The sequence below is a fragment of the Chelmon rostratus genome, chromosome 2, assembly GCF_017976325.1.
Source record: "Chelmon rostratus isolate fCheRos1 chromosome 2, fCheRos1.pri, whole genome shotgun sequence".
Classification (NCBI taxonomy): Eukaryota; Metazoa; Chordata; class Actinopteri; order Chaetodontiformes; family Chaetodontidae; genus Chelmon; species Chelmon rostratus.
This window is the reverse complement of record NC_055659.1, coordinates 9,562,399-10,139,114: the sequence shown is the minus strand read 5'-3', so window position 1 is coordinate 10,139,114 and position 576,716 is coordinate 9,562,399. Positions and strand designations below refer to the sequence as shown.

At 41.4% G+C, this 576,716-nt stretch overlaps 23 protein-coding genes across 33 annotated transcripts; 12 read left to right on the top strand and 11 right to left on the bottom strand.

Moving 5' to 3' along the window:
- Window positions 1-110,472: 110,472 nt before the first annotated feature.
- Window positions 110,473-122,025, bottom strand: tfap2c (transcription factor AP-2 gamma (activating enhancer binding protein 2 gamma)). 4 transcript variants are annotated; one of them, XM_041959253.1, is made up of 8 exons: window positions 121,885-122,025; window positions 117,715-118,176; window positions 117,266-117,317; window positions 115,924-115,995; window positions 115,158-115,380; window positions 113,755-113,873; window positions 112,292-112,433; window positions 110,473-112,072 (listed from the first exon to the last, which is right to left on the bottom strand). In XM_041959253.1, the coding sequence occupies exons 1-8, from the start codon at window positions 121,912-121,914 to the stop codon at window positions 111,778-111,780; spliced, it is 1,395 nt and encodes a 464-aa protein (XP_041815187.1). In that variant the 5' UTR covers window positions 121,915-122,025; the 3' UTR covers window positions 110,473-111,777. The 4 variants fall into 4 exon arrangements, with proteins under 4 accessions (XP_041815187.1, XP_041815179.1, XP_041815206.1 ...); XM_041959245.1 differs by lacking the exon at window positions 121,885-122,025 and adding an exon at window positions 118,854-119,281; XM_041959272.1 differs by lacking the exon at window positions 115,924-115,995 and having other exon boundaries at window positions 121,885-122,024.
- A 2,604-nt stretch (window positions 122,026-124,629) lies between these two features.
- rtf2 (replication termination factor 2) lies at window positions 124,630-142,016 on the bottom strand. The gene is made up of 9 exons (XM_041948274.1): window positions 141,874-142,016; window positions 141,373-141,467; window positions 141,048-141,141; window positions 140,817-140,956; window positions 140,401-140,479; window positions 129,422-129,532; window positions 127,990-128,044; window positions 126,402-126,476; window positions 124,630-125,836 (listed from the first exon to the last, which is right to left on the bottom strand). The coding sequence occupies exons 1-9, from the start codon at window positions 141,940-141,942 to the stop codon at window positions 125,640-125,642; spliced, it is 915 nt and encodes a 304-aa protein (XP_041804208.1). The 5' UTR covers window positions 141,943-142,016; the 3' UTR covers window positions 124,630-125,639.
- Window positions 131,971-137,886, top strand: gcnt7 (glucosaminyl (N-acetyl) transferase family member 7). The gene is made up of 5 exons (XM_041948288.1): window positions 131,971-132,178; window positions 133,519-133,774; window positions 134,513-135,254; window positions 136,393-136,488; window positions 137,174-137,886. Exons 2-5 carry the CDS (start codon window positions 133,568-133,570, stop codon window positions 137,413-137,415), a joined length of 1,287 nt encoding a protein of 428 aa, XP_041804222.1. The 5' UTR covers window positions 131,971-132,178; window positions 133,519-133,567; the 3' UTR covers window positions 137,416-137,886.
- A 33,650-nt stretch (window positions 142,017-175,666) lies between the features above and the next one.
- eya2 (EYA transcriptional coactivator and phosphatase 2) lies at window positions 175,667-202,223 on the top strand. 3 transcript variants are annotated; one of them, XM_041947078.1, is made up of 16 exons: window positions 175,667-175,923; window positions 186,053-186,132; window positions 186,692-186,733; window positions 187,059-187,179; window positions 187,499-187,615; window positions 191,626-191,702; window positions 191,940-192,123; window positions 192,447-192,583; window positions 192,710-192,793; window positions 195,908-195,997; window positions 197,954-198,012; window positions 198,750-198,910; window positions 199,990-200,104; window positions 200,227-200,348; window positions 200,491-200,591; window positions 200,974-202,223. In XM_041947078.1, the coding sequence occupies exons 4-16, from the start codon at window positions 187,077-187,079 to the stop codon at window positions 201,052-201,054; spliced, it is 1,431 nt and encodes a 476-aa protein (XP_041803012.1). In that variant the 5' UTR covers window positions 175,667-175,923; window positions 186,053-186,132; window positions 186,692-186,733; window positions 187,059-187,076; the 3' UTR covers window positions 201,055-202,223. The 3 variants fall into 3 exon arrangements, with proteins under 3 accessions (XP_041803012.1, XP_041803003.1, XP_041803020.1); XM_041947069.1 differs by having other exon boundaries at window positions 187,054-187,179; XM_041947086.1 differs by having other exon boundaries at window positions 186,996-187,179.
- Window positions 202,224-202,448: 225 nt separating this feature from the next.
- Window positions 202,449-207,737, bottom strand: tgm5l (transglutaminase 5, like). 2 transcript variants are annotated; one of them, XM_041947047.1, is made up of 14 exons: window positions 207,666-207,737; window positions 207,361-207,543; window positions 207,024-207,257; window positions 206,543-206,661; window positions 205,948-206,076; window positions 205,524-205,701; window positions 205,262-205,397; window positions 205,066-205,169; window positions 204,700-204,939; window positions 204,541-204,603; window positions 204,220-204,432; window positions 203,971-204,128; window positions 203,496-203,632; window positions 202,449-203,003 (listed from the first exon to the last, which is right to left on the bottom strand). In XM_041947047.1, exons 1-14 carry the CDS (start codon window positions 207,670-207,672, stop codon window positions 202,850-202,852), a joined length of 2,055 nt encoding a protein of 684 aa, XP_041802981.1. In that variant the 5' UTR covers window positions 207,673-207,737; the 3' UTR covers window positions 202,449-202,849. The 2 variants fall into 2 exon arrangements, with proteins under 2 accessions (XP_041802981.1, XP_041802989.1); XM_041947055.1 differs by having other exon boundaries at window positions 204,220-204,429.
- A 2,904-nt stretch (window positions 207,738-210,641) lies between these two features.
- Window positions 210,642-212,260, bottom strand: pxmp4 (peroxisomal membrane protein 4). The gene is made up of 4 exons (XM_041960842.1): window positions 212,125-212,260; window positions 211,794-211,856; window positions 211,499-211,697; window positions 210,642-211,372 (listed from the first exon to the last, which is right to left on the bottom strand). The coding sequence occupies exons 1-4, from the start codon at window positions 212,235-212,237 to the stop codon at window positions 211,103-211,105; spliced, it is 645 nt and encodes a 214-aa protein (XP_041816776.1). The 5' UTR covers window positions 212,238-212,260; the 3' UTR covers window positions 210,642-211,102.
- Window positions 212,261-215,013: 2,753 nt separating this feature from the next.
- On the bottom strand, window positions 215,014-231,464 carry itcha (itchy E3 ubiquitin protein ligase a). The gene is made up of 24 exons (XM_041951932.1): window positions 231,352-231,464; window positions 230,305-230,385; window positions 229,844-229,985; window positions 229,130-229,254; window positions 228,159-228,290; window positions 227,121-227,169; window positions 226,765-226,943; window positions 226,285-226,519; window positions 225,943-226,038; window positions 225,186-225,360; window positions 224,203-224,272; window positions 223,977-224,061; window positions 222,977-223,105; window positions 222,792-222,864; window positions 222,531-222,602; window positions 222,333-222,421; window positions 221,992-222,151; window positions 221,653-221,786; window positions 220,410-220,550; window positions 219,966-220,086; window positions 219,751-219,855; window positions 219,301-219,397; window positions 219,134-219,206; window positions 215,014-218,604 (listed from the first exon to the last, which is right to left on the bottom strand). The coding sequence occupies exons 2-24, from the start codon at window positions 230,327-230,329 to the stop codon at window positions 218,505-218,507; spliced, it is 2,607 nt and encodes an 868-aa protein (XP_041807866.1). The 5' UTR covers window positions 230,330-230,385; window positions 231,352-231,464; the 3' UTR covers window positions 215,014-218,504.
- Window positions 231,465-232,227: 763 nt separating this feature from the next.
- bloc1s1 (biogenesis of lysosomal organelles complex-1, subunit 1) lies at window positions 232,228-235,548 on the top strand. The gene is made up of 4 exons (XM_041957464.1): window positions 232,228-232,407; window positions 232,542-232,614; window positions 234,086-234,218; window positions 234,780-235,548. Exons 1-4 carry the CDS (start codon window positions 232,347-232,349, stop codon window positions 234,888-234,890), a joined length of 378 nt encoding a protein of 125 aa, XP_041813398.1. The 5' UTR covers window positions 232,228-232,346; the 3' UTR covers window positions 234,891-235,548.
- A 2,300-nt stretch (window positions 235,549-237,848) lies between these two features.
- On the top strand, window positions 237,849-240,458 carry rdh5 (retinol dehydrogenase 5 (11-cis/9-cis)). The gene is made up of 5 exons (XM_041956904.1): window positions 237,849-237,935; window positions 238,056-238,378; window positions 238,494-238,752; window positions 239,313-239,476; window positions 239,936-240,458. The coding sequence occupies exons 1-5, from the start codon at window positions 237,904-237,906 to the stop codon at window positions 240,154-240,156; spliced, it is 999 nt and encodes a 332-aa protein (XP_041812838.1). The 5' UTR covers window positions 237,849-237,903; the 3' UTR covers window positions 240,157-240,458.
- Window positions 240,459-241,634: 1,176 nt separating this feature from the next.
- On the top strand, window positions 241,635-255,807 carry gls2b (glutaminase 2b (liver, mitochondrial)). Its single transcript, XM_041947291.1, has 18 exons — window positions 241,635-241,890; window positions 242,873-242,972; window positions 243,055-243,176; window positions 245,289-245,418; window positions 245,774-245,853; window positions 246,412-246,575; window positions 247,666-247,724; window positions 248,521-248,553; window positions 248,678-248,736; window positions 248,893-248,959; window positions 249,827-249,877; window positions 250,018-250,194; window positions 250,294-250,425; window positions 250,773-250,865; window positions 250,951-251,012; window positions 251,685-251,761; window positions 253,544-253,607; window positions 254,884-255,807. The coding sequence occupies exons 1-18, from the start codon at window positions 241,709-241,711 to the stop codon at window positions 255,038-255,040; spliced, it is 1,809 nt and encodes a 602-aa protein (XP_041803225.1). The 5' UTR covers window positions 241,635-241,708; the 3' UTR covers window positions 255,041-255,807.
- A 5,191-nt stretch (window positions 255,808-260,998) lies between these two features.
- On the bottom strand, window positions 260,999-265,410 carry LOC121614394 (elastase-1-like). Its single transcript, XM_041948247.1, has 7 exons — window positions 265,332-265,410; window positions 265,130-265,233; window positions 264,106-264,206; window positions 263,738-263,863; window positions 262,955-263,091; window positions 262,690-262,832; window positions 260,999-261,166 (listed from the first exon to the last, which is right to left on the bottom strand). Exons 1-7 carry the CDS (start codon window positions 265,369-265,371, stop codon window positions 260,999-261,001), a joined length of 819 nt encoding a protein of 272 aa, XP_041804181.1. The 5' UTR covers window positions 265,372-265,410.
- Window positions 265,411-273,681: 8,271 nt separating this feature from the next.
- LOC121612412 (elastase-1-like) lies at window positions 273,682-275,806 on the bottom strand. The gene is made up of 7 exons (XM_041945293.1): window positions 275,767-275,806; window positions 275,403-275,500; window positions 275,185-275,285; window positions 274,658-274,783; window positions 274,343-274,479; window positions 274,098-274,240; window positions 273,682-273,882 (listed from the first exon to the last, which is right to left on the bottom strand). The coding sequence occupies exons 1-7, from the start codon at window positions 275,804-275,806 to the stop codon at window positions 273,682-273,684; spliced, it is 846 nt and encodes a 281-aa protein (XP_041801227.1).
- Window positions 275,807-284,796: 8,990 nt separating this feature from the next.
- Window positions 284,797-286,900, bottom strand: LOC121612367 (elastase-1-like). Its single transcript, XM_041945205.1, has 7 exons — window positions 286,861-286,900; window positions 286,498-286,595; window positions 286,300-286,400; window positions 285,773-285,898; window positions 285,458-285,594; window positions 285,213-285,355; window positions 284,797-284,997 (listed from the first exon to the last, which is right to left on the bottom strand). Exons 1-7 carry the CDS (start codon window positions 286,898-286,900, stop codon window positions 284,797-284,799), a joined length of 846 nt encoding a protein of 281 aa, XP_041801139.1.
- An 11,791-nt stretch (window positions 286,901-298,691) lies between these two features.
- On the top strand, window positions 298,692-443,695 carry asic1b (acid-sensing (proton-gated) ion channel 1b). 3 transcript variants are annotated; one of them, XM_041949140.1, is made up of 11 exons: window positions 298,692-299,053; window positions 307,816-308,011; window positions 425,695-425,845; window positions 429,558-429,685; window positions 436,037-436,187; window positions 437,133-437,189; window positions 437,745-437,898; window positions 440,907-440,998; window positions 441,343-441,422; window positions 442,351-442,452; window positions 443,199-443,695. In XM_041949140.1, the coding sequence occupies exons 1-11, from the start codon at window positions 298,692-298,694 to the stop codon at window positions 443,292-443,294; spliced, it is 1,569 nt and encodes a 522-aa protein (XP_041805074.1). In that variant the 3' UTR covers window positions 443,295-443,695. The 3 variants fall into 3 exon arrangements, with proteins under 3 accessions (XP_041805074.1, XP_041805057.1, XP_041805066.1); XM_041949123.1 differs by lacking the exons at window positions 298,692-299,053; window positions 307,816-308,011 and adding an exon at window positions 398,136-398,807; XM_041949132.1 differs by lacking the exons at window positions 298,692-299,053; window positions 307,816-308,011 and adding an exon at window positions 416,872-417,519.
- Window positions 443,696-449,191: 5,496 nt separating this feature from the next.
- smarcd1 (SWI/SNF related, matrix associated, actin dependent regulator of chromatin, subfamily d, member 1) lies at window positions 449,192-466,649 on the top strand. The gene is made up of 13 exons (XM_041951156.1): window positions 449,192-449,395; window positions 453,390-453,565; window positions 454,572-454,614; window positions 455,692-455,814; window positions 456,400-456,522; window positions 456,707-456,823; window positions 457,979-458,080; window positions 458,211-458,372; window positions 459,035-459,132; window positions 459,292-459,427; window positions 462,613-462,735; window positions 464,119-464,220; window positions 465,014-466,649. Exons 1-13 carry the CDS (start codon window positions 449,210-449,212, stop codon window positions 465,065-465,067), a joined length of 1,545 nt encoding a protein of 514 aa, XP_041807090.1. The 5' UTR covers window positions 449,192-449,209; the 3' UTR covers window positions 465,068-466,649.
- A 1,003-nt stretch (window positions 466,650-467,652) lies between these two features.
- On the top strand, window positions 467,653-472,892 carry LOC121618280 (glycerol-3-phosphate dehydrogenase [NAD(+)], cytoplasmic-like). The gene is made up of 8 exons (XM_041953685.1): window positions 467,653-467,774; window positions 469,070-469,247; window positions 469,359-469,499; window positions 470,463-470,601; window positions 470,847-470,959; window positions 471,160-471,396; window positions 471,500-471,606; window positions 472,297-472,892. Exons 1-8 carry the CDS (start codon window positions 467,728-467,730, stop codon window positions 472,391-472,393), a joined length of 1,059 nt encoding a protein of 352 aa, XP_041809619.1. The 5' UTR covers window positions 467,653-467,727; the 3' UTR covers window positions 472,394-472,892.
- Window positions 472,893-474,592: 1,700 nt separating this feature from the next.
- Window positions 474,593-498,447, top strand: cers5 (ceramide synthase 5). Its single transcript, XM_041952293.1, has 10 exons — window positions 474,593-474,896; window positions 486,074-486,179; window positions 487,182-487,312; window positions 487,634-487,691; window positions 487,814-487,864; window positions 490,040-490,132; window positions 492,572-492,700; window positions 493,365-493,471; window positions 495,214-495,370; window positions 497,530-498,447. Exons 1-10 carry the CDS (start codon window positions 474,724-474,726, stop codon window positions 497,689-497,691), a joined length of 1,167 nt encoding a protein of 388 aa, XP_041808227.1. The 5' UTR covers window positions 474,593-474,723; the 3' UTR covers window positions 497,692-498,447.
- On the bottom strand, window positions 497,986-500,350 carry LOC121617209 (cytochrome c oxidase assembly protein COX14 homolog). Its single transcript, XM_041952304.1, has 2 exons — window positions 500,225-500,350; window positions 497,986-499,154 (listed from the first exon to the last, which is right to left on the bottom strand). Exon 2 carries the CDS (start codon window positions 499,142-499,144, stop codon window positions 498,968-498,970), a length of 177 nt encoding a protein of 58 aa, XP_041808238.1. The 5' UTR covers window positions 499,145-499,154; window positions 500,225-500,350; the 3' UTR covers window positions 497,986-498,967.
- Window positions 500,351-500,765: 415 nt separating this feature from the next.
- Window positions 500,766-502,351, top strand: LOC121623618 (pre-miRNA 5'-monophosphate methyltransferase). Its single transcript, XM_041960966.1, has 2 exons — window positions 500,766-500,993; window positions 501,223-502,351. The coding sequence occupies exons 1-2, from the start codon at window positions 500,790-500,792 to the stop codon at window positions 501,772-501,774; spliced, it is 756 nt and encodes a 251-aa protein (XP_041816900.1). The 5' UTR covers window positions 500,766-500,789; the 3' UTR covers window positions 501,775-502,351.
- Window positions 502,352-502,635: 284 nt separating this feature from the next.
- On the bottom strand, window positions 502,636-519,663 carry ppp4r1l (protein phosphatase 4, regulatory subunit 1-like). Of its 2 annotated transcripts, XM_041950010.1 has the most exons (20): window positions 519,444-519,663; window positions 517,898-517,942; window positions 517,224-517,353; window positions 515,041-515,147; window positions 514,672-514,814; window positions 514,293-514,439; window positions 513,677-513,784; window positions 512,798-512,863; window positions 512,349-512,507; window positions 511,393-511,517; window positions 510,303-510,817; window positions 509,892-510,205; window positions 509,262-509,348; window positions 508,922-509,107; window positions 507,121-507,282; window positions 506,800-506,900; window positions 506,378-506,498; window positions 505,832-505,966; window positions 505,367-505,508; window positions 502,636-504,726 (listed from the first exon to the last, which is right to left on the bottom strand). In XM_041950010.1, exons 1-20 carry the CDS (start codon window positions 519,448-519,450, stop codon window positions 504,581-504,583), a joined length of 2,946 nt encoding a protein of 981 aa, XP_041805944.1. In that variant the 5' UTR covers window positions 519,451-519,663; the 3' UTR covers window positions 502,636-504,580. The 2 variants fall into 2 exon arrangements, with proteins under 2 accessions (XP_041805944.1, XP_041805935.1); XM_041950001.1 differs by lacking the exon at window positions 519,444-519,663 and having other exon boundaries at window positions 517,898-517,988.
- On the top strand, window positions 519,545-531,983 carry rab22a (RAB22A, member RAS oncogene family). Of its 2 annotated transcripts, none has more exons than XM_041950028.1 (7): window positions 519,545-520,030; window positions 521,349-521,428; window positions 522,152-522,233; window positions 525,630-525,701; window positions 526,442-526,548; window positions 527,162-527,271; window positions 528,277-531,983. In XM_041950028.1, the coding sequence occupies exons 1-7, from the start codon at window positions 520,010-520,012 to the stop codon at window positions 528,372-528,374; spliced, it is 570 nt and encodes a 189-aa protein (XP_041805962.1). In that variant the 5' UTR covers window positions 519,545-520,009; the 3' UTR covers window positions 528,375-531,983. The 2 variants fall into 2 exon arrangements, with proteins under 2 accessions (XP_041805962.1, XP_041805955.1); XM_041950021.1 differs by having other exon boundaries at window positions 519,550-520,045.
- A 1,147-nt stretch (window positions 531,984-533,130) lies between these two features.
- On the top strand, window positions 533,131-553,677 carry LOC121615981 (vesicle-associated membrane protein-associated protein B/C-like). Its single transcript, XM_041950555.1, has 6 exons — window positions 533,131-533,365; window positions 539,606-539,758; window positions 546,334-546,437; window positions 547,749-547,829; window positions 548,958-549,137; window positions 551,002-553,677. The coding sequence occupies exons 1-6, from the start codon at window positions 533,308-533,310 to the stop codon at window positions 551,155-551,157; spliced, it is 732 nt and encodes a 243-aa protein (XP_041806489.1). The 5' UTR covers window positions 533,131-533,307; the 3' UTR covers window positions 551,158-553,677.
- An 8,359-nt stretch (window positions 553,678-562,036) lies between these two features.
- apcdd1l (adenomatosis polyposis coli down-regulated 1-like) lies at window positions 562,037-575,084 on the bottom strand. Its single transcript, XM_041954854.1, has 4 exons — window positions 574,540-575,084; window positions 565,567-565,750; window positions 564,183-564,702; window positions 562,037-563,644 (listed from the first exon to the last, which is right to left on the bottom strand). The coding sequence occupies exons 1-4, from the start codon at window positions 574,622-574,624 to the stop codon at window positions 562,871-562,873; spliced, it is 1,563 nt and encodes a 520-aa protein (XP_041810788.1). The 5' UTR covers window positions 574,625-575,084; the 3' UTR covers window positions 562,037-562,870.
- Between the last annotated feature and the right edge of the window lie 1,632 nt (window positions 575,085-576,716).

Sequence of the window (576,716 nt, the reverse complement as noted above, 5' to 3'; positions counted from 1 at the left end):
CAGATATAAGTTACCAAATTTATTTAGCACAATGACAACCAAGGAAAACCAGAAGTCAGGGAACTAAGATTTAAGACACACTAGGGTAACGGGGTTCACACACAAAAAACATAGACTAACACCAACATGCAACAAATGGAGCTAGGGACAAGACTAAGACAACGCAAGAAACTCACTAACACAAAACATGGTAGGACCATTGACAAAGACAAGAACAAACTATCAATGTATAAAATAAAGAACAGAAAACGCTCCCGAAGGAGGAAGAACAAACGGCTATGAAAGACCTTAAGAACCAAACTAACAGAACAACAGAAACAAAAATCACTCCTGAAAACACGGAGGAAAATAACGCTATATGACATAAAAACAAAACAAAACAAAACAAAAGAACAATCTAACAAAGAACTGAAAATGGGCTATATCTAGCGATACAAAACAAAAAAACAAGACCACAGAAATAACAACTAAACAATCACTCACCGGGAACAATGCACAGACAATCTAAGGGAAAAAACACAGATATAAAAGAGGCACAGACATGGACAAAGAGGACGCAACGAAACACTCACTATGGAACTATGGCTTTGGCTATGGGAAGGGAAACGCAGACAGCTAGGTGCCACAGACAACGACCTGACAAAGACTGGGGGGAAGACACGGACTTATATACACAGGGCAGGAACACTAATGACACACAGGTGAAACACATCAGACAATCACAAGGGCGGGAAAACACAGGAAGTAAAGTAAACAAAGAAAGAAACATAACATAAACCTTCAAAATAAAACAGGATATGACAAAAACAAGACAAAGACAACACATAAGGGGAAACTAAACAAAAAGCCGGCATGCACAGCACGGGTCATGACAGATTGGCATGAAAATCACTGTGCATTCACTTCCTCAGTGATTATTTTAAATTATGATGACAGTTCAGGTTTTGTCAATATGTATGAAGCTTTCATTCATCTAATTTTTTTAATCATTGGAAAACACACACATTTACAATGATATGGAGGTACAGATAAGAGCAGCCAGAAGTAAAACCACCAAAGAAAGCTACGAGGTAGCAACAAAGGAAGAATACATGTCTAAAGCAAGGTAAAATGAACAAAGTTAAAAGGTCAAGGTGTCAGAATTGAGAATGAAATGGATAAATAAAACAATAAGAAAAAAAAACAGTGTGAATTACAATCAATAAAATTAGCAATTAAACCTTGGAATTGTCTCAGCGGTATTAAGGAGGTCATCTTAAAGTTTTTTGAAGGAAATTCCAAGTATGTGGAAGCAGATCTTTTTAGCTCTGTATGAGTTTTTTGTGCCCGCAGGGTGAGCCATGTCTGTGAGCGGGCGCCATGGCTGCCAACGTTCCAAGAAAGCAATGCCTTTACAAATAAATAACAACAAGTGATCTCTCCACGCTGACGGATCAGGCGAGGAAGGGTTTCGGTAAAGTAGACAAGGGTGTGTTCCATAACTATCTCCAGTAATGAATGTTAATGTGGTGATAGTGATATACTGTGTGGAGTGCAGCTGGCTGCCCGCCCATAAATTACACGTGCGGTGGACAATGTCATCTGTGTAAAGATTGAAAGCGCAATTGTACAATGTAGACATAACACTATTTACATAAATGGTGAATAAGAAGGTTGAAAACCTCAACTCTACAGTTTAATTCAGCATGGTGTTTTTATAGTAACCTCTTATATTGAGTGCTTAAGCCTTTTATCATAGATGCCCTAGGAAACAAGTGTCCCCTGGAAACCTAACCATATTATTGAACAGATCCACAAGTATTGACAAGATGGAGCAGTGCAGGGTTCCTCAACTACATTTGTCCAAAGGCTAAAGTTTTTCCAAGCAGACGCTGTGTGTGGCCAGACTTTGCACAATATATATATATATATTTGGGCCAAATTAGTCTATTATTGTTTAAAATTTTCACTTTTTTACTAACTTTGTCATTTTTATTAGCCCATTTCAGTGTGGGCGGACTCCTCAAAACAGAAAATGTAAATACTGATACAGATGATGTTCAAGGAGTCAGTGTTCAATACCTCTTGATCTCTTGACCGTTCCTGAGGCCAGAACTAAAAGGCACAGAGAGGCAGCCTTTGCTAATTATTCCACAGAACTCTTCAACAGCCTCCCTGAAGGTGTTAGTGGTTCTAAATCTATTGACACCTTTAAACAAAATCTTAAGACACATGCTTTTAACATCACTTTCTCCTAAGTGTCTTTTTTTTTTTTTTTTTTTTTTTTTTTTTTTTTTACCTGACGGCTGGTTTATTTTGTCTCATCTGGTTGTTTTGATTCCACTTTGTTGTTTTATTTTATTTCTTAATTTTTCTTGTTTTTATCACTCGTGTTATTATTACTTGCTTTCATGTTAAGCACTCTGTGTTGCATTTTATGCATGAATTGTGCTATATAAATAAAGTTTATTAAGATTATTAATACCAGTGAATGATTCCTCATCTCAACAAAAATCTCCTCTACAGGATCCCAGGAATAAAACAAAAATACTCTGTTTGAGACTCAATTAAACAATTGGCCAATGAAAATAAACCCAAGAGAAGAGCTTAGACAAGATTAGTGATTCTCCAACAACAAGTGGCTGCTGTCTGCTCCGGGAACGGCCAGGCTGGGGGCCGGATAGTTCGATGGTGGGTCCACAGAGTAGAGAATGAAGGTGGTGTGAGCTACAAAGTTGTCTCCTAGCTAGACAAGTGTACAGGTATTCAGTATTTGATACAAAAAAGCTCTCTTTTTTGTAGGGGACCAAAACCAACACACATTCAATGAAGGGGAGCAGAACTGGTGTGTGTGTGTCTGATTCTTTCTTAATAAAGAAAAAAAGGGGTTTTATACTTTTATAGTCATCGTTTCAATAGCATTATGCACACTGTGCGTTAATACTTTAGGCCCAATAGATGCCCTTGGGTAATATATTGTAATGAATATACGTACTATATAGTCTGCTCAAATGTTATGATTATGAATGTCATAGTAAGGCAACTGTTCTTTATACATTAAATTAATAGGGTTTAATGATTTTTCTAAGCTTTAAAGGAGCACAGAATCACATTTTAGATTCTCTCAGATGTGCCTCCAAACTGTGAGTAGCTCTCCTAATTAGATAGGTGTTTGTGTGCTGGAGGTATCGCCAATTACCACAGTGACAAAGCACAAACATTAATGGGAGATCGACTGCGACCAGACAGCGGTGTCTGGAGCTGCAAGCCCAAATAAAAACTCTTGTAGACAGGTCATAAAGCCAAAGGTGAAATCCAATTAATTACTCTATATCTGTGCAGATAACGACACTGAACAAGAATTATGCTACATTTGTGCATCTTAATGAATGCGACTGTAATTAACCTATAACGTCTCTCCCCAAATCTGCCCCTAATTAAAGCAAGAGATAAACTGTCTATCAAATCAGCTCTCCTCAATCACCTCATGCTGTGTGTACCTGATAGTGGCACAGAGACTGTGGTTTAACTCTAGTAATTAAGATATCATCTTGAAAGCATAGCCCTGGGCTACACTGTTAGATTAGCATATATAAATATCACATATACTCACATAAATATAGTAAAATATCATATGTAAGCATGGGTGCATTGATGGCCTAAAGGTTAGAGAAGCAAGGTTATGACCTGAAAGTCAAAATTCAGTCACCTGGATCAGAAGAATAAATCTGGGTAGAGAAAGTGAAAATATCAGCTCATGGTAATAAAGTTAAGTTCTTTCTTCATCTACCGCTTACTTCACTGCTTGTGTGACATTTGTGGGGGGGATGAACATGGTGCTGGATTTGTGTGAGTGCGACACACAACCGATGAAGGAAATCTCAGCCTGGAACACACTCTGGACATAATATGGGACAGATGTAACCCTCTCATGTGCTGGCCAGTTTTTGCTGCATTTTCAGCAACGCGTTGGCAGGCTTTCTCGTCTCACAGTAAACAAAATGCATCCTGAATGTACAAATGTTCTGTTAATGTATCGCTCACATTGCCTAGAGGAGTCCAGTTAACATCTATGAACATCTAAGGCCTGAATTCGGTTATAAGATGAAAGAGTGGCACGTGAGCTGTAATATAAAAATACTGCAGCAATACTGCAGTTTTTCTTTTTAGAATAAGCTATTTGTTACACAGCTACTTTGAGTGAATTTCTTTCAGTCCGTTGTTCCCTCTGTTATTGGATTTTGACCAGAGGCAAAATCGTGACTCACACTTTGGGCATCACATGACATGAAGAGTGGAGGAAGCTGTCTCACAGAAGACATGTGGCCATGCAAACATGACTTGGACATCATGATAATTCTGAGCCATTCTCGTACATAATTCGGCAGAATGGTGAGCCAGTGTGACAGAGTGAGTCGTTTCCACCGTTATGTCCACTTCCGAATGCGCAGAAATCTAAATTGCTGTGCAAAACATAAAGCTCAGTCTACTTCTAACCCCACATGAACCTTGATGAAGTTACTTCAGCAAAAGAGGCCTTTTACACATACCTAATTAAAATCCTACTGCAAATGCAGAGCTTTGCAGTTGATGTGCTCACACGTTTAAGATGGCAAAGTCACGCAGGAAGTATCAGACGAGCAGTATTTCTCATGTTTTTATTATTATTCCACTTAGACTAGCCTTTCTGATAATTTTGTAGGTGACCCATTCACCTGTCTGCCTCGGGCAATGCACAGAGCTGGAATAAGAGCAGTGTGATTATTTTTAATTAAAAACTAAAATTGTAAAACAAAGTGCTTTTTGCTGATTAGCATAAAGGAAATAAAACTATTTTCCAGTTAAATCTAGGCAGGTTAAAACCAGAAGAAGTGCTATCAAAACCAAACACAAATAAAAAAGGTTGCAAACAACTTCTCACTTCCCATTTGTTGCTTTGCTTATTAGGTTTAATTTCCATAAACTATTAGTGCCCAATAGTTTAGAACTACATTTAAAGTGCTTATTGCTTTCTGGCAGCAGCGTGCAAGAGGAGAGGCAGCACTTCTGACATTATTTGGCAAATCTTGAATGTTTATCATTTTACAGGAAGTACTTGCCTTAATGGCCTACTTGACCTAAAATTTTAAAAATGCCCTTTACTTTAACATTAATTTCCCACAAATTCAGCTACAGTTTAATTTGAACTTAAATGAGTCTCTAGAACAAGAACAAATTGCAAAGATTGAAAAAATAAAAAAAAGATGAAACAAGTAATGATGGAGTGTTTTTTGATTTACATAAGTTAAGTTGAAAATAAAACACTTAGAAGCAGTGTAGAAAGTAGTCAGCAAACTGACTGATGGTACACATATGGCACTACAGTAAAGCAGAGATTTATAGTAAGCTCATTTGATAACACATGAGAAAATAATAAATAAAATAACATGAAATCAAACAAATTACAAAATCAGTAAAAAATGAAATTTTGTATGACACTGTCCAGGAAAAGGCAATAAGCATATTTCATCAACTCAAGCTAATTACCAATAATAGGACTGAAGGGACAGTGAATTCCCAAACATACCATGATGCTAAAACAACAAAACAAGAAACTGTAAGGGAATCTAAATTAGTGAAGAAGACTGTGTGACAAAGAGAGAAAGAGACTTATAGTGTCTCATTTTCTCCAGTCTTTGCATGTGAATGGATCCATGCGGGTCATTGGTCTTGTTTCCTCCTGGCTCGCCTGTCGAGTTGGATATATGTAAACTGGCCTTGCCTGCGGCAGCCTTTAAAGGATATCAGTTTGTTGGAGGGTGAGGGGAGGCGGGGGTGCAGGCCCAGCTGAGCGAGCAGTTGCATGGGGGGGTGAGGGGCAGGGTGGGAGTGTGGCAGGGTATTACATCCCCCAGATTGAGCACAGTCCCTCAGGTTCAAATTCCAGCATTATGCGTGCCTGTTGATTCATGTGGACCTCTTCCAGTTGCTATTCCCCTGTAGATGGGGGCATGTGATGTCTATCTGTGTATGTGCAAGTGCAGCACTGCAACTTCTGTGTGTGTGCACTGCGATTAGAGGGAACCCAATGCATCCCTCAGCCACAGCAGCAGCTTCAGCTTTAGTAAATCAGCATAAAGGAAAGTGTATAAGTAAATTCTCACAGGTGTTAGACTGGATGTATATGGTCACATTACTTTAAAATGCAAATTAACATTTAATTATGGTTCGATCACAAAGGGAAAACCACTGGATTAAGATCAATACTGTGGAAATTTGCTTTGAACAAAAGGTTGGATGTTGTTTGGTATTTAATTTGGTATTCCTAACCTGCACTGTTTCAACAATTCTTCATTCTAGCATTGTGCTAATATTTTTAAATTCAGTAATACTTTATATTAAAGTACAGATATTCACCAATAACTAAGGGTTATTAAGGATTAGTGTTAAATTATTGAGATCTTAATTCATGCACAACAGCTTCCTTACTTCCTATCAATAAGCAGTAAATGTGGAGTAGGCATGCAGAGTAAAAAAAAGAACTAATATGCTACCAATAAGTATGTTAATAAGCAACTGGTTAATGGTGAATATGTATATTTTACTATAAAGTGCTACTCTTAATTCATATGTAAAGTATTTTACTGAAAACTAGGTAGGAAATGCCAGAGTAATCCTATTAAACATCAGGAACTATTTCTATCCTCATTCACAGGAGCTGGACCAGATCTGCAAATGGTAAGTCCCATGGAGGTCATATACAGTTCGTGAACCTTGCACTCCCTGTAATAGCCTAATGTAGAGTTATGTAGCGTGTGTGTGTGTGTGTGTGTGTGTGTGTGTGTGAGTGTAATATGTGCTGGATAAGGGAAAGTACAGTATGGTACTGTATATTGGCGAAGGTGTCATTGAACCATTGACCCTTCCAGCTTAAGTGTTGCTCTCTCTCAGCTGGCCTGCTCCACTCCTCTAATTAGAGTTGCTAGCCCTGAAAAAAATCCTGTCACAATCCGCCTGCTCACAAATGGCACTCGCCTGTTTGCCACCCCTATTTGAGAAAAGTGTGAAAAACTGGAGAGGTGACACATTCTCACCATCTCAGTTCATCTCATCCCCTTCCTCTCCTGGGGTAGCTGTGAAGAAGAGGAGATATTAACGTGCGCTTGATTGCTTTTACAGTAGACGTGGTGGTGAAATGAAACAAAACCTTTGCCCTGAGACGAACGAGGCATGCATTAATTACCCAGTTTGCAAAAGCACAATATTTTGCAAACTTGACTTTGCTCTTATAGCGATGTGATTTGGACAGTCACTTGTCTTTGTACTTTCCGCTGAGCTGACAGACTGTGAGAACTTTGCAAGTTGCTAATAAAAACAATGGTGTCTTTCAACTTTCATGCAGTTATAAAGAAAACAGCTATTTATCTATTCTTTTATCTTTTATGATATGAGGAGGTTGCCAGAGGAAACAAGTGGTTCTGAAGAAAGAACTAAGACCATGCTGAGACTGCGAACAGACAGAATGATTTTTCGGCTTTTCAAATGCGGTGTGATTGTGGATACCAACAGCAATGCTCAGAACTATGTTCTCTGCAGGATAATGGCAACTGCACAAACTGCACAAGACATGATCAAAACCACCAGTAATCAATAAGATTACGCATCCCAATAGACCACATTGGGGTTGTCTATTCTTCAACGAAGACCTTGCAGGTGCTCAAAAAAGCTACACAAAAAACAAAACACACACAGTCATTTACACAATAAAATATATGTAAATACATGTATGTACAACTGTACTTTTTACTGAATGGAGGCGCCAGGTTTGGATGAGATTTGTCTGAAGATGCTGAAGGCTCTGGACATTGATGGGCTGGCTTGGCTGACACTCTTCAGTGTTGCTTGGAGGTCGGGAATAGTGCCTGAGGAGTAGCTTATCGTGGGTGCTGGTTTTGATGCTCATTAAAAGGGGTTCCAGAGGGTGTGCTTCAATTATCAAAAGTTTTTTTTTTTTTTTTTCATGGTGCTAGGAAGGAGGCTCTGACCGACCATTACCCTTGTAGAGTTGGGGTCATGGGAGTTGCTGAATGTGTTTTGTGGACTTGTAGAAAGTCCTTTGAGGGGTACTGTAAGAGTATGGGGTACCAGGGAAATTGTCCGTATTCTTGAGACAAAGTCAAACATGTTTCCAATGTGTGTTTGCCACCACCAGGGTTACCTCTTGTCATCTATTCTGTTTGTGATTTTCACGGACAGGATCTCAAGACACAGCCAGAGGGAGGAGGGAGTCTGGTTTGGGGATTTTAGAACTGCGTCCCCATTTGTTGCAGATGATGTGCTTTTGCTGGCTTCATCAGACCGCCACCTTCAGCACTCACTGGTTCGGGAGGCACCCAAGTGTGAAGTGGTTGGGGTGAGATACATAGCCTCCAAATCTGAGGCAATGGTTCTCTGCCAGAAATGGTGGCTTGCCCCATCTGGGTTGGGAGTAAGTTGATGCCCCAAGTGAAGGAGTTCAAGTGTCTTGTCTTGTTCACAAGTGAGGCTAGAATGGAGTGTGAGGCAGACAGGCAGATTGCTGTGGCGTCAGCAGTAATGCCGGAGACAGCTGTGTTAAAGACATAGTGGCAAGGCTCACCCTTGTACGTAGTGTGAGGAGCTCAGATGGAGGAAGCTTGGAGGGAGTCACTGTTCCTTCACTTCGAAAGGAGCCAGCGGTGGTTCAGGTATCTGATCGGCAACCCGCTCTCACTCCCAACTTAAGGCATTGGGTACCCCTTCAGTGTAATTTTTAACATGCAGGGTAGTCCAACTTTCAAATATAGCCCTTTCTCAGTTACGATGCATTAAACTATGTATTTATAAAGAGCAACAAAGGTCAATGTATGAGGGAGGTTTGGGTGGTTCTTTGGGTCAAGCACAGGGCCTTCACTAAGGAGAGAAGAGTCCCGTGTGAAACAAAAAGAAAAGGTTGACTTCTATTATAAGTGAATTAACTTGCATGTAAGTATTGTACGTAACTAATGCACTTATTTTAAGCCAAACCATTCGCTTTTTAAAAGTGACAATCTATTTAGAACCACAAAAACAAGCAGGCTAAGAAACTGAACTAAGCGACGTGTTCTGTCTCTGATAGCGCTGCACCTACACATGCACACCCTAATTTAGGATAATCATTCCACCATTTAACAGCACAAATGCCCACTTGCTTAGATGTGAGGCTTATCTGGGAGGTCCTGCATCCTGTTCTGGCAGCATCCGGCACAAACAAAGCCCTGTGTGTAGGTAGTGCTACTAAGACTCCTTACACACAAGCAGAACTTCAAACCTCCTGAAACACCTCCTACGACAGCACAACGTGAAGCTGGTGGAAATACGCCCCACCAAAGATGAGCATCCTGTGGCTGCTGAGGATGGCTGTAGCCCTACAATGGCTAAACAACCAAAATTGAATTTTAATCATTGACAGCAGGCGACAAGCAACAAGACCTAATGAAGTGTGTGGCTGAAGATGAAACCTTGACCATCTCCACGATTGCCTTGTTGTAATACATTTTGAACATTTTTTGAGTAACAAGCCAGATGCCGCTGTCTAGAGGGATGTCTGCTTCCCTAGCTTATCCCTAGCTTAGACTGCAGCAACCACGACATGGACAATATTAAGGACCCGTAGTGATGATACTAGTTACACTGGGCTGCCTACACTCATAACCCCAAAATGACCTCAGAAATTTCTCATGGCAAGCAAGCTGGCAATTAGGTCTACAAGAAATGACATCAGGGTCTCCATAAAACACAGTGTGCTGAAGAGCTTCTATAAAAAGGGATAAAATATGCCTGCATAAACTTGATGATGGAATGTGAGGAGTGAAGATTCTAGAGTTCGGTTTAAGTTTTAATGTACAACTAGCCAACAATCTACATTATACAGAACCTCCATCTTGCGCTCTCTCTGATTTTTTCTGCATCTCTTTACCATGGAGCCTTTCTGTGAGAGACATGGATGAGGTGACCTTTACCCACTTCCCTCCAGAACACTACTCGGAAACAGCCTTGCAGATGTGAAAGAGAGGCTTTCAGTATTCGCTAAGGAATGGTCAGCCTCTTGTGGAAAGATAGGCTTCTGCCAAGGGAGAACAATATCCTGCAGTTATCAAAGTGCTCAGACAACTCGCTTTTCTATACACAACACAGCTTAAAAGGCTTTTTTTCATGCGGGAAAACTGCCAAGGCTTCTGGCTCCGCCGTTAATGCCCCTGGTTCACATTCCAGTGTAGCATTATAGCGGGTACGTGGCCGTCCATTCACATAGGTCATATTTTTTACTATGTTACAGTTTAGCAATTTTGGTCGAATTGCTCATGGCTCTGTTACGAACTCTATTTATTCGAAATCTCTCCGTTACCATGAACAAGGATAGACATCATTCAAACAAGACTGCAGGTTGATTTAATAATGTTTTGTAATGTTGGTGCATTTTGAATCATATGTACAGTATTTTTATGCTTTATGATTTTTTGCTGTCATTTCTTTCTTTAATTGTCATTTGCAAAAGTCAACAAATAAGGCTCCTCTCCCATTTTCAGGTAGAGATACGTCAAATGAGGTAATGTGGATTATTTTTTCTAGGCCATTCTGAAATAAAGCTGTCAAACAATAAGTCTCATTAAAACAGAGTGTGTCATGGCCATCACATAACATAAAGAGCAATTAGAACCAGATTGGCGACATACATATTACATATGCATTTTATTCAATATACTGTATCGCCTAAACTGTATATATACTATAAATACAGACAATGTAAGGTATGAAGTGTGATACTTGAGTGATTCTTCAAGGCAATAAAAAGATTGTGAGAATAAATAATTGTCAGTGCATCAATATTCATCTTCTACAAACATAAGCATATTTAGTTTATCTTAAATTTGTGATCAATCATGTCATCATGGAAAACACAGCAAGACAATACTGCAACACTGGGAAACATGAAGCAATCACAGATACTGGAAGTAGGTCATCAGCACCACAGAGTAAATAATGATTAACAATAATTTACAGCATTAACTGCCTAAGAGCCTCTTATGTAGCAGTGAAGTGATTAACAATTATGTTGTGATGATGCTCACATGAGAATATTGTTCAAGTTAGGAGACACGTTGGCAAACACATGTTGAATGGTTTGGTGAGCTGTATGTCTGGTAATAAGCATTTAAGCCTGTTTATAAGAGGTAGCTGTGTACAGAGAACTGAGCATGTGATTTAGAGGTGTGTTTTCCACATTGTATGAGGAGAGGATTTCGTGTTTAAGGCTGGAATTTAGTGAGGCGGTTAGACGTTTTGCATTAAAGAGACTTGCCCATTAAAACTATCATGAAACATGAATCAAAGCAATCCTAAAATACTATAAATATGAGCGCCAATAAAAGCTCTTTCTCTGCGGCTCAATGAATGGAGCTAATGATTACAGCCTGCTGGGATCACAATTATAAAACAAGCCAGGTGGATGCTGGGTGGGCATTTGGGTGTGATTGCATGGAGAGTTACAGCAACAGGTTGAGCAGCAGCTTGAATAGACCACCCAGATGGTGATGGCTACTCACAAAGTCAGCTGATGAATTAGCAGCTGCAGAGCTCAGCACAGCGCCACAGCCAGTTATCTGGCTAAGGTTGGTCCTCAAACTTTATCATATTTCTTAGGTTTTATTAGCCAAGTTCTTTATTTGTCGGAACAAAAATTCTTCTTCTTCTTCTTCTTCTTTATTATAACAGTTAAGCAGGATAATTATTTTGCATTAATAATAAAACAGATGGTAATAATTATTATATAAGAAGAAGAATCTATTATTTAATCTAGATTATTATATAAATAGAGAAATGTGTCAGTTTTGTCAAGGCAAAAATGACAAACTGAAAACAAGAATATTTTCTTATCAATCAAAAAGAAAAGGATGGGACATTAATAAAATGTGTATCATGTTTTTCACAGCAGCTAAGAAATTATTCAACTAAGGAAAAAAATGCACTTTGCCTCACAACGAGTGGTATGCAGTACATTTGCTTTGTGCTCACATTCCTTCTAACTATGAAGAGCAAAGCGTAACCCTCTATTGCCTATGTTTATCATCTTTGTATCAGACATTCATACACACCACCCACACATACAACATGCACACCTACTATATGTGGGGAGGTGGTCATCTGTTTTGGGCATCTGGTGAGTTTGCATTTGGACGTCTCAATGTTGTTGTATGAAGGTAAGAGCTGGAGATTTGTACATAAATGTCAATGTGATGAGCGTATTGTGCGTGTGCTTACATTTCTGTGCATGAATCTTATATGCAACGGGTGCACAAGTCCAGAGAGCGACTCCATCATGAGATTTGTGTTGACATTTGTACCAGCCGTCTTTGCCAACTCACCTCGGGGAGGAATTTGGCTGGCAAAGCAAAAGGGCCACTATGAATTAACACATGCCAGCGTCTGGAACTGAGGTGCTCTTTGAGGACTGAACATGATGCCAATGTTGGGGCCCCTAGGAGGGTTGGCATCAGAGCATGATACAAGCAGATTGAGTGGGCAAAAGATACTGCAGTATATTGTGGGCTTAATAGCTGTCACGGTGACACCTAAACTGTCTCCTTGTCGCTTCTCCATACTCTCAGCCACAGTGAGCTGTATATTGTGTGGAATCCAGTCATTCTTCACTGGTACACCAACCTGCACACCGTTTCCCAGTTAGCCTTCTTCATGGTGAGCTGCTCACCCTCAGGCTGTGTTCCACTTCCATACTATATACTAGTAGCTCACAGTGTGTACACAGCTGCACAGCACTATTTTTGCACTGACATTTCTTCTTCCAAGCTGGCTGCACAAAGGTGTTGCACCTATTGACATCTAGACGTCTTTTATTGAGCACGTCAGAAGTTACTACAAAAGATCTGCATACTTTACCATTGTAACTGACAATAAATAACACAAGATGTTCATGGTTTAAAAGTGCAACTTTTGATAAGGTTCTGCAAATACAAAAGGCAGCAAAGATTTCTAAAGATTTACCAAGGCTGTTCTTGTTGTTTGTTTGATTTGTGGGACCTTCTTGTTTCACCACCATCCCCTATTCGCTTTTATGTTTTTTCAGCTGTGAGCTGTGATTTCCTCCATGTCCATTGTGCATTGCATTGTGGGATCATAGTGTCCTTTGACTATACAACTGTGTTGAACTTTCTGACAGTCTTATTGGAGATAAGATAGGAACTATTTTGCCTCATTTGTCCAACATGATACTTGGAATTATGCAAAACAATAAAATCATTTAGCAATATTACCATGTTCTATCAGCAAGTACTTAGAGACCCACACATTCTCTTTGCAAGTGCATCAAACAAGCAAACCAGTTTTTTCTCACACCAAGTTTGAAATGACCAATTTGCCATTCTCGTCTATGTTGTTGCACTCTCCCGCTGTTGGTCTGGGATTTTGCAGTCAGTCACGTGTCTCCTATTAAACACATGGCATCACCAGCTGCTTCCATCCACCTGCCAGCAGGAGCATGCAGAGGTTCATATGATGTTCCCCAGATCCCACCAACCAACACGGAAAACTAAACCTTATGAATCATTAGTGTCATTCCAAGGATCACTTTAATAAGACAAAATGTTGGAAAGTCCACTGATGAATGCCTTCCATTAAGTGTAATACAAACAGCATAGCCCAGCTCTCTGAGTATGTGAGATTTAACGGAAAACTAGTTATGTTTGACTGATGTGTACAAAGTTTCAATTGATTGGTTTTGTGGATGTGTGGGTCAATGGGAAAGTTCATGTCAAAGAGTTTGATTTCAGAGACAATGTCAATAATACTGCATTTTATGAGCACTTTGAACATTGAGAAAACTGGACATGGAGCCACAATTAACAATATTTTCATTACTGACTAATCGACTGAATATGTTCTCAATCAACAGATAAATCATTCTGTACATTAAATGTCAGAAAATACAGCAGTCCAAACAATACAGTCCAAAGCTCAGATATTCTGTTTGTAATTGTAGAGAAAACCCGCGTTGAAGAAGTCAGAACCTGAGAGTTTTCACATTGTTTTGAAAAAATAATCAAAGTGAATAATCAATCCAGTAATGCAACAAAATAATTCAGACCAATATACAACACATTTTAAATAATTGACATTTTGAATGCAATTTAGCTAATACACGCATTGCTTTAATTTCTCTATCCTCACACTTAATCTTTGCATCAGCTCCTCACATCACACCTAGGAGGAGCTTAATAGAAGAAATAGATAGAGATGGAGAAAAGAGGAAACAAACACCTTAGCTTAGTCCCTTTGTGAATAGTGTTTGTTTCCTCTCTGGCAAGTCAAGAGGATGCTACATTTTAAGGTTATCAATGAATGCAAATTTGACTGTGTCTGAGTCAGCTTCGAATATCCAGTGTGTGCAGGAATAGACTGCCAACCACCAAATCCTGAGAGGGATTTAGCAGGAAGGAAAATGACAGACTGCTCTCGTTCCTAGGTCACTTTGTCACACCCCTCTGAGTCTCATACAAAATACCCTTCAGTGTCTGAACTGACTCCAATGCAGACCCATCTGTGCCAGCGTTAGACTGTCAGAGCACAGTGACGTAGTATAAAGAGCGAAAAGGTTTGCAAAGAGGGCCTAGCTTATTCTCATAAGTTTACTTACTTATTGTATTTAAGTTAACCTTGAAAATTTACTTTTTTTAACCGATTGATCTTTTCCTAAGATAACCAAGTAGGCGTATGAGTCGCCAAGGGCGTGACAGAACATCTGTATTTGATGACTTGGTTTGAAAATGAACAAACCATTTTTTCCTCCATTAGTCGCAAATGAAATCGATGTGGTTGCACATAAGGCTCACACACAATATAACTGGAATGGCTAGCTAGCTTCATCCCGAATTCATGAAAATGATCAATAGTAATGATTTAGCTATAAACATTTCAGTGACAGGGTTTTGCTTTCAGCATCTCCTACAAATGCTGATAATGCTTGTCTGTATTCAAACTTTTTAATTGTGTGCAGTTTGGCTTTGTATTCAATCTTGTGTGCTTTGTTATATTACTGGGTTGTTAATAAATTTTAAAAAAAGGGGGAAAAGCAGCAACACCGGAGATGCGGCCATCGGCCCGTTCTGAACAAGCATGTTTCGAACAGCAGCAGCATTCTGTTGCTTCACATCTATTCAGCTGGACCAGAGCTCTTCTAAAAACTGTACCATTTCAGAATTTAACTTCAGGTCTCAAATTTATAATCACGTCTATGCAAAACAAGTGGTCCTACCACAAAAACTGTGTTGTTTGCAAGTTTGGAGCTTGCTATCTGCTGATGATTTATTGGCAGGTATTTCACAGTAAGAAAAATAAAGAAAACAACAAAACCTACGTCTATAGTTTGAAAATCTGTTTGAAAATCAGATGTGTGAACTTGCCAGACTCATTTGGGATGCGAGGAATTCTGTGTGTGTGTGTGTGTGTGTGTGTGTGTGTGTGTGTGTGTGTGTGTGTGTGTGTGTGTGTGTGTGTGAGTGTGTGTGAGTGAGTGAGAAGCTTCAGAAAAAGCACTGACACTGTCCTGGCTTGATATAGAATTCCTTCTGAGGTTTTTCCATGTGCCACTGCTTCAGGGGATAGAGAGAAAAGTGTTGCGGTGGCATTTGCAATTGTCCTATACCCCTGCCATGTTTGACACCTTCTGTCTCCTCCTCTGTAGAATAGATTATTTGCACTTCCTCTTCTTTTTCGCCCTTTTCTTTTTTGTGTAACAATTTGGTTTTTGTTCAATTTGGGCAGTATATTTAAGAAAGAGAATCAACCTATCAAGCTGAATCTCTCCCACTGTATATTTGACACCCTGTAGGGGCTGGAAACCTATACTAATTAGAGGCCTCCAAAAAGTTCCTCCACTGCAGCGTCTTCTGTCAAGTACCCACAGTTCACATACTGTTTAGCTTCCCTTAAGGCCTTTCAAGACATGTCAAACTTTTCTTACAGACCTGGATGACAAAAGCAGTTTTGAATCCGTGGCCTCTAAAAAAAAAAATCTCAGTTTTCTATTCTGTTGGTCAGCACAATGTCATCATACAGTTTTCTCGCACTCACACGTATCAACGTGCCATGAGCATGGATGGGACAAATCATTTAATTTTATAAGGGAGGAACAGCCGATATTGGAGTGGTAGGAAATTAGAACCTGCTTCTCGGACTGAGTGTATAATCATACACTTTCTAATCTGACAGATAACAAAATATAAGAAAATGAAAATGAAAATGATACCCAGATTGACAATGTGTGCACACACACACACACACGTACACACACACACACACACACATAAACACACACAATGCCAGAGAATGACACGTTCACAGTGCTGCTGTAATTAGATGTACAGACAGGGTCATGCGAATTACAATGACTTTACATGCATACAGCGGAGATAAAGACAAGACATGATAAAGAGAAACAGCAATCTGCTATCATCTCTAAAGAAATGACAAACCCATTTCAAGCATCTGAACAGTGTGAATAAAGGCTCAACAAACTGCAAATAAAACTGTTGGAGAATTTTTCTGCAAAGGGCACTTCATTATTTTTTTCTTGCTTGACAACTGTTTATTGTTGCTCCCAGCCTGGTGAAGGTTACCTGCGATATCGCCTCGAATACTTGTACTGCTGTGACGACACAAATTTAGTGGTAATCAATCAACCTTTGTCTTACTACACAAAGCCTGTCTTGAGGGTTATGGAAATCTAACAATGATGCTGTCCTTGCAGAGAGTGCTTTCTATTTTCCTCAGTAGATGCGTAAATAAAGAATTGTTTTTCTTCTCAAAACAAAACAAAACATAAAAAAACTGCTGCCGTCTCCTACGAATTACATTCACACCAATCAATTTTATGTTTGCAGTTCAAAGGTGACATTCACTGTCAATTGTTTCCAAATTAAAATGAATTTAGTGGCAAATTGGCACTAGGTCTACTATTTTGTCTAAATCAGAGGCATGAAAGTCAAGACGGTAATCAGAGACAGTAAAATTGTGGCCACATTTTCACTTGACCTTATAGAGTACACATTTATAAATAACGACTGTCTTTGCAATTTACAAGTATCATTTAATTTCCTATTTTTCACCCTTTGAAGGATTGTTCTTGCACTTGGGTACATTTTTTGTAGTGGACCTACTAAAAATGTCTAATTGAAGTCAAGTTAGGTTTGTATAAACAGCCCAAGATCACAGGTTTTCTACAGGGAGTTTTGTCATCTTTACAACAGATAACTCACTCTCACTCACTATCCTTAGACCCTGACAAACTCCACACATAAAAAGCCTTTAAAAACAACAGAGCAACAGAGGAAGGATCACTCATGACCAAAATGCATGGAAGGAATAAATACAGTAGCAGTTGTAGAATTACAATACAGATAAAGAGAATTATACTATTACTGTTAGTGCAAAAGAGTAAATTGTCATATTATGTATATTAACACAGCATTTATTCATTTTTTTGGCCATTTGAGGGTGGAAATTTTTATTACTCTATTTGTTATGGCCAATGTGCTTGCAAAAAATGCCTATTTACACATCAATCATTCATTTGGAGTCATGTTTGTACAACTGTAAGTCCGATGTTAGGTCTTCTTTTAACTCTGGCTGTTCTGCTGCTAGATGAGCTGCTGTGGTCACTAGCTAATCACTAGCTTTGCCTGTCAGCAATTTAGTGTGGAGAAGGTGGGGTGCGGTGAGTTTATCAGAATTTTGTTGCTCAAAACAAGTGTTGATGGAAGCAGACTCTGCATGCCAGAAGACCACAACACGGTAAAAAAAAAAAAAAAAAGAACTGAACAGCTCAGTAGAACTGGGAGTTGAGTGATGCGCCTCTGTGTGTTTGTCACTATGGGCAACACATTTCACATTGTCATTTGCTCTACTGTAAATATAAAAATACTCAGTAGTACAGCTTTAATATAACATGCAATTATGTCATTTCAAGCAACAAAAATGATCTTTTGCATAATTGTAAATTATCTTAGGCCTGAAAACAGTTCAGACAGTTCAGAACTGTCTACACTACAGATGATGAGGAAAATGATGTTAGCAAATAACCACAGTCATAAATTCTAAAAGAAAAGGTGAAAATAAACTGCCTGGGCTTTCTTGAAAGACCAGAGAGAAAGCTGAGTATCTACTTGTGTGTAGGTTACTGATCATGCACACAATGGATGCATTTCTTTTATTTCTGTTGTTCTCAGTGGTACTTATACACAGTATGAGGTACGTATACAGAATTGGACACATAACAAGCAACAATGCCAAGTGCTATCTTCATATAGAGATCAATGAGTCTTAATCCAAACATGATTAATGCACCCATACATCCATCTGGAACAACATGCTGTATTTGGCTGGAACACATGAAATTTTCATTGTTGAGAAACCAAAGTAATTTGCACGCCTGTCCATAAACACAGTGGTATTTTCTCATTTGTCATTTGGCTAACCTATCAAGCCACAGCGGTAGTGCCATGGCATGACGGCAACTTGGCACGATCAGCAGCCTGGCATGTGAACACAGGGTGCGAGTGCGTTTGTGTTTGTGTGTGTGTGTGTGTGTGTAATGACTGTTACAAAAACCTAGTGAGTAGTAATTCATGTGCGCTGGCTCAGAATTGCCAAATCTCTACCTGCACTGTGGAAACTCCAAAAGAAACTCCTCCGGGACATTGTTTTTTATTACTGTCGCCCAAGACAAATCTATTGAATCAAGCAGCTATTAGAAAAGGATTTCACTATGAGGAGCTCAATTGCAGGATGAGTGTCATTTTTTTTCCTTCTTTTTTTTTGTATTTGAATCAAAATGGAAATGAGGAGTGATGACCTTCAATAGCCTGCCTGAATCAACTGGAACGAGCTCAATTTGTGGTATTGTAGCCGCGGAAGAAATCTCATCTCAACAGCGGTTTCTGTGTGGTCCAGCACATAATTCAAACTGAGATGAAAGTGAGCTGTTTACATTTTTCACTTGTAAATGATGCACCCTTGCCTTTGTGTCTCGGTAAAGCCATTTCTCACCGGGAACCAGGAAGTCTATGGAATACATTCAGAAGTTCATTCCAATTAATATTGTTGGATATGTTAGACGCTAGAACGCAGGTGAAAGAGAATATCATTTCACTGCTTATTCGTTCTCGTTGCCCTTTGCATCACAAGACACACGATAGGTTGGTCAAACTCATTTTAAGTTTACTTGATTGAATTTTCCGAGTCACTAAGGCAAACTGTCTAGTTGAAGATATTGTTGAATTAACAGACATGGAAATGAGAAAACGAACTTCAACCTTCTTCTTCAATAGTTTTAAATGTTGGTGCAACATAATAGTTCATTTCCAAAGAATTCATACTGTAGTGCAGATAAAAGAGTAAAGTTTTGACAAAGGTTCTCTGCAGTAATGCAGCTTCAGTGGAAACTGAAATCCCACTGGACTCCAGACTGGAGAAAAAAATGTTCACAAAATGTGTTTCTAAAGAACACTTAAAATATGCTTACAATAACGAGCCTCTGCAGTGTGCTCCATGTCATTACGGTAAAAGGTTAGTAGTTGTGAATTGAAGGCATTTAATGAGCTTGTGTTTTCATTGATTGACTGATTAGTTATACAGAAACCAGCATTAATTAGTGGCCTTCCACTGCAGCATCTCCTGACAAATACCCACAGTTCACCCACTGTTTAGCTTCCCAAAGGGCCTTTCAATGCATGTCGAAGCATTTTTTGTTTTGTTTTTTTGAAAGAAGTAGATAACAAGAGTAGTTTTCAATCGGTAGTTCAAATATTGACAGTAGTGTGCTTCTATCCCGTTCCTCAACACTGCGTGTCATCACATGGTTTTGTAGCACACACAAGTGCCATGAGCATGCGTGACATGTGATTCAATTTTATATAGCGAAGGGAGAAACAGCAGACAGGTTCACATTTAGACTGGGAGAGCTGAGAACTGAAACCCTGCGTCTAATACTGAGCGGAGAAAACTAAAAGATGACACCTTTACAAAAACTTATAGAAAGGTTTAATAGTAAAATCGGCCACTTTCTAAGCTAATATCAGATAAAGAACAAAATATGAAAAATGTAGACTGTTGCTCCAGATTGAGAATGTACACACATATAAATGAATGAATTGCAATGACTTTACATGCGTGGAGCAGAGAGAAGACATGCCTTGTTGAGGAGAAACAACAATCTGTGATCATCTCTGAGGTCATGACCCATCTTAAGCGTCTGAACAGTGTGAATAAAGGCTCAGCAAAGTGCAAGTAAGATTGTTGGAGAATCCTTGCGCAAAGGGCACTTCATCATCTTTTCTTACTTGCCGACTGTTTATTGTTGACACTTAGCATCACAAGACACAAGATAGGTTGGTCAAACTTATTATACGTTTACTTGATTGAGCTTTCTGACTCGCAAATGCAAAATGCCTTGTTGAAGAATTTACTGAATGCACACGAAAATAAGAACATGAACTTCAACCTTCTTTTTCCATGCTTTTAAATGTTGGTACAACAGGACTGAAAACTTCCAATGGTCAGAGAATTCATAATGCAGAGCAGATAAAAGAGTAAAGTTTTGACAAAGGTTCTCTACAAAATTACAGTTTCACTGAAATCCCCCTGGACTCGAGACTCAGAAGAAACACTTCAGAAAATGTACTTCTGAAGAAAACTTAAATATGCTTGCATAAAGGAGTCTTTGCAGTGTGCCACATCTCATTATGGTTACAAGGTTACTAGTGAATGTGAGACATTTAATGAGCTTCTGTTTTCATTGATTGATTGAGTGATTGATTGCAATCATGACCCTCTAAATATGCCTACAACAGTGGAACCGTTTTATAATTGGCTTATTATTATCATCATGTTATTATCTGCTATTATTAAGGGCAGAAGCAACAGGTCAGTTGAATACACATTTTAATTTAGCTCACAAGGGGGAAAGTCTTAGCTGTGTATTCAGCTGTGAGGAAGACCTAACTTGAGAATGGCAAGGACACGTCCACTAAATGGTTTCATGTCACAGTCAAAGGAGTGGCTTTTGGCTTTCACCATTTCTTTTAACCATTTCTATCAGGAAATTAGTAGTAACTTAGTTATAATACATTACAATATAATACATTTATCTTGTATCTTTCAATAGCTACATCTGTCTCCATCATGTCACCAACCAACTTCTCAAGTTGGTTAAGGTCATAAAATCTTAGAATAAGAAGAATATATTATGATGATATCCTTATGCATGCAGGAAAAGGTGAAGACTCTGTTCTCGTCTGACTAGATGTGACTGCTGCCTCGATGCCATCGATCATGCCATTTTGCTTGATAGGTTGTGTAACTGTTTTGGCATTTCTGGTACAGCTTAAAAATGGTTTTATTCCTTTTTGACAACAAGATATTTTAATGTTCATGTCAACAATCATGTGTCCTCCTCAGCTCCCCTGCTGCGTGGTGTCCCTCAGGGGTCAGCCCTTGGACCAATCCTTTTTTCATTGTACATGCCTCCACGGGGTCATTTCTTGAGCCACTTGCAAGACATGCAATATCACTGTTCATGCCTATGATACACAGATCTATTTCTCTGCTACAGCCAATAACCTGAATCAACTGTCCTCCCACCATGATTGCTTAGCTGCGACTAAAGAATGGATATTTCTTAATATCATCCGCCTACACTCTAACAAAACAGAAATTCTTGTAATTGATCCAGATACCTTTTCTCTGCAATTTATTGGTCTGTTTAACACTAATATTAAATCTACCACTAAGAATCTCGGTATCATCTTTGATCAGTTTATGACTTTTGACCAACATGCTACTAAGCTTGTTCACTTTGAATTCGCACTTTGATTTTCTCGCACCATAATTGTTGTAATTCCCTCTAAATGTCTCAGTCAAGCTGCATTAAACTGTTCACAGTTAGTTCAGAATGCAGTTGCCAGACTATTGACTTGAACTAGCTGATGGTCCCACACTGACCCTGTTCTTGCTTCCCTTCACTGGCTTCCTGTAAAAAGTAAGAATAAACTACAAGATCATGATGACTACTTATAAGGCTATGTATGAATTTGCCCCCAGCTACATTTCTGATCTCCTCGTCCTGTATTTCATTTCTCGACCACTCCGATCCTCTAATCTCAACGTTTTATCCATCCCCTGCTGCAACTGCAAAACAAAAGGTGATCGTGCCTTTGCTGCTTTGCTGTGCCCAACCCTCTGGAATCATCTTCACTATCAATCAGATCAATCTTTGGACTGTTTCAAACATCTTCTAAAAACACATTTTTATAGGCAAGCCTTTTTTATAGATGTCCATTCTGGGCTTTGTTTTTGTTGTTTTTGTTGTCTGGTCTGTCTTTCATTGTGCTTTGTTTTATGTTGAATTATATTTTTACCTCATTTGTTTATTCATTTTTATCTTTTTGTGTTTGTGAATTGTAACTGTGAGTTTCACTTACTTGCATCTTTACCAGTCAAAATCCAGTTTTTACTAAACCACCAACACCAACATCCTGTTGCCTATCTCCTTCCACCATTGCACAATGAATGCTCAATGTGCTCATCATGAAAATAGATTAAAAAAAAAAACTACATAAAAAGGCAAAGTATATTCTAAGGTCAAGAAAATAAGAACCAAATGGCAGAACCATTAAAAAATACAGCCCTGTTGTATGAGTTTGTGCACCAGATATGCGTTCGTGGGTTGGCAAAATGACAGAACCAGTATTTAGGAAAAAGCGAAGGCCAACATGCATTTGTGTTTCTTAATCCATATTTGGCAACCAAAAGCAATTTATAAAGTGATACTGTGAGTCTGGAAATGCTGTGACAGGAACGGTGGAGTGATGATTTTCACTTTTACCTCACAGTACAAAAATAACATTGGAAAAGAGGCAGAGAGGAGGAGGAAAAAGACAGGGCAAAAGTTTTGTTGTATTGTTAACGTGGAGGCAAAAGGTGAACAACGATTCATCTGAAGGATTTCTATGTATTTATTGTCTGATCTCTGATTTGTTGTGCATGAACGTGCTGAATGTTCTTACCCTGATATTCTCACCCTCACCCTAACCAATCTCACTCCTCATGCTACTAGCCAATCAGAGGCAGAGTAGCACGGGTCATGACTTAACCATCTTTGGAGTGACTAGATGCAAGTGCTGTCAGTTTATTTTCAATGGCCAACTGTTGTATTGAGTGTCAAACTGAGTGTTTTGTTGAGACAAGGACTCATTCATTGGCAGTTGAATTGTGGGTTTGATATTGACCTCTTTGGTGGAGGTCAGAGAACATTCTCTAGTTATCATCATGGGTTTTCCATGATGTTAGGAGTATTTTTTAGTCTGACTGTCCTCTAACTTGATGTTTAACTAAATTTTATGCGTTGCATTTAGTAATACAATGCAATATTAAATATATGGCAAAACATTATACCCTCTGGGTACATACACTGAGGAATGGTTTTATTGCATAGTGAATTAATTACTCTTGTCAGTTAAGAATCCCACAGTATGACATTTAATCGTGTAAAATCATAGTCTTTGCAACACTCTCCCTAAATATGGTTGTATAAATGAGACCAGCCCATTCTCAGGCAGTTTGACTCCCTGCCAGTGCTGCATGCCCTTTACACTGCATCAATTAGTGAGTACATTTTATGGGCCATTTAAACTTGGCTCAAGCCGTTAAGATTATCAATGGTGGAGCTAACAGTATTTGCCCTAAAGAGAAGTTATTTCCCTCAGGATAAGCCTGCCTGCCCTTCCCCACAGAAGCGGATTGAGATTCAATTGTGGAGTGACATTCGCTTTATGACAGAGTGATCTTGGTATTCACAACTAGGCTGAGATGCCCTCCTGTTTAAATAAGGGCATTTTGTTAATTGTGAAGCAGAAAAAAGCAGATTGGCATTTGTCTGGTGAGAAGGGGGGCATAATCAGGCGGATCGGAGGCTGAGGAGTGGAGACAAGGGCCATTATGTTCTTCCAGTGCAGACACTTCAGAGGAAATGATAACCGGAGCTTAGAGTGACAGAGTAATATCACACACACCCCTGCACGAGGACACACATTCCTTCGCTGACGAGGACATGAAGTGAAAAAAAGCTTTGAATTTAAAACTTCCATTTGAAGGCAAATTGATGGCTGCTCTGAGAGCTGCCGACTACTCCACTTCACCCCCTCCAACGATATTAACAGACTGTAATTAATCAAAGTTTTACTTTTTCTAATTGAACCCAACTTTCGATTTGCCGGAAATGAGAACCCCTGACATTGGGTTGTGATGATTTCACATTATGCCAAAGACAATTATGTGCATGTCAAGAATGTTGTATTACCACTCCTAATAACACCGTGTCCTCTTTCAGAGCCAATGCGGTCATCTTCCATTGCGAAAATACTCTCCAGACAGAAGAAGTGTGGGCGGCGGAGATAGCAGGGAGGTCACTGCCTTGGAACCCTTCGTCAGTCCCACAGCGTTCAAAAAGGAGCTTGAGGATCTGGTCAAAATAAGTCTGGAGGATGATATATTGGTTCTGTTTGCAAAGTCATTAGCAATAAAAGTGGGACTTCAGTACAGTGTGAATCATTAAAAATTTGTCTTTGAGACAAACAATTCCACATTTTTCTTTTGATTAAATATTCTAAATAAGCACACCATACAACACGCTGCAGCTCACTTCTCCGTTTGGGAGGACAAGATACAATTAGATCAATACCAATTGATAAGCCAGTTGTGTCAAGCATTATGCAAATACGACAAGCAGGAAGAAGAATAGTGGAAAGAAACTCATAAAGTTTCACAATATTAAAAAAGGAATTAAAAGCAACATAAGCTTCTATCTAAGAAGAAGCAGAATGATAGCAATCACAATGCCTTCAGGACCATTTTTTCTAACTTGCACAAAATTGCATCTACCTTTAAAATAAATCAAAGGATTATGTATAATCTGATTAGGGTGCTGTTTGCCTTCTCCATAGCTCCAGGTGTTGTGGACACCGGCAGGGCTGCACATGTCATTAAATCTGGCCATCTTTTCCGGCACACTGTTGACACAGTTAAAAAGGTGTTTCTGCGCCCATCTGTAAAGCCCATGAGCTGTGGATGCCTGACAAAACAGTCCAGTCATCAAGCCAATCAAGCAACTAAGGTGTAGACTGCTCAACAAAACTTATGTTGAAGCTTAGCTGAAAAGAAAACCCACGTTGAATAAAAGAAGAAAAAACTTAATCAAAGCTGTTCAGATATTTACAATTTATGGACTATTATGAGAGAATAGGGTCTACTTGACTTCTAGATAGATCTAGATCTAGTAAAACCCTCACTGAGAGATGAAAAGACTTTGAAATGCCAGACACCACCTGTTGGAGCTGTTTTTTTTTTTTTTTCAATTTTTCTTTTTTGTTTGAAATGTTTCTCTTTAACCAAGTGGCATTTTTTAAGCATTTGATAAGTATGTGAGATAGAGACGAAGCTTTCAGAGTCACACGAATCAGCCTGTTCAACCAATCTGTTGAACACGGCTCTACTGGCATCAAATATTGGCAATGTTAACTCATGCAAAATGCAATTACTGTATAATTTATTACTGTCTATCAGTCAGTACCTTCAGCATGAAAATAAAAATATTACAATGTGGGTTTCAGAGAATTGCGAAGAATATAAATGCAGACAAATTGTGGAAATTTCCTATTTCCAGAGGTATCCTCTCTCACCATGTCACATTGCAAAATAGCTCAAAACTGGCTCTTTGTGAGAGCTGAGGTCAACTCTCTATGTAGCAGGTGGACTATGTAGTCAGCAGCCCAGCCACAGACAGCTGTGGCACCTGTGCACAACATCTGCTACAAACCCAATCAAGGACCCCCTAAAATATGGCTCCAGGAAGGAGTGAGAGAACACTTCTTTTATCTATCATTATTCACCTTGCCATCAGATGATTGTTGGGATTGTTAATAGAAGGACAGTAGTTTATGTTATGCACCTGTGCCCCTTGTGTTTTTTTTTTGTTTCAACCTGCTGTTTAAATAAAATTGTAATCAGCTTTTCTGCCAGAAAGTGTTGCTCCTTCTACGATCGCAGCCAAAGCGGCCTCCCAATGTGCTGAAGTCTAAATGTAGTGGCTGGGAGATGTGCAACATACTGAAACTGATAATCTCTCTCAATCCCTGATACACTTTACCACCTTCCATGTTTTTCTGTGTAGATGCACAGCCATGCAGCTATCTAAACACACATCCAATAAGCAGTACAAACAGGAGCTGGCCTTTAAAATGTATACGGGAATCAATAGTGAAAGTCTGAAAACAGCATTGGATAAAACAGGGCAGGTTCAATAACACTGGTTACCAATCAGACAAAGATGTGTCACAAGAAACAAGATCAAGACTGTGGATTTACAAAAGCACAGGCTAATTGTCTCCCAATCACAGAACATTCCAGTAAGAAACAAAGTATCTGTAGTAAAAGAACAAAATTATGTACTCTGCATATAATATAACCATTCTGTGGTACGCAGTATCAGAAACACACCAGCCTCTGATAGCTATGGCTAGCTTGGTTAGCACTACACTGATCACAAACACACATGAAAAAAGATGAATCAATATTTGAAACTTCAAACAACAGTTGCCAAAATAACAAAGGAATAACCCACAAAGGCATCTGCAGAGTAGATAAAATACATCAATCAATATCTGACAAAAGATCTGACAAAATGTCTCATTCACATCCACAGTTGCATTATGACAGCTGTAATAAACTACAGATACTGCAGCACACACGCTAAAGTTAGTTAACAAAGTGCAACCAATCACACTGAGAATTAAAATCCCACTCTGGTTCTGGCAGGCACGTTAGCCCTAACACCTTGAGAAGTATATCAACAATTCTTGCTACGGGTTTGTTTTTTGAAATTCTGTCACCAAGCGGTAAAAAATAATTTAATGCAGCTTAAAGGTTATATGCATTTTGGAACAGATCAAATGAGACTTAACAGGTTTTTCACACTCAGGGTGAGTGCTGAGTGCTGTTTCCTCAACTAATGGTGGATCCCACCAAGACCACCACATGCTTAAATTTGGATATTCTCGCTTCAGTAATTGAAAACGATGGCCGCAAGTTAAAAAAAGCTTCAAAAAGCTCTATGACCAAAAATAGGGGTGACATCACATACGCTTCATGCGTGTGTTTCTACAGTCTAAGGCCAAAAAAAGAAAAAAACAGCAGGGGTTAATTATATATTCAGTTCTGCTAAATGTGGTGTATTCTCCTGTGCAAATGAAACAGGGTTTTGTACCATATGGCAGCTATAGTGTGTCATGTCCTGTCTCGGTCCCTTCTGTCCACGACCGTCAGCAGAGCTTGCTCTTTGTGCGAGCAAATGAGCTCCACTCTTTTGGTTCCTCAGAGTGAATACACTGTTTCTCCATGTTAGCAAATGCCAACCCCAACTTCGTGTGTGTAGTGTAATGTACTGTATAGTGTATGTGTCTTTAAATTATTACACATTTTATGTTGTATCTAAGAAGATTCCTCAAATAGTGCAAGTACATGCACGGTGAGCTTGCCTGGATTAATAAAAAGTCCAGATAGAGGTTCAGGACTTCTTCTCTTATTTGTTGCTGTGTCCATGGACCCAGAAGAAATGTTTGTCAGTTTCTTGAGGCCGCTGTAAACTAGACATATTATTGATCTGGTGCTATTGATCCAAGGTCTGAGGCAGAGCCATTGTATTCAATGTTGTCATGTCTGCCAGGTACAGAAACTTAAACATTCAGTGTGTGTGTATGTGTTGGATAAAGCTGTATCTCTTGAAGTATTGTGTTTGTATAAATAAAGACGTTGAAGCTTGACATCACCGGCTCATTATTCATTTGAAAACAAATGAATGAATAATAATAGTGTACATGTTTTGTTTTGTTTTTCTGTTTTTTTATCACTATTGTATTTTGTTCTGTAATAATGAGGTTTTCATGAGTTCATGGTTTCTTAGTAAAGGCAATGACTGGAATGTATGGAATAAACACATACTGCAGTTGATGGATGGCTCAACAATAACTGCAGGAAAAACAATAACAAAACACTTTTAAATAAGCTGCTGCCTTGCTGCATCGTCGCAGGTGGTGAACACAACGACCACGACATGCCGCGACTACAAATACTCATATTCAGCTCGTAAGACGTCTTATTACAGTGAGCGTAGAGCATTTAGCAAAGCTAGGATTCACAGACAATAACAATTGTGTTCTGCAGCAACACTGCAAGCATAGGGAAGTGGGTGTTCAATATGAGCCTGTGTTAGATACGCTTCACCCAAACACAATATGGTATTGGAAACTTATGAGAACAACAGCACAAGGAAGGCTTCTAACACAAGAAATTGGACTGTTATTGCTATGTGACCTATGCCGCTCAGTCAAGATGCACTCATCCACTACACATTGGATGTTTTCGGCTCAGTAGTCCCCTAGCATAGACAGGAATGATCAATAAGGCCCTCTTTTACTGCTTCACTTCACAGCTGTCTAGTTCTGCAGCTCTGGAAGAGTTTGACATGCACAGACACTGAGGTAAACAAACTTAGAATGGCAAAGGTGAGTTTAAAGGGCCCAACAGGAGGCTTCTTTTTAATTTTTTTTTTTTTTTTTTACTTTGAGTCGTCCTACTCCTCCTCCTCCTCCTTTTTAAAACTTCTTTTTTTCATTTTTCACTGTCTCTTGGGGCGCGCACATTTTTCAGCATGCTTTTTTAAGCTTTACCACCAGACCTCTCCTCTTTCCATGTCAACACTTACATCTCCTCTTCATAAAAACTACTGCAGGGAGGATAATTCCTCTGCACCCTGCTTCGCTGTATTCCTTTGGACAATTCCTCTGTGAGAAGATGTCATCTGTGATTTGTACCGCCGTGTTCGAGGTTTTGCAAAGGGAACCATTTCAGTTTAGTGGCACAGACTTGCTGGGTTCACAACCTGAGGCTTTGATTGTTTTTGACAGACAAATATGTTTACAGGTTAGCAGCAGAGACAGGGGGAAAAAATCAATTCACATAAGAACTGTGATTCTTACCCTCTACAATTCTAAATCAGAGCAAAAGTCGGATGAATGATGTACAGCACGCGCACGCCAGTTTTATCTTGTGGTCCATCTCCAAATAGGCAAGCGTTTGGACCTATTTGGGGTTTAGCTTTGGATATACTTGACAAATACCTTGTGAAGGTATTTTACCCATACTTTGTAGCTAATCATGCAGAAACTAGCACCAAAGTCCAGCACTAACAAACAGGAGCAGTTGACCAGCAAACACTGCAGCACGTCAGCCAACTCTGATCAGGGGGAAAAAATAACTCGATCCACAGCCTCAGTTTCATTTCAAAGGACCTGCGCCTGTACAGCATTTTGGATAACAATGGCTTTTCTTCTTCTACTCTTTTTTCAACTTGCGTTGCAGCAGAGAGGCTGTTCTCCATTAGTGGAGATATAACGTTGATAACAACACAGCGGAGTACTCCACGACAAGCTGCTCTGAATCATGACACCAAGACCCTAAGGTCCATCCAGAAATACTGTGACATTTGCTCCCTGGAGCCAAGGAAGGCCAAGACTTAAGCGTTACTCATCATACCATAGTTATTCTAAGACGCAGAATGAAAATCTTTTTCTTTGTTGCTGTGTTGTTGAGTCTGATTTCAAAAATATTGAGGCCAACTAGATTCAATAAAAAGGATTCAAACATCATCACAATGCATCTTATACCCATTAAGTAAAATGTCTTAAACACAGGGTGTCCGTGAAAAGCTGTCAACCCTTTGGGAAGCCTCCTTTTCTTTCCTCTCTGACCCTCAGGTCTACTTTCTCTACACTGCTAAAAGAAATCCTGCCATGAAGTTAGAATCATCCATTTAAAACCACATCGAAAGTGCAAGCAGGCCTACAAATTTGAAAACGGTGTCTCAGTGTCTGCTCTTTCACTGAACATGCTGCTCTTGCCAAACCAAGATCCTTCTGCTTAGGGCTTGGGGAGAGTGAAGTCATTAGGCTCAAGTCCAAATGAAGTCACAGTGAGTCATTAGCATTAAAGTCAAAGTTGCTCAAATCTGAGCACAAGCCCGACTTGACCTGAGTCCACAACTCTAGAGTAAATACCACAAAATGGATGCAGACGAAGAAGAATGACTTTCACTCTGCAATGGCATGAGATATTCAGTTTGAACAACAAAATCCACAACACATAGCTTAGGGTTCGTGTTTTGCACTTACACAATCTCAATGAACTGTATTGCCCAAAGCCATAATTTCCAGTCTTTGTAATTGACATAATTATCAGTTATTAAGTCATGCTTGGGTGCGTAAATTGATTCTTCATCCTATTAAAACTACTAGTGGCCTAAAAAAAGTGCTCAAATATCATTAAAATATTCTAGGAAACACATAATTAGACATTATTATCTTATATTATCTTTCTTTTTCTTAAGAATCTACTCAACTGATCCTTTAGCCATCCGTTCTCATATTTTCTAATGCTTCTCTTTCTTTTTTTTGTCTTTTCAACCATAACCTGAAATGCATGATCAGATATGTGATTATTATTTACATTCATTCAAGGGCAAATAGATGAATCACATATGACCTGACCGCTTGTGATGCACATTTGGACTGTTGTCATCCATGATTAGCATAATTTACCTTGTACACCATAGCATAATCATGTAATGCGTCCATACATAAACATACATTGTGTCAGTGTCTTTATTTTGGCGGTGTCACATTACCATCCAACGTGCTTTTCTGGGCTTGCCACTAATTTTGTTGTAATACAGTCCAGCTGTCTAGAGTGAAAGAGTGGTAGGCCCAAAAACGGGTTAACAGCAGTAGCTATTTTGTTGCTCCAGCTGTAGGCATTCTGTACAAATGAGAAAAGCTGATTATGTGTATGTATGCAAAGAATAAAGATGGACACTTCTTAAAAGAGCCAAATGTGCCATTTGTTTCAGTGAATTTATCTATTCAATTATTGTTTTTATTCATTAATCTTTTATTTCCAGCTCACGTTGTCCTTTTGTAGATGGCTGTATACTTATTGTATATTCTGCTCACTGTCAGAATAATTAGTTTTGGTGATCAATAACATACAGAAGGTCATTTATCCTAAAATGCTCAACGATCAGATGTGTTATAAAATATTACTGTATATGTGGCATTTTCTAATTGCATAGCTCCTGCTGTCAGACACTGCACCGCTGCACAATCTTTCATCCATGGATTCACACGGAACAAATTTAACATGATTTCCATATTGTCTGATTTCTATCTCAGAATTTGAAGAGTGGAACGAAGGCACATTCACACAAGCCAGTTCATCTGTTTGAACAATCTACAGAGCCCCTCTTGAATATATCCCTCAATGCATGCTAAACCAGGCTTCTAGATTATCACTATAATCCAATATTGTGCATGTTCCCCATGTTAAGTTGAGGGATACATAGAATAACAATTTTGGATACTGAATCGGCACCATATAATAGGAGTGTACTCTGCAGGGAAACAGAGCCATTTGTTTAGGAACAGTGCAGACAGCCCGAGGGTATGGAACAAATATGTGTTTGAAGCTTTTGTTTTTCTATGCACGGGATTGAACTGTGGTGGTGAGGGTTATAAGAACGCACTAAAACTGAAAGCTTGAAGGTTAGAGCAATAGGATTTCTCTAAAATGCAACTGCACAAGTGTTTTCATGTTCAAACCTTGCAAAAAGGGAGGATACAGATGCTGTTTTCTGCTGTGTCCTTGTGGCAAAAACATCAAGAAACTAACAACTACTCCTGAGCTTTTTTTTTTTTTTTGCAGACTGTAGGTTAGGTAAGATCATGCTTATAATTGCCACATAAACAAACATTGCACTGGGTTTTATTACATTTCCTATCCAGTTTGGTGCTTCCTGATGGAAGGCCACCAAAAAACCTGGTTTGCCACTGACAGATGTTGCTGGTGTAATTCAGAAAGCAGAGAGGAGAGAGTTATTTCCATCTGTAGAGAGGGGGAGGCTTTCTGGAAGGCTGAGTGTGCATATTTGTCAGTGTGGAAATTAAGGGCTGGATGGTTGGGAAGTTAGGGTTGCTGTCCCTTCTGCGCATTTGTGTGTGTATGTGTTGTGTACTTCCATGCAATAGAGTGCTATACACCATATTTGATCATGCATTTCATAATCATTAGGTGAGGCCCCGGCTGTGGCATCGGCCTCTCACAGGAGAGCTGCAGTTGTTTATCTGCTAGTGCTGCTGCAGACAGCTGTAAATAAATGAAGAAGGAGTAACTCCTGAGGGAGCATGAGGACACTCACACTGGGATTTGCTGACTAGTTTTGTCATGGTAGACTTAGTTTTGCATTTTTTTCCCCCCTCACACAACTTTTGGCCTTTTTTTTGTCCATGTTTCATTTATCCATTCATCATGCCACAACTTCCTCTTACATTAATTCCTGTCGTGGTAATAGAGTTTTCCCTGATTAATCTTTCACCCATTTTACTCTACAGCCAGTATTGCAGCAGCACTCTACTTATTTAATTTGAGAAATGATCTGAAAGAAAAACTCTGGATAATAAATGTTTTCTCCTTTGGGACACTGTTTGGTACAGGCGACATCCATCTTTGTGGAACTGCAACCCCCTCTACCTAACTGATCCGGTTACACGAGTGTGTGCATACATGTTGCCAAATTATGTCACCGTACTGTTGGTCTCGCAAGCACGGAAGGGAGCCGGAGCTCATGCTACACATTTGCAATAACAACTAACAATATGCTGTGTTTGTGCATCTCCACGCTACATTTATGTGGCGCATACACATTATATAATGGTTGAGAACTAAAAAAGGTGAACAAAAGAGGTCACACAATCAAACTAAAATTAAGATTATGCACTGTATAAAAGGCTGCACTGATCATTTTCTGCTTTATGGATAGAGAAATCTGAGCTACATGCATCTGCATCTGCACGCAGACATTTTTCTTCACAATTAACCACAAGGAGGTGGAGCTGATGAGGATGTCTCTGGTACGGCAAGAAAGGCCTATTCAGTTATAGCTCCCACATTACAGTTAAGCTTTGCATACTCCTAATCCTTATTGTCTACAATTAATGAGTTTCTCTCATATTGAGAAACATGCAAATGGAGATTTCTGGTTTAGAGACTGCAATTATGGAAGAAGCTAAGGGATATGAGACCCTAATTATGTGCTATCATTATTGCCATTGCTATTGCTACAGTTGACTTGGTATGCAGGGGTGGAATAAGGAGTATAAAACGTTATGCAATCCAGTGGCTGTGTGTGATACAATAACGTGAATATTAAAAAGGGAAAAAGCAGCAGCACAAAGTATCAAAAGAACAAGTAGTTTGGTTCCATTCACATGATGACGTACAGTTCATCATAGCATACCACTGCAGTTACATGCTATGCAATTTAATTTACAACAACATAATACATTAAACAGGAAAATGTCCTTTGCTTCTAGTATTTTGATTTTTTAGCAAGTTGTCCTGAGAGAAGAGGAAAGGGCATTAGCCCAAGGTGGAAGTCAGAAAAACGGTTGAATCAAGCAAAACAAGTGCGATGACAAAACTGATGTGGTGTCATACCGCCTAGCACATTGCAACTCTGCACAAAACACAATGTTCCATTGTCATGGAAATTTGGCCCAACTGCATTCACCTCTCAGAACACAAACAAAACCCACGTGCACAAGCCTACCATTGTCGACACCGCCATACATACGTACTCACATGGGTTCGTTCCACATTAACAAACACACTTTTGTCGGCTTGAGCATTGAATTTAATCTGCTTTGATTCTGCAGCAGACAGAACATGCAAGCCCTATTGTGAGTGTCATCATCTCAAAAGAGCTTAGTGGGCAGAACTGCTGTTTAATAAAACACAGCGGTACAGACAGAATTGATGCGCTACTTCTAAACTGGCATGGACTGTGTTTGCCATCCCCATATATCTGTCTCTCTCGCTGCACTCAAATGAAAAGATGATGTCTATCACAGAGTAGCAGCCCCACAACAGCATGTTCTGCTGTACCAGCTTTGTGTATGGGCACTTATTTCCAGTCAAACCCTGTAGAAGACTGTTCAGATGTATGATTTTCAGAGCAATGTTGCCAAGTCGCTGTGCACTTCTAACTTCAATGTCATCCACCGGTAGATTTCCCTCAGGGCTTAACTGATTTGTAAATGCTGCAGTTCGCCCCCTTTGTGCTGCTTACAATGTGCCTTTGAAAAATAGAGAAAAAATAATAAGTTCTATTCCCTTTTATCCCGCATTGTGCCACTCAGTGCACCTGGGGAAGTGTAGCACTTGCATGATAAGAGGAATATTGAAAGAGAAGCTGACTGAATTCAATATTTCAATATTTTCCTCTGGCTGCTATTCAGTGTTGGAGACTTGGAACACACTCAAAAGTGTTTTGCCTGACAATGTTGGTCACACATACTTTGACATGTGCTAAAGATATTATTTAACACTACAGCTGACCGTTAGCAGTAAAGCTCATTAGATTATTGAATATATATAGCCATTAATTATTCATCCAATTTTATATTGATCTCATGAACTGATTAATCTGACTGAGGCCCATGCCCGATCTTAAGAATACCATAATATATTAATGACAGGTATTGCACTGAGTGGCAGGGGTGTAGTGGTACAGGACCTTGTAATACCAGTGAATAAGTCTTAGACTCTTTGCTTGTATATTACAAAAGGGTCATAATGTTCACATCAAACAGGAAGACTTGACCTACGACACATCTTTGAACATCACATCTTTTAAAATGTGCCATTGCTCCAAAAGATTCCCTGCCTACTATCTAGCTCACACACCCTGTCGCTGGTGCCAGGCAAAGTGCACGATTGCAGGGGCAGCTCTTTCCCCTAAGAGGCCTGTGGTGAGCTAAGCCGAGTCGCACAGCCAGAGCCAAAGGATTCTGGGTAGTTGAAAGCAGCTTTTCCGTCACAGCTACCTTCAAAGACCAGGAAGCCATCCAGAACACAGGGACACAGGATCAAAGGCTCAAAGAGCTCTTGCTAATTAGTAGGTGGGGATCCTGTAAATGCACCACAAACTATTGTCTGCCACTGTCACATTAGCGATAGCAAAGGTTGAGCAAAAGAGGAAATACGAGGATGTGGCAGGCTGAGGGAAGAAAAAAGAGGGAGGGGGGGAGAGAGAGAGCGAGAGAGAGGGAGGGACAAGATGAGAGAAGGGACATGCGGTCCCATTGTGTAAAAGTAAATGTTATGTGTGTGCGTCGCTCCTTGCCGATGTGAATGGCATGCGTAGGTGTAAGCTAATGTAAGCCGAGAATGCAAAGTCACAGCACCTCTTTCTCCTCAGTAACAATCTCCCACAAGGCAGCGGTGACCTCCCTCTCAATGTCTCCTCTCAGGCACCACATCTGCTTCGATCACACAGTCGTGATAGAACACCATCATCACACCTTCAGGAAAACTCATTTCTTCACACCCTGGGGTTTATTTTGGGGTTTTTTGTTGTATTCCCATCGGTTTTAATATGAGCATTTTTGCTAACAGACCTTGTTGTAAAGGCTGTTGACAGGCAGTTCCACTGACAGCAATTATATTTCAAGTTGTATTTCCCGTTCTATAAATCGCTAGACCATTCATTCATCATTCCTAGACTATCAAATATCGATGTTTTCTCATGCACCTCGTCGTCTCATACTGACGCACAACATACCCTTTAGTGTGAGATGAACTCCAATGAAAAACCATCTGCTGCGATTTCAGACGTTCAGAGCAAGCTGACGTAAAGCGCGAAACAGTCTGCATATGTAAGAGGACGGGGTGGATGGATGGGTCCAACACAGGACTTATTTTAACTTACGACAAGCACTTAAGTCACATCCCGTACATGAAAATACTTCTTTTGACCTTTCCTAAACCAAACCAAATGGTTTGGCTGTCTAAATTTGAACTTCAACCGTTTTACAGCCTCAACCACAAAGCTTTCTGGCAGTATTTAACAAGCTGGGAATAAGAACAAATTGCAACTTCTACGATTGCCCACATCCTCATTAAGTCGCTGCAACTGCTAACTGTTCATTGGACGGTTATAATGATATTTCACTTAGGTAGAGCTGAACCACTGCTGAACTCCCAGCCCACGTACCTATAATAGGGACGGTATTCATGCATGTTGAACCAAGACGTTCTGAGGATAAGTGTTGTGTAGTGTAACATTGAACACTGATTAAATGATTTTCACTTCTAAAAAAGATCCATTCTGGTTAACAGACGCTACCTGAATGTATAGGGTCTGACGAGCATGCGTGTACACGTTAACAGATTTCACTTTTAGTTTACCTTGAGGAGGCGCTTCCTTAGCACCTGAAGCTAAGATCAATCCACTCACGGCCCAATCAGGGAGTAGCATGCCCCATAAATGAGCGCAAAGCCCACCTTTCACTCGCCTGCCTTTGAAATCACTGAACCGAGGACAAAGGGATGAGCCAATCACGCAGCTGGAGGCTCTACGCACACGCTCACATAGAACTGGAGTTTTATCCAGGTAACTTCTACTCCTGTTTTGTATGTGCTGCACCCACTAACTGGCTTTAGGGATGAGCTGTTCTCCTTGCTGGGCCTATATATGCGATGACATGTTCAAACCCAGCCCCTAATTGGGTGGAAATGATGATCCCACAGCAGACCCACCAGCGGCCTGCTGTACACACCCCTGTGCCAAAGAGCGCAAAGGCAGCACTGAGCCAGATGGTCGTCTCACTAAAGCAGCACTACACCGAATGAGCCACAGCTAAAGTAAAGGAAGAAGGACCTTGGACAGATGTTTCTACCGTGACACTCTTGTACAAAGCTGATGAGGTAGGACCCCTTGTGGCGTGTGCTCTAAAGGACTGAATCCACAGTCTCACACACCCTTCGAAAGGCATCATGCAGCCAAAAAGCAAGCCTGTGGGTCAAGAGACCCCTGGTCTGCAACCCATGGCAGACAAAAAAAAAATTGCCTACACTGCACATGCACGGGGTCACCTTCTCATACTTCCACTCAGACTCAGTTTCAGAGTAAGACTGACAGTTTGATCTAAGTTCCCTCTGCAGACTAGTAGTCCCCCCCCTCCTCTGATGCCTGGGGTACGACCAGACTGGCAGTGCAGTGGTGAGCATTTGTCAGCATAGATTGACTTTTTTGCCCCGTGAGGTGTCGATATGCCGCACCTGACAGGCCGCTGGCTCTGCGCAGTTTGCCCGCCTTGTTAAGTCTGACACTGACAAGAAGCGACTGGGTGAGAACTGACACACAGAGGAAAATCCACGGCTACAGCAAATATTTGATGATGTGATTTTTGCTAGATTGGAGATGGAAGCCGATGTTGACATTTGTGTAACATCTGCACAGCCTGGTCGTCGGAGTCTCTCCCTCTCTCTCGCTCTGTCTTTCTGTGTGTTTCTAGTAGTGATGCTACGAGGCAAAATCTAAAAAATGTTTGTACTCTGATGCAGCTAGGACGCTCATATTCTCAAAAGGAATTTCACTCCAACTTGAGGATTAAATGCAACAATGTGTGAAAGAAAGAATAAAGAGACTGGTTTCAAATCTAATTAGCTGACAGCAGGTGACTGAGTGTCAGGTAAATACCAGGTGTATGTCACTCGGTATCTTAGGCTTGACATGGCTGGTTGTCAATACAGGCTTTTACATGCCACCCCATGCTATGCCTAAAGCATACATAATGTATGACCGAGCCAGAATATTGTCACATGTCTCTTTATGTTGACATAACATACACAAAGAAAGTCCGCTTCCCATGGAGCATTGCTGATGCAGAAAGCGTAAACATTTAAATGCCACCTGGGCACATATGACCGAATGTTTCATTCATCCTATCACTTGGAAAACTTCTAAAACCCGGAGCAGACTTTGAACCGGAGGTGATTGCAGCTATCTCTGTGCAGCAAGAGAGGACGCGGCAAAGCAGGAAAAACATCCAGATGTTTGAAAGAGGAACTGAATAGTAAACAGAGATTAGATTGAATGCTCAATCAATCCCTGTAGTAAGTTGCACAAACACACTACAATGCACCTTCGACGGAAGAGAGGGAGGGCAGAAAGGAAAGAAAGCGGTGGAGGCTTTTCCTCGCAGAGACTGGGGTGGTTCCAGCGAGGCCACGAGAACTCAGTAATGACTTTAATGAAGAGGACTTGTTCTTAATTGAGATTAGATTTCTGTTTTATCTAGCTGCCACATCAAGGATCCTTTAGTTCCAGTCTGAATGGCGTCTCATTGTGGTCCATTACTTGGTTGATCGACCATGTTAATTTAAACTGCGTGCCATCAGTTAGCTGGTATAATTCTCCCAGACTACAGTGCGGAGCCCCTTTGGTATTAACAAGTGTCAACCGATGGATATTTTTTTCCCCCTTTTAGATTTAGAGCCAGATTGATTGTGTGTGTGTGTCTGTGTGTGTGTGTGTTTGCAAGACATTCATACAAGTTTACACTGATGTCTTTCAAGTCTTCTCCTGTTCTGTTGTGTGCTACATTGTGATAGCACTGTAAACACTGCTGCCCCTTTGAGGCAGGCTCATGTCTCGCATGGCCAGGCAGGTCACATGTTTGACCATGTGACCGTGTTGGATAGACTGCATGGCGGACAGCTTGAGCGTACTCCGCCCCCTTCCTGCATGGCAGGCTAACAGAAAGTGCCTTTTAGTGCAATTACATGGGTTTCTACACATCAATTAGCAATCCAATTAAGTCTTGATGTGATGAATAGCGGTGAATACGAGTGGAGGAGCTAGTGATCTCGCTAATAATGATCTCGCCGATTACGCTGATCAGTCAGTGGCTAAGACGACAGACACGCCAAGGTCATCAATTAACAGAGAGAGGGAGCGTTGGGAAAATAGACAGAAAGACTGGTACACAATGTTATCATATTCAAAATAATAAAAATAACAGTTTAAAAATTATAAATGGTTTGCATTTCCTGCACAATACTGATTCTAATACATAGCAGCGATGTTTTAACTGAATAATCTCGATAAAGGAATGTCAGAAAAATGATTAATACGTTTTTAAACAATTTTTCAATTGATTAAATTAAAATTAATGTACTTTTAAGCTTCTTAGTCCAAATACTTTCTTCAGTTCATTAGTCATTTAGAGCTGTTCAGAGCTGGCACTCTTGTGAGTTTTGCACATCATTTAACTTGCGTTGTTGCACATTTACACAAAAGTATATTTTTATAGCCTCATGGCCAATTAGCTCTACTCATTGTTCAATATGAGCCAATCACCACACCCTGCTATAGATCACATCTGATCAAGAATGTATTGTTTGTGCGTTACTCTTCAACCTGTTACTGCTTTCAGCGTTCTGCAAGTTGCAAAGTCACGTTAAACAGAAAAAAAAAGCATTGTTATTCTGATTGATGAGCTGGAATGCTGTTGAGCTGTTTCAACCTTTTCCCCTTATGCCACCTTTAGAGGACTGAGCACCTTGCTAATATTTGAAGGTTCACGCATACGTGGTTACTCTGGGCCACTGGTTAATTCTATTTGGGTCAGTGACTTTAATGAATTAGATTTCATTCCTTTTTTGCTCTCTCCCTCTCTCTCCCCCCTCCCACTTTGTCAAGCTCTGATTAGATAGTTTAAGACTTGAGCAATGCACTCCCTACAAAGTGAGGTTGTGGCAATTTAATTATGCTAACGGAGGGGCAACAGAGATACAGTGTGCAGTGTAGTCAGTTTGGAAACAAATCAGTCATCAGCATCTAAACCATGTCAGAAGAAATGTCGATGAAGATTCGGAGGAGTTGTTAAGGATGTCAGACTTAAAATGCAGAAGAAAACACCTGATAGATGTGACGTTTGAAGTAAACTGTGCACTTTAAAAGCTCTTGTGTAACACTTCACATTTCTGTTCATCTGCAGGTGGAAAACACTGCTGCAGAGCAATATGTGATGCTGTTGCAAACTGTAATGTTAAATATGTTTAAACTTGTAGAATAAATTTGACATGGTCTAATTTAAAAAAAAATAATGAAATTAGATATGAAAAATTATGAACTGTTCATCTCTATAAATGAATCCATTCACCTACGGTCACTAAGCCTGTACAGGGTCAGGAGGGCTGGAGCCTATAGGCCTACCAACAAAGCACTTGCTAGTGTATCAAAAGCTTTAGCTGTGCAACTTCATAAAGAAAAAAGCTTAAATACTGGAAATGTCTCCACATGTCTCTACATTCATGCTTTTCCTTAGGTGTCGCTTATATTATCAACTCATGAGTAATTGTACATCACATCAGATTCATAGGAGCTCAGGAATTAAACAACCATAAACACAATATGGAAAACTACCTAATAAGCTGTATAAAAACGTAATTCCTCGTACACAGGGCTTGTCCACAAGGTAGATTGTCAGCCTGATTGTGTTCTGGTCCTGAACTAAAGCCCAGCTCACCATTAGCTGGAATCACTGAATCTGCCAAAGTGAATCTAATTGGCTTACAAGACCTGACCTGCATCTTATACAACATTACACAAAAGCAGATCAGCATTATACAACCTAATCCGTTGTTGTAATAAAATATATTACACATAAAACTATACCTGCCTCCACAACCATAAATAAAACCATAAATACCTTAGATTTAGTGCTGAAATAAATGCCTGTTCCAGCCAACCAGTTAACAGGTTTAAATCCTCATCTAATAAATGATTCAGTAAAATAAAAAATGGCGTTTCACCTTTTTTTCAGTCAGCATATGGTGAAAGAGTTCGCCATGGCCACCTCTAGTAAACTTCAAATATGACAAAAAGTTGCTGTAACTCATTAGGCAGCTCATTTTTTTTTTCTTCCAACATGAAACTTTGTTCCTCAGACAGCATCTGTCAGCTGTGAAGAGCTCTACTTCAAATCTGAAGAAGCACCTGCAAGCTAGGCACAGCTGTACAACACTCAGGTACCCTTGGTTTCTTTTTAACTTCATGGACTTCAAATAATTCAATTTTTTTCATTGCAGTTGAATTGCAAAAAAGGAATAGAAAAATACATATTGTAAGAACAAAGGGTTTTTCATTTCTGAAAGTTCTCTAATGAGTTACCTTTCACTATGATAAGTTAAAGGATATCTAACTGAAGTAAGTGTTAAAATAATTATCAATGGCATTATAAGGTGGCCCTGAGAGCTCAAGCACTGCAACTTAAGACATGCAAATAGACAAAACGCAAGCGCACTAAGAAAGCATTTTCACCAATTTAACAACATGTGCACCACATTTAGAAAAATGCTGCAAAGTGAGAAAACCAAGTACAGAACATGCTGCAAATACAGAAAACACAGCTAAAAACAGACACACTGCAAGTATACAGACAACAACAGAAACTGTTTCCAGGGGACGCAAACGATTGGTGAACACTGGGAGATGCTTGCTGTTGTCATGGTTTGTGACTTACAAAGTTACTGAAGTCAGCTATTCATAAGCGGTGTTTGAAAATGAGCTAAATTGTAAGTTTTTTTTCAACACACATTTTTTTCATCACATACAGATGCTTGGTCAGGACCTCGTGGCATCACTTTTAAGGCACTGAATATTTTTTTAGTGTCAATCCAATTACCCCCTTTCTCCAAATGTGGACTTTTCTCGCTCTTTGCACTATGCCATTGGACACATTGGGAATGAGAACAGGCTATCTATAGAAGTCGATCAGACTACCCTGCACATTGGTTGTTGGTTAAAGTGTACTAATTTTAACTACTTTATAGAGTCTTGGGTAGTTTAACTACAACATTGCATTGCATTGGCATACTTTTTACTGACTTCTGAGCATGAAAATAGAACCTTTTTTACAATGTTGATAAATTTGGGCTCTGTCACACAGTTAGAAAGTCTTACATTAAGGCAAAATTAAGTGCACAGCAGCCCAGGAATGATATAGCACCAGGGCTCATTGGAGTAACTGATGTTAGTTGGTAGATGACTAGCCCAAATTATACATCCTTTTTCAGATGCTGATAGGACAGTAAGTAATGCTCGGATTGCGAGTATTGTAGCTTCATCATGGCAGAACTTGTATAATAAACACTGATCTTTGTCTCCTTGAAAGTCAAGTGATGCACAAAATCAAAAACCGTAAAAGTTATTAAAATAGCATTCCAATCCATAAAATGGGAATGAGAGGGGTTGAAAGACTGAGAGCTTTATTCATCAATTTAATAAACACTCCCAAGTGGAGACTAGATTAGCATAATGCTGTGGAAAGCGGTATGCCTCTACCACTGCTGCTGCCCTTCACCACAGACAGCTCACTGCTATGAATGGACCGCCATGCCTATTCAAATATGTCAACAACAGAGCAGGAGTAGCATCACACAACACCTTAATGAAACCTAATAGCAGAACAACAGCACTGTGTCTTTGAATTTAGCATCAAACGGGTCAGCAGTCTTTTAGAGGTAAGAGCATTCAGCATATTTATTTTCTACGACATTTAAAACTTAAGTACATCTAAGATACAATTTAATGGTTGTTGAATGATTTAAATTGTAAGCAGTCAATATAGTACATTCACCACCAGTAACCTTTAGCCTATAGATCATCAGCCATTCTACTTGGACATGCTTCTCCACACTGACTGCGTTAAGTTGACTCCATCCTTGCTTACTGACTCAGAATACAACATCATGGATGTATTTGTCAGCACTACAAGAGATCAGTTCTTTTATTTTTTTAGAATAATTTGCTGATGAAAAAAATCTTATGTCTAAAGTCACTGCTGAAATGTTTGTATCAAAATAGACCATAATACTTCCCTTACCTTAGCCAATGCTGTCAATGCGTAAACATAACTCTATAAAAGTTAAAGAACAATGCAGCCACTATGAGTTACTACTGAAGCACTTGTCAGCAATTATCAACACTAATATTCTGCTAAATCTGTAAAGTAACACATAATTGCCATGAAAAAAGTGCAAGAGCATTTGTTTTTACTGTCCTGTAGTCAATCCAAAGACCATACCAAACTTCCTATGCAGTGGGCTGGTGTTTATCCTGTTAAGTCCCCAATAAGCACATTACTGTAGCTCATAAATGATTGACAAGTCCCTAATGATGACAAGATTTAAGCTTCCTACCCCATAGCTACATTCCTGTACCACCGTATTGGTGGTCATTTTGGGAACCTCATCCATATATCCAACATATACCTCTGGAGAGGTTTTCCCACAGCCCCTTCCACTACTTTTCTCTACGCCTGCAGTTTGGTAGCATACCATAACTGTGAAATACGTTATATCATAACAACTTTATAAGTTCTGCTGAATATCAGCACTCACACCATTTTTCTCAAACTTCAGTTTTGTTTGCCAGTGCTGAGGGTGTAATTTATCTCTCCTCTGCTCTAAAACGCCCAGTTATTACTCCCTTGTTCCTCACGGTCTTGTTGTTGTTGTCTTGCACTGTACCTACATTTAAGTACCAGTAGGAACCAGTCAGTACTTTTTTTTATAACGTATTATTGTATTACAGTGTTACCATTATTTATTTTGAAATTTTATGTCTTTAGTTGGCAGCACAAAAACAAGAGAGACAAGAAACTAGGGAGCACGATGAGGAGTGACATGCAGCAAAGGGCCCCAACAGCATCGTTCAAGCACTGGTCAATTTAGTTATGTGTGTGTGTGTGTGTGTGTGTGTGTGTGTGTGTGTGTGTGTGTGTGTGTGTGTGTGTCCAAACCTGAAACATCTGACACCAGCTGAACAGCATCTGCATTGTGGTCACAAGCTGTGTTCCAAAAATCAGACCTGCAAAATGAACAATAAGCAATAAAAAAAAAAAAACAATAAAGACATAGAAACTAAAAAAATAAGCAGTAGAGTACAAAGGCCAAACTTCAAGAGAGGTTCAGTGTCAATTTAGGGAGCCAGCATATGATTGAGGGCCCCACAGGAAAACCCAATGAACTACAAATGAGGGAAAGGACTTTGTGTGTGTTTAAAAAGCTTGATCATCCAACTAGCACTAGTTATCAGAGGATAACAGGTGCCAGGAGATGCAGTGCGTGCAAACACGCAGTGATTGGTGCTGTGTAGACTTTTGTGAGCATATCTCTAAACATTTCAGTCTCATGAAATCTCAGGAAAAACTAATATAGTAGGTGTATCAGGAAGACACGGCAGGTTTCATGGAGTAATCAGTAGAAGTGCAGTTTGTTGACTATTTGCCTTTTAGTATTTTTTTAAAAAATGTGAAATCGGGTAATTAAAGGCTCGATGCTACAGCGGAAGGATGTGGAAAAAGTTAGGAGATGAATTCAAAGATGCTAATGACTTCTGTGATTAACAGGTCTCCCAGTTGCAGCAGACTAATTACTCTCAGACCTCTGAACGGTCTGTGTGCCTCATCACTTCCATGCAGTCACTGACGATCACAATGAAGTTTCTCCACAGTTTCACAACACCCGTGTTTCTACAGTATTAGCGCGATGAAAGCTTCTACGCTAGTTTTAGGCGGAAGTTCTGACGTAGCAAACATTTCACTCACCCGACTGCACCTGTTTCCGCTCCAGAGAAGAAGAGGAAGATGTTCCTGTGTCTACGGAGACCTCCATTCATTCGTCGAATGCGTTTGTTTGCTCTTCTTCTTCTTCTTCTTCTTCTTCTACTACTACTACTACTACTACTACTACTACTACTACTACTTTTACTTCTTCTTCATTGGCGGTGGGAAAACAATGGTTTTGTTTCCGATTTGCGCCCTCTACCGTTTCTGCTCGGTTTATTACAGCCATGCGCACCGCACCGTAGCCTATACCGCCACCTTCTGACAAAACTATGCATTGCATGACCGAGTTCCTTCACGGGTATTACAGGCAGCAGGTAATAGCAGTTAGAGGAAAAACCTAGCAACAGGAATAGAAATACAAAATACAAAACAAAAGCTGACTATATATGTTTATAGATTTTTTATACAAACCACTATATAAGAGAAAAAATATGTGAATTTTAGACATGCACCAACAATGTACTGTGGGTCTACTAGTTGACAGTGCAGTCCAACATAATCACCATGCAGCAAATACTGCCTTTGTGAAGTGCATTATGTTTAAGTGGAGTGTTGTAATGTGTTTCTCTAACTTTGCCCACCCTGTATGGTTTCAGAGTATCTCTTGCACAGGCAAGTAAAAGAAAACCTCAAACACAAATATCATATAGGCTTATTTTCTTTTTGTTTTGCAAAACATATGAAGACAAAGTGCTGCTGTTGTCAACAAGCATGAATTCTACCTTCCTTTCTCCAGACAGGAAAAGCATCATACTGCGTAGGCTTTCTAACATCGGATTTTCCTCCCCATGGTCTCTCTCATCTACTGAGGTCAGAAGTCTATGGTTTCTTTAGAGGTAAAAAAAAAAAAAAAGTGCATTTCAGCAGGAATCTCATATCTTCTTGTGCTTTTGCAAAAGGAAGGATCATATCTATATCCAGACTCAAATGCGGTATCGTTTCAGGTCTAGAGCTGAGAGTGTGCACTGTGCCAAAGAAGCCCAGTGGAACATGCGTGAGAAGCAGCTGGGTTGGTGGTATTACATGGGGGTACACGTTGTATGGGTGGGTAGGCCATCCATCAGAGAGACTGCAGCTCCCAAAGGCGGTCTCTTTGAGTGCACCGCCTGGCCCCACTGCTGCACACCCTTAGCTTGCTCTAGTTATAAACAGACAAACATGCACGTTCACATAGACCAATGCAAATACATACAAACATAGAAAATGACTTCAAAGCTACAGTAACTAAACCTGAGTGAGATGGCATGCCTGTAGCTGACATTTTATTGTGATTCATGCCAGTTTTTTGGTGGGAAAAGGCACCTCTATCAGTTTTCAGAACAACTTGAGTGAAGTTACTGCGGACTGATTCGCCTGCCGTGTAAGTACTGCCCGGCATGTTTTGATGACGAGATCAAAGGGAGACAGCGTGCCATAACCCACAGAACTACAAGCACGTAAAATGAACACACAACAGGGAAAAAAAGCGCTGATTCTTTGACAGTGAAAAAATGAAACTGTTGAGTCTTACAAAAGTTGTCTTCGTGACAGAACTGCCATTTGGACGCTTCAAGGCCAAGGCCAGTGGCCGATGAGAAAAGACTTGTTAAAAAGAGCTAAAAAATACAGAAAATAAGTAAAATATGGCTGTCATGAATTAGTTTTCCTAGATCTGAACAGGCTTTGAAAAAGCCAGCAGATACCTTCAACCCACAACATACGCTGGCAGCTGTTCAACACCAGTGTTGCCTCTGTCTCATTATCTTCTCATGTTCCAAGGCGAACCACCCCCATTCACATGTGTTGTCAGAAAAACCAACATTACTTCAACCTTGTACGGCCTCCAAAATCACCAGTGTGCCGTAGCTTTCCACCTCCTCCATCACTTTTAACCTGGAGCGCTTCCAATTTGACAAATAGTCCAACATCTCTCTACATATAGTTCAAGATTTGTATGTCAGGTTTTCACACTCTGAACTGAAGCTGCCATCAGTGTCGCTGAAGGCAAATGGCATCGTATTGCTTATATTGGGAGGTGTTCGAGTTATTTTGTCCACCTCCTGCAGAGGCACATATACGCACATGCGTGTGCTTATAAAGACATACGCACCACCCATCTCCGCAGGTCCCTCTGGGGCCACTTACACCATGCAGAGCTGGGATGTAAGCATGTGTGCATCCTCGTTGGTTTGTGAATAAAGCTGCTTTCATGTACAGTCCGGGTAGCATTTTTGATTTATGGTTTGATTGCATCTTTACTTCCTTCTGTTCCTTCTGATTTTTAGAAAGAAACATCACAAGTAACTCTTAATAATGTCTTTGGATCATGTAGCAGCGTTGTCAACCATTCGCAGATTAAATATCTTGGGTTGTCTTCATAATGAAACAAATTATTGACCTGGACCTTTTACTTTGAAGACTAATTTACAGACAGCAGAGAGACGCATTTTGCATTACTGCAGCTGAATTTATTTTGCTTTCTTCATATCAGTTATTGTCTCAGAAAAATGGCCATCATCATTCTGCCTCATGTTCCCTTGAAACCACATTTAAATGTGGCTGATTTTCTGCTGCTTGCTTGTGCAGTGAACCGAACCAGCCGGCCAGGAAATATTTCAATAATCTCGCAAAGTGAATCCTCCTACATGTAGCACATTTGCATATCATGGGAGACGGTCTATATTGTCAAACCAGATTTAAGAAATGGAGAGAGGCTTACAGTGGGCGCACTGCTTCTGTGTTTGTGCATTAGCTCAGACACGAGAAAGAGGAAAAGCAGGTATTATTCAGTCGTCAAGCACTCACTAGGAGCTTCATTTCTATGATCCATCTTTGATATCTGTACACGGCGCGGTGATATAAGAAAACACATCTCACTGTCATGTGGCATGCAGAAAAGACAGAGGCAAAAGATCTCATGAATATCTTCTTTATTAAGCGATTATGCATATTCCATTATTCATCAGATGAATTATTAAAAAGAGGTGATCTATGTTCTTCACCGTATAGCTCCAACGCCTTCATAAAGGTGTGCTCTCCATGTCAGCTTTAATTGCTGCAGGACATAGATGGTAGAAAGGCCGAGTATTTACGCTGACCACATCTGGAATTATGTGCAACATAATTTAACACGTAGGGACTGATGTGACAGCTGCCATGAGGAATCGTCTTTAATAATGTGTGTGAGAAATTGCACATTTGCATTTGGTGTTACGGCAGTTGGAAGAGTCATTTCGATGGTATGAGGTGACATCAATGGCTTTTTTTTTCGTTTAAAAGCTACGGGGAACTTAGAAATGACCATATTCAATTATTTACATATTAAAAGAATATTAACATTTTCATCATGTTTTTGCCTGGTGCACTTCTTGGAGCTCACTCTTACTTTCAGGCGCTGCATGTTCTCTGTGGCTCATTATTACTTTATCCGCATATTGTAGCCAATTCTTTAGCTATTTTGTATGATTTTTAGCAAGGTGTGAGTTTAGGCGCCATGTTTCTTTGGCTCAAACACGGAGCGTAGTTCTGTTTCCTGCACAGCTGAATGCCATTGCTTATCAGGTGTGAGTTCCTCAAACACTGTATACAGCTTAATTAACAGAGTACAGATCATTAGATTGCCTACCAACACAGTCACAACTGTCCAGCTTTGCTCACTGTTCTCATTGCTGTTGCTACACCTGCCGAGCTTCTCTCCAGCACACAAGCTTGTGCAGGTTACCATGATAACAGTGGCCGATTGTCCACTCAGATTGTGCGTTTTTCAAACCATGCATCTACAGATGTGATTTTAGACAGAGGAAGAGAATTTCTAACTGTTAACCACTGATTTTGTCAGCCAAAACGACTCTGCTCGAAATTGCTCTGTCCAGCTTCAATGGCACTTATTAGCCTGTGTATGTAGGCATGTGGAGAAACCTAAAGCTTGACAGGCCTGACATACTTACCTTTGCTAAAATATGGATGACAATTGCTGTTTGAAGCCATCATTTACAGCATTAGGCTATATTCTGAAAAAAGTTGTCGACGCAAATGCACTATCGAGAGTTTGCATGTAACTTTTCTTCTTCGCCTAGTTCTTCTAAGTTGTAAACTTACAAATAAGACAATTATGAAGTTTGAACTCAATAAGCAAAGGTTTAGTGTTTTCACTGGCAAGAGAATGAACAGTAAATGGTCTGTGCACAACTGATAAGCAATTATTGTTGCAGCGTTTTCCCATCAGACAATTTATTGTGTGGCACACAAAGCAGGTGAAGAAACAGTGATGCTATAGGCTACTGATGATATTTACTGCAGCAGAGAGGTGAACTTCACGATGTCTGAGGCTATTACAGCTTCTCAGAGAAAAAAAAAAAAGAGGAGGATGTTGATGATAACGACGCTGGTATCAACATCATTAATGTCCACCCCCATCCACACAGGTGGCGACCTGCAGGCACAGCAGTGCAATACCATCAGCGTCTTATTTCTTTTGTCATGTTCAGCCCGCACTGTGTGCTGCCTGTATTGTTTGTTAAGCGTATAACCTTTGCTCTACCTTTCTGAACATATGCAGTTGCTTATCCAGTTGGTCATTGCTTGGTCATTAAAACTATGTAACGACATATTAGGTACTGATTTGGGAACTGCTGTACATCCAAAGTCACTGTCATCTAGCTGTGTGTTAATCTCAGTTAAATCATTTAGAGCTCTGCAGACTTTACAAAAGCCATACTACTATTTGTATATTTTTCAGTAAATGTAATATTTTCCTTCAACTTTAAAGATAACTTGATGTTTGATATAGATTTGATGTTCCTAAAGGAAATTTTAATGAAGGAATTCAGATTCTGGTAAGCCTGAACAACATCCAGCCCTTTTTTTTTCCTGACTCAAACGTTCCTAACACAGTAATTAGGCCTACAGTATATTCTAACATCCAACAGTAATTATATTCTATTCACTCAGTTGTGGCAAGCACAGCAACCTGTCCGTCATTGCTCTTATGGTAGCGCACGTGAATCAGGCTAATTAGTTTAATGTGTGGTAACTTTAGGTTAAAGTGTGGCAGTTAGGATTTAATTAACTGGCCGCTGGTTAGCGTAGCCATCGTTAACCAAAGCATGCCAAGTAATGCCATCATGGCTGTTTGTCCCTCTGGCATCTATGTTTTTACGTATTATTTGGCACAAAAAATGCTGAAATGCTTTATTGCTGTTTCATATCTGTTAGCTGTTAGATAGCGAACATCAGTACTGATCTAATTGGTAACTTGACGATGGAAACTCTGCGACTGGATTTCTTGTGTCATTTCAAGCATGAGGCGCAGCCATCACCGGCGCCGCATATATGAGTTTGATCCACTCAGTCGGTCCATTACGTCTTTTTAAAATAGCTAGAATGAAGTATAAACTTTCACCACCTACTGGCAGGCACAGGAAATGCATTTATTTATCCTGACCAGAAGCAGCGATAACACGTATCTCCACTGGTGTTTAAAAGATGAATGACTGGGGAGCCTACAGGGCGAATTCCCCCCATTACCTCCAGCAATTCAGATCCAGCTGATGTGGTCTCCACCATCTGTTACTGTGACGAACGACACACAGGGAAATATTTACTGACAGTATTCCACATGGACATCATGTATGGCAGCGTGCCTGATATCTGTTAAGTTCAGTGACATAAACATAAATTGCCCTCGGGTTTGATGTTTCTTCATAATTATGTTTCAGAGGAGCTCACTTTGTCCAGCCTTTATCTGTCTTTACTCTCTAATGTCTGTCGTTTCCTGTTCGTCTCCCATACCTTCACTTCTTCTGCTTCTCACCACCTTACGCCACAGATGTCAAACCGATTCCTCTCTTCTCTCTTGGTCAAAACTTGAGAACTGACATTGTCCATTAAAATGACAATAATAAACACAGTTTAACACCCAGTGACTCCCTTCTGCCACACATGAGCCCGATCATTAATATATTGTCTGACTGAGGTTTATTTAACAGCATCTTTCCACGGGTTTGTTACAGGACAGACATTAATGATCCTTATTAGCTGCATGCTGACTCTACGTGTTTATAAGTGTCAATTAATTCAATTCACCACTATCAATTACGCTCCAAGTAGAAATATAATGGCGCCCTGAAGTGCCTGTGTTGACTCCAGGGAAATAATCACACGGCTCTTTCAGTTCGCGTCTTACTGCATTTATGCGGATGACCTACCTTTCTCTTTCCCTCTACTCCTCACTCCCGCAATCTTCTGAATATTTCAAAGTGCCACTGGTTGTATCACATTATCACTTTCATTTTTCAGCCATTTGTTCTAAGATGAAGACTCCTCTTTCTTCAGCTTTTCAGTTCAACAAAACGTGCTTTTGCTTTGCTGTGCGCGTTTCAAGCGTGAGACGTGGCTTTAATGTGATCACAAAGACGTTTCTCCCTGCCAGATCTCTCCTTCCTCACAAGAGAGCATGAAGGTGGATTTACCACAGGATTCCCGATAAGTGTCGTTGGACAGGTGTCAAAGGACAGCTGGAGCTTAAACAGGCCATTAAATGAAAAAATGCTCAATATTGTCATGTTTACAGAAGCGCATCACAACTTCTCTGCGTGTGCTGTGGCGTGTGCTGTTGCTTTACTGCCAAATAAACGGGATACTGAGAGTGCTTTCCTTGTTATACACTATATGTGCTGACATGATGTATTATCAGGCTGCTATTGACTGTCCACGCTCATTCTCAGCAATGTCTTCGTATTGAATTCCGGATGATCTTCCTCTCTGTCTCCCTTCTTTTCTGCTACTATCTCGCTTCAGATTCTTTCACAGCCTCCTTAATGTTTTACCAAACGGCCTGAAGGGGCTTCTTTTCACTTCCCAGACTTATTATGTGTCTTTTTATTCTCTTAGTCGTTTGTCCAACGCTGAGATGGAGCCTCGTCTTTCAGATAGCTCTTTCAGCCTTTAATTCCTTGTGTAAAAAAAAAAAGTGAAATAAATGCAAGAAGTAAGTGCTGGCGAAGAATTCCACCATGATTGAGTGTTACGGAATATTTTGCTTTCAAGGTAAAGCCACTAGAATTCTATAAAATAGTTCTATAGCATAAGTTCTTGGAAATGAGGCACTGGTACAGCCTGTGTGTTGCTTCCAGCCCACTCATGGTGCAGCACTGTTATCAACCATACATAGTTTTAATATCTTGGCTTTTCTTTATAATATAAATCACCAACCTGGACCTCAGTGCTTTGAAGGCTAAGACTCACACACTCCAACGCTCCTTCACCTGGAGCAGGTGACAGCAGGTCGGCCCTGCAGCAAGGCAAGAACATTGCCTTTCAGCCATTTCACAAAACCTCAGATTATGTTTATTGATGGCGATTTTTAAGGATAGCGCCAACCTTTATACAATATTTGTGCATTGCAAGTACTGCATTATTGCAGAAAGATTGTGGTTATGGGAAATAAAGCATGGTTTGGTTACTAAACTCCTTCGATATGGTTAGAGAAAGAATGTGAATGCAGTAAATGAAGAAGAAAATGTTGTGTATATTGTTGATTCTTCGTTTTAGATGTTTTGCACTAGTTAACTTATTGTTCAGTCTTTTGTTTCCTGTTGTTTTCCTATGCAAGTACATTGATTGAGGGCAATGTTTAAACCGAGGTCAAACTCCTTGCATGTGCACACATACTTGACCAATAAAGCTGATTCTGATTCTGAAAATGTTAATGTACAATATTATCCAACACATATTGTGAGGGATTCTGGGCAATTGCAGCCATGCCACGGTTGGATTTGAATTCTATGCTAAAGTGTTTATTTAAAATAATATGCCTTAGCCTGATTCCAGTTTTCTCTTCTGTACACGTCGTGCATTAATAATTCCGACTGCGTACAGTTTACCAGCGTGCTGAAGCACCTTCACTCCAGGGCTTTAGTTCTCCTTCACTTCAATATCACTTGTTTTCAGACTTACGATCCTGTTCAAATTTTACAACTTAGCGAGGATTCTCAGTAGTCCCCCGTCTAAGTGGCAACATCAGCCGGCGTCTCTGGTGAGAACTGAGCAACTGTGTAACACACCATGAAAGACGCTGCGGACTCTGTTACTCAGGAAACTGTCACAATGGGCTGCTGCAGAGGACTCCCTCTCTCTTTACCGTGAATTTCCCCTGTCAAATTACTCTTGTAAGGAGGCTCAAAGATGGAGCTCATCACATCACAAAGGGGGAGAAACCAGATAGCAGAATTCCCAATCCTCAGTTTAGCAGAGATTTGAAATAACAATCCCCATCAGGGCCAGGCGATGTCGGTTAACTTCCCCATTCACTGAACAATGGCACGGAGCCAACCCTCCCAAAGTATTGAACAGCGTCGAGGGACACGGCGCAATGGAATCAGCCGGGGGGATCTCTCACTTCTTAAGCTTTTCAGAAATATGATCCCCCGCTATCTACATTACCATACGGGATCTGGCAGCCAGGTAGGGGCCGAGGCATTGGGGTTTCAGAAAGATAATTGATTTCCGTTTTTTTAGCACGAGGATTGGGCATGTTGGAGAGCAGCGAAAGGGCCCTTTTCAAAGCTGTAGCTTTTAGGCTGTAAGGCTACATTATACCTGACTCAAGGAGAATCTGATCTGTTATTCTTGTACAGCTCTCTTAGGTGTTAGAGTGCATGAATAAGCTATGGGTTACAAGAGTTCTCTGGTTGCCATCAGACAGCTAGACAGACGTTCAGCGGGAGGAGAGGGGCAGAAAATGGATGTGTGCAATTTTATCTTTTTCACTTCGAGGATTTATTTCCAGTGCCCGGACTATCTCTCTCTCTCTCAGGACATATCAATTAGAAGGGTGCGGTGTTGTCTGTTAAAAATGGGAAGGAAAATAAGAAGCCATTTTGGAACATCGTATCAGACATAAATGTCAAAAACAAAAAAGAGTAGTCACAAACAAACAAAAAATGGCTTTGTGCCTTATCACAGACACAAAATATATTCTCCAGGAGCCGGGCTTTCGGCCTGAGAGCTATCAGGAGACTGGGTCTTCAGCCAAATTGAGTTCATTCCCCCCTGAGTGAAAGAAAGAGAAATGCCACCCTGATAGATGAATGACAGATGAGTGATTTCCATTTATGAGGTTGAGAATGCTCACACTGATCTGCTGTCATGTCTCGCCGTGATTGAAATGTGTTTGTGTGTACGAGCTCGCATGAGAGCGACGAAAGAGTGAAAAAGAAAGAAAAGAGAGGGCGAGTGTGTGATGATGAGATTTCAGCCGCGTTATTCTTCTGGCCATCACATTTTCCATTCAAGGGTCCCCATGCCGTCCCCATTTATCCGGCCGGCGTCACCGTCCTTTCACCTGGTCTTACAACTCGACAGGTGTGTCTCCAGAAAACAGCGCGGCGGTACGGGAGAGGAAGTGTGTAGAACGAAGCTGGATTAAAACCAATCCATCTGAGATGTACAACATTTCCAGGCACATTCAGTTACAGGGGCTCCTGCATAACTTAACATTTACATCTCTGCCCACACAGATAATATATCCACTGTGTATGCTCACTGAATATTCACATGGCGTAGCCAAACAGACAGGAGAAAGTCTTATTCCTTCAAGGATGTAAACTTCATGCAGTTACACAATGTGCCATTCAAACATCAGGAGTTCACACTGAATGTCACAATATCAGATGCAGGAATGCAGGTTTGATGCTTAATTATAGGTCACCATGTATGATCTGAACCAGCAAAAAGCTGATCTGCCACCATTCATACATTTATTCGCTGTATGCATGCAGTTCTGGCCATGGTGCTACTGTCCCTACACAGTATCCCTAACCAGCAGCTCACCCTACTGCAGGCTTCAGATTTGTACCGTAGTCAGACACCCTGAGGAGTTTTTGAACAGTAGCGGTGCTGTGGATGAACGTTCTGGTGAGAGGGTCCTCGTTTTGTGGTTGCGAGGACACACATGTGCATGTGCATGTGCATGTAATCCTTATCCACCACGTCTGCATTTTATCTATTTGCTGTGCAGTTTTATTTTTGCATTTTTCCTCTCTTTTGTGTATTTATCTGCGTATTGTTTCTTCTTCAGTATGTGTGTGGCTCAGGTGGTCACTTCTTTCACATCTTTTATGATTTCTTTCTGAACGTCCTTGTAAAGCACTTTGGGACTTAGGTGTGTGAAAAGCGCTACACACATAAAATTTTCACTTTACTTACTTACTTGATGCCACTAAATCCTACACACTGGTCCTTTAAGACTTGGCTTGGAGTTGCCCCAGCAGACTTAAAAGCTACTCTGGCAACTCCTCGTTAAATGTTGTCAGAGCAAAACCCAATGAGCCAGTTAAACTAGGTAGTAGCCTTTTCTTTCCTCCCAATCCTCAGGAAATGTTGCCACAGCACTGATGGCGCAGCCAGCCAATTAATTATCCCTTTCTTTTCACTTTGTGCGGGTAAAGTCAATGCTCCCACTCTGGTGAGCTACCTGTTTAAGTGCCGAGCAGACTCTTCTCTCTCCTCACTTATGTTTTTGCAGTACTCACAGTACACTGCAGTACTTACAGCAGGTTAATTACACACTAGCCTCACAGTCTCTCAAAGCTGCAAATGATGTTGGTTACATGAGGTGCCATTGTTGAACTCCCCCATTATGCATTCTGTATCTATAATGCACTCCTGAGGGAATCTACACACTTAATTGGCAGACTGTTGCACAGAACCAGTTGCATGCCTCTCAGTCACCTGTTATCGCAATGCCGTCCTCTGCAGAGATAGCGGCGTTTGAAATTTTTCAAAGCGGGATCACAGCGAAAGCTCCAGAACATTTTGCAAGCGCTTCAGTTTCTCCATCAGCCAGCGCAGTCGCTGGTAGCCTGCCATCACTCTTCCAGCTCTACCTGCTAAATGCGTTTCAATCTGCCATTTCTCAGCAGATCTAGAGAGACATCTAACAAGTCATGTGTCTCTCCCAAATGGAGCGAGCGGCAACCGTGGGGAGAGGGAGAGAGGATTGCTGTGAGGGAAAAATGTCTGAGCTGTTTGCTAATTGGAGAGAACATTTAGCAGGCTCCTTCACAAACATATGACAACCCCACCTGTTCGTTTGCCAGTCTCCCTGGCTTGTGGTACAATATGGAGCTGACAGTACTCGCTGAGAGTTTGGCTGCTGTCTTGACAAGAGAGAAAAACTTGAAATACTTGCCTTGTCAAAGCCTACATTATAATCCTCAAAATGTAAAACCAACAAATCAAGGCTGTGTGTTTTTTTTGTTTTTTTTCTTTCATTCTTTCTTTTCTCAGTTTGTTGCTGTGATACAAAAGCCAGCCTGCAAAGTCAAGATGAGCAATTGATTTCACTTGTCCAAGACAAATGCTAAAAATGGTCCTTGAGAACAGGAGCGATATAGTTCTATAGAAGCATAATGTGTGATTTTTCTCCACTATGTGTGATATGGATTTGCTTTCGCGACTTTTTGTTATTTCAGATGTGCTTTCCAAACAGGTGAACAACACTCAAGAGACACACACAGGTACATGCAGCATCCAGGACAAAACACTGATGAGAGGCTATAGTGCGCACACAAAGCTCCACAGATTTAAATAGTGCCACATCATTGCTCTTGGTGCAGTTTACCTGCTGCAGCTCGTGACTACTACCACAAACTTGTCAAGAGCAAAGCGCTTAAGACTTGATGACATACACTTAACAACCATGCATTCCACCACATAAACCCCCCTCCAAATAATTATAAGCAAGTTCACAGTCGACGCAATAGTGCTTGTGTGAGTCACAGCCAGCATCACACTATCCCACAACAAGCAGTCTCAGCTGTGTCGTACAAATTGTGACATATGGTGCGCACCATCTGAAAACCATGTACTCTAAACTGCTCTGCAGACACTGCCAAATATAGGATGTGGTATATAGGCTAGTAATATGTATTCTCAACCCCCACGAGGCTCTTGAATTCCCACAACCTCTTCTTCCTTTCACACAAGTGCACCGAAAGTGAAGCGTTATAAACTTGCCTTGGCTTACATGTGATTTTTTTTCTCCCCTGTTAACATTTGGAGCTGAAAGGATTGGACTCCAGACAACAGTCTTCAGAGAACTTAACGATCGTGCCATCTGGAGGCAGGGAAGTGCTGTAGCCACTGATATCGATCATCTTTTTACACTTTACTCTCGCAGATGGTAAAAAAAACACCATCTGGGCACAGGTGTTGCTGCTTTGAAAATGAAAAGCACCCACAACAAAATAGCCATAAAAATATTTGTCCTGACACTTCTAAAAGTTTGCCTTAATTAGGAGCTTTTAATGTGTGAGTCTTTTAAGACTTAAAGTAGCTGTGCTGCTGTGTGTGAGAGAGAGAGTGCGGCCATTTATGCACACACATGCATGTAACCCTTAGGGCTTAAAAGTTTGGGAGAAAAATTCAGAGCTTAAATTTCAGTTGCTGAACTTAATTTTGCCTTCAGATACAAACTACCTTCTGCAGAGTACACATAAAAGATACTCACACGAGTCTTGTTTGTACATTTCATTTCACGGTTGTCATGTCACAGTGTTGAAATATAGGCTCTTCCTCTGCAGAGAAGCACAAAGTCATGGACATACACCTCCTGAAATCAGACACTATAACAATGCTACCATCAAGTGGTCAACCACTACTATTACATCAATCTCATCTTCTCTTGGTCTCTTGGCTATCATCAGCATCATCATCATTAAAGTAATACCACCATTATGCCACATCCTCTCATTTTGTCACTCCCAGAACCAGCTGTCCAATTTGATATAATGTGCCATAATGTACTTGTGCAAAATGGGTATGTGGGTTTCATGTACACCCAGTTTATTTGCATTGCAGTTGCAGGTCCCATGCATTTTCCTTCCAGTGGAGCAGGAAGTAAGTAAATAATCATAGCATTTGATATCAATGGATTTTTACTATTATGGCTTCAACAATAGCTCTGCCTGGCCACTAGATGTCGCTGCTTACCACTAACTCAACCCACGCCAGCAGTGGAAGGTACACCTGCATCTTCAGGAACACTCCGGTGCAGTTAACAGACAAAACAGACACAGTGAATGGAGACAGACTAAAAATCACAAACAGAAGATCAGCCTTGTTGTTGTTTGTGCGCTCCATGCAGATTCAATCATCAGATCAACCCCAGCTGCAGAGACAAAGTGTGTGCGAGAACACACAGGTGTTCAATGTACAACTAACTGCATTTAGACTTATAAGATGACTGAAGCCCACACAGTTTGAGGTGGCTATTATTTCATTATGTAATCCCGAGAATGCTTGTCTGCTACTTTTGACCAAAGATTTGATTATTTATTAAAGAGGGAGGGTTTTGTATCTGTAGGCTGTGGTTAACGTGAGTCTCACAGCTTTATTTATTAATTATGCGTGTGTTTGTGAAGGTGCACATTACTGTACAGTATTCATTCTTCCTTGACAAAGATGCATGAGAGAAGTGTAGTTTTTACATTCATTTTAATCTAATTAATCCTCTTATGGTTTCTGATTAGTGATCACTTTCATTATCTATTTATATCCATAGTAATCAGCATTTTTTTTTTCAGAAGATCCACTTGTAGGCTTATATTCTGTAGTTTTTAGCAGCATGCTCGTGTTTTGAAAGTATTCCTACTTGATTCATCCACATGACATTTGGAAACGTATGTGTTTGTTTACGATGGGAAGCACATTGACCTTAATTTGCAGGATGCTTGGAGGTGCTGCTGATTGGTGCGTCCTTGATTCCTTCTCGGTCAAGAGTTTTTCATCATATGCATCTGTCGGTAAGATGTTGCACAAGAGCTTTGTTGATGCTGATCATCAAAAGAAAATTGAGTAAATTCAGTTGAATTGGTTATATGATAAAAAAAAAAAATTATTGAATAATGGTGCGACTATTCTCCACATGCTGACCCTTAAGCAAACTGAAAATGTTAAGATGTTTGCAGTTTATGACAACGTATGCCACATCTTAAGGTCGCACATGTGTGTGTTGAGGCTGAGTTGTTGTTGGAACACACACACATATACACACACGCACTCTCATGGAAAAAAAAAAGCACAGTAAATTGTATTACATTGTTCCATCCCCAACCCACAGCACTTCCACTTGCTTTGTTTTGTCTCCACCAGGCCAATATGTGGTGACTGTAATCGAGCCTGGAGCCAGAGAGAGAGACAGAGAGCGCTGCTTAGGTCCATCTGGCCCTCACCTGGAGACTGTAACGTGCCCAGAGGCTGCAGCCTATCACAGTAAACAGGGTAAGGGGAGTGCTAGAGGCCTCCAGCCAAACCAAGACACATTTACACTCAGACGGATCACACACCGGCAAAAATGATGCCTCACTCAAGCAGTCATTTTTGATCGCTCTCTCCTGTGATTTTCATTGAAGTACATCAGCAGGCTCTGTTTCTGTTTCTGTGTGAGTGTGTGTACAACACACTGCATTCGCACTCAGATATCTGTCTCTGTGTGTGGGTTCATTTTCTTCCATTCAAGGTTTTTTGTTCATCCATGGATGCCCCTTCACCTGCCTGTGGTGTATATTATTTCCAGGTTCCAGTCTTACCACATTTTCTGAACTCCACATGAAAGTGTAGACCTGATAACACACCCAGGGCCTTGTAAACTCTTGGCAGCGTGTTGTGTTTTTCCTCAACGCTGAAGTTTAGAAGCCAAAGTATGCACTTTGTTTGAAGCTCTTAATAGTTCTCTTGGGTTCTATTGTTCTTGTACTTTACTCGCAGTCTGTTAACACTGTGTAATGATGTAATACCATGACAACACTCTGAGCTCTTTTAATGTTCAGGATGTAACAACACAGTGAGTGCAATGTGTGCGTAAACATATTTGAAAAGCCTACTCTGGTCTGAAGACATTCATGCACACTGTACCACAATACAATGTATCGTGGTACATTGTAAAATACCACAGTGTAAAAATACTCTGTTACAAGAAAAAGTCCTGCATTCAAATTTACTTAAGTAAAAAAATATTAGCGTGAAAATATACGTAGCCTGAATATATAAGTAAAAGTATTCATTATGCAGAATTGCTCATTTCAGAGTAATGTATATCATATTATTGGATTGTATTTATTGATGTATTGCAGCTGGTGAAGGTCAAGCTAATTTTAATGACATTTCTCTGGGTAGTTTGAATTTAAATTGAATGTATTTCTACCTGGGGATAAACAAAGTTGTATCTTAATATACAGTATAATAGCACATCATAAATAATATGTTGATGACATATTTACATACATTATTAATATGACTCTACAAAATAATTATTGGCTAAGGTTATAAATGTAGTAGAGTAAAAAACTGTTAACTGTAGCGGAGTGAAGTATAAAGTACTTGAGTGCATGTACTCAGCCACTAAAATAAATACAACTGAAGCAAAAGCAACAATTTTCACATTGTGCAGAAGTGAAGAAAGAACAAGCAAATCACAATAACACACATTCAAATGAGAGCCAGTGTTCCTGTACTGCAGCTGCAACTGAGGCAGAGGGCTTAGTGTTAACTTTATCATTTTTTTAACTTGCTTTACTTTATAAAAGTTCACTTTTATAATGAAATATTGATTAGTACGCTTCAAATCTTTGATAAGCTTCTTAAGGTTCACAAGTTTGATTAGCAAAGTCACAGTCTGTGTATTGATAAATGACTTTTTGCCCTATGAAGCGATGCACTGACTCTTCTGCTGTTTGGAGACAAATGCTTCACTCAAATATATCAATTCACTAGTCAAAATTATCTGTGTTTTTTGATTTTCATTAAGAAATGAGAGAGCAGAAACAATTAAATGTATTGATTCAAAATTAAAGAAAAATATCTTCACCAGTAAATCTGTAGTGGTTTAATCATGCAGTTATGTCATTTGCTTTAGCTGAACTATAAATGAGTGTTGTGCAGGCACATCTGCTTTGCTGTTTTGAATACTAGAGTCTTTGAAGTCATGCGAGGAATATAAAGTATGACACAGAATGGATATACATAAATAAATGAATAAATAAAAGTGACTCAGTTTAATCAATGTGGTTCTAATATGTTGGTACCCTCTTGAGAAACGGCCTAATCAGCAGTCAGAGGATCAGCTCTGACATTACTGGCAACATGTGGGCTCTGCTTTAACACACTATGGAAAATATTCCAGTGTGGCCTACACAATAAGAGCAAAATAGCATAGTCACAGCCCTAGTCTCATTGCTTAGACCATGGCGGAACCACAAGGGTGCGTGATGTTGGATCCTTTGATGCCAGGCCTGTTTACATGACATAATGATGCCCATGCTGTCAGTTTAAAGCATTTCAGTACTCTCCATTGCCTCACAGAAGACACTCATCAGAGATTCACAAATGGTCTGTTTGGTGGTGGAAATGTGGCTCATTATCATGGGTAAAATGATATGAATTGAAAATTTAGCCTTTATGTCAGTGTTTATTGTGATGTGTATAGGGGGGGAAGAAAAACCATAAATTGAGACCATGCAAGAGAGAGAGAGAGAGACGATAGAAAGAGACATTTTTAAAAAAGGGATGGAAGATCCTGTATGGTGTGTGAAGGCCTTATTTGGAGGCTAACTGCTGAGAGCTGTGTTTACTATAGGTGGAACAATTTGTCAAACAATGACACAACAAGTGGAACGCCGGGGAGATGAGCCAGTGTGCGGCTTCGCTCTCGTTCTCCCAGCCTCCCTTGTTCTTTTAATGCATTCACCATTTCAGCGTCTATGTATACGTCTGCAGATCTGTGTTTGTACGTGCATGCATGCGTGCCTGCAAACATGCATATTACCCGTACACATGTTCCTCCTGTGGTCACAAAGAAGCATTTTCAGTGGTTTGTTTTTAACTGGAATGTTTTATGTGTGTGAGGGTGTGCATTTGTGCTTTGTATATTCGGTGAGATGACAGTCCGTCAACTCCGGTACTCTACATGTACATGGACAGGAAAACTTGAATGAAAGCTGGAAGTGAAAAGCACACTAATGAGCTGTAGCGTTAAGATTTTAATCTATTTTGCCTGTGACGTATTTAAGCATTTAGTTTGTATTTAAATATGCTGACAAACAATATTTGCAGTTTCCCATGAGGCAGTTGTACAATAGGAACGTTATTTCAGAAGACAGAAGTTATAATATTGCATACTGTGTGCCAAGTAATGGACTCTGAGTACCATAATTTGCAGCATGGGAGGGACTCAAACCTCTGTCTCTGGGACAGCTGTACCCACTGAGCTACATGTTAATTCCAGACTGGTACACCATATGCATTATGTTCTTTAGTGCACCATGCTACCAGCACATGGTTAAGTATATTGCACAGACTCCTTTGTGTGTGCCATGGGTCATATTTGCAAAATGGCCCGTGGTACAGCTGAGGCCAGCGCTGAGGAGATTTCAGTGTTTATGGTGGCCAGGCAGGTGATATCTAATTAGCTAAAACAACAATGAGTTCAGTCCAGAAGAAGAGCTCTGGTGTCACAGGTCATGTTTTTGGCCCAAGGCAAGGGAGGGGCTGAATCTGACCCCAGAGTCCAGTTCCAAGATGGACTTTCCCTCCAGACCCTGAGGGAAGAAAATAGATGTAGAAAAGCAGGGAGAATAAATTACAAATCTCATAATCAATGCTGTTTTTTCAAATATATTAAACTTATTTTGAAAGCCACAGAGATAATTATTCCCCCTGCCTATACTAATACAGAGCTGTATTAGCACCTCTTGTCTGGAGGCTGTAACGGCTAATCTTCCATTTTTGGTGCTGATGTACATAGGTGTGCAATAACTAATGCAGAGGAAAATATGCAAAGCGGTTAAAGAAAAGGAGGAAAGGGAGGATGAGGTTTTGTAGAAGGAAAAAGATGAGAAGATTAAATCCTCAAACCATCACCATCAAATATAGTATGTTTGAGCTAGATTCCTTAAAACACACATCTGTATTATTGGCTGTGGGCCATTATCACAGTAGACCATCTCATACATTTTGGAAAAAAATAAGTAGATATTCTAATAATTCAAATTAGGGAATGGCATTAAAAAAAACAATATCAGGTCACCCTTTTTCAGCAGAACTGACCAAACAACCCAAGGTGTCGTATTCTGGGATTGGAGGATTCGATAAGAGCCTTGACTTCCACATGGGAAATATGTTACTTGTTAGTTACGTTCTTGCCTATCTGACACTCTTAGTTCTGGTGAGTCTCAATCTCCCTGCACACTGCCAGACTTTTTTCCCAAATGGACAAACAAATAACAAAATGCAGCAGAAAAGGCCTTGTTCTCCTCTAACGTGCAACATGTCTGCTTACCTCCTGGGAGGCAGAAACAAAGAACTATGACTCACAATTCATCACCCCAGCTTCCTTTCAACTGTCACCCCATTCAGTCTCCAAGCTGAGCTCTGATGGTTAAATGTTGGACATGAGTCCCAGCTTTCTGACAGCTCTGCGGTGCTTGAGGTTTCTCTCTTTCTCCTCTCGTTCTCTGACCCGAGCTGTCTCTCGCTGTGGCCCCGCTGCATCTAATGTTCCTGCAGATTAAAGGATCGGAAGGAGAGGAACACACACTGCGCTGAGTGTGTATGCATTTTTGGCGGTTTCCTCTTTAATCTGGTGCTATTTTTATATGTTTGATTATGCCATCATGCAGTCAGAATCAATGACAGAATACGAGGCATGGATGCAGATGACTGAGAATGTTGGCAGCAGTTGAATGTCATCCAGATTGACTGTCCATGCGAGACAGATGCTGGTTTATAGAGGGCGAATAAGTCAGTTTCATTGACTATAAAAATGCTTAATAAAGTTCTGAGAGTGTACGAGTGTTTGCTCGAGATTTATTGGCAGAGTGAAATATGTAAAGAATCAGAAGTCAGCAGACTGAGTCATTTTTATCGTCCCTCATTCGTAGCCACACAAGATTAAATTTTCACTTTATCATCATTACAAAGCGAAGGAAGTTATTGATTCACGCATTAAAAGATAAAACACATTAACACTCTTGCTCCACTCTTGCTATGGTTAGAAAGCAGCCCTCAGAGAAACACTCGCAACTGTGTGATCAGCTTTAGCAAAACCATGCACTCCCATGCCATTTATGTTTGCCATGATATGACTTCAGACAGCTTCCTTGCCAGCCGTACAAAAATCTGTGCATCTTGTGGGCGGCAGCAGTCATGGTGGCATGACATCTAAAAGCCACACTGCTGTACCACTGTGGTGGTGCTGCAGATCTCCATAATTTTCTCTCTTCCTTGATCTGTGTCCATCTGTGTATCTGATGGCTCGCCTGCAGAGTCTGTCATTTGTTCCAGCATGTCCCCGTTGAGTCTCTGTTACTCTCTGGGAACATGGACCACAAGAACCCCCGGGGGGATCTAAGTCCTTACGCTGTTAGAGTACATTTTATGTAGTTGGGGGTCAAAGAGAGCAAGAGAGACGGGAAGACTGGCACAGACAGAAACAGACACAGAACCGTGGAGAAAACTGAATGGCAGAGAAAGGGGGGGGGGTAGAAGGAGCATTTTAGTGGAAACATGTTTTACGTATGAGCCTGAAATCCTCCCGAACAAACAGTAATTGGAAAAATATGAAGGGGAAATGGTGAATTTAACAATAAAAGCCTTTTTGTTCCTCTGTCACAAATGCAAGTTCGGCTTCTTTTAGGAAGTCAATGCATTAACTGGGACATCTTCCCATTTTCACGCTAAGGTATGTAGTGATTTATATGTAGTTCAGCTCAGTTGTTTTATTACAACCACTAAGCTTTGGTGATGTTTAGCTAAATAAGTAAAAAGAATTTTTAAGAAGTTATTGATACAATATTTGTGGATGACACTCGGGACATTAAAAACCACTAATGTAATCTCTAAATCTCTAAACACAACATATCATGAACTCTCTTTTTCACTGCACACACAGGATTATTTTTTGCAAAAATAAATAAAAGCTGCAGAAGCAGCTTTACTGCAGCCTGGGCGTCTTTTTTCCAGCAAAAGTCACTAAGACTCCTGCTAGACTTCTGACACAGCCCCTGCCACTTATCCCACAGAAGCTTTCCTCTTAACAGCCGTAAGACTGATTTACACAGCAGGGGTCATTACATGTGTAACCAAAGAGTACACTTATGAGGTTGTAAAGCTACCTCATTGTAAGTGTTTGCCCTAATGGCTTCCAAATGGCCAGGGCTCATCTGACTATGATTTTCACATCAACTTATGACATGTAAACAAAGGCTCAGGCCAGCAGGGTGTGAAACCCCATGACTTTGTGCCGTGCTGCTTCATCAGTCCGCGATGAAAAAGGAGCCACAGAAAAAGCAGAGGGCAGGTGTGAGAGAGTGAACATGTGGTCGGGATAAGTGACCTTGACGCAAGAGTGAAATCAAGAAGATGTTTATTTAAAAGCTTGTGAGGAGGGTTGCACATTGTATAAGAGTGTGTGTGGGGAGGTCAGCACATTTTTCAGTGTGTTTGTGTGTCGCTGTGATTGCTTAGAAATGGGATTTAGACGTGTTAGAAATTTAAAAAAAGGGAGTGAAATTCCTCGTGTGCATACACATACTTGGCCAATAAAGTTGATTCTGATTGTAATTAAATGAACCCTGTGGAGTGCCTGACCACTACTTTTCAGCTCGTGCTCTATTAGCGTGTATGTGGCACATTCCTGTCCACCATAGACTGTAAATAAAGAAGGACTCGGCTTCCTCCCACTATACAAATATCAGGCCAAAATATCCAGGATACGGGTGTTGCCATCATTCAGAGGCGAAGTCTGTGCAGTCCTGTGCACTATTGAGGTCCCGCCCACTGAAGCGCTAGCAGGGCTCAGCTGTCAATTATGACATCACATCCCCTTTTATTGCAACAAATAACTCATTAAAACAAAACTTATCAGAAATGAATGCCTGAACGTGCATGGTGATGGAGATGTTTTCGCTTCTTGTTTGGGGAGCTGCCAGGTCGTCCATATTTACAGACTTCCAAGAACCATCGCAACGCATCAGCAAAAGGTAGGAAATGAGACGGCTGCTAGCTAACAAACACTGATGTAAACAATGCAAGTTGCAAAATATTTAATAAAAATCTTTCACGAGGACAGAAATGCATTCATCATATTTGTTAGCACTCAAAAGTAAACACAACGTGTTTTAGATAGAGACACACTGAATGCAAATTTAATTGATGTTATGATCATGTAACTCAAGCGACTAAAATAACAGACTCTTGGTGTGCACTGATGCTGATTTATCACATTGCACTCTCTTCCCTCTTCACACTGCTCGCACACGTGATCTCACACACGCACGCACATGTGATTTGCCTGTGTCTCAAGTTGCAGTGCAGCAGGTCAGATATCAGACTGCAGGTGACAGGGTTAAACCTGCAGCTCCTGCCCTGGCTCCTCCTTTCTCCTCTCCAACCCCGCATGCCTGGAGGCAGAGACGGCGGCTCAGGGTCGACTCATGCCATGCCAGAGATTCACACCGGCAATTTGAACTGTCAGTGAGCTCATGAATCACCTGGCTAAGGCATCATTACTCGAGAAGATTTATTGGAAACACACAGGCCAAATTTTCATACTAAAGCAGCAAGTGAAGAGCAAGAGCCCCTGAGGCATTGAGGTGGGAGGTGGAGAATATGTGGGAAAAAGAAGGGATTTAGAAAATGGGGTGTTGACGAGTACGGAGCTATAGAGCTGGTTGGAGGGCATGATAGTGTTGTCGCGGCACGGCTGTCAAGATCATTACGATCCTGGCAAAGTTGCAGCCTCTAAACACAAGAATCGTATTTTTACGAATGAAGGTGACGCTGAAATCTTCTTGAGAACTGATCTCACCCTGACTCATGCACAGGATGAGTGCCCAGTGACCGATTAGTGTTGCAATCAGTTGCAATCATGATTACGATCCCCAGCAGTATCTCTGACACATGACGTTCTGGCTCAGAAAAAAAATAAAATGAGCTAAATGCATGATAGCGTCTGGTTTTTGTCCCCCCAAAAAGCGCTTTCCCAGGTGAAAAAATATTAGTATCAAGATTTTTTTTTGCCTTCAAGTATACTTTAGTCTACTCAAGTAGTTCAAGTAGGTAATAAATTTGCACAACTTTTTACGTAGGTTAAATGAAGCAGACATCACATGACATCAGGATTCATGAGCACTCAAAACACACTTGCAGTACAATTGTATTACATCATTAATGTGTTGGAAATATTAAAATAAAGTGAAATTAAAGTACACTTTAATTAAGCTTGCTAATAGTGTATTACAGAGGACTTAAAAATAAGCATAGTTTTTATAAGTACATTTTATTACAATAAAAAGTAAATTGTAAATTGTACAATTTCTAAAAGTACACTAAAGTACAATTTATAATACAATTACAATAAAGGGCACTATTTAGAAGTACTTTAAAAATACCACTTTAAGTATTGCACTATTAGCGTATTCATTTTTAATACATTTAAGTAGAACTAAATAACATTTTAGAAGTATACTGTTTGAAAGTATATGTCAAATCAAGTACAAAAAGTAAAAGTGTACTTGTAATGACTTTTCTATACTTCTAATACACTAAAGTATACAACTTTTTGACCTGAGCTGAGTCTAAAGATTAAGTTGAAATATGAGTGAAGACATTAACAGAGCTGGTCTTTCTTTTGGTCTGCTGTGTCACATGTTAGCCGTGGCTCTTATGTATACATGTGTGGAAAATGGCTTCTATTGTTTTCTGTGACCAGCTCTCACTGCAGCGAAAAGTGGTGCTAAGTGGCTGTAAATTATCTGTCCATCACAGATGATGTGAGCATGTGACTGAGCATGTGTATGTGCTTTTTTAAAATTAAAACTTAGTGCGTGGCGCTGTCTATTTTTAAACAATAAGAGCGCTGCATTATTTACTCCAACACACTGTGGGAATGGATGATGAAGACAAAAACATATTTTGGTCTTCAAAAACATAATTTTGTCTTCGGCACCGAGGGGTCAAGAGCTTTGCTCAAAAACTCTAGTGAAGGTTTTTCATTACTCCTAACCTCACTTTCTCTCCATATTTTCCCAACCAGTCTCGGGACTGAAGCCAGCAATTTTGGTTCCAATTGTACTTGTCTAACCTTCAGGCTACATTCACTGTGGCTCTAGATTGTTTCTTTGTTTTTGCCAGCTGGCTGCAGAATAAATTCTGAACAAATCCAACGCACATCATAGTCTAATCTGCTTTTCACGACCAAACAAACAGTAGGATTATTCACACGATCTCTTTAAATGCAAAAATAAAATAAAACTAAAAACAGCGTTTGTGCTTCAGAACAAATAGAAGACGTAGCAAGAGAGAAAGTGATAAAACAGAGCACAACCTCTAATACCACATGCAGGAGTGCAGCACTTCAATGAACGCCTCCTCCACAGAAATAGGAGAGACAGCCTCCCAACCTCAAAACTAGTCTGAGCAGCTCCTGATGGCTCCCATAAGAATCCTTATTAAGGTGGCGTGTTAATGAGTTGCAGCCTATTCAGCTTCTCAAGTGTCCAAGTGCCTGAAAAATCGTGTTGCAATTACCTGTCAGCCATCTCTCGGCGTCCTGTCTCCGTCTCGCACCTTTAATTAACTCCGCTCATACTTTCAAAATGTAACACGCCACTCTCTTATTGATTACCACCAACAATCACTCTCAGTCAAATAAACCTCAGATTTATTCATTTCCCTGACACAGTCTTGGATCTGCTCCAGTTTGCAGACTATTCTTTGCATCTGCCGACATGTTCTCACTCCAGACTTGTCAAATATGGCAGCTTGGTCAGTGGTGCTTCAAACTGCGATGCTCCAGCGCCAGTTTAGCATGTGCAGTGAGCGATCCGCGGTCAGGTTATCAATAATAAATATGCAACATCCCGTTAGCAACAGCTGGTTACACTTGAAACTGAGAGGAATAATAAATATGTGGTCAACATGAAACTGTCACAGTTTGGTTACTGTTACTGCACTGTTACTGCTGGGTTTAGGAAAGCATCACATTATGGGTTTAAGTAAGTAATTACTTACATACGTTACATACATTAAGCTATGTGCCTTCAGTTATATAACTTGCGTAATTTAACTTACATACATAAGTTAAAAAGTGTTTACCCCATCCAACCACCCCAACCTCCTCCATGTGCAGACTTCTCTCCATTTTTACACTATTCTGTATTGTAGAGGACACATCAAAACATTCCCAGAGGGTCACCTCCAGAAATGGCACTGGAGGGGTACCTGCAGCATCACAGTGTTAAGCTTAGGCCCAGTGACCCTGCTGCCGTGTTTGATGCGTTGGCCGTGAGTGCAGGCTGTAGCCACATGTGGATACGATGCTCAGAGATACCTTGACAATGATGCACACTTTGGCTGTTGCCAACTTTGTAATGTTATGGTCTGATTATCAGGATTCAAAAGACATGTGACCTATTTTGGAGGTGCATGTAATAGTTGTTAAATACCAATAACGTTTTGTCACGCCCCTCTGCACCTCTAAAGTTACCCTTTAGCTTCTGTATGCGATGCCTGCCAGAGCCTTCCTACCAGAAAGCCTTACTAACATGTGGTAAGTGCTAAAAAAGTGCTTAATCAGGTTTAGGAAATTATTGTTTTTTGGGTAAGTCAGTTTCCGTACATGTCTTAAGTATTAAGTATGTGGTGTTATGTATGTAATGACATAACTACAAATGTTGTGAGTTACAATGATTTTGACCCTGAGTTTCTTCCCTTTACAGACGTTTTCACTCTTTATGCTGCGCTGTTTTGCTCTGAGTGTCTAATTTTGCCACAGATGTGTTTACAGTGCGTCTCATACTGACGCTATAGGGCATCCGTATCCCCAAGGTATGTGACAAAACATTGGTGTTGACAACCTGGGAAGGAAAAAGGTCTGATTTACAGGGCAAAATAATATTGGATCCTTGTATTTGTCTTTTATTAAAGTTATTAATCAGCCCAGCATTGTAGAAAAAAAACAAACATTTGCATTAACACACATATCCCCATAACCCAAACAGATGAGTTGCAAATATAAATGTTTCATAACTGTCATGAAGAAATTCATACAAGAGTGTGTGCACAGACTGCATGCTGAGAAAATAGTTGGCACATTGAGTGCTATTTTAATTGATATTTAAAATAATAACACCAATAGAAAAACCCTGAGAAGAAAGCAAGTTATGAACCAGCCAGTGACACCAGTAAAACACACACACACGTACACACAGTATATCCAATAGCCTTTGGTGGATGTACTTAGCAGTATGACATTTAATAGAAATAGAGAGAGACAGGGCTGTCTGTTCTCTCTGTCTGGCAACACTGCCCTCTCATTATTCAGCAGGAGGCTGTGGGGTCTGACCCCTGTGGCTTTTTAAAAATTGAATTAGACACATGTTGGGCCCTAAAGACCAGAGACCCCCTAGATGCATATATTCACACAGGCTTCATGACCCCGGTAAACCTGAGGCCTTACACAAAGAAGTGTTATGTTGTGTAAAGCATAGAGGGATAGACAGACAGTACAAGAAAAAATAAACTCATTAAGGGGAAACGCTGAGGATAAATAAAAGAAGTGTGATAGAAATAGAAAGAAAGGTGGAGGGCACAGGGATATAATAAGTGAAAATATGTAAAATAAGACATAAACCGATAGCGCTGCACCCTGAGGGGTTTGTGTACTGAAGCACCAGTGAGGGTGTGGTGGCAGACCCTGGCTTCCTAACCTCAGGCCTTTACTGTGTCAGTCCGTCTGTGGCTCGCTGACCTGACAGAGGCAGCAAATCCTCCATTGCACTGGTATACACACCCCATCTGCCAGGAGCTTCACGTTCTCTGTGGGCAACGAGGACAGCTCTGTGACACGATGATTTTACAAGCCCCTAGTACCCTAACTCTGGATATGGTGCGTATCGCAGGAATAAAAGCTATATCAGCATTAGGCATTGAGGGGGCCACTGCAGTGTGGAGGCAGTATTGGTGTTGACGGCTTAGGTTGGTGTTTGATGGGTCTAACTATCCTTCACTGTTTATCCTCTTCATCTCAGTCCCTGTGGTGTCCCCCAAGTGTCAATACTCGGTCCCTATCTTTTCTTGCCTTGCTGGATTTACGAATCACATGAGATCACAAAACGTAAGTTACGCAACGGTCGTTGGGCCAATTAGTGTCCTATGAGGAACTAGTGGAAGCGACTGGCGTGGATTAGGTGAGATGACCGTCGCTAATTTGAAATCAACAATGGCGGCTCATAAAGAGGTTAGCATAGACGTTGCTATAGCATCAGTTATATCAAAACTGCCGAGTATTTATTACTTAGAGGAAGAGCAAAGAAAGGCTCTGAAGGCTTTTTTTTGATGGGAAAGAAGTTTTCTGACTCTCTCACTATATCATACGGTTCATTGGTGTGATTGATTATATGTGATAGATGCTGGCGGACAGATGTTTCATCCAATCACCTGCCACGTAGTTTTTTAAAAAGTGCCAACAGTGTCCACGGACGACTTCCCAGACAATTCTGTGTAACCAGCTGTTGGCACGTCAGGTTATATATTTTCTTCATTTAAGATGATTTTATGTTCTTTCCTGTTAGGATTTGATAGGATTTGAACCACTTTAGGATTGTGTCAGAAAGTCCAACCCTTTTACTAGTCTGGCTAGCAGTATGGCTCGTATGTGCCACATGCAGGCAGCACTGAAAGGGAAAATCTGGTATTTTCTAGCCTGGATTATACTTTGGTAATTATGACCATTCTGACCATGGGTGACACAAACTCTGCATCATTGCAGGGCTTCTAAAAATGCCACAAATTGGCTAAGTTAGCGGGAAAGTTGCCCCGGTTGCGTCAGGATAGTAGCAATTAAATTTTCCGTTTCTCTAGCTGTCTTTATGAGAAGCTTGTGAGGAATCACTGTATCAACACTCACACTTTTTCAGTCTAGATGGTCATATTTTGTAATATTTCCCAGCCAGGCAGTTCTCCGTGAGTCACCACAAACTTAGCACTCACTCAGTGGGTCCTTGCTCATTCACATTTTCCTTAATTTTTCACCCACTCAAAGCATGTCAGTGTTCACATTTTTTTTAAGACTAATGACTAAACTCAGGCGTGAAAATCTTAAAATGGCATGACTGTGTCATAGTGAGCTCCCGTCCTTTCTGACATTTCCACATACTCCCTGTCAGACATCAGAGAGAGAGAGACGAGGCATACCAGAGACTCAAGTCAGAGTGACATTTCAAAGCGGCCTGCAGTGATCTGCCAACAGATTCATTAGTGTCAACACCACGAAGCTCTCATCAAAGTATCTGAAAAAACAGACGCTTACTAATCATGTCAACACGCTGATATGTCATCATCCATTTAAAAATGCATTTTTTTTTTCAGCTTGAAACATCACCCTTGTAATTATTATCCCTCTGGGTGACCTTATGTTTTGTGTCTTAAATCTTTAATCATAATGTTTAATTTTTTATCTTAACATCACCATTAAGTCTAAAAATGTGATTTGTTATGATAATATTAAGCTTTCTTTATAGTTTCCAAGCTGTAATTTACTGCAGAATTAATTCATCTCATTTCCCAACTTCACGGCTTTTAGGTGTCGAAACCCTCAAGCAGCATTATTTAAAATATAAACAGACAACACATCAAATCATGCCAATAAACAATTTGCTCATGATTGATTTAGACTAATTGTCCTGTCCTGCACATGTGTCAAACAGCCTGCATGGTCCATCTGTTCTCGGCAGATGTGGTATCTCTATCAGCAGCCTGGGCATTGATGACACGGATTCACAGTTAAATGGCGATAATAAAATTAAATAACGACATTCTCGTTTGCGCTGTTGGTCCTCGCTGACAGCGGTGCAGCGATAGAACTGCTCGTGTGCCTGCTGGGCTGAATGTTGACCTTGTCAAAAGAAAAGACTGGAAGGTGTGAGACAGATGATCGGCGGTGAGCGCAGTTCTTTCAGAAGTGTGAGGAGGATTTTATTGTTTCAGGACTCACTGTGTTATCTCTTAACTACATCTGCCAATTTGTCTGTTGCAGCGCAAAGCAGCAGAGGGTTCAGGTGTTTGTTGAAGTATTGCTTGATTTGGCTGTGTTTGATCTGTAACGCAGGCTGAGCAAAGCACCTGAGATAACACACATCAGGAATTTATGTTTCTTTGTTGTTTGTGTGACTCGCCGATGTAGATCAGTTCATCTTAATATATCATCAACTTCAGTGACATCCATTGAAATCCTACTTATCTCCAGGTTTACATTAAAAAAACAGCAGAGGGGGAGGCCAGAACCAGTTGTACCCCACCAAAACATTCACACACGGCAAACACAACAACGCGAAGGGAGGTGAATGTGCAATTACCACCACCATGCAGGAAGAGGGCACACTCATTCAGTGGATGACTTGCAGGTGTTTTAGTCCATTTTTGCCATGGATAGTATTCAGGCTGAGCTAACTCATGGCAGATCCAGCATTCTCAATCTAAGCAGAAGCACTGAGATTATTTTAAGACTATAACAAGCAGTTGCAATTACAGACTTTAAGCAACACTTTTCATCAGCCATGTGATATATCTGTGGCTTATCACCTGGAGCAGAAAATGAACATATAAATACATGAAAACAAAGCTTAAAATCAATCCAAAACTAAAAACAACTCTAAACATACCTCTCAGCTGCTTGCCTTTCTACCACAGTTTAACCTGACAAACTGAACATGTGGCTCCACTGCAGTTTGCCTGACTGGTTTCCAAGTGAGGAGAAACAAGGACAGAGAGAGAGAGGGGGCAGGGCTGAGTATTAGGAAGCTGCGTTCAAGTGCTTTTGATCTATCACAAGCTTACTTTTACTCATCGCGAACAGCCCCTTCACACAAAACCACCGCCTTGTAGGAGTGGACATGAATCACTATTTCGAGTCATTTCGATCAGTCCAGTTTGATCTTTCCCTTCAGTATGTACAACAGTAAGTAAACGCTTCACCGTTTGTGTTTGCAACACTGATTCTCACTTCATTAGCAGGTCTAGTACTGTTGCTGGTCCAAATTAGTGGTGCCTCCAGAAAGTTTTCCTGCAGGTGGCAAGATGAGGCCACTAAAAGTCTTTACACAGCCTCTGCAGTATGCTCATCAACAAAATGTATCTCTTGACTGCACACTAAAAACCAGTTTATTTATCATGCAGAGAGACATGAAATGCCAAGGTAATCAAAGAATTTTTTTCTCAAAAAATATTTTACAAACAAAAAACAAAAAAACTTCTGCCTCTTTAAAACATTTCCTCTGCCAATTGCATGCAATTTGAAAAAAAATGTACAAACGCACAACGACTTGTAGACATTGTTGACTACAGGTGGGACAAAAAGCAAAATGCGTCAACAACAAAATGAAGAAAAACAGTAAGAGTGAAATGATAAATTAAGGTTTTCAAAGCAGTGGATCAAACGACTCTATGTGGACTAAAACTTGTTGGCTGAACCTCTCAGTTCAAATTTCACAAACATCATCAGGTCACCAGAGGAATAAAGGAGCTGACTACTTAGAGTTTAATAAAATAGTCCTTCTGGTAAAAAACGACGCAAATGCAATAATATCTTTTTCTTTTCTTTTCTTTTTCTTTTTTTTTGTTTGGAAAAAGGATGCTTAAAAATGCCAAATGCAAATATCACCTTTCGGCTCACGTGGATGATGAGGATGAAGATGAAGATGATGATGATGATGGATTGAAACAACAGCAGTTCAAATGTTTTTATGATTTGTGCATGGTGCATGGTGCTGTAACAGTATTTATGCTTGAGTAAAGAGTTATCTTCGCCCTGACAGTTGGCAGATAAAAGAGAAGCCATGCATACAGATTACTGACTGTCCCTTTAAACTGCTCTCCTTCAGTCTGCAGCAGGTCTAGTTTTGACATGTCGCAGTGTTTTGTGCTCTCTCTCTTTCTCTCTCTCTCTTTCTCTGTACTAAAGAATGTGACTCCCGCTGCTGAATCCGGGCCTGGTTAATTGCTGTGAGTGAATAAGTCATAGATGGCAGCAGCAGGCCCTTGGGGCGTAGATCGTTTTCATCCTTCCTCAGCCTCACCGCCCTACTCAGGTTTTGGCTTCTCACCAGCCCAGCTCATTTTCAGTGGGAAACGTCTGGCTTAGCTTACCACTGTACTCTGTCAACAGCTGCTACGCTAACCTGCCGTCTTTGTAATTAAAACACGTAAAGTCAAATCATAAAGGAGCTAACACGGCACGCATGAACAGATTCAGTCATGAGCGGACATACTCTGCGTGTGATTAAAAGCTTGCGCAAACGCTCCCTCAGTTTGATCTCAAGAGAGCAATAAATAGTGGAAATAGCATTTATTATCTTGAATTTCTCGTATTTCTCAATCTTGAGTTCGGCAACTTCAGAGAGGTTTTTGGCTTTTACCCATCAGCCCAAACACATGAAAGCAAAAACAGACAACAAGTCTAATCCGGTAATGTAATAACTTACATTATGCATGCATGTTAAATTTCCTTTAGTCAAAGACTTTTTGATTTTGAGCTAACCATAACATCAGAATAGTTGTCAGGACACCACAGGTGGCACTTTTGTTTTCTTTCACATTCTTGGCCTCTGGAAAGACAATGGATTCATTACTTACTGTAACAACATTTCAAATCAAGGACATATGGAAGAATTTCCTCTGGTCCTGCTTATTTACTGTGCCCCAAGTATACACACACAAGTTGCTCTTTGTTAGGTACGTCCTCGTGTAAAAAGGTTGAGACAAACAGTCCTTGATGTAAAATGAACTTATACTGTCTTATGTAAAAGTATTTGAGAAAAGCTCAACTCAAAGAGAGATTTATTTACCCTCATCTCGTGAGGCTTTTTAGATTAACCTCACAATGACCAGTAAACTTCTTCTGTGTTTCCCTACGATATATACGTATCTTCAACATCTTCGCAAATTTGAATGGTCACCGCTAACCCACCCGTCAATAAATCAGCGCTGTCTGTTCGGTGAGTCACGCAGACCTGCAGTGCTCTTCCTGGTTCGCCTCAAGGCCGCGCTGCCAATCACTCTGAGAGATAAGGAGGCTCAGGCTGATGGGATTCTCACAGAGATCCAACTTATGGTGAATATCTCCTGACTATGCCGAGCATCCACACGGTCGACCTGTCAGTCAGCGCCTCTGTAGCACCCCAGCCAGTCACGCGATGGCCCCCCCGGCTTGTGGCAGGCGCCTAATTTATTTCCCTTTGCATTAATTTACTGTGTTTTTGACTTTTTAACAAGGGTGCAGTTCAGTTTGTGGCATTTTCGTAGATTGACGAAACAAAATCAACTAAAAGATTATTAGATTATAATCAGAGCATTTCTCATAATGTGTAATGTCAGATCTGTCTGCAACCCCCGAGAATGAGCCCAACATGCACACTCTGGATGTTAGTCATACAGGTATTCAACAGGTCATTTAGGCGTAATTTAAGCAATGTTTGGAGTGGTTTGGTCTTTGTTAACCCTACACTCTCGGCCTCGGGGCTTTTTCCTCTGTGATGCCTATCATGTTGTTTATGGTAAACAAAAGCTGAAAGGGATTGTATCTAGCCGTGGTGCATTCGTTTGACAATGCTGATTAGATGTGACATAAAAAAAGAACACAAAAGAGCACGAGAGGAGAAGAAATGTGTCAGTTTCTCTCTTTAGTCTTTATTCGTATTCTGTTGTCCTTCTCCTCCCTGATTAAAACAAAATGGGCGAACCCTCTTCGTCCCTACCCCCACTTCACTACCAGTTTTGGACAGATACGACTGCCGCAACAGCAAACTTAAAACAGCGACAATCCGAACTCCGTATAGGAGCCTATTGTTTTCTTGCACAGTGCAGTCTTTCTTGTGCTTTGCTTTTTTAAATTTTCAAATTATGTATTTAAATTTCAAAGCAATCCTTCCCAGATGAGTATTCGCTCATGAGAGGCCATGCATGAAGACAAAGAAAGTGGCTGATTTCAATTGTGTTCTGTCATTTCTTGTTTAGTTTGGTTTGCTCGCGGATGGAGGTGGGGGGGGGGGCATATTGCACGAAGTTAGCGCGACATAAAAGGCACATCATTTTTTCCCCCCCTTCGCATCACGCATGTCATGCCATAAGTCCAAAGTGTTGCAGACACTCTGCACAAAATTAATCTCATATCCACTCACGGCATCACAGCTGCTGACCATGCAGATGATGGGAGTGGCTTCAAGGGTGTAGTTTTTATTATGTTTCTGCTGTGCATAAATCCCCCTTCCTATGGTCTAATGACAGAGCAGGTTCTGCAGGTGAAGCCCTCGGGCAGGAGGGGAGGAGAGGGAGAGCGAGAGCGAGCTAAACGGAGCAATACAGTGCCATAAAACAAACCTCAGTCACAGATGCATGCGTGGTGCACCTGCATTATGTTGTCTCCTACATTTCAAAACTAAGAAAAGTATCAAAATTGACATTTTCTCATTTTTTTTGGAAATGAAATATAAAGTTCTAAAAAAGTAAGCATTCAGATTATAGCATCAAAATATGTGTAACAGTGCTGTTAACATTTTCATTGCATCACAATCGTAATCAAATCATTGCGTCGCTTTTTCTGAAATCCACCTGAAGCGCTAAAGACATGCTAATTAACACGGAGCTTTAGGGCAACGCTGTCACGTTCCAGAGGCCCGTGTTTTTGCCTCTGAGCACTAAAGAGAAAGTATTAGGTAAGAAGAGCCATTAAGTTACCACTCGTGGTATAAGAGCTGGTGAAAGCAGGTCCTTTAGGCGGGGGGTCCCCACACAGTTTGACTTCCCCTCTTTGGCCTGACTGATTCCTTCAGAGATGGAGGACAATTCTGCATGTTTATGAGAAGAAGTTTACCTGTGGCAGGTTTTTATTGGAATGCGGGAATGAATGTGATCTCTACGCTGTCTATTGTATTAAAGACCTCTGTCCCAACCCCCATATCACACACACACACACACACACACACACACACACACACACAGGTAAGTCAAAATATCAGTGGATGGCCAGGTCCTGGGTAATTAAAGGAGGTGGTGATCTCTGTGACCTCACCACACCCGACACTTAGCCTGGCATGTTGTCTGCATATAGCAGCCCTTCCCAACAATGTATACATGACAATAGAGGAGGGTCACAAAGCCAGCAGACTCGGCCCGTGTGTGGGTGTGTGTGTGTGTGTGAAAGAGAAAGAGAAGAAAGGAAAATTATGCAGGTACTTTCCAAACCTTTTGACCTCACCCTCTGACCTTGTTTTAATCCGCTACAAAGCTGGAATTTGGCTGCTTTTAATGCTTTTAATCGTCATCATTCCTGTTAGACGCCTCACACCTGTCAAATGGGAACTGTTCATGTTTGTTTGTAGCATTTTCACTCGTGCTGCTACTCGTGAAACCCTCTAAATTTAATCGCATTACACCAGAACCCACTTCGCCTCATTTATTCTCCCTGTCAAGTTCTCCTGTTTTAATCAGCTTGTAAAGTCGATGCCAAATTTCACAACAATTATGATGGATGTTTGTTGACAGACGCCTTCTGGTTTGCGGGTAAGAGATTTACAAAGGAAATGCTTTGTTTTGGTGTTGCAGTGGTCAGGAGTCTGAGAGCTTTGTGGCATTTACTGACACCAGATGGCTCTCTTTCTCTCCTCTTTATTACCTGATGGACACCAGAGCAGAAATTAGGATCTGGGGGCAAATGTGTGACGATTACGGTATATCTGATTACTTAGAGACCCAAATATAAGTTCAAATACAAATTATGCAGTAATTTACACTGAACTGGTCTGATAAGGGATAAAGGTAAACTCAAAGTGATAACAGAGGAAGAAAATATAACTATTTAATAGTGATAATCAAAAGTAATTCTATTTTATGCGTGTGTAATTACCTTTTGTTTCTATGTTTTTCCTAAGTTTTATTTAGCTCCACCACCCTCAGTGTATCAGTATGTGAGTGTGCTTGTTTGAATGTGTAGTGTAAAGTTTTTCTTTGCCAAAACCTTCCTTGCGGTCAATATTTTAGGCGACAGAGAGTGTTGGTCTTTGTTAACTTTGTCTTTGTGTTTTGTTGTATGTATTAAGACATCCAAGCAGCGTATCATATGTGATGCTGACAGAAACTGGAGCAGGGACCTAATCAGCAGAGAGAGAGGACACTGACTGTAGCCTCCAAACAGCCCTGTGGGTGTTGTTAATTGATGAAACTTTCTAATGAATGGGGCAGATCTTCGCTCTGGGCTCTGTTTTAATAACAATTACCGCAGTCACAAACCGAAGCCGGGCGCTGGATATCAAAAGCAGGCCGTTTGAAGCCAGTGACATACAAGCCAAGTCATCTTTGATAAATGCCATCAGCCTCTTAACGGTCACGTGACGTATGCTGCTGGGCTCAATGTGCACTTCAAAGTTTCTTCTCTTTACCTTTGATTTGTTGTCACTGTAATAAACTGTGTGCTGACTGCAAAAACATTCTTCCTTTTTAAAAGGGAGGGGGATTTTTTTTTCTTTTTCTGCCGAACACATTATTCGATACTGTCATTTGTGAGTTTCCTCAAGATGACAGACTGACTTAATCACTGAGATAACTGTCAACAGCCAGTTTTCACAAAGGGCTGCAAAGGTGTAGCTTTTCATGAAGCCTTAATACAGGCAAGAGTATAGGCTATAATTATTTTCATCTGAGTGGCAACTGGAGGTATGAGGTTGGACAGAGCTCTCATGCAAATTTTGTTAAAGAGGATCTGCTACACAAATGTGCTGCTGACATCTCCAACGCACTTTGCAGGTTTAAGCTGCAAATGACTATAATGACAGATGACAGATAATAACCAAAGCTGTGACTGTGTTTTGCTTTGTTCAAGGCTTCACTTGATGCCACTTTACAACTTCTTGGAATGAATCTTCTTTGCAGGAATGTGGCATCTATTCCGCTTCGTTCCACATCATGCAATAATTACGAATTTACTTCTTAACTCACCAACAACAGCTAGAGATCCATGCAACAGAGAAAAAGTCAGCTAATCGGCGCACCGACCACCACAGTGTATGAAAGGTAGCGTGGGCACTCCTGCATGCAGCCAGCCAGCCAGCATGAGCTCTGTGCACCCTCGGGCTCTCTGCCACAGCGTCCGGGCAGGTTACACACTCTGCCTGCGCGTAATTCCCAGTGACAGCGCTGGCGCTCGGGGCCAGACCTGTAGCCCTGAATGCAGCCTTCACAAACAGGCCCCGAGAACACAGAAAACCCACAGGCTCAGGTTCTGTCTCTCGCTTTCGTCTCTTTCCTTCCCTTTGCCTGCCTGCCTGCCTCTCTCTCTCTCTCTCCCTCTCTCTCTCTCTCCCGCTCTGTCTCTCTCTCTCTCTTCATTATATCACTGTGCTCTGCTGCTGTAAAATGACCCACAGTTCAACCTTTTTTCTGTCCACCGGCCACTTTTCACATCACTTCCCGCTGCTTTTGTTTATCAACAACACAATGTCACCTACTTTGTTCTGATGTGCCTATTTGGTGTTGCTAATAGCTAAATTTAGAACACCTGGGAATTACATTTGTGCGAAATCTGTTTATTGTTGAATTGAACCATTTCTTGAAAATGTCAAACCCAACGTCATTCAAGCCCAAATCCTCTGGAGCTTTTTTTTCAGGTGTTTTAGAAATCAGCCTTAACACCTGAATATCGTTTTACATCACAGTGGTATTATGTTATGTCTCTGATATAATTAATGCCTTTTGTGATGGAAAGTGTGGAATGTATGTCCTCTAGGCAGTCTAGTTGTCAAGGGACATGAATTTCTTTCTTTCTCTCTCTTTCTCTTTCTCTCTCTCTCTCTCTCTCTCACTCTCTCTCTCTCCCTCTCACTCTCTCTCTCTCTCTCTCTCTCTCTCTCCCCATGCACCGTGGTTGACCCTCTGCAGACCTTAGGGCGAGTATTTGACTCTGCATCGCATGAGAACACCGCGGCTTTTCCACCCTGATTAAAGCCACTGCCAGAGTGAGTCAGAGCCAGACTTGCTCTGTGCGTCTACACCCTGCCTCTCTGCCCTGAAAGCTCCTCGTCTTTCTTTCAAGAAACATCTAAAATGGGTTAAGATATACTATCAGCTAGGCCGCCCAGTCAGGTTCACTTAGCAGGAACATGAGGAACTGTATTCGCAGCGTTCCACGAGGAACTCGGGAACACCTGAGGCGGCAGAGAGGAATTCTTAATGTCACAAATGAATATGCAAATACCACCGAATGTCATAACACATGCCTTAGTCATGCTGTGATCCAAGAGCAGCTGGGATGCCAGGCAGCTATCGTTGCACCAGTGATGCCTGCAAGAACACAAGCTTTACTATGAACAAGCGAGGGATGAGAGCTTTCAGCCAGAAATGTGCACGTGTGGGATTTGTAATATCATTTCAGGCATCAATTGAACATTTTTTAACATTCAGGAAGTAAGAAAGAAACTGAAAAAAAGTTCAGAAGTGTAAGAGACAAAGCAAAAAAGACAAGAGAGAAAAAGACAGAGAACTGGTCCAGCATTTTCTCCCCCTCTAGTTAAAAAGGACCAAGACTCTCACCCATGTCACAAGCCTCTGGCAAAACAGATTCATCACCATCACCATCAGTGTATCCCCTCCGGACCTCTCCGGCCCATTTCCCATCACCCTGAAAACAGGCCTTCCTGTTCCAGTTGCTCCGTGGCAGCAACTTTCAACCTGAAACGTGAAAAAGCATCATGAATCGAGTGGAGAACCGCAGCGCAGCGGATTGTGTAACACTGACAGGTCTGAGCACCGCGATCTGGGGACACACCTGCAGTAACTGTCTGGTTGAGGTTCCTGACAGTAATGAAGAGCGGAGTGACTAACGCATCTAACCATTAATATCTTTGACTGCTTAATTGCTGGATTTAATATTGAACATTAAAACACATTGTGTGGAAAACCAGTCAGCTGGGACGCTGCCATTTTCATTAAACTGCCAAGGAGCAAAAGATCAGAACGATGGTGGTTAGGGTTAATAATGAAAGTCATTTGCAGGGCTGTGACAGGACACAGACTGCAGTCTGCTGCATGAAAGTCAGATGCACTACACACCCATCCACACCCTTAACTGTCCACATCACTACATAAAGGTCACACTACTTCCTGTATTGTCAAAGAACGACTGCATTAGAGGTGAATCCTGAGGTGCAGAATCATCTGCTACGGGTGGAATTCCCTGGTTCTTGGGCTGAGCATCCACAAGTTTCTGTCTGATTTCTGGAAATCTTCCGATGCCCTCAGCTGGCAGCTCGCAAGAGCATCGTGTGCGAACGTTCAAGGGTTAACGCAAAAAGAAAGAGAGTTAAGTGGGCATGTTTTCGTTCTGTCTGTGTTGCAATATGCACAGTTTCAGTGACAAGGGCATGGATCCACACACACACACACACACCATGGCTTGCACACACATTCACAAACATGTACACACACACTCTCACATGTGGATGGAAGTAATTAGAGTAGAACAAAGCTGAAAAATTAAAGTGGGGAGGAAATGTTGAAAACACGAGTTTGGTAAATGACCTCATAAACACCCAGTCTCTCTCTCTCTCTCTCTCTCTCTCTCTCCCTCTGTCGCTATTTTACAACAACTTCAGTTTGTTTTTCCTCCGTTTTGTTGTGAGATGTAAATGAAGGACATCAAAAGACTCTCCCTCCATCCCTCCTTGTATCCCCCCACCTCTCTCTCTCTCTCTCTCTCCCACTGTCAGTCCTGCTTGGCTGCTTACTCTCTTCATCTGGTCCTCATATGGGCTTCATTCCCCCCTACTGCAATCCAGCCCAAAACTATTTCCTCTTTCAATTTCCAGGGGAAGTTGTTAAATGGTTTCTGAACCAAACAAGCCTTTTTTTTCTCCCTCTCTCTCTCTCTCTCTCTCCTTCTTTTCTTTCTCGGCTACTTTTTGTACAGCAACTCATGCGGGGCCCACAATCAGCCCTGTGTTGTTTAGTATGCAATAATGAACTACCAAGCAATAAAGCTGGAGGAGAAGAAATAAACATCTCCACGCTGAAATAATAACAAATATGCTGAAACTTCCCATTAAGAATTCTCTTCGTCCACATAAATACATTTAGCAGGGAGGCTGACATGGAAATAGACTCACTGCCAGAGTGAAAACTGAACTGTTAAGTAGTTGGAGCATCCTATGTTCCACTCAAGCTCCCACACACACACACACGTGCACACAGCCTCTTTGTCCCGAGCATGCAGTCAGGCGGGAAGGCGAGCTATAGCCACGGGGCCAGAGAAGCATGCTCATCTGAAGGACAAACGCTAACCAGGCAGACTTCCCTCATTGCCCTCCATCCCTCTCCCTCTTTTCCACCCTGCTGTCCGCCTGCTCTGTGCCCTCTAACCTCGCTACCAGTACGGAGAACAGAGCAAGAGGGGATCTATAAATCCACCCCCTCCGCCACACTCCTCTCCATCCCCCCGTTTGTCGGTGGCAGAGGCGAGGCGAGGCGAGGCTGGAGGTGGTGTGTAGCAGGTCTTCAGAGTAAGCTGTGATGACAGGTGTCACTGAGTCTCATGGGCGGACCTGTGACGAGTGTCCTGCTCACTTACAATCCTCACTTTGGCGCTTTTCACAAGTCACGAACTGATGAGTGCCAAAAGAGGTGGTACGAGGATTCATTCGCCCGACTTGTGCTCCCTTAACGCTGGTGTGTGTGTGTGTGTGTGTGTGTTCGACACATGCATGAGCACGCGCAGACGGAAGCGCACGCATGCCCGTGATGCAAAGCGTCCGAGGCCCTCCATCCCCGCACAGGCGCGCTCAGATGCGGGTGTGCGCCGTATGCGCACGAATCCACACACATATGCACACACGCAAACACACTCCCTCAAGCCTGGCACTGCACACACGCCGGCTGCCAAGCCAGTTTAGTGTAGTCCGCTAGAGCTGCTCTGTCTCAGGGCAGGGACACTGCAAACAAAGCCTGTAGCTCCTCCATGCAGTGCGTAAATTAGATGTGCCGCAGGAACGGGGAGAAGAAACTCACAGGCACGTCTATCTTGTTTAACATGATGCACAAAACGGCTTTGCCGGGTGCAGGGAGGTTGTTCACACTCCTTAAAGTCTCAGTCCGATGATAAACGACGACCAAGCAACTTCAATTAGGGTAGTTTGTGTTTCTAAACGCACTGTACGCGGCCTGGTGTTGGCTTTCCAGAAAGGAGTACAATCGGCTCCGTGAACCAAATTAATTGCAAAAAAAAAAAAAATGCAGCAGTGTCTCGTTGTTGCCACTCCTCGAAGAGGCAGACATCGCCTGTTCTGTCAGGTTGTATTGTTGTCATGTGAGATCTCAGGGCTTTCATGCTTCTTTCACACTTAGCATGTGACGCAGGAGGGAAGGATACAGGGACCAAATTCAGGAACAACAATCAACTCCAAATTAACCGAAAAGATTATGTTTTCACTAAAGAGAGGTGTTTATGAACTATGAAACAGCCCAATGGCCTGTAAGCATGAGCAAGGTATGCCCTGTCTCAGCTATTAATAGGTAAATCCGATACAGGATCAGCTGTTGAAGGCCTACCTCTGCATTTTTTCCTCTCCTGAGGGCCCCCGTGCCCCAAGTGATGTGATCACAGCAGGAAAAGGGGACAAATACAGCCTGGGAGGAGCTGACCATTCATCAGATCATGGCAATTACTGCATTTCCATTTCACTGGGACCCCAGCAGGGATACACATACTCATGAAGACCCTCTTTTGTACCTGGAGCAGGGGCTGCCCCGCCTTCTTTTATCCCCCAGCCTCGGTTCCAGGAGGCTAATGAGCACAGCCCCGGTACCTCTGTTCTCCAGGAGGGCAGCTCCCATTCATCCAGCGGCCCTTCTGTGAAATCCCATGTATTTACCAAAGGCCAAGCCTACAGTCAGTCAGTATACACACCACTCCTCTGTGCTGGCTCTCCCCGCTGCGGCACACAAACCGTCAAAGCCCAGCTCCACCTTTTCACACCGCGCTGGGCTCAAAGGGAGGCTGGCGGGGGATGTGGAAAAGAGCTGTGTTTGCTTAAACATGTCTTTAAAAAGCGAGGGGGGGACTTGTTAAACGCAGGCCAGTGTGGCTCGGCTGCACACACCAAACACATGAAGGAGTGAAGCTGCACTGCTGCTACTGCTGCTGCTGAAGGCCTTTTAGGTATCACTGCCACTCAGGCGCTTCATAAAGCCACTTTAAATGTCACCAGAGCTCTTTAACACAGATCTCTCTCTCTCTGTGTGTGTGTGTTTGTGTTTGTGTGTGTGTGTGTGTGTGTGTGTGTCTAAATGATGAGTTGCATGTGCAGTCAGTGAAATGAATGTGATCTTCTCCATTATTATCATCATTATTATTATTTTATTATTATTGTTATTATTATGAACATGAAATTATGTCAATAAAGTTGACTTTTGTGTTGTCTGATTAATGTTTTTGTGGGTGTTTATGAGCGTTGTGTCTGTTTTTTTCTTCTCTTTTCTTTGTTTTTCTGCTTTTATTTATTTATTTTTATTGAGACTTGATATAAAATATGTTTCCCCACAGCTTTTTCCTGTGGTTGTCTCACAGCTTATTATTGTTAACTATTAAAAGGGACATATTTATGTATTTATTTCGTTATTTGATAATCAAATGCACGTTTTTGTCACTGCCACTGATGGCTTATGAAGTGAAGTGAACCCAGTATTTTATGGCCTTTTACATCTCAATCTGTGGAACATTTCCTCGCAATTTCCAAGAATAACTGACTTTGATTTAATACAGCCAGTGACATTTTCACCATTCACTGAATGCAATTAATTTATGCCTCTTCAAAATGCCGAGCGACTATGTGCTAACTGTGTTTTGCATAATATCCATGCAATAAATTCTAATCTAGCCTATTTTTGTTCCAGAATTTCAACAGTAGCACAGACTTTTCCCCATTTTTTTCTCCAACATATCTACTTTTTTTTTCTTTTTTTTTTTGGCTTCAAGTGTTTTTCTACCCAAATAAAAACATCAGCAGCGTATAACTGTTTGACAGCTTCACTGAAGATATTCATTTAGATTACATCTTCTTTCACTTAAAAGCCCTCCTCTTTGTGTCGATGCAGCCTATGAGAGTAAACATGTGTTTAGTTATTTTGCATGTGTGACAGCGGACCCGGCCCGTTTGTCACGCCTGGACTCTGTCACAGACAGATCTGCGGCTGCTGAAGTGCCTTGTAGGAACCTCCCGAATTAGGTTAATTTGCACTAATAACGAGGGTATTTTTAATGTCCTAATGAGGCCTGTTGACGTAAACCTCCAGTGTTCATTGTCTCAAAATAATTAATGACGGGCCTGTCTGATATGCGTCATGTATGACTGTCAAGCATCTCCTAGAATATAATAATCTGTGCGTTAGGAGGGTCTGATGTGCTTATACGTCTTATTGGTGACTTTTTGATCTTATTAATGATTGTCGTCGAACTAATTGCCCCAAATAGTTCGTATTAGATATATTAATGAAATAATTAAATATATTTTTTGTGAGATTTTTTTTTTTTTTTTTTTTTTTTTTTTTGCAACAAGAGTAAATCAATGCAATTTGTGCAGATATGCAGATTTTCCACGGTGAATCTATAGCGTGTCTGCAAATCATTTTGCCCGTGCGCCGTCGCTCACCATCTCCACGCACGCTCAGGACGCTCAAGAGGACATTTGCATTTATGCAGATTAAATTAATCTGTTGATCTCCGTGTCTGTCTAATGAAGAAGGCGCCGTGGTGTGTGGATATGGATGTCTGCATGCATGAGGAGGACGAGTTAATTAGGGAAACTGCGCTCCCCTAAAAGGTCACACTTTGCCAAAGGCTTGAATACATTCTCTGCTCTTGACATGCCACAAAGTGACAAGTGCAATGACAGATTTTTTTTTCTTTTAGTCAAGCAAAAATAAAAAAAATACAGAGAGAGAGGGCTTCAGTGGGTTAATTTTATATACTACAACTATATGTGTCCCAGTCTCATTAATACATAGCCCATGGAGAGTTCAACTTACTTCATTACTTTCATGCACTCAGGCCTATAATGTGTATTATTGAAGTAGTCCACTCATTTGGACATACAGCCATAATCTCCCTCAGATTTCACACTCTTTGTCTCGTCTGAGACAATTACCGCACATGTTGTGAATACTGTCATCCAGACAAGTGCTGAAAACAAAACATCCCTTTTTTTTCAGACAGCACTGAACTCATCACAAGACTCCAACATGGGTGTGAAACATTTCCCCTGCCTCATATTTTCTTTGGCTGTCACTTCCCACTCCAGCCACGTTGTCTGATGGTTATTGCTTCCTTGTCTCATCAAATTATCCAAATACAACCTACCTAACAGCCACGGCCACCGGCTGACACACACAATCCACATATGAATGCGTGGTTTACTGCAGAGAGGAGGACGGCGCAAAGGATTGCAGGCTCACACGGACTTAGCAAAATGAGATAATGAATATAATATGGCACCACTTATAGGAGCCTTCTGAAATATGTGTAAGGTCTGGGCTGGACGTGTTTCCTTTCATTGTCCTCCAGCAAACCCCTTATCATTTCAGCATTAGAGCCATCAGCCCGCAGTGGTGGTAATGATCCTTCTCTTTCTATCAGTCTGTCAGACCACAAAGTTGCTTTTTGATCCCTTCTAACCATACTGTCGTCACAAACTGTCCCAGAAAAATGTTGAACATCTTTCATGGTTTAACGCTCACAGCCGCCTGATTGTCTCTGAAGACCTTTGACAGAGACAGAGACTTCTAAAAGTGTCAGTTCTGGTCTCCTGCTGGAGGAACCATTCTGGTTTGACTTCTTGGCCCAGGTCATTTTGGGGTCTGTTACTGATCTTATTTAAAGATTTATCAATTTATCAATAATTATTTCTACCTTTTACATTTGATCATGTTCTGTCAAGCCTAATCAGAGTGTCATGTATCTTGTACCATACTAACAGATGGTACAAACGGCACACCTACATGTTAGTACAGGACTTTATATAACACCAGTTTTAATAAACGAGCTCATTGATTTGATCATCAGGTGAGATGAGGTGAACTGATTGCTATTGAATATAATAAATCCCATTTATTAGAGTTTTGTCAGCTGAAGACTTTACGATTTATCATCTAAATAAAACGAATAAAACTTTGTTTACTGACAACGGTGTTACGATGTGTTCCTGAGCCCATGCAGTAACATCCTTTATCCAATCATGTGTTCACAAAGTGGTGAACCTCGCTCCATCCTCGCTTGTGAACGACTGAGCCTTTCCAGGATGCTCCTTTCACACCCAATCATGATACTATCACCTGTTACCAATCAACCTGTTTACCTGTGGAATGATCCAAACAGGTGTTTTTGGAGCGTTCCACAACTTTCCCAGTCTTTTGTTGGTCCTGTCCCAACTTGTTTGAAATGTGTTGCTGCATCAAATTCAGAATAATCAGATAAAATCAATGACGCTGATGAGGTCAAACATTAAATAGTTTTCAATTGAGTTTATGTCGAAAAGGAAAATTATCAAAATAGCAGTCTGTTTTTCTATGTTTTACACAGCATCCAAACTTTTCTGGAATCAAAGTACAAATCATAACTTGTTGGAAACTTTATTTATTTCTTTCAATCTCACATAAAGTCGTTCTGCGGGAGTGATGACGCTCCATTCATCATCCCACTCTGCTGTCACTCAGCCAGGAAACAGAAACACCTCTACTCAACTTCAATGATGTGTGGAGAGCAGAGCCTCTGTTTCTCACAGCTGTAGCAGCTCTGTGTGTGTGTGTGTGTGTGTGTGTGTGTGTGTGTGTGTGTGTGTGTGTGTGTGTGCACCAGCAAATGGACACACTGAGATTTTCACACAGATTATCTGTTGTTTGAGTGAGCAGTAAGTAGCTAGTTTGGCCGCGCAGAAAGTCACAACACAGAAACTGCATGAGACGTTCGCTTAACGAGGTCATGAGGAAACTTGAGCGACACATTTTGGTTTGGTTTTGTCGATAATTAAGAACATGTCCTGCAAGAAAGTGCTTCAGTGCTTTGGTGAAAGACACAAGTGAATAATTCTATAATAATATAAAAGCTTGCCATTGCTGCAAAGCTACACTCCTATTGTGAAGCTAATATAAGTTGGTAAATAGCATGTGGTGAAAATTAGAGGCACCATACAGAACCAGTGCCGGCAAAACCACACGTGTCTCACTCTTTCCTCTGCCGTCCCTCTCTCCGTCTCCGTCTGTCCCTCATTTCCCAGCAACCCAGATTTGCACACTTTAAAGCTCGCCTATTCTAAATACCCTCTAGTACAACTCTTTGTCGTAGTGAACGTCAAACAAATAGATTTCAATCAGCCATTCACTGTGTGTCCCCGGATGAAAACAAACATGGCAGAGACAGAGGAGTCAGAGGAGTTGCGACCGTTCTGCTGGGACGAACAGTTTGGCTGTCAAAAGTTTGGAGTAAGAGCGCAGCAGCTCAGCGGCCAAACAGGACAAGTGTAATTTAAATATGCAGAAACATACGTAAATGTATGTATATATGTATATAGATACAGATAAAGCACCACTTTACTGGTTTTGCCAGTCAGTTGATATTGTTGATACAGTCATGCTCTTCAGATCTGAGATGGCTTCAGCAGTGCATCGTGATTGACCTCAGTGTTGATTTGGGGATGCATTTCCATCAATCAGCCCCTGTAACTAAGTCAGGCCTTCCAAACAAACTTATGATCATCCTTTGAGAACTGCTTTTGCGTATCATCTGCTCCCACCGAGCCTCGTATCTAAAAGCTCCCGAGGGCTCAGATAATAGCAAGTGGGCCGGTATTAACAGATTTCATACCAGCTATTGTGGTGCGCCGTGGCTCGAGATGAGCCAAATCCCTCTCCGGTCGAACCTAACCAAACCACAGTGTCACACTTTGTTTGAATAATATAAAAAGAGAAGTTTGTGCTGACACTGAAAATGACACAAAGCAAACACGCACAGTGTAAGTGACACAAAGGATCCGAAAGATAAACACGTATGACTGAATAAATGGATTACATGTTCCCCATGAAAAAAACGAAGCTTTCTGCACCTCTGGGATTTTGGAGTTTGCCAAGTGTTGACTGCCACACCCGGTCAGGTGAATGGATTTGGAGGAGAACAGTGGGGTGTGCTGACTGATCCTTGCAGCTTCAGACTCACTGTTTCCAGCTTTACAGTGGTCATCAGACTGATTTTTATTATGCATAACAGAAAATATGACTCTACCGCCAGCTTGAATGCTTGGAACAACCTCTTCGGCATGCTAGTTTTTGGAGATTCCCCCTGCATGGGAGAATATAAGGTTAGGCCTTTCATAGTAACCTTTTTACTGGTTGGCCCAGTGGCTGGATTAGAGAAAAAGGCAAATTAAAGCTGCAAGTGATGATTACAACCTGCACAAGCCGCTGAATTTGTTAAAAGTAGCCGAATCTGCAGAATGTGCAATGCGCATTGGCCCTGCTGTGGTGGTAAAGTGGAGATATTAGTTATATGGGAGTCTGTCAACGCCAGCAGCTCCACTGTGATGAGAGCAGGGCGCGCTGCAGCATGCCTCTGTTACACATATATTATTTAAAGAACTGTGGGAATTCGACACAGGATCCAGCCGACTACAGTGCACGCTCTTTGTAGCTGGGTTGAGAAAACTTCAACTTCCAACTTCAAGTTTTTAGAAAAGTGAATCGGCAGCTGAAAATTGTTGCATTTGCGAAGGTTTGATGTGCTTCTCTGTGACAACCGTGAAACGTGTTCTGCAAAATGTGAGCTGAGAATCAAATGTTGCCAAAAACCAACTCATCAAACTGAGCCAACACACACCTCTGATTGCACACATACACCTATACACACACGCTCAGTCTGCTAGAAGATGCCCCCCTCCCCACTGTCCCTTTGAAGTGTGGACCTGGCAGTAAATTCTTGGGCTCTTTTATGCTCATTCCCATTTCGATTAGTGGGGTTAACAAGCCGCTGCAGCTCGGGCTAATGAGACTGTACCACGGAGAGGGGTCATCAGAGGTGGGGTGGGGGAGTTGAAGATGGATGACTCAGTCTCCTTCCTACTGAGGAGTTAAATGAGACGGAGGGGAATCCTAAACATGTGTTGTTGTAACTGAGCGGCCTCTCTCAGGAGCTAAATCAACAGAAACTGGCTAAATCAAAGACAAAGAAAGGTTAAATCCGCATCGAAGGACATTACCTGCTCTCTGCAATGTCAATCACATTACCATTTCCTTTTAGAGGGGGGGCAGTTGCTCCTACCTTGACTGAATCCATTACTCCCAAGCACATCTCCCCTGCACACACATACACAAATGCACACACACACACGCACACACACACAAACATACCTCCTTGCTAACGTGGGGGCCCTGAGCGGCCAATCCCGCTGGGGACAGATGGGCAGACAGAGAGGGGGGCCTCATTAAGGCAGGATGTACCAGGATGCAGTAAAACCTCTACTTTCCTTTCCTCTCCTTCCCCTTTTTTTCTCCCCATCGCTCCCTCACAGCGCGCACTGCTCGTGGAGATCACTAACAGATGGAAAGGAGATAGAGTTAGCGACAACGAAGAGGCTTTCTAGCTGTCGTGGTGACTGCATTTCAGCCATCTGATCTTGTTTGTGAGTCGAGCAAATATGTGAGACAAACAGTGTGTCAACATGTGAGAAATACAGTATTGCGTCGTCCTGGAAATTAATGCACGGTTCCTCTGATTGCTTTCTTTCTGTGTGTGCATGCAGAGCCAATTATGATCAAACGGCCGGCATAAAAGGGCAATAACATAATACAGAATTTGCTAACATAAACAGCATGTATGGCACAAGTCTGAGGCAACTTGGCCGGCCCACGCAGCAGCAGATGGTAACTATCTGGAAAATATAAACATTAACACTCAGAAATGTAGCGATATGACATCAGTTGACTGTGCATACGTCTTGTGTTTGCGAACAATGACAGTCTGTAATGTTTCAAACAAAGAAGAGCCACAGGAGCGTGTGTGAAGTCGTCTGTACGACAAGTGATCCATGGTCGCTGTGTTAATGAGTCCACATTAATCTGGACTGAGAGGAGGTTTGCTCACTGCTGTAAGAGGGGACTGTTATAAAATTTCATTATCATCATGTTGCAGTATGAAAGACAGAAGTATTAAATTTGGCTAGAAGGAAGCAACAATGTAACAAAATCTCTTCCAGGATCTCTTCTTAACTGCAGCCACTCTTTAAAACTCAAGAAGTAAAAACAGGCGTAATTCTTCAATAAGTTTTTCGTCGCACAGCATCTGTGTGTCCTCTCCATCACAGGTTGCTGTTTGTGCGCAGGCCTGCACATTTTATATGAAAACATTAGCCAGTGTAATGGAGCCTCGTGGACCAGCCCCGGGGCTCCTGCTTTTGCACGTAAACGCTTTGTGGGGGTCAACACAGACCGATCGGAGACTCTTCCACAGCTCTCCCGCAGAGGTTAAGTGTCTCGACCAAAAGGTCAGGCCATCATTTAACGAACATATCTGCATCCCATCCTATCCAGGTCACATGCTGCCGTGGAGATGGGCTGTGATGGCTGGCCAAGTGAGCAGACAAATGAGGAAATGATGAGAAGCGGGGGGCCTGTCTTGTCTTGTCTCCGGCAGCATCGGCCCTCCCCTCCCCTGCTGTGTCTGTGGCTGTCTGTGGTGTTGTCCTAATCAGGCCAGTCAGCGCTGACACACAGCATACTGCAGTGAAGCCCTGCACGGCCCACGGTCCACTAGCATCCAAGCGCCTGTCAGTCTGTGCACGAGGGCAGGAAAGAGCCAAGATCTTCAAAACCTGACACTTTTTAGGACAGATGTTACGATACAGCTGTGTCTTTCACTCCTCTGCTTTACATTTGAAGCCCTCAGCTCCTCTCCTGCGTTCCTGTCATCCGTCCATCACTCTATCAAACGGCCGGAAGAACACGCAGATTGAGAGCGAGACAGACGTTCCCTTCAGGTAAATTTGCAGACACAAAGCTTTCGAGCCTGTTGCTCGAAGCGATGGAATGAACATTGATCTCTGCAGAGAGAAAGAGGGAGAGATGAGTGGAGGAGAGAGGAGGGTGAACCTCCATATCTTTCCTGCTGGGGTTCCTCCTTAATTTCATCAAGCAGGACCTCGGGGGGGAAAATCGCGAGGGCGAGAGGAGGGGTTAGCGGGGGCAGAAGCAGCGGACATCAGGATAACAATCATAATTCAATTAAAAGGTTACTCACCTACTCGGTCACTCAAGGGGGGGATGAGCAGTTCCAGGCCTATCACAGCACAGCCTAATTGAGGCCTGTGTGTTTGTGTGTAATGACTACAAGGGGACCCTCGAACGCCTCCCAGGGGCTCCTCTCCTAATTGTTTAATTAATCCTTACAGAGCCTGTCTGCAGGGCCAGGGGCTCTCAGCGCAGGGGAGGGAGAGAGGTAGGGACAGAAGGCTGGAGGGGTGAGGGGGGGGGGGGGTGGGGGGTGTGCCGGGAAGGGGAGCAAGTTTGACAATGACATCAGCAGCAACAGAGCGGATATTATCCCTTAAAGCGCCACATGTTTCTCGCTATATCTGATTCCACATGCTGACAGAATAGGCTGTTTTTTGGGGGGGTTTGATCACATCAGTGTGAAGTTTTTTTTCTCTCTTTAACTTCTCTCGCTTCTTTATCTCTCTCTTTCCACCCCGCTCTGTCTCGCTCTTTCTCCTGCTCTCCTTTGTTTTGCAGAGGAGGGTTACACTGGGCTGGAGGGAAGGGCAGCCATGTATAGTGCAGGATGATACTCACTGAAAGAGACAAGTATGTAATTTGCCCTTAGATGCAACACAACACATAATCCACTCTTGCATAATATGCTGGTTACATGGGGTAAAATGAGAGTTGTCAAGTATATGTGTTAGAGCTCCACTCAAGTAGGAGTGATACAAACTGGCCAAAGTGCGTTGTTAAAAAGCAACAAGGACAAGGACGAGGACTTCTGTATTAACTTATTTATCTTATTTAGTTTATTATTTTCGGTTGAGATCTTTTTGCACAGAATAGTGTGTTTGGGCTTATTTCATTAAGTTTTGGCCTGCAGTTGTCGAGATTGCAGAGCTTTTTTCATTAGACAGAGGTCAGAGTGTTGTTCTGCAGCCACGCATCTTTCACAGGATTATAACTTTTTTTTTTTGCATGTGATCAATCATGTTTCGTGAGTTGTTGTCATGTGCCACCTAGTGCTAATTCCTCTAAAACAACACAAAGTTGATGTTTGTATTTGCTGCTCAAACCGTAGAAATTTCCCTCACATTCACAGAGAGGGAACGGCGTCAACAAACGCACACCTGTGCACACACGCTCGCACACATGCTCAGGCACACACACACACACACACACTAAGAGAAACCAGTGCACTGCAGGTTCAGATGCAGACCGGAAAATGCAACCCACACACAGTTTTTCTTTGAGACATACACACTGTTGTAAGTAATCTGTGCGCAACCTGGTGTGTGTGAGCAGGTTCAATGAGAAAAGTTAAAAGGGTTTGATGACTGAGGGAGCCTGTACACACACTCTCTAATCCCATTCACACTGCCAGTAAAACAAACACATAATGAGCACACACAACATGATGGATATACTGCACATCACTGGGGACAGTATGTCATCAACAAGAACCACAATGTCCTGCTCAAGGAGAGGTCAAATTGCTGCGATGCATTTTGTGTGCAAAAGTGGAAGGAAGTTAAAAACAAATAGATGTATTTTTTTTACAGTGGGAAAAAGTCAAACAAAGTGAAATAAGATACTGAACAGTTTTTCCACTAAAAGAAATGACCTGTTTTCAGGAAGATGACATATACAACATACAACATATACAAGCTCTCTGTTTAAAATTGAATTCAAGTTACATTTTATGCAGTGTAATCACCAGGCAGTTGCATCATCTAAAACTCAACTATTTTTAACTTTACAGTTAGCAACTCTTGTGCGTGTGTGTTTGTGCAGGAAGAGAGCGAGTGACTCGGGGTGGGGCTCGGCAGAAAAACCACTAAACTGCCCTTAAAAATGGTAGCGTTCATATATTTTAAGTCATCGCCCGGATCTTCTTCTCCCCTCCAGGTCGGGAAAGCAGTGTGACACAACATGCAGCCTGCAGGTCTTGGCACACGCATCGCTGCTGTGGAACCATAAATTAACCATCGCTTAACTGCTTCGTATGATGCTGTTTTTAATTTTACGCTCAGATATGAAGTCTTTGTATGAGGTATCAGTTACAGGGAAAATCTGACTTTGGCTTTACACTTTGTTTGTTAGTCAGCTCAAAGTCAGGATGATGGTTTATATGCAAGGTGTCAGGTTATATTTCCGCATTTATTTTTTCAAAACAACTGCTATAACCTGCTTTTCGAAGATTAGCCATTATTAATACATGTTTACCTCTCTAGGTATTATTAGGTATTTCATCAATTCGGTATTAACTGCAATTATTTGGTCTCATTTAGGTTAAAAGCTTGTAATCCTACCTTTTGTTTGTACTGTTTTTGCACCACAATACCTTTTCCTGCAGTGTTGCTAACACTGTTTGTTTATCATGGTATCAGAAATGGTGGTACAACATTTGTAATACTTTCTTCTCTGTGAGTATTACAAACCACGTGTTGCATCCTATTAAAGGTCACTTTACCTTGTTTCTATTCAACATTTTATTTTACCTCACAGCTGCATTGTGCTGTGAATACTTCACCTCATTCGCCCTTTTCAGGTCTTACTTGAGTGCATTTTTTGTATTTCTTATTTTGAGTTATGATTACTGTGATCTGTCTTTCTTGCTTTGGCTCACTATATCTTTGCTATTACAGTTAGCATGAACTACTTATGCATCTTTTGTTATATGCTGCATAACTGTATATTGTGATACCTCATGCTTTAAGTGTCTTTTCTAAACTGCACTTCAACAAACCCAGTCTTTGTAATGTTCTTGTATTGTTCTTCTACAACCCTTATTCCATAAAAGTTGGGATGCTGTGTAAAACGTAACTATAAACAGATGCAATTATTTGCAAATGAACAGTTTAAGGAGTGTTCCTGAGCCCATGCAGTAATCTCCTTTATACAATCATGTGTTCACAAAGTGGTGAACCTCGCTCCATCCTCGCTTGTGAACCACTGAGCCTTTCTAGGATGCTCCTTTCATACCCATTCATGATACTATCAGCTGTTACCAATCAACCTGTTTACCTGTGGAATGATCCAAACAGGTGTTTTTGGAGTGTTCCACAACTTTCCCAGTCTTTAGTTGCTCCTGTCCCAACTTGTTTGAAATGTGTTGCTGCATCAAATTCAGAATAAGCAGATCTTTACAAAAATCAATGAAGTTGATGAGGTCAGACATTAAATATATTGTCTTTATACTGCTTTCAGTTGAATACATGTCAAAAAGGATTAGCAAATTATCACATTCTGTTTTACACAGCATCCCAACTTGTTTGTACGAGGAAAGTATCCTCGCCTGTCATAGCTGAGATCCAGAGAGGTTCAGTAAGGATGAGCCGTGGTGGTGCACCAGAAAACATGGTCCAAGTCAAATCAAGCGCTTGTCTTGGACGAGTCCACCCTGAGGCAAGGACGAGCGCAGCACCGAGCAGACTGTATGTGACATGACAGAGGGTTTAAACGAACCCAAATGGACACACACTGACTGCCCGGACAAATAGTGTGTTTGTGTGCATCTGTGGTCAGGGTGGCACTCCTCAAACAGTAAATGATAGACACATGCACATGCATGCACATATGTTGGATTGTATGTTGGCATGTAGAATATAAACACAGAAGGATGGAGCAGTGAAGCAGACTTGTTCCTTCTGTGTGCACTCTGTCCCCTGACAGTCCCTCTCCCTCAGGCCCTTTCTAGTTCAGGTCAGGGATGTTAAAGTAAAACACATGTAGAGTAAATAGATACAAGTAAATGAAAGCAAACAGAACAACCAACTGTCATGTTCCTACTTTGGGAAACGCAGGATCGTCAAACTTTCCATTGAATTTTCCATCAGAAGACGCTGGAGACAAAATGTGAAACATCTTGTCAAATGTTCCGCTTCTCTGTGTGCACACATGTGTGTTTGTAAGTACAAATCTTTGTGTGTGTGTATGTGTGTGTGTGTGTGTGTGTGTTGTCTTGTCTCCTCAGACGTCAGGCAACAAGGCGAGGAGTGTCAGAAGTCATTTGGCCACGATGGAGCCGCACGGCACGCTGCCATTCACTTCGAATCAGCCGCACACTGAGAGATCCAGCTCGGCCTTGGGGGCATGGCCACTGCTACACACACGCACCCACCCACCCACACATACACACACACACCTCCATCACCCCACCTCATTCTGCCTCACAGACACACCAAACACAAGATCCCAGCCACGCCTCATCACCCAGCCCCTGGCCACCCCTCTTGACCAGCCCAGACACACACATGCACAAAAGAAATGCACATAGACACAGACACCTGCAGTCTCTATACACACACACACACCGACACACAGGGATGTCAAGAAACACACACATTTAATACACATGCACATGCACCAGACAAGCCCTGTCTCTCTCGTTTATTCTCTCTCCATCCTCCACCTTCTCACAGATTTCTTTCCTTCCCCGCTGACTTCGCCGTCTCCCTCCTTCCTTCCTCTTTCTCCTCGCCCCCCACCCCCCTTCCCTTTCGGAGATTTCAGAGAAAATAGCTGAGGGCCAGATTAGAGGTTGGCTGCCTCTTTGCGTTACCAGCAAAGATAAATATTCCCAGGATGACTCCCATTGCCTAGAGGATGTTTATGTGTGTACATGCTGCTCCAACCACCCCCCCCCCAACACACACTGACACACGTATGTGAGCACATGTGCAAGTTTTAAGACACACTCTGCTGCTTTCCCCCTATGCTCAGTGTGACACAGCAGATTGAGCGGAGGGAGATGACCAACATTTGTCCGCCCGTTACCGTACTGTTAACTCACCATCACCTGTTGCCTCACTGATCCAGGTGATGCACGCCGACAGCAGCTCTGTGATGTCACTGTCGCAGGCTGTGGGAAGAAAATGAAGATGAGTCTGTGTTTGCAGGAACATTCAGATTAATATTTTGTCGATATTAAGAGATTATAAATAATTCAAGAGATTACATCATGTATTCTGATTGCCGGATTAGTTGCTGCTGATTACTTATGTGCAATAATAAAGTTCATGTAAGAAAAAAGTTTAAAGTAGGAAAATTGTATTGTTCTGGTCCTCATGTTATTCAAATGTGCAGCTCCTGACAATATCTTGTTGAACCCAATGTCCTGTTTTGACTCGTGGTTTTCTACTTTTAAAGGATGACTACTTGCTTAACAGCGGCCTCTGTGGCTAAAGATTGTAACGACAGGAAGGCGGCACATTGAATTGTCCTTCTTTTCCCAAGATTCCTTTGAGTCATTTCAACATGCCAGCACCATGACATTCAAATATGATGCTTCAGTGAAAGAACAACAGTTTGCAGACATCTCCAGGTCTATGGGAGGAATTGTAATGCCCTGAGTGGTGGTGACATGTCCATCTCTCGTAAAGCACGCAAAGTAGAGCTGGGCCAGCTGATGTACAGTTTGTGCACTTCTCATCATACATGACCCGATTCCAGAAAATAATAAATAAATAAAACACAGTGTAATAATTTACTAATCCTTTTTGTCAATTGAAAACAGTACAAAGACAATATGTTTAATGATGCAGCAACACGTTCCAAAGAAGTTGGGACAGGAGCAACAAAAGACTGGGAAAGTTGGGGAACGCTCCAAAAACACCTGTTTGGATCATTCCACAGGTAAACAGGTTGATTGGTAACAGGTGATAGTATCATGACTGGGCATGAAAGGAGCATCCTGGAAAGGCTCAGTCGTTCACAAGCGAAGATGGAGCGAGGTTCACCACCGTGTGAACACATGACTGTATAAAGGATGTTACTACATGGGTGTCAGCAAACACAGTTCATTCACAAATCATTGCGTTCCTGTTTTATTTACATTTTGGGGTTGGGGTTGTTCTGCTGAAACTATTTCAACTGAGGCACCCTGGTGGCGTTAGAGTTCAAGGTGCTGTCTATTACCTGCAATGTCCCTTGTTGAAATCCAACTTTGTTTGTCTTTGTTGAATGTCATTCCACATCTCTCTCCTCCCTCACTTCCTGTTGTCAGTCTGCTGCTGGCTCTCTACGACCCCAATACTAAAAATGTGACAAAAAACAGAATGCAGTCGCACAAGTACAGAAGAGTCATGCAGGCGAAAAATACCTGTTACACAGCAGTATGTATCTAAAGGTTGTTAAACATCAGCCACCGTATACTACTGGTTATACCAGACCATGTAAGGCTGTAGCAGCAAAACACCATCAGTGTATTCATCATGCTTTCTCTTTCAAATGTTACCACAGTCTCGCAGATTTATAATCTGATATCATAAATAATTTCTTTGTAATTAATGTTATAGAGCATACCTTGTTCCTGTTTAGACTACACCATAAATCTGTGAAAACAAGCAGTAATTACCCAACCCTGCATATCTGCATGCGTGCGTTGTGCACGTTGGCATTTATGTCATGACATTATTACCATGTTTTGGATGCCAGCATTTATGTAGTTGTGTTATGTGCATGTGTATGCATGCATAACAGCAGTGGCAATACAGTATGCCTTGTAGCCTCTTCCTTCTCCACTGTGGTATGTTCACCAATAAAAGAGCTTGCTTTCTTTATATTCCTACAGGTTGAGAACACTGTAAGAGGTGTGGATCTCCATTATCCATGTACACTTCAGTAAATAACAAGGTCAGCAAGGAGACATTGAATTTTAACACATCTAGCAAGGCTAAAGGAAAGTGTTTTGATCATAGCAGCATCCACAGATACTATTTAACTTCACATTAAGAGTGGTTCAGCCAGTTTGCGACATGACCTTTACTAGGGAGCCAAAACATGTTTTCCAGTTGCCTCCTCTGGTTGGAAGAAAGCAGGAAATGTGTCGACTAATTTTTGATAAAATGGATCACCAGGTTTTTCTGCAACGTAGTGGGAAATGTGCATATGTGTAACACTGTTACATGTCATTTTAACAGGATGACATTTTCACAGATGCATGACTGTGAAGAAAGAAGAAAAGAAACATACACAACAAACCAAATCACAAAACAGAATCACATTTTTACCGAAACATGATAATATACAGGCAAAAACAATACACAAAATGACTTTGTTTTTGTACTTTGTATCCTAACCGCCATTGTTGATGTGCATATTCTCAAAAATGTACAATATGTTGGGGCTACGCGACAATAGCAGACCACAAGAACTCTGATTGGTCTCTTTGGGCTGCTTTGTGTTTTCTGCAGCACATGACATTGAATAGAAGTTGTAGAAAGCCTCATTTTCTCCTTTTCAGTGACGCTGGACAAATTTGAATTTTGTGAAAGCCAGTTCCAGTGAAGTTTTCTTCTCACCACAAATGACTTCTCTCTATGATAAACTGCAGCAGAGACTGTAAACACTTTGGATGTACAATGAGTGCACAGCAGAGCCTGATAACACATCTCACAGCAGTGCACAGTTGCAGCTGTGCTACAAAAAGTAGCTGGATTAAGTTCTATGCTTGACTGTAACTTAGTTCCTGCACGCCTCTATGTGTCACCGCCAAAACAGCATCATGCAGAATCATAATTCATTCTTTGGTATCTTTTTTTTATATATCTGTAGGGGATCCCCTCGATGGGAATCCAACCTCACAAACCAGGCTGTCCTGAGCCTCGCCCAGGGTGAACCAACGTCTTTATCATGGCATCTTCCTAGAACGATAATTACACAGAAGAGAAAGAGCTGGCAGGACTCAGTTCTGAGCCACTGGGAGACGCCAGGAAGTTGTTAACCATATTTGACGTTTGAAAGCACTGGTGGGATCTGATCACAGGTCAGCAGGCGGCAGACTTAACTGCTCCATTGTTTTTAAGCAAGAGAGGGATGCCAGAACGTAAGGGGAAGTTCGACCTCCTTTAAGCTTGCGGATGCAGCTCTACGGGCTCAAATGTCTGCAGAGTTCCCCACCTTGCGAGAGTTGCTGAAGCAAGATCATGAATTCTAAGCGGCTGCAGTGGTGCTACCCTGTAGCTCACCCTGACCTCTGCCCACAATATTGTCCTCATTGCTATAACACCATAATATCGCCTCATATCTTAAACGAAGCATCAGAATAAGCAGGTAAAGAGCAAAGGAAAATTAGTTAGGAAGATGTTCCCCTTAGAGCTAAAGTAAGGAGAAAATTGTATAGCTCACTGCACCATTGATTTGTGAACAGAGGAAATAGACTTATATTTAGCTTTTCTTTGTGAGCTAATTTACTTAGTTCCCTTTGGCCATTTACCTTCATCTACAATGATAATACTGACTTTTTTTTTCCTATTTTTTCCTTATTTGTCGAAGGTTTGTCTCCAAAGGGCCCTTCCAAACAATAAAACAAGAGCAAGGTCATGTGACTTTTTTTTTTTAACCAAACTTTTAGATCTTTCGAGTTGCCTTTCTCGATCAGCTGCCGGCTTTGCTGCTACTGTCAGGCCGTTCGGTCGACAGCTGCGCTTGAAGCGAGGCGGTTGGTGCAGGGCAGAAAATGATGAGACGTGTCAGAACAAGACTGATATTTTCAAGCTGCACATTTTTCTCCCTGCTTGAGACTTCTGTCTGTCTGTTTGTACAAAGCGCTAAACACACACACACACACACACACATACACACACACACACACACACACAGACACACTCAAGTGTATTCACACACATGCATACGTTCAGGCTTATACACTAACACACGCTTGTGTAACACAAGAGCTCTTATTCAAAGTCACTAATGCGTGCACAGATGAAGACAAACACACACCACACACACAAGGCCACTAAGATCTAGTTTCATTATAAGAGTGTCCACCTTTGTGTGTCTGTATCACATTACATTTTTGCAGATTATTGTCCCAAGCTGCTGAGGAGATAAATATATCCGAATTTTGCTCTCATAACTCTACAGCAAAAATATAAAACTTACACATCGTAGCCCAGAAAACCGAAAAAATGCCGTAATCCGAGATGTGAGGCAGTTGTCAGATAGTTATGCTGCATGAAAGGCCTGTTACTAGATATCTAGTGTCTCACACCACACATGCACAAACACACACACACACACACACACACACACCCAAAACAGGTGCTCTCACACACAGATGTGTAGATGGCAGTTTTATGAACTCCTAGTGTCTGGTTTCCCAACACAGTGATTGGTCCTTGGTTAAATATGACTGACGAAATGTGCCACTAACATCCTATTTTTCTTTCCCTGCACTGGCAGAGCTGCATCCTGTGGATTCAAAGAGTTTCACGTGGACAAACTTGGCTGAGGGTTCCTCGTCCTCCCAGGTTTGACACACGGTGAGAGAAACTGCGGTGTCATGTCTGTATGAACGCTACCAATTTTACCAGTGTTCTGAAAGAATTAGAGAGGACACTGCTGGTTTGAAGGGTGTTTAAAGAACGTCTCGATAAGTGTGACAGCTATGTTTCTCTCCAAACAATCAGATAGTATACAGCAGCAGTTCTCTGAGTGTAAACATGCTGAGATATGAGCTTTATCACCCTCATATCACTGACATCTGGGATCTCTCTCTCTCCTCCTCCTCCTCCTCCCTTGTGCTCTTCATGTTCATTTTTTCGTACCTCTGACGCGCCAGTGTATCCAGCAGTGGTTGCATCAGCAGAAACGTTCATCGTGACCGTCACACGCACACACAAACTACCGTACACAAACACAGAAACACAGCACACATCCCTAAGCAGATCAGACGTGTATGATTTTTGTGCTTGATGAATAATTGCGTTTGGTGTGAACGGATTTAGCAATTTTGCACCGCTGTTCAAACACCTAAAACAAGCACATCTCAGCTAGTTCAAACATTTGAGATTTTTATTCAAATGTGTGTTTGCCTCAATACAGCCTGGAGACATTGGTTTCATTCATCCACATCCAGACATCAGCATATCCTTCTTTTCCTCCATCCAGCGTGCACGAGTCGTAGCAGTTTTCACTACAGGTTGGTGCGTCTGTTTAATGCCTCCTCTCTACACATCAAATGGAAAAAAGAATCTTTCTTGTTACTGGTGCACTGATTTGAGATGTCTAATATCAGAAGGTTGAATTCCTTCTGCATCCTTCATACCATCTGTCTGTTAACTAAAGCCACAGTGGAAAATAGCTAAACTGCTTCACTTTCTTCCTCCCTCTCTCTCTTTCGCTCTCTCTCTCTCTCTCTGTTGTTTAAAGAGGAGGGAGGCCAAGCCGACAGTGGACACTGACACCTCTCATCACCACCTTCCCTCTTTATGCAAAAGCAGCGTCGTGGCTGGGTGCCACGGGCACGTACTGTAAACATCGCTCCCTTTCTCTCCCTCCCACCAACACAATAGCGTCCAACATAATTGAGGCATGCAAGTCTGTGGCTGCCATATGCCAAACATGGGCTGGAGAAGTTGCGGGGAGGGAAGGAACAAGCAGGGGGAGGAAAGAAGAAAAACGGCTCTGTGTCTTTGATTAAATCATTCATTTAAACTTAGATTAAGTTCCCGACAATCCTTAATGTTGCTTGTAAATTAAACAGCTAATTCTTAAAGATGAAGCCCGGCTTGAAAGCTCCTTGTTGCCTTCCATTCATTTCTTATCCAGTAGCCACAAAGCTGTCAAACTACTATTCCTATAACTGTTACTACAAGTTGCTTAAGTATGGCCTTTCCCGGTCGGAGATGAGCGCATCTACCTCTCTGCGCACAACTCTGCACACTGCAAACAAGTCTGGACAGCTTTGTATCTCATCCCTCTTTGGATAAACACAGGCAGGAAATGAATGTGGTTTTACAATGATTCACTCCATACTGGAAGCATTTGCTTTCAAAGAAATCCATTCAGAGCAGCTTTGGCTTCACATGTTTACTATTTTCTCTTGCTTTGGCAGATATGTATCTTTTCATTTGGTTATTTCCTACCTCTAGAACGCACCTTGCCATGTTTGATTTTTGCCCTCTAACTTGGACAGTTGTGTCTGAGTTTTAAAGAATTTGCGGTGTTTTCAGTAGTTTCTACTGAAAACAGGAAACGGTACAAAACTCAAGCATCTCCTCCTCTCCATTTATCTGCATTTCATTTTGTCTATTTCTTGTTTTTAACTCCTGTTTTTTCCTTTCCATCCTTTCCCCATTTTTCTCCGGAATCCCACATTTCTCCCTGTTTCTCCTCTGCTCTGCTTTCATTATTAGCGGAAAGTCAAAGTGCCGGAGGCCACAGCTTAAACCATGCAGTACAGCTGGTTAGGGACTGTCGGCCGGAGTAATGAGTTTTACCTTTAGCTGAACCATAAAGGCTGGTGCCTGCCTATGGGCATTCCTGCTCTGAAGTGAGGACAACACACAAACACATGCACGTGCGCGCTCGACGCCACATCTCTCCCTGCCATTCACCAATTTTAAATGTTTCCCATTCAGGGAAACGAGGCCCAAGTTGTTTGCTGGGGGGTTTTGATGGTTGAGGAATCATCGGTCGTTGAGTCCAGACAGAGGTCAGCGTGTGCGATTTCAGATGTTATGCCAGTAAAGCCACGTATAGACCGTGCAGCCTGATGTCGAACAGGGGGAGACGAAGCACCACGAGCCGTGTGATGGAGTGTCAACAGGGAGAGACTTATTGTGGCTTCACCAAGCGGAGCATGACTGAAGTGGTGCAGCGTGCATGCTGATTTTGACATCTTTACAGTCAAGTCTTGTGATTGTTATTGTGTTTTCCAAGCAATTCCGTGTAATTTGCACACAGTATGCCTGACACTCACATTTTTAAAGAATGAGACAACAGACAGATGTACATCCATTGCTATTTATTCCAGTAACAATTGCAAAAAAAAAAAAAAAAAAAAAAACGATACACTTTAATGAATAGCCAAATAAGCTTCAGGAAATGAAGAGCAGAGGTACTATTTCACACAGCAAATGCCGGATATTTAATGAGTCTGCCTGTTGTTGAAGCTGTCATCAACTAAATTAAGTGATCAGGAGACAAGATGTGCTAGAGTCCACGTGGCTTTAAATGCGTCTGCTGAACTATTTCCTGAAGGAAACCAGGACTGTAGCGTGTCCTCCACAGCACAGCGATCGTCAAGCAAGAAATGCTGTTAAAACTGATATGCAGGCAGTTCTTTTAAAGATCCCTGTCATGACTTCACATCTGATCGTCACGTGTTGTGAGAACAGCACTATAATGGCAGCAGGTGGTTTCTGAGAAACTCTCTGTAATGCCTCGCCAACGCGACGTGGCCGATGCTGTGGCGTTAACCCCTTCTTTGCCCATGCATTCACCGGGCTTGGGAATCAAGCATGTGTGGGCCAGCGATGAGACAAAGAGCTGGTGAACAGTGAGACACGGACAGATCAATAATCCCTGCTAATCCATAATCCCAATGATAGTGGCAACAATAGACAACAAATGTTACTTTTCGAGACTTATCGATCCTTGTCATTTGTACTAAACCTTTTGAGAAACAAACACCTGAGTGACCGGTGACACTGTGTATGCAGTCTTTTGTTGTTGCACTTCTATCCTCATGCTTCCTGACTCTGGTAAACCAGTGAAAAAAACTGTGTGTAAAGCACAATACATTTTGTGTTTATAGGCCTGTTTGTTGACCAAACAGCTTGTTCCCATTACCGTGCTCAGGCCTAGGTGAACAAGACTTTCTTGTACGTTGGTTAGACGCCAGATGCTTTTCATTAGACAGATCATCTTGTGTAATTTATCTGTTTTTGTGTCAGGGTAAATAAGAGAGAAGAAGGGGCTCTTCCTGGTGCTGGACTGTGTGCGAATGAGCTCGTCTCTGAGTGTCTTGGCCCTCCTCGGCAGCTAATCTCTTTCCAGTTAGCTAAGAGTTCTGGGATGCAGCAGGTTTGGAGGGACGGGAGAGGATTTTTAGAGGCTGCAAGAGGCCAGCAGAGAAGACGCATGTTCCCTGAGAAACCTCGACATCTGTTGTCTGTGAGAAGAGAGCACAGGGAGGAGAGCAGGGATTGAGTGGTCCCTGCAGTCCCGTCCACGCCGGCAACGGCTATGCTGCTGACTAATTGGTAAGAGGCCTGTGCGTGAGCGAGTGAAGGAGGGGTGTCTGGGTGGCAAGCCAGAGAGGAAGGAGGACAGGCCACCTCATTCCCACAGGATGGGGAGAACAGAGAAGAAAAAAAAAGAAAAAACAGCAACCAAAATACAGAAAAGGACAGGAGTAATGGCTGTTTCCCCTCCTTCCCTTCCCTCTGTAGCCCTTCCAGACCCAGACTCCAGACTAGCCTCATCCTTGTAATTTAGATTAATTTCTTCCACATTTTCCTCAAGGATTAGGCTGCAACCCTCCCAGCCCCCCCATGCCCCCACCCACTCAGCTCACCCCCTACCATAGTTGCTTAATGCTCTCATTATTGAACTACGTTCCCCTCACAGCTACCCCACCCCACCCCCAACCTCCACACACACACACACACACACAAACACACTCAGAAATCCAAGCCTCTCAGGTCTGGCGAGTGTTGATCTTTTAATGTCATTAAATGATACTGATGTGTTATTTAACTTCATTAGTGCAACAAAGTCCTCGTGGGAGTTGACTCTGAGTTTTTCTGCTTTCAAATAGTGTCACCAGATGTATTTTTAAGAACTGTGCAAAGCTACTTTCAGAATGGCAGCAATTATTGGCCAAAGTGGTCTGTTATGAAGCAATTAGGAGGATTTTTTTTATTTATTTCATTTTGTTAGAACCTTTTTCCCTCATCTCCAAAAGGTTTTTCTCATGAAAACTTTTGAGGAGCATCACCGAACTGTCAGGATGCCTCAACAATCACTTCACAGCGATCACAGTATGGAAGGCTGGCAGCATCCTCCAGACTAAATCTAATTCATCATGTTCTCTGACCGCTGGAAAATACAGCGCAGGGTGCGAATACCAGCGCAGGTCACCGGCTGTAACTCCAGGTGTGTTAGTTTAATGGTGAACAGGAGCGTGCTGAAGGCTGCGAGTAAATGTTCCTCAAAGCAACAAAATAAATCCAGGACTAAACAGCTAAGGTTTATTTCTTTACTTACCTATTTTCTTACCTGCTTTTTTTCTGTAAAATTTAGATGGCCAATTTACCAGCACTGTAGACTCATTGTGTACTTAACAGTAATTGTTGTGCAGCCAAATTTGTGCACAAAAGCCTCTTAAAATTTTGTTTTCTTTGGCGTTGTCTTTGCATAGTTTTACTCTTCCTGAAAAGTAACTTCTGCTTTTAAAAGTGCCATACAGTGAGTAAGTTACTGTATGTTATTTATTGTGCCATAACTGTCCAGCCCACGTGGCTTTATTAAGACACCAAGTGCTGTTTAAGAAGTGAAACAAGAGCGTAACGTCTAGAAAGAACTGTGTGTTCTGTCCTAAACTTATATATATAACTTAATAAAATCTGCCGCAGAACATTTTCCCCTCCTAAAACACAACTCGTGTCTGTTCACTATCATCCACAGAGGAACTCTTCAGCAATGAAAGTGAAATAGAGCAGTTTTAATTAGCTGGTTAATTTTGTTCTTTTGTGTCAGACAAATACAAAAAAAAAAGGCATTGCAGTTACAGACAGACAGTCCTTAATTTATCAAACAATGAGCAATAAAGCAAAAAATGGACTTCATTTTCTTCCCCTAGAGACCATTAGCATTTTTCTATACATCGCTTTAGATGATTAAAGATATTGTTTTTTTGGGATAAATTATAACCAGTATTTAAATAGAGTTTGCTTGCTTGCTACATAGAAAGCCAAATGTCTCCTCCAGAACACGTGGAGTCACAATGGCTTTTTTTTACCTCTCAGAGAGGAGCAATGAGAGGTGGTGAATTAGCAAATTTTAATGAGTTTGTCTGTGTGGCCTGCACGAACGGCCACAATTACACCAAATACGGCCATATTCTATTATCTTCCCTCTACTGATGAAGAAAAAACATTTACCCTCTGCTCATTTCATTCTTTCTTCACCCATCTCTTCCTCACTTGATCTAATCACCAGAGGCGCTAATTTCATTGGCCGGAGATCAGCTCGCTCCTCTTTTAATGAGGGACGCAGATTCGGAATCGAAGCGTTCTCATCTGCTTCCTGTGTTTACCGAGCTGGGAATAACTTGACCTCAACTCTTGATTTACACATAAGAATCCACTGTCGTCGGTATGACTTGTCGCTTGTGACATGGGATGTTAAGACTATGGTTTAACTCATAAAGTGGTTTCGGTGGTTGGGAACTGCAACCAAGCGATTAGTCTGACTGCAAATGAGCCTTAATGTACAACAGATTTCAAATGCAGTTGTTGAAGGGAAGTGGTTGGGCTAAATGGAAAGGGTGAAAGTAAAGAGCTACATAAGTATCTGGGAACATGTTGGGCAAAGTGCTGTGAAATATGTAACCGTGCTGGGGCGTATTAACGTCAGTATAGCTTCAGATTGTAATGAGAGATTGATGCATGTATTTTTCTGTCTTGACGTCGCTCCCTCTTGATTTTTCACCTTTGATTAGCCGGTAGACTAACATCATTGACCTGCTGTCTGAAAGTAATTAAAAAATAAAATACAGCCCGGTCAGATTGGAGTGACAGTTATTTTTCGCCATATTTTTCCTCTCTCCTGACAGCTTTGTCACGTGACTCGCCGTGACCTACATAGAAAGGTCATTCAGTCAGAGCCGGCATGAAATACGACTACAGCTCAGTGAATCTGGGGTTGACGAGCAGCCCTGGGCATCCTAATGAGATCAAAAGATTATATTAGCACGTCAGATACGATCTCTGAAAATAAGACAAGTGTATGAGTTTCTTCTTCTTCTTCTTTTTTTTTCATTAAAGAAGGAGAAGGTAACAGGTAAGCTGAACAAGTCCACGCTCGCCTCTTTTTCCCAGCTTTATTAGGTGTGTCAGAGGTGAATTACTCACGCTGTCTCACAGTTGAGAGGAAAATGTTTGACCAGTTACTATGTTGCTTGTGTTTTGAGAAACACAGCAAAGGGAATGACACATATTAAACGTGTGCGCTGTGGGCTGATTAAAAACATTTTCTGGTAGGATGTAGCTGTTTATATATCACAGGTACAGGTGTTCATGTTTTTCCACCTCACTTTTTAATCATATTTCTATACTTTGACTGATACCTAATTTGGAAATGCTTATAAACTTGAGATTGGACACCTAGATACTCACATGGCCAGTTCTAAGCTCTAAGACCTCCTCTGCTGACAGTGAAGGTGAGGAAAGTGAACGGGACATGTGCGTGTTTAGCAGCTCATGGCTGCCAAAACAAAAGCCCTGCGATGTGACACTCTGACAGCGCGACGACATGAAAGAGAGAGAGAGAGAGAGAGAGAGAGAAGGGACGGGGTGAATAACCTCTAATCAAAACCTCACGCTCAGGGAGGTGCTGTCTCAAATCCTGCTCCTCTTCCTGCCTCCGAAAGCCGCCACCAATACCTCCCTCTCCTTTTCTACCACCTCCTCCTCCCATTATCTGCTCTCTCGGGGCCGAGCGTACAAGCTAACACGAGTAACCGAAGGCAGTTAAAGTCAACCGCTGCACTGGGCCACCAGATTGACAGGTCTGGTTAAACAGGTTCTGAGGGGAGAGGCTGATACTTGTTTAACTGCTAGGTACGGCAGGCTGCTGCTGCTGCTGCTGCTGCCGCCTCTCATAACATGTAGCCGGGCCTTTGGGAAACACTGCTTTCACCTACTGACCTCCAAAGCAGGATATGTGGCTAATGCAGCACATATGAGGAGGAATGTCGGTCAATATGCTGTTGTGGATTGCAAATAAACTCAGAAATCCAGCTATGCGTCCGATGTAAATGCTCTGGCTTGGTGCTACTATGGCTCACTGTAAGCTCCTGAAACACATAAACAGACAGACCACATGAATCAGCAAGGACTGGCTGGGCAAGTGATGATTAAGCAACCTTGCGCCACATGTAAATCCCATCATGCATTTTTTTTTTCACCACTGATTGTTCTCACAGACATCAAAGGAATCGTCATCCACTGTGCGAAACTCCCAGCACCACGTTTCCACAGACAGACGACGCGTTGGAACTATCGACGCTTCTCGTGGAAGCCCACCTGCTCCGAGCGCAGGAGATAGAGAAGAGAGAGGAAAAATCAGCAGATCCGCTTCAGCTCAGGAGGAGAGGATGTTCAGGGGTGGGCTCGCAGAACAAGCTGCTCACTATGTGTCAACAGTTTAAACATAAACAAGCCATTTGTCTGCTCTCAGCTGTGCATCTTTGTTCATCACATGATGTACTTTTGAGGTCTCTGCCCCCACTGAGCCACACAGCCTATTTGTGAAGCTAAGTGAGAGCAGATAATGATGGCTACTGTTCCCATTAGTTTGGGGACTTTTCTTTGCTGTTTATTAATAGAAAAATCTTCCAACACATGACTTAACCATCGACTGTGAAATACTGCCGAAAAGGGGGCCGCAGAACAATAGTGCACAAAAGCAAATGTGTGTGTGTGTGTGTGTGTGTGTGTGCGCGTTGGTGTGGCCTAGGCAACATCACTGACTCACTGAATCCGGCTCCAGTCTTTCACTTTATTTTTTTTATTTTTCCTGAAACTTTAAAACAGTTTTTTTTAAAACATATTTTCAAAAAAGTATATCATGCCCACTTCCTAACCTCTACTTGATAAAAAACTAACCCATTTATAAAAGTTTAACACATCGTCATAAAAAGTGAAACCATACACCAGAGTGATACCATTATTTACACTAGCCCATTAAATTACAACATAAATTAGAAAATATTTACATCCAGGACAAGACACTGGATAAAATTCTATGTTGGGATGGAATTTAATGTCTAATTAAAAACATTTGTAAAGAAAGAAATATATACATTTACACACATTCTCACAACATACATACACTCTGGCAGGATGAAACTGGTTGGTAGGTTGATGGTAACTCAGGGTTTTTAAATACTAAGAATGATGAATACCTAACATGGTCACAAGAGTAACGTGTTCTCGCCGCCAGGTTGAAAAGATAGAGCAACAATGGAAGCATTGCTACGCCTGTAATCCACATGAACACTGTAGAGGCTTTAAAGTCTCTGGTTTCTGACCGAACACAGACTGACAAACCAAAAATCGTCTTTTCTCATTCAGGCCTACATAAGATTCAAATCATCTCTCATGAACAAAGCACAATAACACTGGAGCCATTTTGAAGTGGTTGTACAAATCAAGCACAAAAAAAATGAAGTGGATTTTCTTCTCTCTCTTTCTCATATAAAAAAAAAAATGTCCTTTGCAAGTCCATTGAGACACAGGAAATCAGTGGATTTGCCTCCAGACAGAGCGGGGTGGGGGTGGAAGGGGCGGGGGCTGAGAGGAATTCACAGCCACAGCAACTCATCTTGAAATGATGTCCACTAGGGAGAAGAAGAAAAAAACACTCTGCACTTTGTTCTGTTCCTCCTCTCGTCAACAGAGTGCAGGTCTCGTGGTTGTAGCATCAGCACATTGGCAACTGTATGGAACTGCATAGTGGTTCGTGTGATTTGGTGTGTGTCACGCCCTCACACGGCGGGCTCCCACCGGGACCGGTACACGCGCTGTCACCATAGGTGCCAACACAGACTGATCTGCAGCCAGCTGTGACAAGTTCTTAGAAATCATCAACTTCTCATAAAATATGCTATAAATTCAACAGTGCGGGTACACACACACATACACACACTCACGCACAAATTCTGCTCTCAAAATGACAATACTTATCAATCAATATTGATTTTTTTTTAAAAGTCCAAAAAGGGCAGACAGGGCAGCAAGAATAAGGGACTCAGGGGTTCTCAGGTTCATAAGGATCCTCCTTCAAGCTCTCATTTCCTGTGCTTGTCCATTTTGTCGGTAGATTTGCTTCCACTGTCTGAGGATCCCTGGGTGTCGCTACCAGAGCTCAGGTACATCTTGTCCACTTGTTTGAGCGCCTCGTTCAGGTAGTTCTGAAGCGAGGTCATGGCGGCGCAGATGGCCGGAGAGCCGAAGCCGTGGGTGATGAGGCTGAAGTGGGTCAGGCAGCCTTGGATTCCGGGCTCTATGATGGGGGCCGGCCGAGAGTTTCCCAGAGGTGAGCGGTCCTGAGTGAGCAGGTCGGTGAACTCCTTGCAGATTTGCCTGAAGGTGGAAAACGAAGAAGATTTAGGAGGAGAGAGAACACTTTGACTACATTTACCAATTCTTTTTGATCTGAGAACAAAGTCTGTAGGAAATTCAATCCTCCAGTAATCAATGAAAACTATAAAAAGCTCTAGATATGTCAGCTTGCAACATCCTTCTTTGCTAAAGGGGTATTTCTATGCAAATCAAAGGCAACCATCCAGACAAGACACTTACTTGGCAGCAAGGAGCATGTTCTTGCGAGAGTTAACCTCGTTGCGTTCCACGTGCGCCCTGCCCAGGTATTCAGCAATTGCCTTCGCAGGGAACTCTGTCTCACACACGTAACCAAAGTCTCTCGCTAAATGCACAGCTTCACCTAAAGGAAGAAGAAGAAAACAGAGCTTGTGAGAGAAAAGTCACCTCTAAACCCAAGTCAGACGCTTGGCTCTTGGTCTCAAAGCAAAACTTCATATTTCTGAATATATATATATTATTTCCACAAACATTATCACTGCACGTCCACTGACACACTGGGCAAAGATCAAATGGTAAGCTGGCCGGCCTCAGAAAAATATCAATTTGGAGCATAATATTCGCCTGATACACACAAGCATCAAGGCGAATGAAGTGAAGCAGCTGAACTACAGAATAATCAGTTGAGCTCAGTCCTCTAGCTTGAGGGAATAAGAGCTAGTGAGATGAATATATTTCCGTCTTGAGGGTGGTTTGACTTGCATGGTCATAATGGGCTTATGTGGATAAATGCTAGCAGAGGGTGCCCACGGCAGCGGCAGCACCGCTTATTGATAGATACACACATGACTTGAGGATACGGACAGCTATTCAGAGGCACAAGCTTTAAGGTCAGCAGGCCCTCCTGGCGAGCCGAACACAAGATAACAAGGCTTAATTCAGCTTTGAAGGTCTCTAAATAACACAAGCCTCCAGTCATTCTCCTGCACAGAATCATCAGCCCATTTCTAAAAATTAGGCATGTAAGGGAGCAAGAGAGGAAAAAATATTCTACCTTAGCCCGCAGGCGGGTAGATGCGATTAAAGTGATAGCATGCTCACGGTGAAGCGTCACTGTCTGGCTAAGGTATGACTGATGTTGTTTTAATATCGGAGGCACTGACATGGGAAGGTGAAGGTGTCGTCATCATAGCTACGTAACTCCCCCGATATGAAATAAGTGAAGATTTGTGGCCGTGTTTATACTATGTCTGCATGGAAGAAAATGTCAGACAATGCGCAGCTTTCGGTGCAGCGTGCAGTGTAATGCAATATAATGCAGTCGCAACAGCGATAGCATTAGCTGGAGGATTATATCAGGTCAGGTCTGCAGCAGGTTGCATTCAAACATCAGCTCAGTCACTCGTATTTGGACTAAATGGACAGACTCACTGGGGAACAGAAGGACAACTAATGTGCAACTGAAAGCCGGGCGAACGAAACAGTTCCTCACAAAAGAAAGCTCTGCAGCATTCATATAATGATTCATATAATGATTCATATAATGGAGCGTTTCAACAGTGAACTATGTTTGGAGAATGGCTTAAGATTCTGAGCGGCACTTGAAACGCGCACACTATGTGAACGAGTCTGACGTTCTCACACTATTGGAGCGACATTCCAGCCTTCGCAAACAGCAATTACACACGAGAGGCTACTGTGCACCACTGAGTGACATGTCATACCTTCTACGAGTGAGGTAAGTAGAGTGACATTGGCTGCCTTCCTTCTTCCTGCGGGCAGGTTGAGCCCGATCTTATCCAGCTTTTCTCTCAGAGAGCGACCTCCATTTTTTGACTTGGCCCTGCAGAAGAAGTGCAAAAAAAAAAAAAACACACACATCAAGCTTACAGTTGTAAAGTATTTTAGACAGGTAACACAAGATTATAATCATTTTCACACAATGTGTTAAAGTCTGAAGAAAATCATAACCTCTTCACACATGATTATGATCATTTTGATTTATTTAGTATCTGCTTGAGGCCATTTCATCCATACAGAGGAGAAGCGGAACAAACAGATGTATGATCATAGAGATTGCCACAGTTATAACCTGTCAGAGGACAGCTGGCACTCACTCCTTCAGAGGGTCTCATTGTGATCACTCTAACAAATAAATCACACAAACTGACCTAAAAAGTCCTGACGCGATTGATGCTTCCACTCAAAAAGCGTAGCACAGAAATCACTCAAAAACACATTTGCAGAAACGCTTAAACTCCCCACTTTCCATGGCCGATTCGTGTTTCCACATGACTGGCGGGGCAACCTCTCCCTCTGCATGGCGGTTGCATCTTTGGGGAGGCATGTGTGTATGAGTGCCCCCACCCCATCATCCCCGTCTCCCCTCTGTCCCTCTGCTAACGATCCCCCTCCTATTGCTATATGACCTACATAAAAATGTGATTGTGCGTATGTGTGTGTGTGCATGTCAGCATTAACACAGGCACATGGGAAGTGGCAAACGTGCGCGCCAAGCACAAAACGCTCCAGTCAGGGTAGCTGGGCACATACCGTAACCTCACGGTCCCTCAACGGACTGCCACACTAACATACGTGCCATAAGGTCAACTGCTCTGCCACAGATAAAGCTACCCATGCTGCAAACCACTGACAAACACAAAAACACACCCACGGAGTCTTTAGATTGGTACTAACTGTGTTGATGTAACCTATCCCCAGAGGAAGCACAGAACCAAAATTGCAGACCACACAAAGAATGTCACGAACCTTACGCAAAAAAACTGATGAGCCAGACCAACTGAGCCAAGCTGTGCTTTCAGAAAAGCCTTTCCCATGGGCTGCTGAGCTTTAGCCTACAGATCACTAGAGCTGGAGCTCCTCAGTGTGATGATTATTCATATCTGAGACGATCGGACAACCTCAACAGCAACAGCTTGCAGATGACAAAGATCTTAATAAAAACGGAAATCAAGGTAAAAAAAAAAAGGATGTTTGGTTTAGCTATCTTAATTTTTTGTGAGCTGTGCTACTCCTGTGTTATATTTTGGATTTTGGACTTTTACAAACAACAGGGGGGCAGCATTAAATCCGGCCTGCTGTCACGTTGAATGAGATGAGCTCTGACCTGCGTAAAACCCCTCCAAGGAGCGAGGCATTGAGGCACTCAGGGGGCGACAGACGTCTCTGGACCTCGGCCACGGTAACCTTGTACTTGGATGTGGAGCTCAGCAAGGAAAGACGGCCCGGCACGGAGCAGAACACCTCTGTTGGGTTTGATACCATGCCCAGCAGGGACTCTTTCTGGAAGGGAAGACCCAGCGCGTTGCCTTTAGGTAGAGTGACAGGCCCTGGAGGGTGAGGAGAAAAAAATGTGGGTAAGCTGAAGAGTGAAGAGGTACAAAAGGAAAGAAAAAAAACTTTCTGGTTTTGCAATAGATTTTGTTTATATATACACTTTTCCTGTGTATGTACATAAGCTCTAATCATGATAATCCCTTCTGTGCAACAGGGAATCTGTGTTTTCTTGTATGTAATCACAAGGAAGAGTGTGTATGCAGCTCTGCACGACTGAGAAAACCAATGTTTGCTGTTGGAAAGACTTTCGAAATATTGTGTGGTTTTCCAAACACTGAATGCCTAAAATGCCCTCATGCCAAACACCATCCACAAACAGGTACACACATACAGACTGCCCCTCAGCTAAGCCACAGATACACCTCAGTACTGTTTATGATTTGGCCTCACAGGCTTTGGGTTTTCTGGACATTGTGTATGTTTTATGCTGGTTCTGCAGTTAAACGAAATTTTGAACCCCCCACAACAGCACTGACAGGCATCGGACAAACAAAACAGTACAGCACACTATAAAACATAGCTATCTTCATCCTCACCCGCAAGAACGCCCCCCTGATAATAAGTCCTCTGTAAGCGATCAAGGTTCCTGCCACCTCGTAGTCCTAATACTGAGACAAAAATCACAGAGTCACATGAGTACTTTAAGGCTCCTCTGGGGCACATGGCTGGGAATGACATGCCATTGTTTACAAGTGGAAAACCTAGATTGCCCATAGTGTGCCCTTAAGCATGGGAACAATATAATGAGCCATCACTCACTTCCGTAGCAAATGCAGACCGGTTGGTTCATTGAGCTGTGCAAACGGCTTTCTGTTTGCAACCATGCATCGTGATATCGTAACACCTTTTTTGCTATTAAGCTTTTGGAGAAAAAAAAAGCTGCATGTGCCGTAAAATATAACACAAATGTCTTTGAATACACCAAACTGCTGTGATGTTGCTCAGGCATGATAGTGAGAAACTAAAGCACGACAGGGAAAAACTCTGTACACGATTCAATATTACATCATAGTTTTATAGATGTTTGCTGAATCTATCTATCTGTCTATCTGCCTGTGTATGTTTGAATAAATGCAGGAAGCTAAGTCATAGAATAATGTTGCCCAAGCTGATCTTCCTCTGACTCAAAGTCGGTTTAATGGAGCCCTGATGACAAAACAGCAAGAATAAGTTCCCCTTCAAAACAGTTCATGTCCCAACAAATTACTAAACTGTCCTTCACATGCAAGCCTAATGCCACACCCCGCCAAAAGCTGGTTCTGCCGAGCCAAACACTGCTTCAAGATCAACGCATAATTTCCTGTTGAAGTGAACAGAAGAGAGCTGCAATTGCGAGCTTAACCAGCCTAAAGGTGATCCAAAGCTTTCCTCTCCTCTCACAGTCAACGCCGAGGTTGTGAGATTGCTCAATTTTCTCGTCTTGTCAATAGCCTGTCGTTTTTTTTTTTTTTGTTGTTGTTGAAAGGGATCAGTTCTTTCCCACTGGGCATCCATTCAAACACCTTCGCCAGCAGAAAGGGCTATGGATCATATCAAGCTTAGATAAGTGCATCTCATGGCCACGAGGATTATCAGTGTATGCAGTGCAAGTGCAAATACAAGACTCCTCCTTTGCTGTGCTCTCGCGCTGAGTGCCCTGACATGCCACTATAGAAGTAATTGTTATGACAATTCCAAGTATGGGTGAGAGAGCGAAAAAAAATACAGCCCTTACGGTAAATTTCCAGCCCTCGACAGTAATTACTGCATCTTTATTTGGTCGTACAAAGGCACATGTACCCCAGGCAGCACTTTCCTAAACCTTTTTTCCCCTTGTCAAATTGGCAGAGCTGTGCTCCTTTGCCACTGAAGATCAGATTAGTAATGCAGCAAACTCACCTTTTTTGATGACTGTCTGATCTGCCATAATAATACTGTGGTCATCTACATGCTGATAAAAAGAAAGAAAGAACAGAAGCAGCAATAAGCCATCATATGCGTTGTTAAAAAACAATGTTAAAGCAGCAATGTCTGAATGACTCTTTCTCTCTTTTGCTTCCTTCATGCAAAACAAAGAAAAATAATAAAGGCTCTACCAAGATGGAAATGAGGTGTTTAATGAGCTGATAGTGGAGACCTTTAGTTGTTTTAAACCTCTGTGACGGCAACAGAATGCCTCTATTTGATATATAATAAAGAATTAACAATAATTATTATTATTTTCTGCTTTAGTGGCATCCAGAAATGTGTTATGGACTTATGTGACTGTCTGTGGCAGTGAGTGAACACATGCACACCTCCGCACTACAGTGTAATCTCAAGCATTCACGTCTGTCAGATCCACTCACTTGAACATCCTCCAGTCCGTGGCCCATGTCGTGCATCCCCATGTTATCGCCAATGACCGACGCCTCTATGCCGTGCGCGTGTGGGGGCAGCAGCTCCGGCCGGCGGAACCCTTCCCTCCTCACCCCGGACGAGCCTCCCTCCAGGCCGAGGATCTGACTCGCCAGGCCGCTCCTCCCGTGCGCGCCGAGCCCATCCTGGCCCTGACGGCCGGGCCACGGCTGCTGCTGGTTCGACGACGGCGACTGGTGTATGGAGTTGAGGTTGAAAGGGTCGCCGAGGTGGGAGTAGGGGTCGGTGGACTGCGGGTAGGAGATGGGCTGGTAGGGAGGTGGGAAGTACGGGGGCTGGAAGTCCGAACTGGCCGAGTGTGACAGAGAGGGAGACGGGCTGTAGAGGTGCTGGCTGACCGCCGGCAGATGAGGCAGCCGGGGGTTCCCATTGCTGTTGCCGTCGTGCCTTTCCTGAGGGACGGAAGAGACAGGGGGGCTGTGAGAGAGGACAACAGGATGGCAGGTAGAGGTGACATGTGTCCCCCGAGGAAATCAAGTGTCTGTCACCCGCTGACATGACGTCCACTGCAGGTAGCGGCTTAGAGGAGGGCGCTTAGACTACAACTTTAATATGAATATAGATTTTATTATTCTTCTCTAACGTGGGAAAGAAAGCTAACTTACAGTTTAAATTAAATTGGTGATTGAAAATAAAAATTAAAATATTCTCACGTGTTTTAAGACCCAAATTAATGATTAAGGCCTATCCTCTTATAGAAAAGATTTCTTTTTTTAATAATAATAATAATAATAAAAGGCTGATTATTATGACTATTCTTGTGAGTGTTAATGCTGCCGATGTTGTAGAAATTATTATTGTGTTTTTATTGTGTGAAAACGGTGTCTTTCTTTCACAGCTGTAGGGCGTCTCTCAACTTTTCCAAACTTTTGGGGGGGTTATTTTGTCCTGTTGTCGCCTGTCGCTGTTTTCCATTTTATCTTCATCTGTTTCGTTAGGACATGATAAAAATCAACCCATTGTCAGTCTGAGTGTCAAACTTTTGTTAGATGTTAATCAAAAGTTGTGTTTGTTTGTTTGTTTGTTTTTTAGGTTTTTTTAGTGTGTGTGTGTCTCTTTCGAAACTCACCTCACAGTCATCCTCATATTTCACGTTGTCGGCTAATTTCCACAACATTCTGACAGAGAAAAAAACTCTCCGTTACCCCGAAAATAATAAAAAAAGAAAAGAAGAAGAGTGGAAGAAAAAAGGAGGAATATTGTCGTCTGCGAGTTAATCCAGGTAAGAAAAAACGAAGAGCTTCCTGGTGGTGATCATGAACCCGCTTGTTTTCCAGCTGTGGCGAAAAAGGGCGAAGTTGCGGGCTGACGGCTGAAGGGGCGAACTGACCGACCGACGGACTATCCAACCGCAGATACGAGCTTCCACAGCCGCTGTGAGACGAAACGACCGTCGCCAGGCGATATGTCCCCCCTCTCCGGTCACGGCGCTCCGTCGCTGTGTTGTGGAAGTGGGCGAAAACGGCGCATATAAGAAACTTGACTCCCTCTTATGGACAAGACAGCGATGTTCAGTCTCCCCAGCGCGCGCACGAGCGGTGTACTATATCTGCACGGGCGCTCCGAGGGGGCGGCGCCCGGCCCGTTGATGTCAGTGAGAAGGGGAAAATGAAAATATTGCTGATTGGCGGCGCAGCGGTCCAATCAGGCTCCCGTCTTCACGGGCAGTGTCAGACATTTAAACCCAGTGACTTCGCTGGAGTCCTCTTCTCGCGGCCTGCAGTGAGTGAAGTCTCCTTGTTTGTGTTTGTTTATGTCTCCTCAAACCCCATAAACAGACCCCAATCTGAAGACATGGCTGTTAAAAGTTTTAAGAACATCTATGCTGTGTTTTAGTACTAGGCCTTTATTCCTTACAGACACACAGAGGGGATAGTTATCAAAGAAAATCAAAGGTTTCGTTCTGAAAAGATTCCTCCAGTCATTAAAGGTATAATTTATTTTCACTTCCTGCTTCGTAAAAATGTTTTTCATTCTTTTATACATATTTTTCGAAAGAGTTTGGAACAATTTGTGCCAGAACTCGGATTCAGTAATGACGGGTTGCTAGGCTACTGAGTACCACGTGGTGACGTATTGACGCTCAGTGGAATGCCCCTCGGCCAATCACGTTGTCCGGTTCGAGATGTGCTACAATTTTGATGATGCTCTTAAAAACTAATTAGAGGAGAGGTAACATGTTCTGTTTATTCTGAGAGAAAAACACATTTGTTTTCACCAAGCGGTGCTTTTTTTCCCCCCTAAATAGGTTAAATAGGTTAAAATCTATTAATATTATTAGTGATGTTAAGGTCAGGATATACCAATAGAAATAATTATTTACATTTTGCAATTATTTTCAAGTGTTTATACTCACATTACACCTAATAACGCCAAGTAGCCTGCTATTTAGATGATAATAGTTGTTTTTGAATAATGACAATAATAATCATAAATTATCAGTATTGTTGCTGTTTTCAGTGGTGGCTTCACATTTACTGTTATCACAAATATAGCAGAATAACTGTACATTCTTGAAGCATGCCACTTAACTTGACTCAATTCTCGCCCTCAAAGTGACTGCGGTTCATTTTTTGATCCCAAAATCAGCGAGATGCTGCAGCTCTGCGATGTGAATGCCTGAGCGGAATAACAGGCATTCAAATGAACCCATGACATTTTGATGTCGGTGCTTCACAGTGGTGGCTCAGCGCTTGTTTCAAACCGCAATAAGCCTGAGGGTTTAGCAGTCATCATTCTCTCAGAAACCTCTAAGCTCGAAGGATCTCAACAAACAACTCTTTCTTAACTTCATTTACATTTTTGGTGGAGCTTTGCGATGTCCAAACAAGGCTGCTTTGAAGCTTTGATATGCATCAAAGTGAGGACAAAACATGACTCTTTTTTAATTAAAACGACCTAACTATCCATTATGCTTCAGTTTATCTGTTAAATCTGTTTCATTTTTGCCGTTAAACCTTTTAAATCATTCTTTCCTCAGCAGAAAATAGTGTATGTCCATCACTTGGAGACATTTCATTAATTGGTTTTGTATCACTTGACGAGTACAAAGTGTCGGATTATAATTTGAGAGATTACTGGACAGACCTTTGTCTTTTAGGGTAACAGCCTGTGGCGTCCGTCCACCCACGCTGCAGTGATCGGCTGTCCATGGGAACAACAGGACGTGGGCGACTGAGGATTATCTGTGTGGGTCCCTGGCTTGTTGTGATGCGACGCAGAAGTGAAATGCGCGCTGATTAAATGTTATTTTACGTCGGAGGAGACACAGAGCAGACCTAAAGGACGTTAGTCACGCTTGGCCTGGCGGTGCTGGTTTGGACAATCCTGATGCTCAGTCCGCTGCAGCGACAACCGGCTCAACTCATGTCAGGTGTAACGATTTAAGAGGAGCCGTGGCCAACAAACAAAAAGTCACACAGATCAGTGAGGGAGGTCATTTTAGTATTTTTTTTTTTTAACTGGTTAGTATAAATATAGTGTCCATATATACGTTGCTCCTGTGTGTAAAATATCATATATTAAGACTAACGCACAGTGTGATGTGACTTTCTTCAGTAAATCTCATTGAAATCCAAAATTCGCATAAGAACGGTCACTAAAATATTCATATAATATTCACACATTGCAAATATATGTATAAATTGTAAATTATTATGTTATATGCATATATATTAGAGTATGTTTGCACTAGTCTGTGATGAGGTTGGTACCTGTAACAGCATTCCCCTCTGATATCGCTCAGTTCCTGCTCTTTTCTCTTATATATTTTAAAGATGAATAAAAAGAAAAATGCTGTGGTTATTATACAGAAAGTTATGTTATTATAAGCATATTTGGGTGTCGATCATAAACAGCATCACTGTTTTGTAATCCAGTGGCCTCAGTCCAAGTGACTTGAAGTTTGTGAGTGGGTAAACCCTTAGGCTTATTGACATTAATCACAGGTTATTTTAAAGCGGCGCTGCGCGCTTCCAAACAGGTGATTATGGTGGAAAGCAATAAAATAAATATAGGCTCAGCAGCAAAAAGCGATAAACACGATGCAGGTTGGTTTAAACCAAGTCAGCTGTAAGAGATAAATACACGAGCGGACTCACCCTCCAGTCTATCCTCTCCAGTACAGACATCTGCAAAGCTCCAGTCACAGCAGTCCTACTGAGACGCAGCGAATGAGTGAAACCATCAGAGGTTCACGTTGCCGACTTCACCTGACTGTGGCGTGGTGTCGTGCGCATGCGCCGTGCAGTGTAATACACCTGAGCGGGGTAAATCAAAACAATCCGTCAGCAGTCGCTCGATGAAATTTATTTTGGTTTCCATGAAGCAGCGTGCATACTAACACGGATTAAGGTGCGAAAAGGAGCGCTCAAATGCATTAAAAACCATTCTATATTTATTTTAATAACGTGAGATTAATATAGGACTCACAGGATTAGACCCATAACCGAGATCGAATTATCGTTAATCTCATAATTATCTGCTATTGTTGAGTAAAAACAACAACAACAAAAAAAAGAAACAATGTCACTCAGGCTAAGGTTTAAGAAAAGGTGAAAAAAAAAGACGTGAGGAAATTTCAAGATGAGGTAATTCCACCCCCAAAGCCGCATCGCCCCAGGCCGACCGAAAGAATCTGCTTTCAAAAGCCACTGAAGCTTTTTGAGGCCTAAAATGCCTCCTGTTATCTGATCTCCCAAATACTTTAGCTTAAACTAATGAACAGATCAAAGTGTCCTCGCTGTGTGCCTGAGAATGTAGTCTACATCTTATTCATAGAAAAAGAAAAAAGAAAAAAAAAACACCTTTCTGATCTGCAGCCATGACACCTGCCCGAAAGTAAAGCCTGATCAAACAATTATCTGGAATAATTAAGAGAAAAAAAGGAAACAACGGCGCGCGCCTTACGATGAAATTTATATATTACTAAAAAGATTAATTTAATTCCAATGTCTATTAATCCATCGTGCATTGATCGCAACAGACCAGCTGTATGAGCCACTTTGTTTCTTGAAACATAAGCGAACAGTTGGTCTACTTGTATAAACCTATGATTTCCAACTTTATTTGAATTTAAAATACTTATCCCACATTACCTCAATGATTTTAAGCGTTATAAACATCTTATTACAATTCATTACAATATTATAGTGAGTGCAAACGCTCAGACAAATCTATTTAAAGATGCATTCAACGACTGACAGTCCTGTAGCTCGCTCCTGCAGGGTGTGGTTAATCGATCTTTACAAACAGCCACTCAGATCAGAAAATGTGTCTTGGGGCTCCCAGAATTATGAATCCACTACAATGCAGTGACAAAATGCTCCTGAAAAAAAGTAGGCCTCAAACAAACGAAAGGGCTGTTCGCAAATGCATCTGTCTTTTCTCCTAGTTTCTATGGTTGCTAAAAGAAGGTCAATAATAATAATATACAAAAAACAAACAAACAAAAAACTTACACGAGCTTCTGTGGTTCTTATTATTGACGCATTATTTCTTCACAAACCACCGATCCATTGATCTAACGTGCGCAGAGACAAATAAATGGACAACACAAAAACGTCATAGACTGCAGCTGGATGGAGACAAGAGGACGAGGTGTTTATTTTAAATTTTAGCCACAATGATTGGATTATTTATGGTGCAACGTACAGTTAATGAGAAGCAGGCAGACGCTTCGTCAGTTCTTTTTCATTCTATTCTGCGACCACAGTTCGAGTCCGTAAAACCAGATAAGGATGCCTCTGCCGCCACCTGGTGGCTGCATCCTCACATTACCGCAGGTTTAGCAAAGGATCAGTGCTGCTTTGGATCGACTTTATCCGACTTCATGTAGACAATAAAATAGTCCTATGGGCGCATATATTGGTTGAGTTAAACTAAATCACTGAACATAATAACATCGTTAAACTTAGTCACTTTACTCAAGCACTGCACTTGTTTATATACATATAAATACTTTTTTTCACTACATTTACTGGACAGTAAATTAAAGTTAGAATAAGAAATGTATATCGTGTTTTTCCAAATTTTTTTTAAAGTCGTAAAAACACTTCACATCTACTCCTTCTCCATCACTGAAAAACCAGATCCTATGAATAAGCTATGCAAAAATGACATTGTTTGGTTTCAAGTTTCCACATCACACTTGTTTAAGTTGACTATTGGACCAGGATCAGCTTCTAGACTAGCTGTGATGTCACAGAGTCCTGCTCATACGTACACGTGTCAAACTGAGATTTAAGGTGAGCACAGAGAAACTTTCCTTCAGCAGGCAAATGTGAAAACAGCCTGTGTCAGACTGCAGATACACCATTCTGCACATGAGAAAAATGTATTTTTGACTAAAGGGGGGCTTTAGGTGACATTTTTAATGTATTGCCACTTTGCACCACTGGTCTATCTGTATGGAATCTGCCATTTTGATCTCCTGTATGATAAGAGAACATCTGAGCAGCCATATGTGTGGAATCAACCGAGCAACAGGATGATGTCTGTTTTAATAACACTCATAGTGTTAGATGCTGCCTGCCCGATCAACACCCTGAACACTAAACCTCATAGCAGATGTAATTTCACACCTTTCGTGTAAACACATGCAAGCTGCTTTATGGAATAAGAGCTTTTAATAGTTTGTTTTTGTTGTGAGTTTTCCCTTAAAGGGCACAACAGGGAGTTGTTGCTGCTGTCATCACCAGTAATTATTGCCTGTCCTTGCACATAAAGCGTAGTGTAACCAAGCTTTATATTGCAGGAGAAAAAGACACAAAAAGTGTGCGTTTTACTTGTAATAGGGGCTGCACATTACACAAATAAGGAGGATGATTTTTAAAAAAAAATCTTAATAGGACTGAATAAAAATTTATTTTGAAATTTGCTTTTCACATGCAAAAAATGATATAAAGAAAAAGGAATGACTGTCCCATTGCAAACAGAGAGAACACTTTAATCCCTTTTGAAAGGACTGTTTGAAGAACAGTGTGCAGTAAATGTGATCATTGTATTTCACTACATTTTGCTGTCAAACTGAAAGGAAACCAAAGGTCAAAAAGCAGAGGCACCTTGTTTGGAAAGAAATGAAAATATTGAAGCTAATGATGCTCAAGAATTGAGCTAAAAATATGCTTCCTACCTTCCTGTCACATTAAATCTTATGTCAATCTTTCGTTCTGTGTGCACTTTTCTTGATTTATGAGCATCAGAAGCTTCAATAAATAAGATGCTTAAAACTGTTATCTTGTTAACCTATTTTTTTACCCCACTTTTCAAGAAAAAAACAACAATAGACACAAATTACTTGAAAGCCGTCTGCTCAGCATGTTAAATATATATTCTATAAAAAAAAAAATGTGAGCCGAACCCACACTGATAGAGCTTACAATGATCTACACGTGGTCATCTGAGGACAGGAATCTGACAGATAAAGCTTCCGCACATTTGAAACCAAGCCACCACCAGTTTCGACCACGTGGAGATAACTTTTCAAAAGCTTCACTCCGTCCACTAGGAGACAGCAGAGTGACAGAGACAAAACAGTCACCCTAGCATCAATTCTCAAAGCACCTGTGATTGAGAACACAGAGCTGCTGGGGAATACATGAGGGAGGAATTAGGCTACAAAACAAAGAGTCTGAACAGCCTGGGGAGCTATTAGCCAAATGTTGACAACATGTAAACACTGATCTACTGGGGACTGACGCTGGGTATCCACACGTTGGTGGCGTTATTAGCAGTCATGGTGGTGATGTGTGTGGGTCTTTATGTGTGTGTTGGAGCTGGGCATGTAGAGCTAGGTTTATCAGTCTTTAATGGGTCACAATTTCTGGAGCAATCTAAATGTGGTGAGTGACAGCTACTAGAAGTGATACGGGGTGTGGGTGACCCAGTTGGAAGTCTGATCTTTGGTGCGCTTGGCAGAGCTGTGGGTGGTGAACAGGGATTTGAAGGCCTCCGACTTCTCCTCCATGCTCTGGATGGACCTCTTGGTGGCGGAGGTGGTCGAAGACTTGGCGCCTTTAGAGGAGCTGGAGGATCCCGAGGGTCCGGCCACAGCTAGGCGGTAAAAAGGCAAATGACAGGGAAAACAAAACAGCAGGGTGATGAAAACAAAGCAGAAACAAGACAAAGAGTGAGGAAAAGTTTGATAAGCTTTTGTTCTTTAATAAACAAGTGATCTCACTGGAGTGGTTCATATTCACTGAACATGTGACTGGAAAATTGATGTGCTGAGAACAAGAGGCCAACTGGGTATTGAGCCCTTCTGTATTCAAAGTCAGGCGAGACAAATCATGGAGAAGAGAAAGCGAAATAATGTAGTTTGCCTAGATTTGATTTTGGCTTTCCCAGACAGCCAAAGCTTTTTCTAAATGCTGTTCAGTGGTTAACGTCCTCACTGAAGACATAATTTGATGCCCAGTTGATTATACAAACTACTAGATTGTCCTAACATTTCAGGTGAAACCTGTGCATTTTAAACTGTTTCTCTTTCAGCCATGCTGTTTAAAAGTGAGAGCTGCCTGCAGTGATACTGCGCTCAGCACTAATGCCATTTGAGAGACTAAGCCTAAAATGAAGCTTTGTTCGTCTGTTTTTACCAGAGAAAACTGTGATTAGCTACCTGACTGGCTGTTGTCACCACCGTTTTGCAGTGGGCTCCTCCCGTCTTCATCCACTTGCGGAGATTTTGTGTCATCTGCGGGACGAAACAGGAGTGTGATTCAGACAGAGGACTTGATCCAAATGAACAAGAAAGACTACCATATAAATTAACGACAACCTGGCTTGATAAGGAATTACAAAAGGTTTCTCATTCAAGTTGAATTTAATATGAACCTTGAATCTATGTAACTACATGGAGATTCCAGCGATAGCCAGACGAAAGCTAACAATAGCTATTACTTTTACAACCTAGAAGAAGCTTCACGCAAGCAGGAAAAAGCTGCACTTGGCTTTTTATTGTTTCACTGAAATGTAAGTTTTGATTTGAGTAACACAAACCAAGGGTTTCTCTGCCTGTTCGCTTGTGAGGTGAGCACATCCTGGTGCTGTCCTGGGGACTAAACAGGAAACCATGCCAATCCTCTATGACTGCACACAACACTAAAGGTCTCTGATCTACCATTCGTAAACACAGGGCCACACTGTATGATCACTATACCTGCTCCTGTGGCAGCATTATAGGATTTGCATCTCTTTGCATACTTGTGTACAGAGTCCAGGTGACGTGGAGGGAAAAAAAGAACAAATTCATGCTCTATCCATCATTCACTGACCATCCAAACACAACCACAAAGCCACCCCACCAATCTGAGTGGTTTATTTCACAGAGGTGCACTCACACACTCCTCCTAAATCAAGAAATTCCCCTCATGTATGTTGAGTTCAGCCTCTTTCTGAATTATTACTTATAAAACCCTGCATATCACACACTGCCAACAAGCTTTGAAAGCTGTTGTCTCACACCAAGTATCGAGAGCATACATCAAGACATCTGTACGCACAAATAAGCAAAGCGATAAGCACAAATTGATCATCTGAGAACATCCATTATTAAATAGAGCACACTATTATTTTATTTTTTTTTACCAACAATGACACCACCAGGGCTCTGTATTCACTCAGACTCAGGAAAGAAGATTGGGATAGGAGTAAAACATCCTAATATTTACGGGAAACGTATAAAATAGATCAAATTTGATGACTAATCCAAAACAATTCCCCTAAATCTTCGCGCACTGCGTGACACAGTAATTATATTTTTTAAAATGCTTCCAGAAAATGTCAGCTTACCACAAGCCTGATGCCTGACGCATCTCTCACAAGAAGATGAAGAAATGATGTAATGGGATCATGTAATGATCATGAGATGAGATGAGTCAGGATCCAGGTGGCTTACCACAAGTTAATTAGTTCATCAACTTGGCAAGGCCGAGTTTAAATATAGTTGCAGTAGCTTTAGATTCAAGTCATTGTTTGTCGTAGCAGCGGATGGAGTCACACTCTGCAGGATTCCTTACTTAGTGAGATTTCCTGCAGGGAAAGTTTTTGAATAACCCGGCTTACTCCACTACAACACATTCAAAATATTATCCAAATGAAGAAGTAAAGGTTCTGGTGCTTTTTTGCTGCTTGGCTTTGTTTATGTAAATCCTGGACAGGTTTGCCTTAACAAGGTGCACGATGCCTCGACCAGCCTGTACACAAACCTTTTGATTCTGATGGCGTGGACACAGTTCCTGCTGCTTTGCTCTTCTTTGATTTCTAAAACAGGAGGGGAAATGTATTGATTACAAAACTTAAAAAAAAGGATTACATTAAAATTAAAATGATTCAGAGAAACATTTTTAATTGGATGCATTTTTTTTTTTTTTAAATACAGATTCCGTTGTATTCGAAGGCAAGCAAATAACAAATCCCTCTCTAGAACCCAAGGAAATATTTCAGCTGTAATTGTGGCACTGAGTGTTTTAGAGACAGCAGAAGTGTTTTCAGAGCCATATTAGAAAGACTTGATTGAAATATCTTGCCCCCCCCATTTAAAATCTGGATTCATAAAAGCAGCTAAGGATTTAAAACATGTTAAAATTACCGTATTCTTTATGTGCTTTCATTTATTTTCTAGCAGATCTGGTTACATTTTACAGTTGCAGTACCTGGTCAGTAGGTGGAGCTGTGTGCATTCGGTGGCAATAGCGGACGTCTATCACTAATAGAGTGAGACGTAAGACAGAACTAGTACAGCAGAGCCACACAGACGTTTAGACTCAATTATTTGTCAGTAATTTTGCTGATAAGATGCTCAGAAATCATAACCAGGAGGAAATATTAAAAAAGACTATAACGTGTATAAGCCGTAGACTGTAACTGTGACATAGTGGGTTGAAAACGTAACTTTGAATGGAGACTAATGTGCCCGTCGTAACGAGCGGTAACTCGGTACGACGGCGCTGCGCTAAAAAGGTTTAAACGAGCAATAAAACTGCCTTCTAAGGTGGGCAAACAAGTAGCCGTAACGGTTCTGGCTAACGAATTTGTTGAAATGAGTCAAATCTTTCTTTGTGTGTGTGAATGAGCGAAGGCGAACAGCATAGATGCTAACAGTAACAAAACCCGCGCATATTGCAGTTTGACCGACGTCAGTATTCAGTTTCCAGTTGGGTTTTCAGAATAAGAGCGGAACTTGGATGTGGTTACATTTCAAAATAAGAATTTCAGTGGAAGACACAATTTCAGTATTAGATTTCATCGTTATTTTTGAGCAATAGAGAGAGAGAGACATTAATAAATATCGGTAAGTTAAAAACAGTTTTAGGTTAAGTTAAAAAGGTGGAAAAGTTCATGAGAGAATAAAAAGAGACTAAAAAGAAGTTAATTGAAGATACATACTGTTGGTGGAAAAACATGGTTTACAGGATGATTTATTGCATGACTACATGGTTGTGATTTGAATGTTCATGTATTGATTAATTTGCAATGTGTGTTCTGAGATGTGTCTATCACTAACAGAGTGAGACGTAAGACAGTACCAGTACCGCAGAGCCACACAGATGTTTGGAATGAATTATTTGTCACTACTTTTGCAGGAATAAAAAAACGTTCTTAAAAGTGTAACGTAATTCAGTTTAAATTAAAACCCACCTTAGTTTTGGCTTTGGTCCGCCTCTCTTCCATCTTCTCCCTCAGCTTCTCCACCTCGTCTTTAGTGCCATTGAGCACAACAACATCGTCAACTTTGAACGGGTCGCCACACTAAAGTGCAAACAAGGCAGCCCAGGTAAGAGATACTGACTGACAGAGTAGGAAAACTTTCCAACACATGTAAAGTTCATAAACATCTTCATATGGTGATCATATGGTGTTGTTTTTTTATTCTGTTGTCCAAATGTTAATGTGAGCGAATTCTAAACAAACAACAAAAATGAACGTTAAGGCTTGTATGAAGTAATGTAGCATGGTTATGCATGTATTTGCTATATAGACACTGATACTGGAACAGTATTAAACAGTATTGTCCAGCCCAAAATTACTGCTACATTTTATTGTAATTTAAAGTAAACCACATCAGACACTAATCTTTAAAAAAAAAAAAAAACTTAAAATTGTTAGTGTCTAGTGGTGAAACCAAGTTTGGTAGACTGTCCTATAATGATTTTCTGAGTAGTCCTGTGGTAAATTCTTCGAAGCTACTTATTTATATCATAAGAAAGAGAAGGACATTTAATGTGTCGACTTTTCTGTCCCCTACCTTGAAACATACATTTCACAACTATACATTTGGGTATATTTCTCAAAAAAGATTAACTTAATACATCTGCTCGACATTCAGATGTGTAAGCCTCTTTAAAAACACATAAGCTCATGACAGGAAGGATGTATGATTAGGTCGTGATTTAACAAGGTTGAGGTGCACAACAGGTAAGGAGATGGACTCTTACTTTGACTTGCAAAGCAATGTTTTGTACATCCATTTAAAGTTGTTTGTGAGTAGTCTATGACAGGGATCGGATGCCCGAAATGGCACATAGTAAAATAAGTCGAGCTATTTCCATACAAAACTGCATAAATTAGTTTTTTTTGTGTGAAAAACAAATACACCGTGCTGAACACAAATATGAACAATTCTGACATATCAACATCCAAATCATCTCTGCCACATCACTTTGCTTTTCTGTTAATTTGCATGCAGGGCACATTTGATTCACTCCGAGAGGAAAACCAAACTCTAAACACAGTGAGGCAGATGGAAACAGGCAAATTCAGCCAGTCAATCATACAAACAGACACACACTGATGGATGCAGTAACTATTTTCAAACATTTTGACCTTCCAAAACATCCAGCCAGGATCACATGTGTCTATTGTTATCTATTCTACCAACTACAAATAAACAGGTGTAATGGCCTGGGCATCTTATTAACTGAATATCTGACTGAATAAATCTACAGACATTTTTTCATTTCATTAAACTTGTTCAGCAAGACTTTCCCTTAAACAACAGAAACTGGTAATGTTTGGTAAACAAACCTTTGCAACTATAAAGTACTTTCACTAAATACTAATAAAGAAAAAAGTTCGTTGCAGACCTAGCTGAATTATGGTGGGTACTTCACATGATTTTCCCCTTTGCATGCTAATTCAGCACTAAAATGGTGAAACCCGGAACAGTTTGCAAATAGTTTACAGAAATGAAACCAACTGGGAAACACAGTATCTGAAAAAAAGATAATTTAATGTTGTTGGATTTCTTCTGGACATGCTCAGCCAAATATAGATGGCCAAAATCCCCTAATAATCATTTTGTGCATTGCTTCAAAATTCTACTTACATAAGCAGCATGGCTGCTTCAAAATACGGGGAAACACACCCACATACAAGCACAAATATTAAACCCCTGAGTAACCAGCAGGGGATCTATTGTGTTGCCGTAATGCAGGCAGTGAACTCCGGCCATGTGCTCTGTTCAACACAAGAGGGATAATCTCAGGAGCTGACCAAGCAGCAAACAAACTCTGTGGCTGCTGCTCTGAAGTCAGTCACTCTGCTGCTGCTGCTGCTGCTGCTGCTGCTGCTGCTGCTGCTATTACCACAAACGACACAGTGAGCTGAGCACCTTATTAACAAGTCAGCGAACAAGTCGACCAGAATCTGGCTTCAGCACCAAACCAGCTACTTGACAAGGCGACAAGAAGGCAAACACGACAGACAGACAGACAGCGCTCAGGGGAGAGACACTGTGGACCATTCAACATGTGCGCCTGTAACTGGACAGATGAACTGGAATTAAAACGCGTTTGAGAGGAAAAAGAAGAGAGGAACCTGACGTCAAGGGGCTTCGAGGAAAAATGATGGCAAGCAAGAGGACAAAGAGAGAAAGATGCAAAACACCACTGAGTAGGAAACTGTGCGAGGGAGGAGAGTGGAAAAAACCTTAGGGAGAGAGTGTGTGAGTGAGATGGGAGTGTGTTCCAGTGTGGCAGGTGTGTGCGTGGGTGTTACTGCTGGTAACCAGGCAGGGACGGTCCTCGTCTCGCGGGGATGTGGCGGGGGGCGCGACTTAATCAGCAATGAATACAACTACAGAGAAACAAAAAACATATATGCAAAGCACTCTGCCTCACTCAGACCGGGTCTCAAGCTCACAGCGCAGCCACCCGGGTTACTCATTGCCAGAAACAAAAAGGAAATAATCCTGACAAACATATAACAGAAACCGCTCCTGCTGCTGTTGAGCCCATTGTTGCTGATGATGGTTGCCATGGAAATGCCTTGTGCTCTCTGTCAGACTCTGGATAAATTTCCGCAACGAGCTGTTTAGATAAAAATAATTAGCACAGGTGCTGAATTCCAGTGTTTTACTTCTTCATCATAAGGACTACAGACTGAACTCTCTCAAAGGTAACTGGCTCACCTTGCACTGGCTTTGCATTCTGTCTTTACATACTATGTGTTTATATGTGTTGAACTGACACAAGCTTTGCCTGTTCGATCTAGACAGCAAACGTAAACATAAAGAGATATAATCCTAAAATGAATGTTTGAAATGTGGAAAGAGTATGACCTTAAGCAGCAGGCCTAAAGGTTTTTGACTGAGAAAAAAAAGCAATCAAGCTGCAAGATATTCTTTGCTTACATGCTAGGTCATGCTAGGTCAGGTGTTTTTTCCTGTTGGGAAATTTCAACTAATTTTGACAGATGATAAGAGGTGTACACATTTCCATGTGGTCTTCAAAACTGTGTAATATTGAGTAATATTATTTTTGTGTGTAATAATATTGTACAGGCTAACTTTTCTACAGAAAGTAAGCACGATGTCAAGTATTTAGATGGTTTTGGGATATTTGATATATAAATGCCACCTTTGCTACACAGCAAACAGCAAGTTATATAATGCAACAATATGAGCAATGCATTCTGTAAAACGGTGATAGCTTCCATTACCCACACCAGTTCATTTTAGTAACTGGTCGGTTTTGGCTTTATGGGTGGTAATGATCAGTAACAATTGATGATTAATTTCCAGTCAATGAAAACTAATGGCATTGTTTTATCTATGAAATAACCAAGTTACCCACATTGTTATTTTAATATATTATTCTGTTGTCTGCAAAAATGTATTCACTAAGAGAGCAAACTACGATCAGCAAGTTTTTGTTATTTTCACAAATAACCAACTATCAAAATTATAATGCGTTTTTTTGTTGATCAACTAGTTTTAATATGTTTTAATTCATGATCCAAGCAGGAATTAAAATATTTATGAGAGCAAGTTCCATAATTGCATTTAAAAGGTTTACTGGAGTGCTCTACACTGTATTTTGCTCTTTTTCTTTGAACTTTGCCTCTATATTTTGTCAAATGTTGCTGAACAGTTTCCTTTGGCGCTTTTATTTGGCATTTTTGTTGGGGGGCAAAGTAGAAGAAGAACAGTTACTCTACAATTTATTAGTCTGCAATCAGACTGCACGAAGATCGGTTAAAATCCAATATGCTTCATAACTACTAAATTTAAAGACTACACCTTAAAAATATTAACCAGACACAACATGTTGCCAGTAATGCATTACATCTCAGATGACAGTCATTAATAGACTTACTTTATTACAGTAAACTACATTTCTTGAGCTAAAAAAATGACTTCATCAATTAGTGCTAACCTACATATTTAACCCTATTTCATATCCCTCGGGGGCCTAGGACCCTACTGCAAATAACCTATCTGGGTGTCTTCATTGCAGGAGTTTTATCTGTGGTGTTGCTGTCTGAATACGGTGAAGCACGGCTATTATGCGCCAGCTTGAAAGGACAAAATTCAGCTTCCTGTTCTGCCTGGGGATGAGTGTTATTATTTCTTCAGTCATTTACTTGAAGACCAGGATACCAACAGAGCCCAAGCCCATAGAGCCTCAAAACTGCAAGCCCTTTGCCACCGAATGTAAAGCTTTTCTGCCCGGCATGGAAGAGGGAGTAGAGTGGTACCACCGAGACTGCCAGGTATGTAGGGTTTAATTTTATATATACAAACTTTCTTACTGCATTATTAAAAAGAAGTTAAGGCCTCTCCTGGTGAGCTTTCTGATTTATCCAAAGTGCTCATTCTAGCCAAACCTGCTATGACACTGTTGCCTTGTTACCAACTCTACTACACCCAAAAGTAAACTACATGAGTTCATAATAGAGAGTGATGAGCAACATATACAATCAACAGGTGGTCATTGTCATTAGGAGTTGTGACATGATATCCATTCCGCACAACATGATTGGCTTTTACTCGTGGTGTGACAGCTCAGGAAAAAACAACAAAAAAAACACTTTGCTTTTTGCCACTTAATATTCAAGTTCAGTGTGAAAGTACAAAAACAACAGTGTGGAAAAAAAAATACACTGACATGCAAATTATTCGCACTAAAGCTCCCATTGTGCAAATGTGGTGGAACTAGACTCATCACTCAGGAGAGCAACATTTTCTGAGCAATGAATTGCACTGTAAGATTTCGGCTGACATAAACAAGATTCCTTGGTGGCAATATGCTAAAAGTTAATGTGTAAAAGAATAGTGGTAAGTTAAATATAAAGAGTTTGAATTAACCAAGCACAAGTGATTTACAGATCCATGCTTTCACAATATCTTCATGACTAATCTGAGGAAGTAAATATTCTATTAAAAAATGCTACATGAGTAACTATATTTAAATAACATCTGTCGTGTTCATTTATCTTTATTGTCTACAGGTAGAACGCTATATTCATAATAGTCGCCTGCAGTGTTCCAATCTGACCAGAGAGCTACACTTCATCACAAGACCTCTGAGCCGTGAGGAGGAGGACTACCCTTTAGCATTCATTCTGACTGTTCACAAGGAGCTGGAGCTTTTTGTGCGCCTGTTGCGGGCCATTTACATGCCACAAAATGTCTATTGCATTCATGTGGATGCTAAAGCTCCATTGGAGTACAAGGCGGCCGTGAGGAAGCTCGTCAGCTGCTTTAAAAACACCTTCCTCTCCAGCCGCAGCGAGACAGTGACCTATGCTGGGTTTTCCCGCCTGCAAGCCGATTTGAACTGCATGAAGGATCTTGCAAAGTCCAACATAGGCTGGAGGAAAGTGGTGAATCTGTGTGGACAGGATTTTCCCGTCAAGAGCAACCTGGAACTGGTGCAGTACATGCAGGGTAAAGAATGGAGGGACAGAAACATGACGCCTGGGGTCAAGCAGCCGGAGTCTATGAGGCACAGGACACAGCTCCAGCACACTGAGATCAGAGGGTCACATGTGGCTCTGAAAGGGGCGGGACTAAAAAAAAGTCCTCCGCCACACAATCTGCAAGTTTATTTTGGAACAGCCTACTATGCTCTCACAAGGGCTTTTGTAGATTTTGTTCTGAAAAGCTCAATAGCTCACGACCTCTTAGAGTGGTCCAAAGACACATTCAGCCCGGACGAGCACTACTGGGTGACACTCAACCACATCAAAGGTAAACTGCCTGTTTTAAATGGGTGTATAGACAAGCAGCAAGCACGACTACTAGTGACATAACCTGTTTCATGCTTAAACAAAAGGAGATGAGGTGAGGTGAGATACAGAAAAACGATGCACCAAGGTTAAATATCATATCTGATACATAAACCATTTAAACTGTATCTGTTAACAGTGCTTTTATAGCAAAAATCAGGATTGGCTAGTTTACCTGAGCTGTGTGATGTACACATGTCTCAAGTGTCATTTCTCACACTTGAGTAATGCTTGAGTCAAGTCTCAAGAGGTCAGATTTTCAAGAAATTGAAATGACTGTTTTCCTCCTACACAAAAAGACAAGCATGTTAGTTAGGACATAGTGTATTTACAGCATACTGCACATAGGGATCTGACCTAAAAAGTGAACTTCGTCCCTCCTAAAGATGGAGGTTGAAATGAAATGGACTTTGTGTAACAAACTGTATTCTTCTAGAAACATATCTGTTCTCAGGTGGCAATAAGGCCTATTTTTAATGTCCACCTTATGACTTTATCTGAACCCTTTAACTGATATCAATACTGGCCCGGACCACTTTGTCCAGATGTTGGCAGTTACTTTATAATCCTAAAATCCTTCTATTATTTAGGAAGTGTGAAAATAAGGCTGAGATAGATACACTTTAGGGAACTGTTTTGTTTTGATCTTCACAGGGTTGAATTTGTATCGTTATTATTGTACCTGTGATAAGCAAATGCTGGCCCTGTTGTTTGCCTCTGAATGAAAACCTACTGCAGTGGTTGTACGCAGCTCGTAATTGGCGGTGAGAAGGTTAGACATGTCGATGAGGTGAAGAAGATGCCACACTAGAAAACTTACTTGGACAAGCTGCACAAAGGTGACTTATTGGTCGTACTGGTTTCAGTTTTCATTAAAAAAAAAGGCTTAAAGGATGAGGACTGCCAAACACACGTCTGGTAAATTCCAGACATCCAGTAAAGAGCATCACACGGGCGCTTCCCTCAGCTTTTCTACTGGAAGCATCCGGGATCGTCTCCCACACAGTGGATGAGACAGTCCCGAACAGCACTAAGTAAATCCTTATAATTCAGTTAGGTCGCATAATCATGATTCATTTTGTCTGGTTATGTGTTTGAAGAAGCTCCAGGCAGCGACATAGATGGAGGCTGGGCAGGAGACATCCGGGCAATCAAGTGGAGGGATCAAGAAGGAGGAACACACAATGGCTGCAAAGGTACTGTAGCATAATAACAAGGTACTACTTTTAATTAATTAATTTTATTAATTAACTGCTGTAACACAGGGCTAATCTTTGGTCGAGCTTAAACTGGTCTTGCTCAACTCGATGTATTGTTAATTCTTGATACTATAGAAATGTCACTGCAACATTTAGAATCAGGCATGAAGTTCACAAACAAATGACTACAGTAAATTTTTGTGGCCAAACTCACAACAACATTCACAAACAAGCAGTAATTAATGTGTTTATCTAACATTAGCCTACCTTATATTCTATCTCTTTCCTATGAAAAACTGTCAGCTCCTTACTCTATGCCTTATGCTCTTGACAGGATTACAGGAAAAAGTACTGGCTAAGGCAAGTCAAGATTTACACAACAAAAGATGATAAGAGGACTGGTATGAGGACTTATCTGATACGATGTACTCTCCAATAGGTTTAGTCTGTGTTTTATATGACCTTTTACAGGTGAAAGATGAAAAAATTGTTGGGTTTTTTTATGTAGTAATGAAATACACGCAGTGAACCATCCATCATCGCTGCAGTAGCACATAAATCTTCTGATAAACATGCACAGCATCATCAAAGGTCTAAAATTCACAATTCTGTGGCAAAACAGACTCAGGCCTAACACTTAATATACAAGCACAAGACCAAAATTGCTGTTTTTTTTTTTTAGGGTATTACATCAGAGATATCTGCATCTATGGACTGGAAGACCTGCCATGGATCATCAACAGGAACAGCATGTTTGCCAATAAGTTTGAGGGTAATTCCTTTCCAGAGGCACTGGATTGCTTGGAGCAGTGGCACAGGAACAAGGTGTTGAGCCAGGCAACTGTTCCCATAGAGCCATCGTGGCTGCTGGCCATACAGAGCAACTCAAGCAGCAGCTACTTCAACAGCAGTGCTGGAGCATGAAATCGCCGCTGGTACCACCAACAGAAGTCGGGCTACATGCAGTGCAGTTTATTTGCACTCGTTCATTGGCTGCGAATCTTAAAAACGTGAGCAGGAAAAACTGAACGGCAAACAGCAGGATGGTGCACAGTGCACCTCCAGGCTCTGCAGCACGCCCACTGTTCACAGATGAATTTGCCTATTTATGAAACTGTAAGATGGCTGTTCTTTTTGACAATCAGAAGACAGAATATATGTCAGATGACTAAACTATCTTTACAGTAAAGCAATGCAGTTAAAGGAAAAGTACAATGTATCCAAGATAAAAAAAAAGCAAATATCAATTACTATTTCTGACAACTACAATTCATAAAGTATTAAATGAACTGCTGATCATACATTAAATGTTTAATATTGTTCAGTGTGTGGTCCAGTTAAGATAATATTGTTTGATCTTTTTTTTTCTTAATGAAGTAAGTAACCTTTTCCCTTCTTCAAACAGAACTAAGAATCTCCATATATGATAGCGGGTCTATGAGGCTGCTGAACAAAATGCTAACATTGGCATGCTAACATGCTCGCAAGTGATATTTTCCCCTGCACTTTTATTGGTCGATTTACAAAAGTGACTTGCTTAGGCAAAGAGCTCTAGGTACTAATCAGTGTACATGAACTTCAAACCTAAGACAAAAGATCAAGATAAACACAACTTAGGGTGTATTCAGACCACTAACAGCACTGGAAACAAAGAAGTGTGTACCTGTGGACATGTTGTTTCAAGGTACAGGTAGAAATTGAAATACAAAACAGGAAATCTACTGTGAAGGGCTATTAAATGCATGGAAATGAAGCAGAACCCGACTTCAAAAGAGGGAGAGTGGGAGAAAGACAGAAAGAGCCCAGATGTCAATGTCAAACCTATGACCTCAGCCCTGAAACCTCACAGCTAATTCAAGCCTAGTCCTGTCCAGCGGATAATAATTATGAGTCATTTCATGTTACACATTATCAGGATAGAGGCCAAAGAAATATACTCCCAGGTTCATCTAGTGTACTAACAACTGTCTAAACTATGTCAGCTAAATGAGAAGCAAGCATCGTCAAGAAATTGTGTATTGCCTAATAAGCCTATCTTTGTAAAAAATCTCTGCAGACAGGGTCAGTTTCCCACAAGAAGCACTGTAACTTTTCTTATGGTTTCAGGCTCTATTTCTGGCAAAGTCAAACAACTGATCCGTGCCAAGATGCTTTCACTGCCACAGAAACAACAGCAGAGACTGAATGTCATCTGCTGTCTGCTACCTCACAATAGCCTGTGCATGAGAAGTTACGGCCATAACTATAAAGTTACTTAAAACTCACAGGTCAGGACCCGAATAGGCCTGTCTCTATTTCTGTGAGATTCCCATGTGGCTCCATTTAGGTCACTGTCGGGACGGCTCAAAAAGAGGAACAGTAAAGCCTACAGATGCCTATAGACATCTGACGAAAAATGACAATATGTATTGTCTTTAGGTTAGCTGGGTCTGTGACCACACTTTCCCCACAATTCCAGAAATAATACAAAACTACATTTAGAATAGGGTCAAATTGGAGTAGACTGTATGCCACTGAACTACAAAGATATCTGTAGCATGTATGTGCAAACTCTAGTGTCCTTCTGGACCAAACAAACAGAAAAATAATTTTAGAACTGTTACTACTAATGTGTTTGCTAATGCTGCTGCTACTGTAGTTGTTTTGTTGAGTTTAACCACTTATGAAGTAAATGTTTGGTAAACACTATGTCACTGTAAAATAAAGTAATAAAAATGCACATATTGGCCTCAGTTTTTCCATTTGCTTTGCAGCCATTGTTTCGTATACTTATAAAGACTAGCAACCCAAAACTGAAGCTTTCCATCTATCTATATTGTATAGTGTATCATACTATAAGGCCATAAGACATATGCAAAATCGGAAATTTCTAAATGACAGGCAAACCACCCTTCATTTACTGGCAGGAAGGTTCTTAAGCTAATAGCTTGCCACAGTCTCCTCAGTTATATAAATTTACTGATTTTTACAGCTCCCTATATTTTGACAATTTTGAGTATTTCTGGCTGTTGAAATTAGTTAAACAGTGTAAACATGTTTTGATTTCAAGTCACACAGGTTTTCTGGATAGCTGATACAACATTTTCAACCAGTACACAGTGTTTTGAAATGTCAAAACCTCCCATAGGAGTTTTAAAACAGTACACTTCAGACAGGCTGGTTACACCTAGCATTAATGTGCATCTTGGGTGATCCGATCACAAACGGACAGCTCTAAATACGTCAGATCACACCTGGAATTACAAAAAGTCTCCACATGTCTCAAGTGACCACTTGTGATCAGATCTCACTTCCCCACTCTATATGCAAATAAATACATAAATAACTTCCTTTTGCAAAGACCAGATGTGTTGTTGTTTTTAAGCGGTGCAGCTGCCCAACACAAGCACCAAACAGGCTGAGACCAAAGGCATAATGTTTTTTTTACACAAAGACAGAAATAGTGTTTCAATGTCACCCAGGACACATTTGCTTATACTAAAAGAATGTTGCCACATGCAGCCCAGACCACCTCCAGATGTGGTCTGAGCGATTGGATCTCAATATGTGCTTAATGCACTTACTTAGAGCTGTCCGCTTGTGATTGGATCACCCAAGATGCATGCTAATGCCAGGTGTAAACCATGTTGTTAACACACATTCTTTCTGGGTAACAGACTGTGAATCTGGAACCATGTCAATAGCAGACTGCTAGAGTGTGCTACCTGCATTGATATGAAGGCTGCTTATGTACCCAGCATTAGAAATGAGAGGACTGCAGGTGAATAAAACAAGCAGAGCCACTGTCACACATTGAGAGGTCTGCAATCGGAAGCAGTTTATTCAAAGAGAAGGATTACCAGTACCTTTGGTCCATGCAAGAAAGTTGGAGTAGAGTGACTTGGGGGGAAAAAGTGAAATATTGCTCACCTTGTGACAGATTTCTGTCTTGACCTCCTTCATGGCCCTGTCAGAAAACACGCAGCCACAGGTCTGCAGGTAACAGAACCTGTAAATGGAAACAATGGGGCATATAACATGGATTTTTTTTCTTCAACCTTTTGGAACTTTCCCTGCACAAAGCAAACTGTCAATACATATAAAGAACATGAGGAGTTTTTCTACCCTTGTTTGATCTAAACGTTTGACATTCATTGCCAGTGATTAGAACACCTGAGTTCTGTTCAGCATATATTGAATTTAATAACATAATGTGATCAACAGTGAACTTGTCAAAAGTCTCACCCGATAAGTACTAGACTAAAGTAAACTAGACGAACAATGTTGTTGTTTAGAGCAAATTGATAACCATTTTTGTTTGTGGACCTTTATTTGCTGTTTGTTACCTGTGCTTGCCATTCATCTCCAACCCAACAACAGGGCAAATGAACATGCCGCAGTGGATGTCCTCATATCTGTCCCCTTTAGCATTTCTTCTCTCTCCCTCCCACTCAGGGTTATCAGTCAAGTTCAGTTCCTTAATATCCTGCAGAGAGAATAGATCGTCAAACATGCAAACAATCTAATGAACCAGAGACAAATGCACACAAGTGTAGACAACTTTAGCATTAACATACCTTGATCCCACGGATGTGAACTACAGCCTCGGCATTGGGTCTCTCAGCAGACTTATCCAGAAGGAATTCAATGACAGCATCTTTGTTATAGAGCCTAAAACAAAAATGGACCAGACTTAAAGAGCATACTGTGCTGTAGTAAGCAGATATTTTTACAGAATGATGGATCGTCAGGCTTTAGTGATCTCGACTAGCCCATTTGTATACGAGTTACTGCAAGTTTTTATTCATAAAATGTTCAGTTAGTGTCACATCATCAAGCAGTCTTTACAAGGGTACCGAGGAAGCCTGATGGATGACAGATAAACAGAAAGTCAACTCTCACCTTCCCAGTTCACAGGAAACAATGGGACGTCTGAGTTTCTCCTGGCTCAAGGCGCAGTATTTCCATTTGGCAGCTAACTCCGCATTTTTATCGACCTGTGCACATGAGTAGGTATATAAGAGCCCAACATACACATACAATATCAGTTAATTGTCTTCGTCTTAAGACTGTGGCGATTAAACTCACATTAGGATAGGGTAAGTGCTCTACTTTAATAGCTAACGCTATCTGCTTAGCTAGCTGTGGAGTATGTTAGTTTGCCAACCTACGAGAGCATAACACTGCACTACACAAATTCATTGAGTGGTTACTATATCTTTAAAAGCAAAATATGAGAATTTATAATTAGTACTTAATTGTATTTAGTTGGTTAGTTTTTAAGAAAACTTGGCATAAGCTGCTAAAACTGTTAGCTGGCTAACGGTTAGCTTAGCAACCAATGACAGCAAAATCGCTAACAGTGACGAATTTGAAACGAAGGAAAAAATAAGCGTAACCCACCTTCTCGACTTTTTTGGGACCTTTTACCAACTCGTGTCTTTTGGGAATCGTTCCTCCATCACATCCCATCTTGAAAACTGACTTATAAAGTTTAATTATCGAGTTAGCTTACTAAAGACAACGCGACTCGCAGGCAGGAAGTTCCCAGGTTGTAAACAAACAACGAGAGATCTACAAAGCTCGCGGGATGTGCGATTAATTTGATGTCGCCCTCATGTGGCTGAATAGAGCATGTTTGGCTAAATTGAACACAACTTCAAACTCTTTGGTGTATTTTGTAGCTTCAACCACAGTGCGGCGGCATCACTCCAAATATCAATCTAATAGTTTCTAATAGTTTCCGTTCCGCATGAAGCCCAGTTGCAAGCTGCCACAGGAATGGGAAGCAAATGGAAATTCACCATTTACCATGAAAAAAAATACAGAGAAGAATTTTTGTAGTTATTTTATCTAAATTGTTTGTTTTTTGTACTAGTTTTTTTTAGCTTAGTTTTAGTTGTCTAAAGCATGCATGTAAACAAGGGAAAACATCCCTTAGATGACTTCACTCCTTTACTGCCCATCTATCTATTAGACATTTTTCAGTCAGCCATTAAACCCAGAACTAGTAAGTGACATTAGTCTGGCTTTCAGGCCTGTTGTTAGAGTGGTCTAAAGATGAAAGTTTCCTTCTAAGATAGTTCAATGAGTGCTAATGAGATCTGTTTCCTGTGCCTTGCAGGCTGCAGATTAGTTTACTATCGATGGTGCTGTCCAAGAGCGACCATTAGTTTGGGGAATACCTCAGTGGAGACATCTCTGGCGGCATGACTAATAATCTGTGTGGGAAAGAAGACTGAATAAAAACACAGCATTGGACTTCATTTTGGCTGAGAAACTAGATTTCAACCTCTTTACACTCACCACACACCAGCAGCCGCTACTGTGGTTCCCAAAATGCAGAAAAACGTACAATATAAACAAAAAACATTTCTCCATTTTGCCTGTTTGTTCGATTGGTCCTTCCTGTAATTTATAAATTGCGTTATGTGTCTTATTGAATTTCCCCCCTTTCTCACACAGGGCTAAATGTTTAGTATGGATTTTCATTAGAGGCAATGGAGTGAAAGCTCTGTTAGCAAACTATCTCTGAGAGAGTGGAGCGCCCCAGGCTGATAGAGCAAACCAACACCTCAGTAGCACACAATGCACAATGGCCACTGGACAAAAGGAGACAGAACAATGGTCTTCTATCCCTGTCCTGCATGTTTTGCTGTTTTCAAAACCACACAGCCAGATAGTTGTTTTCCATGATTTATTACAGTTTTGTGTATTTATGCTGGCTTGTATCTGATGCACCTAGTCATAGAAACATGTTTCAGAGATCTCTTTAGTGGAAATTGACAGAAATCTTAGTGAAAAGTGACACATTGTGTTGCTTTGCACCTGTGCTATACAAGTAACAAGTTACTACGCAAGTTCTTCGTCAGCTATAAACACAAATTATGAATAGTTTCAAGTATATCAGGTAAAAAAAAATGCAAAGAACTACAACCAGTCATTTCACAGTATTTTGGTATGCCAAAGGTAATCCAAAAATGCCTGTTTTAAAGGTTTGAGTCACTTGAGCTGGATGGTTGAAAGCAGAGGAGTTGGTTGTTTACTACTTGTCATTTACTCTAACCATTCAGAAATCACAGCTTCCACGCAACAGAGAGACGTGTGTTGTCACAGCTCAATTATCGCAGATGCATCCTGAAAGGCAACAGTGAAAGTTTCGTTTTATTTAGGGGTTATTTCTCATTGCAGTTGTTGCATTGTTAATTTTTAAAGGAATGTTGAAATACTTGGAAAACGAGGCGGCAGTGGAAGAGAAGAAGTTTGCAGTTAATTCAGTTATTTTTATCAGATGAGATTTAAAACAACTTGAAATTGCAGAAGGCAAAAAAAAACAAAGCACCCTGCGTCATTTCTGACGCGACTGCAATCCAAAGCCACAGTGCGTCTCTGCCAGTACCGGTCAATCTTCATTGTTTTGATCACCATCTTCTCCAGTTTTACAGTTGAATCTGAAGACTTTGCAAAGCCGAAACGCAGCTTCCTCTTCCCCAAATCTCCCCCTCTGATTGACCTCCCTACCACACATATCTTCCTGGCCTGCTGTGGTGCTACCCAGCACGGCTGACCCAAAGAAAACCCCAACCACCAAGCGCCCATCCAACCTCATGTTTATACTTCCATGATGAGTCCAACCTGCCCAATCAGACTTCCACTGACTGGCCTTGAACTGAAACTGTATACATCTTAACCATCCCAGCCATCCGAAGCGGCCAGCAGAGACCAAGGCTGCATTAATTGCACGGACCAGCCCTGGTAGTGCACCGAGTCCAATGCATTTAGCGTTTCTAATTGGGAAGGAATTGCTGTGTTTACATTGGCGCTAGTTGATAGAGTTGGACCCTTAGCCCTCTAGCCAACCGAGCTAAGGCCCTCTGAAGGAGAAAAAGCAAACTGCCTAGTCCCTGAAATCTCTCTGGACAGAGCTGGAAGGAAATTATTTGGAACAGAGAAGAGGGATATTTACACAGATTTATTAAAGGTGATGGGGAGGAGGTGAATCTCTTTTTCATCAGGTTTTACCTTAAATCTATAGGGCACTAATTTGATTAGTTTTAGGAAATGCCATACTGTGAGGGAATGGAATGACTTTTACTCCCAAAGGCCTATTTTGCTTCTAAAATGACTAATTTAAAACCACCAGGGTGAACGTCTAGTGTGCACTAGAGAGCGCCTATAATCACCAGATATTCAACTAAATATTTTCGTTGTAAAATAATATCTCAATACTTTAATTGTTATTAAATCATTCATAGTTTTGTCTGTAAAATGTCAGAAAATAGTGAAAAATGTCCAAAATCCGAAGATATTGAGTTTATAATTAAATGAAACAGGAAAAAGCAAATTTTGCTGAATTGCTTTGTCAAAATTGCTGTCAATTAATCATATAATTATAATTAGGGGTTAGGGTTAGGGTTAATCGACTAATCCCATTATCATAAATAAATTAAAGTAGCACACTACAAGAATTGTCAACCCAAAAGTCCCATCACCCAAAAAGTGACGAAACGTATGAAGGCTGTTGTGAAGACCTTTCATAATTTCCTGAAGCAACTCGAGTGGATGAAGTGACGCCACACCTTGTGCGAGCAGTCAAAAATTCAACTGCAAAATTCTACCGTCACCGCAACATTTCCCCTCAATAAAATGGCTGCTACACGAAAGAATATTTTATTTGTGATTCTAAGTCGAATAGGGAACACTGCTGTTCTCTAAGCAGCTCCAACACCATGTACCAAGCCATATGCAAGTTCATGTACCTAGCATATAATGAGAAATCCAAAACCCTGGAAAAAGCGCACCACATCCAACATGAGGACTGCAACGGGTTACCACACACACCAGTCGACCACAATTATTTTCTCATTCCTTTTTCTGTTTATGTTGAAACTCACATACCCAAAATTATGTCAGTTGGAAACATTGCCCATAACTAATTTTTCTATCCACTTGGTCTGAGCAGTACGAGTGTGATTAACCCACTAGAGCTTTGCCACATACTGATACAAATTTTCGATAGCCTGTATGCAAAAATATCCCATGTAGTCTGGCATGAAGTCATAAACGTACTATCAGAACTGGGGTTTTATTTTTGTTGTCATTGTTTATAACGCGATCAGGATCAAATTCCAAATTTACAGGATTACGGTTTATTATTGTAGGTGATTCCAATTAGATTTGGAAACATGATAGATGAGTCAGCAGCAAGGAAATCAGGTTTTGTCGGTATCTCTCAGCTTCCAGCGTATGACTGATGAAGAAAAACATGCCAGATGTTGCCACGATTCCTCCAGCAGATGATTGCGGAACATTTTTCCTCGTTGCACCAGCCTGCCGTGTGACAATTTTAAACCATTGGCTGCACCGAAGCGTACATCTCAACATTTTATCTACCGCAAACTTCATGAGGCACCGGGACCTTGTATGATCCCGGCCAGGCTGAGACGCAGACCCATGCATCAGCACACACAGTCCACCTGGACACATTTTTACCACCAGCCAGTTAATGATTATCTTTTCCACTGCGGCAAACCAGCTCTGAACACCCGCAGACACAAACCCCCTTATGGAGAAATGGGTAGGCACACATGCATTCGCAGTATGCAGACAAGCATATGACACACGCACACACACACACACACAATCATGGTCCCTCCATGATGGCTGTGACTGGAGAGGGAAAGTCTCCATACATCAGTGGAGGCTATATGAATGGAACAATTGCTTGTGCGCTGGCAGCACAGACTCAGTCACATCTCATTAGCCTGACGGGATACCCGAAAGGTTCTGACAGCCTCCTGGCTGTGATTGGTGTGGCCCGGGGTGATGGGGACATACCTGTGGCTGCCTTGTGTACTCTGTGGGCACGTGGTGAAGACTAAGCACACGTAGCAGCTGAGGCCTGGCAGCGGCGGTAGCTAAGGTTCAGGGTGTCCACGCCAGCCGCCGCCTCACCATACACGTCTTCAGCAATAATAAAACTCACTCACTTTTTTTTGCTTTTTTTTTTCTTACTCTCACTTTCACCGTCTGTCTCCTGCCCACACACACTCAGATTACACAGACACGAGGGGAAACAGAGGGCGATTCTGTGTAGGCTACCGCTGCGCCACGATGAGCTCAGTGCTAACTTTGAATGCTAACCAAAAATCCATTTAGAGTGGAGTTATTATTTGGAGTTTATTAACCTAAGTTCTTAGTTTATTGGAATCGTTTGGGAATAGTTTAAAGGAGTAGTTTGTCAGTTTGGGAAAGTTGTTTTCTTGCTGAGTGTTACATGAGAAGATTGATACCGCTCTCATGCCTGGACAGTAAGTGTATAACAACAGCCAGCAGCCGGTTAGCTTAGCGTAAAAACAGTCAACAGGGAAACAGCTACCAGTCTCTGTCTGACTGTCAGAAAGCACTACCTACCTGCACCTCTAAAGCTCACTAAAGGAGACGTTATATCGTGTTTGTTTAATCCGCACAAAAAACTTTTTCTTGTTTTTCTTGGCTCGGAGCATTAACTTTATGAAATCTTGAGGTTGCTAGGCAACCAGCTAGATTTCAGGAAGTTATCTCTCCAGAGCAATAAGAGTCCGGCACAACCTTGTGTTTTTTATGGAATAAACAAACAAGATGTAAAGTGTTCATTACTGAGCTTTAGAGGTGCTTGTAGGTGGATTTTGTTACCACCTAACAGAGCAAGGCTAGCTGTTTCCCCCTGTTTCCAGGCTTTTTGCTAAGCTAAGCTAACCAGCTTCGCACTGAACGGGCAGATATGAGAACTTGAATAAGTGTAATTCCCAAATGCTAAACTGGGGTGTCCTGAGCTACTTCCTCGCTCTGTCACCTTTTTTTCTGAGCACTAATGTTGTTACGCTCTAAAAAACATGGGATGTGTCATTTTTGGCATGTCCAAGTGTAGTTCAGGACAATACACGTTTCCTCAATGATGTGCTGAAAATGAAAAAAGCCTTCAGTCTGTAGCGGTTTTATTCAGTCCCCTCCTATATGTCTCTCTGAGGGGTCTTTGGAGGAACACATGTTTTTAATAAGGGTCTTTACGTCTGGCCTTGCATAAATGTTTAGCAGCGTTCCTTCTGGGAACTGGGGCCTGTCTTTACAGTGGAGGCTAATCAGCTGTAAATTCTGTTTTAAAAAGGAAAAGGAAGGCATGGAAGGAGTTAATCTCCAACTCTCTCTCTCTCTCTCCCTCTCTCTCTCGCTCTCTCTCACACACACACACACACACATGCACATGCAGTCCACACACACCCCTCCTTCCAGAAAGCGAAAGCAGGGGATGATGACAAAAAGAAAAGAGGGAGAAGAAAAGCTTGAGGCTTTGACAAATGATCTAATAAACGGGTAGCGAGATTACAGGCTAGGTGCCCGCTGGGAGAGGAAGTGGGGCAGTAAATATTTTTTAAAAGCTGTCAATAAATTTGTAGTGTTGAGTTGAGAGAAGTATCCACAGCCAGAGCCAAAGAGATTGGGCTCCTGTGCTGGGTGGGTGCTAGTCTGTGAGGGCTATTGGTTAATAGGCTATAGGCTGAGGGCCAGGGTATGCTTAAGGAAACTGCTGGTTCATGAGATAGAAATGTGCAAAATTTATACCAGAATCAGAATCACCTTTTCTGACAAGCCAGCTACGATACGATCAAATAAAAATGCTCTCATGGTGTCAACGTGTGAACAAACATGTGCAGTCAAAGCAAGATGTGAAAAAAAGCTATTTATGATATATCAGTATAATTAATATGAAATGCTGCTGTCTTTCTTTAGTTGCTTTGGGAAAAATGGAAATAACTGCTGCCTTTACTGCCTTACACTGAGCAGAATTTCTTATTTAATACTACACAAGGTAAGGATCAAAAATATGTGGATGCCCCATAATGCTATTGATTAACCTTTAGGCAAAGAAAAAATAATAAAATGAGACTTGTTTTTGATAGGAGTTGGAGCTTGACAATGTCTTCTCATGGTAAAACCTTTGTTAAATTTCTTCCCTTAGGCAAATTAACAAGTGATGATAGAGAGACTATTATCGCCAGCTCTGCCTGTGCAGTTGGTGGGGAGTCTGTCAGAGCCCCATAAAGTTCACCGCCACCAGTCTCACTTTCCCACACCTTTCAAACACGCTTGTTACTCCGCAGCCCAATTAAAGCTGATTTAAGGGTTCACCTGCGTGCCTATTGGCAAATGGTCCCCTCAGGGCGGCGCTTCCGTGTGATTGATGGGTTGATTAGATAATGACAGACAGCCACAGGTCTCACCTGTGGTTGCCTGTTTCAGCGCCCCGGCACTGATTGGCTGATTATGTGGGTAAGGCAGATCCTCTGGAAGCCTGTCGGTCTGCCAGTAATGTTACAGTGAAGGAGGACACAGTTGTAATGAAATTTTTACTTGGCCTTGTCATCTCAAGTTGCTGTAAACAGACTGTTCTTGCAGTGTGTTATGCTGACATTGCTACCTTTTGACTGACGTTGATATTATTAATGTTATTATTCTTGACAGGTCTAATTTGCCTCTATTAGCATATTAAATGTCAGCTTTTCCTTACAGTCACATTGGATAATTGCTGGATTTGCAAACAACTGGATTAAAATTCAAGACCAAAAATCATGTTAAAGTAACTTGTGGATGGGATGAAGTAATATCTGGGTGGAAAATGAAACAATAACTTCACTGAGCGTTGAACCGAGTGCCCTATTTTCTCTTGTTAATAACAACTATTGGAAATTTAATTTTTAGACCTCCCAGGCATAGGACAAAACAATAGAAAAACATGGTTTTAATTCCCCTTCATTCCCTCTCCCACCAGTGTGTTCACTTGGCAAAAGATCACCATTAGTGGTCATTGTGCAAAGAAATGAAAACTTGCTCTGCTTTGTGCTGGCGATGATGGGCAGTGTCAAATATTTTTCTAAGACCAGGAAATCTCTCTCTTGCACACACACACAGTCTCGCACGCCACCGCAAACACAACAGAAGGCCCTGGAGATACGGGAGAAGTTCCAGGATATCGATACCTTCTTTAACACCTTCCTCCTCACCCTCGGAACAGATCCTCTTGAGTTTCTGTTTGGTAAGCGGAGAGAACATCCTCGAGTCGCTCCTGTTTTCTGCTCCCCAGCTGGTTTCCCGTCCCGCGGATAATGTTTCACTGATCCCCTGACACACTGCGCTGCTGCTGCCAAGGTGTGGTGGCCAGAGGTTCAAGACCTCTGAGCCAATTAAACACAGCACAGATAACAAGTTTGTCTACTGCACGAGGTGTTAAGCATTTCAAGCCTGGTGCTACAGTGAGGCTGTGTGTTAGAAATAGTACATGCCGATATGCAAGATGCTGTTTTAAAATATCATTTATTCAATACTGTTAATTTAAAAAACTATTTGGAAAAAAATCTTAATCTTCTAATAAATCCTCTCAGACGTTATTTCTGTATACACAAGTATTGTGTTACAATTAGATGTGCTTGTTAGATCCAGTAAAAGTTAGAAAGTAAAGGAAGCCTGTGTAATAGCCTGTGGATGAACACATTCTCTGGTGTTTCAGGAACACAATACAAATTACGCATCTTTAAAATGTGACAGCAATTTTTCCCATATTGTTGGCATGCCCATAAACTGTAAAATGTTTGTGTTTTGAGTCATCTTGAATTATGCGCCAGCAAAAGGATAATTTTGAGGATTTGAGGAATTTTATATTCAGTTAATATTATTGTTTTGAACAAGTATTTCGGTCCAATACTTCTCAGAATTCAAAAGAAATGTTTTGTAAATTTCATCCCTTGCCAGCCAATCCAGCTCAGTCTAATGCACTGTATAAGCAGCAGTCTTACCTGGTTGCCCTTAAGACAGCACTGGCTAATAAACGCCACTCTTAATCATTCTTCGATCCCTCACACACTTTTGGGTTTCAGTTTGCCTCACTGTGCCAGGGACCAAGGTTCAAACTCCTCTGACATTTATGCAGCTGCCCTTGAAGCAGAAGCAGCGGCTACCAAACAGGCATCACTTCCAATCATCATCACAACCTCAGAGCCCTGAGAGAACAAGCAGCCTGACTCCAGATCTCCAGTTTCTCCTCTGAAACTCTTCAAACCCCCACCGGCCTCACCGCTATTCCCTCGGATTCTCGTTCCCTCTGACCCGCACTATCATGAATGCATGTCTTCTCACCCTAACGATAATTGAAAATCAGAGAGCAGAAAAAAATCACTGCAGGATTTTTTAAAGACATTATCTTTTTTTTGATGGGCAATTGACTTTGGGAACGGGGGTTTATGGCGAGGGGGGGCTGGGTGGATTTCGTCTGTGCTTGCCAGGCAGAGCTCCAGGGCCTCTTGCCCTGTTCTGCTGTGATGCCTGCGTGCTGAGTTTGGCTTGGCTTGAGTCTCTGCACTTGATGGTTTATTCATATTCAGCGGTGCAGGACGCTGTGCCATGAGGTTCCTCTCACACTCAATATGTCTGCAAAGAAGTAACAGGAAGGAGGTCTGAGTCCCAGTTTCGCTGTATGGGCGATTGAAATGTTTTGCTCTCGTCTTGAGATTGGAACAACGATCATTTTCAAAGTCGACCCGACACCGCAGATTTTCTCCGTTTCTCTCCAGAAAGGCAGATGCTTTACAGCTGTCAAACGAGGATTTTTAGCATAATTCGATTGTGTTTTATTCAGTCAAACCTTGTCTGTTTCTTTAATTCTTTTCACTTCCGTTCTTTTCTATTCTTCTATGGAGTCGTCTGTTTCAGCCTAGTTTAGCTTCTATTCTTCATTAGCATCAGTTCCCTGAACTCCAGCGGTGTTTTTGAGCTTCTAAGCAACTGGAAAAATAACTGTTAACAAATATAGCTCATGTCCTCACATCAAAGAGAATTAAACTGGAGAAAGGTTTGGCATTTCGAGGAAAAATGCATTCTTTGTGTATATTCCAGCCTCCCCCACAGTCATCATCACAAATACATAGCCTCTTTGTACGCGTGCACGCACAAACTGCACATAAACGCACAAATAGATAAACGCAACCACTTCAAAAAAGCCTAATCTCTGCTCCGTCATTGTGTCCATGGCTCGCATTCATCAATTAACAAGCCACTTGCTATTCAAAAACAAACAACATCAACTTCCCCCCGAAAAGCCCAGTCAAAACAAGCGGCAAAGGCTGGCTTGTCCACACTGCCCCTCTTAATCAAAGCCAGATGTCTCCTCAAAAAGTATTTCTCTCTTTTCCTCACTGCACCCCTTTCTCCAATCGCTCATTCTCCCCTTCTCTTCCCCCCACATTCCCTTTCCTGTCTGAGGCTGTGTAGACGGCTGGTCCTCAGCAGTCGTGATTTGGCACTCTCTGTCTGTCTTTCTGTCTTCCTCTCTGGAGCTTTCCCTCCCTTTCCTTCTTTTCTGTCTCCAGAATCAGCATCTTGTCAAGCAGCCGTGGACCTGTGTTGACCCTCCACAGCATTCACAATCATTCAAGGTGAAAAATTAGACCCACATGGCAGATGCCGCCAAAGAAGTGGCTCTTGCAGAATAACTTCCAGTTGATCTGCCTGCCCATTTGATGTGATGGCAATTTTGAAACACATGCCACAGCCTGCCTGTCTAACTAAGAGCTCTAGACTTCTTTCTGTTTACTTTAGCATGAGCCATGTCCCTTTAGTTACAGCTCCTTGAAAGGAGCAGTCTTGTGGCTGTCGACACACCATTCTCAGTTTGTCGGAGCCGGAGCCAGGCAGAGAGTGAACGCTAATTTACTTTTCCACCTCAGTGCCGAGAGAAAACACCCTTTCCTGGAGATGCTAAACAATACGGGCAGTCCTTTTCTGCTAACTGCTCTTCAGGGTAGAAACCTCTAGAGCTTCTCTTCCTACTGCTGCTGCTTTCTGCTGGCTATCTTGCTCAACTAATCTGAGAAGCAAATAGCCCCCAGTGTTGTCCTTAGAGCTCAGGCACAACTCCGGACGGCTCAATGGGTCCTTGGAGAGTAGCAACAAAAGCACAAGTCGGTGTGTTTGAAGTCTGCCTTGTGATTGGCACTAATTTACTGGCTCTTTACCCCCTTTTCTGCTTTTGTACTACATTATGTTGTAAAGCATTATATAATTAGCTGTGATTTAGACTGCTCCGTAAAAGCAGGAACTGCTTTGTCAAAAGTGTCAAATACTCTGCTCTTAGCTGAAGTTCGAAGAGGCATTCATTATGGAAAACACGTAAAGGATCCAACAAAATCATCAGGAATTTGCAAATTTTCTCCCTTCTTTTCTTGGCAAATCATAGCAAAGACCTCCGTGCCAATTTAATTTAGATCCTTAATTTCAGAAACATAGGCAAGGATGTAATGCAGATTGTTGGACTGTAACAAGCATAATCAGAATTTGAATCTGCTTTATAGGCCAAGTGTGTGTGCACATACAAGGAATTTGACTCCGGTTTAAACACTGCACTCAATGCACTTGCAGTGAAAACACAAAAAAGACAAAAAGAAAAAAAAAAAAAAACAAGACAAGACTGAACAATAATCATGAACTATGGCTTCATAATACTAACAGCTAATTTAGCATTATTAAGTAGCATATCTCCACAGGCCACCTGTGCCCCTCATTTATTTTTACCTACCATTAAAATGAATGTTGAATATAGTAAATTACAAGTGTTGGGCCTGGAAAAGCTAAGAGGCTGCTGGGGGTCATTTAAAATATAAGCAGATTGGCTTCCTCAAGTATGTTTTCTATCACTTCCAGACTTTGGATTTTTTCTGCATAGCATAGCAAGCATAGCACTTTCATAATACCCACCATTCTGTGCAAAAACTGTATGGAAACTGTCAAAATCAGAAACTAAATACACCTAAATCTTCAATTTCAAATATTATTGAATATTTGAATCCTTAAAGTTGTGCAAAAAAAAAAAAAAAATGAAACCCACATCTGAATATGTTTGCATATACAAAACTCAAAATGTGAGTATACACAACTGCATTATCATTAATCCTGGCTTTTATCAGGCTGGACTGCATGCCTGACTTGTCGGCTGTGACGGTGCTTCACTGCTTCACTGGGACTGAGGGGATGGAGGAAGGGGCAGCAGATTCTTGAAGGGGACACTTGTGGGAAGGAAAAGGGTCTCATTGCGAGAGATCAGCTTGTGTAAACATTCAGGTTAATGAAGCTCAGAGGGCCTAATCCCCGGCTCTCTTTCTCACTCTCCTTCACCCCGGCCTCAAACCCCTTCACCCCTCCCCGGGACTTCCACCCTCTCCACCCCCTGTTTTCCAGCATAATCCCTTGCAGGAGTGGGCACTGTCAATCAAAAGGACCCCAGGGAAGGAAGGCAGGGGAAGACTTGTGTGTGCGTGCATATACATGGGTATGTTTGCATATACAGTACCCGTGTGCATGGGTTTACATTTAGGATTGGATATGTGCTAGCGTGCACTAACCACAAACATCACATACCTGTGCACACGCATGTGGGTGTGCAGGGCGCTTTAAGGTGGGAGTCGGTCGGGGGATTTCCAGCAAGGGAGCCGACTGCTTCAAACCATATGAAAGGAGAAGGTGGATGCTCTGGGTCCAGACCTGGACTTGGGGGTAATCAGCAACACATGAACCATATATGAGGAAGGGGAAAAGGGGATGAAGGAGCAAGGAGGGGGAGGACGGAAAGGCAGGTTTCCACTCTAAACCCTCCAAACGCTGACATCACACATTGTGGTCAGGCTATCAGGCAAAACACGCAGAGCTTGAGGATATGTTTTTATACCCTGAAACAACAACACGTGATCATAAGGTATTGGGCCTGTGGAGAAATATGTGTTGCACTAATGTCTACTGATAGCTGCTCCTTCATGTGAAAACAACACTTAGGCTACACGTTAACAGGTTTGGTAAACAATAACCATTGGCAGGGATTGTTATATTTCAAGCAGCGATGATTTGGATGAATCATGCAAACTGAACGATTCAAACAATCAGCAGTCACTGACACCGATCATGTAGCAGCGGTAATAGGCAGCAGGTCTGATGAGCTTTGGATTTATCAACATGCCAAAGTGATGTGCACGGGGCTGCAGTAGGAGCAATAATCTGCATTTAAAGAGTTTGAGGGACATTTCCAAAACCAGAAACACAAAAGCGCAATTACTTCAGCCGCAATCACTAGCATGTCCAGCTAACCAGCTTAGTGCTTACAGTAGAGATGGAGAATTACTTCCGAGGCCAAGAGTTACCGTATCATTAACTCTCCACATCAGGTTGTGGGGTAACAGGTTACACCATGACTAGCACATCCACTGTGCAGTAATTTCCGATTGTGTGTAAACTGGTCCTGGATGCTATTGTTAGCAGCCCCAGTCGTTTTTCTGATTTGGGAAAGTTTACATTCCAGTAACTGCGGCCAAAGCTACCCGAGATAGTGTTACGCATAGTCGTCATCCTACAAGCCCTTTCTCCTGTAACATCACAAGTAAAAAAACTGCTTGATAATACGAACATGTCAGCTAAGCAGCCAAACAAAGTTATACTAGAACAAAATAGCAGTCTGATCTAATTTTTTTTTTTCATCTCTTTCTAGTACCAACACTAAACAGCTCCACACTGAAATACAAGAACAACGCTGCTCTTTCATTTGTTCTACATGGACCATCAACTGGTGAGAATGCTGACTTTTTGTGTGGGGTCTTCAGCTTTAGCATCAGTCTAGCACAACATCATGTATGTAGCCATAAACTGCATATTTAAAAGGCCATTTCGCCACAGCATTTTAACTCAAGGAGCTAATGTTAATGTTTAATTATTTAACTCTAGCTACTGATAAACGCTTACAGCAACAGCTTCCATTTTAGCTGGTACAATCAGTGGTTGCACTTTAGAAACAATAAGCTTGATTCACTTAACTAAATTACACTCACAAAAATGTGAGTTACTACATCACAAATAATTTTCAAGTGTTAAATCTTGCCCTCGCTGTCAACGTAAACTGCATGCACCATGCCAGATCAGAATGCTTGACAGGCATAGCAACAGTAACTAAGGTGGGCAAGGCTCAATGGCCAGTCAATTACCTCTAGAAATTCAAGTTAGCCGTAAAGTGCACTGAAAGTTTCCAAAAGAGATGTCTCTTTCAGAGTCACAGCATTTGCCTTGAGGAACTGTAAACAGTGTTAACTAAGTAACACCCCCCCCCCCCCTCGCTCAGAGTAGCTACAAACCAGCTGGGTAGCAGCCACTACATTATGAAACAGATACCCGAGAAACGCGTATGTGTTGGGGCTTGGGTTTATACAGAATGTACAGTTTGTGTGTGTTTAGATGTTGTTTTCGCTTCCTCCTCAGCCAACTCCCTGTACTGTCCTCACAACAATAATGCCATCATAGCCCAAGGACAGAGCCTGAACTGGCCATTCAACTCCACTGTTGCCATATCAGTTCCATCTTTACATCAGGGAGGGGTCAAGTAAATATTCACAGTGAGTTTAAAGCATGTGTTTGGGTTGGTTTTTTTTTCGTAGCTTCAAAATGTGAACTTTCAGGTTCAAATTAAGAGCAACTTTGCTTGTCAGGTGGTTGATGATGTCTCAATCCCGAAAAACAGGCAACTCTGAAATGGAACCAGATATTTAAAATCTGGAAGACCCCAATATTGACATAACTTGCATGTTATACCTCATAATCTTTTTTTTGTTTCTGGACACTCTGTTTTGCTCTTAACCAACTCTTGAGAGGAATATCTGACTATTAAGCCTGTAAATGCTCCACAACGTTCACCAGTTGCTAATTTTGTCAGCTGCAGGCCCAAAAACCAAAACAATGGGCTGAAAGTTAACTATCTATAGGTTTTATATGCACATAGTCATTTGACCCACTTTTACTACAAATGTTAATACAGCAGCTTGAGAGAGTATGAGCGCTCTTTTTTCACACAATAAAATGCTTGCCAATTAAAAGAAACCCTGACAAAATATGGGTTGCTTAATTTTGATATATATGATATATATATCAAAATATATATGATGATGGTATAATTTGGCCACCTCCGGTTGAAGGTTGCTCCAAACAAACAGGGGGTAGCATATGCTCTTTGCTGCAGCTGCTAGCTGCTAGCTGCCACTAGCTAGTTAGCTTAGTTGGCCATTCAGAGGGGAAGTAGTGATTGTTGTAACACTGGAAAAATGAGAAGATTTTCGTAACTTTTATTTGTTAGACTAAAAAAGCTAAGAGTGCTTATGAAATGCAACAAACTCGCATATGTGTCCCAGCTAAAACTACAGTGGACTATTGGACCATACCGGATCTTGAGGCACAAAGTGGTCTTACAAGACAGGACAGACTGCAGCTAACTGGTTAGCATGCTAACTTTAGCAGCTATCTCACAACACAATACCTAATAATGGTAGTTCAGTTTTTTTAAATGCTTTAAACTAAAATTCCGGCATAGCTTACACATTGCACCTTTAAAAATAATTAAAGAAAACCTTTACAGCTCTAGAAGGTAAGTTTAGGGGATGCAGGTTAATTTTCAAAGGCCATCACCGGCATGACTAATCGTGGCAGTATTAGTTTACTGGCCATATCTGGTCTTTGGTCTCTCTCCTTTTTCTCACAGTTCTCATTTTTCAGTCGTCTTCACGGATTTCCCTTTTGCCTCCACCAAAGGATTGGCTTCTGTTTTATGATGGCGTACTGATTGTGATGATGATGATTTATGTTCTAATACGCTTCTCTCTCATTTATTCGTGCTCTCTGGGTTCCCATAAATCAGTACAGATATGGAGCCAAGCTTGGCTACGTGCCACTTATGCCACAGCAAACACTTCTCAAGGGACATGCAAGGGCCAGAAAACACGGGGGCTCGAAAGGCAAATCAAACGGTACCTGAATTTCACCAGTGATTTTCTTTTACATTAAATTCAGTGACAATTACTGATGATCTAAGACTTTTTGTACTCTTCTCTTCACTCATAAAAAAGAATAATAAGAAGAAATAATTTATTACCTGCCTCTGTTTATTGGCAAAGCCATTGCTGAAGTTTTTGCAGGGAGATTTGGGGGAATAAAATGAGGCCCTGTAACACCGCTCAGACCAGCAGGACTGAGCTTTCTGAGCACTTCTGTCAGAGGTCTGTTCACTGAAGCCAGATGGCCGAAAGAGAGAAGGAGGGAGAGAGAGACAGATGACAGAAATGTCAAAAAAAAAAAAAAAAAAAAAGAATAAGGTCGGAAAAGCAGGATGAAAAACTGGGTGGTTTGGGGTTCCCCTGGCATTCTGCATCAAGCTAGGAACACAAACATGCACACAAACCACACACACACAAATAAACCCACACACAAATGCTGAAGTATTCAGTCCAGGCCCTGAATCCAACTGCTGGCGCTGAACCAACATTAACATGGTCCGGTCCATACCCATGTGTGGCTCCGTGGGGTAAGACCAGGTCGCCCCGCCAACTTTCTTCTTCTGTGGTAAAGCTGGTGTGAGGCACCAGAGGAGGAAGCCAGCAGCCATCCCACTGCCCCTGCCAACTCCTTCCCTTTTCTCTTCTTCTGTGGTGGTGGAGCTGACGTGGTGTAGTGACAAGGGCAGCCTGCGATGCAGTGAGGGCCCCTCACTTGACTGAATTATCTCATCAGGGTCCTTTTATTAGGAACTCAGCAGGCTTATTATTTTTATTATTAACGGCCTGTGTTTTCATCCTCAGGATGCCAGGCTTCAGCGCACACAGCTGTTTCTCCTCAACTCCTATGTTTTCTTAACTTAAGAGGTGCTTTTGCAAAATGCCGTTCAGATATTTTTCTTCAGCATCCCCCCGTTCTATGCCTATCTTTTCACTGCTCTGCCCTTTCCCTTTTCCCCCCTCTTCCTTAGGCGGGATTAGGCCAAGTTTAACAGCCATGTCTCCAGGCTGGAGTGACAGGCTAGTAAAATTATGTTGAAAACAGCGAGCCAGATAATCATTAAAGTATGAAATAATAAATCCAAGTTTGCCTGGTTTGTCTCAAACAAGGCACATCAAGGAATCTGAACATTCAGAGTGACAGTAAGAAAAGCATACCCTTTCTCGACAGTATATTAGTAGAAGCCTTTGGTGTGAATTCTTTGTAGAATTAGCAAACATCGGTTATGTAATGATTAAATACACATTATGAAAAAGAAATAAATGGTCACGTCAAGAAGAGGGTTAAAGGAATTACTGGTCATTAGTAGAACGTATTTAAAATAGACACAGTTCCTCAGAGAGTCTGAACGCTCAAATCCTACTGGGAAGATTTATGTGGAAGATCATTCATCACCCCCCCCATTGTCTTTCAGGAGAGGGTCATGAAGTGAACGTGGAGACATCAGGCTGCCAGCTAATAACCCAGTAGTGGAAGTCTGATCAATAGCACGGCTCAGGTTTCTCAGCTACATCACAGGGAGAAAGCGGAGCAGCAGCTGTTTAGAGCTTCAGTCTTGATATGAACCACAAAGCTCACAAACGCTGGAGACACATTCCTGACTGAGGTTTAACGTGTTTAACTCACTTTGTTCATGCAAAAGATAGCAGTTGGGCTAAAGGGGCAGCCATGCTTGTTTTCTGTGAATATCTGTGGAAAGAGTTGCTCTTTAAAAAACAGACAGTCCACCAAGCCCATTTGGTCCAACTGAAGGTGTAATGCTTAAAAAATCGATGACCCATATATACTTAGTTTTTTTTTAATGTTTAAATTCTTACAAGTGCGCACTCTATTTTTAAGCAAAGATTAGATTTTGTATTTGTTGATGACTATTTAAGTCCTTCATATTAAATGGCAAATTTTGCTGTTTGTCAATGCACTCTAAAGAGGCATATAGACGTATTCTGATGTGAAGCTTTTAATGCAGGACAACATCTGTGCCTCCCAGAAAGCATTACAAATCACTGTCGAAGAATGAAACAGTTTTATAATCTTTGGTTAAGGTTTGGTTAGGTTTACACACAAACACGACTTGGTAAGGTTTAGGGAAAGGTAATGGTTTGGGTTGCAATAAGCACTTTAAAGGTTAGGCAAACATCTTGGTTAGGGGTAAAATTGCTACTTTGTTAAGGTTAGGAGACCTTTGTCGTCACGGTTACCATAATGACCATGTGGTGGTTCCTGGTCATGGTTTCAAGACTTGTGGTTGGAAAAATGCAACCAACAGCAGTCTCTTGTGTTAAAGTCTGATGTGTTGCTGACCCATCCGACCTCCTCCAACTGATTCTGTCTTTTCTTTCTTTCTTCGTGACAGACTCCTATTTTCAGTCCCGGACTACATGTGCTAGTTCTTGAAAAGCAATGGAGATCTACGGCAAATGAGGAATAAGACATTTCAGAATGTTGCAGCACAGGCAATACATTGTTGGTTATGGTCTTTTTGTAGGATTGTTTGACAATAAAAGTCAGAATATCACCCGATTTCACCTTCAAATGGTCACAGCAGCAGTTGCTATTAGACAAAAAGGCTGTCTTTATGTGTACATAAAACCAAATGCAATTTATTTTATAGAGCAGATTTTTAAAAAGGTAATTATCATAAACACCTGAGGGGCGTTTATGATTTTCAAGCTAACAGGCTGATGTCATGACAAATTCTGTAAAAACAAAATGTATTTCTTAAGTTTAGATGAACAGACTGAGTGTTACAGTCATACTATTCAACACGGACACAGAAATACTGCCAATATTTGACAGTTCCTGACAGTTTTCCATATAATTCTTCAATAATTCAGACCATACAGCATCAGAGCTCCGATCCTGCGTTCATGAGCTCCCTCACACCGTCTGATGACTACAATAAAGACAACCGTCATTTCTCACAAATTCAAACCGTGCAGCGGAGCTCAAGCTGTGTTCAGAAGCAGAAAACATGATTCACACATTGAGACATGCAGACACCCCTACAGCCGTCACTTTTTATGGATCCCAAACGTCCCATTATCGCAGCCCTCCAGCCTGAAACAGGCGCATATTCTCCGAAGCTTTGTCACAGGGCCCAGTCAGTCAGGGTTAACACTGGCTATTCCACCCTGCCTGCGTTGCTCCCAAAACTCTACATACTTGTCAAAATCACTGTATGATTTCACTACCATGTCAGTCTAGGAGGAACTGGATCAGTTGTCTCTGTGGCCGGCGCTAAAACCCAAGAGTGAAAACACAGGATGAAAACCATTTCTGGATAACCGAGAAGGGAAGGGAGATAAGAGAAGATGGATTGGAGAAGTATAACTCAGTGACAGTTTGAGCAAATGATCTGTTGGGAACGCGTTGCGCTCCAATGACAAATATGATTTGGGTTGTCGGACTCTCAGCTAAAGAGATTCAGCTGTCTAAACGTACTTTAAATGTTGAAATTTAGATATCCTGCTGAGAATTAGACAGCCAAAACTGTGCGAACCTTTGTTGGGCCACCATGTAGTTGGTTTATGCATGCCATTGTGCGCCAGGAATGCTTTTTTTTCCAAATGGGACAGACTTAACCACTGAGTCATGCTTTACTTTTCCTTCACTACTGCTTGATGGTGGTAAGACTAGACTTGTTAAAACCAGAAGGGGGGAGGGGGGCTCAGAATGGCCGGTCAGTCCCAATGTTAAAGAAACCACTCAGCATCCATCAGTCGTGCTCCCAAGACACTCGGCTTACTTTCCATCCTGGTGGTTTATCAATAAAGTGATTACCTTAATAGAAAGAGCAGTGCCTTTTAAAGCCTCTTTACTTGTCAGCTAATTAAATCAGCCAATAGAGAATCTGTTCCTGATCAGATATGTGAATTATTGATGAGCCAATGGAATCTTTGTTGGGTTATTAATAATTGATGCACTCCATCTGGATTAAAGCGTGCGTGTTTTAATTTATCAGCCATTCATGCATCCGTCCAGTCCATCAAGGCGCCCAGTAGTCCAAAAGCAGCAGCGACAACAGGGGAGAGACAAAGTTCAGCAACCATAACTACGAATGCTCGTCTTACTTTGATTGCTAGAAATTTTCCCTCAGTTGTGTGCAGAGTTATTAAAGCCAATCCTCGTGTCCTTCAGTACCCAGTCTGAGTAATAACAGGGTAATGCAGTAAGTCAAACAGTCTTGTTCTAATTAGGTGTGGTTGTGTGCGGTGTTCCAGCGCCTGTCGACTGCTCACAGACATGACCATAAACACGTTGGGTCTCGGTGCTCTGCGGATTCGCAGCACAGTCCTCGGGACGGGGATGGATCCAATAAGGCCTTTTCTCTTGTGTTTTCTTTATGAGAAGAAGGAAAGAAAACACAACAATCACAAGGGAATGTTGGTGCAACTATAAAAGAGAGAAAGACAGTGCAGAGGGAGGAGGACGCAGGGAGTGGTGAAATTCTTGGTCTTTTTAAAATCACAGAATTCCTCATGTGTTAGTGTCTTTCACTCTGAGTAGACTCCTTGGATCACTGATAGCTTCCTAGATTTCTAGTTTGTAAGGAATCAGAAGAAACAGCTGTGGCAAGAAACTTTGAGGAGGAAAACCTTCATTTCTCTCATCTGCAGGTTGTGTAATACATGTACATTTAAGAAATGACAGTGATTTTCTGCAACTGGAGCTCAAATATGGCCACTGACTAGTGTCCTAGCACAGTCTGTGGTATTTTACTGACTAGTGTGGTTTTGGTTTTCATGTGGTCTGCAAAATGACAAAATGACGCAATGGACTGAAGCTTTGAACTGACATGATGACAAACTGCCTTCAGCCAGTGTTTGGTTTACAACCATAAAACACTTGATACATCCTTATATTTAAGTGCTTACAGGATGCACGGATCCTCACAAAGTGCAGACATCTTGATTGTCTCTATGTGGAGGCGAGCAGCATCAACAGCCGTGAGGGTGACACATTCTTGTCACAGAATAAACCGAGGAGAGGAGTTCAGCTCTGAATTTCTTTTGCTGTGGAAAAAAAGGGAAAATCTTTCAAAGGAGACTATAAATGATGCAGAAGACAGACAAATACACACATTCACTCACATGCACAGATGGATTTATATTCCAGAAACAAACATATAAACCAGCATAAGAACAACAACCTAGGGTTCACTAAAAACTGGCTGAAAAGAATTTAAATAAACTGACCGAACAGTCTCACGAGGGATCAATTTAGTCTCTGTTCTGAAGCTTTTGACCATTTCACATGATCTTCATCAGCAGATGGTCCATATTGAGTTTCAGGCTTCTTTTTAATCTTGGAAACAGCACATAACCTAATATTTAATATCATGCAAGAAGATAATATTGTGCAAGTGTCAGATCAGTGTGTCACGGTGAGTTCCTCGACATCCGTGCATCAGCAAACCAACAGTCCAACAGTCCCGTCTTATAATGTGCATATGAGGAACCATCTTTGCGCCCCCTGAAGCAACCTGATGCTGTGCATTACTGAGCAGTTGGTTCCTGAAGTGTTAACACTGAGCCTTCCTCGCTCTCTTCTCTCTGTGGGTGGAGTTTTCACACACTTTGCAGTGACAAGACAACGTGCAACAAGGTGAGGCCTCGGTGAAAATCCACCGCCTGGAGCCACCAAGCAGACCGGAGAGGAAATGAACGCATCGCTCTGTTTTTCACACCTTTACCTTTACACCAACACCTCTCTCTCTCTCTCTCTCTCTCTCTCTCACTCATTCACCACCCCAGGCATCGCACTGATAATCCAAAAGGTCACCTGTGGCCTCCTTCTCTCGCCCCTCCCACCTATTTCTCCTCTACAATGAGAAAAAAAGACAAAACAAGCCCGAGGGAGTTTCAGTGCTGATCACCCAGGGCAGGTAACTCTGGGAACAAGCAACTCCTCAGCACAGTTTTCCCCCACATCTCTTCCTTCTTTGGTGAGATCCTTTTTTTCGTTCAAGACAAAACCTAATTCACACTTTTCATATGACATATAATGAGAAAAGTCGTATAATTCAACATGTGGTCGATAAATATTCACATACAGGAAGCTGTGTTCACAATGTGTGATTGGCACTTAGTTAATTTTAGAATTTCTTCATTTTTCTATTATGGCTCTTTTGTATTGTGTTGACAAAGCAGTCAATGTAAAGCAACGTCTTTAAACTTCTCATAGCTTGTTACTCTAGTCTGGGATTCTTCATATCACATTATGCCAAATGAATGAGACAAGCGTAACATTGAATGCAGGTACACGACACACTCGCTCACTATTGTTCAATTTCAAAGTTCTGATAATTTCCTTCCTGTAAGCAGAGAATTTTCCAGCCGGCATCATTGTGCAAAACCAATATGTCTTTTCAGTAAAAGGGACAAATTAATAGTGTCTCACTCAGGTATATGGGAAACTTCTTTCTCTGTTTTTGTTCTTGCATTGACCGGTGCAGCTTCATACACATCATTTACCCTCATCCATTAGCTTCCTGTTCAGCTATCACTTTTCAAATCATTGATTCTGCGGCGATGCATTCTATGGCTTTGTGCAAGCTTTGCGTGGGAGGGACGAAAGGTCAAAGGCCAAGAGCAGGTCACCGTCCCACATTTCATTTGGACTCAATCAATATTAAAACAGTCAAAGCAGATGGGTAAACCAATGACGGCAATTTGTCGTGTTTGGCTTTGCTATCAATAATCCATTTAAAGACATCGTTCCTCATTGTACTTATTGAATAAATATGAGTCAAGAATTTCTGCGGCACTTCAAGAGCATTAAACTTAAAACATGAAACATGAAACAGCAAAGTTATGTGTAAACCGCAATACTGTGTAAAATGAATCCATAACTTCATTTGTCCCGTCTGTCTCAGTGTATATCTGAGATGTAGACTGCGATATTTCTGAGTCAGACATTACAGGGCTTTTTACTACCCTCATTAATACAGTCTGTGTTCATATTTTGTCAGACAGACACACTGTAAAAGTACAGTTCATTATACATGGCTCCAATAAGCCGGAGGGACGTGAAAATAAATCGAAAAAAAGTCTTAACTTTCTGATTGTTTCAAAATTGCACATGGGTGACTTTCAACCACAAGCTCGAGAAGGTTTGTTAATGACACAAGTGTATATTTTTACATTAAACCATCAACATGGTGACATGGTGGGTTGGAAACGCTGCACGCCATACACTGCAACATCTTTAAAGTGCACAAAAGGGTGTGTCTCACAGTATATAAGCCTCTGCACTGGTATTTTTTTTTTGACCTATATGGTTTTTAATTATTTTCCTGTCCTTTGACCTACAGTATGAGCCAGTGGAGAGAGGGAGCAGTCTCAAATCTGTTTTAGATTGCGAGGCAGCGGGGCTTCTGTAACTCAGGAGGCTATGAGAAAGTTTTTGAGATTATTGAGATTTTGTACAAAAAAGACACCAGACCTCCTCCTGCTTGTAATCTTTCACTTCTACTCTCTCTGTTATGCACCTTATTCTCTTCGATCTTATTTGTCCATTTTTGTCTTTGTTCTGTGAAGGCGTGAGATGTGACGCTGAGAGGAGAGAATCGTGTCTGTCCTCAGTGTCGTCATGCTCCAGCACCTAAAGACATTTTCACTTCATGGCTGAAAACATCTCAACTTTTCTTTCTTCTTACTCCCCCGATCTTATTACTTTTTATCCCCTGCAACTCACTTCCTCTTTCTGACAGTGATTTAAACTTTTGCCTGCCTTCTAAGAGAAATCACGTAGACATGCACATACAGGTCATGTAATGAACTCTTGCTTCCTTCATCCTTCCAGCCATGGGAATCCAGCACAGCATAGGCAGCGATGACATCATGCAGCACCCTCACAGGTCAAATATAATCCCTTATCTTTATAATAACAGAAACACAAGCCAACAAAATGCGTTTTGTTTTAGCTCGGCGGGTAATTGATGATGAACTCTTTCAACGTATCGCGCTGTGCAACAAAAATAAATGACAAATAACAAATAAATAAATGGATAGAATCGTTTTTTGTTCTGTTCATGTGATGTTTGTCATTAAAGGTTTATGTTATATTAATCATATTGCTGATTGCGTTGTTTTGTGTTGCCACAGCAAGGCAGCCAGTTGGTACTGTTTTTTAACAGTGGTCATATTTGGGGTTTTTTTACGCCATGTGATTGCACTTGGCAGTCCTTAACATTGCTTTATGATGCGATGAGTAAGATGAGATCAAATAAAGAAATAGTCCCTTTGTCACGCTCAGTGCAGCCGCCACAGGGCAGTATATTTACGTGCAATTACAAAAACGATACGTAATGAAACTGAATATTTGTGAGATGCATGTTTTAAGAAATCACAAGGATGAAAACAAAGCAGGAGCGACATCCTCGCTTTCATTTTATATTTCCTGGAGCGAGAGCGTGAATGAACTTCCTTTTTGACCCACAGGAACCTTCCTTTACTGAACAACCACAGAAATTCTTATGAATCAGGCCCGACTGTATAAAGTTATAGATCTGTGTTACCAGCGCAAGCGCATGCCAACATGTGCTTAGACTTATCCTGCAGTTTAGAATTTAGTTCAGTTTTGGCAAAAATACACACTTTTACATTGTTTCCAGTACCTACTTTTTTCAAGTGCATTTGAGCTAGTAGCAGAAGTGTTTCATAGAACCATCATCAGGTCAGCATTTCAACTTAAACCAATACTTTGACTCAACACCTGCAAAACTTTACACTACCTCATGGCGACTGACCAGCGTGGCAGAACTACATTCTTTACATTCACAGCTGCACATCATGTTTAGTGCTAATTTGTAAATGTTTGCATGCTAACATGCCAGAAGATGCCGTAGATGGTAAATATTATACCTGCTAAACACCAGCATGATAGCATTGTCATTTAAAGCGTGTTAGCATGCTTGTGTTAGCATTTGGTCAAAGCACTGCTGTAAGTACACTCAGATCCATTAGCATGACTGTCTAGTGTTTTTGATGAGCAGAGTCAATGCTAAACAAGGATATAGCATCCAATTAAAAACTGGAAAGCTCCATCTGAGATGAAAACATTAAACAAATGTCTCGGAATAGAATGACTGTCATTATTTGAAATCGCAGTATTTTTAATGCACTAAATTTATGACTGCTATGAATCAAGAGCTGATGATAGTTCAGGGAATATGATAGCATAATAGCCAAATTACTGTGTCTGATTAAGGATGATTTGGCCATACTTCTCACATCGAGGTCAGAAACAGTCAGCAAACAAAACCAGAGCGCGTGAATGAGTCAGCGTTTTGCTTAAGGTAACAGCAGTGCAGGTGATTGACACATCTCTGAATGGAAAACTGACATTAGTTCAAAATAATTGCGGTAAACGACATTCCGAGCCGTGAATGGCTGGAAAGCCTCTTCACCTCATACAATGCTATTGTTGCATCTTCACACTTGAGGTGTAATTGACTCAAGCCTCTTCCTTTTTCCCCATTCTTCTTAAAACCATTACCTGAAGGAAAACCATCCGGATGGGTATCATCATCGTCCAGCAGCGTCACTCCTCTCTCAACACCAACGGCTCAAAACAAGTTGGAAAAAAAAAAACTCCCATATTGTCAACAAAACAATAGGCCGTGTTGTTGTGAAACTATTTCACACCATTCCTGGAGTCACATGGACAGGACAGAAATACAATACTCTCGACACGCCTCATCTTTGTCTTTGCCGGAGAGAGAGTTTTAAAAAAATGCCCAACGTGCATGGACCCTAAAGTCCGACACTTTCTGCTGTGTCGTGGGAACTTGTGAGGCTATGCGCCAACGTATCTGTCTCACTTGTGGGCCTGCGTGCAGGAAATGGAGGAGTTGAAAGTGTGTTTTTGTGCGCAGGTTCGAGGAGGCTTTCATAAAGCAAAAGGTTGTGGAATTCTCTCAGGAGATCATCCATCATATGAGAGCAGGAGAGCGGCCGAGGTTTTTGCTTTATTTGCATTCAGGAGGGATTTATAAATCACCAGAAGTGAGAACAAGTGTCAGCCGACTGAGCTGTCGCTTGAAGGCCAGCTGTGTTTTTACAGACATTTGTCGTTTAGTTTTCTTAAGACAGACGGGAGTTTATAGGCTTTGTGTTAAGTGGCTTTCTGTTATTGATAGCAACCGTAACTGGTGGAGGTGACGTCTTGTTGATCCGGTGTTGACTCACATGTCGTGTAATACACGGAGCAGCAATGCAAATAATTTTCACACAGGTTGACACAGCCAGCCGCTGTTGTGTTTGTACGCATGGGAAAACATACAGAAGAGTCAGATGAATACCTGCCCTGAGGATGTTCAATTTCACATATCCGCTGAGGCATTCCTTTAAAAGTTTAATGCTGTGTGTTACAGTGCGGTGAGAAAGGTGTCAGCGGACAAAGCACTTTCTCACGGTTCAACAGTGAACGCAGAGGATGAGTCTGACAGGCTTATTGTACTTTATTTAGTGGGAACATTTCATTTAATGACATTAATATTAAATTGATATGGTGATATACAAGTGACGTTAGGAAAAGGAGATACATTTTAAATATATAAGAAGGCAGCTTATAGTTATTTCATCATCAATTTATCAGCTAATTAATATCTGTAAAGAAAAAAATTGTTTTATTTAGAAAATGTCAAGAAATTCTAAAAAAAAAAAATGCCCAGAACAGTTTATTAAAGTCCGAGGTGACATTTTTCACTGTCTCTGTTTGTTTTGTTCTGTTTCTTCAATTTACCATCACAGTAAAACAAAAACAACAAGAAGATCTTCATAGCTGAGAAGCCACAATGTGTAGTGATTTATGTTTGAAAAATGACATAAATAATTAATGAATTACCAAAACTGCTGCAGATTACTTTTCCGGTCAATTAATTTGCACATCATTTCTGCTTAAATTCAAAGTTGTACAAATTCTAATGCTCCATACAGGGGAGAGACACACCTGTGCAATACAATGCAATAACTCTGCATTGTTTACTAAAGCGAAGGTTGTGTCTAACTTGCTGAGACTGTGTCAAAGAGGTGCTGTTCCAGGTCGTATTTTGTGGTGTTTGGACAGACGGGGCCACCTCACACCTGCACCTTACAGTGCAGTATAATACAATCCGACACAGTTAGCGCCGCAAACCACAGACTCACAAATCAGCAGGGCTGAACCATCACCTACCGGACCTGCAGGTAGCATTTAATGGAGGATTGTTTATGTTATTGTGTCCGTCCCTGTGGGTTAAATGAAAATATGAAATCAGTGTTTATTAGTAGCTGCTTTCATGTTTCATTATCTACAGTAGATATTGTGTGCTGTATATGATCTGCTGCTCCATTCTGAGCCTCCTGACCTCTCAGATCATCGGGGACAGGTCCGCTTACTGTCCCCAGGGTCAAAACTAAACATGGAGAAGCAGCGTTCAGTTTTTATGTACCGCATATCTGCTTCAACGCTCAGTTCTTCATATCACGTCTTAAGACTTTTCTGTTTCTGTAGTTTATTTTGCTTTTTTCTGAATATTTATTAATATCTTGCATTGCACTGAAACCTCACTGTATTTTTCAATTTCATCTTATATTATCTTCCATTTTACTCTACTAAAATCTTTTCTAAATCCTACTTATGTGTGTTTATCATGCCTCGTGTTTTTCTTACTGCATAACTTGCGTGCATGTTGTGCTATGCTTTTATGTCTTAAATAAAGCACAATAAAGCACAAGTATTGTTTGTTGTTGAGTGGTGCTGCACAAATAAACTTGCCTTGCCTAGCAGATTATTAGAAAAACAGCGTGCTAATAAAAGAAGTTTCAAAGCTAGGAGGAACCTTCTGCATACTTGTTACATGTGCATTTTTAATGCGATTTCTCATGCTGTACAAACATTAGTCATTTTGTGCAGTATATCAGACCAGTGGGGCAGCTCCTGCAGGCTGGGGTTTCATCCCGCTGTGGAACCAACTCTGTCTGAGGCTTACAGCCTGAAACATCTGTTGTAATTTCTGTCAAATTGAACTTTTATTACCTGGTCATTAAAGCCGCAGCAATGGCAAAACCAGATGGGTTCTTGCTGACCTTACAACTGCTTCTTTTTTATGGTGTTGGTGAAAATTGAACCAAAGGAAGCCGTGCGCTTTATAAAATTAAGGCAATCATTCCCACATTCCTGAGACATGGGGGGCACTGAGGAGGGCGAGGAGAGGTGCAGAGCAGCTATGAAGGGGGAGTATATACGTGTGCTTTTGTGTATGTATACATGTATGCATGCATACAGTAAATGCTGCTTGTACGCTTTGTATGTTTTGCTTTTTTTTTGCCTGTAAGTTGTTTGAAACACCTTAGTTCTGCTATCTAGGGTAGGGCTCCCTCGAAAAAGAGATTTTACAATCCCAATGGGACTCACCTGGTTAAATACAGGTTTAATAATAAAAATGCACTTATTCATGAGTACATTACTGTGCAGCATGGAAACGGATGTAATAGGTTTGCATCTGTAGTTATCTGTAAAATACAGCAAAGAGGAAACAGATGCATTTAAAATATTCAGTGTTTATTTCTTACATGACCACAGACGTCAGTCTGATTGTGTCTGATTGTGGGGAGATATTCAAAACTGGGTAATGATAGCAGTTGTGTTGGATATGCAAGCTGGAATTAAGTGCTAAATCACTGTTAATGGTCACAAAAATTGGATTGCACTATAGATTTTTGGATTGTTTTGTCCAATAGAAATCTGTAACACATTACATTCGAAAAACAGCTCCTTCCCGGCCCCCGCACATGCGTGTGTTCCTGATGGGCCTCCTTGCTGTACGGTTAGAGGCCAGGGTCAGTTAAATAACACGCACAGCATATAACCAGCCCGGACGAGAGCCGTCTCACTGGGAGGGAGGGCTGCTCCATCACCGGCCCCAGAGGGGAAGAATGGAGGGATGCTGGGTGTGTTTATTAGAGACAGAGGGAGAGAAAAATGCTTTTCGAAGAGTTTACCTCCTGTTCTGTGAGAAGTCATGTTGTCTAAGCAAAGATGGGTGACAAGCAAATGAGAGAAAAATGCAGATGCTTTGTCACAGAATGAATATGATGTGAATCATGTGGTTTAGCCTGTCACCAGATCTCAACCCAGCTGAACACCTTTAAGAGATTCTGGACCGACCTGTTAGACAGAGCTCGAAGAATGGTGATCGTGTTCTGTGTTCTGTTGACCCAGTATCCTACTGAGATACATTTTTAGGTTTCTTTTTCTTTGTTCCAAATCTGTATTTTAAGCATTATAAGTGTTTGTGAAAATAGGTGGTCACATAGTTTTTAGTGTGGAAAATTGTACCCTTGTAGCACCTTGACCCTCAGGACCATCAGAGCAGCTTGTGTGATAGGACATCTCACACCGTCTTAACCAGTTGCCTATCGCCTCACGACAAGAAGGCCCTGGTTTCGATTCCCGGCCGGGGCGGGCTCTGTCTGTGTGGAGTTTGCATGCTCTGCCCAGGCTTGTGCGGGCTCCAGTTTCTCCCACCATCAAAACATGTATATTTGGCCAATTCTCCTCTCAGGGCCCTTGACCAAGGCACTGACTAAGAGCTGGAGCTGGTGCAGAGTGGCTGCTCTTCAGGGATGAATGAAATGCAAAACAAGCACGTTTCACAATGTTGTGCTGAGTGTGATTGTACGTGACAATAAAGACTCTTTCTCCAACATAGTGATTGGCCAGATGTGTCTCTTTCCTTCATAATGAAAATAAATGAGCAGCAAACAACAAAATGATCCCACATCTGCTTTATTCGTAATCAAAAAGTGTTGCATTGTTCTGGAGTGGATTTCTCTTTTAACTGATGCATGCTGACCAATCATTTAGTGAGCCCTCCTGATATGGTATGAAGAAAAACAGTAGTGTCAAGCGAGCTGATGATGATGATGCCTTTAATATAAAGAGGGAGATGTGAATTAAAATGAATAAATTGATGCACATTGTGGACTTAAGAAGGTACAGTATATGACTGATGTGAGGCTGGTTGATATGTATGATTTTAGGGAGGTTTTCTGCAGGGAGATGTGTACGATTTTGAAGGTGGAGGTGATGCCGGGGGCAGATGGGGTGCGTAGGCCTGGGCAAGCTAAGGTTTTTGCTTTAAGGGGGATGAATAGGGGGGCATCTAAGCGCAGATGTGGTTATTATAGGGCTCTTGCTTCCTTTCACATGGCGTTAAGCCCTGCGAAGTATACTATTACAGTGATTCTCTCCTCATGTTTATATTCTCTCTCCCTCCCTTTTCCGAGTTCTCTCAGTCTCCCTCAGCATGGGAATAATAATGCTTACATGACGTTCACGTCAACGATATGTTGTGTGAACACTTTTTCACACAACAAAATGTTAAACTTGGAACCCGGAACCGCGTCACATGAGAACATCCATCAGCCGAGCTCCAGCTCAAGACAGATTCTTCTCCTTCGTTAGAAATGGCAGCTGACATCTTCCTCTCCGTAATTAAAATGTGCTTCAGCAAACTCACAAGCAGCATTTTCCTGTACAGGAGGAACACTGATGACACACTGTGACAGTGAGTGTGTGTCAGCGGATACCGCCAGCTGGCAGGAGGATAGACAGACAGCCAACTGAGGCCATCAGAGGAAGAGGGAGACAATGGCAGCTTTTATTTCCCCACCACACATTCCAGTGGAAGAGAGGAGCTGGCCTGCCCGCCTGCTGTTTGAACCTGAGGCAGACTAGTTCATCGTGTCTGGGTCACGGTACTTCCCAGAGCCATTGTCGTTCTGTCGCTCAGCGCTGTAATGGCACAATTAAGGATTTTACCAGCGTGTTTGCATATTTGTAGCACATTTTTCCTTCTATAAACACCATGAAAGAAAATTCCCCTCAATCATATCATCATTATCAGCTGCGAGTCGAGTATATTTCTGGCGAAAGCGTCAAACGTTTGGTTCTGGTTATTGACGGAGCAGTTGCGACATCGCTGGTGATCATCACTCATCTTGTCACTGAAACTGAGTTCACAAGGTCACGGCTGTTGATGTTAAAAGCACCAAAGAAAAACAAGGCACCTATTGTTAACAGTTATATATTCCTTGGTGTGGTAAACAAATACTGCCAGTGCACTTTGCATGTCTGGATGCATTTTGTTGTTGTTTTTCTTATAACTTTGCATTCCTCATTATCAGACTTATGTGATTTTGGGTGATATTGAACATTAACTGCAATATACATTACAATTTGGTAAAAAATTTTATATGATTGCTTATTTATTGTTTTTGCATTGAATGATTTTTTGCAATTTCACCAAAATGTGTCACAACACAGGATTTCTAATACTGGAAAACATGTTTTCCCGAAAATTTCAGTGTAGTTACACAAGGAATTAAACATCAGGACATGAAATAAAGCAGGTTGATCTGGACATTTTTGTAAATATTATAACACATAGATATTGAAATAAAACTTTAATAGCTTTGCTGAATTTGGTTTGTCCATATATCAATGTTTAGAGGAGTTTGTTTGTAGGATATTTAGCATGGTTAACTCTATAAATAAAGTTAGCCCACGCTAACTTTATTTATAATGTACCTTTCATACATAAAATGCAGCTCAGAGCACTTTTCTGTTGTCAGCACACTGTACAACACTGTGTCATTCAGTCGGACAGCGTTCCCTGCACAAACCTTACATAAACCTTATATTTTCAAAGGTCAAATGTTTTTGTTTAAACGGTCTCACTACTTCCCGCACTGTTCCTGAATGTTATCATTAAACGTATCACTGATGCAGAATGCGAACTGAGCCTGAAATGATAAACTTTATTTGTATTCCTTCACAATCAAAGACCAAGAGCTTCTTTCTGGACTCTTTCTGGAATTGTCAGCGCTCGTTACATAAGATACCAGTTTCTCCACTGACAGCCTCAAATGACCAGAATGCATTGCTCTTGCTACAAGTCTCGCTGTTGATTGAGTGACGGCTGTAATAATTTTCTCGACAGGAAAATGTCCTCTCTTCCTTATCAGTCCGACAGCTGACATGTGCCACAGATTCAGGTTGAGGCACATTCTTTGGGGCATTTTGGAAATAATTAATGGTAAAGTATGGAATTACTCACTGATGTAATTCTTGATACATTGGGTCAAGGAAGTAAAGCAGTGAATGATAGCAATTCAGGGCAAACAGAACTGGAATTCATCCAAGGACATTGTTTTCAGAGTACAAGAAGATGAATTCCCTTTACATTCAGAAGAGGCCTCCATCTATATAGCACAATGTTTATATATATATATATTTAATATGTCAGCTGCATAGATTTATAGCAACCAGGAATTCAGTTGCTCATCTATCTTTCTCATTTCATGTCCTTTTATCCTTATCTTACTCACTGCTGAAAAAAAACACCTTTTCACCCAGAACACGTGTTGTTATCCAGCATTTTTGAAAGTCATATTACTCTCGAGGATGTTCTCTTCTTTTATTCGGAAAGGTCACTGGTGCAGACACTAGCCCATGCAAAGTAGCACGACTCTCCCCCAGGTGCCCTCGCGTATCCATGTCTGTGGCTGTTAAGATGGTGTCAGCCAGGGCATCCTGTTGTCCTCGCTCAGGAGAACCTGTTTCCTCCTGAGTCATGGCTCCCAGCTCCGACACACTCTTCCTCATGTTACAGAATACACACGGACACAATGGCGTGCACGCACAAACACACACGTTTTCTCATTATATTTAAACAAACACGCAGGCAGAGGATGAGACACCTGCATCGTGGAGATCTATGGGGAAATTATGATGGTTGCGCTCAACCGAGCAGACTCAAATACTGCTTTTCTTCAGTTCAGCAGGTGTTGTGACGAACTACATGACCTGTTTATGTAACCTTGAAAGATCTTTGACATTTCCTATATACACAACCAGGAGCAGGTGATATGCTCAAGGGTTAAAAATGAGGACCCTGGTTTTGCGGCCTGATGGATTATTCTGGAAAAGTTATTTGGATAATGTGGGAAAAGGACAACGAATGTCAGTCATTATGAATTGGGTCTTCCAACTGAGTGAATTAAAATGTGATTTTCCAGCTAGTATTACAGCTTCCAGACTGGTTTCTGGGCAAAAAGCCGTGATATCAATCACATTTCAAATTGTGGACTGATTTCATGTTACAAATAGTTCCATTTGAATGTGTTATCTAAAAAACATGGAAGTTTCATGAGAAATTAGGATCACTCTAGCAGTATTGTGATATTTGAAACAGTACTTTTCCTCTATTTAAGAGCTATCTTTTGCTGCTCTATTTTGGTGTAATGATAAATAACCAGCAGTGGAAAGTCCATTTAGTTAACGGTACTTTTTGAGGCACCTGTGTGTCACTTTCTATTTTTAAATGAGGGAAATACTATACTTTAGTCACTGTAATGTTGTAGTTAAGTTTTTTTTTTAGTTATAAAACATATGATCTACCTATAAAACATCAATTAATCAATCAATCAATTAAACCAATATTAATTAAACTAGGAATTAAAGTACCAAACAGCAGCTTAAGTAGTTCAGTTAGCTGCACTCGACAAGGTACAATAATAAAAAGCTGCTAATCAGTAATTATATAATATGTAAACAACTATATAACACTTTGATGTAATGAGTACTTTCTCTTACTTTAAGTAAAATTACATAGCATGTTTCTTAAAATTAGTCACTAAATCCAAGACTTTTGCTTCTACAGAGTATTTTTGAAATAATTATGTTATTGCTGTTTATGTATATTGTACGTTCATGTCCCCCCCAGAAGAAAAAAGTTAAAGAAAGGGCCTATAAAAAAAATCAAAACACAAGTCTCAAACAGGAAAAAGGCACCAGCCTGGTAAATTATAAGATATAAAGAAATCGTGAGAAGGCAGTAAGAGGGGAACAGAAACACAAATTTCCCCCCACACATCCACACTGTAAAAGATAAGAGTCTTGATAAAGCTGTCAATAGCCTGCAGCTGTTTACCACAAACCAACAAATCCTCCTATCTGGAGTGCATACAGAGAGCCCGCTGCTTCAGAGCTGTCCGACTGAATAGACTGTGTCAACAAACGAAGAAGAGCCCTCGAAAAAACAGATTTAAAGCGGAGATAGAGAAGAAGAAGAAGAAGAAGCTGTGAGGTGAAGCAGTTCTGCTGAGGGAACAAACCGGAGGAGTGGTTGAGATAAGGCAGCGCGCGCACACAAACACGTTCAGGCTGTGTGCAGCGCGCGCACCCCTCAGGAGGAGGAGGAGGAGGAGGAGGAACCAGAAATCTTCGCTCATTTACTTAACATCACTTCCCCACCGCCGGGAAAGCAAACACGCTCCTGAAGCTGCAGAGGAGGAGAAGTGAGATCGATGACCGTGAGCGTCCGCAGAAAGCTGTCAGCTGTCGGCCGCTTCTTCTTCCTCCTCCTCCTCCTCCTCGTCTCCCTCTCGATCAGGAGCGCTCACTTTGTCGCCGATTCGCCGGGAAACTTGTGAGAAGTCTGCGGAGTCTTCTGGGCATGGAGACACGATCGCTGTGACTGACAGTCGGATTTTTTCCCCCGCATGTGCTTCTGTCTGAATGATGGTGAGTGACATAGACTTTCGATCGTGACATCGCGTTTTATTTTGACCCAAACATCACAATTATTTAAGCAGAGTTCATCCTGCTGTCCCGGAAAATACTTCAATAAGCGTGTTTCAGCTCTGCTGGTGTCTAGTTCAGATTATCCTCTAAATAAACGAAGCATTTAATTTACATATAGCTCAGAAGAATGCTGCTAATAACACCCTGACGCACGCATGATGAGTTACAATAAAATATTTTATTTTGCAATTCCATTTTTTAACAACTCCACCTGATCCCGTCAGTGGATTTTACAGTTAGAGTAATGAAGGAAATACTTGAAAAGGTTTATTTTCATAGCAGACCTAAATTTATTAAATAATTACAATAATCCAGGAGGGGAAAAGATGCCAGAGGCCTCATATAAACACTGAATGCTTGTTGGACACAATTAGGAATTTCTGTCCAAATTACTTTGTACTGCAGAAAAATTAAGGCCAATGCAAAAATAAATAGAGTATTTTCTTTGTCAACATCCTCAGCTGATGGCACGATCAAATCATTTTCCACTTCACCATTCTGCCACATTTTCTCTTATTTTTATTAACTTTGAGTCTTTATTCAGAACAGACCCCCTCCAAAAAAAAAAAAGTCGATTATTTGCGTCTCCCTGAGCTTTTTAAAAGTAAGTGTGTGAGGCACCTTCTGTTGGATTGAGCTCCTTTGTTTTTCTTGGTGCTGGCTGAACACTTTTTGCTTTAAGTACAGAAGATTACACCCAAATCACTGACACCCCGTCAGCAGCCACGCAGGGACCCTCATTAACTAAATTAGGGGAGCCTCGCTAAGCATTTTTCAAAGGCTGGTATTCATATTTTTCAAGGACCCCTTCATGGCTCCAGACTAGCAACTCACTCGCTGTGCTTTGCCAGCCGTTTAAATCACCTTTAATCATTTCTATCAGCTGCACAGTTGGAGGAACAAGGATTAATGGAGCCCTTTGGGTTCGGAGAAAAACTGTGAATAAATAGGTTTAAAGCAAATAAATCTTATAATAGATTTTTGTCCTGACATTTTAAATGTGTAAATTAATTAATATGAGATATCATATCCTTTCTTTAAAAAATTACATTTAAATTATCATTATTTGAAGTATACATTTTTGTTTGTGCCTGTTCATAGATGGATACTGGAGTATTTTTCATTATTTTCTTTGTTGGTGCAGGACAAACCAAGTTCAACTGTAGTGAAATACGTTTCCCATATTCCAGCTCTCAGAAATGTCCCACTCACTCCTGACTTTTATAAAACAAACTGGACATGTACCTCTCCTTGTCACTGTCTATTATCTGAAATAAACCTGCAGGGGCAATGGCCAGCCAGAGTGGGATTTTTATTTTAGATAGTTGCTGTATCAGATCCCGTTCCCGTGACGGATTGTAAATCTCAGTAAATCTCCTTTATATACCTGTACTTCAACCCCCACAAATAACATCCAGGGGTCTAGGTGGAAAGGGGGGGGGTGGGAGTTGTGCTCAGACCACATACCGAAGGTGTGTGCTTGGGCGTGTTTGATTTAACACTGTGGTTCGTCTCTTAATAACATAAGGCCCCATTTCTGGACTCCCTCCCCTCCAACGGCTGGGACCCTCTCAGCCTCTCTCCCTCTCTCTCTCTTCAGCCTTCATGGTTCCTATTACTGGCTCTAATAAATTGTGAATAAGCGCAGCAGCCCAAAAAGTCCCGGGCTGTGTGGAGAATTCCCCATCCTGTAGCGCAAGGCACCCCCTCTTAAGAAAACACGAATTAATTCCTAACCCCTCTGTAGCCAAACGTTCGTGGAATGATAAATATTTTTATAGGAAGCTCTGCTCTTCCTGACTTTATCTGCACCAATTTCATTATATTTCTTCGCGGCCGCTCGGTTCTTGATGTCTTGTAGCTCCTGTGCACCTCCCTCCCTCCCTCACCTCCTTCTCCTTCCTTCTCTCTCTCTCTTTCCCTGGGAGTCAGGCAGCCTTGCTGACTTGAACTCGGGGTTAAACCAGGGCTCACGTCGTCTGAAAATATATGCAGTCCCTCCTCTGAGCCTAAAATGAAGCTATCGCCACGGTTTCATCTGCTGATGGGTGTGCTGAATATTGGGTGCAGAGAAGTTCCAGTCAGATGATGCTTTTGTTGTTCGATGACGCTGTCTTTGTGTTGTTGTTCAGCCCCGTGTGCAGAGCCAGTGTGTCTGAGTTTACATGTGGTAATCATAATCTGCCAATTTCAAATAAGAGATATTTACGCAAATATGTTCCAACGCTGTGTTCTTAATGTTTGACAGACGATCGAGGTATCGTTACATGTGAGTTTCTCCTGGTTTTGATAATGAGAGAAAACATGTTGCTTTAACTTTTGTAGGATTAATCCAAATGCTCTTAAAAGAAACCTAACTAGGTTTGTTAAAATACTAATAATGTCGACTTTAAAGCAAGTACACCTTATTTACCAGAGCCCACTTGTTTCTCATTTGTGCATTTGTTTATTTTATATTTATTTGCTTATTATCTTCTTCTTCATTCTATTGTGTTTGGCCATTACTGAGCATCTAGTGTCTAACTACGTCCACATATCTCCTCGAGGGCTCACCGTGGAATAAAATGAAGTCTAATGCGTCATCGTGCAGCAAGCTTCAGGGAAATTCACTGTTTCCAAAGTCAAACTGTCGGTTAATAATGTCACAAATTTGAGTTTCTTAAGCGAGTTTAAGGTTTCAGCTCGTGGAGCGACTGCTTCTGAACTTTATACAACTTCAGAAGAAGCGGCCGTGAGTGCAGCCTGATGCAGTGCGTGCAGCCGTCTGCACGAGCAGCGAGTCTGACTGGGTCAGAACTGCTCTTCATGAACGCTCTGAAGCATTCAAGCAACAGCAGAAAGTGATACAGTCAAGATGAGGAAAAATATCTGCAGGAAGTTCAGCTCCCTCTCCTCTGATCGTTTCAGATCTGTTTGGTGAACGTTCTGTAGTTATGTCACGCATGAGAAGCGGCGCGTCTGTTGTGTTGCGAGGCCTGGGACGCCTGATCACACGCGTGTTAATGTGTTCGGAGATGCTGGTGACTGTTTGTTGATCTGCTGCCTTCTCCAACAGTTTGAGGCTCGGAAGTTTTCACGCTTCCCCCTAAATGTCTCCTCCTGACCCGCCCTCCCCTCCCTTTTTAATTCCCTGAAGCCCCAGAGAGCGCCGGGGGGGAGGCCTCGTGGTGATGTGTGTGTGTGTGTGTGTAGGTCTGTGTGTGAGTATTAAACCCTGGGCTGTCAGCAGACAACAGCTGTCTCTCTGGCTATCTCCACTCTCCTTATCTCATCACGAGGAAGCCACACACATCGCATCACATAGCCTGCAGTGACCGTTTTTCATTTTTTCGTGCTTAATAACGATGGTTTGGGTGTTTTCCACTGAAAAGAGAATTTAATCATTCTTTTTGGCTCGGGGTGTTTTTTTTTTTTTTTTTAGGAGTCAGAATTTTTTTTCATTGAATCTTTTCCTGAATATAATTTTTTCCCACCATTTTCTATCTTTTAGTTATATTTTATTGTATTTTATCTCATTTGTTCTGAATTCTTATCTCTCCAAGAAGTCATGAATTGCTCTCTTGCTTTCTTTTTTCTCTCACTTTCTCTGTCTCACACACACACAGGCACACACACACACACACACACACATGCTTACACACAGTAAATCTACCAGTAAAGAAGTAATTGGACCTCAGTCTGTGAGCTTCAGCTACCAGCGAGTTCTGTCTGGCCAGCTGTTAGCAACTAGGGCGGCCACTTGCTGCTATCTGCTGAGGAGACTGATCGAGGGCAAACCTTTTTGTCCTAATGACTAATAAAGCAGCCAGTCTGAGAGTGTGTGTGTGTATGTGTGTGTGTGTGTGTGTGTGGAGGTCATTAGAGGAGGCAGGAGTACTCATGCAGTCAGGCGTGTGTCAGTTTTGAGTGTGCGAGCGCGTGTGCGACCACCCTCCCGTCACTGGACCAGATGTTTTTTTTACCTGGGAGCCAGACCACCATCTGACTGGGGTCAGCCCAGTCCTCCAACCCCACACCCGCTCCTCCAGGCTGCTGGGAGGTCTGCCAGCTGTCCCTCGCTCTGACCCCCGTCCCGGGGCACTGGTTCTGGGGGAGTCAGAGTCTGGGCCTTGGCCTAGGTGGTCCTTCTCGGATTTGGCAATATTACAGGGGGAAATTATTAGGGATATTATTGGAGTGTGAGTGCCAGGATCTGGGCAGCGAGGGAGAGTGAGGAGGAACGAAAGAAAGAATTAGGAAGAATGCAAGGACTTTTTTGAGAGGCACTTTAGAGAGGAGTAAAAGGAGTATGTGCTGGAGAGAAACAGGGAGATAAAGACACTGGCATTGTTAAAAGAAGAGGTTTTGATTACTGAGGGATGGGGGCTGGTGAGCTTTGGGGGGTTAGCTGCTGGCATTAAAACAGGCTTGTTGCAGGGAGTTAGTCAAGTGGAAAGGAAAAGGCCACCAAGTCTGGGAGGTAAAGTTACAGAGTGCAGACAGGGTCGGCAACAGGTTCAGTGCTGCCAGAGATTAACTGGAGTCTCTCGTAGAATTACTTCTGTTTCTTTCAAAGGAGTTCTGTCATTCTGTGACTTGTGAGTTAAAAGAACTTCAGTATCAGCCAGGTGTGTGTGTGTTTTGGTTATTTGAAGAAAAAGTTGCAGAGACTCCCGTGAGAATTGAATCGCTTGTTAAGGTTTTAAACTGGTCGCTCAGGTCTCCTAATTTTTGGTGGATGATGCAAACGCTGCAGCTTGGTTAGTGTAAGCCGGCGACGTTTGCACGCAGGCGGTGGGAAACCTCGCTGAGACGTGTCGCTGTGAGAGCAGACAGGTGACTGAAGCATGGAAACATCTTACTCCTGCATTTTTGCTTTTAACTGTCTCAGCAAACGTCAGACTTGGTATGTTTGAGTCAACAAAAACACGACAGGTTACTGTTGAGATTAACATTTATCCCAACATCATGTTGTTTTTTTTTGTGTGTGTGTGTGTTTTTCTTTTTGCTGATGGATGGCTTTGCATATTAGGTGCAAAGGTATGGCAACAGCTCTAAATTGTAGTGTATCATGTATAAACAGATTAACACAAATACAGCCAGCATCCTTTATAGTGACATTACAGGCAGTGATAACACGCTTTGGCTGAGCCCTGCTAATGCAAGATCCTGTATGAGGCTAAAATATGTAGATTGGAATGTGTTTGCCTCTTAATGAATTCTCTGGTTGCCGAGGTCATGACGGGTTGAGATTATCAATTCTGAACATCTGTTAGTGGACCACCAGCATGTCTGAGCCTCCGTCTCTGCACAGCTCATCACCAATTTGCCAAAGAAAACCTTTATTTTTCCGCGTTTTTCTCTTCTGCACGACTTTACACCTCCCTCACCGGTATGCTTCCTTGTATGAAAGACAGTTCAATCGCCTTCCAATCGCTCTGATGACTACATTTTACCCAAGATGACGGCAGTTTGTGAGAAACAGATCTTTGTGGACCTAAAATGACCGGTCAAAAAATGAATCTGCAGTGATTTTGACAGCTGATGTGATCGTTTAAGTCATTTTAAGTCATTTTCCCAAACAAAAAAGCCAAACATAAGCCGGTTCCAGCTCCTCAGTTGTGAGAGTTTACTACTTTTCTTTGTCCTGCGTCATAGAAAGTTGAATATATTTGACTTTTGGGCTGTTGGTTGGACGAAAGAAGCAGTTTAAAGACAGTCTTTGTAAATTCTGATGGACATTTACACTATTTTCTGACATTTCATAGATCAAATGATCAGAAAATGGTGTACAGACTAATGGATAATGAGTAATGTGTATAACGTGTATTTGTATGTATACCGTGTATTTATATGTATTAATTTATAGGTATGTAAATATGTTTTGTGCAGGGGGCTTGCCAGGTTAGCAGGTACCTGTGTAGGCTGTGTTGTTTATTGAAGGGACAGAGTTTGCAGGATGTGACGAGGCTGATGATCTGTTTTTATCATTAGTTATTAGAGAAACTGTCAGGTAAGACAACAGGCAGCTGTTCTCACCTTTTAAATCGTCTTCTGTTCATTTATCCGAGGAGCTGCTGGCTTTGTTTTTCCTTCTGAATCTGAACATAGATGAAAAAGAGTTGATTTTTAGCGCAGTCTGCCCCGTTGAACCGTCAGCTGTGCGCCACACATGGTTGAAGAGGGCAGTTGCTGGCAGATGGCACCAAGAAGCCCCTTATAGTGTCACACAACAAGTGCCCTTGTTCTGCGTCTTTTATCAGCGACTGAGAGAGAGAGAGGGATTGTGTGCGGCAGTGAATCAACCCCCAACTTTGCCCCGGGCGCTTTGGCAAATTGACTGTCCAAATTGAGCGCTCCAGGTGGGGTCCCATATGGCACGATTACAGACCAGCGCGTCACCTTGTCAAGCAGTCGGTGGAGAACCATAACGTTTCAATGAAAGGTCAAACCGTCGGAGGGTCACCGCAGTGTGCGACCAGACTCTCACATGTTGTATCAAGACTCAGACACTGATACAGCAAACATATTGACACTGTAAACACGTCGAACCACACACACACACACACACACCCCAGACATTTTTGACTAATGTAAATACGATAAACGGCACACACCCTTTATAGGAAATTCACCGAACCCTGACAAACTCGCTCGCCACCAGCCCCCACGTCTGATGAGTGACAGATCATAGATTCTTTGCTAATGTTATTCAGAGGAGAGGACAGCTGAGCTTTTATGTGACAAGTTGTGGATGATTTTTATTATATGGTCAGGATAAATTCCTGCATTTTAAATATGAAGTACAGGTTAATGAGTGAACCTGATGACTCAGTTTTTACTCAATGAAACAATATTCTGAATTTGTTGTTCATGTCGAACCTTTTATTAATTGTGACTCAAGCTCCTGCAACAACATTCAATCACATTACATCACCAAATGCTGTGACTTTCAATTTAAAATCATGGAAAGTGATCTTGGTAACCACCGTTAGTTCTTGTTCATGTTTTTGTCTCAGATCTCTTCCGTGCATGTGACTGCTGAGTAGTTCAGGGGTCAGAAACAAAGTGTTTGTCAGATTGCTGAACGGCATCTATTGTCTCGTTGCAACAGCAACAATCAGACGTTTTATTGTCCAGTTGAGCAGCGATGAAAATGTAAGCAGGATTTAAACGTCTGCCTCTAGCTCGCTTTTTTATATTCTACACACTTCCATCACTTAAAAACAAGTGTAACACTACAGATGCTTTTGATAAATGATAATAAGAAAGTGTGCGCTGGTATCCCCATTTTACTCTTTTGTTTGTAGCCAGTTGGAACAGCTAGAAACACTTTTTACTTTGTTTTGAGCATGACGTCCTCCTGATGAATGGATCTAGCTGGTGCATGTGGGTCATGTTCATGTCTGCCATCTTTTCCTTACTCAACAGTTTAGTTGAATAACAGGTAAATCTGCATGAACTCAGTGTATTCCTTTAACTGTATCAAATGACATTTCAACTTAAAGCACAATACACCATCCTGTGATGTAATCCGTCAGCTCAAAGGCTAGAATTTGATATCCGTGAAAGAAGCAGTGGTCTAGCAGAACCCTGAGACCCAGGTGAAGCTGGTGGGACTGGCCTTGTGGCCCCGTGGCCCCCCGTGGCCCTGCTGGGTTTGTTTTAGCTTTAGTTTCAGCCCTCGACTCTCCACATCTCTGCTGAGCTCCGCTCATCTTCCCTCCGGTGTCCTGCAGTTCCCATGGCCTTGTGCGCCCTCCTCCCAGGCCTCGCCCTGAACCAGGAAGTGGCTTCGCTATCACACACAGTTTTTGTGTTTGTGTGTACGTGCGCGTGTGCGCCTGCAGGACTGTTGCAGGGATGCAGCTGAAGTCAAGAGGACTCTGAACAGGCGTCGCTCTCACTTTTGATCCCCGGCAACAGAGCACGAAGGCACTTTCCTTGTTTTTCCTCTGTGCTGCGGGATCAGCGTTGCTCTCTCGAGCTTCACAGTCTGTCTGTGATAAAGGTCAGATCAGGGTCTCTGATGCTCACAAGGTCTTAAGGGTCATTCCTGAAGTGGAAAATCATAGTAAAACCAATGATAAACATGAACATGTGGTTAAGATTAAAAGTACAGATTTCAAACTGAGTTCAAGCTAAAAACACATAACATGTTGCTTAATTTGCTCCATTCTTAAATGAGAAATGTCTCTAGTGTGTATCTTTTAACATTACACAAGGAGCAAATCACCTCCTTAATGTCACATTTACTGTCTGTTTTATTTGTATTTATGTTACACTCAATAACACAGACGTGCAGGTTGATTTTTGGCTTTGCGGCTGCTTCAGGGTAGAAATACATTTATTTACTCAAAAAATACTGCAAGCTGTCTTGGGTGTTTTCAAAGCCAGGGGGGCGGCTCCATCAGCTGGAGCTGACATAACATAACATTTGTTTTCTGTACTATCCTGTCAAAAATACTGTTGCTAATGTCATGAGAACAACACAAAAGATTGTATCGATGGTCTCAGGTTTTGTGATGCCAGAGATGGTGAAGCTTCTGTTGATCAGCAGACTGTCTCTTTTTCTGAGGCGGCTTTTACCCCCCCCCTATACCTTCATCTCTCTGTTGCTGTAAAACCCCGCTGCCCCTATAATTCATGACTGTCATCTGTCTCTGTCGTTGTGTTGTCAGCCAGGTCAGGGGTCAGGCAGTTAGCTGCAGCTTTGCCAGACTGGAATGGCCCAGAGGCAAAGAGAGAGAAAAGGAGAGGCGAAATTGATTAAATAGTTCAGCTTGTTGTGCAGGGACATATAGCCCAAATGCTCCCAATCAACCACAAGAGCATCAGTGATGTTTTTGGCGATGGTTCATCCCGAAGGTGTCGGTTGAGGTTGAGGTCATTGCCCCGTGCGATTTTCTCAGCCCCAACCTCAGAAAACTCCGTCTTTAACTCTTTTTGTGCACTCAGAATTGTCAAGTGGAAACAGGAAGAGGACTGTTAACACTATTACTGCTATTGTTGCATGCTGTAGAAGTCAGATTTCCCTTCATGCTAAATAAGAAGTCAAAGCATGAATAGAGTACAAAAGTGCACAAAAGCGTGGGTGGTGTCCACATACTTTTGATCCTACAGTGTTCATGGCTTGATTTTTACCTAAAGTCACCCACAGCACATCTTTCTTCAGACTGACTGGTACCAGTTCAGGATCTGCTGTCCAACAGACTGGCCTCGTTCAGCTTCCTGCTCAGACTCATTCATGTGGCATTGACCTTTGACCTCCTGCTCACTGAGCTGGGACCTCCTCTTCCTACTCTTCTTTTCACCTTTTTCCTCTCTCACTCTTTTATCCTCCTATTACTTCTGTTAATGGGGTCAGAAATACACAGTAGGTCCAAACTCCCATCACAGTTTATGTAATCTTATATAACAGCAGTTTTATTTTCTGGCCATTCAAATGAGAAACCCTGTAAATCAATGCATTTCATCACATTTTTGCAAAAATCTGTGGATCTAATATTGCCATAAAGCAGCCCTGCGTATTGATTTTGAGAAATGCGGGAAAAGTGATACCAACCTCAGTATAAATCATGTTGCACAATCTCTTCTGTCTCATGCCGTCTGCAGGGCTCTGCTCTTTCATCATATCACCCAACATACTGCACATGAGTTTGAATTTCTGCTGAACTGAGAATTCACTTCACTCTTATTTTGAATTTGGACACTTGCCTTGTTCCTTTCCTGGTTTCGTCCCCCTGAGCAGCCACACTCAGAATGCCTCGCACCAGTGCCAAACAGCAGAGTGAGTCAGCAGAGGCACAGTGGAGCATTTTATTACATTTTCCCTCGGAACAATGCTACCTGTCAGGTTCTTGTAACTCATCATTTGGCTGCCAGAGCCTCTAATGACCGCACTCGCATCAATACAACATTTATCTCGTTCTGTTTCTCTCTGTTTATCCTCTAACCTGTTTCACCTCTTGAACTGTGTGCATGGAGAAAATATCCACTCCTGCCATGGCAGGGCCTGAGGCACGTCGCCATGTGTCACTCACCTGCATACCTGTGTCCTGATGGCGTCTGTTTGCTATTGTTTCCACAGGACAGTTGACGGCTCGAGAGGAACCTGACTAACAGCAGTGTGAGGGGATAAAGAGGATAAAGCTCTCTCCACAGAGCCAGGTGAGAGAGCAGAACTACAAAGGGAAGATTGAAGTGCTACAGATGAAAGGGGCTGTTTGTTCCCTGGAGTTACTGTCTGCCAGTCACCAAACACGTTGAATACCTTTAAAATAAACCCTTCATCAGGACTGCACACCTTTTATTTTTGGGAGTGAGTTTGTTTGTTTTTTATGAGGGTGTCCAAAGTCCAGTTTGAATGATGTTAAGGTGAATATTTGTACCATTTAGTGTTGAAAATTTAACTTAATTATGCAAAAACTGTTCTCTGGAAATGCACAAAGATTATCCCTGGATAATTTTGATGCAAAATTAATTTAATGTCATGCTAAGTGAGAAACACTTAATTACAATTCCATTAGATTACAGTGTGATTGTATTTAAATGTCATTGTTCATTTCCTGACTGGTTTCACTGTTAGGATAAGATAAGGTCAACTTTATTTATCCCCAGCCGGGGAAATTTGGTGTCACAGGCAACATCAATAAAATTAGCAATAGCAAAGGCAGTGGAATTAGTGGAGTTAATCCCCTGACAGTACCTGTTCTGGTTTCATTCACAGGGCTTCTTATTATCTATTTCAAACTCATCATACCTGCTGCAGGTAAGTCTTTCCTCACATTTGTTGCTGAAATCAAAAGTGGAATTGCATTGCTTCTTTGTCATCCATTTGCAATGTGTGTCTTTGTGTTTTTACGTGAGAATAAAAGCTAACAGTTGTTTTCTCTAAATCTGTTGATTGAAATCACGAGGGAGCTGCCACATCCTTTAAAATCCCTGTGATTTAGCCTTGTTCCTGATTGTTCCTGACAGCCGAGCACATTCTTCCTGACACTCGTTCATTCACCGATGTTCTGTCGCAACAGATCGAGAGACGGAGAACTTGTCATCAAAAGTTCCTTTGTTATTCCTTTCTTGTTCAAGATCAGCTGGCCCGGAGACGTGTCATGGCTGCATACGGGCAGACTCAGTACAGCCCTGCCCTGCAGCCTGCAGGGCCGTACGCACCTTACACTCACCACACACAGGGCTACAGCATGCCGTCTTACAGTGAGTACAAACACACATATGGTTAAGTACATTCATGCATTATTTTGATCATCATCTCAATGATCACTAAATGTGAGATTATTGACATCACATTCTGCTAGTTTGTGTAAACTGGAAATTAATAATCAAACACTCAAAACTGAGAGCTCTCTACAGTGGTCACTGTTATTATTCGCTCCACAGTGGAAATACACACATACATGCTACATAATGCAACATCTAACTTATTTGCAAATATTTCTTCTTTCTTTGAATGACTGTAACATTGCATGTTAGCATGTTAGCTTCTGTTCTCTCAATGGCCTCTCTCCACACTCAGACATTAAAACAGAAGACGGCCTGAGTCACTCTCCAGGACAGACGGGGCTACTCGGCTACTCGAACTTCAGCAGCACTCCTCCCAGTCAGAGTCTCTACAGCTACTCACACACACATGGTTAGTAACCTTACTGGAAGGAGCATCCATCTTTTCTTTCCCTCTCCTCTCCTCTCCTCTCCTCTCCTCTCCTCTTTCTCTCTTTTCCTCTCCTTTTCTCTCTGCCCCACCTGTTCTCCATTAGCTGCGGTCTGGACTCCTGGCGTCAAAAGTCTCCCCACCCCTCCTCTTTTCTCGGGGTCAGGCCCCCTTTCTCCACTCAGACCAACAACACAGCATGCGAGCGCTTGTGTCTGTTAGGGAGAGAGTGGGAAAACACGCCGACAGAGAGAGAGGGAGGATGGGAGGAAGAATAAAAAAAAAGAATAGAAGATGGGAAGAGGGTCTTAGCCGAAAAAACAAAAGCTCGAAAGTGAGGACGTGGTGTGCTTGGGAGTGTGTGCAGCTCTCTGCCCACGCATGGCTGTGTATGTATGTGTGTGTGTGTGTGTGTGTGTGTGTGTGTGTGTGTGTGTGTGTGTGTGTGTGTGTGTGTACATGTGCTGTACACATTCCTCAGTCGCCCGGCGCCCAAAGCATGACTCGCTCACTACAACTTTATGGCTTTGAAAGCGGCATGAAATTGACCTTGTGTGTGAGAGGGGAGAGGTTAAGGTGCATTATACAGAGGAGTGAGTAGATTTAAGGTTGGGGGGCGGCTGTGTTTCCACTGTATGGATGAGACAAAGGAGACAGACAAAGCTTTTTAAAATGCTCACTACTTTAATAATTGGAATATGAGTTCATATCTATGTTATAATGGGCTAATGCCTTCACATATCATCGTTTTAAAGACATATTTTCCTACTTTTGTGACACATTGGTGTAACTTTTTTCAATTAAACCCATTCATGACATTTCTCCTTTTTTTAACTAATGTTTTTTGAGCACAGTTTGAGCTTATATGGATCTTGTTAAAGGAGAAATCCAGTTTATCACAACTCCGATCTTGTTTTTATAAGCTTGTTGCCACAAGGTGACAACGCTAAAACAGAGTCAGACAGGCCAAGATTATTCAGACAGTCAAACAGGTTTTCAGCAACTTTTTAACTTTTTAGCCAAATATCTGTATTTTGAGGTAAAATGAGTCAGCAAGCAAGTCAGCACACAATAAAGGCAAGTAAAAAACATATCTATTCATAGTCAGACCTGATTCACACCCTGAATTAAAAAGGTTAGAATATGATGTTTCCTCATGTCAGGAAGTCAGTGAAGCGCTGCTTTAATAGTTCTTAAAGACCTGCAAACTTATTGTGCATGATGTTTTTGAGTAGTAGTATTGATAAATGTCAACTCAACATCCACTTACTAGCTTTTTTAATATATGTCCTGTCACAAAGGGTTGAAGAGTAACGCAATTTCGATTCTCTGTTTGTCCTGTACATACTGCAGAGTTGACAATAAAGCTGACTTTGACTTTGGCTTTGACTTGTTCCAGAGCTTTCATCCTGATGCTCAGTTGTCATGGAGATGATGAGCTGCTATCACGTGACCTATGGTAGTATGGTACCTTGGTCTTGTGATGAGGGGGACAATGTTGTCAGATGTTGAATGTGTAGCGTTCCATATCACTTCCTCTTTAAGAGAGTATTCAGATGTCAGACATTATACGGGAATGTAAATATTCATGTAAACACACTTTTGATGAAACCTCTAACAAGCGCAAAGCCTTCAGTGACTGTGCTCTGTTGGCGCACGGCCGTTGAACCAACAAAAAGTTCTTTAACAGAGTGTAGTTTGAGTTTGAGGGACACTGTTCCCAAACAAAATAAATTTGTTTGAATATTTTTATGCATAAATCATTAACTGCAAACTTCAAACGGTAATAAACTGCCACAACAACCAAATGTTTGTAGGATTTCAGAATGTTTCCATGTCATCCATTATACGGTACACAATATACAAGCACGCACACACAGGCGCACATACACACACCGCAAAAAGCCATCGAAACACGTACTGTACACTGTGTGTGCAACTGAAACCAAATGGGGACTATGGGAGCCTTTTTGTGTTTACTTGAGAGACCTCCTGTATTTTTCCTTTAGTCACTTTGAAGATTGTTGTGTTGTCCTGGGAGGTTTCAGTTGGGTTCTTCCATTGAGTCATTATTCTCCTGTTTGTCATGCACTTTGGCGAGGAGAAGAAGAAATAGGGAGCCAGAGAGAGAAGCAGTGGACTGATGAATTGATGGAAGGGAGGCAAGAGGAAGTGAAATATATCAGGACAGTCCAGGTTATGTCAGAGGAGAGTACATTTTTATTATCCCCAGAGGGCAACTTGTTGTACAGCTGACAGTCAATACAACCAGGGTTGGTTGAGAAGAATGCTAAATCAACTTCAAACCACCTGAGTACTTAAATTACATGGCATTAATTCTACCGTCCTCTTGTAGGTAACAATAACCACCCATTCAATAAACATTTGCAAACAAAGCAATTATTTGTGAATGTTATTTGACCTGCTTTATATTTGAATACAGATACTCTCATTTCAGTGCACCCAATCTTCTGCAGAAGCAACTGTCGAGTTAATAAGTTAACTGCTGCTTATCTGGATGACAAGAGCTAACTGCCATATCGCTTCACGGCTGACACCGGGTGGCACATTTTACCTGAAATGAGACATTCGTTATACTGTGTGTGCTCAGACTGTGGCTAGTTGTTAGCATTTTTAGCGTCATTGTTGGTCAGTCGGTCAGACATGCATTTTTGCACACGCGTTCGTGGTCCCAGAGGATGAATCCTGATGACTTTCCCTCTAGCGCCTCCTGCAGGTCAGTCTTCACTTATCTAGTGAAATATCTAAACATTGGCTCGAAGGATTGGCACAACATTTGATACAGTCATTTGTGGTTCTCAGAGGATTGATCCGACTGACTTTGGAGGTCCCCCGACTTCACTGCTAGCACCACAATGAAGTTAATATTTGTGGTTTTGAGTTAAATGTTTTGACAGCTATTGGATGGATTGCCATGATATTTGGTGTATTTTTATGTTCCCCATAGGATGAACTTCAGCTGGTGGTCTCTTCACTTTTGATCCACTGCCATCATCAAATCAAAACTTGCACAAATGCTAGCACTATACCAAACACACTTGCTAACTGTCAGCACATTAGTGTCATCATTGAGAGTGTGTTAGCATGCAGACATTAGCACTTAGATCGCAGCACCACTGTTCCTAAGTATAGCCTCTTAAAGCTGTTAGCAGTCTTGTTTAAACTTCACCACATGGTCATTAAGCACAGGGTGCAGCTCCACTGGGTTAGGTATTGGAAACCAGCAAGAAGCTCCCCATTGCCCCAATACTTTTAGATTGGTTTAAAAAATAATAATAATGGCAGTGTAAATGATCTACCATAATGTGAAGCCATTGAGAAGTGACATGCCCTTTATGAGAAGCCACACAAAACACACTCTGTTCATCGGTTCCTCTTTGGCCCATTGCCAGCCTCTCTGCAATTCATGTATTCATTTCCATTCGTAACCTTTTGAGATATCCAGCTAACTGACAAACTGAAGGAATGGAATGAAAATTAGAAATGCTGTCCAGCGCCGTAGGTGGAGGTATTGTGATTACAAGAGAAATAATTCATCAGACAAACAAACAGTATGAACAGACTTGACAGAAAGATGCAGGGCGAGGCAGCATCGCTGTCTGAGGGGAAATTGCTTGCAGAAAGACTTTCCTGCCTTGGCTTGATTAGGCTGAGAAGATTCCTGGAGCAGCAGCAGCAGCAGCAGAGGAGCAGCAGACGTTCCCACCTGTATTGTTATGTCAGACATAAATCTCTCTCCCAGCCCCTGCAGCACTGAGCTGTCACCGGAGGAAGAAGTCAAAGTTTACTGCTCATTACTTCCTCCACGCGGTGTCACACATCAGATCATTGTGAAATCATATCTGAAGTCGATTCATCAATACAGGATGTAACACAGTCAAATTTCCCACCAGCTTACAGTGATTGTTCTCTATCCTGCACGTTGAATTACTACCTGAAAGTCTGACCTTTGTCTTTGCATCATTTCGCAGGTGGTGGTATTTCATCTGGAATTTTTCAAGGCACCCATGCAATCTCCAGTTCAACCCCGTTCAACCCAACCCAACAAGTGAGTGATGTAGCCCCAGCAAGAATATCTACTGCCAAGACTTCTGGGGGCTTTCCACAATAGAGTACAGTCGTTGTGGAAAAGCGACTGGCAATAAAATCTTGATTTAGCTCCCGTTGAAGCTGTCTTACATTAATCATATTGACTTTCTGAATGTAGGAGACTTCATTTTAGGGACAAAAATGTTAATATTTTAATTATGCCGGCTAATTAAAGTCATTTTTTCCATGTTGACAGGAGTTTTCAGCGTACTCAAGCTACAGTCAGAGTCAGTACTCTCCATATTATAACTCGCATCACTACAACAGCCCCTACCTAACCAGCAGCAACATCAGCCCTGCTGCCATCACAGCTCCGTTAGCCTACCAGCATCCAGAACACCCCGTCATGCTGCCCAATCACAGCCCAGAGTCGCACACAGGTAAGGAGTGATGAACCACCTTTTAGTTTTTTTGTTTTGTAAATGTACAAAATGATTTTAAAAAATGTTTATTATGACAGAACTTGTGCAGGGGAGACTGAGATATCCTCATTTTTAGTTCCTGGTATGACTCCAACAAACCCTGGATCCAACAATTCCCACAATGCAACTCCACTCCATCTTTTGTATTGTCAGTGACAAGTAAATTGACTTTGACATGTAAAATCTGGGGAGTTCTCCTTTAACATGCTCTGGATTTCATAAATGAAAAGCTGTTTTGTAGAGGCTGATTAGCAACTCTTTTTTATGGCTGTGTGTTCTAGGAGAGTACCACCCGCCGCCCAGCCCCCCGACACCAGGTAAAGAGGAGGGGGTCCCAGCGCGAAGGGGCTCAGATGGGAAGTTGAGGGGGAGGAAAAGGGTCAGCGATCCCGCTCCACCTCTGGACTCTGACATAGAGGTAAAAACACACGCAGTATTGAAAATTATCAGTATTTCTCTTTCATATTTATCTTTCTCCTTCTCACACACACACACACGTAAACTTTCATGAGGTTAACATTACATATCTGTTATTTCACTGCAGCGTGTGTTTATCTGGGACCTGGATGAAACCATCATCATTTTCCACTCGCTCCTCACGGGAACCTTCTCCTCACGATTTGGCAAGGTACGGCGATACGACCCCTCCCTTTGTCATTTACTGCGGCGCGTCACACTTAAACAGCAGTTTATTGTAGGAGAGGTGGGCGCAGTTTTGCACGACGCCCTCACGGCAACGAAGCGGCGTGGTCCTGCTTTGGTCAGATCACCCTTTGTCTCCGTGCTTATTTGACTAACAGTGAACGGTTTGGCTGCCCGAGCCGAGTCCACGACCTTTGGGTCTCATCCCTGAGCATTTTCACACGCTGACTGTTTTGCCTTTCTGCCCTCTTGTTTCTTTTCATAATGCAGCGGGGTTGTTTAGCTACCCCGGCATCCTGCGGCGTGATTGACAGCCGGTGGGACCTTTACATAACACACAGGCAGCTGACAGGGGGCGGACAGTGGTGCGTTTCTTGGTCTTGGCCGGGGATCTGTGTTTTGAATTCTCACGGTCCCCCTGCGGGTTGACACAAGGCTGATGGGAGTTTGAGAGCAGCGTTTCTGATCGGTTCAGCCCCCGGCAGGCCATGCATGCCGTTGTTTCTTTTTCTTTCTTTTCCACCACGGAGAAGCGTTGAAGGGGGGTGAAAAGAAACAGGGAGGAAGAAGCAACGAGAAAAGAGAGAGAGAGTGTCGAAATGTGACTCATGTGCCAAAAATTCCTGATTCCTCCCACCACCCAAACACCCCGCTGCTGGATCCAGGGAAGCTCAGTTGGACAGACGCTGACATCAAAACTCAGACACGCAGCAGAGGAACTGAATGAGTGACGGCGGAAAAGCAGATTAACAGTCCAAAGTGTCAAGGTAGCTTACAAGATAGCAACATTCACAGCTAACTCATCCTACTTGGACAGCCATAACGCGAATTATCTCAACTTTGTCCCTGCTTTTAACAGCCCATGCTCTTCCCATTGGAGTCAGCCTATTAAACTCTTATCATAAACAAACGCTGGGGCCCGTACGTAAAGGCAGGCCTGGGCCCGGTGAGCAGGAAAGACTAATGGGCGTGTTGAGAGACAGTTGTTTTCACCAGCTTGGAGGTGAATGGAGATCCACATGAGGAGCTGTTTCCCTCCCCTCTATCAGCTCTTCCATTATCTCATCTATCACACAGCACCCCTCTCTCTCCTCTAGTGTGTGATTTCTTTTTTCTTTTTCCCAGCTCTGGCTTTCGTATCAAACTACCTCAGCGTAAGAGCAAAGGTGGGAACTTCATGCTCTGGGGGCTTTTCCCTCCTGCTCCTTTTTGTCTTTCTACTTCTGTGGGATTATCAGACAGAGGCTTTTATTCGTCTGTGTGGAGCAGCCCTCGTTTCTGGAGGAAGGCGATTACAGATAATTATTTCAGTTTTTAGACGAGCACAATCCTTTCTTAAGCCTTTAACCTCGCCCTCTTCATCCTTTCCATTCACCTCTTCCTTGTGTTTCCTCCTTGTCATCCTCCTCCTCCTCTTGCTGAACTCTTTGCGCCCTTTGTCCCCAGCTACCTTTTTCTTTTCACACCTTTTTTCTGGAGGGGGGTGTGTTGTAATTGTCATCATTTACCCCCCCTTGTGTCATTAAGCCCATTCTTACCATTCTGCGCCATGAGACAGCGCCGCTTGTCATTTCAGGTGCATTAATCTAACGTTCACCTTTGGCTGACACCCCTCTGTTTCTCCTGTCTCGCTGCCAAAGACGAGCCGACGCTGCCATCAAAACAATGCGCCACACACACACACACACACACACACCTGCTTTTGTAGTCTCGGACGACAGCACGCCCACGCCGTTTGTCAGCCTGACTTCCCACACATTATGGTTTACTTGTTTCTCTGGGTGATGATTTATGATTTGCTTATTAAGAAGCAAAACTGAAGTTGGTGACATGCAACACCCGTGTATTTGTTTGGATTTTTTTTTTTTATGCGGGAGAAACAGAGGAGGTGAAAGGAGGTGAAAGGTCAGCGTAAACAAACAGCACAATATATCAAAGATACCTGTCTGTTTTTACCGATATTAGCTTGTCCCATAGACCTGTTATCATTCCAGTCAGTCATTGATTTCCATTCATTTCTGCAACAATCTATATGAAAATCAAACAGGAGATTCTTGAAACTTGTTGGAACTGTGTAATCCATCCCAGTGAACATCAACTCTGCATTCATTTAGCCATGCTAGCAGCTCTTTAGATGGCAGATGGCTCTGTAGGCCGTTCCAGCACTTTGGTCCAAACTGACTGACGTATCCAACTGATATGAAATTTTTTCCTTGCATCCGTTGCTCCCAGAGGATGAACCCTGATGACTTTGGTGATCCCCTAACTTTTCCACACTTTTATTTGAAGTGAAATACTTCAACTGAACTTGCAGAAACCCTGATACGGTTGTTTAAGCTTTGAGACAATTGAATTTATGAGCTGTACATGAGTGTAATAAAAAGCTGCTTCGTATGGTTCTTCATTGAGTTTAATCAGGGGGTCAGGAGCAGTGAATTGAATTAATTAAATGTAATGGTGTTGTGCATAACTTACTGTAGTGACTCACGAAAAAGATCCAGTGAAGAGATTTCAGGAAAACTGGCAGGCTGCTGAGCCAGAAGAGCTGAGTCACAACAGAGAGAACCAAGATAAGAATCTGCATGCAGTTTGATTGACAGATAAATATTCACACTTGCCTCTCCCTGAAACCTGTTTATGTCAGTCCAGTTGATGAGTTTGCGCTGGAAGTGAAAGGAGGGCTGCACCGACACGATGAGAGTCATCATGCTCAATAATCTAATTTATCTTATTATTCTCTAAACACTAAACCTGTGAGGTCCTCAGTCTCAGCCTGAGCTCATGATTTTATTTACTAGCTCGCTGATAAGGGTGCGGCTCCTGAAGAGACTGTTGTTCTGACATCTTTTTTTATGAACTAGGTCGAGCCGCGAGCTGTCGTTCACACGCCAGTTTTCTTTCATTTAAATGTGCTGAAGCGTATGTGCCTCTGGTCGATGGAGAGATAAGAGTCTGGAATTTGTTGCCACAGTATAGTCTGTATGCAAAGCACATGCCTCAAAGCACGTATGTACAGTAACATCCATGCTAAGACACACATTTGATTGATGGGGAATAAATTGTGTGTGTGCGTGTGTGTGTATGTGTGTGTGTGCATCAGGACTCATCAAAGGCAGTGTCTCTTGGTTTGTGGATGGAGGAGATGATCTTCAACCTGGCCGACTCAAGACTCTTCTTCAATGACTTGGAGGTGAGTTGTGATAAGACTCATGAATTTGGAGACGATGCCTTACTTCACAGAAAAACATTACCACTTATTTCATATTCCCTCTGCAGCACTCTGCACCTCAGTTTTTGTTTTTCAATAATTGTGAAACTTTTTTCCAGTAAGCTGGAAAATAGCGGCAGTGAGGACGTATCCAGCAGTATAAACTGGCATATTGTGACCAGGACCGCCTCACTGCAACAGCCTAGCGAGGGGTTTGACATTTGGGTGCTGTTTTCTTACCTGGCATAAAGCACAGTGGCAGCCATTGTAGAAATCCCCTCACACAACATCTATCCTGTGTTAATTCTTACTACAGCATTTTCCAAACAATTTGCCCTTCTCAGTAAAGCAGGAATATTAAAAAGGAGGGGTTGTTAAGTGCTGGCACAAGTGCACTCACAGTTAACCTGCTGCCTAAAAATCCACCAGTTAACCTGGACACTGATGCAACCTCTGAAATGGATGACTCCTCAAGAAGCAGCTCATTAAAATGCAGTTTTAGTACCTGCTGGTGACTGAAAAGTTCATGTGTTTTTCATCCTGCATTCCTCGACCTTGTTCTGACAAAGAAAAAAGATTAGAGAGGGACGGAGAGAGAGAACAAGTACACTTTGTGCTGTAATTATAGGTGTGTGTCTGAGTATCCGAGAGGAAAATTAGTCAAATGGGAGGAGGAACAGTCGAGAGGAGGGAAAGGAGCCAACAAAGCCATTTGCAAACCCGGTTCTTACCCCGTCTTTTGTTGTCAGGACTCAGTAAATCTCTAAAGCAGCAGGCCACAGCGGCCTGACAACTGCTGTTAAGTCTTGAGGTACAATTATCTTGTCCTTCCCATGTCAGAAGCTACATCAGTTATCGCTACCAGTGTTATTGCTGCTGTCATAACTGTAATACCACCAGAAGATCACATAATTGTAACTGGCATGCAAAGCTGCCTGATTAATCAAAGTCAGAGTTTCCAGTTTAAATTTTCCTAGCAGAAAAAAAATAAATAAGTAGGTTACTGTGGGTGTATTACACTTAGCTCCCAGCTCTTAAAACAGAATTAAAATGAGGATGCTCAGCGTTTCAGTGTACATGTGAGGCGCTAAAGGGGTCACACGTCTTGTATGGTCACTAGTAGCGGCTCCACAGCGGGCTGCGGCCCCTGGGAACTGAGTTATGTGGAGATGGAGGGGAGATGAGGTAGCGTCTCCATCTGGCTCAAGACAGCTGAAAGGTGATAGGAGACCCTGTCTGTCCTGGGTCAGTGCGTGACAATGAGAATTATCCTGGGTTTTTGCACATATGCGTGCATGCTTGCGTGTGCGTGTATCACCGCATGTGTATTATGCATATGTGAAAGGAAAGAAGGTTGTGGGACTGGGAGGTTTGAAACTGGACTACAGACAAAGAAACAAGAGAGATCTTATTTTTCAGAGGACGGTTATTATGAGATGCACTTGTGTATTTTCTCCTGGCCAGCGATGACGGATTTATGCTCCTGGTTTTTGTTTTCATCCATCATTATCCAATCTTTGTAACTGTTTTCAAGTTTCTGATTTAATTGCATTTTGCCGAAGGTGTTTTGGCTGCAGCCACATGTTTAAGCTGCAGTGTAGTCTTAAACGCTGCGGTTTGGTCGGTTGCATTAACATCCAGCACAGAGGAGCAACATGCACACCACTGTACTTGTCAGACACAATGGGCCTTTCTTTGTTTTTTAAACCAGAAGTGCACATTTGCTTTACTTTAATTTAATGTATGGTTACACTAGACTCACACAGCCATGATGACTGTCCTGTCTCTGCGGCGTGTTGCTGTCATGTCTTTTATTTTAGCATTTTTTTAATCTGCAATCCCTCCTGCTGGCTCCCCTAAAGTGGAGAGACCTGCCTGTGCAGGGCTCCACTCTGAAATGGATCTCTTGATATATCCGCTCTCCTTTTCATTTCCCAGGAATGTGACCAGGTTCATATTGATGACGTGGCCTCAGACGACAATGGCCAGGACCTGAGGTAAAGCTTCTACTGTGTTACTGTGCTCGCTTACCGGGTTACTGAAAACCCAACAGCTCTGCTGCGGCTTGTGAACCAGACTTGCCCTCTGGGTTTTAGTGCACGGGAGGAAAAAAGCAGGAAGATGAGATGAAGAGTGTGTGTCTGTGTGTGTTCATGCATGCAAGCATGTGCATGCCTTTTATTTTCCCGACTTCCACAGCCATATAATATGTCACGGGATTATCCAACGCTTTCATTTCTCATCAGAATATCTCTTTATCACTCCCTCTGTCTCCCTCCGTCCAGACGTTTTATTGCCTAAACTTGTTGAAGCACTTTAGGTTACTTTTAGGAGTGATTTGAGAAAGAGCCAGACTTATACCAAAGTACTTTTTTGGAGAATCTATTTTATTGAACTTGGCCCTTTTCATTCTCTAAGATGTTTTTATATTTATCCTAGCTGTGGTGAATGTATATGCTCGACGCTTTCCTCCTAACAAAGCCTCATTCATGGCTAAAAGTCACTGTCTGCGACGTTCAATTTTTATGAAGCGTCCCTGAAATTTTTGTGGTTGCACTGGAACACCTCCATAAACTTGACAAATGGTTTAAGCGCTGCCTTCTTGTTCATAACCAGAATAGCTTGAATCAATTCTTAGAACAGATGATAGTGCTGCCACAAGATGCTCTGGAAAGATGCAGTTTGTGTCTTAATGATCGACACCCTGGCCGTTTCCTGTACTGTGATCCTTCAGCACTTACAACTTTGGGTCGGACGGCTTCCAGAGCCCAGCGGGGGCCGGCTCTCTGTGCCTGGGGTCAGGGGTCCACGGAGGGGTGGACTGGATGAGGAAACTGGCTTTCCGATACCGCAGAGTCAAGGAGATCTACAACACGTACAAGAATAATGTTGGGGGTAAGCTCCGCTCTTATGTTGTTTAACACTGCTGTGGACAGCCTAGATATTTAGAGAATTACCCCAGACTAGTGGGGACTACTGGACTGGTAGCCACGAATGTGGATATGTGTTACGAAGTCTGCATATTTGTACAACTGGCCACGTTTTGTCACTGTTGAACTTTACCACCATCTACTGGATTTGAAGAATTATGACACTCTGCCGAGGCCAAATCTATCTAGCTATCTCGCAATGTTATCGAAAGTGAAAAATACTTTTAGGGTCAACTCTGTGATTCAGATCTGCTCCAAAATTGAAGGAGCTGTTCCTTGGCCCACGCTACGCCCTTCCAGCGAGTTTCATGAAAATCAGCACAGTAGTTGTAATCAAAACAGTAGTTGTAATCATGCTGACAGAAAAACAAACAAACCAACAAACCGGACCGAAAACAGACAGAAAATAAGTAATAGGAAGACAATGTTTTGATTAATATCACTATAAACGCGTAAATATTTACCTGCTGCTACCAGTTAAACCTGAACACCGCTCAGCTTCAGACCGCAGCGATTTGTCAGGGTTTTGTCTTTGTTTTTGCTCCATCGAGTTATATAAGCATCAAAAAAGGCCATTTCGTATGCAGTCCAGTTTGTGCATCAGCCCAACTTCTATTAGGGATGAAAATGTGGTGAGCATAAACAACACCTGCTCTTTCCAAGGAGAATCTTTATTAAAAAATAAGAAAAAGGTTTATTGCTGACGTATTAGCTATTGAATTGATTTTAAAAAGGCTGAAAGGGAGGAAAAATGTTTGTTTGTGATGAATCATACGTTGTTGTTCAGCATGGACCCTTGTGCTCTGCTGATTACAGCTGGCTGCTTTAACCCTGCTGGAAACCATGAGTCTGAGGTTTTGGTTAGAGGATGTTGTGTGAGAATCGTCCGACCGAGGACCGCAGACGGTCCTACTGTCAAAATAAGCTTTTGCAGTGTCTCGGTAAATCTTCCGTCTTTTATGCGTCGGAGGTATAAGGGTTCGTGTCCTCCCCGCTTTGTTACGAAGGCAGACCATTAAGCTTGTGCTCCTTCCTGGTGGGCAGGTTTGCTGGGCAGCCCCAAGCGAGAGGAGTGGTTGCAGCTGAGGAGAGAGATGGAGGTCCTGACTGACCTGTGGCTGACTCAAGCACTCAAAGCCCTGGTTCTCATCAACTCCAGGTCAGTTCAAGCTGCGATGGCTTGATTTCCTCCATATCCCACTATCAGTTCCTCATGTATTTATATATGCATGTAAGGTGTCTTGATTTAAGTATAAATGTGTGTGTCCTCTCCTGTTTCAGGCCTAACTGTGTGAATGTGCTGGTAACTACCACCCAGCTCATCCCAGCCCTCTCTAAGGTGTTACTGTACGGTCTGGGCTCTGCGTTCCCCATAGAGAACATATACAGTGCTACCAAGACAGGTGAGGTACATTTTAATCACGACTAAATCCCCCACCGTCCTCTTTCATTTCCTGTGCTGATGAATCAAACACCTCCTATGTTACAGTCTTTCTTCAAGGGTAGTATTTTGATATATGGCTCTGATTTGCCCCCTTTTTAAAGGCAAGGAGAGCTGTTTTGAGCGTGTCTCTCAGAGGTTCGGTCGGAGAGCTGTGTATGTGGTGATAGGAGATGGAGCCGAAGAAGAGTCCGTGGCCAAGAAGGTATAACTCATCTGTTTTTATGACTCTGACTGCTGAAAAATGGGCCTCAACTAATCAGTTAACCTGAAGATACTCTCCATTTCTTCAGCTTCTGTGTCTGTCTCCTTCTTCTTTCTTTGGTAATCTTTCTTTGATAGAAGTGTCAGAATTTTTCCTGGATTTGGCGCTTCAGCCAATCTTTTTTTGTATTAGGCTTTTGTACGTTGTAGGCCAACATGTTTTCCACATGTACTTTGTCACATACTCCAATCCCCCTCCAAACCACAGTCTATATTTCACATCTGCACTGCATCTGCAGGAGCACTTCAAATATGCCCGCCCTAAGTTTGCATGTTTTACATTAAACCTGTATTTAATTTTTATATGATTTTTGTTGTCTCAGAAGAACATGCCGTTCTGGAGGGTGTCCTGTCGGGCCGATCTGGAGGCCCTGAGCCATGCACTGGAGCTGGACTACCTCTAGAGGGCGCCGGCTGACACGCTTCTGCTCTTCCGCCCAAATCATGAGAAGCCCCTGACTTCCTGAGCGCAGCGAGTAGGTGAAGGTGCACCCTTGGGACTGATTCAGAGTCAGTATTGCTGTTTCAAGGTTTGGCGCAAGGTGTTTGATTCCTAATGAGCACCCTGGTGGACAATTTCACAGCAAAGCCAAAGGAGCTGTGAGGATTTCGAAGCGAGGCCGCAGTATATCTATGACACATAAACATGAAGCCAAAAGTGCTGGACCAAAATAAAAGACCAAAGTAAAATAAGGGACCAAAGCTTCATAACTAACCCCAGGGAACTATGGTTAATACTGCAAATACTTTTTAAAAAACCTTTTAATTATTCTTTTTTTTTATTTAGTTCATCTCAACTTTATGAACGGTGTCCCACTTTTGTACAAAAAAAAAGTGATGCACTGAATGCAAACTTTTGCATCCTGTTTATTGAACACAGTGAGTATGTCTGCATGGATGAAAAGGTCAGATTGTTTGTCCTGCTGTGTTTTTTTCTTTGTTGTGAAACTAAACCCATCTTCCACTAATGTAAAGACAAAGTTAGAAAGCTGAAATCATGATGTTACGTGGGATAGATTTTGCCTTCGCCATTATTTTAGAATTGTTTTATTCACGTGTCATCTAGATAAATGCCGGATGCTATTCTCCGCATAGGTAGAGGCTATTGAAAATAGTCTGATTGTATTTTACCATTAAAATGTGAGCTATTTATTATTAGTTAAATTCACAACACAATGAGGTATAAACAGTTTGGGAGCTCGGCTTAAAAAATAGAAAGAAAAAAGTTCCCTTCAAAGACCAAAAATATGCTCGTGTAAAAATGTTTTGATAAGATTTTGTCTTGAAGATGTATTATAGGCTGGTGCTCAAATCCTTACTTTTGATTCTGGGTTGTACATGTTGTCTTGTTTTAACTCTCCCTCTTTTCTGTCCTTGATTCATTTCCTAATAACCTGTTTGTAATATAGATGAAGTGGTATGATTGTGCATGTGCCGATTTCGCTGCCTGTCAGCTTAGCTATGATTTGTATATAATGCTTTATTTGTTTTGACAGACAGTTAAAATAGATGAATAAAGATAAATTAATTGCATTGTGGGGAAAAGTGAGTCGAGTTTCATTTTATTTAATGGAGTAACTCAAACCAGAGGTGTATTAAACGTTAAATATTAAAGATTGATTCATTAAATAAATAATGATCCTTGTGTGGGTTACATGTGATTATCAAGAGGTTTGAGAAGCACTTCCTGCAGCCTGAAGTGAAGTGGCCTTTTTTGAGAAAAGGTCTCCCTCTTCAGGGCAGAAAAAGAATTACAACAACCTAAATCCTCATATATTTGAAGAAATGTGGCATACAGTAGATTTAAACACATTATTTTATTTAACTTTTTGAGGCATAAAGTACAAGCAAAATTATCTGTTACGTGTTTTCAGTTTCAAGTAAAGGCGGATTTTCAGGTAGCAATGTTCATTTTCATGGCTCAAACACAAATAGCTGAATAAATAGCAAAATAAATAACTTATTTTCACATGTATATGATACAAAGCAATAGAAAAAATGCAAGGGAATAACAGTAATCTTGGCATTTCTTCTGCAACTGACTCAGGTCCTGGCATCATTTGGTATTTACAACATAAATGGAACGTGGGTTTATGAAGCGCAACAATGCTGACATCAGAAATGTAAGTTTTGTGCCCAAATGCGACACCTGAGCCAGAAGAATAGCAAAAAAAAAAAAAAAAAAAAAAAAAACAGGACCTAAGCCCTGCTGACAAAGACCATCTTGAAGCCTCTGATGGTGGAGTTGATTTTTTTGAGCGACAGGTCGGCCTGCAGCATCTTTGTTCCCGCCATGGTGGGGATGAAGGTGATGTGCTGCTCCGCTCTTCCTCCTGGACGCAGCGGCGACATCCTGCAGGAAGACACGAAACATAGAAGAGCTCACAAAATGCTGAAGCACTGCAGTCATCTGGAACGGCTGACACTCTGTGACCTGGTTGGAGCTGACTACATCGCACTGGCTTTGTTTGTGACAGCGAAGCTAAACTTAGCACGAAGTGTAAGGGTATACTTTTCTCTATTACTAGTCTATAAATCAGTGCTTGTAAATAATCACTGGCCCTGATCTGCACACAGCTGTAGAGTATTTGGTTGTTTATTCTAGCCACACCCACTCGAACACTGAACACGAACAAAAGCAGAACAGTACAGGTGTAACAAGCCTACATTCCTCCGACAAACACACACTGTGCTATCAGGCACTGTGACACAGTGACACTCCTATGTTTGGGCATTCCTTTCGCTCATTCACTTTGCAGCCACTCATTAAGGGCATGAATCACTGAGGCGCCTGCGACATGAAACATCCAACAAGTATGTAAACAGTGACAATCATCATTCTTACCTGAAGCGAACCCTGTCCTGGATCAGCCCGGCCCCGGATACGGTCAGCACTCCACTCACCGGGTATGAAAACGGGTTGGTGAAGATCACTGTGGCGGTTTGCTCTTTGTTCGCCACGATGGAGTCTTCATTTGCAACCTGAAGGAGAACTTAGTGTAAGTGAACCCTGAAAATTCCCACAAATCACTCCTCGAACAACATTAAAGTCAGCCAGTGTCAACACATTCTCTATGTGTCCTGCAGCTCTTAGATGAAGCTATATGATGCTTTAATTAACTGGAATTATCAAACCAAAGATGCATTTTGTAATGCTGCTGCACCATCACATCAGATTCTTTGTTTAGCATTATTATTGGATGGATGCAACAGTGTGAGATCATATCATCACACATTTACAGAGCCTAATGCCTCCACTGTATTTTCTTAAACCCTCAACATGACTTTGCCATCGAAACAATATGGTGTGTCTCCAGTACCTCTATGGTGAGCTGCGGGCTGGCGATATTGAACTCCTCTGAGGCCAGGACCCGCTCCTGACTGTTCATGTCCTCCAGGACGACCGCGAGGTTGATCAGGTTGTCTCCTATCACATCCTCATACTGCGCTGGGAGGATCTGCTGTTGGATTACCTTGGCTGGAGAGAGAGAAAGAAGCAGACATTTATACCACAGCAGTCCTTCAGAAGCGAACATTTGTGTCGGTAGGTGAGTGAAAAGTGGATTTACCTTCCATGGGTGCCAGTTGTATGACACTGTGGTTTTCCCAGATGGTGTCCGAGGGGCTGTGGTTGAATTCTTTGGCCTGGGCATTGAGATGCACCTTCACCATCTTGGCAATGCTCTGCTTATTGATGGCTTTCACCGTGAAGCGGATAGGCTCCCCGGCAACAGGAGCTTTATCCAGGACGAGGAGGACTGCCACCCCCTTGGACGGGCCTGCTGAACAAACATGAAGAAAGCCAGTGTGTGAGATGACGTCTGTTTAAACAGATGACGAGCCTGATTAATGCCAAATTATCCAAATGATCCAAAATGAAAAAAAATTACCCCTCGTTGACGTTGAGTCTTCGGACAGTGTGGAACTTCTTGACCTAAGCGTTGAAGTCGGGCCTATAATGTAAAGATCAAAATGCGATCAGTGAGTATTTGTGCCTTAGAGTGAACATCATGCCACTTCATGAGCATATTTGTGCTTCTGGCTCCTACTTTTGATGTATTTGTAGTCTCGTGTGATGTTCTGGGGTCTGGGTGAGCCCACGGCTTTGGTGCAGATAAAGGATCCCACTCTCTCTGTGTCGTTGCTGTAGCCGAGCACTCGGCCGTCGCTCACTATGATCGTGTGGACGTCGGCGTTCACCTCGGCGTAGACAAAAGGGATGTCGTAAAACAGGTCAATACGCCGATCCTTGACTGCTTTGACCGGAGCTGGGCCGCAGCAGAACACTCCTAGGATTTAAAAAAAAAAAGGGGGAGAAGAAGTTATAATCATGTTTTTTCAGGAAAACAGGATCAGAGTTTAGCAAAGATGTGAGAAATGTCTCACAATGGGAACCACAAACGTTTCTCACACACCTTTGCTCCTCTCCTGGGGGGTCGGGTCCAGAACCTGCCAGCCATCCATTCCATATCCCAGATCCCGCCGAGTCATCCAGCACTCCACCCAAATGTGGAAGTTCCTGTTAAGAACAGGCAAAAGAAGACATCACAAAGCATGAAGAGGCTTTTTCCCCTCATAAAAACTCAACTCAAAGGTCAAATCACCACGGACCATATGCTGTCTCTGCTGTGGTTCAGCTTCCGGCCCGTTTCGGTGTAGTACTCCTCAATCACCAGGTTGCCGTTGGTGTCGTGAGCAGAGTTGAAGTTTGTGACGACGCGGCAGGGGATGCCAAAAGCTCTCATGACTGCAAGACGAAATGAAAACAGACAAAGACGCTTAGACACGCTGAGGAAACCTGAAAGTTGCGTCACTGTCTGTACGAGAGGCATAGCGAGGTAAAGAGTGAAGAGTGCATCATTAACAGGATCACCTGTGCACATGACAGCTGCGAACACCCAGCACTGTCCATACTTGACTGGGCTGTAACCAGACTGAGCCCACTGTCTCAAGATGTCCCTGCTCCCAGTCCACAAGGACGGATTAACTCCCTGCGAGAAGTTGCTTGACCAGTTTCCTTTCACCACCCCGCGGTCGTCTTCGCTGTTGATCTGAGCATAAACCAGAGGACGAATGTCAGTTCCCAAAGATCATAAAGCAAGCTGGGGCCTCTCACATCGTCCAAGGCGATTCTGAGTCACAGTGGCAGTTTAATCACAGCTCTGATCGACTGTTTTACTGCACTAATTACAGTGTTTCTGCATGTGACATTTGAGTGTTCAGAGGCGTGTGTTTATCTCCACAATGTACACAACACGGTGTCCCAGTTCAAGACACAACATGTTGGACACACTCACCATGGCAGACACCACCCGGCCGATGTAGATGGGGTTTCCTCGGTTCTGGTAGTCCAGTCTCCTGTTCTTCTGGTGCTGAGGGCTGATTTGGAGCAGACTCAGGCACGTCTCCAGAATACCAGGCTCATACTTTACAAGCAGAGGAAAAGAAATGAGAGAATTAAATGAACAGGTAGGGACGTTTGAAGCATATTCTAATAAACACATGCTCATCTTGCTGTGACTAATGTGTGATATTTAAGGTCTGGTTTAGGGTTGAGGTTTGAAAAAGGTCAAGATTTTGTCACCTGGTAACGTTTAATGAGACATTACCGCTTGCTGTTTTACCTCTACTAAACCAGCTGTTACCAAATTTTTTCCATCATAATTTCTTTGTTGCAGCTGCTGCATAACCGACGGGTTTAATCCAACTCAAAGATTAAAAGTAAATCCTGAGCAATGCTCAGACAAGCAACGCAATCCGATGCAGCGACGCTCCAATGAATACTACACTCATGAGGAAATGATCGGCTGATTCAGCACCTCTGATGTAAACAACCTGATGATTTTTTCCTTCTTACTGGACATTTGCGCAAACAGATTTTCGTGTTCGTACCTGATCAAAGGACCACGGTCTTGCCGCAAGGTTCATTGGCGTCCCCATAAACAGCAACCCAGAGTCACTCTGAATGTACTCCTCTCTCTGGTCCTCAAAGGGAATGTACACTGCGTCCTCTGCGAGACATAAACCTTCTATTTAGCACATCCTGGTGTATTTAAAATAAAATATATTACACAACAAATAGTTTAAGGCTTCAGCTGTGAAACTAGCTTTAATGTTTTCCTCTGTTTTGTAAAGCTGGTGTGAGACGTTTGCTACAATGAACCCTTACCTCTAAGGTATGATTCACAAAGCCAGCACACAGAACATCACTACTGCACTGCAGCAGTCAGACTCCAATAAAAGGAACTAATAAGTGATCAAAGGTGATGAATGAATGCAACACATGATCATGAACTCAAGCACATTTCTGGTGTGGTTAGCTCGCTGCTGCTGCTGCTTCTTATTAGTTCACTGGGTTTTGTCTTGCACTCACCACGACACCAAGGATTGCAGAGCAGGATGAATTTGCCATAGGTGCACTTCCTTTGGCCATTCTGAGTGTACAGACAGAGCTCAAATTTGTAGCCGCCCACAGAGGAGGTGGCGGGAGAGAAGATGAATATGGAGGGTCTCTGGGGGTTCAGGCCCCGTGGGTCCATGTACGCTTTCCAGTGTGAGGTAGAAACCTTCGTGGAGAAAGTGACGGGCATCATCACATACAGGCGGCCTGAGAGGAGGAGAGAGAAAGACAGTTCAGACTGGTTGCATGCAAAAGTCAGCAATCCATCCAAAATAAGAATAAGAGAAATCTGAATGTAAATCTAGACTACCTAGCATAATTTTAATGGTCAGAGAGTCAGTGTTGGGGTTGAAGGGTCGGCCCCCGAGCTGCAGACTGAGCCTGAACGGGGCTCCTCTTCGCACCACCAGGGCTTTGGAGCTGGTGAAGTCCTCAGTCCTGTGCTCCCGCTGGTTTTCAAACTTTTCCAGGTCGACATTTTGTATCCTCAAGTCTGCAAGTGAAGACAAACAGTTGAAAGAAGTTGCAACAGAAAGAAAAACGTTCAGCTGTGAAGTCAAGTGATAAAACAACGAGCGGAGGAAAGGAGCTCGCATTTCTGGAGACAGATCTCACCTTCCATTTGTTAGTGTCTCTTTCTCGCAATGCTTTATGTCCCCACTGTCCCCTGCTGCAGCTATATAAAGCTTTGCCCCACCCCCTGAAAGCATTTTCATAAGCAGCGATAGGAAAGTGAACTGGTTTTCCTCAATAGTTACTAAGGCCCTCGAGTCATGTGTACCAAAACATGTGGCGCAAAATGGTACACCCCTCCCACTTGGCTGAGTTGCAGGTGTACAGTTTCATGCGTAAATGATGCCGACATGAGTAATCAGACTCACCCTGTTCATACGAACAACGGAGAGCTGAAGAGGATTGTGTTAGTGGGTGTGTAAACATGCAACATGCTGCGACCTTTTGCAACAGATGTGAGACCAGTAGCTGCAGCAGTAATACTATTTTAGCAAGCATTCACAGAGCTCCCAAACTCTTATGTTAGTATTATTCCACCGATGTGCTGGTATACCACTGTTTGGCGAGGATGAGTTTGACATCGTGCCTCATGCATACGTTCTTTTCATCTTGCGTGACACCGATTTCAAATGAAGCTGCTGCTTCCCAGGAATCCCAGACTGGCTGAATTATAGTCATCCGTTTATGTCACAGCTGCTACTCAGCCGCAATCGAGCTTCATCATTGTCTTTGACGCAATGTTAAATGACTAATTAACATTGGATTAATTATGATCCTGGGTTTTGTTATTTACTTCCAACTTTGGTCTTCAGTTTGCTTTGTTTACATGGCTTCAGTTATTTTCAATTATTTAACTCATTTCAGTTTTCTAATACAGTCATTTAAATATCAAAGTTTGTTCTTGTGCACACTTTGTTATTATTATTATTACTATTAGTAGTAGTAGTAGTAGTAGTAGTAGTAGTAGTGTTAGTCTTATATTGTTTATTGTGAAAAAAACACTAACTACTTGTGTACCTCTGTGTATATCATTATTTGAAATGGTCAAAATAGCTAAATATTGATTGGATATTTTACATGATTGGCATTAAAAGACACCACAGGCCCAGCTGTTTGGGTTAAACACCTGAGTTAGATGCTGGTCTGACTAAAACATTGTCTGTTCGATAAAATGAACCTGTTGTGAGCTTCAGATTGAGTGGTGGACCTGTTTGTATTAGTTTCCCATTCTTTACAGTTGTTTCTAAAGTTTGTTAGACTAACAAATCCATTAGAACTATGGTATGTACTATGATGCACTGGAGTACAATGGTATCTCAGAAAGGCACTTCAGATGGGCCCCTTGTTAGCTCACTAAGTCAGATTTGAATAACAAAAGATCAAGCACACTGTCAAAAGATAAACTAGAGCTACGTTTTATTGTGCAGACATTGTTTTGATACAATCTCCCTCAAGTCTCCAAGCAAAAAGTTACCAGTTGACGGTTGGTTAAAACATGCAGAAAAAAATGTCCATCGTAGTGTGCCAATTAATAGGACATAATAAACTAGATCAGATCAACAGAGTAAAATTGATCAAAATTTTTTAAAAAAAAGGAAACTTGCACACATTCATGCACAGCACACCCTTTAATCCACTGCCTGCAGCCCTGTCAGTGCTGCACTAGCACACAGTTACTTCTGCCCCAGAAGAGAGGCGTGGGAGTTCCTTCGGACTGTTTCCATTCATGTTTCGCCTCAGAGAGAAAATAGCCCTATTGTGTAATCCGTGTTCAAACGGCAGGCCACTAATCTGTTTATAATGACAGGTATGCGCAGTAACACTGGGTGGGATACATTTTTGGAGAATGAATACTGAGCTGAAGTCATGACAGGGACTACTTATCTATCTGGAGTCTCCATAACATAAAGTTAAATGTAATGCTTCAAAACACATCCTGAAGAGTAAATGGAAATAAATTCAAGACCAATGTGGTTACAGCCTGCAAGCAAATTTTCAATCAGTTGGTACAATAGACAGATACAAGATGTATAGCCGCTAGCTGCACAGCTCCATTTATCATAATGTCGGTCCGCCAGTCGGTCCGTCCGCTGAAATAGCTCAACAACTATTGGATGGATTGGCACAAAGTTTGGTACAGATGTTCATGTTGCCCAGAGGATTTATCTGCATGACTTTTTTTCACGATTTCCTTGATATTTGCTCTAGCACAAGATCTGGTGTGCCATTAAGCCATGAAATTTGGTACAAATATTCACATTTCCCTCGAGATGATTTCTAATAGGTTTGGTGAACTTTTCCTCAAGCACTGTCGTCAGGTCAAAATTTTAACACAGATCCTCTAGCATGGCTGTAGACTACGACAAAGTAAAAGTAATACCTTCAAAGTTTTACAGAATTAGAATAACAGAAGAAAAGGTACTCACAAAAAATGGTTCATATTAGAATTCTATATTAGTATATATATCATTTATCAGTGGTTTATTAATGTATAAGCAGAATTCAGATGTCACAGCTGGTCAAGACAGAGAACTTTATTTGCTTTAGATACTGTTGATTAGCATTCAAGAACATTCTATTATATATTAACAGTTTATGTGCAAATCTTTAATCTGGCAAGAACTACTAACTTTACCTTTCAAATAAAATGAATGAAATTGAGTTGAATTACTAGTACCCCCCTCTTAAATGTGGAGTAGTAGAAGAGAGTAGCATAAAATGGAAATACTGAGTTAAGTACAAGTTATTGTACAATTACTGTTTAAAAGCTGTCACAAATATTGAAACTGTTAAAACTACATTAGGGAGTCTAGTATAAAACTAACTATAAAACTAAAATGAAATAAGGATACAGTACATAACCATTGTTTACATGTTTTGCCATACAATGACGCATTTTCTTTGTTGCATAATAAGGATTGATTCGGCGCTCTCGCAAAGCAACAAGTCGTATTTGTACAAGGTCATGAGTTGTTTCTCCTTTAATTCTGGATGGATATTAAACTGCAAACGTGATGATGATTAAGCCTTAAGGAGAATTAAAGTATTAAGAGAAAACAGGTGTGACTGAAACAGGATTTAATTAAGCCCTAATAAAGTGTGATATAATAACTGCACACCCCTCGTCCAAAAAACAAACAACAATAGGAAATCAACAAAACCATCAAGATGCACATCCGTGATTTATTGTGTGGATTCTTCAAAGAGGAGCATGATGTCTCTCAGTTAAAATCAAACAAGTGTACAACCACCCAGATGTCAGCAGGAAAAATCACACTGGATATATACAGTTTCTGCTGTATGCTGGTGTAACTCTGCTGGTGTCAGCTTTGACAGCTGCAGAGTGAGAACACACACTGAAATACATGTCGATGAATCAAACATTAAGAAAATATTTTTTTATACAGTACAAATTATAATCTAGCAACAGTTTAAAAAGGCAACATTCAACAATATTTGGAACATTAGTAATTATTAAAACATAATAATGCATTGATCGAACTGTAGAGAGCTGGTCCCTACTGAAAAAAACTAAAGCTTCATTTCTGAGCAGCAGTCCTTGGCTTATTATACACAAGGAAGTCTGAGATGTCGTGCCACACATTGCTGTCATGGTAGAGGTAGTTCATTGAGGACTGCAGGGACGGCTGGAGGGTGTGCGGGTAATATTCAAACAGCCACAAGACGATGCCCCACACCAGCGTGGCGAAGAGTGGGAAAGGGTCGTGTTTAGGTTGGGGGATAAATCCTTTCTCTACGGCCAGCCGAGACAGCGCAAACAGGATCCTGGACAGCAGGTACATGTTGATCTGCAGAGGGGCGAAAAGTTTCAGTTGGTCGGACACATTTACAGATTACAGTGCTCGCTTTATAATGCTGTGTCGATAAACAGCAAACAGACAAGAGGGAACTTCTGCACTGCAGGCTGATCGTACCTGACTATTGATGTTGTTGTTATCCCCAAACACTAACCATCCTCCAACACAGGCAGCCAGGAAGGAGTGAGCCTGCAGGTTCTTTCCCTGCATCCTCTCCTGCAAGGCTTGCAGTCCTTTGTAGGTGAATACAAAGCATGCCAAGTTGCGGGAGTGGGTGTAGGTGGCCTTCAAGATGGCTTTGAGCTTGTCCTTCAAACTGTAGTATGAGAGAGGGAAAAAAAACCTGTTAACATGCACGGGGAGTATTAGGCTAACAAGGTACATTAACATTAATTACAGCTCAAATTCTTACCTGCCACTCCTGAAGAGAAATGTCATCACCAAGGCATGTGGTGCTCTGATTTTGGCCCCATATCTGAGAAATAAACACACAGTAATGTCAGTGCTGTCTAGGAACCCCACTGGTCTTAAAACAAGGTCAAATATCCGCAGTACTTGTCTACTAATACTATTTCTTTCCTTAAGTTACCACGGTGGCTCCAGGCAGCTAATGCTAGCGACCACTGTCAACTACAGCTGATTAGTCAATGACCTGTTAGCCATCAGCAGTGTAGTAAAGAAGTAGTTAAACCGTCGTAGCTTAGCTTAGCTAGCTAGCTAGTTTATTGACTGTTTGTACTCACACGGCGCCGTTTCTGAATCCTTTCAAAACTGCTAAGGCAGCTTTATATTTCTCTTGCAGCAGTAGATTATTGACGGTGTACAGGAGGGTTTTTATCAGATCCGGACCTGCCATGACTTTCAATACAATCGATGGGACACAAATACATGTTGCACACGCAAGCCAGAATGATGTGTCACAGTGAAAATTCGCCGTGCTGCAGCATTATCAATGAGGTTCCTATGTAAATTACGCTCGGTTTAGTATTGTGGTGTTTTTGGTTGCAAGAAGTGTGTTTTCAGAATAAACAAAAAAAAAAAAAAAAAAAAAACTGGAAACATATGTTATATATTTTAACATAAACCTCCTTTGCAGTTAAAAGCATAGAAAAATGAAGGCAAGAGGTGACTGCTGAAATGATTTGTTATCATAGTATGATCTCTTGTGTCTCTTGTGGGGCAAACCTACATACCAATGTTTGGTGTGTAGCTTTGGAAACTGCATTAGTAATTTCACTAACATTTCTTTAATCATGTCCTGCAGAAGTTACAGCCATGTGCCACAAATTTTAGGAGTTTTAGAATGGGAGCCAATTTTAATTTAAGTGTGTACACATATAAACTTTAATTCAAGGATGTACAGATATAAGGTACTCTGGTAAATTCTTCAGGTCAGCACACATGCTCATTGCAAGGTTGTTTGCTTCAGAAAACTGCATCATATTCTATAACCTGATCACATGCTTTGTGTGTGATGTCTTACTCTGCATGTCTGTAGAAGTCAGATGAATGCAGTGCAGTAAAAAAAAATCAAAAAATCAAAAAAAATTTAGGAGCTTTCTGAGCACCACCTGACCAAACCTCAGTTTTTACAGCTTAATTCTGTTGATGCATTGTATCTTAAATGAAATCAATCGTCAAAGATCAACCAGATCACACATATTGAACATACAACATACCTGCTTATAATTATCAAATCAACTCTATAAAAGTCCAGAAATATTCTTTCAGGAGGACCCAGAAATTGTATAGTATTATATTCCTTCTTATGTATTTTTGATAATATGGGGAGTAACTATGCAAAAAAAGAAAAAAAAAAACAAAGTTGCGTTATGTTTATTTAGAAGAAATATACAAACAAAAGCAATTAATTTTGTGTAGGATATTGCACAAAAATAGTGGACAATGTTTCAGTGATAATAATTAAAACTTCACAAGTGTCCTGCAGGAGCCCAGCGTTTTAATCATTTTATTCCTGTTTTTGTCCATACTTATGTAAAACCCATCCTCCAAATAAATAGTATTCAGTTCCACTGACTTCCACTTATCAAAAAGCTAGAGTCTACATGTACCAGACTTCGGTGCGTAACTCTGGTAAATGCATTCGTCATCAGCTGGGGCATGTTACATTATGTTTTGCCTCCTATGAAGAGTGCAGACACATGCTGTAACCTTTCAGAAGAAAAACAAAGAAATTCAAGAGCAAACTTTAGTCATATCCTGCAGGAGAAGTTACAGTCAGGTGGCCAAAATGTGAAAACAAACACCACCATTGTAAGATATATTAATAATTGATAAACCAAAACAGCACTCTTTGTCCTTTGCACTTTTTTGCATCTTTGTCTAACGTACTCACATATATTTCTTAAGTAAAAGTACTCTTACCATAAAATAAAAGTCACGCATTCTATTTTTTTTCAAGTTAAAGTAAACAAATATCAGCAAAATATATCAGAAGAAGAAGTACTTATGCAGGAGAGGAAAGAAGAAGAACTTTCAATATTGTATTATTACTGCTGTTTCATTAATGTGTAAGGAGCAATCTACTGTTGCAGCTGGATTAAGTGGAGCTGATTTAAATTTGTATTGCAGGGTTGGTTGTTTAAAAAAATGCATCATGTTCTATAATCCCATCATATGCTTTGTGTTTAAAGTCTTAATCTGGTGAGTAACTACAGCTGTCTAAAAACACAACATGCCCCTCTGTTGCCACATTGTGTTTTGTGATATATACACACATATATATATATATATATATATATATATATATATATATACATATAAATGATGAATTGTGGTGTTTTTGGTAGCATGATAAAAAGAAAAAAATGCATTGTGAGGACAAACAAAAAAAAAGTGAAAAAAATGTGTATATTTAACTTGAAAGTGTCCATTCCTTTGTATGGAAACTTAGGCAAGCTGTGAGTGTAAAACTGACTTATTACTGCAGTATAATGTGCATGTGTCTGTTTCTGTAATTTACATATACCAGACTTTGGTGCGTAACTGCAACTGTAAATGCATTAGTCATTTAGCTGGGGCATATTACATAATGTTTTGCTTCCTATGAAGAGCGCAGACACATGTTGCAGTCTTTAGTCATATCCTGCAGGAGAAGTTAGAGTCAGGTGGCACAAATGTGAGGAGTTTTAAAATGGGAGGGCAGAGTTTAAGCTTGTACATATTAGATTCTCCAAGTCAACACCCAGGCTCATTGTAAGACATATGATTAATTGATAAACCAAAACAGCACTTTTTGTGCTTGTGCTTTTTCATAGGAGATAGCATCAGTAAGTGCAATGACCTTTGTTTGAAGTACTCACAACCTTGCCCCAAGTAAAAGTACTAATACCATGAAATAAAGTTTAAAATCCATCAAAACCAAACTAGCTCAAGTAGAAGGGTTGTTGTTGTAGCCACAATATATCTTTCAGAATATTGCTATTTTCATTCTCTTAATACAAGGTTGGAAATGTTTAAACATATTTTTCATATTCAAGGGGTAAGTATGAAATACAATTGTTGTATTATGTTTTAGAAGGATTATAAAAACAGAAGTAATGAATTGTGTGTAGGAGATGGTAAACAAATGTGAAAAGTGTTTCCGTGATAATAACACTTGACAAGAGTCCTGCAGAAGCCCCATGTTTTAATCACTTTATTACTGTTTGTTTTTTTTTGTCAACCAATCCAGTCCGTTGTTACATGAAACCCATCCTCCAAATAAATAGTATTCAACCATTGACTTCCACTTATCAAAAAAGTTAGAGCCTCAAAAAACAGTGCTAGCAATATGATTTACAATGCAATCAGTACAACTAAAACACTACTTTGCATATTTCTATACATTTAACTGCCCCATGATCTGGAACACAGCAGAGATTAAACAGTGAAGTGGTTAATTCTATCAGTTTGGAGTGTCAAGGTCCTATATTATAAGTTGGAATCAGTTAAAATATTGAACAGTCAACATTTTAATCACAAAAATCTGTTTTATCAAGGGTTTTTTTTTTTCTTTTTTTCTTTTTTGACAATAATCTCCTTACAACTCGGCACACCAGTAGTTACACACTGAATTTTGAAGATGTACGTGTGTATAATTACTGCCAGTAAGAGGGGAAAATGTGAGATAATGTTAAGCATCTGACATAATCATGAATAAAAGGAGCAGTAATTTGTACTGACCGAGGGTCAATACACCTGTCAGGTCAGTAAGGAGCTTTGGGCAATGAGAACCAGCATTTTTTTCTGTAGTACCACCACTGAAATTCTGTAACAACATACAGCAACAAGGTTCATTCATGAGAAATATTTGTGGACATGTCCTTTTACTTTTTTTTTTTTTTTTTTGGGAAATTAAAGGGAACTTGCGGAAACTGAATTTGTAAGTAGGAATTTTCAGTCATCTGGGATACACATTGAAATTACAGCACGTCATTTACACCACGCTGCCTACACACACGCTACACAGCTTGATGTCTGGACAGTTACTAGTCGTTAAAAAAATATCACTTTACTGATTGAAATTTGCTCAGATTTGTACTTAAAATCGAAGCAGCTGAGCTACCTTTTTGTTTGCATTTTTGAACCTCATAGTGTTAAACTACTAACATAACAAAGGACAGCTAACAACTTAATTGTGACTAGAGATGTGAAATGTGTAATCATGTCGGGGATGTTAGAAACTGATTACACTTGGTGACTTAGATTTTCAAGTCAAAATAGTCAAATAGAAGTCAAATAGTTTACAAAAAATAATTACATATAGTCCTTTGGTAAACTGGTTCCATAGTCATTTCCTTAAAGTGATACTCTACCTGATACTGAAAAGAAACTAAGTTTGACGTTAGCGGACCTATTCTTGGAAAAGACATGAAATACACTACTACTGTACAAATCTGAACACCTAAACCCTATAAAACTAGGGCCACTTTTTATTACATTACTTCAAATCTTAATTATCAACGTGTGCCTGCAACTCAAAGGGGTCCACTGCTTGGGTGAACTAAATGTATTAAGATGTTAAACACATTTTCTACTTTGTAAGTATATTTACATAAACTGCATTAGTCACTTAACACATTAGACAGTTAGGATTCAGCATCTTCATTATTGATCTAGGATAATACTTAATTCTGGACATCTACCAGAGAATTGGCTACCATTCAGTGGGAATTAATCAACAAATCATTGGTCTCCATTACGCAATACATTCTAATTAGCCCACTTCATTAGTAACAGCTCATAATTATCATGAAAAGACGTTTCAGTCTCCCTGACCAGTAAAGGAAGTGATCATCTATGGTCAAACAGGCTGATATTATACACAGCACAGACCATTTAGGGAAGGCAAAGTTTGTCAAATCAAATCTCAACCAAACCAGTTTCATAATATTGAGAATTTAAATCAATAGTAAAAGCTGAAACTTACCAAAGTGTTATAAAATGATCAAACAAATCACTGTTTGGCTCTATTATTGGCAAAAATGTTTTCTACAAAACTATTGCACATAAAAATACAACCTCTCTTCAGAACAATCACAGCCGTCTCACTGCTCACAGAACTATGTGCAAACTAGTTCAAAGTTTCAACTCACTGTAGTTCAGAAATCAACCTGTCAAAATAAGAGAAGCTATCGTTTTAATTAGCATGATCATGTTTAGCAAAGTTATTAAATAAACTGCACATGTGCTATAGGAGTCAGTCCTATCAGCTGTTAAAAAAAAAAACACTCATCCATTCATCCATCCTTTCAATAAAAGAAAAATCAAAGTGGAGTCTGAAAGACCCAAAACCATATATGTGCCTTTGATGCTGCTTTTCGATATGAAGCTTTTAGATTAAGTCAAAATGCACAAATATGGTTCTTTTCTCTGAAATTAATTCTAGTGCATAGACCCGACGAGGCGGCTCTTAAGAAGTTACAACTGCACAGATTCACAGACTTACGTGTAGAAACTGCACTTGCGCAACGTGCTGCGAGTGCAGACATGACAGGGTGAGAGTCTCTTCTGCCTCCAACACCTGATAGTGGGCTGAACAGGGCTAAGAGACATCAGATGGATTAGTGTGGAACTGATCATATAGGTGAAAGGTGAAAGAGGGTGAGGAGGATTCACAGGTCTTTTGTGGGATGAACGAATTTATGATGAAACGGCTTAAAAACCAGTTGTTACTGCATATGAAAACGTGACAGAAATAAAGATTAGCACGGCCATCTGTAACTCTGACTCCGCACACAGATAAAACAGAATGCAATCGTTTTCCACCTGTATTCACTTTAATACAGTACAATGACAAGACTAAGTGTTCAAACTGATAAACTTCATTGACTTTTGTAAATATCTGCTTATTCTGAATTTGATGCCAGCATCATGTTTCAAACAAGTTGGGACAGGAGCAACAAAAGTTAAGGAAAGTTGTGAAATGCTCCAGAAACACCTGTTTGGAACACTGCACAGGTAAACAGGCTCAGTCGTTCACAAGAAAGGATGGAGCAAGGTTCAACACTTCATGAAAAACTATGTGGGTAAATAGTCCAATAGTTTAAGAACAATGTTTCTCAAAATCCAACTGCAAAGAAATGTTGGGATTTTAGGGAAAAGATTCAGAGAATCCAGACAAATCTCTACATGTACTAAAATACTGTTGGTACTTGACTGCTCTGCCTGCAATCCAGACCTGTCTCTCCTTGAAAATGTTTTTGTAAATTAATTATGAAGTGCAAAACACATCAGAAGGGAACCCGGACTGTCAAGCCTCTGAAGTCACACATCAGAAATTTCAAAACTCCAAAAAAGGCGTCCTCAGTTCCTAAACGCTCTGTTGCTCAGTCCCAAAATTTTTGGAATGTGTTGCAGGCATCAAATTCAGAATGAATGCATATTTGCATAAAACAATAAAGTTCATCAGTTTGAACATTAAGCATCTTGTCTTTGTGCTGTATGGAATTGAATATAAGTCTGTTTTTATCTACGTTTTACACAACGACCCAACTTTTTTGGTGTTGTACCAGTTTATGAGCAGCTCCTAGCTGCAAGGAGAATCTGTTGAAAAGTTTGAAATGGATATGGCTCCTCTAAGTCCACACTCCTCCATCCTAAAGATCCTGCTTTTGTTGTATTATTCCTGCCCAAAACCTTCTGTCTCTTCTATAGCGAACATGAGCTTCTCCTTTAGCTGCTCATAGCTCTTGTAAGGAGGGAGGTCCAGACGATTAAAGCTACATGGAGAAAAGAGACAGAAATTAGACGACCCTTCACAGAAATCTACTGGATTTAACATGTTATCACCAACACTGTTATGTTGCATCTCTTAACACACACAAAATTAAACAAAGTACTTCACATTATTCTGCTTATTGAACAAATGTTGACCTAACTACTCATAAAAGAAATGCTCCTGTTCAGTGTCACTTATGAAATGTTGACCTATCTGCTGAGAAATGTTAACTTACTTTCCTGCTACCCTAATTTAATGTCAGGCTACATAACAGCATCTGCTAAATAAACACTTTTTAAAGTGTATTACTCAAGGTCCAATCAAAAAAGCATCCTCACACAGTATTATGTAACTTCTAACGCCGAACGAAGGATTAACAATGACAGGAGGCTGGTCACTGGTTGATTCAGAAATGACTAAGAGGGTTTGGTCATGAAAGTTTAATCCTGCGTCTGTTTGGACAAGACACCTACTGAAATACCTGAGCCCGAGGACTTCTATGAATTTAGAAGTTGAACAACTGGTCTTACCACGTGTGGCTTCGTGGAAGCCAGTTCTCTTTGCCCACTTTCTCAATGCAGAACTTTTGAGGGCCGTTGCTTCCTATATCAACCAATGAAAAGCATAACAGTGAGCATGAAATCAAGAAGCCAATTCTGGTTGCAACATACAGTGTGTATGTGTCTATTCTGCATACCCATCAGGTCAGCAAAGCCACCCACAGGAAGACGACAGGTTCCTGTGACAAACTGCAGCAGTCTCATCCTCTTCTCGTTGTCCATCTCCTTCACAAACTATCAACAAATCATTCTGCGTTAAGAGCACTCAGCAAAGCCAGTATGACATACTTTTCTTCATGTTTCAGGGAAGTTTGAATAATATATAATTCTACTAAATCCTCAAGTTTTCTTGGCTTTATTAACAGTTTTTACAGTCTTTGGACCCAGTGGCTCATAGTCTCTGAAGCAACAGCAAGAGGTGATCCAATCACCAAGTTTTAGTTTTTTATCTATTTTCAGTTAGAAGGAAAATGAAATCCTGGGACTCAACACGTCAAACTACAACTGCGCAGTATTGATCTACTATAGTCAATGAGGAAAGGTGTTTTGATATTGCAGTTTGACTGAAAAGCACAGCATGTACCAACCTGCCAGAACCAGAGGATCTGTTTGCTACTTCGAGCGTAATGTCTGTAGATTGTGTTCCTCTGCCAGTCCACCAGGTCTATCTCCTGCATCCCACAAAGCATCACCTACAGGCAAGAAGGAAACAATTTTTAATGATTTTGGCTTTGCTACCCCAAACATCAAACTTCCATGTTTTGGTATAGGCTGCAGAGAATAGCTCGAGTTACTTCAGTACCTCTAATTCCTTCGCGTCAAAGTATTGAAGGTATTGCTGCGGCAGAACTTCATTGAAGCCCTCAAAGAATGCTTGAGTCTGCTCCTCCACACCTCTGGACAGCCTCCACTCTGCCACCAACCTGCATAGAGAGATACAGGGTTGCTTAAAAAATTAGGATTAAATAGATTAGATAGGTTAAATCATCATATTAAAATGTGTACTGTGTATACAATGCCAGTACCTCTATTATCATACCGGGAAATGGGAATACACTGCCAGAGTTTGACTGTGAGAAATGTGTTACACTATGTGGATGTTTTACAAGGATAATATGATTTTATGTGAGTCATTCTGAAATTGCTGTGTTCAGTGTTGTCTGTTATGTGTTAGATACAGGAGGAGTGTAAATGTGGGGGTTGAAGACAGATGGAGGATGAGAAGCAGCAGAGGATGCAGCTGTACCTGATGTATTCCTCCTTATTTTCCTCAGTTACTTGGACGTTCCCTCCGTCTGGCTTCAGCTCGTGGGTGGTTACCTCCCCCAGGATCTCTTTGTCAACTGAGAAGAACATCTCCAGACCACACTCTTCTATGTTATTATCCCTGCAGGCCGAAGAGTCATTATCATTATTAATAGCAATGCTGGAAAGCAATCAGAGACGGTATTTGTCCACCAGGCTACAAACTCCTCTCAAGTCTTTTCATCAACAAGAGAAAATGCTGGCAAATTTTTCTGCATCTTGAGCTGCATCACAATACATAAAGCAAAAAAGAATTAGGCTGATGACACCATTCTATTTTGTTTCTAATATCAGCATCATTAATAAAACATTTAAATATCAAACAGTGTAGTGATTAGATAAAATATGAAGAGAGATGGAAATTTAAAAAAAACCTTCTATGTGGAAGTAACTTCCCAAAATAGACATCACTTCAAAAAACAAAAATGGCAATAAGCTGCTTTCATCCTCTATTTTCCTGCTGAATCTTTCCTTTTTATTTCCTTTCCAAAATCTTTGCGCATGTATGGCAATTTCAGAGATGAAGCTGATTCTATTGGTATGCCAGCTGAACTCAGAAAGCTAAAAGCTCAGTTTTACCCAAGTCACAAATAAGCCTGTATTGTATGAATGAATGGAATAGCCTTAAAGGAATAACTTGACATTTTGGGAAACAGTTATTCACTTTCTAGCAGAGTTGGAGGAGAAGATCAATACCACTCTCATGTCTGTAGAGTAAAATATTGTATAACTTAGCTGTTTGGCACATAACGCAGCTATCGATCTTCTGATCTAACTCCTGGCAAGAAAGCAAATAAGCTATTCTTTTAAAACCTCAAAATCACACAAGCTCCAGTGATCGGAAAATGTAATGTGACAAGAGTTGCAGGGTTGTAGATTATAAATATGTTGGACTTGTGGTAACTGGGGAAAGGAATATTATCTTATTTGTAAAGAAAATATGGTGCTCGTGTACTAAACTACTAAATGAAAGATCCTAACTAGTGTCTTCATTATGAAAAACTAGGGTAAAAATTAGGGTACATCACAGCAAATGACTGCCACGCCATTCTAAGTGACAGAAACATTCTAGCCTGTCAATAATGCAAATACTCCCCATTATCCACATATCATGTACATGTCCAAAAGCCACCCACCCATCAAGTCACACAATTTGTATCCCAGGTTTGTATGCCCAGACCTACTTGATCCAGATGAGTGAGTTGTAAAACTCTGGATCTATGGACTCCAGGTCTTTGAGAGCTAGAGGTTTGTTCAGAATCCGCTTGTAGAAGGGGAGGGAGAAACCTGTGTCGATGAATTTGCCATGGAATAAGGCCTAAAAAAGGAACAACGCAGGACAGCCATTGTCATTTGAATTTCACATTTGAGACCTTATCAAAAGAATTAAGCTTCAAAGATGATTGTATACAATGATCATTATGCATTTTGTCACACAAACGAGCTAAAGTAATTATGCCATTACGTCCACTTCAAATACTGATGGCACACTAAGTAATTGTGCTTGCAAATAGTGCAGGTACCATGGCAATGAAGCGTCCTATGAACTTGAAGTACTTGAGGTGATCAGGGTTGATGTAGGAGGCAGGGTTGATCTGCAGACAGTAGTTGTCCTTGCCAGCGTACTCAAACAAACAGTACATGGGGTTCAGAACTTCATGTGACAACAAGAAGAACCATTCCCTGGAAAAGTGAGTACAGAGGACATAAAACAATGAAGTGGAAGTGGTTAGACTGGTCAAGCTACAAGTTTTGTTTTTTGTGTGGCAAGGGTGGTGTCAAAAAAAAAAAAAAAACTACAAATGAGAACAAAACACACCTTACAAGTCATACAGTAAGATGCAATTATACAAAATTCAGTTACCTGGCCACACCTCCGTAGTCCAAGCCTTCCTCTCCAGGGAAAATGATCCACAGTCTCCGCCTCAGATCTTGAGGGTGGAAGCTCATGATCTTCGAATGCAGACACAGAATTAAAAGTTCAAACACCTCAAACACTGAAAAGACCGTACTGTTAAACTGAGAACGGAAAAGAAAGAAGCCAGTATATTGAAATGATCACCTGTTGGAATGAGTCTTCAAACAAGGTTTTACGGGAGACAGTGATCTTAATGTGCTGAGGCATCGACAATTGCTGGGAGAGGGGGAAAAAAATTTACATTTAAGACAATTTGACTTCTTTGTACACCTGTGAACATGAACTTTTATCCTTGCACACTCAAGAACGAGAAGCATGACTTCCCACAGGAAAGCAGCATGAAGATAAAGAAAGATTTTATCATGGGAGATAAGGTGTTTCAACACCTGTTTGTGCAGCACATACCTGACACCAGAACCTGAAGTATTGCACTTTGGCTTTGAAGTCCCTGACATAGGTTATCTGTGGTCCATTCTCACTGTGGCAAAAAAAAAGCATGAACAACCATGTTCAATGTCCATTCAACAAGCACATTTAGATAATGTATGCAAATGTTGCGTGAGCCACTCTTTATTCAGACAACCACTTACAGCGAGGATTTCCCTGTGCGAGGGTCAATGTAGGTTGTGGTTCGCCGGTTGTGGTCGACAAAGTAGGGAATACCATCCACAGTGAACCTCATCTCCCAACCTTCTGGCAGGGGCTTGTCATTCAGCAGCCTGAACAAAGCAAATGCATCAAACCAACTGCTGTAATAAATAGATGCACATAAAATTTACAGTGAAGTGAAATGATTGCCCTGAAGCAGCATTTCTAAACATTGAGGTTTTCTTGACATAATAGGGTCACAGGATATTTGACTGACATTCAGATACATCTTCAGACTGATGTTAATGTGCAACATATTTTATTACAATAATTTAGTATCTTGGAAATCATTGAAATCAGAAGTATCCCATCCTGAAATGTACATCTTAACTTAATGAGTCAAGAGAATTACATAACCTACAAACATGAATATAAACAATGACATGTTAAAAAACTAACAAACATGCCTTGAAGATATAAGATCATCCTCCATACTGCTTCACAGTCATTAGTGACACTAAACAGTGTTAAATCAGATGCTCTCTCTCTTGTGCACACATAACTTCCTCATTAGCAGTTTATTAATGAGTCAGTGCAGGCACAGTTTGGAGTGATTATGTCCTATAAAAACTACAATGTTTGAATCCATTGAAGCGTTTAATTATGTCTAACTTTCCACATTCTATATTTCCACACCTTCCAGATTTTTTGCATTTGCTTGTCCTGTCACTGTCCACCCACTGGTAACTCATTACAGGTGAGGGCAGACCAAATATGCGTCACCCCATTCTCCACTGCCGATGCTGGTTAGCACTGATTACTTACTCTGAAGTGTTTTATAAATACTGTATCTAAGCAAGTTGCTGAGACATTAGCACCTCCTACAGGCGATATAAAAAAGCACAGCCAAGTTGGGCAGAATCATTTACACTCAATGTAATAAAAAGGTTTGACACATTACATGGCATATGCACATACACACACTCGCTGGCATACACTCACCCTTGCGTTCTGGGGTCCTCCCACTGCGTCGTCCGAGTGGGGTGATGAACAAAATACACTCTGCCGTTGGTGTCTGTTCTTTTCTCTGACACAAAAAAAGACCACAAATTTTTCAGTATATGATTCAGTATCAATTCACTTCAGCCATAGTCCTCGAAAACATCCTTAATGTGTTTCTCTAACATTTCAGTAATTACAGCTTAAACACATGCTCAATTATACTTACCCCAGCCATGTGGAAGAGGCCCCATCGGGTCAAACTCCTTATTGGCCGTGGCTACCAACTGGTCTTGGAGCTTAGCCAGAGAGAGAATGGGACACGCATTTAATCTCAAAAACATAAAAACTACCTTGCACAGACCTGCAGTTAAAATACAACAAAATTGTTAAAATATATCATGAAGTGAACCTGTAGACTTCTTACTGCTTTTCCCAGTGGGTGTTTACATTTTGAAGTTCCTCAGGCAGCTTAATGTTGCCAATAGAGCAGAATTTTACATTCTACCAAAATACTAGTATAAAAATGCAATACTCAATACCAAAAAAAACATTTTTTTAAATTGACACACAAAGTAGGATTGTTTTTTTTTTTTACATTTTTTTTAAATTTTGAATCAACAACCTGCTCACAGTGCTGGTACAGAGAGAGTCACTAAGCATACACCAACACATGTGTAATAATGTAATTATCATTATTATCACTATTTATAAATGTTGTCCCTATCTTGTAGGCCTGCACATTCTTTATGTCATTATTACTGTCTTATGTTGTTTCTGTTTTTAACTAATGTGGCTTCACTTGTAAACACAGTGCAGTGGCTGAATAAAAGTGGCAGGTCGTTCGCTGGCTGCTGACACTAAATAAAAGAAATAGCAAAGCTTCACTGTGTAGACAGTAAAAGGCTCCTGAAGATGGAAAGTTTATCTGTGTTCACCTTAAATCTTGTTCAAGAAGTGTGATGTGGAAACTTGAAAACTCCAGTGTACATACACAGAGAGTGGACTTTGCAGTCAAGTATTCAACATCTCATCTCCTGTAGTTAAACTTTTGAAATTGACTATATTTGCACATTCAGAGATTTGGGATTTTTTATAGGGTAAAAAAAGTTAATTACATTTTAAGATCTTAATTTTAAGTGAATTTGAATTTAAAAAAATAAATGCAGTGCATTTAATAAATCCAGTAAAAAAGATGGTGACTACTCTTACCCCATATATGAACCTCTGGTTAAACTGCTGCATGGCTCCCTGCAACTGGCTGCGTTGGTGCTGCCACTCCTCATAGTTACGCACTGACTCCTGGGTGGGGCGTTGCCATGTAGTAGTTCGGGTTATGTGGTCCACATAGTACACCCTACCCATCGGGTCCACCCTGCGCTCCCACCTACAGAAAAGGAAGAGTAAAAAGAAAGCAGTGCTGAGTTGATGTTCACCTGATCCACCTGACATCAATATGAATATCAGAGTTGTTTTAAAGGTGCCACATGTAAGACTTTTAGCTCAAAACATTCATGAACTATGAACCATAATGAACTAAAATTATCAACAGAATGTGAAGAAATAACAGTTTTGACATTATGTCAATGATGCCTATGTATTGTGTTGCAGAGATATCTAGTTAAGTTAGCATGCTAACCAGCTAGCCTCGGCCCCTCCTCAAGCCGCAGGAGGTGGCCACTAACTGACGCAGTCCTCTCTGACTTCACTTCTCTCTTGTCTCTGCCTGAACCCACAGTGTCTTTGTCATCCCCGCAGTCAGAGCCTCAGTGCTGTATTCTGTACTGTACCATATTCGAACTGGCCTCCTTTAGCACAAAAGAGTGCAGCTCTACATTAACAGTTAAAGTGGTTACACATTTCTACTGTTCTGAGCTCATTTCCATGGTATGACTGCACAGTCCTGCAGAGCAGAACAAGAATCCCGTTGGTATACAGACTGTAAATGATGAATCAAATGGTTTGGTACCCTGTAGGCAGAGGCTCAGGTCTGTCCCAGGTTGTCCTTTTCTCAATGTGATCCACATAATACACCCGTCCATTCTGGTCCACCCTTTGCTCCCACCTGTGGAGACGTTACAAATGAGTGAGCAAAGACAAAGCACAGGAAACAGGATTCAGATTGAGGTCAATTGCAGCACAAACAGATTCTGTCACTGAAAAATTCAAATTCTTTTAAAAAACCTTAAACCTTGATGCATAATACAATAGCAACACACATAATTATTTCTGAGGCTGCAGTCTAATATGTCTATTACCAGTGGCCACAGTCACAACTTGTAGAACCAAGTGTAGTGCCTTGCTCTTTTACCCTGGAGGTAAGGGACCGTTGCTCATGGGTGTGATTCTGGGAGTTGCTGTGGCCATAGCTGCTGAGGCAGGGGTCCCTGGTTTGGGGCCACTTGCTGTCTGTGAAGAATCTGCTGCCGCTGCTCCTGCGCCTGAGTCATCCTGCTGATTTGAACACCCACTCGCTGACGCCTGAGAGGAGCCATCGGAAGCTGGACCCTCACTCAGCTCACTGGGGGAGGAACTGCTAGAAGATGCTGGGAAGAGAAGTGGTGAGGATGGCAGAGAAGAAAACGTTTAAGTCTGTGAATGAATTTGCAGAGGTGTGTTTGCTTTGACTGCTGTCATTACACACAGTGCTCATAACATTTTTGTATATGAAAGAATCTCCATATGTGACAAAGTGAAATGACTGCCATGTACTGGTATGTCAAACTATATGCGAGCTAATGTTATATCATAAAATCTTTGATGTCATTTTGGTGTCTTGTACTTGTCCTACTTGGTGAGGCTGCTGGTCTGCGAGGCGTAGCGGGAGGAGGTCGGGCTGGTCTGGGAGGACGTGAAGCATTGGAGTCCCCTGGAGATCGGGATGGAGAACCCGTACCATTGACAGCATGACCATTGGGTACAATAACCCACTCCTCTGAGTCACTGGAAGGAGATGTGTCCCTGCTTGACCTGGGGATCAAAATATTTATTATATTAAGTTATTCTACAGGTGTACAATGAGTATTTTCGATAAGTAAACAAACAAACTTCATAAGAGCTACGCTTTAGTCTTCCCAAACCCCTAAACCAAGATTTGCACAAAAAAAGCACGCATACAGTAGGCCCATAAATTGAAGTTTACTGAACCTGTTTCCAGTGTCTCCATTTTGTCTTGCATTTCCATTTGGAACAGTAGCTAGAATGACAGAGAAAAAGACAACATGTTAAATCATTTGCAATGGTATTCCAACAGTTCACCTTGGCCTTTACTCAATAAGGGACATATGATTAATGATCTTGATATATCAGCAGATATTGGCCGTTCAATGTAATAGAAATGTATACTCTTGTTGTCTTATGATTATTTGCATTATCTTATGTAATACTGTTTTATAGCTGTGTGTAAGTGCGTAGTGTCATAATTTGTCTTTTCTGCTTATCATGTGAAAATGTTCAAGTGCGAGGTTCCCAACAGGTGTACAGCATTATCAGAACCAAAGCAGTGGGGTTTGGCCTTCAACTTTTAATTATCAGCAGAGAGAGGCACAGGAAGAAACCCCTTGGGAAGAAAGATACAGTAGATACAGCTATGAATGGACAGAAGGAATACTGCGCGTTATTAATAGACAATTGTTAGTCTCCGAGGCTGCGAATGCGGGGTGTGTTGTGTACAAATATGATAATTGAACTTCATAAAGTATCTCTCAGGCCAACAAGTGCAGAGGCCCATTTTCAAATGACTGCATGTTGCAATAAACTCAGGAGGACGATTCTCTCTTTGTGAAATCCATCTCTACTAAGGAGATTTTCCATATTCAATGAACATATTCAACATAAACACAAAACATAAACAACTACTTTTGATAAGGATCCTATACATGTGATTATCATATGACTTTGACCAATACATGTACAAGAGGGACATTTTACAGTTGAAAAGTAAACTTGTCAGTTCTCTCTGGTGAATAATGTATGCAATCGCCAATCACCTCGAACATATTTTTGGCATTTTTTACATTAGTTTTTTTTCACTAAAACTGATAACAGTCAATCAAACTATGAGGAGAAACTCTCTTAGTAACAGCTAAATGAATGGAATTCTGCACATATGTGCATCATATGTTCACATATTGGTTCTGTGGTCGACCTAGTACAGCAAGTGTGTGCTTGTGTGTGGTTCCTTACCATGTTCCCTCTCTGCCGAGGCGAAGGTTTCTGCGTCTACCTGCATGCCATCCAGACAAACTGACAGGTCACCGACAACATCCCGGGGGTCTCTGTCAGAGCACAGCTGCAGTGTCTGCACCACCTCACATACTGGGGAGGGCACAGAATGTAGTGTTCAAAAAAGGGTCACACCTCAGGTAAACTCATAACATCAACACCGATTCTGACCAATCACAACACAATTGAAACAGATGATGCTCAGGTTGCGCTCAGATAGTATCAACTGCCACTGATAGTCCACTAACTTTTCCCAATAAAAAATCTGCAATTAAAATTACATTTTCTTTAGAAGGGCACATGGTTTGCACATGCTGGCTAGATATGAGGGGAGCTATTGCATTAGGTAAACATATTCCAAGCAAGCGCAATGTCATAAGCTAAGTGAGGCTGTATCCCAGAGAAAAGAAAACCTACCGAGTAGTGTGCATGTTGGTTGCTAAGATTATCGAAACCCAATGAAACTCTCTCATAACATAGGCAGATATGCACTGTTACACTAGAGTAAACAGTGTCTACAATGTGTGCAACTGCACCTGCCAAATATGATATGCAGATGACAGATGCACAAAATGAATACTGAAAGTGAGATTGCATGGGATTCAACTTTGCATTATCATAAAACAAATAAGGCATGTAGTGGGTGATTTGTCCTCTGGCAGGATTTTGTGGGAATCAACCCCCAGAGCTGAGAAATGTCAGCTGGACATTCTGCTCCATGGACAACAACTAATAAATGTTTTCATATTCAAAGTTGAAATTACAAATGACATTGTAAGCAAATTCTACCACACAGCCTTATGCTTTGACAAGGTCACAGTTGTCTTATGCCAGTAAATGAGAAAATGAGCAGAAAGTTTGAAACATCATATTTTTGAAAGAAAACATTCCTAAGATAAACATATTGGAGAAAGAAACAAGCATGAACTCACATTTCAAGTCGTTAGCCTTCAGGGTCTCACTGATCTCCAGTGTGGCCATTCCCAAAAGGATGTCTGCTTTCAGTGTTTGGTGGCTCCAAACACGAAAGATCAGTTTGCTGACCGGAGTCACAATTCTGTAGAAACGTGAGAAAATGACAAGATACAAGACAAATTAAGATTAAGCATGATCTGCACTCATGAAAGGCACTTCTAAGATAACATAGCATATCTCACTGTTGGCCTGCAGCTGAGGTGTAATAAAAATAGGGCTGTTCATAAAATACCCCCAAGTTGGGTTACTATTATTTACCAGTTACTAACTTATCAGCACACACTGCACCCTGTTCCAGTGGCACAAGACCTTAGTAAAGGTATTGGGTGCACAGATTTTGTGAGCTCACTTGCTATTTTCATTCAGATACATCTGATATTCATTCAGAATATATCCTCTACGTATTTAGTTCACCCATGTTGATGGAGTTACCCAATTCCCAGCTGAGTAACTTTATACCAGAAACAGAGCTGGTTCTGAAATGTCTATCTCTTAAAGAGTCTCTAATGACAACATGCAACTAGATTTTAAGATCGGCAATGTTGTAGGTGGACTAAATTCAGTCCAAATTAATATTATTTCGTTAATAAAACTTGCACATCATCCAATAATTAATGAGCTATTCATTCAACTGCTTCTTCTCCAATGACAAACACAACAGTTGTACTCACACTGTGAGAGCCTGCTTCCATTTGGGACTGTGTGTATTATTACACTTCTCAGTCCTCTTTGACTGGCCATCCACGGCTACCTCCACGTACGGACTAGGACCAAACCAGTTCTTTTTGTTTTCCTTCAGCTTGGCTGAAAGAACTAGAAAGGAAAAAAAGACCACAGTGAAATTGCATGTAATGCAACTTTACCAGATTTGATCAGAATTTGTCAGTTGTATTTGGTAAAGATCTACAATTTGCTAATACCATTAAACTAAACTACCACTCCCAGTGCTGAACACAACAACAGTCAGTGATAGCTCTTTTGGCAATTTCTTACAACACAAAACAACCAATGGCTGTAACTTTCTCCTCCCAAAGGCAAACGATATTGAACAATGCAACTTTATCAGTTCATCAAAAATGTATCTGTTTCTTGTTAATAATGAGCTTACAGGTCTTGCAACTCAACAACTCACCTGTTACTTGCAATTGGGCCTTCATGGTTCATCCATAACACTGCAGCCTTTTTGGCTGCTACACCGAAGGACCTGCAACAACTGCAGCCAGTGACATGAGATGTAAACAGGGACACTCTATGCAGGTAACCTACTTACAGAGTGATTAGGCTATTAGGTTGCTACAGTCTGTGGAAAGTAACGCCTGACTTTACTTCCAGTACAATGGAAAGTATGGATAGAGGAGGCTATCTAATTAAAATAAAGGGGTCTGTACAGCAGTTTCACGTATCTGTAGATATTATAGAGTGTTTGTAGTGATAATAACTGCTAAGTATTTCAGGTCAATTTGCTTTCTGGTATGAATTTAAACTATGTAAACTGTGCCCACATTTTAACATAATTTCGGCTGTATATATCATTTTAGTGTTTAGACGTGTGTTAGTGTTTAGTAGCTATTTCAGGAAACTACCCTGTACCTTCCATAACGGAAAATCCTATCCTTAACTTGGCTAAATTAAGTCTCGCTAAACCTACTTTGCTAATCTTTGACAATATCCTCTAGCAGGACAAGAAGGTAGTTTAAATGCTATACAAGGGGGATACGTTAATAACATTTACCAGAGAGACGCTGAGTGTATCAGAAAGTAACATAACATTAAAGTTGTCAAAGACGAGACGTGATCCCTGCCATCGGCAACATGAAGGCAGTACCAGTTGTAGCTTAATAGCTTTATCTGTCAGGTTAGCAGGGAGTTAGCAAACAGGAAATGTGTTGTCAGGACAACTTCAAACAGCCTCTTTTAGACTAAGGGGTTCGAATGTGGCTTTAATAAGATGCATCACTCGCTATAATGTGAATGCTCTTTGTGGAATATTAATAGAAACTGAGAAGTTCCACTACCGGGAGCAACTTTGTTTGCCGATGTCCTAAACACCGAGGCTTTAGCTAACCATGCATTAACTAACGTTGGACATGCTAACACCACCCGGCTCCTTGAGCTGCTTCGGTCGTTCAGTCGAGAAAACGTCACACATGTCGCTCAGTTTAAGACTTAATGTCCATACCTGAAAGAAACAGACGATAAGGTGCCACACAGACTTCAGTTTCAGCTATTCCTAGATTGTTGACAGATAGCTACCTGCCATCAGCGTAGACCTGTGTTCCGCTAGCCAGAACAAGACCAGCTTTTCCGGTACGAGTTTTTCATAATAAAATAGTATTTAAACATGCAACATGTATAATGTTATTATTAATCAAATTGCAAATTAGCTTTCAACAAAATCACAGGACCTGTGGCGTTTAATCTGTTGTCATGGGCATGGCTCAGTCTGATTGTGTCATGGAGCTGACTTGCAAGGACTGGAATAGGTTTAAACGCTCTGGAAAAGCTATTGCACCTCAGGTTGTGATTGTTGTGTCAAATTGAGCACAATATTTATTTTGTATCATATATTAATGATTTTTAAATTGAATTGCCACTTTTGGTGCAGTATGTCTTTCATGAGACTGTGTGCTCGTTATACCAATAACGACAAAGCCTATTCGTCTCGCTACCTTTGTTCCCACTCTGACCATTGCTTTCTGTCTCTTCACTTCACTATTTAGTTATTACTAGTGGTAGTAGTAGTAGTAGCAGCAGCAGCAACCTTTAGTGCTATTTTTAATCTTTTTACTTTTATTTTGAAGGCTAAAAAGTCATGGCTTTAAAACTGGTAGTGACATCACCATGACACACATTTTCACAATGAAATTATAAAATAAAGAGCGCCTACATGCTCTTAAATTGTCTACTACAATGCAGTGTACAAGCTAGTCTGAGTTCTACGCTGGGTGTTGCGTTCATTTCTCCACCATCATTATAAAATTACACTGATGACAATAAATGTCGCTATGTGAGGCGCCATTTTTGGACACGCCCACTTCTATCGTCTGCTGTTTGAGTCTCGTGACAGATGCAGCGCTAGTCAGCTGTTAGCATTTTCAACGTCTAGCTTAGTAAAAGCCATGATATTCAGCTAGCTAAAGCAGAAGAAAACACAATCCCAACGATCGAACGAAGATGTTGTCTCGTCTACTTAAGGAGCACCACGCGAAGCAAAATGAGCGAAAGGAGCTGCAGGGTGAGGAGATAGCTGGCTAGCTGTCGTGCTAACAGATGCTAAAAACAATGCAAGCTAAGTGAGTCGTCAGAAGGCCCCAAATCACTATAGAACTGATGATTTGTTTGTCCATGTCGATGTTTTCACTTGCACAGAGAGACGCAGACGTGAAGCTATTTCTGCAGCCACCTGTCTGACCGAAGCCCTGGTAGACCACCTCAATGTTGGGTATGAAAATTCACCTGCTTGCCCCTTGCTGGGTTTTATCCCTAGGTTTAAGAGACGTCCTGATGTTACCTTTCATAACGGTGGAGTAGTGATAATTGAGGATTTGGATATGGGATGTGTTCACAATCGAACACCCTCACCAATGAAGGAGTTATGTGCTAGTAAAACTTATCCTCTACGTAGTTCTGTCACACATTCTGACTAAAACCGTTGTCACCTCACTCACAAACACACCCAAAAGAAGGCAGCGTTTGTATTTAATTTGAATTACACCTGTGAATCAACTACAACAACCCATACAGGTAGCTTTAATCATATGTTGTTTAGGCCTGCAACTAGTGGTTTCCATTATTGATTCATCTGCCAATTACTTTCTCGATTGCTCATATGATCTATAAAATGTAAGAAAAGCTCTGACCTGGATGATATATCTATTATGTAAAATATTTGGCAGTTAATGTTCTGTTGATTGACTAATCTTGTCGGCTCAAATGTTTTTGGGGCTGTACTAAGGATTGTTTGCATTATTGATTCATCCATCAGTTTCTTTCGGATTCTACGTGTCAGTCAATAAATTGCCAGTAAATAGTGAAAAATACAATACCAATGTGATGTCTTTTAATAGCTTTTCTCTCATCCAACATTCTAAAACCAGAGATACTTAGCTTAGAATAATAATAACCACAAAGAGCAGTAAATCCTAATTTTTTTAAAAGATGGAACATTTTTTCCTCATAAGCAATGCTAATGATAAATTTGTTTAAGTTGCCTCCTGTTGCTTGACTAATCATTTTAACACTTCAGTATATGCCATGATGATTATTCATGTTGCTGCTAGATATCAAATGTTAACAGATCTTACTGCAGATTCTACTTTAATTGGTCCAGTGACAATTGATGAATGCTGTGCTCCTGATACAAGGTATACATATATTCTAAAGAATTCATTATAAACATGTTCCTTGAAGTCATAGGCAATGTATGCTATTGCCTGACTAGGTACTGTGGTTCCCTTAGAGATCTCAGTCAAGCTGACCCACCCCTTTTTCCCACCACCAACACCTCTTTCTGCGCCAATAGAATAAATCAATCCATTCTTGGCAGGGCAAAATTGGCCTAATGTGTGACACAACAACAAATAATGCATTAAGACTGTTAGAATTGTGAAAGTTGTGGTGAAACCAAGACAATCAGCTTAAAGAACAAGAGTGGGATGCATAGGCTATTGTTGTGCTGTTCCTTTATAGAAAGGATTACGGCCAAAATCCTTGAGTGACTTGGTAAGATTTCGTCTAGTTTGAATATTACAGTATGTTGTTAGTTTAAATGGAGAAATTAATGACTTAGACTTTGGACCATCAAATACAATTTCACTCTCACATGCCACGGTGGATTTATAATATACTATGCTATATTTTCATGTATTAACAATACTGCTGCACTTCTCATTGTTTTTTTCTGTTTACTTCAGAGTTGCCCAGGCATACGTGAACCAGCGTAAGCTTGATCATGAGGTGAAGACTCTCCAAGTGCAGGCGAGCCAGTTCTCGAAACAGACTGCTCAGTGGATCAGTATGGTGGAGGGTTTCAATCAGGCCCTAAAGGTAGGATACACTGTGTCAATATGAAATGAATGTAAAAACAAGGCTTTGTATCTCATGCAATCTGCTCATATACAATATCAACTCACAGATGTCAAGTACCCTTATTAATTTAAGTTAAATGTTGGATGTATTATTAGCGGCTTCAGCACTCTGTGACCCTCTTACATTTTACTGAGTGCAATTCATTGTTAATATCAAAGATATTGCCTCTTGAAGATTTAACCCTTTCTAGTGTCTTATCCCACTGTTCACCATGTTAAGATAAAAATAATACAACAAGAAAATTGGATCAAAAATTATATATATTTAATCGAGTTTAATAAAAGCAAATTAGTTTTATTTAAGGGACTTGGAGCAGGTCCTAGATCTGAGCAGATTTGACAGGTGGTAAAAGCAATTAATTAATGAGTTTCCTCTCCCTTTGCAATTATCTATCTTATATGATCTTCACAGGGTGAAAGGATGGGAGTAAATGCCTGTTGCTTGTCCTGGTGATAGGTTAGATTGGTAGATGTGCACTGTGGTGACATTAATACTGTTAATATACTGTCTTTTGAACAGGAAATTGGGGATGTGGAGAATTGGGCCCGCAGTATTGAGATGGACATGAGGACCATCGCCACAGCTCTGGAGTATGTGCACAAGGGTCAAGTTCAGTCTGCTTCCTCATAAACTTCATGGTGGGACATTTACAGCTGAAACTTTTCACTGGAATGAAACAGAAGTGCAGTTGACTCCTGTCAGCAAAGATGCAAGCAGCAGTGACTTTGCTTGTTTGTACGCCCCTTTGAGTGGGCTAATGCTGATGGTTACTTTGCTCAGAGGGCTGTTTAAAGTCTGTTGCATTTGACAGTTAATTGCACGCCTGTATCACTGCTTAGGTTCTTGTGTGAGCAATGGTATTAACCTGTACAAGCACAAAGTGATGCTTGAGTTCAAAGATTAAGCTTGTACATGAAGCGAAATAGGTCTAACATCTATTAAGTAGCGACTTAAGTTAACAACTAACATTTTGGCATTTGAATGATTGGGGGCAGAAAAGCTAAAAATCACTATGGGGTTTTTTTTTGAAGGTGTCACATGTAAAAACCTAATTCACCTGCTTGTAATAGGTTTAAGAGGCTGTTGACAATTTGCCACCTGTCTTTTGTCTGTAGTTTCTCCTAAAAGCATTTTATAGGAAGGATTATTTTCAGCACCTGATACTTGAGCTTTATATGTCTATGTATTTTATGTCTTTGTACAGTGATGACTGTACTGCTTTGCCAGACAATTTTACTTCAAACTTTGTTACCATTTAGTCATGGAAAATTATTTTTAATAAAGTAAAAAATGCTCTCCTGTTTTTTTTTTTTTCATGAAGCAAGGCTAAATAAATATGCCACTACAACAGCTGGTGTCTGAAAAGAAATCAAAAAGAAAGAAAAGGAAAGATTTGCATGAAGAACCTCATTTGAAAAATGGAAGTTTTAGCAAACTGCTTAAAAAGGCATGCTCAGGGAACTTTTTAGTTGTAAAGGACTTCTGGGTGAAGGTTTGATGGAGGCTGATGGCTCATGACAGTTACAAAAGTGGAAGGCAGACTACCAGATGACAAAGTAATAGCAGACATTCAAGATCTTTAGCGACAAAGTTTTGCTACTAAACTACTGGCAAACCACTACATACAAATGCTGGACAAGTATTTGCCTGGCTGGGTGATTGGACACTTCCTGGAATGTGTGACGTGAAGGAAAGTTGCGTCACAATGCACGAGGCTGCTGAGTGCAGTCATGTAATTGCAGGCGTGTTTGGTAACCAATGAAACTTTCAATTCACTGTGTACTATTATGATAGAAAACCCAGTGTCTAGAACCAGCTGGCAGCACACTTGATGCTTCATTTTGCACTTTACATTGCATAGAAATATGTTAAATATTCCTCATGCTCCCAATGTCAGTGTAAAAATATATCTTTATCTTAGCCAACATTTTGACAACAAATGGTGCTTAGGGCATGCAGGGTGCAGTCACGTTTATACAAAATACTTTTCTTTATTACACCAAAGCTCTGTTTAAATAATATGTTGATAAGCCACAGCACAGTACAATGGCCACTTGTTTACTTTCCACATCAGCAGTATGAGCTGACTAGACATGCGCCTCAAAAGTAGACAACCAGTTACAGAGTATACTGCATATGTTGTTATGCTTTAACACTGATATAATAGCTCAGTGAACCGAATGAGCCAAAGAGATTATACACATGTTTTTGAGGGTGCACAAGGCTTTAACATGTGGGATTACTATCAGTTTGTTTTAACACTCTTAAAACATAAAGTGCTTATTATGCCTGTAAACCCTGGAAACCAGCAGGTTCTAAAAAAAAAAAAAAAAGAATGGGCGAGATTTCTGGTTGAATACCAGAAGAACCTGATGTGATTTCAAAGTAGGGCATGTACCGTAAGAAATAAATGTTCTTTGATATCTAAGTTCACGCTCTGTTCAGAAAATTCTCTGTATTCTGTAATTCCCACCACTTTATTTTGTTCTTAAACACACACATGTACAAACCAGGTGGTTACGGATTGGGGATTACCAGTTGCGGACTTGTCTTAAGGGATAAACCAAAGGGATAAAGGCTCTCTCTGACCAGCCTCTCTGAGGCAAGACAGAAAAATAACCAGAAAGGGAAAGGGAAGAGGACGGATCACTTCCATCACTTCTCGGTAAGAGGAAAAGGTAGGATAGTTTTTATGTAATTATGTCTCTCAAATACTTTCTCTGCCTTGCATGTTCTGGCTCAGATTTTGTTTTATTTTCTTTAATTATTATTGCTGATTAATCTCTGTCACGTTGGTAACAATCACAATTTCCTGTTGCGAATGTTCAATTTAATCCACAACAAATAATTAGTTTCAGTATGTATAATGAAAGCTTGCAGCAAACAGTAATTGAGGTTTTAAATTTGATTAGTTTTACCTGATCAGATTATATCGATTTATTTGAGTATTGATGTGTTCTGATTCTTGGTATAGTGGTTTTAAACTAAATGAAGTTTTCTTAACCTGATTTGTAATTTTACAGGATCGTTTGCTTTTTAATTAATGTTCTAAGGCCGGCAGCAACAGCATGGGTCTTGTATCTGATTAAAGTCTGCAGGCAATTTTGATATCACAGATAAGATGACCCATTCAAATATCTTTTTCTTTTGTTTTTCTCAGTAACAAGCCAGAAAACTAATTAGTTTTCAGCAATGAGCAGCTTAAGCAGCTCTGTCACGGGCATTAAATTTATGCTTCAAAACAATGCAGCCCCCCTCCTCGGGTCTCCCTCCCTCACAAATGCCTTTCTTTCTTCCATAAGAGTATTATCCAAATATTTCTCATGTGCCCGAAGCAGTTCTGAATTACAAGCACCTCTACAAAAGCCCTCTGTGAACAAACTCATTGTATTCCATAAGTTAGCAAAAAGGTTCAATTAACAAAGACAACGCTGCAGTAAAAGCTAAAATGCTGTGAAATGGAGTAGGGATTTGGTTGTGGGGATTCCTGAAATAGGTCCGAGTATTTTTTACTTTCCATTTCCTCAAAATCGGATTTGGCAGTTTGCCATGTCAATACTCAGTAACATTTGCTCAACATGTTTTTTCAGCAAGCACTCAGTCCTCCAGGTGACCAAAAACCACTTCTAATCCTGGAAGCAGCATGGATACGCAGTTTGTCTATGACCTTTTAGGGTAAGAAATACCAGAGCTTCACAACGTTTTGGGGAAACATTTTGATCGTCCATGCTTACACATCTGGAATATTGTCTAAAAGTTGAATCCTCTTGTCCAAACTTCTCTGATCTCTTTCAGGGAAAATGCTTGGCTGTACATCAGTGTTACCTTCGTGGTGTTGTGGATTATCGTGTGGCTGTACAGAGACAGCCTGGAGATTGAGGACTTCGGGGACAAATATGTCTTTGTGACCGGCTGCGACTCGGGGTTTGGAAACCTGCTGTGTAAGAAGCTCGATCGTAAAGGTTTCCATGTGCTGGCTGGCTGTCTCACAGAAAAGGGAGCTGATGACCTGAAGAGGGTGGCGGGGCCCTATTTGAAGACTGTCCTGCTGGATGTGACCAATCAGGACAGCATCCAGAAAGCCATGGAGTGGACCAAGAAGGAGGTTGGCGATAAGGGTGAGAGATGATGTTGCATTGGTTGAATAAGATGACTCAGTAAATCAAATTGTACAAGCCAGATAGCTAACACAAAGCATGCTCTCCCACCTTTTGTCTTTCATTTCCTTTGTAGGACTTTGGGGTATTGTGAACAATGCAGGACGCTCATTACCCATGGGCCCGTCGGAGTGGATGAAAGTGGAGGATTTCCACAGCACGCTCAAAGTCAACATGAATGGCGTGATTGGCATGACAATGACCTTCCTGCCGCTCATCAAAAAGGCTCGCGGCCGCATCGTGAACGTAGCGTCGGTGCTGGGCAGGGTGGCTGCAAACGGTGGCGGATACTGCATCTCCAAGTTTGCGGTGGAGTCTTTCTCTGACTGCCTCAGGTAAGACTCACACAGCCTCATCAACATCGTATGAGAGCGTATTCTGTGGAGCCAGGCAGTCTGTTTCTCTTACTTATGAAGCCCTATATTCTAATTATGAGGAGAAATAGTCATTCAGGTCATAATCTTTATATCTTTATTGTCCAGTTAGGGAGATTTGGTTTACAGACACAGAACATTTTCAGTAATATAAAAGTTAAACAGTAGCACATATTTAGAGCAATAAAACACACTGCACAAGAAATTGCAGTAATGTACCAAACACACTGCCTCAGCAGATGCCAGGCAGACGAATACTGGGCTGATGAGGCCAGACAGGGAAGAATATTGGTCTGTCTTGCTGCTTCTCAGTAATTTATTTAGCTGTGCTTACCATGAACCGATGCCTTACTGTATTTATCTACTAGATATAGTATTATGTTTTCATTTGTGACTCTCAAGCTGCGAAGCCCATTTATGATATTATAGCCTCATGCAAGAGGTCACAAACCTGTTTAAAGCTCTGTTACTTATATAAAACTCACATGCAGTCCTATCCTACATCACATTTCTGTCTTCAGGAGAGATATAAACTACTTTGGAATCAACGTGTGCATCATTGAGCCGGGGTTTTTCAAGACTGCGGTGACGAGCCTCGATCCCCTCGAGAGGGAGCTGCACCGCCTGTGGAGCCAGCTCAGCCCTGAAGTGCAAGCCAGCTATGGAGACAAGTACCTTGATAAGTGTAAGCAGACTTTTAATATTTATTTGGACCCATAATGCAAATTATGAGCGTGCATTATTTGAAATGTGGAGAAATGCTGTTTTTTGTTTTAATCTCTGTTGTCAGAGAAAAGGCCAATCAAAAGACACATTTTAAAAGTCAAATTAACCTCATTCTCAACTCATATTTTCCTTTCTGCATTAACATCACACAGCATGTGTCTCCTCAAAACAAGCTGCTCTGCTGCATCTGAAGGCAACGTGAAATTTCCAATCAAAAACACTGTCACATACTTCAGCAATCTTAAAAAATATATACATGAGGATATACATTAGGAAGAAGATTATATTAAGGCTGCATAGGTCAAAATTCAGGTTCACTGTGACTCTCAGTCAGTGTGCAATACATATAAAAAAAACATGCAGTCAAGTAAAATGAGTTTTATGTTAAGAATATATTCTTATTTATCCTCATTTTCAGATATCAAGGTCCAGCGTTTGATCATGAATGCTGTCTGCGACTCCGACCTCACCAAGGTGACCAGCTGCATGGAGCACGCTCTGACTGCTGCCTACCCACGCACCAGATACAGCGCCGGCTGGGATGCCAAGCTTATCTGGATCCCCCTCTCGTACATGCCTTCCTGTGTAGTTGATATTGGACTGAAGCTGGTGCTGCCTCGTCCTTCAAAGAGCGTGTAACTCGTGATGTCTTTGAAGAAATGGCTTTAAAGTTATCTGCCTTTTGGTGTCATTCTGATGCAGTATGGAAAAAGAAATTAATCTTTTTGCCTTTCAAAGAAACCCATATTCCTTATCTGCATTGGCCATGCAATGATCTGATGTTGCAATTATGATATTTATATGTGGATAATCTGCCATGTTAAAGTATTGTCAAGAAGAAAATAATGAAACTGTATTATATAATTGACTGTTCAATAATTGTCTTGTTTGTTAACACTATGCTGTGCCTTTTGACGCTGTTATTTATGTTCCTTGATATGGACACGGTTAACCATCAGAGGCTTAATAAACAGGATTTTACCATGATGATACAGTGTTTCTCAGAATGCAAAGACCATACAGGCGACACATTAAATTACATACAATGAAAAAATGTCTAGCCTTGCTGAAAGTGAACAAAGATGAAAAGCTTTAATGTTGATAGTTTTCATGTTTGTCATGTTCAGGTTCACTGATATGCATTATTCTCCAAATAGTATATATGTTAGTGTTTGTCTGTGAAAAAAAGTTGTGTGCTGTATAAATGTCACATTATCTTCATCCCACACTACTCTGCACATTGAGACAGTACAAGCTTTTAAATCATCTGTGTAATATCTAGATTTTTTAGCTAATTTTTCTGTAGTTTCATTAACATTTGTAGTGTTTTATGGTGTGGGAGATGTTCAAAAATAAGCTTTTCAGTTCCCTTACATTTACTAAGCGATTGACAGAATGTACTGAGCAGGTTCAGCTGGTGGTGACCATGATCATAAACTTAGACGCTGGTTGGCTGATCATGTGTTGTTACACAACAGGTCAAAGGCTTTCTCAAAGTTAAATATCCCTGAGTAGAACAGAAGAGGCAGCGACAGACGATCATAACTGAGTTCTGTTTAATACTCTGATACTGTTCTTCTGCTTCATTCATAATCCGGAATTCTGGGGCAACAAAAGTCAATTTTGTCCAGATTTATTGATGAAGTCCTCATGGCAGACCTCTGAGCTCCAAACACATTTCTAGCTCCTGATTGGCTACTGTATCAGTCAGTCACGTGACAGCTGCCACATGAGGTCGCGGGCCTGTTATTTACCACAGAACCCCTTGCTGCTTTCAAGTACTTCTCGTAAAAAGAATAAAATAAATTACCAATAGTTAATGGCACGTGTTTTGTCACTAATGTATGTGCCTAGAAGTTTTAGTGTATTTTAAGTAAAATAGTGCAGGTACAATATATGTATATATATGGTGACATCTATATTATTATTAATAATAATATAATAATAGTATACATAGTATATGATATTTTAACAATACACTCGGTTCGTTTAGGTTTGGCGAAAAAAAGTTCGTCGGTCGAAAAGACAAAATTCCCGACGACATGTGAAGGCAGCAAAACTTCCCCCTGTCGCTTGAAAGTCAGTGACCTCGCAGGAGCCTCATGCGAACAGTTGAGAAAAGCAGCTGTCACCGTTATCTACTGTACATCAGACCGTCAGAGCGGCTTTGTGGCTGTCTGCTGTCGCAGCCATGAACTGTCTGAGGGCGCTGCGTCTGTCCAACTCTGCGCAGCTCATCGCCAAAAACACAGACGCTGCGAAGAAGCTGTTCATCATCCAGCCGGCATGTTGTCTGAGCACGAAATTAACCAAATCAACCGCGGCGTCGCAACCAAGACCGCCTGCGCTCCTGGATCATTTCCAGCTGAAAACGTGAGTGTTCCTGTGTGATAAGCAGCTGGGTTCAACCTGCTGGTATGGGTTCACACTCACCCACACTGTTACATGACTTTTACCTGGGCCTGTTACTATTATTATTATTATTATTATTATTATTATTATTATTAATACTGCTACTTCTACTACTACTACTACTACTACTACTACTACTACTACTAATAATAATAATAATAACAATAGACACATTTCAACAGTGGTGGAGGAAGTATATAGTTGCTTTACTCAAGTAAAAGCACCACAAAAATACTCCAGACCTGTGAAGGTCCTGCACTGAAAATATAACTTATGTAAAAGTGTGTAAGTAGAATGAGGAAAATGCAGCCAATGCTCACATATTACAAGGTAAAATCTTAAAAATGTCTCTCATCTCTGCCTGAAAATGACTTAAATGATTATTAAAATTATTGGCTATTAAATTTACATCATTACATGGATGTCCCAGCTCTGTGTGTACTTGTATATACTGTGGAAATCTATAACAAAGCAGGAGAGGAGGAATAGAAGGACAAGTGGCATGAAAAGAAAACACTCAAGTAAGGTAAAAGTACTTCTTTGGACGTTCTTGCTTGAGTAAATGTACTTTGTTACATTCCAGCCCTGCATTTAAAAATACATAAATAGTTATACTGTGTAATAACGGACATGGGTTGTGCAGAATAAATAATGTAAACACCTAATGGGAGAGAACTTGGCTCTGAATTAACAGTTTGTGCTACAAGCCATCACAAACACGGTCAGCTATAAAAGAGGCAATCAGCACTTATATAAGCCTTCAAATCTATTGTTAATGACGAATATACAAATACATGCGATGCTTTTCTGTCATGTCACTTACCTATAAATCTCTCTAAAGTGTGTCTTGTTTTTCTCAAATTGTTCACATAATAGCTTAATTAGCAATTTCACACAGGAATGATCGCTTTCCCGTTTACAAGAGTTTTTTTCACGTCATCAGGAACGTCCATACAAAGTCCCCCAGCTCTGGAGTGGAAGACATGCTTTTCTACACCATCACTGAGGGAAAAGAGCGAGTCCCTATTTCATACTTTACCTCAGTGAGTATTTATCCCCCCATTTATCTGTCCATCTATCTGTCTTTATTATGTTTTCATCTTGTCTGTTGTCTGTTGTTTGCAGGCCCTGAGGAAAACCGGCCTTCACCCATCGGACCCTCGTCTGAAGGACTGCATGGACAAGCTTCGGCAGGCCGTGAGAGAATCTGTTGCCGAGGTGATGATGGACAGAGAGCTTTTCCACAGGTGAGACAGTGGAGGAGATGGACAGGTGTTTAGGACTGAATCAAGTAATGAGCGAGCAACAGCTTTAGTACGACAGCAGACTGTGATTATCTTACAGCCCGTCCCGTTTTATTTTGGAATTCACAAAAAAAACGCTGCTGGTTTTCATCCACACACTCATTGTGCAGCTTATTTTCAGTAGAATACTGATGTGCTGTGGTTTAATTTCCTGCGTGTGCTTTGTCAAAACCCCACAAACTCTGAAAGGATTTGAAATTTTTACGTAAGCCGATGGACTCTAATGCAGCAGATCAGCGACTCAGACAAAGAGGCACAACTTTTGGGGAGCTTTAATGAGCAACAGTGCCTGAGAATTCTGGGTTTAATCAGGAAATATAACAATAGATCGGATTCGATTGCCTGTGTCTGGGAGTGTATCTCAACTCTGACTGTCTCTGTTTTCCAATGACCAAGCAGGCATGAGACCAAACTATTTTTAGTCTGACCTTCCAACAACAATCCATCGTAATGAAGGATTTGTTGTGTGCGACCTGTTGCGTGATTGTCTCTCTGCCTGTCTCTCTCGCCTCCACCCACCTTCCGTCTTCCACACATGCTCTGCGTCACTGATTGTGAGCACTTTATGGCTAGTTTAAGAGGGATGGGGTCAACATGAAGAATGCGGAGGAATTCAGAACAGCAGGAGAGTGGCACAGCACCATTTAGCACATTTGTAATGGAGTGTAGTTGAATACTTTTGTGAAATGTTTGTTGAGACTGGCTGAAAAGTCTTTAGTCCAACAACGCTGTGGTTTGCGGTTGGTGTTCTAATTAAATTGCAGTGCTGCAGAGTGGTCATGCAATTGACTCCCAGTCAAATCCTGCATGTATATGAGCGGGGGAACATAACATGATGCAATTCAAGACAGAAATTGCTTAAAATTATTCAGTCTTACATACAGAATCTAATATTTTGTGCAATTTGTTTGACAGAATTTGTCATTTGCTATACCTGCGATCAATCTGAAACATGTTTTCTTATCACTGTTGTCTCTATTGATCGTTGCACATGCAGCTAGCCCTCAGTAAAAGCTAGCTGTCATAAATTGTGCTACATGTGGTGGAATATTAATTCAAACCCAAACCTGGAGGTGTGAGAGCCAGTGATATGTAGCATGTGTCAGGACATGTCAGCTTTATTTACTGTCATGCTGATCAAGGCAAAGGCCTGTTGCTCAAACTGATAGCTGGCAGCTGTTGATCCCCCACCTCCCCACACACACACACACACACGTTCACACACCACGTGAACCGTGTTGCACTCTGACAATCACACACTGCTCTCCAGTCTGAGCTCGCTGTTTCAAACCTGCGTGATTGCATGATCAGCGTACAGCTCAGCGCAGCAGGTAACCTCACATCCAAAATGCAACCAAAATGCTTCATTTCAAACTATATATGCTCACTATATATTCTTGTACAGGACAGCTATAGATATAGACAGTTATCCACATCACACCATATGCCCTCTCCTCCAACACACCTGGCATGCCTGGTCTGATCCATCCCTGCAGTCTTCTGCAGACATGCTCAGGCCTCCAGCAAGTATTGCATCCAAGAGGGACATCTGATCATGTGGCTGGTGGTCGTCAACTTTCCACCTCTATGAGGCATTCCTCACCTTGCTTTCATACAGGTCATCAAGGAAATGGAAATAGGCGCTCAGTGTTGTATGTTCAAATTAAAAAGTAATGCATTTGTCTTTTTAATTGCTCTTCAGATGTAGTAGCAGAATATAACAAATCACAGTCTAATTTGCAGTAATTTGGTATTTGTTGTGTTTTAAATGTAAATTACCAGTTTTTACAGTAATGTGGGGACATGTGCAAAATGTAGTGTATGTGATTGCATGAAATTTGAGACACCCAGTCATTAAATGCATTTCCATCAAAGCAATGAAAAGTGATCCAGAGTTTTTAGTCCACATTGAGTTCAGTTGTTCTGACTGTGTGAGGAGCTTTGAGAGCTCAGTGTTGAGAAATGTGCGCTACAAGCGGGAAGAGGAAGCCGTACAATCACAGCATGTGTTTCATTTTCAGTGAGTGTCTCTGAATTGTGTTGTTTTCCTTCCAGGTGTGTCAGTGGGAACGTGGTACTGCTGATCCAGGCCTTCAGGAAGAAATTCATCATCCCCGAGTTTGACGTGTTTGCGCAAAAGATCAACGAAATCTACAACACAGTGCAAAACCAAAGCGACGGGAAGGCAGGCATACGTTGTTTGTTTTAGAGTGAATAACACAAGGAGCATACACCTATTTTATTGCTATATGTGCTGCATATGATAACGTCAAAAACAATCCACAGTTAAAGACTTTCTCTAAATGCATGCTGCCCATTATTCCCACTGTTGCATGCATCAAATGTAAACTGAAGATGTTTGAAATTATGAGACATAACATGCAAAGTGGCCGAGTCCCATTTCACTAACTCTTCCTTACTCTCTGCTCATGCAAAATAGTTTCCTACCAACACCTCATTGGCTGAAGTGCTTTCAGCTGTGACACTAAATCCTTCATGTTAAACTGGTGCTTTTGTTCTCTCATATATTCCGGCTTTAGGTTGCAGACTACATCCCCCAGCTGGCCAAGTTCAGCCCAGAACTGTGGGGTGTGTCTTTGTGTACAGTGGATGGCCAGAGGTAAGAAAAGCGGATTTGTATTTGACAAATCAATCGCAGCAGCTGTTCTGGAGCTTTCAACCGTATCACATGATCATCCTCTGCAGATGTTTTGTTTCCTAGTTCATTCTAGATGTTCAAATTAAAAAAGATTTGGAGCACTTCTGAGATGATGCTGAGTAAGACTGTGTGATATGATCAAAAGCTCCAGAGCAGCTACTGAGGTGAGAAACTACTGTTTCCAAGAGCAAGAGTGAGCTCTGAGTTTAAACATGTGTCAGGCAAAGGTGGGGTGAATCATTTCTGGAGGAAGATTACTGATATTCTCTCTTTTTTTAGACACAGCCTTGGCTCTATAAATGGGAAACAAACAAATGGGGCTCAGACAGAGCCACACAACACTAATCTAGCCAATCAGCAACAGGTGGCGTTCGTTAATAGCCTAATTAACTGGAACTGCTCCAGTGGTGGTACTGAGTGGGAGTACTCAGCACTACTGACAGGCTGTGTTGTGCTTCTTCCAGGTGTGTTTTGCAGATTCTTTGGGTCTTGAACATCTGTTCTGTCCTCTTCCTCCAGGCACTCGGTGGGCGACACCAAGCAGCCGTTCTGCCTGCAGTCCTGTGTGAAGCCGCTGCAGTACGCCATCGCCGTCCATGAGGCGGGAACGGAGAAGGTTCACCGTTACGTCGGCATGGAGCCCAGCGGACTCAAGTTCAACATGCTCTCGCTTGATGATGGAGGTGTGTACGTCACTATGAGGAAATGCACGCGTCGGCAACTATTCTGATGATCCGTTTTTAATCAAAAACGCCAAACGTGCTGGTTTCAGCTTTTAAAGTGAGAAAATTTGCTGCTTTTCTTTGACATATGTGACAATGAACCAGACTTCTGATGGATTTGGGCTGTTAGTTGGATAAAACAAACAATCTGAAGTTATGTCTTTAGGCTATGGGAAATTGTGGTGAGGAATTTTCATTATTTTCTAACATACTATAAGAAAAACAGTTAATCAGTAATACAAAAAATAAGTGTTAGCTGCCGCCCTAACATACGACACAGTGGTTAACACTGTCGCCTCACAGGAACAGGGTTCTGGGTCCAGGTCATGTAGGTTATCTTACCTGGTGCCTCTAAATAGCCTATAGGTGAGTGTGAACGGTCGTCTGTCTCTATGTGTCTGCCCTTTGGTTGGCGGGCAACCAGTCCATGGTGCACCCAGTGCTCCAGACCCCTGCAGCCCTCTAAGGTAGTGCTAATGAATGAATGGATAGACTGATCACCACCAACATAGACGATTACCTGAACATATACACCATATTAATGCTGAAGCCATTTCATTTTTATTATTTTAATAATTCTAGTCATTTCTCGAGCAAAAGCAAAAACATTCTCTTCCTTCTAGCCTCTCAAGCACTGTGTATTGGATATCTCTGCTTTTTGCCTTGTTATTCAGACACATCTTTAAACGTAACCTTGGGCATAGTGACAGACATTTTTCACAATTGTATTTTTTCCGCCATTTTTGAAAATGTTATCGACTGTACAAACAATAAATTGACCACAAATAGAAACATTCATGTAAAATAACTGTTAGTTGCACACAGAGCGAGCTCATATCAGAAGTTGCACTTTTATTGTACTTCTGTTCTTCTGTTTTTCCCTAACGAGCATGTGATTTGAAAAGGACCTCCCTCACTGACTCTCAGCAAATATGTCTACATGTTGTTTTCTCTGTTTATTAGTATTAGCTTTGGGATTTCATTCCTTTCTAAAGCTTATTCAGCATGAACACCTCATCAGCACTGAGTTTTTTCTTGTCCTTTCTCCCAGATAAGCCTCACAACCCCATGGTGAACGCTGGAGCCATCGTGATCAGCTCTCTTATTAAGGTAAACAGACAGACATGTACAGCCTGGCGTGTGGCAGCTGAGTCAGCGCGTACAGTAAATCACTCTATATGTATTAAAACGTCAGCGACACAGAAAGCTAACTATTGTTAGCACTTGTTAGGTTTCCATTTTTTCTATTCAGAAAATGAGTCCCACCTTTCATTTTGCAGAATATCATCAAATGTTACTGTAAAGTCAGCAAGTCTCTAATATGTTTTCTTCCGACTGCAAATGAGTCTGTTATTGTCTTTATTTTTCACCTTTATTGACACATTTCTCATTACACCGAAGCACATCTGTGACTAGAACACTGTGTTCAAGCTGATTCTGCGAACATATCCATCCAGTTTTTGTTTTAAAGAAAATCAGTGACTTATTTTAGATGATGAGCAGGTCCCACCAGCCCCATATGGCCCTTTAATGTGCACTATGTTCCAGTTAGGCACCTACAGCTCGTTCAGTGAGTCTGTGGTGATGCTGCTCATGACGGAGCTTGAGGGAAATGTTGTATAGCAGCTGCAGCACGTGATTTATGCTCAGAAATCTTATCGTTCTGACTAAAGATGACAGCTTTTCTTCGTCATCCTGTTTTCCCTGAACTCCACCTGAGCTCTGCGGTTTCTGGTCACTGCCTGTCTTTCCTTGAGCCGTACCAGCTGTTGATAAGATACTAAATTATGCAGTCAGTGATGCATTCATGTATTGTTTCACACTGTGCAATGAGTAGGTCATATTCAGAGGTCAATTACCGTCATCAAATTGTCCTACATGTAACTGACTCTTGCTTTGTTTTCAGCCTCGTTCGAATAAGGCAGAGAAGTTTGACTATGTGAGTAAGAGAAGCCTCTTCTCTGTTCTCCGCTCAGACCATGAATATGAAACTGTAGCATGATTATCTCAGTGGTCAGAAAAAATGCTGCAGCACACATACAGTGTTGTCTTTACTCCCAAAGGTTATGGAGTTTGTGAAAACGATGGCGGGCCAAGAGTACGTGGGATTCAGCAACGCCACGTGAGTGCACTGTCAAACGCGTTCGAGGTATTTCATGTCAATTTCTCTTTGTTTCGCGCACCCAAGTCGAAAGACGGTGTTAGGCAAATTGCTTGTCCACAGCCCCGTTGCATTATTGATGTTTCAGTATCGACCCATCCTGCCTCTCTGTCTCAGGTTCCAGTCAGAAAAAGAAACAGGCGACAGAAATTTTGCCATTGGATACTACATGAAAGAGAAGAAGGTCGGTTACAGAGTGCTGAAATATGTGGGATTATAAATGCTTTATATTTCCTGTTGCGTCTGTGTGAGATAAAGCTCAGTCTTTACATACCTGTGTCAAACTGGGTGATGCATGTTTTCGTCACATGTTCCTTTAAAGAGGTGGCTCGCATGATTAGGGCTGCAACAAACTGTTATGGTATTTTCATTTTGTGATTCGTCTGTCAGCTGTTTTCGTGATTGATCGCTTGATCATTCAGTCTATAAAACATCAGAAACTGCAAAATGCATTTTAAAGTGAAGCGATGAAACCCAGCAAATCCTCCCACTGGAAAGAATCAATAGATTATCCAAATAGTTGTTTAATTTCCTGTCAGTTTATGAATCAATTCATTGATTTGTTGTTTCAGCTGTACACGTAAAAGGCATTTACAGTATATTTTAAAAAACGCATTTTTTGACCACTGTATTGTTACTTTTTTTGTTTTTGAAGGGTTTTGTGAGCCCAAAAGTCTTACAGTCATCTCTATCCACAGAATACAATTCAGTATTTTAAAAAATCATCCCATCCATCTGTTTTTGCCATCATCAGTAATCGTTGAGGCCTCTCCATGCATCTCCCACACACCTCTGTGCATTCCCATATTATCATGTTGGAGGGGTTATGCATGACCTTTTGACCCTGTGAGCCGCGTTGTTGCGTTACGGTGGACCTTTGCAGGCTCTCTCAAGAAAACTGACCCCTTTTGAGGGACCTGACTGAGAGGGAGTTTGACTGAGATATTCTTGATTTTGTGGTTGTGAAATCATCTGGTTTAGAAGATCTGAACCGTTCTATGCCAGCAAACTTCAATTGCATAGTCATGATGATCATATTTCATTTCACCAGTGTTTTCCACCAGAAGCAGATATGATCGATGCCCTGGACTTCTACTTCCAGGTAAACTGCGCCGCCATTAATGGAGGTTGTCATGAAGAATCATTCTACAAGCCTGTGTTTTTCTCATGTGGCCTGATGCTGATTATAACAAAACTAGTGTCAACAGCTTTGACCATGAACTGATCCTCCTTTGGTCGCAGCTTTGCTCCATCGAGGTGACCTGCGAATCGGGAAGCGTCATGGCTGCCACTCTGGCCAACGGAGGGATCTGTCCAATCACGGGCGAGCGTGTCCTGAGTGCCGAGGCAGTGCGAAACACTCTGAGTCTCATGCACTCCTGTGGCATGTATGACTTCTCTGGACAGATGGCTTTTCATGTGAGTAACACTTGGACGCGAATCTATCTCTGACTCCCACCACCAAACATTTCGCTGAAAGATGAGTGCGGTCACTTGGCTGTTGCTCTCCTACCGCAGGTGGGCTTGCCGGCCAAATCCGGGGTGTCCGGTGCGATACTGCTGGTGATCCCCAACGTCATGGGAGTGATGTGTTGGTCTCCTCCACTGGACAGAGTAGGAAACAGCGTCCGGGGAATACACTTCTGTGAGGCAAGACCAAGAGTTACAGATTTTCTATTGCACCTTCACATTTGTACTTTTTCTGCTAAAGGAGAAGCTTAAATAAGGCACAATTTAATATAGCATCAAATCATTTTGATGGCATGTTTTTGCATTATGATTGTCTGCTAGAATATTTTTTTTATATTGCCACCAGATGGCGCCAAAGTGTGAAGTCTTACACGAAGTGGCTGAGAACACAAAAACAGCACAACTTTGCCTGTCTTATTCTGATAATGAGCTTTTTTTGTTCTCATTATTGCTTTCCTTGACTTAAATTGTGCACAGATCCTCCAGTGTTTTCCTCCACCAATCATACCATATCTTATCATCCTCAGGAGCTTGTGTCGCTCTTCAATTTCCACAATTATGACAACTTGAGGCACTTTGTGAAGAAGCAGGACCCTCGCAGACAGGATGGAGACGACAGGGTTTGTCGCTTTGTGTTGTTTGTTCTTCCTGGTATGTTGAATGTGTTTTCTGCCTGTTGTCTACGTCTCTTACCTTTATTCGCAGAACAAGTCTGTTTTCAATTTGATGTTCGCCGCCTACAGTGGAGATGTGTCTGCCCTGAGAAGGTACAGCAAACCTGATTAGTTTTTCCTGTTTAACAGATAGCCTTCAGGATGTTAACACCAGGCCTGGGTACTGAAAAACATACAGATGGGTGACAGATGAAATGAAAAGCAAACAGTAGTGTCTGAATAAAGTCTGACAAACAGCTTCAGTGCAGCTCTGGAATTTTACTGGGGGTCATGAACACCATTTTTTCCAAAAGGCATTCCTACTTTTGGTGTGTAGATGATGGTAGTGGAGAGTGCTGTCAAACACTCACTGAGTCTCTCATCAACCCATTCAGTTTTGCACCGTATGGAAGCATGTTCATTAATGGCCGGTTTGCAAAACATCTCTTAAACACAAGTTCGTCTAAATGGACTGACTGCATTTATATTGCGCTTTTCTAGTCTACTTTAACCAGCCAAAGCACTTGACAACACACACCACATTCACACACATACTCACACAACATCAGGACCAAGTTGGGGTTCAGTATCTTGCCCGAGAACACGTTGACATGTGGACTGGAGGAGCCAGGGATTGAACCACTGACCTTCTGATTGGAGGACAACCTGCGCTACCTCCTGACTCTTGCATGCTGATTAGCTCAAAGCTCTATATTTATACTACTATGAGGAAAAATGCTTCAAAAGTATTTTCTCAGTGAACTGCAGTTTTATTCATTCCTTCAGGTTTGCGCTCTCATCCATGGACATGGACTTGAAAGACTATGACTCTCGAACAGCGCTACATATCGCTGCAGCAGAGGGTGAGCTCCACATGATCTGTTCATCCATGGTCCTGATATTTATTTCGCGAGCAGCACTAAGTCAGTTCCACAGGCAAACTATGAAGCACTCAGGCAGTAAATGTGTATGACCACTAGGCAAAAATAAATATTCTAGCACAAAGACGTCCTCTGCTCTTAAAGGACAAAGACGCCATTACAAAGCAGAAAAATGTAAATTCCAATAAAACAGGAGAGAATGAGAGAAAATAACACTTGAAGAGGTAATCAGCTAGTAGTGATAGCAACTCAGTACTGCTCTTTGTTCACACTCTGGCAACTCCAGCCAAACGTGTGTTTGATACCATCACAAACTCATGGCTTGTTCCTCATATCCTCAAATCTGTCTCTCTTGTGAAAATGAGGCACGCTGTTTCAAAATATAAACAATAAAGTGAAGCCTAAATCTGCACTGCATCCAAACAATTCAGGGCTTATGTTAGAACAAATAGCATTTTAGTTAGGCTACAGTTTATGATGCTTACAGTTATTTTTAATGCCATGCTATGGGGTGAATTAGTTTCCCCTATAACACACAAACAATGCTGCTCCCCCGTATACAGGAGGGTGAGGTTTAACGAAGGGTTGGTTGGCCAGAACAAGTGAGCACACGTGTGTGCGTAACTGTGTTATCACAGCTGAAATGTGTCATGCTTTTTATAAACGTGCAGTGTTTTTGTGTGGCGACGTACAGTTACACTCTACTTTCACTAAACTTTCTTTGGTTGGAGACACTCAAATCCACTGGGAGGTGCGATCGGCCTGTCACACCTGTCCCATCCTGTCGTGGTTGACGGAGCAGATATGGCGGCGGTTACTTTTCACTCTGCTTGATAGCTGTATACTGACGATAGCGAGATGAGACAGCATAAGTCTGTCAGCACCTGCTCGCTGTGGTTCTGAAATGACAGAATGTAGAAAGTTACAGATTTGAGCTTTAAACTACTTCATATTTGAATGAGGACTGGTTCGAAGGACAATTGTATGTTACTTGCTTTGCATGTTGACTCTTGCACATGTTGCTGCTCTTCAGGCCCACGCTGTTAATCTTTCAGTCCCTCAGTAGTTATGTGCAAATACATTGTTTTTCCTCCTTTATTTTCATCTCAAAGTGTCGTTTGGCAGAAATATTGGAGATTTTGTCTTCATTTGTGACTGACACAGAAAACTACTCAGTCTTGTTAAATTATTTGTTTCAGCGCTCACAGCAGTAATTATTGCTAAGTTAGTTTTCACTCCATTTGTTTTCGTGATTAACTGGAGAGGCGCAGCACCTTTTGGCTCACATTATACGAAGCCACTAATGAATCGACTCACAAACCCTTACAGGGCACCATATGGTCGATTATTTTTCTTCTGTCGTGGCCTAAGTTGATCCACAGCACAGATTTAATGCTCCACTGCGGTGACAACGGTAACATTTTTCAAACTGATCCTTCTAAGAACGTCATTTGTTTACAAGATAAAAATAGGAGTAATAACTGTTATCATCCAAATGAAACAGGCAGAGCTTTGCGGTCTGGAGGGATTAATCATGCATCACTTTTCTTCCACGTGTTTATATTTTCTCCACCCATAATATGTCACGCTAATAGATAAAATTGTAAATCATGAGGAGTGTGCTAGTTCGGGGCGGTACGATTTGAAGGGATGTGCTGCTCTCGTGTTGCTTTTTGACACCAAAATGAAAACAGTTATCAGAAAAAGGTTGTCAAATTCTCCATGATGGGAACTACAGCTCTCATCTTTTCCGTTTATTCTCAGGTCACATAGAGGTGGTGAAGTTCCTTACTGAAACCTGCAAAGTCGATCCTTTTGTAGAAGACAGGTGAGCTCGGCATCTGTAACGTCTGTCTTTTTATCCTTTAGCTTTGCATTTCACTTTTCCGCATCTTTGGCCTTTGATCATGATCAAATGTTTGAACTCCTCGTCTGTTTTATGTGGTTTTCGGATAGAGCTGATAATGTTTTTTCCTCATCCTTTTTTTCACAAGCTCATTTTACTGAGAATAAACCCATATTGAGATCTTCCTCTTCTCCTTTCGCGTCTGTCTCCCGAGAATGTGATTTCAAATCCCAGTGGCATTACCTGGTTTACGAAAATGTTGAATGAAAGCAAAAGGTTGTTACCATTAAAAAGTCTGCAGTTGATATTTGTTTTAAGACAACTATAAAGTGAACAAAACAAGCTCTTTGTCAGGACAAGATGAGCAAAGTTTTAACAGAAAATCCAAACCTATGAAATCAGCGGGATGTAAAATCTGAAGCTGCAACATCACTGGAGACCACAAATACAGCAAGATGTACAAATATAGAGTAGGTACTTAAAGTGACTTAAAGGATGATATCAGTGAATTTCAACCTGCCGTACTTCCCATAAATGTGGCTTTTGTGACCATCGTCTAGCTGTAGTGTATCTCGTCATTTCCTTCTTGCTGGTTTGCTGGCTGGAACCATTTTATCTCATTTGCTAAACACACACACTGATGTGCAAGTTGACCTGGATGTAAATCTCTATGCTCTAAGCCAGGCATCTCAAACCGGTTCCATAAAGGGCCGCGTGGCTGCAAGTTTTCATTCCAACCAAGGAGGAGCACACCTGGCTGGAATCAATTAATCAGCTGATCTCAGTCTTCAGCTGATAACTAAGTGATCCCTTGATGTTGATTGGTCGGCCTGATGTGCTCCTCCTGGGTTGGAATGAAAACCTGCAGCCACGCGGCCCTTTATGGAACCGGTTTGAGATGCCTGCTCTAAGCCATGATGGTCATTCCAGGCAGAAACTTTTGTGTGCTGCAGTGTGTTTACTCGCTGTTTGGAGCCCTCGTTTCTCTGCAACAGAGGTGGTGGATGCAAAGGTAGCACAACCCGTAGAGTCACCATAGTCACATTTATGGGAAATGAGGTAGGTTGAAATAAACCTGAATTTGCCTTTTACTAACAGACGAACCAGAGACTGAATGAATCCATATGTTCTAAGAATGAACCACATAGTGTGAATCCATAATCGAATATTCAAAGGTGCATCGCTGAAAATTCTCCTGCATGATTTATCTGCTGTTTACCTGCTCCCTCCGTCTTTACCTTTACTCGTTGCTGTGCAGGTGGGGGAACCTGCCGGTCGATGATGCCGTGCAGTTCGGCCACGACGAGGTAGAGAAAGTGCTGAAAGACTACCAGCAGGTGTGCAGGCAGCAGGAAACAAAGCACACTGAGGCCGAGCGCTCTCCGAAGCTGGACACCATCGAGGGCATGGTGTGATTGAATCTAACCCCCAAACTGTAACACGTCAGGGCGTTTGTGCAATCTGTCAAGTTTTGAAATGTGAAGCTGCATTTGTAGCACATAGACTAAGTGCCAAACAGAGAGCAGAATGTGACGACATACTCTAATCTTGCTGACCTCTGCAGACTGCAGTGAAGATTTATCACTGAAAAACAATGTGTTTAGACTAGTGCACAAGAAGATACAATGCAGACAATATGCAGAGTAAGAATAATAACACAACGTTACATACAACATGTGTGGGTTTGTATGAGTGATGGCACATGCTGCAAACGTCACACCGATACTGCTGGAACACATCATCCACCTGGATGCAATGTTCACATTATAGTAAGATCCATATTTGGGTGTAGGGGGTAGCAGAGCAGATTTGATGAACACAAAAGTTGGATATTTCTGCTTCTCAGTACTCACAACAGGGCATGCATTGTGCCTTTTTGAAACCTTTAAAAATGTAAAGCTTTTATGTTGGGATGCAATATCTCACTTTTGGCTCATTGCAGAAACGAAAAGGGGAGGGAATCGTAAATTACCCCAGTAAACTTAACTTGGGATGCTTTGTATATATTATGTTATTCAGCTGTAAATAACCACTGGATTCCTGATGCCTGAATACATTATTACACACAGGGTCATGGCCTTTATGCACATTTTAACTCTGGACAAACAAGAAATTCCAAATTGTAATTTATGATGTGAAATATTTTGACATTGAAGACATCCATTAAACATATTTTATTTATCTGCCACCCGTTGTTTCACTTTGTTGCGTAGTCAAGGCGCCACGCAGTCAACAGTGTTATTAAATAAGAAGCAGCATTTACTAAATCGGCTGTATGAAGGAATACATGATGAAGGAGCAGCAGGAGAGGTGTGGCGTTGTCAGGAGGGGCTCGGCTCTGAATTGTTTTAAATGCTATTAGTATAAGAGTGTGTGTAGCATGATGATTAGATTTTTTTGTAGGAAACAGTGAAAAAAAAGATGTATAAGAGTCAGTTAGCTGTGGCGGGAGAGGATAAAACTAATGTGCACTGAGTCACAGGCAGCTCGTTTTACCAGACTTTCCCTCTTCTGTATTAATAAATGTAGAGTTAATCAGTGTTGACAGACTGTCCCTTTGGTGACCTGGTTCATGTAGCTGACTGAGGCTGAGACGAAGGAGGTAATAGCCACAGTACACATACGCTTCAGTTTCCCCGGCCTCCACCAGACGGCACTGTGCCCCCATCAAAGACACGTCCGCAATCTCGACTGGCAGGCTCGCAGCATCCGTGCTGGGAGCTGTGCATCCCTGCAAGAAAACGGCATTAAAGAGCTTAAATCAGACTGACCTGACATCCAGAGAGGCTGCTGCCACCTCACAGATCCTCCATGTTTCCCCGCTGAAGCGACAGGCAGGAAGTCCTGCTTCAGCTGCAGTCAAGACTCCAGCAGCTAATAAGAAAACAATGTGGAATCATTTCTGTCAAGCTGCTCTTCACACAGTGTGTTGATGTAAAATGTTGTTTGAGTCCGTTAGACCGTCGCGCTCCTGCATGTGAAAGGCCAGCTTTTTCATTTTCTAAAGGGAAATCATTCCCTCATCTGTGTGAACCCACTGATGAGAGAGGAAGAGTGAATGTGGTGCCGTCTTTGTTCTGGAAAGCCTTCAGTAAAATCAACCATCAGTGAGCGATCACTACCTGGTGGAAGCTCATGCAGCTTTCTGCCTTAAGGAAGACAGCAGCTGAGGGATCAAGCTGTGCCATCTGAAGCGGAGACACTTGGCTGATTGCTGTTGTACGTTGTTTTCCACAACAGTGACAGTCTTGGACCCTGCTCTCTTAGAAACTGTTTCACCGTGCCAGGCAGGTGCACGTTCGTGGATAATTTGAATTTGTTTAATGAGACTAGGACCATCAAAGAGGACTTTAACGAGCTGGATTTGGAATGGAATTGAAACCCGCGAGCTTTTCTCCCAAATCTGAAGTGAGAGATGAGAAGCAGAAAAAAGGCTGAACTGTTAGAGAGTCGGTTTAAATTAATAACATATTTCAGTTTGCTCTGAGGCGATGATGCCAAATGATCAACAGACAGACATCGACATCCCCAGAGCAAAAGTATCAACACTGATCTTGCTGCTGGAGTGCAAATGACATGATAAAGCATGATCAAAACAACAAGTTCTCCTTTTGATGGACTGCAGTGAACGTGTGTGCAGACATTCACGATCCCCAGAGGATGAATCCTAATGGCTTTTCCTCTGGCAACCCCCACCAGGTAAAGGTAAATGGCTTTAAGTGAGATTTCTTGACAGCCATTGGATGAAACTTAATACCAACTTTCCCCACCTTCCCTAAGATGAACGGTAAAGATGCTCTGACTTTTCAGGTCAAACATTTGTCCAGTTTCTGTTAATGATCAGTTAACATGGGCATTTTAATGCACTGACCTACAATGGTGAACATGGTCAACATTTTACCTGCTCATCATCAGCCCTGTCATTGTGAGCATTTTAGCATGCTAACACGAACATTCACCTTAATGAAGATTTTACAAAAGCCTTTTCTGACCCACTTGAAGACCTCTAATTATTTGCCAACTATCTTCCAAAGCGGCAGCTACCTGTTCCAACACACAGCCCAGATCTTACCAGTGTTTAGTCTGAGAGCGGCTGCTAATTTCCCACCCGGACGGTTGTGATGATTTATTGGACTAACTGGAGGTGTGTACAATGATTAAGTGGAGGTCGTTGTCGGACCAGATGTGGCCCAGCTGTAGTGTAGGAGTTAAGGACGGCTTCAGTGGACAAGCCTGTGGAGACCCATGAGCCAAACAGAAAATACCAAAAACCTGCTGCAACAGCATGAAGGCGATGCAGTCTGCGAGAGCACTTCTGAGCATATTAGGCAGAATTCGTACTCTCATTTACCCGAAACACTGTGTTAAATTGAGAGATGAACATTTTTCATCACAAGAATATGATTAATCAGGCAGAAAACATGATGAATGGGTTGCAATTAGTCCTCCAAATGAACTGTGTCTCATTAAAGTAGAGAACAACAGTGATATTTCAGATACATTAACATTTTGATTTAGTTCCATCAGATGGGAAAGTGGTAAAATGTTGTGAGCCATTAATTCTGCGCTGATTAACTCATGTAACAATCAGCTATTTAGTTTCATCATCTTGACTGGATATCTCACAGTGTGCTATGTGCTACGATGTAATAGTGAAAGAGCCACTGTGCTGTTTTGGTGGGAAACGGATGATTTACAGAACATTTGACAGTAGTTAGAGCTTCTCTCAATTATGCTATAGATCAATAAAGTGACTTTTTCTAGCACATAGACTCAAATTTACCTTGAAAATGTCAGGGCCACCTCAGTCCAACACAGAATATTGGATTTCTTTCTGTTTTCTTATTGTAGACAGTTGTGGAAAATAAGACGATTTACTTAAAGTCCAATTCTGAGCTATAAACTTAGACCTTACCTGAGAATTTCCTGCCTGACAGTACATAATACCTCCACCCAAACTAAAATAAAAATGAAAATGCTTCTTACGTGTTAATTCGGCAGTATTAATAATCCCCAATAATGTTACCTGGGCTTTCTCCCAAACATTTTTCACACCTGCGAGGTTCACATTTCCTTCCGAGCGTAAAGCAGGCTTGTTGTTTGTTGTTCCTCTCACTCGTTAGACACGCACTCGGTGTTTCACTTAGCTCAAATTTACAGCAGATGCCCGTGTTTCAGCAGGACAATTTGACAGGCGTTTACTGCAGGATGTAAAGCCATCATCGCCGCCATATGGCCGCACTGCTGCAGAGACACAGCATATTTTCACACACACACAACATGGCACTGACCAGCATAGACCTGATGCAGGTTTCTTGATAGATACACCTGTAATACCTGAGCGACAGAGGGATCTGTTACGACACAAGGGTAAATGAGTCGCCTCCATTCATATCATATCAAAAATGTAAAGACTCTGAGGGAGTCTTAAAGGTGTAACACAATTAACATGTTTTATTTATAATCTTACTTGTAATGCTGATTTGTGACTAAATTTAAAATAATGTATCATGAAAGTATCATTGGAAATTATATGTATGCACTGCATATTGTTTATATATACATATACATTTATACATATATTATTCTAATGCGGTATCTATTATTCTGTTCCTTTGTGTGTATGTTTATATCAGTATACTCAGTATACTTCTTTTCATCCTTTGATATTCTCTGCTTGTTTTTCTTCTGATATCCAGTTCATCTGTCATGACAGCTACTTTTTCCCTCTGTGCCCGTGACAGGTGATAAATTCTCTTACTTCAGATTGACTCAAAATCATTCTGGGAGATGATTTGACAAACTGTTTCACACATTTAAAGGTATATTTTTCCTACGAATAAGGCATCCATCTGAGAGGTGGCACAGTAGCGATGAGTGACAGTGAATGTTTGTATTTCCATGCATTTCCTGCATCGACTCTGATCTGCTCTTACAGTCCAATGATGCGGGGTTGGACTCCAGCACACCATGACAGTTAAACAGGAGCAAGCATGTACAAGGAGTATGCTCCTAAAAATAGACTGCATGAGAGTTAAACATACAAATGTTTTCCATCCTTATCATCCAGAAATATTGTGTGTTTATATTTGCTTTCGTTAATATTAATGTCACCTAGAGATGTGCACACTGATTTTCAATCATCCAATTTAACTTAATTCACACTCGTATAATTGAATAAACCCTGATTATTGTTTGCATCCACATAACACCTGGGTATGCAGAGGCTGATCTCAGCTCATTAGTTTGTTATTGTTTATTTGGTCATATGCTCATAAACACATTTGTGCACACACATTTATTGACATTTTCTAACTGTTTTTGCAGCCCAGTTTTGTTTCTTTACATTTTAGTTCCTCAGTTTTCTGCTGTGACAACGCTGTGGGTACAACACAGGTTAGCTTTAGGCAGAAAAAGCAAAAAAAAAGATCGTGTTTGGCTAAAAATACACAGTTTTGTCGCTGCAAAACAGTTCAAACAGCAGTCTGCTGCCTGGCAGTCATCCCATCTAGTTGTCACAACCATCACCGATCATAAGTTCAGCATCTACATGTAGCAGGAATCTGAAATACGTCACTTTGATAGATTTAACGTAACCGTGGTTTGCAGAAACATTTTATTCTGGTGACTGGGCTGGTTTTGGAGTCACTTTTCATGACACGCTCTGAATTTGTCACAGCGTAATGGTTTTTGTTTAACCTTCACAAAAAACAGTTTTACAGAATGTCCACCGCTTCACTGACAGCAGTATCTAATTACCCCTGTTTGAAATAGTGTAACTGTTTTACTTTGAAATCTATTTAATATTCAAAGATCATCTCACACAAATTCCCTGATGTGAAAAATTACTCATTAACACAACTGCCTGAATACATCTACTCCACTTTATTTTTGCAGAACCACTCTTGCGCCTAAATTGCACTTCACCTCCAGTTACTTCTGCTTTTCTAAATCATAAGATGACTGACGCCGGTAAAAAAAAATACACCACAGAAAAAATGAAGCGAGTCAAATGCACATTATAGGAGATTTTATTCTGATGGACTTTGGCAGAAACTGAGATCAATCCAGAGCATTCACTCGTCTCCATGGAGATCAGCCTTCTTCTCAACCCATGATCTGGCAAAGCAAAGACAGATGAATCATTATGTGATTATACTCAAGGATCCCAGCAAAACGCTGCACAAATAGACATGTATTTGTAAGGATGAATGAATGTACGAAAAAGATAATGAAATCTTCCAATTACTGCATGTAGTGAGATTTATAAAAGCACAACTACACTGTAACTCAAAAGATGTTTAACCTCCATTGAACTGTTTTGTGTATGGATGCCTTTTTTAAAACATTTAAAGCTCTTTGTTTCCTGTGGGTCAGTGTTTAATACTGACGCTGTTCATCCAGCTGATGTAGTCAGAGACACGGGTGAAGACGGTGGGCTTCTTGTAGGCATTGCAGCCAGAGGAGGACACAAAGCTGGTCACACCGTGGACAACCCACTGGCCGTTGACGCTGCAGTTCAGGGGGCCGCCGGAGTCACCCTGGATTCAGAGAAAACACATCACAAACCTCAGAGCCAAAAACTCATAACCCTTTAGCCGACTTTTAGCAAATGCCCCATTTTCCATTGCACTTAACCTGCTCCCACTTGTGTCTCATATCCCCTTCTAATCTCAGGCAGCCTCCAGCGACTTTGTGCAGAACATGAACTTGCAAGACTTTGACACTTTGTGCAGCTTAAGCACTAGCCTGGATCATTGTAACTGACTTATGCCCCTGCTGATGCAGCAAGTAATCCCGCATGTGTCCTCCAAAATATCTTCCTTGACAGGAAAGGGTCAGCCCTCAGCTCAGTGGGAGATGTTCAATTTCACTTTGTCACGGTGGAGTAGGACTCAAGTCTGACAAGTTCTTTTCAGTGTTTCCTCCAGTCTGCTTATACCAAAACATCATCCCTGCTGTCCTAACGGCAGGGTGACAACTGGAGAAGCTGCGTTCAAAATTTGAGCTGGGAAGAACCTGCTAAAACAGGCACCTTTCATAAAGGGTTTGCAAGCTCTAACTAATGGATTTTTAATTGTTTCATAAAATGTCTTTAATGCTTTAGAGGTGTGTTATTAGCCATTAACACTAATCGAAGGGAGCACTACTGCATTTGTGGAAAAAGCTGCACAAAGCTCTGGAGGTGTCTGTGGCTCCAGAGGGAGCAACATGAAGTCTGACAAATTGCCTCAAGCTTGAAAAATGAAAACAATATATAATAAAATAAAAATCTTTTGGCATAGAGTTAGAAAGAAGTTAGTTTCCCAGACCTCCGAAGCCCGCTCCTCATCTCCGCTTGGGGCTTTTAACTCGAGGCTACATTATCTGCTACTGTCATAACACACCTGAATCTCAAACTGGCCTGTCAATGGTCAAGTTGCCTTGTGGGTAATGTAGGTGCCAGGTTTTGGAGGAAGAAGAATGTGTGGAATAAAAAAGACTGATAATGATGCAGGAGTGCAATGTTAAATAGGTGGCGCACTCTTTGTACCTTTGGTTTTGTGCAATGGCGGTCATGGCTAAAGTAGTGCTGGTGCTAACCTTGCTAACAGGGCTTTTTGCATGTTTGCACGATAGATATACAGCTACTTTTCCACCTTTCTTGAGGAACAGAGCCATCAGAATGTGCTATGGGGTCACTGCTACATAACACCACACTCCCATGACACACCAGCACCAACGTTGCTGGTTTTGAACAAAATTGCAAATTTATAAATCCTGTTATGGTGAACGCAGGCCTTCGCCATAGCAGGATTCATAGGCTTCTGACTGGCTTCTGATTATGCTTATATCACCACATGTTGGTTTAACATCCTCTTGACAGCACTTCAATTGTGTTTTTGCATTTTAATATGAGGGCACATTGTTTTTGCTTGTGTGGATGTGATTTCTTTTTAGAATGAAGGTGGAAAAATCCTGTTTTAAAAAATATGCATGTAGGTGTAGACTAAGCGTAAGTCTTACAAATAAAATATGAAATTTTAGCGCATGCACAGTCCTTTGTAAGACCTGATCAACTCACCTGGCAACCAGACTCGCTGCCACCACCGGCACAGACCATGGAGGCCTTCACGGTGCTGCCCCACCATCCGAAGCTGGAGCAGGTCCTGTAGTCAACAACAGGCAGGTAGGCCTGCTTCAGCTGAGCAGAGATCTGGCCTCCAGCTGGGGACGACAGGAGAAGCAACTGTGATAAAGCCTAGAATAGCAGCACTTTCTCACTGTATTTAAATATTGAATGGAATAGTGGGTTTAATCCGTTAAACAAATCATTATGTCAGACTCACTCTGGGTGCGACCCCATCCGCTGATGTAGCAGGGGTTGTTGTGGGGCAGGATCTCGCCAGAGGCAGGCAGGGCGCCGAGCTGGACGTAGTTGTTGAGAGAAGCATCAGAGGACAGACGCAGGAGAGCAATGTCCCACCTGAGGATCAGGCCAACATGTTGTCAGGTCAGAGAGTAAAAGACCTTTTCCCTGTGCTCACAAAAGCTCGTTGTAATGGTTTTGTTCAGAGTGGGCTGTCTTTCAGTGGGAGTCATTATGTTAAGATCTGCATAAAGAAATCATTTTCACCCCATCTGCAGATGGTTTTCATAATTAATCTATTAATTGCTTTGATTTACTTGCTGTTTCTGACCTTTTCACAATCCAAGATCCAATAATATTTCATTTGCACTGTTTTAAAGCAGGGCAAAGCAGCAAATCTTCACATTTGCAGATCAATTTCCTGTTTCAGCTCTTGTTATGCTTTATACTGTAGGATTGACTATGTTAACCTATCTTCGGAGTAAAAAGTCTACTAAGTCTACTTCGTCAGTCAGCAGTTTTTGTTAATTTTATACATTTTTATAAATACGTAATATTTTACGTAATTAATTTATACAAATTCAAAATGAGATACCCACATACAGGAATGTGGATCTTAAATTAAACATGGCAACAAAAAAGCGTTTTATAGGTTTACAAACAACTAAATGTGTTCAGTTTTTATAACATGTGATGTACATATATCAGGATTTGCTATTTTTGTATGCGGAAGTGGGTCAAAACACAAGCAGTGGCCACTAACCCTCCAGCAACGTTGTTTGAGTTCCAGTAGGGGTGAATGTAGACGTGGTTCACGCTCATGTACTGCTCGGTGCCCTCGTGGGAGTTGATGTTGTGATCTCCAAGAACAACACGCCAAGTCCTGGACCTGCGGACGTCCAGAACATGAAGATTTTCATTCCTCCACTCATTGTTATCCTGTCTGGATAGTTAGCATTCTCCAGTAACCTAAGGATAGCTGCTGAAAATCAATATTGTACATGAAAATGGAAGGGAATTGTAGATTTGATTTATTATTTAATTTTGGCTATGCACTTAAGGAAAAAAGTAATGAAACACATTTATGTAAATGTTTAGCTCTGTCAGCTCTGTGATGGATGAATCTCCCACCTGTCCACACAGTGAGCAGCGGTCATGACCCATCCTCTCCTGATCAGGGTTCCTCCACAGGTGTGGTAGAAGCTGCTGCCGGATTTGTACTGAAGAGAGATCTGACGAACCGACAACAGAGAGCGTTGTAACTACAATTGCACCTTTCTCATTTTTGCCAAATGCTTCTTGGCAGCATTCCCAACTCTGATCAATGCTTAAAGGCATCACAGCACACTCTTAAAAGCAGCTTTTGAAATTTGTGGTTACATGTGTGCAGAATATATCCTGTTTTACTTTTCAAAGGCTTCAACATATGTGACATAATTGGTTGTAGAGTACAAAGAAACTAAATACTTCTACTGTATTTACTCAAGTACTGTAATCTGAGGCACTTGTACTGTGCTTGAGTATTCCATATTATGCTAACTTTTATTTTCAAGTAAAAAATATTGTACATTTAATGATTACTGCATTTTTTGTTATACTTGCTATAGTTGCTTATTTTTTACATACAAAACATACGGCCCACTTATCAAATATGATCCATTGTTACAGATTAAAGGGTCTGCATAACCACACAGGTATTTTCAGTTCTGTAGCTGTCCTGAGCCCTGAAACACTATGTTTATTCCTTTTAACACGATGCAAAACATTTTCAACTTTGTTTATATAAGATTAAAATGTATCTGCTTTCAGGACCTGAAAGGGCTATTCTGCATAATGAGTACTTATGATTCTTTAAGTACATTTGTTGGCAAAACGTAAGTATTTTCATTCTTCATCGCGTGACTTTTACTTGAAACAGAGTAACCCCCCCCCCCCCCCCTTAAGCCCCTACAAACCAGTCATTGCTGGTTGATCTAAAACACACTACCAGCGCACCAGTCTGGGGAAGTCAGCACAGACACACTCTGGTATACTGTGGAATACAGAGAGCTTTACCTCGTTTGAGAAGGGCTCGAATGTAACAAATGTTCATTAACTCCCACACTGAATGTTTAAGTAAAGGCTCTGACCACCACTTCCACCACTGTTGAGTCACCTGCCAGGGCCAGGAGTTGGGTCTGGCCACCTCGCCTCCCACAACTCTCTCCTCAACTCTGTCATCCTCCAGGTACCTGGGCTGGGGCTCCAGCTCGGCCAGCGCTGAGCAAAGCAGAGACACGGGAAGCATTACACTCAGACATCAAGTATTCAAGCGCGTCAGTGCAGAATGTCGAATGGGAGGAAGAATCAGTTCTTACCGAGCGCTGCGAGAGAGGTCAACACAAGAAACCTGAGCATGTCTGCAGTCTCCTGAAACTTTCTGCACTGGAGACTTTTGCCCACTCCTCTTTTATACCCTGAGGGCCCCCCTCTGCTGATAGTGTGTCTGTGTGAGAGACTTGTTCAATACCAGCACATTTCCACCTGTGTCTGTCTCACAGTTATCACAGGGGACAGAGGGAATTATATATGCAATAGCTGACTCAGCAGCATAATCCATTTTTTCCACTTGAATGGGCCAGGTATGAGATTGTCTTCTGCTGCAGGTTTCTATCTATTTTTCATTACTAAACCTTTGCATGTCATGTTTTTTACCGTAGATACTCTGTGGACAAGTGCTTCTTTACACATGAACACACTAATGGCTTGCAACACTTCACATCAAGCCTTAGTAAACCAGCTTTAGGGACAACTTAACTCCTGAGAGAGAGGCTCGACGCAGCATGCACACACAGATTCTGACATTTTGTGCGAGTGCACACCTGCAGGTAATACCCATCTTCAGACGGATTTCATCTTTGACAGTCAGAGTGAATGACTTTGTTCTCTTTCTGGTTGTCTGGAAAGCCAACTGGAGGCAATTAATGACTAGGATTGGTCAGTTTTTATGCACAATGGTGTAGTAGTTATGTGATTAAGCAAGGTCGATGGTTCCATTCCCTCACTAGACTGGCAGAAAAAATTGGGTGTGGTGGAGAATCCTCTCCCCCTCCATTAGCTGGCCGATGTGCCCTTGAGCAAGGCACTTAACCCCCCCAATATGCTCCCCGGGCGCTTGAATGCAGCCCACTGCTCCTGTGTGTCTAACTGCATGTTGCATGGCACATGTGTGTGTTTCAGTGAATCAGTGATGGGTTAAAAGCAGAGAATAATTTCCCAGTTTGGGATTAAAAAAACATAAAATAAATAACAGTATGTCGATCTTCAAAAACAAATACATGTGTGGCTGCTGTCGACATGGATTTTAGGTATAATTTCATGAACTGATTTCGCTAAATGTTTGACTTGAACATCAGCAGAAACAAAATCATGCTGCACCTAAGAAACAGCTGACTGCGCTGTTCTGCCATCCAAACTGTGAAAAAAAATGGGATGTGTAGGAAATGTGAGAGGATTACATTTTGGAGCACATACAGGATGTCAGTGGAGGACTTGTGCTGTCTGAGGGCAGGGGCAAAAAAATAAAAAGAGCACATCACATTTCCTCCACTGGAAAAGGCATCCTAGAGGGCGCTTCATCATATTTTCTTGCACATTGGGTCACTGTAGAGGCCACTTAATCATGTTTTCTCCACTGGAAAGGCATCCGAGAGGGCACTCTATCACCATTTCTACACTGGAAGGACACCCTAGGGGGCACTTTGACATGTTGTCTTGCACATTGAGTCCCTGTAGAGGGCACTTCATCATGTGTTATCTACCACAGGGGCATCGAAGAGGGCACTTTTGTTTGTGTTTTTTCCAACAGTGGTCATGAGCAATCAATTGCCCCCACTGGTTCCCTCGCCAGTCTACCACCACTGCAGTATGTTATGCATGTATCCACATGATGCTTTGAAGGGCCACAGACTCATCAACCATGAAAAATGGGTATCTCATCAAGCACAGAAATTCACATTGTGGTCAAAGCTGAGCTGCTGAGCTGACAGCTGAGCTCCAGCCATGCATAGGGCAGAGGGAAACATGTTGAGATGATGATGGTGATGAGATTATGATGTGTGTTAGTTGCAAGTTGCTGAAAAATATATATTAGCATCAGTGTGTAAATCTTACATTAACAGCCCTGAAGCTACAGTACAGTTTCCACTTCAAGCCTTTGATAGTATTCATGAGGCCCAGTGGAGGTATTGTTAACTGAGTGGTCCAGGACTGGTGCTGGACAGTAGAAAGGACAGCTGCAGCACAGGACTTAGTTTAAGGGAGACGGATTTAAAGATGGACCAGATTTCATCCTTATTTTAATTTGGATTTGTTTTAGGCAACAGAAACACTACTGAGCTTTATTTCACCAGCTCAGTGCCAGTGTTAGTGAGGCGTAAAGATATAAACATGATCAGCAGTGGTACAGCTCCTACAGCTCTGCGATTTGACTGCACATACCAACTACACGTCCTGGAGCTGCTGAGCAACGCTTTGACGATCTCATCTATGACGTGCTGCATGATCTGAGCTGCATTATCTGCTCTTGTCTAACAAGACCACAGCAGGTTAGCAGTGCAGACATGACATTTATAAAGGTTTTCGTGTGCATCCACAGACTGCTGTCTCAAAATGAAACATACCATCATAATGATTTAATTTATCATTTATTTAATGATTTAAAGCTGCCAAGGTCATAGTTTAACATTTTGGGTAATACGCTTATTCACCAGCTCAGGAAACTGCCTCAAGCTCAACCTGCCTCAGTAGCTGCTGCTCCAGTTCTACGCCACAATAATCCAATCTGTCCCCCGTTCATCCATCCATCCATGGTTCCGATCAGTCAGGAAACATGACTGCAGATCCATCACACCCTGGACACAACCCGATCCAATTTCTCCCCTCTGGTAGCTGCTGCAGACCGCCAAACGCCACAACAACCAGACAGAGGAACAATTTCATCCCACAGGCTATCACTCTGATGAACATTTAAATCAGCCACACAGTGTCAATAATCCTCTGAGAACAAAACATCTTCTTTAATGGATCAAATTTTTACAGTTTAAAATGCACTGTCTAAACCGTGTACATATATCATCATGCAGTGTCACTATCAACGCAAATCCTGTAAGCTGTATATCCTGTCTGCATTCATATACTGTACAGAATCATGTATATCCACTGAATGTTTATTTATATGGTTTACAACTTACAAAAAACCTTTGACACACCTGTATATAGACACTTTATATATGTTGTTGGTCACTATATTTATAAAGCTGATTCTAATCGGATTTTGATGTCAATAAATGGCAGTAAATATGTAGCTGCAGCCAGCAGCTGGGTAGTGTAACTTACACAGCATAAAGACTGGAGCCTTGGTAAAACAGCAAGCCTGGCTACACTACAAGCGCCTCTAAAGCTCACTCATTAACATGTTATATCTAGTTTTTGCTGTTTGCCTGGTAACTGTTGCTAGCCAAGAAATAGTCCTGTGCACAGATCCTATAAAACAGCTAATTGTTCTTTTTAACACATGTGGTTATTGTAGCAGATTAAACTTAACTCCCTTTAAATTAAATTTCTGTACATCTATTGTGACTGTTAACTCCTATTTGTGGCATAAAATACTTTTATTTTAAAACTCATTTCATAGTTTCTCTGTGATAAACAGGAGAGAGCCATGTCTTATGGAGAGCACACTGTCATGTAAGATTGCTTTATTTCAACTTTAAAGAGTCTGACATCCAGTAGAGCAATATTATATTATTAAAATTGCAGCTGGGGGGATTTAACTGAGATGTCCACATAAATCACGGCTACTATCACCTCCTCTTAGGCCCTGCTTTCAACTTATTTATGGAAGATACTCCAGTGTTGCAAGGTCTAAAGAAAAGCTCATGGAGGACCGGTTAAAAGGATATAAGCCAAACCAAGTACAATGAGTTTCTTCTGACAGTCTGTCTGTCTGAAATATTTCTATTCTGACTATAGCACAGCTGCAACATGTGCCCAGTTCCCACTGTAGGCAGACTTTTCATGCATCTAATGCACCCTGTGTTAGTGCCTCAGTGCTCACTGCAGCCATTTCCTTCTAAAATGTCACAAAACCCCCAGAGAGGCAACAGAAAGGGTAACACAAACCTTCTGTTTATCAAACACCACTCACACCAATTTTATCTTCCCAATTTCTGATGGGAGCCAAAAAGAGAACAAGAGTTTCATTTCAAAAATAACAGGAATAAAACGAAAGGACAGGTCAACGAAAAGATGAAGGGCTGCAAAATGAATGTCAGCAATTCCTCAGGACTTCTGGCTGTCAGGTCTCAGAATCAGATCAAATTTGCATTATGTCAAAAAAGAAGAAGAGAAAGAAAAGTGCATCCTCGTGGCCCTGGTACGGCCCCTCGGTGCACCGCCTGTTTATTTGTCCCATTTCTGTCACAGAGTTAACTTGGTGAGTGCTGACAGTGCTCACATGCTGCTCTGAATGGGAACATGGCAAATGTGAAGTTTGAGGAGGCCTGATAAGACAAGCGGTTTATCAGGTGTATATCTGAATTTCAGGGTTTGTCTTGATGTTGGTACACATTACATCAGATTACACATTTAGATGACTTAACCAGAAAAATTAGTTGCACATGGAGAGCAAGCTCAATATAGAGGAGTTTCAAGGATTGTCCATGACCTGAAAGAAGAAAATACATATATTCAGTATATCCCACAACTGCACATTCATTTCTGTCATTTTGAGTTGGTGCAAACAGCATTTTAAAAGAACTTTGAAAGAGGATTTATATAGCAAGTGAGTCTTTATACTGTCTGTGTTTTTTACTGACCAGGTTCATCCATGTGATGTAGGCACAGTGCAGTACACTGACACTGATGGGGATGTCAGGATTTGGCAGCATCATCCTGCCTGGCTGGGCGTGGTCACCTGCGACCAACCCACCTGCACGCCTGTGGCTCATCACTAATCACCTGCACAGTTTAACCCAGGTTCTTCACTCTGCTCTTTGCCAGATTGTCAGTTGTTCTTTATGGTGTTTTGTCTTGGATCTCTTTGGAACAAAGGGGTTTTATTGGGGTTTTATTTTTTGCTCTATGCTTTTAACAAGTGCTTTGACTCCTGTGCTTTGTCTTTCTACCTTAGAAAAACCTTGAGCCATATACCATCTGCATCTCCTGCTGTAGGTCAGCCAACTCCCTCTGCCTTGCCTGACCGGTCCCGGCTCAGCTCATCTGGATTACACATTTCATATTAATTGTGAATTACACAATAAATTGTCTTCTTTTGCACTGATATCTGCCTGATGTTATGCTTTTGAGTTCTGCTGAAAATTCCCATTACGGCAGGGGATGGCTGTGTATTTTTACAATGGTTTAAAATGGAAAAACAGTTTTTCAAAATTATTTCAAATTAGCTACCTTCCTGCATTAAATTATAAAGCTCAAAGCCATAAGAAAGTGCTCAGTAAAAAATCTGTTATTTTAAAAAGCAACGATTTGTCTAATGACTGTACTGCCCATTCATTTTATACAATACTTAAATATATCTACTGAATGGAACTGTTTGTATTATTATTCAGCAGGTATAATCATAATGTGCTTGGTTTAGAATATTCTTCAGTCTATATGTAGTATTTTGATGGTGCTGCCCCCCAGGAGCCTGCACCAGCTCAGGTAGGCATTCCTCCACCGGCTGAAGGTGCACAGAAGAGAGACAACATATAGCAGTGATATGGAGATGATGCATGCTTTACAGTCAGTATTATGACTAGCCTGTTGAGGAGCCGAAACACTTAAATGTAAACAACTGTAAAAGTCAGGGAGAACTTCTGCAAAACTCAAGATGTTCCCAAAATAACTGTGTGTGTAGACCGTGACAATTGGACAGATACTAGAATGACCCACCCAGAGGAGATGCTGTTATTGTTCTATTCAGGATGGATATAAACATTGATGATGCTCCTGCATTGTTCTGTTCAGTGGCTGTGGTGCAGGACAGGCTCAAAGAGGACAAACACGCAAAGAGCTGGAACTGTTTCAACTTGGATTAGTGTACGTGTTTCCACAGTAAACCATAAGAGGTAAAGGCAAGAAAGGAAAACACATATTTGTGCAGGTGGTGTGAAATGAGACAAAACCAAATGTGTGGGCATCTAACAGTTACTGTGCAGTACATCAGATTCGAATAATAGAAGAATACAGTACCAACTGTATCTGTTACCTGTACACACAGGTGTAAAGAGCACCTAATCCTCTCCTGATCAGTGTTCCTCCACAGACATGCTGATAGGAGGCCTCAGAGAAGTGCTGGAGAGAGACCTGAAGTGGGAATCACAAAATATTGTCATCAAGAAAAAGTCAGATTTTCTTCCAGCCTTAAAAACAGGGGAAAAAAGGAATGTTAGAAAACCCAAGTCTCACTCAGCTGCTCAGCCTGCCACTCAAGCACTGACCACTCCCTCCAAGGTTATAAAACCCCACCCTGTAGGCCTGTCTTGCCCTTTTTCCCTCCAAACCACTGAGACAAGACAAAGGAGCACCTGAATACCTGCCAGACTGGTGATGCATTACTGATGTAAGTCATTGAACCTAAGATATTTGACTATTATTTTTGTTCTTGTTATTGTTTGTATCACTGGTGATACTTTTCCTTTAATCCTTTAGACTAAATCATCCACCAATCATCTGATGGCAAATAAATAAGTGAAATGGCTTTCTGGATCATGTGTTTGAATGTGCACACCACATCTGATGTTCAACGAGCCACTGAGAACACAGACAAGACACTTTTACAAGGAAAGTTCTCAAATCAGTTGTTTTTATTCTTACTGTATCTTCACATTGAACTCACACAGTATTAGAAAAAGCAGCAGATTAGTAAGTGTACATTTGTAAATTACAAAGAAGTCTTTGTAATGCAAAATGATGCATTCACAAGTGCATTTAAGAAAAGAAATAGGACCAATGTGTAATATTTAGGGGGATCTGTTAGCAGAATATGGCAGAAATGGAATATAACATTCATAATGTTTCTATTAATGTATAATCACAATGAAAATAAGCATTGTTGTGTTTTCATTACCTTAGAATGAGCTCTTTATATCTATTACTGTCTATTACATGCTGTGAGTGGTGATTGAGAGGGATTATTTTTGTATGATGTTTTTTTTTAGGAAAATCTTACTTATTCTGCCTTTAAAGCGAAAAAGTTTGACATTTTGGGAAACATGTCTTTTTTGCTTTCTCGCTTGGTGTTAGATGATAAGATAGATGATAATACCACTCATATCTGTTGAATATGATGCTACTGTCAGCAGCCAGTTAGCTTAGCTGAGCATAAAGAATGAATATCAATATGGTCTATTACCTTCTTCAATCTGTTTAAAAACTAAAGTCTGAAAACAGTAATGTGGTGCATTTTGTTACCTTCAGACAGCTCTAGGCAAGCTGTTTTCCCCTTTCCCAGCAAAACTAACCACCTGCAGGCTGCAGCTTTGCATTTAATGGACAAGCAGCAGGACAGTATCAAACTTCTCTTCTAACTCTCAGCAAGACAGCGAGTGTAGAAAGTGTATTTCACAAAAAGCCAAATTACTCCTTTTAAAACAATTTTGTAGCCTCATTCTCCTGGAGACAACACACGAAAGGCTGTTTTCAGAGAGAGTTACCATCTCTAAAACAGATCTGGCCCATGCAGAGTTGCCCAGAGTATTCTGGCTTCATCTACGACCTGTATTTCATAGCAAAGACAGGAACTTGCACCTAAACATGTTCTTCCTGGCTCTGTGATACTGTACCTGCCAAGGCCAGGAGCTGTGATAAGGCACCTCTTCACCTCCCACAACTCTTCCTGCAGAGCTGCTCTGCATGCCGCTGAACTGACACTCCATCTCAGCCAGCAGTGAGGCAGTGAGGCACAGAGGCAACTCATTAAAAATAATATTTAAACATGGTTTCCCTTTGTGTGAATTGCATCTACAGTATTTTCTAAGTGGGAAATTTATTTACAGTAGAGCCTTGTCCCCCTATACCTGCGGCAATGCATGCGTTGAACAGCAAAATGCGAGCATGCCTGCAGCATCTTCATGTTTCTAAAAGCTTGTTTCATTCTTTCGCAGCTGAGATGACCTTCATTTGATGAAGACTCGCCGCTGAGCTTGGCATTGGTCAGAAAGGCACCTGTGGTTCTTCTCAGGATTTATCACAGTTTGTGATAGTGTGTGACGACGTGTTGCCACATCACTCCGGACACACCGGTTTCTAAGAATTGCCAGCAGTCATGAAGCTCTGAACATTTATTTTCACAGTTTGTGGCCACACTTTAATTTAAGTAGCGGTATGATAAATAGAATAAATCCTTGAATTGGTATTTCTGGGTCATTTATTCATGTTTTGTTGCAGGGGAAGAGGAAAGAAGTGTGATTTTCACAACAGCATACATAACTACCTGAACAGATGAGAAATTAGCCATCACTCAAAGTTTCAGCTATGTTTATTTTTTGGTAGAATTAGACCAGACAAGCGAGGAAGCACAGCAGATGAAATCATGGTCGACTGTGGCCTCAGATGAGTCCTCTGTTTACGCCATGATCTGGAAAACAGGAGAAGCAAATCATGATTACACATAGTGTGTAACTTAAAGAGCTGTCATTCCTATAATGATGGGGAGTTTCTTATGGCTTATTCTATGACAGATGATAGATTTGTCCACTCTAATGCCCTAATACTGACCGAGTCCATCCATTCAATGAAAGCAGAGACGCGGGTGAAAACGGTGGGCCTCTGGTAAGTGTTGCATCCATAACCAGACACAAAGCTGGTAACACCATGGACGTAATACTTTCCATCTACAAGGCAGTTCAGAGGGCCACCAGAGTCACCCTGAGGGGAGATTCAAGAGAGCATCTTCACACATGTGGATACGACATATAAATATGGTGATATTTTACCAATATATCTTAATCACTCCTGCACTTCATTGGCAAACAAATAACAAAGCTTATCTAAGTCCAAGTCAAATAAGTCCTCCACAACAAGACGACGCAGTATTAATCATGGGGCGTGCAACCTTTCCGAATTACTTGTCACATACTCACACTGCATCCAGCCTCACTATAGCCACCGGCACACACCATGGTGGTCTTGACAGAGCTGCCCCACCAGCCATTGCTGGAGCAGGTCTTGTGGTCGACTACAGGAAGGTAGGCCTCCTTCAGCTGGGCAGACAGGTTGCCATTAGCTAGACGAGGTGGAATTGGAAAAATAAGATACAATGAGCTTTCTAGAAAAGACCCAACCATCTCTGGCATTGTAACCAAGAGAGATCACGAATCCAACTCACTGGAAGTACGTCCCCATCCGGTGATGTAGCAGGGGTTATTGTTGGGCAGAATCTGGCCAGAGGGAGGCAGAGAGCCCAGCTGGACGTAGGAGTTCAGAGTGGCTGAAGAGGACAAACGCAGCAGGGCAATGTCGTCCCTGAGGTGGAGATCAATGGATCAAACAGGAGGAACCAAAAATAACTTGGTCAAGAGACCACACTTAGTCTGTCGGCTAGACCACCACCTCCCTGAGGCGACATAACACCACCTTAAAAAATGTGCATTGAAGATTCTTAAAACGTATAAATGGGAGGAAACAAAAATGCAATTTTCACCCGCCAGCCACATCGTTGGGGTCCCATCCAGGATGGATGTAAATATTACTGACGGCGAGGACCTGCTCCGTGCCGGCGCCGCTGTAGATGTCATGATCACCGAGAACGACACGATAAGTCCTTGGGCTGCAATAGTAAAACAAAAAAATCAGTCAATGATTAGATGTAGCTGTGCCTCAAATGACTAATTGCAAGTATAAGCTCATGAATTCTGATTACAATGAACTGATGTGAAAAGTAAAGAACACAAGACACGATTAAACGACTCCTGGTTTTGTTTATGCCTTGATTCCTTTTTCTGGAGACTTTTCCTTCTTTCATATCAAATGAACAAATCCCCTTGTGACAGTTATAAATGAGGCTGTGAGAAGCTTCCTCATACTGGTGACATTTAGAAACACTGAAATAAATCATCCCTCTGTATTGTGATAAGAGTAGGCTACGGATACTCAAGTCATGGCAATCAGAAAATGTGAATACCTAAACCTAAAACCCATACAGCCACAGAATAAGAGTCATTATGTTACGTGTCCACGCAGTGAGCAGCTGTCATAACCCAGCCTCTCTCGATCAGGGTTCCTCCGCAATTGTGGTAGTAGCCGCTGCCAGATCTGAACTGAAGAGAGACCTAAAGGGGGAAAAAAGACCATCGTTCTGCATGAATCTGATACCAGAAAGTTCCGACACGTGTTTTCATTTTTTGCTGAAACAGTTCATGCATATTTTTTTTTTCACAGTAGATTACCTGCCAGGGCCAAGAGTTGGGTGCGGCCACCTCACCTCCCACGACCCTTGAAAATATGTCCTCCAGGTACCTGGGCTGGGGCTTCAGCTCAGACAGCGCTGGTTAAAAACATAAAAATAGATGGCTCGATTTATACAAGGTTTCCCAGAAGCTTCATTATATTATTGGCTTTCCACCCACAAACATAGGAATAAGAAATGAGGGTAGCAAGAGTGAACTGGTGGAGCATCTTAATCTTCTGCATGTTGACGAGACTAAAGATGAGTGCCTGACTGGATGACTGGAGAGATTGACTGACTGATCGAGAGTAAGAGAGTGAATGAGACAGAAGGAGATCAACAAGCGTGCGCTGTCACTTTCTTACCTACGGCTGCGAGACTTGTCAACACCAGAAACCTGAGCATGCCTGCAGTATGTCAGACCGTTTCTACAAAGAACGAGTGCTTTCCGCCTTCTTTTATACACCAACTCGACCTTTGCCGGTGCGGAAAAGTGTGGCTGTTCAAAAGCCAAGTGCGCACCTGTGGTCTGTCTCACACATTGTTATCAGTCATTTACCACACACCTCCTGCTTTGACCAGTAGAAGACCATCTACAATGAAGAATGACATGTAGACTGATACGTTTTTCACTGGATGACATGAGTCACAGGGATCCGGAGGATGTTTATATATTTATCGTGCTTGATAAGGACCACCACAACTATTCCTGGCAAGTATTTACGAGGGGAAAAAAAGTTTTTTTTTCTGTCAGGGCTTTGGCCTGAGGCAGAGAGGTTTAATCATGACATCATGGCTGACCTTATGTAGGTGTAAACCAACTGATATGAAGATAAACATCCCAATGTCTTTGGACATGTGTTTTATTACCTTTATTCCCAACCAAAGTTCCCAAATGGTCTTTCGTTTCATTTTATATATATAATTTTTGTAGTTACTCTTCAGTATGAAACCTTAAAATGAGTTATCTGATGTAACAGAATGCAGGTTTACGTGAATATTTACATCACAAAATAATGACGTGTGTATTTGAGCCAGCATGAATTATGAAGTAAATATGAGAAAATATGTTTCTGGGCCATCTCTTGTCTCAAGTGGATCTCCGAGAGAGAGTAAAAACACAATGGTACGTGCTTATTTCTGGTACAGGAAATGTACTGTGATTATTTATACTTTACTTTAAAGGAAATTTTGCTCTAAATACCAAAAAAAAAAAAAAAAAAAAAAAAAAGATGACTGAGTATATTATGGAAACTACAATATTATGATATATTCTTGATTTCAAAAGCAAATATCATGTGTATTGGTTGTAGCAAAATGTAAAGAAAGGTTCACACTCAAGTTATTAAAACTCAAGAAGTGAACAGAACTTGGGGGATTCGTTTCAGCCTACAATATTCAGTTCCTGCATAATGACTGATTACTTATTTCTAAATAGAAAAATATCAAAGATAAATAAAAAAGAAAATCAGAGCAGCTGTTCATGCAACTGATCATAATTACTGATCAACACTAGATGGCGCTAAAGACTAACACACACACATACACACACACACACACACTGAGCGTCTACTCGGCTGCACACACATTATGAAGGTATCTGTGTTTTACAACATATAAACAGATGACATGTAGTCCTGGGATTTCATTTCAATACCCAAATTTTCCTGCAACTCAATTTTAATACAGATAGTCGTTAAATGGCATTAATTTAAATTAAAAAAAAAAAACATTTCCAACTTGAAAGATTTAAACTCAGTGTGAGAACTGAGTTGGAGCGTATGGTAGATGGATTACTTGATGGTTTATGCAAAGCAAGTCTCTAAGTTAAAATATATAAATATATGTATTAATACTTTTTAAAAGCCCTTTACTTGTTCTTAACTGGTCACGCTAATATTCATAACAATAGGTTTCTGGACAAAAGGAAGGCCTCTGATGTGTCTGTCTTTTATAAAACAGTCCTTAATTAGACAGAAATGTGGTGTGTGTGTATGTGAGGCTGGGGGTTGGGTTTTGTGTGTGCTCTCTCTGACAGTATCGGTGTGGCTTGCGGGTTGGAGGAGGAGCTGGCTGCACACACCTGTGCCTGATCTTCATCAGGAGCTTACTTAAGGCGGGCCCGCCAGTGCTCTCGCTGCCAGATTGTCACCGCTTTGTGGTAGATCGTATGCTAGTGCCTCAGAGAATTTTCGCTTGCGATTTCCTATACTTACCTGAGTTTTCTATGTTCAGGATCCAGCTCGTTACCCTCAAGCCACCCAGCACCTGTACCAGTCAGCTCGAGCCACCGCTGTGCCACACGACCTACCTTCCTTGCCGCCTGCTTGCTTGCCTCCCCAGTCTTCCCTGTGTCTGGAGACACCACCTCTACCTACGCCCCCCCCCCCCAACCGCTGCCTCAATAAACCTTCACCTAGTCACCTTTCCAACGTCCGTTTGTCTGCATTTTGGGTCCAGCTCCCTAGCCTCGTCACAGAACAATCTGGCCAACTATGGACCCAGCAGACCAAGACGCTCTTCAGCAAGCCCTCACCACTCAAGGAATATTGCTTGGAAGGCATGACCGATTACTTGCTGATGTCATGAGCTCCCTGCAGGATTTGAATTCCAGCGTGGCCTCAATTGCCTCTCAGCTGTCCACTCAGACTCCCCCAGTAGCAGTAAGTAACCCTCCCCCCACTCCAGCCGAAACACACCCGTCCTCCGCCGTTAAGGAACCTTTTGTTCCTCCCCCAGAGCATTATTCAGGCGATGTAGGCTCATGTGGCCGCTTTCTTTTACAGTGCTCTTTGGTTTTCGATCAGCAACCTTCTAGTTATCCTTCTGATAAATCTCGCATAGCGTATATAATTAATTTACTTAGAGGGAAAGCGGGTCAGTGGGCAACTGCATTGTGGGAGGGTAGATCCAGTGTCCTAGAGTCCTATGGTTCTTTTATCTCTGAGCTACGCAGAGTGTTTGACCATCCCGTCCAGGGCCGGGAAGCAGAAAAACGTCTGCTGTCCCTACATCAGGGGTCCTCATCTGTTGCTAGCTTCTCCATAGATTTCCGTATCTTAGCCGCAGAGTGTGGGTGGGACACCAGGGCATTACAAGCAGTTTTTGTTAAAGGACTCTCCGATGATGTAAAGGACGAATTAGCTACTCGGGATGAGCCTAACTCATTAGATGAGCTTATCTCCTTGACTATCAGGGTAGACAACCGGCTGAGGGAAAGAAGCAGAGAGAGAACCAACAAGGCCCGAGTGACTGCCTGCCCCCCCCCCCCCCCCCTCCTCCCCAATCTCTGGCTCTTACAAGTTCCCCAGTCAGTCCCTCTAGTCCTGGCAGAGTCCCCTCTCTCTCTGTTGAGGAACCCATGCAGGTTGGACGAGCTCGTCTAACCCCGAATGAACGTAAACGGCGGATGCAAGCCAGACTCTGCCTCTACTGTGGCCTGGCGGGACATTTTATCGCCTCTTGCCCCCAGACACCAAAAGGCCAGGCTCAACAGTGATCGAGAGCGCCATGGTGAGCCAGACGACGTCCCAGCTCAGCTCTCCTCCTCGAGTAAGTGTGCCTGCCTCTCTTGCCTGTGTAGGTGTAACCCTCCCATTCCAAGCCTTAGTGGATTCTGGAGCAGATGAAAATTTCATTGACTGTGAATTAGCTACTCAGCTGCAAATCCCTCTCGAGCCTCTGGTCAAGCCCCTGATTGCAAATGCACTAGATGGCAAGCTGTTAGCCACGGTGACTCACCGCACAGAGCCAGTGTCGCTAACTATTTCTGGCAACCACCATGAGAAAATTCAGCTGCATGTTCTGCCCTCTCCCATCACTCCAGTGGTTCTAGGTCTCCCATGGTTAAAACTTCATAACCCCCATATAGATTGGCAGACATCTTCCATCATCAGTTGGAGTGTAAACTGTCACTCCTACTGTCTCCACGCTGCCGTCCCTACCTCCAGCTCCCCCCAGTCTCCCCCACCAGCTCCTCCTGATCTATCTAATGTTCCACCTGAGTATCATGACCTGGCAGCTGTTTTCAGTAAAGATCTGGCTCTGTCTCTCCCTCCCCACCGACCCTACGATTGTGCTATAGACCTCCTACCAGGTGCCAAATACCCCGTTAGCCGTCTCTACAACCTGTCCCGTCCCGAGAAAGAGGTCATGGAGCAATATATTAACTCGTCTCTGGCAGCTGGTCTAATCCGTCCCTCTTCCTCCCCACTTGGAGCTGGTTTTTTCTTTGTGGAGAAAAAGGACAAAACTCTACGCCCATGCATTGACTTCAGAGGGTTAAATGACATAACTGTAAAAAACAAATATCCTCTTCCCCTTATTGATCCCTCTTTTGAACCCTTATGTCATGCCTGAGTTTTCTCCAAGCTCGACCTCCGCAATGCTTACCATTTGGTCCGGATTCGTGAAGGAGATGAATTGGCCACTTTGAATACCTGGTGATGCCCTTCGGCCTCACCAATGCGCCTGCTGTCTTCCAAGCCCTAATCAATGATGTCCTCTGTGACATGCTAAACCATTTTGTCTTTGTTTATCTGGATGATATTCTCATCTTTTCTCGCACACAGGAAGATCACATCCAGCATGTCCGCCTGGTTCTGCAGCGCCTCCTGGAGAACAGGTTATATGTAAAGCCAGAGAAATGTGAATTTCATCAGTCGGCAGTCACTTTCCTGGGTTACATTGTGGCACAAGGTCAGCTCAAACCAGATCCAGCCAAGATAAGAGCAGTGGCAGAGTGGCCAACCCCCACCTCTCGCAAACAACTTCAGCGCTTTCTTGGTTTTGCCAATTTCTATCGCAGATTCATTAGAAATTACAGTAAAGTAGCAGTCCCTCTGACACAACTCACTTCCTCCAATGTCACATTCACATGGCCTGCTGAAGCAGAACGGGCTTTTCTTCAACTCAAGAGATTATTTACCAGTGCTCCGGTGCTCCTCCACCCTGATCCTTCCAGACAGTTTGTGCTGGAAGTGGACACCTCGGAATTAGGAGTGGGGGCCGTCCTCTCTCAGCGAGATCCTGAGACTAGCAAACTTCATCCCTGTGCTTTTTTCTCCAGGCGACTCTCTGCAGCAGAACAGAACTATGATGTTGGTAATCGGGAACTTTTGGCTATTGTGTTGGCATTACAGGAGTGGAGACACTGGCTGGAAGGAGCTGAACACCCGTTTCTCATCTGGACAGACCATAAGAATCTGGCTTACCTTCATTCAGCCAAACGTCTCAATTCCGGTCAAGCTCGCTGGTCCCTGTTCCTTAGCCGCTTTAATTTCATGCTCTCATATCGCCCTGGTTCTCGTAATCTCAAACCTGATGCTCTCTCTCGCCAGTTCTCCCCTGATTCATCTTCACAGGAGTCAGTACCCATCCTTCCCTCCTCTTGTTTTGCGGGAGCAGTTCAGTGGGAGATTGGGTCTGTGGTCAGAGCAGCCCAACAGACCCACCCTGATCCTGGTTGTGGCCCGGCTAATCGTCTATTCGTTCCTGAGACGGTTCGCTCCCGAGTGTTGCAATGGGGGCATGCTTCTACACTCACCTGCCATCCAGGGTTTCAGCGAACCCTTCAATTCCTCCAGCAGCGTTTCTGGTGGCCGGGCATGACACGGGACACTAGGGAGTTTGTGGCTGCCTGCTCTGTCTGTGCCCGAGGTAAAGCCTCTCATCATCCTCCAGCTGGTCTGTTACATCCTCTACCCATCCCGAGCCGTCCTTGGTCACATATTGCTATGGACTTCATCACTGGTCTACCACCATCTGGAGGTAACGCTGCAGGAGCCAGTGCCTCGGAGCGTGCCCCGTGTCCCTAATAAGAAGAAACGCGCGGGATAGTAATAAGTGACTCGGGGCTCCGCTGTAGGAGCCAGTGACTCGTTGTTGTTGACATGTTGTTTTCGTCCCTTAACTCGCCCCGCAGCTGCTGGCTCCTGCAGCTATTTCACAGCTGTAGGAGCCAGTGACTCGGGACGTAGCCTAGTGTCCCTAATAATAACTAAAAAATTCCCTCTGGGAAATTTTGAAAGGGACACGGGGTGTGTTCGAGCCAACAAAATTATCTACGTTTTAAAGTTTGAATGAAGTCTCTGGAGAAACTATGGGGAAGCAGCGGACAATTGAAAAAGGCTGCAATTTGAGAAAACAGCAGATATCAGAGGTAGTCAGTCCCTGATTAATGAATTGCTCTCAGCTGTGCCTGTGGGTTCAGCTCAGAGGTTGCCATGACAACTTGGGGCGGTTAGAAGCAGGCAGTATGCAGAGAGCAGGCAGTATGCAGTGAGATTTGGGTTCTGCGCACCTCCTAAACAACCCCCCCTCGGGAGAGAACCGTACCTCCTATCACAGTGTACTATAGATCATCGGACTCCCAAGACCTTCCTGAGTCCGAATATCATCTCGTTTTATTCCTGAGACAACAACTTTTCTTTTTATGGCGATCCAAAGACAGGAGGCATTTCTGCTTTTCTCACAAAACAGCTCTGAATTTTTACATTGGAGTCAATGGGAGAGGCGGAGGGAGCTGGCTGCACAAAAAGTCTCACTATTTAAATTCAGTAAGTCTCTTAGCTTTTTCGAGGACATCACATGAAAGAGGACAAGTTTGTCTACAAAATGATCCCAAAATTATGCGTGTAGAGTGTATTTTGTGGCCGTAGCGACGAGAAAAAGAGAAGATTTTCAGATCATTTTTAGACTCTGTGCCACTCTGTCACTCACTCTAGCACGAACATTCCGCGCAATACACAGCCATTATAATCTCAAAATTTCCCTCAAAGCAATCACTGTCATTGAACAGTGACTGATCAAAAACTATAGGACCAATCAAAATGTGGATGAACACACCAATAGACCAGACTTGGGTCTACATTTTAAAGTTTAAATGAAGTCTCTCGGTGAATGTATGCCTGAGCTACAGACGTTTGAAAAACTCCAATTTCAATCTTGTTTTTTTCACCCGTCCCATTCATTCTTATGGAAAAAGGCTGAAATTTGAGGAAATTTCCCTATTCATTTCTTATGGGAAAACAGCAGATATCAGAGGCAGTCAGTCCCTGATTAATGAACTGGTCCCAGCTGTGTTTCTGTGGCTTTCTCCTTGTCTGTCTCTGTTGATCACCTCAGCTGTCTGTGTCTGCTTCTCTCCTCTGCTTCATGTCTCTGTTAACATGAATTAATGAACTGAATCAATAAACATGAATGGAGCTAATGCTAACGGAGCTAACAGAGCTAACACTAACGGAGCTAACAGCTAACGGCGCGAATAGAGCTAACGGCGCTAACGCTAACAGAGCTAACTGTGCTAACAGAGCTAATAGAGCTAACGGTGTTAACAAGGGGGCTGGGGGATGGGGTTTTCATTATGCATTTGTCTGTGTGTGTGTGTTTATGTATCTGTCATTGTGTGTGACTGCGTATGTGTGTGTCTTCGTCTGTTTGTGTGTGTGTGTCTGCTTGAACTACACAAGCAGCCCAACCAGCTCCTACATGGAGATGTGTCTGGTATATGTATGTCTGTATGTATGTCTGTGTGTGTGCGTGTGTAACTTCTGCCCCACCTGCTGATAATTACCTCTCTACCTCTCCCACTTTTTACCTGTTCCTGTTCAGTTTTGACGTGCTTGTTTTTAATCACTTTTTAGCTGTTGGTTAGCCCTGCTTGTGTGTGCGTTTGTGTGACTACTGTCTCAACCTTTTTGGCAAAGCGCTTTGTGAAGCCGAGTTTAACTGCTTGTTGGACGGAGATTGTTTTCAAACAATGCCCTTGTTTTGACTGAGCTCGTTAAGATAATCATTCTCAGGCTGGTTGTCCTGCAGATGTGTGTGCGTGGGTTATTGACCGGTATGTGTGTAAATGACAGTTGCACCTGTGAACTCTTCCCTTGAAAAGCAGTTTTTTCGCTGTCGGTTTCTTCCGAACAACTTGCGATTGTGTCAAAACCGTAGCTGCTATCAAAAAACCGATTACACTGTGAGATGCGGACAAGTCTGGGCCAGATGAACGTGTGTTTTTGTCCAGATATTCTTTAGAAAACTGACAAAATGGTCGATTTAAAAAGACACTGTCCGGCAGGCTGCGACTCAGAGAACAGGAGTTTGTATTGCATGCAGTGAGATTTGGGTTCGGCGAACCTCCTGAACTAAATCCTCTCGTGAGAGAACCGTACCTCCTATCAGAGTGTACTATAGATCATCGGACTCCCGAGACCTTCCTGAGTCCGACCATCTCCTCGTTTTATTCCTGAGACAACAACTTTTCTTTTTATGGCGATGTAAAGACAGGAGGCATTTCTGCTTTTTTCCCAAAACAGCTCTGAATTTTTACATTGTAGTCAATGGAGAGATGGAGGGAGCTGGCTGCACAAAAAGTCTCACTATTTAAATTCAGTAAGTCTCTCGGCTTTTTCGAGGACATCGCATGAAAGAGGACAAGTTTGTCTACAAAAAATCCAAAAATTATGCGTCTCCTATTCACCGTTTGGATTTTACGGCAATTTTAGAAACACATTTCAGGCGATTTCTCACTGGCTGTCTCACTCTAACTTATGACATCACCCACTGTAGGGGGAGAAATTCTGAGCATTTTTGTGAGAAACTTGATGGTCTTCAGTTGGTCATAGCTCGAAAACCCTAAGAGATATCAAAAAATGTGCCGAGGTTCATTTTGAGCTGACAAAATTATCTACGTTTTAAAGTTTGAAGGGTTTTCTCAAAGCTGCGGGACGAGTTAAGGGACGAAAACTTGGACGAAGATGAAAAATAAGAAGAAGAAACACGCGGGATAGTAATAAGTGTATGAAAAGCTATGAAATAGCTGCAGGAGCCAGTGACTCGGTGCATGCCCCGTGTCCCTAATAAGAAGAAGAAGAAGAAGAAACGCGCGGGATAGTAATAAGTGACTTGGAGCGTGCCCCGTGTCCCTAATAATAATAATAATAAGAGGAAGAAGAAACACGCGGGATAACAATAAGTGACTCGGGACGTTGCCGCGTGTCCCTAATAAGAAGAAGAAGAAGAAGAAACACGCGGGATAACAATAAGTGACTCGGGTGCCCCGTGTCCCTAATAAATCCTTGAATTGGTATTTCTGGGTCATTTATTCATGTTTTGTTGCAGGGGAAGAGGAAAGAAGTGTGATTTTCACAACAGCATAGATAACTACGTGAACAGATGAGAAATTAGCCATCATTCAAAGTTTCAGCTATGTTTATTTTTGGTAGAATTAGACCAGACAAGCGAGGAAGCACAGCAGATTAAATCATGGTCGACTGTGGCCTCAGATGAGTCCTCTGTTTACACCATGACCTGGAAAACAGGAGAAGCAAATCGTGATTATACATAATGTTTAACTTAAAGAGCCATCATTCCTATACTGATGGGGAGTTTCTTATGGCTTATTCTTTGACAGATGATAGATTTGTCCATCCTAATGCCCTAATACTGACCGAGTCCATCCATTCAGTGAAAGCAGAGACACGGGTGAAGACAGTGGGCTTCTGGTAAGTGTTGCATCCCCAAATAGACACAAAGCTGGCAATGCCGTGGACGTAATACTTTCCATCTACAAGGCAGTTCAGAGGGCCACCAGAGTCACCCTGAGGGGAGATTCAAGGGAGCATCTTCACACATGTGGATACGACATATAAATATGGTGATATTTTACCAGTATGTCTTAATCACTCCTGCACTTCATTGGCAAACAAATAACAAAGCTTATCTAAGTCCAAGTCAAATAAGTCCTCCACAACAAGATGACGCAGTATTAATCATTGGGCGTGCAACTTTTTCAAATTACTTGTCACATACTTACACTGCATCCAGCCTCACTATAGCCACCAGCACACACCATGGTGGTCTTGAGAGAGCTGCCCCACCAGTCATTGCTGGAGCAGGTCTTGTGGTCGACCACAGGAAGGTAGGCCTCCTTCAGCTGGGCAGACAGGTTGCCATTAGCTAGACGAGGTGGAATTGGAAAAGTAAGATACAATGAGCTTTCTAGAAAAGACCCAACCATCTCTGGCATTGTAACCAAGAGAGATCACGAATCCAACTCACTGGAAGTGCGTCCCCATCCGGTGATGTAGCAGGGGTTATTGTTGGGCAGAATCTGGCCAGAGGGAGGCAGAGAGCCCAGCTGGACGTAGGAGTTCAGAGTGGCTGAAGAGGACAAACGCAGCAGGGCAATGTCGTTCCTGAGGTGGAGATCAATGGATCAAACAGGAGGAACCAAGAATAACTTGGTCAAGAGACCACGCTTTGTCTGTGGGCTAGACCACCACCTCCCTGAGGCGACATAACACCACCTTAAAAAATGTGCATTGAAGATTCTTAAAACGTATAAATGGGAGGAAACAAAAATGCAGTCTTCACCCGCCAAGCGCATTGCTGGAGTCCCATCCAGGATGGATGTAAATATTACTGACGGCGAGGACCTGCTCCGTGCCGGCGCCACTGTAGATGTCATGATCGCCAAGAACGACACGATACGTCATTGGGCTGCAATAGTAAAACAAAAAAATCAGTCAATGATTAGATGTAGCTGTGCCTCAAATGACTAATTGCAAGTATAAGCTCATGAATTCTGATTACAATGAACTGATGTGAAAAGTAAAGAACACAAGACACGATTAAACGACTCCTGGTTTTGTTTATGCCTTGATTCCTTTTTCTGGAGACTTTTCCTTCTTTCAGATCAAATGAATGAATCCCCTTGTGACAGTTATAAATGAGGCTGTGAGAAGCTTCCTCATACTGGTGACATTTAGAAACACTGAAATAAATCATCCCTCTGTATTGTGATAAGAGTCGGCTACGGATACTCAAGTCATGGCAATCAGAATATGTGAATACCTAAACCTAAAACCCATACAGCCACAGAATAAGAGTCATTATGTTACGTGTCCACGCAGTGAGCAGCTGTCATAACCCAGCCTCTCTCGATCAGGGTTCCTCCGCAATTGTGGTAGTAGCCGTTGCCGGATCTGAACTGAAGAGAGACCTAAAGGGGGAAAAAAGACCATCGTTCTGCATGAATCTGATACCAGAAAGTGCTGCTGAAACAGTTCATGCATATTTTTTTTTTCACAGTAGATTACCTGCCAGGGCCAAGAGTTGGGTTCGGCCACCTCACCTCCCACAACCCTTGAAAACATGTCCTCCAGGTACCTGGGCTGGGGCTTCAGCTCAGACAGCGCTGGTTAAAAACATAAAAACAGATGGCTCGATTTATACAAGGTTTCCCAGAAGCTTCATTATGTTATTGGCTTTCCACCCACAGACATAGGAATAAGAAATGAGGGTAGCAAGAGTGAACTGGTGGAGCATCTTAATCTCCTGCATGTTGACGAGACTAAAGATGAGTGCCTGACTGGGTGACAGAGAGATTGACTGACTGATCGAGAGTAAGAGAGTGAATGAGACAGAAGGAGATCAACAAGCGTGCGCTGTCACTTTCTTACCTACGGCTGCGAGACTTGTCAACACCAGAAACCTGAGCATGCTTGCAGTATGTCAGAACGTTTCTACAAAGAACGAGTGCTTTCCGCCTCTTTTTATACACCAACTCGACCTTTGCCGGTGCGGAAATGTGTGGCTGTTCTTTCCCCTGTGACAAAAGCCAAGTGCGCACCTGTGGTCTGTCTCACACAGTGTTATCAGTCATTTACCACACACCTCCTGCTTTGACCAGACCATCTACAATGAAGAATGACATGTAGACTGATACGTTTTTCACTGGATGACATGAGTCACAGGGATCCGGAGGATATTTATATATTTATCGTGCTTGATAAGGACCACCACAACTATTCCTGGCAAGTATTTACAAGAGGAAAAAAAGTATTTTTTTCTGTCAGGGCTTTGGCCTGAGGCAGAGAGGTTTAATCATGACATCATGGCTGACCTTATGTAGGTGTAAACCAACTGATATGAAGACAAACATCACAATTTTGTCTTTGGACATGTGTTTTATTACCTTTATTCCCAACCAAAGTTCCCAAAATGGTCTTTCGTTTCATTTTATATATATTATTTTTGTTGTTACTCTTCAGTATGAAACCTTAAAATGAGTTATCTGATGTAACAGAATGCAAGTTTACGTGAATATTTACATCACAAAATAATGACGTGTGTATTTGAGCCAGCATGAATTATGAAGTAAATATGAGAAAGTATGTTTCTGGGCCATCTCTTGTTTCAAGTGGAAATGTACTGCGATTATTTATACTTTACTTTAAATAATAATGACTGAGTACATTATGGAAACTACAATATTAATATATTCTACAATATATATCATAATATAATAGATAGATAGATAGATAAGAATATCAAAAGCAAATGGCAGTGAAAATAAAGTGTACCGTGACTGTAGGAACAAACTATATATAATAAAATATCGAAATAGCAAGCAGTGAAAACTATATACATAATAATAAAATATCAAAAGCAAACAGTAGTGGTGAGAAGTATTGTATTATTATTATTAGATTTTTTTTTTTAGCTGTTATTGTACAGTGTAATGGCATGTGGCAGGAATGATTTCCTGTATCTTATTAATATTAAGTGTATTGGTGTAGCAAAATGTAAAGAAAGGTTCACACTCAAGTAATTAAAACTCAGGTTCACAATTAAAACTCAAGTAGTGAACAGAGCTGTGGGGATTCATTTCAGCCTACAATATTCAGTTCCTGCATATTGACTGATTACTTAATTCTAAATAGAAAAATATCAAAGATGCATAAAAAAGAAAATCAGAGCAGCTGTTCATGCAACTGATCATAATTTCTTCTTGAAGTCATATAATTAAACTTCAATGTGTCTTCAGACATTTTCTTTTTATTTATAAAACATAGAGCAGTTTATGATTTGGGACAGAAGTCAAAGTATTCATCATTTTGACTTGACTGGATACAGAATTACAGATCAACACTAGATGGCGCTAAAGACTAACACACACGCACGCACACACACACACACACACACACACATACACATACTGAGCGTCTACTCAGCTGCACACACATTATGAAGGTATCTGTCTTTTACAGCATATAAACAGATGACATGTAGTCCTGGGATGTCATTTCAATACCCAAATCTTCATGCAACTCAATTTTAATACAGATAGTCATTAACTGGCATTAATTTAAACAAAAAAAAAAACATTTCCAACTTGAAAGATTTAAAACTCAGTGTGAGAACTGAGTTAGAGCGGATATCTCTCCTCTTCTTTCCTCTGACCTCTCTGACATTGACAGCAGTTATATGGTAGATGGATTACTTGATGGTTTATGCACAGCAAGTCTCTAAGTTAAAATATATAAATATATGTATTAATACTTTTTAAAAGCCCTTTACTTGTTCTTAACTGGTCACGCTAATATTCATAACAATAGTTTTCTAGACAAAAGGAAGGCCTCTGATGTGTCTGTCTTTTATAAAACAGTCCTTAATTAGACAGAAAGTCATTAAAACTGTGTGGACTTTGGATTATTGCCTTATCAGGCTATTAAAGAGATAGCCATGCAGGCTGGTAATTGAGCCGGCCCCATGACACATAGGGAAAAGGTCCTGATGCTGCAAGACTTCCTGATCAACAGGGGCTCCACAATTTCGCGATTTTCTCATAGAGCATCTCCGTCCCCTCCAAACTCCTCATGCGCCCCTCCACCACCCCAACCTTTTCTTGCAGAGGCATAAATCAAATGGCGGAGATCAAAGACAGGAAGTGCTGGGGATGTGTTAATTAAAGATGTTTGCTCTTGATACAGCTTCCCCTCATTAATGAATAGTCGATTTGGTTCCCATAAAGATGTCTCACACACACGGGCAGGAAATTGAGGTTCCAAAAAAAATTAATGGGATGCACTGATTGGGTCTATGATAGAAAGTCGGGGAGGGTTATCGCAGAGTAACTGTTGTGTATGTCAATGTGACATTATTTAAAAAGCTCAGACTGTTGCCAGAGTGAAGCTAAAAGATTTCAAATTGGGAACTACCACTGCTGTTAGCATACAGTCATTCATTTCAGCAAATTCTGTTATTAATGCTGCCATCAGGGACCCAGAACATCAGGAATCCAGAGTGTGCCTTTAAAGCAGTATTAATTGATTTTCTTTCTTTTTCTTTTTTGGCCACTTGGGGCCGGCAGAACAAGCTGTTAACGCAACACTCACAAATCATCACCTTATAAAGTTGTAGCAAACTGTTTCCCAGTGGGTTGTCAAAGCTTTCTCACTGAGAACAGCTGCTGCTAGACACAGGAGTGAGACTGAACTGAAAGGTTGTAGGCTGCAAAACCAAACAATGACTGGAAGACTCTAAAATAATTTGTAGAACTGAGGGGACTGCATTCGGGTGATAAATGTCAGTGGGCTCGTCACTGCAAAAGACCCCATTGACATTGCACTGAGTCATTTGACCAATTGTTAATACGAAAATATTTATAATCTAATCTAATAATCTAAGACATTTATTAAGAATATCCTTAAACTACAGCGAGAGTGCAGAATAACCTTTTCCTCCTATTTTCTATTTTCAGTGGCCGACGTTCAACACAAGGGGAAATGTTCAGTGAGCCAGCTGCTTCTCATAAGGGGCATTGTTACCTCGGTCACTTACACAGCGATCCGTTCTTTTGCTTTCTTTATTCATGGGACACAATTTCAAAGGCGTCCTACATTGTCTGAGAAAAAAACGAATATCCTGAAACTCCAAGCTCTAACAAAAGGCCCTTTATGACAGCCCCCTCTTGCCCTTAATGAGTATTTTTACTGTTGACCAAACAAAACCACACAGAAATAACGTCTACAGACTAGAAATATGGGGTCAGGTTGAGCAACACAGCCTTTAGCAATTTCAACATCAGAAAAAGACGACAAGGGCAAAAAAGGGTAATAAGGACATATCTAATGTGTACAAAGTTGTGGCGCTAAATTACTGCACAACATGGCAGTAATCTACACACAGCCTACAGGGGCCGGCAGTGTATTAGCACTTTTCCCTGCTGGCCGAGGACATGTGTAGAGTTGCATCAATGCTTCCATGCGTCCTGCTGGGTGACAGCAGCGAAACTGATCCACTGGCCTGTTTGCAACCTTTAATTGCAATTATTCCACAGTGAAAACAATCAATACATCCCCCCACAACCCCCCCCCCCCCCCCCCTCCAGCTTCCTTGCCAGCTCACTTTCCCTCTCATTTTTCCTTCCCCGCTCTTCTTTCAGCGTCTCTCTCTATATATGTGGCAAAAAAGGTGCCATATAGGCTGTGTGGTGATGTGGTTTGTGGGGGGCAGGGACGAGGTGGTGTTAACTAACGTGCTGCTGGAGAAAGATGATCTGCTGTGGCTACGAGTGCCTGATTGATCCTGTGGAGTACTCTTCATCCATCTCTGTCCTCCTGTGGCTGTTGCTGCTTTCACCTCTAGATGCTTGCATCTTGTCTCCCCCCTGTTCTCCTTCTGCCCGGGTCCCAGCTGCCGCCGTGCTGCTGGGTCCTGGCCCTCGGATGCAGCGGTGATAGGGTCTGCTGGAGTGGAAAAGGAGGCTGCCGCTCCAAGCTTCCCTCACTGAGTGTCAGAGGAAGGTGATTAAAAACTGACATCCTGCGTGTGACAGTAGCTGGGCCATTAAAGGGCCTTCAGGATCAGACGCTCATTAGAATTCCCAGCTGAAAAAACATGAATAAATCAGCCAACTCAACAAGAAATAAACAGATGAAATTAGCTTTAGTATAAAATGTTTATAAAATATTTAGAAAGCGATGCAGTAAGTAAAGGCCGTATGTATAGTGATAGCAGCTTTGAACAGAAATCTAATTAAAACAACCACATCCAAGAGTGAGGGCAGCTTGTGCAGCTGTTTTGTCAAGCATGTTTTTATTGCACTGCACATTTATACCTGTCGCTGCCTGTCAGCATAATTGTTCCCAAGGGAAAGTGGAGAGAATAACTATATGTCAATTAGCACAGTTTAACAGAGACAGCATCAGTTAGTTTGAACGCATGTACGCTGATAACAATAACTTGTTAATTTGCAGACTAATGTGTCGCTGCATGAATTCTTCAATTCTGTTACACCATTAATGCGTTTTTTTCGCAATACAATAATCCATCAAAGGTAACATAAGAGTCAGATATGTTACAGTGAGTAATTAATGTGGTGAAATTGGGCTGTTTGATGTCTGAAGATGACATGAGTTTAACAACACATTTCTGACATTAAGCAAAACCTCTGATTTCCAAATCTATTGTGTATTCTGTCAACCATTTTTCACCAGTGACAACTGGAAGCAATATCACTTTCATGCATGAGTGCTGTCTAGACTGTAAGCAGAGGTTAGAGAGGAGAAAACTTGGATCTCAATCATTCTGAATGGTCAAAATGAAATGAAGTTAGAATAGTGAGTGTATGGATGTTGTTCTCGCTAAACTATATAATGCAAATACTCATTACTCTTTGTATTTAAAAGATTTGGATTGATACAAAGCTGCCATGAGGAGAGCCCTAAAGTGTGATGAGACGGAGTCTTTACCTAGCTTTGGGAGTAAGCCAGCGCTGCAAGCCTTCACCCTCGCCTTTGGTAAGCTGTGCATAACATTATTGGTGAAGGATGCTAAAGGTTTTCGCATCCTGCTCTGCTTGGCTGGTGCACTCAGAGATTTCATCTAATTTCACTGAAAATACATGCTGTTCCATTCTTAAGAGTAGTGGAGGGCTTTACTCAGCTCTCGCCTGTGTATTTCATTCTGTCCTGCAGAGCTAACAATATGAGTTAAAGCTATTGATTGGGGCCCATGTGGCCAGCCAGCTGCTCGGTAAATCATGAAAAGGAATCTCAAAATGTCTATATCAAGAAAATTCCCCATGTCTCGCTCGGAATTGCCTTTGAGCGGAAAAACAGCGGGCTCTTTGTCAATTTTACTGAAAAGGTTCCTGAGCATTCCACGTGCGCAATTTTAATACCAGACTTCAAAATCCTGTTTTTCGAATCTGAACTAAAATCAATATGAACTCATTCACAATGAGTATCCCTATAAGCACTCTTCGTGGTCAGCTATAAAAAGTAATTGCCGGGGATTTTATTTTCAATTATCTTTTCAATGAAAACTAATTCCTTTCATGACTAGGTGCCCATTTTGCTAAGCCCGTATCTCATACATGCAGTGGCACAATACAATTTACTTTTGCTTTCCTCTCAAGTACAGCAGAATACTGTGCAGAAGACCACCAATGAAAGAAGAGACAGAGATGAAGAGGGGGAGTTGGGGGTTAGAGTGAGGCCTGCATGTGAATATTTAATTAGCTGTTAATGAAAAGAAGTCATTAGGATTAATTCCTCCTTAAGGCAATTTTAAATGTTCTTTCGCACTTCTCATGAGAGTAGAAGTCTGTGTGCAACGGACTAAGGTGGAGTCCCCGTGTTGGCCCTTAATAGTGCTTCAGCTGTGGACAATAGTCAATCACTCAAAACTGTGTTGCACTAATGAGCTCACAAGTCACCACCATATACGTAATTAGCAGCAATTCTGTGCAGCTTGTTTTGCTCGTGAAAAATATAACAGGACAGTGCAGTGCGATCATTTGCTTACCTTCTAAAATATATAACTAAAATGTAGCTGTGTTGTTCTAGGTGTCAGTGGTGAAAGAGGATCTGCCTGCGAGCCAAAATACTTGCAACAGCACATTAACTGAAACATTTCACTGGTTTTGCCTGGTGCCTCAATTTGTTAAAATGTCAACACAGTAAGTATAAAATAAGTGTAAAGGTCTCGCATTACTACCTCTCCAAATATCTCATGACGCTCATCTTGGCTCGAGCCCGAGGCTGAAAGCGCACAGAAGTTTGTGCATGATGATTCTAAAACTTTTCTTTCAGGGGCAGAGAATCAATCTTGCAGCAGAGAAACCTGATGCTTTATTGAACTGGAGGCACAGATGAATAACCCATGTTGAGACTCAATCAACCGCTCTAAGCAAGGTAGAAATAGCAGTGGTGAGATGACACTGCCTCCTCATCCACAAACTGCACCGCGCGACGTCCTTCACTTGCACGAATCAGACTCTGATATCAAAACTGGCTTGAGATATAATGGCTAGCTCTTTTTGCAGTAGCTCTAAATTCCTGCCATCAGCTTGGTCACAGGCGGGTGTCAAAGTTGAGCACAAAAATGAAAATGGCTATTTTCTAAGTAACTATTACTCTATCATTTGGTGCACAAAGAAACTCTCCAGGTATTTCCCTCAAAAGCATGAGCTGGCAATTGCTCACATGAAAAATAGATGCACTGAGGGTTGTAAACTTTCTGCTGAGCTTCAGCCTGGCATGATTTGCTCTTAACATATACAGGTTACAGGGCCTAGGAAGAAGAGAGGCATTCCGCTTACAAAGTGTAGCAACACTTGCTGCTGCATCACAAAGGGCCGGGGCGCAATTGCGGTATCGAGGCTCTCTGTCGATGGATTCCCCTGCTGCCGATAAAGGCGTCCTTGACTGATAATGATCATTGCCCAGTTGGGAAGTATGCATTTGTCTGGGCTGAAACCTGCAGGTACTCATTATTAGATCTAACGACCATCTGTCTATGAAGACCTTGTCTGTCACCTTCTCATGACGTCATCCTCTGGGCCAGTGCCAGGACAGCAGTTCCATGGAAACAGGTGTGGACTGGAATCAGACTCAAATCATTGGGGTCAAGAGCCTCTTGCTCCCTCTGTGTCCTGCTTGCCCAATGATAACTAAAGAGACTTGTCAATGGGACCCCAGAGTGTATTCATATTCCCTGCCAGCTCCCACTGAGTTGGTTGGCACGCCACGTAGCCTTGGCCAAAGTAAAAGCCAATCTGCATGAAGTGAGCTGAAAGGGAGGCAGGACACAAGAGAGAGGAGAGGAGAGAAATGGAGAGACTGGATAATCTCCCCTTGTGTGTAAGCCTACTCTCACCACTTGTGTAATCCAAATGAAATATTAAAGGAGACTCGACCTCACAAAGAGTTACGGAGACAAACCTCTTGTTGTGCTAACATGAAACAATTTCTCTAGGCCCGTACACAGTGTGTAATAATCCCAGAAATGTGCTGATTGGTTTTTAAATAGTTTGTGCATTTTAACAGTTTGCTAGTAGACCTATGCACTGAAGCATCAACATTAAATGTATTTTCATTTTTGTTTTTGACATGTGCTATCAAATGTTATCAGATCTTTGCTCAGCCCCATTGCCCTTCGTTGCTATAAATGTCCACCTTAGTGCCTCTCATCCACGAGGCTTCTCTGTGATAGTCTGACTGTGATAGTAAAAGCAGGAAACCGACTGACCATATTCCCACTTTGAGCCCCTCATACAGACCCACAGGTAATGTTAGCATTAGCAAGCCTGATAAGTGCTGACTTGTACATGAATGAGATTTATTTATGTGTGGTAGCAGTAAACTTAACACATTGGCATACACACTGCAGAGCCTTGCAGTCGAGCCGCTAGCCCAGCTACAACACAGTGACTCTGAGTCTGACAGTAGCCAATTTCTAATTATCATGCATCTAAAGTTTCTGTGACAGGGCTCCCTTAACATTTTGATCATGTATTGCACCTTTAAACAAGCAACTAATGCACCTTAAAAAAAAAAAGAATGTCAGACTTAATTTATAATACTGTGCCTTTTAAATGTGAGAAAATACACACTGCAAAGATAGCTGAATGAACAATAAAGATACGCAACTGCTATAAGGAGTGACTGTGCATGAAGAGTGGTTGTATTTTCACTCTACCTTTCACTTGATAAGCTGTATTATTAAGTAATTCTCCATTCATGGACCAGAAGTACCTCCATTGAATCTGATGTTTCCTTTCAACCTTTGAGCTTTCAAAATGCCCTTTGTAAAATAAAGTCCCACTTTGTTATCAATCGATGCAAAGATATTCACAAGCAGGTCTGCATGGCAGGAAAGTCCAGGCAGAGCTGAACCAAAGAGCAGCCTGCAAAAAAAACAACTTGTCAGAGAGGCCTATTACATTGCCATATTCTTCAGAGTAATGTAAATGGATAAAGCATCCTTTCAGTAATCTACTCTAGCGTCATTGTGGCACTAACAGACAACCATGATAAAAGTTGCATTTGGGTAAGCATACGTCCCATCGCCTGCTATCAAAATGTACCTCAGTAATTCAATATCTACTGTAATATCAAACCTGTGTGTGCCGGTGCCGTGCAATGTCTACCCAGAATTCACATCACCTCACTGGAACAGAGCATGGCTCATCTTCCCAGCACTGCTGATCAATATAAGATGCCACATTGTCACAGTCAATACTATGGCAAATGGCAATTATGGACGAATTATGAACAATTTCATGGGTGAGCTCCCCTCGCCTCTTGGCAATACGGTTTCTATGACAGATTTGGCACTGGCGGTCTTGCGACACATCTGCCTTATTGCCTGTGTTTGGCTCACTCACTCACTCTGACATATTTGGATGTTCCATTCAGTCAACTACAGAGAATTGGTCAAGGGAGAAAACAGATTTGTTCAGGGATTTGTGTGAGCCTGTGTACAACTGTGTAGAACTGTTTATATGAGTGCATGCATATATAAACATGCCTGAATGTGTATGTGCATGTGCATATACCTACAACATGTGTGCAGATGCCATTGTATATGCATACAAATTTGTGTGTCTGCACAAGTATGCATGTGTGGGAGTGTTATTGTGTTGTTTACAAATGACTGTTTTAAAGGGAATGTGTGTGTGTGTATGTGTGTGAAGGGTTGGAAGAGGGGTAATGAACCCGAGGTGTGGCAAAACTGGCATGATTTCTTTATTAACTTTCCAAAGTTATTGTTTTCTATTACATAACATAATTCTTTTAATTAGCAAAGAACATCTAATATTTGTGATAGATATCTAATGCAAAAGCAACATCTTACTTATCTTGTTCATATGGATTATTTTCAGAACTAGAATCTGCTTCATTGGCCAATTATCTGCACAGGTACATGTTTGATTCTGATTTTTGTCATCATCTGCTATTTGTTGGAAACCTTTGTTTAATTACAATGTGTCTGCGCCATTTTGGGAGGTTTCCACTTCAAGATGGCCAAGTGCCCTTCAGCTCAAGAATGGCAATGCTGTGCTATTAGGGTAAATGTTGCTAAAACTGTAACTCTGTTGTAGCTTTTCATTTTCATTCCTGCCCCGTAGTGAATCTGTCACTACACTGACTCAGTGTTTACTGTTGAATTTACCCGGAGACAGTGCTGTATGTTGATAAGCAACTAGATGTATCCCAGTTTTGCCACTTGTTTGCCATGTTTCAGACCTCTTCACCACCAGCTCTGAATACAAATAAATCCTAGTGTGTTAAGTCATGTGTAAATGCAGAAACATCTTTGTCAACAGAGTACTAAAAAATGTAAATCTCCTTTTAACTTGGGGCAACATTTTTAAGACCTCAGCATACAAAATTATACTAAAAGTGTGTTCACTGTGCTGTGAGGAGGTGCCACAAATGAACAGCAAGCAATTCAAGTTGTGCAAATTTTGTAAGCATATTTATCAACATTATATAACAATTAACAAAGGCAAGAGACATTTGTGAGTGTGAAAATGTGAATATGTTGTGTAACATGCTAAATACCAACAATGGAACACAACAACTCATTTCTGAGTAATTTCTGAGTTAATTTAAAACTCAATTTTTCATTTAGTTGACCAGGCTAAATATGTTGTGTTTTCTGGTGCGTTCACGTGTCTTCTGAAATGCGGTACTGTTTTGTCCTTAAGGGCCACCATACATACAGACCATACACTACTCCTTACGTTACTTTTACGTTACATGTTAAAGTTGGAATTCGATTTGCACTAGCTAGTAGCCGAGCCAGTTTACCTTTAAGAAGCAGGTAAATGAAGTCACTTTACAGCACATCTCTTGTCAATGACAAGGAATACAAAGGTATTTCGTTACATTTTTTGCTTTGTAAAATGAAAATAACAACTTTCTCTCGCAGAAAGAAAAACTTGAAGCTAGCTAGGTTTTCAGCATCTAACGTTAAGCTAGCTCAGAGGACTGCCAGAGAAACACAACAGTGAGTGAACGGGCGGCGTTTCAGGCAGTGACTGATTTTTGACTCATGTTGTATCGTCATTGCTGAAATTGTAGGCTTAGTACACAAACGTCAGCCCCCTTCTGGGTGAAGTACAGGCATTGCTGAAGTGAGACCGACGTTGGACTTCGTCACCCGGTATAAAATACACGCCGTCCTATCCATGCTCCCTCCTGTTTGGGGCGAATTTAATTGATCCGGGCAAACCTCGAACGCCTCTGAGGTTGTTTCCCCTGAATTCATAACGCTGAGCATTTCGGGCGGCAATTGGCTTTTTTTTTGCCCAGGTACATTATTTTTCTCCGCAACACTTACCAAGGATAAACCAGCGGAAATCCAAATAAAACCGGAGTAATTATCCCTGCATTGTTGTGGAGGCAGCTCGGAGGAGGGGATGGATGCGAGCGAGCGAGCAGAGGCGCACCGAGGCAGCTACCTGACAGACCCCGCTCCTCTGTGATGCAGCTGTTTCTGCTGGCTGTGAAAACCCCAGGACACCCCGACGACTGCCTTTAAAACGCTAACCAGCGACAAACCAGCGGCTGCTTGTTATTCTGCACGTGTTGGGATTGCATATGAAGAGAAGGGAAAGCCATGTTGCCAGTCTACTCTCTGCCTCACACACAGAGAGACTATACCACCGCTTTGATTTTCTAATTCAGATTTCTCTGTTTTCCTCGCCGCGGTGATTTGTTCGTTTATTTACTCCCTTCCCAGCCGGGATCTGGGTTTTTTATTTATTTATTCATTTATTTTGCAGACCTGCCCAGCGCTTCTGGCTTTTGTTTTGAGCGTGGAAGAAAAATATCAACTCGGTAATAATACAGAAGTGTGCGAGGAGAGGACAGCGTTGGCATCTATCCATGCGCGCTCCACACCGGGCTATTTATTATGGAACTGTGACCCCACATGCTTTCCCCATCTATACTTTCTCCAAGTGTTCACATGTCAGGACTGGGCATTTCTGAGCATATCTTTGGTGAAGTGATCTAAATGTCGGGGTGTTTTGCCGGCTGTCAGTGACGCAACATCTCACACGGGCTGCATGAGAAATACATGCGTGGAAGGGCGTGAACTTCCAGACACTAACCTCCTTGCCATTAAGAAAGCATCTGCTTATTTACACAGCCAGTTTCATCCGCTTGCAGCCCCCTACCCTTCTTTCATTTAAACTCATCCCGGGGACACAATGGATCTCAAAGCGGACTCGGAGGACATGGACTATAAGCGGCCGGCTCCCATTGAAGTTTTCGCCAGCAGGTCCACGCTGCATGGCATCTCGCACATGTTCACTTATGAGCGGATGTGTATCAAGCGCAGCCTGTGGATTTTGTTCTTCCTGGGCTCCGTGGGTGTGCTGGTGATGGTGTGTGTGGACCGGGTGCAGTTGTACTTCCAGTACCCCCACGTCACCAAGCTGGACGAGGTGGCGGCTCCGATGATGGTGTTCCCCTCAGTCACCTTCTGCAACCTCAATTCCTTCCGCTTCAGCCGGGTGACGCGCAACGACCTGTATCACGCTGGGGAGCTCCTTGCCTTGCTCAACGGCAGGTGCGTGTGCGTGTCCGGTTCTCCAGCAACTTACCTGTGCGTTAAGGGCTGCCTGTAGCCTGCAGAAGGTCTACCTGTTGGTATGCATGATGTCAGAGGGAAGTGATGAAGTGCTTTTACAGCAGACATTTCCAGATCTTTGATTCCCTGGCGTTCAGTAACCCACCTCACTCATAACACTCATTTTCTGTTATCCTGCAGGTTAAAACAGTAATCAGCACAGAGACTCCCAAAACAGTCTCTGCTTGGATGATAAGATTTTTCCTCAGGGAAACCCATCTGGAAGGATTTAGTAGTTGTTGATTCAGGACGTGATTGTGTCCACTGCACAACATGACAGCCACAAGATTGAAACATTGGGCTGAAACAATACATTTTTTTATTTGGATACTGTCTACTGAAGTTATCACGAAACTAAACTGTTTTTTACTTCAATAAAATGTATTGGGAATCAATAAATTACTAAAATCCTCAACCCACTGACTAAATTCCAAAACTCCCTCTGTAGATATTCTGTGAAGGGAAATAGTGCTGATGTCTAGGTAGGCCTATTATTGTACAAGGTGCAAGTGAACTTTGAACTTCTGTGAAATTTCATTTTGATTTTCAGTAGGCCTTGTGGAAATGCATCTTTAGTATTGCTACGATGTCTGAATTGTCTCAGGTGACATCTTATATGTCACATGGAAGTGCAAAGCAGTGTTTTAACACCTGCCTCACTGGTTGTCGCCGTTAGGCCACTGGGCATTGTGCAAACAACATGGACAAAGCATGCAAAACCTTTTAAGGCTCTCTGTGAATATGAACTTGGACTGACCTTAGCCTGAGGTAATTTAGAAAAAAAAACATGAGTACGGATGAAAGGTGTTTTATAAAAAGCAGGGAAAAGGCTCAGCATTAGAGTTGCTTATTTAATAATGTAGTGACATTATAGCTCATGTCAGCTGAAATCCACACTGCACATAAGCTCCTGTATTTATGAAATCTTAGGCAAGAGCATGAAATATACCCCCAACATCAGTCTGTTGAAATATGTTGATACAGTGTTTGATTAAAAAGAAAAAAAGAGAACGAGCACGTTTTATCACAGATAGTGTGAGTCCCCCAGGTAACAGATAATGGATGAGCTGTTTCTAAGTGGTTAATATAAAATGATGAAGGAGAAAATGCCACTGGTGCAATTCTTTGCCTCATCATTTTACAGTTCACGTGATGCGAACACCTCAATATTGGATAAGTAGATGAGTAGATTTTTAAATCCCCTGCTGACAAAGTGTGAAGAGACATGTGTGATTCAAAACTGCTGTCCCCTCCCTGTACACTTGTTGCTCTCTGCTGTGCTTTGATCATTTAGTCCTTCAGCAGCCATGACAAGCTCACCGCCGACTGTAGAAACTTTTGACTTTAAATTTCTTCACTTTTTCTTCTCCGTGCCACCCAGCTTATTCTGATCACGTTTACAGCACAATACAGATAACTGTCCTTGACTCTGTATTCAGTGGTCTAGCAGCAAAAGTCACATGCGCACACAAGCATAGACATGGGTTACTGCAAAAATAAAAGATCTACTACATACAAGCGCATCTAAATACCATCTTGAAACATTAGTCAGTGTATTTTTAGCATATTGATCTGCAGAACGCTGCCGCCAAAGGCACAGTTGGAGAGCGCCTCTGTGGTACATGCTAGAATGACATAAATCCAATTCCTTGTTTTCATACTGAATATCGTTGCTCTGTGACCTCTATATGCAACCATAGGGCAGGTGATAACCTTACAGGAAAGCAGTAGATTCCATTGCTTGGGGCTGCAGTTCTAGTGCTCTGTATGGTATAGATTTCAACCTACATCTTATGTGGATTTGCTGTTTGTGTTTGTGCCCAACAAACATTGTGAATGACCATTGTTTGAACGTCCAGTTAAGATGTCTGTTATGGTATAGTTCGGATGCCTAGCACGTTCCTGGGTGTTGTAGCAACACTGAAATATGACAAACAGGCCTATCCAGCTATTCTGCTAAAGTTTATGAACACAGTGTGCGTTCGACACCTTCATACATCCTAAGAACTGAAAATAATTAGTCGACTATGTCTAAAATTAATGAGTCAACGTTGGTGTTTGGTTTCACAGCAGACACAAACCTCTGTCTCCAGGGTGAAAATCCTGTTTTCCACCCGTTCGTCCACCATGACCTTCTTCCTTCATGTGACTAGCTGTTTATACTACGTCACCTGATGAACTGAACTCCTCCCGTGTGCACTCAAAGACAGTTCGGATGAAGATTTTGGCTCTTACAAACACCACAGTCTTAAAACAATGCAGCAGGAATGTAATTTACACGTGGATATGCATAAATGGCATAATGACATGCTTTTTTATATTTAATAAAGAAAAATAGGCGTCCACAAAGTGGACACCACAGCATGGACGTCTGATCCCAACTGTTTCACAACCAAATAAATTATATAAAAAAGTAATATTAAAAAGACAAACAAAAACAAAGACACATGCATTTACATTTTGCATTTACATTTTATCATAGCAAGAATAACATTAATATATCCTGGTTTGTGAGAGAGGATCTGACTGGACCATTATTGGACGTGGAAACGTCACCATCTGGCCGTCTGGTTCATAATCATGTTGCAGTTACTGGCATCTTAGCAGAACAATTTTTGAGGAGGCACGACGTCACTATCCGACCAGTATTAGCTGGGTACTGTCAGCTGCAATGGCAAACTCTTAACATATCCTCGCAGGCTTCCACCTCTTTGATTTATTAGTACAGGTTCAGCCAGATTACGTGTAAGAGGTGAGATACACCTGAAAGACATAAGAGCGCTGGCATGAACGAGAGGAAAACAGAAAAAATGAAAGCAGTAGCACTTGCACCAAATGACTTTGGAATGAGCTGTTTCAGATGGTGGGAGGGGACTGCAAGCAGAGGCAATTAACTTGTGTCTCATAAGCTGTGTGATGAACAAGTCTTTATCCCTGTGTAATTAGTGCTGTTTGTTAAGCTACAGAGTTGTCCCACTGATTAACGCTGTCTCATCTTTCTCACTGTTTCTTGCCCCCTCTGTTCCATTTTTCCTTTGGGGGGACGTCGCCTCGCTTTCTGCCAACTCAGAGATTGGTGACGTTTTCTTAAAAGATGACAGGGCAAACTTTGTCTTACTCTGTGACTGTCTCTCAGAGGTCAAAAAAGTACTATTTGATAAGGTCTGTGGAGGAAAAACTAAAGGAATTGGGAACAACTTGAATCTAAGTTGCAGATAAAAAAGTTCTTAGGCTTTCATGTAGTCACTGCTTTTAAATTAAACATTGATTGGTTAGAAAACATTCCAGTGGTGAAGTTCTTAATATCAGGTGACATGCTGTGGGTTTTGTTAGAAAATGGCAAAAGAAAAACAAAGTGTCATGTGGCTGTGAGTCCATCACCGTCTCAGGAGGAAGCAGCAGGCAATATTCACCCGTGCAGCGATGCCAGACTGTCTAAGATGCTATGAAGTTTATAGCTTAGCTACTCGTAAGTTCACCTTAACTAACTCCACACCAGCAGTTTCTGCACAAAAAGAAATCATTCACTTTCTCATTGTATATTTGCAGGTTGAAGTCACACTTGGCAGTGCAGAACATTCCAAGTAAATTGCTCAATTCTATTTTTATTATGTCGCAAAGGCAATTATATGATGATTAACAAAAGAAAGGTCATTTTGGAATAGGTGTTGGTCATGTGGCGTATGCTGCCAAAAAGTGTTAGATCAGCTCATGCAAGTCAGAGAAGCGAGTCTTCTGCTTACACAGTTATTGCGCTTTAACATGATTCCTGAGCTTGCAAACATGCTTTAAACTCCCTCAAGCTGTGTGTAACGTGCCACAAAATGTAAATTTGACAGCGTTATCTGTCTCAGCAAGATCAGTGGCCCTAATCAGGATTTGACTGGTGTAAAAAGTTCTTGGTAGAGGACATGGGAAGGTCAGATCATATGATATAATTAGATCATGCATGAAATACATAATCAGACTTGCTTCTAAAGATACATTTTCAGATGTGGGTTCATTTGCATTTATATTGTGATTGTTTATCAGAACGAAGGTGATCATTGGGCAGACATAAGTAGGCAATTTAGTATCGGGTCAAGGTTTTTAAAAGATCAAATGGGATCCATAGTGATAATGTATTTTTGTTCTTTGGTTCATTGTGTGTGATCATTTTAAATGAAATGGAGATTTGTTTTGGTTCATCTTCATCACTCTTGTCCAAAGTATAATAACTGTGTCACAGATGCAGCAAAATTAAGATGTGATCATCGAAACTCCACTACCGGGAATCATTGCAGTTATTCATTCTCAAGAACACTGCACAAACAATCTGATCCTCATTAGTATATGAGTTCAATTAGTGTTAATTGATAATTACCTGAGATTGTATCAAAATGTGTTAATTGTTGTGTCGCACAGCCTGTGGTCTTAACACTAACCTAATACAATGGGAATATGAGTTGCTACTGTGCATGGAAGAAGATTTTTTGAAGGTGTGAAGTCCTGAGTGAGTGTAGTTATGTGACCACAGTCTTACTGTCAAAGTTCACTGTCAAAATCGTCAGCAGTTGCTAGTATTTACTCACTGCTCTCATGAGGTGGCAAAGTGATGCAGATGCGCCTTCATTCGTTTTAGTCCCCGCAAGAAAATTAAAGTGCTTGTGGCCCATAATCCAATTTAGTCTTCCCCCGCCCTTACGTAGTGAGTTTGCTGTGATTGCTTTAGGGAGCAGTGGCAGGGCAATATTAAAAATCTACCCATATTATTGTGATTGTATACGCTTCAACTAAAGCCTCCTGACTCGGGGATCTGAGCACAGCGTCTTAAGTGCTCTCCTGGCAGCTTTGTGTTGCTTATAAGACAGAGACTCAGGATACAATTCAATTAAGTTCAGAATATACCACAACAGGCTGTATCTTCTTATAACAATAAAGCATGACAATGTAGTGATGTAGTCCCAGTGTGGGCCAGGGCACTGGACTACTTTAGAGCTTTGCTTTTTATCAAAGATACAACCTTTTCAGTCAGTAATTGGCTTATGTGATTTAATCTGCCATTTTCAAGGCCCCTGAAGTTTTTTCAAAAATTACCATTCCTGCACTGGTATTAACAAGTACTAATGCATCTTTTGATGTTTGATGTAAATTAAAGTTGGTTAGGTTTAGTGCCTGAATATGACATTGACTGGCAGTGATAAACTAGAAACATGATCTATTAAGTAACTAACTGTATATAATACATTTGTGATTTTTGATTATTTGATTTGCTTGTTGTTTTTTCTACTACAGTGACTTACTGCTAAAATAAACATGCTGGTTCTCACTAACATATCAGATAGTTTATTTACTGGATGGGACCGCTTCAAAGCATTTTGTGATAGTTTCCACTTTTGGTCCCCTGAAGCAATATTATGAGTTAAATACCTAGTTTAGTCTTTGGATTTTTTATTAATGAAACAATTTTCCCTACAATGAAATACTTAATGCATTGTGTACTCTTAAAGGAAATAGGTCATTTGTGATAAAGGTTAGTCTGTGTTCAGACGTTAATGGAAGATGTGGTTAAGCTCTATTCAGAGCTTTCAATCTGGCCAAAACCCACACATCTCCCCCAGTAACAAGTAAATAATACACTAAAGTCAACCATATACCATATTTTGAGACATCACCAATCCTAGAACAAAATCCTCAGTTCAAATAAAGCAATTCATCGTTTTAAACGAGTTAGTCTTTGTAACTGAATCAACTTTCTTGAAATAATGTAGCTTGTCAGTTTTGTCCACATTAGTGTCGCATTCAGTAAGTTTTGACTTTCGGACTTGACACTCTGGCGCTATTGAAAATTGAATCGTAAGCAATCCTCCAAAGCCACCATCAGAATCTAATTCTACAAATAGTATATTAATAATATTCGTGTAGCCTAATCTTCATCCGCAGTTGTGCAGAAATGGCGAATGTAAACAGAATGAACAGACATGCAAAAAAATCATTTGAATGTTGATTTAGAATTTGAATGTCAGTGTTATGAGTGAAGCTGCAAACTGTTAGCACTGCAGCCCTGATACAGTTTCAACAACAGCCATGTGTTATGGACAAAGTGGCAACTAATAAATCACCTTTCTTGGGTTTATCAACTGTTTAATTTATTAGCCAAGGTGTCATCGCCACTGTCCTGTCTTTGGTCTGTTGTGCCATAGTGCTTACTGCTGCTTGGTAATCTTTCTTACATTCTTTTTTATTAAAACGATAAATAAAAAGAGGACAGCTGTTACTCCCAATGAAAGTGTAAAATACAACTCTTTGAAAAACATCCTCATCAGACAGAGCTGATTCGAGGAGTTTGCTCTAAATTGTGGAGAAAGTTAGAGGCAGACATGTCAAACGCTGCGTGGCAGTACTGATATCTTATTCACTGACTGCTACTGTTTAGTGGATGAGAGCTGTTAAATAAATTGGCATAGTAATTAACTGATGAAATATCTGTCATATTCTGCCAGTATTACATTTTCTTAGGTACCACGTTCCACCTGATCTGTGATGTTGCAGTGTTGAATTAGACGACAATATTATGCAGCATAGAGTTCAGCAGCCACTTTTCTCTGTCACAGCACCGCTAACTCCATCTTTAACTCCACTTACAACATGAAGCATGATTGATTCCCATTTCTCATCAGCGTTACGAGCGCAGGGGAGATAACAGTCCTCATTTCAAATTACAGCACATACTGTCTCACATGGTGAATATTTTATTTCATTCTGTTCGTCGCAGGTAAACAACGCTGTAGCTGCAGTGGAACATATTACATTTCTTGTAATTTGGTTGGGACACGAGTTGGAAATACATTGCCAGTTGAATATTAAGGCACTGCTCACAAAAGAAATAATGTAATATTTCATTTTTTATTCATGGATCAGCTTACATTATTCCCACCATCAAGGGACCAAATCTTGCTCATGAGCACAGACAAAGCTTGACCTTGTGGAATTAAAAAAAAATCCATTAAGATTTACCACCAATTATGGTTTGAAATAGTGCCCATATCCATGAGAAATAACTCCGCTGTCAGCGTCCACAAAGTCATTCACAGATTTATTGTCAGAGGAGAAGGGTATGCCTTTGTCTGTCTATGTCTCATGGTTTTCAATTCTAATTCTGGTTTCTCCAGCTTTGGGACAGACTTATTCATGTTTGCAAATGTAAATTGAGCCGTCCAAAATTATTACAATAACACAATACATGGACCCGATTATAAGATGGCTGCCGCTCTCACATTACACACAAATTCAGGACTTCGTATCAAAGCCCAATACCTTACTTGCAGTACTCTAATTTGAAATAAATAGAGGGAACGACTGCCTTGTTTCTCAGCTAATTCAAAAAACCATTATGCAGTCTTTTACAGTGCTATTCACTCTGATAGACTCTGTGTGTCCAAACAAATTATTCTCATAAGTGTCTGTCAGTAGTGCTTAATCTTAGCTCTCCATAATTTCGATTCTTGTACCACTGATGGCCCATCGCTCAGCAGGAGCCATCAATGGGCCGTCTTTTCTGCGAGCGGGGCCACACTAGTTAATTGAGGTTAATTTGTGTCTGTGAGTGACGGTGAGCAGGTGCTGGAGGTTGATGGTGGTTGTCACGCAGAGGCATGTCATAAATGGCTTCCCCAGTCTCTCCCTGCTGTGTGTATGGCCATTGTAGTCAGAGTACCAGTTTGATGTGTGTTGATACACGCAAATTAATCATTTTATGTGTTTGTGTTTTATGTGTTTGTGGAGGGGGAATTGACGTGGAACAAGAGAGAGTCAGCGTGTACGCCTTCCTACATCACACACCTGATTATGTTGCACGCAAGAAATGCAGCAGATTCTGTGAAGTTTCTGCTTTAAATGCTAAATAGCATATGCTCTTTTTCCGTGTGCAGGATCCTCAGCCTGAATTGTAGCATCATGAGCATTTTTATGCTTACTACGTTTAAATGCTCTGCCATCACAGTCCCTAATTATTTGTCTGAATGAATGATTAACATGACCGTGTGAAAAGAAATACTGCCATCCCTAGCTAGAGCTAGGCTGCCAGTTTCAGACAACACGTGGATGCTATTGTACCAAGGTCTGGGAGAGCTGGCACGCACACATACTGCATGTATATCTTTCATTCGGTTAGAGGGTAAAGATGCTCTTTTTGTGCTTCTCTATTAATTTTTTACATCTTAATCCCTATTGTCCTGCCAGAAATGCGTGTCTGCCTGCCAAACTCTTTAAATGCATTCTAAAATGGAGCTGAAGTACAGCTAAAGTCGTGTCTTGCTCTCCTGTCTAAAGGAATTCCTTGAAATCATGCCCATTTTTACTCATTTATGGGTGGGTTAAGGTTTTGAAGATGATTATGTTTGAATGAAGTACAGAAAATTCATTTTACTGTTTTTATGTCTACTCTGTTGTTAGCTGTTCATATCTAAGTATTCATTTTTCAAAAACACCTTTTTTTTTATCCATACAGAAAGAGAAGTTATACAGATTTTGAGAAAACATTTGTGCGTTTGAGAAAATGGTTGTACAAAGCAGGAAAAGTAATCATGAAATTACAGTGACAGTGGTTTTTATGCCAAAATTGAGAGGTTAGACAAGAGTGGTTATTTTAATGCATCTTCATGGTATTTATAGATGTGATTCTGTATGTCAACATTAACCAAGTCCAGACCCTTCTTGTCCAGGTATGAGATTCGGGACCCACACCTGGTGGAGGAAAATGTCCTGCAGATCCTGAAGGAGAGGGCCGACTTTGACAACTATAAGCCCCGCCCCTTCAACATGCGCGAGTTCTATGACCGAACGGGCCACGACATCAAGGACATGCTGCTCTCCTGCTACTACCGAGGCATGGAGTGCAGTGCAGAAGACTTCAAAGTGGTGAGTCGAGCATGTCAATAGTTAAATGTCCTCTGCAGGGCCGGCTGAGGCCTGCCAAGACGAGGGTCAGCAGAGCATATTTGCAATACAAGGTCAGCATCGATATAGTTTATTACACATCTATATAATATGACCTCTGTTGAGCAATCATCGCTGAAGTTTGCTTTTGGGAAATGATATGGCACAATATATTAGATAGTGAATTGTACAGACTGATTTTTATCCTCAATACAATGTTTGGGCCTCCAGTCCATCTGTTCCCCCTCAGGACTGGGACCATCAGGATGTGACTGAGAATCATTGTGTACACTGTGACTGACTCACGGGCCAAGTGTACATCTTGGTATGGTGATACACACCATGTACAAATCTGCTGCAAGGCCCCTGCGCGCTGGCCTTCATGTGATAGTCTACAGTCTCTGAAAGGTTGAGCAGTTGTCTCATAAAAGGTCGAACTTGGTCTTTTGCTGAACTCTGGGTCAGTGCCATAACACTTGCTTTATGAGCAAGATTTTCAAAAATCTGTGTTCTGGGAGATTTTCTGGGAGTGTTTATTTTTCTCATCTATCAGATGGTTCCAGACATCCAGTTATTACCTGGAACCTGTGTGACCTTTATACAGTATCTGCTGTACAGTATATAGGTTCATCAGATACAGCAGCACTAAAAGCCACTCAGCTGTCTGAAGCACGTTGTGTAGCTACGCTTGTCATTAGTTACTGTACAGCTTCTGCCGTGTCTGTCTCATAATAGCCTCAACACCTTTTATATATTTATGGAAAGGCTGACTGCACTATTGACGTTATTCTGTAGGTAGCACGCTCACAGAAGAACAATTGGTTGGTAATTGAATATGTATTTTGCTGACACCAGCAAATTAACAAACATACTAATTACTTTTGAAAACATAATTAGCAATTCTTTCTCTTTAATTTGCTGGATGTTTGATTTTCTTCACCAGCAAACTTTGTCTGCATTGTGTTCATCAAAGCTTGTTTGCTGACGACAGCTGTTTACTGCTGCTGGAAACAGGGTTGATAAGTAAATGTTGGAGGGGTAATACAATACAGTGAAACAGGGCTGTCGAGTTGTCATGTTGACATTTCATAGTTTGTCATTATGAGTGGTCCTTTCAAATTACACGTACCTTTTGATTCAGAAGAATCATTTTTTAGATTACATTTTCATTTTTCTAATGTTATTTGCTATTTAATCATCTGAGCAAGAAAAGCAGCAGTGACTGTAATTATGACAGTAGTGAGGGTGGTACCTTGTTGTGTGTATGTAAATCCCTTAACCAGTTCAGAAATTAAAATGATAAGTTCATTGATGCTGAAATGGTATAATTAATAAATACAGAACAGAAGACACAAGACAAATCCAACTCAGAAAAGGCGGGTGGTCACCCTTACTGGTGTCACTTTCTGTTGCAACATGCTGTCATTACAATTGTAAATGTTTGATGATAAAATTAATGTGCTTTACTGTGGCTGCAATAACATGCAGGTAGAGGGCTGCGTACATAGTCATAGAAGTGGAGTTACATCCACTAACTACTGTTTCCCTTGCTTTCATGGAAACTCTGGTAATACGAAGATGTGGAAGGAAACATTACGTGCATTGCATGTGGAATTCCTCTATTGTTTCCTGCAAGACACAGCACAAAAGTCTTGATCAACAGAAGTCAAATACTATATCTGTGTACTAATCATTTACTTGGACTGCGTTGAGGGCCAATACAAAGCAGGATTCACTTCACAACTGAATCTCAAGGATGGCTCGATACCGACTTCAAACTTAGAGCCTAGAATTTTGCCTTTTCATGCTGCCTTACTGTTTATTTAGTTGGTTAGCGTCTTGAATTCAGTGTTAGCACGTTCTGTGGCTAATCTGGATAGTAGCATCCATTGTAGAGCCACATGCTGGAGCAATGTTGACGTATTGTTGAAGGAGAATCTGTATGAAAGTTAAGACTCTTTTGAAGTCAATTAAACAACCAGAGTAGTAATTCAGATGTAAGAAACTGTTTCTTCACGTTGCTTTTTGTCCTAACTTTATTTCCACACTTCATACTGTAGCAGAAGCTCAGCTGGTTTTGTTGTTAGAGGAAAGCCCCCTCTGTGTGTGTTGCTGCATTATGTAAATGCACTTGATAGACATGCCCCATGGTACACTGACTGTTGTACTTATATAATATTCTTTGGGTTTTCTGCCAAATAAATGCTGTTGAGATGCCTAATCCTACCCCTGTCTAACTCTGAGAATGAATCACGTTACATTTACTAATTAACCTACATTATAGGGCAGGATGCTTCTTCCAAAGCACAAGTAGATCTATACCTCATTTCCATTCCTATTTAGAGCCAATAAACACATCTGTTTTTTTTATTTTTTTTCTTTCTTAAGATATGTTTCCTCACATTGCCAATAGAGTGAAAAGAGGTAGAATCATGTTTGAGCTGAGTATCCGTTTTGAAATAACGTGATATAATACAGTCGCTGTAAAAAACAAACAAAAAATTCTGTGATATAAATTTTTGCTCATATTGCCAACCTGTAGTTTGCCAAGATAAATGAAAAAATGAGGTTGCCCCCATTTTATTTTGAACATAACAAGACTCAAAAGAAAAAAGGGGCTCACAATAAAATGCTCCACATTGCAACCAGTGGCTGCCTGCTGTGGGAGAAGGAGCTAATCCAGACGGAGCAAGTATCCAGCAGATGCTCATGCCAGAGCAGGTGGCGGGTGATGATGATGGCACTCTATTGATAAGGTTGAAGTCTCTTGAGAATCCCGTGGTAATTGCAACCTAATACACATTTGTACATGTCTCATAAAAGTCCGGTCGCAATAGATCACTGAATATCTCCACTTTGGTGCATTTATGAGTAGATACAGCACGCTTGTTTCTGAGAAAGCGCTGCCTTTTGCTGCTGGAATAACTCAGTGCATCTCATCTCCGCATCATTTAGTGATGTCCTCACCCCGTATTTCCTGTGATGGACATTATTCCTGCCACAACCTCAAATGATATAAACTTGGCTGGCTCTTTAGAGGCTGAGACATTTCCTCACAAAACTGGCGCTCAGAAATTGCGTCAACCGTCGTAAGTCCAACAGAGTGAACAGTTAACCACAAAAATTATATCTCCCGCCTTATTTTGCCCAGTCTTCCAATAAATGTGTGTGTAGAGGGTGTCTGAAAGAAGGCAAGAACAGGCTTTAAAGTCTGGCCCACCATGTCACTCTCTAACAAAGTGTCCTTCAGTGATGCTTTGAGGTGGAATATGTCATGCTCTGAGCACCCCCCCTCCCAGTTCCCATAAAACCATGTAGTACAGCAGTGGCTGCAACGCGGGCCACATGGTGCAGCTCCTCTAATGTGCTGATGTGTCCACATTTACTGTAGTTAGTTTTGCTTATGGCAGATGGTGCTTCCCAGGCCTCAACTGTATTAGTACAGTAGCGGACCTGGATAGAACAGCTCAGCAGAGAGCACTAATGGTGTGGAAAGAATCTTCAGTGCGACAGAAAAAGGAAAAAAGAAGTACGATGAACACTCCCACCAGCCTCTGCCCCCAAACCCCAGAGCATGGAAGCAGTAAAACTGTGATTAACGCTGTCGGCAGCTTCTGCTTGTTTACCCCCAGCATCGGCTGCGTGCTCCGCTAGCTGCTCCGCTAGCTGCTCCCTGGCTGTGGAAGATAACCAGAAACAAATGGTCTCCGCTACATATGGCATCAGGGTGTCCAGTTACATTGCGTCATTTTATCAGAGCTCTGATAAAGATGGAAACAAAAACAGTAAGACCGCAGCATTGGTAAGACCTAATGCAGGTTGTCTCAGATGGAATGATGAGGACCCACAGCGTAATACTATTTAATTGATGGATGAAAGGACTTGGATGCTTCACAGCTTATACTCTATCAGAATGGTTTCACATTGTTTTCAGGTTCAGGTTCAGGTGTCGACTCCACCATAATCGCATCAGAAGTACATTGTGTCCTTTTCAGGTCAGTTTGACACACTGCCAAAAAAAAAAAAAAAAAAAAAACAATTTTCAGTCATTACTGTTGAAAATATTACAGATCAGTAAGTCCCACTATCTCTGACCCATTGTTTCCCTGCCTCCTCTTTCTCCTTGGAAAGACTTTTGCTAATTAGGTATGCAGAGGGCTGGGCTTATGTCTTTTAGCTCAGTTGATATTAAAGAGCAGCAGGGTAGAAAAATTACCCTCAATTAATATTAATAGGTGGCCTACAGCTTCTGAACCGTCGCTGCTGCAGATAATAAGAAAACTCTAAAAAGTGAGTGAATTACAAAGACCGTAATTTCATTTTATATGACCTTGTGCTTAATTACAGAGACACATATATCGACACATGGATCATAAATGTACAGAATCAGTTTAAGAAGAAATTATTGAGTATACAGTCTATCTCAGTGCATCCCTAAGGAACCCTCTGCAGATAATATGTTGATAGGCGATTGATGTCACAACCTCTAAGTTATTCCACTTTTTACCACTTCAAGACACCCACATCTGACTGCAATCACTGGGGAAAACTCTGACAGACTTACAACTTTGCAAGACTTAAACTGAAGCTTGGGGGTTCGGCAGAGATCGTAGGAGAGAGCGAGAGAGAGACGGCACATGAGACAGAAAATAAGAACAAGAAAAAAAGCAGGAAGAGGGACATAATGGTCAAGTGCACAAAGACACAAAACAGCAGCTGCCACCACAGCAGCAGCAATAGAATTCCTATCAGTAGACACACAGGTTTGTGCTCATTTAACCTCTCAGCAACTGCAGAGCTCCACTGTATCTCCCTTTTCCAGCTGCCCAATCGTTTGCCCGAACACAATGCAGTATGGGCAGCTCAACAGGTCTCTCCTTTCCACTCTTATATTTTTGTGAAGAACAAAATGTCAGATTCTATCCAGGTGCACAGCAGGAAATAAAAATGTTAAAGGTCTTAGTGGTATGTAGACAAGATCTCAGCCTGTCTTGAATGAATCTGAAGAATGATCACAATTGCACTAGTTTTCGCCATGTACCCCTCAATGACCAGTTCACTTATTGCCTGTGAGGTCTCCCTGGACAGGAGATGTACTCCAATGCTACTCCAGTAGTTCCTTCAATATTAGATTTTCTTTGTTAACAGCAGGATTTATCATGCTATTTTCAGATGGATGTAAAGTTGCCAGCCAAATGATAAAAGAAGCAACCTTGGGAGATTTGAGCCATCCTCTGATTATACATTTCTTTCAATTTTAGTCGTTCAGTTGAAATTCTAGCAATTTTAGTTGACATTTTAATATCTTTTAAACTTAATTAACTTGAGGAAACATTAATCAATTGATCTACCTAGTGACTGACTACCCAGAAAAATCAAAAATCTATACAATAGCTAGAAACAGCAAAACACAAAAGTTCTCCTAAACCCCTTCAATGTCCAACTCAAACGGCATTGAATAGTTGTGTGCGTTAGCCTGTCTTGCAGATAAGTTGGTAGAGTTATGCAGACATCTTGATTGAAATATTTGTGAGACGGTATATGTCTGCTAAACTTTCAGTTGTAGGTTTGTTTAACTTCAATCAGTAGTTTCCACCAACCCATTTAGTTTCCCACCTCCACCCTCCACCCTCCCCACCTTTCTGTAACCCAGACTCCTGCATAATTACCCTGATCATTCTATTGAGCTATTGGCTCCATTTCAGCTGTCCATTGACCCTCAGAGTCCACCCTTGGTGGTTTAGAGCAGTGTCGCTAATGAGTCATGATCAATAACAAAACCTTTCAGAGACACCTGGCCATGGATCACATTTCACAAACGGCCTTTGAATCAATCTAAATGATTGGTTGGGATTTTGTGAAGGATGGAGCGAGGTTCACCACTTTGTGAACACATGATTTTATAAAGGATGTTAATACATGGCCTGCGGAGCACTTCGTAAACCCTTTGTCACTACACAGCTTGTTTGCAAATGATTTTATTCTGCTGAATCATTCCGAATCTGAATCATTGTTTTCGCTATGTTAGAATGACCTTTCTAGATCGACAGAGGGAGCGGGTCCTCTTCCACGGAGCCCGCCATGTTTCTACAGTAGCTCAGAATGGACAACCCAGAACAAACCTTTTGTGTTTTTCACGTTTTCAGCAGCCGCTATAGGTTATCCTACACGGTTGGAGGGGGAGGGAGATGCGGGGGTATTCAGTTTGTTGCACTCTGCAACCTCACTACTAGATGCCACTAAATTCTACACACTGGTTCTTAAACTCTTAACTAGAATTCTCTCTTCACATTTGTAACTTAAAATAATTATTTGTTGCTGCTGTTTCCTCCTTAAAATCCATATAAATTGTTCCCTTAGACAAGTAAAGAGGGTGATTTCTTTCTTGCTGAGCCATAGTGGAAGGATGCTGGTAGTCGTGCTTAGGCTTTGAACTGGGGCCAGCTTGAGGCATGTGATTTCTTAGCTTAATTCCTGATGTAATCTAATTTAATTACGTTAGCTATAAAATGTGATGACTTTTGAGGCCGAGAGTCTTTTGAGGTTGCTGCCATTTGAAATATCAGACATTCAAACATGCTTTAATCTCCCATTCCTCATCAACTGTTTTTGACACAGCTCACCTTTGTTCCACCCTTTTTTACTCATTGCTATTCAAGTCTCATCTATCAGCTCAAAGCTGATGATTCTGCCGTTCTTTTTGGCCGGACGATTCCCACCACTTTCCCTCTTGAGGATAAATCAATCAATTTGCTATTACTGTAGAACTCAAAGACATGGATCAATTAGGTTGTTACTGAGTAATGGATGCACGCCTAATGAAAAAAAACGCCTTCTCTTTGAGTGTAACGAGGCCGGGGGCTCTCCCTGACACAGTCTTGTCTTTTCCTCTCAACACCTGGCAAGTCAAATTAGAAATTTAATTGTGAGGTTAATAAGGGTTTTGTAATGTGTTTATTCAAAAAGTTCAACCAACCAGGATGCTGAATCAAATGTTGGACACTGAACACGGTCTGCTTTCACACCTTTTTTGTCTGATGTACTGTCATAGCCAGATGAGCTCATGCTACTACTACTTGGAGCTGCAGAAGCTGGATGTTTCAACCTTATATTCAATACTTTTATGTTTAACTTCTTTGCTAATTAACTAAGTCATTTTCACACACTGTCAACACATTGTGTTAAAGTGACTCAATTTGTACTTCTCTTTGTTACGTTGCGTGTGTGTGTGTGTGTGTGTGTGTGTGTGTGTGTGTGTGTGTTGCTGTAAAGTTGAAAGTTTGCTTAAGTATCAATTTTCTATTGCATTTTTGTTAAAACGTTTTTTTTAATAAGGAAAACATACAAAAACACATGTAAGCAGCATGTGAGATCTAAAAACAATGGAAAGATGCTTATGACATGTATTAATTTTTAAATCGTTTGTGTAATGAGTGTTTAATGCGATTTTAGGACTGAATAATTTTTGAAATGTTGTGGTAATTCTGGCAGAGATAAATGTATTATATTGGATTTGTGTGGTCTCTGTAAAGTAGCAAATTGCTTTTAATCATTGTCTACTTTTTAGAAGTAAGTGACAGGGAAAACTTGCACCAGAGCAAACACAACCCTGGGCGGTTTGACAGGAACGTGCCTCCTGTCTCATTGCCCAGTTTATGTTGACTTTTTCAGCAGGGAAGGGAAGAGGGGTTATTCTAGACCTAGATTTCCTGTCACAGGGATTTCGAAAAAGCCAAGCATGTCCTTTGTCCCCCCAACACACATAAACACTCCTAGCTGAATTTTCAATTGCAGGTTTTTGACAAGATAGTAGTTTCCTGATGTGCGTGGTGCAGTGTGGACAAAAAGTGAAAAGAGGAGGACAGCACAGACGAAGGCAAATTCAGATGAGATCTGAGAATCCATTTATTCCATGTGACCCTGTCACTCCTCCTACCGTTACAAAAATGATTTTTAATAATGAATAGGTTGGGGGAGATACGCAATGGGGGGAGATCGTGAGAGAGGGGAAGAGAGGCAGAGAAGTTATCCCTTAAAGAATCAATTATAAACACTGGTTGAGATCAGAGGCAACGGGTGACTGCCCATGCTTCAGTGTGGGGGAGAGGAAGAGAAAGTGGAGGGGGCAGGAAACTGTCTTGAAATAAGAACGTTGGTGTGTGCCAGCGGGGGAGTCTCTGTTTGGCTCTGGGTTAGTGGTGCTGAGCAGCCAGTGGCAACAGAAGGAGGGAGGAAAGAGGTGGGGATTGATAGACACTGAGGGAGACCTGCGAGACCAGCAGCGCACTAGCTGAATGAGAAGCAGGGTAGTCTGAGCAATCTGTGCTAAGGCCCTCCCTGCATGCACACAGTGTGTAAAGCTCTCAGTTCGCTACACTCCACTGCACAAACAGCGGATGTGTGGTTTAGATTCTGCAGACAGTCTTAGTGATTATTCACATGGCACTGGCAGGTGGCACACTGCTGCATTAGTCAGCTAATTACCATCCAGAGCCATATTAGCATGGCACACTTTTTTTCTTCTTCTCTTTTTCATTTCTGTAAGTCAGGGAGTTTTATAGGAAGCTTGTTATATTTGCCTCGGTGCATTACATTTGGCATTTTTTCCTCTCTCTAGTTCATTAACAACTTTGAATTCATGAAAGATAAATTACTGGAAAACATGATTAATGGTTTTGACATTTAGAGTTGATTCTGATAATTACAGCAGCTGATTGATGACTCGAGTAAGCGTGTGTGCCTTTTCCTGTGATCGCACAATGTAGCTTTTGTCTTAACGGTATTATTAAGTATGCCACTTGGGAAGATGAGCGACAGACAGGTCAAAAAGATGTTTCTTTATTTCACAGACGACAGGGTACAGATGCTGTCATGTTGTGCTCCAGTGTCTCGGGATAGATAGAGTGATAAAAGAAGTTGGAACACCATTGGCTCCCCATGGGACGCTGTGTTTTCATCTTACCAGCCATTGTCTTGATTATTTTTTTCTTTTCCTCGTCACTTGGGCACATCCACTACTTTAAAAATACCCTGTAAACTTCCTTTTGACTTTAGTGTTTTTTATTCAACTGGGCTTCGAAACATTGATGAATAGTTGGTTGTGTTCTTGTTACACATTAGAAAAACAAGTCATTTTCCCATTTTATTTAAATTTTTATTCCTAATACATTCATGTGTTTAACCATGTAGGCAGGTATTTCCATAACACAGGTATTACCTTTAATGTGGACACGCAAATTAGCATTGCAGTCGCGATAATGTCTTAACAAGCAATCCAATTTACTTGACATGCTTAACATAAAACGCCTTGTGCTCATACTCATTTATTTATGTAAAGCACACTGAATTGCCCCCGTGTACGAAATGTGCTATAGCACTTGGGTTGCAAGTTAAGAGTTTGGCCATTGAAAATGAGTAACCTGAAACAAGTGGCTTGGAGAAATATGACTGATAAACAGACAATATAGGAAATGTTTCAGGCTTAATCCTTACAGGTGATAAACAAGCGGTAATCAATTGATTATCTCTTTGTCTTGTAGAAGGTAGAATAGCCTTGAGTCACATTGTCTTGTCTTGTCTTGATGGGGCAAAAAAAGCAAGTGGCATATTTCAGGGAGCCAAGCATTCATTTACAAGAAACTATCTGTGTTGAAAGAGAAGGAGTGAGGGTGGAGGCGATGGAGCAGCCATGCATACGTCTCAGAACAAAGCGCCCCCATACTGATAAGTCCTTATCTTGCATTGTTTTTGGTAGTCTTTGTTGAATACATGTGTGATTTCCTCACTCAGATGTGATATGATGATCTGGATTTGATGTGTAAGCAGCACCTGCGCTCACATGCCTTTGCTGCCCCAGTTAGTCAGCCAGTCAGTCAGTCAGTCAGTCAACAGTTGTCGGCTGAATTAATAAAAGATGTTTTGGATTCCTTCCTGATGAAAATAGAGACTTGTCACTCAAGGCTCAAGCAACCTCTGTGTGTCCTTGTTATCTCTGTTCACCAACCAAAGCCTGAAGGCTCATCCATTGTTTATTGCATTTGTTTTCAGGATTTTCATATAAAGTTTCAGAGTTGCAACGTTGTGAAAATGGGCCATTAGCAGTATTGTATTCTCTCATTCATCAGCCTCTGACTAAGGGCAAAGACAAGTTTCAAGAAAATACAAGGTTCAGACATTCTTTAGAAATAGGACAAATATGGTTTTAAATTTCCAAAGCACATTCCGGCACGTATACTTGAACATTACTTGAACCTGCTCATATAAATTAAGGCTGACTGAACACCAGCATTAATCAAGAATCACCAATTCAAATGACATTTAAGTGATCATCTGTATCAGCCCTTAAAAAACAGGTGAGACCGTTCCTAATGTCAGGTCTTTTGGAAATTACATATTTGTGCCTATAGGTATTTACCTGAACTGAATATAAAGCTCATGTGTTTGTGTGTTCCTCAAAAATCTTTAGAATTTAATTGATTCAAAATGAAGCTACATTTAACATAACAAATTACTTTATATGTTGGACCTCCTAGAATAACACTGTGTTCAGTACCAGAGGGTGGCTCCAAGGCCCAGTGTTCGAATAAAAAAGTCTTCCATAATTGGAATTGGATAATTTAAAGTCAAGGATGTCCTGAGTAAAGACACTGGCTCAGTGCTTCCGTGAGTGGTAGCTGAATAGAGGTGTGTAGCTGCCAGATTGGAGATCCACCAGTTTAAACCTACATGCCTTCAAGCGATGTTTTAATATTCAGCCTTTGCCTCAGGATCCCAAGCTGTGCCCTTTTCTCCGTCTCATCTGTATGCTGTCTGAATGTCGCTTTTTAATGTTTAATTAACATTTTGTGTATTGAAATATATACAACATAAATTCCTACCGCTGTAGCCCCGATGATGGATCCTACATTTTTCTTTCTTAACCTTTTTCTCTTTGTTAAAGACACCTGTCAGTCATTATCCTTTAATGTTTCCTCATTTCGCAGTCTCTTTATCTCACTATTCCCTTGCGATGGATTTTTTCCCCAGCAGCGGGGGTTGGTGAGGAAATTTAAAAGCATCAGAAATCACTTACAGATTGCTGAGTGTACAGTTCACACCAGCTCCAGTTCACTGTGTGCAGGTCTCAGAAAGGTGCAGGCAGCATATTCATGCAGTCCACCTAATTTATGGCTCTATTCAGGATTAGATATGTGTATGTGTGTTTATGTGTGTGTGCGTGCAAACAGGTCACACTCAGTAAAAGCTCCAAATTAAATATCCAGATTCGAGAGCTTCTGCTATCCAGTAAGATGCTGACCTGCAACTTTGTTGGTTAAACCTCCCAAAAGCAAAGTTTGCTGTCTTTTTATCTCTTTTGGCCGTACAGTTATCAAAAAAAGTTGCCGCTTCTGAGGCTGCACTAAACTGGAGCAGGTCTGCCTCTCCTGCTGTTTGTGTGTGTAGTATATGTGAGTTTGTGTGTGATGTTTAATATATATTTGTGCGCATGTCCTTAATCCTAGGCACTAATATTCTCGAGGTTGTATTTGTCATATAGGCAAAGAAAAGACATTTATGTAATGCTGCAACTGTGGCCACTGCAGCATTTCTCTTTTAATATGAGAAGTAATTTTGTCCTAATGCCAGACTGTCAGTTAGAATGGATGTGCCAGGCCAAGGTTACAAATCAGTAGATGGGAGGTAGCAGCAGAGTGGACACAGCTAAAATACTACCGCTGCATATGCTGTCACAGAGTTTATGCTCCTGCTTACCCAGGAGCAAACAGCTGGGCAGACAACTACTCAGGTTATTGTTTATGAAAGGAGGAAGGAAGCTGGTAGTGGAGTTATGATAACCCAATACATTACCTAAACAGCAGAGACAGGATCGGACAAGTGGTTCACTCCACTCATGTAACCTTGGGGTCTGTTTCTCTTGGCTTAGTCATAGATTCTGTTGCCAGTTTGACTGACCCTGTGATTTAGTAAACATAAAAAGCCAAATAGCCAGCTGCGAAGGCCTCATTTTCTACTGCCCTCTTCTTCTTACCCTCTTATATATTTGTTTGACTGCTGGTCACCAGGATCACATCATCTAGCCATTCTCTGAGTTTTTAGCATTTCCAACATTTTCCCAGAAACATCTCATTTCACCTCTGTCACTTGGTCAAAGACACTCATTTGTTGCCCTGACAAAAAAGTCCAACCAACACACACTAGCACACAATATAAGCGATTGGCCAGATAATGTGACTTAAACGAAAGGTCAAAACTTCCAATTTGGAAAAGCCACATTACTTCTCTGCCATTTGAGGTCGATCAAAGTAGAAGTTGAGTGATGCATGTTTTTACCGATGCAGCCTGTGGTGTTTTCGGCAACTTTCAGAATAGTAACATTGGCTCAGTTACTCCACTTTTAAATTTCAATGCAGTTATTGTGTTTCAATGTAAAAGGCCAATCATTTCAATAGTGGTGGAATGGAGTCTGTAGATTAAATGTGTCAGTATGCATACTGTATAATATTAGCTATCATGTCCCAAATTAAACATAAAGATTGTAGTTTGGCAATATATGTCATTGATGCATTTCTTTATTACTTGATACTGATTTTATGTTGTTTTTATTGGAACTCATTGAGCTCCAGGTGAAGTGTATCCCCTGGACAGGCACATACAAATAAATATAGGTCAGTTGTGTATGATAATGATTCAAACTGTCAGCGTGTGTCAACTAGAAAATAGATCTCCTTTGAGTAAAGAAAAAGTTGTTTTAAGAGAATAAGCTTTTTGGATTCAGTCATAGGTGAAATCATTTTAAGACAGATCTTTGTCACGTCAAATGTAAGTTGGGTAAAACAGTTTGAATTTTCAGGTCCATTTATATATGCAACACTTCCTAGATACTTATCGGCCTGAGGCTCTGAAAACTAGCCTGTCCGTTGAAGTTAGTTTCAACGCTTTGCCTTTACTACGCTGACACAAAAGCCTCAGTTTTCTATTTCGAGGCACTGCACAGAGCCACAGTTCGAATAATCACTTTGTCCAGCAAGCTATAAGAAGTGGATGGTCGGTGCTAAGAGAGCGAGAACCCACTTTTATACGTATCTTTTGATAGTCCTGCTCTTGTCATGTCTGGGTCTCACAGTGTCTGTTCCTTGAGACACAAAATGTAGACAGCCTTAGTTTTCTGGTTCAAAGCCTAGTTTAGTCGAGGAGCAGAGCTCAACTTCATGTGTCAAAGAAATAAAAAGCTTCCACTTAACACCGTTGTGCATGACTTCATCCCGCAGATTATGCTCAAGCGACTGGAGGCTTGAAGCAAGGTTCGGTGTGTGGAAAAGAAAGGCGGGTGCTGGTCTTCCCACCTGCATGTGAGCATGGGAGTTTGTGTCTGTATGTGTCTGGTTGAATCTCCCTGTGTGCCTTCTGGTGCACACAGGCTGTGATGCATTTGTGTGCATTAAAGTCATGTAATGGGATGGTTTTAAATCAAGAGGGGAGTATCATGCTTCTTCTGCATATTCAGTTTCCATCTCTCTGACAATGCAAAACATGCTACCAGCTGCTTTCTCTTCATGAAAGCAGTATCATACAGTATGTGATACCTAAAGGTGGGGGTACGTTTAAAATAAACTGGTTTATACAATGTGTTGTGCAAATGTATCACTGGGCACAGTGGGAATGAATGTCAGCTTGTCAGTTTGGGAAAATTACAAAAATTATTGGACACAGTTTGACTATCTGATAAGATGTTTTGTTGGAGCATGCTGATGTTTTTGGTGTCCCTCTATTAACCCCCCGCAACTAAACAACATTGGCAGGGCAGGGAAGAGTTAGTCCCTAAACCCAATGAAATGCAAGTAATACACCATGGAGGTGGTTTGGAACAGCTGCCGAGTTCTCACAGATACAGTAGTAGGTTACTACTGCCACTACGCCTGTGGTGGAAGTTCTGCATATAGGCACTAAGTCATGACGAGTCCGATGTGACATACTAAGGCATGCAGTGTTTTACTTCACTTCAAGAAGCTTTTGAACAAGGAATGTGGCACTAATGAGCAAGAGGGAGGGCGTCTGCACTCATACAGTGGTATTATTACAGGTCCCGGAACCTGTTTATATTCGGCTAACTAACGTTTCAACAAATATATATCAGTACTGAAACTCCAGTATTAATTCGACATTGGCATCAAAAACTATTCAAACACTGACCAGCCGTGTTCATCACTTACGGATTATAATCTGTGTGACCTCGTTTTCAGGTCGTAACCATGTCAAACTACTGTTTATAATGATATATTCTGAAGGCAGTTTGGCCTTTTTGATCGCACTTTTTCAAATTGTTTTATGTTTATTTATCTTGAACTTTAGGGCTAGATTGGCTCCAAATAGTGCAAACTAAGTGCCACAGAAAAACCACTTTGGTTGTTATGTTTAATGGCATGCAGATAACAAAATGAAAAAAAAAAAAAAAAGCCATCCGTGTCAACAATTGTCATCCTGCCTAAAAAACACTGATGTGATAGTTACAGCATATCACCCACCCTGGGCATGCTCGAGTAGATCTTAGTGTGAGCGTGTGAATGTGCAATATGTGTGCACTAATTTGCATGATTACATGTATGCATATCCCAAAGCTTTCAGAAGGAGTGCCACAGATCAGTGCACGCTAACCTGAAGTGTGCCTCAGATTTTCTAGAAGTGACAAGACCTCACGCATTTAGCAGGAGTGAAGAGAGCAGCACTAAATAGTTATTACTATGCACCGTCACAGTCTGGACACACATTACAATTACTGCCTGTCTTTTGGTCCAAGTGGATCTGCTTGCCCATTAGTGTCATATATTAAAATGCGGGATACCAAAAAGGCATCATTTTTTTGCAGTTAAACAGGTCTTAATGAACCGTTTGGGTAATGAGGCGGGCAGCCATGAAGCAGAGAGGAACAATGGCAAACATGGCAACTGGCAGCACTTGGTGAGTCCACTTTGTCATCAACCTGCCCTTGCCTGCCTCCCTCTCCTCACACATCAATATTGCATAGGGTAACCATGAGCATGATATGTGCATATTGTGTTTCTCTAGCTTTTTAAGTAAATAACAGAGACCCCAGTACATTAGTCTCTATGCTCAGTATTTCTCTGAGACTTCAAATTAAGTAATATCAAAACCTACTTAGGAGGTCTTTGCGTGCTTGTTGTTGTATTGGCTAAAGCCATTAGGAGACACCAGTGGAACAGAATGAATGAATCATCAACCATAATGAAGTACATGCTGACATGTGTTAGCTACATGTATCATTCATGGGCACCCATCAATTTACCAGGATGTGTGAGTCATTGTCTCACTAGCCATCATTAGCTGAGGGAAACAGAAGCTTTGTTATATAAATATATAAACTGCGCTACTTTCTTCTTGTTGGCAGTTCTGTCTTTGCGTGGTATTAACCAGGGGGGCGTTGGATGAAGGTTAGAAGGTGGGAAAGTGGAAGATTTGCAACCAGAATATAGAAATAAAATTAAAGCGCTCTTTAATAAGACAGTGAATCCAAAGCCTGTTCAGTGGCCAGCAGTAAAATACTGGTAATCCTGTAAGTACAGAGGGAGATGGGAAATAAGTGGAAGAGACAAGTTGATGGTTAGAAGATGACGAAAAGGTTTTATCATTTCTATTAAGAATGTCATCAGTAATGACAGGATGTCATCACCCTCAGACCATTTGTATTGCATATTTTTGCCTCAAGTAATGGTTCAAATGAAAATTTAATTTAAAATTTTACGTTATACCTATCAGAGTTTTTTGAAGTGAAGCAGCAACGCTGATTGTTATGAAAGCAGTGGATGTTTGAGTATGGTGCAAAGCACACTGTGTCTTTTTCCCTCCTCTCTGCTGAATGAATGTATTGTTCAGGAGAACACACAGGAAAGACTCTACAGGCCTGAGAACTTTCTTTGAATTGTTGCTCAGTGGCTGTAGCTGAGGTTCAACACACCACAGACTCACAGGGTTCTAATCCCAAGTGAACCAATTTTAGCACCATTCATGTTGCATCTTATCTCAAATTTTTGTTTTTCCCCATATTATCAAGCCCATTTTACTGTATTACCAGACAAACACATTTTCAGGATTCCTAAGAAATGATAAATGTTGCATTGTACGAACAGACAGATTTTCAAACCAAAAATACCATCACTAGGTGGGTAGAAAAATGTGGTAATGCATTTGTAAATACACTTGTGGCACTTTAAACCTGCAGTATTTTGTCAGTGTATAATCACCACTGTGGCCCTGAGCAGTTGAAGGAAATTCAAATGTTACCTAAATCAATGTCTTCTCCTTGCTATTCAGTATTTCCAAAGGCTCCAAGCACTCTATTCAACATTCAGTATCCTTTACATCTCCAGATGCAGTCTAGCTATTATCGTGCACAGCATTAGCTATTAAATGCTAATTATGAATGTCTAATACCTTACACAGTCCTCTGTTGGATAGTTAGGCAAAAGACACGCACGGGAGTCAAGTCTTGATTTGCCTCCCTCGAGCTTCTGTGTTCATGAAAGATTTGCCTCGAACATGAATTCCATTCACTTTCATCAAGGCAAAGCAAGTTTATTTGTACAGCACCTTCCGATAACAAGGCAATTCAAAGTGGTTTCCATAAGATAGACAGACATTAAGAAAAGACAAAACACTGTGCAATGGAGGATTTTACAAGTTGATCCTCAGCTGTCTACACCCATAAAAACAGTGCAAGCATTCTCACTTTATTTGATTAATAACATCTGTATACTTCAGGTCATCTTTGATCTGACTTTGAAGAGAGTGTAATGAAATGAGAAAAACAATGGCAGAGAGGCATGATACAGCGGAGATGGCGTGTATTTGACACGACATGGGCGGAAAACAAAGAATAAGCAGGAATTCTGTTGGGACCGGCTGAGAAGCTCTGGTGAAATGAAAGAGGCTGGGAGGAGATGAGGGGGGTGAATGAAAAGAGATGTAGTTTTGCTATCAAAAGAGGGCAGAAGTTGTTCTTCTTTCACTATACCATGTAAAATTTTGAGTTACATTCCCTCATACAAGTTTGTACTGGCAATATACAGACAGGTAACACATTAAAGTTAAAAGCAGGATAAAGTAGACAAACATTTCAGAGGCAGATACATTCAGGAGGCTGGGGGACATTAAATGATTAATGAATATGGAAATGATATGATATGCAATGGCCTTCACAGTCAGCATATTTCATCCCAACTGAACACCCATGTGAGATTTTACTGAGATGTGTTTGGCAGCACTCTCCACCACTATCATCAAATCAACAAAGGAGGAAATACTATATCTTTTGGAGGAAAGCTGTGAGATTTGGAGAATCTATGACAAGCTGTTCTGGAGGCTCGTAGCGGACCACAGCTTCAGTTAGCCAAGGCACTTTAGGTTTTTCCTTAATTTTTCACCAATCTGTATGTTTTGAAAGTGTAGCACAATGTGTGATATGCACAAATCCTCACAGCATTTCACTTTCAACCAGGTTCCTGATTCTGACCACCTAATTATAGTCAGTTACCAGTCGTTGTTGTGCTCATAATGGTCGCCTAGTGGGGATTTTAGGATTCACTGTGTGTAGCCTTGTCTAAATGCAAGGGGTGGACAGTGGTAGTGGGACGTCCAGCGTGGGGGCGCCGGAAAATATGCCTTATTTTCGAATCCCAATGCTGACCAGTATGTTGATATGGTAAATGGAATAATATTACCAAAATCCTGTTGGTAGTACGGTATATTGTATGTTTCTGCTGAAAATAATATATTGCTGTTAAGCGTGTTTGTCATGTGTCCCCTCAACACTGATCATTACCTTAAAAACATCAAACATTCCACAATTTTCAGGAGTAGATATTGTAGGGAAAACAAATGTTCAGTTCAGTATGAACAGATAGACAGTTGTTGATATATACACATAATGCAGACAACATTACTTTTTCTAAATGTATTAGCTAATGCAAATGGTTTTATATTGTTCGGAGGCACAGGGCTGTTTTGGCATATTTCTCCTAACGGTGTTTGGGCTTAAGAAAGAGCTCCTGGTAATGACAGACTTTCCTGAGTGTACAATTTCAGAAAACTTAGTAATGCTTTGTGAGCAATAAGCAGCGTTGGTGAGACACTTAAAACTAAGTTGGCAAAATGAATGGATCTGTCAGACAGCAGAGGGAAATGTGATTGAATTTCTTTCTTCGGCTACAGATGATATGCACACGTTATTGAATTGTGTTCCCTTATTTGTGCTCCAACACTACACTTAATTACAAAGAGCAGATACCTTTCCACCTTCGTATTTTGGCTGGCCACCAGATGAGCCTTTAAAACACCAGCACTGGGTAGTGGGATTGTCTCATTAACTACGTGGTTTAATTTAAACCTTCTTCCTGCTCTTGCTCTTATTGCTCTTGAACTGATAAACAAGAAAAATTAATTGAGAATCTTTTAGCTACAATCCATATGCTAAAACAGACAGTGAAAATTGCTGTAGAAGTCATCTTTGCATTTCTGCTGCACTGGGACAACAGCAAGCCCATGCCCCGACTGAAGAAAAAGCATGTGTTAGACAGCATGGTACACGTGGGTGTCATTAATATCTCAGTGTCTGCTGGAACTATTGAGCGTCAGGTAGTGAAAATGTGATCCAGCACTCTCACACCCAGTACGCACATCAATAGCACTTCACCCAATACACTTGGGGAGAATATGAGTCCCCTTTCTCTGCAGAGACATGGTAATAGGCAATTAAGCAGCTTATCTGGTAGAAGCAAAACAAGGTTGATGAAAAGTAATTTAGCATTTAGAGGCTGACTAACACTAGATCAGTTATAGGAGAGATTTAGCTTTAGAACTTTCCGCCTGAAAGCCAGGTGATGTAAGCCCTTCTGCCGAAAAGCCTTTCTGCCAGAATCCCTTTTGGAAGTCAGGTGATGTCGTATAAAGAGCAGTTAAGTCTGTGTAGGGAGGAGGTTGTGGTTGACAAATGGGTCGAACTCAGTACTTTTACCCTGGACATCAGGTCACTAAATACAAGTGATGGCTATAACATAACCCTGTAGTATTATGTGTTTATCCAGGAGGCTCCCTTGACTCTGGTTCGGAAAAACAATGGGAAAAATATTCGACTTATATCGGAGCAGTGTAAACAAAACAGGATCATTGTTTGTTGTGTGGGTGTTTCTAAGAAGATTGGCTGGGATTCTGATCTTGTTTAGGAGAAAAGCACATTAACTTGTTTTTTAATAAATGCAGATAAGTTCATGTAAACATTATGTTTTAATATCATATTTAATTATACTACATTGACATGCACTAAGACTATTCTTTTCTTCTTGGGCAACAAAACTATTTGGTTATGATCAGGCACCAAAACAACTTGGTTAGGTTTAGGAAAAAAATCAATGTTTAGGTTAGCATAATAAGTCAATGCTGACATTTGGCCTGTCTGTGAAAGGCTTTCTGGCAGAAAGCCCTGAAGGCAAACTTCTTCCACATGCCACCAATCTGGAATGGAGCCAATGCTATGTTTCCCTCTCCTGTTGAACTCTGGCAGCTGATGAATGGGTTTATGATGGCAAATTGCGGCTTTGAAAAAGTGGCTTGTGTTACATTTCATTGAACCCTGTTCCTCTATGGTTGTTAATCATATTGTGTTTGAGCAGGTAATGAAGTTTCTGAGGCTAAAGAGTGCAGGCATCCATCCTAATAATAGTGTTCTTGGTATGCTTTGCATGTCACTGTCTCTCACATAGTCGAGGGAAACAGGTTTCCCAATAGGTCAGTACAAACAAGATGACAGCCAAACACATTAGGAGTGTGTGTTTGTGTGGGATATGACAGCATGATCAATTTAATCTAGTTAATGATAATACATAAATGATCATAATAGTGACTTGTAATAATAAGACCTGTGTTTACCGAACAAGTATTGAACTGAGCTCTTAAAATAGGTTGAACATCTTCAGAAATGTGACTCAGTAACTCAGTCGAAGTCACAACACGACAATAAGTGTGTGTTCATTACTGCACGAGCGTACGGTAAAGCCTGTAATAAAATACCCACACTGACGCAGCCACAAACAGTCGCACATGCAAAAAGCTATAGCTCAGCCATCTGAATTCCCCCCAGAGTTGCCTGCTTCTTCTGGTCCTCAAGCCAAAAGCTTGCATTATTAGCCACCCGGGACCAGGTTTGTCCCACGTTCTTGTAATTAGACTCCATCCTCTCCAGCTGAGATATGACCAGGATCTTACTCTGTTTGGATATAGCCATGCGACTGCAGATCCCACTGAATGCACTCTCAGATTTAGGGGCCTTTGCAACATGAATAATTTCCCAGATGAAGGGGACAGGACCCCTTCAGGACCTCTGATATGCTGCCCCAGTGTTAAAGGTGAAGAGGTAATGCAGGTTGGGCTCTGTGTGGCTGCTGCACTGCAATACCTAAACCAGATGTTAAAGAAAGGAATTCAAGTGGTTGCCTCTCTTTTATTTTAGTAATTTGGTGATTGTTGTGAGGAATCAGATTACACTATTTAACTTTTCCAATAATGGGAGTCTATAAGAGGAGTTCTCTTCCTGCATCCTCACATATTGTAATACAATTTCTATGTTGCCTCTATGTTTCGTTTTAGCTTCTTTGAACACTCATCAGTTCACATATTACCAATGCATCAAACCCAGAGGCCACCAAAACCTTATGTCAAGTTCAAACATTTTCAACTCAGGCCTCACTTCACACAGCTGCTAATGCTACACTCTTAGTACTGCCAGTGTGTCTACTACACATTCTAATGCTCCTGTTACTATTGCTTCTGTGAATGCTGCTGTGCACGCCACTGCAAGTACAGTTAAATCAGCTGCGGCTCATCCTTAGCTACTAACACCTCCTGGCTACAACTAAACAGCTGTTATAATGTTAACTATTACTAGTACTTGTAGTAGTAGTACACAACTTCTTTCTATCTCCTTCCTGCCTTCATTCATCTCTTTGCATTCCTTTTCTCTCTGCCCATCTTTCTTGCCTTTCATTCTTTTTGTCCTTTATCCCTACATTACCAGGGATGAAGCATCACTTCTTCCATCTTTTCTCTCCTTCTTTTCTTCTTTCTTATCCTTTCCTACTTCCATCCCTATTTTCCTTTGCTATCCCCACTGTTCCTCTCTCTTTTCATGCCCTTTTCCTTCTGTATCTTTTTTCTGTATGTTTTTATCCCTACTCTTCCTGTAGTTCATACTCCTCTAGCTGCTTCTTCGTTTACAGCTTCTCAGCTGTCAGCAATCATGTTGCATTTCTGTAGAAGATGCACTTTTCAAGTTTACTAGAATGTTCTTTGCGCTATTTCCCATCCCATTGCTATCTGTGTCTCTCTCTTCTCTTTATTCTTTACACATATTGAAGACATAAATGGGTAACTCTCAGTGGATAATTTAGATAAATTGCGTTGTTTTGGCGTTACATTTGTAGTGTCCGTCATTGCTATCCCATAAATTTTAGCATCATTAGTGAACCAAAACAAAAAGAGAGGAAATCTTGAATGATCACTAATTTACAGTGATTTTACTGTTTGTTCTTCTTAGACCCTGAAGAAGAGAATGTTTCACTTGTTCAAATGCACTATGCAGTGCTTTGGCACAAATGTAATATCACCATATTAATGTATTTTTTTGTGAGGGAGTTGTGTGACACATCAGATATGTAACCAACCTATTTCATTTTTGAACAGATTATGAATGGGTATGAAAGCATCATTTAGCTGTGGTAGACATGCAATTTGTCTGCATAATTTGCATCACATGGTGCAACTGAAAGGAAAGACAGGACAAACATAAATCATAATCCCTCGAAAGAAAGAAGGGATTATGATTTTCACTTGGACAAATAGCTTTTCGTCAGTTTTCCACATTACAGTTAATATGCTGTGCGACAAAAGGAACAAATAATGAACACAGGCCAAACAATCAGCCCATTGTGAAAATTTGTTAATTCTATACTCTGCTCCAAGGTCAAATGTGTGTGCCACAGCACTCGTGTGCAGTATAATTTATTTTCCATATTCTCAGCATTTATCAAAAGACCAAACTGAAGCCCATGCATTCAAACTGGATGATTATATCACTCTATGCATTGTGTATGGATTAGAGCGACGGACACAGATAATTTGCTCGTGTGCGCGTCACACAGTGGGCTGCAACTATTCTGTATGTATGGCAACGCAACTGTGTCTCAAAAAAGCAATCTAAGCAAAGAAAAAGTAGGATGTACATATACTGTATATACATACGGTGGTTTATGGTAATGGAGTTGGCTTGCCTGTACCCTGGCTGGGATGATGATGATGAGGTGCAAATCTAAAAGCCATTACACCTCCCTATGAGTTCTATTATCACCGCTGACTGATAATTGCATTGGGCTGTGGTGCTGAGAGCGGCAACCTGGTGCTGGTGCCTTTCTTTATGGTGCGGCCCGATACGATCTTCGGGCGCACTGGTGCGAGCACTCAGGACTTTTTATGGTGTCCTTTTGTGTCACACAGGCCAGACGGAGCTGAGACTTTGAGATAGGAATAGGAAGAAAAGGGAGAAGAAGTTAATGTTAATTAACAGAGAAGAATGAAGGAGTGGAGAGCAAAATCAAATCTCATTTATGAGAATATTTACTGGGCCTCTGCTCTCTTTTTTATTCATCCCCTTCTTTCAGAAAGAGAATGATGAGGCTGGTTTTGCTATTAAAGGGGTGATGGGTCATACAAGGACGACTGAATAGAGAAAGGTGAACATAAATGACATCACTCCATCACAATACCATCACTAATTTAATGCTCTCATTACTGGTGTAAGTGGATTTTCATCTCTCTATATGCCAACATTCAGTCATTGATATTTAACTTTAGGTGTGCTTAGCTGAAAAGGCTCCCCAAGGAGAAGTCTGTTGGTTTCATTGGGGATTTTCATTCCCTAACAAAAATAATGAGGCAGCGGTAGCTAAGAGGGGAGGATAATAAGCTTGTATTCACTGGTGAAATCCTTCGTCTGGCTGAGAAAGTCCTGGCTGGAGAGGCAAGAGAGCACACTCCATTAACTGATCAACTACCACTGAGATGCCTTAGAGCAAGGCACTAAACTTAATTAGTCCAGCAGAGCTGCACACCACTGTAAGTCTGTTGTGATGAATCTCATAAGTATGCATGTGTGTTGTTGCATGAAACAAATCGTTTCACCACAAACCAAGGGAGCCCACTCAGTCAGCTGTGCTTGGAAAAACAAGAAAAAAGAGAAAGACGTAACTAAAACATGAAGGAGTCAGGACTAGGGATGTGTACAGAATCTCTAATAAATTATTAAAGATCGTAGTATTGATAAGCTTGGATCTTAGTGGTTCCTTTATCAGTACTTTTGAACGATTTGGTGCAATGTATTATTATACTGCAGGTTCTTCCTTCAACTACGCTCATTACTTTAAGTGTAGCAAAACCTTCACAAGTAAAAGGCTAATACTTAATCAATACACCTGTTTCACAAGCATATATATGTTGAAATGTAGAAAATGGATATTTCCGTGTGCTCTGTCTGCACTGTCTCATCTATGGCCATTTTGTTTTACACAAGCACAGTGTGCTAGCTCTGCTAATGGCAAATTAGCAGAGCTTAGCTTGACAGAGCTTGGCAAACCAAGCTAAAGCTATCTGTATGTTTAGCTTAGTTTGGCACGCATCTTAAGATTTGGCAAATTCTTGTAAATTTCAGCAGCTTGCTAAGACAAACCAGCGCCTCCTCGTGTTGCGAGTAAGATATTAATGAGTTTATATAGTGAATTTGCAGGTGTAAACATCACTGTTGGTGCTCTAGAAACATTTAGTAATATTTAAAACATAATAAACTCTAAAAATTGTAATACTAATCAATCCTAACGCTGCCCATCTCTTGTCACCACCTATTTAGATCATCTTTAAATCATGTTAATCACTACAAGATGCATCCAATCTACTTCCATCTTGTTGCTAAAGAGACATCATAAACTGTACATGAAATACATCAAAAGTTTATCTGTAGGTGCCTGTTCTCAGGCAGCCCACAAAAACTGGTCAGTAACATTCAGCATCGTTCACATTTACATGGATTTGTTAAAGCAGTCAGAAGGCTTCTCATTTCCCTCTCCCTTGAGCTTTGAAAAGAGATACATCTGCAATTATTTTCCTTCTCCTCTGCCTCATCATTACCTCTGAGACCTCCGTCTGTCTCTCTCTCGTTTCGTCTTGGTTGTCCATCAAGAGCTCTGCTTTGATATTCATGTAACTGCATGATTAAGATGCAAAAGAGATAGCTGCAAGGTCCTAGGTCATCTTCTTCTCCTTCTCTGCTTCCTTTTCACCTATTGCACCTTTTCTTTCCCTCCTCTCTTCTCTCTCCCACCCTGGTACATCCTCTCTGCTGCTGTGTTGACGTGGTTTAACTGAGTGTGTGTCTGCAACATCCTTTTAATGTGGTTCACAGAACAAACAATGTATTTTACCACTGAACACATTATGACACACTCTCAGGTCACCTTGAGCTTGATGAAGAAAGGAAGGAAGGAAGGAAGGTGGTTAAGACCATCTTTTTATTTTGCCGTTACACACTTTGTGCATTCTGAAGTGCTACATTCTACTGCATTTACCATCCCATCTAGACACATGGTTGCTCTGTGGTCAGTTTCTGTCGAGGTACATTTATTCAAAGCCCCACCACTTGTCAGGTTACGAAAACGTTCAGCCTGCAGCCACTGCTGGTCGGGTGTAAAGAGTTGATAATTTGGCCTTCAGGATGACTTAAACCTACTTCTAATTCTTGAACTTGTATTAGGCTGGAAGAAAGTTTTGACCCTTTGAGAAAAGAACACATTTGAGAAAGAATTCAGGCGAAGCCACTTGATCCGGCTTTACTGTGGATTTGTGATTTCTTCCCGCAGACTGAACTTAACTGAACCTTCACCCTTTTTTTGCCTCATAGTGTCTCTGAGGGGGTGCTGTAATAAACCTTTGTCACATTTTTCTGTTTTCTGGGCATAATAATGACAGCGAGAAGACGGTGACGTGTCTTTGCTCATATTTCTGAAAAATATGCTCTAGTTTCTGTCTCAGACTGTTAGTTTACACCCACGCTGCTGGGATTACTTCTCAGGCACACGCATGCCCATTCATCTGTTCGCGCGCACACACTCAAACAGATACTCACACCATGCAGTGCTAGTAAACTGTGATGCAACTGCGGCCTTTTGATCCCTAGGTCTTCACAGTTGTAGGAGGATAAGTTGTGCAGACCTCTGAAACGTGTTAGCCCCCCCAGCCACAGCATTTGCACCACTGACCTTTTCAGACAGGCACACTTGCGCTCAGCCTCGGCCATGTCTGTAAAGCCAAAGCCAATATCCAGTGATTTATTTCATTTGGCTGCTCGAGTACATCCTCTCGGCTGAACCGCTCTGCCTTAGGCAAAGATAAAGCTGCAGCCTGAGCCCTGGGGGGATGCTGTGGATGTCCCCCCTCATCAGCTCTCAGCCACTGTCACATCCACACCCTGCACAGAGAAACACCACAGACGCAACAACAGAGGACAGGGATCAGCATTAAGAGGTTACTTGTGGCTGGTGCCATGTCTACGCTTCACGTTAGGCTTCTGGAGTGCGACCAGACACATTGACTGAGCCACTTAAAGTGGTAAAGCAGGCAATGAGAAAAGCAGCATAATGGTCAGTAGGCTGCTGTTTGATAACCGGGCCGTATCTTGGGGGCTAAAAACCCTGCTGTCTTTGTGTTACAGTGAACAGGAGTGGCAGGGGAAGGAAGCAGGGGGTAGAGGAGGCTACAAATGGGCTTTGGAGGACATGGACCTATAGAGCCTTGCCTGCAGCAAGAGCATTTGGTATTCACCCTCGGAGGGTTGTGTCAGCAAACTCTCAGAGGTCAGCACGAGAAAACGCATCCTTTCCACACACTCTTGCTCTCTGAGATTGGATAGATATCTTAAAGTTTTTCAAAGAGAGGACTGTGGAGTGGCATCTTAATCATTAATCATAAATGATTATGGGCATACATTAACACTGATTAGTGACGTGCATGTCTGTGTTACAGTGTATTTAAGAGCAAGGATTAGCTTCATCATTTGAAATGTCGCAAGGCAGACATGTTTGAAATGAGGCCTCTGGCATAAATAGAAAGTGATCCCAAGTTCTGATTTTCTCCACAGATCTGGAGAACACCCTGCTGCTCATTTCAGCGACAGCACCTGCAACTGGTGCTAACACTTTGCTGTTATTAGTCAGATAACATGCTTTTTGTCAGAAGAAAAAATCCATGGCTGCCCCTCACCCAGGTGCTACAATTTCTGTGGTGTATCAGCTGTGAATCTCCTCTGATTTGCCTCCCAAATCAGAAAAAAACAACATCTTGTCCTTGGTTACATGTGTCATTTGTGTGTCACTTCCATCAGGTTAGTGTGACGAGAGATCAGTCTTGTGCAGCTCATTTTGAGCACTGTGTGAATCATTTCTGAAGCTCTTAAAAAGCTGATTGGTGGCTTTTATTTGCTGGATGTTTATGTGGGATTCAAGACCATGTTGTGCTGTCCCTCCCTATGCCCAAGCGTGTGAGTGATGACAGGAAAGACGTGTGTGCCTCTGATTGGAGGAGAGATGGCTCAACATCTGTGACTAAGCACAGGCACTGTTTTTGTCTCCAAAGCATAGCTCTATGATATTGCCAAGAATTTATATTGTGTGGTTTGACAAATTATTGTAATCTCAGTGTGAGTTGCATGCAACTCGCCATCAAAGCTTTGTTCCAATTATTTCCTTGAACCACTTATCTTGAAAAATGTCCACCTACAGTGTAATTTGTAACACATTTATGTGTATTATACAAAAGTGAACTCTGGCCCCAACGCTTTTGAAATTCCCACGTCTCTAAATTGCAATTTCAATATTTTTTTCAGTTAATTATGGCAAACTGTTTTCTACTTTGATAGATGGCTGATTGAACTGACCTATTATTGACGGGAAAGCGGCAGACTGCTTCCTCTAGTTGAGGGCAAAAGGCATATCCCTCCTTGCTTTTAAGGCCCCAAGGCAGCAGAGGGGACATTGGAGAAATGTCGAGGAGCTGCTGCCACCACTGCTGCTGTGGTTATCCCTGTCTCTCAACTCCTCTCTCATCATTCCCTTTATTCTCCAACCTGACATTACATCTTGCCTTTTTCTCTTTTCATTCTCTTCAACTTTCATTGCACCTTTTTTTTTTTTTTTAACTCTGCGATGATAAAGGCAGAAGGGCATTACATCAAATCTCATATGCTTTCACATCTTTTTTTCATGCATTGCTGGTGCAGCGAGAGTTGGGCGAAGCAAAAGAGGGTGGTGGGTAGGTATCACAGTGAATGTGGAGAAGTGCGCAACAAAAGCAGGGTCTGGCTTTGTTGTGATCTTTCCAAGTAGTAGCATGTGTGTGAAAGGCGAATGAGGAGAGTGTTATTTTGTTGAACAAAAGAGACACTTAAAGGGAGCTCCAACAAATTGTTATAGATTTGAAGATTTCAATCCATCATCGCTATAAAGATTCAAGAGATTCAGATAGAAACAAAACAATGTTACACCTAACTATATTTCAGTAGCTCAAAATAATCTTTGGACAATTTCCCATGCATGATACTGATTCTGCATATGTAGATGCTTGTGGGCATTTCTCCAGATGGTGTGTGTGTGTGTGTGTGTGTGTGGATCTGTCTTCCTCCGTCTTTGTACTTTGCCAAATCCAACTGAGAAGACTATAGCGGGATCACACAGTCGATTCCTTTTAACTGTGAAGACACAAGACACAAACCCAGCCTATGTGCAAGCACACACACACACGCGCGCACACACACACACACACACACACACACACACACACACACACACACACACACACAGTCTTGTTTACATCATTTCCTGGAGACTTACCCTAACCATAACCATAACCACTACTTGCCTAACCCTAACCCTTACCTTAACCTAACCTTAACCCGTGGCTCCCCCCTAAAATTTAATTTGCATTTAATGATTTACGATGAAGATGAGTCCCCACAATGTGACTGCATAAACAGATTCATGTTCCCACAACATGAGTAATACATGACCACACACACACACACACACACACACACACACACACACACACACACACACACACACACACACTGTACAGCAAATATTGACCATTCTCCTTCAACAGATGGCAAGTACAGATATTCTGGCGACTTTGTGCAATGTGTTTTTAATGTGGTACGCATTCCAGTTCGCTGGTGAAAGCGAAAGGTGAAAGTTGTCACCTGTTTTTAAACTGAACTGTATTGAAAACATGGTATCGTTTTTGCTTCCTCAAGTTCATTTTACAGCTAAGATAAAGGGGCAGAGGGGCAGGGTAGGCCAGCCGTTATCTGTCCTGTGACAAATTTTCACAAGTTTGGACTGTCTCTTCAGTATCTGTTAATTTATCTTTCAACAGGATTCCAGTCACACTCTCATTCATAAGGCTCTTGTGTAAAAAAAAAATAGTCTGCAGCCAGCCACTCTAGCTGCTCCAAGGCTGTACTTAGGCACAGCAGTGCTTAAAGCTATCAGGCTGATGTTTAGCAGGTCGAATGGTTGCCACGTTCGCCATCTTAGTTCAGCATTTGCTATTTGTTACTAAGCGCAATGTACAGCTGAAGCAGTTATTCATTTTTCATTTATTTGGTCATAAGCAAGGTATTGGACAAGTTAACATTTTAACCAAATAAACTTAGTCTTAACTGAATATCACGACAATCCGTCTTGTATTTCTTGAGACTTTTCACTCAAACCACAAATGTCAACCTCCTGGTCCTACAGGAAGAGTCTTTGGGATTCATCCTCTGAGAACCAGAGCCTGTACGTTTTATGGAAATCCATCCAATAGTTCAATCAGAAGAGAAAAGTGAATGAAGTAATTGTTTATTATCACAAATGACAGGTGATAATTAAGTCTGGTCAGAAAGTCTTTTTCCGCTTCGAATCTAAAGGGAGGTCTTGTACTCGGAGGAGCATCGGCCCTGAGAAGCAGCCAGATAAATACCCCGTGGAGTCCAGATGCTGGTGGTGGTGGCTGATGAGAACTTGGGTTTCTTGGGTTTTTCCACTGACACATGTTCCATCTACTCCTCCTCCAATCTTAATATTGAGAATTGAGAATACTGAGAAGAAAGAATAGTTGAGGCCTTCTGGTGCCTTCTCAGATTGACGGCTACATGCGCAAGCAATGTGGAAAGAATTAAAAAGAAATGTCATAGCTTAAAGGGCCTTTTCATTTATTTGACACAGGTAGTCGACTGAATGTATCTTTTGATTAAGTACTGAAGGATTTGACAAGAGCTGAGCCACAATTAGTCTCTGAAGGTTTAAAGGATTAAGGTAATTATCCCCTGTCATTTTTTTTGTTGAGCACATTCATTTTGAAAAATTGTTCATAAATTCCACAAAGCTTTTACAATGTCAGCTCATTCATTGCTCCATGTATTTACAGCCATAGGTCATCAGTGGGACCACTTTCACTCAAATGCTATATGCATTTCTGAATATTTTACTCATCAGATATATTAGTCAGTGTGGTATTTAAATTGATGACATTTGAATAAGTGTTTACAATGTTTTAAGATATTATTTTGATATTTTATACTTACAATGGCCAATCATATATCAGTAATAATTAGTAAATTAAATTGGTTGAGGTCTGTTTTGATGTGACAAGACAGAAAAGAAAATTATGAGTATTTTATATTATTATACAAGGCAATATGGAGCTACTTAGGGAACCTTTCAGTGCTCCGTTATTTGATCAGTCATGGGGATATTTCTTCCAAAATATATTTTGTATGTGTTCTGAGTGATAAAATCAATTATTTTGTCTTTCAGGACATTGTCTTTCAGTGTACACTATAAATGCTACAAATGAATCATTACAGCCTGACTAATTTCAAAGTTACTGTAGCCTGAGATGAACTTGTTTTGTGTGACAGGCTCCAGCAGCAGCTATTGGAGTGACATCTGGCATAGAAATGCAGTGGACCATTAGTGGTTTGAGAGGATGGTGTGCATACGTATGGTTTTGTGTTACAGAAAATACTGTGGCAGACATGAAATCATTCAACTAAGGCGGATGAAACTTGAGATTGCGATCAACTACCGGTCTCTGTTTGCGTTCGACTCAGCTATCACCTTTAAAGAGAGTGTGTGTTAGATCACACAAAAGAATATGAAACAAGTCCACTCTCTTTCATGTCTGTACAGTTCGAATGTTTCAAAGGCATCAGGCTCTGTCAATCCATCCAGTGGAGCTATTCGCTTATTATGTGTTCCTCTGTGTCGCAGACAGGCAATGATCGCCTCAGGCTACGCGACCACAGTGTGTTCACAGATTGGACTTCATTAAAGCGCAGAAGATTGCACCGGACAGGGATCACTGAGCCCCTCTCTCTTTTTCTCCTTCATTCTGTCTCACTTGAACTAGTGTCCCGACGGCGGAGATTAAATATGAAAGAAAAAAATAATAAATAATGTGAGCGGGGAAAATGGTGAAAGTTATCTTATTAAAACTTGAAAGAGTGATGCAAAAGAGGAGGAGGTGCTCAGCACTGGAGCTGAGGAATATAACCAGCCCAACTACCAGTTGGCCAGATGGCCACTACGTCTGTGAGGGTGTGTGTGTGTATATACGGTATATGTACAGGTATGTGGTGTTGCCTGGGGCTATGTGTCCACACCCCAAGTTAATCCTATACCACTTTACACCAAAATATATGCAGCGTTGTTAAACATCACTAATGTGCCGGGAAAACAGGGAACAGTAGAAATCAGGCAGTACTTACGCACCAATGTCCAGAACTTCTACACGTTATCGTGCAAAAAAGAGGGCGCAAATTAGCGTGTTTACCCACGTGTCACGTGTCCATCACCGCCCATGGGACCTGGAGCCGATAAGTACCCTCTCCCACTGAAGACAAAAGCCAGATGTTTGTGGGTGTTAGTGGGTGGCTCTATTGACCTCCAACTTGTTGACACCCTTTACCATTACTCAACAGGTTTCATACCTGCTGTGCAATTACAAAAACAAGGTGTAGTTTGTCTCACGAGGTTGGTCAAATTTTGGTGTGACATCTAGTAGTGAGGGACATTGTCAAGTGTTAAAGCTATAAGGCACACCCTGTTTTGTTTTACTAATAAACACCACAAGGCTCTAACCAGTGTTTTAGGAATGGGAAAGTGAACTCCCAAAATCATGACTTTATGATAACATAGAGAAAGAGAAAAAGCAACCTTTTTCTGTTCACAGTAATTGATGGTGTATATTTTGATGAGTTTTTATACTTTTAAATATATTTAAATACAGAAATAGTGAGGGAGGAAAAGTACATTTTTAGTATGTAATAATGCTCCATTTTGGACTGTTTTTTGCTAGAGGAGGAGGAAAAGCAGTGACTGCCTCATTGCTCTAATTTGAAGTCCCATTTTTTTTTTTTTTTTTGGGGGGGGGGTTAATGAATTCCCACCAATATTTTCAAAATTGCTTTCTTTATGTGTTTCACTGTTATTGCCACAAAAAAGAAGATGTGATGATCTTTTCGATTCATTAATTTATGCTCGATAACCCAGGAGATTGTTTCTCACTTTCTTGGCGGTTTGTAGCTTGTGCTGTTTGCGTGTGTATGTTGGTGTTTGTGTGTGTGTGTGTGTGTGTGTGTGTGTGTGTGTGTGTGTGTGTGTGTGTGTGTGCATGTGTGTCAATGCATGTCAGCAATCCAGCATGCTGGGTTTTGAATTTTGATATTTCCATGTAAATGAGAACTTGCCTTTCTACGCCAGACTGAAGAGGGCATGAATAAACAACACCTGGACAGAGCATGAGGATCACTGAGACAGAATATGCAAGAGGTGGGTGGTTTCCAGCAGATTCCCCTTTATTTCTAAGATACGAAAGATTGAAAGCATAGAATAAATTACAATATCTGTTTTGTTTTCTGCCTCTGCTTTATCTTGGGTGTCTATCAGTCAAGGTGAGCGGTGGACGAGACAGAGTAGGGGTGTGTGTGTGTGTGTGTGTGTTTGTGTGTGTGTGTGTGTGTGTGTGTGTGTTTGTGTGTGTGGGCGAACAGAACAACTAAACTGGAGAGAAAAAGGCTGGAAAAAATTTATGTATTTTTTCCATTTTGCCAAGGTGTCTGTCCATCAACCAGCTCTGATCCCAGCAAGGCCCTGATCCCCCTAAGAGCTATCTGGAGAATAATTGCGAGCCAAATACAGGGTCACCCATCAGCTTTATCATCTTCTTTACAGATATGTCCCTGGCATCTAATAATTATAATTAATAATTAATAGTTCCCATAATTATATTCCTACACAAACATCTACATAAGCCTGAATGACAATATCTGATTTGGAAGGTTGATGTAGACTGAATGTAGTTTTCCCTCCTGAATGGACAGCCACCTCTCAAGTGTTTCTTTCTATAGTAGTGGGGCATTCAGAACCTTCTCCCTTGCTTTAATAAACTCGGTTTTTGTCAGGTAAATTTGTTACTCAAAGCAAGCACATGTGCACATAGTACATTTACATGGTCTGTAGTTGTCCAAGTGTTTATGGATCCCCAAGACTGTCCTCATCTTAGTCTTATCTTATCAAGAAAAATGACAGCATATTTAAGTTTACTGATGTGCAGTTTCTTGCTGCCTTATGAATGATGGCTGTCGAGCAAAGGCGGAAGTATAAACGTCTCAAGGAGGAGGTGGAGGTCAGTGGTTGGGTGTACAAAACATCTCCCTGCCAGATTGCTGTTTACATCCAGGTGTCTTGCCAACAGTCAACGTTGGCTCTTTTTAATCCCGGATTAAGACTGCACAATATCAGCCTGATAAAAGGCCAACCTGACAAGCAATTAAACTGGGTTTAGCACAGCAATTAGTTATTTTATCCAGTGTATCGTGGTGGACAGCAACAGAGGCTGCATCTGGGATGCCTCACTACGTCTCGACGGAAAGACCACTGTGTTATAATTTTTTGTCCCAAAGCACTGACCAGAAGGAGCACCGAGTGCTCTTTTGCGTGCAAGTGTAAACCTGGCAAAGCAAAGACGAATGATGTTGTTGGTGCTGCTAAGTGGAACTGTGAAACAGAGTAAATGTCAGTTGAGTAAAGAGAGCAAAGGCTTCCTTCTTTTTTAGGGTTTTCCGCACCCAAAACAGCCAGTACTGCACAGGCTGCTCCAGATGCAGTTCTTTGTATATATTCTTGTTTTTGGAAACAATCTAACCAAACCTAAACCATATAGGTCGCAGATCAAAAAACATACACGATTTATAGGCCATTTGGAACAAACAACATTTGCCATTTAGGTCAAAGGTATCTGGTATCTCCAGACATGAGATATTGTCATTAATCTCAACTCTTTAACACCATCCAGACACAGAGAGGAATGAGGGCATTTCTGACAGGGATTTTCATAATCTTTTCCAGCGCTCTTGTTAGCATGCATAGGACATGCAAAATGTTCTCTGGCCTGGAGAGAAATGTTATCCAGGACAAGACACATCAGAGGAGAGTGAAATAAAGACCTAATATACTGGAAGAAATGGTTTTAGAGAAAACGTTGCCTGCTTTATTTTTTTTCTGGCGCACGACCCGGCTACTCAAAGTTATCAGGATAGCGTGTCCATTTTACTTTCCCCTTGAATGTCTGGCAATAGGCAGACAGACTACCTCGCTTAACCTCGAGTATAATAAATTGATGCTCGGGAAAGAAAGAAGGACATCTTCGTACCAAATGTAATTGTAGACACATTCCAACAGAGAACAGAGGATGTTGCTTCTTGTTTGATAGATGCATCAGAGTGAGGAAACAACAGTCCACTGCGTTTTACAGCGGGGAGTTTCATTTCAATTTGTGCTTTGTGTGTAGAGCTGCCAACACCGTCCTGGGAGGTGTCTTTCCAACAACCCTATACATAATGGATTGGTTATTTGAAATCCTGAATGTCCCAGTTAATTTTGTGTCAGTTTAATTCATGAATAATTTCCACCTTGTTTTCCTTGGGCTTGTTACCCTTACTCTCCTCACAGATCCTCTCTTTCCTCCCCCTCTGTGTGTGCCTCTGCTCCTCAGGCACTTTCTGTTCATGAAAAAACTACACCTTCTCCATCTCCCTTCAACCTGACTGCAAACAAACTCTTCCTGTTTAGCTTTACTTCTGACTCTCGATCCCTCTTTGTGGCAGTGATCGCCTCCAGATGTTGCCTTGCGCGGGTTGTTTTTTTTCTGTGAAGGACTTGCTCTTTTGAAGCCTGTCACGGCGACCCAGCGGCCAAGCCAGGATGTTAAAACAAACTTCAGCAGATATGGCCCACAGAGGAGAGGAGAGGAGAGGAGATAAAGAGATAAACAATCTGGAGACGTTGCCTCTGTCACAGTGTGCCCTTCAGAAGTGACTCACTTGTTTATGAGCGTATCTGGTGAGCACCACCTCGACTCTTAAGCTCCCTGTGCCGTGTTAACTGCCGTTCTCAGTACAGTATGAGCTCCACTGTGGGGTTGGTCAATCAGTCATACTGACAGACTAATAAAGGGTCTCTCTGTTGGTAAAGAGGGAGTAGTAACCCACAGGTGGCCGATCTTTCATTTACTTCACCTTCTCGCTCCTCACTTGCTCGCTTACTCTCTCACTCTTTTAACAGTTGTTTTGTTATTGTTGGGTTCTGTGTCCAATTTAACATTGATCTTGGCTCACCTGTTACTGGTCCATTAAATTTGGGCCTTTTTCACGCCTGGTGGAGAGAAGTTTTTGTGGAGACAGAGGTGATTGTCAAGCTGGAGGAAAACAAAGTGTGAGGACCAGTGAGTGGTAGAAACTCAGTGTGCCACAGGCTCAGCAGGGCTGGTAATAGACAACATTTGTTGGCTACACTTTGATGAGAAAAAGCGGTCTCTGCCTTGCTCCTGTGTTTGTCTACCTTTCTGTTCATGTGAGCCGGTGAGAGTATAGCCAATCTTTCTTGTTTGTTTCCCTTAAACTCTCTTCATTTATTTCCTTTCCATAACTTCTTTCCATCTCTCTCCTCCTCAGATGCTCTGCCTTTTCTCTTTACTTCTTCTCCTCTCACCGTCTCTCTATCTCTCTCTCTCTTGGGTCCCAAGGCCATCCTGCACCTTTGCCGGACCCAACAGTAATTCAGGTGGCTCCAGCCGGAGAAATTGGAGCCATGCATCACCCCTCTGTAGATTCACGATAGAAAAATTCCATTACAGTCCATCGCATGTCTCTGGAGAGATGTCCAAAAGAGGGAGAGAGGGAAGCTGGAAAGCAAAAGAGAAGCAGCGGGAATGTTTTGATGAAGAATGTCCGGCTAAGGGACAGACAGGATAAAAGGGTAATGACTAGAAAGTATCACCATTACAATGTATCACTGTCATAACAGCAGGAGCAGAGCAGCAGCGGGACCATTCGAACCTGTTCATCTCTGCTCTCAAAGGAGCTGTGATGCTGGGACTGTCGGCCACATCTACACATAGATTTATCCATTTTTAATAGAAATCTTTACAGTAAACAGGGTCATGTAGCTGTGGGGGGTTCAGGCTCCTTTGATAAGATGCATTTGTCCTGAAGTGTCCTGAGAAAGACATGAAGTCCTGTAAAGCTCCAGGGATGTTGTTGTGACCCCTGACCTCCCTGAACAGGTGGACAAGAACAAATGTAATTTCCCTGTACCTGTACCCCTGTACACCTGCACCATAACACGAATGTGGCAGCAACTCAGCTAATGAGGTTAAGAGGTTCAGTTGTTCAGACCAAACACCAGAATGGCGTAGAAATGTGACTCTGACAGTTGATGCCAGGCAAGGTTATGTGAGTGTTTACTTTCACACCTAGCTTTTGTGGTGCAGTTCAAACAAACATTTTTGTGCTTGCCCGTTTGGTCTGGTTAGCTTAGCCTGGCATCAAAAACTGTAAACAACTCTGCTGCAGACGAAGCCTGATTGTGATGTAAAAGCAAATGGTAACAACTACAGGATTTTGTGATTGGATTTTAATATAAATTCAAAGGACATACTATGAAATGCATCAGCTGATCACCAAATACTGTAGAATCATGATCAGCTTTATTGGTCAAGTACATGCACACATACAAGGAATCTGATCTATAATTAAATTAGATTAAATCTGCATAAATATATATGTTTTTTTCCTTTTTAGTCTGGACCAAATGAATCAAACTAGAGGTGTAAAGGCACCCTCAGAAACTGCTGAGGGTTTACAAAGAATTGAATGAAACAAACAAAAAAAATCCTGTGAGCAGCAGTTCTGGCTTGATAATGAGAGACTGGTTCAGTGCAGGCAGGTTCAGGAGGCAACAGTAACTGAAAAAAAAAAAAATGCGCTACAACAGCAGTATGCAGATCAGCATCTCTGGAAGGGAAGAATGTTGAAGCGTATAGTGGAAGGGCTTCAGCATGAGAGGACCACACCAGGTGGTGGTGTAATGGTGTGGGTAATATTTTCTTGGCACACAACAGGCCATATCAACTGAGGATTGTTCATACGCCACAACCTGCTTGAAACTACAGTAGTTGTTGCATGAACGTGCAGCTGACAAGTCTCCAGAAACTGCATGAGGCTGTCAGGCCAACATGAACCAAAATCTCCACGCAATGTTTTCAAAAATGTGTTCAGACTTTTTACAGACAGCTTGCCTCATACTAGAAAGATATACCTAATAGAGTGGTTACTTAATGTTTAAAAATAAACAAGTGAAAACGTGTCACTAGATATTCAAAGTACAGAGGAGGATACACTGTGCAGTAAGTGTAGACTTCAAACAACATCGCAGTAGCAGAGCTAGTCGTCAGATGATGCACACTACTACACATGGCAGGAGCATATGGTTTGTGAGTGCCCTTTAGGCATTATAGGTAATCATGTTTTAAAAGAGCGTTTCTGAAAAGCAGGAGCACAGTTGTTTCCTGTTGCAAAGAGAATTTTTGGTTCTTTAGTCACAGATTGTGAGTGATTTCCCATAAGGCCTTTACTTTGATCCATGCTGCAAGAAACTCTAAAAGCCTCATTTCCATATACGCTGGAAGAGCTGAAACACTCTTCTTTTGTTGTGCCATTTAGCAATACGGCAGATGTGCAAAATCTGTACCAGAATGCTACTTATATGTACAGTACATCAAAGTTACCAAAGAGGAACAGCTATAGAAATTTTTAGGAAGGAGTGGTGTTAGGAGATGCAGGCTCTGAGCTGGTCTTCAGCGGGGTGGAGAGGGAATATTTCAGGTGTTCCGCTGTGACTTCTGTTTGCAAAGCTGCGGTGAGCCGATAAGATTTCACTGACACCGGCATCAACAAGCTGACCCCCATCTCTCATTCACTGTCACAGAAAAACGGAGCTGAAAGACAGCAGAGCGAGAGAGATTGAAGGAAAGAGGGAGGAAGCAGATGAGATTAGGTGGACAGGGAAGGAGGTGGTGATGAAATGAAATGACAAGGGAAGGATGGAAGAAAAGACAAGGGGAGAGGAGGGAGACAGCGCAGTGAAGAAAGGGGAACTGGACAAACAGGGGAGGGCCAGCATCGAGGTGAAGGAGAGTGAGCCGGTGGCAGGTTAACATTTCTCACTTTTTTCGAATGTTGTGGCTTGAAAACCTGACCTACATATCTTGTTTTGGCCAAAGCAGCCTAAAATTGTTGTAAATGTCAACATTCAATATGACCCAGTACAGTGTGTATAAAAAAACGAACACAAATATAACAGATTCAGATCAATATGAATGATACTGTAATATTAAAGGGAGAGAAAAAGGGAAAAGGAGGCTTGTTTGTATTCATTGTTGGCTACATTTTTTTTTATTTTCTCAAAATATCATGATTACATTTGGATTCAGATTTAGTCAACTTTGTCCTCCATATTATTAGTCAGTTCCTAACTTGAAAAAAAGCTAAAACAGTTAATCACATTCTCATTGTCGTCCACCAGAACCGTGGACACTCAGCTTATTTGGCTGTGTACTGCCAGAGCTCGGCCTTTTGAAATGAGTAATGCGCAATAAATGCATAATGTCAAGTATCACATTATCTCTTCTTTCTGTAATTTCTGCAGAGCTTTTCCCTACACTGGCGGTGTGTTATAACTGGAGCGGACCAGCACACTAACTGTTCCTATAAGGGGGAAAGCTAAAAATATTGCGAAGAAATGCAAAACCTATTGCGAGGGAACCACAAAAAAAGTAGTTCAGGAAAAAAAAGAATCCCAGCGTGACCCTTCGGGGGCTCTAGTCTGCTGCAACAAAATAATGCTGAAAAATGCTGTTTTCTAAAAGTGCTTTCAGGGTGTCTTGTCTGCTGTGTAAGTTATTAAAACTATTACAGTAATATACAGAGAAACATGAAACCTTCTCTGATTGGCTGTTTATTTTTTTTTTTTGATGAAACATTCCTCTCTGATTGGCTGGCTCATTTCCAGCTCTTTGTCTGGCATTGCATGCCAACTGTCCAAAGCAACAACATATTTATTAATGATATTGATCACTGGGTGATTTTGCAAGCACTCATAAGCAACACTGCATTTATCATTTTCGATCGGTGGATAACCTCCAGCAAAACTACAACCAGTGTTATCAGTTTGAACACGCTGCTACTTTTGGCTGCTCTGCGGTATCCATTACGACTCTGTCTTTGTTATCAGTTTGTATTTCTGAGGCAGGGAACATTTTCTTGCCGTGCTGTCTCAGAATATTCCAGGCTGTTTTATCAGCCGGCCAACAGTCAGAAAATCTGGGTTTGTAGTGTTGATAACGTGGTAACTGAAAATGACTTTGCAGGGGCGTACAGTGCGGTGTATATATATCGCCCGTGCTCCGAAAAAATCGGTCTGTGAGATTAATTAAACCACAGGACTCGTGCAATACATGTGCGTGAGACAATCTCAAACAGGAGAGACTATTTAAACACAAGTGCAGCCACTTACTTAAGGATTGTGTGCTTGTTTGTGTGTGAGGTGAAATGATGGTTCAGTGCTATTCTGCTTGGTAGCTGTAATATACCGTGCAGATATATATACAATACAATACAATATATATATACAATTCCTCAGCAATGGCTGCCATATTGGTACAGGGAAGCTGCGCCTCCTAATGCATGTTGAGGCAGGAGGTCTAGCCACAATTAAATTCATCATTAGCAACCAATTTTAACCAATTTTAAAATGGTTTGTTTTGTTGCAAATGCAAGACGTATTTGAAATACAGGATACCTGGCTGAATTAAAAATGTAGGCCTTCACAACAAAATATTTTATCTTAGGTAGAGCTTAAAAGTAATAGTTCTATATGTAAACAATATTTGAACTTATCCTATGGAACCAGTTTCACAGTAGGTTATTTTTCCTTACTTCATGGAAAACAGCTGCCATGACCAGATTTTGTAAATAATTTTGGAAATAAATGGAGACATAATGAATAATTAACAGAAACAAATGTTTAAGTGTAACATTTAAAAATTATGTTTTTAATTACATTTTAGTGAAATGTTTGAAATAAAGAAAACACTTCCTGCCAAGGTTTGGATGGTGCCCTGTATGCAGCATTAAATGCCAGTCACATGACTGTTTAAGTGATGAACTGTCCTACTGTGGCTGTTCTTTAGAGAGGGTAGCAAAAGTTTTACACTCACATTACAATTTTGTGGCCTGTGCTACAAAACGTTCAACCTCTGTAGCACCAGTGCTAAGTGCAAAAAAAAAAAAAAATTAAACATACAGCCCTGCTTTGGAACTGTATACAAGTTTATAGGCACCAATCAAGCTGAAAGCTTATTTGACAGTGGTTTCAGTGCCTCTGATCTGACTCTCTCTCTCTCTAACTCTCCCTCTTTCTCTCTGTGTGTGTGTGTGTGTGTGTGTGTGTGCACGTGTGTGTGTGTGTGTGTGTGCGTGCGCACGCGTGTGTTCGTGTAAGAGACACAGCGATCTCACCTCTCTCCCAGCCTCTCTGTCTCTCGGTGTACTACAGGAGCTTTTAAGTGTGATGATGAGGCAGATGACTTTTTAACAAGCAAACATGTTGAAGGGCTAACGGCCTTATGAACAGCTGGAGCCGGCATGCGAGAAAAACTGACAGAGTGACAGGAATTAGCCAGGGAGGCAGGAGGATAGACAGACAGAGAGATAAGACGGTAAGGTTAGGGGGGCTGGGAAAGAAATAACTAATGGCTACAGAGATGGAAGGCAGACAGAAAAAGAAGACAGGAACACACACACGCACACACACACTCTCATTCTGTTGCCCTGTGGAATCTTTTACATCTCAAATTAGGGTCACAGATTCTAATGACTGGTTAACAGTTCTATCTGTAGATAGTTTATTATGTTGTTAAACTATATCAGCTTGGTCCCAAGAGGGATGGAATCATGACAGCTGCCAAATACCGTAAAAACACTGAGACCATTTTTTCCAAACGCTGACTGTGTGCAGAGGGCTCGGAGGAAAGCAAGCAGACAGGCGCAAAGACAGATTTAGACATGGGCAGAGAAGGGCGAGAGGGAGACGAAGAGAAGGAAAGATGCAGAGGGGTTGGAAGAAATCAGATAAGACAGAAGAAAGACAGACAAGAGTGCAGACAGACGAAATCAGGTGGGCAGGGACCATATAGGATACTGCAGAAGGACTGGGTGCCAGATGTGGGGGGGCGGCGTTCCACCTGCTGAAGTCTTACGTGAAGGACATCTCTGTGTGTGCTTGTGTATGAGTTAGTATCAATGTACTGTGTCTTGTTTGGACGTGTTCCCTGTTGTGCTAGTGTTCTGTTGTTGGTTTATCTGTGCTTGTGGGCATCTCACAATTTCAAGTAGTGTGTTTGTGTATGTGTGTGTGTGTGTCTGTGTGTGTGTGCACGCACGCACCTGCTTATCTGTACAGCGTGAACTGAATATGTGCAGACTAGATGCCTGTTGAAAAACCAGCTACACTGAGAGAATAGACAATGAAAGGTGCTCACAGTTACATCTGTTACAATCATCCACTCTAAGAATTTCTCAGCAGATGCTACTGTGCTTTCATTTTTCTAAAACGTAATTTTACATTTGCATTTGTATTCTAGTATATTTGTGTAAGTTTGATCATCTAACCAAAAAAATGAGAACTAAAACAGTTTGATGATGATATGGGAACACATGTTACGCATTAGTATGTTGACATAGTTAAGTAGACTAAAGTGTTCTTACACTAGGTTCAGCAGCTAGCATGGCCATTTTCTTTGTTAAATGAAGCTTTTTCTTATCATTCCTCAGTTGATTAGAAGAATTTTTCATAGAAACAGGCCACTTACAACACATTTTTTGTCTTTATTTGCAGTGCTTGGCACAGAGTCCTGTACTTATATCCATCTTGCCCTATCCCTCTTCTTCCATTGATTTGCAATCAGATGCACCAGCCCATTTTATCTCTCAGAAATTGATTCTGATTCCAAAATTAGGATACTAGTCGATACCAAGTATCTTTTTCAGTTTAAAAACTGTATATCTCACTGTGTGGGTCTCATTTGGATCATATTTATAGTTGTCAGATAGCATATGAGGTATGAGGCTATAACTACACAGCAGTCATTAACTGTAAGTGTGTACTATATGCAACTATAAATTGTATTGTTTTGAGAGTTTATAAAATTGTGTTGTTGCAATTTAATAACAGCTTTAAGATAAAGAAAATGTTTGAAATTAGTCATTAGTCATTTGTTTTGCAAGGTGAGTATTAGCACAGATGGCAATACAGCTTTCAAATCAGTGCATCATTTGCATTTGTTTGCATTGTGGCAGTGTCAAGCCAGTGTCCAGGAGCCACCACTTTTGCTGGTTACCACTTTGTAATCCCAATGCCAAGCATGGAAATGTTTGTTGTTGCACGAATTAACAAAAGAAAACACACCCTACAGGAAACTGCACTCCCGAAATATAAAGTCAGTTCCCCGTTACCCCGCAGTAAGTCGACAATCGACAATCCACCACTGGGTTATTGTGAACACCAATCTTGTCCCCAGACTCTGTTAGCTGTGGAGTAATATGTCAGGATGCCAGTGGCTCTGCTTAAGCAAACCTCCAAGGAGGGTCTTTATTGACTCACCAGGAAGACCAGCAGATTTAGACTTTAAAGACCCTGCACGCCCACACACGTGTTTGGAGTTATTCTGGCTCATTACCTCAGGTTGAAGCTGGGTGGCTTTATACTGCGAGTCACCTGAAGCCACCAAAATCCATGAAATAAAAAGAACGATAAAGAGGTAAGTTGTCTCTCCCTGACAGGTGCAGAGCGTCAAGAAGATGTCAGTCAAGTCAAGAATGTTTGTATTGAGTTTGTTAGTCGGTAAGTGAAAACACATGTGTGGGAGTGACCGCAGCAGGAGGATTCATTTATTACCTTCTTTTCACAGTTCCCTGTTCGTGACCACTAGTGCAATGATTATCACATTACAGGTCCCATCCTCTAATCACCCTGGTCATTACTCTAACTCAGTTAGATCACAGCACGCTTTCCGGCAAGTTGTCTTTCTCTCATATTGTTGGCTTTAACTTGATGTCTCTGCTCAAGCAAAATGTTCCTGAAAGCACATACTGTGCTGTTAGTAGACGCAGTTGTACAGTAGTTTACATTCATACATGCAGTCCATGACAGCAATTACCTCTATACACCCAGTAGCAGGATAGACAATTAGTCTCATCTAACACTAGCTGTCCTTAAAAAGGTTTGTGATCTGGTGTCAAGCATTGTTTTAATTAATTGTTTCAAATTATTATTTCTGAAGCCATGTTAAATTGTAACTGAATATGTGTAGGTACATTTTAATTAAGTGAATTCAGGGGTGCCATGTTAGGCATCCATTTAATTGCTTAAAGTCCCATGCAGGATCTCCCCGGTGCAAACACAGTGGCTGTACACAATAACAGCTTCCCATCTGGAGCAGGGTTTTCCCTGTCTGTCAAATGTAAGGCGTAGTGCCTGCATGCATTATCGAAACCAAAGCAAAAAAAAAGTTGCACAAAAATGTACGCTCTTAATGCAAACTCAACAAAAACTTTTTGTTTAGTTTGCATTGAAAGCCCTCCACTCGCAGGCTTATGTCACTAGCTAGCATTGCTTCCAAAATCTGTCATCACGTCTGAGAAGGCGACAGTACGTTAAGCAGAACCATCCCCTTTTGTCTGCTTTGCCAGGGATTTACTATAGCTGCACTGTTTTGTCTTGCACTAATGCTGGGAAACATCCACACAAACAACACATAAAGTCCAATGGCTCCTTTCACTGGCAGCCCGGAAGTGACCGGCCTGCATGCCTCCAGCCACAGTATACTGGCTGTATGGTTGCTCACTGTTGGGTATTATCTCCATCACTGCCATATGCCTCAGTGCTGGACCGTCTCTGGGCTGTTTGTCTGCCTCTTCCTTTTCTCTCTGTGATTTCCCTCTACATATATCTTCCCCACCCCTCTCTCTTTGTCTTCCTCACACTCGCTCCTTCTATCTCTCACACACACATGCATACAAGCAAGGCCGAGTGACAACTCACTCAGCAGTTATCTGTCTCTCTCGCTCCTCTCATTCTCTGTCTTACACATTCACAACGGGGATAACAGCAGCACAGCTGTTCCCCTCAACCATCATTCCTCATGATGGTGAAACTGGATTAACCACTTGGGGCCTGTTTTTTGCCATCAACTGAAAACTAGCACTAGAGTTGTACATTTTTCAAAGCACTATCTTGTAAATATGGGCTTGAGACTGAATATTACAGGCTAGGGAAGTTGGTATAGATATTGTGAGATGGACTACAGCATCGTTGGTGTTGATCTTTTAAATGGGATTTGCTGACAGAACGACATTATTATCCTTTAAAGGTGCAACATATAAGATCTCCACCTTTTGAAGGTCACTCCAAAAAAATAGGGCCCAACATATCACCGGTATATGCTTTGCTGAAGCTATCATTGGCTGCACCTACTAGCTGCCATTAGCTAGTTAGCTCAGGGAGGCTGTGCAGCTTGTGGCTAGTTAGCTGACTGAGTCTGCCCAGACAGGGAGCTCAGAGCACAGGCGGTTTGGTGGCGTTTACCACTCTCAACAGAACTGGGATCAGGAACACAGCCTTAGAGACCAGTGGAGGCCAGTTTAACGACAGGGATTACAGTACCGTGGTGATTTACAGCGGCAGCTGGGGGAGTCGTGAACGGGAGAGCAGTGAGCGGAAGGTATTTTCACATCCAAGCTGATAAATAATGCTATATTTCAACTAAGCCAGGGTTGGTGATTGCTGGAACACTGGCAGTTATGTTTTCGGTGAGTTTTATTTTGTTTCTGTTCAAGTTTGAATTTAATCTCTTTTACAATGAATTAACAAGGCAGTTAAGATCATCTCAACAGGTGTAAGAATATTTTCTCTCGTGACATTTTGCGAGTTTATTTTGTTTTTCAGCAAACACTTATTGTAGCAAACTCATCTACATGTAGAAGCTCACATCTCCCTCTCAAGGTACAAAGTGGTATTGCGGAACAGAATGGACGGGTGCTAGCTGGTTAGCATGCTAACTTCAATTGATATCTCTGCAGCACAACATATAATGTATAATATAATGCATTATAATATAATAACTGTTCCTACTTCATTTTTCCTTTGAGTGTTTTAAAATAAAATTATGGCCATAGCTTACATATTGCACCTTTAATGTTATGTGGCAAGTTTTATTGATTACACTGATTCTATTTTATGATGTTTCTAACAGTGGTCTTTCTACGATTTTTGTTTCTTACACACAGTCACTGGAAAGTTGAAAAATAGTTTCCTTAAAATTTCAGATGTATCCAGAAGGAGCAAAAGAGTGTTTGTATTTTGTGCTTGGTTAGTCCTGCAATAGTGTACTACAGATGATTGCTGCACTGGCAGTAACTCGCTGGCTGGCTGGCCATGAGGGTGTCTGTGTGCTGTTCTGTTCTTTTTTGAGAAACCTGCTGGGAGGTGTTGGTGAATATGACTGAGATATAGTCCTTCAGCCTCTCTGTTAGTGTTAGTGTGTGTGTGTGTGTGTGTGTGTGTGTGTGTGTGTGTGTGCGCGCGCGCGCGTGTGTGTGTGTGTGTGTATTTTTCTGCTTGTCTGAGAGTGTGTGTATGTTTCCCTGTACCATGTCACAGGCAGCTGGGATTGATGTGCTACCTGGCCGGTCTGATTAATTACACTCCAGGCTGGTGTCACGAGGTGTACTCAAGTGGAATACATACATGCACACATACAGACGCATGACAGCTCACCCACAGGCCCACACACGTATGATGTAAACATAGAACATGCTTAATCTGCCACTGCAAATGCATGCAATATAAACATTAACGTACTATCTTTCCTTATGCATGTTGTCAGCCATGTACAGAATGATTCTTTCTTCCTCTGGGCCAGTGAAAAACAAATGTTTTTGTGTGCAGTGTTTTGACCTCAGGTATTTTTATCTATAGTGCCTTAGTACTGATGTGTATCATTCTATCATTTTTGTCAAGATGTATTCCAGTCTGTCCACCTCCTCCCAGTCGTATATTTCTGTGCATTTTCACATAGTACACAAATGTGTGGCGATTAATATAATTTATCTTCATTAGTGAAAATAAATGTCATTATTAAACTTCATGCGTGCATCCACCCCTCTTTCATTCAGTGTCACTCTTGCATGAGTTTGGTGGTTTGCTTCCCTTCAGCTCTCCTTCTCGTCCCCCACATTGGCAACACAGCTATCCTAAGTGATAAATAGGCTTCAATTAAGGCCCTGCTTTGTAGACTGCAATGTGTCATCTGTGCCTAGGTCGCCTTAACATTTATTCAATAAGGATTCTGCGGTGAGCAAGAGAGAGGGAGGAAAGACAAATGGATCCCAAAGATTCCAGGTCATGTTCGTCTGCTATCTGTGAAAGAGCTCCCCAATGATTATTGCATTGGCGTCGCCACAGTGGTTTAGCATCGTTGTCGTATTCATCAAAACAGGCTTGAAGGCAGCGCAGTGTGATTAGGTTATTTCTTGGCTAACTAATGACTATTGTTCTTTATGACAGCAGATTCACCGTGTGTCTGTGTTTACTCAGGAAACAACCTCAGGCTCGTTCCAGTGTGAGAGTTTTGGTGCTTTTCGACCTGAGATACCTACTGCATTATTTCACACGGACGCATGTACACTTTAATTAGGTATTTGTGGAACTTTATATGCATAGATCGGTTTCTTTCTTTTTTCCAGACTAAGATGAATGCTGTGCTGGTGATGGATATGGAGCTGAGGAGACGAACGAGGGTTACCTGTCTCTGCTTCGGCTTAAAATGCTCATTACTGTGACTTGGGGCAAAGCAACGCAGGTCACCTTGGAGAGAATTGCTTTTCTGTAACATTTGATTAAGAACCCACTATGTCTTGTGCCATTTTGAATACCATGCAACTCTGTATCCACCAAGCCCAAACTGACATTTCAAGAGAAAAGGCACTGTCATACATTGATGGTGTTGTAAATCTTGAAAGAGCGGGGGGAAGAGACTGCTACTTTTTAAGTTTTATGAGGAACTTCACGAGGGCCATATCCTCTATGTTCACAATCTGCCTTTGTAACAGTCTAGTGTTTTAATTGGAAGAAGCATGATGTGATCTGGGGACCATTGTTTTAATCAATCCGATGAGCTAATTCCAGCTGATTTTCTGGCGTCCTTGTGTATGTGTGTCTGCAAGCATGTGAGTGTGTGTGAGTGAGTATCCCTCTGGTAGATTCATTAGATAAAGCCTTTGGTAGATTGTTTCCTGCCAAAGTAATGAATGATCCGTTCTCTGCAGAGAACTGAAGAGAACCTGGGAGGGAGAGGAGAGGGGAAAAGAGGAGAGGGAGTGGAAGAGGACCAGGTAATACAAAGGCGAGTCGAGGAATAGATCAGTGAAGAAGTGATGTCTGGAATTTAAAAGAAGAGAGCGGGGGAAAGGGGGAAGAAAGGGTATTGGGGGAGATAGAGGGGATGAACTTGATGAGAATCTTGGCCAGAGAATGCTTTGATTGGCTTATTTTGCAGGATCCTTCACTTGTTTTAGTCAGTAGCTCTTGTTCCCAGAAGTTGGGTGAGACGCTTTGAGGTCTGCAACATTTATATGGACGGATAGGAGTGCTGCTGAAAGCTCTGTGGCAGTGTATGCATTTGTGTGTGAGTGTGCATAGGCGCACACTTGAAATATTATGCAGCCTGAGTTCCCTCTGCCCATCTGTTCTCCACATGTTCCTCTTGCATCTCAGCTTGGCTTGTTTTTGGTTTCATGTCCCCCTGCAGGCAGTCACTTAAAGAAATGCATCCGCGTGTCTCTGGCTCACCTCTGTTGGATCCGCTCAGGGTGGTTCAGCACTGTAAGTGAATTGACCTGTGAACCCCCTCTGTGTGGGCGTATTTCCCAGAATGCTAGGTTTGGAGGCGGTGTTCACTGGGCGCCTCATTATGTTGGAAGAGGGGACTCAAGGGAGGAAGACAGGTTTTTGGGAGCAACATCCCTTCTGGCTGTGCTTCATAGAATTTTCTTGGCAGATAAATTTGTGTTTTTCACCGTGTTTGTTTTTCTGTCCTCTAACTCTCGATTGCATTGTTCCATTACAATGAATGAAACCACCGTGCTGAATACAAATGTAGCTTTTTAATCGAGGCTTGTGCCTCAAAGGTACATTTCACCCTATTTTAACTGGTTTGTTAGGCAACCCTGAGGTCTGTGCTCAGTGTTAATTATCTGAAGTTCAACAAACGATTAAATGCACGTCTGGTGTTGCATGTGTACAAGAGGGCAAGGGGAGGACGAGGCTTGAAAAACAGTGTACCAACTCGGGGAGCCTTTGCATCCAAAGCACCTTATAGAGGATAAGAGGACATAGAAGAAGTTGCTTAAGTGTGAAGCAGAACGAGTGACTGGGAATAGGGTACCGATAATGAGAAATTGTGAGTGGTACTTCAGTATCTGCAGTAGCTAGGAGCTGTCAAAATTATGTGCATTTTAGACATTTAGCTAAATATATGCTCAAACTTATGTGGCTAACGTGTCTTGCTTAAGGGTGCTTAATAAGATTTTTAAAGGATTCACAGGTTGTTTTTGTGTGTATCGTACTTGGAATAATCCTCTGTAGTTACAGGACATCTTCTATAAACACAAGACCACACAGGCCAACCTGTCTTTAGGTAAGATAAGAAATTTAAATGTGATAAAAGCTGTTGAATAGTGCAGAGACCACATAGAAGAAGTAGACAACGCACATACATAGAAGGACTCTGGCTAAGAAAGAAAAAATGCAAAATGCAAAAGAAATTCCGCCTGTGCAGTTTGCTGTTTAATTAGAGTAAACCATTTCAATCTGTTCAGCTCCTCTCCCACTGATGCAGGCCCTCCAGATTGACACTGTTTATGAGTTCTACAGAGCCTCTGAGTTGGCCGACTCTTTTCTTTTCTAATTCATCTTACATCTAGTCCTGCTCCAATCATTTAAATTCAGAGACAGCACTACAAGGTACTGTGAAGTACTGTGAATGTAGTCGTTGACACCTTCCTATTTGCTGTTTTTCACTGTGGTTCCTCTTTTGCAAATTACAAAAATAGCAAAATAGGATCAATCTGTTTTCGTAGCACATTTTTTTGAAGCTCTGAGGATGTTATCTCAGAGACAGGCACACCCGCTAGAGATAAGGTTACATCTAGATAATCTGAAAAAGAGATATAGCATCAAATACAATGTGCCTTGAAGATACACAAACATTAACTGGTAAGATGCCTTAGTAATAACCACGGAAACGATAAAGTAGGCTGCTCATAGTGATGTATGGTTGCTTGTTCCTTCATACAATCATTGCTGTTGGTCAGTGTGATGAACAGCGTCAGAGACCAGGGAGAGCCATCCTGACGAGATTATGATTCATCACAGCCTTTACAGACACTCCCCTGTCTGGTATTGAGCAAATGGCGTGCCACTTACTTGGCCCTTAGCAAGTGTCTGACCATGGGGGGCACATGTGATAAAAGATAAAAGACATCATGGTAAATAAAACAACTGACAGCAGGCAGTATGCAATGCACCCATTTTTTCTTCCCACCCACAGGGGTGTCGCTTTTTTCTGCTCCAGCTTTGATCCCGGTTGTGTGTGAACCATCTATTTTCCAGAGAGATGTCTCATAATAATAATAAATGCTGATCATCAGCACAACTTTTAGTTTTCGCTTCATTGCAGCATAACTTGAGTTTGAATTTGTTAAAAGTTTCCCAAACAGGAGCAAGTCAGCAATCGCTGGCGAATTCTAACTTGAATTACAGATACGGTATGTGTGCTATAAATTATGTCTGTTTATGTGTGTGTGCGTATTTGCACGCTTCACTGAGTGTGGCAGTGTGCTGCTGACACAGGCGTACTGCCTTTATCCTTCCCAGCTGCATTTGTGACCTTTTTAAACAGACAAACATCCCTCCAGCAGTCTGTTCTGACCTCAGGTACATGATTGACTTATCAGCACACCTACTGAGCTGCTGGTGGCTTTTGGGTAAACAAGATCGGATACCGCCTATGTTGACGTCTGCAACGACAACATCAGCGATTACTCATGTACCTGTATGTAAAGGTTGTTTCAGGCCATTAACTGGAAAGGTTTCTTTGAATCACCTAAACCTAAAGTGTGAGTTGGTAATACTTAAGGAGGCAACGTTGTAGCCTCGAGTAAACCTAAGGGATTTAGACAGTAATCACAGTCAAAACATCTGGCGTTTGAGGTATATTTGTGTTAAAGATATTCCAGGAGAGTGGAGTGTACTGAACACCTTGTTAATCATGTTGAAAGAGTACATTCCTCAAGATGAACATAATGAAGAATGCTTAGACGTTGCGTCGTTCAATAAAAACTAAAGATTGTGATGTGAGCAGCTGCAGAACAGCTATTTGGGCTAATTTGATCACTCGAGCAGCAGGGGGGCTACAACAGTTATTTCCTTTAAATCAGCTTACAACAACCAGTAACTGTTGAAACTGTCATTTGGCATTCGTCCCAATTCTCATTCCCGCCTATGAAGCTCTGATTGGCTCGGTTGTTTTTCCAACCAGAGAAAAGGCTGTCAGTGAGCACCATAAGAGGCCTTTTGAAAAAATGGTCTGTAATAGGACTAGACTGGAAGGACACCCTACCTGGAAGAAAACATGATCACTTCTCAGTGTAGAACATGGTTGTTACGCTGACCTGTGAGGGAAAGTAACTCTCCCACAAGAAGGGCCAGCTAAAATTAGCTCCAGTGTGAGCATAACTACTGTCTCATCAGCTTTTAGCAGCTTGTATAGCGTTGGTGTCATGGCAACAGTGCAAGAGAGCTCAGGAGGGTAGCAAGCTAAATGAGCAGAATGTAGAAACCAGTGAGTGACAGCAAAACGGTGGTGCAGTCTGATGCTTGAGATTGGGATTGTGGGGTTCGGCTTCACTTGCTAAAGAGGCTAGTGCTAGTTGTGCTGAGTAGCCCCCAGATGGAAACATGCCATAGAAGTACGTCCAAGGGCCACATTTTCTCTTGTCTTAAATTTGTTTTCAAATGTTCTAAAAGCTATGTGCTTCAAATGTTTAGAATATGAATGAATAGTACATAAAGTGTGTGCAATATTGTATTTATTGGTTTAGAATTTTAATTTTGCTAGCAGCATGGCTATAGGGAGGGCGATGTTGGTCTGTCGGTTCGTTGGTCCAGCACTTTGATCGAGCTTGAAATATCTCAACAACTGTTGGTTGGCATTAAGTTTTGTGCGTTCATGCTCCCCAGAGGATAAATCTGTCACAGCTTTGGTAGTCCCCTGACTTCTCCTCCAGCGCTACAATGATATTTGTGATTTTGAGTGAAATATTTATATGATTATTTGATGGATTGCCTTGCAATTTGCTATGATCATGATCTTGGTAATCCCCTGGCTGTTCCTGTAGCGCCACAAGCAGGTCAAAGTTTTCACTTATTCGATTAAATATCGCAACAATTACTGGATGGATTGCTGTGAAATTTGGTACACGCATTTATGGTTCCCTAAATGAACAAATGAATGAATGAAAAACATTTTTCCCTGACCTTTCATCTAGGTCCATCATCAGGTCAAAATTGTACATTTTGAACAAATACCTGAAAAACTAGTAGCATTCCCATTAGCCTCAGCTGTAGTGCTAACTATTAAAATGTCTGGATGTGAACACGCGTGATTGGTGGGACCAGAGAAAAATGTGAAGTGAATCTAAGCTGAATGAATATGATTTATGTAGGGAAAACAAACAAGGCTTTGTTGATGCTACTATGCTGACCTTTATTTCACTAAAATTCAGCTTGGACCGTTTGCTAGTCACTCCCCCTATCATTGTTAATTATTAATAAGAACTCTGAGGTTGGGACTTGAGACTTTTTTAGGCTTTTGAAGGGGAACATGACAGACAAAGCCTGACAACCACTGCGCTAAACTAAAATAGTGAACATGGTAAACAAGTGTGGCTGTAGACTTTTAGTCTTTTTGCTTTGAAAAGGCACTGGAAGAATACATGTCACTCCAGTCACAGCCTTCTTGGCAAATGCTGCCTTCACTGAAAGGCAAAGTAAATGGATCATGGATGTTGATAGTCTCTTTGTGAACAAAAGAACAAGTCGTCTTTAATTTATCTAAAAGACAGAAGCCATCTATAGTAGATGGCTCTGTAGATGAATATGAGTTAGCATGCAGTACATTGACGGGAATATTTGCAAGTCAAGCCACTCAAACAAGTTCAGATTATATAAGTGTCCTCATCACCGGTACGTCTATTGATGTAGAAAACTTTTCACCCGTCAAGAAAAAAGGCCCTTCAAAGGAGGTGTTTTGAATTCTTAAAACAATCCAAGGTCGCGTCTTGATCTTTTATGCTCACAATCTCAGTCAGTGATACGTCTGTTTCTATCTTTCTAGAATTCAGAGATGGATGTGGATAAAAGTTAACATCACATTTAAAGCAAACAAGCAGTTTCACAAAGCAAAGTCTTTTCATCAAAGAGAATTCACACTCTCTTTACTGAAACATGCTCTTTGAAACCTCATGTTGGCAAAAGTCTGGACTCAGCAAAGCTGTCAACTGCTTTCACGTGGTCGGCTTGCCCTACTTGTTTCTGAAGCTCCTGTAGAATGAAAGAAACTCAGAAGAGTAGGTATCATATCTTCAAACCACGTGGTGTGTGCGTTTGTGTGTGTGTGCAAGTATATACATAAATACATTACAGAAGTGGTGCTCCATTTCACCTGAAAACACTCCAAAATCTCTGACTCTCACTCTCTGTAAGGTTGAACATCACTTAAAGCCATTGAGCCGTATTTATGACTATATTTATTAGACTCTCCGTTCATGTTATACCACTCATTCCCTCATCCACCTTCACTCATTGCACTTATTTTAATTGAAATGCCATCATGAATAATGCCAAATGGCTGCGGTGGAGGGACATTTGGCTCACCTCACATACGAATGTCCTTAAATGAATGAGTGGCAGCTGTGTTGATCAGGTAGTTATTTATAGAGGACGTTGACCAGCGTCTTCAAAACGGTTTTTGCCATGAAATGTCTGTGCTGGCAAGAGCTTTGGAAGAAGGGGCTGGGACATGTTTGGGGTAGCAATGACTATCTGAGTGATGCCGGAGGAGAGGAGAGGATGGTGCTGCTGTGTAGCTCCCACTTCAGCCTGCCTCCTTAACGCAATTTATTTCTAAGTTTGATTCAGTCTGGTGAGATCCGGGCAAGCCATTTAGCTGGAGCCCAGCAGACATTCCCTTACCCTTCAGTCTGCCCATTAATCTAGATTTCTTCAGAATTTATTTGTTTGTTTCCCAATGTTTAGAGACCGCTTCTTAACAAGACATTTCCCCTTCTTTCCTTGTCGGAAAATAGCATTACTGGGAAGCAAGGCTTTCTCGCGTAAGGAAACGGGAGGGGGGAAACGCACACGTGGTTATCTTACAAACACAGACACATGCAGACTCTTATCACAGAGAATCACACCTTGGCACTTGGGTCACGGATCAGCCCAGCTCAGCTTACTCTGATTCCATCTGTAAAGCAATGCAGCCTGGCACTGCAACGGGGCATCAGAGAGGGCCGTTTTGGTAAGCCAGCTACTATACGGCCATACAGCCATGAAGGAAATCAGGTTACTCAAACACTCAGTCATGGCTCTTGTCAGCCAGATTTGTTGTCATGGTTATTTTACTGGAGGCAGTTGTGTTTTTTCAAAGGCAGCAAAAAGCCTCACCTTTATGCGTATTTTTCCATCTATGATGTTGAATGCAAAACGCTTTCACACAGTACTTCTAATACGGTTTGGTGTCATGATTGTCTGTATAATCCTCCAGTTTGCATTAACAAAGATAGCGTTTGCCTACTTTCCTGATAGGGCAACAGGGAGTGCTATTAGTCATAGTGACAGTGTTCAAAAGTGGCATCATTGCAAATCGAATATTTATTTTTCTCTCACGTCCAAACTGTAATTTGAATTTTGAATAAAAAGCAACTGTCTGAGTGCTTATAAGAGCAGAGATACAGTTTAAGTTTAGTGTTTACCAATGGATGAATATGTGAATGGTTCCAGCTACAGCTTCGTGATATGATGATTGGTATATACTATGATGACATACATACATTCTATATTTTTCCAGTCCATCTATAAGGTAGGTGAGGTAGCTGTCCGTTAAACAGTTGAATCAGACAATGCTGGACAATGTTGAAAATCAGTAAGCAGGGCTATTTTATGGCAATATTGGACTTGATTGATTGATTTTTGCATCAATGAATGGAATTATATGTGTATAGTTCCTTACGTTTTCCTTCTGGAAAATGTACATATTTATCAATATTGCAATCTTACATACTGTAACAGAGAGTTTCTTCTTATGTTGCCCATTCTTCCTTCTCTTAGTGAATGTGAATGATAGTGAGCGAATGGTTAAAGGGGGTGAGGAAAGTTTGGTGGTGCACAATGAATGAACGTGTAGATAAAAGATGTCAGCACTGATTCCGATGCTTACCCCCCTGACACACTCACATGTGTTGTCATGCACGGACATACATGTAAGTGGTGCATCAGACACAACCATCAGCCACACATGCAAGCCTTCATTAGCTGTTTTCTCATCATTGTTTACCCTGTGCAGAGGCAGCGACGCTCCACTGCTTTTCACATCAATCTGCCACTGCTGTATACACTCCCTGCCTCTTCTCCTACTGCCTCCACCCCCTTTCACACACACACACACACACACACTTTATGAACTGTCTCTCTGCGTTGCATCATCTCCTCTATAATACCAGCTGGAAAGCACATACAGTTCATAAATACAAACAAGTTACTGAAGCAACACTTTGCGTCCCTTTCATTACTCACAGCAGAGGTGGCCTCACACACCAACACACTGACACACACATACAGTCAAGCAAAATGCTACCTACCTACCGACCTGTTTGTGGCAGATGGTGGTGAACCCACAGCTTCTGGCACTGCTCTGATCTTGCTGGGAGGAAAGAACCAGATAAATGAACAGGTGAACCTGTGTGGAGAAAGAACCAGTGTAGAGGAAATGGAACATTATGTAACTGCCCACACAACGGAGGCCTAAAATGTGCAAGAATAGTGGTTAAAAATATTAACAATTAAACAAAAAAAATCTTATTTGTTGTCTACATTTCAATACCATATTTGTGTATCTGCTATTAATTACAGCAAAAGAAAAAAACTTTTTTGTATGAAAAATCGCATAATTGAGACAACTACCAAAAATTAGCTTGTGAACAGGCAAGTGTCTGTCTATTTCATGAGTTGTCACACAGACACACACACACACGCACACACCTTCCCTGAGTGTGGTAGCACACATAGCTGCTGCGGTAGCATTAGCAAACCATCACAAGCCCCAGCGGGAAAAACATCATACATGAACAAGATTTATTTCTCTATAGTGGCTGTAAACCAAACATATGGACTCACTCATACCATAGCAAGACATTTAAGGGGCTGACAAATAGTAACAGTAAGTGCAATAAATAGCTGTATACTGACTCCCCCACAGGCACACACCCCGGTAGAGCTGCTAGCTCAGCTATAACACACTTAGCTTCAGAGCGCACAGAGGGACATAAAGGGGCTTGCAGTGACTGTTATTGTCTTTAAAGGAAAAATACTGATCCAACAAATCAATCAAAGCCTTCCAAAAACATGCTTTTGTAATATTGGTTTACTTCTGTATAAATATAAAAAAGATATAGTGTGGAGATTGTGTGACTTTGGAGAAAGTTTGTCCATTGAGCAGGTGTGAGGGGCAAAAAAATTGCGTTGATTTGTTAAGAACAATCTATGAATTATGTCCATTCAGTTAAATGTCCTTGTCTATTATTGGCATAGCAAAGTCAAAATTAAGAGTAAAATAACTCTGATTTTAGAATTAGAGCAGAGACCTTTGGTCCGTAGTTTGAATATTTCAGAACATTTTAACTCATAAACATCCCTGTGACGATCAGATATAGTAAATTATATTGTCCTGTTGAAGGGAACCACTCACCTTTGAATTTAGAGTGTATTAATGTGAAGTGGCTCGCATTTCGAAGCCAAGCCCAGGTTGACCTTATGAAATGGAGTTGTTGATGGGGACCGATGATCTTTATTTGTTTGTGAAAAGGCCAGCCATAGAGTAACAATAATAGCTCTTCTAATTTTTCAATGATGATATAAGGACACATCTGTTAAAGTCAGGAGACTGTGGTCTTCCCCCACATCACCCAGTGAAGAGTTACCAAGCTCCTGAACCATGTTTTCATAGGATCACATAGAGGGATGCATTTAATTACTTTCGGATTTTTTAGCAGTACACCGCCAATACACTCAGTCAGTTTAAAATATAGAACAATTAAAAGCATAAAAGCAAGCATAGGTGCTTGTATGTTACCTGAAGGCGAGAGTAGCTGGTTTTGAATGCCTTCACTGCAAGAATTGTGGACAGGAAAAGTGAATGACTAATGCTCTATCCCTGCAGTTAGTGCATAGTTGCCCTTGAGCAAGGCAATTAGCTCTAATTTTCCTCAGTGGAGATTTGCATTTACTGCCAACAACAGAAGATTGCAGGTTATAGCCTACAGCAGATATAAATGTGTGAAACGTGCTTAATTTGAAATAAGTGAAAGTAATTAAGAAAGTACTTTTCACTAGTTGAGTAAAGTTACGCATTTCTTAGGAAGGGTGAATGTGAAGAAGGAGATAGGTGAGAGAGACATGTGTAAAAACATGCACATAAAGAGTACAGTTTGAACCGTGATATATACAGTTGTAAGACAAAGAAAAACAGCTTTAAAGGCGCTTTCTAAGAATATGAACTGATGTGGCTTCTCTGAGACGCTGCAGGCAGCTGTTCTGAAGTCAAGGAGCAAAAGAGACCAAAAGGTAAAGCAGTAATTAATTCTTTTCCTAACATGCACTCAGTGTACAAATCTTGTCTCCACTATCAGACATAGATTAATATCCAGAGTTACTGTCCATAGCTGCTGTACTCATTATGCCGACATGCCCTGTGCATTCACCTATTTATTGAAAAGATTCAAAGCGCAAATGTAGAGCTGGTGCTCAGCTAAGTTATTCACAGTGTGGGTTTGGGCAGTTCGCCATGAAGTAATTAGTAGAAGAAGCAGTTGTGTTTCTTTCACCTTTTTTGAAACTACAACAGGTAACCTACATAACACCATCAGCTATGCTGTTTGAGGCTGAATGAGGCACCCTTTGTTGGATGGTTCAAATAGTAGGCCATGATTGATAGACACAACACTTTGAAACAATGGAGGTGGATAATTGTTGGATTTCGGGCAAATAGTAAAACTGAACCAGCGTAAGCATTGGCTGTTCTTCCTGATGAGTGGGAGTTTGTTCATTTGCCATTCCTCAGAATGCTGTCTGTCCTCTCACCTTAACGTTATGATTTATATTTGTATCGCAACCAGGAAGTCCCATTGTCGGTGTCACTGCCTGTCACTCCACACTGCAGTCAGTTTGAGTTTTATATCAGTTCGTGATGCAGTAGGTGCTGTCATCCAGCCAATCAGTCAGAGAGCCCTGCTGTTATAGTCGTGTACTGACGTGTTGCTCTCTGACCCCTCCACTCTGGCAGCTCCTGCTTAGCCCTCATCCATCACTGATACTGCGCTAATACTGCTAAACATGGAGACCCAGCAGTAGATCACGCTGGATTCAGCGTCTGCACTGACAGGAACTGAGTGGACGTCTCAAAAGAACTCCATCTTCACACTCCAAGGCTTAAAGCTACAGCACGCACACACATTGATCAAGCAGGATGTTGGACCACATGTTTGTAAGTTTGCACATTGACAGACTGCATCTGTTCACATTTCTGGTGACACTGCCTGACTCTGTATTGTGTGACTCTATGCTACATTCATGTGAGCTTGCAGCTGGAGCCCCTGTTAGACTTCAATAGAATCTTTTCACCAAAAGCTTTTTAGATACTTTTGTCAATACGTTTATCATTCATGACAATATTTTTGTATGATTAGGGGATGGATGCTGTGGTCTTGAATTGACACTGGTTCCTGGTTGGTCAAAACTGTTACACTGATTGAGCCACACAGCATTCAGTACTGATACTGATATTGGACCGTCACTTATTAATTTATCCATTCACCATTTAACATTTTCCGTTTGCTGCTGCTGGAGTAAAATTTTCTCACACGTAGTCGCCCCCACCGATGACACTGATGGTGTTGTGTTCCACAGTGTTGTGAGACTGCATCACTGTCTTGTTTACATTTTGTAGACTGCACACAGGTTGGAAAGCTAAACTTGAATGAAATCAGCAAACAGTATGAGAATACGTGTCTAAATTAGAGGCACATTGAGCACTGACGTGGCTGGTTATAAATTAATTAAATGATTAATACTATTGAAATTCATTTGGAGTAGTCATAAGAATACCAATAACTATAAATACCAATAAGCAGTACAAGTATTGATGACATCTTCACAATACCCAAACCTATGTGTGATACAGCCATCTTCCAGTAAAAACCTCAATGACTTCCTAGTGAGGTAACATACAGACAGACATTGTGTCTGCATGCATTGCCTTATCCTTTTTAATTACATAAGCAGTCTATTGAAATCCCAGTAGTCAGCCCTAAAACAAAAAGAGATATGCTGTTTAATAATCTGGGGAAATTAACTTCCTGGGAGTCATGGTGTTATTCTAGACTCAGATCTAAGATTCAAGTCCCACATCAACAAGGCGACACCTTAGAAACAGAGCCAAAGTAGTTCATTCCTAAATCAAGAAGATGCAGAAAAACTGATTTGTGCCTTTATTTCAAGCCGACTCGATTACTGTAACACATTATTTACTGGCCTCCCAAAAAGAAATTCACTGAGAGACACAGCTTCAACTTCAACCTTGCAGCTCGGCTATTAACCAGAACTGAGAGGAGAGAGCACATTACTCCAGTTTTAGCTGCTCTACACTGGCTTCCTGTAACATTCAGAATTGATTTTAAGGTCCTCCTCCTTGTATACAAAGCCCTTAATGGACTTGGACCAATCGACATCGCTTGCTACATCTCTTACTTCCTCGTTAATTATTTGCCTTCAAGAACACTGCGATCATCTGCTGCTGGTTTCCAGCAATGGTAGAAAGAAAACTGGGGATGAAGCCTTTGTCCATTCTGCCCCAAAGCTCGGGAACACACTAGTAGTAATTAGTAGTTAGCTATTGGTTCCTGTTGCAAACTTTTGTGCTTTGTCTCGTGCTGATGCACTTCAAACAAAATGATGTATTTTACTTGATTTTATGCATCCTATGTAATCTATTTTTACCTATATTCTACTATTTAATGCTGTGATTTGATGCTTTGTCCTTATTTTTGTTTTCAACCTTATTTTGAACCTATATTTTTTTTATTTTATTCTGTGGTTTTATGCATTGAATTAATTTTATCTTCATCCTTATTATCATTATCAAGTGGGTTTCATTCTCCATCATAGTTTACATTCATTTTGTTTTGCTGTTTGAATGTCCATTCTGTCTTTTTTATATAAAGCACTTAATTGGTGCATGTGATTTGTTTCTTACAAAGCTGCAATTCCTATTATATTATTAAAAAATTAATAATATTTAATTTCCCAGTTGAGACAATATTTTGATGATGTTCAACTTAAACAACTTATAGCGTCACTACAGATGGAGCTAAACAGAGAGTTTAGCTTGAAGCTAACTTGGTGCAACACAACAGCTAACTTGGTGCAACACAACATAATTCTTATAATGTGGTTCTATTCCTTAAGGTAGCCTTTGTGGCATGATATGACCATTAAAACTCTGCTTAATATAGCCTTAAAACAATGATCACGCTCTTTCTTCAGTGACTTGCGTTGCATGAACTTTTATGCAAGAGTCTGCTGTGGTGGTAAAACCCCCTGCCTCGCTGCCATAGCAGGAGTCTGATTCCCCTCTGGAATGATGCCTGGAACGCCCACTCTCAAATGGTAGGACGCTGTGCGTTTCATAGTACAATTCCTTCGAAAATCTTTTTGGTACTTTCAGCTGTGTAATCCCTCTTTCTGTATAGCTCTCTCCCTCTTATTCATGCACGCCTACCACTCCCTTTAGAAATTGTCCTCAACAATTACTGACTTCAGTGAGAGCGTACTGCAGGTTTCAGTGTCGTAGGTGTGAGTGACAGTGTAGCACATCGCAGATTTGGACTAAAACAATATCTGTCACACACCTTGGCGATGCAGCAGAGACAGGCACCAGATGACTTACCACACTCACAGCCACAGTCTGTCAACTCAGCTCAGCTTAAAGTACAAAAAAAAAAAAAAACTCAACAGGAGGTCTTCTTCCCACTGGCAATGCTATTCATGATGGGAAACAAGAGCCTTTGTTCTTGCGCTTTGTCTTATGCAGCATTTTGAGTTTAAACTAATAAACTTTATTGTTTTTTGTAAATATGCAATATATAATATATATATTATATATATATATATATATACACACACACTCATTCTGAATTTGATGCCTGTTTACCACTGTGTTACATCATCTTTTCTTTTGACAACACATGTAGGAACTGAGCTCACTAATTGTTGAAGTTTTGAAAGTGAAATTGTTCCCAGTTTTTCTTGCTATTCGACTTCAGGTAATTAACAGTCTGAGGTGTCTGTTGTTGTATTTTGCACTTGTTGTATGTTGCAGCACACATTTTCGATGAGAAATAGGTCTGGACTGCAGGCGTACGAGTGTAGTACCTGCACTGTGTCACTACACAGCCCGGAGAATGAGGCTTGCTGGGATAAGCAGGGATGTCCCTGATAAAGACGTCGTCTTGATGGTAGCATATGTTGCCTCTGAACCTGCATGTACCTTTCAGCATTAATGGTGCCTTCACAGATGTGAGAGTTACCCATGCCATGGGCATTAACACACCCCCATACCATCACAGATGCTGGCTTGTGAACTTTGTGCTGGTAACAATCTGGATGGTCCTTCCTCCTCCATGACGTCCGTGATTAAATGTGGACTTGTTAGACCACAGCACACTTTTCCACTTTGCATCGGTCCACCTCAGATGATCTCAGGCCTAGAGAAGTGGTCAGCATTTCCAGATGTTGTTCATATATGGTTTTCACTTTGCATTGTCTAAATTCCTTGCAATTGTGCATTGAGAAACATTGTTCTTAAACCGTTGGACTCTTTGCCCATGCAGTTTTTTCACAAAGTGGTGAACCTCACTCCACCCTTGCTTGTGAACAACAGCCTTTCAAGGATGCCCCCATTTCAAAACCAATCATAATACTATTACCTGTTACCAATGAACCTGTTTACCTGTGGAATGTTCCAAACAGGCGTTTTTGGATCATTCCACAGCTTTCCAAGTCTTTTGTTGCTCCTGTCCCAACTTGTTTGAAACATGTTGCTGCATCAAATTCAGAATAAGCAGCTATTTAGAAAAAATCAATGAAGGTAATGAAGTAAAACATGCACTATATTGTTTATGTACTGTGTTCAATTGAATATATGTCAAAAAGAACAAACAATTCATTGCATTCTGTTTCATTTACATTTTACACAGTCTTTTTTGGGGGGGAATCGTAGTTGTAGGTTATCCATACGGAAACATCAGTCAGTGTGATTTGTCTTTCTTCTGGAAAGGTCACAGTTGGATCAGTACAGTGATTTACAGTTCAAGCAATGGACTAAACTGATTAGATGCATCTTAATTCATCAAATAAAACCTCCCAACTGCTCGATGAAATACAGGTTTGTCATTGCTCACAGAGCTGGGACATGATTAATAGTGTCTCCTCCACTGATGAATGAGACAGTCTGTTTTTTAAGATAATTTAAAATTAAAGAGAGACACAGGTGTCGATGCCATGCATGAATAAGATTAAGAGCAGAACTTAATTCTAATTTGATAGCCAGTGAGTGATGCTGTTTGATTTGTTGGCCCAGATGAATTTAAGGTAAATTGAATTACTTGAGAAAGGCATTTCATCGCAGGGGCTTTTGGTTTGTGGGGTATTTTATCAATATTAAGAAAATGTATAGTGCTGTAGGCTCATAGTGACTACATTCATTTTGTTTAATGGTTTGTGGATTGATTGAAAAGCAAGTGCGCTGCATGAGTTGAAGTTTGCTGTAAAGATTAACATCATCATCAGAACCCATGATAATACACAAGGTGAAAAGTGTGTAGTGTATTGTATGCTAAATCTTTGATGACAACAGCCTAAAGGTGTTTCGTCCCTCTGTTTTATGAGTAGAATACACAATACAAAAAAGCTATGAGAGTAGCTTAAATACAAGCTGAAAACTTGTCCCTTTTATGCTCAGTAAGTGTGCTCGGTGTACTGTACACTTACACTACACTATATACTTTTATGTCACAGCAGCAAGATGACAACCCAAACAGCTAGAGGCCTGCAGGGGTTTTGCTGGTTTCAAGTTACTTTAAAGTCATAATATTGCTTCATCACCTCCAGCAATCCCAGAACCGTAAAGGTCGACTTATCTTCGCTTTAGGCAGTTTCACTCTCAGTCGTTCCAGTTTGTTCTATGTGTCTGACCGAGTGAACAGCAGTTACACCCCCTGACTGCTTCCCGCCACCAATCTGCTTATTCGCTGGCTCCGTGCTAAGACTGGCAATCTGATAAGGCACATACATTACTGTATGTTGTCATTACTGAGAAACCTTACCCTAATGGGCTGTCTAGACAGTATGGATGCACTAGGAACACATGTGTTTCTGCTCTTAACAACTCTGAGTGCTATGGCTTAATAGCAACAACAGTGGATCATGTAGCTAGAATTTCACACGTCTACGCATTGCTTAACTAACTACGTCAGGCTGAGATTTATGCAGACACTGTGCTGTATGGTGAGAAATTACGCATTAGTGTGGCTGTCCAAGTGGCTACCTAATGTAAGAGCCCGCTTAATGCGAGGTCAGCCAGCTGAAATTTAGATGATTAATGACTGAAAAGAAGCCCCAAGTGTTAAAGATGCAGTATATGTCACAACAGACCAACCTGTATTTGGCATTATATTTGCATTATGACTGCACCTAAAGGTTATTTTCCATTATCAATTCATCTGCTTTTTATTCTTTATTGTGTATTAATAATTCGGTCTGTAAAATGTTAGAAATGATAAATACCCAGCACAACAACTCCAGAGTGCAAGTGTTTCAATTGGATGACCAATTAAATAAATGACCAGGATTTTTATAACATGAACTCAGACACGCTCAGACAGCTGGTGTGACACTGACTCACAGCAGTGAAGCAGCTAGAGATGAAGATGAGTGTCCATCCAAATTTAAGATGATGATGCTCTTGCTAATGTGCAAATGAGGCAAATGTGCAACTTGCTTTTCCCAAACTGAACTCTATTCAGCAGTTTAATTTGGGGATTGGATTTCTACTCTAAAGTATACTTCTCATCTACATTTGTTCATGTAATGGCACCACGACACCATAAAATCCCTTTCATCTGACATGAAGTGAATTAGTATTTCCCTGATTCGAATGGTGTATTAGCTAATTTAATGCTCTGAAATGCAGTTACCCTCAATGATGCACTCACATTGCGTTATTGCTGTATATTACTGAGTGTTGTGCCGGAGGATTGTGCGGATATTTGAAGGACATGTATGATGTTATGAGATTACATGGACATGTCATCTCGGTGATGGTCTGTGGAAATTTTCACATTAGCATGATCTTTCAGCCTGACACAACCACTCAAGTGCATTTCATTTCACATCTCTTTCCCCCTGAAAGCCTATCAACAGTGCTGTGTACATGTTCCAAACTAAATGGAAGGCATGATGTTTACTGCGGTGGTCCCACAAACACTGCTGTAACACATTTCTTGCAAACCAACAGGTTTTATTCGGTGTACAGTGGCTTACAGTATGTATTATTTTTCCTGTAGCATTCATCTACATGGTCAGGTCTGTGTATGTAAACTGTTAGTTGTTCAAGTCAGCATGTTTACTGTGTATAATTGACCTCTTAACTGTTCAGTTGCCTCCTGTAACATGTGGATGTAATGTATGTTGATGCACATGATTGAGTGTGTGAAAGCAAAACAAATCCTCTGTTGACCTGGTCTATTAAGTCTCTGTTCTCATATGAAATTTAGGCAAATATACCAGAGCCGTGCTTTGTCTTGAATACATTTCTCAGGGTGTCAGTTTCAACTCTGTAAAATACCATAGCTTTAAGTTTTTCATTCACTTAACTGTGAAGAGCTTTGTAAAGTCTGTTTTTATATGTAGTTTATTGATATATAAAGTGTCATCTGCACCGTAAACTGTTCACAGCCTACATGTGATGAACATGTGAGGAATTAATGCCATTACTGGAGCTACAAATAGCCACATCTGTGCTTGATGGTCATGCGTAACGACGCCTTCTCTGACCTTGTTCGCGAAGCAACGCAGTGTGTTAGATTACACTTCTTTGCAGTTATTTTTAATTGGCACATCTAAAGCCTTGTGGAGCAGATATAGGTATTTAATGCAAACAACAGGCTTTCTGCACATGCACTCAGTTTCACATTTATTGAGGGTTATGAAACAAAACCATGTGCACATGTTGCTTCATAAATTTAACTTAAAAAATGCATATGCATATTTCTGTTTGTGTGTGCACACAGAGCATTTGAACCAGCATTGAGTTTAGGCATCTGGCACCGGCTGTTTTCATCACTTAGCAATATGTCCTTAAGGCTTTTAACTCCAGTCCCATTACCAACGAAAGCCACAGATTTTGGCAAACATTAGTCGTAAAATGTCTTTACCATTTCTCAGAGGGGATAAATGTCTTTGGTCCATTAATGTCGCAGGTCCTGTTTACCGTCTGCACACATCTCATCTGGGCTTAAAGATTAGCTTTGTGAATCACCTGCCAATGCGGCCTCTAGGTTTTAAAGTCACTGCCCACAATTTTCATAAAATTCACCAAATTATGAGTCACTGACCCCATAACTATCAGTGAAAATAAAAAGAGAGGCAAAATCTACACTGTATCATTTCATTTGTATATGCAGTATAGACTGCTGTGCAATCTGCAGTGATATTAGTATCTCTATTTGTATAATAAACTTATAAGAGAAGAAGAGAATGGTGAAAAGAGAAAACAGAATGATTTATTTTACAGGATCATGGTTTGTGGATAGTTTGGCCAGCTGAATCTCAGGAGCTCTGCTGCAGACAGGACAGCTGGTTCTGACAGCTGCAATGGTGTGCATAGTCGGTGTAGATTGGACGGATGGATGCTTCCATTGCGCTTATGCACCACTGATGTGTCACTTCTAGAATGAACATCACGTGAGACTTTCATCTGACATTTTGGTTTTCAAACTCGCAAGCAACATTAACTTCGTTGTTATTCTAGGAAAACAACATAAATCACGAAATATGAGAGGAAAAGGATAGCCCTGTTTCACTCCGTCTTCTCTTTATCTCACATTTTTCCTCTCAGATTTTTTTTTCAGTCAAGTTCATTACAGTAAATAGTGAATATCAGAGGGCTCGGGCTCTGTCCCGTTCTCCGCTGTAATTATGTCTCTCATGCTCATCTCATTATCTGAGTGAGTTGTCATTATTGAGAAATTTCCCCACACCGCCTGGTGTAAGATAAAAGAAATATTTGTTCCAATTCTCATTAGGAGCAGTTGAGCTCCGCCACACAATAATAAATGACAGAAAACACACAATTAGAGTGATGGTTTGCCAGGAAAGCGATGACATTCAGTTATTTCATCTTCTATATTTAGGCGCTGTGCTCCAATACACAGACGTCACAGGAAAACTAAGGAGGCCCCTGGGATGCAGATGTGCACAATGTGTGCGTGTGTGTGTGTGTGTTGTCTTCAGACACCCTCCCCACATGTAACTGAGCAAAGAAGGCTCATTTAAACAATTGTGACTCAAAGGGTGTTGCAATCAATAGAGAGGCAGAGGACCAAAGGGCAGGGAGTCATCCTCCCACTCTAATCACCGTCTTAACCTTCAGCATATCTGTGGGCCTGACAAGCTCACCTGGGTGCCTGACAGGTTGCTAACTCCATCCTGTATGCTCGTCTTGGTGCTGCACACAGACAACTTCAGAGGTGTTGAAAACCATACGAGAGGCTCCAGATTGCGCAGAGAGGAATTCGAAAAGGTGAAAGCGAAAATCTGTGTGCCCGAGAGGACGCGTTCGTGTAGAGTTTTTGCTTTATTTGTTCTGAGTCACCACTGTTGTGACAGAATTATCTTTGCCTTTTTAGGTTTGTTTTTGTAGCCCTGTAAAAAGTGTCATGGAGAAAACCTTTCACATTATTTCTATTTTTGGGTGCAGACTGTAAAAAATGCTTTTTCATTCAGCCAATAAGAAAAAAGAGCAGGAGAGAAAGGAGCAGGGGCAGATTTTGCTGGTGGCAGAATCTATCAGCATGTCCCCGTAGTTTACTGGTGTAGATGAGTAGTGAGACTGAATCTCGTCGCAGAAACACACTGTCACCCACTCTTGTGGTCACACTGGTTCATATCTTCAAAGAAGATGTACTAAAAAGTTTCTCCTCAGAATTTTCCTTCCTTCCTCTTGTCCTTCCTCTGTCCTTGCTCTTGAAAGGAAGGAAATTGTATTTGTCCTGCTGTGATTCCTTTTGCCTTTGTGCCTCCGCTCCACATTCTCCATTCGTCTTCTCTTCTCTGTTGTTGTTTTGTCTGTTTCCCTGACTATCCTTCTTGCTCACAGAAAACACCAGTGCCATTGGGTTTCTCTCGCTCCATATTGTCCTCCTGCTCAGAAAAGTCAGTCTGTTTTTAATGAGCTCTGCGTCTGTGGCTCTCAGCCCGAGGCTGTCCACTACTGACCTGTTGGCATTTGCTTCTCTCTGCCTTCTCCTGTCTCTCTCCTCCTCCCGTGTGCTCTTTCTTTTCTCTCTCCCTATAAAGCTCTTTTGTTTCATAGATTAAGAATTAAATTATGGAGGAGATACTTCAGCGTTCAGTCCACCAAAGCATCTCCTACTGGACACTTTCACTGGAAGCTATTACTTACAAATCATCCTGGTAGCAGCACAGTAGCTACCGGGAGTATAGTCTTACAAACAGTACCTTTAAACTCATAGACAAACCTTTTTACCTCGGACACACCAACACATGTCTCCACAGCTGAGCTGCTTGTTTTTAACAGCAACTTCAATCTTTCATATGATACATCAACACACCCATTGCCTCACTGAATAACAGCCGACGACTCAAACCAATCTTAGCACCTTTCAGTTAGTATTTTCAGCACAATGAGAACCACGAGGCGGTGGAGTTTGGAACAGCTGGTCTAACAGCCAGACATTTGATCTTTAGACTGCACTCCATCAAACTGGGAGGCAGTGGGCAGTTGATGAGTACAATGACCTTTAGCAGCGTATCTGCCACAGCGGCCTTCAATCATGGCTGACTGGGAGACAGGGCTCAGTCACCGGCCAGACTGGAGGTGGTGTACTGCTGCATGACTGGATGCTACAACTGCTCATTTCATTGATCTTCTCTGCAGCCCTCTGCAAATTACAGAGACAAGCTGTATTTGTAATCCAGACAGACATTACACGCACGCACGCACGCACGCACACGCGCACACACACACCTTTGCAGACCACACAGTGACATGTGCAAACCAAACCATCAACCTCCACCATCATCTCCTTTTTTGGTTTCTCTCTCTTTGCCTCTGATTGGCTTTCTGGTTTACTTTTTTTTCCCCCTGCATGTTTCCTCCAATCGCACGCACACAAATAGATGTAGCTTCCCTTTAGGTCCATCAGAAAGTGTAATTTGAACTTTCCTTTCCGCTTAGGCCCTTTTAGCTTCAAACTTTTATCCCTGCCAGGCATTAAGGGAAAAGAGTTTCTTGTTTTTTTTGTTATTGTGCCAAGTGTTAAAGTGTAACCTGTGAAATCTGACAAATGCAAATACTTCTCATGTTATGTTTTTTGTAAGCTACACAACAGGTGTGTATTGCTCTAACTGCGACTTGTTGAATATAAAGGTTATGCATCAATGACACCGTGGCACCATAGATGTCATTATTTTACAGTCACCCCACCGTTTCTTTCCTTGTTTAAGTTGATGTGTGTGACAGCTCTTTGATCAGGTTTGTACAAAGAGGAAAAGTCGCAGCGGCTTGTCGTGTTAAACCTATGCATTTTTATTTGCGTCACATCCTGACGGAGTGACAGAGCACCATATGCTGGAGCGTGGTGTCGACCTCCGTCTGAGTCTGTTTGTCGCTCCCTCTGTATCTCTGTGCAACACAAGCCGCCCACAGAATCAGCCACCATCTCTGCTCCTCCTCCTTTCATATGCCAGCTCGCTTTTATCCCATGTCACACCAGCTCCCACTCCCTGGCTGCTTCGCATGCTTTGAAAGGAGTAACACATAACACACACACGCACGCAAACAACTACTAATGTACACATGCACAGATTGATTTGTGCACAAATGAAGCTCTTGTGAAAGTTCAGTCTGGAAGACTTATCTTTTGCATGCTTAGGCCTGCAGTTCGTTTCTCATTCCAACCTGCCATTCACTCCTCATACATGCTCACTCAGAATTTCCTGTCATGCTGTCATTGTCTGTGCCTGTCAGTTGAGACAACAGCTCTTCTCATCAGCGGGTCACATCTATCCAATAGCACTGCGACGCACCTTCATTGACAGCCTCATCATCTTGCTGCTGTCTTTTTAAACATGATCCTCTCTCTGCCTTAGTACGTTGATGCTGCTGTTATGCACACTCCTCCACCTCCCCTCCACCTCCCAGTCTTTGCAGATTTGTTAGCTTCACCATTTCATCAGCCTCATCAGCATATCAGTCCGAGCAGAATCATCAGCCAGTACCAACATCTTTCAGCTGCACGGGGCGGTTGCCTCATCTCAGTATGTGTCACAACTGTTGAATTCAGGTCATGTTATGGTGCTATTTGTAAAAGATGTTGTTTGTCCATGCCCTCTAGACTGAGATGCCTTTATCAGCAGATTTATCTGTTCAAATCACTGCTGAAAAATAAACCTGGTTTTTGCTGTGACAGCACTGTGGCGAACTTTTGGTTAGGTTTAAGCACAAAAACAACTAGGGTTAGAAAAACATTACTGTTTGCATCAATATGAAAACTTTTTGAACATCAGTTGCATCCACAAACTCTGACCTCCTCCCAATGTGGACGTCGCTCTACAATAACTTCCTCCTTTGCTACAGTCATAGTTACATGTTTGCCACTTAAGACACTGCATTAAATGACTGTTCAGAGACTGTAATTATATGTTTGGCAAATTATATTCACTTCTATGTGCATACATGTGTTACACTGGAGGCTGCAACAGTATTCCAGGACGTCTGTAGAGGCAAGAGGCCGCCTTGCTTGTTCTGATTTATTTTGTGATAGAGAATGTGAATGAAAGCAACTCATCAAATTCCTTGGGTTTGTCGAGACTGTTTGCTTGTATGATAATAAGTGCTAGATTTTTTTGTTTGTTTTTTTGTTTTCTCTCTTCGCTGACAGGGATTTGAACATCCACAACCAAATTAGTTTGACAGAAAACACAAAGACTTCAGCAGAGAAGTCCTTCATCACCCCCCTCGCAACAGTATAATTGCATTAAATATAGACATAGCTTCAAATAACCAAATATTAAGCTTGTCTGCACATTTATCAAGTTATGCAGTGATGTAGTTATGTAAACGACATCCTTTGCTGTGTGAGCAAACCCTACCTGTGTTCATCGTGCTTTCCATGGTTTGGTGTTGATTTGTTTGAGCTACAGTGCCTACCAACAATCTTCTGGCAATTATTCGGCAACATAATAGCATACATAGTCAGAATATACACGTTAACAGTTGGATTTTAAAATAATTTATTTACATAATTAACAGCTGTTTGTGCTCAAATGTCAAATATGTTCTGAAAAACTTGAAGTCGGGAAAAGGAATTTTGAAATGGAAAATGTGTAGGAACCCTGTGCTGAGTTTGGATACTTGGGCAGTGCAGAAGTGTAGATAAAGGTGTTAATTCAATTAACAATTTAATTCAATTTTAAAATATAATTCTATAAATGTTTTAAAGGCACCAGGAAAACAACTCCAAGTTAACCAGTGAATTTAAAGTCTATACATTTTCCTCATGATGCCTGACCATTTGTAACAGCGCTTTGTGGTCCTAAATATTACTCTTTTGTTCTACTACTATTTGAGTACTTATTAATCAGCCACATCTGTGCTAGAAGTGACACATCAGTGATGCACAAGCACAATGGAAGCTAGAGTATGAGCTATGTGCAAACATTTTAGTTCGACTCTGCACTCACATTTCAACTGGATCTTATCTAAACATCGAACATAATCAACCATCACATTATTTAACAAATGCGTGCTGCTCTGTGCAAATCTGATGATATTTAATCAAGGCTTGTTAGTCTTAGTTATTGTTCTAGTTATGCATAAGCAGTGAGACATACTCTGTATATTCTTTAAAGACATGAGGTTATTGGGGTATTATTTTTAACCATATTACCCAGCCACAATCAGCATCACTTAGGATAAACCTGAAAACACTGTGCAAGTCCATGTGTCCATGCAACCAAGCACAAAATATGACAATCCTTTCTGTTATTATTATTATTATGTTATTGAAGTCATTGACTTCCTAGTAATAAACACTTCGTTCTGATCCAGCCCTAGGTAAAAAGGCTACAGCACAGTACTCCATGTGAGTCAGAGATTAGAGGAATTTGTGCCCTAACCTGAACCTTTCTGCTATATGGAAGTAATTCACCATGAGGGAAAATTCTGTTTTCACATTTGCTAATTATGCAGTAGTGGGGAACTGTTGAGGGATGATGCTCAATGGAAGTCTGCTTCTCCGTCTTTTCTTTAATTTTGTGTAACATTAAGGGTTTTCAGAAGATTTTCTGTGTGAAGTCTTACGTCCACCCCTGCGTCCATGCAAGGTTTCTTATTTAAATCACTTCCCCACATTGTGTTCTTAAATAGAGCTGTGAAGTTGCTGTTAAAAGACACGATGGTCAAGGTAATAAATTTCCACTCACCGTGTTTAGAGAGATAATTCCGTGCCGCGGTTTGCATAACCTACAAGCCTGACAGGACTCTAAGCCATTTTCATGCACAGAATGCAGCTGCCCAAATAGGAGGTTTGGGGCTTTAGAAAAGCTTATACAAGCAGGAGGGATTGAGTCTTCCTGCAGCTCACAGGAAAACTCCTGGGGCTGTATATTTGTCTTCACATACACAAGAAAAGAGTTATATTTTCCCCACTTAAAAGAGGCTGTTTATCACGACCAAAACAACCAAAAAGACTACACGTTGTGAGTGACATGATGAACTACAGAGGCCTATTTTCTGTTTATATCATTATTAGGAAAGTTGTTGATACCTAACATACATTTATGGATGCTTTTGTAGATATTTTTATGTACTCCTCTGTGACCTCCTTCCGTTCCCAGTGACTCTTTCCTGATTTCTTTCCCTCCCTCTTCTCCCTCCCTCTCTGATGCTACCTCCCCAGGAGGTTTTGTAACCATGGGCATATGCTGGATCAGCATTTACTTTTCTTTTTTTTTCAAAATATGAAATACTCTCTGGCGTGGCGAGTCAGTCAGTGGTGCCTCAGTGCATTTAGTCGATAAGGGCGTACAACGTGAACCACTTCTGGACAAGTGTGCCCCGCCAGGCGGGGGGGCATCGCTCTTCTTGGTTTAATTGGCCTTCACTGAACAGTAAATCTGTCTTTTCAGAATCACACAGTATTTCTACAGACATCTGTCACTGATGCAGTGGGTGGGCTTGAAAAGCTGGAATCCAACTGGAAGCTTTTGTTCATGAGGATTAAAGATGGAGCTATTAACCTGGTTCACCACTTCCAGTAGATTATTTCTTGAAGAAAGAGGTTATGGCCAATTAGTTTTCTACATTGTTGAATATCACTTCTTTCCCACTGAAAAGGTGGGTTTTTGCACCCTACCGTAATGCATGCATGATGAATTATGTCACAGGCCTCCCCCTGAGAACGCATAAAAGAAGGCATAACTGCAGAATGCTCATCTGTGCTCGGCAACCCAAGAAAGACTTCAGCAGAGAAGTCCTTCATCACCCCCTCTCCTCCGCTCTCCCTGTGTGCCAGCTGTAATAAAACACAAGCAGAGCCGTTTGTGATATCACACATCAAAGACAGAGTAAAGTTAAGTAGCACGGAGGCTCATTTCCATACACTTCTAAAGCAATCTAGAGGATCTTTCAGCATCTACTTTAACAGCCATCATTACAGCAATGCAAAGGTGAGAGCGAGTCAGTGTTTCATTCCAGCGTGATGCTCCTTGGAAGCTGATTTTTAGTTCGTTAGCGGCATAATAAGGTTAATGCATGAAAGAGTAGAAAGTCAACTGGGAAATCCCAGAAATTAATAAAACATTTTTTTTCACCTCTGAAATGTATTATAGTTCGAAGAAAGTCTGGCTTGCAGGGGGAGGGCTGCTCATTGTTGAACCGGCGAGCTACGTGAGTCAAAATCAGACGTGACTCACAGTAACACATCAAATGTTGTGAAACAAAATAATGACAAGATGAATCACACGCCTGTGTCATGAGCATGTAATGACCACAGGGGCCTGGAGGTATCTCCTGTTAGGTAACTGAGTGTCCTTTCATTACATCATAATGTATAATGGAAGTGTGATGTTCACCCAAAAAGCACCAAGTGCCTGCAGCTTGTCGCCTAACAGTTTACTTTGTAAAAGCCTCACCAATGAAAGAAGAGGAGATTTCCCTCAGGAGAATTTGTTCAAAACAATGTCCTCATGGAGGAGCTGCACTGTTGTGAAAGGCTTGGTGGAAAAATATACTCACAGCCCAATAATGTGCCTGTCAATTGTCACCTCGTGGTACAGACACACAGAGGCGATGATGCATCTGAACGCAGCGGACTGCTGAAAAGCTCCGGCTGGTGGGTGACGAGCGGTTGGCTTGTTCGTTCTCAACATGGCGGCCGGATGACAAACTTTCTCATGTTGCAGCTAAACAGTAGATTAAAATATGTGTCTGAAAATATTTGAAGCGAGAAACAGGTGATGCAGTGACAGAATCCTGATTCGTACCTTATCAGCACCGCCTAGTTTTGACAGTTTGATCACGAGCCCGGTGCGTCATGCTGGACGGCCTAATTGGCATAAATGTCCATCAGCTTGACGTCCATCAACAGATCCAGTGTGTCTGCAACACTTTACTGTGTTAAACCACCGTGTGAAAGTCATGAAAAATATCCAAATGTAGAGCGTTAATTTTCCTACGCACCTGGTACGGATTAGGTTATATAATATGTTTTTAAAAAGCAAAGACAATACTGTTTTATTTCTATGTGTTAAAAATTAATCAACATTGAATTTATAGAAACATCTGGACAAAAATCTGTTTACAGAATACCTTTTTTTTTTACTGTCAACAAATCTAGGACTACAACTAAGGATTATTTTCAGTATCAGTTAATCTGACATCTTTTTTCTCATCTAATCAAAGTGTTTGGCCTGTAACTTAAAATGTTCATCAGTTTAATTTTCTGCAAGTTGAATAATTTCAGTTCTGGGCAAAACCAAATTGTATGTGTTGATGGAAATCAGTATTTATGTGATGTGTGGTTTGTGTTTATGTCATCTGGTTACATCATGAGTTTTCACTGCATGCCAGTGAAAATGAGCTGAAGCGTCTTTGCTCCAGTCTGAACGTGCGGAACATTTCTTACGTCTGCTTTTAGTTACCCGAACAAATCGCATGAAAAGAAAGAGCTCCCATGAAAAGCTTTTGTGGCTCGGTGATGGACATTACCGCAGGGAACTTTTTTTTATATAAATTTAGACTGTCAAATAAAGGTTGTAGAGAACTGGGGTTATTTTATTGCCTTCATCTCCATTTTGTACTTTCCTCTATTCTGTTGGAAAACAATGGAGCAGATCACCATGAACAGCTCACCCGTGGTATAAGTGTCTCAGCTAACAAGCTTGTTAGCTACTCACATGGTTCAGCAGAGTTTTTTCTGGTCACGCTGCTCCACAAGAAACACAAGGACTTCTCCACTTGTTTCTGTCACGTTGCTCGCAGTGTGAACATGGATTATGTTTACCGTGTTCTGAGGTGAACCATAAGGTAGTCAGTTAAAGGTACGTCTGCACATTTTGAATTCTGTCCTGCTCACTTACTGTCCATTGGTCTGTTCAATCAAGTGCATATAATAAGTCGTGGAGGTTGATGGGATGCATCAGCAATTCATGTGTGTAGTGTATGCATTTATGCATCTGTGTGTGTTTGTACATACATCTGCAAGGTGACGCAAGTCCAGAAAATGTAGATGCGTATCAATACCTGTGGTAAGCGAGGTGAAACAGAGCGATGGGTTAGCCGTGAGGCTCGCAGGCAGGGAGAGGGCTAAATGGAGACATATCGGTGCAGGTATAGTTCTGCTGTGCTACTCCACAGGACGGCTAATGAGGAAGTTTTGCCACAGGGGTCTTTCTATTAAAAACAACAACTGCAAGAGATGGAAGAAGAAAAAACAGATCTAATCACAGTCTCCGCACGAAGAAACGACCATGAATGGCCAGTTCTCAATCAGATTGGACAGCTACGTCCCTTGAGGTGTGGTTCAAGACCAGGGTAGGGGTGTAGAAGAAGACAGAGAAAAGGAGGGGGAGAGGAAATGAAAGTGAAGAGGGACATGGAGGAAAGGGGGGAAAAAAGCAAACGAACAAATGGTTAAATGAAAGCGTGAGAGAAAGAAATACGGAGCAAGACGAATAAGAGTCCACGAGAGGATGAAAGAACGAAAGAATAAGAGATTTTCTTCAAAAGTTTTCCTCAAGGAAGAGCTGCAGTCTGGCTGAAATTGTTGAAGGCATGGTGGAAAAATATACTTACAGCTCAATTCTGATTTGCTGTCAAGTCCAATATATCAAGGCCACATAAAATTATGGTGTCAGTGTTGTGAAGAACGGTCATGTTTTTACTATCGTGTCTAGAATGTTTTACTTCAGCTTGCCCTCTACCCCGTGGCAAGGAAATGAGTTTTGTTTATAAAAGCAGAATTGCTCGACTCCTTTGGGACCAGAGCCGGAGCAGTGGGCTAATTTCGAGAAAATAGTGCAGCGATCCTTAGAAGAATCTGGCACACGAACGAATGAAAAGGCGAAGAACAAATGGAGATGGTCCATCTAATATTTGTGCGTAATGTTTTTGTGGTATATTAGTAATAGTGGCCTCTGGCAAAGGTATGAGACTTAACAGGAAGAATGAGTCAGATAAAGCCAAGGCAAGATCGAATTAGGTGAGTGTCTGAGACAAAAACAAAGCTTAAATGCTGTCTCAGGATTAAAATCAAGGTCAAGAGTGTACGCCGTCGCTTAACTTAGATATGAACAGTATATTTCCCTGCACCTCACCACCGCTCTCTGTGATATGCTCTCACTTATTGATTTATTTCTAGGTGGAATTAATGGTTAATCCACAGATGAAGGTAAGATGTACTGTAATGTCTTTGTTTGTCTTTGATATAGACAGTAAACTCCAGATGGGCAGATGAAAAAACTGCTTTCATTGAGTTGTAGAGGCTATGGAACGGAGGCTAGCTCAGATGTAGTGACTTCGTTTCCACTGGAAACGCTTTGTGATTTTAGAAAAAGGTTTCGCTTGCTGAACCTTCAGGGTCAGATCAGAAGTATCTTCCCTTAACACACAGACAACACAATATATGGCATGGCGTTATGTCTTACTCCTAACTCAAAAACAAGATCACATCTTAAAGATTGTCTCACTCAGAGGTGTTTTCCTCTGCTGTTACCAATTATACGTGTTGACCCATGTCCATGACCACATCTGGTCTCCCTCTTACTGATCTGGCCCTGCGTGACCTCACATCCCCACAACCCAGGGCGATCAACACTTTAGACCACAGTTTACCTCTGATCGTGCTTACTCTAACCTATATCTGATATTGGATTCATTTGATCATATACCTCAGCAATAAGGCGCTCTATGTCAGTTGAAGCTGCCCATTGTTTTGTTTTCTCCCTGTGACACTGCTGCAAAAACCTGCTGCTCCCACAAATCTGTTTGTCGGCCGCTTGTCACATCGGCTCTCAAACGAGCACTTCAAGCCGGAAGCAGACTCTTTCTGTCCCGCTGTAGGCACTTTTGGACAATGGCAGCTCTTCCCCGAGGGTGCGCTCTCCACTGAGATGCCACAGATCGCTGTGTCCCTTCACTAAGCGACATATTTGCTGCTTGTGGTAACATACAGCACATATCATGAGTTGGTGTCTCTGCTCGGTTGTGTTCAGTCAGCTACGGGTCTGCCAGCGCTGTTTCATCGCTCTCCCACAGATCTGCTGGTGGCTAATGTCTTGGAGTCTGCTGGTTTTTAATTTCTTTTATGCTGCTGCCATTTTCTATAATATTTGCAGATCATCTCTGCAGATGTTACAACTCTCCCGAGGAATTGATTGAAAACAGATTGGATGCATTTTGTATACACAGATCTCATAGATAACACAAACCACAGCTAAAAGAATGATAAATGCTAATACACTGTGTGATAGGTGGAGATTTTCAATATCTAGTGAATAACAAAACAGCGCTGAGCTTGTCACCATTACCTACAACTGAAGATGGGTCAATCATTTCCTTCTCAAAGAGCTAAAATCTTCATTTATGATGTTGCCTGCGTGACTTTTAATGTCACCATCCAATGAAAGGCACAGCTGCACTGATGAGGATGAGGATTAGGAACAAAAAACACCAAACACCAACTATAAATAAATCAGTGAATCCTTGAAATCATCATTTTCTGATATTTTAAAGACAGACTACATAATAAGAATAAGAACTAATCAATAAAATCTAAGCCAGACTATTCAACAATTAACATAGTCATTGTTGTTCTATCTAAATCTTTGCCTTTCGGTTATGCTGTCACGTGAACTCTGGCAGAACACCAGAGGTGCTGTGTAAGAGTGGTGCCCCGCATGCATGTGTCCTTGTTTTCTCATGTGGATCGAGACAAAGTCACACTGGTCATTAACTCCATTGATCTTTTTTTAAGCTAGGTAATCATGATTGATTTGCTGCTGGTCAGCTGATTGGCTCCATTGGCATCTGTGGGGCGAATTGTCCAGCTGCTTGTTCCTATTTGATAATGACATACAAGGTTAGTCACAGGACCCTCAAACGGTTCAACTTCTATAGAATCTCCGTGTGAGCCGCAGTGGCGCTATCATGAGGTGATAAAGAAGATGAGTGTGGGCTTTTATTGTAGCATGTCTAAGGGAAAATTAAGTCAGTCTTTACTATATCACGCATCAAGCATCAGTTATCGAAAGAAATCCTCTGCCGAGACGTGTCAGTAATTATAAGTGAGTGGTGATATAACAGCAGTAGACACCCTGCAGTGCAGTGTTGTTTAAGCCTGCAAGCTTCCCCTTATTTCCTCCCCTCTTCCGCTCCTCCATCCCTCATGCGCTCCCTTCAACCTTCCCTCTCATAGCAGTGCCTGATTCATTTTCCCAGTAACAGCCTCAGTGCCCTGTGATTTATATGTTTATGGTCATTACTGACGTTGAGTAATACATTTCCGTTTTCCCCCTCTTCTCCGTCTTCCCCCATCTCTCTTTTGGCAGAGCCCTGGGGTCCTGCGAGGAATATCAATTACTTTATCCCTGTTTAATCACAGTCTTTCGCCTCCTCTCACGGCGCCACTATTAGGCAAGCAAAAAGAAGTTTTGCTTTTCAGGTGTCTGCCGTTAAATTTGATCTCTGTCAAAACCACTATTAACCAGTGAAGACCAAAGGCCTTCATACCCCTTTTCATCTAAGAGTAGCGGAGTAATTTGCTCTCGCTGGTGATAAATTGTCTTTTTCAGCTGATAAGTATTTCTAACTGGCTGCAGTTGAATATTGCTGACAATATTTACTGATGTGATTGCAATGCAAGCTAACAGCACCTTATTACTAAGGCTGTATTCACACTGTAGTCTTTCATACTCAATTCTGAATAGCAGCTCATGTTCTCTTTTTTTTTTTTTTTTTTTTTGGGGGGGGGGGGTTACTGATTGTATCTATTCCAGGATGTGACCCATATCTGATACCATACAAACTGACAGCAAAGTCAAAAAAATAAGCAGAGAGCAGCTGTTTCAAAAACATCACAACCTGTTTTCTTACACGTTGTGCCTCTCCCACTTGTTTCCCACACATCTCAGTTACAGTGCATGTTCCTTCCAGTTTTGATCTGAGGCGTTTCAACTAAAATCAGATGTGCTGGGGCTTTTTTCCCACATTGCTGCGTCTCATTGTTTTCACCGCTGAAGCTGACTCAGTCAAGCTGCCATGGGTGCCAAAACGGTGAAAGATGCGAGATCTACATACTGTCATGGCAACGCTGATACATAAAGAGAGGAATGCAATCTGGCTGTCGAGGACTCAGCTGGAGGAGCTCAGGGTTAAGTGCCTGGCTAAAGAGCTGGGTCGAGTACAGTACTGGTGGGTTTTTTTATGCATTAGCTGAGACCATGTCTTATTTACTTTTGCGGCATAGATTCTCCCAGCTGGTGAAGGGATTCAGCCATGAGCAGGCGGCTAATGTGACCTCCCAATTCAAACAGTGGCAGTTGGTCTTCTGCAGGGGAGACGAGCAGTCAACAAATGGACAGACGTGCAGTCGCAGCATACTGACTTGCAATCATTTGACAGAAAGAGAAGAGTTTTAGGGAGGGGGGGCTCCAGCGAGAGCAAAGTCAACCTCCTCATTACTGGCTCCTTGTCAACTACATCAAAGTAGCTTCCCAGACTCATTCACTTGAAAGTTCCTGGTTAGCACCAGCTTTACGCTGCCTGATGGAAAACATGCTTGGGTTTTCATTTGGGTGACTTTATATTTCATCCAGCTGCAGCTAGTTTCTCTCTATGATATCCAGCTCTCTCAGCACCGAGCCCTAATGAACCGAGACTCCCTGTACAGTACGGCCTTTTTTCTCTTTGAATTTAAATCAGCCAGCCAGGTAGTCGCCTGCGGCATTTATCAAAGAAGACTGAGGCACCGTCCCTTATAGGTATGATTTCAATGCCAGAGATGAAGTGTCTCCAAGTCACTTAAAAAGGAAGAGGGCAATCAGTTCATTTCCTTACATAAGTAACATACTGTTTGTAAACACCAAAGAACAGTTTTATTAATGCAGACTTCGGTAGGGTTCATGCAAAGCTACGTAAGCCCTGAATCAGTGAAATCGGTGAAATAAAGTGTAGGCATACGGCCAATTTTAGGCTCTCAGATCCATTATTCAGTGGGAGAAAAACATACTGTATAAGGAGCTTACTCTAGAGGCGGAAGAAAAACTAGCAAAAAAAAAAAAAAAAACCAAGATGCGAGTAGCGCCGTCCTTATCAGTCAGATAACAGAAGATGCTCTTCTTCCCTAAGCTGTGTTTTCACCAAGGAATTTCTCTGCCTCTGATGCAAATATCATCTGGCTTGTAAATTGGGCATGGTGGTATAATACCAAACTACTTGAAGCTGTCACTGCACCTCCTCGGGACACAGTTTAATGACTGCCTCTTGTTGATGCAGACGCCATGCGGGTTTGCTCTGCAAGTACTGCTATTTCTAATACACAGATCTGATTGTATTTCCTCCCTCCCATGTAAATCCCAACATACTATGTTTCTTCATGTCTGTGCCTCAAGAGGCTGCGAGTTAGTCAGTCTGCCCATCTGAAATGGAAAGTTGATCCTTTGGATACGTGTAATTCAACAGCCACATGCTTGCTGTGGAAAAGCAGCGAAAGGTAAAGGTCTTCATCCAAATTAATAATGATACTTCCAGCCAGGAAAGGTGCAGAGTGATATGGTAAGATAACGAAACCAAAAGAGAAGAGAGCCAGAACTGCGTACTCTGCTGAAGCGAAATAGAAGTGACCTTCCATCTTAGCGGGCTGAATTAACTTTCCCCATCACTCTCACCTTTCTGTTGTGAGCAGCATACACGCCAAAGCACAACCCGGCACCCTCATGTTTATTAATTTCCTTCACTGAGAGATGCACTAAATCATTGACCCTCTTTTAGTGCCTTGTGCTCCAACTGAGCCTGGGAACGAGGAGGGCGTATTGATTTTGCCCCCTTCTCATCAGCGGCCAGGCCCTTATTTGAGATGAGGAAATGGTAAATCTCATATAGTGAGCCCCTGTCAAGGCCTGTCCAGACCCTAATCTTCACTAGTTGATGGCTCTCTAATCTCTTTAGCATCTACAGCTCATTAGAGGCTGAGGAGGTAAATGTGAAGTGTTAAACATCACGTTCATGCTCGAGACATTCTCGGGAACTTCATAAAAGAGAAGTTTTTCCTCACAGTTTGGATATGACATGGTAGCTTTGAATGTGGCTCCAGTTACATTTGACAACATGACCCATTTTTCTGTTAATAACAGATACTCTGACAGCTGAACAAGGTCACTGTGAAGGCAGAACCCTTTTTTGGGTTTCTCGACTTCATCTTGGGTTGCTCGTCATTTCTGTTTTAAGTCCGTAGTGAGTGTGACTGTAGAAAAGAGAAGAAGAAGGATCACTCTCTTGTTATTTCGCAGCCACTGTTCTTTTTTACAACGCTGTTTTGTGTCCAAGTTGGGCCCGTTTGTCACATTTAAAGGAACAACAGTCACAAGGGGACAGACTCATTATGAAGTTATTGGACACAGAGGTTTTGCTGACTGAAGTGTGACTTAAGCCTTCCACCCACCTGCTCCACTGTGGCATGGAAATTGATTTGTGTTGGGTGGGAATGTTAGACCTGGCAGCACATATTAACCACAGTAAAAGCTGTAATGCAAGTGTATAAAATGCAGCAGACTGATTAGTGATCATGTCAATATGTGGATGGATAAAAGGATGGATGGATGGATGGATGGATGGATGGGTGGATGGGTGGATGGATAGCCAGAGGACTGAAAGCATGCATTATATAAGCCTCCAGGATGAAGGTTGTTAGAGCAGCAGAGATCAACAGCCGTGGCTGATGCTTCCCTAGTTAACCAAACTATCCACGTCTCGGACGGATTTTTAGTTATACTCAAAGAAACAATATAATCTGGTTATCAAATGAATGAAAACTAATCTTGCTTTAAAAAGTGATGAGCACGTCAGGCTCCCGTAAGTGTTGGCTCTCTTAGTCCCGCAAATAAATCGCGCTAATCTAGTTCTAAACTCCCCCTCTGAGTGTTTGTCATATTATCTGACATGACAAATAGATTTGAGCTGAAGCATCTGGCTCCCACCCTCCCTCTCTCCCACCGTTTTTGCTCCCTCTAGTCATTTTTACCGGCCCCCCTTCCACCCCCCTCTTTCTATACCGCTGCCCTTTCCCTTCCCTTCCCCCAGCTCTCATAAGGGCTCTTGGAAATAGCACCGCTGAATACAGAAATGGGAGCAGGCATCCACCAGGTGCTTTTGCTCGGACATTCACGTGTGATTGGCTGTGAGGAGACCGGTGAATCTGGCCTCCGCTGAGGGTCCATCATCTGTCGAGGAATGGCGGCGGGTTAAAAGAGAATGTTTATTTGCCACACGTCGTGGCGGCGATAGAGAAGTTGTCGACATCGCTGTATGCACGAGCAGCATATGTGGGCATGTGTTTGAGCTTGCATCTGCATGAGTGACTGAAGGACAGGGGAAAAAAAGCAGATTAACACTGACTGTGCTTTTACAAAATGCAGGTACTTGACTCCAACTGTGCCTTGACATGTATGCATACAACTCAGTGCTAATGTGTCCTGCAGCCACGGTGTCCTGCTTTGTTAGCCCGGGTGCAGCAGCGATGTGTTGCAGCTCATAGCTGATTAGACTGAGTGCCGGTGTAAGTTAGTGACTGCCAAGTTGTGACTCATCATGGCATCATCATCATTTTAGCTGCTGAATTATACCGTTGCTTTTTTTTTGTTTGTTTGTTTTCTTTTCAATCTCAGGGACAATGAACATTTTTTTTAAACTTGCAGAATGCAGGAAGATAAAACATGACTGAAGCTTCATATTTGTTAGGACTTCTGTACAAGACATTTGAGCGAGAATAATAAGATCCTGCACCACCTCCAAGGCTATCATCATTATCTGACTCAGATAGATAGTGATCATGGACTGTCGCCACTAGATGCACCAGCTAAATAGAGCACAGACATTCAGTTTACTGCTCAGTTTCAGCAAATAAAGTGCGAAAACATCACCAGTTTATCTGCTCCTGCTATTTGTGTTTCTTGACATTAGACTGATGTCTGCAGATAACTGCTAGCTAGAGTTAGCACATATTCCATGATATTCATATTTTGTGGATTTTGCTGAGATGTAAAACTGTAAATCTGCATGTAACAAAGTTAGGCCTGCTGTTTTCCCTTCTTACTTATCTGGATGAAGCTCCCAATTTAAAGTTTGACGAGAAAACATGCCAACTCCTTGCTATTTTTTGAGAGCTTCAATCAGTACCACTTCCTTTAAATCTGAGGAAAACCAGAGCGCTCATGCTGTGTGACGAGGAGGAAAGTTGAGTACAAGCTACACCGAGTTTCGAGCAACTTGAGTCTTATTTTAGAACAGTGCAAAATTAATGATGTTTGTTCAGCAGCCATAATGAAAATGATACACTGAGACCAGAGTTTCTTCCTGAATACGTAAAATCGCTTTGACAGACTTTGAATAAAGTACAGAAAATGTAATATGGCCTATCTGGCAAAAGGAGCAACACGGCATGATGGTCACATTATTGCTGTGTGTTATTTACATTGGTGTTAGAGAGAAATAATGACAAGACACAGACAAGAACACATTAGGCCTGAACAAAAACACCGCCTTTGCACGTCCATGCATTATAATACATATGCCAGATGACTGTTAAAACCTGCAAAAATAAGCCTTATTGTTTATTTATAAGGTTGAGAGTGAATATATGCATGCATATCGAGGGAGTTTAGCGTTTATCGGTATGTATGAAATGATGCAGATGGAGGTCCTGAAAGCAGAGTCAGTAATCACTGATATAAGTGTCGAGATCCCCAAGCTGTGCAACTCCGGGCCTGCCCTTATGAATTGGCTTTATGAAAATGCCACCAAGTGACATATTTAAACCATTCAGCTTGATAACTGTGTCCCTCTCGGCTCTTGTGTTAAAAGGCAGCCTGCTGCCCCACTGGTGCTCATCTTAGTAATAGAGAGAGAGAGAGGAGAGAACTTGGAAGAGATAAAGTCAGAGTGAATCGAACAGAGATGGAACAAGTAAAGGCTGATGTGCAAATAGGTGAAAAGGATGGCAGGAGATGGAGGGGACCTCACTGTGGAGGGAATGGCTTGGACTGAGTGATAATCACATTCTATGGGGGGATGGTGCCACTGTGTAAGACAGCAGGACAGAGAGCCAATCAAAGAGCGGCTATTGTTGGCCTCTGACCCCGCTCTGTTCATATTTGACATGTCAGTCAGCGCCAGAGAGATAAAGTGGCTGTGATGTTCCCGACTCTGATCTGAACAGGCTGGTGTTTCCATGGAATCCATTGATTCAAAAAGGCGACGTATGATATCTACATTCATTTCAACCGTCTTCCACCATAAATCCCATCTGGCGTCCATCTCAGCGTAATGCAGTGCTAATTGTACTGACCTTCACAGCATTTCTCCGTCTCTATCTCTGCGTCTAGCCTGGTCATGTTTTTTACACTAAAAGCACCTGGCGGCCTGACTGCCGCCAGCTACATCTCATCATTAGATGCCCATCAACACATAGTGCAAATATCAATTTCATGTCATAACGATCAACACCACTTGATATGCAGCAGGCTCACACGCTTCCTGTTGCTCGCTCTAGTATGAACATTTGTCCGTGTCTTTGACTTCAGTCTGCACCATAATGAAATCCCTCTTAAGCACACAGTATGTCCTTTATCCTTCTCTCAATCAAAACAATAACATGAGGATGATGATGATGGTGTGAAGTGACACATGTGAGTGTTGTTGTGTTCACTGTTAAACAACCTTTGCCGATGAATGAATCTTAAAGGGGGATATGACGCCACTGACAGGCAACCAAATGAAGCGCACCGTTACCTTGAATGAAATAATGGAATTCTGTGGGTGAACGTTGTAAGAAACATTTGAGATAATGTAAGTACACAAATCAACAAAATATATAACACAGGTCTAGTCATGTTAATGAGGAAAAGTTACACATTATCCCTTTAAGAGCTGTCCTGCTGTACGGTGAGCAGCACCCTTTGTTTTACTGTGTTGTCTGCAGTTGGCCTCATTGCAGCGTCGTCAGTGCCGAGGCCAAGGCACTGCAGTGGGTGAAGGTGGGCAGCAACCTGGAGTCAAAGGGAGCACTCCGCTGTGGAGGAGATCTTCCTCTGAGGGCTTCAGTCGGCAGTGCCAGTGTGTCGAAAGCGAGATCTGCTCTGCAGTGTTAAACAGGCAGTGACATGAACCAGCTGCTGCAGGGAGTAGTTTCTACCCCGCGGCTGCTGGCTTTTATACTGTAAATGAACCAGCAGCATTCTGCTTGACATTCTGTCCTGACCACTGTCAGATAATGAGTAATTCTCAATAATGAGTCTTTTTTTTTTTCTGGTCGTTTTGCCTTTTTTTAAAAAAACAATCGTTTAAAGTGGAGAGAAATTGGTAGACAGTGGGAATAAAACAGGATGTTACAAGTACAACATAGTCGACTGAGCCAAGGACTGACTGAACTTTAGTTCTTATTTTAGCCAAGTGACAACAACCAGTATTGAAGTGTCTCAAGCTGCAGTTTCTATTGCTGGCTCCAAAAAACTGACTCAAGTAGTTTTAGAAATACTGTTTTATGACAAAGGAGAAGGTAGAGCTAAAAAAAAAAAAAAAAAAAAGGTTGATTCTGGATAATGTGAACATTTTGTTCATTGTTCATTAAATAACCGTAAAAAAATGCATTTATGTATATGCAGATGTGTCCGACCGTTTTAATAACCCTCTGAAACCGACAGTTCACGTCCACTTCACGTCGTGACTGGCCAGATGTGCTGTCGTGTGACAGGAGTCAGGGTTTGAGCCCGTCTGTCTAGCTCTCTTTTTTTATTCTTTGCACAACTATTTCAAGGGCAAACGTGCAGTTATCCCCACGTTTAGAACGTTTCGCTCCTCCCTCCTCTCTATGGCGACCAGTTTTTCACTCCACCGCAAGTGTGGTCGTTTGAAACAGCTATGAACACTTCATCTCTGACGTACTCCAACAGCTCCTTGTATGAAGTAAGATTAAATTTATTGTGAACATAGTGATCAGACTTTGCAGGACGCAGATCGCTACGCGGTCCTTCATATTTCATGCTTCTGATATATAGGAAACTTCCCCTGGAGCCCGAACACTGGTGATGGTGAAGATAATGGAGTCAGAGGTTGGAAGGGCTTCATGATTGGAGGGTTTGGTTGGAGATGGCCAGGCATCAACAGGTGGTGAAGGGGTGGAGGTGGCTCACACATGCATTGTGGTGCAGGCGAGCATCTGAATTACATCAGAGAGAGAAGGTATTTATAGTTTGACAGCGTACAGATGATTGGCTAGAGGCAACTGTGTCACTTTGTGATTGGATGAGGACAAGGATGAAGTTGTGGAGCTTAGAGATAGAAGGAGGCTGTGCATTCATTTGGTGTTTTTAACTGTTTTGTTGGGTGGAAGTGTGCAACATAAAAAAAAATTCAAATGTTTGAAGTCGTAATTTGCTGATGCTAAATTGACTTTCCAATACTGGATGGTTATGCGAGGCTGAGATTGGTCGTCAGTGTTAGAAGTGTTTGTTCTGAATGCACAGCCAATTCGCACCGCTGACAGAAAAACAGCACTTCCCCATTATCTGATGAAAGCGTACCTGCCAACACACACGACTGTGAATCTACCGCAGCGAGGCTGTCGTTTTGTCATTTTCCCCGCACCTGCTATTAGACAAGGTCAGGTTTATTGGAGGTGGTCTGCTGCCACTGTGCTTTCCTCGTATATCTCTGGAGCGCACGGGGAGCTCTGCTTTAAACCCGTCACGTCGTGCTTTTAGTGTGTTTATTTTGACTTTTATTTTACCCGCGATAGCTGCATCCCGCCAGCGTTTCCTCCATTTTATATTTTTTTCATTCACTTTGTCAAAAAAGCTGAAGCTTGAAACGTGACACTAAACATTTGTGTGAGAAATGTGCCGCAGAGCCAACACAAACAGGCCTGAGATATTTTTGTCGTGGTGCACCGAATACCCTGGATTAATGATTAATCTGGAACAAAGAGGAATGGAAAAAGGTGTCCAACTTGGCGTGCTTTACAGGCTAGCGTTGACTTTTTATCCACACGTTTCAAAATGTCATTTGGCACCAGTCTCTCTTGAACTTGTCACTCTCCCTGCTGTTTGCAAGAGATATGAAATTCTTCTAAGTGATTAAGCTTCTCCTGCAGGCAGGCTGGAGCTTTTTAGTCAACAGGAAGCAGCAAAACATGATACCAGGTTCAAATATCTCTTTTAAACTTCTCTTTCTTTGTCTCAGCCGCTGGACTATTCTTTTATGGGTATATTGTAGCCAGATGTTGGTGTAGCAGCATCAAAAGCAGACCTCCTGAGACTAGTGTGGCAAAACCTTTTTTCCTAAACCATAGCATAGGACAGGTCATGAGGTTGTGTATCACCAAAGCACTGCTTTGAATGAGAAATGCGCTCTCTCCATAGGGAGGTGTAACACTGTGCGTATCAGATAGCTGTGGCCCCTGTTGAAAGGTGAGGACAGAATATTGTGTTTTGGAGAACAGCATCATTGCCTTTGGCCTCTGCTTCATTCTTCCACTGCATCTTCTGGGAATGGACTGAGCTCGCTGCTTGTTGACTTGCTCTTTGCTTTTTTCCTGCGCAGGCCGAGTCCATCGAATCCCATAACAACCTAAGAATATGAATGCTAGACTATTGATTAAACACTGCCTCTCAGCAAGTCATATCATTGTGTGTCAGCCCTTTTTTGCGATATCTTTATTTTGTCATCTTGACTCTGATTTTGTCCTCACTTCAAATCCTGACGCAAATCAAATTTATGAGGTATGCATAAATGGCATGAAGGCCTCCAGTGTCCATTCAGTCTGTGTGTGTGTGTGTGTGTGTGTGTGTGTGTGTGTGTGTGTGTGTGTGTGTCCATGTTTTTTTTCTGTTTCTGGGTGTTTGTGTGTGTCCGGGTGTGCATGTGCGACTATATGCGTGTTCTGAGTAATGGGCTTTGTGCATCCTCTCTTGCTGACGGCCAGGATGTATCCATGGCAACGCCAGGTCGATCCTAGTTGTGAGCTGGTGAGAGGGACTTGAAAGGGAGCGTTAAACCTCTTCTCTCATCTGCCCTGCGCTCTTCTCTCCCTGACCATGGTAAAATGCATGGCCTTGTTGAAATCCCGGCCCCAGGCCTCTAGTGTAGCTGTGACTGTGGACACTCACATCACAACACTGCCACCCTTTGACCTGACGCGAAAATGTACCCCCAAAGCATTGTCATATTTTTTTTTTATTTACCGTTTTCTCAGTAAGTTCAGGTTTCATCTGTGGGGACAGACAAAGCGCACCGGCTCAAATGATGTTTTTCCTATTTGTGGGGTGTATTAGGTCTTTTTTAGGGAGTGATAGTACAGAGATGATGGGAAATGAGAGGAAAAGGAAACACGCAACAAAGGTCCGCAGCTGGATTTGAATCGGAGACCTGTTAATGGTTGGCACTCTAACCCCTAGGCCACCAGGGCACCCCTTTCAGCATGATTTTACTGAGAAGTAAGTGTTGGAACTGTATAATTTATTTGATTAATTCCATGGGAGTGAATTCACATTTTTAATTCAAAGGGTGTTTTATGTCAATTTGCTGTCGATTTGAAAGCCCCAAGCTCTTTTGTGAGTCTATAAAATCAATATCTGTTTCATTTATAGCTTTTCACCCTCTTTGCCTCAGTTAAAAACCTGCTTTTTCAAGTTTCATTTTGGTGCTTACCAGTGGCAAAAAAAAAAGTAAAGAAATAGTATGATTGTGTTTGAAACATGGAACAGCATTTATATAGAAATCTGCTGTGCAATGTACTTCTGTCTTCACAGTTGGCATCTTCACTCTTTCAATATGTTGCCTTTCAAGTGCTTTGATGCTTTCAGTCAACGGTTTCAGTCCTTAAGAGAGACTGCAGGATTAGATGTGCCGCTGCTGCCCCCTAGTGGATATCAATATGCATAATGAGGCAGAGTGATCATGATTTGAAAGCATCGAGTAATGACAGGGAAGGGATGAGGATGAAAAGGCATAAAAGGAGAGATAAATGGCGAAGAATGGGCCAATCATGTTTGCTTTTGGATTCATCTCTTCTCAGACGAACATGCCAAGTCAAACATATTTATTGCGTGCATCAATAAATCTGCACTGACAATGTAATTAAGATCTTTTGGCACAAAACACCTGAACTTAATCATCTAATTTTGTACAGGGGGTCAGAGGGCTCTGCTTTGCACAGTTTCGTTTCCTCCACAGCCGTTTCACAACTTGCCATCTTGTGCCAAGTCCAAGACGTTTGTTTATGTGAATATTCATGTAGTAATGCCTCTCAGAAGGCAGGGAGTGCAGCTGAGGGAACTCTGTGACCTTCTTGTTAGGTCAGGCTGGATGCCGGAGGCTATCTAGTGATCACTAATGCATATTCAAGAACCAGAGGCTATCAGGCGTTGCTGTTCCCTCTCCAAGATAGTGCCCGATCAAGGCCAAGCCACAACTCTTTTGTTTGCTCTGTTATCATCAGCGTTTTTTTTCTGTGACGGATAATCTTCCCAGCTGCGGCTAAACACATATTGACAAAGTCTGCTGCCTTTCTCACCCTCTCACTTGATATTTCCCCCTGATGAAAACACGCTGGCGGGGTGTTATGGTCGGAGAGCTCGGCGCAATGGATTGCTTTGGTTAATGTGTTTTCTATTGGTTTTACAGGTTTTAATGTGGCCGTTCCTTATAGGATTAGCTGTAGGTTTTATTGTAAAGAGTGCTGTCATCCGCTTAAATGCATCTAACGTTTCATCTTCTGGCACCATCGTGTTACTGAAAATAATCTCAGCGGTCTAATGGAGGTGGATCGATACAGATGGATCGGTCTCTTACATTTCCTTTTCATATCACAACCAACACCACCTCTGGGAATCTACATTTATCTCCATATTCAATAATGAGAGGATCCATTTAAGGTGTTTTTTTTTTTCTCTCCACTACTTGTACATATTTGGTTTCAGTTAATCTCCTTTCCACAGAACTGCTCGCAGCTATGTGGAGGGTTTGTAATTCGAAGGAGATCTGTCGGTAAAATGAGCCATTAGATTGAAATAACAACGAGCAAATGGAAGTCTTCATTAAATTCCTGGACTATTTGCCTCGATGGTTGCTCTGTTATAGCTTATTCCTTGATCAGACGTCACACCTGAGCTTCATACTTCCTCTCTCTGAATCTACTAAAAGTACACATCTTTTTTGGTGTTGTTCCCAGTGCTTAAAAACTCATTGTGAGCGCAGCTCTTACAATAAAGCCATTGCATGTAAGGTTGCATTGCATATTCCAGTGTGTGAATCCTCAGTCATTTCAGTAACACCTAAGTATTATTTGCATTTGATTACACAACTGTGCTGAGATCATTGTCTTTTTGCAGGAGTGAGGTCACACCGAACAGTAAAATCAGCAGAAATAAAAGCCTATTTGGTGCTTTTTTACATTTTCTCTCTTCCACTGCATCAATGCATCAAGCTTCAGGGTTTGTTTTTTTCCTGGAAATGGTGAAACTCTGCCCCGGCACGGTGACCTGTGGCTGGGCCCTGTGGGAGTATTCTGTGTCCTATACTCCTCATGGCCTCACCTTCTTTCCCCTCCTCCTCCTCCTCCTTTTCTTCTTCTGCTTCTTCTTGTCTCTTTCGAAACTGCTGAAGGATGGATCTGCCCCGGAGACACGAGGACGAACCCAGGCAAGGCATCTCAGTCCACCTCAGAGCAGAGAGCAGAGTTTGTGGTTTGCTTTTCAGCCTGTACTTCAGATGATGTTCTGACCTCGTTTTGGACAGTATGCGTTTGATTGGATCGGTATTTTGAAAGTAACTTGATGGACCAACGTAGTTTGTGGCACATGTTTCTTATTGTCTAACTGCTGAATTACAGGATTTTCTTCGACTGATAGTTTTGCGTCAGTAGCCAGATTTTAACAAGCTCATTGCTTCAGGATTTTGGACTCTTCGACTGTTTCAGGACTGGACTTCTGGCCTCAGCTGGCCATCTTATTTAGAAGCATTATTGACTTTTCAACCCGCCACCATGCCGGTCCGGATCATGTGCACCATCTCCTTTTCTGCCGACGACGAGCCCGGCAGAGGATACGGTAAAGACGGTTTTGACGACCACTACAAGCGGGTGCAGAAGAGTTATGGTGACGGGGACTCGCAGGACTACCTGGATGGGTGTAGTCAAGTGGATGATTACAATGACGAGGAGGACAACGTCAGCGAGGTGGACGACCTGGCCACTTTCTTCAGCGGTTGCTCGCTCCATGGCGCCAACCATGTGTTTGTAGAGGAGAAGAAGTTTGGCATTCGCCAGGGTTTGTGGGCGGTGGTCTTCACCGTGGCCCTGTCCGCTTTCTTGTTCCAGGTAGCCGACAGGGTCATATACTATCTCCAATATGATCGCATCACCATGCTGGATGAGAAGATGGCCAAAAACATGACGTTTCCAGCTGTCACCATATGTAACTACAACTTTGTCCGGAAGTCTCAGATGAGCTACAGCGACCTGATTTTCATGGGCCCTCTGCTGGGCTTCGAGGAAGGCATGGCGCCGGGGTTTCCGCTCGCCCCAGAGCCGGACCGCCCGCCGGGCTCTCGCTTCAGCCTGGATGAGTTCTACAACCGCACTCGACACCGCATCAAGGACATGCTGCTGGAGTGTAACTTCAGAGGCTTAGATTGTGGCGCAGAGAACTTCAGAGAGGTGAGTTGCACTGAGACCCCACAGCAGGAAATATGTTTCAAAATAGTCTCAAATGTTTGATCTTTCAGGGAATCAACAGACTCTAAATTGGAAATCATCAGTGCAAGTCAGCACTTCATATATTCAAGAGGTATTTGATATAAGTGTGGTAGACTTGATAGTTCTGATTGAGTAGTAATATTGCATTTGGGGATTAGAAATTGAAATGTGGCTCAAAAAGATGTCGAGAGGAGGCTGGTGGATTTCATTAAGGAGTATCTTCTGTTTGGATTCATTGTGATGTACGGAAGACATCCTCTAAAACCTGACACTAAAAACAAAGCTGTAATGCCAGTATAGAAGTCCTCACTGTTAAGGCCTTTGTAGAAAATCACTGATACAGAAGAAAGAGTTTATTTATTGCTGTGAGGTAATTCAGTTACTTGCAATCCCAGGTCCATGCTGCAAATAAAAATGTTAGTCAGCGGCTCTGCTTTAATGAAACTCCACTGTAAATTTAAAAAAGAGCAGACATAATAAAAGCAGGTTCCATTACTTAAAGTGGCATACTTGGCATCCAGCTATTGTTACTGAAGTTGACAAACACTGAGGGAATCCTCGTGTTGCTCTGAGGAAACTTAGGGGCGGCCGTTTGCCACACACGTTCCCTGAATTTCTGATATTTTTGGTTTTGTGTCTGCTGCCCCGTTTTCCCTTGAGTTTGCACATCAGGCAGCACATGAGAGGAATACTGAATTACCAAGAAGTGTTGACAATATCCAGCTATTGGTCTATTGATTTTCTCGACCTTTGCACAGCTATGGATAGTTATGTACAGACTGTTAATGGATGTACTGAAGTTACATGAGCTGCAATTACATCAGTGTTCAAATGCATGTACATGACATACTATTCCCATTTGGACTAACCAGATAACATGATGCCTTTCTTAATTTACAATTGACTTTTATAATCAATTATTACAGTGTTAATAGATTAGCAGTATTGGAAGTCATGGTTGCATGGTGTTTAGTGCCTAAATTATTAATTATCACCCAATCATCTAAGTAGTCTTTTCAGAAAAATACCAAAAATGTTCAGATTGTGACTCATTTAATGTCAATATTCGCTAGTTTTCTACTGTCTTCTTCGTCTTGATAGTAGATAACTTGATGGAGGTTTTGGATAGTTGGTTGAACAATACTAATATTTCAAGTTGGGCTCTGGAAAAATGTGATTAGAGGTATGAATAATAATTCAAATCAATGCGATGAGTCTTTTACAGAAATATAAGTGTACTTTTATAAAATGTCATCACAAACTAACTTATTTACATATTACAGGCAAGAATAAAAGGCAGTGGAAAAATAGAGTGACATGACATTAAATGCCAAAAGCCTGTCTTAATGGGAGATTTTTCATCAACACTCCAAGCAGCTCTGACATTAAGGCGTTTGGGGGGGTTGTGATGTAGAGCACTGCATCCTGTCAAACACAGCACACGAACACAAAGCAGACTCTTGGTTTGGGGAATGTGATGGCCAATGTGAAATGAAGGTCTCGCATGAGGAAAATGTGGAGGTGAGAGCGGGCGAATGCAAAGAAGAGCTATGAACATGTTTTATCACAGCAGGGCAAATAATTAAAATCTGTCTTTTTGTGCAGTTTGCGCAGGCAGGATTAAATTAATGATCCTGCAGCGAACCAGAATTGTTGCCGCAGTGAAGAAAATGACGTGGAAATTAAGAAAACAAACACTTTGAAGATTAAAAATAGCGTCTCCATCTCGCAGAGGTCTGTTTGGCTTGAAGGAATTCTCTTGAACTTAATTTCTGAAGATCGCTGTGAGGACATACACTGTGTATGTTGACACATGATACAAAAAGGCAGCAGGACTTAATATATTGCCACAAAAAGAGAGAGAGCACATTGATGCTCTGACAGCAGACTATAGATCTTACTTTACATATTGTATTTTGAGGCAGGTTTCAGTGTGCTACTCAGGCAAAAATCGAAAAATGCGCAGGTCGGGCGAGCTGCATCACAAATGAAAAAAGTGGGGTATAAGGCCATTGTCCTTGAGGTGAAATAGGGCCAGCTGTCATCCTCTGTTGATATGCTTTTTAGAAGACAAACTGCTGTGACTGCAGTGCAGTCTGCCATTTTATTAGCATGTGAGCAAGACAGTGAGCAGGCTATATTCAATGACAGACACAACTGCAACGGAGCAGTTCAAAAACTCATTCTTTATTTCTTGTTATGTCCTGCTTTGAACTAGATGGGATGCTCCTTAGATCACATTGTCATGTTGGCCACCTTGTTGAAGCTGTGGCAGATTCTGCATTTAAACCAGAGCTAACTGTATCCTTAGACACCTGATTATCTCCAAGAAGTCATAAATAAATAATTGCAGAATCGGTTATACTGTCGGGTCGGAATATGTTGTGAAACAGTGCTTTTCTGACAGACAACACATACCATATTGTTTCAGTTAGGAGTGAAAGAAATGGTGTGTGAATGCCTGCAGGTTTCAGGTGTACAGTAGTTCTGACTGCAGTAAGACTAAAGACCTGACTAACACAACTGACATGTAATCATTTCTTTGTCAGGTCTAATTGGACTAATTAGCAGTTGTCAGTTTAACGAGAACCCTTCTGCATAACAGCCTCCCACTGACATAATCATGAATTGTTCCTTCAGCTCATGCAGCAATTATAAACCGATGCTTTCTCACTGTTTTGTTGCTCCCTTTCCAAAACAAATAATTTAAAAACAAAGAATGTGTTTTATTTTTACCATGAAAATGTTCAAGAGCAGATTTGATCACCAGGTATTTAAGGAAAACCATCGCACAGCTGCTGGGGATGTGTTGCTGTAACGATTGTATTGTTTGGTGGAATAAACTATTTTTTTATTTTTACAGCCAACAGGGTCCACATTAATTATACAATAGCATGCTGAGATATTTTAAGTAATGTTACCATGGTATATATATATATATATATATATATATATATATATATATATATATATATATATAGATATATAAGTGTGTGTGTGTGTGTGTGTGTGCGTGTGTGTGGTGTTGTGGTGTCTACCTGTAGTAGGCAGATGCAATGCATGCAGGCGTTATATTTTGAGTGCAGGGCATAGCAGCGCCTATACACCGCAGCGATTTGCAGAGCCTTAACTAGCTTAGCATACTTATACCTCCAATATGCCCATTATTGATTAAAAGCAGTAGGAGTAAGCCTTTAGAGATGTCAAAGGACATTCTGGGAAATCAGAAATTGAAGTAGATGCAAATGAGGTATGCTGAGGAATAAACGAAACTGACAGTAGAAGAGAAAACAAAGAGATGTTGGTAACACACAGGCAAGGAGAGAGACTAGCATTATCGCGGACAGGTTAGAAATTCCCTTATGGCGTGCAGGAAAGTCTTGGTTATATCTAGAGGAGGCGAACTCACTTAACAGCATGCATTATGTATTTCTGCTTTCTTCTGAACTGCAGATCAATAGTGTATTTATTTGGCGTAATGTGGTAATTGGCAGCTGGTCCCAGAGCATAGAACACAGAGTTCCTGCTAGTGCCTGTTTATTATATCTGCTAAAGAGCCACTAATGGCTTGCAGACTCTATTGTTGGTGTATTGCAAAGTGGCGGCAAAGGGAGGTGATCTGATTGATTGCTTTCTGTCTCTCTCAGTCTCTGGGGCTTTCTGTCCATTCATCCACTCTATCTCTGTCTCTCTGTCCACCATCTCTCACTGGTGTTTGTGCATGTCAAAGTATGTTTCACAGTGTTTGTCTGTGTACGTGTGCAACCTGGGATGAAGCTCTGGCTTAGGGATGGGTCAATAGTGGGGATTGGCTAACGTCCTGCTGAGAGATAGTTCAGGTTGCAGCAATTCTGTCCCAGGGCAGAATGTGAGCCCCCCTTAGAGCAGCGATCCAAATCCTTGCTTCCTGCTCCATCCTGAGCCCATTAGCTACAGCTCGCCTTTCTCCCAAGCTCAGCATTGTCAACAGAATCAGCCAGTGGGTCTGGTTACGCCCTTCTCCTGTCTCCTCAAGAGCATCAGTCTGTATACCCCGGGCTCAGACAGACAGACAGGCAGGCAGACTGCGAGGGAATATTCTCAGAGAAAGTGAAAATGAAATGCCAGAGCTGGCCTCACCATCTGGCTCTGAGCTGTAAATACTTGTTATGGTTCAGCACTTGTTTTAAGCAGCCGTCGGGAAGAGATTGTATCAGGGAGAGTGTAATGTAATTATCTTCAAGCATATGCCATGATAAATTAGATGTTAGTAAATTATCTTGGAAAAAAAAAGAGCGCAGTAGATCATTATGCGTGTTCCACCGACGAAGAACAAAGATGAACTGAATGTAGCGCTGCCATCGAGTGTGTGCTGAACTCATTTTGTTCTTGTCACTTGTGGAGCGACAGTCACTCTGCACCTTGTGCAATTAGGCTAATTAAACTGTCACCTCTTCAAATGGAAATTGATTTTGGTGCCTCTGTTTGTAACATGTAGTCATTTTGTGATTTATTCTATTTTCTATTGTACAAGCCAAATGCTTCCTTTATAGCTTGATGTATGTTTGTTTCTTGCGGTCGCATTAGCCGGTTTGAAGTTCAGATCCATCTGGCGATGCTAGCAGAGCGACACAGGATCGTTGTTGAAATATACACACATCTGTGCCGAACAGTAAACACTGCCTAATTTGGCGCCTTAGCTGCTTCTCTTCCCCTGCGACGCCTGACCCCGGGTGACCAAACCGAACCGACATAATGGATTTCAAATTTCAGGTTATGAAAATGAGGTTGATTAAGCACAAGTACAGGCTCGGTCAGAAAATGGTCATTACAGTCTCTGGGTTTGAAAAATCTGGCACTGCTGAAATGCCTCCTCCCCTCCGAGAGGCATCAGCGCAGGTCCATTAAATATTTATGGTAACGCTGAAATTCAGATAGCTGTCTGTGACTTTCTCTCAACTTCTCGGCCATTATGAGCTGTTTTCAGATCAGGAGTTCAGAGGTGCCCTCTTTTATGCATAGCTATAGCTTATCACATTTACATTTTATTATAACTATGAGATTCTTATGAGAGCTTGAAAATGGATTTTGGATTTTAGCATTCACTTACAATAAATATCATTATATCTAACGCATAACAAGATTCTCTCTTCCCTTGATCTCCATATTAAACAGTGTAATAATCTAAGTAGTGAAATTAGTACCTCTGATACTCATCTGCTTTGTTTTCAAGGCTTTCCAGCAATTAATTTTGCTTGCCAGCGTAATTCCTCTTTTGCTGGCATGCACTTATATCGAACAGTGATCACAAGGGGGCAGTGTTTCACAATTATCCTAAACTGGCTTTCATGGAGTTTTGGCACTGGGATGCTGCATGCTGTTCCTTTTCCCTTTTTGTTTACAAGAAATCACTCAGAAATATACTTAATCCCATCTCTGAAGGACCCGTTGATTCCCACCACAGTGCAACATCAGAGCAGCAGCGACCACTATCCGGTTTAAGCCTCGTGTAGAAACAGAGAGCTGCTGCCAGTGGAAACAAAGTGGTTGCATTTTTTTTTTTTTTTTACAAGAACTGTTTTCCTGAGGGATTAAACTCTATTTGTGTGTTGTGGGGATTAAAAAATAAATATTGCAAATCAAACATGAGCTGAGGTTTGTTCAGTATGGACGGCCTTGGCAGAAACCCATACCCTGCTCGTTCTCTCCCCCCTTTTTCTCCATCCCTCCCTCCCTCTTCAGATCCCACACTGTTTCTGTATATGATGGACTTCAGTCTAGTAGGAGAGACACTGCGACTCTCTGACACTGTGTCCTGTTCCTCTCTCTCCCTATCCAAGTGACGGATCAGTGTTTTTCCAAATGCAGCCATTTTAATTAAATCGCTCATCAGTCTTCTTTGGAAGCAGGTGAAAAGAGGTGCAGCGGCACTGTTGAAACGAGCCCAATGGAACACAAAGCCTGGGTCATTTAAATTGCACAAATACATCGCTGCCTCTCCTCAATACGAGCCAGCGCGTCATAACACAAATGCTAATTAATCATTGAAGTGGCATAAATGAAAGGATAGAACTTTCACTTTACTCTCCGACTAAGATAAATGACGCCTAATGATGTGAAAATGAGGGATACAGCAGTCTTGTTGGAGCAATTATATATGAATAAGACATATGACAAGTGTCCTATACAGGGCCAATAGCCACTTACTATTAGCTAATTAGGCTGATGAGAGGGCCTTAATGGCTTCCTACAGGATTGTCCCCCTTGTACTTTCTATCAGAGCTGAAATAAAATGTTTGGCTCTGAATGACAGAAAGAATGTCAGAGGAGCTGTTAGGAGAAAGGCGGTGCCCTTTTAAAAGCACTGGACTCTGGCTTAGTGTTCTCTCTCTTTTTATGTCTCTCTTGGTGGCTCCTGTGTGTGTCCTCATGCCTGATGCGTGCATGAATGTGCACACAGACCTTTGGAGCTGTACCAATTCCGTTTAGAGTAATTAAACATTGCTGACTTCTGCGCTGGGAAAAAAAAAACTCATTGTAGTTCAAGTACACGGAATCACACTAAAAATAGATTAAGAGGTGTGGTGTGTGTGTGTGGTGCCTGGAGGCTAGTGCGTGTTTGTGGGCGAACTGGTGTTTGCTGCCTCTCCTCTCCAGAGTTTCATAGATGACTGCATCTATCGTGGTCAGCAGGACCCCGTAAGGAAGCGAGTGGGTCTTTGAAGCTGACTGTGGAATCAGCAGCACACTGTGCCTCACCCGAGTCATGTGTTTTAGGGCATATGTTTGTATTGAAGTGTGTGCATGAGAGAAGGGGACACGGGAAGAAAGCTAGAGGCAAGGGTTGTCAGGCAGTCAGGAGTGTGTATATGTGTGTGTGTATGTGTGTGAATACCAGTGAATTCTTGTTGAACATCAGTTCTGACCGGCCTTCTAGTAGCTGGCTCTCGCTCTGTAACATCCCTTTAATGAATTTTTTGTGCTGATCAGTGATTACACGGATCGGAAGCCATGCCGAGCTAGAAAGGTGCATAAATTGAATTTTTTGGCAATGGTGGAAGAAGTTTTGAAAATTTTAACTGTAGGAAAAGCAGCAACACCACAGTGTAGAAACAGTTACAAGAAAAAGTCATGCATTAAAAATTTTACTAAAGTAAAAGTATGTGAGTGTTGAAAATACACTTAAAGTGCCAAAAGTAGAAGTGTTCATCATACCGAATGGCCCATTTTAGAACAATATGTATTTTATTATTGGATCATACTTATTAATGCACTCTATAGCATCACTTTAATGTTGCAGCTGCTATAGGTGAGGCTAATTTTAGCTCATTTATATACTGCTGAGTAGCTTAATCTATAATTACTCTTTATAATTTATGCTTTGCAAAGAACTATCTTCGTTCTCGCAAGTGGGTTTTATTGCCAGTGTTGTGAAACTGTCCCAGGAAACATAAATTTTATAAAAAGGCTGTATTTTCATTTTCCCCTCTCGATTTTGCAAACTCATGCTGCTAAAGTCTCATGTTAGCTTTGGCTGAACTTAAGAATGCCCTTTTGCATGCAAAGAAGACTTTGAATTTGTCCCCGGGCTTTTGCAACAGATAGAAGACAGGCTTGAAAAACCGTGAACCTATACTTTAATGTAGCTGAGGTGGAAGGGTGGCGTAGGGTTCAAGAGGTTGCTCTGTGTCGCACGCTGGAATCCAGCAGCGAGAACATTGTTATTTGAGACTCTGAACACATATCTGCTCTGCCACAGTGACACACTCTGGATAAGAGCAGTGGCAAACTGCCTTAAATGTAAATGAGCTCAAAATTGTAAACAGGCCTGCCCTGAGCTAATGTTAGTTGAAGGTCTATTGATTGAGCGGTTGTTGTTTCATCCCAGAATCTCAGAGTCAGTCTCAACAGGTCTAGTGCTGCTGCCTTTGGGCGACACTCGAGGAGGGGCTGATTATGTTATTCAGCTCCACAACCTAATAAGCACATCTGATGCAAATCTTCACACCTATAATATCCTGCCTTAGTAGCGTGCAGTGAGAGAATTACAGGGAGGTGTACCCTCTTGATTCAAACCCCCACCTCCCTCTTCACATGTTGATATCAGAGCATCATTGTTGGGGGCGGCTTCAAGCCAGGAGTTACTGGGAGGGAGGGAGGGAGGATAAAAAGCAAATAAATCATGCCAGCAATTAGCAGCTGTGTCTGCTACACGCCTCACACACCCACATGCAAGCACACACACACACACACACACACACACTCACACACACACACTCAAGATTTCAGCCATCATATTGCTTTGAGCAAATGTTTCTCCAGAGGGACCATTATACTGCAGACCAAAATGAAATCAGAATGAAAGATCCATTAAGGTGCAGTCCACCGTGCAGCTGGATTCGGTCTGTTTCACCCTTTCTGCAGTCTGATCGTCCTCTGCGAGTCTGTACGTGCATGTGCACGCAGGTGTTTGCCTGTGCGCCTGTTTTGCGAGGGGGTCGACACCGAGTCGGGCTACCATCGACCCTCCTTCATTAGTACTGCTTTCACGGCATTTCTGACATCCCCCTGACACGCAACACACACATGCACCTCCATTCTTTCGCGTCTTGCCACCTGCAGTTTAACAAGCTGCCAGTTTATTTGGTGCAAATGTAGCTAGTTTGTGGGTGAGGAGGACAAACACTGAATTTGCACATATATAAATTCTGGTGAAGCAGCTTGAATTAAAGCTCCACGTCCAGGCAAGAAGTCGAAGAGGTGTTTTGTTGCATTGTTTTCCTTCTGTCAGAAGATACTGGTTAATAGCCTCTTATAAGCCTGTGATTGTGAGCTTTCCTTAAGCTGGGTAGAGACTGAAGTTAATAGGACATGACAGGATATCTCCAGAGGCTCTCATTGGTTGAGAAGTTCTTGATCGCTCTTATGCTGAATTAAAAATCAAAAGCAAGCTCGATATAATATTTTGAAAGGGTAAGACTTAGATAGAAGACTAATGATACAGCTTGTCTCTCAGGAAAGGGTGAGGTGGTGCTCGAGGCATTTATTCCTTTTAAAGAAGCGGGACTGAAAGGTTATGTATTTGCAGAAGAAGCAGGAATCTTTGTTCACACTGCTGCCATTTCAGTTTGATGTTGTTTTCAAAGCGTGCACACTTGTTACAGTAGTGTATGTGAGTGTTTTATGTTTGTCCCTCCATACCTGTGTGTGCAAGGCTTATGTGTGGCCACCCCAAAATTCTTCATTTGAGGTGGCCAATATAATTTATTTGAACCATCAATATGCTATGTATTTCCTCTCATTTCATCAATGTCCTTAAGTTAAAGTTATTCACATAAACGTTTAAGATTTTAGGAAATATACCAACTTGCATCTTTTGTCAGATTTGTCAAATATCACTATTGTAATAGACTTCAAAAATCCAGCATCGATCTGGCTGTGATATCAATCTCACGTCTGTGCATTAAGTATAGAGTTGTAGCCAGGATGTGTTTAGCTTAGCTCAGCGTAAAGAGTGGAAGCAGGGGTAAACAGCCGGCCTGCCTTTCTCTGACAATACGAGCACATTTATTCACATGTTGTGTCTCATTTCTTTAATCTGCACACAAACAGAAAATTTAAAAGGGCAATTTGGGATTTTAGGTAATTTTACTTGCTGGAGCTGCACAGGTTTGGGTATAGGTGTCAAACCTGGCAACCTCACTGTGACAACAAGACCTCAGGAAGCTGCACAGAGTCACTGCGCCTGGCTGCTGTTCACCAAGACCTTAAGCAAGGAACTCCCCCTATAAAACATTGTGACTCCGACTTCATTTTTATTGCAGACATGACATTGATATCCACCTTTTCTTGTAAAGGAGGCAAATAAGCATCTCTACAAAATGTTGAACTATCCCCTAAATCTGTTTTTCTTTTTTGCTGTTGATTTGAGTGATATAGCTTGAATGCATAATTGCAGGCATTCTTTGACCCCTCCACAATAGCCTCGGCCGCCACATTTGTGAATTTCTTAAATCACCGCCGCTGTGTGTGATGATGACAACCACACAATCTTGAGCACCAGCGCGGGACACTCACCTCCACTACTCCAATAAAACAAATGGGTGGATTTAGTTTTACAAGAAGGATTCATTTGTAAATGTCAAACAGAAAGGGACCATTTATTTCACAAAGGGCCATTCATTCATTTCTCCCCGAGCGGCAAATAGGAGGCATCAGGCCTGCGGGGACTGGGAGAGTGTTTGCTATAGCTAGCGGCCGTATTCTGAAAGTCATTCATCAGGACCGTTTCCCCTTTCCCAAACTCTCCCCAGCCCAGCTGTCATGATGCTGCCAAGATGAATTAGATGTGTCATCCTGCGTTTCCCTGTGCGGGCAGGGATACTCTTACTGCCCCCTGGGCTGTAAATACAAATCTGCTCCATCCAGCCGCAGTATTTATACAGTAAGACTCCCGAGTCCATTTTCAGATTAATGCATTGATGTGTCATGCATGGCGGTGCCACCACACTCGCTCCTTTCACAGCATGAAAAAAGAGGCTTTTGAGACAATCCTGTCCATAGCAATGTTATGTTAACAAGGCCTGGTACCCACTGAGTCCTTACCACATGCCAGCTATTCATAGTATTTAAACATCTGCCCTGAAGCTGGCACACTACAGTAATATTACTGTAATTTCTCTTTGAAGGGTTTTCAATGCCGCAATATGTTTCCCAAGGCTATGCTTTACACACTAGTTTTAAAACAGCTCAAAGGCTTCACACTGCGCCTAAAGCCCTATAGCATCTCTAATGTACAATCACTATAAAATGGGTCAACATGAACTTTTGAAGACTCATATTATTATTAGATATTTTAAGGCTGCGCTCACCCATGTCCAATAGGTTTGTGTTGTCAAATCTGACCTGTTTTTGTGCCAAAAATAGATAAATTTATGCTTTGTGTCACTCCATCATGGTGGAAAAGACTCCGAGACTGCATTCATATCTTTTCGCACTAAAACTCAGGCATCAGGCCTTGAAAAAAAAACATAATTGAACATAACATTACATAGCTCATAAAAAGCGTGGGACTGATAACAACTATAGCAATAATAACAATAAACCAAACGTTATTATTTTATTGTATAATCTTTAAAGTTTTCATCTCTGGCTCATCCACAAGAGTTAGATAACAAAAGGATGGTGTCAAAATCCAAGCAGAGGCTCAGATATCCTGACTTTTAGAACATAGCATGGTTCATACTCCAAAAAATTCCCGTAATGCAATAAAATTGTGTCGTTCACATTTGTTCAGGTTTTAGAAATCTCCTCCAGATACTCAGAAGACATTATAAAGCTTCTTCTTCAGAGGCCCCGTGAATCAGAACCGAAAACATCACTTTGCCAGTATATATTAAACTTTCACATCTTGCACGCTATGTACAATTTAATTCTTATAAAGTTGTAGAAATGTTAGTTCCAGCAGTTTAGTATGTTCTTCTTACTCACACACTTGGACTATGCTGTGTTCAAAGCAGTCAGAGTGAATTATTATAGTTTAAAAACCAAGGACATGTATTCACAGCACTTACACAATGTGGCTCTTCATACTTTTTATGCTCAGAGCGCTGTTGTCACACAATATTCAGCTTTGTTTCAATGTCACTACCTGAAGCTCTCAGCATTCACAAGCTTGCAGAGAGCTCCTCGTCTGCTTCCACTGACTCTCTTCACTCAGATTGTTTTTGCAGCAGAGCGGCACTTACCTGACGCAGTATTTAATTGAACCTTATAGGCCAGGAGATGGAGAGGCTATTGGAAAGGTGGCCCTTGTGACACTTGTCCCTTGCAGCAGATCATGTGCACAATTATCCTCAAAATTGTCTCTGTAAATCACCACCTGCTCCTCTGTCAGGTCCCGCAGCTACAGGACCCTGACTGCTGCTGCTCCCCTTGCCTCCACCCCGTTTCTCTTCCTTCGCCACCCCCCTCTCTCTCCACGCCTGCTCCCGTGTGGATGCTTTGGTGCCAAACATTCCCAGCAGGAGACAAAGAAGAGACAGCAGCAGCTAAGAAAAGCAGAGAGAATGCAGAGATCACAAAAAGAGAGTAGGTGTGTGTGTGTGTGTGTGTGTGTGTGTGTGTGTGTGTGGGAGAAGAGTTGCCTTTAAAAAAGAAAATACACACGGAGGAGAATTGGCAGGACGAGGGGAAGTGAGTTGTGTTTTATGCCCTGGCAAACAGACAGAGGGGTTGTACTGTAAGTATTGAGGGCACACAGAGAGTAGGGAGGTAGAGTTTGTGCAACCGAGTAGACTTAAGAGATAGTGGTAAGCAGAGAGGCTGGGAGAGGAGCTGGGCGGCATTGCTTACCTTGTGTCACGTAGTTTGACTCTACACATGTCAAGGTCCAGGCTGGCCAGCTCCACCCGGATGCAGAGCTAGAATGACAGTTTGATTAACTGTCGAGTGCCTCGGCATCCAAGAGCCTCTGCCGCCAGCGCATGCGGGGCAGTGAGGATCCCAAAGGGTTATTTACCCCTCAGCGCCCACATACACCGGAGAGGATATTCATGTCGCTCTTGTCACTTCATTTTCAGCTAAATTATTAACGATAAAACCCATTTTTTATTGATTTGTGATCTGAGATGTCATTCCACAGCTAGTATTTCACAATGAGTTTGAGCGTGAGAATATAGATATATAACAACTGACATGAATGTACCACATAACATATTGATGGACTACTGACTGGACTTACATCATACAATAATAACAATTGATATTAGATGTGTACCTTCCCAATATTTAGATTTGTCCCCATGCAGACTTATATAAAGAACAAATACAAATGCATACAGACATACATCTACATATGTACACACACAGATATTCTACATCTGCAGTATTTATTTACAGCATCTGCAGAACAACAAATACCCAGAAGTAACCCTCTTGCATGTGGTGTACATGTATGTGCAGATGCACAGCAGAAAGCCCCTGTGTCCATAGTGTCTGTATATACAGTACACAACAATATATTACATACTGTATTATTCGCAGCACATCTCCTCAATAGCGCATGAGTGTACATCTGAAGACCTTGGAGAGTCTTTTGTATGTATGTAGCTAGATATAAATACATTTACGATCACGACTATCCGGCAGCTAGTTCCGTGATGTGCATCAACTTCTAATTTGCCCTACACGTTTAAAAACTGAAGGTTGCGTTTTAAAAGGATTAAAATACGGCATGTGATCCTGCCCTGAGCGTGGCACACACTGCGTGCCAAAAGGAGCAATCATGGCTGGCTTTCGAAAATGACTGATAAGATATGACGTCAAGTGGCAGCTATTAAATTTCTGTGCTTGTCTGTGCTTTTTCACTCATCTTGAGTTGGCTTTTAAGCATTCGCTGCATCGCTGGCTTCGCTGATTGAAATCGAAGTCTTTTTCTCATTTAGGGGAACTGTCAAAGCAAAAATCCACCCAAAAAAACATCTATCTACTGATTACTCTTATTCACATGAGTTCCCAGCGATCAAGCAACTAATACCCCATGGTGTTTAATAGCCTGCGATGGAAACTTGTGACATCAGTTTGCAATGGATACTGGCATTTGTGCGCTGAGAATGTGTCCGTAATTGCATCCCTTTTTGTTTCATTGTGGCGCTGCTGACAGGTCTGAACGCCAAAATGTGTCCATAAATTTGCCCTGCACACTGTAAGGGTGTTAATGAAAGGCCCCGTCAGCTTTATGTTTAGCAGCTCTGGGATTTGTCTCAATAACATTATTGAAATGACTGCAAGGGACAGATTCACACTCTAAAATGAAGACTGGGCTGTGATTATATGGTTATATTAATGCTGTGTGGGTATTTCCCTTCAAGGCAACAGTCTTGGCATGCCTGAACTCTTTCGCCTTTGAAGAAATAAGTAAGCAGCGTTTTATAGACAGAAAGTTCTGCTATGGGAGTCTACACAGCACTGAAAAATCAATAGTCTTTTAGCCAAAGTCTGCCTTTTCTGCCCAGTACTAATTTTATGGAATTTCTTTTTTATTTTTCTTTATTCACTCATGAATCGAATGAGTGAAAGGTGTGTTTGAAACAGTGTCTCCCCATTACCCGTTAGTAAATGAGTGGTTTATTTTTAGGAGCCAGTCGATCAAACACACGATAATGCTCAGGTGTTAGTAGACTTAAGAAATGTGCCCATGGTTCCATAACGAATATCCCAGTTTGCTCTCATAATGGGTTCATTTGTGAAACTCTTTGCCCAGAGTTTCAGAGCAGCGTGCATTTGTTATTGTGTTGTCGTCACCCTCGCTGTAGGATTGTGTTTCTCTGTGAAGCCAGCATATCATTATCCTTTCACCCAGACGGATTAGCTTGTTGCGCAGCCTCTCCCACGATATGTCTCACTCTTGATGAGCTGACCAGGTTAGAACAAATGCGGTTAAATGCCAAAAGTGTCAGGATCCATCTCCGAATTCTGATGCAGCGCCCACCGTGCTTTTAAATATAAATGACTAAAACTAAATACACATCCCAGATGTTTATACTTAAACTTCAGCTAGTCTTCTGTTGGATCTGAAAAAAAAAAATCATTTTCTCCTTCTTTGTGAGTCATGTTCTCTCACTTTCGTACTCTGCTGTTCACAGGTGTGCGGCGTTCTGTGCATGACACACAACTGCATTCAACCAAGCACATCTCGATTTCCTCGCTACAGCTATGTGTGATTGTGGTGTCTCACTTCAAAGCCGTCGTGGGCCCACATCTGAGATACCGTTCCCCATGACACCCTCACTTGTTAAAACGTGAGTAATCACCGCGTAGGAGAATTAAATGTCCTCAATAGGGACGTTATGGCGTGTGATACAGGACATCGCCAGCGAGAGAACGACGGTGAGAAGTATGAGTAAGGAGGCTACATCCTCTGTGAGCCCAGGAACACGGAGGGAGAGATTAAACTGCTGGTGGTTGCCTGATCTCATCTGTTCCCTGTAGTGCTCGAGTCTCCTATCAATGCACACCCTGGGTGTACTGTCATGTAGTCTGTGGGTGGCGTCAACTTGACAAAAAAGCAGCCCAGTATCCCAAAGTGTAGTGTGACCTTTATGTTGCGAGGCAGAAAGCTAGAAGCGTGGAGATCAGGGTGATGGATGAGGATCTGACTTTAATGCAGGAGACCAGAGTTAACGTCCCATCGCAGACCTACGATTAATGTCTGTCTAACTACAATCTTTCTCCAACTTTAACTAAGTGGTTTAATTTACTGATCCTCATCATAGTTTATCTTCCATAACACAATCTTTTTTCAGCATTAACCACACTGTAGTTGCCATACGCAGATATTATAAGAATAATGGATAAAATACTACCGCTCTGAGTACACACAGATGCACACAGATATTTAAGTATAATTTCATGAAAACTTGGATCTTTTGTTTGTAGGTTTTATGGGGGTCTTATTTGCAACATTGTTGAAAGAAGTTATAGTTATAGTGCAGGAAATTTGAGCGGTCAGATTGAGTGAGTTCAGGTGGATTAACCTGCCAGTGGACACCCGGTGCATAATTTAACTAATGACTTCTGTCTCAGTGCACTGTGTGCAGTTTTTCTATGCTGGAGAATGTAAGACCCTCAGTGATCCTCAAGATCAGGAAGTACAGCAGGACCCACCTGAAGGCCCTCATCATGTCAGTTCATGTTGTGCTCTGTGGTGCATATTCCTAAACATAACTTCACAGTATATCAAAATGAGCCCAAAAAGAACGGCAAAATACCCTACTTGATTGTAGCAGCTTGATGACACAGTGACTATACATGCAGGGCTACTGTAGCTGGCAAACTAACCAGGCTAGCGCTAGTCGGTCGAATAGCTCCCGGAGCTTCCCTTTACTTCCTCCCCACTGTTCTGTTTACTCCCGCCGAGCATTGTGTTCACCACCAGGCATCACTTCAGTTCAGTTCAATAACCAGTTATTGAAGAGGGAAAATAGGGCTCCCCTGGTCATTAGCAAGCTCATTAGCATGGTCGCTAACAGGACAATAAATTCACATAGGTTATTGTAAAGGCCTATTTGTACCATTGACTGGTGTCTCATAGCAGGAGCCGACAGAGGAGGTTAAATGAAAGGTCAGCGCTCTCTAGAGATGGCTTGCCATTGGTCAACTGCGCAAATTTGTGTGGATTTATTTTACCCCACGTGCTAATCTGTTAATGGATTGGAATTATTTGCTGTGAACCTTTGCCCTTTTAAATGCTGTTGTGATCAAGCCTTAAGTGTGAGGCAGCTGCCCTCTTTGCCTGGTCGGTAATCCAGCCTGGCCCCCACATTAGCCGGATGTGTTTGAGAGAGAGAAGAGAGAAGAAAGGGGAAAGGTAAAATTATTACCTGCACTCTCCCCTCTAAAGTCCTTCGCACTTTACTATCCAAGCACTCTACAGACCATTTACCAACCACGTTTGCGTTAGTTGTGCTCACTTTCTATTTTACCTTAAAGTTAAGTGGTTTAGGAAATTTGGCTAAACAGTTGGCTTTTTTACAACCTGTTTTGACTTTTTTGTAGTGGTGTCACCGTGTTCCCGGATCTCAGCAATTTCCCAAGCTGCAAGAAGCTGGATGTATCCTTTAAGAGAGAGAACGACAAGAAAAATTGATTTGCTAAGTACACCTGATTCATGCTCTCTTTCTCCTCGCATTCACACCACTTCCTCCTCACCTCTTTTACTTCAGTCATGCAGCAAACTGTACACGCACGCTCGCACATACACACTGTGCCCAACAGTGGGAGCAGAGAGTGAGAATCAGGCCTGCGTGGTGTCCAGCTTTCACTCTCACACACATGATGACCAACCGAGCATAAACCGCCACTTAACCAGCCTCCCCCCTCCAAGAGAGAGATAGTTTTTGCAAAATGCTTCGTCAATGGCGCGTTCAAGCCTCTGTCGCCCAACCTGAGACTGGTTTCCCTCATCGCAGCTAAACTGGGGCACCACCGGGTCAAGAAAACCATTAAATCTGAGTTAGGCTCTTCAGGATTTCGGGAGATGCTTTTAGGACGTGCAACATGATTTGCATTAATTAACCAGCAACATCTTGACCTTTTTGTTTTCCCCCTAACATTTCACACCTTTCACTGACACGCATCAGAGGATTGACAGTCCGGGAATGTCAGCCGGTTTGCTCACACCTGAGTGTCACCAAAATGTTAAGCACCCAGTGGATGTTCTCCGCCGGCGCTGGATCGGAAATATTTAAAATTCAACTGGTGGAACAGTAATGAAAGAGACTACAGTCTCTACAGCATCACCTTCTGTAGTGCAGCGTTCAATTTGGAGGAAGAATACAAAGTGAGCCAGGAGGGATTACGTGCATGTGTGTGGTGTTGTGGGTGTGTGCTTAGGTCTGTGTGTGTGTGTGTGTGTGACAGGCTTGAAAAGGAAGACAAATGTTCTGTAGCTTCTGAGGCCAATGATTTCATTCAGCAAACAGCACTGACGATATTCTGTGTGTGTGTGCGTGTGTGTGCGTGTGTGTGGAGTGAGGGTGGAGGAAGAGGCCGAGATAGAAAAGTGAGACTCGAGATAGGGAGGCAAACAGAAGGAATGTGTAATTACAATATGACTGTGATTGTAACTAAATCCACTGTCTCTGGAGCATTTCTTTAGATTTTCAGAGACTAACTGCTTGTAATTTTGATGAAATAAGCCCCCGGACTCCTGTTGCTGCACAGTAGCGCATTAAATCATTCTGAAACTTCGCTCCCCCACCCTCCCCCCCTAGCCCAGACGAGCTCAGGGAGTGCTGTGCGCCCGACAAAATACTCCCCCATCACCGCCACAAGCTGCTGCTCAGCGCCTGAGAGGACCAAGCAGAGCTGCGTGCGCTCCTCTCTCTCTCTCTCTCTCTCTCTCTCTCCCCTTCCATCCATCTCTCTCTCTCTCTGTCTCTTTCTCTCCCCCCCCCCCCCTCCAAAGTCTCTGACGAACAGCAGCCATCTGAGAGCGCAGAGGCGAGTTTAGGCTCATTTACTGTGACCACAGCGCGGCGGGACCGATGTTGGAAGCGCGCGCCAGCCCGCCTCCAAAATGTGCCAGTGCGACTCCTCCGGATCGAAACCGAGACCGGGCTCCCTCGCCGAAGCCGGGAAGCTCTTCTTGAAACACACCACCTTTCATGGCTTGAGGCACATCTTCATCAGCGGCTCCTACCCCCGGAGAGTTGCGTGGCTGCTGGCTTTCCTGGCAGCCTTGGCGCTGCTCTTCACCTGGTCCTCCAACAGAGTGCGGTACCTGCTCTCCTCGCCCGTGTACACCAAGGCGCACATGGTGTACGCCAAGCGCCTGGTTTTCCCCGCCGTCACCATTTGTAACCAGAACCTCCTGCTGCCGCGGCGCATGAAGAAGACGGACATATTCAGCGCAGGGAGGTGGCTGGGACTTTTTGGGAGGAACTGGCAGGTCTCCCCCGCCGCGAGAGAGGCGCTCACACCTCTGAGAGGCGACGGTGGAGGGAGCCCGGGGGCCGAGCCGCCCTGGTCCCCGCTGTCTCGGATTTTGGACTTCAACCACTTTCTTCCTCCTCCGCGGGAGTCCCAGCCGTCCATGAGGCAGCTGCTGGACCGGCTGGGCCACCAGCTGGAGGAGATGCTGCTGTACTGTCGGTACCAGGGAGAGCTCTGCGGGCCGCGCAATTTCAGCACCGTGAGTGTGTCGCCAAAGTTCAGCTCTTTGTTTGAACTCGCCCACACCCCCTCCCAACAGGTTGATGCAGCTGTTAGAGGTGGATGCAGCTTCTTTTCAATTAGCGGGCCCAGTCAGAGGGTGAAGTATTAGTGGTTGCCCGTCAGCGTGTTTCGTGTGCTGAGCGGATACATGTCAGCTCGCTTTGTAATTAATTTAGCGTGAACGCATGCAATCACCGGGCCGTGCACAATGCGCATTCCTCTGCGCCGTTGCTTGGTAATGCGCCTCAGTAGTTCAATTAACTCCCTCTCTGACTCTCAAGCTCTCGCCATGTACAGTAAATGCCGCTATAATATTTATATATGGGCTAATTCCGTGCAGCACTCCAGAGTAAGTTTGCAGTGATTTATCTTACATGATTGAATTTCTGCTTACAGTCTCCATAATGTTGCTGGATTATTCTTGTAGTTTTTTCCCAAATTGACTGGCCTGACAACACTGGTAGTGGTGGTGTGATATTTGCATTTTCAGATTTATTACAGAATGGCATCTGTTCTTTGTTCTTCCCCCTCTCTCACTAGTTCACACGCTCATTCGGTGTCTCTCTCGCTCTCTTTGGCTCACACACAGAAACTGTGGAAAGTCATGGCTGTAAATCCCACACAAACAATATCAAAAGTTGAATCATTTCATCAGACATGATTGCACAACCCAGCAGTCCTCTGCATTCACCATATGGTCTGGAGGGGTTCCTCACTGCTGGATCAATGTGCGGACAGGCCTGCGCTCTCAAGAGACCAGTCGGCCCCTAATGAAGACTTTTGATTCATTTAGCGACGCTTTACAACGCTCAGAGACACTGTGATGGAAAACAGTTAGCGTTGGCCTCATTGGTAAACCGCAGCCCCATTGATTGCACTCCATCATCGCCTGGAGAACAATGCGAAGGCTAAATGTTCCTCTCTCTCCCACCTCATTACCCAAATTTGTTTTCAGTTAAGTAGATTTTCTTCTTGTGTTTGAAACACAGTTTGATGTTGGGTAATCAGTTTTTTTCTTCTTTGCCGTTTGCAGCCGACATGACTGAGGATTATTTCATGTTTTGAGGGAAATTTATAATTTGGAGCTGCTTGCCTCGGTGGCAGCCCTCAGTCTCTGTGTCATCAAACCGCATCCCCAAATAATGCATCAAACAGATGCTTTTATTTCTTCGCAAATTCGAATCTGGAACCACAAAACAAGTTATCACAGTCAAACACATTTCTTCCTACCAACCCATTTAGGAACGCTTCACGTCTTCTTAAGGGTGACCAAGCAACAGCAACCTATTTCAGGGATAAACATAACGTTGAGGTCTGAGTATTGGGGATATGTGCCAGTGCGTAGATAATCAATGACGCCTTGCTTGGCCTCGGGGAGGGCGAGACGAGCCGTCGGCATGAGTCAGACCAATAGAATCAGTCACACTTGAGAAGTGAGGTGCGGAGGAGGAAGGGGAGCCTGTCTACATACAATAGTTTTCAGGATGTATTGACTTTTGTACAGGAGCCCCCCCACGTTGCCGGCCCCTCTTGAAAGTATAAATTTGGACCGCCGGCCTCATTAATCCATCCTTCCCTTCCTTCTTTGCAGCTGCTGCATCCATCTTTATCTGTGCTTTAACAACACACATGCTTCCTTCTCATCAGGCAGGCAGGTCTCAGACATTGATTTCAGTTACAAAATCCATCCGTGAACATGCAGTAAAGCTCTGTCCTTCCTGTGCACCCTATCGATCTGTCAGATTTCGACCCAGTTTCCTTAAATCTTACTGGGAGGCTCTAACTGGAGATGCATTTACTCTCTGTGTTTCCTGTCTGGGTCCTCAGTGTATTGGGTTCTACTTTCTTTAGATTTGTGGATGAAATGTTTCGAGAAAAATCCACCCTAAAAACAAAACAAAAAAACAACTCCAGCTACTAAGTGTGGATTTGCAGGTTCAGTATGTGTTTGTTTGTTTTGCTTTTTATCTGATATAAGTAACTGCTCAGGCATTCAAAGCTACAATATGTTTAATGTTTACAGAATGTCTTCAATAATGTGTAATAATAGCTTCAACCATCTAAAACATGAGTAGTCAACATGAATCCTTTCTTCATCTCGACTTTGATTATTTGTCGATTATTAAACCTGCAGCAATTGATGTTTTGGCCATTTGGGGGCAGCATTATGAGCTGTACAATTAAACTTGTTGCCATGGCAAGCTTGTTAGCAAACAGTAGCCTATTTACACATCCAGGGAACACAGGGCAGCTTGAGTGATCGTTTTGAGTCGTGTTTCTGGCTACCTGATCAATCGCTCACCTTTTAGCTCAGTTTTGCTCTCCACCAACTCCACTATACTCACCAGCTAGTCGCTAATGTTGTTGATCTGTTGTTTGGTGCTGGGCGGGTAGTGCGCAGCATGTTTGTCAGAGCTTTTTCACTGAAAGCAGTCTGTCCAAGAACGATGCTGGTGAGAGCGGTGAGAGTGGACTAAAACAGTGAAGCTGCAGGCCGTAAAACCAAAACAATGAGCTAAAAGATGCATCCCTACAAGTGGCTGCTTATGTGTATTGATCAGTGCAGATTTAACAAATCTTAAAGGCAAAAATCCACTAAACCATTTTATCTACCAGCAGCAGCATCATTAGTCCATAAAGCAGTGCAACCATGCACATTTTATCTGAGAGTTTTGACTCTTTCTGACTGGAAAAACTCTCTCTCCACTCACAGTAAGCTTTCAGCTCTCTCTACCTACACATTCGCCTCACACCTGCTCTCTGACAGCAAGCAGAGGCATCTTGGAAGGTGTCGCACAACAGGTGGACAGAATAATCGCCTGCAACATAATGTCCTGTGATAACAATCTGTCCAGAAACAATCTCACTTCAAGGTACATTGCTTTTCGGGTGCTTTTGGCAGCATCACACGGCCCTCATCAGCTGATTGAGTTTGCTCAGTTGCCAGCTTGACGATGATGGTTCTGAGCACCTTCTCGTTCACATTGCCTTAAAAGTTAACAATCAAAGTTCATTCTTTAGCTTGCAAGCAGCAGCTGACAAACAAATCCCACCTTCAGGCCTTTTTTTATCAGCTTTTCTGGATTCTCATCTGCTGATGAGGACTGTGAGATGAGCACAGACGCTCCAGAATGACTTCTAAATGTACCTTGAGGTGATATTGTTTTGGAGAGATTTGAGAAGTTTACAGTAATGCTCAGTTTTTGTTGAGGGTGGTTTAGAAGTATTGATTCGACTATATGGTATATTTTTTGCTTTTGGTGTTGCATTTGATTGGATTCTAGTGTAAAATGCTCCTTATTGTGCAACACTCCCTCCCCATACTGATGAAGTACAACAACAAAGAGTGGATACACCAAAAAAGTTAATTGCCATGCTTCATTATCTACTCATTAAAGTACTGAGTTCTTTCTCCCCCTTCAGGCATAGGAGAGTAATTACAAAAATGCTGTTGACATGCTTATTGTGCTCTAGGCTCCGTCATGTTACACCCTACTCAGCTACTACGGTTGCCACTCCCTCCAGCAAACCAATCATTGCTGGTTGACGTGAAATGCATTACTACTGATGTCCCAGCACGGGGAGGCTGGCAGGGACTAATTTAAAACCTCTGGTGTACTGTGAAATACAGAGAGAGTTGCCTGGTGGTGATAGTCTTCATCAGCATTGTGTGAACTCATTTGACAAGGACTTCAGCCTAACATTTATGGAACTGTGAAACTTAGGGATGGCAGGTTTAAAGGTGCTTTATGTAAGAATTGGCTACCTGCTGAATTCATAGCATATCACCAAAAAGCTGAGGTGTCCAAAGACACGTAAGACACAAGGACATGCACGGTCCCTCCCAATGCAGGCTACCGCTAAATAGCCAAAAGAAAATTCAAGCTTCATGCCAGGAGCTGTCTCTTGGCGGTGCAAAACAACGGCAGTGTTAACTCTGGTTTTCGTTATATTTCTACTGTTTCTTTTCTTTGCCACCGGATGTGGTTTCTTGCTGGGAGCGGGTGCTGGCAGTGGTGATAACGGTCGCTTTCCAAGAGCTTCAGGCATCTTTGCATTTACCGTTCCATTCATTGACTACCTGTCCTTAAACAGTTGAAGCGGGGCAGTACCTTCAGCGTGATTGACAAGAGGTTAAAGTAAGGCCTCTGTACAGCGCTACTTCTTGATCCTCTCATGCTGGACTGAAGGTAGGATGCTACAGTGACAAGTAGTATTACATGACAGGGAGGGGGTAGCCTGTTAGCATGCTAACTTCAGTAGATACTGTATCTATCTAACACCATACACAGAGGACTCTGACATAACACCAGAACTGCTATTTCATTACACTCTGTGGTTAATTGTACTTAATTCTTGAATGTTTATAACAAAAAGTCTTACGGAAAGCTCCTTTGATGGTTGTATTTGTTGGCCAGAAATTTATTACACATAGCACAGTGAGAACATCACCAAATCCCATTTTTAGCTGAGCTGATTCAGTGCCAAGTAAAGCCCAGACAATCTTTCATAGGTGCGTGTTTTTGTAACTGTCATAACACATTGCACCTCTGTGCTCAGCTCTGATGGAGAGGGGAGAAAGTGGTTCCCTGGCAACTTTAGGGAACAGCTTGTGCATCCTTGTCACATTGTCATGTGAAGGATAGCCGAGGGCCTTCTCAACAGTCTCGGGCTGTCTGTCTGTGAATTATTTATCGACGAGGGAGACAGTGACATTTCTACACCCTACAAGAACAGGAGAGGGTGATGTCTCTCTCAGTGTTTTTCCTCATCGGTGGGGTCGATTTAAATATTTGATTTCTGTGTGTACAAGTTTAGAAGATGCGGTAATTCTCATTTGAAATGCAACATATGAGGCTAAGTGTTGAGCTATGTAAGAGCCAAATGTAATACCATTTATTTCTTCAGAAAAGCTGCTTAGGCTTCACAAATATACAGTATGCTTGCCCCTAATGCTAAATGAATTTGAGTGAAAAGGTTAATAGCATCAAGTTTTAAATGTTTACTATCACTCTGCAGAGCCATTTCACGCCGTCCTGATTGCTCCACTTAATGTAGAATAAATTAGTTTTTAATTTTTTTTTCATGGTTCTGTTTTTCAGGCTTTTTTGGGGTTTGAAAGGTTACACTTTTCAGAAATAACACAGAGCTCCTGCTGAATTGTCAGGATGCGTTTGGGGAATTTTATGCTGCACAAACACTGCAAACAACTCTGAATGATACAGACAGGCTGTTCGATAGACAGACACGAAGAAGCATGTTGAGACTGAGCACAAACCTCAGAGGTACAGAACACAATGGAGATCCTGACTCCCCAAGGTCACCACAGGCACCAACTGCTGCTGCTCTTCACTCCGTGCATGCAGCCAGCACAATCTCCTGGTTACCACAGCAACTCTGACTACAGGCCTCCTGTAGTCAATCACCACATTATCAACACACACACACACACAGATGGTAAGCAGGGGTGGCTGCACACAGGCACACGAATACTGTACGCACACCCTCCCATGTACGCACGCTCATTCATACTCTGGCACGAATGTGTACCCAGGCTCGGGCGCGTGCTCGCTGAGAAGCAGGCGCTTCCACACAATCACGAACAATCTTATCACTGTTTTCTTGATTTGTATCTGCCAAATGCTTTTCTCTTGTCACTGTGAGCAGCATCGCCTCTTCTTCTGAACGTTCAAAGGATCTGTCTTGGTAAATAGTCAGAAAATGTCCTAATAAATTGGTTGGTTTGAGATTTTTAAGTAAACTGTCACTTGTTTTGCTGTTGCGGGGGAAATTTGTGCTTAAAAAAAGTCTCAGAATAAAAGCAAAGACCATTTTTTCTGCAGGTTTTTCAGATGTTTTGTGCTGCTGATGCAGGCAATGCCATGTCATCATTAGATTTCCCTGCCTTATATTCCAAAGAGCAATGATAAACAGGGACCTGATTATGGTCAGAGACAATTCCAGGACAAAGATGGATTTCAGGGGCCTTTTATTGATGTTTGTATCCTGCTCAGGGGTAACTACACATAGGCGGGCGTTGCTTTTGACTCTTCAAAGGTCACATCTCATATTGTGTCCAAATATCAAAAGGCTTTTTATTACATTTCACCAATATCTGTCTTAAAAGCTCCTATATGACCGCACCTTGGGAAGGAAAGAATGGATCTCTCGTCCATTTTTTCTCACATTCTTCACTGAACAGGATTCACATTATGCTAACTTTTCCTTTGTGAGATGTGGCTGCAGTATTTTCGCCTCAGTGCATCTGGTGTTTGTGACATTTGCGTAATTTGTTATGAAGTGCTAATGTCTGACTCATAAGTCATCCATGTAATAAACTCCTCCTTCCCAAGGACTTCACGATACATTCAAATGAAATCTGGCCTCAACATTTTTAGCCATTCAGCAAAAAAACCCTTTTATTCAAACTGTCTGTGTTGTGATGTAGTTATTCGTACTGCTACCTTACAATTAATTATTATCTCTATTGTATGTACTGAGTGCAGAGTTTAGACAAAGACTGGTGGCCAGAAAGGAGGAGACTTATTTCAGATATTACCTTTCTGCTCCTTTTGTCATCTCTTCTCTACGAACGCCTCCTCCACTTCCTTTTGTCATTTCCTCATATGAATGTCAAAATGTTGAAGGTTAATAATAAGTTAATTGTGGGCTAGGATGTTTTGACTCAGGACTCGCAATCATGTGGCTTGACAACAAAGCAGAGGAACGTATCATTTTGGATCCTGGCCATGGCTTTCCATTTGCTAATGTCTGTGATTTGATTACATGTCCATTAGTTCGACTGGCAATCATGTCTTTGCCAATAGGTCACAGTTCCCTGCTGCGCTCTGTAGTCCAGCAGATGTCAAGCAGATGCTTCTATGCAGTATGTGCCCGATCAGAAAACAAAACACACTCCAGGCTCCACACTCTGAGGGCAGGCATTGTTAGGATTTAGGACGAGACTGCACCGTGTTGAATTCCAGGTTACAGCTGTAGGTTTGTGTCATACAGTGGAGATAAAAGTGGAACTGCAGCAGGCTGAGCTCACTTGATCTACCCTCCTTTTTTCAAGATGTTTTGAATCCAGTAGGGTGAGAAAAAGAGTGCACTCTGTGATCACTTGATGTTTGAACTATTCGTCAATTTTAAGCAAAAATTCCAAAAATTCATTGGTTCTGGCTTCTTAAAAGTAAATATTTACTGGTTTTGTTAGTTTTCCATTGTATAAATCAGAGTATTTTGTAATTCTGGGCTGTTCCACAGACAAAACAAGATATTTAGATATGTCAGCATGGGTTGATGGAGGGCGAACAAGACGTATGTGATGTATGTAAATAAGTGTTAGTTGCAGCCATAGATTTGATGATGTTTAGGCCTGCAACAAAACAATTTCATATTGGATTGATCTGCCAGCAATTTTCCTGATTCATTAATCATCATGTGGTCAAAAAAAAAGTCAATTTCCCTTTGCTGCGCGCCATCGTCTCTCTTATCCACACTTGTTACTCTCCTCTCTCTATCAAATCAAGGCAAAAATAATAATCTTTGAAACAGCTGCTGCCTAATTTTCCGTCAACTGATCCATCAATTAATCGCCTAATTGTTTCGCCTCTAATCATCTCTTATTTAAAAACAGAAATCATTACATTTTGTTAAGTCTTACCAGTCTGTGTCTGGAGAGAGACGAGAACTTCATTCACCTTTTGCAAGATTTACTTTGATGCCAGTCATTGCAGTCATTGTTGTTATGTGTGAGATTCCTCAGGCACAGGATATCCCACTCTGAAATGAAAGTTGTGTCATATTCACTCAAGCACATACTGTATCATGCAGCACCGAGAGGGGTGAGGGCTCAGTTTGTCAACAGCATTTCAACACAAAGACCTCTGCGGTCTGCAGCTGACAGCCTAACAAGAGCAGTCTACTGTAGGTGCTTTTCAGCTGCTTTTGAAACAATCCCCTCCTTTCCACTACCTTTATCTCCACTTCGCAAGCATTAAAAGCATACAGCTGCAAACTGAGATTTTACCTTTTGGCCAGAACTGAGATTTAGACTGCAATGCAGCCTAAGTGCTCCCAGTCTTTCCTGTAATCGCGTTGTGTCCCCAGATCACTAAAATCCCTGTATTTGTCTCTTTGTGTGTTTCAGATATTCACACGCTATGGGAAGTGCTACACCTTTAATTCGGGCCAAGATGGACGACCGCTCCTGGTAACGATGAAGGGTGGGATGGGCAACGGCCTGGAGCTGATGTTGGATATCCAGCAGGATGAATACTTGCCTGTATGGGGAGAAACTGGTGAGATTACCTGGAGGACACATTGCAGAAAACATCCTATTCCCAGTTCTGAAGTCCTCAGCTAAAATCACAAGACTGGCGTTTATGTTTGCCCTTAAGCGAGGAGTTGAGTTAAAAAGAGTTTTTTTAATCAACTGAACACCAGAGTAGCCAGTTAGTTTCAGTGCTGGTTCTCAAAAACATCTATCACAGGGATTCCCTTCTAGCTGTGTTGCATTCATTGCAAGCACTTTCAGTTTAATGATTGTAAAATCCTGGGTCCATTTAGTGTTGTGAACTTGTGCATACTTTAGACCAAATAAGTCAAAATGTGTTTTATCTGCAGCAAATGTCAGCGCAGGTATGCACCTGAAATATGAGATCCCCTGAACAGTTCTCACTGTACGCCTCCTCTTAACACACACTTATTTATGAGTGATGATCCTGCAAAATGCACCAGCTGCTCATTTGAAATGCGCCCACTGTGTCCAAGGAATGTTATTGACTAATCTGTATGGAGACGGATGGATATTGATCGACAAAATTTTATTTCATTGTAATATAATTGTATCACTTGTCAGTTAGGCTTCAAGTCCACATTAATCAAACAAGAGCAGAACCATTTGCTGGATATGAAATCAATGGACAGGCTTCCATTCAGGGCAGTTGAGTCTCCTCTGTGCTGCTGCAGGAGACCCTGAAAGTCTGATTTCAAATGCAGCTGCATATGTTGCTGTGCATTTCCATCAATATTTGATATTCACTGAGACATGAATGTAAAGAGACAGTTCAGTGGTGCACTGTGTTCGTGATCATGAAACAAAAAGCCGTGGTATGAGACTAATATTTAAATATGAAGCTGCATGTACTCAAAGCCTAAATGATTTAATGATATTAATATCTTATGCTCTTTATGTATGGTTGTTCAATGATTAAAGAGTTACACAGGAGGGAAGTGGTGGAAACATAAGGATGCAATAACTACAGTACAATACATCCACAGTCATATACTTTATTCACATGCTTTTCATTATTAGAATTATATTAACAGTATTTCATGATTATGTTATTGTCAGTCACTTTGCATACTGAACTTTACTGTCATCACAAAGTTTGTAGTTTTCAATGATTTTTGCTGGCAATGCTCAATATTACTTGTTAAAAGTCTGTCTCATATTGAAACTACTAAACAGGAGCAGGAATTAACAAAACAAGATACCGATGTCTTAAAGTCAGGAAACCACAGACTCCTTTGATATCAGACCTTGTTTTTCCAAAGACCTGAAGCTTTTGTCATTAATGCCATAATGATGCAGATTGACCATTTATTAGTCCTATTATAGCAGCATTTATTTCCTGTTTGTTTAATCTGGCTGAGTGCCCTGCAGTGCACGATGTGCCAGCTCAAACACCTGGGGTCTCATTTATCAAAGCATGCAAATTCTGAGTGTGTGCGTGGGAACTGTCTGTGAGAACAAGAAAATTGGTACTTATCAAATGCGTACATGCACAACTGCACACAATGAACAATGATGAGATTGGGCAATTCGTCGATCCTTTCGTGCACGTACAGGCTCACTTACATACAGAAACACCCCCAGAATGCCAAATATGGTCACCACTTCCCTCTGAAAGTTTGGGTAGATTAAATGTAGAGTTACTTGTTCTGGAAAAAAAGTAGCAAACAAGACAGAGATGGCCCTGCAAAGGACTTATGATACATATGCCTCATTTTAAGTGTCTTCCTGCGTTGTTATAGTGTTATTTCTGGTACATCGTGTTCTACATTGCTAACACAACCAACCCTACCATTTTGGGCACAAAAAGATGTTGTGCCTGTTGTTTATGTGACACTGCCATAAGTGGGTTATCCAAAGATAGGCATACAGTTCTGGGACAGGTGACTGACAGATGATTCACTTTACGTGAATTTGCTTTTAAATATTTTACTTTTTAGCAGTTTCTGCACAACAGAAAACATCCCTGGCTTAGTTAAAACAATTCAAGTCAACGGTACCAAAACATCATGAACAGATCCACTGGCGCTCAGTGATACAGCACTGGAGAAACCAGTGGGAATAGGGGTATTAAAGGCATAATTTTACTTTGAAAGAAGTTACCGTTTTCTAAATAAATACGAAAATGTTTTCAGGAACAATAGCTTACAATCTATGCATTACTATATGGTTGGCAGTAGAGACTGGGACTGTGTAGAAACACGTGTGCACATGGTTAAAGCACAAAACTGTGATTATGCACGGCTGATGAGGTCAGAAAGTGTCAGAGTAACACATGTCAACACCTACAGGCCATTTAAAGTTTTAACTTCACCTCACCTGCATGTCTTTGCAGTGTGGGAGCAAGCAGGAGCAGACGCAGGCAGGTCATGCAAACTCACAGAAACAACACTGCTGGGTGTGTCAAAGCCTTCATGCCACGAGACAACAGTGGGAACCACTGAGGTCCCGTCTTTGTCGAATAATATTGAGAGAGCTGGGCATGATGTGGAAGTTAAAAAAAGAAATCATAGAAAACATGAGTGGGCAGGTGTGATGATGTAGTTTTATCAAATGAGATTCCCTGCAGTCTAGCTGATAAGCTTAAACCCATGGCTACGCTGTGTGATTTTTCTTGAAATGCTCTTTGTAATTATTGCATACCAGAACTTATTTCACAACAAAGCACAGCCAATGAAATAACTGTGAGGCTGGTCCAAATATCATTATTCCAGTTGGATGACAGATGGCCATGACTTAAAGATGAAAGGAGCACACTTATGTATATGTGCTGCTCCAAGCCTCGAGCATTTGTCTTGGCAGAAATGGCTTTGTATCTAGTCTCACAAGGGCGGTGTGTAACAGTTAAAATCTGTTGCTCTTTGTCAAAGCTCTCTTACTGAATTCCAGCTGCATCCCTGAGCTCTTTAATTGAAAATAGTGAGAAAGCCTGGCACTTAGAAGACGATATCGAGTGACAAGCGGGGAGGAAAGGCGGCAGGAAACAGACATCCTACTTTATCCCAGAGCCAGCGCTCAAAGGAACTAAATCTCTTGAATCCAGCCTGCCATCACCACGATAAGCAGTACCAGGTCTCTGCAAATGTGATAGAAATATGTTTGCACAAGTACAAGTTTGAATCACCCTATCATTGTGATGTTTCCCCATTCTTGGTATCATAGAGGCCATCTCCTTCATTTATATATACAGCAGAGTGCTGTAGTAAAGGAAACTGTCAGCTGTATTGATTTTCCCCTTATCCTCATTATCATTTATTTATTAATTTATCCATTCACTTTCATTTCCCTGTGCAGTAAATAAGACTCCTGTGGGGCATGTCATCAGCCGCCCTGCTTAGGAGGTCCATCTTCTTTATCCTGTCGCTCCTCTTTCCAGCTTTTATTAACTCCTTAAAGATCACAGTGTGTTTGCCATCCCTGGAAGTCCATAGGTAAACCTAATGAATAAGCAATTACTTCCCAGGAAAGGCTCTTTCTAGTTCAAAGAAGACTGCAAGTTAATGATATTTTGTAATGTCTTGTGTGAATTTCCTTGTTTTTTACATTTGGTTTCAGGCTTGTTTTTCACTCACTGGCCGAAACATATTCCGCTGCTGCAAAGCCTTCTCTACATTTGATTTGTAACAATTGCTGCTTTGTGGATCATGCAGGCCAGTGTGTGCATACAAATCATCATCATCTCTGTTGTAAATGTCCTAACCTCTTCTTGTCAACAGACGAGACGTCGTTTGAAGCAGGGATCAAAGTTCAGATCCACACCCAGGACGAGCCGCCGTTCATAGACCAGCTGGGCTTTGGAGTGGCGCCGGGGTTTCAGACCTTCGTCTCCTGTCAGGAACAACGGGTACGTCTTGGGAATGATGACCAGAAAACCAAAAACCAGAAAATACAAAATTATATCTCAGCACATTGTATCAGAGAAAAATCTATAAGTTAATTTTGGCCTTTTCAAAATGATAGTATCTGTAAATCAAATAGTCTCTTCCACTGTCAGAAGGATGCAAACATAAAATGAGTCACTCCAGCTTTAATAACAATAATAATAACCTTGATTTGCAATGTTCTTTTCAAAATAGCACCACAAAGTGTTTCATAAAAACAAGCTCACAAAAAAACATCCATTAATATAGCAAAAATGAATGGTACAATAAAAGTAAAAGTTAAAAGTGACCAAGTTTAAAACAGTGACTTCATAGTAGAGATTTAAAGGAAGCCACTGAGGTAGCAAGACCAATTTCAACAAGAAGGATGTTTCAGAGTCTGGGGGCCTGGACAGAAAATACACAGTCTCCTTTAGTTGTAAGTCTGGAGCAGGAGGCTGCTAGCAGAGTTTTGTTCTAAGATCTGAGGTCAAGTGCAAGTACATGTGGCAACAAAAGCCCACAGATGTATGCTGAGGCACTGTGTGATTTAAAAGTAATGAGTGAAAGGTCAGAGAATGATAAAAATGATCAGATACTAGATTTAAAGGAGGAAGGAGCCATGTTATCTAATGTATCATTCAATTTTCATGTGCTAAATGAACCAAACAGGATTATTCACCAGCACACACAGACTGTTGTTGGGTTCCTGATTTTATGGATAGATAAAGTTGCATGTCATCGGCATAGAAACAAAAAGAAATTGTATTTTGTATTATTCAGACAAGCTTACTTATGGCTTTGAGTTCGGTCTTGGTCTGCCAACGGATTATGAGATCACCAACTGGATAATTTGAGTATTTTGTCTTTTATTTGGCAGTATATCTATAGGATTCAGTAAATTATTGCCTCACAGCAATGCTGCCCTTTTCAAGTGCACATTACTGATATTTACATATCAGTAATGTTCTAGTCGTCAAAGTGCAGGTCGTATATGAGTGTGAGTTAGCGTGGCTAGTAGTAATATTATGATTTTCCTATTTTGTTTTTCTTTCATTGTCCAGCTAGTTCCAGAAGTTCAAATCTGGTTGATGTTTGTCACAATCTGTATTACTGTTTGCAAGGACACTTGCAAACACCTCATCTAATGTGAACACACATCAACTCACACACTGGCTAACATCATCAATGATGTATACTGGGATCATTGGGAGTACGTCTGGGCTTTCGACCTCAGACATCCTGCACAGCCCAGGTGACTCTGTTCAGGGTTGATGAGGCCTTGGCCTGTGTCCCAGCAGCACTCACACTCTACTGCTCACTGCCCTTAATCCACCACCATCTGGAGGATCTCTCTGCTGCCTCTGAGGCACTCCTGATGGCTCTGGCCTTGTCTGCTCCCCATCACTCTGCAGCAGTCTCAGAGCTTCACTGAACTTTCACTGGCCAGTCAGTATCTCAATCATGTGAAATTTAAACAGTGAGCACAAGCTGTTCAGTCAGCGAGTTTATCAGAAACTCTCTCTCTGGGTTTAACATTGTCAAGCCAAATGAGACACATTTTGAATGTATTTAAAACCCCATTAAATTATATTCTTATATTGAATCCTATTACTCCCTGAAATCTGAAAGGGTGAGCATTGCTGAAGCCACTGAGAACTGAGAACTGTCCCCCAACTCTCTGCTACACAGATTTTAATATTCTGGTCCACACACAGGCTGCATGGTTGTCACAGAGGTCACAGAGTGAACTGAACACACAGTGGAGTTACTGTACACAAGCAGCAACATGGTGCTGACAACAAAACAAGTCATCATTTCAAAAGTGAGCATTAATTGAACACTGGACAGTTTTTACATGCGCTGGAATTACAAACACAGGACTATCCTGATAGTCAACTGGATCGTATAAAGGCAGGTTACTGAGGGGGATGGATTATTGATGACCATGGACAGGCACTAGGTACATTCACTCAGTTACTCAATTGCTTTATACCTCGTTTGCTGTATTTCAGAGGCAAATATTGTACTTTTCACTCCACTACATTTGTCTGACAGCTGTAGTTACTGGTTCCCCTTCAGGCTAAGATTTTACATAAAAAAGAAAATTGATAAGCTTATAAAACACAACGCACTGTTAAAGGCTAAACCAGTGGTCCCCAACATTTTTTGGCATGTGTAGTTTGTCATATTTAATACCTCTGTGAGTTGTTCCACCAAAAGTGATTACCTCTCTAAACTTTTCGAGGTCCAAACAGGTAAAATTATCCAATATTTCGCAAAAAAGCAAAGATGACGGAACAGTTTAATAAGTAATATAAGTTTGCGAAGTGGAACTTTGTTTTTAATTCTTTCTCACCCCATTAATCATCTCACAACCTCTGACATTTGTCTTGTGACTGTTTGGAAGGGGACAAAACCCGGACTGGGAACCACTGGAACTACTAAACAGTATATGAATTATTTAAAATTAGCTCCACCTCCAGCAGCTACAACAGTAAAATGCTATGTACACATTTAATGTTAATGAAATGTAATATTTATATGTAATAATACGCTATTTTTTCTGCAGAACTACTTGTTTTATTTTTTTATAGTATAACTACATTTTGCAACACATTTGTCAGTTCAGCAGTTCAAGGCTTTTGTTGGACTCCAAGAGTTGAAATGAGACATCCCACACGCTAAGCACTGCACTATCAGCTCTGTGCCGAATTTTGAAGGACAAATGCTATTCTGCTTTCACACAAAGGAAGTTAAAAACATAATTTTGGCTTGAATCAATCCTGCGTTTCTCAAAGAGGGTAAAAAGTCTGCCACAGACCCATCAATAACTTGACAAAGACAGTTACCTTTTTATTCTCTTTTAATATGATGGAGGTTGACAAGGCTGTTTTGTTAGCTGAAAATTGACCGCCGAGCCTTCAGTGTGAAATACAATTACCTGATATTTACCAATGGAACAGTGCAGCAGAGGGGACTGTTCATCATTGTGGGTCCCTTGGAGACCCGGGGCCCTTGTGCAGTTCTGACAGTTGCACACTTGGGGCCTTAATATTATAATAGGAACACAAACTTTCCCCAGTCGGCTTGTGGAAGTCCGTCTTGCTCTGTGAAACGAAGTGCATGTTAGTTATTCCGCTGAAGTGTGAATAATTCTGCGGATGTGATGGCGAGCATACAGCCAGACAAATCATATACTCTGGCCCATAATGTGCTACAGAACCATGCATAATGAATGGAGGGGAGAAAGGGATGGATTTGAGAGTGATCTCAGTCCTTCCACGTCCACCATACAAGCGAGTGTGTTCCAGTGTCGGCGGGCTGCAGCAGGATTTTGCATGCTGCCAATGTCGCGTCTGCAGGAAACTGTCCCTCTTTGTTTTTCTCTATATCTCACCAGCTCCCTTAGTTTTTTCCTCTCCAACAGTCATTACAATTCCTACAATTCCTCTCTTTTTAATATGATTCCCCTCACTCGCTCTCTCTGTTTATTTATTTATTTCTTTGGCTGGCAGGCTTCATTAATCTAATGCAGTTTCCTCACAGTCATTCACTCCCTGCTTCAGCAGTCCTATAGTGTAAAACTGTTGGGGTCTTTTCAGTCGGCCAAACTGTCACTCACCATGATCCCACAAAAGAAGAATCTGCAATTTCCCCCTACTTAACATGAATAGCAAAACCCTCAAAATGTTTCTTCTCCCAGCTTGCCTCCATCCTCCTCTTTTACTGTCCACGGAGTCTTGCTGACTCTGGCCTTTCCTTTTTTTCCGCCTCTTACCATTTTTGTTTGCTCTCTCTCACTCCGTTAACGAACAGGGAATTGAGGTCACAATCTTAACATGACGTCTATTCTTCTTCATGGTTGTTAAACAGCTAACAGCACCACGTACGTGTCCTGAAATCTCTCACGCCGCATTCGCTCTGGTCCACACTTGCATAATTAAGCTTTTGCAGAAGTTTAACCAATGGGAAGTAATGTTGCCACAAGGTGGTTTAGGATGGCTGAGTGGAGCTTTTGAAAATGCAGAAAATAGCCGAACTCTGAGTATAAAAGAGTCATTACCAATTCATGCAGCTCCGCCAGAAGGTCTAGCCCTCATGATTAGGTCAATAAATACACAAGCACCTATCACTGATTGACATTTTACCCAGCTCTAATGGTTTTTATGTTCTATTTGACTTTGTCGGATGTCCTTGATGTGAAAATAAGCAGAAGAACCGTTCCAGTCTCCAGATTAGATTTTCGCCAGAGCTGTCTGGGTTTCTTCAGTGTGCTGTACTGTATGCGTACGCGTGTGAATACTGTCCATGTTGAACATCGCCTTGGGTTATTGGTAACCAAATCCAGTGCACGACACACGTGGCTGCCTCTTGCACTCAGTAGAAATTGTGAAATGCAGGTCCCTAAATCATTATAGTGGCCTTTAATTTATTGCTGTGTGAGCACTCAGTGATGCACTGTTTGAACGGGTGAGATGGAAACACACAGCGGCTGTTTTACAGCTTCCTACTTCATTTAATGCATGAAAATTTTGCCCTTCTTTTTAAGGTAGCTGACATGTAACTAAATACTATATTATCCTGTATATTTTAATATGATGTGCGAATTGTAAAAATGCACAGTAACACAGTATAACATCACGATGTGACCTTAAGTGTAAACTATTGTAAGTATTGCGGCTGGTTTCAGAGTAATTATATATATAGTAGTTATATATATTCACGTCTGTCCTGCTGCACATGTCCCAATAGTTGTATAACTTGTTTACTCAATTATTTTCTGTCCAACCTTTCTATTATTTCATCTTTCTTTCTCCTGATGATGGAGGCCAGGGACTAGTGGTGTCTAGAGTTGTGACTCTCTCCGGTCATCAAGCAATATGCTCATGATTATCTTTATTTGTATTTAATTACTTTTCCTGAGCATTACAAATGTGCTGGTTGTCTGTCCTTGACTTTTATTCGTTTCGGCTGATGATTTATTCGTCGTCTGCTTATATGCTTGTTACATGGTCCTCTATATGCTTTATCCTGTGGTAGCATGTGTTGTGCTACAATTTGTAAAAGCTGGTTGGTTGGCTGGTTCAAAAGTCAAAGATTTTATTTCTCGCATGTAGGGCTGAAACCAATATTCACTGGTATCAGCTTCTCACATGTGAATATCTGCTGGTTTTATTTGTCTTCTTTACAGTTAACTGAGCGCTTCTGGGTTTTCTGCTCTTAATATGTCAGCTTTGGCCTTAGGAAAGTGTGATGGGCATTTTTCATTTTTTTCATTCATTTATTTCTATATTATTAGATTATAAACATAATTTAAAAAAGGTTAGTGGAAGAGGAACAATTATAATAAGAATAAAAAGAAGAACAATTAATTATTCATCTCTAAGCAAGGGGCAAGATTTTAGTATTGGAAGCGTTCTGGCTTCCATTTGTAGTCTGAGTAGTCATATTTGAGCAGGGTTCGGTTGTTTGCAAGTAAACAGTCTGTGTGGAGAGCAAAGAGGTGGGATGCATCGGCCAAAATGCACTCTCGTAACCCACTGGCTGTCATTTGACTATGACTTAGCTTTTTATTAGCTTATTTAAATGTCTATCTCTATTTATAGAGATTAGCCAAAATGTCATGTTTTTTGTCAAGTTTAAAAGTCAAGTTGCTAATGGGAGTGTCAACAGTGACTTGTGCATGGAAGAAGAAGTCTTGGCTCGAATATCCGTCATCTGTTATCCAGATATCTGCTGGCTACACCGGATGCCAAGAAGCATTGGCTGTTGCCCCCAGAGGCTAAATCATCATCAGACAATAGCCAGTGGGCTCTGAAATTGCTCTGTGTTGGACTTGTGGTTATTATAGATGTCTATATGTCTAGATTAAGTGCATATTTATAGCACAGGAGTGATAGAAAATGTGCATTTGTTGAGCAAAGCAGAAGGAACATGGCGCCACACTTTGTCCTGCAGCAAAGCTGTTTAGAGTGTAACTTACAACATCGCAGCTGAACTACACAGCTGATACTATTCAGTCCCTGCATGAAGAGTGGGCAGCACAATGAAAGCACAGGAGGAGAATGAGAAAAGACGAAGCGTAGGAGAGGAGCTCCCACAATAAGCACCACTACGCACATGTATTCATCATGGAGTAAGAACGAGGTTGATTTTCTGTGCCAAATTCAATAAATGTGCTACTCATATAGACAGAGTAAGTAGTTTATCACCATATTGACAAAAAGTACAAGGTGAAATGACTGCATTAACAGGGCACAGGAGAGGATGTTCGACAGACAGCTCGCTCTAAAACTAAAGTGGTTCTGCACTGTTGCTTCTCTCTCTCTCAGCTGACGTATCTGCCTCCACCGTGGGGGGACTGCAAGGCCACGCCGATGGACTCAGACTTCTTCAGCACTTACAGCATCACGGCCTGCCGGATCGACTGTGAGACACGTTACCTGGTGGAGAACTGCAACTGCAGGATGGTCCACATGCCTGGTAGGATACAAATACTATACATCTACATTAACTTATAAAGATGTAGATGCCGCAGCGTCTGTCGCTACGGTTAGAAGAGCTTCCACTTGAAATGTTGGTGACAAAAACAATCCTGAAGGAACAACTGCTTTTTGCCAATGACTGCAGAAAATCAGATACTTTCACACTCCACTGAATCGGAAAACTCAACTATCTTCACTCTGTGTTTGTGCAGTGATTACAGCTGGCATTCGCTGTCTACTTCCTGCATTTAATCACCGCATGGCATCTCAGACGGCAAATTGAAAAGGAGTTTGGCGCATAGGAAACATTTGAATTTGGCCTCCGTTAACCCGCACTCACCTGTACAATAATTGTTCGTGTCTCTCTCGTCAATAAGGGTCACTTTCAGCTCTGTGTTTGCATATTGAGAGCCAAGCCAATCTGTCTGTGTGATAATCAGGATTAGCTGCTATCTTATAGTGATTGTGCAGCTGATTAATGGGAGTCTACAAAGAACTCCCCAGTTAAAATCCTCTGCCCTGTGGATTGCACTCCGCTGCTATTCATCTCTCCTATCTCCTTGTCATTAGAGTGATTTTTTAAGAGTATGAACCAAATGCGGTGAATTATTGCAGCTGGGAAATGATTTCCTCCACGTCTCGGACATGTCTCCTGAGAGAGGGAGAGGGCTGGCCCAACTGCCAGCCGGAGAAAGATGGAGAGGGTGGTGGAGACAACGGTGACAGAGACTGAAAGTGTTGATGAGAGCCAGCAACAGCACAGAAGTTAATGAAAACAATTACAAGACGAGATCAAATTTGCGATAGTGTTAAGGACGCCAATGACGGTCCAAGGCAAAATTAATTATAAGCCTAGATCTCGTCATCCTTTGTGCCTTTTTGAAACCGTCTCCCTGTTTTTTGTTCAGACTGAGAACATTGTGATTCTTCTGTCTGTCCTTAGGAGATGCCCCATACTGCACCCCGGAGCAGTACAAGGAGTGTGCAGATCCTGCCTTGGGTAAGGAGATAACCCAGCATGCTGCGTGTGTGTATGTATGTGTGTGTGTGTGTGTGTATGCACTGTTCAATGTGTATATCCCACTGTTCAGAGCCTGATCCAAGCTGATAACAGATAATAGTGTTCCTTCAGCCTGATGGTAGCCATTCTCACGTAGTAAACCTCAGGCCCGGCGCTCTGCTTGTCACACTCTCCTGTCTCTCCATCAACTGATACCTCTCGGGCCTTTCATGTCTGTCGGCTTGTTTTTTTATTGACTTGCAATAACTCGCTCTTTCGCGACACAGACTCACGTGTTGGCCTCCGGCCGCTGCCTCCTCTCTCACTCCGTCGCCGTATGTCTTATATCTTTTGTGTTTCTTATAAGGGTCTCTGGGGTGTCTCCTTGCGGCTTCTGCTCGCAAGCTTTCTTTTTACGCCTTTCACTCTGCTGGCATTTTGTTTGTCATGCCGGGGTGACGATGCATCTATCTCTTCCCTTGCTTTCTCTCTTTGAATTACTCTATCTTCCTTTTCTCTCTCTCTCTCTCTCTTTCCATCCACTTTATTCCTCAGACTTTCTTGTCGAGAGAGACAATGACTACTGTGTGTGCGAGACGCCATGCAACTTGACACGCTACGGTAAAGAGATGTCCTTCGTCAAGATACCCAGCAAAGCATCAGCGAAGTACCTTGCCAAGAAATTCAACAAAACAGAGCAGTACATAGCGTAAGTCACATTCCTGTGTCTTATTTATCCAAGGATGAACATGGATTTTTCAGCAGTGCTTCACTCTTTATTCAGCTTTACACTGTTCAGCGTAGCCCGTCTTGTACCGCTGGCTGCTAAGCCGGCACACATAAAGCAGATGAAAATTATACTTGTCGATGTCATTCAGCTGTCGTTTAAGTGCATTGCAGGACTTGTGATTAAAGAACCGCTCCAGACGTGTTTTAAGAAAAAAAAAAATCTCTGCTTTGAATAATAGCTTGTGCCTTGTTAAATATTCCTATAAAAGCATAGCTAGGCCCTCTTCTTCAATTAAAAATCCAGAATCTATAAATATGCAAATATTTTTAGTTTCATTCAAAGAAAAGTCCATTGTCAGTGTGCGTGACCTGGAGGTTTCCAGTTTTCACATCGCAGCTGGGATGTGACGGCAACTGGCTATTGTGAAGACACAATAAGCAAAACACAGTGGGTGTGTGTGAGTGGAGGGTGACTTTAAGTGTTCACCTTTTCTGGGTCTGGGGATAATTCAGCCTTTCAGTTATTATTGATCAGCTTTCTGTGGATTCATATTGTGATAACTGTCATGTTAAATTTTTACAAATTTTGTTGTCCAACAAAAATTGCCATTAACTTACCAAATTAGTGACTGAAGTTTTAGTTTTACAAGGAGTTTTTACTTCAACCCCTCCAAAAAAGCTGTTTTCAATTGAGTATATGTCTAAAAGGATTAGCAAATAATCACATTCTGCTTTATGTATGTTTTACACAGTGTGCCAGCTTTTGTAACGTCATAATTTTTAACATCAGTGTCATTATCTTACGCTTGATTTTTAATACATTTGCCATATTGTGATCAGTAGCGGAAAAAATATTCCTAATTAACAACGCTCACATGATGATCTCAGCCATATATCCCACAGGCCTCCTCCTAGAGAGAGGAATTAATTTGCTTCTTCCAGCTTTAGTTGTTAGTTGAATACAGAGAAACATTGAACAAATGCAGGTTTCTCCCAAAAGTTGCACACAAAATGCGACGTGTTGTGGCTCCGTCGTATTGTGGGCTCGTGCTGAACTGAACCGCCTTGCAGCCCTGACAAGTCCCAAACGTAGCTTGCGGTCTTGATTGTGAGGGACACGATTGGATTGGAATTACCATTGTTTTAAGTCGATCAAACCACAGGCACACAATAAACTCTGTTAAAGCTGAAATCTCTTGATACAAGGCTGTAACAAGTTCATCTGGATTTTTTAATTGACGATAGAATACAATAAGGAGCTTCCAGTCAGAGCCTAACTTGATTTATCAGCCAATAGTAAGTGTTTCTTTTGCCAAAACTTCTGAATAGCTCAAAAGTAGTTCAAGGAAATAGGGAGAGAGGGCAATAATAGTTGAATCTTTTATCTATCATTCCCAGCGGAGCTGTTGAGGATAAGATAATTACACCATATGTAGTCAGAGTGCTGCAAAAACCTTTCACTTCTCACTTCAGAAATCCTTTTTTAATTCCCTGTAGATAGACATGAGCCCATCCAGTTCATTTTGTCACCAACCACACTTCTAAGCAGCCTGAGCATTAGCTGGGAGTGCTCTGGTATCTGGGCTGCACAGGGTTGACTGCTGCGAAACTGAAGTCTGTGACAGTGGTCTGTCTTTCTACTGGAAACCACACACACACACACACACCTCTGTGTGAGAGTCACAGCCTGGCCAGCTGTTTGACAGCAGCTCTGATCGGATGCACTGCAGGTTACTCACTAAGCAATGAAAACACCTGACAGCAAGGAAGCACAATTCAAGCTGCAGGCTGACACCTCACACCGGTGGGCCCGCAAATCAGGGCGGAACACCCCGACATGTCAGTAATAACAAGATAAAAACCACCTAGATCAGTGATTCCAAACCAGGGATACTCGTACGCCAGGGGGGTAACTACTCCTGCCGCTGCAGCTGGGTACATGGAAAGATTGTAGAGGAGCTCAACTGAAGAAAAAATAACTTGATTTAAAAAAATATATCCACATATTGAGTTGGCTTCAACACCTGAACGACGTATTGATTTTTTTGTTATTCATATAGATAGCCAAATATGAATGAAAAAACAGTTCAAACTGTTATCTTAAACTAATGGATAAATGATCCAGTTAGCTAAACATAATAGAGAATCCTGCTATGATAAAAGCAAATGTGTGTTGTGAAAAAGGTGGGGGGGCGCCAGAGCACATCTGACAGGACTGCGTTTGTAGATCTGACAAAAAAGGTTTGGAACCACCAACCGAGATTGACTCACCAGGCGAGGAATTAAGTGCATGATGATTGTTCTTTGAGGTGTTTAAAAGGCACATTTTATGTACTTTTAATAAAGTTAGTGCAGTCAAACTGCAGGAGTTGGAAGATTACCTCCCACAATTTACATGAAACGAGCAGATGCTGGTGTTCATTTTTCTCCATCTCTACAATATCAGATGTAATCTCCATTGAGTCGTTCCAGCTCTGCCCTCGGCTTTACCAGCGTTCCTTTTAAGACTGACAGGTCATCGCTTGTCTTGACTTAAATTCAAGTAATGAAACAGTGCTTCGTAGAACAAAAAACTACAAAGTCAAATTACAGTTTTGATCTGAACTCCAGTGGGGTCTGAAGTCTGACTCGTCCCACAGGGAGGATATTCAGGAATCAAAATAATAGCCTGCCTTGCCCTGGGCCTTTAAGCTAATTCCCGTTCTTTTTCTTTCCGCTGTAGTCATGAGTTTTAGACATTAACACAGAATGAAATCAAACAGCTGTCATCACTTCCCTTGTTTTCCTACAATGACCAAAGCCACCTAAGGGAAATTAGTAAGTGACGGTAGGTTATTTACTCAGCTTGATGCATCTGCTCTGTTATCTGCAGGAAGTGGCGGGCTCACCAGTCATCTTACCGCCTGAGGACACTCTGATAAATATATATATAAACTGAGACACTGGAATATGTGACTTAAGACTGCGTGCTTCTCTTTCTGTTTACAGTGATAACATTCTGGTTCTGGATATCTACTTTGAGGCACTGAACTACGAAACCATTGAACAAAAGAAAGCCTACGAGTTGGCAGGCCTTCTGGGTAAGGAAATGGCTGTCAAGTGTTTTCCTGGGAGTAGATAATACGCAGTATGCAACATGACAGATGCTTTTTATCCAAAGTGACAGTAACGCAAGTGCTTGCATTTTTATAATAGGTGTTCTGGTCCCAGAAGACACAAAACTGTCTCTTTAATCTTTTGCGGCTTTTCAACTGCAGTGCTGCAGACATCTATGTTTTCTGTTACATTTGTCACCTTTCAGACCTTAATAAAGATTAAAAAGTATGTTTGAAACCTGATCTCTGCTCATGTGAACTCATAGAGACGACGTCCCTCTCTGTTTTGTGTCGAGGTGCAATTCGTGCTCTCTTATTTGTCTTTCCAGGTGATATTGGAGGTCAGATGGGTCTCTTCATTGGGGCCAGCATCCTCACTATTCTCGAACTCTTCGACTATCTATATGAGGTAAAACCTGTCATGTCATCATTGGGAGGCTCTCACTTAATAACCCTGATTGTTTACCTGTGGAATCTTCCAAACAGGTGTTTTTTAGCAACTTTCCCAGTCTTTTGTTGCTCCTGTCCCAACTTGTTTTAAACGTGTTGCTGCCATCAAATTCAGAATAAGCACATATTTACAAAAATCAATGAACTTGATGAGGTCAAACTTATATATTGCTTGAATATATTGTCTTTGTACTGTTTTCAATTGAGTATATGTCAGAAAGGATTAGCAAGTTGTCACATTCTGTTGTATTTATGTTTTACACAGCGTCCCACCTTTTTTTGGATCGGGGTTGTAGATGAAACACTGCAATTTATTGCTCATGCAGATGTATACTGCTCCAGTATTATGGAATTACTTGATCACTAAATGGAGTTTTTCACACAATGTACCCAGCCGCACAAGGACATGTTTCAGCGAGCATAACGAACGCTCTGTCCCTCACAACCCTGCAGCCCATCTCTGTGAGACGCACACACATCTCAGCAGCAGCGACGCCGAATACATTAACATTTTGGATGTATTATGTTTTAGATTAGTCAGGATGTCTCTGTCCGTTCTCATTAGAGTAACTGTGTGTCGCCTGCTTCCTCCATTCCTTCCCCTCTACCAGAAAACGCACAGTGACTTTTTGTGTGTCTGTTAGTCCTTGATTATAGATGTGAGCGTGAGAGGCGGATCGAGCGAAAAGCAGCACCTGCTCCACTGCAGGATCAATGGGGGAACCATATTTATAGATACATAAAGTCAATCTCATTTGAATTCTAGTTTGCCAGATCCTCAAAGTCCAGAGCGTGCAGGGAAAAAAAAGGAAGAAGAGAGCTTTGTTTCCAGAATGCTGTGTTCTGATCCCAAAAGGTCAGTAATGGGCGTCCTCGTCTACTTTCAGGTGATCAAGTACAAGCTGTGCCGATGCGTGAAGAAGAAACACAAAAGCCGCAACAACAATGACCGGGGAGCTGTGCTGAGCCTGGATGATGTGAAACGCCATGTCAGTAGGCTACTGCTAAGTACTTTCATTGTGTCAGGCTGCATTGCTTTGACAGGGGACACACTCTCTTCCCTGTCTTCACTGTCTCAACAGCAGCACATTGAAGGAGGATGAAACGGCAGCTGTGAGGAAGAGTGAACAATAGAGTGAAGAGATAAAGATGAAGGAAGCCGGGGAGGGGAAGACTTGAGAAAGGGATTGAAAAAGAGTGATTGGGATGAGAGAGAGAGAGAAAATTGAGTGAGAGAGAAGTGGGAGAGCGGAAAGTGGCCTGAATTTAATCAAAGCTGGTGGACAGCACCAGCAGGGCCAGGCCAGGATTAGAGCTTTGGAAGGTGTGACAGCTCACTTATTTCCAAGTGTAAATGAAGCCAGTTTACTTTAATTGTAAGTCTGTGCCCAGGCAGAGAAAAGGGGAAAGATGCTCCTCCTCTGATCTGCTCTCCTGACTTGCTTTGGTAGTCTTTCCATCACCTTTTTTTCAACTTCACAGTATTTCTTATGAAACTATTTCCTCTCGCCTCCCGGCCCAGCTCGTTGCTCATGTCATGTTTTTTCCGAGGTTTTCTCACATATTTTTTTATTTTCGTTTTTATTCTGGCTGTGATGCCTCTCTCTCTGCTTGTTTACCTTCTTTCTATCTCAGTACTTCCTCTCCTGCTGATCACTCCTTCCACTGTGTTTGTCCTCCTCTGCGTTACCTCACCTGCCTTTTTGCTTTGTCGCCTTCTTTCTCTGTCTCTCAGGCTCCTTGTGAGAACCTGCGTACACCATCAACATATCCTGGCAACATGCTACCTCATCACCCGGGCCAGGCCAACTTTGAAGACTTCACTTGCTGAGCAGACCCGGGTGAAGCATCAAAGTGCGTGTTATGCAACCAAAGCCAACCATACAACAGAAACTATCCAACGCGGGGAGTGTGAGGAACTGATACGAAGTCTAACAGAGGCACTTTTTACGTAGAAACGGAGTAAAGCAGACAAATCAAATACAACAAATGCGGTGAAAGAACTTCCCCCCCGAGGCAAAGCGGAGCGGAAATCCCAAATATAAAAAAATATCTGATAATTTTCTGGAGAACATTTCATGCAGCACTCTAAACTCTTCTATCTCTGTGTTTTCCTCTGGAATACTGCCGCAAAGGATGCTCATGGAGAAACCTTGCCAACATGGACCTCTCTTTCAAAAGACAAAAAAAAAAAAGTAAAAATAAACAAGGGAAAATGTACAGTTATCTCACCATAGACAGCCGGTCAGAAAAAGAGCCCCCATGCCTTTATATAACACAGCAACACACGATGGTTTCACACTACGCTGGCCTGCCAGTGGGACAAATACTCATCCTGCTTACTTCACTGTACATGTAGCAACATCTGTAAGTGTTGCAGCGCTCCATAAAACAACAGTTGGACTCTGTGTCGCTTGTATGAGAATGTATCTGTGTAGTCGCCGGTGCGGGGAAGCTTTTCGAGGGCTTGTGGTGGCATTGGTAGAGGTCTACCATTTGAAATGTACTGGTGATGATTTCAGGTCTCATCATGTAAATGCATGCTTGTATTCGTCCAGTGCATGTTTTTCATTTCATTTCTGTTTTTAGTTTTTTTTATATATATATAAGTACATATATATATATAAATATTATAATTACCAAGTTTGCCTCAATGATATACAGGAAAAGGAAGATGATACATCCCATATGTTTCTGTTTATGTGTGTAGCTATGCAGCGTGTGTCAGTGTGCGTGTGTGGGTGTGTGTGTGTGGTGCCAACATCAGTACCCAAGCAGGCGTTTGTTGATCATGCAAGTGGATGAGCTGCACCTAATTTCATTTCTCGTCCATTCGTTTTTCATTTTCACGTGTGCCCGATAAGTCGAGGAGTCTTCATTCAACTTCATTTACTCTTATCTCGACTCCGGGATGAGGAGAGGTGATTTTTTTTTTCTTCTTCTTCTTTTTTTCCAGGAGAATTGATTTCTGAAATCCTTGGAGTTTTGTGGGGCTGTTAATTCTTTCTGTATCTGTGTTCTAGTTGCAAAAGTCTTATCAAAGCACAATACCGCCAGTATGTAGAGGTGATGTAAAAGACAACGTACTACAGTATTCTTCTTGATATATTGTCATATTAATATCGTGTTGATCCGACTGTTTTTCAGTTGTTTGTTTTTTCCCTTTCACATAAAACAAACTCGATATTGCCTGATAATCCTCTCTCCATCTTCCAGGAAATAGGCTGGTCTATTTAGTTATCAAAGCATAAATAAAATGTAAATATCATTTTGGAAATGGTTATTCTTCTGAGGTTTTATTCTTCGGTGAAGTTCCTCTCTGAAGCCTTTATTTGTCTGTTGGTTGAGTAGGTAAACAGAGGCAAAGCAATGTATTTTTTCAACTCCAGATACTGTGCAAATGTTCATTTTTAATCATGGGTAGCTCTCAGAATATCTTATCTGATCATTCTGCACGTCATCCAAGGCGTTCTTGCTATCTCTTTTCCCCCTAATCAACATGTTATCTTGTGTTTCGCTTCATACGATATTTTGTTGGAACGGGATCAGCATTAAGCACAGGGTTTGCAGGCAGGAGTCTGGGATTAAAATAGATATTACTTATCTACTTCAACCATTCATTTGTGCTGCAGTTTAACAGCTGCAAGACACAACATTGTTGGGGTTTTTTTTTTTGGAGCTTTGCACTCTTGAAATGTAATTACAGTTTCAGCTGCTGTTTGACAAAAGGATGGATGAGAAATATCCTGCACAGCCAATACAAGTTTTATCAAGATTGTCAGTCAGCCAGCAGCCGCACATTAACGGCCGCTTCTCTCGTATTCTACTGTACATCTGGTGCTGGCAACTGCCACACTTATATGAGAAAAGCGGCTCGGTGATGCATGACTCTGTGAATATTGGAGCCCAGTTATATGCCCTTAAACATGGTCTGCCTTGAAATCATCTGCTCAGTCGGCTGCACATCAGTCCACTGCTCGCAGACAGTCAGGGTTATTCTAGGACGAGAAGTTAACTTTTGCCTCATCATTTTTTGATGATTTCTTTTAGTGGGAAACCAAACATCAACATTGTTCATCAAATGTGAAGCGTTCATTTTTTATTTTTCAGAGGAGAGCCCTCAGCTGGTAACCGCACATTAATATACAAGTGTTAAAGCTCCGGGGAGCTGGCTCCAACATCTGATGAAGATTTCTCTTGTTTTGAATGACACATGATTTTGCCCCCTGATGGTTTTATTATTTTCTGTTGTACCTGCCAAGAAGACAAATTAATCAAGAAATAAAAGATGATGCTGTTCATTTCCTGTTTGCATTTGTGTCTTTGCCTGAGCGACAGTCTGCGCCTCAGAAGATTGCAGGGGAGGGTCAGAATACAGGAGAGCTGCCTGCCACTGGCAGAAATCTTGCAGAAGATGCTTTCTGCATCCTGAAAAGGCTCCAGGGTAAAGCAGGTGGGGGTGTGTGGTAGCTGGCGGGAGTTCAGATAACCTGAAAGGCGGGTGGTCTTAATTGTTCACTTTCACGCGTTGTAAGCAGATCCAGAAATCTTTCTTCCCCGGATGAGGTTAAATCATTATATACCCTCATTCAGCTCCCTGATCAAAAGATCAGAGATGACTTCTCCCTCCTCGCTTTCACCTTGTTGGTTGACACGCAGCCAATCTGTGGATAAAAAAAAGAGAGAGATGCTCCTGTAATGGAATCCAATCCAAACTGCCTGCCCTTCTTAAACGGCTCCAACACCCTCAGATAATCTCCCCAGGCAGCTGGATGTGATTTAAACGGGCCTGTTTTCAAGCAGAGAAATTCTAAGGTTTGTTGTTATATTTTAATGAGGCTTGTTGTGCGCATGTTTGCACCCACATCTGTCGGTTTAATCATGCCTTCTGCTGCCACTGAGCATGCACTCACCATCAAGATCTTTCTATATCAGAGTTAATTATCTCCTAATCCTATTATCACGTCTTACCATCTCCACCAACAAGAGATTACGCTCTTGTTTAACAATCTCTTAATGTGGCGCACAGTGTTTTGTCATTTACACACTAAAAATCACTGACACAACACAAAAATGAGTTAACCCAGCACCAAAGAGTTGTTTTTAACTGACGTTAGAGGGATTTTTTAAAATATCACTGTTGGGTTACTTACCTGGATTTTATATTTAGCAGAAATATGGTTATGTCAGACAAAACAAGCTGATGATTTACCTTAAAACTGTTATGTAATGATGTAACATTCAAATTAGCTCTACCCTTAAACTCTGCAACATTTAAGAATCAATAACTATAATCCATAACACAATGTATATTTTTTCCAAAATGGGCCAGTCTGCATGATGGTTACTTTGATTCTTGGTACATTCCGTATATATATATGTTAATATTTGCTATTGATATTGATCTGAATACTTCTTCCACCACTGCACCATCACAACATTCATATATATATATATATATATATATGTAAAAAAAAATCACTGATGTAACACTGGGTCAAAACAACACTTTGCCTTGAGAGATTTCCTACCCATGGAAACTGGGCAAAGTTAACCCATATATTGACCTGGTTTTGATCCAGTGATTTTCAGTATGTGGGACTTCATACTGCTGGATCCATACTGTACAGACATGCAAAGCAGAACTGATGCTCCAGCTTGTCTCTCTGCTCTCCCTCCTGCCAGCACGTCAGATGAGTCACGTTTCTGGTATAAATTTATCCTGTCAGATCTCTCAGTGCAATTAGGATGCTCAGCCGTTTGTCATAGATAAGGCAGCGGCCCGGTTCCTCTGGGCTCCACTTTACATTCTGCTCGTTAAGAGGATTAATAATTACAGCACAGTCAAGTTTCTCAGCACTGAGAGACGCTGTATTAGATTTCAGACTTGGGTCCGCCTGGTTTGTCCTTTAATTTGTTCAAAGTATGAACCCTTATTCATTTGTTTCATACCCAGGCTGTCAGGAGGCCTGGAGAGGATAAACCTAATCAAATGGCATCTTACACACACAGGACGCAAAATCCTCTCAAGCACAATGCAGCAAATCACTCTTTTTTTCCTCTCTCATGAATGAGGATTGTGCTTCAACTTGTTCCAAAAAACCATAATGTATGCCCCCTCCTCCCTTGTATGCAATCACACAAGCACAGATCAAACAGAAACAGGCTATGCAAACAGATGGGATGCCGTGTTTTGTAGTGTTGTAGCTCCATACTAATTGGGGGGAAGTGTAATGACATCAAAGTTTGGAAACAAGAAAGTGTTTGATTCTGTGGCTGACTTACAGGACCCCATGAGCGGCTCTTGACATGTTGTTTACTTGTTAATACAAAAGCAACTTCAGAGCTTCAACATCCTCTCTGAGTCTATCGCCGGATGAAACACAATAACGATGATGTGCATTCAAAGAAAGTCACGTAAAACTGTTTGTGTTCAGTACGGAAGTGCTGCTGATCTGATTTAGATGAGCTAATAAACACAAAGGGAGCTAATTTACTAATTCATTAACCCCTATTGTGATGAAAAAACATGTCCGTGATTTTTGTGATGACTCCCAGTGAGAGTTGAAATTCAATAGGAAGAAATATGACTTAGCGTTCAAGTCAGCCATTATGAAACCGAAAATTTAATAAAAGCTTCAAATGTCCAAAGCATAGTGTTTTTCGGTCGTGTGTTTGTTCAGTACTTTTCAGCATTAAATTAAAGAAAGTTACTGTAATGCTTTTACCTTTTTGTTTCTATGATTTATGTCCCTGAATTGCTAAGATTGCACAGGTTAAAATTTCATTATAACCCACATATGTCCAATATGAGGTGCATAATTCTTCTACAGTGTTCTGTGAGACTCCAGATACCGTTTGGTTTGTGTTTGGAACACGGTTTGCAGAGTCTGGCAGACATGTGGGCTGAGTGACTGTACAAACACAAGGAAGTTAACCTTCTTGGTGCTCCACTGACAGACCTGGACAGGGTTGTTTGATGAACATCCAGAAATCAATTTTTGTGCAGACAGTAAAAAGATTGGTTTACATTTATGATATGACCGATTTTGTTCAGTTATATTATAATAGTAAACAAATTTTGCTGCTGTCATTTATATGTGTATGACATCATTTGACATTAGATTTTGGTATTTTTTAAGGAATTTGTGATTATGTGTTTAGATATTTAATTTTGTGACCTGTTTTACTTTAACTAAACTACGAGAGATCATTCTTCAGTGATTACTGATATGCATATTTTTTGTCATGTTTGACCTACAGTGTCTGAATTTGTGTGGTGTTAAACTAACTGACTTCAAAAACATGCATCAAGTGAGATCAAAGATTTGAGTATCTTTAAATAAAGTGCATATAGAAGAGTACAAACTGTAATACTGTATACATTAGAAGCATGCTTATGCATATTTCTAAAGAAGTAGTAAAAACTATGTAAAGTGACTATGTATAAATTAGTTATTAATTTATTCAACAACTCATTTTTGATTAATCATTTTAAATCAATTTGATTATGTAATGTGCTGTTCTCTATATTCAGTAATTAGTTATACTTAGTATTTTATGTTTAAGGTTTTGGATATGACTTCCAATAATCAGGACCAGTTGCTCATTCATCTCACAGTTTCACTGCAGTACCATCAGCATACAGCAGGGGCCGCTGGGGACTGGGATACACACCATCCAAAACTCTGTTCTCGCTCTCGCGGTAGCACCGTGCCTCCACCGGCGGCGACATTCAGAGAGGAGATGGCGGCCAGAGGGGGGTTTCAGACAGCACCGACGGGAGGTGGTGGTGGAGCAATGGGACCTGGACCACCGGTACCGGGCGCAGGACCAGGAATGGGCCCCGGGACTCCTTCTGGAAGGATGGGACCGTCGTCGGCCGCGCAGAACCACATGTACCGCTCCCCGATGCCCGGGCCTGGGTACCCGGTGAGATATCACTCCATCTTTGCTGCTGACGCGTTAGCCAGTCCGCTAGAACAAAGCCTCTTACCGCTGCATTGTCACTGGCGGCTAACGTTAAGCATCGTCACCGGTGCGGGCCACGACTCTTAGTAGCTGGCAGCCGGGCCGAAAAGTGCGTACCCGTCAGAAACGTTTTAACCGGTCACTTCGGGTGACTATCAGAGTTTGTTTGTTGTTTGAATTTGCTAACCCTCCCGCCTGCTAACATTAAGGTTAGCTAGTTAGTCACGGTAGCCAATTAGCTTAGCCTGCTAACGCCGCTAGCTGTTAACAGTGTTTCACTGCTTGCTTGCTTAAATATTATTTAGAAAGCTTTGAGTTGTTTCTAAATCGTTCGATAAAGTGAGACTTTGCTGTTGACCGTCGTACTTTAGAAAGTTTAAGCTTTCAGTGGATTCAAAAGTTAGCTTAACAGTTACAGCGCTGCCGTGCATTGTACACTCATGAATGAGTAGACTGCACAAAGCTACAGTTTGAATCACTGCAACTTGTCTCGTAAAAACGATGATTGCTCAAACTTAGACTAGAGTGCACCTAGAGTTTATAACCTACAAGTTTCTGTTTGTTGCATGTGAGCTGGTGTTTTCTACTTTGCAGAGGCGATAGCTTCACCTGAATGCGTAAACGTATTACACAACAAAATAACTTGACCAATATGCTTACAAAACAGAAATTTTGTTTTGAGATTTTCAGGTTTTTGCTGTGTTTTCACCTCACCTGAGAATCTTTTTTGTAGATTTAGAAAAATGCTTTCGTGTTACCAGTCAAATTTATTGTCTGATGTCAGGAATTCAAGAATATGGTAATCGTTTTTTAAATTGTTAGTTAAAAAAAAAAAACTTCCTATCCATAACAAGAGTCTTTTAAGAGTCAGCTCAACCTATAATCAGGAGTCTAATCTTTCCCGACTGGCAACAACCTGGTAACATTGGGGTGATTTACACAGGTTTGGAGATATCAGCTAAAGCTCAAGCTCTAAGCAGTTTTATTTTTATGGTCCAAAAGTTGTCTGAGAGAGCTTTACATTCTGTGTAGCATATCATATATTCTATCCTCAAACCCCTAGTTGAGATAAAATGACATTGTGTAGCTCAATACCATTTGGTCAGTGGGCACAATGTGCCAAAAGTACCACAATGGTGTAGTGGAAAAACTAGTGCGAAAACATGGATTCAGTGTTCATCTATTTGTAGTGTGAACTTTTGTTTGTCTTTGTTGTTTTTTATGCACAGTGTGATACGGTGTAGATATAAGGCTGAATTTCAGTGAATATAAAATGATCGGTGACCATAAAGGACTTCCGACAATGTTAGGTCATTGGTTCATTTGAAAATATGTTTTAAAGTTGTTCTATCCATTACAAAATTGAGACACTAACAGATGAAATTTATGTATTTTTACATAACCGAACCTATGTATAACTGTATTCTTAAACTGTATTCATCTGTGACTGGTGTCTACATAACGTGAATTTGGGCTAATGCAGACTGTCACACCTTAGTACAAAACCAGAAAATATTCTTGCTATCACACTAATCGCAAAAATTATAGCAAGTCGTGATAGTTGAGAAGATGAAATGAGGGAACTTTACTTTCATAAAAACAATTAGTATAGTTTATCACAATATTTGCTTTTTTTTTTTTTTTTTTTTTTTGGTCAATCTGCAAATTGTTTCCACTCTATATTTAAAACATATAGTGACTGATTTTACTGGGGTGCTCTTGTGTCTGTACAGCCCATGTGTGATGTTAAAGATTCTTTTTAATCTCTATGTGCTGGTCCATATGCACTTTACTTAGCATAGTTACATGGCCCTGCGTGTTTACTGTTGTTATCCTCATACATGCTGCTACTTCCACAAAAGTCATTTTGCAGATTTGTCAGTTGATAGCAGATTATGTCTTTTTTTAATATTCTGACTTGTGGTTCAGTGTTTTGTGTGGAATCATGGGTACATCTCGAGCTTATATGCTGATATGCTCTTAAAATTGCACTTTTGTACTTTATATCTTGATAGAAATGTTAAATCATTTATCACGGATCCACGGCATTTGTAGTGATTGCTGCTTAGCTACTGACAACCTGAAGCTTAGTTCAGTGAAAGGATGTTGCTTTTTTTCCCTCCAGCGTCCTTGACTGCTTTCACTCACACAAGCTGCCTTTCACAACATAGTCAGAGAGCATTCATCCCCTGAAAACTGCAGAACTCCAGTTGTTCTCAGGTAAACCAAGGTTATACCGATGTATAATGCGAAGAGCACTTACGATCAACATACGGTGCCGAACTGCCCACACTGCACTGTGTTGAAAAGGCAGAGCGCATTCAACTCGCCTGTATTGTTGAGTCGATGTCCGTCACTCTTCCTCCCTTCCACCCTCCACCATAGGCTGTGGAGAGAGTGCGCTTTGCTCATTTGTTGGACTGACTGCTGGAGGGAAAGCTGCAATCAGTTATTTGTCATTTATCTCTCATTCTCACCTGCACTCATGCAGTTAGAAACAAGAAGTCGCCTGTTTGAGTTCTTAGCACACGGCCTGGTGAGTTGGAAGTGGGAGTTGTTCTGTATTAACTTGTTTGAAGGAGCTGGCATGCAAATTGTAGCTACTTCTTGTAGGACCTGGCAGAAGCCTTAATATCAAAGTATCTGAATTTGATTTAAAAAAACAAAAAACAGTGTTTGTTGTTTTGTAATCAGCACAGAGCTCTTATGTGCTGCTGATTTTGAGCAACTTGTTTTGTAGTTTGAAAATGACTTAATTAATCTTTTACATCAGGAGATGTGCTGCTGATGTGTTGTTGCCGTATTTAAATTGACATTTCTACATTGAACTATAATAAACTGTGATCTGTTGTGATCCTTGAGTTATTGCAAAGATTTGATGATACATATCCACAGGACCTTGGAAATGCAGTTTCCTTTACTGCTAGCATTTTCAGCATTTTAAATGTACAACAACCAACCCACAAAGTAAATATAAAATACAGAATACATTATTTATTTGTTCATTTGCTGATTTGCGACCACAATTAGCTTATTTGGCCGCCAGTATCTCTTAGGAGGTGCAATGATGTCCACAGAAGCCACTGAATACATAGCCTCTAGGTTGTTTCTCATCTGTGACTAGTTTGTGTCTGTTTTCTTTGTGACTATTTACGCGTGTTGATTTCCTCGTTTGAATCGTGTTGTTTAACAGCGTCTTTGTTGCTATAGTGGGGTTTCATTCAGAAAAACATAAAGATGCAATGCAGTGTAGTTCCTGCTACAGCAAACAGCAGCCATTGTAGTTACAAAAATATGCAGTTTGAGTGTGCATGGAGGTGCTGCCAGGGTTCAATTATCATCCACTGTCAAAGAGTCCTGGGGTTAAATTATCATCAGCTCTCCTCCAGTACAACTGGCCATGTGCAGGAAGCCGCTGAGGCATGCTGTGTTTTTGTGACCTTCCACATGTTGCTTAGCGCCTGTACAGGGATGGAAGATGTGAGATATGCATTGACTAATTACACAACGTTTTAGCGCTGTAGCCGACAGTTATTCATCATTAATTAATTTGCAGTTGGTCTTTAAAATATCAGGAAGCGTAAATAATGCCATCACAATTTGTAATGCCCAAAGTGATGTCTTCAAATGTCTTTTTTCTCAGACTCAGACAGTTTAAAGGCCAAATTCAGTATTGTAATGTAAGATAAGAAAAGCAGCAAATATTCACATTTTAGACATCAGTTATTGTTTGAAAAATAAACTACCGCTCGATTACAAACCTGGTAATAAAAATGATCGCAACTGAATCCTGTTTGACATCTGCAAAACCTCAATGCAGTTGGTCAAATACCTGTGTAATCTGAAGTTTAGTGCTGTGAAGCGGCTTATGAAATAGAGGACTAGTGTCCAGAAAATCTTTTTTCAGAAGTTGTATGAGAAAAAACTAATAATTTTTCTTATATTCTCTGTGCAGAGACCGGGCATGCCTCCATCCAGCCGTATGACCCCACAGGGACCAGCCATGGGCCCCCCAGGATACGGCAACAGCCCGGTGTCTCGCCCTGTGATGCCTGGTGTGATGGACCCGTCTCGCAAGAGGCCGGCCCCCCAACAGATTCAGCAGGTGCAGCAGCAGAACCGCAACCAGCAGTAAGTTTTCCCGCTCATGCAGTTGCGGTGCTGCTTCACTTCAAAGATCAATAGTTTCAAGATCAATATTTAGAGCTAAACTTAAATTATGTGGTTTGTTGCATTAACAGTCGTCCCTAATGGAGGTATTGGGCTGTCAGTCTATAAAGGATTTAGAGTGGTGTTTTGAATGTGATCAGAGGTTTGTTATTTCAACCCTGCAGCTGCACACTCTCACACACCATCCTGCTTCTGTTGACTCCTGTTGAGATTTGATTGAAAAGGGACATAATTATGTAGCCTTTCTCAATAGGGGAAGAGTTATTTTATTTAAAAAATGTCATTACAGTTACTTGTTACTTGATAGATGTGACCTGAAAACTAGCCTTATTAAATGTCTTTAAATTTACAAAGAAAAAGCTCCGGCTTGATGAAATGGGATTTAAAAGTGGATAAAATGATTGATCGCGTTTGCTTTTCTGTTCCAAACAGATACAAATCAGGTTCTTGAACAGCAGTTTTGTTGAGTGTTACTTGAAATGATTACTTGAAAAAATGTAATCTGCAACTTTTTTGGTTTTTGATTGGATTTTTCTTTTAAATCTTTGTTTGAGCTAAAATGCCAAAAGGTCTCTAGTTACAGCTTCTCAAATGTGTGTATATATGCTGCTTTTCTCTGTTTTATATAATTATATGATTGTTAATATTGAAATGCAATATCTTGGATTAAGTGCAAAATGTCTATCACACATTTCCTTTTTCTGATATTTTATAGACGAGAAAATGAATAGATAACTTGGGAGAATAATCTAAGGCCTTATTATTGACATTTAAATGACATTATGTACCAGACTTAAAGAGGGAGAGACAGATGAGTGAGAGAAAGGAAACCTTTTGTTTCAGGACCTGATCTTGATCCCACTAGTCCTTAATATCGGGGACTGAATTATTGTGATTATGTTAATGGGTATTTCGCCACTCTGAGAACACTCAGACTCATTTTTGTTTTGTTAATTTGTTCTTACAGCACAAAGAAGAAGAAGATGGCTGATAAAATTCTACCTCAGAGGGTGAGTATTAATCAAGCAGTCTGTGCAAATCCATTAATTCTGGTCTTAATTCTGTTGGAGAGATTACATTTGCTTGTCCATATTAATTCAGGTGGCTCCAAACAAAGAAAGTTGGTCTTCAGTGGGACCTTTTTAAAGTGCTAGAGTTGAGGATGCGCTGACCTTAAGCATGTAAAATGACATTTGTAACGTTTCAGGCAGTCTTACCCTCTCCCAGTATGGTGGCGTCCATAATGGATTGAAGTTTTAAAATATGACAAACAGGACCCTCATTATCACTTCGTTACGTTAATTTTCTTGCAAGTCTCTGCAACATCAGTGTACTCAGCCCATATTATCATGACAGTCGTTTTGGTATTATTGGAAAAAGTTTGATGGTTTTCCATTATGATTGCATGTATTGGATCTATTTTCCTATACAGTGTCTTTTGAATTGAAACTCTTAGCTCTGAAATACATCCACCACTGAATTTCTGGACTGACTTTTGTTATGCTTTTTTAATCCTATAATACCTGACATTCAATGCAACAACTGAAACCTCCATATCACAAGGCTGCTTTAGTCTAATGAATAAACAAACCAAACTCACAAAATGTCAAGAAAGGACGCATTCTTAACCTTATTAAACAGAAAAATACAACCATACACCATCTGATTTCGTTTTTCTCTTTCACTGAACCAAGATGAGCTTAATTGCCTTGTTAACTCATCGTTAAACAGACGTAATTCCAACTCATAATAAACAATATAAAACACACCAAAACAGTCTTTGTTAGTCTTTCCACTGTGCCAGCAATCACCAGCTCTGTTAGGTTGAAATAAATAATTCAGTTTGATGTGAAAATAATCTGGCTCTGCATCATGTCCTCGCTGCCTCTCTTTGCCATTGCTGGCCTCTTTGTGCCACTGGGTTAGCTCGCTAGACGAGAGCCTGTCGCTGAGCAGTGGCTTCGCTTATTCCTCAGAGACCGACTGTTAAATTAGCAGAATAAAATGACAAAAATAGCCCAAAGCTATTACAATGTACTTGTTGGATGTTGCACCAGTAGTCACTGGTGTCTTTTGTTGTGTCCCAGATCAGGGAACTGGTCCCAGAGTCTCAGGCTTACATGGATCTGCTGGCTTTTGAGAGGAAGCTGGACCAGACCATCATGCGCAAGAGGCTGGATATTCAGGAGGCCCTCAAAAGGCCCATTAAGGTATGTTTCAATTTTAGTCGTCACTCCATCTGTCATTCCAGTTCAGACCTGAAATTAGTTAACCTCCCTAGACCTGGACATTTAATAATAAAGGTAAAGGCTTGTCAATCCAGTTCATACAATGGGTTTGAACCAGGCTCCAATGTAAAGGTGGTCTGGCTTTGAACCAGGTTTCAGCTCACATATATTGGATGATACTGCTATTTTTTAATTCTTAAAGAACACAAATGTTGTTTATCGTTTGTATTGACTGCTTTCCTATCCCAGTGGACAACAAGATGTGATTATATTGTAGGGGAACAACGTGCCAGGCTGATGTTTGACCGTTGCTGTCCTCCAAGCATCCTCATACAGCAAACCATTAAACTGATGTAATCTTAAATGCAGCTACGCGCTGCCACAGTGGATCTATCTCTGTACATCTAAATTGACTTAATCGGATGAAACAGAACTTGACTCGCAGAATTTTAAGGAGCAAACAAGTTTGTCCACCTGCGCTGATTGTCAGTGCTGATGTCAAGTCAGTGTTGAGTAAATGATAGCACGTCAATTTAAATTTTCGTTTGATTGATTGATTGTTTCCAGCAAAAGAGAAAACTGCGGATCTTCATATCAAACACCTTCAACCCTGCAAAGCCAGATGCTGAGGATGGAGAAGGCACAGTTGCATCATGGGAGTTGCGTGTTGAGGGGCGTCTGCTGGAAGATGTAAGCTTCTTGATGATATATACTGGTTTAATATTCTAAAATATGAATGTTTTCTGTGTGTAGTTTATTTATTTATGGCTTAACACTTAAAGTACACTTCCAATATAACAAGACTATGAAATGGAGAAGTTTTAACTGTCCACATATATCAATTTTACATGTTTCCATAACATTTGCTTTGCAGACGGCCGTGTCCAAATATGAAGCCACCAAACAGAAGCGAAAGTTCTCCTCTTTTTTCAAGTCTCTGGTGATCGAGTTGGACAAGGACCTGTATGGTCCAGATAATCACCTTGTAGAGGTAAGATCATTTATTTTATGTATCTGAATAAATACATTTGCAGATATTTACCCAGTTTTCCTGATCACTGTTTTGCTCGTCTATTTCTGCTTTAAAATTTTGCTGTTACATTTAGGGCTGCAGCTAAACATGATTTTTATTATTGATTTACCTGCCCATTTTTTTCTCGATTAATCAATACGTTCTGTTTCTGAAATAGCCGGAAATAGTTACTAGAAGGCTATTGTATTCTTCAGATTTGATTCCATTTTCTATATTTATATATATTTACAAATATGAAACCATCTCAAATGTTTTTTTTTTTTAAATGACTGAAACGATCAGCCGTTTGTCAGATTAACCGATCATTTCAGATATAATTATATTAGATTTTCTTAAAGCTTGTTAATTTTTTTTTGCCTCTTTCCTGTGTTTTTTTTTTGTGTGTTTTGAATAGAGACACAATATTGGTATGAGACTCATCTGCGACCCTGATGCCAAGAAAGTCTGGTCGCTGTCTAAAACTTCAATAAAAACAAAATGCAATTTGCAAACAAACTGTGTTCACTGACAACAGGTTTACAAAGTGTTCCTGAGTCCACGTAGTAGCATCCCTTATACAATCATGTGTTCACAAAGTGGTGAGCCTCACTCCATCCTTGCTTGTGAACGACTGAGCCTTTCCAGGATGCTCCTTTTATACCCAATCATGATACTATCACCTGTTACCAATTACCTGTTTACCTGTGGAATGATCCAAACAGGTGTTTCTGGAGCGTTCCACAACTTTCCCAGTCTTTTGTTGCTCCTGTCCCAACTTGATTGAAACATGTTGCTGCACCAAATTCAGAAAAAGCAGATATTTACAAATCAATGATTAAATACAGTATATTGTCTTTGTGCTGTTTTCAATTAAATATATGTCAAAAGGGATCAGCAAGTGATCACACACTGTTTAATGTTTTACTCAGCACCTCATCTTTTTTGGAATTAGGGTTGTAAATAAGATCATCTGATTTTATGCTGAGGCAAACAGTATTCTAATTACATTTACTTTAAAGTTAATTTCATGCCCGGAAATTTGTCCTTGTAAATGAAGTGTATCAGTTGATAGTTGAATCACTAAATACTCTGCTTACTACCTGGGTTATTAAAATGTCCTGTATGTCATTTCAGTGGCACAGGACTGCCACCACCCAGGAGACTGATGGTTTCCAGGTGAAGAGGCCTGGTGATGTGGGTGTTCGCTGCACCGTCCTGCTCATGCTCGACTACCAGGTAAATGCTCAGGGGTTTACCTGCCTCTTAGTTGTATGCTAATGATGCTTCAAACATTTGTTCATTTAGTGGGGAGGCTAATAAAAGGGACACCCAAATGTAATAACACAATCACCTTGCCTCAATCCAGCCCCCTCAGTTCAAGCTGGACCCCCGGCTGGCTCGTATGCTGGGTATCCACACCCAGACCAGACCTGTCATCATTCAGGCCCTGTGGCAGTACGTCAAGACCCACAAGCTCCAAGACCCTCATGAGCGAGAGTTCATCAACTGTGACAAATACCTGCAGCAGGTGGGTGGAGTCTGTAAGGTAATAGACCTTTTAAAATTTACGTTTAACTTCAGTGATACATTTTGTTTCTTTTTAAAACACACCAAAAGAAGCTTCTCCATTCTTTTAATCTGACGAATACGAGCTGTAGTTTGTGCATGAAGCTGGAATGATCGACAGTCACATAGTTGTCCTGGTGAATTCCTGCTCTTGATGTTGAACAGCCCGTCTCTCTACTATTCCCTCTGTCCTTGTATGGACACTCACATTCATTCTGGGTCACTGACAGGTTTCCCAGTACATTTTCTTCTGCTGTGCCAAGATAAACAGAAAAATGTGGATGCAAAGTTAACCTATGAAATATATTTGCGTGTTGGCTGTCTTTTAACTAAAACAGCGCTTTGGAATGTGGTAAAGATGGAATAAAGCCATTAATTTAAAAGCTCAGTTTTCCCTTTTTACAGTTTTATCCATTTATTAGAAATAGTCATAACAGAGTGTGATAGCAGAGAAACCAAGCACAACAAATGGAAGAAGACAGAGTGGATTAAAGCAAATCTTGAGTCTATACAAAAATAAAAAATGTGCCTACGTTAAGCTATAACTTAAGAAAGCTCAAAGGCTGCTCTTTATTTTATTTGGCCACCTGTCCAAAACATTCAGTGTGCTGGCTTCTTTTTCAGATCTTTGAGACTCAGCGAATGAAGTTCTCTGAGATCCCGCAGCGCTTGCATGCACTCCTGATGCCCCCAGAGCCCATCATCATCAACCATGTGATCAGGTAACATCATTACAATGATGCATGAGAAATGTCTCAATATTTGAAAGTTGTGCATGTATGGTCAGTGATAGATTTTCAGTTAGTATCATCACCTGCTGCTGATGTGTCCACCTACATCTATATACATACATCAATATAAATGTGCTGTATTTTTTATAGTGTGGACCCTAATGACCAAAAGAAGACTGCTTGCTATGACATTGACGTGGAGGTGGATGACACTCTGAAGACCCAGATGAACTCCTTCCTGCTCTCCACAGCCAGTCAGCAGGAGATAGCAGGGCTGGACAATAAGGTACAGACCCTGGCCCCACAGCTACCTGCTGTTTTTCTTCTTTTTTTTGTCCCAGAGAGTTTTAGGCAGACCCATCCCTGGCCTGTGAAACGAAAGGGAGTTGTTTTTCCTGTTTCCTGCAGAGTTTTTGTGCTTTTTTTGTTGTGAGGTTTTGATCTATTAAATTGCTAAATTCCTGCAGACTGCAGGACAACTTGCACTCCAACAAATGTCACAAAAAGAGAGGAAGTATATTTTTTCAGTTAACTAGTTTAAAAATGTGTTATGTAGTTTGTGACTGTGACGACTTACATCTGCTGTGTTGAGGTTATTTCAAGCATACTGAATTTAAATGCAGTATGAATGGGATGTTTTTTCATTGAGCCGAGTGTGTCATTGAACCACAGTTCAGATTTATTTTTCCCATTTTTGTGAGCCTGCTGAGGGCAATTTCACACATATCTGCTCTCCCAAATTGTTGCCTGTGAATTACAGCCTAATTTCTAACCAGTTTTGAGGTCAGTCAGGTCTTCTTGACCTCCTGTGAGCAGCCATTACCTTGACTGGGATGGCTGTAATCACATTGATAAGGCACGGAGCCATTCGCCTAGGAGACATCCTCCTGTGTAGTCTTTGTTCTGAGACAAGTAAACAATGTAAATAGAGAGAGCTTGTTTATAGTTTATAGGCGCCATTTGTTTTGTGGCTATGTTTTGGGTTTGGTGACGATCACTGATACACACCCGGTTCCTGCCGGTCTGCTATCAGAAACATTTTGAAGGAGAGCCTTTTATTTCTGTGTCTTTTGACACTCCAGAAACCATCAGAGCCATGTAAACCAGGGACTTGACAGGCTTTCCCGCCAAACACATTTTATACACAATACTTGTGTTTAACCCACATCATCAAACAACTGACTGTTTTTCCTCAGACATAATGACTTGCACTGTCTCTGTGTCATGAGACACTGTTCAGACAAGATCACATTTTTGTGGTGGGCCAGTCGAGGACCGGTCGTTCTCTTCATCCACCCTATTTCACAAATCAGCCAGCATTACACCTGTGGGTCTGATCCGATCATGAGGTGTCTAGTCTCCTTTCACCCAGACAATCAATGTGGATCGCGAGCTTGTAAAACAAGTATTAGACTTGATATTGAGTGAAGCAACCAATCATTAAGCTGACAGTTATGTCATTTCTCCTGCTGCAGTGATGTTCATTTGCATGTAAATGTGATTTTGCAGAAAAGGTTTGATTTATCACAGCTGTTCGTTATTTTTAATTACAAAGAAAACTTTTCTCACTCAACTTCGTTTATCTTCATTTTATTGGCTAACGATTCATTAAACCAGTGAAGAATGCTTTGTAATTAATTTTATAGCATTTCACAAAGTGGATGGCTCAAAGGTTCCCTGTGGAGTTTTCTTGTAAACAAACAAAAGTTATATTTATATTCAGTGTAGGAGAATGTGTTGAATGCATTTCATTACTCATAAAACACTTTCAAAGGCAATTTCTTTTTCCATTTTGAAACCTTTTTTACATTCATGTGTACTTGCTAGCAGACTTCCTCTTCCCTGCTTTTGTTGTTTGCTAAGTTTCCTTCTGTGTTACCACCACCTGTAGATCAATGGAATAGTGTGAAACCATTGCTGCATTGTGTATCACATCACATGAGACAGACTTGTGACAACAGCTCACAATGAGCTTTCTGTCAAGCTTTCCAGGTGCGCACCAGTCAGAAATGGTAAACAATCGGGGGGGTTGATGAAGCGATTGGAACCACTGAGTTAACAAATACGGTGTCTTGCATAAGTGTTCTGTTGGACTTTTACATATTTTGCAGTGTCATAACGTGGAATTTCAAAAGTGTTTTACGGGGCTCTTTTATTATTTTTATTATTCACCGCCCCGAGTCATTACTTGGTAGAACCAGCTTTTGCAGCAATTACAGTGGTAAGTCTTTTGAGGTATGTCTCTGCCAGCTTTGCACGTCTAGAGACTGCAACGTTTTGCCCATTCATCTTGGCAAAATACCTCAAACTCAGATTGTCAGATTGGAAGGAGACGATCTGTGAACAACAATTTCATCTCTCGCCACAGTTTCTCAGTTGGTTTTAGGTCTGAGTTTTAAACAAGCCATTGTAAGACATTAGCATTCTTTGCCTTGAACCATTCCAGTGTGTCTCTGGCTGTATGCTGAGATCATTGTCCTGCTGGAGGGTGTACCTCCGCCCCTGTCTCAAGTCTCTGCAGACTGAAACATGTTTTCTGTGTTTGGCTCTGTCCATCTTGCCCTCAAACCTGACCAGTTCCCAGTGCCTGTGATGAAAAGCATCCCTGCAGCAAGATGCTGCCACCACCGTGTTCCATTGTGGGGATGGTGTGTGCTCAGGGTTCAGCTTTTCTTCTTGCCTCTCTGCCGTGTGGACAGCTTCTCTGCCATAAGCTGTGGATCTTTCCCTCTTATTGGAACTTTTATCCCTCACCTGTTTGATGAGCTCCTCGTTCTTCATGATGCTGTTTGCTTATTCATGTTCTCAAACAAACTCTGGGGCCGTCATGGAACAGGTGTATTTATTTTGAGATTAAATTGCACACAGGTGGACTCTGTTAAACTAATTATGTGACATCTGAATGCAACGAGAATCGGACTCACGCAACACTTAACAGATTTTTATTTATTAATGATTTTTAAAACCATCTTATTTTTCTCCCCACTTCAAAATCATGGGCAGATTTTGTGTTGGTTTGTTTGTAACCCCAATAAAATACATTTTAATTGGCAGGGTCCTTACTACTCTTGTTTCGCCATTTAGCAAGTGGGCGACTGGACTTCTCAGCTTGACTAGCTTGTTTGTTAGCAATAGCTTGTGGCACATTTGTGTGCTCCGTACTCTTTTGGATGAGTAAAATTGTTTCAGCCAGTATAAAATGCAACTGTTTTGTCTGCTGGATGTGGATGCAAGCAACATATCTTGCGCCACACTCAGATAACTATACTGATACTGATGACCAGTGACAGTTGCTGCCTGGTACACAGAAGGTGCATGCCTGCGTACTAGTTATTTGCACCCCTGGTTATGAAGGAGAGACCTGTTCGCACTTTTTCTGTCAGTGATATTTCATTTGATCAATCATATTTCAGTAAAATACAGTTGATTACTTTAAATTGATGACCCTTCTCTTTTCTGTGTAATTCTCAGATCCATGAAACCATTGAGACCATTAACCAGCTGAAGACCCAGAGAGAGTTCATGTTGAGTTTTGCCAGAGATCCTCAGGGTTTTATCAACGACTGGCTGCAGTCCCAGTGCAGAGACCTCAAGGTGAGTCCATCCGTCATGACCTCACACTGAATCTTTTCTCTGTCTTTATCACTACAGATACCATGTTGCTTTTGCTTGAAAAAAAAAAATCCGCCTTACAGCCATCATACAGTATATCACATCTATTGTCAATGTAGTGTGCGCCCCTAAAAGTTTTGTTTTGTGTGCTTTAAATAAGAAAAAATGTCTCAAACTGATAAAATTTCACAGACAGATATGTAGGTGTGTATGTTCAGCAGTGCAAAGGCAAATCCCAAGAGGAAGTAATATCTGTTTCTCTTAACTTGAATCAAAGATCTAAGGATAGAAGATGACTTGTACTGTTCAGATTTGGGTTATTTGAATAAAATTTACTTTACAAACCTGTGAAACCTATGCAAATGCAGCAATCATATTCTTTAGACGTTATAACAAGCCATTAGGGACTGTAGGGAAAGAAGCAGAATAAGGCGAGGTCATTCTAGCAAATGGTAAATGGACTGTAACGACGACCACTCAGAGCGCTTTTACAACAAAAAGCAACACACACTGATAAGCCAGGCCACCTGCTCATTACGAGCATTAACACACTCATATCAAGAGCAATTTAGGGCTCAGTATCTCACCCAAGGATGCTTGGGCCCACGGCTGCTGAGGTCAGGGATCGAACAACCGACCTTCTGATAAGTGGGTGACCACTCTGCCTCCTGAGCCACAGTTTCCCCGGATGCAAGGAAAAGAAGCTAACCACCAACCCTGCACTGAAATCATCATCAATAGATAATAAATAAGTGTTTGTGAGAATGAAACACTCTCTTTTAACCTATTGACATGCATAAATGAGGAAAAAAAAACTATCATGAACGTCCCCTCTGGCATTTTTTTTAGTAATTTTTGACTTGAGAAAATTCTTTCAGGTTGGGTTTCAATCCACAGAGAGAACCTTGGACTTAATAAGAGAGGAGTTTATTACATAAGTACGTGGACATCATGCTCTGTGAAAACACAAGGCTCGTGCTGCTCACTCAGGTGTGACTCAGGAGGGCAGAGTCAAAATAGAGCGTGAAACATTTAATAACATGTCTGACTGGCTGCATGCACGCCTCCCCTCCGACCGTGAGCCGATTAACTGCTGACCAGCTGTCAACCACCTGCAGTGTTTGTTCAGCCGAGTCTCTGTGAAATTGAATGACTTCAGTCCAAAGCTCGCTGGCTGCTTCCACAGCAATAACCCAGTCAGCCTTATCCAAAAAGAGAAAAAAATCCTGTGACAGTATGTTTGTCAAAGCTGCAGTCAGCTTTTGATTCAGGCGCTTTGATAGATGTTGTTTATTCTTACAGGATCGTGAGTTCTTTAATTTCTCAAGTCGTGTCGTGTCTAATTGTGTCTTTCTCTGTTTACAGACCATGACAGATGTGGTAGGAAACCCAGAAGAAGAGCGAAGAGCAGAGTTTTACTACCAGCCATGGGCTCAAGAGGCCGTCTGTCGCTACTTCTACTCCAAGGTAACCCAGTTTTCCTCGACTTCATCTAACTCCTATAACTCCTGTATTGTGTCTGCAATATTTTTAGCCACATGCTGCCAGTTTTGACCCACACTTGATTGGCTCAACAACTGTCTGATGAATTGCCATAACAATTTAGTGCAAGCATTCACGTTCCCCAGAGGATAAATCTGGTTGCCGGTTTTTGATCCCCTGCTTTTTCCTCTAGCGCCACCATGTGGTTGACTTTTGTGGTTTTGAGTGAAATGTCTCAACAGCTATCAGATGGTTTGCCTTGAAATTTGGTACAGACATTAATGGTGTCCCGAGGACGATTTCAAATACCTTTAGTGATTTGCTGTAGATTGTGTTTAGAGCTAACTAACGAGAATTTTAATCATCGATTAATTTTTCAATTGTTTTCTTGAGTAATAATGAAAACAAAATTCTCACTAGAATTTGTCGTGGTGCTACATTTTTGCTTGTAAGGTATGTAGGTATTTATAATCGATTAATATGCTTGATTATTTTCTTGATTGATCAATTGTTGTATATTTAGTATTGTATATTTTTGCTATAAATGTTTTTCAGAGCCTGTGATTGAATTGATTTGTTTCAGCTCTTCATGTTAGCATGTTAATACGCTAAGACAGAACACATTAAACTCCTATCTCCTTGACATCAGGATGTTAGCTGTGTTGTTGTGAGCAGTTAGTATTGTTAGTGTCATTGTTTTTAGTCACGCCTGTTGTTGACCTTTTGTCAGAGTTGTATTCTTGTGATTAAATTTGTTCTATGTGAAAATGTCTTTCAGGTCCAGCAGAGGCGACAGGAGCTGGAGCAGGCGCTCGGCATCAGGAACACCTAAAGAAATTTGTCCACAGGCGGCAAATAAGGAGGCATGCTGTGCTGTCGGAGACTGTGTGTGTGTGTGTGTGTGTGTGTGTGTGTGTGTGTGTGTGCGTGTGCGTGTGCGCGTGCGCGCGTGTGTGTGTGCGCGTGTGTGTGATGTTCAAAGTGAATATCTCACAGAGTTTACTGACAAACTTAGAGAGACATAGATACTAGATGGCTTTACCGTTATATAGGATGTCCTTTTTTTTCTTTTATTTTCACCCTGCAGTTTGACGATTACTGCAGTTTGATTGCTACTTCCAATTTTTTGTCTTTGTTTTTTCTCCTCACTGCAGAGCTCCTCGAGCACAGTGTGTTTTCTCTTGCATGTCTAAGCCTTACCTGCAAGCATTCCTTTCATTTTGATACATTGTGCCCACACAAAAGTACAGATTGTACACAAATGAAAAGCAGAGGGCAGATTGTGCCTGGCAACTTTTAATGTATTTTGTCCCTGAACCTAAAAATATCTTAAATCAGTTGGAATGTGTTGATTCTGCCTTGGCTCTTTGTTCCACTCTTGGGAAAGTAAATTTACATTTTACACTCCTAACCCGGCCTCCGTATGCTTGCCCATTCAGTTAGATATTGATTGTGTTTGTAATCAATCAGGCTACTTTGCTTCACATTGGCTGTCCATGTGTCACATTGTCTTACGTTCTCATTGGTTATTTTTGACAGTTTGTGCCACAGTCTGTTGTACGAGAGATGTTAAAAAGCTCAGTCATGGCAGAATATACATCTTTTGTAGAAGTTGTTTTTCCTTTCCTTTTTTCTTATTATCAATGATCCTTGTTTTAAAAATATGTATTATATCAGTACTTGTCTTGTTAGCTAGTACAGATTATCAAGGAAGTAGCTAGTATGAGTACCTCTAGTCTATATAGTTTTGTAAATACTGAGCAGAAAAAACTGAAGATGGATGTGAAGTAAAACTGTATCTCTTATTCCGGCAGATGTTTTTCTTAACTCTTTGTCTATGCTCAGATAGTTGAACGAGTATTTATATTATTAATCGGCCCTCGTTGTCAGAGCACAGTGGTTTCGCTCTCCACGACATTAAGACGGCAGTCACGTTTGACGAACCCCGGTTCTGCGGGACAAAATGTTACACAGCATTCATGTCGCCTGCGGGCTGGGAGAAGTCCGACCTTCTCGCTTTTAGTTTTGTGTTAATTATGTGCAGAGAAGCCATAAACACTTGAACAAGCTGAGTCACACTTCTGGCCAAGCAGATCTGAAGAGTCGTAGCTTCTTTGTTTCCTGGCTGAAGACCTGACACCTGTTGAGTTTAATGGTTGTTTCCCTGTTGAAGGTAAAGATGAGTGTCCTTGCTGAAACTTTTGTGTGTGTGCATTTCATTAATGAATTCCAAGAATACACTAACTTGGGTTTGGGCGGGTTCGTGATTTGAAACAAATGGTGGGAACCTCTGGGGTATAAAACACAACACTGGGGGACTGTAGTATTATTTGAATCTGCAGACTTTTTTCATGGACCAAACCTATTTTTCTGTATGTTCTTATTATGTTATAATAAAGGATATGTAAAATGTAGCTGCTTGTGGGAGTTTCTGTGTCTGCCAGTGATTTTTGTGACATAATGAAAAACTTGTAGTCGTGGGTTACAATTAGGTTAGCTATTATTGATTTGTGTGGAAATTAGTTTGACCCATTCAGTTTGTTGTCACACAGGACACAACCAACACTCAGATCCTTCACTTTCGCACAACTACAACCATGGAAAAATACTGAATTACATTTAAAAGTATTCATTACAAATTCTAATTTGTAGTTTCAAGTTTCAGAAGTCGAAGCTTTTTCCGGTTATTTATAGTGATGTATCAAAGTATAAGCAGGATTGTAGCTGCTTGAGGTGGAGCTGTAGTTTATCAATAGTTTATCAACAGTTCAGCCCAGCGTTTCCAAAGCTCAGGGGCAGACCCCTCTTAAGAGACATCAGATAAATCTGGGGGTCTGTGAGACTGTTAATGGATTAGGAAGGAGAAAAAAGTTCTGCTGGACACAATTTGTTGTATGGACTTGATTATCATCACTGGATAATCTGTTTTTTTTGGGGGGAATACTGAAATATTTGTCCTTTTGGGGCTTTCAAAAGTCATTAAAATAAGGCCATCTGAGTAGTTTGGAGAGGAAATGTGTCTTAGGTGTGATGTCTGAAACATGAGAAGGGACCCCAATGAGACCGCTTCTGTGAGTTTTTTTTTCTGCAAAATCTTAATCGGAAAAGTATCATAAAGCATTATAAAATGGAAATACTAGAAATACATGTATACAGTATATATAATACAATACTTCGTTACTTTCCACCACTGAATTTCCCACTTGAGCAGAAAATGTTGAATGAAATAAAACTGAAAAATCATCATATTACCACAGTGACTCAAGTTGAGGACTATCGTGTTGCTGGCGCGTGCGTGCGTGAGTGTGTGTGTGTGTGTGTGTGTGTGTGTGTGTGTGTGTGTGTGTGTGTGTGTGTCTGACAGGCGGCCGAGCAGACCAACCAGCAGCAGAGGGTGTATCTGAGCCTCAGCTGTGTCCGGTATAAATACCTTTTGTCCCGGCTTCAGTCTGTCTTCGCACCGGCAGCAGCTCCTTCTGGAAGGTCAAACACATGATGGCAGCGCTGAAGAAAGTGTGTGTGATCGGCTCTGGTAACTGGTGAGTGAGGGGAGCTCAGGGTGTGTGTGTGAATGCGCTTGAATGAACTTCTTGGTCGCCTTTTCAGTGTAAAGTCTGAACAGCGGGTCTGTCAGCGGTGCGCAGTCGCTACTTTTTGCTCTCTGGACCAGACTTCACACGCAGCGAAAGTGTTGTGTGGCTGCTGTCTAAAAGTTGTCAAACTTGAGAGAAAGAAGGCAACTTTGGTCTTTGTTTACAGCAGATAAATAATTCATGAATGCAATAAAGTCCCCCTGCAGAGTGGGGGTCTTCTGAGACTACCACAGTCTGAGTTTGTGATGACCTTTGACGCCTCGACGCCGAAATCTTTATTAAAGAAGCAGCTCCTGGCGTCTATTATGCAGCAATATTTGTGCTGAATCAGCTTTCATGTGGTGTTGATGTCCCTCAGCCTGCATGACATTTCGTTGGGTCAGTGGTGGGACAACATAAGTTAAAGCAGCAGTGCCACAATGTAAAATACTCCAATACTTGTGCGAGAAAAAGTGAGGAAGTGTTGTTATCAGCAACATGTAACTTAAGCATTTGAAGGAAAAGTACTTATTAGTGGCCTTTGTCAATGTATATTATTATTATTAACATATTCATTATTATTAGTGATGCATTAACATGTGATTGAAATGCAGTAGCTGGTCAAGAAGGAGATTTTAGCTAAGTTGTATACATTTGAGTAGTTTAATTAGAAATGGAGTAGCAGTGGAGTAGAAAGTACAATATAATTACATAACAGCATAAAATAGAAATATTCAAGTAAAGCACAAGCACTTTACAATTTTAATGTGCTTAGACTCCACGACTGAGATCATAAGTCTAACTGATAAATGCCATTGTGCTTAGTTCATGTGATGTTGATATTCAACATAGTCATCATAATACAAAATCGTAATCAGACTCGCCTGCTGCCAAAACAATAGTCGTCTCATGTTCACCTTTCACCTGTCGCGTTATTCTCGTCTGTGAAGGTATGTTAGTCACGTGACGCTCGATTTCATCAGACTAATAAAGGTTACAGGTCATTTTGACATCTGTTCACTGTCAGGGAAGCTTTGTTTAATGTCTTTGAATCCAATAACTAGCTATCATTATTTAATATTAATTAGATAATTAGAAATATTTAAAATCAGCATTTCCTAACTGAAGACTGCACATATGACAACTTTCTGATCATCCTTTTCCTCTGATATCACTGAGGCACATAATCAGAACTGCCTATATCTATAATTTACATTTAACAGGAAAAAAAACTCTGACACTGTGCGTCCTCGTGTCCACAGGGGCTCTGCCATTGCCAAGATTGTGGGTGCCAACGCAGCCAAGTATGACAAGTTTGAGAAAACAGTCAACATGTGGGTGTTCGAGGAGATGGTGGACGGCCGCAAACTCACAGAAATCATCAACACAGACCATGAAAATGTGAAATATCTGCCCGGTCACAAGCTGCCCCCCAATGTGGTGAGCATGAAATCACTCTTTGATGACCAGTGGAAGTCACACACTGAATGTTTCTCTGTCCGATGTTGCGATATAATTGATGTTTCGCCATATTTCCGCTCTCTTCTTCAGCTGGCTGTTCCAGACTTGGCCGAGTCTGTGAAGGGAGCCGACATCCTGATCTTTGTGGTCCCTCACCAGTTCATCGTGAGAGTGTGCGACACCATTAAAGACCACATCAAGAAGGACGCTGTAGGAATGTCTCTCATCAAGGTGACATTTTTCTTATCTTCAGCCGCGTTTATCTCCAAGTTCAAGATCTTCCATTGTCGTATGCACAACAAGTACAGTGAAGCAGTCGCTGGCAATGAAGTTCTTGTTCTCAGGCTCCCTCCAACAATGCTCGTATGACACATATAGAAAGAAAATCATGCAAGTTAATGACGGATGAGGAAAAACAAGAGGATCTAAGACTTAAGACAGAAAATGATAATAATGATAACAATAATAGACTTTATTTATAAAGCAATTTTCTTAACAATGTCACAAAGTGCTTTATAAATTATAATAAAGATAAAACAGGATAAGGCAGATAAAATCATGAAAAGGTCAAGGACACGAACACAAACATTAACACAAGGAAATAAAGATAATAAAATGAATGAAAGTGAAATAATCAAACAATATAAAGTAGTGTAGTAGTTAAAATATGAGAATAAAAGTACACATATTCACCATTAAGTAACTCACTTGCTTATCAAAGCAGGCACATTAGTAGCACATTGGCTCTTTATTAGTCACTATAAAGCACTGATTTATTCCTTATTCATGACCATGTTCTCCAACTACTAGGCCATTAACTCAGTCTTCCCTCAATAACCTCCTAATTACTGCTTATTCATGGAACGTAAGGAAGTTTCTGTACCATCTTAATAACCTAGCTTTAACCCTTAATAACCCCCAGAATAAAGCATTCGCAACTGCTTTATAAAGTTGATGCATGCTAATAAGCAACTGGTTAATAGTGAATATGTGTCCCTTAAATGAAAAGTGTGACCAATACATCATATTTTATATATATATATACTGCAATGTGTGCAGGTATAAACAGGTAAAGTATATATTATATTAGAATACAAAGTTCTTTCTCTTACAGTCTTTCACAGTGTGCTTAGAAATGGGAAGTCTGAGATGCGCACAGATTTTCATGATTTCGTGCTTATCTGCGTGCTCTAGGGTGTCGATGCGGGACCAGAGGGTCTGAAGCTGATCTCAGAGGTCATCCGAGGGAAACTGGGCATCACCATGACGGTCCTCATGGGCGCCAACATCGCCAACGAGGTCGCTGAGGAGAAGTTCTGTGAAACAACCATCGGTATGGAGGACAGGTGGACTCCTGATAAGTTTAAGTCTTGAGTTAGATGCCTAAGCCTTCTTTTTGTGTAATTTTGAATGAAATCCTTATTATTTAACAGGGAACATCCTGAAATTTACATAGTAGTTTGAAAAGTTTTGACAGTGTTAATTATTCAGTCTAGTTAAAAAAAATGCATATTTATTGTTTGAAACAGTATATACTATGTAAACTGATATTGATTTATTTCTTATTTTTGGACACAGGGTGCAAAGACAGGGCTTACGGGCCCATGCTGAAGGAGCTGATGCAGACCACCAACTTCCGTGTGACCGTGGTCGAGGAGTCTGATGTTGTGGAGATCTGCGGGGCTCTCAAGGTCAGCTTCTTTCCTCCTTCAAACAAACCCACTCCTTGATTTTCACAACTGCAATGGTGAAAATTATGTGTCAAACTTTAAAGCTGCATGTTTAATAGAAACGTCATGAGGGTTGAGTACAACCTTACATCAGTGCTAACCCTGACCTTTAAGAAGTGCAGCACAGTAACAGCAGCATCTCCTCTGCATTGTTGCCGCAGAACATTGTAGCTGTGGGAGCGGGTTTCTGTGATGGCCTTGGATTCGGCGACAACACCAAGGCAGCAGTGATCCGTCTGGGCTTGATGGAGATGATCGCCTTCGCCAGGGTCTTCTGCACAGACTGCCCCGTCTCCCCCGCCACCTTCCTGGAGAGCTGCGGCGTCGCCGACCTCATCACCACCTGCTACGGTGGACGCAACCGCAAGATCGGGGAAGCTTTCGCCAAAACGGGCAAAGTAGGAACAGATATTGTCTCCTGCTGTGTTTCTCTATCACCTTTTTTTATGAAAACCGTGATTGTGTAATACCAAAATGACACCCAGCGTCTCTCTGTTTTAGACCATCGAGCAGCTAGAGAATGAGCTGCTGAACGGCCAGAAGCTTCAAGGTCCAGCGACTGCAAGTGAGGTGCACCAAATCTTAAAACAGAAAAACATGGTGGAAAAGTAAGTTTGCCTCATATCTTATTTGGAGGATTTTCATGGTCATATAATGTTTTTCATTTCTGCAATTACAGATTCAGTGAATAATAATATTCATTGTGAATATGAAGCTACAGCGTGGCAGCTGGTTAGCTTAGCTTCGCACAAAGGCTGAAAACAGGTTGTTCTGCTCAAAGGTAACAGAATCTGCATACCAGCATCTGTAAAACTCACTAAATAACATGTTTCACCTTGGTTATTTATTCCATACGAAAAAAAAGTGTAAAAGTTATGTGCGTAAGTTACATCCTCACCAGACGTAGTAGCTTCCTGGAGTCTTGCCATCGCTTTGAACCTGCCAGACAACCTGCAAAGACTTCAGGAAGTCTTGATAAATCCAAAACTTGTTGCTTTTAAACTTCATTTTTTCCACAGATTAAACAAACAGATATAATGTGTTAATTCGTGAGCTTTAGAGGCACTGATAGGTGGATTTTGTTACCTTTAGACAAAGCCAAGATAGCTTTTACTCCTGTTATGCTAAGCTAACCAGCTGCTGGCTGTAGCTACATACTTTAGCCTACAGGTGCGAGAATAAGTACCAATGATCTCATCTAACTCTGAGCCAGGATGTAAATGACCGTGTTTCCCAACATGTCGACCTATTCCTGTAATAATCTCCATAATTCTTAAATCCTTCTGTTGCCCCTCCAGGTTTCCTCTCTTCACTGCTGTCTACCAGATCTGCTTCAACAGCCACCCGGTGTCAGAGTTCATCAAATGTTTGCAGAAACACCCAGAGCACATGTGAAGGACTGATGAATGGGTGGAAGCTGGGAAAGGACTTTTACACTAGAACTGCTGTATAACCCAGGTGATTGTGAGGCGTGGAGGGGGGGGCAGGGGAGGGGAACAGAGTCGCCATCTTTGCCTGAGCATCTGTGTTGACCTGCTTCTGTTCCACGACCGACACTAACTCCTGTTTTTACTGATTAGAAACATAAATGTCACGAATCGTTGCATAAATCTACCGAGTCTTAAAAGTTTAAAGGCTTTGAAATACTCTGCCTCACATAAGACACAAACCCCGACCTGAATGTTCTGAAATGTTGCTTCATTTCTTGGTTAAAGGTGCCTTAACTTGCCTTTTTACTGACATGTATTTTGCAGTGTTAAACAAAGCACTACACGCACAACAGTCACCACTCCCACTGTGTTGTTTCTCTTCTGGACTTGTTAAGATGTAGCCAAAACTGCCCAACAAGATTTATTTTGGAATAAATTATTGAACTCGTCGACTTTGTGCCTTTGTTCACATTCAAATGTTTTATCTTGCTGGTAGCTGCCCTGCAGGATACACTCCAGCCTCCAGGCTCACTGTAATCTGACCTGAGCTCAGTCAGTCTGCCACTCTAAACTCTTCACCTTTAGCATTTTCTGCAGCATGTACTTCAACCTTTCTTTAAGCGCATGTCCTGCCCCAGTCATCCTGGGTGATGGCTGTGTTGTTCAGTATGGATTATTGATGTATTTAATTTGATTAGTTCACAGATGCGATCTCTTCCCACATTCTGTTAAAATGCAAGAAACAACTCTGTGTTCATTAACCACCAACATGTCCCATCAGTGCTCAGTCCCATGAAACACAGTGGTGGTTTCAGGCCTGTACATCCCCTGCCTTACCAGTATTCTAACAGGAGAACACTCAAGCAAGTATCCTCTCCATGCATGCGCTTTAATGCCACAAATGTGTGCATTTTTTTGAATTTCTATCAGCTCTGTTGCTCAGTTATGTCATAGACCATAAAGTTACATAATTTGCCACTTGTTTAAAATCTGATTCCCTTGCTGAAATCCCTTGCATAGCTATTGAGTCAACTGCCCTGTGAGATCTCTAATAATAACGCACTCCAAAGGGGTAAATGTCCATCTATATTTAGATGGCAGACAGCACTGCAGCTGCCTCATCTCTGCTGAACAAGACAGATGGAGGATGCCTCTTGTTGAACTTAAACACCATTGTGGCGCTGTCAAAAATCACAATGTGACTGTCATATTTCAGCCGCTTTGAGCTTCATTTCAAAGTTTGCATGTTTTAAATGAACAACTAGAAATATTTATGATGACTTTCAGTGGGGTGCAATGTATGTCTGAGCCCTTACAGAAATAAAGTACTCTCTACTTGCACACAGCATGCAGTGTTACATACTCCATACATGTATTACAATTTGTAATTGTAATACATCCATTGGCCACTTGGGTGTGCCATCATATCAATCACAGGCCCATCACACCTGACAGCCTTATCAACCTTTGATAGGGATTTTTTGAGAAAACCTGTCTAATCTGTCGGATTATTCATTGCAAATTGTAAATTAAATCTCGCACGGTATAATAGAAACCAAAAAATATACGTTTTTATATAAGTATCAGAGTACAGTCTGCCTGTCACAGAAAAACAGCAGGGATGGATGGCATACAAGCATGCACCCATCCCTTCAGTGAGGGAGGAGGGACTTGCCTCACTTCCTCAATTCCAGACCTCATCTCAGGGCGGCAGCCAAGATCTGTCAAGCAGGCCGGTGACGGCCATGATTTACAGGAAGTTGGATTTGTGCCTTCAAAATTAAAAGGTAAAACTGGCAGGTCCAAGAGAGTGATAAGAGCTGATTTTGAGTCTTTTCTGTTTTTTTCCAGTTAGTATGCTACTTCAAATGACCAGAACTGTCTCAAATATTTGTTTTTAGTGGAAAGAAATAACTAAATATGTAATTGCAAGCAGCAAGCAAGAGTCTGACACGTACCAAGTCTCCAGCTGTGAGAATAAGACATACCTTAACTGAACAAAACTGCGAATTTCTGCACCCTAACAGACGATGAGGAGATTTTGCTTCGTAAAATCACTTTTAAAACGATTTCCCCAGATAAAACATTGCGCGTTAAGATCTTATTTTGAAGATTTGAACCGGAAGTCGAGCCTCTATTCTGGTTTTCTTCACACTGGTGCGGTAAAGTTGAGTGGCAAATCATCTTTCAAGCGAACCAGGGGCAGGAGAGGCGCTCAACAAGTTTCACACAGGTTTTCTTTCGGATAAGAAACTGATTTCGTCTAACCGTCAGGGGACTGGAACACTGTGAAACATGGCTGCTCTTTCAGCCTGGTTTTGGAACGAGAGGTTTTGGCTGCCACACAACGTAACCTGGGCGGATCTGGCAGACCCAGCTCCCGGGGTGGAGTACCCCAAAGCCGGACACTTGTTGACTGCCTTGCCGCTGGCTTTGGGACTTTTCGCCGTCAGGATACTCTTCGAAAGGTTCGTACTTGAGCAGAGATGCAAACTCTTCGACTTTCGGCGATATTCGCCGTTTTGAATTGATGGTGGGGTGGGGGCGGGGGGTGGCGCGGGCGGGTTGGATTACTTTATAATGTGATGACAGCAACGTTAGCTAGTTTGTGTTTGTTAACGACTGGGTTTATTACCTAAGCAGCTAGCAGTCTAGCTTAGCACAGTGATTTCCTAAGATGAGACGGTGGAGAAGGTGAAAATGACAACTCGACGCGTTGTGTTCCGTGGCACGCGACTGCAAGTCGCGCGTGTTCCGCGTTCATTCTAGATAACATGCCTCGCGGCCTGTTTTTGAATATCCTCAGCATCAATTTAACGTCCAGACGAGCCGTATCGGTAAATACTCTGTCACTTTGTGTTGTGATAAGGAATCAGTACCAGATTACTTTTCTGAAGTATACCCAGCGGTCAGTGATGGTGGGCGGGACCCCTCATGTGGTTTAAAATTAATCTCTCAGGTGTTCTGGTCTGTTGTTTTGGAGATCACCTCATCCCACAGTAGTCTTTAGTAGTAGTAGTAGTGTTTAATGGATCTCTGATTTGTAAAAGCAGACTCCGTGTTTGTGAAGGGCAAGTGGAAACGCTGCAGCAGTGCAGATAATGCAAGATGGTACAGTTACAGTTATATTTTGTGTTGCTTCTTGTGTTATTTCCACAGTGACAGAGTCAGGGGAAAAAGCCTTTTTTTCAGCTCGTTGTGCCTGAACATCAACTGCCATCCCCCAAAATGAAATTGAAGGCTGTAATTATAAAAGACAATACCTCAACGACTCTCTCTGTGATTTTGCTACATATTTTTTGTTGTTTGGTTTTATCTTGTACACGCTTTAGGGATGAGAGTTTTGTTTTGACAAACAGGAAAGGGTGGAAAGAGAGGGTGGATTGAAATTGTCTACTCAAACTCTACTTTTATTTGTTTTTCTTGCCATATTTTAACAAATGTGTGCTTATAGTTGCCTTTAAACACTGTCTCTTGGGTCTGACTTGAAGTGCATGCAACACCATTACAGCTAAACCGACATCCACTTTGACGGGGCGCACCTACTCACTCTTCTCATTGATGTTTGGATAACTCCAAACTAGTTCGTGTAGTCACTGACTGTTAACCAATCTGCTTGTTTGTCCTTAGCTGCCCTTAACTGATGCGTGCATGCATGTGAGGGAGTGCTACCACTGCCTTGCAAGCCTGCTGCCTCTGTGACCGTGACGCATGCTTCTCACATATATGAACGAGGTATCCATCCACTCCTGTGCAGAAGTTAATCTGTGCTTTTGTTCAGGCCGCTGAAGTGGAGAAGACAGTAATGTACTGACACACACACAAACGCGCAAACTGGCTTGGTACACACTTGGATGGCAGCCAGCTGCAGGCCTTGCTACACAGCCAAGTGGAGACGTCCTGAGGCAATTTGCCCTAGCAAGCTAGAGCGAAGGGTTTCTGTCATTCATTTGTCTTTTATTGTACAGTTCAGAGGTTGTGGACTTATCTTATTACTGACCTGAACTTCTCCCTCAAATTAAGATGGGTCAAGCAGGGGTAGGAGATTGTGGGTGGGTCAGTCTGGTGTCACCAACAAGGGAGGTGTAGTTCCCCCACCAGTGAATCCCGATATCTTAAAACATCTCACAATTGTTCCCAGGTTGTCTTTGGATAGTTTTGATATTTTATTTAGCCTTTTGGTGTGGGAAGGCCAGGGGTGATGGGGCTGCTGAAGATCAAGTTTGACAAACCTCTGAGGTCCAGCTAAACAACTCCACACATGAAACAGAAGAGTTTCTCATGCAATGCGCAGAAAGTATGACTGTTGTTGAAAGACAGTCGCAACAGGAAAACCACTTCACCAATTTGTTGACTGAAACTTCGGTAAGTGTACTGAATGACCTGATACAGTGGTTTCACTGATGTCAGCACCGTACTTTATTCAATTTCAGTGAAGTATTTGCGCAGGCATTGATGCGTTAAGGGAAGGTTTGCCGCTCTGTGGCCCTTGCCTGTTTCTAAATCCGGACAAACCTGTCATGGGAGTCCTGTTTTGTGCAGCTTCGATGTAAAAGCCTTAAGAGGCGTGTTTAATTGAATTTAAGAAAATCTCAGACTATACACATGGCCCTAAACTCAAATTTCAAACACTCAGCATTGGCTTTTTAATGGATTCATCCCTTAATACTTTTCATTCTTTCATAGCTTTATTAAACAATGGCTAGAGTATTTTGTTTGCACAGTGTAGATGTCAGTACAAGGTCTGGTGTAGGGCTATGGAGAAACTATGGAGCAGTGATGTAGTTGTTGTGTATCTCAGTGGTGATATGACAAATAGGATAAGCAGAGGAAAGTACAATTTCAGTCAGTGTTGGTCAATATGAGAATATTTACTGTGAGACAACATTTTCATCTGGGTATTTTATATGTAAACAGTTTCTTAATTGATTGATTTTCAAGAAAATTGCACCATATCAGATAGACACAAAATACAGCATTTTATCCACATCACTCCTAGTTTAGTTTTGTCTGTGTTTGAGCATACTGGAAGTATAGACGATGAAAATTAATAGACACTGTAATGGCTGTGAGTGTTTACATGTGTATATAACACAAGGCGGATGTTGTCATTGCATATCTAGTTGTTTTTATTGTTAGCCGACTGAATGTCTATAAAAAGTTAATAATCAAGGTTCACGTAAAGATCAAATAGCCCAGGAATCACCATTAGCCGGTCAGCATTGCATGATCTTTAATCAAATGGCTTTTTTTTTAGCTGTCTGACAGTAAATGGAAGCATACGCCAGGGACAACACCTCTGTTGTTATACACGATACAACTGTGAAAAACAAACTGAAAAAGTTGGGACTCTGAGTAAAACTTCAATAAAAACAGAATGCAACTTTTTTTCTTTTTTTACAAATTAGCTTTTGTGCATTATTTATATACACACGCTCCTATAATTTCACAAGATATTATGTCCGTAAAGACATGAAACTTGATATGTACTTGAAATATTTTTTTGCTAATATGGTTAAATCCAATGCTGCAGATAAGAAAATGTACATGGTGTGATAACCGTCACATTTATATACCACGTTCTCCCAGGAAATCAGTATACCACTGCAGCCCTGATAGAAACACAGGCAACAAAGTTGGCTTTTATGTGTTAAAATTAAAATGGTTGGGTAGCAGGAGTTAACACCTACAGGGCCAGCCCCAAGCTCAGCCTCAGGCTTTGTTTAGTTTAAACACAGTCAAGATTGGTGGTGTCTGAGGAGATTTGCACAGGCATTTGATAAGCTGCAAACAGTGCAGAGGCACCTGTCTCAGGTGCCAAAGCTGACTGTCTGTCCCCTTCTAATGCGAGGCTGTCCTCGAGAGACTCGTCGACAGTGACGTTATCAGAGAGCGTTTACTCTGCCTGCACTGGGACCAGCTGACTGGCTCATTCATTTATTTATCAGAAAAAAACCTCGCACCACAGCTTGAGTTCCTGCTCCTCCTTGTGCAGAACCTAAACATGGTTGTGCTTTTAGGCACTCAATACAACACAAACACACACACACACACATACACATATTGTGCTCAAACACCTGCAGTAAGAGAGTCAGGTGCTCACACAATCACGCAGTGATTAGTTTTGATGAGGCCTTTCAGGCACATCCCGCCATAAACTCGTTAAAACTGGTTTTGATTCATGGCCTAATTCTAGTTTTGCGCTCTTTTTTTTTTGTTTTACATAGAGTTGCAAAGTGTGTGTGTGTGGAGGTGTGGATGCTGGTAGGTCTTGAAGGTAGCTTTTTGTTATGGCCCTCTGTCAACTTCCTTTCTGAGACATCATGTTTTGTCCCATCAATTTGGCAGCTTAAAGTAGTACAATACACATGAGCCCCGGCTGTTATTGCCATGGAGAAGAAGCTAATCAGAGGCACAAATTAAATCCCTGATGAATTCAAAGAGCTTTGTTGGTGCAGTTGAGAACAAAACAAGCTGCCATCATTGCTGAATGAATCCAAAATTGCCCAGAATTTAAAACTGAATTGATTCAAGCTGCAGGTCACATACCTGTCAACTCCCCATTTTCCCAGGATTCCTTATTATTTTACCCTCACTCAAGCGGCACCAGAAGAAGAGGAAATATGGTAATATTATAACATGAAATACACAGATTTTACTGTATCACAAGGAGGGAAAAGTGACAAAACTTCGAAACATAAGCGCGCCTCAGAGGTGCAGAAACATGCTCCAATAATGACTATTTCTACTATCCCTCCCATCCCTGTCTATGCTTTCAGTCACCCTCTTCTCCCAATCGTGTCTCTGGCCAGTAGCCTCTCTATAAAACACAACTGCATCATAATGTGTTAGTGATGTGTACATGTGATTCCAGTAATACATATTTAAACTAAGTACTAAATTCATATGCCCATGCGTTTTCATGCAGGGATGTTCACAGCATTTCACTTTTGACCAGGTGTCTGATTCTGACTACCTAATCGTAGTCGGTTAGTAAATGTAGGAACTAGTTAACCCCATCCTTGTTGCTCTGATATTTTAAAGCAAGTGGTTGGCTTCGCTGTGTATACTTGTCTAAATGTAAGGGGTATGTGGGCAGTGGAAAGAGTGGTGGGACCAGAGCAGGGTGTCAGAAAATCTCCCTTTTTTTTAAATTCCAGTGTTGACTGGTATGAGATTATGTTTTCAGTTTTTGAAACAATATAATCTTCATATTACATAACAGAATTGTAAACTCTGTGACCGGACGATTCTTGCTTAAATTCACCTCGGGAGTCTCAGGTCTTTGTGTCTTTGTTTTTTTAAATAAAAAATATTATATAATAAAATATAATAAAGTTGTTGCAATCTTATGTGCTTCACTGATTTAACCAGGAGAATTTCATGCAGATCTAAGCCATTGAAGTGCTTCAACTGCGAGTCACCTAACATTTTCTATGGTAAAGATTAATGGGACCTTAAGTCCTGGAACCAGGGTGCCTGAAAATCTTCACAACTCTATTGTCATGTATTGTATTGTGGTATTTAATGAAATTTCAACTTCTGACAGTAGACACACTTCAATTGCCTTCAGCGCTTCCACTTCATCTGAAATTTCCATTACTTTTCCCACTGACAAGTTGATTGACATTTCAACTGCTTTCATCTTTGACATTTCAACTGCATTTCTCCTTTCAGTGTGTGCACTTTCATGCAGCAACTATTTGGACAATCAGTTCATCGTTTTAGTAATTTTTCCAGTAAAATGTCAAACCAATTTCCTGGTTCCAGCTTCTCAAAATGTGAGGATTATGTATTGTGGTATAAATGCACTGACTGAGATTAATTTTTTTAAAGGTTTGAGCTGCTCACTCCAATTTTGGCCGATTCCAACTGTCCTTCTAAGAATTGTAATTGACAGCAAACACAAATATTTTCATAGCCTGGAAAATTCAATTGTATATAATTGTATATCAATTGTATATGTCAAAATATGTGTGAATTTGACCAGCAGAGAATACGATATGTCTGACACCCGATTGGCTGGTCACTGGTCGTGGCTGATCATGCAGAAAACCAGCTGATTTTTAAGTAAAATAAGCTATTTTAATATATCACCTCAGACTGTGAGTACTATTTTCTGACATTTTCTAGACCAAACAATTACTTGATTAATTTAGAAAATGATTATCAGTGATTATATCACTTTTAATTGATAATGAAAATAATCCTTGGTTGCAAACTTACTCCCAACTCTTTCAGGTCCTTTGAACAACAACAACAACAATAATAAAAAAAAACTTCAGCTTCTCCATCTCGGACAGCTTCCACTGTTCGTAGACATTTTACTGCAGTTACTTTCAGCTCTTACACTTAATCTGAAGCAGCCGCTAAAGTGAGTTGCAGCAGTGCTCTTTTAGCACCTTTCAGTATTTGTCTTTTGGCTGTCATTTCAACCGCAAGTTCCACTGATGTTTCAACTATTTTAACTTCTAGCTCTGCTCACAGAACCTGTTTGCGTGTCAATTTTTTTTTTATTTCTACCTGCAGGCAGTTCCTCTTTCTGAGTAATGTGACGACCGTCGGCAGCCCAACCAGCTCCTCCTCCTCTCGACCAGTTTCTTCTTGTTTAATCACAATCATTCTCTGCTGTTGGCAGTGACTTTGTGTTTGGGAGCAGTCAGGCTGTTTTGTGTGTGTGCGAGCCTTTGCCCTTCTAAGCCGCGTCATGGGATGAAATGTGTTAAGACCAAGCTTCGATGTGTGTGAGATTATGAATAGCCAGACTTGCCATCTAATCTGTTGTGGCCTGCGTTGACTGTTTTCCTCATACCTACCCGGTATGCTGTCTGTCTGAACCCTTAAGGAAGTGAGGGTAGATGCTAAATACAGCGTTGATGTGATGTATTAAACATCCTCCTTGTTCAGTGTTCTGTTTATTATCCACATAATCAGGCATTGTCTCTCCCCAAAGTCACGTTTCCTCCACATAACTGTCACTTCTGTTTTAAAACTTGCTGTAACTTCTCAAGTCAATGAAGGCCACAATTACATCCCGTACTGTGCTATGAATAGAGCTGTGCCTGCGCCTCAGCTTAGGCCCTGGGACTGGGACGTTTTCCCACTGTCAAGGTTGTATGTAGCTTTCTGTGAGCTGCTCGCGTCCGTGTACACAGACCACACTGAGCCTGTCTCTTGTTAGCTGACTTTGTGTGTGTTGGGTTGGTCCGGTTCTGAGAAGGAACAGGGATGTTTTGATGTTTTACATAAATAGATTAGCTTGCATGCCTTACTTTCTTCCCTCCTGTTGCTGCTGTCCGCCAATAAGCACTGCAGGCTCAGGCCTGTGTGGCCTGTTTGGCATAAATTTGTGCTTACAAGAGAACATAGACTGTTGCACCTGTCTGTGCCACCATCATCTCATCTCTTAGCTTATCCATATGATTAGATAACAGTTTAATAGGGAGATTGTTAGATAGCAAGCATAGGCACTGAAAGCCTAACAACCGAGTCAGTTCAGGGTGAATCAGACTTAGAAGCTACATCACACGGCGCTGCATGTTTGCTGTGCTCATTAAAAGCCTTTTATGCTTAAAGTGCATGTAGACAGTGTAATTGGGTTCCCTTGAATAGTGCTTAATAACATCATGCCACATGAACCTGAACCCTCCAGTATAACCTTTCTGCAGTATGTCTTTTGTGTGGTTCATTTGAAGCTCCACGGTACACCACGTTTTAATTTCAGTGTCCTGAAAATCATTCAGTAAGTCTCAAACTGTTCTTCAAAGGTCACTTAAAGGACTAAGTCAGGGGTCATCTTTAAAAAAAAAATGTTTTTGAATGTATAATCAGATTAAATGCTAAATGTTAAATGGGTGGTGTGAAACCCAGACGCTTTGATCTACATACTTTCCTGTGAACTAAAGGCCGTTTCAGGTTTAAGGATGCAGTACTTAGAGCTAAAGCTGGCTCCTGCAGGGAGACAATAGAAAACACAGAGGACAAGTGTTTTCCCTCAGGCAGAAGGTGCTGGTCTTTGTTTAGCGCAAAGGGGCACCAAGTGAGATGTATATGCTAGAATGCAGCCATTTTATCAGCCTAAATCACAAGTGGTTCTGCACTAGTGGGGCATTAGCTCTCGCCAGTGTTAAGTTAAAACAGCTAAAAAGTAAAAGGGTGTCCTACACCCGCAAGGAGCACTGTGTCGAGGTAAAGTTGGGGTCACCAGCATCACATCTCTTGTTTCTTCCTTGTATCTTCTGGTTTATGTCACAGACTGATCCTACAGGTCTTCGTGAGCCAAAATGATTCACAAAACATACAGCAGAGGCACATACAGGCACAAAACTAATTACATGTTGTGATCAGCTGATCAAAAAGGAGATAAACACTTACAGAAAGAGTCAAAATTAATTAATTTGGCATTAAAAATAGAGTTTGCTCTTGTATTTGCTCTCTATGTAGGCAGACAGTTTAAAATTTAGCAATGCAAAGTCTGCCTGGAAAAAAAATCTTCATCTGACTGGATGTTGAATAATGAAGTTCTCAACTTTTTTCGTAGATTAGATAAGGGTGAAGTGTAGGTTTTGCTGTTTATATGGTTTCGCTTCAGGCTTGAGGCAGAAAATTCTTTGCGCTGCAGTCTGAGAACTGCCTGATCACATGATCAAGTAATGCCGTGACATTTGGAATCGCGGGTGGCCGTTTTTATTCACCACTCACCACTCGCTCACTTCACGTTCCCTCGGAGGCATGAAAGTAGTTTGCGTTCCTCATTAACTCTGCGGGGTGTAGCCAGCTGAAAGGTTGACAGATCACCCCATACTGCAGCTTACAGTGCAGTCTTGTGGAGTTATTCCTGTATTTCTGGAAAGTGCTCCAGAATCTGGAGCGCTGTGTGACTTGGAGGGAATTGTGATCATTTACAGAATACAACTGGAATATTTTTTACAGCTTCTTGTAATCGCATGGGACTGTAGTCCTTCACTGCACAGTTATTTATTACAGTTAATTATTACTTATGTATTCAGCTATGCAGTGTACAGTGGTGTCTGGCAGGCTGGATAAAATAGCTGCAGCACGCACGACCATAAAGCAAACATCTCAAGCCGCAACACAGCATGCAACAAGACATTCTTTAACAATCCACAGTGTAACACCAAACTTTTTTTTCCCCTGCTGATTAAGTCTGCTGTCATTTTTTTTGATAACACATGGCTATGTTTTCAGTTTTTCAAGGTCAGTGTATTACTCACTGCATTACCATGCAGACCCATTGTTGCAGCCGTGCAATCTGCACATGTATCAGATCAAAATCACACCCGTTTCCCTGTCTGTAAGACTCAGTCTGACTGAGAATGACTCACTTCACACTTCTTCTGTGATATTTGAAAGAAGAATTTATAGCTGCTGTGGACATGCAAGAAGGCTTTCTTACGCATAAATATTTACATTATGGCCGTAGTGCATGTTTATCCTGCATGGTATAAATCAGAGCAATTCACTACCCCAAAACACAAGTTGCATATAATAGCTAACAAGCCATTCTTTACACACGTTCAGATGCAGTAGCTAATTGTAGCTAGCCGTCAAACATATGAGACAGTTTGTCTTACCTTTTAGTTACAGCACAGTTTTCCCAAATTTGGTCAGATAAACATTTATGGTGAGCTATGAGCTTCTTTCCTAGCTGAATGTGACAGTTCACTCATAATGCAAAACAGAATACAGGCAGGGGTCATGCAAGGCCATAATGTTCCCATAAGGAAGAGGACGTCCCAGAATCCCTGGGGACTTTGAGACGCTCCCCTTCTGCACGTTTTTGCTTTATTTCATCTGTACAATAGTTAGCTGTTAGCCAGTCACGCTACAGCCACTGCAACACATTAACCACACTCTCCGTGCATGGTTTCCCACTGGACACGTGATGCACACAGCCATTAAGACTGCTAGCACAGCCAGAGAGAGAGATAAGAGATGAAGAAAGTGTTTGAAATTTCATTTGAAAATAACAAGCTTGGCCTCAGCTTGAATGTGTATGCGACACAACGACCCCGGCTTGAACTGAGACCTGGTACTTGTGGGCTGTGTCGGTTAGCAGAACTCTATTGCAGCCCAACTGTAGTATATTCTCCAGCACTGAAGTGGTTGCTGTTGTGCGTTGTAAGACTTAAACCACTATGTAGGACTTAGTACCATTTAGCAGTGAGGTGATCATACACCAATGAAAACATTCTTATGAATGTTATATTCCATTTCTGCCATATGCTGCCAATAGATCCCCCAAATCTTCCACACTGGAGCTTTAACTTGTCCTGTGGAGGTTTCTTGAACAGAAGCAAAAGTTGAGTGTATCCTTGAGGGCTAACACACATGATGAATGCATTTCCTTCTCCATAAGACATTTGCAAAGATGAGTTTTCCTAACACTTTGGAACATGCATTCACAGGTTTTAACGTACGACAAAGAGGCCCTGTGGTGTAGCTCATTTTGTAGCCTGATATTAGCATTCATCTTGCGTGATCTGATTACAAGTGGACACCTCTAAGCGACACTTCACACCTGCATTACAATGTTACTGCTCTCACCACTTGAGGGACCACTTATGATCAGATGTCACTTCCCCACTCTATATGCAAATGAACGCATATGTTTCTGGGACAGACATACACAGTGTATTTTTGTTTTGTTTTTTTTTTACAAAGAAAGTAATCATTTATAATATTTGCTGTATTGACAAGAAGGCCAAAATAATTAGAATTTGTCTTTCACACAGTTGAGAAGGTTTCTCCTAACTCATCGACTCAGAAAATGGCCCATTTTTTAAGGTAGTCTGGGGACTTTCAGCACGGGTGACAAAGACGTAGCCTATATTGGACATTCACTGTGTATGTGAAATTTGACATGTTTACCACCAATAAAATGTTGTTTTCTTTGATGAATTTAGTGCACGTGGTGAAATCAGAAACAATGTGTTTAAACGCCCAGCTGCTAAATGTTGGCAAGTAGGACGACTTAACAACAACTTAATTTATTGCATGTAATGGCAAATTTACAAGAAGGCACAAATGAATAAGAATTAGTCATAGCCATCAAAATTGCACAGGTCAGGGGATATTCTTATGGGGAAATCAGTTAAAACAGACACATGAGACCAAAGAGCCAAAGGACGTAATTTGCATTACAGTGACCCAAATGGAAATAAACTGTATTTTCATGTGTTATTTCGCAGAGGACATCCTTTGAGTCTTTCCGTGTGGCCCAGGACGTATTAGCGCACACAAAAGAATATAGGCATACGCAGCCCAGATCACCTCAGAACGTGGTCTGAGTGATTGGCTCCTAATGCGTCTTGGATGCATTCAAACCTGTTGTCCCAGTTGTGATCAGATCAGTGCCATGTATAAGCAGGGCCTTTTATTTGTTGACCGGCCTCTGGTTTCTAGTGGTGAGAATCTTATACCACCAACTGGCAAAAAAGAGCAAACCCATTAAAATATGTTCACATTTTAGATATTCAACACAGTAGCTGTCAATGTGGAATGTGTGACGGAACCCTGGTTCTCCATCTGATCACAGACTGAATGCCATTAAAAACCTGGGACTCGTGTGCATATTTTAACACGGTTTGACCTTTCATTTCTCACACCTTCACCTCTGACACAGATTTATCGCCAGTGCCTGTGCCCAGAGTCTCCACATTCAGCCAGGTGTAGGACGAAGAGCTCAGCCCAATGCCGTGCTGGAGAAAGTGTTTACATCCATCACACAGGTTTGGCTTCTTTCTTTATCCTTAAAAGAAACATTTATGTACTGGAGTGGTTGTTGACTGATCATTTAGATCATCTGATAACTTAAGACAGACATATGATTACAAAATTGGGCATACAAGGGTAAAAGATATGGCACCTCCACAATTTAACACTGTATCCATTAAATTTGGGTTTAGTTACATGGAACAACAGACATAAAGGCTGATGGAAGGCATCAGTGTTGGCACCTTTATATTACTGATCACATTGTTCAGAAAACTTCAATACAATATGAACACAGCATTACCAGTCCAAGCAGTCCAGTACTACTGATACTTGGCTGATTGAGCTAAATCATAGTGCTATTTAGTGCACTAATACAGCTATTCAGTTAACAACATAATGAAAGTGTTCAACAAAAAAACTCTTAACTACCTAAAGACAAGCATGTCTAAAAAGCTTTTTTGCAAGATTTATAAGTATTGCTATTATTAGATCACACTGGGTTTACATTTTTACCCTATGCATGAAAAAACTAATATAATCTGATATTTCCCAGAACTCCAGTATATTCTTTATACAACTGATACAGAACCTGTCTGACATCAAATCATGCACTAGTTTCATGGAAACTTTTGTCCTGGCGCTGGATTTGCGGTTTCTTGCTCGAGCTTTCTGGATAACTCCGGAGGACGAAGGGGTTGGGGCGACTTACATGTGATAAAGTGGGGCGTGGATCCAAGCAGTGAAACTGATTGCTTTTTATTCAATCTAATAATTCTTGGCCTACTTTTCAAATGAAAAAAATCATGTGGATTTTGTGACTTTGTGGACTGAAATTCCACTGAAGGAACAGAACTACAAAGCAGTGATGCAAGAGCTCATTTCTGTCCTGATTCTGATAACATTTGCAGAAAATGTCTCACTTCTATTGTGGCAGCTTGCGGTCATCACTCAAACTGTTAGTGCCGACATTCTCCTGATGATCAATGTATTTGTTTTCCCGCTCTCTCTCTCCACAGAATCCAGACTCTCGCCATCTGGATGGCCTGTCCAAGCAGCTGGACTGGGAGGTGCGAAAGGTCCAGCGCTGGTTCAGACACCGCAGGAACCAAGATAAACCCAGCACGCACACTAAATTCTGCGAGAGCATGTAGGTTAATGCACGTTGTGCTCACCTTTAACCTCTCTGCAGGCTTGAACACACAATGGTTGTGCTTTCTGTGCAGGTGCCGTTTGACGCGTGTATGTTCCTGTTTTACTGCCTTCGTGAGGACATGTTTTAGACCATCATACTTTGGCTGTTTTAGCTGTGTCACTGTTAGACTTGGATTTAGATTTAAAATAAGAATAAGGATCAGGTTATGTTAGAGTAAGGATTGTGGCGAGACATGTATTGCTAATGGGTAGAGTACGGACAAGTAGATGTGTGGTTTTTTGCTTTAACCAGTCCTATTTTCTTTTTTACCTAAAGGTGGAGGTTTACATTTTATTCATGCATATTTACCTATGGGTTCCAGTTTCTGTGGCAGGTGAGCACTCACCCTCAGAGCAAGAAACATCAATAAATGCTATTAGCATTGTTTGATTGGCTGCTTATATTTCAATAGATAATGATCGATTGTTTGCTGAACTGATATGTGTTTGTTTCTAGTCCCCTTGGATGTGGGATACACGGCATTGCTGGTACGGTTACCCCTATCAGGTATGATGCAGTTCTAATCTCTGTCTATTTAATTTACAATCCAATACTACAGCTACAGCTGCAGAAATGACCTTAGAGCTGAACCAACAACATGAAGAGCTGAACATGCATCGCAGGGCTGTTGCATTTGGTGGCGTGATTTTGCCCCCTGAAGAAGTGGTGCACCATTAACCATGAAAAGCCATACAGTGAAGTAGCTTCTTTGGACTTTTTTTTCCTCTCCCACCTTCAGTGGTGGAATATAACTCGTTTACTCAAGTACAGCAGTTAAGTACAAATTTGAGGTACTTATACTTTCCTTGAGGCTTTTCATGCCACTTTCTCCATCTAATATTGTACTTTTTACCTCACTGCATTTGTCTGGCAGCTTTAGATGGTATTTATTTTTCAAAATAAGATTTTAATACAAAACACATGGAATATATAAAACATAAATAAAACCACCCAACAGTACAGCGATTGTCAGAATATTAATTGGCAGCTATTTTGATTTGAGTAATTTTTCATGTAGAAGCATTCCTCAGTTCATATGTGAGGATTTGCAGCTTTTCTTTGTCTCACTGTACGTGATATTAAATAATGAAGTCGTTAGTTTTGGACTGTTGATCCGACAAAACAAAGTATTTGAAGAAATCAGCTTGGGCTTTAGGAAGTGGTAACAGGAAGTGCTGGGATGTGCATGTAACTGAGTACGTTTACTTGAGAGTTGTACTTAGAGTATTTCATTTCATGCAACTTTATACTTCTACCCCACTACATCTTGGAGGAAAATATTGTACTTTTTTACTCCACTACATCTGAAAGCTTTAGTTACTGCCTGCTTGTCAAATTGCAATTCTCCATAATATTCCTATCCAGTGAAAACCACGTATCTACAAATGTGCTAATTTTCAATGTTTGTGATAAACGAAGAATTAAGTGTTCCTTTATGGGCTGAGAAAAATCTCCTACTTCTTAATCTAAACAAACAGTTTAAGAAGCCTCTTGGATTAGCTGGAAAATGCTGAAAACGGCTGTTTGTGTGAGCTCATGAAAGAGATGTGTGGTTCTCACAGGACTGCTGCAAACATATGATGATTTTATAGAATATGATGCATTGCTGTAGATTAAACCAGCACAACCTTGAACATCTGAAGCAGTAAAATCCAACATGCACATTAATGCAGCAGTGATAATAATCCAAAAACTACTACTTTTACTTCAGTAAAGGATCTGAATACTCCTTCCACCACTGGCCACCTCACACTAGAGCAAACAGCACAGAAGCATTGTCATTGTCTGCTTGCTTTCATTTTACTGTCTTTGTAATGTTCTTGTATGAGCAATAATGCGCCATTAAAAGCAGTCTGACAAGTATAAATATCATCTAGATGTTCTTGTCCCATCATGTCGAGAATGAAACAGTTACTATACATTTAGTGGATATTTAGTTTATAGAGAACCACTCTGATCCTCAGTTCTGATTGGCTGGCAAGATGATAACATTTTTCCATGAGACACATTTTCACACTACTTTCTGAAATACTAAAATGTGCTTTTATATAAATATGTGATAATCAACATTACGGCTTTTTTGGGCACCTAACTGTTGCTTAGCAGCCATGTTGCCGAGCACTCAGAATTACATGTCAGGAGTTATCTCTCCCTTTAATGTCTCTGGTTGTTGATTATGTTGGAAATCAATGGGCAGGATTCATTGGTGGCAATAATGAATTTAGTGTGATTTTTTGCACCAATGTGATGATCTTTAATTCACTGAACTAGCAAAAGCAAACTTTTCAGTCGCAGACAGATGCACTGGCATCATAAACTAACTCAGAATCAGATTTGTCCTGATTACAGCAGTAAAATTCACATATGTTTGAAATAGTCGTTCAGGAGGACGGAGATTTAAACCCTCACACAGTACAAACTACAAACTGTCTATCGTCATCTGCACGTTTTTATGAAATGAGTGATTGTTTAGAAAGCAGGACTTCTCACGTCTTGTAACTCTGGACATCATGGTGATTCACTGGACCAGGATGTGTGCTGTGATGCTTTGTTGCACAGCGGCGGTCACATGTCATCCTTTCACTCTCAATACTGTGTGATATCCAGTATAGTTAGAAAATGAGTGAATAAAATTCTCATTTGAGCTCACTCCCTGAACCCATCTCACCTCTGTCTCTTCAGATCATGACTCCAGGGCTTTACCACTACTATGTAACAGAACTGGCCTTCTACTGGTCACTCATGTTCTCCCAGTTCACCGACATTAAAAGGAAGGTAAGGGGAACAACGCCGGCTCTGTCTCTGTTAGGTTAGATCACACTGGCTGCACCGCAGCTGCCATTCCCTGTGAAACATTTGTTAATACATCCATTGTCCTTCATTTGGCATTATGTGGCAGAGAGTGTGCAAATGGGTATACGGATGTGTGTGTGTGACATTCTGATGCAACACATCTCAAATTTATGCTTTCTTACATCCTCTTACAGTCAGTTAATTTTGGAAGGTCACAAGTTTATGTTCCTTGTGAGTGGGCGGGGTGCGGCCAGTGCTGCTCAGTCTGTGAAGGCTTTGTATTTTCACCACGAGGGCGCCCACTGTCATGTGATGGAGCGGGCCTAACTCTATTAGAATTACAGAAATTCCACAGAATGCCAGCCTATTAGAGCTGGAGTTAGTTACAGCCGCAGACACTTGCCTTTAATGTTGTGGATGTTTTATGCAGCAAATGGAAAAGTAGGCCAGTGCTGCTTGTTTTAATTTGTCATCTGAAAGAGTTGAGCTGAAGGCTAAGAGGCGTTCTGTGTAGTGTGTGTGTGTGTGTGTGTGTGTGTGTGTGTGTGTGTGTGTGTGTGTGTGTGTGTGTGTTCATGACATGAGTTTTTTATGAGGCCAGTGAAGCTCCGGCTCAGCTGATTGCTTTTACTAGTTTTTCGTTTATCGTGCTAAATTGCATATTGCTGCGGAAATTCCCAAAGACCTTTCTCACCGTTTAACCTTTGCTCAACTCGGGGTTACGTTGGGATTACGTGACAGTTGGCTCTGAACCACAAAGGTAGTGAGTAAATATGCACATGAAAAGGTATTTCCAAACAAGCACAGGAGACGGTATTATCGCAAGCAGCGGTGATTGTCAGATTCGAACAGGTCGACAGAGAACTGTTGTCAGGCTTCTGTAAAGGTGGATGTTCCACTTCGTAGGCTTCACAAACTCATTCTTGATATCTCGCAGGAGACGTCAGCCTGAAATGTTGGAAATGCTTGTGCAAAAATGTCCACAACATGTTCCTCAGTAGCCCTGGTGATGTAGAGACCGACTGCAGAATGTATGTTGATTTATGATAATGTCAAACAAGGGAAAGCTTAAGGTACTGCCTAGTAAGCCGACTGGAATTATGGAGCGACCAGATTCAATTTAAGATTCGGCATATTCAAGACCAAATATATTTTTCACCATATCTTTTTTCTGTGTGTCTACCCTCACAGTCTGCTGCTGTCAGCCCATGCCACTTGCCTGTCAGATGCAGATGTCTCCTATCTTAAGCTTCGCTCTTAAGCTGCCTGTGCCTTTGTATTTGTCTTAGGTTGGTCTGCTGTTAATCTTTCACCCATGTCTTCTGTCTCTGTCCGAGTCTGCCCGCACGAATCAAGCACTTCCAGAAAGTTAGACTTCACTTTCTGCCACTTCAGGTTTTATCCGTTTCCTCTAAAAGAGTGAACGCTGCCTGTTAAGAAACATTGGTGATGAAATTCAGTACAATTCAGTTTTGTTCGAGCACAGTTACAAAATTCAGGAGTCCCCTCTCGCGACGGTCGCACATCAGGCTTCTGGTCCGGCTTTGTTGAAGTGCAGCTGTGGGCGTCATGAATGGGGGCAGAGATTGTCAATCACGCAGCACTAAAATCTTTAGAGAGGAGAACTGCTTCCAGTGCAAAGAGCATTGACACACGTCCGCTCAAAGTGTTGTCTCCAACATGTGTATGTGTCACAAAGCAGGCCCTTGTAGCAGAGTAAAGATAATTGTGTGTTTGTTGTCATGGCTACCAACAGTGGATCGTCCTGGGGGAAAAATCACCAGGCGTCCACTGTGACTTCTTTTACATCTCTCCTTACTTAGAACACATGTTTGGATAAATTTGCATCCCCGGCACAGCTGCGACCTTCGATCTGTTCTCGGCTGATCTTAGACAGTGTATGCTCTACTGTTGTATGTATTTGTGGACTCTTAATTTCCTGTTTTTAATGACCTCTTATCTATTTGCATTATCTGTTTTATTGCTACATCATTGTGGCTAGAGCCATTTATTATGCATTCTTGATCACATCTTAACTGACTACTGTGCTTCTTCTTTTGCTGTTTCATTGATCCGCCATTTGTTCATCATGTTATTCCTTCAACTTAATTTTCTAAGGACTCTGTGTTAACATGATTGTTTGATTTTGAGAAGTGCTAAATGCTTCGTGTCAGCTTTTTTCACTTTTTTTTGCCTTTATTTGACAGTGACAGTGCAGACAGAAAATGTGGGGGTACAAACGGGGTTACATCTGCAGTATATGTCCACTAGTTCACCTACGTGTTCTGAACTGTATTTCCTTTGTTACACAGCAGTTAATGCTCTCAGTGACAAAACAGAGATGTGACTCCACAGCAACTTTAAAGGTAAACGTTCACGGTACGTGCATGCTAACCATCCCTCTCCCCTTTTTAATCCCAGGACTTCCTGATCATGTTCATCCATCACCTGGCTACAGTTAGCCTGATCAGCTTCTCCTACGTCAACAACATGGTGCGAGTAGGGAGCCTTGTGATGTGTGTCCACGACGCCTCTGACTTCCTGCTAGAGGTCAGTAAGACACGGTGGCGACTCTGATAACACACCACAAGATTCCTCTTTGAATTGCGTTGAAGCTTTTATACCATTGCACGTTTTTAAGCAACTAACTACGTATCAAATATGCTTTACATTTTATTTATGACCTCTGTGTTTCGATCATGACCTTCGGTAATATTTTAGATTTATGTTTTATTGCCATCATAACATACACTCAGACTGGAACTGAGCCAGTTAAACCACTCTGTGTACTTATGAGTTTATTATATTTTCTGATATAAAAAGTCCACTAAATGAAGCAGTGTTTTGCATTTAAAGCAGATATTGAACAAAAATTAGCATTGATTCACAAATACTAGACAAAAAATATGGAAAATATAGCAACTTATTGCTACTGCTGACACAGTAATTGTGTAGCCTCAACTGTTACATACAGTAGCTTCCTTTTAGGATGTTGTTCACTTGCCTTTTTGCTTCACATCAGCTGGTGTCTTAAACAATGGAGATGGATTGTGATTGCTGTTCAGTGTTTTCAGTCACTTCCCCTTGGCTGAAGTCCAAACAGATTAGAGGTATGAGCCCGTGGATTAGATTGGGCTGATGAATGGTAAAAGAGATTCTGCTCTGCATAAAGCTCGTTATACACCATTACTTCTGTTATTTTCCTTTCCTACAGGCAGCCAAGCTGGCCAACTATGCCAAGTACCAGCGCTTGTGCGACTTCCTCTTCATTGTGTTTAGTGTGGTATTCTTCATCACACGACTTGTTATATATCCAATATGGTGAGTTCTCAGTGACACCCGCAACCTCACTTTGAGTATGATATCTCCTCCGCCATGATGGTTATCAGTTTATTACTGCACCAGAGCCTGTTGATACGGAAGCCAAGACCATCGGTGCTTCCAGTCATTTCTTTAATGCCATTATCTCTAGATCACAAGTTAATTACTTTGTTATCGCAAGAAAATGACCTTTGTTATCTCGAGTTAATGACATAATCTACCCGTTATCATCAGAAAACAAAAGGTCGTTTCCTCTTATTACTCATAATGTTTATCAGAGATCAGGAGTGTAATGGCAGCATGCATAGATGCAGTCTTGACAACTGTAGCAACTGATTCATGATGAAATTATGAGGCATAGGCATACCCGTTATTGATCAACACACTGGGCTGTACTTCAGTCTTACTTCTTCATATACATGGGTATCATAAATGCAACCACCCACCAATGTGAGTAGTTTGTTTTCCAGTTCTACTGTGCCAATGAGAATTATTTTGGTTGCAGCCTACTGGACGGTAACACGTGCTGTATGTAAGCTATTCTTTACAATTATTAGCCATAATGTAAATACCCTCATATCACATCACAAGGGAAAACATTCTTACAGCAAATGGCAAAAGTTCAAGATAAGTTCACACGGTTTGCTTTGAAACTCCCAAACCCACCATACAGAGCAGTGCCTCTATGTCATAGTCCACTCTTATGAAGTGGTTTTCCGTGATCAATTATCTCATTATCACAAGAGAACAAGCTTTGTAATCTCATGGTAATGAAATAATGAACTTGTGATCTCGAGCTAATGGCATTGAAAAAATGGTTGGCTTTTATGTTATGTCCCTGGCGAGGCAGGGAATGTTTAACCATAAATAATACTCTAGCTTTAGCTCTGAAGGTGGCTGAGCTCAGGATGAAAATGTGAGCAGAACAATGTGTTTTAGCTTTGTTTTTGTAAGCCAATGCTTGTACAGAAAACATTATAATCCTACTGTGCTTTAGTTTCTGAAATTGCTGTCATTGCAGGACATATCCTGTAGCTATAATTTGTCACACTGGTTGGCAACATGGCGGAAACCACCTTGCTTTTGTTGTCAAGAAATAGCTATAAAGTCACACGGCTGCCAGTTTGTAAATCAGATGTGGCAATCTCCAGCACATCTACGGTGGCAGGCTGACAGATTCATCGTTTTACTTGTTGCCCGGAGCTCTGCAGAGATCCGCACTAAGGTTCAGGCTTGAGTGAGCTGTTTAGATAGCGACTGTTACTTGACAGGGACCTGGATGTTGAAGCTCAGCCTCTAGAGAGACGGACAATAGGGAACCTATCATTGGCATAAGTAACCTGAGCAGCTATATTCAGTGTCTTGGTGTGGATGAGTGATAAAGCTAGTGTTGCCGGTGCAGTTACCTGGACTGAAATCCATACCTCTGCTGGGGCAGGTGGGTCTGTTGACAACCTCCTGCCACTCACCTGGATTTAAAGGAAGACGTGGCCTCACCAGACACTCACCTGACGTGACAGTAGATCTCTGTTACTCGCCTGCTTGGTTGCCATTTGCATCCCAATGGGAATTACAGTCTGTACTGTTATAATGAGTGGGCATCATTAGAGATTTAGATTTAGATTCAAGTACAGCTTGCCTACTTTTGCTCTCACTGGGGTAAATTTTTGCATGTGTGCATGAGCGTGTGCGAGAGAAAATAAATATGTGCCCTCACATGCACATCTTTTTGTCTCATCCAGGATCCTGAACTCCACTATGTTTGAGAGCTGGGCCATAGTCGGGCCGTACCCGTCCTGGTGGCTCTTCAACTTCTTACTGCTGGTCCTCCAAGTGCTGCATATCATCTGGTCCTACCTCATAGCCCGTATAGCTGTCAAAGCCATGCTGCGGGGCAAGGTGGGTCGCGGCACAGACTGGATGTTAATGAGATGTACTGAGCTGAAGCAATTATTTCATTAAACTATTAATTTAATCAAAAGAAAAAAAAATCACTAGTTCTAGCCTCTCAGATGTGAAGATTTGATGCTTTTTGTGTGTTATGTGATAGAAAATTAAAAATATTTGGGATTTGGACTTCTGTTCAAACATAACAAGACACTTAAAGGTGGGCTCCCACCTTGACTATTCGATGTAAATAAGCAGCAGATCAGTTTGTAATGAAAAGCATTATTTATTGCAGCCCTGCTGTTTTGACCTGCTGAAGGGTTTGACATCCTGTACATCCAAGCTATTCTATTGTGTGATCTTCAGTTTTCTGGTATGAGCACCTGTTAGTTTCACTTCACGGTGTAATTTCTAGAGGTTTAGTGCAGCTCAAACTCTATCCAAAGTGCCCTAGATCACAGGATTCAGCACTCTCCTTTAATACTATTGTGAAAGCAAAGATTGACCAAAACGTTCCACACCTATTGACCCTAAACATTAACTCAAAACCTTTGCAGGGACATAACGAGGCTTTTCAAATTATTAGATTAGATGAGTGACGAGTGGAAGGGCCATAAAGGAATTGGTCCCAGCCAGGCATCTGCCCATGAGCACAATGTTTACTGACATGTAAAACATAACACCATGGCTATTTTTGGTGATGATTTTGCTGCCTCTGCACTTTTTTCCAAGCTGTCCCTGACTCTGTCTCATTCTCTCTGCAGACGCCGTTTGTTTCCTCTCCCTCTGGAATGAGAGAGGGAGATCCTGTCTTTCTGTCTGTCTTTGTCCAATGAGTCCTCCTGCACTACTCTCTCACTTCTCTCCGTTTGCTTTGTCCGCTTGAGACCTTTACCTTCTCTGTTTCTGGCTGTAAGTTTCTGTTGACTGGCTCTGCTGCGATTCCTCTCACACATCCTTTCACAATCCCAATCTGTCGTGTCCATTTCCAGAAGGATTGGGTGTAGTTGCAGTGGGTTTAATTGGACAGCTGTTGCAGTAGAGTAACACTTAAATTCACTTAGAGAGACCGCAGTAAGGCGAGAGTTGTAAATGATGAGTAATGTGGTAATAGTGCCATGAATGTCAGGTATGTCCAACTGTTTCTCATTAGGCAGGAGCATGTTGAAATTGTCCCGCACCACCACCCTGTGGTTAGGATGAAGGCAGCTGATTTGCATGAATAAGACATTTGTGGGGCTGCTTTTATTCCCCTTTATATTTTATTTTCATACATACCTGTAACTTATTTCAAACAGTAGAACACTGAATTAAACCCAATCTGCCTGCACCTTATTATAAGTTATTATTGTAAGTTGTGTAGGTATTGTTGTGGTTCTTTTTTTATTCATAGATTTTTTTGTTGCTATTATAAATATTCAGCATTATTATTACAGATGTTCTTCCTTCAATGTACTTTACCTGCAGTTATGAGAAATATATTATTCGCTCCTCTGCCCGGTTACAGGCACAGTCAGCTTCAGGAGTGTCATGTTTCACCTGTAAGACTCACGCCACTGTTCGTCATCTGTGATGCTGATTTCCACACAGTCAGAAATGAAAAGTATGCGCCCTGCTTCATAGTTCAGTGAGAAAAAAATCCTAGTTCATCACAGAGCATTTCTTCTGTGTCAGTCACAGGAGAGACTGAACCAGTCTAGTTCTACCCAGTTTTTTTTAATGAATTTCTTTCCTTGGGTATGAACACATTTCTGACCACAGGCAAGAGAAAACAAATAGTCTCCAAATGAACTGTTAAGCTAGTCTGGACACGAATAAACATGTTCCTTTATTATCACTTTAGTATTACGTGATCACAGACCAGCGGGATTTATAAACATGAGTGTGCTCTGTGCACTTTAGCATTATAGGACTTCTAGGTAAGAAGTCGTATGATGATATATATATATATATATATATATATTGAAATTCATCACAGAAAAAATCACTCTCACATTGTTCCTAGCAGTGATTATGATGGTGATCAAGATACTTCAGAGCTGGTCAGTTTTCATTTAGTGTTCACATTATTTTGTCTATCTCCTATAGTTTTGTTTTTTTTTTTACCTCTGTTAAAAGAACAATATCCTACAAGAGCTTATCGATGTTTTCTTCCCCCACCTGCTCTCTAGGTGTGCAACGATGTCCGCAGTGACATTGAGAGCAGCTCGGACGAAGAGCCCGACATGCCCACAGAAGGCCTCAAGGGTTCTCATACTCCCAAAGGAGAAAACGGCACTAATGGCCACTGTGCTGCTGCTAAAGCCCGAGTGAAGAACCACAGCAGCTGGTGACATGGAGCCTGAAGCTTGGAGCCCCCTGCAGTTCATCCCTCACAGCGTCTCCATGAGCTTTATCCAATGACATTCCCTTGACATGCAAGGCTCACACCTACAAACACTTACACACACACACACACACACAATCTGCTATCACACATCACACTGACAGTGAGTGCTCACAGATTCATACGTTGGTGGACTGATGGTGGATACAAAGACACTGACACCTGCTTTGAAGAGCCCTGTAATGACATGTTCGACACGAGTCGAGGTGAAAGCTGAAATATGGAAGTCAGATGAAGCAAGTGATTTGCGTAGCCTTTTTTTTTTTTTTTTTCCAAATGATGGGATTTATTTGCTGCCAGATGTTGGTTGGTTTCAATGTTCTCTCCCAGTTTTATTGGTCAGAAGAACTTGATTATTTTTGTTTTAAGGATTAATTCACACTGGATCACAGAGGGCAGAAAACTGCTGCTGCACTGCTCTAGGGCTTCAGACTTTGAGGTTTGTTGTATTTCAAACAGTGATGTCACAGCAGGTATTATATATATATATATATATATATATATATATATATATATATATATAACTGTGTTGTTATACCTGTGGTTTTATTAGCTCTTAAAAGAGCACCTGCTGTCTGTGTGTGTGTGTGTGTGTGCAACCAGAAGTACAACACTTTAAAGTTGTAATAGCAGCAGTTTCTGTCCTTTGCAATTTATTGTGGATTTAGCTTTTAACCACATTATTTGTCATGTTTATTTGTTTTACTGTTTTTTTTTTTTTTACTACTTCTGAGACCAAATGTGTATGAAATAGTTTGACGTCACTGCCTATAGAGGAATCCAGGTATAAGGACTATACTAAATGTCTGGTATCAAGTTCTCACTTGAGTGCCTTGCAAAAATGTATTTCCAAATATATTCTGTCGTTGAAATATGTCTTTCTTGTTGCAGTCCTGCTTATGAATGCTACATTGCACTATGTGGTTAAAGGCATTTAATTTAACATAGTACAAACAATTACAGCCATCTTCACTTCTCAACCATTGTCACTCAGAACATGGATTTTACACAGGCCATTGATGCCAGTAACATGTTCTTGGTTAATTTGCTTGGTGATGTTTTTAGAAACAAAACTTCTTCCTTGAAAGGGAAACATCCTCAGTGAAATCACACAAACATCCTCAGAAGAATTAACATCTTGATGATTTAGCGAGGCCAAAAAAAAGGGGGGGGGAATGGAAAATGTCCACATCTGTGCAAAAAGAAGAGCAGTCCTTCTGACCTCAGTCCTTGAGGACTTCAGAATCCTGGTTTTCTGCTGCCAGTTTCAGCTGTTTTTGCCTCTGCATGTAGCGGTATGCTCGCATCGAACACAGGTAGCCTCCATAGACTGTCAGCAGCATCATCGAGGCGGAAAAGGCCCGATAGCTGATGTCAGCCAGCCGTTTTCCAGTCACCATGATGAGGATCCTGAAGGAACCAGGAACAGGAAGTCAGAACAGGTTCACTAATGGGGTGGACAATGTGACAAAATAAAATATTTTTGCCACACCATTTAATAAATTGTGGTTAATTTGCAGGATCAGCCAAACAACATTTTGTTAGATTAATGTATCCATTAACAGGTCCTCAAAAGTATTTTTTTTCCCATATCATGATACATACCAACATTGTATTATATAATTATACATACCATGATTGAGGATTTTATGCCCATCACCCACTGCGAATACTATAATGTTTAAAAGGTACTTGCTTTTCACACTACTTTATTACACTACATATTAGGATGAAATTGTCCTTACGACATTGATCTGACAGCTGCAGTTACGATATGATGTATGATCCTGCATAAAACTAACCAACAACATATAAAGTGAAGTCAGCTCCACTTCAGCCAGCTACAATACTGAAACACTTGCACGTTTATGCATCACTAATTAGAATCCAACAATTTAAAATCGATTATATAACAACTCTGTACAGGATCATTCTAAGTACATTCTGCAGATAACAAATATGGATCTTTACTCAAGTGAATTTTAAATGTATTATGACTAGTAACTGAGTGCAACTGCATCATGGTAGAAATCTGAAAAACTCCACCACCGATGCACAGTACTTATATACAGGTAAGTAAAGCAAATATCCACATATTGCAAAGATTTTACTCGTAAATAGTGACAACTCGCCCCGGACGAAATGAAACACCAACAGTTACAATTCAGCTGTGCAGTAACTCCAACTGCCATTTTTGAATGGCGGAGAATGGCGATTCCAGTCACGGCTGATGTGAAGCATATTAAAATCTCAGTGTTTGCTACACAATTCGCCTTGAGCGTCCCTAAATGTTAAGCACTCTGGTGCCTCTACAAGTTAAAACACTCCCCTTGTCTCGCTAAAAGCTAACGTTAGCGGGCAGCCGGTTAGCTCTGCATGCACGGAAGTTCGCAGTTTGGTCATAATTTTATTGACTTAGAAAAACCTGACGCCTCTATGGTGTCTGCTCTCAGAGCAAATAGCAAATTGTATTTTCTTACCTTTTATGAAGAAAATGATAACAAGCACAGGTGATCGTTGTTGTCCTCAATGTCAGCAAGTCAGCATGCGAAATCAGCGCGCAAGCTATCTAACCTTCGCTTTCGTAAGGTACGGAAACGGAGAGGGGACATTTCTCGCCTTCTTACAAAACTGCGAGCAAAGTAACACTGCGCCACCTAGTGACCCGGAGTACATAATAATTTGCTTCTCTATTTTGAAATACTACATTGTGGTGTAATTTTATATTGTTGTATTGTTACTTCTCACTCTAGTGTTACTGCATTTGAAACCGTTAAACCGCATTTGAAACCGTTAACCCGCAAGCAAGCAACTCTGAACATGATAATCGTTACTATGGTTACTGGTGGCAGAAAAAAACCTGTGTTAACAATTTTCTATGTTATATCTACCATCAAGGAGACATTGAAATACCTACCCCTCTCCCTTTTTAGTTAAATTAAAAGACAAAACTTTTATTAACTGAGTAAAAACTAACCACGAGCGGAGCAGTCGCAGCTGGCCCTGTTTTCCACCCGGAAGTATTTTGGAGGCGTACACAGTACAATGGCAACATGCTCGATAGATAACGATGCTGTTGATGAAATAAATGATCCAGGAGCAGCTCCTTACGGCAACTTTATAAACTACTACACCTTCAATCCTCCGGAGAACCGCTTGAGTCTGATTCCGGCCACACTCCTTCAGGATTTAGGCTACGGCGACGGTCATCAGACCACACTGGTCCTGGACGTGGGATGTAATTCAGGGGTATGTGGCTGTGAGACAGAGACGTGTACACTCTCTCGAAACAGTGTTTTTAAAATGAAACTTGACAATATGGATCCAGCATGGTGATGCAGCCTGTTACATTTTGGGCTCCTCTTATGATTCTGACTATAATTGTAAATAAAGTTCCTTTTGAACAGTGTCTGTCCACAGAAGAAAAATGTTTTGTAGTTAAAGCTGTCCTCTCTCTTCTTCCTCCTGTGAATGGCAGGAACTGAGTGTAGCCTTTTACAAGCATCTGGTGGAGGAGCCTGTGTGTGAGGAAGAGTCTCAGAGCAGCAAAGTGAATCTCCTGGGCTTCGACTTGGATGAGATCCTCATTCAGCGGGCTCAACAGACCAACCCTCTGCCAAACAGCATCTCCTTCATCCCCCTGGACATCATTAAAGACACTCACCAGCTGCAGAAGTATCTCAGCCAGCATGACAGCTCCCACTTCCACCTGTGTCTATGCCTGGCTGTCACCATGTGGGTCCACCTAAACCACGGAGACTCCGGCCTGCTGCAGCTGCTCTCTCGCCTGGCTTCCATCAGCCAGCACCTGTTGCTGGAGGCACAGCCCTGGAAGTGCTACCGCTCTGCAGCCCGGCGGCTGAGGAAGCTGGGCCGCTCGGACTTTGAACACTTCAAGACCCTGAAGATCCGCGGGGACGTAGCGGAACATGCCAGGGAGCACCTGGAGAGACACTGTGGCATGGAGCTCATCCGGAGCTTCGGCAGCACCGCCTGGGACCGTAAGCTGCTGCTCTTCAAGAGGAGATGAGCCTGAGGGACAAGAGTTAAGAATGTTCATCTGCTGCACTGGTGCTGCAGGGACATGGTCAGCAAGACAACACCAGAGAAAGTCATGGAGAGAATGGGAGAAAAGTAAAGCTGAACTGATTAGCTGATCGATATTAATCAGCAATGATTATGAGTTTATCATTTAAATCACTTTTCAATTAAACATGCCCAAAATTTGCTTTTCATATGTGAAGATTTGTGTTTATCTTTGTCTTAAGTGATAGTAACCAGAGCATCTTTGGATTTTATGTTCTTGGGGGGACAAGACAAGCAACCTGAGGAGGTCACTTTGAGCTCAACTGGTGAAAGACATCTTTCATTTATTTCCAGACATTTTGTGGACCAAACTGTTAATCGATTGAGAAATCTGGCAGATGATCAGCATAATCTGTTAGAACTATTTGAGGCTGCTATTTACAATTGGGTTTACACATAATATAAAACAGAAAAGCAGCCAATGCTCACTGGAGAAGGTGTAAACAATATTTGGAATTTTTGCTGAAAAAAATAAAATTAATCGATTATCAAACATTGCCAATTTGACTTTTTGTTGCAGTTCTAGAGGAAAGGAAAACTAGATGCTGTAGCACATTTATAAATGTGAAATACAAGAAAGGGTTCCTATTATCTGCCTCAACGCTGATGTGTTTTAATTAAAAAGTTTGCCAGCAATAACCTACCTACACAACTGTTTGCCGTTGACTTTGTGTGCAGTCATTACCGTGCAGATGAAATTAGAAAAGTGTTTTCCATTATCACGCTGCTCCGTCTGTATCACAGCTGACTGAACCGCGGTGGTCGATAAAAAAACTACAAAACAAAACTTCACAACATATTATTTTCATCATTTTAATTACAGAATACTAAAAATAACATTACATAAAATGTCTTTTTAAAAGAAACCATTGAATATTACAAAGGTTGTAAATTTTGTAAAGTTAGGATATAAAATCTTTGAACAGTGGTGCATAATTGAAAAGAAAAATAATTTTCATAAAATGTATATATTAACTGTTCTACTACATAAAAAATGAGATGGACACAAATTGCAGACAGACGAGATGAGTAGACACCGCCATTACCGCAGTGAGCTCTCCTTTCGAAGGAAGAAAGACTTGAGATGCACAGCACACACCACAATCAGCTTCAGTTCTCAAGTTATGTCTATGTTCAAAAAAAAAAAAAAAAAAAAAAAGACAGACGAGGAAAAACCAACGAGCTCGAAAGACTACAAAAAGTGACTTGGTGGCTGCTCCCAATATTCACACACATCTCGATGGGTGAAAACCCGACTAAACTGGCCTTGGTTCCATTAACACATACTGTTTTCCACAGGTTTAAGCTGTACAAAGAAGTTTTGAGAAACCTCATACTTTAAGTCATTCCACCAAGACAGGGAAATCATGATCAGCTGTCTTTCAGTTTCGTAACACAGCCGTTCCTACATCCTACTGTACAACTGGTCAGTCAGATCCACTGAAAGCTACCATGGTCACATAATTCAACATCAGGAGGTCACCTTTAAGGAATTGGAATAGGCTATACACAAGGGGTGGGGGGAAGGATGAGGGGGGAGACATGCATATTCCAGCAGTGTGCTTGCTTTCTTCCTCTTTACGTCACACCCTGTGTCACTTCATCATGAGCCCTTATTAAGATGTTTAGGTCAACACCACAAAACCGCTCAAAAAGAAATCACCTATTGAGGACATTCAGTGCCTGTTTAAACCGAGGATGTCTCTACATGTACGCCACACTGGCCACTCGTGTCCACACGGAGGTATTTCATTGGTCTCCTGCCATTCGGGAGACGCGTTGTGTCACATTTTTGGTAAACAGACACAAGGTGTGTGTGTGTGGGTGGGGGGGCAACAGTTTATTTAGGTGTTCTTTAAAAAACGTTAAGATATGGTTTTGATTAAGAGTTACGCTGAGTGGCAGAATCACCGTTCCTTCTGTGCAGTAGTGGTTTCATTGGCCCATGAAGACGAGAGTGAATCAGAGACGGAAGAAGGGAAACAGACAATAACTCAGAGGACATCTCAGAAGACAAAAAGGGCGTCTGAGACAACACAGGCATTTAGAGGAAATGAGGCGAGAGACACCAGCGGAGCTACTTGGTTTGGCTGGTCTGTTGCTCAGACAGCTGGAGTTTTTTCACCAGGGATCCAGGAGCTGCTGTTTATCATGTGAGCTAATAATGCTGTTTAGGTTCAGATGAGTCCCCCTGAGTTAGTGCACACGTCAGAGTCAGGCAGGCGTCGCCCGCTTGTTCGTTAAGAAATCCACAAAAAGAAGCGTTGAGGAAAAAAAAAAAAATCAATTCATCAATTTCATATCAAGCTTACAATTAGCTTTGGAGAGAGAGAGAGACCGTCGTAGTTTTACAAGTCTGATTGGGGAAGGATTGAGTCAGTGTTAGTGTGGAGGAGGGTGGGGAAAAGTTCAGGCGTAAAATGCTCCCACAAAGTGGTGCAGCTAACCTCTGAGTCCTGCTCATTTTCTGACACTGAGAAGTATGCATCTTGTGTTGTGAATGCAATGTGCGCTATGTAGTGCCCAACCAGAGACTGGGTTGTGTTGTTTGAGCATGCTCATACTTTTATACTGTTTTCTGATCATCTGACATGATTCATCAAGTGGTTGTTGGTGCAGGTCTGCCCAGCAGGCGAGTGGTTGGAGATCTGGTCAGGTGCTGGTGTTGCAGGTTACGCTGACTGTGCATCAGTCAGACAGACAGGTAGGTAGACAGGCAGTTGGGCTGCAATGGGACTCAGGAGCTGAGGCTAAATCAAGGGAGCCGTGTCCATCAAGCCTTTGTTGGGGTCCAGGCTGGCAAAGAAGCGGACGTCCCGGTCCTTGTCGGACTGCAGAGCCATCACAGTCTCTTCCAGCTCGTCAGAGTAGGCACAGCCAGGCTCCTTGAAGTATGCTGCGCACAAAACACATGACTCAGTTAGAGGAAAAACCTTCCAGCAATATGGAACGGGATGGGTGTAATACAGAGAGGGGGCCGATCATGTTCGTTCTAGAATCTAGGATGAACATGATTGCTGACAAAAAGAATCATCTAGAATCTAGATGATTCTTATTGTCAGCATATTCCATGCAAAGATCAAACGCACCATATGAATCCATCATACTAATCAATAGTGTCATCCAAAGCCATAGACCTCCACTGTTAGACATTAAACTATTAGTGAGCCACACGGTTACACTGCGTGACGTGATCCTCCTTTACAATAAACATAGGACACATAATGTAGATTATAGGTTAGTAGGTTCCACATCACCATCTTTCTGCTGCAAAAATAGTCCCAACAAATTCAGATTTACTCCTTTTCGGGTAACAGTTACACAGCTCTGCTGTTTTAGCATCTGTTTTAAAATCGTTAAAAACACAACAAATTTACATCTTCAATAAGAGCCAAAGGATAGGGAAGCTAGACTTAGGACAGACTTAGGAACACATTGCCTATTCTGTCTTTTCAAGGGATTTGTTGGCGATAATAAAAGTACAGAGTATTGCAGTCTTAATCTGAAAAGACATCAATCATTTAGTTGCATTTTACCTTTCTCCATGACACTCTGTCGTAGAGCCTTGGCTACCAGTACACGGACATTGGCCACTGGGTCCGAGGACAGGCTGAGCAGGCTGGGCAAGAGGTGCTGGCTGAACTGCTCCATGGGCATGCAGTCCTCCTCCACTACAGCCTGCAGAAGACACAAGGAAACATAAAAACACCTACCAAACCACTTACTGACTACTTTAAATGAAGAATCTTAAACCTTAAAAGTATGTTTTTAGTGAGAAAGTCAAACGAAATGAAATTAAAAATGTTCCAAGAACCATAAATTGGGTGAAAACTTGCTTTGCCCCTCCTGCTATTGCTATTTAGCAAACGGCAGCTCAGACAAACATCAGAAAGGTACACAGCTACAGTATATCTATGCAGTTTAAAAACAGGTAAAGACACTACGCAGGAGTCGCTGTTCCACCATGTCCTGCTAAGTCATGTGAGGTAAGCACTACAGACCTGGCAGATGAAGGCAAATGCCTGCCGCCCCACCCACTTGGGACAGTGGCAGAACCTGACGGTGAGCTCGTTGATGAAGTTCAGGCCCAGATCGTCGGCCCCACATGCATACAGCTTCTGGAGGATCTCTACAACCTGAGAGCACGAGGGAAAGTGGTTAAAAATGTTTCAAAAATGTGTATTAAGTTCAGAGGCAGACATTAGTTATGGGGTTGCGTAACAAAGTAAAAAAAATATGAGATGAAAAGATGAGCTGCTACCTACAGCAGCTATAATGAAAACACTGCCATCTGCTTTTGAAGAAGTAGTTCAACACAGAGAGAGATTGGCTTATTAGCTTTCTTTCTGAGATAAATGAAAAGATAAAACAATTATCAAAGACACACAACACTGATCATCATTCATCAGCATGATTCAGTTCTCATTTGTCTTGCATTTTCCACTGTTTTTGCTGACCTAACCATGTGTCACAAGTTGGCAACATTTTTTCCTCACCAGATGTTCCCTCCACCCGCCAAAAAGCCAGATTGAACACTGTGCACTTACCAGTTTGTACGAGATCCACCTGACCTCTGACACTTTGTCAGAGCAGAGTGTGAGCGCAATCTGTCTGAGGTAGTCATAAACGTCGTAGTGGCTGTACAACTCTATGATCAAGATCAACTGCCTGCAGGGGACATACAGAGACAGCACTTCAGCCAGGCAAGCAGGAGGGTAATACAAACGTTCCTGTATATAGTAGTACAATACAGTAAATACAAACAACACAATTAAATTAACTGACATTTTGAATATTCTATTATAGGTCGAAATTAGGAAGGAATTTTGTTGATGACGCAGGCTACGTTAATCTAATCCACATACATAATTCTAGCATTCTAGTATTTGGATTGGTCAGTCTGGATAAGAGAGTCTGTTAAAGTGTAAATGCAATTATTTCTGAATTGAAAGAGGAAAAGAAGACGTACTCCGCCAGCTCATATCTGAATCTCCAGTTTCGACTGTTGTCCGTCACCATGAACTCCTGGAGCTGATACAGATATTCTCTCCTTTTGTCTGCGTGCAACAGCTGCAACAAGAAAATGCATATGAAGCTTATATAGTATTACAAGCAAAGCAATCAATGCAACTGTGATTTTATTCTTCAACTGGAAATCACAAATGCTGAAATACAGTGCACTTGAATCTTAATGGAGCTGTGAGTCCTTTTTTGTTAACTATCACAACAATAGTATTGCTGAAAAATGCTGTCACGCTTGGTTCAGCAGTATAGACACGAAAAATCTCACCTTGAGGAAGTCATAGAGGTGTTTGAGCACACCAATGCGGACCTCGTCGAGGTCTTTGAGGAAACCGTTGAAAATGGGCACCAGATCAGCCGCCGTCAGTTGGTCTCCCAGAATGACTGCCAGCTCATGGATGGAGAAAGCCAGCGTACGCCGCACCTTCCACTGAGAGTGTGATAACAGGAAGAAAAGAGAGAGGAAAGGATTACAATACCAGCCACGAACAAGGTGTCTTGGCTAAAAGAAATCCTCTTAAGTCACTTCTCAAATAGGAAAATAAATTGATTGATTTATACATACTGGTAATGCAGGAAAACTAAACTGCAAAATGAAATTATTGAAAGACATGCCATTTATCTGAACCCCCTCCAATGACTGATCTAAGTCCACAGTTGCACAGTGCAATGCTGTCATGCTGACAGGGCCATTCAGTGCTGTGATGAAGTAATGAGCAACAGCGTGACCGAGTGCTGTCACATCGTCTCTGCTGCTGTGAAGTGAAGCAATGTTCCCCCTGGTACATTTCCTCTCTTTCTCACATCCTCAAGCAACACATTTATACAAGTGCTATGTTACTCAAGTCAAGCCAAGAGCATCACAAAAAAATCATGCACGTTGCCGTGGATGGGTTTCTTATTATCGCGTGGTTGAGAGAAACCCTCACTCACTTCACTACCAAGCTCTCAAAAGCCAGGAAGAACCTGAGACAAACACTGAGGAGCATCGTGACAACATTAAACTGCCACAGATTCCAACCAAACCAAATTATACACACTCAAACAGAAACAATCTGACCTATAGGAATAAATTGCCTATAACACAACACACAATCAACTATTCTTTGGCCCTAAACTGCAGCTATACACTGACCCCAGATCACAGCATGATAGCTGATATAAAGTTTAAGAAAGCATTGATGGTGTACAGACTCAGACCACACAGAGAAACATGGCTGCAAACAGAAGAGACACTGTGTTCTCACTGTGATGTGAGACAGAGCTTCAATCCCTCGCTGAGTGCATCCAGTATTCCCAAATAAGAGATTCATTCCTCCAGCCAGCGTCATAAATCCAGAATTACTCCTCCACACAACTGAGGGCAAGCAGCAGCTCTCTTGGCTTGACAATATATATATATATCCTTATCACAACCAAAGACAAAACACACCAGTCTCCTCAATCACTCTACTTTGGTCAAACGTTTTGTGTTTGTGCATGTATGTTCTAATGGAGTGTACCTTTACAGTGTTACATCTGTAAACTTCAGATCATCTATTTTGTTTTCTTGAGTAAAACTATACATATATGATTCAGCTTTGGCAACAACAACAAAGCAATCATAAAGAAAGACTTTGTGGCAGATCTTTAGAGTAAAGTTCATTTCCAGAGACTGCAAACAATAAAACCAGGAGGAGGGGTAAAGTCGATTAATAGATCTCAATCACCATCCACTGAAAATGCCTTTTACTTTGGCTGTTTATCTATAATGCACTGCAGGGTCTTCTCTAAAGCGCTAACCTCTGCTACCACAGGTGTTTGTTTATCATTTTCCTACAAAGTATCACATTACTACAACGCTGTTAGGTAGACTACTTCAAGATGACCAAATTCTGAACCAGTAAATTAGTTTAGTTTTTTGTTGTAACTATATAGCAAAAATGTCTCCAAAGTCCAAACAACTTATCCTTAAGCAGAAACATTTTATACTGAGTTTTACGTCCAGAGTGTGACTTATCACTCATTTTGGAATGGAACAGCAAAATTAAGCCCACGTTACCCTCGCAATTTCCCATTTCTCTGCCTACCTGCACATCAGTAGCGAGGGTTTCATATGTGTCCTTGAGGCAGTGCCAGTTCTGTCGTCCCAGAGTGAGCGCTACCCCCGGCAGGCTGAAGGCACAGTGTTTGGCTATCTCTGTGTCCACCGTTTGGGCCCGGGCTGGGTCCGTCATAGAGAGGTACTGATCCAGCAGCTGCTGGGGGATGACATTCTGGAGACAGAGCAAGATATTAGCATGAGTTTGATGATCAAAGACTGGGAGATGCACAGGGAAGGCATCTAGTAATCCATGTTTGTGCCAATCAATACCAACTATAAGGTTCTGATCAATACTTCCAGGATGTGTGATCGGAGTGCTGACTAACCTGGATCTTAGGCTTATCCTCAGGCACTGGGCTGTGAGCAGAGTCTTCCCTTCCCTCCTCCTCCACACTCTCAATTAGTTCAGACTCCTGAGGAAAGACGAATCCACACACACAATTAGGGAACAAGCAAACAGGCTACACATTACAGGTGCTAAAATGACTTGTCTCTGTAGATGCCCAAGCCCTAAAGCTGGATTTATAGCTGTGTGTTAAGGGGCATTGCTGCAGTTACAGAGCCTTCCTCGAACACACACTTAGCAAAGACCTGCTCACTGCAACTGCTGCTCTATAACAAAGTGAACGAATTTCATGGCAGCAGTCTCCTATTCAGTACAGACACAAGTAATCTGGATGTAGCTCCATCCTCCAATCCAATTCTGTGAGGATGTGAACAGCCCAACATGGCTCTATATCACAAAGTAAACTAACTTCCTAAATTTCTGCACGTCTTATTGTCCTCTTTTTTTCACTGGTTGGAGTTCCGCTGAAAAAATGTGATGGAAATCAAAACCTATGGTGCAGAACTCCTATTAACCCCCTGTGCCAAGTATAAATCCAGCTCAAGTCCAGTAAGGTTACTGAGTTCAACCTATATAACACAGCACTGCAAAGACAAGAACCGTATCGTACTAGAACAGGGGAGTCAGGACGAGACTCTTCCTGGTCCTCCAGGGGCTCGGTCTGCGTCTCTTCATCTCCTTGCTCCTGAACAGGGCTCGACTCTACAAGTGGGGGAGTCTCCATCATTTGCTCCTCTTCTGTGGGAGACTCTTCACTCTCTGACTGAACCTCTACAGATCTGCTCTCCACAGACGGGCTGTCTGCGTTGCTTTCAGGCTGCTCTTCTGGCTGGGGTTCAGTCGGGCTGTCGTCTGGCGGGCTTTCATCTGCTGGGCTGTCGAGCTGGGCTGCCTTCAGAGCTGCTGATAACACCTGCACTTGAGCTGGAGGTAAATTCACACACACACAACTCAATCTACATGGCAACACACTGACCAAAGTCTGCAGCTAATTGCACATATTCTGGCTCTGTACACCCACCTTGCACATCAGGGTCATCCATGTGTGGTTGCAAGCAGTCTAAGACCTTCTGGATCTGGTCGCTGGTAGCTTTGCTTGGGCTGGACTTGGAATCAGGACAATTATCTTCAGGTTCCTCCTCCTCTTTCTTTTCCTCCTTCTCTATCACTTCCACTGATGTCTGACAATTTAGCATCTCCAGTTCCCCGCTGATGTCTGGTAAAGGAGATCTCCAGTAGTGGAAAGAATTAAAGTTCTCGTCTGTGTGCTCCATGTCTTTTGTGTTCTTAGCGTTGTTTGTAGTTGTAGGGATAGCGTTGCTGTTTGAGACTGTGTGGGAGAAGTCGCTGTGCATCTCTCTGGGAACAGAAGTGTGGTTGTCATCATAGTTGTGCATTTCCTCGCTGTCAGCTGTCAACACATGCTCTGGGGACGGTGTGGCACGGCCATCCTGATTGGGAGGTGTGTGAGTGATGGTTCTTTCTGTGTGGCAGCCACTGATGTCCGAGCAGTTCAGAGAGTTCAGGGAGCAGTCGCTGAAATGAGAACAACAAAATTTATAGGAATATAGGAAATGTATAAATCCTTACATCTAAAACAGCATAATCTAAGCATTGGTTTGAACAGAAACAAACCTTGAACCATAAGTCAAAATAGATCAAACATAGTCAAAGTGCAAATGAAAGCATTTCAGGGTAAATTTTACACCTCAACTAAAGTAACTTGACTTTCTAGGTAGCCTGTTTCAAGGAAAACACGTGTGTCAACTTAATTTCCTTTCATTTCCATGTTTCTGCAGATACATCTTTAAACAAAAGGAAAAAAAACTAGTATGACCTGATCACACACAGTGAGTTATGAGCAGGACTCACTGATGCAACACTGTGTCTGTGCCAACACAAACCCATATTCCTATAGTGCCATGGCATATTGCTATAATTAGTGCCAAACATAAATATTTGCTAAAGGAAATAATACGATTTCAGCCGAAGTTTGACCTACTGAGACACACACACAAAAAAAGAGTCCAGTATTATTTGAACAAACTGAAAAGAGGCACATTATTAATCAAAAAAACCAACAGCTGTAAATACATGTTAGTTGGTCTTACCTGTCCAATGTACACCTGGGGACATCTGGTAGGGTGCCGTCCTCTCTGAAGTGAAGGCCTGTGCTGGATGGATTGGCAAAGGTGGAGATGAAACGCCCCAGAGACTGAAAGGCAGCCTGTCGCACCTAAAAATATGGCAGAGTGGAATCTGTCAGTTTCGTAACGACAACAGAGACTTTTCAGAACATTAGAGCTCGTCTTCATTTGGTCAGGTTTTTCACATGTTCGTGAGGGGGATAATTTGCATGGGGCAACATTTTAAGGGCTACATACAGTCCAAAACAGTACACAGTTACAAACAGCAGGACTGCAGGCAGTTGTGTTTATAGTACACCGGGTGTCTGCATACACAGACAAGATCACACATGTTCCTCGGTGCAAACTGTCCATGTGGTCATAAATTTTGGCCTCCATGTGGACCCACATGGATGTGGAAAGTACAGATTAGGCTTTCATCTGCAGACCCTTCAAAACGAAAACACTGACATCCTTCAAGTTACAAACCCCACTGATAAGCATTTTTTCACACAATTTAAAAGCATACAAAATTGTCAGTGAAGTGGTGCAACATTTCCTGTGATCCTCAGCTTCTCATCAGTTGCCCACCACTTGTTTTTCACCAATAAAGATTTTTTTTATCTGTATGACTAACCCTTTTTAAATTTTAAAATGCTAGTTTCTTATTTTAACATTTTACCAAACAGTATGAAAGAAAAAAACTGTACAAATGACTCCACAAAAGGCAAAACGAATTGAATCTAAATGAAGATGAGCTCATAGCTTAAAATCAGGAACAAGAAGATACATACAGCGGTGAGGAAAAATACTTCTAGATTCTACGTCTAAGCAACAACTGCTGTATTTTCATCATCGTACAGAGGAAGTTACACATCAATGTGCTTGTAATTCTATGCAAGCATATGAATCACAATTCTTCCTGTGTGTCGGTGTCTTACCCAGCGAGACTGGTCACTGATGAGGCTGATGAACAGGGGGGACAATTTTGCACGTCGCACCTCTGGGGAGGTGGAATTGGAGACCATCATGAAGCACTCAGCACAGGCTTTCCTGATGCCCCACAGACTGTCTGAGCACAGGTCAAAGAACTTGGGCATCTAAAAACAAAACCATGTCAGAATGACTTATATTGATTGTTTGAACAGTGCAGGGATCCTATTAGCCGAAAGGACAGTGTGTTATTGGGCATAGTGAAGTCACATGTCAGCACTTTTACTACACTGCAATCACACACAGCTGACTTGATAGACTGTTATAAGAGTTCCACCAGGAAACTTTTGAACGACACCAATGCTAAACTTTCATGTCACTTAATGAAGATATAAATGTGGTTGTGCGTTCTGATTTTTCAGTCAAAGAAAAAAAAAAAAGTCTTGGGGCTTCTCACCAGTAGTTTTTCTGTTGCCTCCTGACCAACGATAGAACAAAACTCTCCAAAATTGGCTGCACAGACCTGTAATATATAATACAAACAAAACAATGAATGCAAGGTTTAAGTGCTTGATGAATAATATATCATGTTTATTACATAAGATATACTGGTGTTTCAAAAGGACTGAAATTCCAATAATATTAATAGGAATATTAATAATTCTAACAACATTATCATTACATAGACTGTTTCATAAAGGACTTTTATATGATCTTCACTTCTGTATGCTACGGTCACCTGGCAACATGAGCCATGTGCATTTGTCTTGTGGGATGTCTTGAGGGTGGTTTCCAATTTTTTTCCCCCATTCATTTTTACATGACCACGTGAATCCCATTTCCATGTAAAAAGAAAAGTCCCCAACATTCTGGCATTTCTGGAGTTCCATCAGTGAAGCTACACTTAACTATCGTGATTTTAACAGTTAAAAAAATTTCATGAACTTCAAAGTTCAGCTTCAGAGAAAAGAAGAGTTAAACAAAAACTGAAAAAAACTCACAATCAAAACAGCAGAAGAGCTCAAAAAATTATTCATAAGGGTTGACACCCTTTGCAACTGCTAAATACTCTTCCTGAACTGGCACCAGTTATGCCAGGAATTAACATTCCTCACAGAAAACAACAGTGCAGTGTAGGCTAAGGTGATGAGCAAAACACAATTAAGGCTGATTCGCAGTGTTATTGAATTTATCCTGAGGGAACGCAATTAAACTCAAGCTCAAATCACGGCTCAGTCGTGACTGCAGCCTGAAATAGACAATCATGTACGCTTATAATCATAAGTAATAAAGTAATGACATTTGGTGGAGATGAAAATGGTTTGGAGGTTGTTACCTTGCGAACTTGAAAGAGTCTGGCATCACTGCAGAGGTCACAGAAGCGTGGCAGCAAGAGATGCTCCACTGTGTCTTTGCTCAACATGGTGACAACTTTACACATGATCTGCCAGAGGAGACATATGGAGAGCATTATGAGGAAGTGAATAAATAACACCTAAATATATTATAAACATGAGAATATAAATAAATCATCTTCAACTTTGAGCCTTTAAATTAAAATGGGTACTGCAAATGATTTTAATTCATTAATGCACTAAATGCATTTTTTTATACCTTAAAGTTCAATAACACATGACAAATTGCAGTTTATTCAATTCAAATTTCAATCGTGTTCCATCAAAATAGAAACCATTTTTAAATTTTAGACGTGGTGAGTGGATCCAATAAAAGAAACTGAATGATCACAGTAAAGCAAAGAAACCCACTGCACCTCTCTGCCAGCAATGCACTTGTATTGATTTAACAGCTGATCCACCAACCACACTGTGTAGTTTGTCTAGTAACATATGGTTTTCAGCTTTATTACATTCAAGCCAATTTCCTTGGTAATAAATGAGAGACCATTTTTATTCAATCTCTTGTTTAAAAAAACTATAATATGGGTTTCTTACAGCAACTGCTTCGATTTTGTAGTCATCATCACTGCTGGGTTCTGTGAGTTCAAGGAGAACTGGACAAACTTTGGTCTCCATATCAGCTTTAGAGATAAGGCCTTGCTCCAACAGAACAAGCAGCGCAGCCTGGCTGGTCTTCCGCACCTGGAAAAAATGGAAGGATGTTAAAAACCAGTTTTATAACTCTTAGAGTAAATGAATCTGACAAGCGAACTGTTTTTTTTCTGTCATTTATTTCCTAAAAAAAAAAAAAGAGAAAAAGAAAAAAGCTCTCCGAAAATTAACATTACAAAAAAGTACTGCTTGGCCTTCTTGACCAGTAGGGACTGTTGTTTTCATTGTTTAAAAAAAAAAAAATAGAAATTTTTAAACCTACCTGGTTATTTGGATCAGTGAGATACCGGACTACAATGGGTACCAAGTATCTTGAGAAAGCTGCTGGGAAGTTGGGCCGACTCTCATGTAAGAACATGGCAATGTTGGGGACCTGCTCCATCAGCTCAGCTCGCACTGTGGGCTCTGAATAACACAATTAAGTATAAGCTTAATGCACAAACAGATCATGTGTGCATTACAGCATAAGTGTTATGTGCTCGCAACTATGCAAAACCTGAATCTTTAATTGTGTTTAATGTAGGAAATTTTAAAAATTTTACAGAAGAAAGAAGAGAAAGAAACCAGTTACGAAGCGCAGAGTTATCTAGAGACATGACAACTAAGTGGATGAAACAGAAAATGCATCTACCTCCATCTTCTGACATTCTGGCAACTGTCTCCATGACACTGATAAAGTCATTTTCATTGTCACTGAACTCTCGAAGCACATCAAGCAGGCCACGAGCCACGATCTGCCTAGAAAGCAACAGGAGCATCAAGTTAGTAGACAGCCTGCCAATACCTACAAGTGCTGAATGCAAACAGCGTAACACACAGCACTGACAGAGCTGTCAAGTACATTACACACACATGTACTTGGAAATGACAGGGGGGGCTTGAACCCTGCCAAGCTGAGCATGAAAAGCATGAAGACAGGAACTAAACATGTTTGTGTGTGGACAACAGAGCAGTATTAAATGTTTGCAGAGCCACAGTGTTCAAACTAATCAAAAAGCACACCCTAAGGGCTTTAAAATGCACTAACAGGTTTTTACTGTTTACTATGCAGGGTGTGCCACATCATCCAAAAAAAAAAAAACCTCACAAAAAATATACATAAACCAAACTTTGTCTTCAGTTAAAAACAAATCTAGGATTAGCACTGTCAAGCCAATGCCATGTTCAGACAGATACCATCCACCCATGGCTTCTGAGTTCAAGCAGGTATGTGATTAGTAAATACACAGGAATGCAGACAGTCGTCCAGACGACTGTGAAAAAAACACCTCTATGGATGACTTGAGATTGGGCAATATGTTAATCTCACGTCTTAATGAATATGAGGAAAAGAACATCAAATAACAACAATGCATCACTGTGCAACATAATGACGTATTTGAGCTATAAAACCTTTTAGCAATGATTTCTTTGCAATCAGTGGAATATCAGTGAAATAACTGAACAATCTAAAAATCAATCCAACTTTCTTTTGACAGTGCAAATAACACACTTTGTTTACACAGCATGAGAAAAGACAGCAGACTAAAAACATTCATTGAAGTTGGTATAAAAGCTAAATTATCATTGAACACATTTAATTCCTCCTTAAGTCCTGGCTACATGTTGTCCCCACTCTCTCTACAAGAAGTGACACCTCTGTAACATTGGCCAGATGTTTCCTTGATAATAATTTCCACAAGGTTCCAGATGTTTCCTTGTTGCTAAGACCCACTGGTGGTGACATGACGCTTTCCACACAAATCAACATAAGGACATGTCTACCCAACTGCAGGTAAAGTTTATATCACAGTTTAGAAGTCAGGGTCACAAAAAACATTTTCTGGCTTTCCACAAACTTGGCAAACTTGACACAGCCATGGTAACAAAGAAAACAGGAGCTGATCAAAGCAGGATTCTTGCATCTTTTTTTTTTTTTATGGGTAACCATACATTTGTGACTCCTGCAATCTAGGCTTTGTGCAAATTACCTTGTGTGACAGCTGGGATCACACAAGATCACAGAAGCCAAGAATGCCAGACTTCAAGTTATGAGCTTGTGACTGAACCACAGTAGTTTCGGACCAATGAGAATCTTATGAGGGCAGCTACAGGTGTGGCGAGAGAAGCTACTGCTCATTTGAAAACAACAATGTTCCTAAAGAGGTTGGCGTAGATGCTGCTATGGCATCAGTTCTATCAGAACAGGAGAGTATTTCTTTATTGAAAAAAGAGCAACAGCACTAAAGGCTTGTCTTGACAGAAAAGATGTTTTTTCGCTCTTCTACCAACTGGCTTGAGCAAAAGTCCTACAACCTCACATGGTTTGTTGATCTGATTGGTTGAAGTGAGCCTGTGATAGACACATGATTCATCCAATCACCTACCAAGTACTTTTGCAAGTTCTGCCCTTTTCTAAACAGTTTCCGAGGACGACTTCCCAGATGGTTCTGTGTAAAAAGCCATCTGGCACGTCAGGTTATTCTAGAGATACCTTTACTGTCAACCTCAGTTCCTGCTTCAAGTGTTGAATCATTTCATCTCTGACAGCAAGCTACCAACAGCTGAAGCAGCTGTCAAGAAAGCTAATGAAATGTAATCAGAGCTCTCGTCCAAGCTTTTGCCGATCAAGCTTAAACATGACGAAAAACACAGGTTTTCTGTTCTATAATATGCATCACTGTGTATTAACACTACACTATATAGACTAACAAATATCCTCATAACCCCAAAACTACTAAAGAACATCCTATTATCTGTCTCATATGTAGCATTTTTCTGTATTTCAGAGTGAAAAAGAGAGTGTTTACAGCCTAACCACTGGGCTCCACTTACCTGTTGAAGACGTTCTCACTGAAGGCATACTTCTCTAGCCTTCCAAGAGGAGTCAGGTTGTCTTGTCCTGCATCGAGGAAGGCTGTGATGCGGATGCCGTCACATTCTGAACCATAGTCATCAAATCCAACTGTGGGATGGAAATAAACCTCATTTTATAGTCATACAACCACTGGAACCAGCTCTGAAGCCCACAGCTAATTCCTACAAAAACAAACCATTTGCATGAGGACTGACAGATGCACCACAGTAGTCACAGTGACATGCTGAAGATACTGAGACAGAATAAATGTCAGAAATTAAAAATTAAGAGCCTCCAAAGTGTGAATACCGCAGAAATGTTGAAGTCTAACTGACAATTCCATTTAATGTTCCAGACATAAATACACACTGGCTTTGCAGTTGGAACTAAACAGTGTTTCATTACTCTAGCTGATGCACACAACAGGGACTGTTGGTCTGTATAACAGCTAATAATAGCATGGCGTAAAACCCAGAAATGCTGTTGACAGCTTTAAATTTCACATGGGTGAATGGGGTTGTCGATAAAGCTGACACTCCCATACACTTGCCTGCTGAAGGGAGGGAAAACAGTTCTACATATATGCAAGAAACTAAACTCTGTATTATTTAATATGTTCTTGTTGACAAATTAAAATAACCAGAGTACTCACAGTCATCCAAATCATCATGGCCATCTTCAAAGTATAAAGATAGACCTGCAAGGATAAGGCAATTAGAGGGAGAATCCACAGTGGCAAACATGTCATCAACAGACTATCACTCTACACAAAACTCCCCCTACAAAATGAAAGGAGCCCTGGTTAACAGAATGACAATTACTAAGAAGGGAAGTTTCCTTCATTAAGAGTGACAGTAAGTCACTGTGCTCTCGTTGATAATCACTTGAGAATACTGAAACTACATGGTGGCATCGTTACCGTAGTGGCAGATGTAATGTAATCTACACAATAAAATAGCGATAATCTAAAAGAGGCGTGCAAACATACAGGTACAGGTGCTGGATCCCACAACATCAATGACTATGATGTCTTCGGTCATTTTGGTTTATGTATATACAGACCTGTGGAAGACCTGCGTTGGGTCTAAATGTCCCTAATAAAAACTCTGAGTTCAGTGTGCAGGTACATTTGTATTGCACATCTATGTATCTTCTCTGTGCTTTCTGCAAACATAAGACACATTACCCACCAGCTGACCCCATTTCCCTCAGGTGCAGGTTTTTTATTCAGTTTTTCCTCACTTGCTTGGGGCATTTTTGTCCCAATATCTTTTTCAGTTCTATGTTTGGTGTACGTAACGTTACAAGAGTATTTATTCCCTTTCAAATTTTTTTCATGCTTCATTTTGAATAGAAGCTCTTATATAGCACTCTGCTAGTTTAAGGTTGCTCATCTATACTATTCATCCGAAAGGTAACATAGCGACTCTCAAGAAGACTTTCTTTCGTAATTTGTTGTCTATACAACCCAATCCTAGATATAGGACAGTGACCAAGAGTAGGGCGCTCAAAAGAAGAGCCCAAAAAGATAACCCAGAAGGAGAAGCATGTGGTGGGACGGCTACTGCCAGTGTTTACAGCTGGGCAAGCAAGGGAATGTGCTCCAAATACAATAAAAACAACGAGGCTCGAAAGATACATCAAACGTTGTGTTTAAAGTGAGTGTGTGGCGTAAATAACGGTACAACTGGTTTCACAACACCGCCAAAAGCATGTTGGCAAAGAATAACATCTCCCCTTTGTTATGGTATAAAGGAGGATTTGGTCAGCTTATGGCTGAAAATGACTTTAGCAACTAGGCTAACGTTAGCTAGGTCAACTCGTTAGCCTTTGCTATGACTACAGTTCGATAATAAATATGGCTGTAGGCATGCGATGGTGTGTAACTACACAAGAGAGTGGTAATTTGAAAAATCATCTACGCGCCCTGAGTAGTTATACATTCAAACGTAGCCTAAGAGTGGCACATTTCGATACCCTGTAGCTTTCGTTAGCTAGATGGCTAGTGGTGCTAAGTTTGCTAACACGGCTTGTCCAGCCCTTTCGCTTGACTTGACTCGCCTTAGCTAGCACTTCGCCTGGGAATACCACAAACGCTGCTATTAAATATATTTGGACTCTGAAGACGACAATATCGCGTTTTAAGCACCAACACAGCGTCAAAGTATTAAAAAAAACAGTTTAAAAAGTGCCATTACCTGCCATCTTGAGTATCGGCTCGGCTCTGCGGGCTGCCGTCCCGTGTGGGCTGTCACCACCACACAGCTGTCACTCAAACAAGGCAGCAAACTACTTCCTGAAAGTACTTCCTGATGCTAGCGTTTACCGGTTAATTATATTTTAAACAACTAGCGTAAACCGATAACCGTTTCTCAGCTTGGGAACAAACTCGACATAACTGAGCACAAATACTGCTTGTGGGCTTTGTGTACCTCCAAACAAAAAAAAAGAGCAGAAACAGTCACGTGACCGCACGCCGTAGTTCAAGATGGAGACTGAGCGATTTGGTGGCTTCACTGTTAGCTAGCTAGCTGTTTACAGTAATTACAATATGGCAAATACGACGGACTGCTAGACGTTTTAACGCTAATAGCAAGAGTTATAGCATAACCTGAGATGTGCATTTGGCAGCTGTGGACCACGATGAAGTAAAGTTGTGTGTAAACATAGACCACCTGAAGAATATTCAAGATAAGAGGTAGCCAGGGGAGAAAACTGTCAATGGTCATCATCACAAACTCATTTTGAGCGAGAGGAGATCGATATGTCGCTGAGAGAGTTAAAGGTTTGTCTTCTGGGGGTAAGTCAGCATCGATCTGAACTCGTATATATGCAGTCCAAACAGTTCATCTAACTACCTGTGGCAACAAATGAGTCATACTGTTCCTCCATCTGGCAGCACCATACTGATGGACAGTTTACATCAGTTAAATGTATTGATACCTGTGATTAGGCGAGCGACAATACAAGCATTTCATCGTCAAATATTGGTACTGTCTATTTTGCACTTTAAGATTCTTAAATCAGCCACAGCAGCAACATCTATGCATGTCTAAACTGCATTTAACAACTGCAACAACAACTTCAATTCTTCTACCAGTATCCATTTAAACATACCTGAAGTAAGCTCCACACATCTCCTCTCCATCATCTGCTAATAAGATTAAAATGGAGCTGAAACGATTAATAATTTAGTTGATCAATACAAAATCATGAGCAACAATACTGATGATCAATTAATCATTTAAGTCATTTTTTAAGCTAAAATGCCAAATATTTTCTTGTTCCAGCTATTCAGCTGTGAGGATTTGTTGGTTTGTATCAGCTGGGCTGTTTGTCAGACAAAACAAGACCTTTGAAGTTGTCATCTTGAGCCACTGGAGTCTAATGATGGACATTTTTCTCTGTTTCATCGGAAAAATACAGATAATGAAAATAATTGGCTGGACTGATTATGATGATTCTCGATTAATCATTTAGTTGGTTTATAAAATCTCAGACAATGGTAAATAACACTGTTCCCCATAGCCTAAGATGTCATCTTCAGATGTCTTACCCAAAGAGATTCATTTGGCTGTTATATAAGAGTAAATAAACCAGAATTATACACAAGTATTGACTTTTTTCACTGAAAAATACTCAAACTGATTAATTGATTAGCAACATAGTTGTATATTAATTTAGGAGTTGAGAACAAATCGATTCAGTAATTAATTGTTGCTGCTTTATCCCTAATCCTTATATACTTTGCTGAATAACATTACTGGTCTTTACAAATCAGTCACAGGAACTATATTCATGCAGGTCTAAACTGCTTACAACAATGGTGTCAGATACATTTTCTTGACCAGTATCTCATGAATACATTTTTAAAGTAACATTCTTAATACTCCACTTCTTCATGAACTATTGGATTATTAGATGAACTTCATCTGTCATGAGATTGTCACAAAGTTACAGGCCTCCAAGAGAAGCAGGAAGGAGGAAGATACCACAGAAAAGCAGTAGTGTCTGGGGATATTGCCAGTGATGCGTTTTTATACTTGTGATTATACGTGTTGGTCTCAGGCCGTGTTTAGTGAGCACCGTCTTATTCCCTGCAGGACACTGGCGTTGGAAAGTCAAGTATTGTATGGAGATTTGTGGAGGACAGCTTTGACCCAAACATCAACCCAACAATTGGGTAAGTTCTTGCTGTTGCCCACCCAAGAAGTCATATTTATTCTCATGTAGTCAGTTAATTACTGTCTATCACTTTCGAAATTGATACATTATGCTGGACATGAGAAATTATGATGGGTGTTTTTTCTTTTACTATATTCTGACACTCTAAAGAAAAAGAAAAGAAGAAAATAATTGGCAGATTATTCAGAATGAAAACAGTTGTAGTCGCTTTATTAATTTATCAATTAAAATACATAGTATTGATTGTTCAAATGCAAAAAATCACTTGCTTCTCCATTTCATGACTTTATAAGTGAAATATTTAGTGTTTTGTGGCTGTGGGTCATTTTAAGACATTGCTTTGTCAACTTGTGACAGGAATTGATCATTTTGAACATTTTAAAGACAGTGAACAGTCACTACTAAAGTCTGAACAACATATTGGCATTGGCAATATTATTGACCAGTTTTCGCTTATCCCAGCTGTACCTGCGTCAGCATGTGATGAATGATGTATAACAAGAAATTGCAGTACAGAAAATGCCAGATATGTTTGAGGTAAACTTGTCATTGCACTGACAATTTATCTCAACTCTGATTTATGCACAGAATATTTGCAGATATATTGTTGTTTGCCAAAGTTGGCCCGACAGTTTAAGACATATTAAACCAACGGATGATCTAAATGAAGATACGTGTTTTTCTCACTGTCTCAGACCCTCTTTTTTCCTCTCTTCACCAGGGCATCCTTTATGACCAAGACAGTGCAATATCAAAACGAGCTGCACAAGTTCCTGATCTGGGACACGGCAGGACAGGAGCGGGTCAGTGCTTTCCACTGAGGTTTTGACCTTTTAGTTTTTAAATGGACTGGTGCATAGCAAACCTGAGCAAGATTCACACATGTTTTGGCTTTGCACAGGCAAATTACAACAGCACGGCACACAGTTTTGATATTGTAATCAATCGCTTATTCAGTAATCTACTGCTTCCTCCCATGTGGCTTTAAAGGAGGTGAGAAATCTGCCCACATGTGTACATGTGTACCACTCCCTGAACCAGCCTGGGGGAAAGTGAAAAGTGCAGTTATTCATGACTTCTGATAGGGGGCAACATTTATCTTTCTTTCGATAGAGTTCTGCCCCTAACCAACAACCTACTTCTTTTGCTGCTCGTATTTTAGGAGTCTCCTTTTAAATGATGTGAGTGGTGGAATGGATTTGCATTCTTTTTGAATAGTCGAGTGGCGTCTGTTTAGTTTAGTAGGAACATTAGCAATCTTTGCCTCTCCCTTTCCACCCGCTCCTTCTTCCTCATTGCATTCATACATTTTGAGATACAGATAAAGGAGTGCCATTGCTTTTCTTTTATGTTATAAGTGTTGTTTCTTAGCAACTATCATGCCCAGGTGCCACATTGTATGTAACCGACACTGTATATCTATAGCACACACCCACACAAATCATATGTGATATAAGAAACAGGATATATCTTGGTTTTTGAGTACAATTTTAACATTTAAGCCTCCCAAACAGTTGTAGCGTAAGGAACTACTTTCTCTTTTGACTCACTCCTGCATCTCACATTTCTCTGCATTAGCTTTCCACATCACTTCCCTTTTTCTGTACATGCCCTTCTCTTTTTCTAATGCAGAATCCCCTGTTGTTGTAATGTGTTATCCCTGCTGCTGTCCTCTCCAGAGAGGTGAGATAAGATGCTGTTTGTCTTTTATCCTCCTTTCCCTCGGGGGCCTTGCCTTCTTCGTCGCCTTAAGGGGACATCAATGCAGCCCTGTTTAAGATAAGATGAGAGGATGAAACCCAAGCCGTCTCAGCCCACTGGCGTGTGCTGCTACTGTGTCTTATCTGAGAGTCACTGCAACTCCACGTCCAGAGTGTCCTCTTTTTTTCCCCTTTGTGTTTTCTCCCGCCGAGTGTTTCTTTTCAATTCTTTTCTCGGCATCAATCTGCTTTTCTGCCATTCTTTTGTGTTCTTTTCCAATTTCTCCACCTTTTCATATCCTGCAAATCCACATTTTCACTCCCATGTGGCCTCTCAGCCTCCTAAGGGAGTTCACATCTGTGCTGGAAAAAGTAGCAACATTCCTTTGGTAGGTTTTTGCATGTGTCTGTGTTTTCGTACAAAGCTGCTGTGGTATTCTGAAGCCTTTCATGGCTTGTTTTCTAACTTCTGTGGAGCCTTTGCCTATCAAAATCTGTCGAGTTGAGAAAGGGGAACACAAAGCCAGCCAATGCACATGGAAGCAGTGACCAGGGCGAAAAGACAAGCTCTGTGATTTCTACGATCCACCATCCCATATCTCGAGACCAGATGAGGCCTTATGAGTACATCTTAGCCCAGCTGCCTATTGGGGCCTCCCCCTCTGACTGTTCCTTCTCAAAACAAACAAGTGGACCCTTGCGTCCCACTGGAATAGGAGGGCTCTTTTCATTATGCCCCCTGCTCGTGGTTTCAGCAATTAATCGGCACTCGCCGGGCATCACTGGGGCTATTTTTTGGGCTGCTGTGTGGCCAGACGTCTGGTCTCGCTGTGATTACTCTTTGGGTTAAGGCAGAGATGGACCACACAGGACTGGTGGTGGTGCAGCTCAACACTAGCCAATGAAACAGACAGCACTCTCCTCTGTGCCTCTGCCAAATATCCCAAGTTGGATTCTCGTTGGTGGACTCGGGGCCAGTAACAACTATAATTATGTTGAATGTGTGCTTTCCTGAGGTAACAGTGTCACTCCAAGATGGATAGTTTATTCCATCGTATTGTAAAGGAAAATAGAATTGGCGGGAAGGCAGGGTCATTCCAAGTAACGGTCTTTTTTTCAGACATGGATTATTTCTTTTCGAATAAATGTCATTAGTTAATACATTGATACCTGCTTTCACACGGCCCATTTCAGTGTTAAGTGCACGAAAAGAGGTTAGCAGTTGGACAGGGAAAATAATCCCTTTTTTTTAAACTCTCATATTCATCTTGAAATATACTCTTGCTTTGTTTTTCTAACAAAAGGCCATTGCTTGCTTTTCAAGTGATCAACAGCGTGTGTTAGCATTGGCTGTTGGGAATGCTTTGCAGGTATTTGATTGTAAGCTGAAATATTGGAGGAGTTAAAAAAAATTACCTGATGATGAAATATGATGGAAAATCAGTCAGTCACCAAAGTTATTATAATTCAACTTGATGGGAACAGGAATGTCTGAACCAAATTTCATGAAAATCAGCCAGTGGTTGTTCAGAAAATGTGAACCTCACGGTGGCGCTAAAGGAAAAGTCAGAAGATCACCGAAGTTTGTGTCGTCCACTGAGCACAGTGAATATTCTGTATATTCAACTAGCTGCTGAGATATTTCACTCATGCTACTAGCATGGCTAAAAAATATGTTTTAAATATAATGACAGCGGGCTAATTGTTGAAGTCAGGATTCAGTGAGCACTGGAAAGTGTTTTACCAGAAAAATACCAAACCCTGGCAAAAGAAGAACCCCCAGCCTCCCAGGCAGCTATGGATTTAGAAATGCACATGCTGTTTTGATTATGTGGGGCTTTGTGATCTACTGGGTTAAGATCAAATGTATAGTCTTCCATAAATATCAAAACGCTAACAGCTTTTGACACATTCTGCTCATCTTTCTCTTGATGGCTACCACATGTGTGAGGTCTTGGTGGAAAGACTTGCCATACTTCCATTTTAAATAAAACCACTTGGCTTATAGGCTCAAAACACTGGGCCTTTGGTTTAGTAAAATGGTACGTAGTGCCTTTTTTTGCTCATTTTTTTATGCTGTTTTTGAGTTTGTTGCAGTCAGTATTATTGAGTCTAATGGAACTCAGTGATTTAATCACCATGGTGTGTGCCCATGTAAGTGAGTGAGTGAGTGTGAAAGTACGCAATAGTACAATTATACTGCAAAGATATTTTTAATACCCTTTTTATATCCAAAAATGACAAATTGGAAGGAAATCAAGGTAACCTGTCTTCAAAGATGAGTTGGGATTGATTGTCTCTGAGGAAGATTGTTTAAATTCTTGGTCTTTACTCTGATCATCTGATTTTGTTTCACGTGGTTTCAAAGCTAGACGCAGACTTAATGATGTCAGTCGATCTCACACTCTAGTTCATTTAGAGGTATTAGACAAGCAGGCCTCCTCCCTGTCCAGCAGTGTCCTGTACTCATCATCACATACTTTCTTTGTGTTCCCACAGTTTCGTGCTCTAGCACCAATGTACTACAGAGGTTCAGCTGCAGCCATCATTGTTTATGACATAACGAAAGAGGTATGATATAGTTTTTCTCCTCATCTACTAATCCACTAAGGCCTTAGGGTATAGGTTAATTGGGTTGTTCCATGTCTTTCCTTAATTTTTAATTCACATGTGTATTAAAAGAACATTTCAGGATTTTCTAAAATACAATCAAATTGTTTTTTTGGAGGAGAAGATCAGAACTCCTCTGTCATCTGTATGGTAAATGCAAAGTTTTGATTAGCGTAAAGACTGGAAATGGGGAAACAGGGAGCTTGGAGCTGCACTTCTAAAGCTCACTAATTATCATAATATATCTTGTTTGTGTACTCTATATAAAAACTGAAGTGTAAAAACAACATTCAGGTTGTAAACCGGATTATTTCCTAGCTTAGAGTAGTTGGTAGGAAAGGCGGGAAGTTACTGACTCTCTGTGAAACTGCAAATTTACATTTTTACAATTTGATTTTTTTAAGCAGATCAGACAAACAGAATTTAATGTGTTCATTAGTGAGCTTTAGAGGTCCAGAGAATTTTTTTTGGTCAGAGCCAGGCTAACTGCTTCCCTCTGTCTTCAGTCTTTATGCTAAGCTAAGCTAACCAGCTACTTGTATTTGCCAGAAAGACAAGAGCTGTATCTATCTCTAATCTAAAGTGAGTAAGCATATTCCACAAAATGTCAGTCTAATCCTTTCAACTTTCATTAGAGGTATTTTTTGCTTGTCTGCTCAGCGCGTCATTCAGTGTAACCTGTTGTTCACCTGCATCATCAGGAATCCTTCCAAACACTGAAGAACTGGGTGAAGGAGCTGCGCCAGCACGGTCCTCCCAATATCGTGGTCGCCATCGCTGGCAACAAATGTGACCTGTCAGACGCCAGGTGAACCTGAATTACAGACAATGCTGCATGTGTGCAAAATGATTATGCCCCTTCATTTGCAACCTGAGAGTGATGATGAGACTTTAAATGTTTGGTTCAAATGAAAAAAAAGTTCTTGGGAGGAAATATTATGACCTTTAAGCATCGAAATAATATTATGTTTTGTTTAGAAATACCATTGGAATTAAAGTTGCTCTGCAAGAAGGAATACTGGCTCTCATACTCATTAGTATTCTGTGTAATGTGTCTGTTGTGGAATATAAGGTGATCATCTCACCTCTCTAGGTCAATCATTATGGCTGTTGAGGTGCTGTAGATTCCTAGTAGAAAAGCATTAGTAATGTATGTTGGACTGAATAATCTTTCATGTTTCAAAAACTGAGGAGAAGTTACAGATATTACTGATTTTCCATATTTTCCACCAAATTGAAAACTTTCCCAGACTCCGATACATACTGGATATGCTTTTGGTAATAAAATCATCCATGAAATTGGGAAATCTTCCACATAATAGCTGTAGAAGCACATTTGATGGTTATCAGTTAATGCATGAAAGTGGAGAATCTGTTTGCGATATTGCAAGATAATTTTGACATGCCTCTTGTGTTTACAGGGAAGTGCCAGAGAAAGATGCCAAGGACTATGCTGACTCCATCCACGCCATCTTTGTAGAAACCAGTGCCAAGAATGCCATTAACATCAACGAGGTGTTTATAGAGATAAGTGAGTATGTTTTTTGAGCGTTCGGTGCCATTGGCCTGTACATCCTCAGGTCCCCATAAAGCTGTGACAAATTAAGCGTTGTGCAGCGATGATATAATTGTCTTTGTGTGTTAAACCAGTAGTGAACAGTATTGCCTATTAGACGTATAGTTTCTAAATATTTCAGGAGTGTTATCAGTCTTTTCTATGTTTGTATCAGACTTCTGACAGCGATGTGCCAGTTCAGAATAGGCTTCAGATAATGTCGTGTTGGGAGTAAAGCGCAATCCACTTAATCATGACATCTTGACACTTAATTATCAAACACAAATTTGCAGAGACAAGGGGTTGTGGTAGCAGTTGATTCAGTTCTGAGTGGCAACTGATAAGCTAGAGATGAAATGACATGTACTCAGAGGCACATTAATTCTAAGCAGGTTTTGAATATGTGTGTTCATGCTGGTAGAGAAATTAAGGAAACATACGTGTTTTTGCATGCTGAAGACTTGATTGACATTCAGTGCTGCATGTGTATCATTTCATGTTTTTGTGTCACAGTTTCTTTCCCCATTCCATACGAATAATATCCAGCATGTGCTATATTGTTTCTTTGGAATTCCAGTGTAAATTCAAGTTCACAAAGAGAAAGCTGAAATGTTTTTCATAATAGTTATTGCTTATGTGTATTATCTTTCTGCCGTTTGTAGTTTATTTGATTTTTTTCACATGCAAGTAGTAGAGTGGTAGTAGTAGTAGACCACTTACTTTAGTCATTTTTGCAGTGTGATCTCACTAAATACAAAAAAAAAAACTAGCTCAGAATCAGTGTGCAGTAGAAAACTGTGCCACGGCTACAAGATCGCTGTCAACTCACTGGAATGTAGTGCTACAATGAAAAATGGTGTATCTTTAAAATAGATTTGAAAATCACAGTATTATTATGCAGTAAGAAAGCGTGCTTGTGGTAATAGAGCAAAGGGAGGCTAAATGCTGGCAACCTGTGTAAGTGTGTGTGTCTCCTCAAAGGTAAGCGCATCCCCGTTGCAGACGCAGCAGGAGCAACTTCAGGAAAAGGTTTCAAACTGGGACGGCAGGCCTCAGAGTCTCGCAGGACGTGCTGCTGATGATGCCGATGACTGAACCCACATGACCTGTGACCTGACCTGTGCTTTCCCGTCGCATCTCCGGCCTGCTTTAGCTTACAGCCACTACACACCCTCAGACACCCCGCTCATGTGACCCGGGTGCAGTATTGCCAAACTGATGGCCGTAGCAAATGAATTTTCAACAACAGCAAATTGTCATATATTGTCTGAAAATTGCTGGCAGGAGAAGAACCTCAAGTTTACTGAGCATTGACAAAAATGCCTGCATTAATACATTGACATGTAAGTGAAGGGCCCCCATACATATAATTTAATTGGCTTCTATTATGGATATTAACCTCTGTTTGGTGTATTATAGCCCAATAGTTGATCAAAAGAACTTTACAACTAGTTCTAGTAGTTATTCATGGATTCAGGAGTCATTTGTACTTGTAAATTTGTACAAATCCATCATCTTTCAACCAAAACATGTGCAGAAATGATTCAGTTTCACCAAATGATTTTGATACTACTTAAGTTATTGCCTTTGGTTTGTTTGGGAGATCTCTCCCCAAACATTCTCAGTTTTGTGAAGGATCCATGTGTACTGTTAATGTGTGTAATCACTAATTTATCGTAAGATTTTGATGAAAGAGCTTATGGTGGTCATCAGTGTTTGCACCAGTTTCTCGTTTTAGCTTTTTGGAAGGACAGTTAGGAGAGATGCTGGTGATTCGCAGTCTAGCAAGAAGGATTGTGCACGCTAGATTTACATTTTATGGTGTGATTGCTGTTTTCATCAAGATATGTTTCAAGACAAAATACCAAGGGGGTGTTTTGATGTAAATTGCAATCATATGGTTAAAAATGCAGAAATGAAAGGTGTGTGGGAGCACACTTCCTTATGTTAAAGGAGTGGATGACATTTTGGGAAATACGCCTTGTTATTTCTTGCCGAGGGTGAGATGAGAATATTGATACCATCTCCATATTATACGTCTGTATGGTAAATTATGTTGCTGGAACCAACAGCTGGTTAGCGTAGCTTAGCACAAAGACTGGAAATGGGAGGAAACAGTGAGTGGGACTCTGTCCAAATGTAATCATTTCTGTCTGTTATTGCTTTTTTGTTTAATCTGCATAGAAACTGAAGTGTAAAAACAACAATTTATCCAGCCAGGAACTCCAGGAAGTTACTGATACCAGTTACTGATCACAAAAGAAACAGAACCAGACTTATACCCCAGTTTCCAGTCTTTATGCTAAGCTAAGCTAACCAGCTGCTGGCTGTTGCCTTAAATGAAACCGATAGATATGAGAATGATATCATTCTTCTCATCTAACTCTCAGAAAGCAAATAAGTGCACAGTATATCCCAAAATTAACTATTCCTTTAATTGTGACTTTTGCTCTCCTCTCTTTGGCTCGTAAGGATATTTTGATTGTCCCTTGCCCCTGAGAATGATAACAAACTATTCTAAAATCTCATCTCTGTGATGAGAACAACTGTACAGTCCACATCTCATAATGATGGTTCTTTAATCAGGGCTGAAAATGCTGAGTTTTCAAGTTTATTATTATATAACAGTCCAAGCTGCTCACATGTGCTACACGCTTCCACTTGTCATTACTGAAAAGGTATTAACTGAATCCTGAATATGAAGTTCCCCATAGTGCACACAGTATACTGCCAGTTGTGTCACATATTACTTTGACTTTATTTTTCTCTAATCTTGTTTTAACTGTTCACTGGCCTGTCACCAACCCTTTGCTGCTACTTTACAACAGTTTTACAGGGGAGGCTGATATTTGTGAGGTCTTGCCAAAGTCTTTAATTGTCCCATAAACAGTATTTCATCTTTCCTTTTTTTTCACATAATCAGCACTGGCTCGCACTTGAGATGTTGTTTTACTACCTGGCCAGCGATGAAAACAGTGAGATCTGGAAACAAGACATAGTTTAGAGGAAACTCGGATTTTAGAGCTTAAATTTCCCTTTTGCAGAACATTATAGGTGCAGAATTAGACGTGGCACTGTGTCGACATGCTGACCCCTTAATGAACCATAGTCTCCATCCTGCTCTGAATTACTAGATGCGCTGTGTTCCAAGGTCTGCTTTCTGATTTCCCTTCATCCCAACTTCTTTTGCCTCATTCCTCCAAATTCCAGGCACTTATTGAAGGTACAGCTTTCAGTTGGTTTCAGTCAAATATGGTTCACCATACCACAGCTTTCACAGAGCTCCATCATCCTCTGACATTCATGAAAAGTATTACTACTCTGTGATCATTATGCTATTTTACAGTAATTTAAGGTATCTCTTATTCTGACCTAATTGAACTTCAGTAGCAGTTTACCCATGAACCCGCACAGACTTATTAATTCCGTGCAAAGTCTTTGCGAAGTTGCCAAAAATACAGATGTGGGCTCAATTACACTGCATCTATAAATCTGGATTGTGTGCTTTTCTGTCAGCGCATGCCACTTTATTTGCCTTTTAGCATCTTAAATGTATCTGTATTGATCAGTCGTGTGCTAAGCAGTGCTGCCTGTTTCTCCAGACTTTTCCTAGAGAATGCAATAGTTGTTACTATGATGAAGGTAACATGTGACTTAAGTCAAGAAATCAGTTACAGAGTGTTATGTTCACACAGTAGGGCACGCAATCATGCAAAAAATTGATCTAATTCCCTGCAGTCTCAAACAGATAATAATGACAGCTTTATATTGACCTCACTTTATGCTGATCTGATGACAGTTCTGCTCATTCATTGTTGATCAAATGAGTAGTGTCATAGAGCCAACCAAATCTCTGGCATTCTAGGTCAAAACTTTAACTTGTGATTGATTTTGATTCACGCTGCTGTCTTTGATAATTCGCCCTGCACTACATCGTAATACTAACTCTAGCTAGTATTTAACATAGCTTCAGCAATTACATAAAAAAGGGAATCACTCTGGTACTTGGAAAGCTGCACATTGACTGTTTGTATTAATTGGCTCTTATTACTAACTAACCCTCTGTCTGCAGTCTGTTATCATCTTTGTGAAATAACTTGATGAAACATTCTTGTAAAGGTATCAGACTTCTTAATGTCCCATGATGTTATTTTAGGTTTTGACTGTTTGCTCAGTTCTCATTGCTATGAAGAACATGCTGCCAAATAATGTCAAAGCCGTTTTACTACATCACACATAATTAACCTTTTTTTTTATTATCAATATAATATAGTGATTTAAAGTGCTAATCACATAAATGCTTAAAAGTTTTTGAAGTTTGAAAAAGACATGTTTTTTCTTTATTTGAAAACAGGAGGCATGGGTAGAAACTGTATGCCAGATTTGCATTGAAAAATACCAATAGTCTTGGGCTGGCCCTGGGAATGTGATGAATCTATATTATGTATATTTTTCAGTGTAGATATATACCATCAAATTGCACACAAATCAATAACTATATTCTACTCTAAGCCAGTTGTGTGACCACAATAGACTTGTACACCGTTTGCAGTAATTCCATCAGCATTATAGTTACCATATTTAGCTTTTTACTATGTTTCATATGGATTGTTACAAAAGGCCTGAAAACACTTGTTTGCAGTGTATTTCCAAATGTGTAAAAAGGGAATTGTCAATTTGTTTACTAATAAAAGATTGACAAAAATATTGTGTGTGTGTGTGTGTGTGTGTGTGAGAGAGAGAGAGAGTTAAGTTTCTCACTCTTGTAAGATGCCTAAGAGAGGTGTGTGCATTAAGTTGTTCCTTGGGGATACAGTGACAATGTTGTTAGTAGTTGGTTGTACTGTTCAGCTGGCAGACACCCGCCTGTCTATATTTAAAAATATGACACTTGAGATGCGTGTTTGACTGGCAGAGGGCTTTTCACTGCGCTTTGAATAGTGCTGAGAGGGCAGAACACTTATTTGACGACCTCCCTATCCCTTACCAAACCCCATTAAGTTTACTGCTAAAATTATCCAGTGTTTGAACATGTTGATTTGGAATTGTTCTTTCAATTACTTTCTTCAAGTCTGAAAACTATGGGGTTAATGGGTAATGCACCTGTATATTATAACACCTGCAATTTTTTTTTTTTTTTTTTGAGGTATCAATATTATAATGAAGCATTATATGACAGGGTAGCATGGAAGCTTGTGTAAGGTAGATTAGAATGAAAGCTAATTTCACGGGTGAAAAATAAACTGATTTATGAAATTAATTAAAGGTACACTGACACTAATTTTACCACTGAGCTGTGTGCTATGCAGGAAATGTCTTACTTTATGCTGTTTGTAGTGACTCATTGATCCACTCAATTGGAATGGAGCCACCATTACACCTGTGTTTGTTTTGCTATAATAATTAAAAATTTAGTTTTTAGGTTTTTAGGTAGGCTGGGCAAATGAAGGACAAAGTCTGAAAGTTTCATTTTGTTAGCCATCAGATACAGATTAGTTAACAGGTAAGGTGCATTGTAATAAAAACTCATACGAAAAAAAAAAGTGATCGACCAGAATATTACTAATTACTTTCACCCTTCATGACTAGTTCATATTCAGACAGGAGGGTGGTAACTCCGAAACGTAGAAGCTGAACTTCGAGGACTGAAATGCAAACCAGCATGTTGTAGCCATGTCCTTTGACTGGGTTGAGGCTTCCCAAAAGCTGTAGTGGTGGCCCCACCATCCCTGGGTGCACCCTGGCATCACCCAGCGCCCTGTCACCCTCCCCTCTGGGTGGCTATGCAGAGGCAGTGACGTCACCAGGCTGTCTGTCAGTCCCTTCCTGCTGCATCACAACAGCCGTTAGTAGCTCGAGTAGCATTAGTGACCGGGGGAACAGGATATCCACGCTAGCTAATTCATTGATAAAATAACTCTATTGACGTTGCAACACCCAAAAACATCCTAACACGGGGGTAACGGACAGGAACTGGTTGCAGTGCGATAACCCCGCTCCAGCTGTTGGGATATGGCCAGGCCGGAACAGGTTCTGCTCTTGGAGCCTCAGCACGAACTGAAATTCCGAGGTAAGAGGGGAGGGCCCGGCTTGGACGGGAGGGGGGAGCTGCCTCTGCCAGCAGGGTTAGGAGGGAGGGGGGCAGGACATTGTTACGGTCACCAAACGGGGGAGAAGTCGCACTACACAGTTCGACAATATTGCCCTTGTATGAAAAGAATAAGACTGCTCTGAGAGGACGGCAGGTCAACTGACAGCACGGCAGCTAGCTAGCTGGTTAGCTAGCTGGATTAGCTTCCGACGGCTAAGCTAGCCAGGCCCTGTCACACATTTCTGCTGCAGCAACTGCTCCTAAAGCAGTTTACAAGTGCAAGACACGAACCGTACGTGCACTCATAATAAATATCCCACAACGTAATTGCCTTTTAAATTCAGAACCTTTCATTGCACATAAGCTGCAACATCCTTAGCAGGTCTAGCTAGCCAGTATTAGCTCGCTCTCTGATTGGCTGTCTCGCTCTGTTGGCCACCCAGCTGTCATTCAATAACCTGACAGCTCAGAAGACGAAGTAACTGGGCAACCTCTGCCACTCAATATGTTTTAGCTACAGGTCATTACCATGCCTGCCATTCTTAACGTTTGGGCTGTAAAATTGCTGAAAGACATTTTAGTCAAGCTCGGCATTTGGCTGCAAGATGTCACGTTGCTTTAGGCCCAAATAATGTTACATAAACACATATGGTACTATTGTGTCGGTTTTGCAACAGATTACAGAGATCATGCCTCAGTTTGAAATACTGCAACTTGTATGCTTGTGTGAGATGTTAAATATGTTCATACAATTTTCAGTTGTTCAAAGGACAGTTTACCTCAATATCGAGTCAAACTTTTCCAGTAATCAGTGGTGAGGTTTGGAGATATCAGCTAGGTCTCCCAGATATAATGTGGCAAGTGGTGTTTGGTTTAAGATGCTCAAAGCACCCCAAAACTTGCACTTTTGAAACAGCAGTATCAAAAAATATACACTCCTGTTCACCTCAAAGGCCTCTGACTTTTGTTGGCAATTCAAACCAAACTTATTTGATAGATCACAGTATGGATAAGGTGACAAGTTAATGTGTTGTGTTTTTATGTGAATGGTCAGTTCAAAGTAACATACTTCTCAATGTGTAATGCTCAAATGTTCAGCTCAGGCATTACCTTACTAACTTGTTATTTACCAAGATTAGACTGAAATGGCACATTGAACATGTATTCACCACATTAACATTTTGTTATGCTTGAGCCTCTTGTGTGTTGCTGATTGTAATAAATTGTCTCTAAGTTTTATCAGAGGACTCTGACTGATGAGCCTGTGACTGTACATGCAATAATATACAGCAAGTTGGAAAATATTAACAAAGCAGAGGCGAAAAATGCCACAATACAGTTTCCTCCATCAAATCTGTTGTATTCTCTACCATTGTAAGACACCCTGGGGTGTTTTGTAGCTGTGTTCAAATCATTATCACTTTGTCAAGTTTGTTTGCTGTCAGTTTAACCCGTTGTTAGCTTCTCTCCGTCAGTGAGAGTGTAGGAATAAGACTGTCATTATTTTTCATCCCTGATTTAAAAAAAGCTGTGTAAGTGTTCCCAAGCCTATGTGCATGGTTTATTTATTGTCAACAAATGCCACAAAAAGATCCAAAAGGAGCAATGTGCTAGTCCATTTCTCAATACCTTTTCAACTTCCCTGCCCTGTCTGTGGCTCTCAGCCTCAAGCCCATTATTTATTACTGTAGATGTACATCTTTAAAAAAACAGGTCACAGATATTGGGAATGTTAGGACTATTTTCGTCCATGGCAAGGAACATGCCATGCAGTGTAATGTGTGGCTTATTTAGAGGCCTATGTAATTGTTGTGGGGGAGGAAGCTATATCAGGGTTTGGCTACACAGGCAAAACTTGCTAATAGGTTCAATTTATTGTTTTTGGTCTTTTCGTAGGATTTATTGACAGTAAGAAAAAATGGAACATCACCAGCTATATATTTTAATTGATAAATTAGCATGAAGCAGATGCACTGTAGCTAGGGTAACCAGTAGTTAAACATACTTTGCGCACTGATTTACAACTGAGGTGTTGAGTTGTTCACTCATATGTGAATGATGATGTTGATGCATGAGAGTTAACCTGACAGAAGGAACTATGTGCCTTCTGAGTTTACTAGACAATACCACAAATCTCTTGCCAAAACTCAGGCTCAAAGTAATATGTAGCCACACAGTGTGAAACTTCAGGCAATAGAGAGTAGGACTGTTCGTAGCAACTTGTTAGCCCAAGGCTCTGACCAACTGTGGGCCAAATACTCTAAAGTATTAGGGACTGGCCTTTTTCATTTCTTATAAATTTTCACCTTCGTCAGGGGTACTGTTAACAAATCTTCACAAAAAACACTCCCGGCTTTTCACTTTATATCTGCTATTTATAAAATCTAACCTTGAAAGACGACAGCTTCAAATATCAGCTCTTCATAATATTTTTTAACTGCAGTTTGTGGTTTTCGTGAGCTGGAAGCAATCCCGAGAAACATTCAGGAAGTAGTAGATCAGGTGTACAGTAGTCGGTGGCGTGAGTCCCTTTCATTAAAAGCCTTTAGAAGTCAAGCCAAGCTTGTGAGGGTCTGAATTTCCTCTCTGTCTTTGCTCATAGGGGAAGGGAAGTGTCAGTTGCTCTGGATGTTTGCTGAGCTGAAACTTTATCTTGAATCTGGTGTATGTGCTAATTCTGAAATAGCTCCATGTTTTCGTGCACAGTAAGTGTGCCTCTCTCAACTGCAAAGGTTTTACTCACCATAATAGATACTGTAGTGGCCTAATTTGATAGTTTGTTAGAACACCATACTTGATTAGAAGACTTCCTGGCTGAGTTTTGGGGTTTGTAATCGTAGCATAAAATCACAAGTTAAAATGTTGTTTGGATAACTGAAGTTGGTCACAAAATATGATGTGTGTGATATGAACAGTTCATAATATGTAGCAGAAGAGCTAAAAAAAAAAAAAAAAAAGGTTGCTTAAATTTGGACCTCTTTCATAGACATAGAAACATTTATGAATAATATTTGCTTTATATGGTTTTTAACCATACTGTAAAGTTCCAAAATGAAACTTAGTTTCCGTAAGTCTGACTGATGTAAAGTGTGTGGTATTGGCACTGTATCCTCTAAGTTTGGGAAGTCATACATTCATTCGTCATTGCCCCTCACTTGACTATGAATTTGCTCTGGTCTCTCTAGAGGTACTGGAAAAACACAGGAGTGACTAACGGTTGCCAGTTAACTGGATACGTTTCGCTCTGCAGTTTCTGGAGCATCCTATCAATAAAGAACTGTTGCCAGAAATAACAGGATTAAATTAATGATATGTAGCACTGTGGTTTTGTGAGGGAGCATGAGCACTTCGTAGGCAATACATAGAATGAGGTATGTTAGAATTAAACTGGGGATACCAGTAAGCGTACACCCCCTACAATACTGTATGTGTAATGTGCCGATAATATCAAAAAGGACTCATTAGACTCTGGGCTTTCTCCAGGGTCAGTGCATTAGCCAGATTACGTTTGCACGTGTTGGTACTTTTCTTGGTGTACTCATGCAAGAGCTCTCATGTCCAACAGATTTACTTTTCTGTTAATGTCATTACCACTAAAATGAAAAGAAAACCTTTCACCAAAGCAGAAATTCAGTCACCACATTCGTCATTTCAGGATGAATCAAAGTGTTGGTTGCTGCTTGCTTTTGTGGCCGGTATTGAATGTGAGTGCAATAACTATACTTATGAATCTGTCTGGTGCCTCTGGACCTTGGAATTGCTGCCCACATGTTATACTTTTTTCAGCAATCCAAATAGGTCTGGTGTTGTACTCATTGACGGCGGTTTCCCAGGTTGGAGAAAACAACTGAGCCAATCACATCTCTTTTGGGGATTGTGAAAGGGGACGTCATCTTTCAGTGCCAGAGCCAGCAATGCGGCGACAGAAGAATGTACCAGAAATTGGAGACATCAGTTGCTGCTGATTAGTTAGGGAAAAATAACACTTCCTCCCAAACGGAAAACCGTTGCAGCCATTATTTCAGGCTGCAGAATGAAATGACATTTCAGTCTGATTGTTACACTAATCTGAATCCACCTGTCTTGAAAATTTCCACTTATGGCAAACTTTATGACACTCGTTCATTAAACCGAGAGACTAGATTTAATGAACCTAGAGCTCTAGAGATCTAGAGCAAGCCAGGTGTTTAAACTGAATGGTCAATATGTTACCTTCTGTATTACCCTTCTTTTTTTATATAAATACAGTATATTACCGTCTAATTAGATGTTTTTCATCAGGGCAGTATTGATTTTCACCAATTACGAGTGACTGATATATCTATCTGCTCTGACCTCACTGATGCTCCAATATCATAGTTTGTTGTAAATTAATATCATATAAAAAATAATAGGAGTTACTGCCTTATAAGATATAATGTGAGATTTCCACAACGCAAAACCCACCAGAAGTTGAGGGTGAGTTTTCTGCCTAACCTGACGTAACTCTCCTGGCAGATATCTCCCCCTGTTTAGGAAGTGATTGATTATTTTAGTTTGAGAATTGCGGTGCTGTATTATAGTTATGAATTGTGGGGCCAAACAGGGGGATTGGTGGATGAGTGGTTGGTTATTGACCTTTAACAGTATTTGGATGTGTGCGACTCCAATGCATTGTTTGAGTGGTTTGTTATTCCCATGCCTGTCCTACGTTTTCCTTTCTTCATGTCCCCATTTGCCTTTACTCCCTTAACGTCAGACATTACTCGGGGCCAAGTATGACCTTGACCACCATATAATTTCATAACCAGTAGAACTTATTAGTAACTAATAATATGTAGCTGTTGTCCTCTCAGGATTTTAGTGAGGTTAAAACTACAGGAAAATGTGTCAAAACCAGGTTAGGGAAGAAATTGAACAAAATTAAATTGGCCAATTTACTTGACAGTTAAAATACAAGTGGTTGATGCATGTGCAAGAAACACAAACAAAATACCTTAAAATTGACATGAAAAAGGTTTGCGATTTGACTTGACCTATAAAGAACACTTACAATTGAGTGCCTCAGTCTAGCTGGATAACCTTTGCTCACCTTTTAGATTTGGCACAGTGTTGTTTTGCTGTGACTTTTGTTGTAAGTGTTTTTCTGCATTATTGACAAATCGGTGCAGCTTAATGCATCTGGCCTTGTGAGAGCGTCAGAGAGATGTGGCCTGCATCAACAACGATAGCTGTAATTAGTTGAAGCCAAACTACATCAGCTACTCTCATGGTGGTGGTGCAGTATTGGAAGCCTGTGATTTATAGATTTGTACACAGGGTTTACTCTTTGGAGATTTTAGTAAATTAACATTAAAATTGATTTTCTTAATCAAGACTGGACATCAGTAGTTGACATCAACATACAGAGTAATGTTAAAGGATAAAAAAAAAACATGGCTTTGTTTGTATTCATGACAGTTCCACAATTTAATTCTCACTGGGCTGTGATGCAGTTTCAACACATGTACTGACTCAAATGGAGCTCCCACTCCACTTTCTTCCCTGGTATGTCACCATAAAGACATTTTTTCACTTTATATAAAGAACTGTGTCTAATTGAGCATTGCTGTTTTTTCCTGTTTGTCAGGTTTCCTTTTAATTCAGACTGGTGTTTTTTTTCTGCAGCAGCAAATGATGGATTTGCATTTTGATGTGTTGTGATCCGTTAACTGAAGAGACACTCAGTTGCTGTGATTAGGCCAGTGTATGACGACTCGGCTCACACACATCACAAGCTTCTTTGAGTTTATATGCCCGTGGCAGTTATATTCTCCATCAGTCGTCTATGTACATGTGTCATTTTCTCCAACCATTTGGCATTCAAACAATGTAACTAACGAGTAGTATTTTGAAATTAATGTGTGTGGTGAGTGAGATCATAACTTCATTTTGGCCAAGATCAAATTAAAATGGATCTCTGTCCAGTTTGAACTGATGTTCCTGTGATTTGTTGCCATTTAATGTGACTTGTGCATTTTCAAATTTTGCCTATGCCTTTTTTATAGTCTTTGCTTTAACAATCTTTGATGATCCTTTATATATACTTTCTTCCGTTGAATGCAAGATTGCAGTCTCTGGAGGACTGGTATAATTAAAAAAAGCTTATTTTGTTGAAGAGAAATTATGCTTTTCCAGAAGTACTCAAAGACAGTCTTGTCAAAAACAGTTTTTTAGTGTCCGCCTTATTTTCCTTCACAGGTCCATTCTCAGACGTGGTCACCACAAATCTTAAGCTCTCCAACCCTACAGACAGGAATGTGTGTTTCAAGGTGAAGACAACAGCGCCGCGCCGGTACTGTGTGCGGCCAAACAGCGGAATCATCGATGCAGGCACCTCAATCAACGTCTCAGGTAATGATTGAGGAAGTGGGACTGAGTAGGGGGTCAATAACATTACCTGCCAGTTAACTTCATTCACTCATTTAACTTGAAGCTGCTGCTGTGAAGTGATTAGTTGATCAGCAATAAAATGATTTGACAGTTTTCATGCTTTATCTTTTAAGTCTTTATCAAGTGAATACCAATCATTTACTAGTAGATCTTCTCAAAAAGGAGGGTTGACCCCTTTTACCTCTTTCCTTTTTGTCTGTTGGTCAAACAAAGTAAGCAACTTCAAGGTATCATTTCTGGTAAGTTGTGATAAATGTTTTGGTTTTCTTCAGATAGTAAAGACTTGATTATTGAAATTGAAAATAATAATTAGTTGTGGCCCTAATTGCTGCAGCAGTGACTTGTGAGACCATTTAATATAGCTGACGTTGTTATTTGTATTTTGATTATCTCGGCAGTCCTACATGTGTTTGCTCATTTTACATAAACACACACACTACACTACCCCGCATTCCCTCATCCTCTCGCCTAAGTCCCTCCTGGCAGGCCTCAGTCCCAGTTGAGCACTTTGATGGAGACAGGTACAGGCTAGTGTTTCCACACTGTGCCACCTCTGCCATTTACAGCCACAGACTCATTTTACAACCTCCCGTATCTGGTGTCAGCAACAGCAAACTGTATCACTAGGGCCTTTAGTCAGCAGCAGGCGGCAAATCAGCACAGTACTCGCTGTCATTTTCCATAATTTTTAACCCTTATTAGACTGAGAAAGGTCACAGGTTTGAGTCCCAAAAGGAGATTGTTTTTCTGGAAATGTAGTCACTCTGGGCAACATGGCAGGGTCTGTAACCTCTCTCTATCCAATCTGTCTTCAGGGAGAACTCAGAAAGCAGTATACTTAACAGGATAACCAGTGGTTGTGGGTTCAGGCATAGTGTGCCTTTGAATTGAACAAGCATTAAGTTACTTTGAAGAAAAACCCAGGTTTATTAAGTAGTTCAACACACCCATGGTAAATATGCTGTTAGCTTGGTTGTGTCTAATAGGACGGGAAAAAATACACCTTTATTAATGGGTGTGCTCCAGATCCTGTGCTGCTTGGGTGTGGTTTCCATTCCATTTACATTCTATATGCCAGCAAAAAATGGACGGCTCTATCAGCGCGTAAGCAAACATCACATGTACAGACAGCATCATAACTGATTTAAACTGTTAAACACATTCCACATGGCTTGTTACTGTTTGTGTTTTTGCACATTTGAGCTCATTCCTTTTGTCATTTTATCATTTAGGATTTCATTTCATTCATTATATTTCTCCTAAACAAGAAGGTTTCTCAGCTTTTAAATCACAATGTTACAATGGTCGAGAGCTCAGTGGTCAAGCCTCTGTACTATCTTAAAAGCCAAAACACCTGTTAGTGTGTGCAGGGCCTTCAAATAATTAAAAAAATAGTTGCATAAGTACTGTATCAATAATGTGATGTAGGAATAAATATTGACTTTTGTTATAGTCATAGCTCAGAGTTACTCTATGGAGTTTTTGTCCACTAGTAGCACTATGAGTGGATGAGGACATGCATACATTCACACTTGGATGACACAATACACAGCCAATTGTTAGGTACACAGTCCCGCCAATAGTAGGACTTAGCTTTTCCACTGACCTACAGGTTGTGGTAATACACCAAAAATGCATCAATTCAACAGGAAAAGCAGTTAAGAAAAGACTACAATCAAATAAACATGGACAATACAGGTTTCAGAATTTTTTATGTAAAAAGAAATGCATCCAATTTTTGTTGGATCTCAAGGATTCATAGTAGTTGTAGTGGGTTTTATGTGACATTGAATGTGAGCATAATTCCCATTTGTTTACAAGAAAACTCCAAAGGGCACATTTTAGGTTTTATATCTTCCTGGTCTTAAAAGCTACGTTACACATTGTTCTAGCTGAGTGAAACAAACACTGCTTGGTTGTTCTTGTTTGTGTGTAAAGATATTCTGGAAGCACAAAAAGTCATTTCCCAAAATAACATCACACTATCCATACTCAGGTATTCAGGCCAAAGTATTCTTATATTGAGTTTTTGCCCTACGTCTAAGCAGATTGCATAGAATGTTTAACTTGTTGCAGTCCAGTTTGTCCTGTGTTTCTGGCCTGTCATTTTTAATAAAGCAGCATGAAAGCTATGTAGACATCCACTTGCATTGGTTTGAAAGGGAGCAGTCTGCCACAGGACACCTCATGTTCGAAATGTGTCATTTGCTGGCTCAGCTGAGAATATGCACAGTGCTTTTGAAGCTCAACCTATCTGTAACTGTATATGTTCAATGTAGCCATGACCACAGGAATGTTGCTGAGGTTGATTGGTGTTATGTAGCACCATTCAGTGGAAAAGTATGTGGGTGAATGTTACAAAAATCCTTGTGTCCACAAATATTGAGTTTCTTCTGGGGATATATGCCCGAGTATGTCAGAAGTTAATCTGACGTACTTGGGACATGCTAACATTCCAAGGCAGAAAGCAAAATAACATACCACTATAAAAAAATAACAATTCTTTTGTTTCAGTTATCTGAATAAAATAGATTAGTTTGCCCATATACTCATTTCTACTGTGTCTCTGGTATGACAGGACAAGAACGGGATTCTCCTGTCTTAATGTCCATATTCAAAAAAAAATTCTGCTCCTATGCTACACACAGTCTGTACCAATATTTAAAACCCACATTTGCTATTCTACCTGCCAACTCGATTCTTGCTACAGAACTTAGCCCGCAAGTCAGGAATCCTCTGCAGCATTTGTCCGAGGGTCTGAATTTTTCCAAGCAGACAATGTGCAGGGCACACTTTGAAATGATTAAAAGTTTCAGGCCTGATTTTGTTTAATATATTCTCTTTCTTACACATTAATGTTGTTTTTATTAGCCAATATCAGTGTGGACAGACTAAATACTTAACTACATAATACTCAAAGACCTCCACCAAGGAGGCAGTCAGTGCAGTACAAAACCCACAGTTCAGCTACCAATGAATGAGTCCGTATCTCAATAAAAAAAAACTCCCCTTTGGGATCCCAGGGAGCAAACAAAAATACTCAGTTTGGGACTCAATTCAGCGAAAAATATACCTGAGTGAAACCTCTTGGTCTAATAGACAAGCTCAGTGATTCTCCAACACCTCCGAGTTACCTGCCGTAGTCTGGCAATGTGCTGCTGTCGGCTCCAGGGAATGGCCAGCCTGGGAGCTGGGCAGCCTTACGGTGGGTCCGCAGAGTGGAGGGGATGGGGTTGCAGAATAATCTGATTCTATAGAACTAGTGAACTATGAATTACAAACTTTTTTTGGCTCCTAGCTAGGGGTTGGCAAACTAATCAATGATCACTCCCAGGATGAACTTGGCCTCTTCCACTGGTGAGTAACGTGAGATGTGAGCATTTTCTGAATTCATTAATATTCTGCAGGCAGGAGGGAAAGTTTTGGCAGGCCGGATGTGGCCTGCGAGCTGCAAGTTGACGATCTTTGCTCTAAGTGGTAGCTGATTTTTGCAAAAGTGTGGTGGATTGAATGCTGTTGACTCCTGTGTTATTTCCCACCCTGTAACAGGTTTGCTGCATAGTCAGTTTTTTTTTTTTTCCTCTTGAATTATATTGAACTAGATTGGCCCAGGAGAGCACAGTCAGAAGTGTGAGATCCTGCTACCCTGCAGGACAAGCTTGAATATGAATATGTTTTATGAGAGTTAGCTGGTGAGTTTTTCCCTCCAGGCCTGTATCTCGACAACTCTGGTTGACTTCACTCTCTTCCACACTCCCACGCCACACAGTCTCAGTAGGTTTGCTGATCTTTGACCAGGTTTTTGTGTTGAGTAATATTGGACAAAGTAAATGGTGAGCACTCCCGTACAAGTGAGGCTTCATTGAATCTGTGTGAAAAGGTCACTGTTATAGATAGGGGGTGTAACAATGAGCTGTATGGCATCATGTGTCATATCTCATCTCCTTTCGTTTTCACATGTGTCATAGCAATGCAAATTTGCCTTGTATCTTGGTCTGAATCAGTTTAGTGCCTTGGTCGTTAAACCGAGACATTGTCTTTTGTTTTCTTGGCACATCAACATCTGTTTCTTCATTTTTGTTACACTGTCAACTTTTGTTTTCTGCTATGCTGCAGAGAATTCACATTAAATGGGTCAGGGAAATGCTGAATGTGGCTGAGTGATAGAACACGATGAAAATGGAAATGTAAGGCACATTCTCAGGCACTAGTTATTTTTCCTGTATAGGGTACATATCACATTGCGACACCATGGTTTCCATGGATTTGAGGCATGAATCATTATACCCAAAGGTATAGAGAACAGCTGAAACGATTCGTTTGTTAATCAGTTAGTCAATTGATAATTAATATGCATTTCAATCACTTTTCAAACAAAAAATGCCAAAACCTTCTTTTCTCTGTTTTATATAATTGCAGATGGAATATATATTGGAGGTTTTTTACTGTTGGTTAGACGAAACAAAACATTTGTAGATGCATTTTTAAATTTCATTTTTCTGACATTTCACAGACCAATGACTTGATAAATTGAGAAGAGGGCTATTTATTAAAACAATTATGGATAACAAAGTGTATTAGTTGCAGCCCTACAGTAGTGAATCTTGTGCAGGCCCTGGTCTTTATGAAGGAACAGGGACCATGGGTGGAACTCTGTCAGCACTTCATGGTAAATAGTTAGTGAGCATGTGAACATCTTATCTCATGGGACACAATTAATTAGTGACAGGAAAGGAAAGTTTTCTTTCCTCCCTCCCTCACCCCTCTAATGGTTCCATTCATCATCAACAAGCAGGCAGGCGATTACCATCCTGCTTGACCGTGTTGACTACAATTAGCTTCTGTGACTTTTATAAATGATTGCCCAGCATGAAGTATTTATTCTAAATCATGCCATTAGCAGAAGTAGCTTTTTTGTAAAGGTGTGTTTAAAGACAGTAGATCAAAGACAGCTTAAATCACTTTTTCCCCTACTGTGGCTCTGTGTTGCCTTTTTTTTTTTTTCTTTTCATTGCAGGCTTTGGATCAGGACATTTTTATGTTATTCACGGTTGCTCAAAAGAATGTACATGCTTTCCTGCCTCCATTCTCTAGTATTGTCCCCTTGGACCTGAGGTAGATCGCTGTGCAAATTGGGTCTGACTCAAACAGGACGTTCTCAATCTGTTCATGCCGTCTGTTTCTGGTTTGCGATATTGAACTGCCCTGATTGTTGTAATGGTGCACTACGTCTCTGAGGTTTTCCACTCTAGGGAGAATTGGCATGTGCCATATATGAAAACCATCCTGATAGCTACACCGGCTTTGAAATTAGAAGGTCATTTGTTTCTAGTGAAAGCCAAAGAACTGCACTGTAGACATAGTTTTTACTGATGTCAAAATATGCCTTTGAATTACACCCTCATTTAAAAACTGAAGTCAAAGGGGAAAAAGATCACCAATCAATAGCCACTTTCATCCCCTCTGTGCTTGAATACTGACATAAGAAAGTGATCATTGTAAATCATTGTTACAGCTTTAAAATACCTTCTCAGTCATTGGAATGACATCAAATAGCACACCACTGACTGAGAGGACTGATGTGGTGATGGGTTAAAGTAGTATTCCAACCCCACACCTGCTTTTTGTTAGAGCGATATGTAATGTTAAGAAAGAAAAAGACAGGGTTGGAAGCTGTTAGAAAGATTACCCCCTGGGGTATTTGCAGAGCCGTCAGTGTTTCGCCGTCATGGTAACACGAACTTTGAAATAAATCATCTCCACCGCTTTTTCCAAGCAGCCTGGGCAAGCCCAGAGCCTTAAAGACGTGGAGGCCTGAGTGTACTATTTGACAAATATATGGGTATTTGATACACACTAATTCCTCTTTAATCCGAGGAGTGGACACAGAGTTGAGAAAGGGAGAGAGATGGAAAGTTGTTGACAAAGAGAAGTAATGGCTTAATCGCTGGTATTCCATAAGTGTTTCTTTCATATTTGAGGTAGCAGATAGTACCCACAAATCATATTGTGTTCCCGTACATCTGCTGCAGTTTGAAAGATACTAGTAAGACACTTTGTCTGACACGTTTTCCTGAGTCTCCTGAGGATGGGAAGTAAGGATGAGGTTTAAAGAAAAAACAAAACTAAATGACTATAATAATCACGTGGAGTGTGAAGTCTGTGTCTGTTAAAGCGATTTTACAGTAGTATCATATGTGACCTTGTAGAGCTGTGGTGTCCAACCTTTCTGCCTTGTGGCATCTTTAAATGAAGCAGCGTTTTTCTTGCAACCCCTCATCACAGTTGACATATGAATGGAGGCAAATACTAGTCACCATATTTTGGATCTTATCATCAAATTGATATCTGACTGTGCATTCTAACAACTTGGAGTCGTCCCAACCCCATATTCACTGTCCTAATTCATTTTAACAATCCTACAGAGCTTATAGTTGTGTTGTGATTTTATTGCATTGTTTTAACATTTCTGTTCATACATGATGAGAGAAAACACCGTGATGTCTTTACATTGTGCTTTCCTTTTTTGATTTCAGTTATGCTGCAGCCTTTTGACTACGATCCCAATGAGAAGAGCAAACACAAGTTCATGGTCCAGTCCATGTTAGCACCTCCTGACATGACCGACATGGAGGGAGTGGTGAGTGTATCTCCCTCCTAAACTCATCATCTGCCGTCAGTATGTTTTTAGTTGCAAATGCTTTAAAACAAAAATGCTTTGCGCACAGATTTACCTTGGTCACTGTGATCAACTCTGCCCTTAATAGGACAGGGAATACAGCCATTGAGTTTGTCTGTTAGGAAAGGGACAGACGATCAGCAACCCCCAGCCTGGATGAGAGGCTGTGTCGCAGTGCTGACACACACAGCAATAAAAAACACAATGAGCTCAGTTCAGCTCAAACAGTGTGTATGGTCTCAAAGTCTGTCACTGGCCAGCATAGTTACAGTTAACCGTCATTGGAATGCCAACATGTGTTTTGGAATTTGCTATGATATTGTGACTCACACGACACAGACACACATCATCAACCTTAGTGAAGGTTACAAAAGAGATGCTGCGTTGATGGTGGGTTGTTGTGCAAGAACCGAACTTAGTCTTGAAAGCAGATTTTTGAGGTAGGGCGTTGTAGGGAGAGAACAACAGGGGGAGATGCAGTGCTCATGGTGGTAAATTTCTCTCCATTGTTGTTTCACATGAGATTCAGGGAACAATGGACAGAGCAGATCTTCCTGATAACAGTCCAGCTGTTGATGAAAATGTTTCGAATGCAAGTTGGCCTAGCACTGAATGAGTATTTGAAAAGGGAAAATGGTACGCAAGATACATTTTCATACCTTCAGATCGTCACAGTGCTCTTAGAGAGAGAAAGACAATGATAAATATAATACATTTTTTACTGGAGCCAGACAGTTGATAAAAGTATTATTTAAATCCGTAAATAATATCATAACTCAGACTCAAAGGACTTTACACATAATTGAGTAAAAGACACTACAAGCACCCTAATCTCACTAATTAAGAGTAAAGCACAAAACGCAGACAAACCCTCATGTCTGGTGTTTCTGTTCAGTGGCCTCAGACCATGCGGCAGCAGGAGGTTTATCTGAGCTTTCTGTCCTCTGAGGAGCCATTATCAGCAGCCAGCTACCTCCTCACACTCACTTTGTTGCTCTCGCTCTGACATACTTCAAACCAACCTTCCCTTTGTTGCTGTAATTAAAATACTTGTACGTTGTCTTATTACAGCTTAGTGGAAGCCAGTCAATCTGACTTGCTATAAACATGTAGCAGAAAAACACATACAAATGTTGCTGTTGTTTTTTTCACTATTGCAATGGTACCATTTGCCTTGATTAGATAATAACTATAATAATTATTATACATAATATATGAACAATATATGAACAATATGTTGATAGTCTTTTTCTTTGTTTTTGGTTCCTCCAGTGGAAGGAGGCCAAGCCAGAAGAGCTGATGGACTCCAAGCTGCGGTGTGTTTTTGAGATGCCAGTAGAGAACGAAAAAACGGTGAGTACATGATATTGCTCCTCTTCCCTCCTCGCCTCACCATGTCAGTTTTCATTGTCACTACAGTAGAAGAAACTACAGGGAATGATACATCTAAGTGCTTTCTGCCATTATCTTCCATATCCCAGGCCTCAGCAGGGTGCCATAATGTATTTTTAATTGTTGGTTTGTCATTCATTATCCATTATGCTGCTGGGTTTCTCACCAAATACAACCGATGTATGCCTTTTAATGCTTCTTTCAGTACAGTACAGTACATTTGTTTACTTGTTAATATTTGTCTTAAGGAGGGGGTGCATTATTTATAGATACTGATTATTGTTTTCCAGCCCCCCCCTTCTTAGTGTTCTGCTTTGTCTGCCTTCTTCTCTGACTCTATCCTCTGTGTTTTGTCATGTGCCCCATCTCAGTCTTCATCTTGCTTCTTCTTTTTGTACTCTAATGCGGTTCCAACTTTTCTCTCTTTTCCTTCTCTCCCTCTATATTTTCTCTGTGCTGTTGCTACATTTTTACCATTAATCTTCCTCTTAATCCTTTTCCTCCATATCTGCCTCTCTCTACCTGCCTCAGCCACACTCCCAGACATGAACTGCCCTACAGAGGGCCATTTTGTTCATTCTCACATGCAGTTTATTATTTTTGTGATTCTTCTCAGACCCCACACAGCTGTAGAGACGTTGTCTCGTCATGATATGAGCCGAGACCACTGGCTTCATGGACACAAGGGGGGAAAAGGACCTGTAGCAGTTGTTTTCAATTCATTATGAGCTGTGCAATACATACACACGGCTCCCAGTCAGCACTGTGCACCACAGAGTCCGTTAGAGGTAGTGCTGATAGAAACCAGCTTGATCCACTTATGAAAGGCACCCCTGGGTGAACTCTCCCACAAACACAGAGATAGAGGCTCTGTGTTCCTGCAGCCCTGTGTGTGTGCACATATATATATATATATATATATATATATAGTCTGAAAGTCTCCACTATAAAAATAATGTGCCCCTGTGCCAGCCAAGTCATTGGCCAGAATTGCCATATTGCCATGGAAACACTGTAGCAGCAAAAAGACAAGTTATTGCACTATATATATATATATATATAACTTGTCGCCCTATAACCCACTTACAGCATGACATGGAGTCCAACAAGATGATGTCGTCCAGCCTGCTGAAGTCAGATTCCTCCTCGCTGCCTCCAAAGTCCATGAGCTCCACCCTTGATGACGGGGAGGTAAAGAAGATCATGGAGGAGTGTAAGAGGCTGCAGATGGAGGCTCAGAGGCTACGGGAAGAAAACAAACAGATCAGGGTGAGTGAGATGATTTGAGCACATCCTCACAGATACCACATTTGTGCAGGGTTTCTCCAGGAAATTGCTTAGCGGAGGTGGTAAATTCTTGATGATGCCAGCTCAAGTCCAGCTGATCAATACAAACTTTAGATTAACTTCAAATGGATGAGGGCTGTCTCAGCTAAAACATGTCCTGGTGAACCGGTGATTAGGAAACTAGCTTTTTCTTTTTTTCAAACATTGAATCTTGATAGGTTAATTACTGCAGAGTAGACCTGTGATGCGGTCGATCAATCATTCACGTGCTTAGCTGAATCAGACAGATCCTGACACATCTCATCTATCTGTGTTAGATCACAATTCAAACAGTTGCCTCACTCATTTAAAATATGTGACATTTCATGTGTGATGCAGCAACACGGCTTGTTTTCCCTAATGCCTAAAAAACCAAGTGTGTCATACAAAACATAATCATTTCTTCTGATGTTAGCAGAGACACTGGATGTGCATTCAGATGTGTGTTGAAATGAGTAACAAAAATACAAACACTGAAAACAGCCACTGAGTATGTTGCTTGGGCATATTTGCAAACTGGAAATATTAATTACTGTATGAATAAACACATCAAATAGCCGTATGTAAAAGAACTGCAGCTACAGTTTTTCTTCATTATCAATTATTGATCAACTAATCCTTTTGCCTACAAAATCTAGAAACTTGTTCAAAATACTTGTAATGAAATTTCCCAAGCCAAAGTTGACATATGTAAATGTGTTGTGGTGTTCCACCAACCGTCCAAAAAAAGATATTTAGTTTACTGTGACAGAAGTCCAAGAAAATCACCAGATATTCCCAGTGAAGCCAGTAAAAAATGTGGCATTTCTGCTGTAAACAAACATGAAACAGTCACTCGATTGTCAACATTGTTGCTGATGAATTTTCCTTCGACGAACTGATCGATCAGTTTTTTCACCTCTCGTGTGTACTGTACGCTGAATATTGTAACACACAGTAAAGTTCAAACACCCTGTCTATCAAAGACAGAGAGAAAATGTTAATCCACTGAATGAGCAAAGAAAACTCTTCATTTCAATAATCAAAATCAGCACATGGCATCACTTTGTTGATTATTTTTTGTTCTGGCTGACGTTCTCATTCAAGATAAGCAAATTAAATGGAAATTCGATTCAGACAAATGAGGTTGCAGTGTCCTCCACCCTGTGCTGAACAGAGACACTAACTCAAGATTGAGGTTTGCATTAAGTGCAACCGCTCGTATCCATAATCAGTGGCAGACCTCAGGGTTCGAAGCTCATAAGGCAGCTTTGCAAATCAATGAGTATGACATCAATCACAATGATCAGTGGACCAAGGTTTAAAATGGGTTTCGTTAAGGTTTGGTTGGAAATGAGTTACACATACACACACACACACACACACACGCACCATACACGGGTAAGAAAAAGTCATCCTCCCCTCAAACACCACAGCCACCTCCTCCCCTTTAAGTTCTTGCCAGAGGCAGAACGACTGTTGGCTGCTCCTGCGGCTGAGATTAAACTAACAGAGAGCCCCCCCACCCGCTGCTGGGAAGTGAAGTGTGTTAAAGCCTGGCGCCTTCTGCAGTCCTCTGGGGATTGGGTCAGATGAAGATTTAAGCAGATCCTATTTCTTTGAGCTAGTAAATAAATGCTGCCTTATCTTATTGACTGATTGACGAACTGACCGTCCCTTTTCACTCTCACTCCCACCACTGCCACCCCTCTTCCTCTTCCTCTTCTCACACACTTCCTGTCTTTCATCATCTCTAAATTATTTCTTGTACCCTCCTCACACCTTTTTACGCCCTTTCTTTTTTCTCCCCTCCTCCTCCCCGTCTCAGGAGGACGACGGTCTGCGGATGAGGAAGAGTAACATGATGTCATCTCAGCACTCCTCAGTTGGCATGAAGAAAGAGGAGGGGTTGAGCGCCCGCACGGTGGCCCTCATCGTGCTCTTCTTCGTGGTGGGCGTCATCGTGGGCAAGTTGGTCTTGTAGATGGCGGCGCAGTTCGTTCGGCAGCAGCATGCTTTCAGGGGGGACGAAAACAAACGCGGGATCTGGGATTTTGGATCAGAAATGCCATATCCGCTGGGTGGGGGGTGGTACTAGTTTTGATTCAGTCTCATTTATGTAAAAAATTTCAAAAGTAATGTATGAGAAAAAAAGATGAAAAAACAATTCATCATAATGAACAAACCTACTGTTACAGGTCTTGCCTCTACGTAATCATCACATAATCATTCTGGCCCTTTTCCCAAAGTTTTATGTATACAGATGACTGGTTCTGTGGGTGGGGGGTAATGGAAACATGATTTAATGCTCGTTATTCAAACCAATGGATTTTCTAACACCGGCGAGGTAGTCTTGGTGCGATTGAGTCAGTTTGCAATTGTGCGAATGTCATTTTAGTGTATTGTTGTTTCTTTTTCTAAATGACGGAGGCCAGAGCCTATGTACATGTATACGTAATCCCCCCCACTGTACAGTATATCCAGGTGTTCCTTCCAGCTAAACCCCATTTAAGGAAGGGATTAACCAGAGAGATGATCCACACAGTCGGGGTTACACACAGGGCTATCAAACTGACTTCTCCAATCAGAGGCTTTGTAAAATCGGCTTGTCTTTGATTGTAGAGCAACCTTGATCCGTGTATGAAACACTATACCATAGGTATTTTCTTTCCTTGTGTCCTTTTTATTTTCACTCTACCTTACTCCCGTCACCTGTCACTCAGTGCTCACCACATCCCCAGTTGTCAGAGGGGGATGTTCGATTGCATGCGTTCACAGAGTGTTGCATCTGGACTTTTGAATCTAATTTAATTGCTTTTATAATGGTGATAACAATGTCATTTGGCTGTAGGTTTGCACAACTACATTTTCAGATTTTTTTCTTTCTCTTTTTTGTGTTTTTCTTCCATTTTTATGATTTCAAGTGATTTTTTTTGTTGTTGTTAGGGTTGAAGCATTTAAGAATATTGCAGCTACCAGAAATGAGCTCCAGATTTGTAGGATTAGAGCATTTCTGTAAATGTTCTCCAGATGAAAGTCTTGCCTTGTGACCTGTTTGGGCAAGTTATTCTCAGGCCAAGATGGAGGTATATATACAGTACATTTACATATATATACATATATATACAGTCACACACACAGAAAGCATGCATACATATAGTGAGAAACCACAAATGAGCAGAAGGTGCATGTAGAGGTGACTGAATATGTGTTTCCTTAACAACATCAACAACACCAAGGTCCTGTTACTGTGTCCTACCAAAGGGACCTTGGTCTTTTTCAGCTCTTATTTTGTTTTCTTATATTTTCCTACTGAGCCATACATTTGTTGACATTCTGTGTTGTTTGGAGCAAATGTATGTGAGAGATCAGCTGAGTGTTGTGTGAAGCTGCTCTCCACTGCTGGTGATTGTGCTGTTTTCTTTTTCTTTTTCTCACTCCACTGCAGGCCTGTGTTCAGTTTCTGGTGTTTGTTGAGCATTAATCGGTTGCTTAGTAATGTTATATCCTCACTGCATTTGAAGTCATGTTCGTTTTTAATGCACTAAGATTGAGAGTGTCTCTCCTTTGATCTTCCTGCAGCATACAGTTTTTTTTTTCTCTCAAGCGAGAGGGGGAGAAAAGCGTACAGCCTAGCTTATAACCTTGAAGAGACCACATGATGACATTGTACTGTTCCAGAGCCAATGGTAATTTTATTTGTCAGAAATAAATAAACAAAAAAAACATACTCTCATATTGTTTCATCTCCAAATTTGCATGATGAAAAAACAGCAGTGGAGAGCGTCATTCTACTTTGCAATCTTGGAAAAAGAGCAGTTGGTCATATTTTTATCCCACGTTTTTATCCCATGAGTAAGCAGGAGTGTATTCCCCTTTACTAAACTGAAAGAAACAATGACAAAAAACCACCATATTTTCATGTTAGGTGGAGTGGAAGGCAATGGATCTGACTCCTGGGGAAGAGAGTAATATAAACTTGAGCTTGTGTTTCCACTGTATCTCTGTAAAGCTGTTGGGTTGAGGATGACTTGCTGCTTAGAGGGAGGGCAGAGCAGACCTGAGATACAGTCTCGTCTTGGGTTATCATCCTGGGTCATATAGTACTTGCAGAAAATTCTTCTTGTTCAATGAATCCTAGTTGGAGTATCAAAAATATTAAGTTCCAGAATATACTGTTGTGTGATTACATGAAGAATTTAGCCCTGTATACCCCACAAATGTGGTACTCCAAGAAGGATTAAACGAACATAAATAATTACATGTAAATACTAATTGAACCAGGCCCGGTTGAAAGACAGACTACACACTGACCTGTTCTGGAGTCTCTGACCATCACCGTGATCAATGTAAGCAGTCGGGAAACTGTTTTGTATGTATATAAATAAATAAATAAGTCTATCTGAGAAGAAGATTAATATTCCTAGTCAAGTAGTCTCTCTGGTGTATAAAAACAACCCAACCTGGTTGGACTATGTAGCATCTTAATAAATTTAATGAATAAAGCCCCTACCCAACTGTGTGAAGTCATTTCCTGTTACGCCTGTTATGCACACAGGCTACAAGGTGCACATTTATTTATTTTATATATTATATATATATTTATATATATATACACACACACACACAGATCTTTTTTTGTGTGTGTCCATAAGAATGGTGGAAGAGAATCAGGATTTGAATTCTGAGTGGAAAATGTTCCATCACAAACAGACAAGACAATTACTGGCTGTCATGAGACACTACCCTTAATTCTCTCATCACAGCTGGACTCGCTGCCACTGACATCCAAAGCCGTGCTGCCCTGTTAGTTGCTACCACTTAGCTTTGTTTGGCAGTACCACGATTTGCAGTGGGATAAGAGTGTTAAAATATACTGTATAGCTGCAAGGAAATTAATTACCCTTTGGATTTCTATGTCCGCAGTTGGGGTGTCAAGTTAAATAAAATCCCGGTGATTCATCCAGTGTTATTGTATCAGTAACAACCAGACAGCATTTCTGTCTGCACTCTGCACCTCCTGGTCGGAGGCAGCAGAGTGGAGTTTGTGTCAGGAACCCCCCGGTGTGCACCTGGACCCGGTAGCTCCTCAGCTGTTTGGCTTGGCTACAGCAAGACACAGCTGCGAACTCACTGGTGGAAACCAACCAATGTTAATTTACATTTCTTCATTCTGTAGGGAAATAATCCATTTCCAAGGTAAATCAAAGAGGAATGTTTCAAAATACTGAAAAAATGAAAATTACAAGCGGTCAGAGGTTTGCTGCTCACCTGAAGAAGAGGTCGAAGAGGTAGTAGTGGACATTTTTGTCTTGACCGTTGGGTTGCTAGGTTACCAGCAGGCCACAGGCTCCAGGAAGTCACCACTTCTGGCTAAAAAATAGTCCGGCATAAATCTACCCCCATTAAACTATAACTTCTCATCGAAACATTTTGGTATTTGAACTGATAAAACAAACAAGTGTGTCAATTAGTGAGCTCAGAGGTGCTGGTAGGTGGATTTGTTACCTTTAGACATAGCATAGCTGTTTACCTGTTTACAGTCTTTATGCTAATGTTAAGATAACCAGCTGCTGGCTGAGTGGTGGCAGTCTTCTCATCTAACTCTCAGCAAGAAATGTCAGATCCTGCAACTCAGACTGATGTTCTGCTCTATTTTTGCTTTCTGTTCCAAAACATGACCTTGTTCCTCTGACCTTATCAAAAGCCACTTTGTTGAAAAGTAATGAAGTGGTACACTGTACCTTTGCCATATGCAATGAAGGTGGCACAATATGAAAATGCCAATCAAGCATTTCTTATTACATCAAACAAAGATGCATTTCATATTTTACATGTTACATGTGTGTAAACAAATGTTTGACCTAAAAAAATCTCTTCAACAATCAAACACTTTCAAAACTCCAAATCCAAACAGATATACAGTAGATAATAATGTGAAAACCCCGTGTATTTCATGCTTTTTCTTAAATGTATTTAACTCTCTACTTAACTCTATTTAACTGTTTTCGAAAGGTTTTGTGTCATTTTCCGTAGGAGACTTCAGATACTATCATTGGTTCACAATCAAGGCTTAAGCAATTGTCAAAAAATGGGGAAGTCATAAAGTATCAAGCTGATAAATCAGAATTAGGTATGTTCATGTGTTGTTGAAAAGGGGCCTGAGGACCCAAACAGAACCCCCGGGTTGAGGACAACAGCTATTCTATGATATGCTCACTGGTGAAAGTGTAGTCTGATATCACAACATGCTAATTTTACATCTTACCAATCATAGAAAGGACCACGCAATGGTCAAAGCATAATGTGCTGTAGAAACCTGCTTTAGAAGTGACCTTACATAAGTAAATCATACAATATCTCACAACACATGGCACTGATGACCTAATGAACTCTTGCTTGACTTTATCCTGCACTGTCCTGAACTTGCGGATCTTATTATTCGTACTGACCACAAGAAAACCACATCAGGCACTGATCTCTGACCCCTGTGCTGGATTCTGTCCAGAGGCTTCGACTGATCTCACTCCTGCCCTGTTTCAGTGAATCTGGTATTCATTGAGGTCTGCACAATAAGCCTGATGTCTGGCTGTGGTTCGACGCTGTAAAACGTATAAAACATTTGATTATGCATCACCCTGACACACTTCTATTCTTGGTGTTAACTGCAGACCATAATCACTCTTGGCACTGTGATGAGTATTGTTTTACACTGTTGTTAAAGTATACAGTGAAAACAATCCATCTCCTGCTTCATCGGCAGGTTTTACACTTTTGGCATGTTTACATATACCCTTAATTTATTTTCCTTCTTAAAGTTGCACAAAGTGAAACAAAATACTCTGCACGGCATTTTTGTTTGGCACGTAAATAAGCCAAATTTCATGCAAATTTTCTCCGTACAAGAGGTCCCTGTAAGAGTTTTGGGGCCCTAACTGTTTGAAACGGATTTGCAGCTTGCCAGAAAGGTTGGAGGCGGGACAACTGGCAGCGAGGGATGCAGTCTGGAAGAATTGGCCTGTTGCAGTTCGCTCCAGCAAAAACCTTTTCAATCATTTGTGTGATCTTAACCTTAGAACCGAAACATGACCTGATTTAACAAGCCACCAGAACTGACAGATAGCTCTTTGAGAGAATACTTCTGTCAAAATGATCCCCAAAGGCAACAAATATGTTAAATAGGTTGTCTCATACTGAATGATGCATGTTACTGTCCATCTGTTATGTTTTTATGAGTGGCAAAAAAAGAGTAAAGAGCTGATTTTCTGTTGGGTCCTGCAGTTGTGGAAAGTAGCTAAGTACATTTACCCAAGTACTATACTTAAGTGCAGTATTTTGTACTTGTATTTCCATCTTATGATACATTATGATTCTTTTCCAACAAATTTCAAAAGGACATATTGTATTTTTTATTCAATTACATTTATTTGGCAGCTGTTGTTCAGATTAAGAGTTTACTTTAAAGAACATGTGACAAGATGTACTTACTTTGTTATGAAAACCACTTAAGAAAAGTCTAGTCGTGGCCCCTTGTCAGTTTCTGATATCTTTGAGTTGTTTTCAGTTCTGCAAAGTGAGTGATTTCCTCTCTAAACTTCCCAGATGGTCTCTTTTGAATTACTGTCTGAGCCCCAAAGAGGGTAACTTTATCCAATATTTTACAAAAAAAAAGCAAAGATTAGAGTAAAATCAAAGACCGAATGCAAATTTGTGTACTTTTCTTCTTTCCTGCCCCATTAATCATCTTCCAACCCCTCAGGTTTTTCCCGTGACCCTGTGAAAGGACCTGACCCCCAGTTTGGGATCCACTAGACTAAACTATTGGACGGTGAATAACTGTAAATAAAGTAATTGAAAACTAGCTCCACCTTGACCCGCTACTTACACACAATCGTCGAATGTACATTTGCTTAAGTACATCTGTATTTTCATTTTATACTACTTCAATCTGCTGTAGTTACTGGCTACCTTACAGATTAAGATTTCATATACAAAACATTTTTTATATAGTATCATGTGTAATATTACATATTACAGTCAGTGAATGTTGACTGTAATATATAATAATGTAACATCCAGGGGGCCCTTTTTCTGCAAAACAAGTACTTTTACTTAAACTACATTTTGCTGTTTATACTTTTAATGCAGGACTTTTACCTGCATTGGAGTATTTTTACATTGTTGATTTGGTACTTTTACTTAAGTAAAAGATGTGATTATGTCTTTCACCCCTGGTGTCCTGAGCTCATTTTATGAAAAACAAAATTACGTGCTGGAATGTGGCGTTGGATAGGCGGATCTGTTCAGTAGTTGGTTAAGTATATGAGCATGAGGTCATGTCAGAAAGGGGCCCGTTTATTGTTTGGCATGAGATCAAGCAGCAAAGTGCAGTCGCTGCCCCGCGCTGCAGCTCTGTGGGCAAAATACAGCGCTTTGTTCATTTGTCCCAGATCCAAGAGGACACATTTTTCAATAGAAAGTCATTTGTTTCAACTGAGCCAGCCAACTTATGGCTGATGTTATCTTTTATGGGGCAGCTGCAGCTCATATTCTTATAGAAATAATGGGATTTTCTTAACAGAGCCTGAAATTTGAATGAGTGAGAGAGGTTGGAAGTTACCCGTACTACTGCAGTGATGTCATCTCAGTGATGTGTGTGTGTGTGTGTGTGTGTGTGTGTATGTATGTGTGTGTGTGTGTATGTGTGTGTGTGCGTATGTGTGTGTGAGTGTGCGTGTGTATGTGTGTGTATGTGTGTGTGTGCGCATGTGTGTGTGAGTGTGCGTGCGTGCGCACATTTACTGCATGTGCAAGATTTTTATGGGAAGGCAGGAGATGGGACCTCTGCTGTATTTTCTATTGAATCTCTGTCCAAAAGCAGCACTGTGTCTTTCTTTTACCAGAACATTTGTCATACTAAACCACCAAACTGTTTGTGGTTTGGAAACTTGGTTTAACTGAAAGGAAACTCCTTGGGGCTTGTTTTGTTTTCCTTTTTTTTTTTACTCTCTATAGGAACATTCTTCCTAAAGTCATATTCAGAGGTTGGGTCTGTTTTGGTTGTAGTTCAGAGAGAGCTACACAAAGTCAAACAACAAACTGAAGAGATTTATTTTAAAAAGATGCCAGCTAAAACCTTACATGTGATACAGTGGCCCATGTGGACGGCTTCACCGTTTTTGCTTTTCCTCTTGTGCTTGTGGCAGTTAAGCGTTTCCTCATTGCATTTGTTGCTGGAGTAACATAATTTTGGACATAACTTATAGTGTGGAGGATTTTAGCTGTTCAGTAAAGGGATTTTAGCCATTTTATTAATTTATGATTACATGTGAACTTTAGCTCTTGTGTTGTTTTTTCTTGATTTTCTGTTAAAATGCTAAGAAATGGAAATGCCACAGTATTTATTTATTTTTATTTGTCTTGAAGTAGGAGTTTGACGTTTTGGGAAATACACTTCTTTGCTTCTGAGTTAGATGAGAGGCTCAATGCCACTCTAAAATATAAAGTAACAGCGAAGAGGCAGTTAGCTCATCTTATCTTAGTTTAGCAAAAAATTGGGAGTCAGGGGAAATAGTTTTTCTGGTTTCTGTTTTTACGTTCAGTTCACTTTTTTTACAGAGCAAACAGGTGAGATGTAACATGCTTCCGTTCTTTGTGCTAAGCTAAGCTAAGCTAACTGGGTGCTGGCTGTAGCGTTACTTCTCTTTGATACCATCCCTTCTCAGCTCACCAGAAGGTGAACAAGCGTATTTCAATTGACTGATTCCACTCTCACATTTGTGCTATAGCTATGGTTAGCTTAGCATAGCTAAGTGTATGCTGGGTTGGCCTGGTTTTTACATTTAATTAGATACATAGTGTGTTAATTGATGAGATTTAGAGGCACTGGTTGGCAGATTTTGCTAACCTGACCGAGGTACACTAGTTGTTTCCCGCCGTTTTCAGTCTTTGTGCTAAGCTAATTGTTTCTTTCCTGTACCTTCATACTTATGAGAGTTGTATTGATATTTTCATCTAACTCTGGGCAAGAAATCAAGTAAGTGTATTTCCCAAAATGTCTAGCTGTTCTTTTAATCGAGCTGCATGAATTATACGAGGACTGATCATCTTGGCTTCAGGAGCATATCAGACTGTTAACCCGCTGTAAACACATCCAGAATGTAATCATGCTTTCTATGTACTTAACTAACTAAATGAGATCTGTGTTTCATCCTATTTTCTTTCTCTTGCTCAGGGGATGCATTCAATGAGCCTGATTGCTAACAGCTACAGCTCTGCCTACACAGTCTCTCTACTTTATGGTGCGCAACAGAAACCACAAACAGACTATAAAAACCTGCGCTGCCCCCCGGCCCTCCTCTCACTCATCATCACCACCCAGCCGTCTCCAGCACAACTAGGGTGGATCCATGTAGATTCACTGGTAGCGGACAGGGATTTATCCAGTCCATTTAACGGCAGATTCTGCGCGCAGATAAATGCCACTCATCCACTCCCAGTTCTTCTTTGTCTCTGTCTGTGTTCCTTGTGTGTTGGCTTCGGGGGGTTACAGACCTATATTCTCCATACAAGCCTGAAGGATGACCTCATGGGGCTCGCAGCTGCCATCACCATTCTCGCAGGAGTTAATAGGAACAGCATGTAGCCTCTGAAAAGGACTACCTCCTTCTCCTCTCGCTCTCCCTCTTTCTTTTTCTGTTCCCTCTGTTTGAATGCTAGAGAGCCATTTAACATCATTTTGCCCCATACTTAGTTACGTTTCTTTTTTTTTTACTTTTCTCAGAAACCGTAATTTTTTCCCTCACTTTATTTCCTCATTTTAATGCAGCATCACAGACGATAGCCTACAATGTGGAGTAATATAGCCTCGTAAAAGTTGCTTTTGAATAAATAAATGGATTATAATCAATATCTTTATATTAACACACAGACACTTATTACCCAAATCTGCAGTTCTCAGCTGTATATGCAGCTTTCAGCTCATTGTTTTGGTTTTCCAGCCTGCAGCACAGTTTTACTGCTTGGTTTAAGTCTCTCATAGTGTTGTTTCCAGCCACCAAATGGCATATAGACAAAGTTAGCAGCTATCTTTTGAACACAGTGACGCATTTCACTGCTAAAAAGCCAGAGCAAATTGGACTTACATTCATCAGGTGGAGAGAAATGTGACTTCAAATGCTGAATTTGTTTTTGAAGTTAGCCATATCAACTTTATAAGATGATAAACAACCCGCCAGCTGTCTGCCCCAAACACTTCAAATCAGTTTGATGAGCACAGAGAAACAAAGAAACACAGACATCTATCATGTGAAATAACCATGTTGGATCCTATTGCTCACAATAACAAAGCAATGGAGAAAAGGTGTTTTCAGGGCCTTTAAAACATTTTGTTCCAATGTACAATTTGTCTTTTTATGGAAGAACAGAGGGAACACTCTAAAACTTGCTTTCAAAACTACACATTATTAACACAGCAAATGGTTTTGGTTGATATTCTGTACTAAGTTGGCTTGAACTGGCTGCAGTCATTCTGCAGAAGCAGGTGTCAGGATTTTACAAATGGACGATGTCTCTCCGTGGAGCACGACGCTTCACTTGCTGCAGTCATAACACTGACGATCTGGAGCTACACATATATATTCTTCTGTCGTCTCCTAACTGCTGCTCCTCTCGCCTCATTTATTGTCGGAGCGACTGCGAAATCTATTATGTTGGCTGACGGCTGTGCATTCTCATGAAACAGTGTGCGTCCAATCTGATATCCTTCTGTGTGTTTTCAACAGTTGGACCTGCGCTGGAATGTCTTGTGTAATGTGTGAGCCATATGACAGTTATTTATCAAGCGGCAGTACGCTCACCCACTATCTGGGCTTTGAATCAGACCGCAGTATGAACACCAGAGAGAAGACAAAATCCAGCTGATGCTACAGTCCCACTTTGGTTCTTGACATAAAACAGCAGCTTTGGGACACGGACACAACTAAACTGCCATTTTTACTTGCGTAGGTTGGTTGGTCCACCACTTTGGTCCAAACTGAGATATCTCAACAACTATTGGATGGACTGCTGGGAAACTTCCTGGTGCACAGAGGAATTTGTTTTCAAAATATTATGTATTTGTATTCAGCACAGCAGATGTTAGTGTATGCTTCATAGTAGAGCGGTATCTCCATATCTGCATAGTTTCTGCTATTACATGACAAAGTTTATAATGCTTCTTCTTTGGCCGGGAGTTGAACCCAGGTCTCCTACATGGCCACTGCCACCACTAATACTCCATGAAAAATCCTGTTCTGTCTCAACAAATCTTGATTGGATTACCGTGACAGCGTGTACAGACATTCATGCTCCCCACAGGATGAACCCTACTGACCGTGGGGATCCCCTGAATTTCCCTGTAGTGCCAAGATGAGGCTCACATTTGTGATTTTGAGATTCATTTCTCAACTATTGGCTATAGATTATCATGAAACTTGGTTCATGTTCCCCTCAGGATGAACTGCAATTCCCAGTGCTTAATGAGCCAGTCAAGTGTGGACTGACACGATGGCAGGATGAGGACACTGTTCGTATTTGGCCAGTTTGAAGTCCACATACTTCAAACTTTAAAGCGGAAGCTTCTGACTGGACCTGGATCCTGTTAATGTAACTATGCACACAGTTTCAGGCAAAGCCACTGACTTTGGTGGTCCCCTGGTCCCCATCAGGTTGACTTTTGAACATCATCTCTTCAGCTGTTGGATGATTTGCCATGAAATTTGGTCCAAACTTTAACTTCCCATTCAGGATAAATTGAAATAACTTTGACGATCCCCAGACTTTTCATGCACTTCTTTTAAAGTCTCATTGAACAAAAGATGTTATGAAAAGCCAATTTTAATATACACAAACAATAATCACTTCTTAAATGGCAGAACTAACTAAAATATTAGACCAAAATCTTCCTCTTATCAAAAAGTACAGAATAAATGGTTAAAATAAATATTCATTTGATTTGTTTCGATTTACTGCTGATAGAAAAGCAGATTAATAAACGAGCTTTGAAAGAGGATAGAGATAAAGCAACAAACATCACAGTGGCATCAGACGAATGAAGATGGCTGCTCTCACAGTGCTGATTCCACTTTCTCTGCTCTGCAGCTTCTTTTCTCTCCGTGTTGAGAAAACAAAGTTCTGTACAAAGTGCATTAGTTATACTGCATTCTGGATGAAAACGAGCTCTCGTCTGAAGTCTGCTGGAATGTCCACGGCTTTCATGTTGATGCGGAAATAGCTGATCCACATTTCAACACTGTGATCTTTCTTTGTTATAATAGCATGACAAGAAAAACTGCATTAAACCCAAAAAGATGCAAAAAGGAATTAATCTGTGAACTGAGAGCATGTGATCATTAAACAGAAGGAACATGGTTTAGAAGAATATATTTTTACATACTGAAATGATGGCACTTATATATTGGTGGTTTATATACAGATTAGTTTTAGGTAGAAATGCAGCTGAAGTTAAGAGTCATTAAAGTGAAACTACAGGCAGCGTCTGAAAACCGGATATCAAAAAATATTCAGCTCTCCTGAGTGTCTCATGATTTTTCTGGACCATCGCACACGTGGTCATCATCGCATGGAGGAAGAGTGAAAGAAAGCTGCCAGGAAACAACATCCATCAATGACTTCAGCTTGATGTGTGAACGGTGTCTCTAATAAACACAAAACCAGCTGCACAGCACAGATCCCAGCACCAGTAACACCAGCAGTGCCAGTCTCTCTGTCCCACTGGCTGCTAACTGGACTTGCTTGCTGTTAAAACCTGAGCCATAGCGATGTGAGGGCTGTTTCTCCCCCCCACTGCAGAGCACCATGGGAGCCTGAAAGGAAGTGGGCCTCCTCTGCGGTCGGTCTGGACTGGACCCGTCAGTCAGCCTCTCTCCGATGAACAGCAGCGGGTGTTTCCTGTGGTCCACCTCAGTCTTGAAGAGCTCGTACTCCTTATGCGGCAGCTTGATGCCCAGCAGGGTGCACCCATCTGTGGGGGTCAAGTCCTGCTCCACACCGACCTCCCAGCCTCCTGCGCGACCACACTTTCCTGGCCTCGTCCCATTCAGCAACTTCGCTGTGGGTTCCTCTGCAGCTGTGACTCTCACCTGGGTGACCTTGAAGACAAACTCAGTGGCTCCTGAGACCTTGGCGGAGGGGTTTCCCTGAGCGTAGTGGCCCGAGGCTCTCAGGGTGAAAGTGGGCTGAGAGCAGGCAGGGTCCGAGTAGTGTCGATAGATGCCCTCCCATGCATGCTGGTCAGGATCAAAGGTGAAGTCTCTGGTGAGGAAGAGGATGTTGGGGCGGGTTTCGCAGCGCTGGCTGACCCAGCGGCCGGCCAGAGACCGAGGAGGTGCAGGGCTGTGGGGCAACACTGGGGGGCGCTGCTCTGTGGAGCGGTACACAAGGGCGCACACAGGGCAGGGGTGGATGTGATGCTGCAAAGATTAGAGAGGTGAGAGATGATAATAATTTTCATTAGCAATTATTGAATATAGTACAGTTGTCAATTCATTTTTTGGTTTAATTGCAAGCACTTCAGAAAATGCTGATCAATTAAAATTTTCCAGAGCCCAAGAGTCATAAAATGGGTGTTTTGATCAGGAAGTCCAAAACCCAACACTGAAACAATCTTAGTAGTTGTAGTCAGTATTAGTCAATTTTGGTAATCAATTCATTGTTTTTTTTTTATTTCTTCTGGTAAAAATGGCAAACATTTGTCAGTTTCTGCTTTTCTAATATAAGAATTTTACTGCTTTTATTTGTCCCTATAATATTAAACTGATTTTTTTCAAATTTTGGACTTTTGGTCGGACAAAACTAAATGTAATGTGAATCTTTTGCATTATAGTCTGTAGCACTGTATTTGTGACATAAAGCTTGTTCTGCCATACATCCTTACAATTAATCTTCTACCATGCCTTCTCTGATCAACTCTCTCTCTGTCTGGTCAATAGAAACTGAAAAATGTCTCACCATGGCATTCTGCAGTGGCTGTTGGTACCCTGTAGGTCTGTACTGAGTTCTCTGTGTCCAGTCAGTGTGAATGTCCCCTAAGAGCAGCTCCTGGACCTTCCCTCCGTGGCTGTGGTGCTGTGTCTCCATCCGAATCAGCCCCATCTCCATCATGGAGAAGCCCAGGGCTGCCAGACATCCCCTCCCTGCTCGGGTGTTGTACAGTTCATACAGCTTCCCCGGCACCACTCGACCCAGGGTCAGACCCACGCAGGTCGCAGGCAGTCTGGAGGCCAGCCTCTGCTTGGCCGCCAGGCTGTGGACCACGATGCCCACCTTGCTGAGGTGGTGTTCAGCTTCGGTGCCCCCACGGGTGATCCAGGAGGCCTGGCGCAGACGAAGCTTCCCCCTGATCGTCAGGGAGTAGGCTGGATCCTCGCAGCTGCTGTCTGTGTAGTAGTGCTGCAGGGCGTGGAAGTGACGGCTGGGGTGGAAACTGTAGGAGCGGGTGAGGAACTCTGGACCCGGACGAACTTCACATCTGACCACAGAGGAATTAAATGGTTAAAATGAGGTAAGATCAGAGATTATTCCAGGAAGTAGTGAACACTGATTACTTTCCTACCATTCCCAGAGCTGCCTTTAAGTGTTTTGGGGGTACATCTCAGTGAAGTCTCAAATCTGTTAAAGCAACTCTCAGTCCAAGTCAAGTTACAAGTCAGTCAGGTCTCTTTCAAAACTGCTAAAGGCTCCCATCTTATGCTCATTTTGTAGTTCATGCTTTAATTTTTTTAGCGTGTATTAGAAAATGTTTACATGCTTTCATATCATTGTACTGTCCATTGCATTGCTGCAGCCCCTCTATTCACCCTCTGTCTGAAACACTCCACATTAGTGCCTGTCTCTTTAAGGCCCACCTACCAAAAAACCCAGTCTGCCCTGATTGGTCAGGTCTCAGAGGCCTGAGCAGAGACCAGGCACCGTGTTTCTGCAGGTGTTTTGATGGTGTTAGCGTGCATGGCTGAGGGCAGTGACTGTGTCGTTGCGACATCAAAAACTTACGAAACTGCTGAAGGTTCGTTTAAAGGCGCAGTTTCTGAATATGGGCGTGTGCATTTCTTAGTGAATTTTGATACTTTTACAGTATTTATATAAAACACCGAGACCAAATTCATAATCCAAAAAGATATGCAATTCTACACTTTATATGTTCTCTTTAAAAAAACAAAACAATGAGCTGAAAAGGTGAGAACTGCAGAGTCAGTCTGTCACTACGAGCGCCTTCTTTTCACATACACGTTGTCATGTAACACATCAAAAAAAAATTTGTTTGTACATTTAATCCTTCACTGCTTGGGCACTTCATTGCTACAGCAACAACTTAACTTTACAAAAAATAATTCACCTTGTTGACACCCATGTGCCGTCTAGTCTTGGGGGGATGTCTGCTGTGATTCTCACTCTGTCCTGTAGGTGGCGGTACTGACAGTCCTGCTCCCACTGCAGGCTCTCACTGAGGTTGGAGGAGGAAGTGAAGGAAGCTGTGGGCATCTCCCATAGTTTGCTCCCAGTTCCAGCCACAAACACCACTACAGAGGAAGGGAAAGTCAGACAGTGAGTAAATAATCACTGTTATCCAATCAGGTAACAACACTTCATTTACAGTTTCAGCCTGATTCTGGGGGGAGATGATTATCACCCTCCTTCATCAGGAAATGAAGCAAACAGATAACTTCCATAAGGGAATATTAACATCTTCTCCCTGTTACATCTAAACACAATTCTGGGTGACCGCAAGCCAGTTCGGTTCTGTAATATTGGCATATTTTCCATGTAATGAGTTGAGAGTGGGTGCTATAGAAACCGTGCATAGCTTTGAATCAGGACATTGGCCACAGCACACAGTTTTGGCTTGTCACTCCAATCAGCCTGCAGCTGCAGCACACAGGCCTTGTTTTTGGGTTTGCTTGGAGGCAGGAGATGTGTGTGTGTGTGTGTGTGTGTGTGTGTGTGTGTGTGTGTGTGTGTGTGTGTGTGGAGGTGATTGTGGTTTGTGAGCACATCAGTGTACGCTCTTATGCATTTCTATCATCAAGACAAAGCAAACAGCGGGTCAGTGACAGCAGCAGGCCGGCCGAGCCAAACACATCTGTTGATAATATGATTCAAAAAACACTTATAATGATGAATGTTCTCGCTTGAGTTTTTCCAAACACTGGCAGGTAAGCTAATCCAAATGAAAGCATTATTCACTCCGTAACATTTATTGATCTGACACGTGCACATCTGCAATCTGTCTGCCTGTCACTGGCCATAAGTGCACTTTCTGCTCCATCCAGTTGTTGTTGCACAGAGATGTGTGCGTTGTCGACATGGCGAGGGGATTTTCTGATTACACCCTCATGGCTGCAACGTGAGGAAGCCCGCTGGGGTCTGTCCTGGCAGTGTGTGCATTTTTTGTGTGTGTGAAAATTATGGCTTCAGTTTCATCCTCCCAAAACAAATGTCAAAAAGTAAGGGGGATGAGTTCTCACAGACGCCTCCATCTCCTGTTGTCTCTCAGACTTTGTCTCTTGTTTTCCTCTCGCACTCAGCCGCTCACTTTTATTCTTAACGGCCGATTGTTTTGGCAAATTAAGGAATTAGTTATAACATGCTAAATGGTGAGCTTTAGAGGTGCGTTTGGACTGAGCCAGGCTAGCTGTTCCCCCCTGCTTCTAGTCTTTATGCTAAGCTAAGCTAACCGGCTGGTGACTGTAGCCTTACATTAAAAAAACAAGTGTGAGAGTGGTATCGTTTCATCTAACTGGAGAAAATGTCGAGCCCTTGCTTTAAGTCAGCGTGTTCAGCTTGCTTTTTCCTCTTCCCCTTCTGTCTTATTCCCTCTTCATCCTCACAGCTCTCACATTCTTTCTCTCACTTTCTCGGCTTTCCTCAGGGTCATCTGTGGTAGACAGCTTTATGGGTGTAATCTCCCTCCACTTCTCACTCATTTGACTTTAGGTGCACTTGGGGAGAACATCACCTGTTGAGCCTCCAGCTGAGGTGGGAATTGCTTGTCGAGCCACAGTTTGTTCTCTTTTGACTGAGCAGATGGAACTGAAGGAAAATGGGGACAATGGAAAGTGTGTGATGTTGACTTGCTGATGTTTTTTTTTTCTATTAAAGGCTCCAAGATGGTGGCTGAGCGATCAGCATTTATTAAACTTGTTAGTGTCAGAGGAAGGATATTTTTTGTTCCCCTCACTCTTGGAATTCTTCCCATATGCTGACCACAACCACAGACATGTGTGCAGCTCCGTCATTTCCTAGCATCTTTCCACCTGATACACACACACACACACACACACATCTGTAGACCTTGGATTGTTTAAACTGTACAGTCACAGACCACAAAACCAGATTTAAGCTCAAGGCACATTTCTCCTCCCTCAAGCAGCCTGTCAATTTGTTGATATGATTAATACTCCCTTTTCCTGTCACAGGCATTGAAACATGTTTGCAATTTTCCCCATGCGGTGATGTGTTTGTTTATGCTCCGTGTCACTGCAGCTGGCGAGGGAACCCGGTCAGTCGGACCCAGCTGCGCTCCCACGGGAGTCCTCAGAGCAGAAATACTAATCAGGATTAATTAATTTCCACTGCTCCTTGCAAGTCATCCAATCGGTCTGTTTTGTGTTATCCACCCTTTATAGCTGCATGCAGCATGTTGCTTAGGCGGTTGCTCACACAGTGCGATGAATGGACAGAGAGGCAGGAGTCACAGTGTGTGATGTGGAGTCATTTGGGTTGCCATATTTGAGTTTCTGTTTTTGCCAAAGCATTTCTATAGTGTTTCTTGAGGTCACTTGTCATTCATCCCCTTTCCCTCTCTTGGATCTCATTCCAGTTGGGCATATGGTTGCATTTACTAAAAGAGCACTCATAAAAGCAGAGCTTAGTAAAACAAAATTGCTCATCGTGGGGTTTTTTAAGTATTCTTCTACAAAAGGGCCTATTCCAACCACAAGTGAAGCAGTGTTGTAATACATATGATAATATCCAATCCCCATCTCAATTTGGAGGAGATGGGGGACCATTTTAGTTGATTCACTTCCTACACAGGCAGTCAGTTATCATTAGTTTTACCCTGGAAATGGTTACCACTGATTTATTTTTCCACTATGGGTCCTAAAACTTCCCCCGATGCAGTCTGCACCTCCCTGTCACAGTATAGCGGTCGGTGCATCTTTCAGAAACACAGTTGATGTATTTTTACCAATAAAACTCACTGCAAGACTGACTTTCAACACCGATTCTGATGTTGTAATGCAATATAATGGCGCAGTATAGATGGAGTGCAAATAAACATATGCAGAACGTGGATTTACCCAGAAAAAAGTTACAAAATGCTTTTTATTAGAAATATGTTGCCGTTAAATATGAAAACTCATTACACAACTAATCAGTGACATATGGGAGGTTTTTGGTGAAACTGACAGCAACTAAAGGCCTCATAACTAAAAGAAAACAGGCAAAATTGATTTAGTGCAACAACAAACATGTACTCAGGTTAAGTTTGACTCAAGTTTACCAAAGTCAAAACATCCTTCCAACATCTGTGACTTCACAGGGGTCAACGGTCGACACGTAGCATGTGAATAGTTCACTAAAGCATCAAAGCCAGTAAATAAAACAGGCATGCATTCAGCAAATATTTTCTACATGAAAGGGCATGTTCAAATTTTTTTCAAGCCTGTCCTAAAAAGTCAGTCATATGAATAATGAAACAGGTTTTTCTTGCTGTAGTCCTTCCTCCTGTTCACACTGGCCATTACAGCATCCATCTCTAATGTGTTTCCAGTGCAAGAGATGGGAGAAAAAAGCCACAATCCTTGTTTTGTGCAAAAATCTGTTCGAAAGTTTATCTGAGGCTAATATGAGGCTTCAGAGGCCTGAGTTAATCAAACCAAATGGATATCGTCCAATTTTAGTTTTTCTAAGTATGAAATTCCCTCTTTGAAACACTGTCCAGGAAACACAGCGAGGAAGACTGCTGAGGCTTAACACTAAATAAACTTTGGAATACATTTTTGCACAGAACGAGGACACTGGAAGCCAGTGCTGTGACCAATTAAAGCCACCTCTGTCATCCTGCTTCTGATCTGCTGCAGTGAACCTGATTTCACTGTCAAGAGCAGCTGAACAACTCGGTACGGATCTGCAACAACACCCGTCCCCCATGCAGTAATTAAATTCTCCCACAAGGGGTCAGCGCAGCAGCCTGTGACCTGCGTGTGGTCTGGATGGTCAGTCTGTCATCACCACCAACACTGCCTCTGCCACAGGCCTTCGCTTCAGCTGACTGATGACTGGCCAAAGTAATCTACCTGCCTTTGAGCTCCTATATTCATCCTGTTTTCACACACACACATATGCATGCATGCACTTTCACAAAAACACACTGCACACATTGATTTACAGTAGACTGCAGAAGGGATACCATTTATAAAAGACCTCCAGGCTGCACTCTGTTTGTTTGTTTGCATTTGTGATTACGGTTTGGCAGCCTTTGCTCCGCTCTCTCATGTCTCATTCGCAGCGCCAAAGTCAAAATACAGTTTTATATACTTCTTTATTTGGAGCAATCCTGTAAAAACAAGAACCAGATCCAGGCACTTTTGATTCAGGGCTTGCAGGGGGAATCAAGTGCTTGACGTGTAAGTCAACCCTGTGTCTCCTTCATTAGAGAGAGAAGCCTTTGTCTGCTTCATAGCTGTTTCTATTGAGGTTTTAATGGAGAATCATTAAATCTGCCAAAGTGGAGGCAGTGAAGGTGAAAGAAAATAACTATTTTGTCCCAGAAGAAATGTTAGTGCACTGAAATGATGGGAAAGAAGGTCCCTATTCCAGTTTTAAGTACTTCCTCATGTGTTTCCTATTTTTTTTACAACATCCTCACCCCTCTTCTAGTGCGGTTACCCCCAGCGTCCTGTAAAGCCACTCTCTTTGCCTCAGTGCTGCAGGACAAAAACCTTGAGACTGTCCCTGAAGTGCCCGTGCCCTCCTGGCCCACCTCCCCCTCTACTGATTACTGTTCCCCTCCTCTGATGAAAAAGCCATGATGTTTACGGCTCATTTCTCCTGGATGGATTTCAGATTCCTCCCTTCTTTTTTTCTCGTCTTTGTTTCTTTTTTCCCCTCTCTCTGTGTGTCTGTCAGTGTTTGATGAGGTGAATGAAGTTGGTCAGGAGGATGAGGGGCTGGAGCAGGGTGGGGTGAGGCGTCTTCATGGGCTGGAATGACAAGATTAGTGAGGTGCATGTGTGTGAGTGTGTGTTTCTCTGTGTGTGATGCTACAGTAGCTCAGAGATCCTGCTCATTCCGCATATTTAGGTGACTGCTGCACATTATTCACAGTTCACAGCTGCTTTTTCAGGCACTCTGAGTTGCTGAGTTGTCCTCCAGATCTTGGGTATGTGTTAAAAGACAGTGATTTCCAACTTTTTTTGGCTTGTGAGCCCTTACAATGAAGGACTGTCTACTCACAACCCCTCATCACGAGTTGCATATGTGTTAATGATTAATTGTGAGCACTGAGCACCAAAGAGCAAATTTTCCCTCTTAACATTCCGATTGTTTCATTTCAATAGCTGCTGGAGGCCAAAAGAGGCCAAACTGTTCAACATTTTGCAAGAAAAAAAGTGAAATTTAGAGAAAAGTCCAAATAAAACATGCAGAAAAATGTGTTTTTCCCACCACCATGCAAATACAGTATTGATGGATAAAATAGTTTCCTTTAAATCATCAGGATTATTCAGAATTCTTAATAAAATACAACCGGTTGCATTTTCGGTGCAGTTTTCTGATTTGCAGATTCCTCAGCATGCACAGACACATAAATATCTGACTGACTAAGCTATTTTAGATTTGCAGCCACGCTGCAACTCTCTTGTTTAAATTGTTGAACTGTTGCTTACTATTGCAGGTAAAGGTCATTGCATTAGGACTGTTTAAATTATTTCTTCTTTGATTGCATATAAGCTCAAAATATGTTCTATTGTCTTATTTGCTCTCCCTATCAGGTCGGAGTCGGGTAAATTACTTTAAAAAATCATTGCCCATTGAAATTACAATTATATTATTCTACAAAATATTCAGCAGCAAAAGTAATTAGTTACATTACTTATTTATTTACTTTTGTAACTTGGCACAGCTCTGCCAAAGATGCCTTAAAACACCTCTAAAGCAGCCACACGTCACATATTCTTTAGCATGTGTAGAAATACAAAACAAGACACTGTTGTTTAAAAGGCAGCCAGGCTACCGTTTGGAAGTATTTACTGATAAGCAACCGCTAACATTAGCTTAGCCCCAGTGACTGACCCCATGCATCACTGCAGAGAAGTCCTCTCCTCAACTTTGGGCTAACTAACAGAGGTAGGAAATGCTAAGAGAGGCTAGCTGACATCTAAGAACCAACAACATCTAAGTAAAACAATTTCTGATTTACTGGGAGGTGCATTTCATCTATTTTAACCGAGGTTGACCACCTCCCCTCTCTTCCAGCCTCTACAGCAACGTCTCCAATGTCTCACAGCAGTAGAAAATTGATATGACACTTCTGGAAAACTCCCGGTAAAGGCTCTTCTCCGCTGTGCGATTTTGGGCTCTCTTGACAATTGTGACTTAAGACAATGTCAGAAATTTACCACCAAATTCTCACAATGTGACAGCAACAACCCACAAATGAACTGATCAAACGTTGCACTAAACGCTGGCTGGGGCAACATTTTGTGAGTATTCCAAAAGGCACCTGACGACGGCAAACATGTCACACCCCAACTTGAATTAGTAGTTACTAAAAAAAGTAATCACACTACTTTAAAACGTCACTAAATGTGTTGCTGTGAGAGACTGAGGGCTAACACACCATGCAAAGCCTTCTTGCCTTCTCGCTGCAGCACCCTGCTTCTGTCTCCCTCTCTTTTCCCTCCACCCTTGTCGCCAAAGTCAGGCGAAGGTCAGGCTGATTTAAAGGTTTTTCAAAGGACATGAGGTCTGTTGTGTTATTCTAACCCGGAGTCCCCCTTCATTTTTTGGGCCTTAACCCCAGCCTCTCATAGCGGTCTCCGGGACCAGGAGTATCCCTCTGTCCCTGGGGCAGCGCATGGACGACTACTGTTGTCTTTTCATCACAGCCTAAGCTAGTTAATCCAGCGGCCTCGTTTATTTAGACAGGGGATCTACAGGGGTTTGCCCAGCGGACGCTGCTGCCAGTTCCTCTGTGGTTAGCAAACTCTGGCTCCCGTTCACAAAGCAACAACACACACGTCGTCCTGCTGCATCTCACGGCCTCCCCGTGAATCATCACGCCGCCACACCAAGCCAACGCATCCACCTACTCCACCATAGTTCATGTAATGATTCAAACTTCATACACAGTGTTGTTGCGTTGTTGTTAGACAGTGGCAGACAGTAGAGAGGATTCCTGACTATAATAACACCTGACACGCATTGCGGTGTCTCTTCTCGGTGGACCGCCGAGGCAGTCGAGATGTAGATAGCGGACAAGGGAAGTTGATGGTCCATTGATGTTTTCGAGCTGATATTACATTGGTTTCACCTTAATCCAAACGCTCGGTTTGGAGATGTTTTGGGAGATCCGGCCGGTGGCCGTTTCGCATACTTGGAGTGTTTTCAAGTTGGAACAGGACTGGCCGAAAGAGGAACACCGCATCCAAAGTTTAATTCATAGACGTATGATCAAGGGTTTGCTCTGTGCAGTGAAATGAAGCAGTGATAGGGTGTGATCACTAAATGTTTCCATCCAGTCCAGTTCAGTTCAGGCTTGGAAACACAAACACAGGACAAAATAGGAAATTCTTTTGTCCAAGGATCCACCAGACCTTATCCAAATATTCACTGCGGTCTCTTCCATACTGCAGGTTTGTCACTTCTGTCATTCCTAAACACTTCATCACGTGAGGCAGAACTCCAAGAACTGAATGTTTGTAGCTTCAAAGTCAAAGTTTGGGCTCAACATGTACTCGTAAGTTACGAGCAAAGAGTCGCCCAAAAGTTGGGAATCAATACTTTTCAGCGCAGTTAGTATGAAGCACCCTGGCTGGGAAAGCTTTCCCCTCATAGAAATGGCATTGCACCTGTCAAAATTCATCTGAATGCAACTTTAATGGCCCGTTTTTTAATTTTATGATCAGTTTTCTGCTCTGTTTGGGCTGAAGAACTGCTCAGCTCCTCACGGCGTCAGTTTAGGGCCAGCGACTCAACCTCGCCTGTCTCCTCTACTAGACTTGAGCTGTGAAAAAGAAAACAATTCCCAGATACCAGCCTGCCAGTCTACCGCTGAAGCAGCTAGCGAGGGGTGGGGGTTGGGGTTGGGTAGCTGGATGATGATTATAACTGGGCAGATGCCTCCTCCTGTCTGTCTCCCACTGCTCATCAGGCTAACCAGCCCTGATGGCCAAAATTCTGTGCTTCCGCGAACGAGGCTGCGGCGGCTGGACAATCGGCTCTGCACAGCAGCCTGAGGTGAGGTCAGTAATGGCTGTCTCCTGTTATTCTAGCCATTAACATAATGGCAACATTAGTTCCAGGGCCACGCTTCCCTGCTCCTAGGGAACCATTGTTTAAAGGCACCAGCCACAGCTCTTTTTTAAGACTCCTCTGCTGGCCACAGATCCGACTGACGCTTTGAAGGCACACAGAGGAGGAGAGGGGGAACACAGACCGGCTATTCATAAGTCTAACATCAGCAAAGACTGTGTTTTTATGTTTCAAAGTGCTGATCCACATGTTGAACTTTGCAAATCATTTGAATTGTGACAAATTGCATAATAACTTCCTTGTAATTATGAGTTTGTCTGTTATGGCCTCTTCCTTTTTGTCTCTGTGTCCTGCCATGTGTTCTTTAAGCTAAATCCGCAAGTGTTCAGCTGATTTCTCACATGAGAGAGTGTTTCCCCCTTTTTTTTATACTGGAAAAGCTTTGGATTACAGGAGGAAATCGGCTACAATCTTTTTAAGATTAGATTCTAAAAACAAGATTCACACCGCTAAAAAGTGTTTAATATTCTTAGGAATCATAACTTTTAAGGTGAAGAGCAACTTTGACGCATTTTTCTGACTCGTAAGCCGTGTTATCATGAAACGCCATCATCAGTTTAAGCTTTCGCAATCTTTTAAAACATTTATCTTCAATATTCTTAATCAATATCAGGCTAAAAAGGAGTGAGGGGGAATGTGCATAAATTCACTGGACAGACATCTGTGGATCTATGCGAGTAATTTAAGACAAATTACATATTTAAAAAGCTGTTTAAACAGCTGGAACACCTTGAAAACACACTGTCGTCCTGCAGACGCCGCCTGGACTCACCTTGCCACAGCCACAGCAGCCAGACTCCCCTCAACAGGTGACTGAGACGTCCGTTTGACATGTTTCCTGCTTCCGCACACTTCATTCACACACTCTGCTCAGAAAACAAACTTTGATCCCTGGGAAATCCAGTACACAGAGAGGCTCCTGTCAACAAGCGGCGATCATGTAGGATATCACCATGACACGAGCACATATATGAAGAGTCCAGTAATCCCTCGGATGAAGCTCTGGGCTCCTGTTCAGCCACCAGGGAGGGTTTTTCTTCCTCTTCTTCTTCTTGTTCTTCTACCTCCACTTCTTGGCTTCCATGGTCTGATAAGAAAGTCCTCAGTTGGAACCACACGCCTCATGCAACTTCTCCACACTGGTGCTTTCCTTAAGTTGGCGAGAGTTAATGCTCTCTCTCTCTCTTTCTCTTTCTCTCTCTCTCTCTCTCTCTCTCTCTAACCCCCCCTCTCTCAATCACACACCATGGCCTCACTACTGTGCGGCACTGTGGATCTGCTCCATGCATGTGCAGCGAGTGTGTGTGTGTGCATGTGAGCAGGAGCTTTTTGTGTGTGTGTGCACTCCTGTCTGGCTCTTATAGTTTTGAGCTGAGAGGAGGGAGGGAGAGAGAGGGAGAGAGAGAGGGAGAGAGAGAGAGGGAGAGAGAGAGGGAGAGAGAGAGAGAGAGATGATGGAGGGAGGGCAGAGATAGTGAAAGTTTCACTGTGTGTGTGTGTGCGTGTGTGTGTGTGTGTGTGTGTGGAGGAGGGGGTTTGAGCTTCCTAAAGCGAAGGCTCCAGGGAGATTTTAGAGCAAGGTGTAAAAGGCCAGTGGCGAATGAGAGTTAACACTGCAGCCACATCTGATGGTACATCTGAATTACAACAACCCAAAATATAACAACATGTCCTCCCTTACTGTACCTCTAGTCACACCCAGCCATGCAGATAGTTTTGTTTTTATTTGTCTTTTTGTTTTGAGCCTCCAATCCAATTAACCGGAGGTGAATGAATTTAGTTTTTTGGTGTTTAGAGCACTAAAACAATTAGATTTATTATTGCTTTGCTATGTCCTACATTTATGAGATTATTTTATTCAGTGACAACTTTCGTAAGAGATCACAATTTGAAATTCAGTGATTGCATTGTGCAAGATCAGCTTGTTTGCTGCATGCAGTGGTAGAAACTGGTCGGGGATGTGTTAGCTTGGTGCAGCAGGTGTGGGGAGTTGTTCAGCCTTTACAAAAAGAGCAGCAATGCACCTCCCAGTAATTTATTGCCCTCCTTAAAATTATCTTATTGACCTTTTTTGTGTTATTAGCAAGCTGGCTTACTCATGTTATCCACTGGTAATCCTACATTCAGGAATCAGCTGGATTTTGGACAGTAAATACGCTGTTTTCTCGTTTTCTAGTTCTACATGTTAGATTTTAGCTTTTAAAGGCACTTTTGATGGAGCTGGGCTGAAAATGAAGGTAATGCTTGTTCCACATTTATAATGTTACACATTTCCCCACAATTCAGCCTCCTGAGACAGTTGGTCGTTGGACACTTCAGGATCTCTACAACGGCAACGTGTCTAAACATCTAACTGTCTTAATCCACAGACCTCGATGTGGAGAGTTTTCATTGGAACTATGTTCTACCAAAGAAGTAGTCCCAATGAAAACTGTTGACAGTGAGGTCTGTGGCTTATTGAGAGTAACGGGAACACTATGTCTGGGAAGAGATGCTGCCTCCATTTTATTGGGATGGAGGCAGAAAACGTATTGACGGATATCTTTAAACTTTAGCACATAAAACTAAAACTATCTGCATGGCTGGATACCACTAGAGCTGAGTGGAAAAGTGTGGATTTTGGTCGTTTGGGTGAACCAACCCTTTAAGCTGAGCAGCGGTGAGAAACGTCTGAGCTCAAACCTGCAGCAGCTGCACACACACACACACACACAGTTTGCACAAACCCATATCACACCCCATTAGAAAGGCTCATGCACACACAAACGTTCCAGTCACACTGATTCATAGGTTCTGCGTATACATGTGGTCTGACGGAGCTGTTGACACTGTTGACCGCTGCAGAGGTAAAGACGGGTTTCAAAGTGCCTGCCAAGCGAGAGTTGGCAGCACATCTACGACGGGCGGGCTGACCAGAGCCCTGGCGTTCGGTCAGGGGTGCGTACACTC

What these genes read in the sequence shown, in the direction of transcription:
- tfap2c (XM_041959245.1), bottom strand. Translation starts at nt 118,901, where the DNA reads ATGTTGTGGAAATTAGCCGACAACGTGAAATATGAGGATGACTGTGAG. An exon ending in AATATGAGGATGACTGTGAG is followed by an intron (nt 118,177 to 118,853) that starts GTGAGTTTCGAA and finishes TCCGTCCCTCAG; the next exon opens with GAAAGGCACGACGGCAACAG. An exon ending in ACGGACTGGAGGATGTTCAA is followed by an intron (nt 117,318 to 117,714) that starts GTGAGTGGATCT and finishes TCTTTTTATCAG; the next exon opens with CATGTAGATGACCACAGTAT.
- gcnt7 (XM_041948288.1), top strand. Translation starts at nt 133,568, where the DNA reads ATGCGCCAGCTTGAAAGGACAAAATTCAGCTTCCTGTTCTGCCTGGGG. An exon ending in GGTACCACCGAGACTGCCAG is followed by an intron (nt 133,775 to 134,512) that starts GTATGTAGGGTT and finishes TATTGTCTACAG; the next exon opens with GTAGAACGCTATATTCATAA. An exon ending in AACACACAATGGCTGCAAAG is followed by an intron (nt 136,489 to 137,173) that starts GTACTGTAGCAT and finishes TTTTTTTTTTAG; the next exon opens with GGTATTACATCAGAGATATC.
- rtf2 (XM_041948274.1), bottom strand. Translation starts at nt 141,942, where the DNA reads ATGGGATGTGATGGAGGAACGATTCCCAAAAGACACGAGTTGGTAAAA. An exon ending in GTTTCCTGTGAACTGGGAAG is followed by an intron (nt 141,142 to 141,372) that starts GTGAGAGTTGAC and finishes TTTTTGTTTTAG; the next exon opens with GCTCTATAACAAAGATGCTG. An exon ending in GAGATGAATGGCAAGCACAG is followed by an intron (nt 140,480 to 140,816) that starts GTAACAAACAGC and finishes TTCCATTTACAG; the next exon opens with GTTCTGTTACCTGCAGACCT.
- eya2 (XM_041947078.1), top strand. Translation starts at nt 187,077, where the DNA reads ATGGCTGCATACGGGCAGACTCAGTACAGCCCTGCCCTGCAGCCTGCA. An exon ending in CTACAGCATGCCGTCTTACA is followed by an intron (nt 187,180 to 187,498) that starts GTGAGTACAAAC and finishes CTCCACACTCAG; the next exon opens with ACATTAAAACAGAAGACGGC. An exon ending in GTACAAGAATAATGTTGGGG is followed by an intron (nt 198,911 to 199,989) that starts GTAAGCTCCGCT and finishes CCTGGTGGGCAG; the next exon opens with GTTTGCTGGGCAGCCCCAAG.
- tgm5l (XM_041947047.1), bottom strand. An exon ending in CTGCAATCCTTGGTGTCGTG is followed by an intron (nt 206,662 to 207,023) that starts GTGAGTGCAAGA and finishes TATGTCTCGCAG; the next exon opens with AGGACGCAGTGTACATTCCC. An exon ending in AGACTCAACGTCAACGAGGG is followed by an intron (nt 204,433 to 204,540) that starts GTAATTTTTTTT and finishes ATGTTTGTTCAG; the next exon opens with CAGGCCCGTCCAAGGGGGTG.
- pxmp4 (XM_041960842.1), bottom strand. Translation starts at nt 212,237, where the DNA reads ATGGCAGGTCCGGATCTGATAAAAACCCTCCTGTACACCGTCAATAAT. An exon ending in GGATTCAGAAACGGCGCCGT is followed by an intron (nt 211,857 to 212,124) that starts GTGAGTACAAAC and finishes TTTATTTCTCAG; the next exon opens with ATATGGGGCCAAAATCAGAG. An exon ending in TTTCTCTTCAGGAGTGGCAG is followed by an intron (nt 211,698 to 211,793) that starts GTAAGAATTTGA and finishes CTCATACTACAG; the next exon opens with TTTGAAGGACAAGCTCAAAG.
- itcha (XM_041951932.1), bottom strand. Translation starts at nt 230,329, where the DNA reads ATGAAGGCCCAATTGCAAGTAACAG. An exon ending in GAAGGCTAACGACTTGAAAT is followed by an intron (nt 228,291 to 229,129) that starts GTGAGTTCATGC and finishes TGCCCTCCCCAG; the next exon opens with TATGTGAGGTGGTGCAGACA. An exon ending in CCTGAGCCTCTGCCTACAGG is followed by an intron (nt 225,361 to 225,942) that starts GTACCAAACCAT and finishes CCTTTTCTGTAG; the next exon opens with GTGGGAGCGCAGGGTGGACC.
- bloc1s1 (XM_041957464.1), top strand. Translation starts at nt 232,347, where the DNA reads ATGTTGTCTCGTCTACTTAAGGAGCACCACGCGAAGCAAAATGAGCGA. An exon ending in GTAGACCACCTCAATGTTGG is followed by an intron (nt 232,615 to 234,085) that starts GTATGAAAATTC and finishes TGTTTACTTCAG; the next exon opens with AGTTGCCCAGGCATACGTGA. An exon ending in GTTTCAATCAGGCCCTAAAG is followed by an intron (nt 234,219 to 234,779) that starts GTAGGATACACT and finishes TCTTTTGAACAG; the next exon opens with GAAATTGGGGATGTGGAGAA.
- rdh5 (XM_041956904.1), top strand. Translation starts at nt 237,904, where the DNA reads ATGGATACGCAGTTTGTCTATGACCTTTTAGG. An exon ending in TTTGTCTATGACCTTTTAGG is followed by an intron (nt 237,936 to 238,055) that starts GTAAGAAATACC and finishes GATCTCTTTCAG; the next exon opens with GGAAAATGCTTGGCTGTACA. An exon ending in AGACAAGTACCTTGATAAGT is followed by an intron (nt 239,477 to 239,935) that starts GTAAGCAGACTT and finishes CCTCATTTTCAG; the next exon opens with ATATCAAGGTCCAGCGTTTG.
- gls2b (XM_041947291.1), top strand. Translation starts at nt 241,709, where the DNA reads ATGAACTGTCTGAGGGCGCTGCGTCTGTCCAACTCTGCGCAGCTCATC. An exon ending in GACAGAGAGCTTTTCCACAG is followed by an intron (nt 243,177 to 245,288) that starts GTGAGACAGTGG and finishes TTTTCCTTCCAG; the next exon opens with GTGTGTCAGTGGGAACGTGG. An exon ending in GGGGAATACACTTCTGTGAG is followed by an intron (nt 250,426 to 250,772) that starts GCAAGACCAAGA and finishes TATCATCCTCAG; the next exon opens with GAGCTTGTGTCGCTCTTCAA.
- LOC121614394 (XM_041948247.1), bottom strand. Translation starts at nt 265,371, where the DNA reads ATGCTCAGGTTTCTTGTGTTGACCTCTCTCGCAGCGCTCG. An exon ending in CCAACTCCTGGCCCTGGCAG is followed by an intron (nt 264,207 to 265,129) that starts GTGACTCAACAG and finishes TCGGTTCGTCAG; the next exon opens with ATCTCTCTTCAGTACAAATC. An exon ending in CGGATGGGGTCGCACCCAGA is followed by an intron (nt 262,833 to 262,954) that starts GTGAGTCTGACA and finishes TGTCGTCCCCAG; the next exon opens with CTGGAGGCCAGATCTCTGCT.
- LOC121612412 (XM_041945293.1), bottom strand. Translation starts at nt 275,806, where the DNA reads ATGCTCAGGTTTCTGGTGTTGACAAGTCTCGCAGCCGTAG. An exon ending in GACAAGTCTCGCAGCCGTAG is followed by an intron (nt 275,501 to 275,766) that starts GTAAGAAAGTGA and finishes GTTTTTAACCAG; the next exon opens with CGCTGTCTGAGCTGAAGCCC. An exon ending in ATAGTGAGGCTGGATGCAGT is followed by an intron (nt 273,883 to 274,097) that starts GTGAGTATGTGA and finishes ATCTCCCCTCAG; the next exon opens with GGTGACTCTGGTGGCCCTCT.
- LOC121612367 (XM_041945205.1), bottom strand. Translation starts at nt 286,900, where the DNA reads ATGCTCAGGTTTCTGGTGTTGACAAGTCTCGCAGCCGTAG. An exon ending in GCTGCTCACTGCGTGGACAC is followed by an intron (nt 285,899 to 286,299) that starts GTAACATAATGA and finishes TTACTATTGCAG; the next exon opens with CCCAATGACGTATCGTGTCG. An exon ending in ATAGTGAGGCTGGATGCAGT is followed by an intron (nt 284,998 to 285,212) that starts GTAAGTATGTGA and finishes ATCTCCCCTCAG; the next exon opens with GGTGACTCTGGTGGCCCTCT.
- asic1b (XM_041949123.1), top strand. Translation starts at nt 398,136, where the DNA reads ATGCCGGTCCGGATCATGTGCACCATCTCCTTTTCTGCCGACGACGAG. An exon ending in GTGTGCAGATCCTGCCTTGG is followed by an intron (nt 437,190 to 437,744) that starts GTAAGGAGATAA and finishes TTTATTCCTCAG; the next exon opens with ACTTTCTTGTCGAGAGAGAC. An exon ending in AAAACAGAGCAGTACATAGC is followed by an intron (nt 437,899 to 440,906) that starts GTAAGTCACATT and finishes TTCTGTTTACAG; the next exon opens with TGATAACATTCTGGTTCTGG.
- smarcd1 (XM_041951156.1), top strand. Translation starts at nt 449,210, where the DNA reads ATGGCGGCCAGAGGGGGGTTTCAGACAGCACCGACGGGAGGTGGTGGT. An exon ending in AGGGGCGTCTGCTGGAAGAT is followed by an intron (nt 456,523 to 456,706) that starts GTAAGCTTCTTG and finishes TTTGCTTTGCAG; the next exon opens with ACGGCCGTGTCCAAATATGA. An exon ending in CCCAGTGCAGAGACCTCAAG is followed by an intron (nt 462,736 to 464,118) that starts GTGAGTCCATCC and finishes CTCTGTTTACAG; the next exon opens with ACCATGACAGATGTGGTAGG.
- LOC121618280 (XM_041953685.1), top strand. Translation starts at nt 467,728, where the DNA reads ATGATGGCAGCGCTGAAGAAAGTGTGTGTGATCGGCTCTGGTAACTG. An exon ending in AGATCTGCGGGGCTCTCAAG is followed by an intron (nt 470,960 to 471,159) that starts GTCAGCTTCTTT and finishes TTGTTGCCGCAG; the next exon opens with AACATTGTAGCTGTGGGAGC. An exon ending in CTTTCGCCAAAACGGGCAAA is followed by an intron (nt 471,397 to 471,499) that starts GTAGGAACAGAT and finishes TCTCTGTTTTAG; the next exon opens with ACCATCGAGCAGCTAGAGAA.
- cers5 (XM_041952293.1), top strand. Translation starts at nt 474,724, where the DNA reads ATGGCTGCTCTTTCAGCCTGGTTTTGGAACGAGAGGTTTTGGCTGCCA. An exon ending in GGTACGGTTACCCCTATCAG is followed by an intron (nt 487,865 to 490,039) that starts GTATGATGCAGT and finishes CTGTCTCTTCAG; the next exon opens with ATCATGACTCCAGGGCTTTA. An exon ending in CCTCTGACTTCCTGCTAGAG is followed by an intron (nt 492,701 to 493,364) that starts GTCAGTAAGACA and finishes CCTTTCCTACAG; the next exon opens with GCAGCCAAGCTGGCCAACTA.
- LOC121617209 (XM_041952304.1), bottom strand. Translation starts at nt 499,144, where the DNA reads ATGGTGACTGGAAAACGGCTGGCTGACATCAGCTATCGGGCCTTTTCC.
- LOC121623618 (XM_041960966.1), top strand. Translation starts at nt 500,790, where the DNA reads ATGGCAACATGCTCGATAGATAACGATGCTGTTGATGAAATAAATGAT. An exon ending in ACGTGGGATGTAATTCAGGG is followed by an intron (nt 500,994 to 501,222) that starts GTATGTGGCTGT and finishes TGTGAATGGCAG; the next exon opens with GAACTGAGTGTAGCCTTTTA.
- ppp4r1l (XM_041950001.1), bottom strand. Translation starts at nt 517,988, where the DNA reads ATGTTTGCCACTGTGGATTCTCCCTCTAATTGCCTTATCCTTGCAGGT. An exon ending in ACAAAATCGAAGCAGTTGCT is followed by an intron (nt 513,785 to 514,292) that starts GTAAGAAACCCA and finishes CTCCTCTGGCAG; the next exon opens with ATCATGTGTAAAGTTGTCAC. An exon ending in AGGCAACAGAAAAACTACTG is followed by an intron (nt 512,508 to 512,797) that starts GTGAGAAGCCCC and finishes TTTTGTTTTTAG; the next exon opens with ATGCCCAAGTTCTTTGACCT.
- rab22a (XM_041950021.1), top strand. Translation starts at nt 520,010, where the DNA reads ATGTCGCTGAGAGAGTTAAAGGTTTGTCTTCTGGGG. An exon ending in TAAAGGTTTGTCTTCTGGGG is followed by an intron (nt 520,046 to 521,348) that starts GTAAGTCAGCAT and finishes TATTCCCTGCAG; the next exon opens with GACACTGGCGTTGGAAAGTC. An exon ending in TGTGACCTGTCAGACGCCAG is followed by an intron (nt 526,549 to 527,161) that starts GTGAACCTGAAT and finishes TTGTGTTTACAG; the next exon opens with GGAAGTGCCAGAGAAAGATG.
- LOC121615981 (XM_041950555.1), top strand. Translation starts at nt 533,308, where the DNA reads ATGGCCAGGCCGGAACAGGTTCTGCTCTTGGAGCCTCAGCACGAACTG. An exon ending in GCACGAACTGAAATTCCGAG is followed by an intron (nt 533,366 to 539,605) that starts GTAAGAGGGGAG and finishes TTTCCTTCACAG; the next exon opens with GTCCATTCTCAGACGTGGTC. An exon ending in CACCTCAATCAACGTCTCAG is followed by an intron (nt 539,759 to 546,333) that starts GTAATGATTGAG and finishes TTTTGATTTCAG; the next exon opens with TTATGCTGCAGCCTTTTGAC.
- apcdd1l (XM_041954854.1), bottom strand. Translation starts at nt 574,624, where the DNA reads ATGAAGTGTGCGGAAGCAGGAAACATGTCAAACGGACGTCTCAGTCAC. An exon ending in GGCACATGGGTGTCAACAAG is followed by an intron (nt 564,703 to 565,566) that starts GTGAATTATTTT and finishes CTCTGTGGTCAG; the next exon opens with ATGTGAAGTTCGTCCGGGTC. An exon ending in AGCCACTGCAGAATGCCATG is followed by an intron (nt 563,645 to 564,182) that starts GTGAGACATTTT and finishes TAATCTTTGCAG; the next exon opens with CATCACATCCACCCCTGCCC.